Source organism: Sylvia atricapilla, chromosome 10 (assembly GCF_009819655.1).
Source record: "Sylvia atricapilla isolate bSylAtr1 chromosome 10, bSylAtr1.pri, whole genome shotgun sequence".
NCBI classification, from domain to species: Eukaryota; Metazoa; Chordata; class Aves; order Passeriformes; family Sylviidae; genus Sylvia; species Sylvia atricapilla.
Window position 1 is genome coordinate 10,103,431 of NC_089149.1, and position 576,716 is coordinate 10,680,146.

Below are 576,716 nucleotides of genomic sequence, written 5' to 3' on the forward strand. Positions count from 1 at the left end.
AACTAGATGGGTACAGATAGTAAAGTCCTAGCTGAAAGCCATCAGATAGTCTTTTGCAGACTGATTTTCCTTAATCCTTGTTCTGTGTTTCAGAGTTGATGGAAATCCTTTGCATTCACCTAGAAAAAACATCTCTGATGTTTCAAACAGCAGTAATTGGAAGACAGAAATACCTTGGATGCTGTGGTTTTTATTTTATCTGCTTACAAGCCAGCACTGCCTTCCAGGCAGGTGCTGCGTGGATAAATAGAGACCACTTCACTGCAGAGACAATTCCCCAGACATTGTTGACAAGGTGAGAGATGTTTCACCTATTCTTCCAAAAGCTCTTGGCCTCTTTTGTCCTTTTCAGTGAGGCTTATCCATTACCCATCTGGAAATGCTTTCTTCTCTGTTCTCTGTGAGCCTCCTCCACAGAGCTCAGTTCCAGTTCTTGTTTTTCTATTTCTTGTGCCATTTTCTCTGCCCCTATTCCAGCTGTAAAGGACTTCTCAGTCCCCTACTTGTCCAACATTTTATAATCCCCCCCCAAAAATACTAGAAACCTCCTAATTTTTATCCCAAATATTCTCATAGGGCAACTGATCTCATTTGTTTTCATGCCAACAGGATCTTTTAGCCTGAATAGATCTTCTCCTACCCCAGCCTCTCATGTATTTACAGACAATAAAGCTATGCCCTCTCCTCCTTAGTTTTACTAGACTAAACAAGCCAAACTCTCTCGAATGTGGGTGAGAAATGCATTCCAGAGACCTGCTGAAGCTGGGACACCAGCAGAAGTAGCTGCTGGGGGGCCCTTTGGAGCCTTGACGTGCTTTTACCATAAGTTTCTGGGAGCAGGGTGCTTGTCTGACTGCCAGAACAGTTTATCTTCTTCATCCCCATCGTTGGACAATTCCTTCATTTTGCCCTGCTGGACAGTTCCCTCACTCCCAATGCACCTATCTTACTCCAGCTCTGGGACCTCCACCCACTGGGAAGTTCTGCATCTGCCTGTCTGCTCAGCTTCCTGCACTGGATTTTTTGATGGCAAAGCTGTTCCTGTGGGTAAAAGCATATTTACTGTCTGGTACAGTATCATGTGGGCAGGGAGGCTGCAGGGCCACCTCTCCTTCCTTCCTTCCTTCCTTCCTTCCTTCCTTCCTTCCTTCCTTCCTTCCTTCCTTCCTTCCTTCCTTCCTTCCTTCCTTCCTTCCTTCCTTCCTTCCTTCCTTCCTTCCTTCCTTCCTTCCTTCCTTCCTTCCTTCCTTCCTTGGCTTTTTTAACCAGTGAAAGGATTGCCATCGTATTTTGAGTTGAAATACACCTGGCGGACCACTGGCCTCCCCATGAAGACAAAGTTTCAGGCAGCTGCAGCACTGGGGCACGGAGCCTGCCCAGGTGATGGCTTTCAGCAGCACAGAGGAGCAGTTGTGGTCAGCTTTCTCTTTTTGCAATTTCACCTATTTCGGAATGACTTTTGGCCAGACTGCATCCCAGACCTGCAGGGCTCCTGCCGCAGCCTGTGGGCAGCAGCACACAGAGCAGCACATTCATATCATGAAACCATAGGCAGTGCTGCAATAGAACAGCTTCCCTGAGGGCTCTGCCTCTGTGTTTGTGTGTCTGTGCACACACATGGGCTGGTGTTTCAAAACGTGTTTTAAGAGCAGAACAAGTGAGCAGAGTTCAGTGGGGAGTAAGGAATGGGAAGGTAAGAGTATAAATACAATGTGTTTAAAGTCTAGGACCACCTGGCTTCATTTTAAGAAAGCCTTGGGAACAGAGTATTTCAGCTGAAGCTTAATTTATATTTGCCGAAGAGTTGTACTTAATTCTATGCACCACATTGTTCCTGCAGAGCACCAAAAACACTTTAGAAAGACAGCAAGCTATTGAATCTGGTTTGAAGCCTGCAGCCGTATCCTTGAGACACTTTTTTGAGACATCCTTGGCCTAGACTATTTTAAAGCAGCATGAAAGCAGATAGGTAATTTCTTTTCTCTAGCACAAAAGAGCTCTCTACAATAAAAGTTTGTGATGCACTCAAGAGAGACAGAGCTCTACTAGGCAGCCAGTCCTTGGCAGTGGAATCCTTCAGCCCATGACCCCTACTCTGAAATCAAGAACTGGGCACTGAGCCGAAGTCTGTCCCAAGAAAATCCCAGTTGTGTCTCGCCCACTGCCCAGGCGTAATGAAAACAAAGTCAATATATGACAGATTTTTTTTGTTGCCCAACTGAAAAACACTGCATAACATGAAGAGCAGGCTGCTGGGAGAGCACAGGAGAGAATTAATATCCTTCACTCTTGCACATACAGGGCACTGACATCCCTGGTGGTCATCCAGCAGCTGGGGTCAGGGTCCCTGACCATCATTTGTGGTGCATGGGCAGCTTTCCAGTTTCCAGCACCAGTTTATGGAGAAGCCTGTTTTGCTCATGAGAACTTCATAGCTGGAAACCACTGTCCTTTACTGCTCCAGGATGTTGCAATGTAAGATCAATGTGTTTCTGAGACCTGCACTGTGCATAACATGGCAGTTTCAGTTCACAGTGGCTTGGGCAATCACTTTCCATTGCCTTACCTTTATGCCTGCCTGAGTTTTGCTTTTGGTTTAGGGCTCAGACTCACCCAAACCTTTGAGGTGAAATGAGCTTAATAGAAAGTATCATGAAAGAAGACACTAGCCGCATTTCCTCCAGCCTGGGCCTGTAAGAAATGTGCATGAGACTTTGAAATTGGAGGCTGTTTCATGTTTTAAATAATATTTTAAGCAAAAATATTAATAAAAACATTTGCCATTTTCCAACTCATGACACAGGAACTGATTGCAATGCATCCTTGCAAGTCTTAAAAGTGTCTTGGCTCCTTCACTCTAAAGCTCCCACTGGATCCGCTGTATGGGTTGTATGGTTGCTGTGACTTTTTCTCCCAAGCTGGAGTTGTTTCCAAATTCCCTTGTTTTAGTTTTCACTGTACCAGCAGATCATCTCTTCTTGTTAGAACCAGATATCACCCTGATAGCCTGAGGGATGAAATCTGAATTGAACTCATAATTTAGTAGTTGTGCAATTTCCATTTCTTCAGTATTTATCTTGAGTGGTCCAACAAACTTTAGATTTTCTTCCAGGCTTCCTACCTCTGATCTATTTACTGCAGAAAATTCTGGAAATTTAGCTCTATAACTTTGTATCCTTCACATGCTTCACATTTTCTCCCCATCTTCCCAGCTGCCTCTGATCTGCTGTCTTCATGGAGTCCAGCTTCAGTTCTAGGCAGGATCTTGCGTGATTCAGAAATGTCACAGCCTTTTAACAACACTGCCTCTTGACACCTGCTTTCTAGAAGCAAGTTCATGCCCTGTGATTTTTGGATATATCACAGCAATTGGCCCACAGAGTGATACAGTGGATGGGTGGCCTGCTGTGATGACTCCATACTTTTAATTGGACTTTAGTAACTTTCAAGATAATTAAAATCCCTTCTGTGCAACCTTTCCATGTTCTGGGTCAGAGAGATTAAAACACAAGCCCACACACACCAGAGGCAGACTTCTTGTTCTAATATGTTCTGAGCACAGTGAGACAGTTGTTCTGTACTGACTCAGAAGGAAAAGCACACTCTATTGAATCAGCAACACCACTTCCTTCCTCTGCAGTTGTACCATTCACTCCGCTCTCCGTGAGAGAACCAGCGAGAGCAAGTCCTGAGGAGGAAAGACTGAGGATGCAGAGAAAACGTAGCAAAAGAGACATAGGTAAAATACACTGGAGGGGGAAAGCAACCTTAATCCTCTGCAGCTGATGTCTGTGATTATGTGCTCTTTATTAAACAATGTAGCTTGGCTGGAATGGGTGTCACTGAGCTTAACATCCCTCCAGTAGCTGATGAAATGCATCATGTCACACTGCCAGGGCACGAATGGTCACTGAAGGGGCTGCTGTGGAGAAGGGTCTCTGACCCAACAAAAGGGAGCAGCTGCTCTTCCTAGGCTATGCCATCTGATGTCCTGTGACCAGACACAGCTGCCTCAGGATGTTTGTCACAGCCCGTCACAACAACACTGTGGTGAATGACTGATTCTCTTCCCTGCTGCAAAACCCCTGGGCAGCAAGACCCATTTACCAGCTCACCTTTTCTGGCAGGATAATTAAAAGGTTTCCCTTTTCTCAGGACCCATCATATTGTCACGTTTGGCTCTGGTGGCTGAGGGAGGCCTGGAGCAGTGACAATCCCAAGTGCCAAGGCAGAGAGGAGGGCTGCCTGCAGAGCTGAGCTCCCCACCACAGAATGCTGATGTTCACTGTTGTGCTTTGGTGGCCAAGGCTCCAATTCTGTTCCCTTCCACTGCTTACAAGTGGGAACTGCACACAGCCTCAGCTGTGATGGGGATCTGTAGCTTCAGATGTGCTTGGCCATGGTTGGTACAGAGAACTGAAAAGGTATTTAAAATATGTGTAGTTTTGGCACTTAGGAGAGTAGTTTAGCAGTGGGCTTGGCAGTGCTTGGTTTATGGTTGAGTTTGAGGATCTTCAATGCATTCCTTTGCCAACTTTGCCTTGGTTCTGTGAGTCTAGGCCTCCGTGTCCTTGGTGCAGTCATTCAACACTGAATTCCATACAACCCACTGGAAAATGGGACAAGGAAACACCAGACACAATGACAAAACTTCACAAACCCTTGCTGGGATGTTGCACCATTCCAAGGACTTTTATGGAAGAGGAAGAGTTTTAAAGTTGAATTCAGGAATGATCTGGACAAATGTTACCTGATTGTCTTCACTCAACCTCAAACTGAGGCACAGGCATGTGTGCAGTGTCCATCATCAGCATCACTGGCCAGGAACCATGTCAAAGGAGTTGTTTACAAGGACAGGGAAAGAAACCATCTATCCAATTCCTAGGTGAAGAACAGTGATTGAGATTTACGTGGCTGATTTATGTGATTTACATTGGATTTGAAGCAGAGCAAGTGAGCCCACCACTCACTAAACCATCATACTGGTATGAGACCATGGGGCATAAATGCATGCACAGACAACAGGAAGAAGGCCTCCTTTCAAGCTAGAGACATGGTAACAGGATTTGATTTTTAATTTTCCTAATTTTTTTACTATTTTGGCTCTGTTCTGGTGTTTTTTTACTGTTTGGTTGGGGTTTTTTTGGGTGTTTGTTTTTTTTTTTTTTTTTTTTTTTTCATTAAACCTCACATAATCATGTGAACCAGGGAGCTCAAAAGCTGGGTGAAATTTTTGCCCCAGGCTCTCAACATATAAGATATGTTCCTGTGTGTGCATATACATGTCTTCATATGAGTCATTCTCACTCTTGCTCGTGTTATTTCCTGGAGGAGGAAGTGGGGTGGTTCAATCCAAGGTAGGGCAGTGCAGCACACAGACCTCCTGACACAGGGGATGGCAAGCACAGAGGATTTTGTGACTCAGCAGAGGTGGCTGGAAGGGGAACCTGCTGCCACTTTCTAGCAGAAGGGTGGGCAAAACAGCCTGTGCCCCCAGTGCCTCAGCTGGTCAGAAAGTGCCAAGTTCCCTCAGTTTCTGTATGTCACTGTGGGCAGAGGCAAGACTCAGAGAGGAAACCACAAGTGGTCCAGGCTGCCGAGTCTCAGCAAACAGCAGAATGGGCTCCAGGTGCAGCCTGTTTGCTTTCCAAAGAACCCAGGGCATTGCTGTCTGTCCCTCTCCTGGGAAAACGTCACCTCCTGCATGTTTGCCAGGACACGCCACCTTCCTCTGCCCTGTCTACCCTGCTCCTTCCATATCCTCGAATGGAGATTGACCTTTTTGCTCCTTTGTTGTCCCTTCTTATTAAACCTATGTGATGGCTGGCAGATTTAGGGCTGGCAAAAAGGTGCAGGTCCAATAAAAACTGACCCAGATTGTCACCCGTGATTTGTACCAAACTTAAACGGGACCATTCCTGAGGCTCTCAGTTGTTTAATTCAGTGTAAGATGAATTATTTTTAATCATCTCACTCCTTCTGGATCCTGGCTGGGGACAGTACCGTCTATATTATCATATATTAAAAGGGAACTGAGGTTGAAAATGCACAGGAACAGCAAAGAAAGCTGTTCCCAATCTAATTTATGGCTCATCCCATAGCAGAGACAAGTAAAAAGCCTGCAAGAAGGTGCACCCTGCAGAGAAGATGAACCTGAGTCTGGAAGACCAGCATGCAAATAGATTTATATAAACTTTTTAGGACAAGACCTATTGGTGCAAGCACTGTGGGAATCAGAGGAGGGAATTTAGGGCCAGGGTCTGGTCCAGACTGTTTGTTGCCATCCACATCCCACGGCAGAGTGGGAAGCACAGTGCTGCTGGCAGAGGCTGGGTGTGCTGGGCCCCACTTCCCAGCACTCAGGCTGCACCCCTGGCATTGTCACATGGCCCCTTCATGTGCCCTGGGTGCCCCCGAGCTTTCTGCCTGGGCACACATTTGGTGTCCCATGTGGCACATGGCTGGTGGAGGCTGCCCTGGGTCCCCAGCTGTGCTCCTCTTGCCTGGAGCATCACCATCGTTACAACACAAATCGTGCTCAACAGTGTTCCCTCAGCACTCAGGGCAGGCGTGTAGCTCCTGTACTGCAGTTTGGGACTTCTGTGACACCTTCTGCAAGCAAACCCCCTGGGAGTTACCAGCATTATAAAGTCACCCTAGGATGGTGACACACAGGTCGTCTTGTCCCCTCACACCATGCTCGTGGCTCCTGTGGCTCAGAGTTTTGCAAAAGCCATTGGCAGCATTGGTTTGCCTGGGCGTTGCTGAACATATTCAGGAGTATCACAAGCACAGACATTTCCAACCTGCTCTAAGGCATCAGGAAGAAAATAAAGTGAGCAAACAGCTCCACTGGACTCCAATTATACTAAAGGCAGCCCTCCCTCCTCCCTCTCCAGGAAGGTGAGATTTTCTTTGGTGGCAGGCAGTGGTTGTTTCTGCCTGAAAGGAAGAGGGAGCAGGCCAAAGCTTCCTCCTGGGCAGCAGTATAAGAATCATCAGTGAGAATGAGTAGCAAAAAAAGCGATTTTTTTTGGGTTGTAGCAGGCACCTCTGTCAGAGGACAAACTCCCCTCAGCTTGGGAAGCACTGGTACCCTCACAGTGACAGTGGGATAACCCAGGGTTGCTCTAGAGTCAAGCAGGGACTCTGCAGGTGGGATATCTGCAGCAGTATGACCAAGAGACTAATGTCAGTCAGGGACATCCCTCTTACATCCTTTCCCCCAGCAGAGCTGTCTGTGGATCATGGCCTGGGTGGCACTGGGAGCTGCAGCCTGGGGCAGCTGGCAGTCGTGGGGAGGTACCCAAAATGTAGGATAGCTGTTGTGGTGCCAGCTTTGCTGCCAGCTCTAGGGGCTTGCAGCAGAAGGTGTTGTTTCACCTGAGCTGTAGAGGCTTGGCAGTTCATAGTGGGAGGTGCAAAGCTTCAGTACAGGGTCACCTATGAAGGCCAGGGCTTCAGTCCTGGATATTTTTTTTCAGTGACATAGAGAAGATTTTCATCAGTGTGAATATAGACATTATTGGCTTTGCAGTTTTTTGTGTCATTCTGGAAAGTCCAGGTGACTTTCCCTTAACTAGGGGAGCCTTTTCCAGGAAGAAAGACCACACAGTTGAAGAATTTTTAGTGGGTTATTTCCAAACAGCATCAAAATGTGTCTTCAAAAGATTCATAGAGGAGATGGAGGGCCTTAACATGGTGGCCTGATGGAGAACCAGCTCATGTGGTAAACCTTGGCTGTGTTCTTTGTAGCCTTTGTGAGTGTTAAGGGAAGGTCAATGCACGGGGTTGTGATAAGGACAATTGTGGTAGATGTACTGAACAGCCAGAGAACTCAGGCTGATGCAACAGCACAAGAGCAGATAGTTGTGGATGTTCAGTGTTCCTTCTCCAAGCCTAGGGCCAACGGTAAGAAATGCAGATGTCTGTGCATAAGGCGTTTATTAAAATGACCTCACCCATATGTATACATTTTAATCAAGTCAGTGAATGCTTGTTGTGTTTATTTTTAATACAGCACTTGTTTTGATGTTACAATTGTGATGATGTGGATCTAATGGCAGTGACTCTTCGTCTTAGGCCTCAAATCCAGAGCTGAAAGTGAAAAGACACTTTGCATTACTTTAAAATACAAAAGGGAATGTCCCTGGGCAAATTAATCTTTCATTTTCATTCTAGACTGTAGTCAGCTGTCTGCTGCCTGGAGTCCACAGTGCACAAGCTGCTCTGGAGGTCACCTGAGGTGCCTCCTGCCGCCGTTGACCGATAGGTGACAGAAAGGCAAACAGACCTTTGGAGAAAGGTTCATATATACCTTGAACTCCAGTATCACCTTCAGGGCAAAACACAGTCTTTGCCAGCCTTGGATTTTGTTTGAGGGGCTATGACTTCCTCTTTCTTGCCTTGAATATCTCCCCAAAAGTCCTCAAGGGCAGGGTATACACCCTAAGCTCAGGCCTAGTAGGGCTTTCCATCAGACACCCTGGTGCTGGTGTTATCTCTTGCAGCAGCAGTTCCACCAGCTTTTCATAGAGGAGAGGTGTAAAGAACAATGTGTAAACTGAAAAAAGATCAGCAGAGATGCTGTCAGTGAGGTCCATGTGATGGTGCCCCAGGAAGACCAGGGGTTTCTGACTTCAGCTTTTTCCCTGAGCTGTATTATTGTCATTGGGTCTGCAGAGATCTCAGAGTTTTGTAATGCATGATGTGTGCCTGTGATAGACAGGCAAGCCAGCGAGCTGAGGGCAAGCTGCCAGCCTTCCCTTCACTTTGAACGCCCTTGGCCGTCCTGAGACTCGTTCCAAAACATTTAAATTGCTTAAGTGTGCAGCGATGTGTTTTAATTAATGCAGAAGAAGGGGACAGTAAAATACAGGTCCCTTCAGTACTAATTTGGCCTTGTGGTTGAGGCACAGGTGCTAGAAAGCCAGGAGTGCCTGGATGTGCCTCTGCCTCATTGCAGCACGAGCAGTGCTGCAGTTTCCCCAGCCTCAGTGGGGCTGACAGTGCTGGGCTGCCTTTGCCAGGTGCCTGGGACACAGACTACCACGGAAAGGTGAGTGCACACACAGGTATTTATGACACCTTCTTGCTACTCTGTCTAGGAAATGAGCTCCACAAAATAAACAGCAGGTTTATTATTAAACGGCAGGACCTGGAGACTGAAGCCTTCCCGTGACACACTTTGTGAAAACTTTCAGGAAAGTGGCAGAATTTCCTCAAAGTCCTCTCTCCAACGCAGGGCAAGCAATAGCATGGTGTCAAGAGATTGCTGCTTCCATTGCACAGGTGGAGAACACAATTGTCACCCAGCTGCCACAGGAAATGTGGCATCAAACTAGGCTCCATGTGAACTGTCTCTGGAGGCTCACACTGTGATTTGCCACAAGACCACCCTTTGTCAACCCCCCACCTCTCAACCAATCTGTGTGTAGTTCCTGGAGAAGGGATATTCTGAGTCCATTATTTTCCCTGTGATCACACCAGAGAAAAGGAAAGTGGAGGACTTTCTGGGGTCATGATTAATGTCACAGGGAATCAGATGATATTTGAGTTTCGATGACATTGGATTATTAGGGATTACATGTTGCAGATTGAAGTGCCCCAACTCCAGCATCTACATCCTAACCATGATTCTTTAATAGAGGGCACAGATCTTCATCTGGCCTGTGAATGGATTGGTCATTGCAATGCCAGGAGCACTTCCCCCTAACAGACACAGATATTATAAACCATAGCTCAGCCTGTGAACTGGTCAGAAAGATCTGGCATTGATCTGGCCAGTAAATGACCCTGCTGAACTTGGAAATAAAAGGTCAACTTCTCAGACAGGCTGCAATGGATTAGGACATTTTTATGAGAGAGATTCCCCTTTAGAAAATCACCCTTCTAAACTCCTCAGATACCCAGAATTTGGTGGCAGCTAGGAATGCCTTGATTTTGTAGAAGTTTTGTTGGGGAAATTTAACCAACACCTGCAATTAGTCAGCATGAGTCTTACCAGAATGGTCAGTTCCTTAATTTAATGAGCATTAGAACAGTGATTCATTTCAAAGTGGAACTTGGTTATAGTGCTGCAGAAAGAAGAAATGACAGAGAGGAACAAAGAGAATGAGGAAACAGTTGTTTTAGGCTGAAAACAGACCAATATATTCCTGGAAGTACACTTTCAGCCCCTATGCAGGCCTGGCTCAAGCTGAGGGAGAAATCCCTGTATACAGTTAGCTCAACTTCTCTTAACAAGGCTACCTTATTTCTTTAGGCCAAAGTTCTGCAAGGCTGCAGGTACTGGCTAACAACCCATGCCAGGCTAATCTGCACTGTAGAACCATGAAAGGAGTATTTTCCATGCATTTCCTTGTTCCGTGAAAGCACTAACAGGTTAAATACTTGCATAGAAATGTAATAATAAAGCTTAATGCATTCCTGCCCAGGTTCTGGCTTTTCTTCTGGCATAATTATCCTTCTTCAAGACCAGAGGTCCTTTGCTCATGCTAGCCTTCAGTCTAACTAAAGTCAGCAGGAGACAAAATTGTTGCACGTCTTGCAAGATGAAACCCATTCTTGACCAAGTAAACACCTTCCAGAGTAACAAACAGCAATGGAGCAACTAAGCCTGTAAATAAGAGACCAAGCAGAGAAATGAGAAAACATTGATTTGCCTGGGAAAAAGTCCTGGCAAAGCTCACAGTGGTGAAACCAAATGGAAATGTTTGCAAACTTTCACCTAGAATAAACAATCCGAATCAGCTGGAAGCGCTTTCCTTCACACTGGTTCCCAGGAATGGGGTTGCCTCATTTTCTTGACACATAGCTGCCAAAATCTGTAGTGACAGACTAGAATCCTGCTGATTAGCCAAGCTCTTGGCACATTAGTACGGCCAAAGATTTTTATTTATTATTTTTCTGGTAAGAATCGCTAGTAGATTAAAATGGGAGGCAGGCAACACAAATACATATTCATTTGGGTGGAGGAGACTTTGCTTTAGGGTAGATAAAGCATGGTGTTACGTGGCAGCTTTCTGTCCACAGGTCTTCAGATGTGAATGCCATTATTTACCTCCCAGCACCGTCTGTGGCAGGTGAGACATGCTCCAGTTCTCAGATGGTCAGAAGCTGGCCAGAGATATGAGGCACACAATGCTCTTAGATCCGCTTTAGTCAAGTCTGACTTGCTTATTTCCTGCTGCTGAGGACCCTCGCTCCAAGTTTTTACATTTGCTGTGAAAGCTGCCTGCAGCACCTGCAATTAGTAGGTGCTCTGGTAGAGAAGTCAGTGCCACGCTACAACCAGGACATCAGGAGCTCTGGCTTTCTTCCTTGGTTATTTCTCGGATTATGTTTGGAAGCAGGGACTGTGTCCCTTGGTGTTTGTCCTTCAGAATTACCCTACTGTGAAGAAAATCCCTGTTTTTTCTTTCTTCACAAAGTCTTTTATTCCATGTTTGTTCTTCAAGCCTGTGTCTGTTTTGATGGCTGTCCAGCCCCCATGCTCACAGACCAGGTGTGAAGCACCTCTTTCACCACCTCATCTTTACCATCTCTCCCACAGTGCCTACTTCTTCTTGTCACTCTTCACTGCCTGAGCCAGCATCCCCTGTTGTTCAAGGCCCTCTTTGTACACACTTCCTTTTCTCTGAAGCTTTAGCAACAAAAGAAGTATAGGCTCAGAAAAAAAATTAAATAGCAATGGAGAAGTTTCCCTTTTTCCTCAGCTCTTTCTTCAGCTTGGCTTTCTTTGGGAATTCTGTTCAGAATTTCTTGCCATTTGCACAGCATCCAGAGAACCGACCTGCAACGTAATACATCTGGGCTAAGTTTGAAAGAGGAGCCAGATGCAGACAGGCATACTGGAGAGGAGGGGAGGGAACAGGGAAAGTTTAGATATAAGACGACAAAGCCTTGCAAAGCCAACTGGCAGCCCAGTCTTGCAAGAGGCTGTCTGAAAGCAGAGATTTGTCTGATTCAGAACCCTCCATCCAAACGACGTGAACTTTGAGAAGGGTCAGGTCCAGATTGTCTCCAGCTGGGCTCCAAGCCCTGATAAGAGAGTTCCTCCCCTGGGGCTTGAGAGCAGCTGAGTCCTCAGGCAGCCTGAGGACTGACCTCTCCTTTCCAGGGTCTCCAGGATTTTTTTACCCAGTTACTAGGTCATGATCAGCCTTCTCGGGGATTGTTATTTCACTGTCCGGGACATTTTTCTTTCTTCAGGGAGCTCTGCAAAGCAGTTTTTCAAGAGAGGAGGAGATTCAGCGTGACTCAATGGTGTTTGAGAAACAGGGAAGCAAATGAGGAGATCCTAGAGGTACTTCCTTTCTAAATAGCTCAGAGATTAGTAACGCTTTGCCATACCTGTAAATAGTTCACTCACAGACATGAATGCCAAGGAGTGCCCGGAAAGCTGCGCCTCGCTGCCCCTCATTTTCAAAGTGGCGGTTGTGATTTTTCAGCAACCACCCACCAAGCTGAGAGAAAAGAGCAAGATCCCTGACCTTTCACTGCTCTGATTTCCTAATAATTTGGACACCTTTAATCCTTGCCTCAGTCTGAAGGGCACAGTTGTGTAACACAGGCACAGTCCAGGAGGAGCCTGGCACAAGAGAAAGGCTGGACCCAATGGGCAAAAAAACAGCAGGAGAGGTGCAAAAGAGAAGCATTTCTGGGGGATCACAACAACATCAACCATATTTCTGTGGTGCTTGGAGAATCAGTCACTGTGTAGAAGGCTTTTTGCTTGTCACCAAAATGTCCATGCAGAGCGGTCAGACGAGTTTGGGCAGTGAACACATGTACATTAATATTTGCTGTCACTGAGGTTGCAAAATAGAACAGACAGATCATTTCAGGACTTGGCCTGCTTATCTCCATCTACCACAGCCTATAAAGTTGCATAAGAAAAGAGGACTGAATAAGAAGAATTTTGAGGTGGAAACCTGAAGAGGAACGAAGCAGATGCAGCAATACCAAATGGCAAAGCTCCTCCAGAATGGGATTTTATGGTAATGACAAAGTAACTCTGAGCTTTTCAAACCCCGACTTCAGGTCCTACCCATCTTAGGCCAAAGAAGTTTAAAATTAAGAAGGCTTCTTTTGTGGTTTGTCAGATACTCTGTGATTATGGACACTCAAATTGCTTTCTACTGAAAGACTTAAGGATGTGCACCTACTGGAAAACTTCCTTGTTTAACGCATATAATTCCAGTATGCAAAAAAACTTAATGACTGAGAAAAAGAGGAAGATGTTCCCATTGTGGTTTAGTGGTGACAAAAGGGTTAATCATCTCCCGACAGTACACTAAATGCCATTGAGTCCCCAGGCTCTGAGGGCAGCACAGAGGGGACAACCCCATGCCAGAAACAGGGTCCCACAAACACCCAGCAATGCCGCAGAAGAGACCAAAGTGGCTCCAAAATGCTTTTGATCTGTTGTAAACCCTGACTTTGTTTAAGAGGAGTGAAGACTTTTTTGTTTGGGAGCCATGAGCATCTGTTTAGTGACTTTTCGGGGCATGGGAGAAGCAGCTCACTGGTGTTTTGCCAGGTAAGCAGCAAACAACATTAGGTCATTGCAAACAGTTCTCCTTGGGCTCCATCTGTCAGATAAGGACCGTGTCACAGGCAGGATGTTTGTGCTGATGAACTCTCCTTCAGCTAAGAAAAGCCAAATGTGAAGCTCGTTAAGGAGGAGAACCTGAGATGCCCTCCCTAGACCAGCAGCAGCTGATTTTGCTGCTATGGGTTAGTTAATCTCTCATTAGCTCAGGACAAAATGAGCTGTGTGAAGAAGAAATGTCTCTGTCATGACATGTCAAACCTGTGGAGCCAACTGAGTCCCAAGTGCAGAAGCTGTTAGGGGCCACGGGGGTGGTTCTGGCTCTGAATTAGCCACAGCTGATTATGTGTGAGTGACTCGGGCAGTTGGGGCGTGACCAGCAGCCTTCTTGGGGCTCAGCCTGCAGGAGACAAAGTTGTGTTCCAGCCTCACCTTCCCTGGCTTTGGTTAGTGGCCATTCAAATACAGTGCTGTCAAGGAAGAAGCACAGCACCTAATAGTGGTGTAGATTGAGATGAGATTAAAAGAAAACCTGTGGTTCAGAGGAATGACGCCATGGAAAAACATCAAGGAAAATGAGCTGGAATGTGCAGTCATTAGCAAATTGCTTTATTTATGGCTATTGGACACCGCTGTTGTGCCAAATCTTGAATTTATTTGGTGCCGTGGATTTCTTAATTAAAATCGTATTATTGAATTGTTATTTGGTGAAGTTTGCAACGATCATCCCCTTAGCTATTTCACTTTTGCTCTGTGTATGTGTGTATGATCCTGTAAAAACAGGCCAGTCTGTGGGGAGAGAGCACGTTTCCAGTCATGCTTTTAAAAGGCACAGCTGATTTTCTCTGAGTCGACTCACTTCTCCTCCATTTTCCTTTCTTGCTTCACCTCGCAGGCTGCACTGCGGTGGCCCCAAACCCTTTCTCTCCCAGTTATTAATGTTAAGCTGACAAGCTTTAAGTAAGGATTTTCAGGTGTCTTTACAAAGCTTGTGTTGGCTGGTAGGTGTTCCCAGGAGGCTGTAGATCCTGGAATCTTCCAGCCTGGCAATGTGCCCAGCCCATCACAACTGCGACCTTACTGAGATCTCAGTACTGGGATTTTGCAGCTGTTCAGAGGTCTCCAGACACCACAGCAAATGATTTCTGCTCTCTGAGTCAGCCAGTTCCTGCTTTAGATGACACAGATCCCAAGCCTTCCAGGTTTTTCCCACTGCTCCTTAGGAGAACCACTTTCAGAGTTGGTCTCCCTGAGATGGTGATGGAGCAACAAGTGGAGGTTGGTGACTGTGACATTTGCCTTTAGTGTGCTATATGCCAAGGCAGATGGTGCTCAAGGGAGACATATGGAGATGGCAGGATGGGGGAGAGCTGAGATCTCCAGAGATGATGATTGGATCAACAACCATTTCTGCACAAGGGCTGTACTGTAGAGAAATCACATCAGCTCTTTTCCCTCATGCTAATTAAGTCCATTATGTGATGTTGTGTCGATCCAACCCTATTCAAGTAGTTTTGTGCTTTACAGGCTGCTGGATCCCAGTCACAGCTGTGCAAAGCTGACAGCAGCTGCAGAAGGACAGAAGCAGCTCACCCCTGAGCTCTGCTCCCTCAAACTTTGCCCTCCTCTGATGCACACTTGTGTCTGGAGCACCCCACAGCAACCCAAGAGCTCAGACTTTGGCTTGTCCATTGTATCAAGGTTAAAAAGTCTTCTGTGATGAGACACAGTTCCTAGTAGGAACATGGGTCCTCTGCAAAGCAAAGTAAACTTGGCTTTCAGTGACATGCCCATCATCAGTCCCTACAGGAAGATTTTCAGTCTAGAATCTCACAAGTACACCATGTACCCTACATTCAGTGCTGCTGTTTTGCATAACACTTCCCAGCCTGTTGAACCTAGATCTGGGCTCTCTCAGGTTCCTTTCAGGTCTTTTTGTCCAGGGACAAAACTCTCCTGAGAACTGCAGTATCAGCCTCATGTATCGCTTCAGTTTAAGCAAATAACCGGAGGCTGGTTACACTCAGGTTCCATTAGTAGGTGTCACATCTTGCATGAAACAAGATAAAAAAAAATCTTTTTCTTTTTCTTTTTCTTTTTCTTTTTCTTTTTCTTTTTCTTTTTCTTTTCTCTTTTCTTTCTTTTTCTTTTTTCTTTTTTCTTTTCTTTTTCTTTTTCTTTTTCTTTTTTCTTTTTCTTTTCTTTTTCTTTTTCTTTTTCTTTTCACTTGGGGTGTAACCTGGCTATCAAAGCAAGCTGAAACAGACAACACTTGGGACATTCAGGGCTGGGGAAGTGCCACTAAACCACCTCAGCAGGTGATACTGTCCTGCATCCATCAGTTTTTCTCCAGGACCTCATGAGATGAGAAGCTCTCTGGTGACAGAGTCTCCTGCAGGGATTCATGACTCCGAGGGAGCAGCAGTCTGTGCAGAGACATTGGTGTGCACTCACCTGCCTTCCATGTGGCCGTGTCTCTGCCCCTGATGTCCAGGGTGGAGGATGTTGAAAGACCTATCCTTCTTATTCTGGATCTTCCCTTTGTCTTTTTCCAAGTGAAGGATGCGTACCAGGAGCTGCTCCCCACAGTACTGGAATCTAAATAATCCCTCTAATCAGACTCCTGGCTCTCCTCCCAACACACACACACACACACACACACACACCTGGAGGGTGGGTGCAGAGGTTTAGGGGGAAGATAAGGTGCTCCTCTGTCAATCAGAAACACTGTGAACAGCATTCACGCAGCTTTTGTGGGGCAATTGTGTATTCCACGTCCCTTCCTGTGGTTCTTCCCGGGCTCTTTTGTGCGGGGGGAAGGCACCTGGCTCTCGAGGCTGCCATCCACAGACCAGCCCCGAGCAATGCACCACCTGCCTGCAGCCTGACCAAACACCACACAAGTCAGGTGATGCAAGGAAGGTTTCTTCAGGATCAGACTAACTAAAACTTCCTTAAGGTATGCAGGATTCCTTCCAGACTGCGAAATGAAAGTCACTGCAGGGAATCACTGCATTCAAGGAGGGAAATATCCCTTTAGGAAACCCATTGGCGATATGACTGGAGGCCCTTAGGCCAAGCTGATATTCAACATAAACTCCACCGAGTCAGAGAAATACACCAGGGATTAAGTTTGGCCCCAATAGCAAAACCACAGGCAAGTGAGACTGATTCCCAGAATCAAGTTGACCTGAAAAATGTAGTTAGGTTTTGCCCTTAAAGGAATAATTTCTTAATAACAACAGATAAAATGAAATGCTTGTCAGAATTATTACAAGCATATGGGGATGAGATGATCAACACTGCATGAATTATTTCCTTCAGCAGCTGTATTTCTGGTTCATTCTTTCACTGCTCTTTAATCCTGAGCTTTTGACCTTCACGCTGCTCTTCTAGATTTACTACCTGCCCTATTCGTTTTTGGCTTGTTAGACCCACAGACTGTGTGGTTTTGGTGTTAATCCCAGGTTGCCACTGACTTTCTGTGGGAATTTCATGGCTGACTTTTTTTTTTCCTCAGTATTATCCAACTCCATCTCTAATAGTACGTCAAGAAATGAACTAATTGCCAGGCAATGTTAAGGGTAAAATACCTCATTTTATCTTTCTGGATTGAGCCCTTGGTCTTCAACTTAATGCCTTGCAACCATTACCAAGCAAGGATGGTGGTTAGCATAAGGAAAAAAACTATCTCAGAAGCAGTTCCTGCATATGGGACTTGCTTCCTGAGAGAGGAGAATGAATGACCACAGAATAAATCTCTTTCAAAACTCTGTCCAGTGCTCATTTGTTGTGTTTAACTTGTTCTCAGCAAGTCCTAAACAAACACTTGCAAACAAAGAGTGGAAAACCAACTACAGTTGTTCAAAAAAACCAAATCAAAACGAAACACAGAGCGATTTGCCAGCATGCTAAAAAGATCATCACCAATGAACATCTGTGAAATAATCAGTTTAATTCATTTACAGCATTGAAAAACCAATAAAAGAGAAAGGATTGAGGGGTTTTTGAGATGTTTATCAGTTCGAAGAAGTTAACAAGAACTCACAGGCTTTTCCCTTGCTTTCTCACCCTCTTGTACCTTCCAAGAAGCAACCAAGAAGCCTTTTTAAAGTGTATTTTTCTTATTCAGCTTTGTAGTTTTCAGTCCCAAAATCCATGGCTGCAAGGGAGGGCTGGAGACTCCCTCCTGAGCTCCAGCACTTTAGGATCTCTGACTATCACTCCCTCACCTCTGTGTTTAACTCGTGTTTGGCAAAGCACAGCTTGATCTCAATCAGACCTCCTAGGAGGGCAGCCAGGTTGGATTTGATGACATCAAGAAATGTGGATCCAATCCTGCCTCTGGAGTTCGTCCCAAAGTGTAAGTGTCTTCACTGATACAATGCATGCTACTTTCTTACTTGAACTTTCTGGGCTGTAGTGTTCTTGTCCAGGCCTTACCTGCAGTTGAAGTCTCTTTTCCTACCACAATTTTGTCCTGACAGTGCTTACACAGTGTAATGACACCACATCTCATTTTCTGGATGAATTTAGCACACTGAAGTCTTCAAGTCTCTTAACTCTTCTTCTTTAGATGCAGACATTAGCAAAGGGCAAATTATTTTTCTGTTCAAGATCCTCTGTAGAACCAGAACTGGTCCACACTTGAGTCTGCATCTCCTATCTTCACCCTTTTCCCTCTGCAATGTCACACACAGGTTGGGCTGCATGTCCACCTTGTCCCCAGCATCCTCTCCTGACTTCCTTGGCTTTCCAAGGTAGGTGTGGTAGGTATTCTCCTTCCATACAGGCAGCTGCATCCCTTTCTCCTTGGCACAGGGCTCTGGCTGCCTAAACACACACGTGCTCTGCCTGTCAGTGGTCCACATCTCTCTACATCAGCCACCTCCTCACCTGCCTCATGTCAACTGCAGGTTTGGACAGCAGTCATTGGGCATCACCTTTCATATGCTGGGTATAAGCACTGAGAAATAGTGATCTCCTGTCACTCCCTGAGGGTCTCCTCTGGGAATATGTCTTCTCAGGTACTCCTCATTTTTATCTCACTGCTCTCTAAGCCATGCAGAGCTCCTGCTATTCGTATCAGGCTATTAACATTTGTAAGAGAATCTGCTAAGTCAGCCACCTCGCCAAAATATCCCATTCAAAGTCAATTTTCCCAACAAAAGTTTTAACCTCTCCAAAGAACATAATAGGATCTGTCTGAAAGGCCTGGTTTTCATTTTATAAAGGCTGAATAACAGTTGCAGCTTTTTACTCCACTCAGTTCAGCTCCCCAACACCTTTTCCATCATGTTGTCCACAACTGGTTTCATCCTATTGTGTGGTGCAGTTTTGCTTTAAACCTTGTCATGCCCTCGTGGTTTTGAAGATGTTGTGCCATGCTGGGAGATGTACATGATGGGGTGCCCAGTGCCTTTAGGAGATAAAAGTCTCAGTAGAGTCTCTGCTCTCCAATTAAATGCCCTAAGTGTGCCAGGTATTGGTCTGAAACTGGTGGAAGTGCTCTGGTATGATGCAGCTACAGTTTACATGCAGAAGTGGGGGATTCAGTGCTAGGAATAGCATGGGAATTTTTCTTTTTCCTTTTTTCAACCACTTTTACCCCTCATTAAGTGCTTTCAGACCTAGCCTCAGGCTTGATTTATTTTTGAAAGGACATTTTTAGCCACTGTGTCTTGAAGGAAAAAAAAGTCTCCAGAGATTATTTTTAAAGAAGAAACCACACACATGCACACTCTGTCACAGTTTCTTTGCTTCTTGATATCCCACAAGGTCTTCTCCACTGTGATATAGGGCTATTGTTCCACTCCTCTCACCTGCAGCTCTGTAACAATATCAAGGTGGCAGCCCTTCTGCTTTCTAGGCTGGAAAGATTATTGCTTTATTACAAAGAACAATAATCTCACAAAATTACCAGTGTCAGGAGTAGCCTACTCCAGAGTAACACACCTGAGCCTCTAAGTTGTTGCACAGTTTGGTTAAGAAACTTTTTGTGTTCAGCAGTGGGTGTAACAGAGGCTGGAGAAATATGTCTTAAGCAGGTATCTGTCACTGTTCAAAGCCAGGCTTTTTTCCTGGCTCTGATTTGGTTCTTGCTGCTCTTAATTTTCCTTTCCAGCTGTCTAGATAATGCAAGACTTTGAACTAGCAGCCTCTCCTCTTAAATCTGTAAGCATTTACTAAGCAGTATTTAGTTAAAGGACCAGACAGAGATAGAGACTAAAGACGGTGGGATATGGAGGGTTTGTGGTTACAGCACAAGGCTCTGAATCAGGAAATTGTCAGAATCAACTTCAAGAGATCGGTCCAAGCCACAAAGCTCAATTCTGCATCTGCTCCTGCACCAAGCTCCAACTGCCCTGGAGTTTAGTCTGTGCCTGTTGCGTGGAGATCACTTCTGCTTTCCTTGGATATACAAAAAGCATATTATTATTAAAGGCACACTCAGTAAGTGTGCCAGATTAGAAAGAGGGTCCAATTCAGGATTAACTCATCAAATAGCTTTCCAGCAGTGAGGAGTTTGGACCCCATGGACATCACCTGGCTTGCAGGTGTTATGAGAACTCTCAGCTCATCCCAAGCTGTGCAGTGCACACACAGCCATAGCTTTTCCCCAAGCAGAGATGCAGTGGCCACAAAGCCCATGGCATCCCTCTTCTCTGAGCTATCCGTCTGCATCAAGCCAGAACGGTGAGGAACAATAACAAATTCCCTCCCTGCTGAACAGCACCACAAAAGATGTGCAGTATCTGATTCCCAGATGGCAATGTTAAAAACAGAAGGCAACATGTCTGGGAAAGTACCCGAGGCATACCTGAACAATAGAAATAATAGAGATGTAAGAAGAAGATAGGTCCTTTCTTTTTTTCTGATATATGCATGCCTATGATCACTTAAAAAAACAAACAAACAGCAGGGTTTTTTTTTTCTTTTTCAACAGGAAACAGTCTGCCTGAATAGACACACGGAGAGCTAGAGTGAAGTAGCTGAAATAGGTGAATGGTTGGTAGCACAGTGTGCCAGTCTTGTCTGCTCCTGGTATCTGGTGTTGGGTGTCATGTAGGCACATAAATCCTTCAATCCCTTAAGATTTATTTGGGCATCAATAAACTGAGTGCATATCTACCCTTCCAGAAACGTGAAGGATTATTCATTCTTAAGGACCAGGGTCCCTTATAGTCTGCTCAGGAACATAAGCCTTGGCATGGGTTTCTATGCATAGTTTTTATTTTAGTCCCTCCCAGGACAAGTTCTAAAAAGTTAATGTGAGGAAGATGTGGCTGCCTTGTCTCGCACATTCCAGGAGCTAAACACCCTGAAGAAACCAAAGGCAGTGGATGTTTTGTGAGATACTCACCAGTCAGTGAGATGGAGATACCACCCCACGAGCAGCAGGCAGCTTCATGCAGACACACCGCTTCTGTCTCTCCCCTCCGCCCCGCCTGCATTTGTTCCTCCTTTGCCTGATGGCACATCTCCCCCACACAATGGCATGTACAATCTAATCTCTACTGAAAGCTCTGCAGGGCAGGAACTCACACATTCAGATCCAAATAGGCTGCTCATGCCTTTTTAATTTCACTGGATCAGAATAACAACGGCAAGGAAATAAAGTAACAGCCAATGAATCGAATCAGTGCGGTGAAACAGGTCCCTTCCCTATTTTACAAGTTACATCCACACCGCCCTGATGGTTGCAGGAAATCTAGCTACACCTGGAAAATTGTCTTCAATTAAACAGCCCAGAAGGCTCTTGGCCACTGTAGTGGACATCACCTGGCAATGTCCACTATGATGATGTCCACTATGATGATGTCCACCATGGTGATGTCCACTCTTACTAAAGCCACGTGAGCCTGGCAATCTGTGTGAAGCATCCCAGGGCTCAGAGGTGGCTGGAGAGCCTCTCTGCACCAGCTAAGGGTCTGGGAAGAGCCTGGGGTTAGTGCACTCCCACGCACATCTGCACCCCGGTCTGGCACCCTGCTGATCTCGGAGCCATCAATCCTGCTGCCATCTGGATGACAGGTCTTGCACAAGATCAGTGCCATTACTTAAGGCTGTGGCTGTTTACAACTTCCCGCCCAGCGCACACCCGCCATGTGTTAATCAGGATGGTTCATAGTCAGTCCTGGAGTAAACAAATGCAACTTCACCAGAAAACATGGGTGCCACACCTCTTTACTCCAGGTGTGCATTTTGGCCCACTATCTGTTTCTCCATAGCGATTAGCGACTGGTATTTAAGACAATTTCTTAACAGGAGTTGGGATCGGTGGTTTATCTCCTCATTAAGTTGGTAATATCATTAATTAAGGCTATGTCAACGGACATGATGCCACAGCAGATGGGTGTTATCAGTGGCAACAGCCTTCCAGGGTTTGGGTTTACGCTGTGCCTACCGCGATGCACCGTTGGCACCCTGCCCAAGGTGGGGACCTGCCCTTTGCCCACACTGCCTTTGAGAGCCCGCCCCACAACAAATGCATTTTGAGGCAGGCTCCAGAAATCCCCTCAAAAGTCCCCAGCCTCCCACCGATCTCCATTCCCCAGCTGACAAGCTATCTCAGAGCAGGGAGCAAACACGGAGTTTTGGCAGGACGGGGCAGGGGCACACAGGCTGTATCCATGACCCTGCTCAGCCCAGGAGCAGCAGTTCCTGTGGTGTGTGTTTGGTCCCACCTAATGCAGCTGGCTGCATTTTCAACTGAGAAAATGAGCATGTTACTGAGCGATATGGTGGACGCTGTGCTGTGTTGTTAGCAGCAGGCCAGGACACTTAGAGCAAACAGGCTGTTGAGGCTGGAAAGAACTGAGTGATCACAATGCCCTCTCTGGATTTAAGCCATACACACCATGAGATCCATGAACCTATGAATTTTGAAACTTGGGAAGTGAAAAGTGCATTTAGCCTGTCCCATTCACATGATGCACCTCAATATAGTAAAAAAGCATGAAGACCTTTAAAAACCCTTTCTTTTTTCTCCCCTTTTACTCCAGGAGACATATAGTTAAGTCTAACACAGCCTTGGGCCAAGTCCTGCCCTGGTTCTGTGCAGAAGTCCCAATATATCCCAAGGACTCAGAGCACTTTAAATACACGTCAACAGTGGCATGTGCTGGCCAGAAGATATTTTACAAAGCGGTCCTTCAAATGAATGTAGTTTTAGTTGTTTTCCTCGGTTGTTTGAGGTCACTGTTCCCCCGCCCTTATTAATAAAGATGTGATTAATGACTTTTGGCAAAGCTGCTGCCTGAAAGAGCCAATGCTTTAGGAAAAGCAAAACCAGTTTTCAGGTATTTTCTGTAAGGTTCATCCCAGAAACAGACAAATACATTTCAAAGCATTTACAAAACACACTGACGCCTCCTTCACCCCGTCTCCACCCCCCTGCAGACACATCACCATTCATAATCGGCATGATTCTCTTCCATCTACCTGGAAGAAAGCTCTCACTGTGCCCTCAGCTGGAAAGGTTCCCCCTCGGCACAGCCAGGGCATGGGTCCCAGCCAGTGCAGTTATCACAGGGCTTCCTGCAGTGGTGCAGTAATGGCTTTGGGATTGCTGTACTGAGCAGTACCCAAAAGTCCTGAGTGAAGCCCCCAAGTCCCTCCTGAAATAAATCACAGCTGTAGGAGTAAAGAAATAATAAAAAAAACCCTAGAATTGAAGGTTTGTTTTTTTTCTCTGAGAGGGCTGGGCTCATGTTTTGAAGCCTGTTTCTGCAAGTAGGGAGCTTTAGAAATACTAGTGGTTAAAACCAAGATGGCAAAAAGTGAGACTTTCACAGCTGGACCCAGGGTGCTGCAGCAGGGATTTGGGGAAAAGCACCAAAATTCAGGGTGTTTATGAAAAGGGCCAAACTTAGCAACCTAAACTGTGCTGCCTCTGTCAAGGACTATTTCTCCTAGGCAGGCCCTGTCTCTCACAAGGATTTGATGTGGCTTAGCTATCCCAGTCAGGTGGTTTAAATCTTCACATTGGTGGGGTTTAATCTGCAGCATGGGGGCTTGTGCTGCTTTTGAGGGGGCCACATAGGATTTCTGAAAAAGAGTAACTCCTGCCTGGGATGGGGATAAGGACACTGATGCAAATGCAATAGGCCAGAAATGATGCCTGAATGATACCCCTAATGCATGGGGTATCAAATCTGTGCTGTGGACTAGCACCACAAGAATTAGGACCAAATCAGAGGTGTTAGTGTCTTGTACCAGGAGGGTACAAGACCCTATCATCTCCTCCATGCTGACCTTTGTCCTGCTGGACCTGAGCTTTGAGGATGAAGCTGATCTGCTCCAGGTAAGCATGGCTTGGGCCAGGGATTGCTCTCAGCCCTCATGGCAGGTGGAAGCAGACCTGGAGGTGGCTCTGATATACCTCACTCTGCTTCGAGGGGCTTTGCAAGGAGACAGTTGTGCAGCTTTGCATGGGGTGCCACGGAATGTGCTGTACCTGCAGCATGCAGTGCTTGGTAGGACTGGTGTTTTTCCAGCTGCAGGAAGCTGTACTGGGGAGATCCAGTTTGGATGAGCCACTGACAGTTTATAATCCAGTGGAAAATAAGGAGTGAGAGCTCCACAAGGAGTTTTTCCCCAAAGCTGAAGCCAAGCCTTTAAATTAGGAGGACACTCAGGCTAAAGGCTTATACAGAAATTCCTGTTGCTGTGACTCTCCTGCAGGCACCGAGGTGACTTAAAGTGCTGCTAAACTCCAGACAAGCAGGAGATGTGTCTGGGAGTGCTGGCCACGGGATTTCTGAACTGGCCCAGTCCAAGCAGACGGTGAACTGGCAGCACTAACAATAAGATCCCAATCCATACACTGAAGCTTCCCCAAAATTGCTGTGGGTGGCTCTAATTATAACCTGTATCCTACCGCCTCCCCTTTCTGTGAGTAGGAAGGAGCCAAGCTTCCTTGTTACTCTAGCTGCCTGCCCGTTACCAGGTCGAGATTGCTGGTGGGATAAGGACCTTCCATTTGTTTGTAGCACTGATGTCCTACTTGGCAACACGTGCCTCATTCCTCCAACCCTACAAAGGGAAGAGCCCCGAGCAAAGCAGGTTTGCAGCTGGCTTAGCAACACGGCTGCTCTGCATTCCTGTAAATTTCCAGGTTCAAGTACAATTTTTTCTCTTTGTTGCCAAGCCAAGTGGACACCTAGCTCCCCTCATACCACAGCTGAACCTTTGGAAAGGGTGATGGGATCTGAGAGGACTGTCTCTGGAAGCAGGCAGCAGCCTGCAGGGAGGCAAAGTGGCTCAGCAGTGCACATGAGGGTGACCAAGAGCTGCATCATTTGCCCACCTTCAGACTTCCAAAGCAAAAGGAAAGCTTGCTCTTGAGGTTTGAGGTAAAGAGGTAAGTACAGGTATAGATCTAAGTCCCCAGGGCTAGTCTGATTTATTTGGCAGTCCTGACAGTCAATACTTTCAATCTTGGATGTGATGACTTTTCTTTTCAGAACGTGGCTCATTCTCGGATTCCCATTACTTTATTCCATGTGGAGTTGGTGTTTCTTCATTGTTTTCCCCTGTGCATGATTGACATGAGCAGGAAGGAAATGTGGAAACTATAGAAACTATTCTCTGTGCTGAGAGAAGGTGCCTCATATTATTCTGAACCTGACCCCTTTGTTTGGTGCTGCATCCACAGGCACGTTCTCTGCCTCCCTCTGGATGGACCAGGGCATCCTCACCCACATTCAGGCAATGGTCACCAGGCAAGCATAAACAGCTGACCCCATTCCCACTGGAATCTGTGGGAGTTTCACCCCTGATTTGATTATGGGAGGAAATCAGGCCCCTACTTATAGCATATAAATAGAGGATTTGATTTGAAGCAGATGGATATCAAGTTGTTCTGAATTTTTGTGATTTCATTAGCGAGGTGATTTGTGTTACAAGGAAAACTTGTTCTGAAGCTGTCATTATTTACCTGAAATGCATCTGTGCTTTGAAGTAGGCTCTGGAAACACAAACAGAATGAAATTGCCCATAAAGCAGAGGTGGAGTGCCTTTTTCCAAGGTTTGAGACTGTTGGGTTCCCTCTACACTGGAATGCAAAATTAATGCCCTAAATTTAAACACTCACTAGGTTTCTTTTTTTTCTTTTTTTCTTTTTTTTGCATTCGTGACTTGAGAATGAATTCAGTCGTAAAACGAATTGCAACTGACACATTTGGCATGCAAAACAACCATTGTTTTTGCCAGGGGGTTTCACGTGCACGTTTGTGTGTGTGTTTGTCTGTAAAACAGCTCATGAGCCTCCATGGAAGACTTGCATGGTGGAAACGTTGACTTGGGCTGCCCAGAAGTTAGCAACCACTTGTGGTCCTCAGTCCCCTTGTGGATCATCCATGTCCTGCTCAGAAGGATTAACTCAGCTATATCCAGTTTCCAAAGATTTAACATCGTGCAAGATCACTGCAACCCCAAACCATTAAATAATATAATTGAACAACTGGATTTTTTGGCTGGTAACTAGTGTGAGCTCAAACACAGCGTGCAGCTTTGTGTGTGCACCTTGTTTTGCTGCGCTGCTTTCTTCCCAAATGAATGGTGTGATAAAAGTGGCAGCAGCGGCAGCTTGATGCAGGGAGCCTAAAAAAAGGTGTTTGTTTCCATTGCAATGCTTAGCCCATTGTTCCTGCTCCTCGTCCTGTTGACTGGCTGCTCAGGAAGGCTGTGTTCCCACCAGCCAGGAGCTCCTGCCTGCTCCCCAGAGCTCAGCCACCACGTTCCTAAAGTCACACTTTTTATTGCCAGTGTCCCCTTCTCTCTCTTTGTTGAAAGAGGCGGGTATTTTACTTCCCTCACTAGGATGTGGTGGGTACTTTTAAAACCTTTGAAAGCTGCTTCCAATTCCTCGTGAAACTCATGCTGGTGTAACTGGCTGGAGATACAGGGATGTTGGCTTGAGAGCTCTCATGAATCTGGCTTTCCTCCTACATCTTCAGGCCATGGGAGGGTTAACCAAAATTTCCTTGTGTGCTGTGCTTGAATGAAAATGCCAGTGAGCTCTGGCATGATATTATTTATATCTGAATCATTTCAGTCAGTCTTGGGATGAATGAGATCTCACCAAGATGGAGATTTGGTTTCCACTTCACTGTTCTTCCATGGTGTTGCTCTTTTTCCCAGAGAAGGGACGCACAGGAGCGAACCCCTCAGGGCCCTGGGTGCTGCCAGCACTGCAGGCAGGGTCCTTACCTCCCTCTCCTGCCTCCTGCAGCTGGGGAACATGAGCTGGTATTGAAGGGCAAGAGCTGCAAGTCCCCATGCTCACCTTCTGTGCTGTGGCTTCCTGAGAGCAAGCTTTGAATTTCACAGCCCACTTTTGCTTGGCTTTTTTGTTGGTGGTGGCTTTTTGTTGGTTTTGATTTTTTTTTTTTTAATTTGTCCACCAGACCTGGAACTGAAACCATCAATTCATTTCACTGAAAATCTCATTCTCAACTCCAGTCATCAACAGCTACCTCAGCTAGCACCAGGGTTCTACCCACTGCATCAGCTGTCCCAGCTCCTGTGGAAAAGAAGATTCATGTGTTGTGATATGAGAGAGTGTTTTTTTATTAAGAAAGCAATGTGAAGAGCTTCCCTAGACACTCATCACATGTCTTTGTGTCCTTCTTGGACACACAATAATTAACCCTGTTGTGATCTGCTGAGGGGGAGCAGGGGAGGAGTGAGAGTGGGAAACAAGGGGAAGGTCTAGCTGAACAGGAGATTTCCCATCCTGAGCCACAGCACCTGAATTACTCCTGTAATCTGCAGCTGTGTAAGTTTGAGATCTATTTCCCACATCACGGGTCCATGCTATTATCATTGCCATCACCCCGTGTCACACTGGCTGTGTTGAGAGGATTGAACAAGAATGGGGATCACAGCATGATGGCAGTGGGAAGGAGTTCTGCTGTGTGTTGGTCTTGCTGTGCCATGTCAAACAGAGACAGGGCTGCCCTGAGCTCCAGAAACCCAAATTCTCAGTATCTGTTCTCATATCTTTCAGAACTGAACCAAAGTTCACTGAGATCAATGGAGTTTTCAATCAATGGAGTGGTGGCCATGAGTTTTGCATTCAGCTTCCTCAGATGAAAGTGCAAGGGACATGCAGGAAATTATCCACTAGGAAATCTGTTTCAGTCATTCCCTTTTATGACAGATGCTTTGGAAATGATTATGTGCTGTGTAAAGAAATATGGCCTTCTGAATTTATTCAGGCTAATTCTGAGTGAACCCAAAGCTGTTTTATACTGTTCAGGCTGTGTAAAGAGTTTTAATGCACACAGAAATTAATTTACAACCCATTTAAATCACCTCTGCTCTGTCAGAACCTTAGAAAGCAGAAAAGCCTGTATTTTCATACTTGTATGTTGGTCAAGAGTGTGTTTTTCTTTACCTAGTGCAGTTAGGGTGATGGAGTGGGCATTAGAGTGATAGGCAGGCAGAGTAATTCCCTGGGGTGGATGTGGTGCTGGCTTTGTTCAAGTCTAATTTATCTCGCTTCTCGTAAAGGAATAAGCCCCACACATACAAACAGTTCTACAGAGTTACAGTTCCAAGCACAGCAGGGAAGTTTCCCTTTTTCCCACATGCTGCACAGGATTACCATAAACCCTAAGGTCCAAATCCAGAAGGATCTCCTTGCTCCATACTGTGGGATGAGTTCAAAAGAAAGCAGTGGGACAGATGATTGATCTTTTGACAAAAACCTCATTTGTGATGGCCTTGACAAACTTCTCTTATCTTCTGTGTGCTGGGATTTCGTGTTATTTGCCACACACCTTGAAAGGTCTCCAACTGACATCAGTGGGCTAAAGTTTACCTTAAGCTGCCTGAGAGAGTCTTTGTACAAAGAGTTTTCTCATCCCCACCACCAACTCAACACTGGGCTCAGGCAACTTCCAGCAAGGGCAATAAAACCAGGTGTATCAGCCAGGACTAAGTAAGGCTGGGTGCAAAGCAAAGGGAGATCACAGTTTATTTTGTTCTAACAGAAGAAGGACTTTGTTTCATCTTCCCATTGCCCTCACAGTTTCATCGCCAACCTGGCTGTTTTGGGACAACCCCCTGAATCCATCTGAATCTCAGGAAGGGCAGTTAAAATGTTACTTTTTTTCCCCACTGCAGCATCTCCAGGCTTAGGACAGCACCGATCCCATTGCTGCCAAAAGGCCTCTGTGTTACTGGCACATGGACTGGTCACCAAAATCAACCTCCCTGTGTATCCTTAGACTGAACATGCATTAATGGCTGGCTTCTGCCAGGAGACATCTGGCACACTGTTCAAGTTGGGTGCCTGCCCCGGTTCCCAGTCAAGACAGAGATATTCACCATGTGAACCACGCTGCTACTCAGTCAAAACAACTCAAAATAAAAGCGCCGTCGACTAACAGTGAAAGGAATTTTTTTGGTATAGTTTACTTGGCAAATAATCCTGCACTTTCAGATACATTTCAGGAAATCATGACCTATTTTTGGATGACTAATCATGTCCGCGTGTGACAAAATTCCTCTAATAAATCAGTTGTGGTGAATGATTTAATTGTTGTTGTTATTATTTTTATTATTGTTATTACCTGCTCTCTCCACCTTAAATGTCCTGAGACAAGATGAAAGTACTGAAACTTCTAATGCCTCCCTGCTGAGTCGCTATTGTAGGAGTGAAAAAGAGCGGAATGGATCAGCTTTTAGTAAAACCCATGGTTTATGTAAAGCATCTGATTCAAAACCTATTTTCTATGTAGCCTTTTCTTGTGGACTGAAATAGTAGGTTGCATTCAAGCTAGACTTTGAGCTCAGTGAAAAGGAAACGCTGATGAAAATCACGACTCAAACACCCTTGCATCATATAATTCTGTTTGTTTTATTGTTGAGATACAACCTAGGCCCCGTTCCATGGCTGCAGAAGGAAACTCAGAGCAGGGCAGCAGGCCAGGCTCAGGTTTAGGCAGCAGCTGGACAGCAGTCAAACCCAAGGGGTGGAATTTGGACCAGATCAAAGTCCATGGGGACTTCACCATCAGCTTCCACAGGACCAGACTTCACCTTAATGACCACTCCAAGGGCAGCTCCGCAGAAAGGAATGTTTTTGTTCTTAAAATAGGCATCTCTTGCAGAGGTCAAGTTCTCCCAAGGACAGCCCCTCTTCCATCTTGGCATCTAGCCCAAGTGACAGAGAGCAGACATACAGGAGGTGCTAGGCAAAGTCCATGCCCCACTTTTCTGTATGTGGATGTTGGGGTTCCCTGCTCTCCAAGTACCCAGGCAGAATTCATGACGTCTTTCCTGGCTGCCTCAAAGGTTTGCGTATCATTTGCGTGACTTTTGGGTCTTGATATGTCTGCAGCAAATGCAGCTTCTGAGAAACATTTCAAACATTCCTGCCTGGGAGGCTTTTGGCTAACAGGTCATCATCACTTGGGAGAAATGAAGCTATGAGGCAAACCCTACGTGCAGTGAGTGTGCACACGTGCTTGTGCCCACAGAGATCTCTGCAGGAATCGCCGTCCCCCTCTCATCTCTATGATCTCTAAGTAGCTTTCCATTTTCAACATATGAAAATAAATATTTATAGCTCTTGGGGAGATGGTGACATAAACTCATCCTAAAATGCCTTGCAGCAGAAAAGAGACAAAGCTCTTTGTTTTGAGTGTTGAGCAAACCCCATGACTTGGTTCCTCACATGAGCAGTGCCACGGCACCGGAGTAGCTCAGTTCAAGGGAAGGCTGTCTCTGTGCTCTGCTGTGGAGCAGTGATGGTGAGGTGCTGCCTCTTAGGAGAAAGGACCCTGGCACTGAGCAGTTCCAGCAAAAGGATACCTCTCTAAGGAAGCTGCAGCCAACACTTGAGAATCTACACAATGGTCATAAAAGATGCTCAGCCCACAATGCCTGATGAAATATGGATCAGTGTAATTGTTTCTTAGGCTGCTGAAGTATATAAAAAAGGAACAGAGAGACTTGAAGTATTGTATTACCATTGCACCCTTCAGTGGCTACAGCTAACATCTTATTTTTATTTCCATGCTGACAGCACCAGGCAAGTTGATTTATTTTCTGTGCTGTATTAAATATCAGAGGAGATATGCACCTCCTAGAATCTGAGGCATGGGATACAGCAGATGAGCTAAATGCATGTTAACCAAAGCCTCCTCTTGATTCACTTTGACATACCTCAGTGTTTCCTAAGTGAAGCTCTTCAGAGCATCTGTGAGCAGATCCACCAAGGGTCTTTGCATGCAGCAACCGTGATTTGCTGTCATGGCTCAAATAATCCACAATTGCTCTGATCATTTTCTACTCTCCTTTCTTGAACGCCTTTATTGTACACTTAACATATATTGCCCCCAATCAAGAAATGTGTGTGATTAGCAGATTTAGATGGAAGATTTGTTTCATTATTATTTGCCTTCTGCCTCTGAAGCCCCGTGGAGGACATGTTTTCAAGCTTTCTCTTCAACCGCAAGATTTAGAACTTACTTTTCTTCCCCCCGTTTTTTAAAGAAAGCTGAGATTCTTATGCAATCTACCTACCTTCGGCATCTGGGACTTAAAACACAGGACCAAATATGGCTTGAAATGGAAACAATGAATGATCAGCTTTTCTCACATGAGTAGTCCCTTTGAAGGCTAAGTGTCTGTACTCAGGAGCAGTTACATGTATATTATGTATATACACATATTGCACAACCAGAACATGAACAAAATACAAAACCTAATTTACCCTAGAAATACAAACATTGTATAAACTTTTCATGACGTAGGTGGAGGAAATACCCTTTTTTCATGCATACTTCTAATCTTTTTTTTTCGTTTCCTTTGTAAAAACACCTCCTTTGATACAGAAGCCATGTAAGCGTTACAGTTAAGTCTTTCATTAAATGTTTCAGTAAGTATTAAGTAAGCTTAAGGCAATAACAGAAGTTTATGACTTTTTGAAAGAGCTTGTTTCTTTCCCTCCCACATTATGTTGGTTTTGTTTTTTTAAAAAAAACTCACAAAACCTGCATCTTGATCTGCTCCAGTCTGAAGGCTTCTATTTATAGTTTTTGGTTATGAATGTTTTTTCCTATGAAAAGGTCAGACCTCGCACATATACAATGGTGGAAAGCCCTGCTTATTAAAAAGCAGGCAGACGGATTTGTTAAAAAGAAGTAATTTCATAATGCAGCTGCTGTGAACGGAGGCTGCTTTAGCAGAAGCTTACTCATGCTACTTTATGAGAAAAACAGGTAAAGGAATTCTGTTTTGTGGTGGAGGAGTTTTTCCTTTCCAAGCCCCCATCCTCATTCACATGGTGTGTTCTTCGCCTCTCTGTACACACTTTGTCCTACACCCACGTGTACACACACACACACTCCCCCACATTCCCTTTACCCATTTTTCCCACCCCTGCTGCCCTGGAAAGGCTGGAGGAGGTAATGGTGCACCAGCTCAGTGTATCCTGCACAGACCAGTCACCCCTGGACTGCTACCCAGGGCTCAGCCACACTCGGCTTCTCCTGCCCAAAGCCAATGGGCAGTACCCTTGGCCAGCACGGGAAGCTGGGGTAGACTGGGAGGTGGGTCCTGCCCCTGGGGCTGGGGTCTGCAGGCCAGGACCACACCTGGCTGGGACAGTTCTTGCTAAGGGTGACCTGTGAAGAGTCAGTATTGACTGACAGATGTCCTTCACCAGTACCTGAAGGAGCTGCACTGCTCAGCACAGGGCATTGCTCTGGAGCGTGGGACTAGCCAGGGTTTCAGAGCAACAGCAACCTGCAACTTTCTGCATGATGGCAACCAACAGAAACTTCTCTCATTTGATAATGTGAAAGAAGGAGAGGTCTTGGCTGCTTTGTCCTGGCTCTGAGTGACTAGCTTTGATTAGCTGAACAAAAACCACTTCATCCCAAAAGCTTTTCTTTTCCTCCTTCCTCCCTGAAGCATCCTAAACACTCCACACACCTGCAGCACCCTGGAGTGATGGAAAGAGCACATGAAGCCTCACATCTCCTAAAACTCTATGTTATTAAGGAAAATCTCTCCTGTATTTTATGAAATCATATGCAAAATGCCCAACTCCTTTAAATTAAACTCTGAAAATAGACACTTCTCACCAATCCCTGGCTACTTTCACCCCCAAACTCTGACCAATCTCTTCTGCTTTGAAGGAGCATCCTGTGCAGGAGTGGATGGGGTCAGTGCTGAATGCACAAGGTGTCCTCCAGCCTCCAAAGGCACATCCTCATCAGGGTTTAATTTCCAGGAGAGCACTGCTGTATGTTCACTCTGAAGGGCTTTGTCTGCATCAGCTCCTGCTCTGCAGCATCTCCCAAGCAAGTTGTCCCCAGGGTTTTAAATTCAGGGATCCACCTGTGCAGGAAATAATTTGCCCTATTAGTGATTCCACCACTGCTGCTATCCATCATGTCACTCCTGTGAGGAAAAATGAGGATGGATTCACTGACATACCCTCTCTCTCTCCAGAGTGGGCTCAGCCCAGCACCTCTGGGCTTATTAATCAGCTTCTTCTTCTGCCATGGAATAATGCTCTGGGTGCCTCCTCCACAGTGACTTCCCACGGGGTGCCAGCCCAGCTCCTGTCTTGCTGGCTCCATGTGAAGTGACAGCAGTGGGAGAGTGGCCAGGGCTTTCCCCACAGGCACAACGTGTTCCAGGGAGGCAATAGTTCTGATTAGCCCCAGTCAGCACCACTGACCTCCCTCTGGATGGTGACATGGGTGGACAGGTCCATCCACCCCTCAGATCTGCTCCTGGATGTGTCTCTACAGATGACTTCTCATTCAGGGTTCAGATGCTCCCTGTGTATCTGCAAGCAGAGCTCAGAATTTCTGCTGGAATGCCATCTCACGTGAGCTTTCAGAAGCAGAGCCCAGCAATGCCAGCCAAGTTATTCATGGACAGATATGGCAGCTTCCACTTACCTGCAGCCCAATATGAATATCAGCACATTCCCACCTGCAGTTTTTCACCTGGTTTCACCAACAGGGTGAAAACATGAATATTCTGTAGCAACAAAACTCAAGGGATTTAGATCTTAGGTGGTGTGTGGATATTTTGCCCCAGGTAAATCTCATCCATTTTGAAATCTAATCCAGCCTCTTATGGGATCCCATATCAGTCATCAGCACAGCTGGAAGAATGGCACTGGAGACGGGCAGAAAATACACAAGTGGCTCTAGCCCAAGAGTCAGTGAGTTTGGAGTTTGGAAACATGAAATGAAACATTGGCCTTCATGACACACCATGTAGGTGTAGCGTTCATGCCTTTATCTGCAGTGAAATCAACAAAAATGTTTAGTAAGGCAAAAGTGGAAAAACAAGAAAAAAGAGTTTTTCCAGGTAACCTACCATGCCTTCTCTTAATTGTTTCAGATTCAACCCTGGCTTTAACTCCCCTCACACGTCCTGTCCCACTCCCAAGTCCCAGGCTTCTGCAGAACCATTAATTACTACTGCCTTTGCAAAAGAGAGCATCTAATTGCACCATGAGACTTAGTACATGTGCAAGAGGATACATCAAATTACAAACCAGTGCTCCTCCAAGCTGCAATGTCTGTATGTGCACAGGGTGCGAGTTACCCTGGCAAGAAAAGGCATGTCACAGATTTGTAAAGTACTCTGTGCATTAGTCAACGTGGTCATTAAAACAAATATTGCAGTTGTAGGGGCAGATGTTAAAATGCTTGTATCTTTCATGGTAACCACACCAATCCAAGGGGAAATCAGTTTGTGATCAATCTGTTGCTGGCTAAGGGTTGGATTGTCAAGATCTCCCCCTCTGTAACACCGCATAGGAGGCAGCTGTGCCTGGCCAGCAGGGTCCCAAACCTTCCCTTGCTCTGAGCATCCCTGGGACCTGATGGCCCTCAGCGTCATCCACATTCCCCAGACCTGGTATCCTCACACCTCAGAGGATTAAGAAGCCGTGACCCATTGAGGTGCTGGGGAAAAGCGCCCGGGTGTGTTGGAGAAAGGATTATGCTCCAGCAAGGCTGGGACAGGCCAGGAGGCGTGCGGTGCTGTACACCTGCCTGCCCACCTGTGAGCTTGCAAACCAAGGGAAAGTGAAATAGCTCTGCCCACACCACTGTCACTGCAGGGGGCTGGGTAGCGAGGAGGGCTTAGTAATACCGAGAGCAGAGAAGTCTGCATTAGTCAGATATTTTTAATGATCTCTCCCCACACAGGGCAGGAAGTGAAACTGAGGTCCCGGTCGGAGCCCTGAGCCGCGCTGCCCCCGGCAGGTCCCGCCGTGCCGGGGGGTGACACGTCGTGCTTTCAGTCAGCGTGCCTGGGGTGCTGTGGCCCGGGCTGACACCACCGCCCTGCCCACCCCGTGCCGCCCCTGCTGCCCTCGGCAAGGATGCCCAGTCAGCGTGCGACCAAGACTGGATTCCTGACCCGCTGTAGTATAATCTACGATGATCTCTTCCTGACCTTGTTCCCAGCCCAAATAGACCTGCAGGTCGTAGTGAAGCCCACAGTGACCACACGTCTCCAGGGACAGTGCGGACAAGCTGGTCCTTGGCAATTGCTCCTTTGAAATCTGCGGCAGCGCTGATTTTATTGCTGCCTGTCCCCCTGGTGTTCTGCTGCTGACTGAGCAGCAGGTGGTCAGCAGATTGGAGGGGCACCGCCTGAGCCCCTGCAAATGCAACCCTTTGTGAAGCAGAAGGCAGGTGCTGTGTGATGTTGCGCAGCAAGAGCACCGAGCAGCTCAAAGCAGACACTGAAAGGAAAGGAGGATGGAAAGCAGGAAAGTGTTGCTGCCTGCCAAAGCTCCCAGGTGGAAGAGCAGTCCCAGTGCTTGAGCTTTTACCAGCAGAGCTGCAGATCAGCAGTTTTGTTGAGGAAAAAAAACTCTGGGACAAAGTGGTCCAGCCCTGTTCTGTGATTTAGCTTCAGTTGCTGAGGGTGGGCATCTCAAAAGTGGCATAAAGAGGTGATTATTTGGTTGCCTCAGATTCCCAGGAAGATCCTTGAAAAGTGAAATCACTTGACTGTAAATGGGCTGAGGAGGACATTACATTGCAGGCTCTTCTCCAGATGTTTCCTGATATCTGTTCCCATGGTAATTGAAGGAAGGGAATGTCTTAATCTCCTACCCCTGTGCTGGACCCTCAGGCAGGTGTTCCAGCCTCCCAGGTGAGACCCTGCAGGGTCACTGCCCCATTGGCTTCAGGAAGCCACAGCAAATTGTTCAGTGCTGCTGTGCCTGGGTGGCTTTGGGTGGTCAGAGCACATTTCTGCTGTGCACAAAGAGCCAGGCAGAAGAGATGGCTGGGAAGCAAATTGGGACCTCGGGTCCATTCCCTTTAACAAGGACAGCTCAAGGGAAGTGACCGAACAGCGGCACGGTCCTCCCCTCGTGTTAGCCTCATCTGCAGGGCTCGGGCAAAGGTCTTTTTATTACTGTTCTCTGCTCCAATTAAAACATCCTACAGATTGTGCTTGGCAGGCTCTCAACGGCATCCAGAACTAAAGCCTGTTAACAGGATACAATCAGCGAGGTTCAGGGCTTGAAGTAAGCCAGAGGGGTAGGGAGTGTTTGCCAACTGCAGAGTGCCAAGTCCTATGGTCTGCCCATTTTAATTCTGGCTGTTAATTGCTTTCTAGAAGCACCCACAGGTCCCAAGTGACAATCAGAAGCCAGTGGCCAAAAAGGCACATGCCCAGAGCAACAGGAAGTCGAGCTTCAGAGAGCTGCGTGTCCCCTCTGCCACCCGGGTGTTCCCATGGACCAAAGAAGAGTGGCAGGGGCAGAGTGATGGCCTGTGCCGGTGGATTTTTGTCAAACCACCTCGGTGGCCTTGAGGACACAGTGCCCTCCTCCCATTTGAGTGTTTCCAGAGTTATCTCAGGCCTGCTGCTGCTGGGCATTTTGCACACCCTGACAGGATGGCTTGGGCTGACTGGGAATTCAGCCCTTGCAGGAGCTGCTGGAGACATGTCAGCTGTTTTCTGATGATCACCACATCCCTCATGTTTGCATGGAGGTCTGCAGAAGGATTTCCACCAGCAGCAAAGCAACCAAGCAGCATTTCTGTAGTGTGCAAAGGAGAAATTAGAAACAAACAAAAGACACAGTCACCTCATACAGTGAGAAACAGCATCTGAAGTGATGGAAAGAGATTTGTGTCCAGGCGTCTCTGAGTGACAATTGAAGCCTAATAATACCCAGAAAAGGGATGCCTTAGAACCTCTATGGGAGGCGAGAGGTAAAGGGGTCACAACCAAATTCTCATGTTAATTGGCTTATGGGGAAAGCATCTAGCACAGGATCTGAGAGCCCCTTTGACATGTCTGGGGCAGGACCATGAAACCTTTGCTAAATGCAGTTCTGGCCGGGGGGATGGAGGTGAGAGGCGATACTGAGCTGTGACACACTGGCACTGCCATGGGAGAATGAGAGATGAAGTAAGCACAGAATGCTCTGTTAAGCTCTTTGCTCCTGACAGACCAGCACAGCCTTGCAGCAATGCCAGGGATGGACAGCAAAAGAAACAAGCAGATTTGAAACATGAAATGACCAGTCTGCATTTCTTCACACAAGCCAGAAGAGATACAAGGTGTGAACCAGCCCCTGATGAAAATAACCAGTGATTCACACCAGTGATTCCACGCTACAGTTTGGAGGCTGCAGGGTCCAGCAATTTTCTTTCTAGCTCAGCTGTAATGACAAGTGAATTTTATTTTTACAACTCATTCACTTTCAATGACCTATGGCTGTCATTAATGACTGAGCTCAGCACAGAACTTTTGGATAGAAGAGGTTTATGTTGACAAGTGGTCTTCATTATGACTTCCTCTTGTTTGTTTTAGTTTTCTCTTCATTTCCAAACATATACATTTTCCTTATTGTTTCTGACACCTGTCAGCAAAAAGCAGAGCCTTGTGTATGTCCTGCCATTCCTGAGCAGTGTGCAGGGAAAGGGCTCTGCATGCTGCGTGGGAACTGTGACAGCAATTCCAAAGATCAAGGAGAGAAACAGATAATGGAAATAAATCATAATGCAAATAAATCACAGGCACAATGGGAGACTCTCCCTATAGGGACTGGTGGCCTTAATCTCATCTATATCAACAAGAATCAAAGGTTAATGCAGGTGTCAGTTGAAAGGTAATTTTCTATTGATTTGTAGGTAAGTCCCTGACCTACTGACCTCTGTGGTGCAGGAAATAGGAGTTCCCCTGGAGCAACATATGTGCAGGCAAATGTGTTATTTACTTTGGTAGTCCCTCTAGTATTTATAGGCCCAGGCAGGACCAATAGAGATAACCTAAGGAATGTGGTAGCCCTTGTAAAGATTTCTGTCTCACGCTTTAATATTTAGGCAGCAGAATAGCAACCTTGATCATAATTTGACAGAAGAAAACCACAAGGGCGCTGCCTGATTTCTACATCCTTTTACAGGCAATAAAAACCAACCATAAATAATTTTCATGCAATGCCTCAGGAGCTCTTTGCAAGGGTCAGCTCAAGACTTGCTGGACATGATTCATGTTGTGCAGAGGTGTAAATCTATGCAGAGCTGTTCCTGGGGTGCACTGTGGGAGAGACTGGATGATCTGGATTCAGGAACACCCAGTAGAATGGTGATGCTTGCAGGGGCCATTGTTTGGGCTGGCCTGGTGGAGCACTCCCAGAGGCTCAGCTGTGAGCACCAGTCCCTGGTTAGACAGGTTCTTGAGTTTGGAGCCAGGAAGCAACAGCAAATCCGTGGCTTGGCCACAGGTTGAGGACTATGTAGTTGGAAATTTCCTGCTTTTTCTTCAGTAGGAAATCAGGGATTTTTTAATGAAGAACTGAAAGCCTCAACACAGAGAGTTGGCTGCAGCACTCCCTGAGGATTTTAATTACCTCTTGCTCTCCCTCTGCTTGCCCTGCCATTGATGGTCCATGATTCACAGCTGATGGGAGAGGAGATAGCATGTGCAGGGAGTTCCCCTCCCTCCCAAGAAACATAGAAGGGCGTAGGGTTTCCAGCCCAAGAGTTGGCAGCAGATTTCCCAATGCAGAGAGATTTATTAAAAATAAAAAGTGAATATTTTTCATGGCTGGAAGGGTAAGGAGAAAAGTGGAGAAATACACCATTTTTGACCACATGCAGCAGAAATGCCATGGCCACTTACACATCCTGACCTCTCCTCTCTTTTCTCTCAACAATTAAGCACATCAGAGCCTACCACACTACTGAGAGCTATGTTTAATAGCCCTCCTGCTCCCATCCCTGGTGCTTCAATACTGCCCTGGGTACTCCCTGTGCTTCTCCAGTCTGTCTCCTTATGCAATGTAAGGGGTCAGTATCCAGGAGTTAGAACTTGGGTTGTACAAGGCAAATGGCAAAGAAGATGGGGCTTCTCCTCCACAGGGTTTCCTACCAGCTGGGAGGGGCCAAAGCTTGCAGAGTTGTTGCTGTCATTCCCCAGCTCCCCTGGGTACTGCTGAGAGCAAAGCTCAGGGGTAGGGATGCTGCAGAACCTTCATGGCCTGCTGGGAAATATCTGGATTTGGGCTCAATGGGGAATCCAAATCTCATCCTCCCACAGAAAGACTCTCAAATATTTCCCTTGAGCTCTGCTTCCCACACCCCATCCCAACCCAGTTCTCATTCCTGGTTCCTTTCCTTTCCCACTCCCAGGGCCTTGATCTCCCTGCCAAGCCAGGTCTCCTCCATCAGGCTGCTGGCTGTCTTCTGCCCCACACAGCCTTCCACTGCCTCAAAATTTGGGACACAGAATCTGGCATTTGCACCCTGACCCACCCAAGGTGGGAGTCTATCACAGCCTGGGAACCCAGCCCAGGTGTGAGTCAAGCTGCTCACTACCTGCCATGGCATTTTATATCCTGTGCTCCTGGCTGGCTTCCCAGGAGACCCAATTTCACACAAGCATTTCAAGGATGGTCTTGACACATCCTAGTGGTGGTTACAGCTTCGATCCAGTCAGGCATTTCCCGACCCACTGGGAAAGCCAAATGCAGCAGACTGGTGCTCCTGAGTCCCTCTTGCAATGCACCCCTCCTCTCCCACCACCACACACCCCCCAGTGCTCCATGGAGTAGGTAGGGCTTTGATCTTTCTCTTGGCACAAACCAGGCTGTCGCTGAGGCATCTTCATGTTCGTTTGCATAGCAATGGAGTCATCCCAAAGATGCCATCCCATCTCCATGATGCTGGGAGGGGTTAATGTTCCCAGGGCCCATTTGGCTCTCTAAGGAAGCAGAAGAGAGGAGTGTTCAGTGGCTGTATGGCCCAGAAAATCATTTGTGATGGGCTTATTCCCATTGCCTCCGGCCAGGGGTGTGGGTTATGGGGCAGCCCACTTACAGACACTGCTGCCTGCTGGCATAAGAACCAGCTCTGAACAGCTTATGAGCCACAGGCAGCCCACAAACCATAAATTGCCCAGCCCTGGAGGTGTTATCCCATCTGCAAGCCTGAAATGCTACAGCACTGCATTTCTGGAGCCAGAGGATCTGTGATAAACCTGTTGTGGAAATGCTCTGCTACCTGATACTTTCCCTGCTCGTGTTCCTCCTGGTACAGCAGGGAACACTTCTCTCCTTTTTCAACAGCTGCTAGGACTTGCTCATTTCTCTAATCTGTAGGTCGTGAGAGAAACCACTCAGTCCTTGCTCATTCCAGTGCCTCCTGAGGCAGCAGAGATGGGTGAGGGATGGAGAAAAAGGAAAACAAACCCCCTTCATGGGGCTGAGTCAGTATCCACCAAGGACCACAGCCAGGCTGTACTGCTGTCTGCATCCCTGTGCAGGATTTGCCTACCTTCTGCCAAGGAATACAGGAGTGATAATAATTTGATTTTACATTGGAAGAAACAAGTCACAGGAAGGTTTAATCATATTCTGCTTTTCCAGAGCCGCCCAGCCCTTTTGTAGGACCACAGGGAATCCAGGTGTGAGCTGTGCTGCACACAGCTGAGCTTTTCTCCCCGAGATGGGCAGCACCTGATCCATATGCTGCTGCTGTTCCTTGGTTGAAAATGGTATTTACTCACTGAAAGAAATCTCTGAGTAAAGCTATTTTTGTATTAGGAACGAGGACAAGAAACCCTACAGAATAAGCAAGTTTTAACAAAGTCACCACAGGTGACTCTCCTTTGACTCTTTGGCCCACAACTGGCCAATACCACTGCAAAGAGTGGCACAGCTAAAGGTGATGACCAAAACTACAAAAACACATTGTCAAGGCAGTGGCTGTTCCCACCAGCAATCTTGCAGATCTGCTACAGCTGGACCCTGCTCATTACTGCTGGGGAGGGCACTAACTGCTCTAAAAAGGTGGTTTCCACCCACATTGGCAGGGATAGTCTTCACAGCCTTCCTTCTGTAACACTGTCGCCTTTTCACTGATACAGTGGGCACCTTTGCTGGCTCCTCTGCGAAGGGCAAATGAGGTTTTAAGCGCAAAACTGGGGCATCTTTCAATAGGCCAGGACAGCAGCAGATGGGTAAAGTAGGAGAAAATTCACAGCATAGCCCTGCCCTAGAGAAACCCCTTTTAAAAAGGTAGCTTGCAGCCTTTGACCCCTTTTACATGCACAAACCCAGGTTGCAAAGCAGAGGGATGCTGCTGGGTAGTGTGAGAGGTTGATGGCTGCTCCTCCCTGCACAAACCCTCCCAGATGCTGCCGAGGAATGGAGAGGCAGTTGGTTATTATTTTTAGCCCCCTGTTCACGTGGCCTGAGGATCAGATGCACATTCCCAGATGCTCATTCTGTGAATGCCGAGATCCCTGCAGCCCTCACCACGCGGATGCACAGGGTTGGCACAGCTCCCTGCAGCGCTGGGGGGAACCAGGGGCTGGGATGCAGCACCAGGGGCTGGGCTGCAGCTCCCCCAGCCCACAGACCCACGTGTACACGTGCATGGACACACCACCTGCTTCTCTCAGGAAGCCCCCAGTGAAAAAGGCTTTCTAGGAAACTTGAATAAATGAGTGTGAGGAAGTCAAACTGATTCAATCCGTCAGGCTGATGAACAGCCTGTGTCCCCCGAGGACACAGCTTTGCTAGGAAGGTGAACGGCTGTGTTTCCATGGGAGAAACCAGGCAGAGGGAGGGAGGGGGCTGGAGGGAGGAGCAGGATGTTAGGAAGGGATGCAGGAGACCAGGAGCTGGACCAGACCGTGAGGGTGAATGAAGCACCTGTAGTCCCTCTGCCAGGTGATCCTGGGATGGGCACCACTTCCATCCCTCATAGGAAAAGGTGGTCCAGGAGGATGCAGAGAAGGAAAAGAGATAAACAAGCTCCTGAAGAAATTAACCAAGTGAAGGGCACTGAGTGCATTCTTAGCTTTGTCCTGATCTCTGCAAGAGCTGGAGGGGAACTCCAACATCTGCGGTGTGGGGAACAAATTGGACACGCAGAATGTTCAGAGGAAATGCATGGTCAGTCTGACCCTGGGGAAACATGGTGAGCTCTCTCACCCATGCCCACACAGCTTCGAATGGGCTGCCTGGCATGTGAAGTGTCAAATGAGATACTGAAACCCTCACCCTCCACCCAGGCAACATTCCTGGGCAGGGAAAAATAAAGCCTGAGGTAACCCTGGTCCAGGGAAGTCCTGCTGGGAGGTGATGTGGAATGGGAGTGGAAAGACACCAAGTCTGCCCAATTAGGGGAGGTAAAACAAGATCCAGCGACTGCAATCTGAAGCCAGACAAATGCAGATTAAGTATAAAATGTGTTTCTATCAGGAGGCTTAATTAAACACTGGCACAGCTTTGGAGAGCTGTGATGGATTCTCCATTACTGGCAAGGGTCCCATTTGCATTTGGAGGTATCTCTGAGCGCTCTGCTCTTGTTCAAGCACAGATATTGATCTAGTGGTAGAATTGTCAGGGAAAAAGCCCGAGGCCTGGGCTCTCAAAGCAATCAACAGCAGTGGAGCATTCTTGATGGTGTTAGTTTTGGCACCAGTGAAGGCTTGGGCTGCCACCAAAACCAAGAAGAGACAAAGCCTTACTGATAAGACTCAGGATACCAAAACACCTCTGGTCTCAGTGGTGGATGTCAGATGACCTTGAAACCTCTAAAAAGGTGCAAGGACCACAGGGAAGTGAGGAAATCAGGTCCCTACTCTGTGGCAAGGCCATTCCTGTGAAGTCATGGCTCATTCTCTTGGGGTGGCACTGCTGAGAGCAAGTGATGTCTCGGGTGCCCAGGGCCAAGGGTGGGCATGGCTTTTCCAGCTCCACAGGCTGCAACAGCCTCCAAACCATGCCACACTCCTCTTCCCTCTCTCAGGGAATTGCACAGCTGTTGGGCTCAGAGAGGCTCAGGGTGGGGTTGTGGGCTCGGGAGGACTTTGCCAGCTACAAGGGTTGCCCCAGGCTTGAGTGCCTGAAGAAAACTGCTGACCTTGCTTATGGAAAATTGTGTTTTCTTGCAAGGCTCCTGTCCCATAGATGAGTTTCTGACTGGTAGATAGCGATGGAGTGAGTCACTTCTCTTTGTGCCCCAGTTTCCAAGCTGGCTGAGTCTGTTCACCTTGATTCAGCCATAGTGCTGCTGAGGGAGGGGGAGAGGCTGAAACAAACCTGGAGCCTTAGGCCCACTCCTTTCCAGGGGCAAAGCCTCACAGCTCTTGATATCACACTTCTCAGCACCTTGAGAGGGTTGTTGTGATACCAGAGAGGCTCTGAGCCCACGGACACTCAGCTGTGACTGCAGCATGGCACTGCAAGCTGTGCATCTCCCTTGAGCTCTGCTTCTTCCCGGGGTGTCCAGGCATCCCAGAGTCCAGTGCTGGCTGGGGCAATCACCTCAGAGCAGCACTGGGTCTACTCCAGCAGTTCTGCATAGCCAGCCTTGAAGGGAAAAGGGAAGAAGGATAAAAAAAGATTTTTGATTAGCTGAGCTTCAGGTTCACAGCAATCCAAGGCATCTCTGGGGAGTGGGCAAACCTTTCCCAGAGGCAGCAGGATCTCCACATGTGTAAGTGATGCCTGTAATAATCCTCATCAGGGAATGGCATGCATCCCATAACAAAAATTGGGCATACTCAGGCTAGTAAGCAAGGGAAATGTTTGCTGGTTTTTTTTAATAACCTGAAGAGACCTATACCTTCTGTTCTCAGCTGTGTACTGCCAGCCCCATATGCAGCAGATTTGCTAATGATCCTTCAATTTTCCACAATACTCTATTGAAACATAAAATAATTTTTTCCCATATCTGTTCTGCTGTAGATCAGTAATTTGTGAATTTCTGCAGCACTCCTGCAGCCTTCTGCAGGTCAGGAGCACTCTCCTTTGTTGAAAAGTACAAAATGGGGATCAGACCTTTCTGCCTACCCAATCTCCTGCGCAGCAAACAAGAACTACAAATATTGTGAAATAATCTCAGGAAAAAATCTGGTTGCTGTTCCAGCCTTTAGAAAGTGTTTTCCTGTGTCCACTGCTGCCCTTTAAACTCCAAGCAGCCAAGGCAGGACCTGCTTTCCCAGCTGACCATTGAATTGATTTCCTCTTTGTTTGTTATTGTGTCTGGGATCTTTCTCTCTGTAAAACCTGTGGACCCAGAGACAAATGCACAAGCACGCACACACACATCTGCCCACGGCACATCCCATCTCTGTTCCAGGGCGAATTGTGGTCAGTAAGTGTTAGGCTGGCCTGGGCCTGGGGCAGCTGGACTCCATCCCAGACAAATCTGGTGCAGGTTGCACCTCTAAAAAGTGCTGTGCCTCAGTTTCTCTTGAATGGAGGGGGGGTGATTTGGATCTCCTTCTCAAGGTGCTTTCAGATCTAGAGACAAGAAGAGCTCTGTTGTGTCAGTGGTATCAGAGCCTCCTGATCCCATCATTATCTTGCATCACTTTGATGCCCTTGAAATCAAAATATCACACTGTGATTTCATTAGTTTTCAGAGAGGATATCAGCAATCTTTGTCAAGTGTGTGCATGCGTCAGGTGAGGGGCTGAGGGTGGTGGAAGTTACCTGAGATGAGTATTAATGACTAACAGCTCCAAGCTCCAGCACCAGAAGTGGGAACATCTAAATCTAGATTGAGGTGCTTAATTATACCTTTATTAAACTTCCTTCAACACATGGACATAATTCTCTATTGCTTTTTGAAACCAGGAATCAAAATAAAACTGTCCTTTCACACTTTGGATCATATTACTTCTACTTTACTGTAACATGAGTTGGGATTTAAGGAGCAAGAGCTGCCAGTGTTTTTGCAGGACCAAGGAGGTCGACTGGCCATTTTTGGATAGCTGTTTCAAGGCCACCAGGCAGCTTTGCATCAGGATTAGAACTACCCTCAGCTTTGATCAAGAATGTTCAGACCCACAGGATGCAAGTTCCTGCTGCCAGGCAAAGTGTACCCTAGTCCATCCACATCCCATGTTTGTCAACGTTTTGTCCCAGTGAGTTTCGTAACCTATATATAAAACTTCATTTGGCACAGCCCAGGCAGGTGGCCCTCCAAAGTTCCTGTTGCCATGGCCCTGGCTAACACACAGAAATAATAATATTAAAAATCCCTAGCATCATTAAGCAGCTATAATAATTAATCCGTAGTACTTAGCACTACCTTTTATGCTTTCAAGAAACACAGTGACATTCCCTGACTGTGTTCATTCACCCTTCTTCTCCTTGGAGAAAACTCTGTATCACATGCTCTGTTATAGAGGGAATGAAGAATAGCACGTCCATGGGCATCCATGCATTTCAGTGCACCAGATGGGAATATGGTATTATGTTTTAAACAGTTTGCTGTCCTTGAGTGGCAGTCCCAGTGTTCCCTGATTCACAGGGAGCTGGAAAATTGCCAGAAAGCATCAAGCCTGGACTAGGTCCTGCAAGTTTAGGCAGAATAGAGCAAAGGACTCCTCTGAAGATCTACCCGTGCTTGGAGTGATTTCTCTGTTGGTTTTCTTTTTATTGTGCAAGGAGTGAAAGACATGTTATTCTGGATGAGAGGTGGGACAGTGCCCAGCTGTGATGTCTAGTCTGTGCTTGGAGCTTCAGGAGAGTGAACCTCCTCAGAGACAGGCAGCAGAGGTGGCTGAATGCTCCTGGCCACACCGCTGGGCAAAAGCAGAGCTGAGATGGGCCCGTGGGACATGATCCTGCTCCTTGGTCCTGTGCTCACAGCAGTCTGGAACACGTCAGGACACAGCATAGCAGGGCTTTAGACTGTTCTCAGCTGTAAGCAGAGGACCAACCTACAGCAAAACAATGCTGACTTTGGAGCCTTATCTTTGCTTAAATGTCAAAGCATGCTTAATGCCTCAGCAGCTTAAGACTTTAGCACTCTCATGGAGGCAAGTTGAGAGCAGTTACCCTTTCCAGAAACGCAAACCCTGAGGAACTGGGTTCTCCTTTCCCTTCTTCCCAGCCCCTTTGCTGATGTAAACAGCATGTGCTCTGAGTCTGTGCTGGGGCAAGTGGAGGAGAAGCCAAGTTCTTTCCTTTGCAGCAGAGGAATGGTTGGACAAGTGGGGTGAGCCAAATGAGAATAGCACCTGCTTCCCAACAGAGCCCCTACACCGCCATTGGCTCAGAGATATCAGCTGCATCTCGTGTGCTGTGGTGCCCTGGGGAAGGCACAAAGCACTGCTCATCTCCCAGGAGACCAAAGCCTCCAGAGACCTGTAGGTCACAATCTGGGGAGCCAGGCAGGATGTGGACGTGGCCACGAAACAGGTAACACTTGCCCACCGCCCGCAGCACATCCTCCAGCTGCCCCATGGTGTCCACCATAGACACCCCCTGGCCCCCACCAAGAGGTATTTTGAGGGCCTGTTTTGATCTCCTTTGCATGTCAGTTATGCTATTTCTGAGCAATTTTATTTTTATTGTTTTCCGGTGGTGAGCTTGTTGTCTTACACTCTCGCCTTGATCTTTTCCACTTCCTCTCGCTTTCATGCCTCTTTCTTTCCCCGCAGGGCTGAAGGGTTGGGTGTTTTTGTCACAGCTCGTGGATGAGCTGTGTCCATCCCACATGTGCAACCCCCAGTGGAGACTCCTCAGGGTGGTGGGAGTGCAGAGTCAGCCCCAGGGGGTGTCTGTGTGGGTGTGCCACCCTCCTGCCTCTCTCGGTGCCTTACCTGTTTCCAGCCGCTGTCATGTGCAGAAAGAAGTGTTGACTCATTAATTATCACAATGTAGGTTATGGTTAGGCAGATGACTAAACACCTTCCAAGTGGTGCACCACTGCAGAAAGGAAGGCTTTGCCCTTTAATCACCCAGTTCCAGAAATGGTAAAACAAGCAGGGCGCTGCTGGAAGGGGCCACTTGGTGACCACATCAGCTCCTCACCGAGCAAACTTGGCTCCCACCTGGGAAATTCAACTTCTGTTTAGTTTTGGCTACTCAAAACAGACATTCTTCATCCAAAAATGGGGAGAGGGGGAGCTGAGGGGAACAATGTTATTTGGCAGCTGAGGCGAGAGAAAGAGAAAGGTGTCTCTTGAACTTTTTTCGGCAAAACACCCTTTCTGCACCATACATTTTTTGTAGTTGTTCAAAGTATGATTTTCCTCCACAAATTCTCAACAAGACTTTTTAAAAAAACCTCTAATTTTAAATAAAAAAAGACTGAATCTAATCAGGTATCGATGCCAGATCTGTTGTAATCTTAGCCTACATTCAACACTTGTGGAAGAAATGCACAACTATGAATCATCACAGATCTGCTTTAGCAAGGTTTTATTGAAGCAATCCATGTGGTGAGATGCAGGTCAGAATCTGACATGCTGACAGGATCAGCATTCACATTTCCACAGAGAAGGGGCAAAACCCCAAGTGGTGTGACTCCAGGACACTAGCAAAGACCAACAAGCAATCTGTGACCCAGGTAAGTACTACACACCTGAGGCAGAGCCAGCCTGGATGAGTGCTAATGAAAGCCCCTGCATTCAGTGTAGCAGGGGGAATTGCAATAACAATGAATAATTTGTCATTAAAATTGTACCATCAGGTGGCTAGTGAGGGTTTTCTCTCCAGATAGACTCTTGTCTTCCTGTGGAGCAGCTGGGATCTGCCATTTGGGGAGGCAAATGAGTGGCATGCATGCCTTGGGAGTCTGAGCCAGGCTGTTCAGCCTCAGGCTCCTCTGAATAGCCAGCAGCTCCCTGCAGAAGGACAGCACGAACACACCCTTGCTCACTCTTCCTCACACTTCTGCTCTCTCCTTCCTCTTGCTTCCTTTCAGTCTTGCACTTACTGGATCTGATCTCACACTCATCTAACTCACTGTAGGACCACCAAAATGAATGGGGTCAGGCAAAAACCCTCCATGGCACGTGCTGGTCTGCTTCCAAGCCCTTGGTTCTAGCCCAAACACAGAGCAGATGATTAGTTAATAGTCAAGTGGCATGTCCCTGGTCACTTCACTTAGGGTCAGCAGTCCAAAAGGTCATTTGGAAATCATCTGATAATCTTTCCCAAGGCTTTGTTTCTCATTTATAGCTGCAGGGGAAAGCAAGGACACATGCAGCAGGGAGAAGACACGATAAAAGCACTGAAACAACCCATTCATGCAATGATAGTGCATTATGGCCATCAGAGAAGTGCTGAAGTTAGATAGCAGGAGGGAAGGGGAGGTCTGGATTTGCTCAGGTGCAGGTTGGACAGTCTGACCAGCTGATCTCTCCTCTCCAACCCTAGACAGGTCTTTAAGGAGTATCAGCTTTCTGGGGACCTATCCTATCACTGTTTCCTGGGGTAGAATTCCCTACTATCTGTGCTCTTTACCCTCACTCCTCTTCCTCAAACTGAGGTAGTTCTGCAGAGTTCATCAGGCTTGAGGCCATATGCCAGGAAGAGCCCACAACAAGTTTTTGTTTTTAAAAATAATATGAGGATCCCTGCTGCAATCTGTTGCTCATCTTTCCCGGAGAACCTGCTCCCCAGGGCTGGGTTTGACCGTCAGTTTGCAAGTGTGATAAAACAGACAGGAAATTCAGGGTTTGGCTTCAGTGCACAGGCACTGCCCTTCAGAGATACCCACACCTGCTCCAGCACTGCTGACACACAGCCTGCCAACAGGACAGTCCTACTCATCTCCTGCGTGGCCTGAGTTAATTGTGTAGCAGGGGAAACCAGGTCTGTCACCTCCAGCAGGGATGGAGCTGTCATGGATGCCCTGCTGTGGGTGCCTGAGAGAGCAGGGTAGCTCTGGATAAAGTACAGCTGGTGCAGATATGCCCATCAGTGGCAAGGCAAGGTAGTCCCCTTCCTCTCCTCTCACTGGCTCTGCCACCTTTGCTTCACATCTCTCTCCAGCTTCTCACACACAGCCTGTGTCTAGAGTTTAGCGATTCATGCTTGGCACAGCCTTGTGCTTGCCCTGATCCTCATTGTATCAGACAGAAACACCTCCTACCCCTGGCTCCTTGCTGTGTTGTGTCTGCTCCTCAGCAATCACTGGCCCAGGAAAAAAAATCCCAGACGACGTTTATACTACCCTGCCCAAGCCCCTGCAGTACCCTGCCCTGTCCTTCTGTTGTTGTGATTTCTGCTGAGCACTGCTGCTCTGAATCCCCGTCCACCCACAGTCTCAGTTCATCCCTCAACCACCTCATTCTGCTTGACTTGGGTGCTAACATCCACCCTGAGCTGGGTAGCTTTACTCATCTCACCAAGAATTCACTTCCTAGCCCTGCTTAGCCCTGTGCTTGCTGTTCTTCCTGGAGCTGCCCTGCACTGTCCAGTGCTGCCTTTTGGCTTGAGCAGAGCCAGGCCTGAGCCCCCAGTAGAACACTCCTCCACGGGCAGCAGCACAAGCAGGGGAGCAGTGGGGATGCAGGGACGAATTCCGGAGGGGATGAGCAGAGGAGCTCCTCCCGCTCCCTCCGCTCAGCACAGCTTGATCAGCCTCTTGCTTTTTCCAAGTGCTATATTCCCACATGGAGTGAGAGAGGTTTCAGGAAATTTCTGCTCCTCTCAAAATCACTTCTGATTTTTCTAGTAAAAGCGTCTGCCAGCCTCCTGCCGCCAAGTTGTTTTTTTTTTAATACATATACGATTCAAGCTGCGTTGGCTCTATTCCTGAAGTCTGGCAGGTGCTCAGTGACATATGTTCTGTGATAAATGTTTATTACATAAGTTCATTCAAGCTAACATGGATTTTGAGATATAGTCAGCTCTCATTATACAGCTTGCCTTCAAAGCTCAGTGTCCAGATTATGTCTTTTCTTGTAGGGATGTCTCCCAGGGTTTGTTTGCTCCTTCCCTGATTTAGCCAACTCTTGATTGGTTCATCAAGGTAGTTAACGAAGCACTCAGACCAACTCAGGGGAGGGGAGGAAAAGGAGCAATTATAACTTCAGCTTGTTCCAGCTCATTATTTTAATCACTGTGTATCATATTTGGTGAAAACATCTCTCTACAAACATTAAAACTTTGAAGCTGTCACCACTCAGCAACAAAGGGTCTGGTTTTGCTGATTCCCAAGCACTGGTCCTGCTTTAGAGGTGGATTGCATCACTGTGTCTCATTGGAGGAATTCCTCCTGATTCCTGCTGTTTCAGGGCTGTGGATACAACTCACAGTGTTCAAGATTTCCGAGTGTGTTCATCTTCATCCCAGCTGTTCTAAAAGCTTCTTATTATTGTTTAATCTTGTAATAAACTCCAGTCACTTTGTGGGCTGTTCTTTGAAAGGATGAAATTACAAGTGCTGCACTGTAAAATCCTGAGCATCCTGCACAAGTCCAAGGCAACACTGGTATCAAATTTCTCCTCTTAATGTACATGAGATGGTAAAAATCAGGATAAACTCTTCTTTGCTTTGGGTAAGGAGTTTGGAAACGGCAGGAGGCAGAGCTGCCTTGGGGCTGCCTCCCATGTCACCACGTCTGAACCTCTCTCTGGGCTTCACAGAGACTCAGACTCATTTTGCTCCCCAGGTTTTGGCAAGGTTCACAGGAGAGGTGCATACATGTGTCCAGGAGCAGCGTGGTGTGCCATTTTGGGAAAAGCCCTAGCCTTGGCTGTGGGGCACATGGTTCTCCATGTTTGCTCTTAGGGATCAGGCTGATCCTGTATGTTATCACTCTTGATGTGCAAATGCTCGTGCAAACGGGATGATTCACATACATTTTGCAAATGCCTTGTGACTCTGGACTCTCTGGTGAGTCCAACCTTGCTGAGGCAGGGCTGGGTTTTAGAGAGCACAGCAGCAATGAAGGTGGCATTTTCCCGGAGGATCCCCTTGGCCCCATCATTTGGGAGACCAAAACACCAGAACTGCCTATAGGCAGGCAAAATCCCAGGACAGGAGAAGCCCCCTCCAGTGAGGCTGTCAGGGTTCAGCAGAGGGGAAAGCAGGGTGTGCATTTTACGCTTGATCAGCTACCACCAACAGTAACAATAAACATTTTGCAGTTAACACATGCGTCTTATCTGGCGAATTCTGAGGCAAACACAGGCCAGATGGGCTGTTACTAAATGCCTGTACCTCTCTTGGTCTGCAGTCCATGCATTTTCCTCCTATCCTACATTTGCTGCTCAAGATCTCTTAGTCAGACACAACCCTTATGGTTGAAGGGGCAGACTGTTTTAATACAGCTGCATAAGATAATATGTCAAGCCTTCACTGAATGCACTAGTTTTAGCAAGACATGCACACGTTATTCAGAGAATCTAAGGTTAAACTTGCTGAGCTGTAAATCTCAGTGACTGGCGTGCCCTGCAACTCCAGGGTGTCCTGAATCGTGCCTAGGAAAAGGAGACATGGGGAAGACACCATCCTTAAGGTCCTTGGGATCAAAAATGCAGACTGGAACAGACCAACTCTCTCTGCTCACACTTTGCCTTGGGCTGACTGTGATCAACCTCGTGTTATGGAGGTTTGGGAGGGATAAAATCTGGTAGACAGAAGAAAGAGGATGCAAAAAGGAAGAAAGGAGCATTAAGGGGAAAGAAATTTTGCTGAAGACCCCAGACTGGTCTTTGGTTTCTCCTGTACCTTTGGGAGGAATTGGGTGTCCTTTCTGCTAAATAATGCATAGTGGAGAGCACACAAGAAACATCTCCTGTGTGAATGGGAGGAACCCAAGTAGAACAGCAGTTAATGTGCTTTTTTAATTGGTATAGGTCAAAACTCCCCCTCCATGTCTCCTGGAGTGAACAAAGCTGAAGTGCATGGCCATCTCAAACGGATATGGGCAAAGCAAGGGATCAAGTGTTGTACACTGAATTATCCATCTTAGAGAATTGCCTCAGAAAAGGCTGTGGAAAACAAAAAATTATCTGAGTTAAATCCCAGCTGTGAGAAACTGGCAGGTCTCAGGGGGCAGCTTGGTCCAGTCAGTCCCAGATACTGTGTGGGGTCAGGGTTTCTCTGTTGGGACAGGGTTATTCTGGGAGCAAGGATCGGTGCAGGAGTCAGCTGTGAGATGGGACAGGAGCCTCTTTGAAGATCAGGTGGTTTTGGATAACCTGGAATTGAATTCAAGAGCACTGAAAATAATAAACCAGCACCCCTGAAAGAGCTGGGTAATTAATCTGTCTCTCTTGCGAACTTCTCCTGCCAGGATCTCTCTTTGTTGTAACTGGTGACCAGCCCCTAAAGAGGTCAGGAAGCACCTGCTTTGGTATTTGCATGCACTACAAGGTTTTTGAGGCAAGAGACTGTCCTTTGGTGGTTTGTGCTGGCAGCCTCCAGAGCCAGAGGTCCTGGCTGGGGCACACCTGCAAGGCAAACCTTAACAACCAGGTGCTCATCTCAGCCACTGAAGGTGAAGCAGCTTGTCTCTGGCTGGGCAGATGACTCAGACCCAGAGCAAATTAGAGTTGGCTTGGGTGGAAGTGTGAGTGTCTAGCCACCACTTGTGGGGAGGGTCAGTCACATCCTCACAGCTCCATTAGGAATGATGCAGGCATTCTCCACCCGCAGAGAATTTGGCCCAGACCTTTTAAGTAAGATCCTTGTGGTAATTTGATTTCCCTCTGCATTAAAGACATTAACATTTTACGTGTCTTAGATGCTGATGTGACACATGGACCAGAGGAGATGGTGGTTTTGCATGTGCTGACATTCAGCCCCTCTGAGCAATGTCCCAAACACCCAACAACTTCTGGAGCATTTTTTGCACCAAAAAGAGCTGCTACTGTGATGAAATTAGAGCCCAGATCACTCTTCAGAGGATAAATTTGCCTGACAACCCTGATCCTTGGGGTATATGACATTAGCATGGTGGCTACCATCAGTCAGTCTGCTGCTGAGGGCTCCCTGATCTGCAGGCATTTGAGTACTCCCCACTCTGGAATGGGCTGCTTATAGCATTTTAAAATTCTCAGATTTTGGGAAATCGAGTCTAAATTTTTCAGGAGGTACAGCGAGGAATGAGACTGAGAAAGGTATCACTGGAAATGGTTGTGTCTTCAGGGCTTGCAAGACTGCTCACTACAGAGTGCTTCAGGGCTTTGTGACCCTGGGTTAAGTTCACAAACCCCATGGACTGTAAATGAAAACAATGAAGCTGATTTGATGTTTATTTAGTTTTCCAGAGGGTTCAGGATTCAGGCTTTGTAATTGAGTGGATATCTATATTCTCTTTCAGTCATGAAGCAACTCCTTCTGTTGTCTCTCCTAAAGAAAGGCATGGCAAATACTAGATTTGCTGCTCAGCCTTGGGATTAAGCTTTCCAAAGGCAGCTCTTCATCATGGGGCCTTCATTTCTGGGATGCTTGAGCACAGCTTGCTGGAACAGCCTCTCCGTTGGAGGTCTCCAACTGCTGCATCCTTCAAAGATCCCTCCAGAGAAAGACCTCAGACACAGACCCTCTTAAAGAGCTGGTCACTCCTGAAAGCCCTGGTATGCCTGGAGTGTGACTTTGCTCTCTCCCAGACCTTTGCTCTTGCTTGTTCAGCCCATCCTCCAGTCCACTGTTAGTTCAGCTCTTTGATGATTTTTTTTGTCACATACCTATGCTGACTTTCCTATTCAGGATGTGGCTGCAGGAATCAGTTAAAAACACTGGTTGTGGTGGATTAGGCATTAAGTCATTTGCATTTCCTCACCACTTCCAATTACTATTATTGCAGCAGAAGACAGAGTGCATACGCTGTCTGTGGCTGCTGCTCCTGATGGGAAACCCAGAAGGGAGCACTCCTTCCGTCATAACGTGCACTGTGCACGCTGACTGCAAGTCCCTGCATGCTGCCAGCTCCGAGGCAGTACTCACCACCCCAGCTCCCTCAAAAACAGTTTGGGGTTTGACCAAAGGAAAAACACTCTCCTTGGGAAAGAGCTGATATGCAGGGAAGGGATTTTTGTCAGAGCGGCTTGTTCAAGCACCTGGAGGCAACTGCTCAGGGTCAGCCACGGATAACAAGCCTTCAGATGACAAATGGCAGTCCTTGGCTGTACAGTAAGGGGTGTATGTTCCCAGCATGCTCCCTCTGAATTATTGCAATGGCAGCACTCACTTCCCTTCTCTGGGAAAGAAACAAGAGCAAAGCAAGCAAGAACTAGCAGCAGATGGTCCCTCCTGTGCCCAGATCGTTCCAGCCAAAACAAATCTACATCCCCAGCTGAAGGGAACGGTACAGGAATAGAACAGGAGTGTGACTCAGATCCAGTGACTCAGACAGCAAGGCGAGGGGAGAGAGGGAGGGGGAGAGGCTGAACCTGGCGCAAGAGCCTCTTACGGATGACAGTGATTATTGCTATTATTCCTGCGAGTGCTTGCGGGCACTGACAACTCTCACTCCTGTTCTCTTTTTTAGGGTTGTTTTTCTCTCTCATCTCTCTCTTTTTTTTTTTTTTTTTTTTTTTTTTTTTTTCCTATTTTTTCCCCCGTGTCTCTTTCTTTCTCACTCTTCCCTTTTGTGGGAAAGCTGTGAGCACGCTCCTCTGCATATTTATCTGTTTGTGAGCTGGTAAATAGCTGGCCAAACACTTGTGTGCCAGATATCAGATAAGCTCAGCTGTTTGCATGCCAGTGGAAAATGCCACATACCCATCTTCCCTCTGTCGGGGCAGCAGCCTCAGGGATTCCAGGCATGGTCCCCAGCTCTCCTCCCCCCTCTCATCCCCAGTCCACCAGCCTGTGGCACTTTTGCCATGTGCCATCCCACAGCAGTGGTTGTGTGGAATGAGGATGATGTTTGCCCAACCTTAGCAAGTCAGATTTTGAATAATGAGCTCAAGTGCTGAACTGTTGGTATTATTCTGTCAGAGCTGCCATGCAGGTCAGATCAGCTACTGTCACTTACTCATGGCTAGGATGTTTTTGTGGGGCTTGGTTTTACCATGGAGGGATGGATTCACATCTTGATACCTCTTAGATTATATGAAAGGCTTTGCAAAGCTCCTGAAAAGCACTATCACTAGAAAAACTAGGCCATTGGGTGAGATCATGCATTAAGCACTAGGGGCTGGCTGAACAATCTGTCCCAGAAACCAGCCTTGGATTAGTGCTGTGCTGTGCTCTGGCCCTTGGCACAAGCACAGGTGGGACGAAGGGCCCAGATCCTGCCTGACCGCATTGGAGGAAAATCACCCTGTGGAGCAGAACATCCTGCCTTGCCAAGTGCCCAGGTCCTGAGCATGAGGGGGCTGAGCAGGCAGCCGAATGTCCTGTGGGAACCCAGACCCTGCTGTGCACCAGCAGCAATCCTGTTTCTCCATCTCCATCCCAGGTCCTCCCCTGGGTGCCTTCCCCACCCACCCAGGCAGAACTCAAGGGTCTTGATTTGTGTCAGACCTCAAATTGCTCCACACTAACCCCACCGAATGAGGTCTATCCCATGGCAATATGCTCTGTGAGGACTGGCATTGTGTGCTGATGACCCCTGAGCAAAGTCCATAGTGAAGAGGTAGAGCTAGCACATGCAGCTTGTGCAGTGCAGTGTGTCCTCTCAGAGGTTTGGAAGAACCAGAATGGCTGGGAATTCTCGGTCACACTGCCTGCCAGCTCAACCAGGTGACCTGAACTGATCAGACTGTGATTGTAGTGGGCATCCCATATATATTTTGGATTTCATGAGTGACAACAACCAGCATATGTCTCTTTTAGGACTTAGAGGTACTTGAATATACCATCCTCTCTCCTGAAGTGGGTCCCATGACCAGTATGGTGCCTCTGGACTCAGCAGAGCTGGCTGGGGACTTACAGCTTACTCATCATGAATGCAGACATCAGCACCCCAGTCCTAAACTGAGGGGTCCTCAGGGACAGAGCCAAGGCACAGAAAGGAGCATGTGTCAGCCCACGCACTGCTTGCCAGCCAGAGAGGGCTTAAAGAAAGCCCTCTGGTCACTGGCCCAGACAGCACATCTGGGCTGAGGGAGCATGACCCAAAGTGAGGACCCCTGGCTGCTGGGTTTGGAGGGTTTTCTCCTTAGGGTAACTGAGAAGGAAAGCAGAGACTGTCAGACCTTGGGTCATTGCTGAGGGGCATCAGAGAGGTGGGATTTGGAAACAAGAGAAAGGTTGAATTCATATTAAAAATATATATAGATGTTGTTATACAAACTGCATAGCTATTTTAAACTTTGGTACCCACTCTGGGTTTCATTTAACCAAACAGGATACAGGAGGTAAAACATTTTTCAGGGTTACATGATGTAGAGGCCCAGTGGGTCATCATGCATGAATGGCTTCCCCCTTCTTTGCATGTGTTGGTGACAAGTTATAAACCATGGCAATGCTATATTTTCACACTTATACTGCGCTGTTTTTAAAAAAAAGAGTGATTCAGCAGTAATACAGTCTGCATGCACGTGTGAGTAACTCAAGGGGAACTTTAACGTAAAGCCCCTTCTCCCCACTTACTGCTCCAGCCCTGCTAAGGGCATGAGAATACAGCATGTTTTCTTCACTTTTTGTTCTTGACCACCTTGCACAGTGCTGTACAAGATGAACTGCCAAAAGGATGAAGGATGAGGGAGAGATCAAAAACTTTGGGGTCAGACCATCAATCTCCAGTGTCCATGCTGGGAGAGAAGTGAACCTTTCTTTCCCAGCCCAGGCCAATGCCTCAGAGGCACAACATTTGCAGGCAGATCCACTAATGCATGATCTGATGCTGTATCTGCCACACTGTTGTTATACCCAGAGGCTGTTTCTGGGGGGATATTTGGACAACCTAGATGCAATTTTTTGGTTCTTGCAAGGAAAATAGTGTCTGAAGTCAAGGGAATCAGGGGTTATTTTATAATCAAACTCTGGCACAGACTTCCTATGTAAGTTCACTACGCAGAAGGGATGACAGCTACGGTGACCTAGGGTGCTGTTCAGATGAACAAGGCATCTCTGTGTGATATCAGGGATTGGTATCAGAGCTCAGAGAGCTTAGGTGGGGGGAAATCATTAGACTGTAGTCTGACCCACATAGTGAATAACAATTGCTCTTACCTGTCTATCCCTTACTTGTGCTCACCTAAAGCATCTCTTCCAGAAAGGTGTCTAGTTATGTTCTGAAGATACCAAGAGAAGGAGAAGCTGCCCCTCCCCTTGGTCATTTGTTCCAGTGGTTGATCACCTCTTTGCCAAACATGTGCACCTTGCAGCTAATTTGAATTTGTCTGGTTTCAGCTTCTCCACAGTGGTGGTTGGTGTTTATGCTATTCTCTACTACATTGAAAAGCCCTGTTGCACTCTCTGTTTTCATCCAGTGGAATTACTTATATGCTGATCTTAACTCACCCTTCAATACTCCCCTCCTTCCCCCTTTGGGTGCATAAAACAGATCGAACAATTTCAGTATCTTGCTCTAAGGCATTTTCTCTACTCCTTAATTCATTTCTGTGGCTCTTTCCTGCCCTCACTTTAACCACCTTTTGAATATTAAAATATGAGCCCCAGGCCTGGTTGTGTTATCTTATCCACTTTAGTCTCAGTGCTTTATGTGGAGGAAAATTAACCTCCCTGATCCTACTTACTACTTTCCCTGTGTGCTTAATCCCAGTCAGCCCTTGCCCCCATTTGCCAGGAGAGGTGTCTGCACTGAACCACTCATCCATAACGACCTCCAGCCCTCCTTCAGGAGCTCTGCTATGCTTGCAGCCACTCCTGCTCATAATGAACAACCTCCCCTCTTTCTCCCTCCTGGTCTGCAGGAACACATTGCAAGTGAGCCCTGCTCACCCAGCAGTCACCGTGCCCTGGCAGGGCTGCCTCTTCAGCCACCCTGCCACCACAGGTGGGCATCAATGCCCTCTGTCAGCAGCCCTTTTACATTGTCTTCCAGATTGAGGGTGAAAAAACATGGGGCAAAGGAGGGCTGAGTCCCAAACCCACTTGGAATTTGTTGTTTGGTGATGAGTCCTCACTGACAACAACATTTTGAGATCTGTCAGTTATCCAGCTCTCAATCTGTCTCACATGTCCTCTGGTTCATACTATTCTGTGCTATTTTTTCAGCAGGATGTCATGGTTTTAGCTCAATCCCCTTGTAGAAAATCTAAGTATAGCATATCTGCGTAGTTACTTTTATCAGGCAACTTTGTAATCTCCTCAAAGAACTAAATCAGGTTTGTTAAGTGCTATTTTCTCTACCACAACACTGAATCACATTCACATAAGAGGGGAATGCTGAGAGGAGACTAAGTTTATTATTCTTAGACTTACTATTCATATTCTTAATTTATATATTCTTCTGCTGTCCTCACCTAATTGGGAAGACTGATCTGATATGGTTGTCCTCTTGGTTGTAGGATGGACCAGCACTCCAGCCACTGAGCAGGACACAAAGCCCCTGGCCCAGGGGGTGGCAGTGGCCTGGTGAGTGCTGTGCCCAGCAGAAGGCTTGCATTGGAGGGCACAGCCCAGAGCAGCTGATTCTTGTGAGGGACAGGCAAGGCTGTGGCTGCTGTTGAACCTCTGCTGGCCATCTCTTGGGTTTGAGGATGTACCACCAAGCCATGCTGACCTGAAACACCAGCTCCAGGACAGAGGAGTGGGAAAGGGCTCAGTCTCTCCTTGTGCCTTCCACCCTCCCTCCAGGGGTCTGCCAGGACCTGATCGGGGGATACCATGTCTTCATTGTGATAAAGATCTGGAGAAGAAAACAGAAGGGATGTTCCCAGGTGTTGGATGCTGTCCTTCCTGCTGAACTGCCTAAAAATGGCTATGTTTAGGTCCCTGGGGTCAGCCCACCTTTAATGCACTAAAAAGCAAACAGAAACCTTTGGGCCTAAGGTCTCACTGATGGAGTTAATGTCCCACAGGTTTCTAGCACTGCCCTAAGCCGATCTGCTTAGTGAATTTTCTTAGTGAGAGTTGTGAAAGTTTGTCTCTCCTTCCCAGCTACAAGGGTGCACTGCAAGGAGCAGGGGAAGATTGTGCAGCACCTGCAAGGACCTAGTCCCCTTCTGTGTGGGATGTGTTAGCAGCTGAAGAGCTGAGCTCCTGCTTTTCTTTATGTGCTCTCCTGACTCAGCCGATCTCTGTTACAAGCACAGCTGCACTCGAGAGAAGAGTATTTTATAAAGAGGGTTCAAACTGGCTCTTCTGCTGTGGTAAGTTTTCAGCTACCACCTCTGCAGCACATCCTTCCTTCCTGATGGCCACGTCAAGAGGTTTTGCAAAGACACCATGGAAAGGAGACCCAGATACGCCGTGTTTGATGGCCTTGCCTTCTGCAGAAATGCTGTGTCCTCATCACTTCCTGTCTTTGTGTGATTACTGACAATAAAACAAGTCTGAAGGGTGGGCAGATGTAATCAATTAGAAGAGAAACACCCCAGCCTCTGCCTTCTGACCACCCCAGGATATCACTGGCCTTGGGGTTGTGGGGGCCTGCGAGGCCAGGTTTTGTTTAACTTAAGGCTTTCCAAAGAAGATGGGAGCTCTCACGATTTGTGTCACAGTAACCAAGATCTAAAAAAATATGCCATGTTTCCACTGCAAATTTCTCTCTCAGATGTGCCAGCTGCTCTTTTTTCACACTTTTGCTGCACATTTACGAGAGTGAGAAGGAATGCACACACACACACGCACATACACACAGCTGCAGCCGTGAGACCAGCCTGGCCTTAGCCCACACAGAGATGTATTTAGTTAGAACAGAAGAAAGAGAGGGAAAAAAACTGAAAGAAAAAAGGATTGGTGTAACTATGTCTGGATTCCCAAACACCTGCATCAGGGTTTCCTGATATTTCTGCAGACATTTGCATCAGAGATACAGCTGCCACAGTGCTCACACAAGACCTTAACCTTAATTTGATCGTGGCTCTATTCTCCTTTCATTTTCTCTTGCTTAAAACAGAGCTGAAATCTCATGTGCACCCAGAGCTGCAATAGTTGGAGTCCACACTTGTGAAAAGTATCCAAGTCTATTACACCAGTTTAACACCATTTAGTCAACAGGCTGCAGGAGGCTGTATGTGCTCTGTCAGCTTAGTTTAATTTGAATACGTGAAGAACAAGCTTAAACCACTATCTGTAATGGATTTTAAATAAGACAGAGAATTTGTATGCAAAGAAAGCCTATTTTGACGGTGTTGTAGTCTTAAGAAGGGCAGACCTTCCTTGCTTTTTTAAAGGAAGAGACAAATTTTAATTTGTGGTATTTTTATTCCCTCTGCACTATTGCTTTCTAGATGAATGCATTTAGTTTATCAGGTGCTGAGAACTAAATAAGATAACCAGGGTAAAATTCCCACCTGATGAATACATTTAAACAGGCTTTTCTCTGAGTTGTTTAGAGTCTTCTCCTTCTGCCGACTTTCCTGGGGCATGACAACACTCACCACTGTGGTCCCTTACTGAAAACTGCCCAGGTATATCACAGCTGCCTTAGACAAGCAGTGCCAGGAGGGAGAAATGTGTCAGGCAGCTCGTTCATTCATCTTTTTCAGCTTAGAAAAAAGAGAATGGGGACTACTACTTGGTGTTTCTACATGGTTTCACTCTCTGTTTCTCATGAGGTGGCAAAAAGCTGAAGAATCTTTAGAGGAAGTCAAGCAAACAATTTCAAGGAGATTTCTTTAAAAAAAGAAAAACAACAAACGAACCAAAAAGTGAAGAAAAAACCCAGAGCAAAACAGAACAGCAACAGCTGAAATGTTTCTCTTTTTCTTGGAGATTCTGTAAAACCCCTTGCTTAACTAAACCTAGATTTGGCACCTAGACAAACCTGAGAGTTTTCTTTAATCAAAACCTCATCCGCAATTCAACTTAGAAAAATACAACGACAACAAACACAAGCGTCAGAAAAAAAATGAGATGACATCTATTCTTTAGGGAAGACTCCTTTGTCCGGAATTCTAGAGAGCTGGTTATTTAAGGAGGGAATTAAATGAACAACTAAGATTAAACAGAAGCAGCAACACACCCTGATGCAAGCTTGAGGGTGTTGAAATTGCTCTGCTCTTCTCCCCAAAGACATTTCAGATCCCATTTCTTGAACGCTGTTTATGTCGAAAGTGCTCACATTCTGATTTCCTCTACAGCCAGTTCAGTGCTCTCTGCAGTCTCTAAAAGCATCATCAAGCGTTTCCTCATTAGATAATATCATCACACACCCTAATGATTAGGCTCAATGAGTCACCTTCCTTTTTGGAGCCCTGCATTCAATCCAAAATTGTGTATCCTCCCTCTCTCTTGAAGAGAACTCCCTCCACACAGACATGTCTCAGGAGACCAGTCCAGCTGTAGCAACAAGTTCATTAGCCAACCCATTGTGGTGGATTCTGAAACCCCTCAGTGAGATGGCAGGGACAATCAGACCAGTGCCGGGGTTAGGGGTGCTGTGTGCTGCGAGCAGCAGAGACACTTCAGAAAGGGGAGCCCTTGCCTCAAAGGACTCTGACATCTGAAAAGCAAAAAGCCAGCTAAGTGGTTAGTGAAAGGCTTTGGGGATCAAGTGGATGATAAACAATTGGTGTAACTGTGGCCACTTGGGATGAGTAGAGAGAAGGGACTAAATATACCACGTCTATGGGGAAGGATAAGAAAGAAGAAGAGAACTCCGAATTGAGACAATGAAGAATGTTGTAGGCAACAAAGTAGAGGCTAGTAGAAGAGGAAAAGGGATGGGTTCCTCCTGTTTGATTACAAAGGCCTTTTCCTGTCATCTTGCTTACAGAACAGGTTTTATTATTTATCCCATTTTTTTAATTCAGGCAGCATTAGCAGCAATTATAAAAATAATGGCATCTCTATTGCCATGTGCATTATTTACATTCCTGTGAAGCCTACAATCAGGAGCCAGGAAGACGACCCTTCTCCAGGGTCTGTGGCTAGCAGAGGGGACAGGCTGGGTAGAGCAGTGACCTGTGGCCACCTGCACAAGCAGCCAGCTTGGCTGGGACAGCAGCCAGGAGGGGAAAGCCTGCCACTCTCACTAAAGTTTTCATCAGAGGGCTTTCCTGCCCCTCCCTGTCAGCAGTAATGAGTGGTGGACTCATCAGGACTTTTGCTGGTTTCATTTATTTTTATTTTATAAACGTTGCAAAAACCAGATACTTCCCCTGGGACATGGCTGTTTGCACTCCCTTGCTCACAAGTATTTATAGGGCTCCCCTCTCTGCAGCTTCTGAATGCCTTGTGTTTTAATTGGATCTACACTCAGATTTTCCCCTCCTGTGCAGGGTAGTTGTGTGCAGGTACATGCAGCTGAAACTGAGGCAATCAAGTCCAAAACATAAATCTTGATGTGGCCGCCTCAGGTGCCATTTAGCACTTCCAGTATCCCCAAACTAGGTGGAGAAATACCTTAATTCCCAGAGGGACACTTTCTAGAAGATGTTTTCTGAACACATGTAAGACTTGCACCAAACAAGTCGCTGCCCTTTCAGGGAGGATGTTTGCATGTTCCCTCTCACTCACCCAACCCACTGATAGGATGTGCCACCATGCAGGAACACATCCCCACTGCCAAGCCACAGGGCATGACTCCCTGGTGTTCCTGGTGAAATGGTGACTCACTTCAGCCTCCTGGTTAAGGAACTCATGAGCATCCCCTCCGGTGTCAAATGAGGTGTATTGCTTTGCATAGAACCACAGAATGATATAACCATTTAGACTGGAAAAACCTCCAGGATTGTTAAGTCCAACAATCACCCTAACACAGCCAAGCCCACCACTCAACTGTGTCCCTAAGCCCCTTCATCTCCTAAATACCTCCGGGGTCTATTCTGAATGTAGCCTGGTCCCTGGAAACCCTCCACCACCACAGGGGGTTTTATGGCAGAGGATGGAGATGTGGGACCAGCAGCCCCACGTGACAAGTACCTGTTCCCAAACCAACCCTCCTCTCCAGGAGCCTGGGTGCTGCTGCACAAAAGGGTTGGAAAGGTGCCCGTTTTGGGAGCCTGAGTGCTGGTCAGAGGGCTCTGTACCCTCTGTACCTGCTGCACAAGCCATGCAAACTGAGCTTTGAATGGAGGGTTATTACAACTATTGGCTACCTGCTCTCACTGAGGACAAGAGCTAACTTGTACCCCTCCTCTCTTTTTCCATCCCTGGGGAATCAAGTCTCTCTTAAGCTGCCTTCCTGATGCTGCTGATAACTTGTGGTCCCCCTGGCTCTGTGGACCCAGGATATTTCTGCCTAAGAAGGAAAGTTGTCTTTCACTCCCCTCCTTTCTCAAGCACTGCTTAGGTTTCATTGTTCTCATCATCAAAAAGGACCTCTCAAACACTGTCCCAGCAAGTCCTGCCCTACAGAGGTGATTTTGTACCCTGCAAACCAGGGAGAGGTACAGCTGCTCTGTTTTCTTTCTGTTCTGCCTTGATAATTTTTTGCTCCCAGTCATCCGCCTCCTCCTAGGTCTTTTCTCCAGAGGAGGTACTCTTGTCTCCCTGTCATTGTTTCATAGACACACGCTCAGAGATTTCCCAATGGTAGTATGTGGCAACAATGAATCCCCAGTGCACGGAAATGCACATGAAATTGTATTAGTCACACACAATTAGGCAACGCACAGTCACCATGCAATCAGGGGAAGCCTAGATGCAGATTATTGAGGTGCAGAGGTTTTTGATGAACCGTATTGTCACCCAAAAATGCTAACATAGGAGAAATAAAGCATTTTCCCTGAAAGGGTTGTACTGGGCAAATTTTTTTCAATTTGAGTTGTATTTTAAAGGTTGGAAATTGCCCTTTTATTACTTCCAAAATGAAAAATTCATTTCATTCAAAATTACTTTTGATTTCACAATTTAAGCTAATGAGTTTTTTTTAACGTGGCTGAATACAAAACACTTCAAAGTTATCAAAATGAACCAGTGTTGATTGCCCCCATAGAGCTTTTTTCCACACTTTCATTGTAAAAATGCTTATCATCACCTTTATTTGCATGTAGGGAAAAACATTTAAACACTGAAAACATTTGCAGGACAGAGCAATCATGAGTTGCTCAGCTCTAACGCAACAGCAATTTCACCACCTCCTTGTTACATGATTGTGATATGAAGTCTTGTCTTCTTGACATCTTCCAGAAGATTCTTGCTTTTTGTAGGAGAGGTTCCTGACTATGCAGTATTTACAAGCTGCAAATCCACACCAGACCTTTCAGGACACTTGCTAGACCATGCAGAGATAGAGGAAATGGATGTGGTTTGATTTGCCCGAGCTGGGTGGGGTCTCAGTGGGATTCAAATGGAATTGACAGAGCAAAGGGAGACCTTTGCGTGCTTGTCAGTCTCCAAGTGAGATTTCCAGCATTGTTTCCAGGCTGCAATCGGAGAATTACCCATCATTATAATTCCATTATAATAACTGGAGGCATGTTCAGTAGCTCAGCATGTTTCCCAGGGGTGGAATGTTTGCACACACCATGGGTGCTGCTGGCCAAGGTGTTCCCTGGGAGACAGGACCTCCCCCATGGTGGGCTGGGAATGCAGTCACGCACCTTTGGAGGGACCACCTCAAAATTCCTGTGTGGTGTCTTGTTGACCTCCATGGAGCCCTCTCTTTGGAAAATAGAGCCAAAAAAACTCACCCAAAAAACTTGGTAAAACCCTGACCAGTGTCTCCTCCGCATTTCCTTGGATTTCCCCCTCCATCTGCACCCCCTGCCCTTTGGACTTTGGACCACACCAGTGTCATCCAAAATATTCAGCTGCCACAGCAAGGACATGCTTGCAGGAGAGCCTGGGAGGTCCCTGGGGACTGCTAAGTTGTCCAAGATCACTAAACCATGTGCTCCCTGGGTGCTGTTGGAATGGGGAGCAGCAACATTAATTAGAGAGCAGCAGAGGGGAATTGCTGGGATCAACCTCTTGGGTGCTGCTTGCTTATTTGAGCTTCAGCCAATGAAGAGTACGTGGCTTTGGCAGCTCCAGGGTTTTGCTGATGTGGTGTGCTGGAAGTTCTATAAAATAAACTTTAAGAGCATAATGTTTGTGCTTCTCAGTTACCACAGGACGAGGAGCTGTTGGGGGGTGCCTGACCTTTGTGTGAGTGGCCTGTGCAAGGCACCAACACAGACAGTAAATTGCTCAGCTTGGGAACAGATGCTAGGGAATCTGCACCCCAGTCTTTTCCCTTTTTGAACAATTAGTTTTTCTCCTTTGTATAAAATGTACAGAACATTTTATAACCTACCAAGAGATGCTGTGTCTTATGCTGGCCAGAATTCTCAAAATATCTTGCATAATATGGATGAAACCAAAACTACAGTGTGTTACAAACTAAGGTAATCCTAGATACAGTACAAAACTGAAAGACTGGGATTTCCCTAAGTCTCACATGTCCAGGCTTCACAGCAGTGAGATGACAGCTAGAAAAAAAGGCTGTGATGTCTCAACAGCCATTGAGAACATGACAATAACCAATTTTTTTGAATTATCTTGCATTCAATATTTTAAAGTACAGAGCATAAGACAGGAAGTGCAGACTAAAAGCCCACTAACCACAAGGTTTTCCCAGCAAGAATAAATAAATTTAAAATAAAATCAACAGCATTAAACCCCAAAATATTTATGCTTAAATATTATATTTGTGTTCTCTTCTGAAATACTCTTGTTTCAAGCTCAAGAGGCAGGGCTGCTCACATGCCCAGCTGGCAGCATCTGTCTTTACTGAAGCAATCAGTCATCTGATTCCCATCTTACATAACCCAGAACTCTGCCTGGCCACACTGCAGCTGGAGAGGGGGGAAAACAGCCTGAGCTTTGCTGAAGCACATTGTCACAGTGCTGCTTTAGTTTTGGTTCACCACGGTGTTTCCAAGGGTTAATTTCAGTAATGATACACAGGGTGTTGGATCATATCAAGAGTTCTCTCCTCCAGCTGTAAAAATTAACAGGGGTTTGATTGCTCCAAAGTCACTTGTTCTTGGACTCATCCTTCCATGTGGGCTGTCCCTTTCAGGAATCTGTGTGGCCCAGGTAACCTGAAAGGTGAAGTGCATACATATATATAAACACACACATGTACATATGCTTATGTCTGTGCCTACACACACACAGATACTTGTTATGTGTGCACATTTTGGAGACCCCAGCCACTCTACCTTGGCTCAGGGAGCAAAGCTCTCCAAACAGGACCCAGCTGTCACTTCCACAAAGAATGCTTCCCCAAGGCAGACTGGCTAGCTCTCACCCTCCAAGATCCCCGGTCCTCAGAGTCTGAAGGGCAGAGTCAGGGCCCATCCCTGAGACAGCTGAAAAGCACAAAAAAGGTTTGTTATTTTGGCTGCTCGCCAGGATATGGTACCCTGGCTCAGAGTCTCCCACACCACTGCCATGCCCACAGCTTGTACCCAAAGTTTCCCCAAACGTTTTAGCTAACAAAGATGGCCTGACCAAGAGGAAATGGAGTTCTTCCTTTTTTCTTTCTTTCTTTTATGCAATCATGCCTCTGTCTCTTTTGTCCTGTCACCACAGAGGAGATGTGGTTGCTGGATCCTGTGGGTTGCCTCCCACTGCCCTCTGAAGCAGCCGTAGGGGACAATGCTTAGACAGCGTAGAGGAACTGCAGGAACTCCAGCCCAGCCACAGTGTGGTCTCACAGACTTCAGATGCAGGTTTCCCAGTGGTCCTTAAGAGCCCTTAATGTAGGTGTAGGTTTGTAAACCTGCCCTGTTACCATATTTGTAAGAGTCCTTGTTTGTCTTAGTGTAGCAGGAGCACATAGCACTTTCTAGTGATCTGAATTTTGCTTGTTAGAAAAACCACAGCTTGCTATTGTGTAGGCTCTGCACTGGAGCATACCACTTCACTCTAGAGTTGGTTATCATTTAAATAGAAAGCATTCATCAGGAGTAAGGAGAAACATCTTTTCCTTACTCCCATTAGCTTCCAGAGCTCAAGGAAAGATTTCTCACAAAAGAGGAGTAAAATTTGGGGCTTTCTCCTAATGCTGCCTTTGAAGTGCCTTCTCTTTTTCTGCCTCATACGCACATCCACAGTGGCACCTGTACCTGTTGGTGTGTCCTCAATGAACTAATTTGTCCTGATGTGTGAAATTCAAGCCACCATGACTCACTTTCTGTCTCACCTCTTAGATATATGTCCATACCACAGGAACTGGGCACTTCCCAGGGCTGTCAGCCCTGCACAGTCAGATGCTGCTCAACTTATGAAGCTCTTCAATTCCTCTCCTTTTCCAAGTGGAGGAGACTTTACTCAGGAAAGGTCTGCACAAGGAAGGGTTTACATCTCGGGTTTTTTCAGTCTCTGTGAGCTTTTGCTTCTCTCTAAGTACAACAAGGAAGCTCTGCACATTGCTATTCTATGGATAAAACCCAATCTCCTGAAAAACTTGCTTCTCCATTGACCTTTTCGATCCACTGAGCTTTTATGTGACTTGGATGCTTTCTTTAGCTAAATATTTATATAGTAAACATTGAATGTATGGATGATTGTTAGGATTGCAAGCTCTGTGGGACAGAGGCTGGTTCACTGTTTTGCACCTTGCGCAGCCATAGCCAACACAAGGCACAGCTACAGCAACACCATTCCTCTGGCTTTGGAAGGCACAGACTGTGACTGGCTTTGTCAGGCACAATGGAGCTGTTATCATCAATTGCTCTGAGAAAGAAGTTTCCAAGTTCACCTTTTCTGTAACGTCTGAGGAGAATGGAGGGGGTGTTGAATTCTGTCACGACAATATTAGAAAGAAGATGAGTCAAATATGCCACAAGGGTGTCCATCAAAGAGCAGAGATAAAAGTATTGAATTCCAGCAGCAAATTGTGCCTGGCAGACATGATGAAATAATGCTGCTTGAAGGGAGTGAGGGGAAGTGTCACGGCACCCCAGGTGTCAGAAGTGCCTCTGTGAGCTCCAGAAGAGTGAAGTTGTCTCCACTGCAGCACTGCAGACTTTCTGTCTGACGCTGAGTGAGTCACTGACGTGTGGCTCACTGCAGGAGTGCAAGTGCCTGACTGCCACGGAAATCAGTGCAGGTCAGGTGCTGAAAAAAATGTAAGGATCTGAGTGTCTTCTCTCCCATGACGTACAGATAATACCTCCTCTATTCCTTTGTATGCAAGGTCTTTGAGGAATTCAGTCATTTATGCTCAAGACTGAGCTTTGGGGACATTCTTCACTCCTACATTGGTTCAGCAATACCTGGGAAAGTCCAAAATTTGGTCTGCTGTTTGTGGAGAAAGAGCAGGCTGTGGACACTGCAGCCCCAGCACAACCTCTTCCTGCTCGGGCAGAGTGGGAAAAGCTGATGTGAGTGCAGGTGATGCACAGAGAAACATGACCTGGCACACTCAATGGCCCTGCATCTGCCTTAGCACTGAGGCTAAAGGGAGCTCTGCTGTGCTCCACGACATGCAAATGGGACTTCCACGCTCCTGGTGGGGCAACGCTTGGGTTTCCCTGTTGCAGAACGACAGGTAGAACCACAGTGCCTGGGAAACCCTCCGCTGACAGATCCTCTGTGTCTGCAGGGCACACATTGTGTGGCCCAGGGCTTGCCAGCCAGCCCTGGAGGGGGCTGCCTATGCTGTGAAATGAATTTTTTAACCAAGAAACAAAGTTTCCTTTCCTGTAACCCCAGACTTATGAGTCAGCACTTCATACATCAATTATTTACAACAAAAAGCAAGAAAAGCAATTTTGAGATTTTGTAGGATGGAGGGAAAGTGGAGATATAGCCCACACCACTCCTAAGTTAAATGTATTCCCTTTCATTGCTTTGCAGGTCCCCAAGAAATTTTCTTTATCTTTGTACAGTCTTCTGCATAGTAACTCCAGACCTCCATTTATGTTTAGCCTCAAGGTCAACGCAAAGCAAACGTGTTCTACAGTTAGGGAAACTAGGCACAGAGAGCTGAAATAATTTGGCTATGCCTTTAATTCCCCATATCAGCAGTGTCAGGATCCAAAAGCAGCATTTGTGCACTCCCTCCTCTGAGACACAAGAATTCATGTAAGGACACTGATCCTGTTTGTGCAAGGCAACTGAGGGCTTTCATTTATACACCCTTTGGTAATGAGTGCACACCTCTGGATTGTAAATGAAAATTGCTTTGAGTCACAAGGAAAACCCATACAACCTGCATGTCTGACTGTGCTGCTGAACACGGAGCCACGGAGGCTAACGGGGCCTTCCTTAAGTGCCAAAGGGATCATTTGCTGCCTAATGTCTTTTCCAGCTTCCAAGAGCTGTTTGGCTGTCGTGATGATGTTGTGAGGTGGTGACAAAGGATGCAGGAAGTTCTTATGAGAAGGACGCTGTGATGAGGAAGCAAAAAAGATGAGCTGTTAACGAAAGACAAAAAGCACTGAAATCCCTCAGAATATGTGGGGATTTTTCTGGTGAGTAATACCAAATTTTAGGAACAGAAAAATGAGTCACTCCTACTCCACATAAACTCCTCTCATCCTGCTGTGATTTAAGAACAAGTGTAGTCCCATGGAGCCTCCAAGCATGGGATAGAGTAAATGTTCTGTAGGGAAGACAAGGTTTCAGCATTTGCCCCAGACCCCTGTGTCCTGAGACACCTGCTGATGGGAAGAGTCATTAGGGCCCAAGGGAAGACGTGAAATACCTTTGGGCTCTGTCCAATGAGAAGAGCAGCTCCCCTGTACTCTCACCACCCAGCTGGCAGCAAACTGCACCAAAAACTACGTAAGGGATTATGTTACAAATACCTTTCCCTCTTTTCCTCCAGCCCTCAGTTGCACGGGCTGTGTTGGGTGTTGTGGATGTGAAAACTGCCTGCACCGTCCTGTTTGGAGTGATGCAGCTGGTTAAAGTAAGTTGGGTGGGTGAAGGTCTTTGTTATGATGAGCTGGTCATGGGCTCTTGCACAGGCACCTCACGGGAGGGCTGTGAGCAGTATCTGTAAACAGGTTTCATGCAAACATCGTTATCCTTGGCAGCTGCAGAGAAAAAACTGTGGCTTAAACGAGCGTCTGGTTCCTCAGTCTTTCCTGTGCTATGATCTCATGTTACAATGTGAGCAAACTTCCTATCTGTAAAGAAGGGAAGTAGAGAAGCCTCTGGGGAGCTGAGGTGGATTTTCCCTTCTTCCCATCAGGTGCTACTTTTAGCACAGGCCTATGGTATAACCAGGAGCCTGGGTCAGGGTCAATCAGGGGCTCAGTGCAGCCCTGCTGGGGAGATGCTGACCCTCCACGCCTCTTGCTGAGTTGCTGTTGTGCAAGCAGCATGTGCTGTGGCCTCAGGGGTCCTGCCTGCTTTGGCAGGGCTGGGTTCCCTTGAAGAGAAAGGCATGGGAAGAGGTCAGCATGTCCAAACCAGGCCTCCAAGAGGCAGGGGGCTGGCATCGAGGGGCTGCATCAGGCAAACTGTTCTGGCAAGCTGCTTTGTATCTTTATTTTTTTTTCCTAGTCCAAGATCTGGGGCTTTTGCTGTGCTTAGGGAAACCTTGGTCATTCAGGGAAGAGGGGAGGGTCTCTGTATTCCCATACAGCAGGAATCCTGGGAGACTCACGGCTTCCCAGCTGGGCATAGCTAGGAATGGGTGAGTTTCATACCATGCTGGATCCAGTGCAAGCCATCTACAGCAAGAACCGCAGGAACTTGTCTGGATACCTTTGGGATCCAGGTGTTTATTTTGATAGCGTGGCTGTGTTTGGATTTGTGCTTGTGATTTTTCTTTTTTTAGAAACAGAGTGGATTAGTCCTGGCTTGTGCAATTGTTGTACCATGTTCTGGCTTTGTGTTGTACAGGGCTCGGCAGTGGTGTCAGGAGACGTGGCCCTTAAGTACTCTTATTATTTATCCTCATTGCACAAGCTGCACAAAATAAGTACCAGGCATTTCCAGAAATTGCTATCGATTGGGCAACTGCGTTTACAAAGCTAATCAATAAGTTCCCCCCACCACATATTTATTTGTGATACAACTGCTCTCTTTGTGTGCCTCGTGTGCTTTCCAGAGCTTGTAATTTGTCCAGTGTAAATAGCTGATTTCATTCTTTTTCCTGGGGAAAAAATAGCCCTGCTATTATAATGCCATGCCTCTTCTGGTGAGGGAGGTGTATGTGTCTTCCTGCCTTTAGGGTGGGTAATCTCACCCTTCACAGGAAGAAGATGAAGGGATGGGAAAGAGCCTTGTTGTTTCCTGAACACCAGAGTTACTGAAGTCTCCTGTGGATTTTTGTCCTTTGGCCTTTTCATCCTACTTCTGTTTCTATCATAATGAGCCCAGCTCTTTTCCCACTGCTCTTCCTGTGGCTCCGTGACACGGAAGATAACGTCATGCTGTAGCTGGGACAGAGCTGTGCAAGCTCTGCTTGGCCAGGCAGGACACATGTGCTCTGGTTTGGCCAGGCAGCTGTTCCCTAAGGGCTGTCACCACGTGCCCTTCCACACTGGAAACTCCTCTGGATCTCCACCTCCTGTCCTCTCATGCATTCTGCCAAATCCTGTAGGCACTTCTTGTAGCTTAAATTTCTACCACTCTTTCAAATGTGACCCAGTTGATTCAAAACCTTCAAAAGTTCTTTGAGTAGGGGATGGATGGTGGATTATCCCAGTGTCAATCCAAAAAGAATCCTCCGTGTTGATGGCTGAATTGCCACAATATTTAGAGTTCTATTTAGGTTTCAAATTAAGGAGAATTTGGACAATTTCCTCTTCTGGCCTCAAATTAGTTTATTTATGCTGCCCCTCCAGGGCTGGTTTGCCTAAGATGAGAATGAGAAAGCATATAAAGGAATGATTTCCCCACAAACTGGAAACACCAGAATTTTGCAAGATCTTTTTCTGTAGTGTGGGACTCTGAATGAAGAGATATTGGCTTTTCTTGCTCCACTATGTCTGACTATGCCCTCTGTGAACTTGGATATGTGAATGTCCCCAAATCTCTTCTCTCTTAAGAAGAAATCAAAACATTTGATTTCTCTCTGAAATTTCCCCGTTTGATCTGTACAGTCACCACATTTAGCCCTATTTTGTACAATTCACTTTACTCTCACACACAGATCAGCTCCTGGATCCAGGATGGGATTTAAATCAACAGGCTTACATATTTTTCCAAGATTTTTGAGAGATTTTTCTTCAGAACTACTGCCCTGGCCACAATACTAAGCAAGGCCAAAACCAAAGTAGTGTAGAATGTGGTGCCTAAGATTAGAAATTATTTTCAAAATAGTAACATTGGTATCTTTATTGTTTTCTTTCAGAAATTGTAGAACCAGTTGATCAGCCAACCTAAACAGGCCAATCCAAATAATCCTTGTTGCAAAAGCATCTTGAAAATCAATGGCAAGGCAATAGTGTGCTCTGTATGAGGGACTCAAGAGAGTATTCAGAAGTCATAGATGCTGTTTGGCCAAGTGGGTGACAGTCCAGCTAGAGCAAAAATAGCCTGAAATAAACCACAGTAAATGCTGCTTCTTCCCCAGATCATCCTTACAGGACATGGGAAGGAGCTGAGTATATTGGGAATTGACAGAGCTTTGAGGGTGCTGTGGGTACAGGGATGGGTGAGGTGAAGGTTGTGGTGACTGCAGGGGGAATCTTGAAGCAGTGAACAAAGGGAAATGTGAGGGACACTGGAGTGCATGTGCTGGTGGAGGGGAAAGACAAGGGGCGAAAATTCTGAGATTGTGAAAAGAAGAATCTTGAGGCCTGAAAAAGCTGGGAAGATAAACAGAGGTGTATGATGAAATATTTTGTTTCCCCTTCTAAAAGAGCTCCTATTGCCCATTTTCATGAGGTTTTTAAACAACAAAAAGGGCTTTCTTTGGCACTGGGTACAGTATAATACCATGTCCTGAAAAAGTCAAATTGACCTGTGTATAATTAATGTTTCTTTTTAATATACATGAACGCTTGCAGCCAGTGGAGCTAAGCACTTAAAACGTGAACCTTTGTTTTCTGTCTTTGGTTGAGATTACATTAATTCAGGGCTTTAGACACAATTAAAATTAACTCCTATTCCTTCCTTCTGCTCCTCTGTACACTCAGTTGCTTGTCCACACCCTCAGCTTCTCGGATCATTGACTCAGATGTTTAAATGGAAAAATACTTAGCACAAGTTTATTGCAGTGAGCAGAAGGAAAGAGGGTCTCTGCAAATACCTTGGTTCTTTGTATGCAGCTGGGTTCCCCTTTGTTTACTTGACTTCCCAAGTTATTTTCAAGCCTCTAAGGTCATTGCTAGTTAATAGTTGGCTAGAAATCAATAGACAGAGAGATGGTTAAAGATAAGTTTTAATAATGGGTGCAATCAAATTCTAGCAACTTTTATCTCTCTGCTGCTGCCAGTGGTGGGTGGTTTTTGTGCATTGACTCCATTTATCTTCCAGCTGTACAAACTCCAGGCAGGATTTTTATCTTTGGAAAATAAAAAGTAGAAGCCCACCCTGGTGCTTAGTTCCCTGCTGCTGGAGAGCTGAGCCCAAATGTGCTCCAATGCTTTCCATCAGTTTCAACAGATTTTTATGCCATGTTCACTATTGCCCTGAGGAAACAAAGACCCTATACAGGGAGTAAGAGCATCATCATCTTTTGACTTCTCTCTAAATGGATGGGGCATCTCAAAGACTCAAGGAGCTTTGCTGGCCAGTTCAGTTGTAAAGTGGCTTCTGCACCTTTAATTGAGCGTTTTGTTGAAGTTGGATTTTAAAACCTTCATCTTGGAAGAGAAAGCACTGTGATTTGATTTATGCCTTTAAACACGGGGTTTGCTTAACTTGGAGTGTGTGCAGGGCACTGCAAAAGTCTAATAGTTATCTCTTGCCAGCTGGACATTGCCACACACAAAGCAGATCTCTCACAAATACCTCTGGTGTTGAGTGATCACTTGAACAAGTGTGTTCAAAGTGTGCTGGAGACAGTGGCTGCTCTGGGCTTGGGATCAGGTGCTGCATGATGCTGCTTGTCAAGAGCTTCCTTGGCTGCCCACAGCTCGCCTGCTGATCCCGTGCCTGGCACCAGGTTCTCTTCCTGAGGGCTCTGCAGAGTTTTATTGGGCTGTGACGCAATGGCTTCCCATCTGTCCTGCTGCAGCAGATTCACCCACAGAGGTATGGCTGGCACTTCTGTGCATGATCAAGCAAGTGAAAGGCTTACACCCTCCACCTAAAGCTCTGCCAGGTGTTTTCACAAATACGACAGGCCATTGGGATTGGGTGCCTGCCAGGAAGGTGAAGGACTTGTGCTCAGTTCCCTGTTCTGCCTTGGACTTCATCTTCTGTCCCAGGCAAATTGCATCAGTGCTGTGATTCCGTAGGGGTACAATGGGAATAGCAAGAGTGCCCCAGCTTGTGGGATCATTGTGAGGGTAAACACCTCTGAGAGTGCAGGATACTGTGATCAGGACAGCCATATCAGCAACTGTATAAAAAGTGACTTGATCTCTTGTATCTGCCAAATGCTTCAGGGAACGGTTTGACTTGAGAAAAGGTTTTGGAAGTGCTAAACCTGCCCCAAGGTGTGGGAAGGGACCAGGTAACCATCTGGTGCTCAGGACCTTCTCCTGTGAAAACACTGGCAAAATCCTGAGGGTGTTGCCAAACTGGCTTGTCAGCTGAAAATTTGCAGAAGCACCACGAGCACCTGAGGTTCCCTTGTTGTAAAATCTCTGTCCAAGCCATGAATCAGGGAAATAAATTTAGTCTGTGAAATTCAGGGCTATGGATTCATCTGTGAGTGACAAAGAACCGCAGGGCATAATTAACTAGCCAAAACTATATGCTCGGGAATTGCCGAGAGCCTGCAAATGTTTTCAGCTTCTCTGGAGTACTGAGACACTTCAGTGAGTCCACGGGTTGTTAGAACCTTGTAAAAGTTAGAGTGGCTGCACTGCCCTCTCAAAGCTTGAAATCTCCTTACACGCATCACATCTCCAGAAGAGCTTTTCCTCCTTCCTACCACTTCCAGCCCTCCTTCCTTTCTGTAAGGATTTGTCTGCCTGGAGAAAGACCTCCTTGGCCAACGCACCACTTGTCATTCAACTACAGGCAAAAGCTGGTTTGGCAATTTCAACCAGCCCAAGGGACACCTGTTTGGGTAATTGAAGGACACCAGGGCATTACTTTTAATGATTTGATGGTGGATAAGATGTGGACTGTTCATTACAAGCCCTCCTAGAGATGCATGTTCTGAATGATTCTAATATGGACCTCTGAGTAACTACATAAGGCATTAGGCAAATGTGAAGTGGTACAACCAAGAATGGTAGAAGGTCTTGGGTGGGGGGACTTATTGAACACCCAGACAGCATATGGAGACCATTTTCATTATGAGACATAAATGAAAACTGTTCACATGTAGAGTATATTACATTTATAAGTAAAGTTTCAAAATTAATAGGTGAAAGCTGAGTTACCAGTTTGTTTTTACTAGTTTGCAGAAACAGGACACCTCAATGGATTCAAGGTAATCCTGTTTTTATGGGTATCCTAGGATGCAACCTCTCTATAGTGGCATTGTCTAGCACACCAGCTCATCACATTTTCTAGGAAATATTTCCTAGGTGGCCTATATCTTGTGTATAATTTCCAGTCCACTTTCGGAGGTAAAATCTCTGCATTAATGCTCTTGATAATACATTAGAAGGGACAAATGTCTTGCCCCAGTTTTAGCAGCCATTCTTCACTATGGATTTTGGCCATAGAGCAGTAAAATCAAAATACAGCTAAGAACCTATTCCTGTTTTCAGTGGGAAAATCATATCATACCTCTCAATCAACCTGCTAAATATAATTTAATTCCTCCTTATCCATCTTCTGATGCTAGAGGCCATTTGTTTGTCCGTGAGGATCAGCAGGTGAGAGCAGAGTTTCCTGGTGCTTCCAAAGGACAGCCTGTACACCCATGCATGCTCTGTGCCCCTGCCTCTGTGCTGTGGGAGTGGTGTGTGGCCAGTCCCACCTGGCACACAGCCACACCTGAAACCCAAACCTTTGCTGGGCTGATAAGCCAAGCCATGTAATGAGAAAGGAACACTCTGCCTTGCTTTTGAACACACTCAAGGACACACACAATGTCAGCTTGTCCAAAGGCAGGAGGGATTTGTTTGAAAAGAGATGCAGGGGAAAAAAGAAAGTAAAACCCATATTTTTTTAATACTGAGCAAACAAAAGTGAGGGCTGGGATGTTTGTGGATTAGGACGTAAAATCAGTAAGCATTAAGCTTTCATTTGTTTTCAATAAGGCCAAGGTCACAAACAACCTGAGGTTGTGGTTGTGTTGCTTTGCATGAAGACCTGGTTAGAGTTTGTGAATGAGCAGTAAATTTGGCTCAAAACTAGTTTTCAAAGGCCAAGCCCATTTGCTCCTTAGCATCAAATATGGTTTGAGTTTTGGTCAAGGCAAGAATAGAAATGTTGGCATCAAATATTCTCCCATGGCTTGCAGACATAATTTTGACTTCTATCTCAAAAGGATATATTTGATGTGCAGAACTTTTGTTTGAAAGTGCAGAAAGAGGGAGGGCAAACTCCAAACACACAACGTTTCTTGTCAAATTAAATTTGTCTGTCTTTTGGACAGACCCTGAAGTCGGTTTCCCAATAAACTTTGTTCGTCTGAAATAGTGTGTTTTCCACTTGGTTGTCAAGGGCGAAGAAAGGAAAGTCTTCCTTGTAGTCCCACCTTAAATCAGAGTATCAGGTAGGAGATCACATAAAGGTTCTGGGCTCATTACTGTGGGTGCAGCACAGGCAGGTAGCAAAAACAACCTTCCCCTCCCTGATGAACGCCTGAACAGGAATTAGGCAGGATGCAACAAGTGGACAAAACGCAAATGGGAGTGTTGGAAGAGGATGAAATGAGGAGGAAGCTGTGCCTCGCCAGATGGGTGTGAGGGGCAGGCTTGTGGCAGAGAGGTGTTTTGAGGAACTACGTGAAAGATGCTACTCTGCCCGTTGATGTGAATTTTGAAGCCCACATGGTAAAAAATAATCTCTGCTGTTTTTGGCATTAGTGACTGGTAGTTTCATCAACAAGACTTGAATGTGAATGCTGTCATGGGAGTTTCTGTTTTCTTCCCTGTCTCAGATAGTGCTATAAGTCATGCTCAAAGCTTGTTGACGTTGTCTGGGCCAACTGCCAAGGCCCATGCAGGAACTAGCTGGGGGCTGGGGGCTTTCTCTCGTGGGCAGTCAACCCAAAGGCTTTTCATCTTCAGAAAATGTCAGTTAACAGATCGAAGATGCTCAAAAATGCCAATTGCTACTGGTTCCTGCTGTCAGCAAACTGGAGTGTGTGTGCTCAGGTCATGGCTTGAATAAACATCAGAGTAGGATTCTCAACAGCAGCCAAATGCCTGAGCACTGTGCAACCCAGTGGCTCTCAGACACTCACAAAGATATTCTTGTTGATCCTTCAGCAGGTGCTGAACTGGAGACTTAGATCAGAACTGGAGCCTGTGGTTCTCAAGGCAGCTCCAGGAAGCTATGTGCAGACTTTTAACTTAGTTTAGTTCCCTTGCACACCTCTGGAAATGTGCAGCCAAGGCAGAGAACAGGGATGAAATGAGAGGCACTGCAAGGTAGCACTGCAGCTACCAAATAATGGTTCAACACTTCTTGTTCTAGGGTAACCCACAGCTGACCAATAGGATCAATTAAAACTGTGGTCATAATCAAGCAGTTGATCAATACCTGTCCTCTCAAGACTTCATGATTGTGTTGCCACTCAGGTAAGGACCTTCTTAGTGGGTTTCTCCAAAAGAAATGAGAATAGCTACTAAACTTAAGGTGAATGTTATTTGCTAACCACAGAGTCCTGGGCTGATAATTAGGAGGAAGTTTCTAGCAGAGTTTGAAATTTCTTCCCAGTAGGAGCAACCAATGTATGAATGTCTTGCATAAATATGTGGCTTGAAAAAAAATTTATAATTGTCACAATTATAAGAAGGAAAGGTTTGCAATAGCAAAAGCTTAAATGCAGTATTCTGTGAGTCTTTCCAACTTCCTGTTCCCCGTGTTATCATCCTGTGATACTAGTTGGTTTTTTTTTCCAGAGCAAACTGGACTAAAACTGAACTCCTTACTATCATTTTCAGTCTATTCTCACCCCCAACCAAGCTATTAAGTTGCAGTATTGGTTATTAAAGGCACCTGTGACCTCCTACAAATCTCCAGAGCCATCTGACTTCCTACTTCTCCTTCCTGATCTGGTTTGAGGTCAAGATCTGAATATGCTTCAGCACTCCAGTCCAATTAAAAAATTCAATTTGTGTTTAAAATTTGTTTGGGGGATCTTTAATTCCCTGCTGTAGATTCCTCCCCTCCTTGCAAAGTTGTAGGGAAAGCATGTTCAGTGTTATTAAATGACTCACCAAAGTAGCCCAGTGGCTTAGAGGGCTTATGTGAGGCTTAGTGTACTCAATGGAGCACGGTGGGATACCCAGCACTGTCTGCCAGGTCAGGAGTTGAATTGGAGCTATCTGAGTGATATTATCCAGGATGCCTGGGGACAGAGGAAATTAAAAGTCACTAACGCTTATTGCCCTGAACCAAGACTCAATTGCAGAAGCACCTGCAGGGTTGGCCTGCACACCTACTGCTTTTTTTTTTCTTCTTTTTTTTTTTTTTTTTTTCTTTCCCCCTTGGTTGACTCCTAAATGTGTTTTTATTTCCAAGCCAGTGGATGGCATAAGGCTGGCTCTGGATGGCTGAAATAGTCAGGGATGAGGCAGAACAGGATTCACTGATGTGAGAAAGACCTTGGACACTGTTGGGAGTGAGGGAGAAGAGTGATGGGAAATGAGCAGTTCTTTCCCTTTTGACTTGTGATCTCTAAGCCTACAGAAAATAAATGTGGGTGATGGGCTTTGCAGCCTGACCAGGAAGGGTGGGGGAAGCAGGGGAGAAACAGGCTAAGGCCGTCCCAAAATTTTCATTACAAGGTATTTTTCAAGGAAAATCTGGGATTTGAACAGACCATAATTTTCTCTTTACTGGGAGAAATATCTGCTCTTGAATTCCTTGCCTCCCCACCCCCCCCGCTTCTTTTTTTATCTGGAAGTTGAACTAATGGAAATAGTTTTGGATCAAATGAAGCATCCCTCTTTCTTTTTTTACACTTTTTAGAAGATAATAAAAAGTTTTATTTAAAAGAGACTGGAGTGGAAATGTGAAATATCAAGGTGAGATGAAAGTTCTGGAAAAAAAATTCTTCAGTTTGACTCAAAATAAAACCTTCAGATTATTCTGAACTGCCAGTGAACCGAAAAATCAGTCATTTGCACTAATGATAAGTAACTGGCAGGTTGTTTTGCCTGTCAAATTCTGTGTCTTGTGGAGTGAGCACATTGTTGTCTTCTGACATGATCTACTGAGCTGTTTTAAAAAAAAATCAAATACAGCTCCTCTCTGTCGGCAGTAAGGCTTGCTGACAGGTGCAAGGCACTTATATTCTCATGTCTGGGCTGTGGGGATGAGGGACCCCAATCCCAGTTGTGTTCTCAGAAACCACCATGGCCTAATAAACACACCAAAATTTTCCTCTGAGTCGTGATGTTCAGAGACTGTCACAGCAATAACCGCTGATTATCTGGACGGCAGTGGCATCTGCACGCAGCCACCCGTGCCAGGGCAGGACACAATACCACAGTGTGTCCCAACAGGGAAGCCAGAGGATAAGGTGCTGGGGGAGGAGGGAGAAACTGTGCTTTTATCTGCCCTCTGCTAAGGGCTGGTGTCACCCACCACCACAGACAAGGGCAAATTACAAAAATCAGCTGGACCAGCCAGTGAGGTAAAGAAAAATTAAAAAAGAAAAAAAAAAAAAAAAAAAAAAAAAAAAAAAAAAGAGAAGAGAAGAGAAGAGAAGAGAAGAGAAGAGAAGAGAAGAGAAGAGAAGAGAAGAGAAGAGAAGAGAAGAGAAGAGAAGAGAAGAGAAGAGAAGAGAAGAGAAGAGAAGCTAGGTGTCTTCTAGTTCCTCTTTCTAGTGGGAGATGGATCTGTGTGTTGGGAAGAAAACGACCTTCTCCCACAAATGTATGTTCCATACCCCATATATCTTCACAACTGTACCTTGGTGCTTGTACTTCTTTCCCCTTGGGTGGTTTTCTGGTAACACTGCCAGGGGAGCAGGCTGCCTCACAGACTAGATGGACAGGAAAGAACAGGGGAAATGCAATAACTGTAATTTCATGGTACCTCTACCAGGTGACACGAGACTTGCTGGGTGAGGCGGTGTCTGAGCTGGAAGGAAGTTCTGGGAAACTGTATGAAGGTCTGGGTTTCACCTGAGGTGCATCTGGTGGTTGTGGTTAAGGCAGAAATCTGGTAGTTTGGCAGCTAAACCAAATCAGAGTTTAGGGTTGTGTGGGAAACGAGCTGCCGGCGTGGGCTAGACCTCTCATCTTCATATGGTTCCTCCTGTCTGCTGTGCTGGTCCCCAGGGGTTTGTGGCCCCACAGAAGCAGAGGCAGCTCAGCAGGAGCCTGCCCAGTGCAGCTCCAGGACTGGCTGCTGCTGAGGCTCTTGGCAGCTTTGCCATGGTGTGGGGACAAGCCTGGGGCTCCCATCTGTGGAATGGGAGCTGTGGGACGGAATGGTTTTGGTAGTACAGTGCATTTAAGTGCTCTAAGGGCTTAGGTCGCGCCTGGTGATTCAGTGTTTTAGTTCTGTCAGACCCTGCATGGCTCCTGCCCTAAGGAAAGGGAATCAGTCTAGTGAGCAGAGCATGCACAGGAGCCAGGTCTAGATCTACCACCAGCTTGCTGTCATCTCTGGGATTCTCTTGTGTTGGTAAAAAGCAAAACTCGGTAACTATGAAGCTTATTTCTCAGAAAAAATTCAGGCCATGGTACAAGTATCACTCTAGAAGCTAAACAGACTGTTGCAAACCAGAATAGAGTGACACATGGGGCTGTGCCCCCATCCCCCACTTAGAGAACAGAATTCCTTTCATTTTCCTTCCTTTACTTAGCTTTATTCTCCAAAACAAGAGGTGCCAGGTCCATCAGATGCCTGTGAAGAGGCACAGTCACATCCAGTGTGGTAGGGGAAGGGAGGGTAGGGCTGGAGCCTTACTCCAGCAGGAGCCTGGAGTACTTACTTATTGTTCATTTGCTCAGGAGCCATCGTGCACACAGTCTTGTTTGCTTTTTGGGTTTTTCTCCTAACTTAAAAAAATCCAAACTACCCTCTTGGGTCCTTGGTGACTGTTTTTCCAGAGCAGTTAGGTACCAAATCATGGTGCAAATATCACTACCAGTAATTGCCTGCTTTCCCTGTGCACCCTTCTGGGTGCCCCCATACCTTGTTCTGAGGAAAGCGGCATGAAGGCTGCAGGAGTGTTGGTGCTTTCTGCAAACCCCATCTGAAGGCTGAGGAGCTGGGTTCAACAGGCAGCACGGGCTGCCAGGTCCTGCCTTTACTTGCTGGTTGCATTTCCTTATCTGGTGATGGTTCCTGATGCCAAGTCCTGACTGCCCTCACGTACACTTGCATCTTTCTGCTCCTCTGCCATGAACGTGACCCATGTCACGTGCTCCTGACTGATCCTGACCCTTCTTGTGGTGAGAAAGGACAACAAGAACTGGCTCTTCATCTTCAGATGTGCTTGGTATTCACACCCTGGGTGCTATGTCATGCAGGATAATTCCCGTGCCCTCCTCAATCTTACTCCTTTTGCCTTTCTCCTGTTACACTTGCCCCTATTGAATTTTCAAGCAGAGGAAATAATTTCTGGTTTTCAAGTTGCAAAGGTCATCACAGAACGAAAACTACATCTCTTTTTGCCTCTTTTCTCTTAGTCACCCAGCAGGATCTCATCTCCAAATAACCTTCTAGCCCTCAAACATCTAACTGCTTCTACTTCAAGGATCTATTCTGCTTCCTACCCCTGCCAGGCACAGGCTGCCCACAGCCCCTTTCTGACTCAGCTCTGCTAAGGGTGAACCAGCACCTGTCTTCCCTGGCCACTTCTGCCAAAGGTGGAACTTTCCAGGTGGATTAGAGCTATAGCTTTACAGTTACAGTACAAAGTGTCTGTTGTGCTTTGGTAGTCTCTGGAAAAAGAAGTCGGAGCAAATCAGTTTCATTTGTGGAAGGGCCATTTCTCTTCTGTATTTCTAAAAATCAATACAGAATAAATCCCATGTGTTAGTGGAGGGGTGTGTATTAGACTGCAGCTATCACTATCCCAGCCTGAGGTCAGAAACTGCCAAAGGGCTTGGTGAATTTTCTTAATTACATTGGACAGGATAAAAACACCTGGAGAACACATGCTCCAGGACAGAAATCAGTCACCAGTGCCTTACCAGTGTCACCTCTGGGTACTCTGTGCACCCAGGTGCTTCATGAGCAGATAGTTTGCACCGTTTTAAGAAGCAGCAGGTATTGACCCTGCAGGTCTTGGGTACCAACTTCCAGGAGAGAAAGGAATAAACTATCCATAGCAGCCAAATAATTCATGACACCCAGGACAATGTGCAGGGTCAGTAAAACTTGTAGCATCTGGTCTGTGTCCCATCTCTTAAAATAATAGGCTCTGCCCTGGAAAACAGATTATAGGATGTAATTCTGCACCACCAGGAAGAGGACAAGGCAGGATTACTGGATCTTTTTCACTTATCGTAACCTGTGACCTATTTCTCCAGAAAGAAGGTGAGTAGGTCAGCCTGGAAGAGGTGACAGTTCTTTCCATAAACCTTTCTATAAACCCAACTTGGAAGAAATTGCCTACACAGCAACAGGAAGGAGTTAAACCCTAAAAAAGGGATGCAAAAAAACTCCACTGGACACAAAAAAAAAAAAAAAAAAAAAAAAAAAAAGAGTCATGCTCTTTAATTTTTAGCTTTTCTTTATGGAAGTCGCAGGACTTTGTTTGCACTGAATGTAAAGCCAAACCAAGATCAACATGTCCTTGATTTCACTATGCATGTAAAGTACTGCATATTTACCCCTTGCCACCTAATTTGTGAATTTGCCAGGAATCAAAACATCCATTTTAACTAGCCTGGAAAATAGCAAAATATGGGTACAGCTAGATCATTATCTAAGGCATGGTTATGATGTACTGAGAGTGGCGTTTCAAAGTCTGATGAACTATAAAAATACATCTAGAGATAGGAGAATAAAACAAAAATTAAAAAAAGAACACCACTACCTCTCCCCTTCAAAAAAAAACACCCCAAACCCAAACGAAAACAAAAAAAACCCCAAACAAAACCAACCAACCAACCAAAAAACCAACAAAAACCAACCAAACAAAAAACACAGAAAAAATTTATTTAGCCCAAAACCTGATGTTGGTAGAAATTAAACTGGAATATTTTAGGTTAAAAATATTTTCTCTGTGGAAAAGCAGTAGAAGCCTGGGAACTATCCAAGTTTGGATGTTGCAACCTGCTTTGAGACAGGCCCAAGGGTGAATCTCAGACTTTGCTGAAACCCTCTGCCCTGTTCCCCAGGGGAAAAGGAGGCTGCAATTCACCCTTGGGCTAAAAACCTGGTAGGAAATGGAGTCCATCTGGAGACCAGGGGAAGAGAGACCCCCCTAATCTCCAATGTTTGTGCAAGTCAAGGGTTTTGGAGGGGCAGAGGAGAGGTGAGCGGTCAGCATGGGCTGGAAGTGATGCATGAACCGTTACACAGAGACTTCAGGATTATTTATTTTTGTGGCTGCAGTTGCCCTGAGTTGTCTGTCTTGATGAAGGCACCATGACCATGTAGAGAAGAGTCTGTCTTGTTTAAATTGTTCTTTATATTTGATTGGTTTCCCCCTGGAAACAATTTGGTAGGGAACAGCAAGCTTTGAAGTTAAACCAAGTCTTTATGAGAAAATGCTGCTAAAAATGCTTTTTTTCCAACTCTTGGGTTTAATGATCTGGGAGGATTTCTGACTTTCAGTACTTGCACCTTAATGTTTCTCAAAGCATAATATTCAACAGCGGATAAAAACAGTAGTCTTCAACAAACCTGAGACTGTCAACATTTTATTCAGTTTTTCGCAGGTATCAGACAATGCAGGTATAGGTCCATTAGAATACTGAAGTGGGAAAAACTTAGCTGCACGGTGATCTGTGCAAGTGTTGGGATGTCTCATGACATTTGATGTCTTAGTTTCCCCATTTGCAGAACAGAAATTGTTATGGTTTTCTTCTGTTTTACAAACACCTTTGAAAGCTGGACAGTGATGCTCATTTGATGTTCCAGTAAGCAATTCATAAAAAAAATTTGTAAATGAAATAAAATAAAATAATCTAAACATGAAGAAAAGGAAATTTTTAGTTTCTAGCTGTTTTTGTCACCTGTCTTACAAAGGAAAGGGAAATCCTTCAGCAGCTCAGGTTGCAAATTGAGCTCAGCTGCATTATTAGACATCAGAAAATCCAGCCTGGCAGAAGCAAGAGGAAGCCAGCCTTCCTACGCATCACTGTCAGGGAGCTATTGCCTTCACTCCAGTGCGGTGGTAATGAATTATCTCTGGAACCGTTGGGCTTTTTATTTCTGCATGTTTGCACTCAGGAAAGGAAAGTGCAGTGGATTTTCAGGGTTGCTAAGAAAGCAACAAGTGACATCAATCTGAATCTTATATTGTTGTTGATGCACAATGGAAGTTAATAAGGTTAGTTGGAAGTGTTAATTGTTCTACACTGCTTTCTGTCTATGCTTGCTGTGGAAAATTCATGCATAGCAGCAGCTGAAAACTCAGCAAAAAGTGCTTTAACAGAGGAAATGGGCAACATTTGGCCCAGTAAAATCATAATGCAGGTGGCTGAGAAATCACTCACTCAATTATATGCATGAGGGGGACTCCATTTAAGAGCAACATTTGGAGCTTTATGGGCAACATAAAAGGAGAGAGAATGAGGTTTTTATATCGCTGAGCTCAGTTGTAGAAGAAGCAGGAGGTTGTTTCTCACCCTTCTGCATATGCTTGGACTGTGCAGGGAAAAGGAAAATGGCTGTTCAGAGATTTGGATGACACCTGGGGAGGACGGGCTGGAGCTATTCCAGAGATCCCCTATACACACTCTGCTACATCCCCTGTTACAGAGAGATTTTGAGTGTTCATGACTGGGCAACGTCAAAACAAAAGCCATACTCTAAAAATAAAACCTTTGGCTCCTTTACTAACAACGAACTCTCAAAGCAAAATAAGTTTTCAAAAAATATGATCATAATTAATTGCTGCTTTTCTTGTCCCTTGGCAGTTGTTACAGCAAGCAAAGTAAGATTATCTCCCAGCACGCACAGCTCCTGCCATTTTTATCATCCTTCTGTCTCCTGTAGGGACCCTGCCCCTGGAATATCACGGCTAAATTTCTTTATTAAAGTTTCTTTTCCAATGCCTATGTTGGCAGAGGGGAAAAGCACAGGTAAGAGTGCAACCTCCCATGTCAAAGTATTTGTATTTTCCTTTGTTTTAAATTCTTCTAGTGCCTTAATCCCTGATTTTTGTGAGACTGGGGCTGACAGTGCTGTAACTCTGACCCTGCAGTGGCTGTGTCCATCCTTGCCTCCAGGTGTGCCAGTACCTGCACTCTCCTCACAGCTCCTTCCTCCTGTGCATTAGAGGAACCAAAACGTTTTATTTTCTGCTGCTGTCAATAGTCCTTTTAATCCCTTTAGAGAAGATCCATCCACTAGCTCAGTGCTGTCTTTGCATTTCTAACAGAGAAGCGCGTAATTTATTTTTTCTATTAAACAAGATACAAAACTACCACAAATACCTTATTTTTTTTTTTCCTGCTGTAAAGCTTGACATCTGGGCCTGTAACAGCTCATCAGTGGATTTGTGAGATGAAGCAAATGACATTTCTATATGGAGCACTGGCTGCTGTAGAAGTCAGATGGTGAAATGGAACTGCAAAGAATTTGGTATTGAGTGATGAGCTCCATCCAGGGATCTGGAATGCGGGAGTCCTCACTTTGCTGACACAGATGATGGGTGGCTTACTCCAGCCTGCACAGCAAAATTGGCTTCAGAGCTGAGTACCTCTGGAGACCTGCACACCGAGCACAAGCACTCTGGAGCAGGACTCACACCTCTGTGTTTATAAAGCTCTTTGTTGTAACAAGTTTTTTACCCTGGTGTGGACAGAAGCGCATCTATAAGCAGCTGTACCTGAAACACTCATTCCATCCTTGGCATGCATGCAGCCCACTTGGGTGTTTGCTTGCTCCAGTGCCTAGGCAGAAGAGAACTTGCACTTTGCTTTCCTCCACGCATGCTGTTTAGGCTGTATTCTGTATAAACACTGCTTCGCTGTGTTAAAACACAGTATGAGATCACGGCAGCACTGCCCTGCCCTGCCCTCGGCAGCCCCACTCCAGAAAAAAAAGGCTGGAAAGCTGTTCCCGGCAGAACTGCTGGGAGTACAAAGCCAGACCGAACCCAAATGACCTAGAGCAGTTTTAAGATGAACCTGGTAAAGTCCTAGGATATGTTCACTTCCAGCAGCAAGAGGCTGCACTCAGCGGCCGGAATCCCTCCCCTGTCCCGTTTGTCCCTCTGCGGGCTGTCACCGGGTCTCTGCCCTGCCCACCCCTGGCGCTGTCTGGGGCTGAGTCCAGGCTGAGCTTTCCCCTTCCCGCTGGTGCTGAACGCCCGGCCCCGGCTCCTCTTCCCCAGGATAGCTCCTTGGCTGAGCGCAGGGAATCGCCCGGCGGTGGAGGGAGCGCTGCCTCTGAGTGCCGTGCCTTTCGCTGCAGAGGGGCCGGAGTCCCTCTGCACGGCTCATCTCCTTTCCTCTCCGAGCAAACTCGGAGTAGGGGCACACGGCTGTGAGGATTTGTGTTCCTCAGGATCGCTTTGTTCCTCCCCAAGTGCCCGGCAGTGCTGGGATGATCCTGCTGTTGCCTTTCCCATGGGATTTGCTCTGGCAATGCTCTTCACAGCCTGCACAGAAGAGTTGGTGGATGCTCCTTACACAGGTATTTTCCGGTGTGTGACTGTGTGGATTGCAGGAAGGGTTGGAAGGAATGGAGCACACAGTTAAACACCCCTCTACCCAGTAGCAGCAATCTTCATGTATTGGGACACATGAGGATATCCTGATTATCGCCAATTACAGCACTTCTATGTTTCTGGTGTTCCTGAACAAATCCTTCGTCTTCCTCTCCTCCTTTTAACCTCTGGACTGTCTGGGCACTGTCAGACAAATTCTGCCTATGATGATGTGCATAAACCTTGTGCAAAGGTAATTAATGTGCTTCAGTGAAAGCTGGAAATCTAGTTCTGTGCTCCAGCTTGTACATTCAATAGCAAAGACATTCAGACCCAGCTGCACCATCTCAAGCCACATCTGATCAAATCTGAATCAGCAGTGAGAACTTGCTGATTCCCAGAAATTCCATGCCTTGTAAAGAGACAGTAGTAATGGTTGTCTGTCAGCCAGTCAGTCAGCACTGTGCTCCAGCCCCTGGCAGGACATGAGAGTGTTAAACTGGTGTCCTAAGAGGAGTCCGGGATATTCATGACCATCAGGAGATCTGTGGCACTCTGCTAGAGAAGGAGCATTTGTATGACTCCTGCTGCCTTCCATCCTGGGGAGTTATACTGGCTTTTTGCACTTTTAGCTGAGCCTTCTGTTGTAAAAAATTGAAAAGCTGTAAGAGTTCTGTTGTTACTGAGACTTCAGTTTTGCTATGATACAGGAAAACATTCTGATGACATTCATCTTCTGATATTTTTTTAATGAAACCTTTCAACTTTGATTGTGGTCATCTTGCATATAAATATATATGAAAATACAGGTATATATATATGTGACCTATTGGTAATTAAACATAATCATAAAATACAGTTGGTTAGATTTTTATTTTCTGGAAGATATTTCAGTGTGATCCCTTTCTGCCTGGTACCCACGCCTTGTTGTAACACTCCAAATTCTCCTGTGGAACTGAATACATTTATTTACCTAGCATGCAGCTCACCTGCCTGTTAATGGCATGGATGGGGCCAAAGCAGGTTTATGGCTTAAAAAATTACTTTGGAAGCTGTTAGGAGCTATGTGGATATTAATGGAAGCCACCTCAATAGCTGTGAAGGTGTTTGCTTGCTGTTGGACCCTACTGTGTTCTGTTGGACTGAAAGGGCTTTCCTGTCTCTACATGGTGCAAACACAAAGTGCAGACTGCTTCAGCCCAAGCACAGAACTTCAAGGCAGGAAAACTCAGCTCTGTTCCTGCTCTTCTTGTGAGCTTTCAAGTGGCCATTGCTCTTTCATTAGAGAATCTGTAGGTGAAGCTATGTCCAGAGTTTGGTGCTAGAGGTTCTTTGCAGTTCTTTGCATCAGTGATGAACCCAGGACAAGCTGGGTTTGCTTTCTGGAAACATTCACAAGGACAATGCGCTGAAGTGGCTCTGAAATAAGTAAGACCTCAAGAAGCACAGGAAGGAGCATTGAGTCTGTCTAGAGAGGTGCAGAGTGATCTGTCAGTGGAAATTTATCTTTATAGAGCTGCTGTGGGGTGGCCTCTGCAACCCAGCACTCAGGCACAGAGTGCCTGACAATGCCTCATCACTTCCCTAAGAACAAGGGAGATAAGGAAATAAAAGAATGCCAGAAATGGCTTTATCAACTGGCAACTCTATGTCAGGTTTTCATTAAAACAGTGGAGAGTGGGGCCAGCAGTCTGTAGCTTTGCTTGATAAAGAGATTTCTAAACATACCAAAAGAAAAAAAAATTGTAGCAAACACATTACCTTTTGTCTGTGTTGTACAATAGCACCAAGTGGAGAGTATTAGTCACTTCTGGAAGTGGGAAAGGAATTTTACAACATAGAATCACATCTTGCTTCTCTCTTCCTTTTTCCAAGATTTTGTCCATCTGTTCCCTTTTTCAAAAACAAACAAACTATTAATACATTGCTTTGATGGAGCCTTCTGTTCAAGGCTCTTAAAGGGCTGTACAGATATTCATTATATTATTTGTCAGGAAAGGCTCCAAGAGATAAATATTAAATTCCTTGCTTCCCACAGGGCAGATGCCAGAGGGGTTGTGTGAGTGCATGTGTGCAGTGCTGACATCACGACTAGCTCCCTGACTTTAGACTCTGGAGAACTTGCTCAGTCCCTGGCTTTATCTCAGCATTCCTTTTTCTCAGCATGTACTCAGGATTGTACACTAGCTGCCTATTCCATCTGTGTCTCAGTTCCCCTATTTGTAAAACACAGGCATTTCTTTTCTTTTGCTCTTCCTTGCCATCTGCACACTGTGACCTGACTCCAGCCGATGCCAGGCACATGGTGATCCATTCCCTGTGGAACTGCCCTTGGCTGGGGGGTTATTTCTGCAGGGGGCCATAACCAGAGATTTTAGTAACAGAGTATTTGGTGCTGGACTGCCTGGGTGGGTTAGCAGTATCAGTGTAGTCCTGGCAACAGCACTCACTTACAGCTACCCTAATGCTTCCTTGGATTCCTAGGCAGGTTTTCTGCCTGCACCAAGGTCTTTGCTGCTGCTGTTGGTCCTAAGGTACTTCAGAGGGGCCTACCAGAGCTGCTGTTGGTCCTTCACGTGCATCACCATCTCTCTAAATCCAATGTGGTACAAGAATATGGGGCAGTGCAGCTTGTGGAACCAGGACCCCTGATCCCAAACCTTGCTGCATTTTCTTTAATGAAGGCACTAGTGGCACCTGTTAAGTACCAGAAAAAATGTAGATGTGTTGGGGACTGCAGATTGAGGATCTCCCCTGGAAATGTCTTCCTGAAAAATCTCCTTGTTGCCTGAAACATCAGAGCTAGGGACTGCCAGCTTGGGACTGTAGCCCAGTCATGATGTTGTCTTAGTCAATTTTTTGGTCCTTTTTGTTGGTGGAAGAGACAAAAGGATAAATTGCATAAGGTGCCCCAGATGGAAAGCTTTTGTTATCAGGGAAAAAGCAAAGGCATCCAAGAAAGGAACGAACCAAATGTATCCAGCACTGAAATATATTCAGGAACATCCCAATTGCTGCTTGTCAGAAGCCAGAACCTCAGAGCCTCAAAACAATGGCATCTTAAATCCTTTAATGAGAGAGCAGCCAGTGTGAAGTTTTGGGTTCTATAATGAAAGATACTCTCTCTTCTCACTCTGTTTTGAAATAGAGCTCATGATAGTTTTCAAAATACATTCTGAATGTTTGAGTTGGCTTGTGAGCCATTTATCCCAAACACAGACTCACAAATTTGACCTGACCCAAATGAAAATGGTTTCCAGCAGCACTGGCCAGTTCCTGGGTTCCTCTTTACGACAAAATTGTTACAGCTGGGCATGTGGCAGATTCTTCTCAGGGTTAGGAGTGTGGTGGGACTATAGGATGTGGTCAGTGTAGCAGACAGGCCTTGGGTCAAGGAAAATAAATGGGCAGACTATGTACAATGTACTAACATAGAGGGAAGACTCTTGGATGATCTGAGTGGCCATGGAGAGCAGCTGGATCATTTACAGGAGGGCAGATAACAAAGTGTCTCCAATCAGGAACAGGGCAAACAGTGGTGGAAGTACTCAGTGTGTGTCTAAAGCAGGTGTGCACAGGCAAAACCTACTGGATATGAAGACACTTGTCTGAAAGGATCAAATGTTTCTTTCTTTGCCCCAGTTAGAGTCAGTCTTGGGGGAAAGTGCCTTTTTATCACAAGATAACTGGGGGGAGGCAAGGCTTCTTTGCTGCAGGAGAATTCCAGGACTAGGGTGCCTGCGTCTGCATTTAGAATGTGGGGATCTACCCTGAACTTGGGTTTTTTGGCTCATGAATATGCCACGTGTAGGCAGAGAGGACTGAAACAGGGAATATGGGTCTGGTGCCATTCCAGAGTAAACACAGAGGAACTGTTGGAGAGCAGTGTGTCCATCTCTGGAGGGGTGGGAGGACATGAGGTTTCAGAGGTCAGCTCTGTTCCTTCTCTGATCCCTCACCACTTGCCACCATAGAACCATGAAAGCCACTGAACCTGTAAGTAGAGAAAGTCTCTCTTTTGTGAGATCTCATGACTACTTAGTGGTGAGTGACAAGATATCTCTTGTTTTATGGCAAAACAAGATATTTCAGGACAGGTGGAAAACAGTGACAGTTCAGCACAGTGTGTACTGGAGAAATTAAACTAGACACTGTTGTGCAATTTCTTGTCATGACTTGGCATGACCTCCATTATACCCATGAGATCACCTGCAGTGAGTATCAATAGTCTCTTCCACTATGTCTTAATGTATTTTTAATACCTTGTAATTGCCAGAAAAATCATATTGTTTCTGGAAGCTTTCACTGCAACATTTAGTTATGCATTTTTCCTATTGTCTGTGAATTCAGGATCCTTAGTTACCCTCAGCCCACCACCTGCAAATGGAAAAAGGAGATTAGGAATATATATCCACAATAGTTTCAAAATAACACTGAAAGTCTTTGTTATTTGTCCTTATTGAGTACAAAGTCTGATACAAATTATGAAAGGCAATTCCTAGCACCTCAACTGGGATATTTTGAGTTATTGTAATTTACTGATGACCTGGTCAGTTAAACCTTCCACATGGCTTTAGCTCTAGCTTTTTAAGTTGTTTACCAAATGCCACACCTTTGCACAGCACACAGATATTCGGTAGCATGTGAATGGTATGCTGTCCATCAGAAGAAAGCTCTTGTAAGGCTTTTTTTGCTAGACCTTTGCTTAGACACTAGCTTAGGATATATTGTTGCCCATGTTGAATCAAAATTAACTGGGATTTATGAGGCTGTGTAAGGTCCCAAAATGTTCTAAGCAGTAAATACGGATTGGTGAGCAGAGCACACATAAAATGAGTGATGATAAGGACTGTGCCATAAATATAACTAATCTTACAGCTATTACCTCTACTTCAGTTGACTATGACAATAACACTTAACGCTTTTGATCAGGGGACTTCAGGTCACTCCATAAGGAATTCTTGTTCACGTTGTAGTGGCAGTGAAAATTCATATCTGGGAGATAAAGTGAACATTTGAGACTTGAACAAATCATCACATATTGTAGAATCATAGAATAATTTGAGTTGGAGGAGACCTTTGAAGTCACCTGGTCCATCTCTCCTGCCAAGGGCAGGGACACCTTTCATTGTACCAGGTAGCTAAAAATTCCATCCAACCTTGTTTTCACCACTTCCAGGGATGGGGCATTCACAAATTCCCTGGGCAACTTGTTCCAGTGTTATATCACTCTCATTATAATAAAGGCTTCCTTCCATCTAATCTAAACCTGCCCTCAGTCAGTTTAAAGTCACCATCCCTTGCCCTTCTGCTACATGCCCTTGCAGAAAGACCCTTTGCAGCTCTTTCATAGGCCCCCTTATGAGATGGAGGAGTACAAACCTTACTTCCCTTACTTCCAGTGTGGTGTCCTATTCATTGGACCATGGTACATGACTGGGTTGGGATTATAGACACACCTGTAAGCACAAACAACTTCAAAGCAGAGTAGAAACATCCCAGACACCCCAGCCAGTGCCAGAACTGCCTGGCTGGATGGCATGTGGAAGCATTGAGGAGAGAAAAGAGGCTGCTTTTGATGGCCTTCCTGGTAAGGGAATGATCTGGAAGGTAATGGTCTTTCTTTGGCCTTTCTCTCTGAGAAAGTACTGCTTCCTGATATCTCTCTGCCACTGCAGTGTAACCTGCCCCTTGTGACCAGCTCAGCTCAGCAGATGCTGAAGGGATGAAAAATTCCCTGCCCTGAGCCTTGGAGGGGCTGGCAATAATAGGCTGATGGCCTGATTCAGCGGCGACAGCACTCCACCCTCCTTCTGTAAATGTCTCCTATCTCCTGCTGCCAGTCATTACAGAAATAGAGACTTAGCTTTTCTCAGGAGGATCTAAATGTCCTGGTTGCTGCTTGGTAAGGGGCCTATTTCTTCAATTAATTATTAAGTGGAGCTCTGGCTGGAGGAAGGGGCTGCAGAGATGTCAGAGTGAAAAGGGGAGAGTATTTTAACCTTTCTGGAGCTCTCCTGCAATCGGCAGCAGGTTTGCCTTGTGGGCGCTGGCCAGTTCTTGTTCTACAGCACTTCAGCAAGGCTGGCCAACAGAGAATGGCCTCACGGGGACTCTGCCAACTTCCATGGCTCATGGGCCATTTTTTCTCCCTCCTTGGCAGCAGAAAAATGCTGCAAGGAAACTGCTACCTACAACTCTTGTCTTCATCCTGCCCTTGTTTTCCTGAGCTGGCTGGAAAGCCCTGGCTGTGTAGGCACCAGGGGAAGCAGACTTGAAAGAGCAGTTGTGGGGACTGTGAGAAGATTCATCACCTGAGAAGGAGCAATGGGAAGGGCAGTATAGTCTTCTGGACATGGTGTTAGACTGGAAGCTCAGAGACCTGGGCTTTTATCAACCTGAGTTACAAGGACAAAGGAGATTACAGTAATGAACTCACACCATGCACTGGCCCTCATTCCTTGGGAATACCATGAGAAAGATGCAGTTTTTCAGGAAATCAGTGTATCAATCCATGCAATGGTTTTTTCAGCAGTAAAATAATACTCTGCTATGTTTTGATACTACAATAGAAGGCACTTTTCAGGGGCTGAAATGGGAGAGATTAATTGTGCTGTCTTTTCCAGGTAGCATTCCTGAGGCAGACCCTCCACTGGTGTGAATCAGCACAGTTCAGTAAAGAATATTTACTATTGGACCCCATGTACAGGAGGATTTTTTACTGACCCCCTCCTCTTTTCTCGAGATGGTTTAATTGTCCTTACAAAGAATACAGAGGAGAATGTGTGAGACAGGGCTCAGCTCCATTAATTACTAAATGTCTTCTCAAGCCTGAGCAGGGGTAACACTGCAAGTCACCCACTCAGCACTCACCCACTGGGGACCCTGCTGTAGGACAGCTGCCAAGGCCAAAGGTGTAGGGCAGTTCTGGTTCAATTACAAACTGCCTAATTCTGTGTGAGGCTGTGCTTTCCTACTCAGGGAACCTACAGTCAGTAGGTACCTTGAATCTTTTCTGGTTTACCTATGTCTTGGCAGCTGTTATCAAGAATGTTCAGTTGCAGTGGTTGGGTTCTGGAACTCTTCTCAGTGGCAGTACAGTGGGATGGTGTGACAGATTACTCACCAGCACAGGGCCAAGCTCAGCTAACAGAAGCCTTAAGTAAGAAACAAGTAAAGCAGGATTGATCTCCAAAGAGTTCATTTACTCAAGGAAAAGCCTTTTCCAAGGTCCTCTCCAGTTTCTTTCCCTGTTGCCATTGCCAAGTGGTAACTTTGCAAGTGCCCTGAGACAGCCCCAGCAGGGGCAGCCCTTCTCTATCCTGACATCAGTCACCTCACAGCTGAAGTGTGTACTTAGGGGTCATCTTGATGTTAGGCTTTGAAGGAGCACAGGACAGCTTCTTTCTCTGCTTAGCCTATACAATCATGTCCGCCTCTGCTCTTCTCTCGTTTTTTGTTTCTACCCAGAATTCTTTCTGAGGAAATGCATAGTTTTGGGTCTCAGACTCTTTGTCCAGTCTGGACTGCAGGACTTTGTTCCTGAGCACAGCCTTCCCACAGATCTGGCCTGTTCTGTCCAGTGGGATTACTTGCAATGTCTCTCTGGATGGATCATGTCATGTCACTGAAGCACATTCATGCACCTTCCTCTTGTCTTTAGCTAGCCATTGGCAGACAGATCAAAATCAGGGTCTGGAGGACAAACACTCCCAGCAGCACACCGGAGTGCTTGAGTGAGAAACAGGAGATTGTCCTAAATCAGTCCCTGCCTCACTGCTCCTCCTGTCTAACCTGTGTGATTCATGTTTTTCCTTTAGCTTGTTCATTTTCATGTGCTGTCATATGATTCCACACACTCTGGTTCTGGACCTGCGGTCCCCTTTGGCAGAGAAGGCTGCCCTGGGACCCTCAGGTTGCAGTGTATCTCTACATCCAATTTCTGTGCTGTGTCATAGGATTTGGGGACAAGCTCCCCGCATTTGTGTCCCCTTGTTGGTCCCATGTGTGCAGTGTGGTTGGTGACAGCTCCTTCTCCCAAGAGCACCAGCAAAGACACAGTTTGTTGGGGGCTTTGGAAGATGAAAATCAGACCAGGGTAGGAAAATGTCCAAGCTGACTTTTACCATTAAGCTGTCAGCAGGATGTGCTGAGGTGTTTAAATATTGATGCAAACACAGAAGAAATAGTTGTCTTCTTCCAGAACAGGTGAGGGTTTTACAGTGTAAAACATCCCAGAGCTCTTTGCCAGCACTGTGTAGGTCACTGCTCTCCCTCCCTGCTACAGCACATGAGAACTGTGGGGATGGAATATCCTCATCTCCTGCCTGCACAGACACAGAGAGCTGAAACTCAAGTAAGACAGTACTTGGAGTGGCACAGAGGTGGATTCATGGGTAAAAGGGCTTTCCTGCACCTGAAGAGAAACCCCCAATCTAGTGTTAAAAATACAATGGAAATGTTGGGAGCTGGAAAGTGAACCTCTCCTTTGGGTCTGGATGTGATTGTCTCTCCTAGGAGAGGGGACAGAAAGCTGCTGAGCCAGAACTTTGCTGTCCAGGAGATGGAGTTTTGTTATTCAAGCCTCCTCACCAAAATCAAATATTTGCAAATGGAGGGAAACATTATTTCTGAGGATGTTTGCAGTGGGCTTCCTGCTGAGGTTTCTACTAGCAGTTTGTAAGTCTGAGCCACAATCACATGTATGAACATTTTGGCCTTTTTAAACATCCAAATATTCAGTCTTCCCCACCTGTTGCCAGGAGAAGTGCAGAAGAAGCCTTGACTTGCCTCTCAGCGTGTTTTTCATAGTTATATCCTGGCACGACTGAGCTTCTTGCTCCTGCTGTTTCTCTTAAGATCTTTGGGAAGGGGGAACACAGAGGCACTGAGGGGGCTTGAACAAGGTGTGAAGGATGCGCATGAGCAGAGCCAGGAGTATTAAAGCCTTTGACCATTTTCTCGGCACTTTGGACACGATGTCAACTTCTTTGAGAGGGTGGAATCAGCTGCAAGTGCCTACTCCCAGCCAAACCTCTACAGCTCTTAGGGCCAGTGCTTTGTTTTATGTGAGAATGAGCAATCACAGGCTGGCTTCACTTGGGGTCAGCATCACGTCCTCCTCAGAAATCTCTCCTGAGGCCATCCTCCACTCACCCAGCTCAGGGGCTTTTCCTAGGCTCAGCTCCTGGCTGGCTGTTGGAGCACCCCTGTGCTGCTTTCTGGCTCCAGCTGCTGTACCACATCTGCACAGACAGGGCTCATCACCGGCTCACCCGTATTTTTGTAATGCCAGTTTCTCTAATTATAGGCCTGTGGCTATCAGCCAATCGACTCCATCTTTGAGACTCGTTATTGGACTTTGGATGTCAGCTGAATTTTTCCTAACTGTCCATAATAACAGTAATAGCTTGACTTCCACCATGAGACAATTAACCTTCTTAAAGTTTAGTGCCTCAGGCTGTACCTCAGAAAGATTCCCTCTACAAAGCAGACAATTACCTTTACTTAATAACCTTTCTCTTTCTAATCTGATATTAGTGCCAAAGTAAATGTAAAGGGCAGTGCTCTATGTCCCCTCTTAAGTACTTTAAATGCCTGTCCATGAAAGCTAATGAGCTGCCATTTTGCTTAATCTAGATTTGCTGTGGATCTAACAGTACTCTGCAGCATCTTCCCTTTTTGAAAAACTTAATAAAAGGATATAGAACGGTTTTAGTTTGTATTGAAACTTCATATGAAAAAAGGAAAGCTGATGAGGCAGGAAGAAAAATGATGATGTCCAAATAACAAAACAAGACAAAGCACATGCAACACCAGTCAACTGCTGGCTTAAGGCTGGTTTCAGTGGGAAGTGCTGTCAGTATCTGTAAAGCAAGAACTTGTTGCTGGAGCTGTAAAGGGTTAGTGGCAGCCCCTTCTATTGACTCAGTGCAGATGTGGTTTGGAGAAGCAAGGTTGGGGAGTTTTTCTGTGCATCTCTCTGTCCCACCAGCCAAGAGCACTGACCTCTCTTCCGCAGACCTACAGCAGAAGCATAACTGCTCTGTAGATGTAATTTCTTCATGGATTGCTGCTCATGGTAATTAATATGTATAATATTAGTAACTGTTGAGATACAAAATGCTCTCTCAGCAAAGAAGTTATTGCTCTGCTGACCCTGTGTTTTGCACTTTCAGTGCAGGTTCTCTACTAATATTGAAAATTGCTCAAAGATTTCTTAGATAAAGACAAAGCTGTAGGCATTTCTCTATCATGTGAGCAAACACCATTTTCCCAAGAGTGCTAGCTAAAAACAGCAACAAAATACAGGTTTCAAATCCAGGCAAAACAGGGCTATAGCTGTTCTTAGTAAAGATGCCTAATTTCTCAGTGTATCTCAAGTATATCTATGTCTTGGGATGCAGAGTATTTCCCCACAGAGCAGAACATCACCTTCATTTGCTTCATCATTGTGCCCCTGCTAAGTCCATTCCCTGCTGCTGAGCCAACATTTACTCTCTTCTCGTAAGAGTGCTCTGGTTTCATCATCTCAATATAATGAGGTTTGTATTATTTTTTTATTATAATAAAAGCAGCCTCAGGTCTTAATCAAGATATTGGGCTAATTGCTATGGAAACCTAATTAGGCAGGCCATGCCTCAAACTCTGTAAATATTTATACATGCACTTAACCGTCTGTGTGCAAACCAACCCACCCTAGCCATGGGAATGGGGCTTAGCACATGCTGAGTGTTGATAGGGGTGGGAACCTGCTTTAAGACAAAGTTTAGCTGAGCTGCAACACGTAGAGAGGAGCGTGTAGAGGAAATCAGATTGGGCTCGTGTGAGTGCAGAAGGAGCTCAGATCAGATAGGGGCTGGGTTATGTAACAGCTGTACAGAACTGCTGCATTTTTTAAAGTATCCTATAGAATAATTAAAAATATGTGAGTCTCTGTACCAGACACAAACATACGTAGAGAAATACGGGGGTGTATGAAGTCTCCCTAGCCAGAATAAACTAACAGGTGCCCTGTACTGTTTCCCAGCATAGCATTTTAAACATTATTTGAAAAGTGTTCTTGAGCTCAATCTTGGAAATTGTTTGCATGCATGAATCAGTTCATATTTACATGTTTATTGCAGCAGAGAGAAAATTCAGTGTTAGCTTCGGTACAAACATTTTAGACCACTAAGGTATTAACTTTAGAAACTGAATATATGGAACTAATCAAAGCCTTTCATAAACAGATTAATGAGGAGACAAAAATGCACAAGTACAAGCCGCTAGGCTTTGAACAGTCACATTTTCTGCATGTCTCTGTTTATTAATTAAAGTTAACAAGTATTTTAATTGGTTTCGTTACATGTCAGGTTTGGGAACGATGAGGTGGGGTGAATTTTCTGAACAGGAAGAGCTACTGTCAGACAGAAATAGAATAATGTAGATGGAGATCTCTGCATGAAACCTCATGCTGATCTTTTATTTATGTTTTTTCTTTCTGTCCTCCATGATTTTCTGCACCCTCTTGTCTGAGCCCTGCTTTCTCATGGGGAGCCCTCCAATTTTGTGTGCAATATTTGGTCTCCAAGGTGTGAACAGAGGCAGAGAACAAGGGTATTTAATTTAGCATAACCAGTATGACAGCATCCAACCAGGAACAGTAGATGCTCTACCACAAAAGCTGAGGATCCCCTTCCCAAGACTTTCTGCTAAGCATGTTGTCCATTTAATGTCCTTTATTTCTAATAAATCACCTAGTACACAGAAAGCAATGAAACACTCCAAGAAAAAGAATGAAAAAAAACCCCAAAAGCAACATTAAAAGAAACTACCATGACCTGTTCATAAACCTTGTGCTTGGAACAGAGGAGGACAGGAGATGGGGCTGCTCCGAACAAATGTTTCCTGTGCTGGCTGAGTCACTGCAAGGTTCAGCAGCTCAGTCCTGCTGGGGACGTCTCACAGACCTCACTCCCCATTCAAGACTGTAAATTTCCTTCCTGAGTTTGTTAGCAGCAAACAATGTGTGTAAAAAAAAACCCTAAAACACCCAAGCCCACTATAACTGCTGGTATTATGCAAAAGAACTAATGCATAAGCAATCTGCTGCCCTTGGAGGAACGTGCAACATGACACCAGCTACCACAAAGAGCAGGGCAGCAGCTCTTCCAAACCTGGAGATAAAGAAGGGATCTCCGTGGGGCTGGCTGAAAATTTTCCACTCAACACTTTTCTTTTAAACTGGCTCTTGAGTAACCTTACGGTTTTTTTTCTGCCAAAGTTATGTCATTTCTGTACAAAACATCACCTTCTTACTAAACCAACCAAACAAGAATCTCCTCTCTCTTCCTAATCTGAATAATTTTGACCCTGGGAAAATGTCATGGGATATGCCTCTGCAAAATTTCAGTGCACACACACCAAGTCCTCATCAGACTCCAAGGACAGGTTTCCAACCTGTTGTCCTGACTTCAGGAAAGGCTCAAAGAAAAGGGGATTAATGGGCAGGAGTGTCAGGTGCTGCATGGGAAACCAAGTCTGAGCAGGATAGCAGGCTCTGGGGGAGAATGGGCCCTAGAGCTCCAGCTTCACAGACAGCAAGCCTTAATTTCCATTTCCTATCTTTCAGTTTTTCACTGAGAGGCCAATTTCTTTTCTTATAGGAAAATTACATTCCAATCACTGCTGAAGTTAAGCCTTAACATAACAAAGTTCCAACTTTTCTTTCTAGCTGAGATGTCTCTTTTAAATTTTGCCTAAATCTTCAAGAAGAAAGAATAAAAGCCATGGGATTCAGAGAAACTTGGTATTTCTCATGTTTAAAGGGGAGTTAGTCATATTAAAGTGAGCTTCTCTTTACACGTCAGAAAAGAGAGTAGCAAAAGTGACAACAAAACACACAGCTATTTTTTGATTTCCAGTTCACTGTGAAGAGCTGTTTTCACCCTCTCCCCCTTCTCCCTTTAGGAAGAAGTGTTACATTAGCAATGAAAACAGCACATTAGCTGACAGGTACTGCAAATAATCTGATCATGAGACAGCATTAAAAAAACCTATTCAGCATGTTGTGGATATCGGGGTTATTCTCTTCAGCAATTACATCTCAAGGAAGCTCTCCTTAGATATTTAATGGGCTGGAGCTAAAGAATTTTTAAAGCACATCTCAGAACTACTGGTATTGAAAAGGATCAAGTATTTCATAGTCACTGCTAAGTTTTACAATTGATTATGGCACATCCTAAGTTAAGCTGCTTCAGAAGGAAGCTGACAGTGCCTAACACAAAATTCTGCCAAAGAGAGACTGTGTAGGCATAAAAGGAGAAGAGGCAGAACGCAATGCTGGGCATCATGAATAAAAAGCCTTATTCAGCCAGGGCCCAAAAGTGACTTTTTTAATGCTTATTTTTAACTAACTGTGAACTTCTGCAATAAGCACAGAGTGCTACTTGGCTCCTTAAATAGCTGCAATGATGAGCTGGCGCTCACTTCTGTTACTATGTGAATTTATGGAGCTGTTGTCACACGCTTTGTTGGAGGAAATATATGGTGGTTCTGTCATAGGGACTGGACACCTATAATTCTCACTTTCTTTGCCTGCTCATAAATCCCTGCTGCTCAGCCACACCATCATTGTACTTGTGTTGCTGCTGTAATCCCCTCTCTGGAGCAGGGCCCTCGCAGTGCCCTGCAGGGGAAGCGCTGAGTCACCAGTATCGCTCCAGTGGAGATGAAATGCTGCACAGGGTCCGTGACTGCCTGCCTGGCAAAGGAGATTCAGGCACGTAGATCTGCCCCAGCGGCATGCTGACAGATAGATCCCGGGCTGAAAGGCACTGGGTACCTTGAAGATGCCACTTTGTGCGGGTTTTACCTTCTTGAATAAAGTTTCATGAGGTTTGGTGCCTGACGGGAACAAAAGCAAAGGTACAAGCTTTGATTCTTGATTTTTTTCTGTAAGACCCTGCCTTACAAGAACAGGTTTTGCTGCTTCTTGTTGTTTGGAAAAGCACTTGTCTTTGCAGAGCACAGGTCTAAGGAGGAGGAGCTGATGGAGCTAGGGTTGTTTAGTCTGAAGGAAAGGAAGTTGGGGGCACCCTATTGCTCCCTACAACTACTGGATGTTTTAGACAGGTGGGGGTCAATCTTTTCTCTCAGGTGACAAATGATAGGTCAAGAGGAAATGGCTTCAAGTTGCACTAGGGTAGATTTAGATTGGATAGCAAAAAAAGTTTCTTCACTGAAAGGGTTGTCAAATATTGAAGCAGGCTGCCCAGGGAAGTAGTGGAATCACTGCCCTGAAAAGTGGTCAAAAAATGCATAGAAGTGATGCTTAGGGGACGCAGTTTAGTAACACATCCGGCAGTGTCATTAAGGGTTGAACTCAGTGATCTTAGAGGTCCTTTCCAACCTGTTCTGTTCTGTTCTGTTCTGTTCTGTTCTATTCTATTCTATTCTATTCTATTCTATCCTATCCTACCCTACCCTACCCTACCCTACCCTACCCTATCCTATCCTATCCTATCCTACCCTATCCTATCCTATCCTATCCTATCCTATCCTATCCTATCCTATCCTATCCTATCCTATCCTATCCTACCCTACCCTATCCTATCCTATCCTATCCTATCCTATCCTATCCTATCCTATCCTATCCTATCCTATCCTATCCTATCCTTGCCATCTCTGTGCTTTTTGCCCAGGCCGGCACAGAGGACTTGGTTGTAGTTCATTTGTGTGCACAAAGCCCTGCCTCGCCCCGCAGGCCTCGAGCTGCCGGCGCTGGAGCAGTGTGAGATCCTTTATTGCTCAGACACTTTCAGTCTCGCTGGGCTCGGGATGGGTTTGATCTCTGCGCTGCTCTCGGACCCTGCGCTTTGCCGCGGCGCTCCTTTGTGTCTGAGGCCGGAGCGGCTGTCGCTGCCTCTGGCTCTGCTTTTTGAGTCACTGCCTTCTCCCCGCTCCTCCGGCCTCTGAACCCTTTCATCTTGCCCCGCTATGCACTGCAGCCGCCTCCTTTCATCTTCCCCTCTCTGCCTGTGGGAATGCCCCTTCGGAAGCTGCTCTCTGCCTCATCCCAGTGTCTGTTTGAGCAGCCCCTGTGCCGGGGGGACATCGCCGCCGCATCCCCGCCAGTGGCACCTTGCCCAGCCCCGCACGACACACGCCGCTCTCCAGCCTAACCCCTGGGAAATTACTGCTCTCCACCGCGCCTCTGTTTCTCTTTCTGGCTTTTCATCTGTCTCTTTTGCTCAGGCCAGAGGCTGCCGTGTGTGACAAGCCTGACGGTGCCACGACAGCCTGGTCTCAGCTGGGAATGCCGCGGTAACACGGATAATAACCACAGCGCTGGGAGCCCTGTCCCCGCTGCTCAGTCCCTCATCTGCACAAACCCATCTGTCTCTCATGTCCACCGCTTGGAGACAAGTGAGCCCTTCCGGGAAGATGGTTTGGTTGTGTAACCCTTCCTGCATCTTTGTGGGAACAGTAAAGTCTAAAACGTGGCTGTGTTTTACTCCCAGCATCAGGATGTCTCGGTCCCGTGTTGGAGGCAAGGGGTAGGCTGTGTCTACACCCACCTGTGGCCTGGATTGCAGTCCAGGAGCAGCACCTGGGGCTTGGGACAGCACTGGGGTGCTGCTAGGTAGGCTCCTATTGCTCCAGGTTCTCTCCAGGTTCTCTCCAGGTTCTTTCCAGGTTCCTAGTGAGCTACCAAATATTTGTGACTTATCCCGAAAGCTTGCAGGGGCCAGACTCGAGGAGAGCCGTACCCCATAGGAAGGGAAAGTACTGAGGACAGAGGACCACTGCAATAGTTGTCTCATGAAGCTTGTAGCCCTCAGGAATGATGCTGTATTCTCTTGAGTGGCTCCTGCAGGGACTTTATCCATGGCTCATTCCCCACCACAAGGACCAAATCCCAGCAGCAGCTATGCACTGAGTGTCCCCTCACCCTCTGGATGCTCAGGGATGTCCCCCATCTGTGCTGTAAGCAAGCACGGGGAGAGTGGATGGAGACAGGGAGTGTCTGTCCTCTTCCTCCAGCACCTGTGTCAGCCCATTGCGCTGGAAAATGGTCTATTGATTAAGATCCATTGCCAGTTATTTCCCGGAGAAGCAAGCAGTGATTGAAGAAAGGTTTGTGCCTCTGAGACACACTTTTCCCTCTGGAGCAGTGCACTTATCTCCTGTTCCACCACCAGAACAAGAGGGAAGGGCGTAAGCCAGCCCCAGGCCATTGTTGCCTTTTAAAAGGCAATGTTGGAGATGGTCAATGATGGGCACCCACTGAAGGAGCTTAATCCCTGCTCATCCCATTTTGACAATAAAATCACATGTTTTGATAATAAAAGCTTCCACCTGGAGAGCTTAATGAAAAGCACAGGGAAGTGTTGATTCTAGGCAGGAATTTGCTTTACTATTCTGCTCCTCAGGAGCTTTCATAAGTAGGTTTCTTTGCTACCACAACAGAAAGAACATCCCTTTCATAATGAATTGCCTTCAACTACCATGAGCCAAGCTTAGGGGTTTCTTTTTGGTTTTGTTTTTTTAAATGTGGGAGCATAGAAAATTAAATCTCTGTTGGATTTTTTTAAGCAATTATTTTAAGCACTGTGAATAAACAGGGAGTGTCTTACAAACACCTGTTATTTTTCCCATCGTGAGTTTGGCTGCTGCTGAACAGTCAGAAATGCTGCTCTTTATAGGATAAAGTGTGTTTATCTGGTAGAGAAGAATAGGGTTTGTTTTCACCACCAATAGCACTGGCTTCTGTATAAAGTGCAGCACCAACTTTTATTGAATAGGAGGCATTTGTTCCCTGGCTTCCTCCTGGTTGCTGACAGATGGGTGAGACTCAGCTGCTCTCATCCCAAACAAGGCACCTCAGACCTGGGTAGAAGGAATTGGGACCATGTCACTGCCAGCTTCTCAAACCTGCTGGGTTTGCTGTGAATATGGATATGAGCTGCAGCATAAGAATTGATTCAGATCTAGTTCTCAGCCTTCTTCTGGAGAAATCGGAGGGTGCCAAACCCCCGGCCCCTCAAAAAAAAGTCTGGACTTCTGAACTTCAGTAGGAGTAAAGTCCATCTCAAAGTCCATTCTCCCAAAACACACTGCAAAAGGAGGATCTGAAGACAATTCTGGGAGATTCTCATGATCAGCTGCTTCCTCTTCACCCTTTTTCCCCATCTCCCTGTCTGGATGCTGCAGGCTGACAGTACCATGGGGACAAGGTTGCTGCTCATACAGTAGCATTCAGAGCATGAGCAGAGCAGCACAGGGACCTGAGGCAGAGGGATTACAGCAGCAGTTGGTTGGCTGAGTTAACCTGATTGAGCTGACACTTCCTTCTTTTCCAGCCTTAACCTTTGCTGAAGGTTGTCACCTCCTCTCGCCTGTCCTCCCTCCGGGTGGGGGGACGCTGCAGAGCAGCTGAGCAGGAGCCTCGTGAGCAGGACATGGCCTGAAGGAAGGGAAAGAAGAGGTCAGAGGCGGCTGGGACTCCATAGATGAGACAATGCACAAGGGCTGACAGCGATGGATTTGCAGCATGCACTTGGTATTGCAGGCCAGGCTTGAGGTGACCCGACAGTGACCATTCCACAGAGACAGCCGAAATCCTTTGTCCCTCTTCCCTCAGGTAGCACCAACCACCAGCACTGTTTTTCAAGTACATGTCCAAAGACAGCAAGGCTCTCTAACAAGCTAAGACAAGCATCACATTAGCCCCTAGCAGGGATGATTTTAGCAGGGACACTTTCAAAGCTCTATTGTTGCTGGCCAGCAAGTGCTCTGCCTCCTGGGTTTTGCTAATTTATAGTATGGGATTAGATTTTTTTACTACATTTTCTTGCTTCTTAAGAGTTTCCAATATATCAGGGCTATTTCTGAGGCCCAGTTAAAGACCAGAAAAAGAGTGCAGAAGAATGGCGAAGGGCACTGGGATTAACTTGCTCCTGTTGGTGCTTGTGCTTTTGAGCAGTTCAGATATCCATTTGGCCAGTTTTCTTCCTTCTTTTACTGATCTGTTACTGGTTCTGCACTGGATCTGTGCTCTGCCACGCTGAGGTATCCTGAGCACAACACAGTGAAGGGACAGAGAGGAAGATGATGCCATGTGTGAGGCAGAGCAAAGGTTTACACACCAGATATCCTGGTGTATTGCTGCAGGTCAAGTTGCCTGGGCTCTGAAGAGCTGAGAAGGAAACAAAGAAATCCCACCAGTTTTACTTGTGCAGTTGCTCTGTAAAAGTCTCTATCTGAGAGCATGTAGGCAGCCAGCCTGCACTGCTAACTCTGAACCTCTGCGTGGCAAATGGGGACAGCCAGGAGCCTCCACCAGCTCTTGGCTAGTGGTAGAAAGGATGTTTTCCATGGTTAAGGCGCAAGACAGGTAGCAGAGACCAGGATTTCATCCTGGGTGTTGTTACCAGTAAACTGTGTGTGAACAAATCCCTCAGGCCAAAATTTTCATTGCCCTGCCCTTCTGAAAATCAGGCCGTGAATTGCGTAAATATGGGTGTAGGTACCTAGCAGTAGGCAGCCAGCTTGGAACATTCTGGCTTTAATCCCTGTGCCTGAGTTACCTCATTTATAAAATGGGGATAATTCTTTGCTACCTCGAGGGATGCTCTGAAGCACAACTCTATTGATGGTGGTGAAGCATGTCCCAGCTCGCTGGATAGCTATTATTCTATACTTGACAGAAATTGGATATGGCAGGGCTGAACCAGTGCTCTTGGTTTAGTTTTCTGTGTTGCCAGTGGACAGCCTTTGAGTCACAGTTCCTCCTCCCCAGCAACGAGACAGAGCAGAGCAGGGACACTTTTGGCATTGCCACAGCTGCATGTTGCAGCTTTAAAAAAGCCAAGTATCCCAATAGTCCTGCCCCTGCCTGTCTCTGCTCCAGGATACTCAGACTGGACACAGGACATGCATCTTTCCCTCAGTGTCCTGAGTTGCCAGGACACTGGGGTGTGTGGCTTCATAAACTCCTTCTTTTAGGAAAAAAATTGTGTTTGTATCTCCTCAAGTTTGTGGTTTGTTTTCATGTAGCATGAGCTCAGCGTTCTGCTGCAGAGACAGATGTCTGTACAAGACAATTAAAAGAGCAAATTGATTTGGAATAGCTCTGGATTTTGACACTCTTCTTCCATGATAAAAAGGATCTTTTCCTCTGCTTCCCATGAAGTGTTGATACCAGGGAGCTTTCCCATCAGTTTTCCAACATGGAAAAATATTTAATTCAGCCCATGACTTCCATGTCATTTTCATAAACAGCAGCAAGACATTATTTCCAATAGAGCTGTGCTTCTTCTTCCTTCTTCCCAGCAACTTATCCCAGATACTCCTAGGAGAAACATGGATGATACATCACTTTATGCTAAGAAACATATATTTTTATTTCAAAAACTCTAATGCTACAGGATTCTTATTTGGACAATTTTGCTGGCAAAATCTTACACTTAGAGTCACTTCCAGATTTAAATCATAAAATGCAGGGAATAAGATATTTTAAATTGAAAAATGCCCGCTTGGTTTTCATCTTGTGTCCTGTTGGAAACTAAAGCATAAAGGAAATCTTGGAAGAAGTGTGTTATCCCAGGATTGTCTCTCTGGACTCACCCTCAGGGTGAGGTGATTTAAGTTTGGGTGCCTATCTTTAATGACAGCTGCTGTATCTTCTGAGTTTCAACCCTCGGCACAATGACAAATGAACCTCCATGCCCACCTTTGCACCCAACTGGTTTCATATCAGGCAGTTTCACTGCCCACACATAGGTAAGATAAAAGAGGAGTCTTTGACTCTTTTGCAATCCTCTTACCTCCTCAGAAACCTTCCGCAATCTGCATTGTCTTCAACAAAGGGTGAGCTAAAGGATGAGTGGGATACTTCATTATAACCTCTGGCTGTGCAATGAGTCACACCTGTGATTTTGAAATACAAAATAATAAATTAAGAGGGCAGTAGTGAGACTGAGCTGACAACCTGATAATAAAAATACTGGGCAACTTTTCAACTTCAGCTGAGTAACCAAAGAACGACATTTTCTGCCAAGCATAGGCAAATGAAAGGCTCTCTTTGCTGCACTGTTTTCAAGATGTGGCCAACAGCAATGTCTAGTGGTTCAATAAAATGTAAACACTGACTATATTTTCTGGAGCTGGTTTCTCTTTTTGTCCTCACAGAGAAGTAAGGTTGGCATCCAGGAGTCTGAAGTAATGATTGAGAGCTGGGACTCTGCCTTGTATTTATGCCAACAGAAAAATCTCCATGACTCTGTTTACCTAAATGCAGATGACTTTATAGATAAGATTTAGAAAAGTATAATTACTATTAGCCTGATTCTCAGAGGGAAGGCATTAATAAATATTCTCTATTTATTAATCATCATATACAGTCATTTTCCTACAGCTGTCAAACTAACTGTCAAACTCTTCTCTTCACTGACTTCACTTGCTCAGTGGTACAAGGGTCTAGGGTATGGGACAGCTCCCTGGGCCAACTCTGTGTCCACAACATTTCAAAGCCACACTGCCAAAGATTTGGGAAACAGTTTCATGAGCCAGTTTTGCAAGAAAGGGAACAGCAAAATGCCATCCCATCATCTGGGTTCAGCAGAAGTTTAACATCCCTTACCTAGTGATGTCTTTTTTTCATAAAACAAACAAACAAAAATCCCGCCAAAAAACCAAAAACCCCAAAACAGAATTTGGGTAGGAATCAAGATTCTTCCCTAAGGAAAGAACAAAAAAGGAAAAGAGTTGTTACCAACATGTCTTCTCCTTTGAGTGACTACAGGAATAGGTATTTGCTACCAGGAAAGCCTTTGTTGTTCTGGGCAAAGAGCTCACTCTCTTGTCTGTGAGGGGGAGGAATGCTCTCCGTATTTCCTTGGAGAAAGGTGGGGCTGCAGCTGTGTAACTGAGATGTTCACGTGGAGGTTTGGCATGACCCAAAATTGTCACCACGACAAAAACATCCCTAAACAAAACAGCAAACTTCTCAATGAAGTAAAATCCTTACAGAAGGTCTGTACAGAAAGCCAATCTCAGTAACAAGGTGGCACAGCTCCTACTAGAACCAAAAGACTTGTGGGCTTGAGAGTAAAGCATAAATTTTAAACAATCCCCCAGCCCCTCAAGCAAACAAAGGAATTGTTTTTCTTTTCTTATTATTCTAATAAATGTAGTGTTAGGGAATGGGCATTCTGGTATGATGCAGAGCCACTGTGCTGCTTTGTAAGTGCGCAGAGTATAGGGTACTTTTTAATGCTCCAAGCAGGATATTTTGACTTTTGAGCATTGCTCAAATAAAACAAAGTAGTGGAGATTTTGCCCATCATTACAACTGCACATTTAGTTTCATGATTGGCATCTGGGCTGAGCCTGTGCATACTCTAATGTCAGAAAAAACATTTCCAGCCAATGGGACAGTAGTGATTGAACTGCCAAGGACATCCTCATTTGTACCAGCTGTGAACTGGAGGATGGCTCATGAAGGGGAAAGCTGATTTCTTTGCACTTCAGACCCAATCAGGACTGTTCCATTGGTGATTTTGTGTCTTCAGTTTCAGAGCTTGTAGAATGATTTGGCTTGCCAGGGACTGGACACTGAAATGACAGAGACAGATCTAGATTGAATCTAGTTGGCAAGTGGAGCACATCATTTTTAGCAGGAAGTATATATGTTTTAATATTGCAGTGAGAAAATCAACGTGTTACAGTAGGTCAGCACTCACTTGAAGGATCTGGGGCCATGGTCAGCCTGTATCCCAGCGTCAATCACAACCCCATGTTCATAGTACCTCCTGCAGTAGGACACGCCTGTGTCTATATTTATAAAAAATACAGCTCCAGGTCAGCATGCCAAATTGTTCTTGAAGCAAGTGAATCTGGCAGCAAAGAAAGAGCTTAGGCCATCTTATTGGCCATAAAGTGGTGATGGAAAGATGACCAAGACAGACACTTGGCACTGCTAATCCTCAACTCTTCTGTCATTTTACCAAGTGAAAACCTCGAGAGAAACCCCTACTTTCCCAAGTACGTTCATGAATTTAATCCAGTGGGACCTGGAAAAGCCAATCATCCACAGGCTCACAGCAAACAACCCTTCAGGAGGTATCGTGGCTACACTTGCAGCCTGTCGCCTCAAACTCCTCCAACTGAATGGCCACATACTTATTTACATTCTGAGACTTGAATTCATACCCTTACCTGGGCAGTGAGACATGTGTCTTGCTCCACCACTTCTGCTTGCCAGGGAATGCATAGATAAAGCAAGGTGCTCTGTCCTGCCACCAAGGACAATGTGCTCATATTAGTCAATAGCTGCTGGCGAGCCCTGGAGGCTGTACATGCTCTTATTTCAGCAACCTGGAGTGAACATGGAAAGCACCTGGCTACAAGGGTTGTAAACAAATAGAAACTTGACTGGGAGTTGCCACATAGCACAGGAGTTAAAATGAGATACAAAGCCAGGCACCTCCTATTACTAAGGAAAATTCAAGCCACCATTTGTCCCGGCACAGTTCTGTTTCTAGCGCCAACACATCCCAGCCAGAGACAGTTTGGCATGGAGGATTCGCTGGGCCTGATGCAATGTTCCCAATCTAGGATCAGATTAGTCCTAACCCAGGATCTTATGCAAATCCAAGGCTGAAGGAAGCTTGAGAATGAAATAAGAGAAAATCCCCGTGATGGAGGTTGCTGATAAAAGCAGCCGCCTCCAGCCAGTGAGCAGCACCGCCCACAGCCCGGCTCCTGGCGTGGCACGCTGGGCAGGGGCTCGGGTGCCTGGTGACAATCCAGCACCGAGTGCACCCATCAGGAAGGAGGAGAACGGATGCTGTCCCATCCCACACACACAACAGCTCTGTGTGAGTGAGCAGGAGGCCATGCCAAAAGGCGGACAGAGGCAGACCTGTATGCTACTGTCAGTGGGGAGTCCTTGGGGAGCTGTGCTGATCTCTCAGCTGTAAAGGCTGTGTGGAGGGCTGAGTGCAGGCACCATGCACCCTCCATTTTTCTGGGCTTGCTAAATATCCTCTGTTCAGTGCATTATATATCTGCTTTCCAGTGTGGACAAGATTTGGGGGTTAAGAGGGTCTCCAGGGTGCCTGTGTTTCCTAGCTGCTTACAGACAGTATTCACAGAGGGTTCGTTGTGGTGCCCTTTTAGTTAGAAGGGATCTACTCCCGTTAGCCCAAATATTAGGAGTGGAACTAGGTCCCACAATTTGTTTCACACCGATAAGTGACATTCAAATGGCAGCAACTTCTCTGCCCAGCTCTCTATGCACAGGGTACACACTGCAGTGAAGTAGAAAGTGCAGCAATTGCAGAAACAACTTCCAGCAGCCGCTGTGATCCCTGATAATTACTCTTCTTAGCCTCCCCTGGTGCTTGATGGCTGCTCAGCAAAGCCAACCGCGAGTCCTAGCTGCGCAAGACTCTTGGTATCTGCTATCAACGTGACTAAGACCGACGTGCAGGTTCCGTCACTTGCCATTCCCAAGAAACTTTCTCCCGGAGGCAGTCAAGGCACAGGGCACTCACAGCAGGTACTTTGCCCAATTAAGCAAGTGAGCAGTGCTATGTGGCTGGTTGACATTTAGAGTAGAGCAGAGGAAGACAGACTGGAGGGAGATGTTGCAACCTTGTTTGTGTTGGCAGTGGCTGGGGTTGCGAAAAAGCCCTAAGAGAAAGTAACAAACAAAGGGTGTGTCTTGAAATGAGGTTGAGTTCAGAAACCTTTGCACAACGTGCAAGCAACACGTGCGAGAGCCAGGTGATTCAGAGCTGCCTTTCCTACGCTCTTGTGACCTAAATCCCCCAACAAAAGGGACTAGTATGTGCAAATACAACAAGAGCCTCCTGGCCTCTGGACCTGGTTTTCCAGGAAGAAAACCTGGCCCTGTTGTGCAGAATGACACACTGAGGTGCAGCACAAGATGTTTTTTAGGGTTGTGTTTAGAAACTCGGGGACTGTTTAAGATCAGACTTGGGGTTAGTGGCCCCATATTTTAGTTTTCATGTGGCTTTCTGCTAACATAAAGCTCCTCTTTACATTGTTTTTTGTAAGTCAACCATTATATGAATATTTCAGATTCTTTCCATCTGATTGTTTTGTTATGTTTTTTTGGTTTTTTTTTTCCAAAATAGCAAAAAGCTTTTGTTTGCTTGGGGAAGAGGAGGGTTAGCACTCCCTGTGTGATGTTTTCACAGAATCATAGAATAGTTTGGATTGGAAAGGACCTTAAAGATCTTCTAGTTCCAAACCCCTCTTCATGTTCAAGGGTACCACTCACTAAGCCAGGCTGCATAGGGCCCCATCCAACCTGGCCTTGGACACTTCCAGGCATGTTTTAAGGAATATTCTCTCAGTCCAGGCCTCTAGAAGATTACAGCAGGCAGAATCAGCCTGTACCTGTTAGATACAGGGGAAAATACACTTTGCAGCTTTTTAGGAGCTCCAGGAGCGAAGTGCAAGTATTCCTTGCTCCTTCATTTGAACACACAGTACGAATTTTTGTTCCATCTGCTGTGGGAGCACTCCCATAGAACACTGCTGTCTTACTGCACAGTAAATTTTTCTGAGCCCATGTTATTTCCTGGGAGGGCTGTTCATAAGATGACCACGAGTTTTTTAATCCCTTTGGGGATCTGTTTAGAGGTCCCTCTACACTTTCACCATTATGGGGAGCTTTTCACCCCATCTTGCATGGCCAAGTGGAATCACACAGTGGTGCTGACTCAGTGCTATGGAGCAGGGTTGTGTCATGAGGCACTGATTAGCTGAGATGAGGCAGTGATGTCACAAGGGCGGAATCTGCATATCCTGTTGGAATAAACAGATAAATGCCAAGTCAACCTCCTCCATCATCTCTTGAATTCTTAGATTTTTTCACTGTCTTGTTTGTGATTCAGCCTTTGAGGCACCTGGTATTTGTCTGTATTTTTCCCACCACTGAATCATGTTTTCATTTGCATATTATCCCATGCCTGAATTTCCCCAGTCAGTGTCTAGACACTGATATCGCTGCTTTGTGAGGAATACAGGTGGAAAAACATACTTTTATTCATGAGGATCTCAGAAGCTTTTCTGAGGGGCAGAAAGCTTGCTCTCTTCTTTGAACAAAACACAGACTGTCAAAAATCAGACCACAGCATGGGCAGAGATAGGAACACAATGTGTAGGAAACACAATATTCAGGTAGGACGGCCAACACTATGCTCGTCTGTGTCTTAGTCTCTATAAATCAGCCAGATGTCTCAGAGGCAGAACAGCACAAATAAGGTCTCCAGAAAGCACTCAACTCCAGTGAAAGAAGAATCTTTATGAATCAGCATGGCGTGTATTGAGGTCAGTGAGGAGGAAGGCAGAAGGACATTATCGTGAGAATAGTCATTTATTAAAACGTTGCAGCCCCAAGAAAGAAGAGAAGGAATTGTTGATTTGAGAGATCTTGTGCAACAGCTGTCAGACAGGGGACTTCCCTTCTTCTCTACTGGAGTATGACCTCCATTCATACTTAGCTGCTCTGGTTTATATCTATATGCTGTAGCTCTAAAACCCTCAGAGCCGAGTTTGTCTGCAATATTTTTTACGTAAAGCATTTATTTTAACAGCTTCCCTACATGGACTGTGTGCAGTTCTTTGGGGACAAGGCCATTTTTCAAAGTTAGTGCTGCAGAGACAATAAAAAAGAGCTAAAAGAGATTAGAGTTTTGACTCTTACTATATATCAGGGAAATCTTACTGGAAACCTCAGACAGATGCACAGTAAAAAGGCTAAGCATGCTGCTTCTGTGATATATTTGCCTGAAATTGCTAGAAGACTCATATAACTTTTCCCTGTTTGCACTTGAGAAACAGATTGCTTCACTTCTTGATCCAAAGTTTGAGCAGCTCATGCTTGAAAAACTGCAAACCAAGGGGCATTGGCTGATAATCATGTAATTGTGCTGCTTTTTTGTCTTTTTTTTTAGCGTATGTTGACAGCACATAAATCATCGTAGCTTTCCAGATAGTTACATTGGTGGAGCTCTGCTCCCAGGATTTAAAGGCAAAGTCTTGCAGTATGAGGACTGAGCACCAGCTGAACCATGGCCACTATCACTGTCACCTTAGCTGGCAATAAAAGGAGGTTAATCCACACTGCATTGACTGCAGGCCTGTGTACAGCAAAGTCACAGTGGCTTTGTTTGTTATGGGCTAAGAGGGAGCACATGGAGAGTCACCACAGCTCAGCTAATATTTGGTGAGTTGCTAAGCTTGTACGCCTTGAGTCCCTATTTTTTTATTCACATCTGACACAGGAAATGGAAGACAATAATTAATGAGTGGAAGAGGTGATATGACTTTACAATAGAGAGAGATGTTGAGATAACCTTATTACATATTTCACTGGATCTTTTACCAAACAGATGATAGACTCATTATAAAGGGTGCACAGAACAAAGAGAACATTGACATTTAAAGAGATTCTGCTCCGGAAAGTAGCCACAGAATTGGCATGATGGGTTTCCGTGACTTTTATGTTTGGCTTTCGGGTGAAGGAACAGCTCTGTGTCTATTAGACCTGCAAAGTGTTGCAATGTAGGAGTTACACTGATTTTCTGTCTGATGAGATTTTGGTCTTGAAGTACGCTTCTGTCCCTTCCTCTGCCTTTATTCTTTCTCTTCTTTCTTTCTTTCTTCTTTCTTTCTTTCTTTCTTTCTTTCTTCTTTCTTTCTTTCTTTCTTTCTTTCTTTCTTTCTTTCTTTCTTTATTCTTTCTTTCATTCTTTCTTTCTTTCTTTCTTTCTTTCTTTCTTTCTTTCCTTCTTTCTTTCTTTCTTTCCTTCTTTCCTTCTTTCCTTCTTTCTTTCTTTCTTTCTTTCTTTCTTTCTTTCTTTCTTTCTTTCTTTCTTTCTTTCTTTCTTTCTTTCTTCCTTTCTTTGTTTCTTCATTTTCCATGAAGACCAGCTAGCAGCAGCTTTCTCTCCGCTGTTTCCTTTGTTTGCTTTTTTCTCACTTGTTCACAGGACAGGACTCCTTTTCCCACTATGCTGTTGCAGCTTCAAAGCTACCTTCACACAAGCTGATACCACCCTGGTTTAACCAGTGTGAACTTTAGCATTTGGTGATCCACATCAGCTGTACAATGTCTTATCCTTTTTCATTTACAAAACTCTTCTAACCAACCAGAGATGAAAAATCTCTGATACTTGATACTAAAATTGATACTAAAATAAGAGGGTCTGCACAGCCTTGTGGCCTGATTTAGTTAAAATTTCTTAAAGCTGCACTCTTTTAGAATAGTACCATTGAATGTGTACTCCATATGTTGGAAATATCATGCCAGGGTTGTACAAGCTATTGAATTATATCCTCAGTGATATACTATAAAAGCCTTTGTTTTCAATGAGCCTGGAAAGTAAGAATTAAAATGCTTGTAAGCTTGAAGTCTGTGAGTGCACTGGTGGAATTGAAGCAGTGGCAATACCAGAATAATGAATAGGGTGAGAGAAAACCACATCTGGCTTTGTGTCACCTCTCTGCACAGCACCTTTGGCAGATCCTGCAGCTCCCTGAGTGACTTTGGGAACAGAGGGTGCTGCCTGGTTGCGTTTGGGATCACTTGGAACATGATGTGTTTAAAGCTAGCTTAAGTCTCATAAAAACCTGTAGATAGCACCCAAACAAAAGGCTGTGCTGAGGCCATGTTGCACTTTCTGAAGTGTTTCTCAGAATTTGGGTTCACAGGAAATTGCAGCTTTCCGGTCTGACTCAGGAAAACATGAAATGTCAGATTTTGCTGTGGAACAAAGATTTCAGCTCAGCCAGCAGGTGAGGAGAAGCTTAACAGTAGCACATGGAGTTAGTGCCCACCACAGTAATCCCTTGAGCAAAGAGCACATGAGGCTGGAAAACTCTGAAAGGGAAGTCAGAATGACCCTAACAGAAAACCTTTCCTAAAGGAAACCACATCTGTTCAAGCTGGCATGGAGGACTGTTCTCAGGAGGAGCGAGATGCAAAGTTCAAGGGAACTGCCTGTGAAGACACACAGTGACGGCACTGGGTTATATAATGTGCCTTGGTGTGAGGAAGCTCTTTGTTCTATTTACAAATCCCTGTATTACTGACAAGGAAACTTTGATGGCTGCCTTCCAAAGACAACAATGAAGAAAGAAAGAAAGAAAGGTGGGTTTTCTTTGTCTTGCAGCTCCCATAAATCCCCTCCTGTTCTGAAATGTGATTTTTAAAATTATTTTTCTTCCCTCCACGTGTAATCCCATTGCAGGTTTTACCAGTACAATTACAAAGCAATTAAATGTGGGAGCAGTGAGGAAGACTGCACCAAAGAACGCTGAGCCTGTTTGTTTGAAAACTCCACAGGTGCTGGTTACAGCTTTGAAAGACCAAGGTTATTGTGTCTGAAGAGTATTGTTTCATCCACAAAGAGGTCAAATACTGGAGAACATTCTTGGATATTATGTGGGATTTAAGCGAGACTTATTCCTCAAAGACTACGTTATAAACCAGTTTATCTGATACAAAAGTTCCCAAACCCTGAGAAAACTCAGGGTGAAATTGGAGCACCAAGGGAGAGGATAGAGCAGAGGTCACAAAATCATGAATAATGCAGAGTAAAGGGATAGACAATGAATAATCACTATTTGCTATAGCACAAGAACACTGATTTTCATGAAAAAACAATCACAATCATTTTTCTCTGCAGAAACAGGCTCTAATTAAATAGACTCCTCTAAGCCAATCTCTGGGACTCTACCTCTACCATTCACTTTTCTGTATTCCTCAGTAAATATTTAGACTGAATGGTGTAGAGCTGTAATATCTTCTGGGAATAATCCTTGCTACCTGTCACTAAATCCATTCTATATATTCGCTGGTGAAAAGTTTGGCTGTAGACTAGGTGCTGTTTTTGCTATTTTATTTTGTGAGATTTTCATCATTAGCTAAGAACAAATTCCCATTAATTTCCTGGGTACTTTGGGTAAAAAGGCATTTATTTCATAAAAGCAGACAATAAAGAACTACAGGGTAGGGATAGTACCTCCAAGTCTTGTTCAAACTCCATTTGAGACATCAGGAGTCCTTTATCTCAGCTCTCCATCTAGGAAAATATTTACCCATTATAATGACCTAATCACAGGAAGGGGCCAGGGCCCAATTTTCTCATTTGCCTGCCTGTCTCATCGTGGGGTGAGGCTTGATGCAGGGTGTGTACCAGTCCCAGATCCCTGTGCAGAGCCTGCAGCTGGTGCTCGACACCAACACTGTTAACCAGTGCAGTGCTCTGGGTGCTGGGAACAGAGTTTGGGTGCTCTCAAATGCTGCTTGGTGATATTCAGCTTCTCCATCAGGGCCATCTTTCCATTTGGGCAGCATGGCCACCTCATCTAGGAATCTGTGGAGCAACTCCAACGTGGCTAAAGCAAGGCCCAGTAGGTTGTTCCTACCTGATTGTTCGTTGGAGCTATTCTGCTTAGGACAGAAGCAGAGCAGGAAAGAGCCCAGATGAAGTCATGGACATTCAAAGAGTTGAGCCCTGTGTTTCCACAGATGAAGATGCAAGCTGATCTCTCTGTGATAAGATAGGGTGGGAAAGATTATATAATTGGGTTGCTTGTTGCCTTAAACGCTCCTTCTCTGTAATGCTAAATAAAACAAATTCTTCAAGGATATAGGTCATTATCCCTGATCAGCTGCCCAAAGGGAGGAAACAGAGGGTGGTAAACACCTGACACATGGGTGTAAAGAGCTTTTGATTTAATAGTGGAGAAAAGTGGTATTTTTCAGTCTCTGCTTGGGAGAGGTGAGAAGATGGGCAGGTGAGTTGAACCTCCAGAAATTCTGCAAATGCTGGAACCTTGTGGCCGAAATGTAGACAAGATAATGAAAATACCAACCGATGTTTTTTTTCCTCTTTTCCCTGAAGTAAGTGTGGGACTAAGAAACAAAAGTGACACCAAAATGTCAGCTTTCCTGAAGCTTTGGAGCCATTTGATTATCTCTAAAAGCTCTGTGCAGATCAGGTATTTGTAAGCATATTGCTTCAGGCTCACAACCTCAGCCAGCCCTTACTAGGAGTGTTATCACATTCCTGGAGCTGTGGTGGCTGTGGTGTGACTGTAGCATCAGATACTTGAAGTGTTCTGAGAGAGGAGACAGAATACACATAGGGTGGCTCTGACATCTGAAGGATTTGCCAAGGCACCAGTGAGATCCTAAGGTTTCTCCAGTGCAGCCACAAACTCAGTGTTCTCAGATTATTACTTAGAAGGGAAGATGGTGTTTCCAGCACACATTTACACTCAAATTAGAGACAATTTGGAAGAGATCTATGAGCAATCTGGATTAGCTCTCTGCAGACATTCCTCTCCAGCCACAAGCAGCTTATGAGCAGTTTGAGCCCAGCTCTGGTGCCAGGGATCTGTCACCTCACTGGCAGCAGGGCTGGGCTGTCTCCTTGGTGATCCAAATTTTTGATGGTGTGAGGAAATGTACATTCCGGGATGGCTGAGCCCAGGATACTGAGGTGATCTGCATGGCGTCTGTGTCCCAAAGTGGGATGGAGCAAATGGAGCAGCCTATGGGCAGAGACACTCTTGGTCAAGGTCAAACATGAGTTGAAATGGGCCTATAAAAATTCTTGAGTCAGTCCATACTTATGTGCTATAAGGTATATGGAGTTCTGAGGGTAACTAATGGAAGTAGGGAGTCCAGCACTTCCATAGCCCAGTGTGATTTCTGAGGGCTGAGGAAGGGCTGTTGTCTCCTTTTATTGATGGTGCACTGAGGCACAAAGCTCCAGAGTACTGGGGAGAAACATGTTGGACAAATGTTTCTCATTAAGAAATGCTTATTTGTCAGACATGATTCCTTTCATGTAGTGTGTGTGGGAGTGTATCCATTTTAGCAAGATACTCTAGGAAATGTTTTCTTGGAGTCAGCATGGAATTTCTGGCTGAAATGGTCCTTCGTGGCGGCATGGTCATTCCTGGGCTGGCTGGGAGTCTCTGTGTCAGGTCTTGGAGCTCAGGCTGGCAAGATGGGGAATTAAAACAGGCAGAACTGATTCTCAGTCACTTCTGGCACTGTGATTTGTTTTTCACTGCACGATTTTTATCCTTTATTACAAGGGAGAAAGTCCTCCAGAATGTTGAGAAGTCCTGTTTTTGTCACAGTAGAGATGGGAAAGACTCCAGACTCTCCAAGATATTGGCAAATGGTGGAAGGTTTTCCAGCTCAGTTCAAGCTGCAACTTTCCCCAAGTCCCACATCTGTTCTGTTGCAGAGCCGCATACTTAACCCTGGTTTTCTGTATAGAAAATAATGTAAATAAAATAATTTTCTTTTGAAAACTATTACTGCCTAATCACTTGGTGGAGAAAGGGAAAAGCTGGCAACCAGAAACTGGAGACCCAGCAGCCATGTATGTCCTCTCCTTTTGACTTCATTATCCTCTGCTTACAAGCTGGTACTGGTCACAGCTCTCAATTCTCAAGGCAGTTGTTTTCCAAAGCAAATACTTTTCTTTACATAATTTTCTTTGTATATATCTTTAATATAAACCAAATTAACCTCTTGCTTCTTCAGGACTTTAAATAATTTAGGACCTCTGTAGGAGACACATGGATGTTCTGAAGCACTCCATGGAGGTCACCTCTTGAGCCAGCAAACACAGAGCTTTGCTTTGCTGTTGCATAGGGCACTATCTGATGGCACAGTGGTATTTGGGCTACCTAGTCCTCTGGGAACATCCACCTCAAGTTACTCGTCTTTGCCAGTACCATCTGCACAGCTTTTGACTTAAACTCTTCTCATCAATCCTGTTCTTCACTCAAGTCTGCCCAAAGGCTCAGAAAGGGAAATGGAAATGTCCAGGGGTCAAGCACAGAAATCAAGTTTTGTTCAGATGAAAACTATTAAGAGAGAATGTGCTGCCTCTGAGCAGGGAGGCCAGAGGGTCACTGGCTTATTTTGCAGTTCTCAAAAAACTCCTCTTGGGTCTATTGTTCAACAGATCAGTTGAATGTTCAATCAACTCAGACTGATTTTTATCCAGAATAGCTCTTCAAATTTTAATTTTGGTTTCCTTTTTCTTTTTTGTTTTTTTTTCATTGTGAATTGTTTATCCTGTGTTTCACCAAGGGAGTCTAATTTTCTCATCTTCTCCCTTCCTAATATTTAAGATCTCTCTAGGTGTCTCCATAATACACCCATCTTCTCTGATTGAAGGAGTTACAGACAAAATCGGCCGTTGGCATTTTTTGCTTGCAGAGATAGTATACATTTCTATGCACTGTAAATCTACTTTAGGAGAAGAGCCCTTAAGATTGACAAATGAAGAAACATTTAAAATATGTATCTTACAAAAGTGTTAATGCCTATATAGGCTATAGGTCCCTGTGGAAATAAGAAGAGGCATTCTTTTAATTAACGATGGAGTGGATCCAGTTTTTCTTCCTACTTAAGTTATTTCCAGCACATTCACTAAAATGCTACCAGATTCAATAATATTTGTCTCTTTCTTGGCTTCTTACATATATAACTTTCTACCATGACAACAAGTCCAAGATTTTTTGGAGCCAAAGCGGGAATGATGATGTGTTTTTGTTGTTGTTGTTCTTCTAACCAGCTGTCTTTGCTCATCTTGCTGTCACTAGGAGAAGACATCTGCTTAGTACATTCAATATTTTCACTTTGATTCTCAACAGGGAGGTCAAAGCCCATGCAAAAATGTGCCCCAAAATATTTTGTTACCACAAACATTTCTTTTAAGACAGGGGTACTTTGTTTATTCAGTGTAGGCTCCATAAAGTATTTAACTGATTCTCTTCCAGTAAAGCAAAGCACTCATGATTTCTGTGCTCAAATCTGGACATGAGACATTACCACTAGTGAGATACTGTGCAAGATACCAGATGGTATAAAATACAAAGTCTAGTGGCTTCTGCTGTAATTTTTACACATCATTCTGATGAGATACTAGAAGTTTGCTTTCTTTTCCCCCACTAAACTGAGACCCAGAGAGTGAGGATTGTTAATGAAATTACCAACTTCTTCACCAATTCTTTGTGTTGATTTCATCAAAATTCATTAGAAAAGAGTAGTAGTGCTAGTAATGGTTTGGATGTGCCAAAATGCTTCAGGCAGTTCCTTCATCTAGGCACTAGCAAGTCTCCTTCCTCCTTAACCAAAGATACAGTCTAGCAAAACACTTCAATCCTTAAATCCACCCTGTTCAATGGAACACTTAAATCTAAGCTGAAATCTCTCTGGGCTCAAATTGGATTTAAGCATGTCCTTAAAATGAAGTATGCTAAACAAGCACATTGCTCAACCATACTTCTCAACACTGGAATATAGCAGTTTTACAAAACTTTACCATTCCTGAGGCACAAGCAACTATGGCCTAGACTGTAGATGGAGCAGAACAGAGAGCAGAGGCTAAAATGTTTGCAGGAAGGTCTATACTTTCCTGAGCTATCCCAAACTCACTATGGCCAACAGTGAAATGATATGGAATTAGACAGGACTGATGGCCAGGTAAAACTGAGCATCTCGTGAACCACCTGCAAATCCAAGACGTGAGATGGAGGATTTGATAATGGTCACTATCTCTGATACACTCACAGAAAACTGGGGAGTTTGTTGGCAACTGTATTTCTCGTCAGTGAAGATTCCCCTGGGGTTTTGGCCCAGTCTCGATTGCCGTGAGAGATCTGTGACTCACTAAAGCCTGCCCAGTACTGTGTCTTGCATTCCTGTCTGGGTGCAAACATACCTGAATAGTATGACAAAGTATGGAGAATGACAAAGCTCAGCCCCACTGCTGTTCCTTGATTCCTTCTACCAGGCAGTACCTTCTACCATGTGTCTCTCAATCAGAAGCAAGCAGCCTGTTTGGAAATCAATTCAGACTTGCAGGATGAGTCTTTTCTCTCCTGTCTGCCTAGTATCCATGCTGGTGTTTCCTCATTCCTTCCCCAGTGCCACAGGAATGCCATTGCTGTGAGCTCAGGTTTTGCATGTGCTTCCAAGAATACCCTTTGGAGACTGAAGGGCCAAGTGTGACACTGCATGTCTTGGTGGAAACTGGCGTCCTCATGGCGAGGTGGGTGAAAAGTGCTGTGGTTTGGGGAAGAGGAGCCTCCAGTTGATCTAACACTAATTGCATCTGATCTTTGTCTGTAAATTAGGTGGCAGCTCTCCCAAGAACACATCCTTAGTGTGTTTTCCAGCCTCTTTGGCTCTTACTCACAGAAGAATTAGTTCACCAGGTGGGTGACTTTCCTGTTGTTCTGGAATTGTTGCTAGTGAGGGAATATGTCAGTTCCCCACAGCTTCATCTGATTAAGAGCTGACTTGCAGCAAAAGTGACTTGGGTTAGAGATAAAGCAGACGCAACCAACTGTGAAGTGCTGGAATGGATCCTGTAGGTATTCTTATGAGCAGGGTAGGTGAACCCCTGTCAGGTACAGGTTAGGCAGTGCTGCTCCTGGCTTATGGCCTGAGAGATGGAATTCCTGTGGCTTCCTAAGGGCTCTTCCTATCTTGAGTTTTTTGTTTTTGTGATTTTTTCCATGTGAAATCTCACTGACAAGGAGAGACCGAAAGAGTGAAAAGCAAGGTTTAACTTGCTGACTTCTGGACACTTTGCACAGAATGGGGTCTGATAGGAGGTCATGGTGTGTTATTCTCTGTTCTAAACCTTGTGCTGTGGGTTTCTAAGGGCTCTTCCAGACATGGGAAGATGAACTGACTGGTCTAAAGTCACACAATACAGAGAAAGTAGGAGCAGAAGCCAAGTTTCCAATCTCCTAGTCATGCACCTTAAACACTAAAAAACTTAATTTCCTTGAATTAGTACTGGCCCAGGCTGACTCCTGTATTCCTGCCTCCTGACTGGCCTATGCAATGTCAGGCATTTCAGTCTTTTGCTGTTTAATTCATTTTACTGCTATGGTGCAGGGTGTGGTAGATATTACCAAAGGAATGATTGTAAGTTTGCCAGTATTTTTGATTTTTTCCAGGCAAAGAGCAGATTTTCACAGCCAGGCTCAACACCTTGAGTTTTCTACTTTCATTTCCAAAGTGTATGATATTGGTCATGATAGGACACTGAAAAAAACCCAGAAAATTCATGCTGTGTTTGACAAGGCAGTGACCATTCTGGGCAGCACGTTACAAGGGTAATGGGCTGCAAATCAAACTTCTGCTGCTGTGCTGCAGAGGATTAGTCACAGTTCATCTACCAGCAAAATGGAGGTAGTAGTAGTTACTATCTCAAACTCTGGAGGCTCAAAGCTTAAAACTTTTGGGATCGTTTAAAGGAGGCTGCTATGGATGGGTACAGTATTCTATCTTCTGTTAACAGCACTGGAAAATTTCATAAGCTGGATGGATAAAGAAGCAATTATTGTTGGATATTGGACCAGGAAAATATTTGACCACTGGTTTTGTCTGAAATACTAAATGGAGAACACTTGTCTGTCATCTCGGGCCAAAGGGGATTTTTTTTAGTGTTCATATACTTCCTTAGATACCAGCTGACAAAATACAAGGGCTGTTGCAGCTCTGCAAGAAAACTTGAAATAAAAACAGAACAGGTAACAGCTCCTGTGTATATCTGCCATTGAGAGCTCTGCCATGCTGAGGCTGGCTGACATGGGTGTCAGGAAACCCCTGGGGATGACCCCTGCTCCTGGTGGAAGAAAATCCCATTGTGACTTGTCCTCGGGGTACAATGCAGGAGCACGACCTTGCAGCCCAGCACTCAGCTGGAAGGAGACAGGTGAACTGTAGGTTCTGCAGGAGGGAACTGAACCTGGGTTTACAGGGCCTCAGGCGAAGGCTTTGCTCAGTTTGAGCTGGTGCTAGTCTCTTCCATCTGGAAATCAGCCGTGCCCGTGTCTTTCACAAGAGGCCACATTCACAGAGCACTGCTGGCTCTCTAGGTAACACCTACGGCATGGGGCCCTGGTGACTCATGCACCGTTCAGCTTTGGCTTAGGATCTCAGCAGGGTTTAAACACCAGATCGGAGGCTGGGACAAGGCTGGGGTATTTCTAGTCATAGTCCTAATGCTTAGAAAACACCTGAGGCCGTGACTGCTCGTGCAGATTTAGCTGCAGTGCTTCTAAGGAGACAATCTGGCCCTGGCAGGCCTGTCTGTTCCTGGGGGGGATTTAGCACCCCTGGTACTCAGGGCCAGCTTGGGACACCAAATCAACCCTAGATGGGGAATTCACACTGAGGACTAAATTTGGGAAATGCCATGCTTTCTCTTCTGAGGGCTCTGCCAGAGTGAGGTGAAATCTCTTGGGATATCTGATTGGAAGTACAGTGGTTTTGGCAGCCTGGGAAGGTGGAGAGAGGCTGAATCACAATTCTCTGCTACAGCTTGAGTCTTTTAGGCACTTACTGTCCTTTTTTTTTGAGTCCAAACGAGCAATCTTGCCCTCCTAGGGCTGTCAAGCACTGACTTCGGACATTAAAGCTGGTAACGGGAGAAGACGTAAACATCTTCTGAAAGTACACACCAGAGCCCTTTATTTTAAAAATGAAATACATTTGAAGTGCCTACAAATTTCACCCAGAAATCTCGTTCCAAATGAGTAAGGCTTGGCCAAGCTCCCCTCCCCAGCCTGAACACAATGTAACCCTTCTGTCTTCCCGTTCTCTTCAGGGCAGATGCAGATACCGAACAGCTACTTAAAGGGTAACATTCAATTATAAAACCAATCACACTCAACATCCCAATTTATTTTAATTGCAGTCCTTAGAAATAGCCACAAAACAATCAAACAGAAAGCAATCAGAAAATAGTTTCCCTTCCCCCCTCTCCTCAGTATTCGCGACAAGTCTTGTTTTGAATCTGTGAACAGGCAGCTCCTTCGAGCTCCCTGCACTTTTTACCTTCCCTCACCTTGTTCTTTGCCCCAGCTGGGGAGCAATAGATTAAAAGCTGGTTGGAGAAGCACCCAAAGAATTAAAAAGAGCCCTGGACAAAACTTCCCCGTGAAAAGTTGGATCCTGCAAGGCACATAGTGCATTTCTGAGCCTAAGGCTGCCCCGGCTTCGGGATGGAGAGCAGGTAAGGTGATGCTCAGAGCTCGGGGCCGGTTCCAGCCCCGTTCCCCCGCCCGCAGGTACCGGGAGCCGCTGCCGCCCGCCCTCCCCGAGCCGCGGCGCAGCGCATCCCCCTCCCGCCGTGCGGCCCTCCCGGCCCCGGCCCCGGCCCTTACATGGACAAATCTGCCTGCAGGGAAAGGCAGGAATTTGGGCCCTTGACGTCAGCCGCGGGCAGAGCGCGGCAGCCCGGCAGAGCGGGAGGCAGCGGCCGCCGCTTTCGCTTTTTGTTTCGGGGCCGTCCCGCCGAGCTCGGGGCCGCCGGCCGCCCCTCCCTGCGGCCCAGGGGAGGTAAGGGCCGGGGGGCGCGGACGGAGGGATGCGGAGAGGCGGCGGGAGCGGAGGGAAGGAGGGCGGGCGGGATGCGCGGGGCGGAGCGCGGGAGGAGCTGCCGGGGCCGCGGCGGGAGCGGAGCGGGGGTCCCCGGGCCCGGAGCGCGGGAGGGGCCCGGGGCAGCGGCGCGGGGCGCGGAAGGGGCCGCCGGGCGGAAGGAAGGGGCCGGCGGCGGGGCCGGGGGCGGGCGGTGCGGGGCGGTCCCGGTGCCGCCCCCGGCCCGCCCCCCGCCGCCTCCTCCCGCCGCCGCCGCCGCGCTCGCCTCCGCTGCCTCCTCCCCCGAGGTATTGTTGCAGATAATAACTTGCCCCCTTCCTCCCCCCACCCCCGTCCGCCCGCCGAGGCAGCTGTGCCACAGCTGGAGCCCCCGGCCGGGGCGGGGAGCGCTGCCGGCCTCCCGGGGGGGCCGCGCTGGCTCCTCCCTCCGCCCGGGGCGCCGCGGCCGCCGGAGGGGCCGTGCCCGGTGCGCCGCGGGCTCGGCCGCGGGGCGGGGTCAGCGCCGGGCCCGGGGCACGGGGAGCTCCCCCGGGCACGGGCGGCCCCGCGGCTCGGCTCCCGGCCGGTGTCGGCGGGCGGGCCGGGCCGGGCCCCTGGGCGGGCGGGCCGCTGCCGCAGGTGCACCTGGCCCGGGCGGGGGCTGCCGCCGCCCCGCCCCGCCGACCCCCGGCCGCGGCTCGTAGTAAATAATAAGTTGAGTAAAGCTCCGGCAGTTTGTTACATGTTGGGGGAGGTTCTGCCTTTCCCACCAGGTAAGGTCGGAAAAGTTTCCCGTACCCTGACGTCACCCACGGCTTTTTTTTTTTTTTTTTTTTAGCATAAGGATTCTTTTCTTTTGCCCTCCCCCTTTCTCGCTCTCCACTTTTGAGCAGGCAAACCTTACCCCTGCCGGTGCTCAGGAGCACTCCCCGCGCCCCGGGGCTGTGCTGGGAAGCGGCAGTGCTCCCGAGGAGGCGTTGATGAAGCAACTCATGCCTAATTGCTCTGCCGCCTGTATCTCGAGGTGCAGCTTGGCCCTGCCGGGGAAACAAACGAGAGCTGAATTCTCCTGCTTTGTTTTGATTATTTTTTGTTTATTTCTTTTTCCCTCCACCTGTAGGAATTGGCTTTTTAGCCCAGTTGTGTTGTTCTTGGGTCAGTTTCCTGTCTATTCCTTTCTGTTTTGCTAGGGAATTGGTACACAAAAGTTTAAGGAGCTTGCAGGAGCCATCAAACCTGCTGGTGTGTCTCCCTGCACATCTACAACACCTTGGTCCCTCTGCACGAAGGGGTTTTGACCCATGCAAAAAAGGAAGGTCTCACATAGAAGCCACAAGTGTTTTTGAACACATTTCAAGATTTCTTTGCTCCTATGAAGTTATTTACCTGTAGAGTTTGTGCTTGTACATTCCAGGAATGATTTCTGGGAGAAGATCTGAGAGACTGGGGAGTGCCTGGGAGCTGGGTGATACAGCAGGTACTGGCTTACCAAGTAATTGGAGAAATTGGATATTAGGAAAGTATGGGAACAGGCAGAGCTGGAGAAGAGGACACAGCATTTCATCTCTGTGTTAATAGTATGGCTGTGTTCTTGCTGAAAAATGTTGACTGCTGTCCTGTGGGCAGCTCAGCCTGCTGTGCATGCAGCAGCACAGTTTAGGGATGTGGGAGACTTTCTAATTATCCCCACCCTTGCTGAAGTGGGACTGGCCACACAAGGCTAAATAATACTCTGGGATTTCCCTCGGGAAATATGTGCATCCGTGGATAAAGATTTATTGTTGGAAACTCTTCTCTGCCTGTTGGCTTGGTCTCTCTCCCCCTGACCACCCCATGACCTTACAGCCTATTGCTCCTAAATTTATTAGCTGTCTTATTCCCCTATTTAAGTTGTTTGGCCTTTGTTGGAGGGTTTTTCCCTGCAGGATGGGCCATCAGCAGCTCATGGTGTGGGTGGCAGCCGCAGAGCCACCTGTCAGCAATCTCCTACCTTCCCTGTTAAATCCTGCCTGTAATTTTGTCATGATGCAGGTGCTGCTCAATGGGCCCTTCAGGCCTGTTGCCTTTGTTACATCGATGGTTTTCCTTTAATGGTTTTATTTAGGTTTTCTTTTTCCACCTGGCTCAGCTTGTGTAGGCTGGGTAAAACTGCCCGATCAGGGACACCTGGGTCCAGCACAGCAGCAGCAGTAAGATGCCATCAGTTTATGGTTCTGTAGAGAGATGCCGTGTAGTGGGCAGAAGAGCTGCTTCCCAAAAGTCGCTCCTGGCCTGTGTGTTGTGTGGCCGTGGGCACACTGGCTGTGTGTGTCCCATGTTGCCAGCAGTCCTGGTTGGTGCCATGCCGCCCTTGTGCTGTCTGGGGAAGCTCCTGGGTGCAAATGAAGGACACATCCAGGAAAATGAAGGTAAAACCGTCTCATTAAAGCTTCTGTAGGTGCAGCCCCAAGCTGCTCTGAATTGCTGATATTCTGTCTCCACGGTGCCTGGGTCAGTGGGAATTACTGCTTTTCTCATTGAACAGCTGTCTGCCTTGCCCGCCCTGGTTGCCTGGTGTGGTTGGTACTGGCAGGGCAGAGATGCTGGTATGCAGCTGGGAGAGAAACTCCAATTGCTGTCATACAGAAGTGACATTTTTACCTTTGGAACGTGTTTGGAGATCAGCCTGGGTGTCAGGGCAGGATGCTGGTGAGCATACCCATCTCAGTGTGGGTTCCAGCTCTATGAATCTATTCTCTTATTCGTGTTTGGTGGAGAGTCACCCAGCTTTAGGGGATAAAAGTATTGAATAAGGTTATCTGTGATGTGCTATTGTAAAACCAGGAAAAACTGGCAAAAGCCTGGCTTTAGACTGGCTAGTCACAAGTGATTTTTTGATTTTAGGAATCATGGTTAGTTTACCTGACTTGTCTCCTGGAAATTTGCAGAGTACCTTGTGTTTCCAAGTTGCATTCCTCTGAGAATCACCTTCAGCTGTGTTGTGTTAGTGAGGTAATGGGCACAGTGAGGAACTCGTGCAGTGTAATTCAAGCTTTCAAGCAGTGTAATGGCAGATTCAGGTGTGTGTCCCTTGCTAAAGCACTTGTTTCTTGAGGATGTTCAGGGATGAAGCTCCAGAGCTGGATTAGTGAGTTTTGCAAGGTACGTAATAGTGTTGGCTGCAGTCTCAGTGGAGCGGGAGCCCTTTTACATATATTATCATCAGTATGTATTTTTAGTTATAACTCTTACTGAGAATTATGGTGGGGGGGTTTCATGCTCGGAGTGAAGACACTGTTCTGTTCTGAAGCCTGGCTGTTGGCTTGTTTGTTAAAATCACTGCTTGTGTCCACCTGCCTTACTATAAATCTTAGGTGATACCCTTGTGATGAGTCAAACTTCGTGTATGCAGTTTTGGAGAGGGGTAGGAAGAATGATTGGGAGCGGGAAAACCTGAGGGGGTTCTACCAGCAGTATGGGATCACCCTTATTAAAAGGACACGTGTTACAAAGGCCTCAGAGAAACAGTGAGTGCTGTGGAAAAGGGATGTCTATTCCTTTGTGCAAGTGAAAATGAAGGTGAATGTGGTGGATTCAAAACGAAGAAAGTGCTTTTCAGTGTTAGTAGTTGTGGCATTTATCATGCAGAATGTTGCTGAGAACAGGAGTTTAGCCAAGTCTGAAAAGAAGATAGGAGGGTTGTATGAGTATCAGGTACATTCATATTGTACCAGCCCCTGGTGGTGCCCATTGTGTCATAAACATGTAATTGGAAAGAAGCAACAGTTTCATGTAGGTTTCCATGAAGCGTCTCTGGCTGACAGTACGTAGATACAGACAGAGAAAAGCAGCTTGAGTGGATGACAAATTGTTGCAAGAACACAGTTTCCGTGTGTCTGTGGAAAAAATACCCTTGGGGTGCCCGCAGTGGTTTCTCTATTGCTCTGCCCATGGTGGTTGTGTGAACCATACGTCTTCAGTGGCATTTTGTTGCTCCTCAGGCTTCTGAAAGCCTGACCCACACAGCTCTGCCTTTTTCTTACTGAGCTCTTCTCTCCCTGATGTGGCTTTGAGAAACACTTGCACACTGTGTTCTGGCTGTCCCCAGATGCTGGGTTTCACCTTTAACTGATTGTCCAGGCTCTGGTGTGCTTTGTGACAGTCCTGCTAAGGTGGAGCTGAGTCCCTGAGAATGCATGGAGAGGTTTTAAAGATGGCATCAGGGTGATGAAGAAATATACACTGGCCAAGAGTAGGTCCCTTCCAAATCAGGATATTCTATGATTTTTTAGGTATGCGTATGCTTTTGAGGCACTTTGTTTTAGATGGAGAGAAACCTTCACGGAAGTAAGATGAATATGAGGTCCATGTGACCCAGCAGAAGTTTGTGATTCATCGTCTGTGTTTGCTGTGTGCACACTGTGAATGTGACAGTGATGCTTGTGTCTGCAAGACGTCCTACACAGCCAGTCTTTTCACCTTAGTAGCTTCCTCATCTCCCTTTGCTCTTACTCTCACAGCAGTGTAATTCTGTAAAAAGCTAGAGATTACTGCAATTGCAGCCAGAACAGAGGAGGAAGGAGCAAAGGAGATGGAAACCATAAGTTATGAAAGGATGTGGGTTATCTGATGCACAGATTCACAAGGAACAATGCCTTTAAAGAGTGTGGGTTATACATAGGAAAATACTTGAAACAACTTTGCAGGCAAGGGTTCCAGAGGAGGGATTGGAGAGAAGATCTTGTGTTTGGTGTCCATGTGTGCATTGGGGTGCTGGAGGAGAGCATCAGTAAAGTTTGAAGAACTCAGTGTTTTCCTCTTTCTGATTTAGGAAGCTCATTGTTTTGCAAAATAGAAACAAACAGAGAAAAGAAAACAACAAATCAAACCGAAAACCACAGACCAGAAAAACCCCCCACAAAACATTAAAGCTTTTGAGAGCTTTTTGCCTGCCTGAGAAGCAGAGTTGGTTCTTTTCATTCATCCTGCTCATGGGCATGGCAGGCCATGTAGGGCTGGTGATGTTTTCCAGTCCAAACATGAAAAAACTGAAACCTGTTACCCACACTTAATCATTGCAATTAAGGTTATTGGTAGAGACAGCTCAGTGGAGATTCTGTTTTGATCTCCAAGAGCTGGTTTTGATCAGGTTCTGAGCAGTTGCAAGAGCTGGCATGGAAATGATCATTTTTAAGACACTGTCAGCAAGTCTCTGTCATTTTAGACTGTCAGTATCTGTTGTTGGGATCTGTGGGTGACAGTGACACACACGTGTGAGTCAGAAGAACTTCCAAACTATCACAATATGCTCAGGGAAGGAAAACAAACATCGGTGGAGTTGTGGGCTGCTGATAACCTTTTCTTAGTCATAAGCTTTTGAGTGTTACAGACTGTTAGGATGTTTTCTGTTGCCATTGATGGCATAAGGGAACCTTGGAATACTGTGATTCCTCAGCAAACTCATAAATTACTTAGGTTAGTTTTGGGGCAGGGAGGGATGCATGAGGGTCTCTGGCTTATGCCAGTTTCATTGCTAGGTAATAGCCTATCAAGCCTCAGATTTGCAGATCTGGCTGGGAGGGATCCTGTTTTGTGTCTAAGAGAGTTGATGCACATGAGCACCCTCTAAGTAGGTGCCATTCAGCTCTTGGCTGGCTTCCTCCCCCTGCTTCTGCTGCTCACTGATGCTTCAAGGCAGGAAAATTTCCACCAAATCTTGGATGATTGTGCTGCCAGTGGAAATAGTTAGTTGAGATTTAATATGGTCATTATCTTTAGGTAATAAAATATCAGCTAACTTGCCATAACTATCTTGTTTAATGTCTATTAAAAGCCCCACATACTTCACTCACTGGGTGAAATTTAATAGAAGTTCATCTAAGCATTTACTGCTTATTTAATTTAAAAATAAGTTGATCTCCATGACTGGAGTAACAGGCACTAAGGATTTAATTAACATTTAGCAAACTGCCCTGTTAGCTCTGAATTGCACAGTCAGGTCTTGTTTATGCATCAATTTGTAACTACCTTCTCCTTTTTTTTAATTTTTTATTTGTTTTGGCCAGTTGATCTCATTGTGGGGAGCTGCAGTCATCTTCTGTTCTCCCTCTGCTCATCATCTCTTCTCCCATGGAGAGCCTGTGTCAGGGCTGTGGGGCTGAGGGCTGGAATACTGCTGAGAAACCAGGACCCAGCTGCCCAACGGTGAGACCAGCCCAGACAGCTGGGCAAAGGCAGGGAGGATAGAGGAGACTCAATGGACAGGTTGTCCCACAGGCCTTGAAAAAGGATTTGTGGAGCCCCATGGGATGGCTGGGGTTGCGCTGTGTGGTGGGGTAGAAATTGTCCAGCTTCAAATCTTACCTTAAATTTGGCTCTGTTATGTTTAAGTATCTGCTGTAGGGCTTTTTCAGTGGTGTGGCTACTGCATGGAATTCAGGTTTCTGAGGTTTGCTTTCTTGGACAGTGAATGTTGGGGTGTTGTTACAGGTGACTTGTGGGTGGTTCTGCTGCAGTGGCTGTGGTGGTTGTACCCCACTGGGGTGTTTTCTGTGTCAGTAAGGTGCATGTGCATTTTCAGTGTACTGTGTGCACGTACCCTAAGGAGCTCTCTGTTTCAGCAGTTTATTACCTCACCTTAACAGATTTGAATTACTCCACTTAGTGAGGCATGAATGAAAGCACGGAGTCTCCCAGACAATGCAGGCAGCAGTGGCTGGTTTGGGAGAGTGATTGAATTAGCAGCTGATAAGTGGTTGTAGCTCCAGCTGCTGCATCATCACTGCCTCACTACGCTGGGTGTTAGTGAAATTCCTGTTCAAGCTCTTTGCTGAAGGACATTGGCTGGCTTGGATTTAACACACCTCGTTGTTTGAGATGGAGACTCGATTTGCTTATCGTGGGTTTGGGCAAATCTTGAGAGATACCTCAAAGTATTAGTGTGGCCGAGACAAGCCTGTTATCTGGATATCTTCAGAAAAAATGGATAGTGATTGTGGCAACCACGTGGTGAACCTGTAGTTAATTGCATCCCGTGAACTTTGTTAAGGAGTGGTGTTAAAGTTGCAAAGTCCAGGTGCTCCAAAGCTATGAAACGCCAGAATGAAGGTCGTTGAAACCTTAATTTCAGCCTCCCCTGCAAGTAGGTATTATGATATAGCCACTTAATTGCCAGAGCACGTACTCTTTGTTTGTCCAGAATGGAAGGTGATACTTAATGAGCATCTATTCAGTTGCTTTTCTCTTTGTGCAGTGTATGACCCCAAGCCTTTTTACCACGTACTGTTCAAACTTGAACAAAATGAAGAGTTATTAATTTTCTTTTGTGCTTTTCTGGAGTGCTCTTTGCTCTTTCATTGGAACACTTTGGAAGTTGGAGGAACTATTTATGTAGTGTGAAGGAGAATTATTTTCGCCATTTTGCTGATGGGACACTGAGGCTTGGAGAGGCGTGAAACTAGCTGTCTCACATCACCCTTGACACTGAAATCGTTGAATAAAAAAGGGGTTAGACCAGGGTTGTTCTTTTAAGTGTGCAGTCATAACTGATAATAAAGCAAAGAAATGGTTGGAAAGAATTGTTTGTAATTACAGACTGAAGTTAACATCCTTTCTGTTAAACTCTGGAGATTACTCTGAACTGTTCCTTGCACTAATGCTTATCTTTTCCATATTTCCTGCTGTACCTGTGTCCTATGCATTATCATCATAATCCTTGAGGGGGGGGCAAAGCCTATACTTACCTTGCATGAGCATTAATATGCCTAGATTAATGTGGAAGCTGGTCTTTGCCTCTGGCATTTGGAGGCTAGAGCAGCTTAATGCTGTTGGAACTGACATGTTGTGGTGAGAAGGTCCAGAAATGAGCCACAAAGATGGTTAAGGTCCAGGTGGTATTTATGTATAAAAACATACTTCAAGGAGTAGAAGTAATTAGGACTTCACATCATCTGCTCAACGCTTCCTCAGTCAGTTCTTTTCCCAGGTACACTGTGACTGACATTTTTCAGGCTAGTTGAAGCTTCTTTTAAAGCTTATTCATCACTTCTGATCCTGCAGGCTGTTTCTTTGGAGAATAAGAATTATGCCTTCCTTAGCACAGTTTCACTTTGGTGCTTTTTCAGAAAATCCATTTCTTTTTTGAGCTCCTTGGGATGCAGAGCTGAGCTTGGAAAACACAGTGTTGCATCTTTGCCATTTAAGGAGGTCTTGGTGAACCTTCTGCGTAGTAAGTTTGAAATTCAACTGTGTGAGTAATCCAGCTGAACTCTGCAGCTACTTGTGTGCCTGAAGATAAGTGAGTGTTTTAGCAAACACAGTTGGGTACTGTCCTGTACCCAAATCCTAACCTGTTCCCAAGGCAAATGGATAGGGAGCCAACGAAGTGCAGAAGGGTTAATGTTACTGGGGCGGTGTCAGGCTTTTTTCCTACTGTAGCATGCAGAGTGACCAGAGCGTCACTGCAGCGAAGAGTTTGCCTTATACAGGGCAGGAGATCCTGTTGAGAGTGGTGCAGACATTTGTAGACTTTTAACAGGGGGCATTAAATAAAGGACTGTGGGGCAGAAGTGTAATTTGGAAGTTAGGAATGATGCCTTGGATCACTGCATTGCTGCAGGAATTAGTGCAGAGTTCTTGGCATGTAGGGCCTCTTTGAGTGTCTCCTTCTGCATCTGAGATTTGGGAATGTGGCCAGAGCAGCAGGTGAACTTAAAACAATATAAAGGAGCATGTCTTTCCAAGGCACTCTCCCCACCTAGGTCCTCGAAATGTCTGGGTGAAACGATGGCAGCTCACAGAGTGCCTCCTTCCATGGCTTGGCACAGTGTGCTTTGCTCTGTTGCGTGGGAGAACTGTGAACTTGGGGTGTGTGGAGGCTGGGGAAGTTAGTTGAGAAATTTTTGAAGACTATGTCATAGCCTGGGAGAAGGAGCTATAAGAGCAGTGCTCTTTGCATTACTACACACAAGGATCCCTGCAGGGTGTGTTCATTTATAAGTCATTCTGGATGAAGTTAGTTACTCCATGCCCTCGTTGCACACACAGCCTACAGGCAGTGTGTTGTGGGCACTGTTCCTACAGCTGGGTATTGAATGTCTCTGAGGATGCAGGGGATGTGGCTTGATACCACCTCACCTTTGCACTGCTAAAGTGTATTGCTTTTTGGTGCTCTGCCCTGGGATAGGATAGAGAGGATTGCTTCAGTGTGTTACAGTGATCATCTGTGCTGCTTGTCCCCCCCGAGTCTGGGGTCAGGCCCCTCTCTGGGCTCTTGTACTCAAATCCACATCACCCTGCTTCGCTGGACACCATGGCCCAAGCCTCCAATCTGTATTCATTTGCACACCTGAGGGGCTGTGTTAGGTCTTGGGTCGTGCTGTCAAGTGCCAGAAGTCCAAGTGACAGTGATCTGCTCCAGCTTTGCTGGCTTCAGGGCAGCTGTCTGCCTGTGTTGGCTGTTCCCTGTCCCGTGGAGTGCAGTGAGCCATGAGCAACCTGATGGGTTTTTGCAACAACTCTTCATAAATTTCTTGTTTCTCAGGTGTTTTGATTCATGTCTGATTAAGGGTGTGCCCACTTTCATGGGTGGAGCTGGATGTGCAAAGGTAGCTGTGTTATCAGAAAGTCACTGGCTCATCTCATTTAGTTTCAATTCCCTTGGTAGAGGCACCTGCTAGAGTGGGAATATATTTTGTGTGTTTTAGTTGTGCAAATTCTACCTGATGTAGAATGAAAGTGATTCCAGATGCTTTTGATCTCCAGAAAGATGAGACATATCCATCTAATGAAAGACATGAGTAATTCTGGGTATGGTGTTGGTATACTCCTGGATTTCTTTTGTCCTTTGTTTTTTTGCTTCCACATCCCATAGCCAACATTTTCTTGTTCTGTCTGCATCTCCAGATTTGACCAGTAGCATCCTGGGCTGTGCCTGGTGCATGTTTTGCTACCTGAAGGAGAGTTGTGAGTCTGGCAAACAGTGTGCATCAAATTCCAGTGAATCCAAGCACAGAGCACAGGCTGCATCCATCAAGTGATGTTGTGGTCTGAGGAGGTCCTGCCCTGGGAGATGAAAATTAGGAATGGTGAGAGGAGAGCTGAATGATTGACTTGCAAACATTGTGACTGATTATGAGCAAAGATCAAAAAGATGTAAAAAGTGTTTGTTAGCAGACTGTGACTAAGATAAAGACCTGATAATATTGAAATGTGTGGAGTAAAGGCAAGCAGTAGCTTCTGACAGAGTGAAGCTGTACATGTAGGACTTGCAACTTGGTGCAAAGCAATTCTGGGTCGTGGGAACATACGGCTGCTGTGGCTCTGCCACTGCAAGGCATTGCCACTTATGTGTCTTTAACAAATGTGCATGGTTCAATCTGGAACCTACCTGGGTTCTTCCTGGGGAGTTTATCTTCCCCCACGGCTGTTTATCGCTGCAGTTTCTGCACTGTGCATACTCACGGTCTCATTCCTCAGCCCTTACTCACAGGAGGCCTCTGTGTGAGGGAGAGACACCCAAGAGAAACATGAAACTTGTGAAGTCCCTTGCCACGAGGAATTTTGGTGGCTGATCAGCTGCAGCTGGGTGTTTGGGAGCCTGCTGGAGGTCTGTGGGCTGAGTGTGATCTGCAGCACTCCACAGTGTAGGATGGAGCTTGGGGGAAAGTGGTTTTCCCCTGCAAAGGGCAACCCCCATCTGAGGGCTCCTGGTAGAGCTGCACTGGCCCAGCCTGTCAGCAAAAGTCAGTTGTGCATTTGGATGGGATAAAGTGGAGGAGAGGAGCAATATGACTCACTGAAGTTATCAGCGACCAGAAGTGGGCTGCAGGTTATAGGGGACACCTCATGCCTCCGTCCTAAAACAGTGAAATGTGTCAAGGGAGATAGAGCCGTATGTGCAAATACAGTGTGTGGGTTTGGGTTTTGGTCCAGCATTCACATCCATAAATAGGCCAGTCCCTTCCTTATGCTAGCGTTTGTGTGCACTTTTCAAACATGAACCAGCTAATCCCAACAGATGTTTGGCAGCCTGCAGAGCCCATAAGGAAGTTAAATATCATTGCACTTTGCTAGAGAGATGCCCAGGATTCCAGTAACACCTGCTGGAAGATCCTATTGGAGCTGTGTGTGTTGGTGGCTGTGTGGGCTCAGCTCTGCAGGGCACCTGCTGCCATTGCCTCAGGCTGTTCTGCTACAGTGTGTGAGGGCTGGGCTGGGCTTCCATTGACATCAAAGACACAACTTCCTTTAGTTTGTGAGGGCGAATGGGATTTAGCACTGTGTTTATACACTCCCACTTTAATAAAGCTTAGTTGAAAGGAGGGAGCTGTGGATTTTGTCTGCTGCCTGCCTTTGTCCATGTGCTGATGTGCCCACCTGTGTGTGAAGCCGTGATGCTCCTGGTTGGCCTGTATCCTTTACTTGCATCCCTCTCTTTTCCCAAATGTCAACATTTAGTTGCAAGCTTTAACACCTCTGAGGACAGGAAAGTGGTGATTTATTCTGGAGTGGTCTCTGGACTCTCCAGTTTGTGATTCAAGAAAGACTGAGGATCATATTAATTTCTCCTGACGTCTATTTTGTGCTCTGGCTGGGTGGCTATCCTGATTTTTGAGGCAGAGTTATAATTATAAGGCTGCTAAGTGAAGTGCTTGGGGCAGTAGGATAGTTCTGGATTACTAACAAAAAAAGAACTTTCTTTAGGTGTTTCCCCACTCAGTTCTTCATCCGTCTCCATGAAATATGAATGGTGGCAAAAATACCTGTTTGTGGTTAAAGCTTTCTGGAGTCTCCTCAGGGCACAGACCCCACCGGTTTTTGCCATTCAGCGCCTCAAGGACAAGTCTTGGGTGTCTTCTGCAATGACAGGGGCTGTGGGCTGCTTGTGCTGTCCCTCACTGCTCTGAACCTGCTGCAGTTGCTTCGCTGCACAAGTGTGTGCATCTGACTCTAGCCCTTGCTGCCAGCAGCTGCTGCCCAGCCTTTTTGTCTGCATTAGTTTAATTGAGTGAGGAGCTTGCAGGAGAAGCTATTCATTCCCCTGGTAACTGTGCTTGACAATCAGAAGTTATTCTGGGGGTGAAGGACTGGTACAGGTTTGTTTTCGTCGGTTGAGGATCCATAACCCCTAATAGTTTCTTACTCATAGGAACTGAGTGGACTTGGTTTGCTGCTAATTAAAAGCCAAAAGGGTGCGTAGTCTTTTCCAAAATAATTACCATCTTTGGTGAACAGAACAAAACTGTGCTGACTTCCTATTTGTTTCCAAACCCCTTGCTTGAGCCGTGTTACTTTGCACTGGCCCTGACACATGGGAGGGCCCCATTAGGGCCAGCAGCTCCTTCCTGGTGCACAGGGAATTTGTGCTTGAATCCTTTGTCTGCTGTTGCACCAAAGGGGAAGCACAGGGTTGTTAAAAATGTTATGAAGCTAATAATTACATTTGGGATCGAGGATGTGTTTTCTTGGTGGGAAGCCATTAAAGGTGATAGAAAGGAGTGTGTGTACCCTGTGTGCCAGAGTGTGTTTTTATCTTGGCTTTTTATGAGCTAAAAACCAGCAAAAAAAAGAAAAAGGTTTTGAATGTGTGTGTGTGCTCAGTACCAGGAACCCCAGTTCCTAGATAGTTTAGTTTCTATCAGTAATTGGTTTCAGATATACATTAACTTTGATTTGTGTGTTGAGTTGGGCCTGCTATTACAGTAGAAGATGCCCTCTTTTCCTTTCTGTTTGCCCAGCCTCTGCTTATGTCAAATTTTTGCCTCGACAGGACTGTACCTGCAGCAGAAGGGGGTCAGAGGGTCTTCTCCTTTTTTGGCTAGTTCTGAGTGTCTGTGCAAGTGTTTGTGCTCCTTCTGTGCAAATTGGAAGGGTTGACTGATGTCACTGCTGGGTTGAGGGCTGAAAGATGTCCAGTCTGAAGTGGCTGGGCTCCCTGGAAGCAGGGCCTGGAGCTCTGCAACTGCTGTTTGCTCTGTGTGTGAAAAGCAGAAGCACCTCTCCAGCCTTGTATTTATCCTCACCATTACCTCATGATGGGGTTTGGGCCTCTGAGCACCAGCTGAGGAAGGAGGAATGACTCTCTGGGCAGCAGTCACTGGCTTAACATCCATCCTCTCATAGGAATGATACAAGGATGGGCAGGAATCTCTCAGGACTAGGTTCAGAGGCTGGGGCTGGGTCAGCTCCTTTCATAATGCTCTGGAAATGGATGTGTTTGACCTGCTGTAGAGGCCTGGTGATGGCAGCTGTGCCCTCTCATCTGCAATGCCCCCTTTTGCTTTCCACCCTGGGTACAAAAGTGAGTTGTGTTCACTTCTCACAGGGAGCATTCCCAAAATTGCCGTGCTCTGCTGTGGCATGTGCAGGGAGCAGCAAAGGGGCTGTATTTTCTTAATCTGCCTGTTGGATGAGGCAGTATCTGGCTGTGCCCTTAGCAACGGGTTTTTTAATGCAGATCAAGTCTCCTGTTTTAATTGACTAAGAAAAAAGAACTTGAAGAGGGTATGAACCGATGACCTTGAGATAAATAGTTTCTTATTGAGTTCCTGAGCCCCTAAGCCGCCCCCTCTTGTGAGAGTGTCGTGGTTTAATCAAAGGTCAGAGGCTTTGTTGCCTCTGAGTGCCTCAGAAAAAGAGGGTGACATGAGCGAGTTCTCCCCGGTCCTCTGTGACTGCAGTCATTTTTGGCCTGTCAAGTTCCCTTTGAGCTCGCTGTGCATGTCCTCTGTTCCTGGGTGATGGCTCTCTTGACCTTCAGTGGTCTCTGTGAATTCTGATAAAGACCTGGTGGTCAGGTCAGCAGTGTTTCTGGGGGCTGTAACTGTTTATATGGTGGCTGTGGGCAAATGGCTTTTGCAAGGCTGTTGTGAGCCCTGGCGTGCAGCACGCAGATTCACAGCCCTGATAGGACATAGCCTTTGCTTGCCAACTCTTCCCACACTGCTCCCACGCGTGTCTCCTGTTTCTAGGCTGAAGGCCAAGTGTGGTATCTCACACGCTGGTGTGTGGTCAGTCTTGGCATGTGCTGACTTGTGCTTTGCCACTGATGCCTAAGATGTTGCAGTTGCTCACGAAGGTCCCCCGTCATTTTATTCTGTGTTTCATTTTTGGGTGGTGACCAGGCATATGTCTGTACCTCTTGTGAGAGGAGCACTATCAGTTTGTCTTTCTGTCTCCTCTGCCTTCTGTTTTCCTGGCTAGAGTCACTAATGCTCTTTGAGTCTGCCTGATGGCTGTCATGGAGCTGGTCTTGCTTGCACATTGCTGACTTCCTTGATGCTGTGCCAATTCAGTCTTTGAAAATACTGTCTGGCAAGTCCTGGAGAGATCTCTGCCTCCAAAAGCTTCCACGGTTCCTTTCTGTTTTTCCTCTATCACTAAGTAAAAAATAAAAACACTTGGCTTGGTAACAAATGCTGGCTTCAAATGCTGGCAACAAAATTTCTGCTGACAAGCTTAGTATGGTAGGGTAGGAGTAGGTGAGGACAGGTGTGATGGTGGTGTTATGCTGTTAGGTGCTCCTGTGAATCACACAGCGAGACAGAAGAAGGCTGAAGAGACCTTTCCTGGTCTCGAGTGGTTTGTACCTTTGGTGTGATGTTGTGATCACACAGTGTAGCGAATGTTTGAAATGGTTAGAGCTGTGCTCTTCCGGAATACTGCGCTCAGGTGTAGCAGGTTGGAGGATATCACATGGCAAACCCTTGGAAGAACACAGAAAATTGGTAGCCAAGAAAACTCTGTGCTGAGAAACCATCAGGTACATGGGAAGAAGCGTGATCTCTTCTGTGAGCACCAGTGAGATCCAGTAAGGGTGCTGAGAGATGTGTAATTGCTAACTTTGCCACTTTGCAAACCATAAGCCTCTTTCTTTTCACTGAGAAACAGGAATGCAGACAAAGTGAATCAAATCATAGAGGTTCAGGGGTGTAATTTTGTAGTCATTGTTGGTGCTCTAGGCAAATAATAAAGGAAATGCATTGAAAGTCCAGTGTATTTACTTCTCCAGGCCAAGGTAAAATGCCATGGAAGTCTAAATCCTTTTGATCATCTATTTTTAAGGAGAGTAAAGATGTGACAAGACTTGCCCTTACTGTACTGAAAAGTTAAGCGATAAATCACAGTCTCCTTTTACAGGCAATTAATTAACCCCCCTTGGTGGGAGAATATTCCACAGAATTCTCATGTAAGTCTGTGTGTGCTGGTTCTCTTGCACAAGCTGGTGAAGTGATATCCAGGCTCTTCCACTTTCCCTTTGCTTGTGCCTAAGTCCCAGCTGGCAGGATGGAAACATATATAGGGCTGGGTGCCAGTCAACTGTGTGCTGTCCCCACCTCTGTCACTTTTTGGGGGAGAGCAAGTCCTTCTCTGACATGCAGGGGAAGTGTGTGGAGCTGTGTGTCATCCTGCAGGCAGATCACCAGGTTGCTGTGCTGTGGGACAGCATGTGCATGGTCCTGCTGAGCTGGGGCATTGGGATTGCCTCTCCTTCCCACTGCCATGCTGCTGTGAGTGCAGGAGTCACTCTCATTCTCCTATTCTTCTGATTATTAGTGTCAGGCTGGGGTTTGCACACCCCAGGGCTGGTGGTGGTGATGTTCAGGTGTCCTTTGGAAAAGGAGAGGGGCAGCAGCTTTTTCTGCAGTGAAGGTTCAGGGCTCTGTGTGTCTCACAGCAGGTTGTCACCCACAGCAAAGTAAAGGGCAGCACCTTTGCCATTGTCCCTCCCCATCCCTACCGTGGAGAGGAACTCTGTGGGAGCAGCCCAGTTTCTCCATCACATGGAGGAAAAGCATAAAGCAGAGCCTTACTGCTGCCCCTATTATTTGTTTCTTTTTTTATTCCTTTGGCATAAGGGCCAAATTTAGTCAGGACTCTGGCTTCCAGCTGAAGTTGGAGTAATTTAGGAATTAAACCAGCCTTTTAATGTATCTTCTGCATGTCCCAGTCCCCATCTGTGATGGAAATAATGGTACTCTCTTGTTCAGAATGCAGATGCATACACAGGAATCTCTGGCCCTCGTACTTTTCAGATGTAATAAGAGCAGGTATTAGGCCTTGTCAGAATTGCTGCAGAAATTCATATCTATATTTGGAATAAATGGATCCTTTCTCAAAATGGAGCTTTTTGAGGGAAATGTCAGCTTGCAACTCATTTCTTGTAAGGAAAAACAAAACTTGGGTTTTTTCCTATTATTCTGTTTGTGACGGTAAAAAGATTTGTTAAAAACAGAAATGTTTTTATGAGGTGCAGTCAGTGGTGAGGCCGCTCCACACACTGCTGGGTGATTGCCACATGTCCATGTTTACCTGGGCCTCTCTGCCCCATCCAAACTTTTTTCCTTTATTTCTTGAAGGAATATGCTGCTTTGGCCTCTCCCAGCAGCTGTTTGGAAAGCGGAGCAGCAACACTGAGAAAGTTTTGGGGTTTTGTTGTTTTTTTTTTAAATACATGCTTATCCCACCTGGAGGTATTTGTTTTAAGTCTCAGATGGGGAAGACCAATCCTGGACTTAAATACCTTGGCTATTAAGGTATAAAGGTGAAAGAAGTTGGATTAATGCTTGGACAGGCAAACATTTCTAAACTGAGAGATTTACTGGTCCTGGTTCATTGTGCTTTTTTAAACATCTCCATGGATTATAATGTTTTCAAAAATACCAAGCCTGTCTATGTGGGCACAGGAGTGTGGAATCCAGTTGTCTGCCAGCTATTTGTTGCTATTTTCAAATGATCTGGCTGAAAATGTAAGCCTCGAACAGGAAGACTGTCCGATCATGTAGGCTCTAAGCTTTAAAAGTTTATTTTACAAATGGTTTGAAGGACCACAATAAGAGGGCCTGCCATGCTGCCAAGGGTTTCACTGTGGTGGCACCTGAGCAAGCCTGGGACAAAGTGTTCTCTGCCTTAAAGTTTTGGCCATTTAAAACCAAAATGGTTAAAGGAACATTATGCCTTATTATAAAAAGTTACAGTAAAGCCCTTAGATTTGGCGTAGCAAACATATGCCACCTCTGCCCTAGGAGATTTCAGCTTAAAAGTGGGCTGCAGGAGTCCTTGTCCTTGGGGCACAGCACTGCTCTGCTCCCCTGTGCTCCTGGGCACTGACAGTGTGTTTTTCTTGACTCAGCACCTTACAACACGAGAGATGTGTGTTAGGGCACTGTTCTGCTGGTGCTGCCTGGGGAGGATGGCTGTTCCTTGGGGAATGAGGGAATGGCATTTTTTATGTTTTGGGTTGAAAAATGTTATCCATTGTTTGAAACACAGGACCTGTGGTACTCTGATACTGCAGATTGATTGTCCTTCTTTGATCAAGGAGCTGGGGTGCATTTGAGTGAGAAAGTGAAGGAGCCCCCCTCTTGCTCAGGGTGTCTCTGACCAGGCTTAGTGAAATGCAGACAGCAAACAGTGGGGAGAAAAAGAAAAAATGAAAACAAAACTCACTGAGGTTGTTTTGAAAATCTTCCACTTCCAGTAAACTGGAGGGAGTGTGAGCAGTGTGAGGTCAGAAGTCTGTGCTTGAAAATACGGGATCCAATCCTGGTGTCAGTTAGAGGCATGTAAATCACAGGCAGGGCTGCTGGCAGTGATGGGAGCTGCTGAAAGGTTGCTCCAGCATAGGACCCACAGGCTTTCTGGCACAGACATGCTGATTCCTCTCGTTCCTTAGCCACCCTTCTTTTCCAGCTGTCCTTGGGCATTTAAAATAACAGCAGTGCAGCGTGGCTGGGCCTGCTTTCGGGTTGGTTCCTGACCATCGTAGCCCCATGGCCTCAGCTCAGCGTGGCTCCTGGCTGCTGGGTTGCTGTAGGTAGGGCTGTCTCACAGCTTCCTTAGCTGCTGTTAAGATCTGTCCTGCTCCAATTGATCTTTTCTTTTCCTATAATACAGCAATCTCTGGGGGAGCTGGATGCCATGCCTTCGGTGGAAGTTGGATCCTGTCCCATCTGTGGTGCTGGGCTGAAGGGTTCTCTTTTCCCCCTGTTCTCCTAACTCATTTTCCCTCTCTTATTTTAGTCACATTTAATGAACACCAGGACAAACCTGAAGATCAAGTGGGACAGCAAAGACAAAAATATGTATCCTGGTCCCAAAGCCCACCGTGCACTGCTGGAGGTCCTTGGGGCTCCCTTGGGGCAATACTTTTAGCACCAGGCTCTGCACCCTGCAGCATGTGGGGGCTGCCAGGGAGTTTGCTCTAATATGGGAGTTCATTTTCCCCACCCAAGCTGACGATCTGCGCTGTGGTCAGCATCAGCTTTCCTCCAGGACAAGGGCTGGACCAGGAGCTTGGAAGTGATAAGCCTTATTACAGCTAATTTTGACACATGGGGTTTTGGTGGGATTGGAAGCAGCTCTGTCCCAAGTGCTATCCAGGAGGAGTGTGTGCTTCCTTGCAGAAACCATTCACAGGGTCACTGCTTTTCACCAGCACAGGGTCTGACACCCCAAAGGGCAGCAGCTGGGCTGTTTGTGTTGGTGACTCCCTGAGAAGGTGCTGTGCTGGCAGCAGAGTGGGGGAAACACATCCCCAGCTTTTGTTGTCTCATGATCCTTTTATTAGATAATTTCAGCAGTGTACTGTTGAATTGAGCAGTTTAATTTTAATCCATGAAACCTTTGAAACACAGATGCACACACAGAAAACTGTTTTGGCCGGCTTCTGCATGTGTCAGTGTCCCAGTGTAGAAAGATGAGTACCTGTCTGTGTATGGCTGTGTTCAGGTGTAAAGCTACCAGTGCATATAAGCTGAATTTTAAGTCAGAGTTGGACTCCAAATTGAGATTTGGGTGAAAGGGGTCTGATTTTTCCAATGTGTGAGAATGTGGATATCTCAGCTCCCTCAGTGCTGGCAGTGGCCAGAGTGCCTGAGGGTCAAGGCTCTGGCAGTAGAGGAGATAACGTGAGATTTCTGAGTTTGGGAACTTTGGCCGGCAAATAACACATATATTGGCACAGAGTGGGAAAGACATAAAAAGACATATGTCAGAACAGGGCAGGCTTTTAAGTGGTTTTCATTTAAAATGAAAAGGTCAGATTGAATGAGGTTGGCATCTGGGGAACTGTTCGTGCACCTGCCAATCAAAGGGGGGGTACCCATGTCAGTTTTTGCTGATGGGTGACTGGCTGAGAGCTTGTCTGTGTTTAAAAATTGGTGACTGGAACAGTTAAAATGACAATTTTCCTTGTGGCTGTCAGGTTGAGCCATCTGCTTCATGAAGGAATGGAACAAAGGATCCCAGCACGAGGCCGCTTTATCCCACTTCAACTGGTGTTTGCATTTGGGCTTCAACAAGTACAGCTATGCTGCTTTAAAAAATAATAGTAATAGATAGACTCTAAATATTGGTAACACTTTCAAGTGTAAAGGAGATTAAAAGTGAATGCAGCTTTTGAGTAGTCAGAAAAACAGATGCCGTTCGAACCAGGCTGTTCTGGGAGAAGTAATTAGCTGAAGTCACTTTCACAGGTAAGATTTTTCATTTAAAGGGACTATGGTGTCTGGTTACTTCCATTTCTACGTGGCCACTGCAGAGTTATGTTAGGGACATCTGTTTGTCTGAAAGTGCTGACTGCTGCTCTTTGAGACTTGGAATTCTTGCAGAGGTTTTTCCACTGTCCGTTCCTGAGAAATCTAAGAAAACTCAAGCCATAACACAGGACTGATGCTTAAATTCAGGCATTGTAGATTGCTGGTTTTAGACCTAAATCTGCAAACAGAAAAAGTTGCTTTCTGTACTGTGCGGTAAATCCATGTTTGTTTTTTTTTCTTGAGAAACATTGATTGTTACTGTCAGTAATACAGCATCAGTACTGTCAGCCAGTGAGTGTATGAACGGCTTCTGATCGTTTTGTCTTTAATGGAGTAGTTTTGATAGACTGGGTATTGCTGTGCCAGTCAGGCTGTCCCTGTCCTGCTCACCTGTGGATGTGCTGCCAGGAGGGAGTTCCTGGAGTGCCTGCCTGGGCATCAGTGGGATGCTTGGCCCCACTTAATGCTGAGAGGGTGGTCCACAGCAAGTTTTCAGCTGGGTGCCTCAAGGAGAGTATGCGATATCCTGCACACCTTGTTGCAGGAACCCCAGTCACAGGTGACAGGGACAGATGATGTGGGAAGCAAAGCCAGGAAGATGTGGTTCACCTGGCCAAATCCTATCACTGATCTTGTAAACATTTTGTGAGTTAAACCTGGTGAGAGTCAATCCTGAGCCCAAGATTTTTTAAACACAGGCTGGTTCCCAAGAAGTATTGTCTTACCTGGAGCTCCTGGAGGTGCTGTTGTGAGTTGAGCTGAAATTGTGTTGGAATGAGAGGGGAGTGTTGTTGTCTTCTGCCTTTGCAGATAAGACTGAAGGGCATTTTGCCAGGAGCCTGTGGGAAGGACCTAAATTTTATGTAACTCTACATCATTTTAAAATGAAAAGTAAACATGCATAACCATAATATTTGCTTGTACTTGTCTCCTCGTTGATGGATGGAGAGAAATTGCTCTTTGGCTGAGTTCATCAGCAATAAACCTCTGCAGTTACTCATCTTCATCCCTGCAGTGAGTGGGAGAGCCCATTGCAATTTCCAGTTGTTTTTGCCCTCGTAACACCTGAGGGGGAGCTCTGATAGTCCTGGGGACTTTCAGACCTGCCCATTCCTGTGGGGAATCAGGGCTGGGTACCATCACAGGGACCATGGGACTGAGCTGGATCCCAGTGAAGCTCAGTGTGCTCTGGTGGTGTTGGCACAATGGACATGTGCCACTGCTTGGGAGAGGGAAAAGCCTTGTTGCTCTCCTGGCTGTTGTAGCCTCAGACATTGTGTGAGGACAAGGGATGTTGGAACGGCAGGAAGCCATCTCAGTGTGACAGGGGAGAGGGGCTTGGACTGTGAGCCACCAACTCATTCTGCTCCTTGTTTGTTGTAGATTTGTGGGCTCAAATGCACCATCATGAGCAGCACAAGTACAACAAACAAGTCTGTACTGAGCTTTTCCAGAGTGACAGCAGCAAATAGCAGAAACTTTCTCTGCTGAGCTGTGACAACAAGCCTGTGCTTGTCATGGGCAGAGCTAGGGCTTTAGAGCGACCAGGATGTGGCTGGGACAGGATGCTGGCCAGGGGCTGATGGGGACAGGAAGGAGTGTGCACTTCAGCTGCTGCTGGTCTCTGTAGGATGCACCCTGATATGTGTGCTGGCGTGTCCCATGCCATGTGCAGAATGGTGACTACGTGGCCTGGTTGTCCCCTCTGCTCTAACTTCGTTGTCTGCAGAAGGGGAAAACATGATGTTGAGCAGGTCACCTCAAGAAAAGGGGGTGTCTACTTCTCAGCTTCAGCAAAGGGGACCTTGGGAATTGTGCAGAGCTCCAGAGAGAAAAGGCTATGCTGGAGGGGGGAGGGCTGGTGGTGTAGCTCTGCTCACAGTGATGGTAACCCCACGAGTTTCAAAATGCCTTGAATGGCACCATCTAGCCTCCCTCACTGTGCCCAAGGCCAGAGATGAGTGATGGTTCACCCTGTTCTCTTATTTTATGCCTCATTTGGCACGTCCTTATCCCTCTCCCTTCTCAATGGCATTAAGAGCAGTAAAGGAATGGTGACTTGAGGAAGTGTGAGTTGTTGGCCAGACTCTGGCAGCTGACATTTCTGGTCACTGCTGGTCACTGGCCCAGTTCAAAGTGGTGGGTTTTGCTTTTGGAGGTGCTGAAAGGAGTCCAGGAATATGGACACTTCTGCTTAAGAAAGCTTGGGAGGGAAAATGCTGCATTTCCCAGAAATTGTGTGGGTTAAACTGCTGGCTTTGGAGACAAGCCGTTGGGAAGCCCATCCAGTTTGCATCACTAAAGTCTCTCTCTTTTCAGGGCTGGGAAAGAAACCTGAAGTCGTGAGTCTGGTGGAGCCCTGCGTGTTTCCAAACACCCTGCTCTGAGTTCATCCCACCAGTAAAGCTCTGCAGCGTGAGAACTGGTATGTAAACACAATTCACAGGCACGAGGCACAAGAAGGATGTCAGACTTCTCTGACACTGGCACCTTGTTCATGGCTCTCAGAGTTTGGCAGGAGGGTGGGGTCACTGGAAAATACAAGACAAACTGATGGTCCTCTGGTGGTGCTTACACCCAGAGGCTTTGGTGAGGAAGGGCTCAGCAGTGAGAGGCTGTAGTGTCCAGAAGTCCCCCCAGGCTATGGTGCTGAGGCTTCAGACATGCTCTGTGCAGCGATGTGTGGTGTCAGAGCATGCACAGAGAGGCGATGTGGGGGTAATGACAAATGCACACACCAGAAATGCATACACACACACAGACACAGGCTGTACAAGTGTAGGCACATGGAAACAAAGATGGCAATGCATATATAGTATATACTATACAGTGGCATATGAGAGCTTGGGGGTGTATATACCAAATGTCTGTATATACTATATATGGCGATTAAAGAATGCATATGCATTCATGTTCTCTTTTTTTTCTTTTTGTCTCTTCTGTCTTTCTGTGGAGCTGTTGCAAAACTACCAGATTCAGCCTCCTGGGGAGTCTTTCTGGCCAAGGTTTTACAAGCCAGCGCCTGCTTTGCCTGCCTGACTTCTTTCTATATTTATTCCTCTGCACCCATTTTTTTTTTTTTTTTTTGCCTTTGCCTGTGGAACTGTCACAAACATTTGTGCTGGCTTTTGACTGCACAGGACTTCAGCTTGCAAGTCCTAAATCTCCCTGTGCGCATGGTGGAGGAGCAGGTGTTAGTGTGCGTGGTTGTGCATGTGTATGTCTGAGCATCCCTGGTCCTTGCTGTCTGCATTATGTGGCTTGTGTCCCTGTGATTCTGCAGCAGTCCCTCTGTTATCTGCCCTTTCAAAATGTTTTTATGACTCAAATATTCTCAGTCATCCTGCTTATGTAGTTTTTCATTTAAATTAGCCACCCCTGACCCAGTGGCTGCTTTATAACATCTGTACATCTGCTTGAGTTGGATTTTATTCCTAGACCCCCAAGGTTTCACTTCCTAAGCTTAGTACTATGGCAAGGAGGAGGATTTGTGTTGCCATGTAGCAGGAGCTCCTGGTTAGGCTATGGTTGGACATGGATGCGTCCTTCCCTCTGGTTTCTCTCCTGTGTTGTTTGAGGTGGAATGTGTTCTGAAGCAGAGTCACTGAACACAGGTGCTGAGGTGCCTCTGTTTAAAGTGAGCACGGTAGTAAGGGAGAAGGTATAAAGCCATTTCAGCTGGGAAAAGGAGGGGAGATCCTAGTGCTGTCCTGGGGGAAGTCAAGCTGGGGAAGTAGCCATATTGTGGTCTCCCATCAGCAAGTGCAGCCTAGAAGAGGCATGTGCTCATTCCCAGTTTGATGGGTATAACTTGCACACGCTGAAAAGCAGTGCTGGGCTACCTGCCAGGAGCTGGGAAATGGTTTGTCCTCATCTGCTCAGGTCCCTGAGCTCCCACCCCTTCTTAACAGCTCTTTTTGCTGCTGAAATGGGAGTCCCTCTAAGGTCACAAAAGCATTAGTCCCTGGTTTCAACCCCAAGAGCCATAAAATCGTACCCTGCCTGACCCCTGTTCAAGGGCAAAGGCAGTGTGAGCAGCCCTCGCTCCCCTGGGTGTCGTGTCCCTGTCCCCACCATGTGTGCCACTGCAGCCTGCATTCCTCTCCCATTCCGTAAGCCCTGTGCCTCTCGCGCTGACACAGCTAGTATTTCTCTGCTGGCAGGGCAGGCAAGGTGGTGGCATTTAACTCTTAGGGAGAGCTTTGATCTCTTCATCTCTGGTGGGACAGCAGAGCTGTAAGGGCTGGTATATGCCTGTGATGGAGTTTTTGCTCTTCCTGGTGTTCCTCTTCCATGCTTTTATTCCTTTCCTTGACTTAGACAATTCTTTACCTCATTCTGTTATTTGTCCCTGTAAAAAGCAATAGCTTGGGAATTGTTTTCTGCAAAGAGCTGGAAAACTTGACTCAGAGTTGGTAAAACCTGCACAAACCTGACACTTCACATTGGTTTTGAGAGTATCTCCTGTTTCTGACCATGGAGGAATCTCTGGATGACCCTGCACACAGCTCCTGTGGGAGGTTTTAGAGGGCTTTTGGAAAAATAATTAATCAGCTACCCATGGAGAGTTAGTCCCAGCCTGCAATGCGTTGAGGTTGTCCTGGTGTACCACTTAGTGCCACTTGGACTGTTGGCTCTTTAAAGCTGCCTTTATGACCACCACTGTAATGAATGTGTGCTGGTGCTGCCTGGCAAGGTTGATTTTTTTTTTTTTTTTTTTGCAGTGGATGGATCACAGAGTTTAATTTGGGTGTATTCTAAAAGGCAGAGAACTTTATTACCTTTTAAAGCAATGCTTTAAATGTTCCTGTGACCAATGGGTGCTAAAGTCTTGCTGCCACGGGCCCTGACCACCGTTCGGTTCCTGGAGGTAATTGCAGAGCCTCTGTCACTGCAGGATTTCAGCTCCTCCTGAAGCTTGTGCTTCAGTACCAGTGAAAGCCAGATGTACTGTAATGTCGCTTTTTTACAGTTTGTTTTGGCCATACATGGGCAGAGTCAGCTCTGGAATTCCTTCCCTATAAATTCAATAGCATCTTGTGGGTGGTGCTGGGGAATCACTCTGGTCTGGTTGGATTGCCTTGCCTAGGCAGCCTGTTTGCCTTGAAAATGTCCTGCTGTGCACATTCCTGAGAGGCTGCCTGCCCCTGGAGCGACGCTACAGCTACCGGGAGGTTGCTGTCCCATGCTGGCAGGCAGAGTCAGCTCCTGCTGCCTGCAGGTCAGCCTTTGCTGCTGAGGACTGATGCTTATGGCAGTGCTGGCATGGGGATGTTGCTCTGGTGTGCATGCAGACTCTGCAGGGATAGTTATGCCCTCTAAGAAAACTGTCTCTTAATCTTGGTTTGTGGGTTTGAGCATTGACATTCAAGTCCATTTTCCAGGGCTAGGGAGGTTGGGTGTTCCCCAGTTCCAACCTGACATGGGATGCAGTGCTGTGTGTCCCAGCAGGGATTGATGGGTGCTGTCATCCTGGGGCTCCTTGTTCCTGCAGGGATCTCTTGTCTTGTCCTTCAGTTTGTGCTTTTTTGCAGAGCTGTTGTTTCTTTTTGTGTTTTTTTTTTTTTTTTTTTTTCCATAATGCAAGTTCAAATACATGCTCTTTATAAAACACTAACTTGATGAGCTGGGTCTGGGGAGATTTCCCTGTGCCAGGTGAGCAGCAGTGTGGGATGTGGTGTGACTGATGATGGTTGAGCCTGCCTTTTCTGTGCCTGGCTGGTGTTGCTATAACCAAAGCCTGAATCTGCCTATTTGCCTTCAGAGAACACTCCAAAAAGTGAAAACCAAAAGGAGGTTTTCTGCTGGTGAGTTGAGGGATGAGAGAGAGGTTTGTTGCAGGGGTTGAACAGTAACAACTCCTGGAGTTGCTCTCATTGACTGTCCCTGTGCATCCCTAGCAGGGGACAGGGATGCAGTGTCACCCATCATGCCAGAAGCCTCCAGAGCACAGTTGTAGGTGATTGTGTGACCCCATGTCCAGGCTATGTGTAGGTCAGCAAAGGCAATGTGCTCAGCTCATGCTTCAGAGGGGCAAGTCATCCCTGTGCCAAAGCCAGGGAGAGAAGGGTGTTTTTTTTTTTTTTTTTTGACATCCTTTGGAGTTTTGATCTCCATATTTGGAAATGTTTACCCATTGCTCTGATCTATTGCAAGGGAGGGGAGGTGACTCAGGGTCTGGTGGAAGCAGGATTTGAATTCCTGTAGTAAGGTTTTTTTTTTTATCCCCCCCCCCTCCTTTCGTGTTTTGGAAGCTTGTTGTGGTCAGTTTTCAGTTCTCTCTTGCTCCTGGACCTTGTTCCAAATTTGATGTGCTCGAGAGGGAAGCATGTTAGGAAAGGAGCTTGCCTGAATGCTGGTAAGTGCATCATTGCTGTTATAGCAAGCAACTTGGGATTTTTTGTTGTTGTTTTGTATAGTCAGATGGATCGCATCAAAATGTGCGCATTGATGGTGGAGGCAGGCATGTGGATCAACAGCAAGGGACCCAAAGAAACCTTCTGTAGCAGGGAAAGTTGGCTTAGTGGATTGGTCTCAAAGGCAAAATGTTTCTTCAGGAGTAGGAATAAAGATAATTTAAGCCAGTTCCCATTCAGTCATGCTTTTTCTTTAAGTTGTGCTGGTTAGTGCAGCCAGGCAGCAGAGCACTGTACAGTTAAAGGAGGATATATTCATGTGGTCAGCAAGGAAAACATACCTTAAGTATGATTTCTGTCTCTTAAGCAAAAGTATGTGTTAACAGGCTGTGTAACTCATGAGTATATTTCTCTCAAATGTTAATATTTAACTCTGTTCTCTTAGTTGAAGTTTATCTACTATAACTGGATAAAGTTTGAGTGTTTTTTCCTGTTGTTCTGTATTTTTCCTTAGTGTTACGTTTTTAATCTGTCTGATATTGTAGCTGGCTGCCTTTTCCCCTCCCCCCCTCCTGCTCTTTCCTTTCTATTTCCTGAAAGGAAGCTGCAGTTCATCCAGACAGTCAGGGCTGTGGGGGGAACCTGGAAGATGCTTTGCTTCCTATTTTATTCATGGCATCTAATACCATGCTGGGGAACCTGGAGCAGACACCCACCGTCCTGCATTCCTCATGTCATTTGGAGCATGTAACATGTACAGAGTGCTTTTAACACTGCTCTGGGGGTCATGGAGCAGCCAGTCCTGTGCCTCAAATGGAAAGCACTGTACTTCATCCTTTTACTTTGGAGGAGCATTGGTGAAAACCCTTTTATAGTTCCTAGTGGTCATTAGTAATCCTTGTATCTTCTCACCTAACTGGCATTTTTAGGCTTCTTCAGACCTCTTGCTTCATACTCTCCATCTTAAATTTAAGATCTTTGTTAGAAAGTTAAACTTCTTGTTGATTTTTATTTGCCCTTTTAAATAGGGCTTAATACTCATTGATTTTTCCAGAGATGTGGATTTGCAGCAGGTCCTTGAGGTAGAAAACTAACTGGATTGTCTTGTACAGGGAAAGATAGTTTGCATGAGGATGGATGTGTGATAAAAAACACTTGGCCACAAAAAGTGAGGAAGGACTGCTGGAGCCTTTTCTGTGGCTGGGACATGGTGGGGCTTTGTAGAGTTCAGCTGCATTTTAATCTTTGTTGTTTCAAAGGCTGATTGGATTACTGCAGCTTTTGGGATCAGGGCCTGGCTGGGCTGAGCTTGGTGCAAAGGAAAGAACTGCTGTCCTAAAGAGTACCCAGCCTGAGCAGGCAGGGGAAGTGATGGTTAGGAAACAGGGCCCTGGGGACGTGTATGGAGCTGTCACAGAACCTGGAGCCTCAGCCCAACGACTCCTCCAGCAGACACTCGTCCTCTGTCGTGCATGGTGGTGCCAAGCTGTGGAATTCTGGCAGTGGGACCATGGTGTGTGTTGCTCCTTGTATGCTGTGCTTGGCCTCTGCGTGTGCACACGTGGCCCCGTGCGATGGCCGTGCTTCTGGTGGCACGTGGGTATGGCACATCCTGGCTTCACCAGCTGCCTGTGGCTGAGCTTGGTGTTTTGGGAACAGCACGGTGGGACTGGAAATGATGATGTTCTGTTCCCCTCGCAGTTTCCTCCCTTTCCTGCTCACCAGGACGTGCTGTTTGTTGGAAGACAAGGATGAGCAGTGCCTGGGTGCCGTAAGCCAGTGCTCTGGGCAGGGCTAGTCTGGCACGTCTGGGAAAACGCTTTGTGACTCTTAATGTTCACGTGCTGATTCTTCTCTGTGCAACATCTCACCCCTGCGAGGATGTGACGTGAAAGCTGGACAGACTGTGGAGGATGAGCTCCCCATGTGCTGCCTGTGCCCCGCTTTTCTGTTGGGTGCTGGGCAGAGCTGGGGGAGCTCTGGAGGACAAGGCGATGCCCACGGCTGGGACTGCAGGCTGCCAGGGCTCTCCATCTGGTGTTTCTCCAGGACCTGTGCAGATTCAGTGACCACTGATACTATCCAGGATCCACAAAGGATTTTCTCCTGCTCCAGGAACAGAGCCATTAAGGGCTGACCTGTAAATTAATACAGCTGTCTAAAGATTTTTTTTTTCCTCCTCTAGCCTGTCACCAAGTAAACACTCCAGCCTGAGAAGCCTTCCATGGCACTGGCCCTCAAGAGTGTTCAGAGAGCTCCGTGCCTGTCTTTCTTAAGTTTCTCTCAATCTCTTTTAACGATGTGTTAAACTCAAAGGACTCGCTTTAGCTCCCATATAGGGAGGTATGGTTCACAGCTCATCCTTCATCCTGGCTGTTGCCCTGATCAATCCAGGGCTGGCATGGCATAGTTGGCAAAGGGGTTACACCAGCACTGTGATTTGAGTGCTCTGAGGGAGCTCAGTATGCGCTAAGGGCTGGGTGTATGTGTCCCACAGCAGGTAAGAGAAGCTGCCCCAGATACCACAGGGACTATCACATGTGGGCATGGAAGGGGTGAAGGTTACAAACCTCTGCACATCTTATACTTTCATTTCTTCAGGCAAAGGTTTTGGATCCCTTAAATACTAAATTGTGCCTAAAGGCTGAGGAAAGTGATATTATTGTGGTGTGGAGGCATAGAAAATCCCATTGTGTGGCAGATTTGGGAAGAGTGCAAATCTCTGTATTTCATGTGATGCTTTGTGCTCAGCTCCTGCAGACAGGTGGGTGCTTTGCGGCCTCGGGCAGAATGATGCTGTTAAACCCATCTCTCTTACTCTAATAAAAGTCATGATTTTCTGTGCACAAAATATTTCTGCATCAGTTGCTTAAAGGTAGACCAAGAGGCATTGAGTATTTCATAAAGTTGATCTGTGTTGCAAGTGTGTGACATGATCTCAGCACATATCGTTACATTGGAAATATCCAGATGGCACCTCACCTTATTGTATGGCTGCTCTTTCCTGGGATCTGAGTGGAGTGCAGGCTTTTAACAAATGTCTGTTGTTATTAGCTATATCATACAAGTTCTCCTCTACCAGCTGGTCACACAGCAGGTGGTCTCACTCAGCCTAATTCTTCAGTCAGCTTTGGGGGGGGACTTTGCTCCTGTGAGTTAGGTATTTGCATTTGGGATGAGAGCTCCAAGTGAGAGCAACTTGTTTGCCTCCAGTGAGTGTATTGTTTCAAGGACTAACCTGCCCAGAAGGAGGAAATGGGTCGCTCTTGTTGCTTTACTGATGTCCTCGAATAGTTAACTGTGCTTACTGCTTGTCCTAGTGGGGGAGGATAATGTTTTAAAGAAATATCAGGTTTCAGAAGCCTGGCTGCTTGTGGTGGAGAGGAAAAGAATCCTTGTGCAGTGCTGTCTCACACTCCTGCTGCAAAAATATCAGAGGGACAAGTTCTGGTGAAGCTGCCTGTTTTTGGCAGCCACTTCCCTCCTACATCCTTGTTCTTCAGGTAAATCCCTCTTCAACTCCATTTGCTGTTTTCCTTTCTTCCCTGAAAAGTCATTATCATCCCTTGAAATTAAGAAAGGGACAGGAGGAGGGAATAAATGGATGTTAAGAAGTAGAAAACAATCAATTAAATAGTACATAGCATGTAATTTTGCTTGGAAACTTACCATGAAATTGAGGAGCACTTTAACAACTAGTAATTTAAATTGCATTTGAACACCTCTAATGAGTTGTTTGCATAGGAATTTTGGTCATTTCACAGCAGGTTGTAGTACCCCTTCATTCAGTTTGAAAAAAAAAAAGTTAAAAATTTCTTGATGTGAAAGATGCTGTAGTCAACTGGTCCGACTATTGCTAGTAAAAGGTGGTACCATGGAAATTTTGCAAGGCCCTATTAGATTCAGACCAATTTACATCCTTAGCATCAGCACTTCCAGTGTTAAAAATGTGGGATTTTGATGCTTTTTTATCTAAAAAAGCTTGTTATTGCTAAAAGGTAGGAAAATAATATTCTCACTTGTGCACTCACCAGCATGATCGAGTTGAGGAGGCAGAAGAAGCTCCTCCAGACTCCTGGAGTTGGGGTTTGCAGTTGTGGGGCTGACCCAGGAGTGAGTCTCTTGGCTCAGTCCTTGTCATTGCAGACAAATCAAAACAGTGCTTTGAGGTCTCATCCTGACTTGCTCCACCTTGAGAGGAACAACAGAGAGGTGCTGATTGGCTGTGCCTGTGGGGTATTTATATTTAAGTTATTAGTCTTGTTTTTCCAGTGTTTAATGCTCTCCTCCACCACTATTTTGCTTCTAAAATGCCAACAATTTTCAGCAAAAGGCAATATCAGCCTAATCATGTTGGTACTTCACTACTGATTGTGCTGGGAGCAGACTCTATAGGAAGGAAAATGCAAGTTACTTGTCGCCTGTTGCTGAATGAACATCCCGTTTTCAGAGCAGGGTTTTTGCAAATCCGTGGGTATGCTTAGCATATGGAAGGGGGTTCCAGTATCAAAACAAATCTGGCCTCCTGTTTCTGAATGTGTAGGTTGTTTCTTAGAAGATGGAACCTTTAAAATCTGTCCCTGCAAACATGGCTGTTAAATCCTGCTATTTCTAGAGGTGTGAGGCAGCTGTCTGCACTGAGATAAGCTATAAAAAGGCAATATTTTCCAAACCTGGCTTTTGTAGCTATACCTGCCAGACAGCTTGGCCAGCAAGAGTTCACCAGGAGTGTCACCTCTGCTGCCCTTTTATGCGCAGGGTGCTGAACGATGTAAAAACTTCTGGGCAAGTTTCCAGGGTCAGCATTAAGCACCAGCTCTTGCATCTCTATTGGGTGAAATGCTGCTATGCAGTAGGGTGAATTCTGTGTGAAGGAAGGAGTGCTTGTTGGCTTGGTGTTCTTACATGGTCTTCTGTTATTTTCTAGGTCATTGACTTTTGTTCTTAATTTTCATTGTCTTTCTCGTTGCAGATTTGGTGACTGTCTAAGCACAGGGGGATTTGAATGCCCCCACTGTTATTTGCTTGGAGGCATTCCTGTTTGCTGTGTAGTCTTGTGGGTAGGTGGTGGGTTCAGATGAAACCAGTAACAAAAATTGTAATTTTTCCCGTGGATCTGGATGAGGTTTCTCACAGCACACTGGTGTTATCACATAGGCTTCCTGACGCGTGTGCCTCCTGCAGTGCTTTGTTAGTTATCAGTTAATTTGCCACTGAGATGTGTGAGTGTCAGAAAGCTGCAACAGATAACCTTGTAGAGGCTGTTAGGGCTGCAGGGATGGAGAAGGATGTGGCTTTTGAGCATGTTCCCAGTGAAGTATTTCTGAAAGCAGGAAGGGCACTGGGGATGGGTGTGTTGAAGTGACTGGGGCAATATCCCCATGTAGGTGAGGGGCTAGTGTTTGGGGGGAGGTGGGATGAAATCCACATCGTGGAGGAGTGCAGGGAGCCAGAGAGCAGAAACCTCAGACAGTTTAGGTTCTCATGATGCTAAAAGCTGGTTCTGTTTGTGAACTCAGTCTAGCAAGTACTTATGCCCTCTTATTTTAATTGAATGAGTGTTTTATCACCTTGATTCCTGAGAAGTGCTCCACCTGTTACGCAAATTCCCCATCCTGCTTGGCTGTGGTTGCCAACCAACCAGCCCAGTTCTGTGCATGAGCTCTGACATGGGTGGAAGGTTTTGTTTTCCCTGTTTTGATGCTTTTATTCACTAAAGCCCAGGCTGCCTCTTAGTGACCTCTGGACACCCTGTATGTTGTAGGTAATCTTTCTTTGTAATTTCTATTTCCTTACCCCAGTTTTGCATCTCAACAGTCTATTTGCCACTTTTCCAGCTTCCTTTCAAAGGCGGGCACACACTCAGCTGGTGGGATTGGATGTAGATTTGATAATTGCTCCCTGACTAAACAGCCAAGTGTGTCTGCTGGTCCAAAAACCTACTGAAGACTGAACAGAAGTGAGATGTGGCATTTGAAATAATCCCAGTGAGTTATTTCTGGCTGTGGTCTCTCCCCGTGGTGCTCCCACAAGCTTCTCTACATCTCAGGGTTTGAGCTGAGGTTGAACTGGGCTGGTAAAGGCCCTTTGTTTCCCCACTTCCCTGCTTCAACTGTTTTTTGAAAAATGTAGATAAATTCAAGTGATAACCTTGTAACAGAGACAGGGAAGAAAAAGTCTTACAGGTAGATTAGTTTGCAGTGGAGGGAAGGCAAACACCAAGGGAACCACAGTGAGCTACCCTGAAATGCTGAGGTGGCTTAATTATCACTTACTCGCCCAGTAAACGTATCCTGTGCTTTACAGTTGGGGAAGATGACAATCCTTGTTCTAAAGATTCTGCAAAGACAGGCAGACAAATGTGCACTTGAGGTCTGTGGAGGGTTAGCACAGGTAATTGCTGGAGATCAGACTCCAGATAAAGCAGATTCCTGGAAGAGAAGGGCTTTTGCTGTGGGAGCTGTGGGTGATGAGAAGGATTTTTCAAGTGCTGGAGGAGTGGATAGAGAGAGGAAGGTAAATGGGTATGGAGGGAGGTGAGAAGACCTGAAAGGAAAGAATGTTGAAGGGGAGGGTAGAAAGTGAGAAAAGGAGTAGGAGGAAAAAAAGAGCAGCAAGTCTGCTGTGGGAGGGGATGGTGTACATGAGAGTCAAGATGACCTTAATGTCTCTTCGTTGTGTGTTAAAAGCTATGCCATAACTCAGCTACTGCAATTAGTCATCTCCCAAGGTATGAAGTACCAGTTCCTTCTCTGAATGGAGTGTACTGGTCCTAGCTGGAGTCCAGAGCTGGAAGACCTCTTGGCCAGGCTTGAATGCCCCATATGATGGGATGCTGGGTGGTCACATCCTGTCAGTGTCCCACTGCCAAACACTGATAGGCAAGTGCATGAGCAGCTTGTCATCTTCTACTTTATACCCTCAGACTTAGTTAGTCCCCTAGAGACTCAGACAGCAAATCAGAGATTAGTGTGTGTGCGTATGTAGAAATGTACCTCCAACTTGCTTATCTTTTTCTGAGGTTTGTGTCTGCTCCCCATTTATTTTCTTGTGTCTCTTTTCACTGTTGATCCTTTTCAGATCTTCCTTCCAACTCCTCATTTCCTCCAGAGAGTAGTCCTCCATCCTTCTAGTTCTTTTCTAACTGTCCATTAGTTAGACCTTGTTCTTTTGTAGCCAGTGAAAGGCGTGGGAACATGTAGGGCATCTCTGGAGCACAGTCCATCCACTGTCATGGCATGCTGTTCCAGCAGGAGAGAAACCCGAGGTCAGAACTTCTGAAATTGCCCATTATCTCTGCTCGTTTCTTGCAGTCCATAATTTGGGGGTGGGGAAGTGAGGGGAAGAGGAGGCGAGTTGCTCTAAACATGACTCATCCCACGATCGATGGATACAAAATGTTCCATTACATTTTCATTGCCAAAAATGACTCCCCTCTCCTACCCCCTCTTCTGTGAGGTGCTGCAGAGGCTGATTTGCTGGAGTTAGTGGTGGTGGCCTGGCCAGCCCAGCCAAAGGGTGTCTGAGTTTTGGTTCAGAATTTACTTTCAGGGTGGGCTGAGATTGAGTGGTGGAGGGGACCTGGTTTCAGAGGGGAAAGAGACTCCTGGCTGCTCTCAGGGGATTTCACATTGCTCGAGGCATGGAGCAGACCAGTTTGACAAGAGGAGTCACTCCCAGCCTTCCCCTTGCGGAGGGAGGCCAACAGATGTGCAAGATGTAAGGCAATATTAAGGGACATAATAGAAAGTATCGTGGGCTATCTGCCAGCAGCCCCTCTGGGCTTGAGAGGTGTTTCTCTGGTGTGTTCTTGCTGAACAGTTTCCTGCTGTGTGCAGTGATGGGGTGGAGATGGAGCTGCTGGGTGTTCTCTTGCCTCCAGGTGTGTTTGGGGCAGTGATTTTATGGTCTGTTTATTGACCAGGAAGGGTCAAAGCTCGCCCAAAGCTGCACAGATGTTGCCAGGTGTATATAAACATTTACACGTAGGTATGTATATGGTAAGGCAAAGAATTGATCCAAGTTTCATGATTCGATTTGTCCTGTCCTTCTTCCTGGCGTGTTCATGAGCAGCTTTATGGGCAGCCCTGCTGTAGCAGCTGGCCATGATTCTGTTTGTGCACAGGAGGTTCTCTGCCACTCTTGCCTGGTGTGGGATGGGAAGTATCACTGGGCTTGCCTCAGCGGCCCCTTCAAAAGGCTACAAAGTCTTTGCTGTTATTTCACATCTTCCACCCGCCTTCCACAATCAAGGCCTTGATCTGCAGGTAAACTTGCAACAGCACCTTAATAAACAAATCCCGCTGCTAACAGGTAGGGCTTTGTTGGGGGAGTTTCAGCCTGTAAGGGAGCAGGCTGAGTTTGTGAGCACGTGCAGATAGTGTTATCTGTTGGTACAAATGGCACCAACGGCATCTTCTGCTTCATCCTGCCCTGGGAGAAGGTCCTGCCAGGAGCTTGGCTGTGTGGGTGTCTGCATAGTGCTGTGATGGCAGGGCAGGACCCAGGGTGTCCAGCAGTCTCTGGTGAGATGTGCAGGTTGCTGCTGCTCTGTTTTAGAGCTGCTGTCACTCCAGCAGAACGTTACAGGATCCAGGGTGCACACAAATGTGTTTACAGAGCAAATAAAGGCGGGAGAGAAAAAAGGAAGAGCCTCAAAGTGGCTTTGGGTGTTTTTTAAGTGGTAAAGCTGAGAAATTCCTGAGCATATGCAATTAATGTCTGTTTAAACAGAAACTTCTTTAATAGCTGAAATATCAGCTCCTACAGAAGAACTTTCCTGGTGGGTCTTTTTCATCTGCAGCCGCCTGCCCTGCCGGGGTGTGCAGAGGGATGTCTGCAGAGGAGCTGGCCTTCGTGTTTTCTGTTGGGCTCGTTGGGTGTTTGCAAAGGGCGATGCCGCTCTTCTTTCCTGGCTTACTTCCACTTCTGACTGTGTGGAGGTAGAGGTGGCAAATTCCTATGAAAGCTCACCCATTTGGGTCATGAAGGTCCCACGCCTAGTGTAATTTGTTTTCGTGAGATGTTGTTATTTACTTGGATCCTGGAGGAACATGATGCAGAATAAGCCAGAGGGCTTCTCTCCTGCTGGAGCTGTGTGTGCTTTGTCTGCAAGCAGGCTGCTCTCTGAGCAGCAGTTCTGGTGAAAGCTTGTGAAGTTCTCAGAGTAAAACCACTGGGGAACGGGGTACGTCGTGGAGGCAGGAGAGGGTGGTAGCAAAGTCTTTGTAGGCTTGACCTGCCTATTAAAACTTCACAGAATCTTACTGGCTGTATGGATGTCAAAGCAGCAGCCTGCTGTGGACATGATGCTGTTTGTGTGTATTTCATTTGATTTAAAAAAAAAAAAATCATGAGGATGTTTACAACAGTCTTGCTGAGGCCTACTGTCGCCCTTCTCATTAGTTACAGCAGTGACCTGGGGCTTTCTTCTTGTGCTGGAACTTGCAAAGGTATGCTTTTTCCCTTTTTCTTTTTATCTTTTCCTTTTAAAAACACTACTGAAGTGCCTCTCTTGTGCTCAGCAGCAGTTGCTTCAGCCTGTGCTCTTGTCCACGTGCTTGTTGGAGGCTCCTTTGCTATTTTGGCAGGTGGCTTGCTGTGAGGAGTGATCTGCAGGACCTGCTTCAGTGGGGCTACACCACACCTAAGCTCAGATCCATAGCAAGTGTGAATGCCCAAGTGTGGCACCTCACAGCCTGTTTTGTCAAGACTGTTATTCTCTGAGTATAAAGAAACCATGTTGAAATCCTTGTGTCTTATAAGGCTTTGAAAGCTTGACATGGACATGATGTTCCTCTCTGAGCTGTAGCTGCTGAATCTCTTGGTGCAGTTCATTTGTTGCTTCTGAGTGCTGGAAATAATGTATTGCAAACTCTGAAAAGCTGGAACAAGCCATGCTCCCCTTGTACTATCTCTTTTTCCCTAGAAAAACAGGTGGAGATGTTTATCCCTCTCTCCCACTTTCCTTCCTCCTCCCAACCTTGGCCTTGTTGTCCCACTGTTGTGGATCACTTGTGTCATGCACCAGTGTAGCATTTGTCTGTGGAGAACACACCAGTCACTGTTGATTTGCCTCAAATCATTGTCCTTGCAGACTTGAATAATACCCACATTAAGCAGGTGGAGCTGATACAATCACTTCCAACGCAGCTGACAGCAGCTGGGTCAGTCTTTCTCACTGTTTCCTGCCAGAGGAGAAAATAAAGCACACGTGAAGGCAAAAAACACAAGTTTTCCCCTTTGTCTCCACTCCTCGGCACCCAAGTCATGGTTTCCACAACAATGAAGAAGTCTCAGCCAATCTGTTTCACAGAAGACGCTGAATTTCTTAGAGTCAATGTTTCCATGTCTGACAAAGTTTAAAAACTTAAAAAAAAAAAAAGGGCAGTGAGGCTGCATGCGGTCTGGCAGGCAGCCAGGCAAGGAGTGCTCTTTAGGGTTATTATTAGGCAGATAACTGTATCAAGAGCTTAAACATCACCCTGGGTGTGACGGCTGCGGTGCTCTTTGTGAAGTGCTGATGCACATTTCATACTCGTGAGAGACTGTATTGTAGGACCTGAAGCCACTTTTAAAAAACATTTTTGTTTGTTCTTTTCCCCCTGCAGTAACCAGGGTGCCAGCAGAGTTCCTGGGAAGTGATTACAGGTGCTCCATGGGGAACTATTGCTAGCTTGGAGCTTGCAAATTCTTTTCCCACTCACACTTCTGTATTCCTGCCTCTGATAGGAGCCATGCCTGGAGTTTGTACATGTTAGAGGTGTCCCTGAGTGAACTGGACTGCCTTGAAGGTTTTCTAACCCCTTCTGGGGACCTGTCACAGCACGGAGGAAGTTCTGGGGCCATAGATTCTGTTTTGGAAGATGTGTGTACCGAGGGGTGCTCAGAGCCGTGGAGAGACTCTGTCACCTGCACTGCCCTGTCGGAGAGGGGCCATGTGGGAAGTGGAGGGGACAGGTTTTTGATGGTGAGAATTGAGATGCAGCACTTAACACACTTGAGGAGCAGAAGCCGACGGGGAACTGCACAGGGTGGGATGACATGGGCGGAGCTGCTGGCTGGGAAGTTTCTTCTCAAGTCTTTGCGACCAGCAGAAGAATGTCTGTTTGTAATGCTGCTAGATACCATGTATCTGTGTTCCCATCTATAGATGGTATGTGCAAGGCTATATATAAACGCTGTGATGGCTGGTATTTTGGCTGATACACTCACAGTTTTGTGCCACATTGAGAGATTTAAAAATATCTCCCTGTTCCAGGAACATCTATACCATGGCAGATGTCTTCTGCCATGGGGAGTGGCTTCTGTAAAGGGAGCTCAGCATTATTACTATGAGGCTTAGTAGTCTATTAGAGTATTTATTGCTTCACTGCCACCACAAGACATGTGAGGTGTGTTATTTCTGCCTGTCAGAGTTTTTTCACACATGCAGGCAGGCAGCATCTGTCACTGCTCACTGCGAGTCACTAGCTTTCATTCTCAATGAACTTTCTTTCCAGCTGGAAGGAAGGCAAAATAAAGGCATCAGAACTACACAGAGCCGAGAAAGGAGTTCATCAACATTTATTTACCTTGGAGTTGTTCCTCTGAGGACTGTCTTGAATCTAGGTCCTTCTTGGCCGAGACACAGTCACTTTGTGCATGCTGTTGTTTGATTTCAAGGAGAGTCTGTAGACCTGTTGTGTCAGGCCCTGTGGAAACCCGGTATGAGTCAGAAGTGTCTCTGTTGTAGGAGACAAAGAGTAGGATGGGAAACAAGTGAAAAACTATGTGCTCAGGACTTTCTTTTGGGAGTAGCTCTCAGGTTCCCCAGGCCTCACTCAATTCATCAGCCGAAGACCTGGCAGCACTGCCTCATCCCCAGTTTGTGTCAGAGTGTGAGCAGGTCCTGTTCCTGTGTGTCCTTGCGGAACTGTGGTGGTTGTGAAGCATTGGCTGTGCCAGCCATGTTGTGATGGCAGTGCTCAGGGTGTGAATGCTGGCATCATCAGCAAGCTCTACTTGTACACACAGGGGTAATTCTCCCTTGCTCATGCTTAGGACAGGGTTTGGATGGAGTCTTTCAGACCGGAAGGGCTGGGGAACGTGCTGAGGTTTGTCCCTCGGTTGTAGAGAGTTTCTGGACCTATAGAGAAAATGAGGCAGTAAAAACCAAAAAGGAAACAGATGTGAGAAGTCACACCTGAGCCTTGACCCGAGTGCCTTGTTTTGGGTTGCCCTGTTCAAATCCTCCTCTGTGAGCTGGCATGGGATACTTGTCTGTAACTGGAAGGAGGGGAGACAAACCCTTCCCTTCTGTGCTGTGTGAAGATGGATGTGGGTTCATTCCCCATGTTCTCTAGTGAAGGGGGGAAAATGATCCGTGGGGAAGCAAAGGTGTGGAAAGTGGGATTAGACACTTCACATTAAGACTGGCCAGGTAGGAAGCATTCCTGTTGGGCTCCTTATTTGTCTGAGCCCATAAAGTCTTCCATGTTCCCTGCCCAGTTTGCCTCTTGTTTTGTTAGAGTGTTGTCAGCAATGGACAGATGTCTCTGTCCGCCAGCTTTTTGTGGAGTCAAGGTATTATTTGGAGAAGGTTTGCTGCAGAGGCTGGAGGGAGTCTGGAGCTCCATGGAACTGGTCTAGTGAGTCACCACAGTCACAACACTGGTGCCCTGGCAGGTGTTGAACAGCCAAGGGGTTTCTGCTTCCTGGTCAAGGACAGTCCAGGAGAGGGGTGTTGTGGGTTTACACCTGCTAGAAGCACAAGGGGCTCTTGGGTTTGGACCAAGGTAGAACTTCACATTTTTCCTCACTTCAGTGATGGACAGAACAATGTCAGAAGCAGAGGATTGTTTGTAGGGTTTTTCTGTAGATCTCCTGTTTCTTGCATCCATCCCATAGTTCTGTCCCTGACCCACTCCCTTATGCTAGGCCAATGGACACAAGTGGTAATTCAAATGAAAATAAATCTGGTACCTCCTTCTAACCTAGTGATGGACTTCCGGTGTTTTTCTGACGGAAGAGAATTGGAGGACCATGTCTTGTGACTGTCTCCTCACTGATGTAGCTGGGGATGGGGCTTACAGCAGCGACCTTGGGTTGGTTCAGACCCTGTCCATCTGTCCCTGTGTCTGAGGGTCCACCCGTGGCCAGCCGGAGATGCCAAGGGAAGGCTCTGGGCTTCCCCGGGTGGCCAGCAGAGAGGCACGACTGCCACCGCTCACCGCCCTTCCCACTGTGGCATTGCAAAAACCCCGAGCGTGCCCAGCTGGCGGATGAAACGCAAAATGCACAGAAAGCCTCGGTGGTGTGGGCGTGCGTTGGGAGAGCAGAGAGGAGGGTGTGGAAAAACATCTCCGGTGTCGGCTCAGTGAGTGCCAGGAAGTGGCCCAGCAGCGGGGTGAAAGACGAGCGGCGCTGGGGCGCGCACGGGCGGCAGCGCCGCGGCCCCGGCGGGGCGGCACATTCTGTACATTCTGCTGCCCCCGGCACTCGGGGCAGCCTCGGGTCGTGCTGCCCGGCATCCAGCCCGGCTGGTATTTCGGTGTCCTCACACCCGCTAAGCCTCTCTTTCTGCCCTTTTGTTCCCTTCCCCGTGCCCCGCTCTGCCTTCAACTGAGGTGCACTTGTTTATCCATCGGGCTCTACAGCCTATAAACAGGATGTCTCTCTGTTTCCTTTCAGCCCGGTAACACTAAACCACTCCGGGTGCAGATAACGCTTTAGGAACCCTCCTCCTGGCTGAATGAGCCTTGTGTTGGTGATGGCCAGCTTAGATGAAATAGCACATGCCTGTGTGTATATATATATATATCTATATATATATATATATGCATATGCACCGTGGTATGAGTTGGCCATGGTGAACAAATTCACATTGCTGTAAAGGAAGTAATGCATGTTTTAGGCAGGGTGGCTGAAACAAGACACCGATTTAAACCGGATCCTGAATATACAGTTTGTAAAAACAAGCTGTTGTATAAAACCCTAGGCCTGTGAAACCTTTTAGGGGAAAAAATTCTGCAGTTTATTTTGTTTAAATGACGCTTCCCAAAGATTTTCTCACTATGCTGGAGTCCTGGATACTGAGAGCCTGACAGTGAAACAGAGCATGTGGAAAGGCATTGCATTAACTAGTACTTGCAGTGCTGAGTGAAATTTTGAATGGGGGAAACAAAATCAGAAAAGAAAAATACTAACACACTATTTCAAAAAAAGTCTCATTCAGAAAGGCAGTGTTCAGGCTGTGTAAAAGCAGAGAAGATAAAGATCATTCTTCTGAACCAGTTTTTGATCTGGGACCTTGCAATCACAATAATAGCAAGCAAAATGGAGTTTTGAGATATTCAGTGTCTTGGATTTAATGTTCAATATGTTCAGTGATTTCTATTGATTGTGGTCTTGTTGTAAGCTCTGCTATAAATCAAGTCCTTTACAGTCCCTGTTTCCCTAAATCTGTAATTTCCTTTAGTATCTTGTCTTCTATTTGAAATAAACGTAAGGTTCTGGGCCTTGTGGTTGTGTAGGAATGTTTTAGAAAAAGGAATTTCTTTTCCCAAACAGGAGGTAAGCTTTATACACAGTAATTTTTATTGTATTGTTTTTTAAGCTGGTCTTACCAACACTGGGACAGGACTGATGAATTTTGAACACTTGAAGATGCAAAGCAGGTCTCTAGAAAAGAAGTGAATGATGTCTGTTGGTTTTTTTTTTTTTTCCTGGATCCATGTGCCCTTACTTCAAGGGAGTTGTCAGTGAGAGCTCATGCTTTTGTAAAAGTTTTAAGTTTCTACCCACCACTTCAACCAGGTTGTCAGATCAACATGTCTCGTTTACAGAGATGTACTCTGGATCTGTTACTGAGACGTGGTTCAGAATAGCTATTGAGGAACAAGTTGTTCTGCCACAGCTCTTCTGCGAGCGCGTTGTGTGCATGCAGCTTCATTCCAAAATGAACATGCTTTTCTTGACTAAGTTCAGGCTATTTTGGAAGGTGGAGTAAGCTAAAACATGGAGGGGAAAAAAATCATGTTCTTCCAGAAATAAAGTGATTTGCATTGGGCGTATTTTCTGGGAGCCTTTTGCGTTCTGAAGTCGCCGCCTACCTGGGCGGTCAGGTCCCAAGCCATGTGGCTGGCTCTGAAAGTTTTGCAATTCATGTTATGGTGGCAGAGAGTCCTTAGGAGATCAGCTGTTTTCTATAAAAAGCTGGATGATGGTGATTTTAATAGAGGGGTCAGCATGCTTGGCACACTGTCCTTTTGTGTGAGCGGGCTGGGTGAGTGACGGGGCTTATTTGTGCCCGTTGCATAAGGGTTTGACACAAATGGATTGGGTGATGAAGCTGATGGCACCTGCCATACAGATGTCATTTAAATAAAGATGTCCTCCTGATCGCAAAAGCATTCACCCATCACAAGGCTGGCAGTGCTGGGTAGTATTTAAGCTGTTTTGCTTAGCTCATGGAAAATAGGAGTGGATTTCAGTGTTGCTTTTCTGGGTGGGCAATGTGACATTGCCAGCAGTCATGGGCCTCTTGGGCAGTGAGAAACCCTCGTGGAGCTTGTGGTCAGGGGAGCAGGCAGTGCAGGAGGGGTGGCTAATGCTCTTCTGTAGAACTTGGGTTTATGTTAAGGGCCTGTCCCTGCAGACTGCTGAGACAGTGGGGAATGCTGAGATTGGGTTTTACTTTACCGTGGTTCTGTGTAACCCCTCCTGTCTCCCCTTCAGTGTGGCAACTGCCATTGTTTCTTTGGTGAGGTGTTTACATCCACCCCATATCATGTTTCCCAGGAGAAAGTGGAGCCAAATGGTGTGAGATCTGTAGCTGGGCTAATTTCCCACTCCTGTTGGCATGCGAATCAGAGAGAATGCTGGATCAGTGGTAAAGCTTCCTCTTCCACACCTAGGTGCTGCAGCAGGGCTTGTTGCTCCTCTCACACCAGCAGTTAGTCACCTCTAGTGTGCTCCCCCCTCTTTTTTTTTTTTTTCTTTTCTTCTCCTTTCTGGAAAGGGGCAGAGCAGGTCTGAAGGGGAAGGGTAAAGCTGAATTTGGTGGTGAGTGCTTAAAATATTGATGTGTGTTGTAGGAGAGAAAGCAGCATCTCTTTAGAAACTTCTTTGTGGGGAAGCTCCTGAAGAGGGAGAAAAACAAAGTGTTGCATCCATGTGTAGGAGATGGATGTTAGAAAAACTGCTTCACTTCTCCTGGCTAGAAGTCACTCTGGATATAAGGTGGTTCCCATTCCTGTTTTCCCTGTGTCCAAGCAGTTATTTGCTGTCCTGGTCTGCATGGTTAAAGGTTAAAGCTGCTCTGTTCATTGAAGCCAGGAGCTGTGCATTTCCCTCTCTTCTGTAATGTAGGGAGGTTCACTTTTCCCCACTGATCACTTTGGCAAACATGAGGTGCTCTTCTCTGACAGTACCAACTGTGTGGTTTGTGCTTGAGCAGGAGGATAAATTGTGCTAAAAATGATAACTTGTCATTGGTGTGCCTGGGAGGGGACAAAAATTGCCTTTGTCAGGTTTCAGACATTTTCCGATGCTACACGAGTAGTGCTCCAAGTGCTCCTATCTTCGTTGGGTTGTGGCTGACTTCTGTTAACAACACAAGGAACTTTAAAAATTTCATTCCTAAACCTTGCACTCCTGATTTCTGTGTATTGTCCTGGAGTGCCCTTAGAGAATTTGTCTGGTGTGTGTTCCCAATGCCGGAGCTGCTCTGTCCCTTGAGGCATTTAATAGCAGTACAGACATGGTATCTCATGTGAATAAGCTTGGCAAAATACAAAAGAGAACAGCTCTTTCTACTGCATTCAACAGTGGTAATTGACAGGTGGTAGAAAATAGAGAATGTATAGGCTAGGCATCTTAGTAGGTGATTTTTTTTCTGCAGGATTTTAACATTTTGGTGAAAAATATATTTGAAAAGTGCTGCTGCTGTGTAAGAGTAAGGGCAGTGTTACATCAAACTAGAGGAGAAAGATGAACTGATTGATTTCCTCACCACATCCTACCCCCACTTTTGTTAGCATTTAAAGTGGAAAAAGTCATCTGGTTTGAAAAATGTCACTTGGTTAAAGAGAAAAAAACAACCAACCAAAAACTCAAAGCAAGAATTTACTACATTGTATGTGGGCGGGATTGTGGGACCTACACAAACACAACGCTTAGGAACTGGACTGACCCAGGAAGGAGTGGAGGGGAGCAGTGTGCTGGGGCTGGATGTGGCAGAGTCAGTGGTTCTGTTGTGCAGACAAGGAGGTAGAAATGGTTCCTCCTCCCCAAAACGAGATGACCTGATTTGGTCCACTGCTTAGGAATATTTAAGAGGAGTAATGATTAATTTGATGGAAAAAAAAAAAATGAAAGCTAATGTGAGCAGATGATTAATTTGGAAGGCATTGCTAATCCTTGACTCTTTGAATGGTTTGGGTGGAAAGGGATGTTAAAGATCATCCAGTTCCAACTCCCCCTGCCATGGACAGGCTGCTCAAATCTCCATTCAGCTTGGCCTTGGACACTTCAAGAGGTGATGGAAGTCTATCAAATTAGTCTAATTTGAAGTCTATCTAACCATTACTATTGGAGCAGGGGCTTGTGCTGTGCAGAGTTCAAAAATTATTGGCTGGGTGAAAGTGGGAACTATTTTTGCATAGGGAAGAAATTTAGAAAGAGCCCCTGCCTCCCATAAAGCCCACAGGCCTTTCAGGATCTGAACTTTCAAGATTTCTAGTACCTTTTTGGTGTAATAAAAATAGTACAACACAAAGCTCTGCGCTCCCCCAAAAACACTGAAATACTGACTAAAAGTTATTGTGCACCAGTGTTGTAACTTGGTGGTGGGAGATAAATGGAATACTCTCTGAGAATAAATGGATGGTGACCTTCAGGTGCTGCCTGGAGTACAGATGCTCTCTGCTGCTCCATGGCACTGTGTGGATTTGCTGGGAAGAGGTACATTATTAAGTTTTTTGAGGATTTTTTTAAATCGTAATGGATGTTGTGTAATTTGTATTTTAATATAATTCTTGTGGTTAGTTTTCCCAGTTTTCTGTGCTTTCTGTATTTTGGGAACCTAGCAGTATTCAGCCTTTCTTGGTTTTTATCCTCCTCCTCTCAGTTGCTTAACTGGATCATTCTGTCTGGTTGATAACCCCTGGATTTAAAGCTCTTTACACTTTCCTGCTGACTTAGGTAAGGTATCTCCTCCTCTTCCCTCCCTGCTTTCTTCATTGCCTGCACCCTGCAGACCTGCTCCTGAGATGCTGGGTGTGGGTTACAAATTCCTGAGAAAATCTGTGGGTAAATAATTAACATGTTGTAACACTGGGTTGCTCTCCCCTCCCTGGGGCAAACTGGTGACAGTGAATATTCACCTCTGAGCTTGTCGTGCCTGTCCCAAACAGCAGATACCCTGGAATGGGTTCTCTCTCTTTCTTTTCTAAATTTTATTTTCTTTTAGCTACTCTTTGTGAGAGAAAATAATGCTCAAACTGCAAAAGAGATGTGGAATTGCAAATGGGGAGCTAACTTCTAAGTCTCTGAGCTGGTTACATCCCTGCTCAGCAAGAAAACAGATTCTTGTTTGGAAGAAGGTAAAGTGAGTTCTGACTGAAACTGGTGCAAGGATAAAAAGCCACTCTGTGCAAACAGGTACATTTCACTGGGGTCTGGTTTGAACATCAGAGCAAACTTGCGTTGGGAAGCAGCAGCTCACAGACCTTCCTGGTGGGATGTGCCTTGTGTGTTCATCTTTCCTACCTGCTTCCTCCTGATCTGAACAGGGTGAGTGCTGAAAAGAGAAATATCACTCCAAAAAGTCTTCCATAACCAGCCTGGGCTGGAACAGAACGTTACTCTGGGTGAACAGCTCTTCCTTTGGCAGGAAGCACACACAAAAGTCATTCTGGCTGCTGTAAAGCATGAATTTCATGAGTTGGACCTGAGGATGGGAAGGAAGAGACAACAAGTGGGGTTTAAAAGCTTGGTGAGAGTAATAGCCTGTAAAGAAGTGGCTCAGGAAGCATCAGAGGTGGATGTCACTGAGCAGTTCAGTGCAAGATCGTAGCATGAAGTGGTGACAAAAAGCTCCTCCTGGGTGTTGTACAGCAGTTGCTCAGCCAGTAAGTTGGGTACTTACTCTGGCAGTGATGGCTGCAGAAACACGTGCTGCTGGTGAGACTGAGAGGAAGAAAATAGGAAATACCCAATGTGTCTGCAAAGAAAAAGAACCCAAAGAGTCCTTTGATCTCAAGCTTTTGTGGGTTTCTCTTTATTTGGCTTGTTCATGCTCCTTGGAGGATTTCTGGAGGAGCTCCAGAATTCAGCCTTGATGAAAGCCACCTTCAGACTTTCAGGCAACATCCCCCATGGGGCTGAGTGTATGTGGGGAGAGGTCTGGCCATGTACAAGGCACTGCTGTTCCTCTGCCTGCTTGGACTAGTTCCTAAACTGAAGTACCAAAAACAAGGCCAGCCAGATTAAGTGTTTCCCCTACTCGGTGGTATTTGTTGTGATGTAAAGCTGGAATGGTTCCTAGAAAGCATTAAAACACAAATAATATTAACCAGGACTGAGAGAGAACAGCCAGTCACTCGGAAATGAGAAATATGTTACGGTGCGAGTGGGTCAGTAGGAATGAGACTGTCTGGCTTTTCCTACTAAATCTGCTACTCAGTCCCTCGAGAGCCTCAGTGAAGCCTGGTCCAGCAGAAAAGGCCATGAGCAGGGTGCTTGTCTCTACCATTTGGGACTGGGAGGCTTGAATTGCAGGTTGCTGCTGAACTGGAGCATACTGGGCAAGGCTGAAGACTGTAATATCCTGCCCTGGGCAGTTGATCCCTCTGACTCAGCATATTTGCCTCTCAGCTGGGGCTGATCCAGCCCACCCACCCCAGTAAGGCTTAAAAAGAGCATTTCCTTGTAAGGCATTTGGGGATCCTGGGAGGTTTCATGCTAATCACATGCAAAGTGCTGTCCAAATGCTCGACTGTTTATTGAGATGTTTACCTGGATGATAACATCTCTTCCCCTTCCCTCCAATAAAACGTGCTTGATAGCTCACATGAGTGCTTGTGAGGCCAAAGGGACAGTCAGCCCTTTTAATCTGTGCTGTCATGAAATAAATAACCCACTGAGCTAATTCCCTTGAGTTTGTCCTAATCTCACCTCACCCTCATCTTTGTTCACATGCACAAATGCACTGTCAGCAGTATGTAATGTGCTTCCCTTGCAGCTTAAACAATAAATCCTGTAAGACCAAAGCTTTAGAGATGGAAATTGCATCGTGTTGGTGGTCTTGGGCATGTGATTCAGGTGACTGAAGGTCAGCTGGAAGGGACAGTTGGGAAGGACAGAAGGGAAGTCAGTTTCTTTGACTGACTTCAAAGAAATATATTCCCTTCTATTGAAATGTCATACTCTAATTTGAGGAAAAATATTTTTTGAGCTTTACTTCTTGCTAAATAGATGGGTACAATCATGTTTGTGTTTTAAAGTACTTAATTTTCTAACATGCTTTCTGCAAGATTTTTTCACAGCAATCATGGAAGAAAGAAACTCCTGAAAACCACTGGGATTTTTGGATTTTTTTTTTACATTCTGAAAAGAATGGCAAGGGACCTACCCTAAGTGTACATACTGAAACTACCTGTTTTTCTCTTTTTTTCACTTTTTCTCAAGTGATACCAATATATTTGTTGTTACTCAAATAAACTTGATGGTAGAAGGAGTTTGTTGCTTTGAAGTGAGAAGTTGCAGCATCCTGCAACTCTCTCTGTCACTTCTGTTTTTATTTGGTCTGTTGTCACTTTTGGAGGAAAATGATGTCTTTCCCTGCAGGGGCTGAGGGAGGAGGGCAGGCAGGCTCCTGGTGTGTTTCTGTAACAGGAATCTGTATTTAAATGACAGGCAGTAAACTTTTCTATTTTCTTTTCACTTTTGGATGGTGTTCTGTTTTATATGTTGGGATGCTGCACTTCCCTGGGGCAGGCTTGCAGCAGTGGCTCCCTTCACTGCAGTCACTATGTGGTCTCTGTTTCTGTAATTTGTCTGATCAGCAGATATTTTGACATCCATGTGTTTTGAGAGGGGAAGACAAGCATTTAGCCTTCAGTTGGAACAAGCTCGGTGTTACTGTACATTTCATATTCAGTGCAAGACTCCCACAGAGACCCTTCAGTTCAAACCTGTTCTGCTCTGTGTGGGAGTGCATGTTAAGACTTCTCCATGAGTCCCTGGGCTACTGGAGATGCAGAATCCTCTTTCACAGGGTGCTGGAGGTCCCAGAGTTGGGGTAAAAGCCCTGTGGTTGTGTTGCAGTAGGGAACAGTGTTGCTTGCCCTCCTCACAGCTGCCTGGGTAAGCAACACCTTTGGTGTTGGCTCCTTGCACAAAGCAGGAGGATCAGGCATCCCCACTGCTTCTGGAGCCTGTTCCCCCACTTTGGGGAAAAGTAAAGGCTGATGTGGGTTTGAATAAGACACCAGTCGGGCATAGAGGAGTTGTGGGTGTGCTAGGAGTGTGTGGCTTGCTGTCCTGATCCTCGCCTGATTCCTGGCAAAGGGCATGATCTTCAACTTTGATATCTTGAATCTGCAGAGTTTTCTCATCATAATATTTTTGCTGGGCGGCATCTCTAAGAAAGAAGAGTGTTTCAAGAGGTAAAATACAGTCATCTTGCATTGCTGAACTGAGTTGGGTTTTGTTCAGTTAGGGCTCCCCCAAATAGAGAGTTGGGTTCAGCCAGTGGACTGGTGGAATCCAAAACCTGGCTGCACCATTTGATGTGCTGTGGAGTGCTCCTTCTCCTGTGCCGTCTTCAGCACCGAAGAGCTTGATCCCTTGTTTGGGTTGGATAGTCACTGGAAGAGAAAGGAAGGTCCAGGGCTTGAGAAGGATAGTGTGAATCCCCTTCTGGGTGAGATGGGTGGATGTGGGAGCAGCTGGACTGGAATGTGGGTCATTGAGGAACAGGGAATGGTGAGGCCATCTGACCTAGCAGAGTTTGGGCTCTGCCCCAGGCTGCCACAGTAATCATCAGTGTCAACATCTGGCACATCAGTTTTTCCATTAGAAACTCAGTTCTTTCTGGGATTTTAATATCTTGGCTATTTCAGATCATGTTGAGAAACAGCATGCCCCTGTGCAGACACTCAGGATGCTTTAGTCATTTGCAAAGCCAACATATATAATAATAATAATTTATTGCACAGCCTTGAGAATAGGCAAGATGGGAAAACCAAGCCCCTACTTAGCAGGAGTTCTTTTCTATCAGCCAAGCTGTAGGAAGGATGTGCTTGCAATTAACTCTAATAGCAAGAGAGTAGCTGGTGAGGGGAGGGGTTGGGCAGAGGGATTTTTTTTGGCTGAGATTCTATTTTGAAACACGAGTGGTACTTGGTAGTAGGGCAGGTTCAGGATAGTTTAGCAGTTGCCCATACCCAGTGAGGTAGAAGGCTGGGGAGAAATCGCTGTATTCCTCACAGGTAACATGGAGAGGTGTTGAAACCTTTTTTGATGCTGAGAGACTTCCTGCTTGTGACTCTGTATGTCTTTTGTCATGCAGACAAAGCTTTGTGGTGTTTTGAGGCATAACCCCACCAGGAGAAGTACTTTAGAAGGGACCAGGGAAAGGTCCTGCTTGTCTCTGTTGTGCATTCACAGCCTGTGGCTGTTCACAGTGTGATTTAGTTCCATTTAGAGATGGAACTGGGTCTAGGGAGATTTTCTCCTCTTGAAAACATCTGCAGCTCCGGTGTGTTGTAGGCTTTTTCATGAGTCTTAGCATCGCTTACCAAGTCTAAAACTGAGAGCTGAATCTTCCAAAGTCCCTATCTGATCTGAGATAAAGCACTTCCAGACTTCAGCTTTACTTAAAGCTCTGGGTGAAATACTTTGGTCCTTAGTGAGGCACAAAATTCAGGCAGTCTGGTTTGCAGCCAGAGCTTTCTTGGGGGCATGAGCTGCATATGTGTGTGTGTGTAGCAACCCTACAAAACAAGATCTGGTTTAAGAGAGTATTTCTGTCCAGGAAAGCATGTAAGGATATGCTTAAGTCCTACGGAAGTCAAAACAACTTAAGCACGTATTATAGTTAATCAGGAGCTTAAGTGATTTTCTGAGTTGGCCTAGATCTAGAATGACACATAATCCCATGAGTTGGGATCCAGAGCCCCATTCTGTAGTTCCTTCCCAAGGAAAGTGCTGATTTATTTATTTTTAATTCTTGCCTGAAGAATGGCCTGTTTCAGTCTTACTCCTTTGCAAGTTATTGGAGAGGAAGATGTGAAAAGGTAAAGCACTCTGAGCAACACAATCCTTTTGAAATGACAGAAAGAATTCATACCATTCATTTCAAAAGGACTCTCTGCATCAACAGTAATGCTGTCATAGGGATGTTTCACTGAAGGATACTGTTGGAGTTGAAATGCCATCTGGTGTGATCAGAATGACAGCCTGCTTGGAATTGGTGCTGTGTAATATGCTTCTATAGAATGCTTCCCTTTAATAAACACTTTTTTCCTTTCTGAAGTCTCTTTGCTGTAAGTGAGATACTTGCAGCATGGATTTGAATTGAATGCAATGTTGTGTAATAAGAACAATAAGCAGGTGCATTGTATAAAATTTAAGTGGAAAGCTGCTGCTTAGAAGGGAAAAGTAATGTGGTTACTGCTGCATCTTTTCCCCGTATGAGCATTGTTTCCGTGCACTTATGGATTTCCCAGTGTGATAGGTTTATTTAAGGTAAACTCCTATTCAGGTGAATGGGACACTGCTTCTCAATTGATTTTTAGTACAACTTTTTATGGTTGGAACAATAGACAGTGCTAATATATAGGTTCTTTATATGAAGACTAACATTTTGCCTGGAAGTAGTAGGATCATTTGATGAATGCTTGAGTGTTGCTAATGAAAAGGGGTGGGAGAGGAAATTACCTTTAATAAGGAGTTTAAGTGACATTTTTCTTATAGAATGTCACTGCTCTTGATTCTCGCAGAAGCAAGGAACCCGAGGTGTTTGTGAGGCACATGTGGAGCACCTGGGTGCCTGAAGGCTTGCCTTGGCTACCCCTGTTTTTTGCCTCAGTACTTACCCCATCCTTGCTTTTGAGCGGCTTGGTGTTCCCTGGGGCACAGCAGTCCTGGCCAGCAGCATTCCTTGCTGGCCGAGGACAGCCCAGCAGATGCAGTTCTCCTGGTGCTCCAGCCCATGTTTGCAGAGCACTGTCTGTTCCTGTGTTTTGTGTCCCCACTCGGCCTGGCCGGGAATGAACCCGTGTCTTGACCTGCAGCATCCTCTGGCAGGAAGGCTGCCAAGTAGATTCCAGCTGAAAACAGTTTGGTAGGAAAGGGAATGAGTTGCTTTTTGGCTTGCCTTTTGGATCTCTGGCCTCCAGACTAGGCAGATCTTCTTTCTAGTCCTTACTGTAGTTAATCCAGCCTTTCCAAGACCAGCAGCGACCTTGGGTGTTTTCTGATCAAATCTTCTCTCCAGTGTTGTCTAGCGCAACCTCTTCCAACTTTAGGTCACTCTAAAGAGGAGGTTTACTCCTGTGAATGTGCCTGAATGACCCCTTTTTACTGAGGGAAGTTCTCAGGTAATGTTTAAAATCTATGCTAAATCAAATTAATACAAATGGTACTTTAGAAACAGGATCTCAGCTTTCAGCTCTGTGTATGATGTGCTGAAGTCTTGTTTTTGCTGTGCTGACATCTCCTAGCTGGACTGCTCATGTTTCTTTGCAGCAAGTGACCATTATGTTTTTGTTACAGAAATTGACTTGTCAATCTGGAAGGGTCATAGACTACCTTTTGAGAATCAAGGAAATGGGCAGAAACTGGAAAGTGCCAACTTTGAACTACTGAGAGCTGCTGTTCTGGAGTGTCTTGTCTCTCTGAGAAGCAGCAGCTCATAGGTCCACTTAGTGCCTCTTGGCTTGAACCTGCTAAAATGGACACAAAACTCAAAGCTTGTGGTGTCACCCTAGAAAGGTGATTGGTTCCTCATTTAAAGGGGAAAGGCTTGGATTCTTGGGGGCATGTATCTGGAAAAAAGGGCAAACCAGAGTTCTTTCCTTGATTTTAGTACTTGGCCTCTCTGACAACCAACCCACTGTGGGCGCCCAGATTTCCTTCTCTGGAAATGCAGTTGCATTTTATTGTTAAGGACATTTGTAACAAACTTATTCTTGCATTGTACAGGTACAAAGTTTAAGTCCTTTTTTGGTTTTGAGATATTGGCATGATTAATTGGCATGATTAATCCAATAAATTCCGGTAACTCTCCAGTGGAATTCTTAGAGCTGTTGTAGTTCATGGGAACTGTTGGTTCTGATGTTGTTTCCACCCTGAGCTGTAGTGGGTTCTTTCACTGATGTGTTGAAGCTCTGGAAGCTGCTCAGAGTGTCACCAGCAGCTCAACTACTAATGCAGAAATATAGGCATATGTCAGAGGAGGTGAGGGAGAACTGAGTTTGGATCAGATACATTTTAGGAGAAGAATATGCAGACAGGATGGCCCATTCTAATTCTTTCAGATGTTAGTAAAGCTTTTAGGTAAAGGCACTGCTCAGCACTTGCCTGATTTTGGCCATCTGCGGCCAAGGGGATCCTTCTGCTGGAGCTGGAAGCAGTTTTTCAAGAGGAGGAGAAGTCTGGGTTGACATCAGCCATAGCTGTGCAGGAATGGACATTACCTGCATTCAAAAAACTGTGCCATGGAAAGTCACAAATTTTGGGGTGAGAGCACGAGTCTTTCCAGTGCAGTCCTATGTAAGAGAAAAACTGTAGCATCTATTTCTAACTACAGGATCTAAATAATATGATTTAGTTTTTTGCCTTTTTTCGTCACGTCTTGTATCTTTTTAGCCACATCACCTTCGTTGCTGGCTGGCACTTCCTCAGTGCTTCCTGCTTCCATGCACTTCCCCTAAGCCACAGCCTATTTACCCACTGCCAGACTGTACCTGGTGCAACCATTCTCCCACATCCTTCAAGAGTCCCCTTCTTTTCCATCAAGGAGTGAGTGTGTTGGGGCAATGCAGCTCCAAACTTCACATCTTGTGTTGTTTTTTATTCCTATACCCTTTTTGGGGGATGTTGTTTTGTCTGTGGTTGGTTTTGGGTTTCTTTGGTGGCTGTTTGCTTTTTAGCTTCCATTTCTCCTGTTTGCAAAGCAGGTGATAGGATATAATGCTTTCCATGGTGGGACTGTGAGGCTGCCTGGAGTTGGTTCATTCTCACAGCTGAACAGTGGCTGTGTTGTATTTGCCATGTGTGCTCCCAGCCAAAAGGCAAAGCCCTTTAACTGAAACCACCAAAAAGTCACATCACCCAAATTTGTTAAGCCATGGTGACTTTTGGTTGCAGTCACCTTGGCAATTAGAAAGTGGTCTGGTGTCTGAGAAAGTGTATTGTGGGGCTTGTTAGTTTTAATTTAAATGGCTTTGAAATACTGGAGACTTTAGGGTAAAAATAAATTAGATTTTGGTTTTCTAAGATACCAAACCTGTCCTGGACATGGTGCAGAAGCTGTGTGGCTGCTGGGGACTTGCTACCTTAGCTGTGATATTTTTGCAGACATGACTTCAAGTGCAGTTCTGTTGAAGTCCTTTGTACCCTCCAGTGAACAGAATTGCAAAGGGTTGGCACAGCCTAACTTGAATTTCTGAGCTTGTGAAAGCAAACAGTGTAAAATGTGTTTGGCTGGCTTTTGAGGGCAGATGTCTGGGCACTGCCATTGTCATGTAATGATGGATCTTCCTTATTTGGGTTGGATGTTACTGTCTTTCATTGCAGCAGCAAGAATTTTTCTGAGTCCATGGTTCTGTCTCCAGAAATGGCAAAGATTTTTTTTCTGTTAACTAATAGCTTCTTTGACAGGGATGTGGCTTTAATCTCTTATGGAACATGCTTCTGCATTCATCCCATAGCAGGGATGGGGCTCAGATCTGTTGGGTGTTCCCAGCATTGCTTTAACTGCTGGGTTGCAGCACTCATGAGGACCAGATTTGTCCAGTGTGTCCTCATGGGAAACGCTGGAGGAATCTGGATCTGTTGTCTTGGTGAAGATCACCATCATTGTGACAGGAGGTTGGCTCTGGAGCATTGCAGCTCTGTGGTAGATGCAGGAATTTGCCCAGAGCATATCGCTGGGAATGTCTGTGGTCCTTAGGTTAATAGCCACATAGTGCAAAGGCGGTGGCTTTGGTGGATGGGCCAAGTTTGGATTGATTTTTTGAAGGCCAAACGTTCTGCAGTGGAGAAAGAGCTGTAGGTGTGGCTGTGCTTGTGAGAAAACTGATGCCTTCCTGCTGAGCTGTGGCACTTTCTGTTGTTGGTCAAAGGCAAAAGCAGCAGTGAAGGAAAAGGAGTAAAAGAAGTCCCAAACTCCAAAATTTCTGATCACCTGGGCTTACCCTGCTTATATCTCCTGCTTTGCAGATGGGAGAAATGGAAGCTTAAAACCTGTGAGGGCACAGAGCAGAAACACTGTTGAGAAAAAGCAAGTGTGAGCTTGGCCCTGAAGGGACTTCTGGTCCTCAGTAGTTTTGTAGTGAATGTAGGTGATTGCCGTAAAGGCAATGGCTCCAGGGAATACTTTTATCAGCAAGGTGGTGAAAGAGAAGGGAGATAGTTTTCCTCTTTCTTGTGAAGATATTGCTTTTAATTCTTGTAAAGAAGAATGAGTATGTTCAATATCAGCATTACTGGCCAAGCCCTCAAAGGCAACGACTGTTGTATTGAGACACAATAAGCTGAGGTTTCCCAGTGGCAGCTTCTCCCAGCTGGTGTCAGGGCAGGTGCCAGGGAATGAGGGATGAATACCTTCAGGAACGCTTAGGCAACCAGCTCACCTCCAAGAGGCACAGGCATGCTTCTTCTCAGCTCTTCTGAGCTGCTCAATGAGACTGGTGCCTCCTGAGAAATTTGAGGCATGTTAGTAATTTGTTGCAAGACTATTTTCTTTCCATCTTTGTTATTAATGTTGTGTTACTTAGACAGCAGGAGTGAGGAAGTTTCTAAGCTATCTGCTTGGCGGAGCGTGATTGTAGACCACCTATTCCTAGGCAGGAGGTGACATCCCTGGGGAGGCTGCTGGTGGCTGGTGTTGAGCCACAGGGCACTGGGTGATTTCCCACAGGTGGAGGACTGATATACTTGTCAGGGACATGTGTGGGCCTGTGTGAGGAAGGAAGCATTCACTCATGCTCCTCACAGCACACAACTGTTTTTTGCTAATCATTCCAGCCCGCAGGAATTTTTTTATACTGATTTTTGTTGTTGGTGGTTCTTTCATTCAGTCATTATTTTTTTTTCTTTTCCCTCCTTTAATTGTTGAAGCTGTTTTTAATCCCTGACCATAATAAAGCCACACTGTTAACACAAGCAGCGGGGTAGCTGAAATTGCAGCTGTACTACAAGCTCTGCTTTTAATTTCAGGCTGTTATTAATGAGGCTAGAAACTTTCCCTTCCCCCAGCTGAGTTTCAACTGTGTGTCTTCATCCAAACCACTTCATTCTGTGCTTCAGAGCATCCCTGACTCCATCTGGATATAACAGGTGAAGACTGAAGACTGTTTTCAGATGTTATGAGGAGGTTTCTGGCCACTGTACTTCCCTTTTCCTCATGCAGGCAGCTCTGCAGAGGTGGAGGGTTGGGAGCAGACAGCTGCAGGAGCTGGGAAAGAGCCTCTAAAGAGAGGGTGGCAGTGGGGAACTACAGCATTGCTTGTGCTGGGAAGGGGGTAGAACTTCATGTTTGACAGAGGTAGAAGGGCAAGACAGGGTGGTTGGATGGGTTTGGGTTGCTCATGAGTTACTGCCCCTGCAGTTTGATCCTAGGGCCAAGGATGAGGGGCTCTGATGGTTGATGTTGCCATCCCATGGGGCTGCACCCATCACTCTGTAAAGGGAAGGTTATGTGGTGCATGTCTTTTCCTCTCCTTTTTGCTCCTGCAGTGCCCTGGGTGCCCACAGGAGCAGCCTGCTGTTTATAGGGGAAGCAGTAATGGCAAAAAGGTTTTATGCTTTTGGAAGTTAATACTGTAATTGTATTGGGGATATGGAAATCCCAGTCTGCTGCTGAAATTGCTGCAATAGACCCGAACTTGAGGGTTGTCAGGACTCAAGGAAAGATTCCCAGCAATTTGCATCTCTAAAGTGCAATCCCACACTCCTGTTAATAACGTGTGTATGTCAGAGAGGATGTATTTCTCTGTGGCCAAAGGCACGTCATCCTCCCGACCCCAGATGTGTGCACTCACGGCCAGGTTGCCTTTTATTTCCTGTGCAGGCATAACTTGAGTACTGAAAACCTGTGAAACAACCCTTTAGGACTGTAGCTGCAATAGTCTCTAGTTTTCAAGTTAACCTGCCCCCTCTTCCCTGCAGTGTAATAAAGGTAATTACTGCCTTGCAGTGCATGTGTTTGCAGCTCTGCAGGAGCACTTGCTGGGCTGGTGTCGTTCAGCTGGCTCCTGTTTGCATCCTGCATTTCCAGACCACAGTGTAAGAGCCTGACACTCCATGGCGCATGCACTAGCCTTTTTCCTAGATGGATTTATTGGATTTCCAGTAAAGACAAACAAAGTCTGAGGTCTAACGATGCTGAGCAGGCAGCACTGCACTCACTGGTCCAGCCTGCTGTGCTCAGCTCCTTATACGGCCAAAAAAAGGAAGAGGAAGAGAGGGCGCAGCGTGAATACCAGACATACAATGCATTCTTCCCAGCTGCAAACTTGGAATTCGCTTTTCCCTGGAAAGTGGGCCCTCTGTATATCCATTAATTCAGGCTCTGTACTATTGAGCAGGCAGAGGGAAGCCAGCACTGAGCTGGCTCCGAGCAACACTCAATTGTCTTGTGTAAAAGAATTCCTTTGCTGTGAGGTTTTTTCTTGCTTTGGTGGGAGACAGAGGTGGGACGAGGAATGGGAGAGGCGGCCAGGTTCTCCTGAGGCTTGCTCTGACTTGGGAAGCTGCAAGCAGGTAGACTGCAATTACATCTATTTTCTCCATCTAAAAATCAATTTGATTCATCGTTAGCCTTTACCTTTAAATTATATTTTCCCTGAATAGCATCTTTGGTTAGCGGGGAGGTAAGGCAATCGATCCTGTTACTTCATTCATAATCTGGCTTCAGCCTCTGTTGTTTGTATCATTGTGGGGTGAATGGCTATGCTTGGGCTGGAAGTACAATGCACAGGTTCCCTATCTGTTGGGTATGGGCTCTGATATCTCCAAGAGGGCCTCGGTTTCCAAAGCACTGGTTTATCCTCTTGGGTGCAGCACCTTTTGAGAGATTGAATGAGGAAGTCCCTCTCCTCCCTGGGTCTGTCACTGGTTCACAGTGTACCAAGGCACTGGGGACTGAGCTGCCATGGCAAGTGGTTTCCTGGATTGCTTGGAAGCCGCATTGTGAACTGGAAGCCACAGCAGGGTGAATCCTGGTGCTACCTGTGCACTGGCAGCTTGCCTGCCTGCCAGCACCTGGGGCAATGTTAGCAGGGACACCTCCAGCCAGCCCTGTTTGTGCCTGTTACCCAAGGGAAAGCCTTTCCAAGACCACAGATGTGGATATGCTTCTGTGTCTGTGTTTCATGGGGGCCAAACAGGTGGGAGAATTGGGCAATTGTCACTCAGCCGAAAGGCATTTGGAAAAAGCAGCTTGACAACCTTGAGTCATCTTTTACTGCCTTGGGATCAGTGTGCCTGGAAAGCAGTTCTGTGTTGTCTCTTCACAGGCCTTGTGGAGGTGATGATGCTACTTAATTTCACGAGCTCCTTTCATCTAGCTCCTGTGCTGTGCTTTCCCATCTCGAGGATGGGCTGTGACAGCACTTGACTAAGGCAATCTGTGTAGCTTTGTGAGGATCCCATCTGTTTCTGTCTTTGACAGCTGGGTTGTTCCATGTTACTTGCCTTCTTTCTTTCCTGTAAAACCCAGCACATTATTAGGACTCAAAATAGTAGCTCCTCTGGGCCATGTTGTAATAGGAGGGTGTTTCACGATGACAAGTTCCAGCATTGCATGAAGGCAAAGCCCTTTTATACATGCAAGGAAATAGCAACAATCTGCTTGCAGGTCATGCATGGCTCAGCTCTTTGAACTTCTGTGTTGTCAAGTGTTTGCTGTCTTTGTTCTTAGTGACTGTACTTTGCAACAAGCACTGTAAATTATCCAGCAAGGATAATAAAGGAGTTTGATGGTAGAAGAACAAGGAATGAATGGCAAATCTGTGCTAATGGGAACATCTGTTGGGTATTCTTGTTACTCTTTCCCTATCCATCTCCACATGCATCCGGAGATTGTTTAAAGCCAGGTGGAATAGAAAATTAATTTTTTCCTCTGAGTGGACCTTAGGCTCTTGTGTATAGGTTTGGGTTAGAACTGTTCAGTGGTTTTTTTGGCACTATTTCGCATAAGTGCACTCTTGAGCATTTTGCTCTAAATGTAGCTTAATGGTGCTCCTTGTTCATTAGCCAGAGCTCCCGAAAAAATAGGGTAGTGGGCTTAGTGAATGTTGGATTTGGGGTCCCTTAGTGTTTTGACTGTCTGAATTCTTTATGGTGGTGTTGATGTGGATGATAGCTGCCAGTTGAGAGCAAGAGACTGGCAGGTCAGTAGGATTCCATTCCTGTGTTCTTAAATGGGTGTATTGCTTGCAGAGGGCTCTTGGATGCTGCAGTTACCTGACCTGTGTGCATGGTTTAGGACCATCATGGGTTTTGTGGGTGCTGAAGAGTTGCAGCCTCTCTCTCTTGCTTCTGTTTTTTGCTAGTTTAAATGGGTGTAAATTTCCACTGGTTGATTTTCTAATGCAGTGAAACACTGAACTGATGGAGAAGGAGAGAAAGGTCACCAGTAAATACTTCTTTAAGCATTGGGGTAGTTTTGTTTCCAGGATGTAATCTTCTTGTTGGGGAAAAAAATAATTTCATAAAGACAATGCACCTTCCAAGTGTAGGGGAATTCTGTGCTTCTGTTCTTTTTACATTTTTTATTTTATTGGTACTGCCTTAAGGTGTCTTACCAGAAGTATGGGCTGTCATTATGAGAGAATCCTGTAAAAGAGCTGTAATAATTGCACAATGTTCTTTATTCCTGTCAGGTTTATTCATGGACTTTTTTTTTTTTTAAGATACACGAGGGACTGTCTCTGCACACATCATTGATTTTGCTAATAAAATCTTATATTTTGATGGTACATTTCATTGGAAAATCATTAGCTGCTCCATAAGACTTACAGTATCGTGGGATGGGAATGTTTCCTGATGCCTTCATGGAGAGATTGATCTGGATGGATTTCTTTGATTTCTTAACAGCTACTGGGAAAGGGCACAGAATCAGATGCCTCATCTCTGCTCCAGTCTCTCTCACCAAGGCTTTTCTTCCTACAGGGAATGGAAAAGGTGCTTAAAACCTTTTGAAATTATTCCAGTGCAAAACATGGGGAGAGGGCACCTGCTGGACCATGGCCACCATGTTGTCTCCAGTGGTCCCTCCATGTGAGGTTCCTATTGGCAGCTGTGATCATAGGTCAGCTGCTCAGGTGGAGGGCACTGTTTCTATTCAGGCTCTTCAAGGACTGGGGGCAGGTTAAATTGCCTCTGTCCAGTATCAGCCAGAACATGCTTGAAAGCCTCAGGCTGAGTTTTTGCTGTCCCTTCTAGCTGAGTTCTTCAGCTGCTTGGATCAGCAGCACATGGTAGATTCCACTGCAAGGCCCCAGAGCAAGGTGAATCTGGGCTCTGCTCTGGTTCATTTGGCTCTTAGAGAGCTTTTCCCCTGTAAGGGAGTGTTGGACTGGCAGTCAAAGAGCCATCACTGAGCCAAACTCCAGTCCTGCATTTAGTGACAATTAGCAGATTTGAGCACGTTCCTCATTCAGCCAAAAAACCTGTGAGATGACACAAGTCTGTATTTTATTGTATTCAGTAATTTAGTGAGCATGTGTGTATTGTGTTTGAGGGAATGTTTAGTGTTCAGGTTTGTAGAGCTGAATCCAATTCCGTGTTATAGGAGACAGCCCAGTTGTCCATAGCAACCTGAAATTGATTTTCCCTCTCCACCTGCTGAAAGCTGTTCCCTCTTGAATCATCCCTTTAATTTAATATAGTGAACAGGATGTCCCTGCATGCAGAACCTTTTTTTTAACAACAAGTAACCTAGGCAAAGAAAAAAAATCTTATTTGAACAGCAGCCCTGCCTCTGTCTTTATTGCCACTTGGCATTAGTCTTTGCTGTGCTATTTCCTCGTGCTTTGTTTCAGGTACTGGAGGCCATTATCAGTATTAGTTAATCACTGTTGCTGCCACAGGGGGACGTTCCCCTGCATGCCCTGGTCAACATGGCAGTAGGTCCCTCTTCGGCAGGAAACTCTTCAGGCTGTCCTGTTTTGTGCTGAAAACCCTATTTTTTTGTAGAGTGTGCACCATCAGCCCTGTGCTTTTTCCTAATGTGTGGTGGTGCCCACATGTGACACCAGCCATGTCATGGCTATGGATCTGACCTGCCTTTTTCCGTGCTCTTTCCAGTGTAAGCAATAGACCTGCTTCAGAGGAGGCTGGTTGGAAGGTGTTGGGGAGAAATGAGAAGAACTGCCGTGCTGTTTTATTCCTATTTGCAAAAGAAATCTATGTCTTTGTCATCTCTGTGGAGGCCTGAGGACCTCCAAGGGAGTGATTACCTTGTCAGAGGAGTGCCAGGGATGAGGAATTTGAGACATTTGTGCTTTTGCAGAGAAGCTCCAAAGAGCACTTGACTGCCTGTTGGAAGAATAACAGCCTGTGTGTGGTCAGCTCAGAATGCAGCCATGGTTGCTTGCCCCTAGATTTTGCACAGCAGGGCAAGGCAGTTGATATTTTTTTGTGTTCTTAGTTCTTGCCCTGCTTGTTGTGAAGCTGCTGGAGGAGGAGGTGTTGCTGGGCTGGGGCAAGGTGTGCCATGGTAGCAGTTGTCCCTCCAGACTTGTCCCTGTTGATTGTTCCACACAAAGAGAAGCAAGCTGCTGCTTGCATCTATGCTTGGGCCATTAATACAAATTGCACCAATCTGTGCTGTGAAATGTCTGCCTTTTCCCTGGCTTGTTTCATGAAAAGTTAAAGGGAAAAGAAAAAATGCACATAAAATCAATATGGCAGAGGCTTCAGTTGCGTGTTCACCTGCTGTCACTGTGAGATGAAGCCATGTCACTTGACATGCCTCGTGTATGGCACTTGTTGAGAAGATAGTTATTTCATCTCCCTGTTTTTTTTTTCATGTCAGTCAAAAAAGGGTTTGTTTCATGTGCATCATCTGAACATTGCACTGAATAAACTACCCCAAAAAGGTTAATCTCTAATTCTGTACTGCTTTTGCTGTCGCATCCAACTGCTTCAAAGACAGCCATGAGTGTATCCTAATGATAACTCTCAGAAACAGAGGTAGCATCTACTTCTTTCAGGTGCCAAAACTGAGACTTACAAGGCCTGTTTTTTCAGAACACTTCATGTTCTGTAGTGGTGTAGATGGTTATAGTACAAGTCTTGATTAAAGGTTGAACACAGAGTCTCAATCCCTGCCTGCTAGTTCTTGTCTCTTCTGGACGTAGTCCTTCTGTATCTTTATTCAGCCATGAAAAGCACAGCAATAAGTATGTGGGAAAATTTGATATATGTGACTTCGCTCTTATCGTTCAGAAGGTTTATGGCAGAGCATAAACAGGATCTAATCTTTCCAAGTGATGCTCAGCTGCCAGACCACAAAGCTTCCTTTCTGGTCTCCTTACCATTGCCTGCCTTGCATGCTCTGCCTCTTCTGAAAACGGAATGAGGGTGAGGAAGCCACTGTTTTACATGGCTGCAACCTCCTTTTTGACATGACTTGGCTTTCATACACGACTAGCATGTTGAGTGGACATTGCTCCAGGTGTCAGTGAACTTTTTGTGTCTTGTTATCATTCCTCCCTTCAGCAGGAGTGCTGCCTGCCCGAGAGCTGGGTATGATCTGGCTGTGAGTTATGCACGAGTTCCTCGACTGTTGTCTGTAACTTCTGTCAGCGGGATATTTGTAAATTTAAACGCTTCCTCCCAGAAGTATCAAAGGAACTGAGGCCACTTTTCAGCATGGACATGAAAGGCTTTCGCGCACTGGTGCAGCCAGGATTGCCATGGAGAACAAAGGCTTTTGCTAATCACTTCTAATGCCTTTCAAGTTTATGCCTCATTTTTTCCCTTTTTTCAGATGGCCTCCCAGAGTACTGAGACTTCACTGACTGACTCACCAAATAATTAACAGGAGGAGGACTCAATCTCTGAAACTTTTGAACACCTCTTTTAATTTTCTTGAATAAGCCAGTACTCTGGCCAGGATCCAATTTGTGTAATTACATTTGACCTAACTTAATCCCTTGGCAGTTTCAATTGCATGTGGTAGTTGTCTTGGCTCCCTGTCCTGGGCTGCCATTCAATGATACTCCATGATTTTCAACAGCTGTTGTAATTCAGCTGTAGAAATGGGTGTATTTTCTTGGTGGAAGCATTCCTCATATCTCTGTCCCTTGCTAAACATCCTTATCTCACTAGTATTTTGGGAGGTAGCGTGTCTGATGCTGCAGATGATCTTGCTGAAGTCCTTGGAGCTACTTTCACCCTTAAAGATGGGCATGCATTTAGAGTCTTTTATCGGTTGTCCAACACACATTTTGACATTACTTCGAGTTTTTCACCTTCGGGCATTTATTGCTCAGTCTCGTCAACTGCTGTGTGCTGCTTTAGGGATGTTATTCGTGCAGGTATCCCTCTTTAGCCTTGGAAACAGCACTTCTGCTATCCAGTCAGTGCTAAACAGGAGTGTGTCGCCTTCCTGTGCTGACAGCAGTTGGGCTGGCTGGCTGTAAGTGTTGGCATTGCTAAGAGTGAAAGTGATGAAGGAAAGCAAAAGCCCAGGACAGCTGGGTAGGATTACAAAGGACCAAAAAAACCATCCCAGGCAGAAACTTGGAGATGGACAAAGTGGGGTAGCCAAAGGTACAGTCAGATGGATGATCCATGCAAAAGACAAGACACTGAGTTCTTGGACTGGCACATCCTTACATGTGCAACAAGCATCTTGTTTTCACAGCAGGTGACAAATTGAGTTTTTCTTGGCCTCAGGCATCGGAAAAGGCGTATTTGTTACAAAGCCACTTGATCCTTTGGGGGCAGGAGCAGCTCCTGCTGAGGAGAGACAGGAATTTAGATGAGGTGGGGTGCAAAAGGTGATCTACTGCTGAAAGGTGATGTTGTTGCAAATTGTCTGCTACCATCTAACTCTGTTTTTCTGAGAGCCTCCAGAAGTAGGATGGCAAATGTATAATTGCTGCTCTCCCTTGTTGCCTGTTATCTTTCATGAAATTTGGGATGTTTTTGTCATTCAGCACTCTCCCCTGTGTTTCTGAACACTGTTCATGTAAATCCTTTCTTTACCTTTCTACATTGTCACCAAACACCTGGGTTCATGAGAGATTTCATTTTGCTAGTTAAAACATCCTGAAGATCAGGAGGTACTGAGTATGTTGTGAATACAAAAGCCATTCATCAGACCTGACTTTTACCTTCTGGATCTATTCCATAATTACACACATTTAAATCTGAGTAGCCTGGAAATCTTCCCTCTGTTGGTGTCAATGACGCTGTAAATAAAGTTACCAGTGATAACATTAAAATTTGTACTCTGTTACAGAGCTTAAAGGTTTGGAGTCAGAGCCATCTGATTTTCACATCTGCTAGGTATTGCTTATACCTTGGTAGAACTTTCTGCAAAGTCCATGAACACTTTGTTTCCTAGAACATAAATTTTTCAAACCCTTATGGTGGTTGTCAGAGAAAATGTGGCCAAATCCAAGTGGTAGCACATGATGTATCTACAGTCAGTGATGTTGCTTTTGAAGATCTGTTTGCATGCTCAATAATGGGGTGGGGAAAATTGCACTTCGGAGTTGGTGGTTTTTCCTTTACTCCTGGACTGGACTCTGCCTGCCATCCTGAAGATGAATTATCTATTTTTCATGTTTCAGAGTGCTTTGTAACCGTGTGTGCCTGAATGCATCAGCCTTTGGAAGTGACCATCTTCCCTTGAAACAGCTTTGTGATATCCAAGTGCCTGCTCTCTTGGGGTAAGGAAAGACATATACATACAGAGATTGAGAATGTGCTTGAGCAGAAGCAGAATGGGCAAAGAGAGGACAAGCAGCACTGCCTCAACTTGTAAATTTTGGAGATAGTGAACTTGTCATGGAGAGAGGGAATAAACTAAATCTGTCTACTGTAAATAAAACAAATCATAAACTTAAGTTGCAGCAAGGAAATTTAGCTGAGGTGTCAGTGAATGATCTGCATTAGGGATAGGTGAGTGCTGGACTGGATCCCCCCAGGAGGTTAAACAGTTTCCAAACCTTTCAGTCATGGAGAGGTTTAAGAACAAGTTGGAAGAGCAGTAGCAGGCATGCTTGTAGGAGAAATGCTCCTTCCATGTGGTGGAAAAAAAAGACTAGATGATTTCTGGAGGGTCCTACTAACCCACTGATGATTAGAAATGGGAATGTGTAAAATTCTTATCCTAACCACCTTATTCAAACTTGATAAGGTGCGAGGCAAAGCAGAGTGTATCTGCAGAATAAGCTGCATGGTTTGGTGAAGGCCTGGTGCAGCAGCAATTGACACTGGTGCTCAGTGTTTTTGTTACCTGAATGGTGATGCTATTCTGGAGGGAAGTATGGGCTCAGGCAGAAGAAGAGGTTTAATCCTCTGTTGTTGGCATGCAGTGTAAACTCATGGTAAAAACAGGAAGTTGTATGAGTTCTGGCTCCTTTGCAGTAAATTTCTGGAAGTTTGTGTCTGTCTATGCCCCTTGTAAGAGATTTGCTCTTGCTCCCAGGGGTGTTATCTCATCTACTTTATTGTGACATGAGAACGCAATGCTACAAGTATACTTATACTGACCAAAACACAAATACCATGTGGAACACAGAGAGAGAAACCAAGTGATTACTTTTCCTCTCTTTTTCTAGGGTTGATGAAGTGGAGAATGAGTTTCATTTTACTTCTCGTGCTCTTCTGTTCATGTTCTCCATTGTATTTCTTTGTCTTGTCTTGACAGCAAACACAGCAGGCTTTTCCTGAGTTTAAAAATGCTGGCTCACCAGCTAAGTCTTGAAATTATGTCCTGAAGATGGCTGCTCCTTTAGTTCCCTTGCTTCTTCCTCCTCCATCCCTTTGCTGGAAGCTGCCAATGACAAATGGAGCCTGGGCTCAGACAACCTCTAAGCCACTGTATGACAAGAGGGGTGTTCAGGTGCTTTGTCTTCCTTGGCCCAGTTAAGATCAGTGAGACAGGTGTCTTATCTCGTAGGGCATCTGGAATTCAGTTCGAAGTTCTTCAACCTCCTGGTGGACTTTGGTTTCTCTAGAATTTGCATTTCATCCATAATGTCAGCAAACACTGGTATCTGCCCTGGAGTTACACCAGTGTCTTATTGTTCCTTATCATCTTCTGCTTAGCAGAGATAAGCTGTTGTGTCTCAGGGGTATGGGGACATGGAAGAAACTTGCAAATAGCTCTAAGAAATGCAGATGATGTCAAGAAGAAAATAAGGAACGCCTTTCTGAAGTCACCTTTGTACATGTTTTTTTTTTTATTTTTTTTTCTCTTTTCTTTTTTTCTTCTCTTGGGCTTTTAAATTCCTGCAACTATCTGCTCAAATCTTGAACGCAAAATGCATTTGTGGAAAGATACAATTGACTGTGTTCCCCCATGATCTTTTGATCTCAATCAATCAAATAAATCCAAGACCTTGCAATTCACCTTGTTGCAAGGATGGTTAATAAGTTGAGGGGTTGTGCCAACAGTAGTGATGGTTTTCCAGCCTTGTGCCTTTTTTTTTAAATGTTACTCTTTTTTATGGTTCTGGCCTTTTGGACTGGTCAGGGTAAGATTATTTGCAAAGAATAGTCCATAAATATGCCTGTCAGGACTGGAGCTAACATTCGAGCGTTGCTGCTTAGCAGAAGAAAGTAATATGCCAAAGTTCAATTTAGATTTCCTTGCAGGGTTGAAAATTATTACAAGACTCACTTAACATGGCAGGGATGAGTCCAGCCACCTCTATGGGAGTGGCTCTTGTGTGGTCCTGCAGCACTTTATAGCTGTGTGCCTGGTTCAGTTGTCTGCTCCTGAAATTTGATGTCTGGCATCTCATGCTGGGGCTTGCTTGGGGTAGAGGAGCCCTGGATGCATCTCCTGGCTCTTTGAGGTGCCAGCTCAGTCGTTTGGTAGCTTCACTTGATTTAGCAACTGGTTTTTTTTCCCTGAGTGCTGTGCTCCTTGCAGTGCAGATGAGGGTTGGTGGAGCTGCTCTAAGCTCTGTCCTGCAAAGCCACCCTGTTCCCATCCTTGATCCTTGCCCTCAGTGCAAGCCAGTGTGGGTTGCAAGCATGGCTAAAGAGAGCCTGCGAGTGTCCTGTGAGTGTCCTGTGGTGTTTTGAGTTGTGTCCTGTGGGTTACCTGCTGTGATCTCTGAGCCCTTTGGGAATCCCACATTTCAATGGAAAGCCAGTTGGGTTTTCCCTGCTGTGACTATTCATTAAAAACTGTTCCTAGATATCTCCCACTTGATGTTTGCCTCCATGGAAGTGTGCATCATCTAGTGGTAAGTCCTGCTTTACTCTCAGGAAATATCATGGTGGTTATTGATGTTTCTGCTGTCCAGTCAGCAGAATTGACTTCTGTGGTGAAAACAGCATGAGGAGTGAAGCTGGAAACCAGCAGCTGCTATTTAGGCATTAACCTGCAGCACTTGAAAGCTACACAGTCCATTGTGTACAAATGGTCTCTTTAGAGTCTGGTCATGACTGTAAGTATAGTTTGCCTGAAGCATGTGGCACCTCTGAGTGTATTTTTTCTTCTTTCTGTAGATGAGAAAGTCAAGGTGCTGAAGACCACTTGAATTTTATTCACAGGAAGTTCGTGGCAGTGGATCCCTGAGGCTGAGTCTGAAACCCATGGGTTTGGCCGAAAAATCCCCTTAGGAAAAACCTACTTGTGGTGAAAAAAACTATGCCATCAATTGAGAAAGCAGACTGGGACTAGGTGGTGAAATAAAAGTGCAAAAAGCAGTGCAGCTTGTGGAAAGTCACAGAGCACCTCCATGCCACACCCCTGAGATGGCTCAGCAGCTCTTGGTCCAAATCAGCAGTGCTGTAACTTCAGTGAAGTGGATGGATCTGCTTCGCTGTCAGCACCAGCTGAAAAGCTGTGGAGTAAAAGAAATAAATTTGTCTTTAGGCCCATTATAAAATCCAGAAGTCATTTCTCCAGCACCTGTAAATATCTGAACCCTTTGCTGGATTTACCTGCCTTTCACATAGAAGGAGAGGATATGGGGAAAATAGCTAAGAGGGTGGCAGAGCAGTGCCTTAGTTGTGTGCTGCCACACCCTCACAAGCCTGGTGGCCATGCTGAGAGTGGGGGACAGCTGTCCCCATCCCCACAGACAGCTGCCATCCTCCAGGTGGCAAAGGAAAAGCCCTCCAGTGAGCAGGAGTTCTGCATGTCCCAGAAGGCAACACTCTCTTTTCTCATTCCAAATGGGACTGGCAATTAGCAGCAAGGGTAATCGCCACCTGGAATTAAATTCTGTGGAGGCATGAGAAATAGTAGGGTATATTTGGAAATATCTATTGCATATATATATTCCTCTTAAGAGAAACATGTTGGAGGTGCCATATCCATAAATACTAATAAGGCTGTTTGATTCCAATTTTCAGGTAAGATTAACATTTTATTGAGTATTATATCTGTCACATTCAATGCTTTAGTGTACCATCCTCTCAGGCTTATTAGCATAATTGCAGTGCTTAAGCAACAATAAAAAATTCAACAGTAAAATAGCGGTTAGCACAGGCAATTTGTTATCAAAAGCTTTTACTTAAGGACAGCTTTTGAGCATATTTATTATCCAGTTAGGGCTATACATTATTTTTATTTAGAAAAACAAGAGGGAAGCAATGTAGGAATATTTTTTTCTCTTTTACTGTCAAAATCAGGAGGCCTGAGAACTGGTCAACACGTTTTTCTCTTTCTTAAAAGCACCCAGGAAATTCACTTGGAGTGGGGAGGCAAGATAACAAAACAGACTCAGGTCTGGAGCAGGGCTGTGACGTTAATAACTCAGCAGAACAATTCTGTTAAATTCTGATGCTGACTGGAGTACCATTTTAAAATTCCTTCATTGCATCCTGGAGTCTGAAGATACTGTCCTATTTCCGTGTCTGATGGCACTGTCACTGGGGCAGTGCAAGGGCAGGAGTGGCCCAGGCTCACACTCCAGAGGTGGCAGCAGCCCAGGATGCAGTGCAGCTGTTGGGGTGCTGCTCCCACAGATGAGGGTAAGGACTGGACAGGACCTGCAGGAAAACAGACTTTGATATCAGTGCTGGTTGTCTCTGAGGCTGGAGCAGAGGAGGGTGGCCTGTCTGTGACACCCCTCCTCCTCCTGTACACCCCTCCTCCTTTCTTTTCTCACTTTGAAGACTCTTAGGGGAACAGTCCTTTTGCTGAAAAGCTGTAGTATGGGTGTGAATGCACGTGTTTGTGTGCCAGCACTTGCTCGTGCACATACAAAGTGTCTGTTGCCAGCATGGCAAGATTTTGTGTGAGTGTTTAAATTTTCAGCACATTTCCTGTGTGTACTTAAAAGATAAAGGTGAACCTCATAAATGAAGAAGTAAATGAGTTTTAAACAACACAAGAAGTCCTTAGACTAGGAGGTCCATCAAGAAAAACACATGAAATTGGCAAGAGGAAGGCTGCTGATGTGGTTGCTTGTGAGTCCTTTGCTGGTAGAGGCTTTTTACAGATCCCCTCTTTGTTTGTGTTTGCTTTTCCAACATCCTTCAGCCTGTGCTTGGGTCATTGTCCTTGTTCCCCAGATCTGTGCTCACCTTCAGCATCCTCCCTGTCACAGCAACCTTGGTGCCTCCCCTCTCATGTGTTTTCCTCATTTTTCCTTGTCCTGGGAGACCTCCTTTGCCTTGTGCTGCTTTTTCAGAGGTCACTCTTCCATCTTCTTGATGAATAACACAAGTGTGGGCCTGTTGCTTTGTCATTTTGGGAATACCCAAAGCCCAGGGTGAGGATCTGCCACAGCCCTGGAAATGCCTCGATTTGGCTCACAGTCTGGATAAGCAAGACAGGTAAACTTATCTGGTGTTTTTGCCCCCATTTTGACTGGTGTCTAAACTCACTGTGAGGAGAAGTGAAGGCAGTGCTGCTGCCCCAGGGAAGAAGCTTTTGTTCATAATGAAACAGGATGTGTAAGCAGGTTGTAGGAATTGGGAAGGGAGCACATGGAAACAGGTGAAACTAAATTTGGCACATATTAGAGAAGTGATGTGCTTGTGGGGTCCTCTTCACAAACACCCTCTTCTGTGAATGTCTGAAATTTGAAAGGAGCTGGTTGTTTCAGATCCTTTTTTTTTTTTTTTTGAAAGGGGTAAATACCCCAGTGTTATTCAGAGATAAATTTCAGACTCTGGGGTAGTTGTGTCTTCTGTTGGCACACAGCTCACTCTCATGAAACTGCCCAGCACTGCATGGTGTTTCGACTTTCTGTCAGCAGAGAACTTGGTGATGCTCCTGAGACTGTGAATACACAGAAACTGACTGTGGAGAACTCAACTTTGTGGGAACTTTGTTCTTGGTAGAAGTTTGACAGTGATTTGAATTGCAGTTGAAATATATGCTCTGTGCCTCCATGATCACCTCTAGAAATGGGGGGTCATTGCTGCTGACTTAGGAACAAGCAGGTTCCTGCACACCTCCCTATTGTTGCTCCTTCTGGCTCAGATCATCTGGCTTTAGTAGCCTCCAAGGCACCTGAGCATCTCCTGCTTGCATTTGGCCTTGTAGCTGGGCAATGCTGAGTACCTGCTGCTACAGCCAGGGAAACACAAAAAGACAGGTTATGGAGGGCTCTGTAGGCTGTACTCTGGTGTCAGGGTAGTGGAGCAATGACTTTTCTGTGAGAGGGTCTGAGTGAAGGGCTGAGAGACAGAGTCTGAGCATTGACACCATAATTCCTGCATTAAACTCCCCTGGTGAAGTGGGGAGCTCTGCTGGGATCTGGCTGCCAGCGCTGGTGACACTGCACAGCTCTCCTCAGTGTGGATGGGCAGGAATGCTGGGAGGAGAGGGCCTGTGGCTGGACACCGTTCCACATGTGAACATGCCCTCCCCAAGGAGGAAAGTGCCTACATGCTTCATGTGGGGAAAAATATGGCTGAAAGAATTTAGCAGTGATAAATGTCATAAAAAATACTTATGCTGGAATTTGTAAAGCCTGGAACATCTGTTCTCAACAGTGCTTTGATCACGTTGTGAGGCTTTTAAATGATACTTCTACGAATTAAGTGAGATCCTTATGGCTGCAGGATTCCTTTCAGTGCCCTTTTTTTCACGGAGCAAAAAGGCAAATTTCACAGGGAACATTACATGACTTGAAACACATATTTTAATGGTTAGTATCAACCAAACAATGTTTTATTAGGTGCTAGAAAAATGTTCCAGTTCCATACCCCAGGAAGCATTTACTTTTTTAGCTTATGGGAGCTGTACTTAAAAAAAAAATCAAGAATTCATTGCTTGTATGTTACCGTATTCAAGACCAAACCAAACATGGTGAAATGAGCTTAGATATATTGAAGCTGTTGTCAGAAAAGGTCCTTTTTGGGTTTTGTTTCCAGGCAGAGCTGCAGATGAGGCAGAGGATCTGTGTGTTATTCTGAGGGACCCACAGCAAAGAATGGAGAGACACTAAAGATTTACTTTCCTCAGTGCGCTGCCTTGGATTGAGCAGCTTTTGGTCATTCACTTTTCTTTGAGGATTTGTGCTTTTTCTGTCCCTTGGTTGTTTTAGCAGGCCTTCTGCCTTCCAGGGGCTGCGTTTTTGGGGCTGAAATCTTGTGATGCCAAATAACTTTGGTGATCTAAAGAGTGTGGAGAGCCCTCATGGCAGTTCCTTGCAGTGTCACCCCTGGCAGGAGGATTTCTGTTATGCAGGGAAAAGAATATCTCCTGGGATGTTTGCAGAAGCAGCCTGTAGGATGTGAGGGGCAGCCGGTAGGAGGGAGAAACTAAAGAGGAGATGTGGAACAAAGGGTGGGTCTGCTCTTATGCTAGGTTTATGTGTTCAAACTTGAGAAATCTTTTCCTGCTGCTGCAGCCAGCAAGTCTGGCAGCTCCCAGTGGGATGCTGGGCAAGGCTTGTTGCTCTCATCTCCCTTCCCTCCCTGGGATGAATGAATGGACCTGTGTGTGACCCCACAGCTCTACCCAGCAATCAAAAGCCTGGGAAACTTAATAGTTTCTTCATTTAAAGACTGTCCAAACTGTAAAAGGAGGTAAAATTATGGTCATAAATAGCAGAGAAGGAATATGGATGGCCTTTCTAGTAAGGTTCTGGGTGTCAGGGGTTAATATTCAAAAACTAAATTGTTTAATTCCTCCAGCACCCAACAGGTGAACAGGCGGCTTATTGCTGTGACATATCCATTTATAGCAGTTTTCCTTTGCTAACACCTGTGACTCAGTTCTGTTACATACTTATGCTGTCTGTTAATTATTTACCAGTGATTTACAAGTACAGAGTGCAAATAAAATGCTTTTATGCAGGAGACTGCATTGTACACACAGGATTCCTGGGAATTAGGGCACTGTACAATCCCATCAATAGCCCTGGAGTTCTGATGGAGAAGTCCTTGTATGTACATGATGAAGAGGCAGCCTCTTGCCCTCCAGAACTGGCGCTCAGGGGGGCTGTGATGTTAGTAAAGAGCTCACTACACACAAGGCTGTGGTATATGGGGGATCTGTGTCCTTTGCTTCCTTGCAAGATCAATTTTTGCCATTTTAAATTACTTTCTTCCCCCTTGACAAAGGCTCATTCTAATTCATAAGTGATGGCAGCAGCAAACTGTTTTTAAAAAAAGCTCCATGACATGATGGGCTTTTTTTTTTTAAGAATAAAGTAGTATAAAAGTCTAGTAGCAGATAGAGTTCTGACTCAGCTCGTAACTTATGATCCTGTGCTATTTCTGTAACGTTTCTAGCTTATGACCAAATTTTTCTAATATTAGGACATTGCCATAGAAAGTGTGTCAGTCCCTGGCTGCCAGAACTTGTCACTGTACAGAATATATACACTTCCAAGCAAGTGTGCAGGAGCAGGCCAGTAAGTTGTCTGTTGTGGTTTTAAATTGCTGGAATTTTTTTTTCCCTTGTCTGTTTGTTTTTGGTTGTTTTTGTTGATTTGCTTAGCAAACAGAGTTGTGCAGAACAACATAGTTGCTTTTTATTTCTCACGCAGTCAGGCACCAGGCTCCCATCCCCAGCTGTGCCTCGTGCAACTGGAGTTGCTTTGCTGGTAGATTCTTCAGCCAGTACAAAATGCTGAAAGTCAATTCAAGCTGTATCAACTGTATGGATTTTATGGAAGTTGCGGATCTGGTCATACAGCTTGTGGTTTTAGTGAAGAGGTGGTTTGGGAGATGGTTGTCCCATTATAAGCAGGCAAGAAAGTACATGCAAAGTTTCTCTAACCTCGGGGAATGTGTGTGTGAACAAATAAGCATCTGTGTTGCAGAGAACATGATTACTGAGGAAATCCCAAAGTTTATGAGTAGGATTTTTTATAGGTTCAGATCTGCTGTGGTTTCAGAAACTTAAGGACACTTAAAATAATGGAACTCCAGGTAGTCCAGCCACACATGCATGACACACAGCAGCAAAGCCATCCTTGTGTTTAGCACTGCTGATCAGCTTGCTAATGCAACATCTGCTCTGGGATTTTGCATTTAATTTTTGTCTGGATAATAAAGAGGAATGCAGGGCTAATGATCTGTGCCCTGTTTCCCTTCAAAGTGCTTTATTTACTCTTTGTGGCTGCTTTTTTATGGTTCTTTGCAGCAGCCTTAAAATGTCAACTGACCTGAAGAAACCAACAATGGATGCCTAAAAAAGTCCAAAAGAAAAGCAAGGAAGGATGTTGCTTTCTAGCTTTTCATGTGAGCACCTTGTAATCAGACTCCCTTTGATTAAGTAACCAGCGAAGCCTATTCATGTGTACTCCAATTAAAATTTAATGAAGCAAGAGGATGTATTTGTATATGTTGACTAATGCAGGAGGAATAGATTCCTGTAACTCTGCTCTGCAAGCCCTTTCCTTTGCCATCAGGGCTGGATTTACTAGAAAGCTCCTCAGCAGCTGTGGACCTCCCCTGGCATGAGCAATCCTCACAAGTTTGTGCTCTTGTGCTCACAGCTAGAGGTGATGATGTCCTGAATGTGGAAGAGCAGAGCTCTTTTGTGGGGCACAGCCCTATCAATGAAGCTTGGCTGATTGCAAGAGCTGAGGCAGGGCTTCTGTACTAATGTGCTCCATTGGAAAAGATCAGGAATTGCTGGATGTATGTGTTGTATCCGTCCTGGTGTCAGCTGTATGAGTGGAGCTAGAAATACCAAGAAGGGAAGCCCTGTGAGCCCTGATTTTTAAGTAGGAAACGGATGTTCAAGAGGAGTCTGTATGACAGCTAAGCTGGTGTCAGAAAACAGCCAGGCTTTTTGTGCCTCTGCCTTTGCTGTGGGTTTATTGGCCAGTTGCTTTGGTACCTGTGTTCCCAGAGGGATATGGGCCTGCTTTGCAGAGTATTTTGTTTCTAACATCACAGGGAACACACAGACATCTGTGTGGATAATGAAACGACCTGTGAGGAGGCTTGCTTAATTTGACACTCTCTCCATCTCTTCCCATGGATTTCTACCTCTGGGACAGCTGCAGAGCGGCTGCATCACCTCGCACCCAGGATGGGGATTGGAGAAATCATACTCAGATCTCACCTGCTCTTTACACAGCACCCTGTGACTTCAGCTTTGTGCAGGGACTGATATCCCTCCTCTGGAGTGGAATGTGGCAGTGGGGTGATGCTGCACAGCTATGTTAAATGCCATTTTTGGACAAGCAATGAAAGATCCTGCTGTATCCACTCACAGCAATGGGCTGGGCGACAGAACGGAAATGCCATGGTGGAATTTGCCTTTGCTGCTGACCCTTGCATGACATGTGAGAGCTCCTCATCACCAGACCTTTGTTTTGCCTTACCCAGAATACAAAGCAGTATTTCATTGGCATGGCTGGCTGTTTTCCTTCTGTCTTGACTCAGTGGCAGAAGTGCAGCAAGCTTTGCAGAGACAGACTGAGTTTTCCAGTTATCATCTGCTTCAACCCCAGTTCCATCCTACCAAAGCTCTCACTTGGGCTGTTGCAGTGAAGTGCTCAAGAAGCCTTCAAATGGAGATGCAGCTCTGGAGCTGAGATCTTGGCCTTCATTTTTGGCCTGGAAAGCTGCTCTTGGAACAGTAAGCATGAGATTTCTCTTGAAACCTTCTTTGTGTGCCTTTCTGAAGAAATAGCTGGAAGGAGAAGACCTGTCAGTTGAGCTCTAAAAGAGAAACCTATTGGCTCTGAATACACTGGGGACATTATTTAAGGTCAGTTGATCTGTGAGAAGGCACAACTTATCTAATGCAGCCTAAGGTTAGTTATGCAACAGACAGGCTGTTCTTTGTTGTGAAGAACAACTTCAGTGTGTGCCTGCGAAAATCAAAAGTCTTGCTGAAGGCATGTTGTGTTCTGGCTGGAAGCTATTGGGTGTCCTCCTCTAGTGATTTTCCTTCTGTAGTAGATTAGCATCACGGAAAGGGTTCCAGTGGGAAAGGCACTCAGCCCTTGCAGGCTGCAGGGTGGAGCTGCCAGCAGATGTGTGCTCTGGTGGGTGCTGGTGCAGGACCATGTGCATTGCTTCAGACCAGCTTTTACTTCTGTCTGTTCTCCTCTTGTATCTCTGTGTCATGGACCAGGTCACTGGATGGTCTAGCTGCCTACACAGGGCACTGTTTTAAAGAAAACACTGCATAAGGAGTGTTTTCTGACTTCTAAAGAGAGACATGTAATAATTTGTTGTTTATATTGGTTTGAAATACGACATTTGCAGTGTGCTGGCTGCATGGCACTGACATCTCCTTTCTTGGAGAACCTTTCTCTCCCCCTCATCTCTTATTAAACAGGCTGCCCTGCCAAAGTGCCATTAAGTCTCCAGAGAGACTCAGCAAATAGAAGAAAGAGTATTTTTTTTTCTTCTAAAGTAGAATTGGTCTCCTGTGCCTTGTGGAGTAGGTAAGAGTGAGCAGTTCTGGGTAGGCATTTTTGGGTTTGACTATCTGTGTACAGTGAAAAATGTTTTATTGCTTGTGCAAAGGTAAGCATAATATCCAGCAGGATTGCCTGATATGCTTGTGGATTGTCTTCTTTCTGTGCTTTCGATTTGTGTGGTATGTAGAGTAAGGTTTAGCATTTGCAAAATGAGGGTATTTCAACCAGCTTTGGACAAATACTGGTCCTGTGTGGTTTGTTAGCTGTGCATTCCTGGGCAGAACTGCAGGGTGGTGGAAATAATAAAATACCTTGAGCTTTTTTTATTTTTGAGGACTTTATGTAAGATACAGAAAAATTAAACCTTAAAAGGAAGTAACCAAGGTGGATATTTATAATATAATCAAGTTACCAAGTCATAAAATGCTGGTTTTTCTCGAAGTTCAGAATTATATACAAACACCTTGATGAAACCCATATTTTCTGTGATGGAAAGGTGATGACTCTGATGTGGTGTGGCAGTGGGAGAGCAAACTGGGGTGGCTGCAGCAGTCCCTGGTTTGGGTGCCTCAGAGAAGGAGATGTTCTGAGCTCAGTGGGAGTGTTCCCATCTCTCTTGATGCGGCTTGGGACCAAAAGGGTTTTTCTGAGTTGCCTCTTGCTCTGAAAACTTTTCTGTTCTTATAATCTCCCTTTGAAGTACACTCAGGTGTTGTAGTTAATAAGAAATTTCCCCTGCTTTACAAAGATCAGACTCTGCCTTCCCCCTTCCAACGTCCAAAATGATTAGCAGCTCCTGTGAATCCAAGTGTATGGATTTTATGAAGACCCCTGACAGCCAAGGGTGATTGTGTTCTCCTTGAGTGTTTCCTAACTAGGGGCAAATCAATGGATGAAGGGGCACTGTACATGACATCTATTAATTACACTGTCCCCTTACCTATAACGCACTAGAAGAGGGTCTGAAAGTCAGCCCCCTGTGCCCTGGCTAATTGATAGAGAAACAAATTGATACAAATTAATTAAACTGATTCCTAAAAAAAAGAAAAAGAAAAAAAGAAAGAAGCTGTTTGTTTGGTAGCTGGAATTGGAAGGAGCAGTTGCAAACTCAAGTACAACATACAGCAGTGTAAGATACTTGTTTGCAGCAGCCCCCCTGAATGGTCCCACCAACCCCACAGTGCCCCACACTAAATGCTTGGGGATAAAACACTTCTGCTGTTAATGCTGCATCAAATGAGGGCATTGTGGAGCATGCCTGGGGCAATGGGCTGGGGGATAATTACTGTGTCCTTCCCTTAGATGAGCTGATTTTGAAGCTTTACCATCCCGACTTTTGCAGCACACATTCAGCTGAATATGACATCAGTGTTAAGAGCTGTGGCACTTGTGGTTACGGCCTTGGGATTCCTTATATTTACTTTCTAGGGAACTAAAATTCAAAGCAGCTTTTATGGCTGTCATGACAATACTGTCAGTTTCAAAAGAGGTGGCTAAATGTGCACTGACCTTTAACTAATAGGCCATATCCTATTTTCTGTGTGTTTCCAATTAGGAGAAGTATGCTACAAAATTTTAAAAGAAATCGTTAAAAGAGAAAAGTTACTTAATTCTAAGACTTCTGCTTTTTCCCAAAATAAAAACAGTGAATTTTTGTTTTAGGGCAGAAGGTTTCGTGCGACTACTATTATAAGCTGGAAATCAAGATTTAATAATAGCACGTACCATCTGTCACCAGTGGTGGAAGAACAAGAATGAACCCTTGACTGCTGTAAGCACTTTTAATTTGCAGCTTGGAGTGAAGTTGCAGGACTTCACATCCGTCTGTGGAGGAGAGGACGGGATTCTTGATTACCACTGCTGATTCTCTTTCTGAACTTTTGGGATTTTAGCCCTGTGAATTGCAAGTGCAATATCTTGTTCTTGCTTGATGTGGTGTTGTGCCTTCAGAGTAAAATAAAGGAGGATGCTGACTATGTCAAGCTTGACTCAGGTCTTTCTGAAGCCAGCCAGTTGTTACCAATAAAAGCTGGAGCAGCTCTGTGGGAAGCCAAAGATGAGTTTTTTTCACGTGTTTTGATGGTGGTGGGAGGTGATGGGCACATCTGGCTGAGACAAAGAAGGGTGTCTCCCAATGCTGCTTTTTAGAGGCTGCATTCCTCCTTATTTTCCTGGATGTACATTGCAAAATAATTTTATATCTTTGTTCCTAAGACTTGGATGTATTTTTATGAGCCATGGTGGATCTCTAACTACCTTAAAAAAAGCAGAGCATATTTTTCCACTTTTTAAAATGTACTTTGCTAAATAGGTATTTTTGTCAAATTGCAGTTTCCTCCAAAACATAATTCTTTATATAGAAAATAGAATTCCACCTCTCCTAGACCTTTGCTAACAGCTGTTCCACTAGCTAAATGTCACTGAATTAAAAAGAAATAAAATAAGAACATGATGGCTTTGGATAGATTTTAGTTGACTGTTTCGGTCCTAGGTAGAAGTAATCCTGCTCTTTTCTGAATGTGGGGATATTCTGGGGATTGCCACCCTGCTATTCTAGCCTGCAGAGCACTGTGAAAGTGCAGCATTTCTGGAAGGCTGGGATATGTGTATAACGTGTACATGGCTTTTGCCAGCCCAGAGAAGTGCTGGGGCAGCCGTGTGGACACTCTAGAACTGAGTGTGCTGCTGGTTTTGGCAGCTCAGCCTTTAGAGCTGACCTATAACAAAGCTGATGCAATGGGATAGTTTCAGGTTGGGGTGTGTAGGAAAAGGGGACCCGTGCCAGCCTTTTGAAGGTTGCTTTGATTTGTTGCTGGGCACAGTGAGGACTCCTGGGGTATTATCTGAGGATTAAGTGCAACATTAAACATTGGAGCTTGCTTGTCAAAGAAAGGGCAGGTTATCAAAATATGATTTATAACCAACAGTTTACTACTAGCTACAGTAATTAATATGGAACATGATGGGGCCCATCATTAATGTGCTTTGTTGTCTCAGCTTGCATGACTGCTGCTGGCAAGGCTGGCTTCTGAGGCTAATGAGGGACAGGGAAGAAAGAAATCTGTGCTGCTGTTAGCTGATGGTAATATCTCTCCAGGTCACACACTGTACCGTGCATTGCATCTGATCACAAATCTCAGCCAGGCATACTTGTCCAATAAAGGCTGCTTTTCCAAATTCTTGCTTAGAGAGACAAGAATTACTGTTTGTGCCGAGGTCACTCTGAGCCAGTGACAAACTCTGTTGGCATTAGGATGGGGGAACGGTGCACAAGCTGGTCTGGAGGATAGGAGAAATCTTGTCAGTGGTCCAAATCCTACTCAGGTTATTGATGAGGGAAGGCAGTTAATCTCTAGCAGTGGTGATTGGTGAACTTGTCTGAGGGAGAAGAAAAACAGAAGTGGCTTTTCCAACATTCTCTCATGGCCAAGCGCCCAGAGGAGGGCAAGGGCTGGTGCTGTGCTGCTGATGGGAATCAGCTGGCAAGGAGCTTGTGGTTAGTTTGAGATGGGTCCCACTTCCTGATAGCCCATCTCGTGCTGCCTGAGAGCTGTGTGACTTCAGCAGTTTTATCACACTAGTTTCCAGAGTGATGTTTGGAGCCATTCCCAGCATTGGGTTTAGCTGCAGCAGCAGCAGCTGGAGCTCCTTTCTGGTGTTTTGGTGATGAAGGGTAGGGTAGCTGATGGCTCTCCTAAGATGTGTCAAGAGTTCATGTTACAATAAACAAAACTGTTTCCATGCTCTGTTTGCTATGTCAAGTCTGGGTTTACCTGTATTCCAAAGACTGATACCACAATGCCATCCAAATTTGAGAAATACCTGCGGCTGGAGGGATGCAGGATGCAGTCAGGTCTCCTGCATGAAAATATAGCAGTGAGGAAACCAAGTGCCTTTGAAATTTGGTGTGCTTGAGCTCCATGGTCACCATGATCAATTGTGACCATGATTTAGAAGAATATTTTTGGCTTACTCTTCCTTACTTTAAACATTTTGATTGAACAGCACTTTTTCACCTGCAGCTGCCCATGGTGACAACACCTAGCTGGGGCACTTTTACAGCAGAGTGTGGTGTACCTTAGTTTCATTGAGCATTGCCCAAATAGTTGAGAAGGACGTCTTTAAGAGTGTTGTGATAATCCAAGTTTAGCTGCTGGTATTTCCCAAGAGCACCAGGGTTGTCTGCAGGAAGACATCAAGGTTTCAGCCGTTCTGCTGCAACTGGAACCAGGTAAGCAGTAGTCTCATGGTCCTCTCTGTACATCTCTTCCAAACATGTCTTTTTAGGCATGTTTGGTCATCTAATCAGATACATTCATTTCATGTTAAGAACATGACATGACAAATGGTACATTAGGCAGTTTCATTTCCATGGCCTTGGTTAGAATGGTTTTTGCCATGTGCGTTTAGTCATCCCTGTTGCTTACTGTAAAAGGCTGGAGGGATGTGTCTTGTGGGGGATTATATACACCTGTCATGTCCTTTTTAACAGATCTCAGCACTTGACTTCCTTACTTATCCCATAAAGGAGTCCCTTGAACATTGACTAATCCCACCAGGATTTTTGCAGTCTGGTTGAAAGCCAAGTCCTCTGTGGTTGGGTGCAAGATGCATCGAGGAGTTTGAACATTTGTGTCCTGTCTTGCCTGAATTAATCGAAGTCGAGGCAGCTGGGTGACTGGGTAATGCAGTTTAATGTCATCATTATTAAATTAACACCAGATAGGGCATGATGATTTTATGACCATTACCAATATTTGTATGCAGACTACGAGGCTGGCCCAGAGAGATGCAGAATGGGGCATCACTGAGAAGTGGAGACTCTTTAGTATATGAGTTTCGTAGGTTTGCACTACAGAGCTGACAAGATGACTCAGTACAAGGTTGAAAACCTTGCTGTTGCTGGTTCACTTTGCTTCTTCAGAAATATTTAGTATTCTAGTTGATTTCAGATTTTTGTTGTTGAATTGATGCTTATGCTTTAGCAGCAGGAGATTTTTCTCTTTAGGACTTTCAGTATATTTGACAAAGATACATTTCTTTGAGACCCACAGGGAGAGCAGTCGTAGATTGTGGAGTGGAGCACATGGCCAGAAACAACTATCTGGAAATTAACATTTCTGGCTAAAATATCAGTGCTCTTGTCCATTGCAGAGAGGGCCAAAATGGTATAAATGGCTCAGTTTGGTTTGATGCGAGTAAATTACACATCCCCAGTAATTGCAGTGTCTTCCCATTTTGAGAGTTCTTCAGAAATTTTTCTAGAATTAGATTTGTGCTTTGCAGAGATGGGGGCAAATTTTAAACATTTTGAAATCTTTTGAAAATAGTAGCAGTCTAATCACAATAAATAGCACAATAATGATGTATACACAGTGGTTCAAGTATTGCTTAATAATCTTTACCCCACTGCATATGGTGCATTGAGCCTGTCAGCATGAATTTCCATGGAATTCTAGTTGCTCTTCCAAACATAAAAATAGTCCTTTTCCCCAAAGTAAGGTTTGTGTTTGCTGCCTCATCTATCTGTATAGACAGACACATGCATAGGTAGATTTGGTAGCAGAAGGGATGTCTTGGGTGGTTTCATGCTGTATTAATGAGGAGTGTGTTGTCAGCAGGTTTTCCAGTATTTGTTAAAGGTTTGAAAGGGTAATAAAATCTTGTTGGGAAAATTGATCTAATTTTGAGATTGAGAGGTGTGAGAATAAAAGATGTTTTACTGTAAATTGTAGGTAGATAACAACAGAAACTTGAATATTAGAAGAAACTGGGTATCGCACAAACCGCACACTTTCACATCACTAAAACAAGAGCTGTGCTCACACAGAAACATGAACCTCTTTGCAAACCACAGAAAGTAAAAGGGAGCTCTCCTGTTTCATTATTGATCTAATTGCTCTTTTCTTGATATGAGAAACAATATGAAATGCTCTTGAATATTCCAGTACACACAGAAACAGACCATTACTTTTGGAAACTTTTAAAGGCATAGCACATAGTGGTAAATAGCAAGGTCATTTATTTATGAGAGTCACAACTGCCTACCTAATGCCACTTAATTGTTCTACTGGAACTGAATATGTTATGGCTTTGATGAGAACTTTCCACTCGGGAGTGATATTAAATGGAGGGAGCCCAGCCCATATTTTCACGTGATTAAATTTGGAAGATCTGTTGCTGCAATCCTTTTAAGTAAGTCTTGTTTCAAGAAAAGGTCCTTTTTAGAGTACCTTAGTGTTGGAGTGCTTTAAAGCTCCCTTCTAACCCAAATTGCTCTGCAGTTCTTTCTGGTCGTTGCCTTTATCTATAATCTCTTTCCTTTGGTTTACAATCCCATTTAAGACCAAGTTTCCTGAGTAACCTGAAAGTTTGGGCCTGCGGGACTTGTGCAAAATGTGTGTGGTTAAAACCTTGCCGTGTTTGCATGTGAGAACAAACATGCATGGGAATGAGGTTCCTGGATTGATCCAGTAAAATCTGGGCGTGTTTCAAAGCTGTGAGAGTCTGACAAGCCGAGCTTTTCTGGGGGGGAGCTGTGAAGGTGAGCGTCAGTCTGTGCTCACCTCCGTGTTTTACAACACTCCTCCATTTATGGTCTCCACCAGCTCTGCTGCTCCGCCTGCTCCTGCCAGCAGTCTCACCTCCTACTCTTCTGCCAGGCTGAGCAGATCTGGAGTCTGCTGGCTGCAGGCAGTGCCAGCTCCCTGACAGCCCTTCTCGAAGCTGTGGCAGAGCTGACACCAAGGGGATCCTTGCTTCTCCTGGGCTTTTGGAAGTGGCTTTCTCCACTGGCACTGGACACATTTTCTTTCCCTTGTTTCAGTAACTTATCTCTTGCTCAGTTTTTGCAACTTAAAAGCACCTGTGTCACCAAATTTGGGACTCTGATGGAATGGTTTGTGTTTGAAGGAACCTTAAAGATCATCTTCTAACTCTTCCCTTGGCAGAGACACTTTCCATTAGACCAGATGGCTCAAAGCCCCATCTGACCTGGACTCTCAACTAGAATTGCACAGTGGCTTTTTTTTTTTTTTTTTCTAGTGCATAGTTCATCCAAAACACCCAATGGTGAGAAATAAGCACGATGCAACCTTTAATAGAAGATTTTTGAAGCAGTTTAGTTCATTTTGAGAACTACTTTTCACTTCCTAAAAACTCCAGCACTTCAAAATGGTCTTGAGATTTGCAGAACAGATCACTTCCAAGAGTAGCTAATAATAAAAGGTGGAGAGGAAGAGTGACTTCTCTTAATAGCTTGTTCTTAAGACATCTAAATGACTTGTTTGATGAATCAGTGATGATTTTTTTTACCTGAATCTCCTGGCAGTTCCCTTTAACTGTATGGCATGTTAAGCTTGCTGTAATTTTCCTTTCTTATTTGTTGAATTTTTTCCCCTCCCCAACAAAACCAAAATTCATTAAGTCTGCTTGAATCAAGATGAGGACAAGTCTTCCAGCTGTCAAGAATATGATTGCATGGCTGGAGAGATGCCACTGCTACAGAGAAAAATGGTGTGGTAGTAGTTTTTCAAATTGGTGTTCAAACCCATGTGCATTTTAAGGGCATTTTCTTTTGAATAGTCATGCAGTCCCAAGGTACCGAAGACAAACTCAAACATGCCTATCCAAAAGTCAGCCTCTCAGAAATCTTAGGAACTATCTGGCTTTGGGTCTCTGCTTTTGGTTTAGGCAGATCAGGCTGAAACCAGATTTGTTTGCATCTGTGCACCAAGTTTTGTTTTGTTTTCTTTCTGGAATAGCAGCTGTATATATAATGTAACGTGGGAAAAGATGAAGTAAACGTCTTTCAGAAAAGCTTTAACAGACATTTGGCAAAAAAGTAAGAAAAAGATGGTTTTTTTCATTGTTTCCTCAGAGCTCAGCAAACCATTCTTTTGAGTCAAGGTGAACTGTTGATGTATTTGCAGGACTAAATAGCTGTTTCTAAAATGCAGATAAATAGTCTGCAAGCTTCCAGATGCTGCCAGGAGGAGAAGTAAACATTTAGCTTTTGGAAATGTGCACTTGCCCAGGTCCCCTGCCCTTGAAGGACTTCTTGTTTGCTGATGTTTCAGTAGCATGAGAAAGGCCTCAGTTTGGAGCAGTTCTCTGTTGGCCAACCAACTCTGTGACATCAGACCATGACTGTCAGTGAGGTGAACCACAGTCAGAGCAGGTGAATGGGAAGAGCCAAGGGGCAAAGGAGAGAGGGTGAAAATGGTGTTTCTGTCAATGTTTCAGCTGAAGCACCAGGCTGATGTTCATTAGCAGTGGGGAATGGTAATGCTGTGCTTGCTTCCAGCCTGTTCCTAGGAGTGTTCAGTATTTCTGTGCCTGCTGGAGGGGAGCTGGGAAGAGGAGGATTTTACCCTAAACTCCATCTAGAGAGAGTGGCTGAACCAGAGGGAGGAAATCCTGACCTTTCAGCTTTGTGAGATGATAAGAAATTAATTTGTGATCCCCAAGCAGGTTCAGAAATTTTAATCCTTTACCTAGCTGCTGTTTTCTTGCTTTTGAGTCAGAAGCTGGAGAATATCAGCGTACATGAGTTGGATTTTCATCTTTATACATCCAGTCACTTAAATTTTAAGTACAAAACCTTATACATGTTCAGGTGCTTGCCCCACATGGTGGCACTTGGAATTGTAAGAATCAAAATTAAACTCAACTTTTACTTTCCAGAAGAATGGTGCAGTTCCCACTGAAGGATCATGCTGTCCTGAGCTTTCTCACAGTTCCTGCTTGATGACATTCTTCCCTTCATCATAAACTAAAGCATGGTGTTGAGTACCCATCCAGAGATAGTCATGTTTCAGTGGCAGATGAAATTACCTCTGGCTCTATGAGTTTGTAAAGCACTTTGGGATCGTCTAGAATGGAAAGTGATGTTTGTTTGTCTGAGGCAGTATTTTCACCATGTTTTATTTCAATTGCTCCTGTTATATGCGTTGATTTTCATTATATCTTCAGATAAGGCTCATATGAAATGGGCTTCTGTTCTGTTTTCTCACCAGAGGAGTGCTTCATGTTGAAATTGAAATGTTGTATTGCTCTAAGGCAACCTTCTCCCCACGTGCTAATGGGAGAAGAGGGGGAAACAGGCGTGGACCAAGCAGGATTATTTTTCTCCTACTGCATTTAGGAACTTTCCAAATGGCTTTTCAGGAAGACATGTGGACTTGCCTGCCATGGGAGAATCCTGATCTTGTATGTTTTGAGAATATCAGATGAGCTTGAATCTCCTCAGTTGTCTCTTTAGGCTGCAGACCTATATGCTACTAGCATTGTTCTCCAAAAGAACAAAAAGATAACTTATGATCCCTTTTAAGTTGTAGATTTTTTTTTTTTTTGTGTGTGTATGGGTCTATATTTTCTCTTTATTCATAACACTAGTTTTAAGAAAGTTACTGGCCCTAGTTTTGGGGCAGTGACTCCACAGGGACCTTCTGCAGCATGGCTAAAGCCATCAGCTCATGGTCTCTGCTCCTCCGTGATGCTTTCTCCAAAGGAGCTGGTTGCCATCCACAGGAGAGGAAAACTGCACAGTGTAGCAGATGTTTCTGTTCTGGTTAGAATTGGATAGTCCAGTGAAAACTTCCTCAAGAAGCTTTACCACGGGTACTCCAAAAATGGAGAGAAGAGATGTTGAGATTCCAGCTGGGATCTTGTGTGTATTCAGGGTTGTGTTGCTCTGTTACCCGCAGCTCAAAGTGAATGTCATTGTCGATCTTGTGGAGCCTGATGCCTGTTCAATAAGCACCCAGACTGAGATAATAGTGTATTTAATGGAAATCAATAAAATATAGGTGCATATTCTCACCTTAGCTAAAAGGACCTAACTGAGCCTACTCAGAAGGATATTTACTATGTTTTAAACTTAAAACACAGCTCAGTCTATTTCTTTTCTTGGCCCTTCCAAGATGGGCTTGGGCAGGTGAAATGATCCTTCTGCATTCACCCCTTTCATTTTCACAGAGTTTGTGAAACTATTTGAATGTTCCTAAAGTGTTCTTAGGTTTTGAGGTAAATGCAGAGACATTTTAAAGTAGCACCTGAGGAGCTGCTGAGCCTTGGAGGATCTCCTGCCTTGCCTGGAATACTGGTGACCACATCCTCTGCGTGTTGTGACAGTTCAGTTACACCAACAGGCTGAGGGCATTGCGAGGATCAAAAATGTTCTGCACTTTTGTTGGCTTAAAATAAGAATTTATGAGAAAGTTTTTCCAAGGATGAAAAAAGAGAAGAGATTGTGACAGATCTTCATAGCTAATGGTAGGTTCATTTACCACAGGAGAGCTGGTGAGGCAAATGTGAGACCTTGGTTGCATGTCACCTAAATACTTTCTGACTTAAGAGCATTTGAGCTGGAGTCACTTGCAATTAGCATGGGCTTGGCAGAAACTGGCACTGCTGCTGTTTGTGCAGAAACTGCTTGCACAGTCCAGTTGTGCCAGGGGGAAAACTGCTGTTAGCAATTAGCACAGGGCTAGACTTGAGGTGGTGGCCGTGCTGTGGCTGCTCTTAGAGCAGCTGATGTCCTTGATGGCACAGCAGCACCTCTACAACCAGCAGCGCGGCTGTCTGTCACCTGTACCCAGTCTGTCACTCAAGCATTATGTTCTTTAACCTATTTGTCGTCCCAGCCACACATTTTTCAGGCAGCTATTGGTGTCTGGGAGCTTTTAACTGCCTTGCTTGTGAGAACCTAGGCATGCATGTGGTCCAGGGAGATGTGACCATGGCTCTGCTCTTCACAGTCCGCTTGGATGAGGCAGTTTCCTCAGCTGGCTGTGGTCAGGCTGAGGCAGAGTGCAGCCTGTTGTAGGCTCAAGTGGCCCAGCTGGGAACAACTGCCCAATTGACACAATAAATTATACCTTAGTCTGTTAAATAATGGGGCCACAGGGCACCTGCTGATCCCCATAACCTATGTTGCTGGAGGTTGGGTGAAGTGTCTCCTGCCTGCCTGATGGAGCCTAGGAGCTTGTGAGTGAGTGGTGTGGGAACTGGGGACAACTGAGGATTTGTACAGGGATGCAGAGTTGCTCCCTGGGGCAGAACAAGAAATGTCTGATTCTTGGCCCTAGAATGAAGAAAGCAAGGCGCTGTGGACCTGTTGCAACCCGCACAGTCTGCGAATGTTTTCTTCTTGTCAGATGCTGCTGTCACATAAGTTATTTTGTTGCCAAAGGGCAGGGAATGAACTAGCAAAGTGGGAGAGAGGGCTGCCTATTGTAGAAATCGGCGCACCAAATGTGCAATTCTTAACTTTCTGCTTTTGCAGTGTGTATTTACCTAAAGGATTTGAGGGGGACAGAAGGGATGGTGGTGTAGGACGTACGTCTGTCTCATCCAGAAGAAGGCGTGTGTTCAGATGAGAAAGCATTATGCATACAATGCCTGAAATCAGTCCTTAAAATAGCACACTCCGCATCTTAGTAACGTATTGAATATATCTGGATAAGAAACAGTCTGATTGAAGTATTGAGCTTATTGTAGTGTGTCTGCTGTGACTCATCAGGAAATTGAAAGTCTTGGGACAAACCCCCCCCCCCATTTTGGGAGAGACAGGAATTAGTCTTAGATAGGAGGTAATTAATTGTTCTGTGATTGCCGTAAATAGGTACTGAACAACAAGCTTATACTGAAATATTTATATCCTAAGCCCTGTCTTGTGAGCCCAGCTATCCAGAGTCTCCATCAGACAGAGACAGTGGAAAAGAAAGTTCTTTGGAATGAGCAGCACTTCCACCTACATGCATTTAAGCAAGACTGGTTGGAGGTGAGCTGGTAGGCTGCATGCTGTAATAAGCCATTTACTAGGATAATGGCTGTAGGCTACAAATGCTGTTTCTACTTAGTCTGTCTATTCAAGACAAACATTAAAAAAGAAAAAGCTCTCTCCCTCAGTGAAGTCTATAATACTCTTAATCCCCAGTGTACTCCATGAATATTAACTCAGCCAATGTTGTAACACCCCATGGAGGCAGATGATGCACGTGCAGCCTTTTTTATCCACCAGAGAAACTGAGGCAGTAGGAAGGACTTTAGGACTGGTTTTGGGACTGGGGCAAAATCCTGGGCAGCAGTCTGGCTTGATGGTGAGTAGGCACCTGCTGGCTGGCCCTTGGTGGGAGCACGGGAATTATGATTTTCAGGGTCTAATCCCATAAATTTAGGGTTTCATTTGGAGAGATTTGCTGCCTGCTGTTACAGGCAGTGCTGCTCTGCTTGTGGAGTCACAGAGGGTGCATTGGCACAGCTGGCAGAACTGGATTGTGAGGGGATGAGTATATGCAGGAATATCTGTGATTTACTAAGTGGCTGTAGCCATTATGTATCTGTCTGACTGCAGGATATTGCTGGGAATCCAGATGTTGGGAAAAGAAGCAAGATGATCAAATACCTGTTTAAAAAAAACAGCGCCCAAGGAAAAGGAGCTTGATGGCTTTGTGTTTGTCTGCAGTGAAGTCATGGCAACAGAAAACTCGTTTAGCAAAATTAACTGTTTATCTTACAAAAAAAAAAATCAAATGAAAATGATGCAAGGGAACATCCTTTTATCTCAACCAAATTAGTCCATTTGTGCCAAAGTGAAGGAGTCATCCTGGGGAGTTTGCTCCAGAGAGCACATATTTTATTGGTACAGAATGTAACAGTTGTCCCAAAGCCATAACTGTAAAAGCATGATGCCTTAGGCGAGCACTTTCAGTAACAGGAAAACCAAACTTAGGTCCCTGCACCTGCATGTGTTGAAATAGAAGCATAATTTTAAGCTTTTGGTTGTTTGGGAGTTCAGCTCAGTTAAGATCTGGATGCAGCTTTCAGGATTGTAATCTCTTTGAAATTCCTTATGGGTAATGCTTCATTTTTAAATTATCTAGGGACAAAATGCTGATGCTGCGTTGGCTTGGGTGCACCCAAATACTTGTAATGCCTGTAGGTCTCTTTGACTTTCATTAGACCATAGGCTTCTTTGTGCACAAGACTCGTTTTAATCTCCTAATTTAGGTACTGTTTGAAATAATTCTCACACGAGCCCCAGAGATGACTCTCTGTGCTACTTCTGTTTTGACATTCACTGCCCATCTCCACGCATAGACCACTCTGTGAGCATCACAAGAGGTGAACCACACAGTGACTGTATTGGTAGGCATGAAAGTTCATTTTACATCACCGAGAATCTCATATTGGGAATTCAGAAATTGTTCATCTTGGTAATGAGCAAGGGCAAGCTCCAAGGAAAATATCACGAACTCAGATGTGTTGCTTGAGGCGCCTGGAAAGTGGCATTTCTCTCAAGCAGTGTTTTCCAACCAGATTTTACTTTGTGGCTCTCTTGGAGATGATTTTAGGCAACACCTTATGGTTTCCCTGAAAGTGTCTGACAGCAGAGATGCAGAGTTTTTATCTGTGTGAAGGAGTGCAACAGTTTGGGGGAGATTTTAAGGATGATTCAACTTTGAGATGGGTTCTGTCAAAAATGTTGGGTAAGCTTCATACTAATTGGAAACCTCCCCTTTCATTGAAATCACAGAATCACAGAATATTTTCATTTGGAAGGGACCCACAAGACTCATTGAGTCCAAATCTTAAGTCAGTGCTCTCCAGGTGAAAATGTTTTCCATTGGTTCTCATGCCTGGAGGACACTGATGTCTTTCTCCTGCAACTTTAACTTTGGCTTAATGAAAGAAAAATGAATACTGAGTGTAGGGAGGGAGTTCTGATCAGTGAAGAAAAGGCACAATCGTTGGCTTTCCAGGTAGATAACTCAGATGTTATTTGAAAGGTGATCCATGTCAAAAGCCAATGTTTCAGGGTTCTTTTTGGAAAGCATCTCTTTCAGGAGGGACCTCATGTGAATAGTGCAGCTCTTCACACTGCTGAATCACATTTATCAGGTGGGTTGCACAGGCTGGCTGGGGTCATTGACACTTCCCAATTCAGCCTCAGGCTGGTGTATTTGCAGTAGTAGCCTGTTTCTTTCCACTTGTTTTCTCATCCCCAAGCCTGGACATAGCCCTTGGTTTAGCTGTTAACAGTGTGGGAGCAGAAGTTCCAGGCTGAAGCAGCCTCCTGGCACAGCCGTTCCCATGGGCTTGGGTATTGCCATCAGGAGAGAGGAGAGCAAGGGGCTGAGAGTGGGAATGCAAAGCCCAGGTGGTTGCACATCAGATGTTGTCAGAGGCTTTTAAAGAGTAACAACTCACATATTTCTTTGGTGAGGGATGAGATCCCCAAACCAGAATGTTCACAAATGAGGCAGCCCCAGCCCTGTGGGCTGTCCTAACATGCTTGGGGCAGATCAGCACAGTGGAAAAGCCTGAGAAACTGCTGCCAAACGACTGGAAAGATGCAGCCCACAGTGTCTGTTGTGTCTGAGATCTCTGTAAAGTCTCTCGCATCTTTCCTCAAGTTTAGTTTTCCAGTGGAGGCTGTTGCAGTAATGAGAATGTCTCCCATCTGCTCCTCACATGGCTTGGCACATTTAGCCAGAATATATATATTTTTATTATGGGGTTAGCCAGTGGTAACCATGACAATTAGACTTATCACGCAGCAGTTTTTTTTCCCTCCTTGAGTCAGTTTGAAATGCTGACAATTAAATGGATACAGTACACTTTAGAGATCCATCAGTCTCTTTGTTGTCTTGACAACCGGAGTATATTTAGAAATGTAACAAGTACATGGAGTTCAATTGCACTTTTGCTAAAACATAGTTTTGTAGCTTGAGAATTTAATCTGTTGTTTGTTGATCCAGGTGCTTATTTGAGCTATGCCTGACTTTCTCTTTGGTCTCTCTGGGAAGCTCCAACATTGGCTGGTGGAAAGGAGGTCCTTGTCAAGCAGGGAGCAAACCTGCCCACTGTGTGTGGCAGGGGCTTGGGTGAGGGGCTGGCAGCCACTTCCTACTTGACTTGGGTACTGGATGTGCTCCTGTGTACTTATGGCTATTGATTGGCAGTGCAAGAGGAACGTGTGTGGTTGTTGTCCCAGATGTTTGTCCCCACAGATCCAGCTCAGCAAACAGAGCTAGGGAGCCATGAGTAGCATGTCCAAACACCCTCTCCCAGATGAACTGCTGTCAGGGTTCAGTGGCACTTTGGTATAGGAAGACAGTGCCATATTGTGTGACACTGGCAGACTCTGGTGGCTCTCCTCCTGCCCCTGAGCTACCCAAGCTTTGGTTGCAACTGGAAACAACTCTTGGCCATGGAAGCAATAGCACGGACTGTTTCTCCATATAATTTCTTCTGTTTTGTCTTTGATTTGACGGGGGTGTGTTTCTTTGATTTTAAATACTACTACTATTTTTTTTTTATTCCTTCCAATTTGACTGGCAAAATTGAGTTCATCCTCTCCCTGTTGAGCTGGAATAGCAGTGTGTGGGCTTGCTGTCTGGAGCTGTGGATTTTTAAGGCTGCATCCAGGGCTGGAAGAGAAGGAGGGAATTACGATGGAGTGCACTCCATGGAGCTCTAAATAAGCCTGTCTCCCAGCATCCCTGTGCACACACTGATGGTGGGTGTGTGTGGAGTGTCTGTGTGTCTGTGTTACTCCCTGCCCTTTCCCTTTTGAGCCAGGAAGGAGCCATGGTCATGGCAGGCACCTCTGTGGGTGTGACAGCCATACCTACAAGTGTGGTGATGTGCCAGTCCAGAAGAGCAGCTGGGGTGTGTGACCCCCATCTGCTGCCACGCTACAGCCCAAAGGCTGTGACACAGGGGCTGGCACCACCTTGTTACACTCCTGGCACAGGACCTGGCCATGCCACTGCCTTGCCCGCCTCGCTGCCTTCAGATCCACGTCTGGACATGTGTGGATCAGAGTACTTCCCTGCCTTGAGTGATAAATGAGTAAAATGAGTCAGATGAGGAAACAGCTCAAATGTTCCCCGCTGCTCCTCTACTTGGCTGACCCGGAGTTGTCCTGGTCAGGGCTGACCCTTCAGAAGGCTCGTGGTTGAGGAGCTGCTAAAAAAGCTTCTTTGTGGTGAGGTGTTGATGGCCTTTTATAATTGGTGCCTGAATCCCATGGCAGGGCTGAGGACGTTCTTGTATTTTCTGTAAAACGCAAAGCAAGTGTTCTCCATTTCTCCCTGTCTTAGGCTCAGCTGTTAATTGATTCTTGGCAATACAATTGGGTCAGGAGAAGTGAAAAAAGCCAGACAAAATAGAATTCTCCTTTATCAGCAAAGCTGTGGCAAGGCAGCAATCTGAACAGGAGATTGGTTACAGCAGATGGACTGGCCTTTTGCTGGAGGGAACCATTTCATTTGATGAGATGGTTTAAAGAAGACCATGGTGTGTCCATGGTCATGAGTGTAGTGGTGTTCATCCCTGGGCAGAGATCTGTAAAACTGGTCAGGAGTGCTGCTCTGCTCCTGGGGGAGCACAGCCAGCACAGGTTTGCCACTGGGATGGTTTATTACAAGGAGGTGAGGAGGGCTTTAGGGAACGGAGTCCATCCTGAGGTCAGCTCTTAGGGACAGTGACACCCAGCAAAATATATCTGTATGTCCTTGGCTGCACATCTTGTCTATGCACTATACCCAAAATATTAATAAGGCTCTAAAGAAGAACAGAATGGCATGATTTTGCTTCCTTCTTCCCTGTTTCTTTTTCATCCATTACCTGTCAAATAATGTGGCTGATTTCTCAGTGTGTATGTATGGCTCAGTTTAGTTTTTGTATTTTCTTTCTTTTCCCTGTTTTACCAATTTCCCAGTGAAAATCCCAAACCATAGTTATATTTCCACTCCAGCTCTGTTTGCGGACTGTTAACATGCCTTGTTCCAGTGTTTAATAGCTGCTGAGGTTTATTCTTAAAATATAACCACCAAAACCCAATGATCCTAATGACTATTCAAGAGTGCTTTAAACAAGTTATCCCAATTCATCTGACAAGGATAATAGTCTTCTCTTAGAAGATACTTAGCTGGAGGTTGGATGAGCTGTAATGTTTATGGCTCTGTAGATCTGTAACCAGACAAACTCAGAATAACTCTTTGGATTCCAGTGGAGCTGTATTTGTTTATTACAGCTGAGGCTTAGGCAGTGCTTTAGATGCAATTTGCAACCTCTGTGAAGTTAAGTGGGGTTTTGATTTAATTTCTGGAAGCTGTGATGTCAGCAGAGAAGCAAAGAGCTGGGACCCACATAGCCTGAAGTCTGTAACTTCGGGTTGCTCCTTTTCCCTTACTGTCAAAATCAGATTCCCTTTGTTGGGGCTACTTAAAATGCAGCTTCTCTTACGCATCTCCTAAAGGCAGGCAAGAGAGAGTGGAAGTGCAGCCTATGCAGATTATGTCTCTCTCTCCACACTTTGCAGAAAATACCACTGCTTGGGTTGTTCTCTCTGACTTGTGGTTGGGGTATTGACCTGGAGCTTGTGCTCTCAGCTCCAAAAACGCAAAGGCACTATGCTGAGTTATCTGGCTCTGCCGTAGAGAGAGCTGGGATCTCCTTTCCCCACTTGTCCGTGTCCATGCAGCAGTCAGGAGACATGGACCACTGCTCATCACCCCCGCTGTGTGTGGCATAAGTGATTCACCATGCATTCATTTCTGGTCACATAAGGCGCATCAGTTTAAAGCAGGCTTGAGACATAGGTTGGTGTTAGCTATTTGAAGTCTGAAGTCTGAAAGCAACATCAAACAGGGAGCAGAAAATGTATCATGCACAGAAAAATCTCTGGGATTTGCTTCTCTCTTTAAAAAATAATAGTAATAAATTCCAAACTGTTTGCATATGCTGTCTCCTCTGTGGTCAGAACACCTGTCTGCTTCTTTGCTGATACTTGATACAGGCTTACAGTGCTTGCAAAAATGTTAACGTGAATTTTTTGTCATGGCAAATATGAAAAGAATATCCAGTGTCTGTGTGGGCAGGTTCTCAGCAAATTTTTCTCTGCTTTTTGTGCTTCGGTGTGGATCTGAAGCAACTGCTGAAATTCTGCTGCCCTTCCTTCACCACAGACCAGGAGGGCAAAGCTGCTGCCCTACCAGACCTGGTTCTCCTAAGCAAGACTGCTGAAGGTGGGGCTAATGAGTTTTAGTCTGGCTTCATTAAAAAAATAATATATGCAATTGGCTGGAAGTGTCTCTCCTTCTCTTTAAGGATTTTTGATCCTTGGCTGATCTCAGGAAGATAGGAAGATGCAGTTAGGAGGAGCTGGAGGTCACCTGGTGACACCAGAAGCATGTGAGCTGGGAGACCAGGGGTATGCTGAGATGGACCTTTCATTAATCATCACTTTTTAAACTTGCTCATTTCTTCTCCAGTGCTGAGATTAAAGGAAATAGAAAACATCAGAGTAAGCTCAGATATCAATAAGCTGGAAGTATTAAAGGCTACTGGTTGAAAAAAGCTTGTGGTAACTTAAAAAAACCTGTGTTTTCTCTTTAATTGAGTGTCTTTGGAGGCACCCAGAAAGGAAACCAGGGCTGGAGGTAGAGCTAGGTTTGGGCTGTTCCACCCTGACTCTTTTTCCACAATGGCTGTGTGTTTAATGCATCCCATCTCAGTTTTGGTGCTCCTTGATGCTCGCTTGGCAAAGCCAGTGCTGTGGGAGTGACTCATGGCTGGCCTTGAGCGGTGGCTGAGGCTTGGGAAGAACAGGCCCTTTAAGCATGAGAGGCAGAAGGGCGTCTGGTCAGGCTTTCAAAGAGACCTTGTTACCTGCAGCCCTTACGTCAGTGCCTTTCACCAGCTCTGCAGTGATTTAAAACAAGTAGCTTCTCTTCCAAATAAACCTCAGCTACTCCAACACTTGCTCAGATGTAATCTGTGCTGCCAATGTGTGAAAAGCCCCTATATGGGTCAAAACAGGGACAGACTGACACATGAGTTGTGTCAGAGGGGAGGAAAAAAGGCTGTGGTCTGCTCTGTACAGAAGGGCAGCTGGCCTTACATGCCCTTTTGGGGCTGTTTTCTTGGCGAGGCGTGACGGCCAACTTGATTTACTTTCTGCTTTTACGATGAGCAAAACATTGATTCTGACCTTTCTGTTTGCACCCACAGAGGTCCCTTGGAAGAGCCTGTCTGCACATCTGGCTGGGTGCCTGACAGGACTGCCTTGCTTCCAGGTGAGGAATGGATCAACTCCCAGAGATTTTGCCAGCTGCTGAGTTTAGGGGCAGTGGGAAGACCTTGGTACCATGTTCGGTTCTTCAGCAGCTGATGGGCATTTCTCCAAAGCCTGGGGTGGTGGGATGCCAGCCTGCCCAGGAGACTTGAGGTGGTTTTACTGTTTCTGGGTCCGAGTTTGGAAGCAGCAAACATGCAGACCCTCCTGCAGATTGGGAGTGTTGCATGGGAACATTTGCTTGGTCCTGTGGGCCATGTTGCTTTGACCTCATTTTTGAACAAAGCTTTCCTGCTTGTGGACCTGAACTCATTCCCCGTCCATGATGTGGCTCTCTGCAGGCTGTAGATGTGCTCAGCTGGTAATGGAGAGCTGGCTGTATTGTTAGCTGGATCTAACTGTGTTTCACTGGACAAAAGAGAGACAGAAAGGTGTTGGAGGTGTTGCAAAGTTGTGGCAATAGGGGGAAGAAGGTAGCTTGTGCAGCCCTGCTGAGAACACCCTGGTAGTTTTGACCAGTGGAGCTTCTTTCTCTGCTGTGATGTTACCTTTCTTCAGGACCATGAGATGTCTGTGTGGCAGACCAAAACAGGAACAGTACATCTTCACTCTGTTCTGTCACTGAATTTAATTGCACTTGTATCCTTCTCTTTTGATGCACAATATTCATCCCTACTTTCTGTCTTTACCCTCTTCTTGAGTCTAATTTTTTTTTTTTTTTTTGGTGGGTAAATTATGTCTAGCTGGAGATGAGATTTCAGTATCCTGTTTACTGCAAACAGTTGGGGCCATTAATAAATGTTGACAGACAAAGACAGACCAGGGATTAATAAGTAGAGGACAGGAGATTAATAGCAAGAGCATAGAATCTGGTTCAAGGCCTTATCTTCCCAGTTGCTGGGCTATGGAAGATTAATGGTACCTCTTCTGCTAGTCTCACTCTTTCTGTGGTAGCTTTCCTGACTAAGTTTAATCAACCATCCCAGTGGGTTGCTGTAAATATGAAGTCTAGGAAGAAGCCCATTGTTATATTAACTAAACATGTCCTTATGTTAAGTAAATGAGACAGTATTAGTTTTGCTTTCTAGTCAGCACTTGAGCAGCAACATTAATGAATTTGTGAGTGGTGAAGTCAGATTTTCGGGTGCTTACAACTCCTCTCAAGACAAAAACATATCATAAAATGTATCTTGTGAAGCAAGCTGTGTCTGACAAATTGGTTTTTTACTCTGTGTCCTGTGCAACAGATGGATTTCTCTTCTCTTGACTGGGTTTTCAGCTTTATTTCTGTGAAAAATTGGGCTCTTCACCTGTTGCATCTGGTCTCTCATTAGGTTTACTGTGAGATTAGATCATTGCAAGAAAACACTAGCTTTGCAAAGAGCATTCCTGGTTAAATTTGTGGGAGAACTGTAGAATATGGGACTGCATTACAGAAAGTTTTATTGTGATAGAAGGCTGTGTGCTGTTCTGGGTATCCTATATAGAAAGTCAGCTTCAAACTCTATAGGCTGGAACTGTTGATTTAAACAGTCCTACAGTCTTTTGACCTTTGCCCTCAGGTATTTTCCACAGTCTCTGCAAAGATGGTCCCCAGCCCTTGGTGCATAGGGTTATAGTGATATATAGGTACGTGTGTGGCTGTGTTGGGAAGGAAGCAGCTGTGTCCCTGTAACAATGAGCGTGATGCAGCTGGGATTAACGTCAGAACTTCATGCAGCAATAGTTGAATTTCTTTTCCAGGGAGGAAAACCTATGAGCTGCTTTGGTGGCCCTGTAACAAAGCTTTTCCCCTCTTGTCTGCTCTTGCATGCAGTGCCCTTGGCTTTTCAGAAGTTAATTGATTTGTCTATATTATGAGCCTCTCTTTAATTTTATTTGTGTAAAGAAGAACACACGCTAATCTTTCTCTAGAGAAATGTTTTGCATTGCTCCTCTTTGAACATTGGCCCTGGGTCTGCTGTTTCTTAATGAGTCTTTAACTAAACAGCTACAGTTCCCACATGCTCCAGCCTTGACACACACATACTTGTACACCCACGTGCCTGCTCCCAGCTGAACCGAGCCTGCCTGCTCCCCTCGCCCGCCCACTGCTTTGGGATTTGCCTTGGCAAGGCGGCACCTCCCTGGGAAGCCCTGCCTGTGAGGGGGCTTTGTACCTACACAGAGAGATGGACTTGGCCTCACATGAGCTGACTGTGAACTGGAAGGGCTGTAACCTCTTTACCACCGTGTCCTCCCACCCCTGGCCTCGTTTAAAGTGTGCCTCCAGGAGCATGGATTCCTGTGGGCTGCGCTGCCTGCGGCGGGCGCCCGAGCGAGCGTCGAGCACTGAGCCGAGCACCCGATGCTGAATTACTATCTGGAATGCCACTGGCTGCCAGATCCTTGATAGCTTGTTTTTAATGAAGATTCCTCCTGTAATTCCTAGAATATCTTGAAGTGCAAAAAAAATGAGCGGTGTGTGTATTTTGCTGTGGGCTGAATTTTTTCCTGCTCTTCGCAGTTCCCTCTGTGAACAGAGAGGAGGAGGAGGAGGGGGAAGCAGCTGACTGCTTAATTTTTTGTTGTTGTTGTTTTTGTTTTTCGCTTGACTTCTGTGAAATATGTGGCGATCAATCGCTCACGACTAACAAAATGTTTTTGTTTCTCTTTTGCAAAAGCATATGGGAACTGCAGGAAAAGCATATGGGCGTTTTTAGGAAAACATATTGGTGAATGGACAAATTATAGTGGTGCCAATATGTTTTGGATGTCTGGCTAGACCACTACTACTACCACACTTGCTGGCATGCAGACACATGCACAAGATTTCCAGCATGAGGGGTGTGTAGCTGATCCTAGGGAAAGGCAGGCTGTGCTGGATCAAGCCCTTGCTGAAACAGTGCTGTGATCCATCTTCGGGGTGTGTGACAACCTCATCATGTCCTAGGGTAGGCTCCGGGCTCATGTTTATGGCAGTGTATCCATTCTGTCAGGAGACTGAGCCCAGAGCTCCACTTGCAGCTGGCTGTAAGAAATGATAATGGTAACCATTTTTCTTTCCTAAGCACTGGACTGCAGTCCTCATAACACCTGAGCTTCTTGCAAACAGCTAGGCGGCCTCTGGTTTTCCTCTGCTGCTCTAGCAATATCTTTGTGTTAACTTGGGCTGTTATTTTTAATTTCTCCATCAAGGGGTTGCTTTTCAATAAATGCGGAACATTGGCAGTATTGTTTCTGGTCCCAGTCCTGTTTGCCCTGATACTGGTGATCCAGGGAAAGGGATGCACAAGCAGGGAGCTGTAAGGGAATTAAGTTGTCTTGGCTGGTGGGCTCTGTTGGCTCACAGCATCCCTGCAGTGGGAACTGCCCTGCTGTGGACCCCATCCATGACATCCTTGGTAGCTCTGATGGGGCAGCCTTTCCTGCCCACCCCACCCCAGCAGTGAGGGAGTGCTGCCTCTGTCTGGGGTGGGCATGGCCATGCTGGGCTGCAGAAGGGGGCAAAACACATGGCTGAAGACTGAGGGGATAAGCAAGATGCACATTTGGGCAGTCATTTGGATGTTGCGTTGTTTATCTCGGTTATGAACCCGCACTCAGATATTCTGAGTGGTAATTCGGCACCTTTTAGTGCTCTCCCTCTTATGCCAGCTTCAGGATGATTTGCTAGTGAGTAATTTTACATTATTTAATGTAGCCTCTTTCCTTATAGCTCTTTTGTTCTGTGAAACAATTCCCTATTTTATTATGCAAACAGTACATTAAGATCCTTATGGGCCTAAGTTCCCAACAGTGCTTGAGATGATGGCAGAGAAGTAGGTTATTTCAGAAATCATGATTCTCTCCTCTAGAAGCTTTTTTGGAGTTCTGCTTTAACTGCTTTTGATATTATACGTGCTTAAAAAAAAAAGACTAAAAAAATTCAGTACTTCCTAAATGTTATAGAGCTCAAAAAATACACTGTATGCCTTGTCACAATATTTAATACAGAGTGCTATTTACAGTAATGAATCAAAATGTCAGTTTTTAAAATATGAACTGTCAGAGTGTTCCTACTTTGCAGAAAACTTTGATATGACAGTTTGTTAATCATATGACTATTACATCAAATGTGTCTAAGAGTACTTTTGCTCGACAAAGTCTTTTTTTATTCTTTTCCCCTCCCTTTTTCCCTGTTAATTCTGGCAGGGCTGTTTGACTGAATGCACCCTGATTAGAGGTCAGAAGAATCCAGAGCTGAATGCTTTTGTTTATGGGCATAAGGGATGTGTCAGTGCCTGTGTTCTTGCTGGTCACCTAATCTTAGGTACAGCCTGGTTTGGATTATGTCTCCCTTGTGAACAGGGTGAAGTGGTGCTGATGCCTCTGGGGTAACTGCATTTGGGGCAGCTGGGCTGAGTAATAAAAAGCTGGCTTATAATGTAGCATTTCCAATTGCCACAGCTTTAGCATGGGGGCACAGTTAAAATGAAGATCTTGAGGCTACCTGTGCATCCTTGGTGAGCTGAAGGACTGGTGGTGCAGGGCAAGGCTGGTGCTGCTTCTTGAGCACGAGGCAGGGGGCTGGGGATGCCAAGGTCCTCTCCCAGGGCCTTTGATTACTCTGGACCCGGGTCAAGGAGTGGGTTTCGGCTCTGATTTCCCTTCCAATAATTTAGGCCAGAATGCTTCACTTTTTTTATTCTTTTGTTTGCTTATTTGCAAAATGGGAGTAATTAATTGATATTAGTTAACTCACAAGTCTGCTTAAAGCCGATTAGTCAAACAACTGCACTTCTGGTGAAGACAAGGGAGAGCTTATGTAGATAATTGTGCTTTAGAAAACAGCCTCTCTGGAAGGAGCAGAGGGCACAGCATGCTAATGTAAGGACTGGAGGCCAGAGAGGAGTCCCAGGTGTAGCAGTCATGTACCTCTGCCCAGAATGTCTTTGTGCCACATTGCCTAAGGCTTCAGATATATTCTTACTGCTTGTTAAAACTCTCAGTTACCATTGCGTAGGTCTTACAAGTGCAATATTTCTGAGTTGGAGTTGGCCCAGCACAGCTATGGGAATAGGAGGAGTCTAAAAAGGCAAAAACTGTATGTCAGCAGTCCAGAAAAGAGAAGTGTGGGCAGTGCAAGACAGTAAATCTTAGAATCAAAAAATCATAGAAAGGTTTGGGTTGGAAGGGAACTTTGAAGAAGCTTTAGTTTGAACTCCCCTCCCCTGTGATGGGCAGGGACACCTTCCCCTAGATCAGGTTGTTCCAAGCCCTGTCCAACCTGGTTTTGAGCACTTCCAGGAATCCATAGCTTCTCTGGTGTCTTCATTCTGGTGTCTTAGCATAAAAAATTCATTTCTACAGCCAAATCAGATGGTCTTGATTGTGGGTGTTTCTGGGGGCCTGATTAACCTGGAATTTTAGCTGGGCATGTCTGCTAAATAACAACCTCAACACTTGCACTAATGTTACTGAGGAGATGATAAGGAGTTGTTTCCAGGGGTATGGTCACATATTTAAGTGCACTTTTGAGCAGCACATCAGCAAGCTCTGGTGTGTGGAAGGCCCAGGTAAAGGCACTGCACACATCTCAAGTCTGATATGCTGAGGCCTGTGGGGTCTCACTGCTGAAAGGAGATCTGGGAAGGTGAGGGCAATGCTGTAGCATTTGTCACGTTAATGTCCTGCTGATAGAGGAGGTGAGGAAAAAATACACGGGAAGAAAGCAGGGGAAGGAGGTGCTGGGAGTGAGGTGATGACAGCAGAGAGGCTTTGCTGCTGGTGATGCCTGGTGTAGACCACCAGGAAGCCTGAGATAAACTGTGGGGTGAATCCATCCCCAAAGGACTCTTATACAAACACGGGGGTGCAGAGGGGCTGCCAGCAGCAAGGGCCACTGGGCAAGGCGTGTGTGAGAGATGTCCCTTTTCAAACCATATCTTTGTCACCTCTATCAGGCCAGTGCTGCTGTGTTTCTTCATCCCACAGAGGAACATTGATTATTACTCAATTTTCATTTTAGACCAACCACACTTTTAGTGTGATGATTTTTATTATCATTAGTGCAATGGATGGAAAAGGAGCTCTTACAGATGTATGATTAGCAAGGCATGAAATTAAAAATGTTTGTGTACAAGGAAAAGGTTGTTTACTACCAAATTCCTCATTTGAAAATGAAGTGATACTAAGATTGGCTGTGTGATTCTGCAGCAGGTCCCCAGTCCTTTTCTGCTCCTCCTGCAGCAGCGTTGGCTGAAAAGTAACAGTATTTTTAATGCGACTTTTATTAAAAAAATAATAACACAATTGAAAAGTCAGTACCTGTCTTTGGAGGCAAATTATTTAAAGAGGTTGTTCTCATGCTCTGGCACTGATGGAGCCAATTCAAAAAATATTTTGACTGATGTTTAAGCCCCACTGATTAGGCAGAATTGAATATTTTATATCAAAATTCATTTGGGTGGAAAATAAGGTTCTGATTGAATAATTCTGAGTGTGGGCATGTACCTGGGTGAATAACACTTGTTGCCAGAATGTTGAAAAATTCATATTTGGAGTTGCTGCTGCTGCAGCATATGCAGAGGGGTGCAGATTGGTATGAGGTACTCAGTTCTTCTCCCACTTCGTGGGTCAGTCTTGTAGGGGTTTTGCACAGGAATGGTTTCAGGCTCTGCTAGAAAGCCATCAGCTCTTAGATTTTTAGCTTTTAGCTTTAAAAGCTTTTTGCTCTTAGAACTGTGTGGGTTTATCCCCATAGAAAATATCAGTCCTTTTTTTTCCCCCCATAATTATGAAATTTTAGTTTGAGAAAATGATCTTTTTTCTTAGGAGCTTTGCCTGCGATGTGCAATTCTCAAGTACAGCTAATCTTCCTTGATTTTTTAAAATTATCTTAGAATCATAGAATGTGCTGAGTTGGAAGGCTGGATCAGGATCATCGGGTCCAAGTCCTGGCCCTGCACAGGACACCCCAGGAGTCACACCATGTGTGTGAATTTTAAAAGAACGAGGTTAGGAATTGTGCATCAGAAACACTTCATTTGGGTTATTCTGTTGAGGTAAGCCTGGTCCTACCTAGGACTGAACATTTCCCAGGTACTTAGAATTTCTCACCTATCTCATTCTTTGTCCTCTAAAACCTTTGTGGCCAAATTCAAGGCTGACACTGGTTGAAGCCTGTTGGCTGCTCACATGTGAAGTTTGACCTGGGTGAGTGTTTGCAGGACCCAGACCTAGGGCACCATGGTGATGGATTCTGCCTGCTGAGCCTGGATGGTGTTGAGCAGAAAATAGGAAGAGGGCTAAGAGATTGTTCCTGCGCTCTGGGAACAATTGAGACAGAAAATTGCTTCCAGGATTTCTTCACTTTTCCACAGAGAATAATCAGCCTGTGTAATTCTCTGCCACAGGAAATACTGCCTGAATCTGTTACTCAAAGACAGCAAGTAAAGTTCAGATAGCAGCCTGAATACCAAAGGTGCTGCAGAGCAGGAACTATCCTTTACTCAGGGCTTTTTGTGGTGTAGTGTCATTTTTTTTGCTGTATATGTCATGAGATATCACAATGGGACTGCAACCAATAGGACTGATAATTGAATAATGGCTGAGATAGCCAGCATGTTCTGGGTGCACATTTAGACTTTGGTGCCCTAAACAAGAAGACAAATTTGTATGCTGAGCTTGTAAATGGGGTTTTGCTTATCCTGGCACTTGGATTCTCCACCTGAGATTGTGGAGGAGCTTAGAGCAATTCCACTGAGGTGATGGGTGTCTGGTAATTTCAGTTCTGCTCTTGGCTGGTTTTAATCTTTGCTTCACAGATGTCAGCAAATCACTACTTCTGCACCTTTCTTTGTTAATCTGGAGGATGGGGCAGTACTTGGGCTACTTGCTGGGGTTTGTGTTATGTTTCTAGTAAGGCCTTTGAACCATGTGTTTTATTCCAAACTTTAGGGGAAATTATTTAAATTTTTTTGAGTGTGAGTAGTTGTGGGCAAATCACTGCATGGACATTTTACCTGCTGGGCTCCTAAATTTGATTCAAAAATTTCCATTAGGGCATCATAGTGGGCCAAAGGATCTTGAACCACTGGAATAGAACAGAATAAAACAGAATGGAGTTGGTGTTTGGTTATGGGCTCTGGATGTCATTGTTCCTGACTGTTCATCTGGCTAATGTTTGCTTTTGTGTAGTATTTGTCTGTTTCTGTGCTTCTGTGCACATGGGGAAAAGGAGGACAAATATCACTGGAGTGGATTAGCATTAAAAAATAGTTAACTGATCAAAGCCATAAAGCTTGTCCAAGTGAATTCTTCAGAGAAATAGTTTTGAATTTCCCAAGCAGCCGCAGGCCATAAAAGCAAAGCACTATCGTTCAGAGATGCAAAAAATCCCCTTCTGTTGGAGTGTTGGACCTATTTGTTCCTTTTTAGGAGGGGATTCAAAATGTTTTCTTAATTTTCTTCTGAAAAGCTCACTGCTATCCATCATGAGCCTTTGCCAGCTCTCCTCCCCCTCAGTTTAACCCTCCACTGATATCTGTACTTTAAATTTTAGATGCCTTTTGGCTCTGTGCACTTTCCTGTTACAGATAAAACCTTGTCTCCGAGCTCAAAATGTTGTAAACAAGGGGTTAAATGTTGTCCTCAGTGCCTCGGTGGAGGTGGCAGGGAAGGTGGGATGCAGATGGAGCATGATGCCCGGAAAGGTTTTCCGCACTTCCTGGAGGGATGGCAGGTGAGCCCTGTTCCTGATGCCACGTTCTGTCTTGTTACTGGTGCTGCCCCAGCAGGAGCACCAGCCCCACCAGGTCTGCAGAGCAGGTGGGACAAAGTGGGAGGGAATTTCCTTTCTCTCACATGGAGGAAAGAAACTATGTTGTTCGACTGCTCAAAGTTACTGAAGTCTCATACTGAAGGTTAAGCAACGAGCCTCTGGGAATTGGGCACATAAATTTGCTTTATGCTTATGGAACTATCTTTCACAGTGTTTTGCTTTTTTTGCTTCTCCTTAAGATGCAGAAAAGAATGAAGTGCTGGTGTATGGACCATACACAGGGCATTTGGATGGCATGGTCACTGATAGGAATGAAAGTTATACTGTGGTGGCTCAGAGCTTGCCAAGAAAAAAAAGAAAGGAAAAACTCTCAGAAGACACGAAATACTTTGTAGCTGGAAGTGCCTGTTGCCCTACAAGTACTCAGCTGTCCTTTTCAGTCCCAGTCTTCTATTATTGAAAATATTTTTCTGCCTAATACCTACTAGCTTTTTAATACTGCTAATTGTATGCATGTCCCCCCCAAAGAAAGCCACACATTTTTCTGCTTTTGTAAATGTTCAGCTTTAGGGCCCCCACAGGGAGGAGGTTAAAGGCTATGTCTCAGCTGCCTTTCAGGCAGAGAATTCCACTTTTACTTTTCTTCTGAAATTTGGAGTTTTGTTCCCCAGGTAATGAAATTTTTATATAACCACATTTAAAATGCATGTGTGTGTGTATATAGATATGCGCACACACACATACATATATATACATAAATATATATAGGCATACATACACACATATATATATGTACATACACACACACACATATAAAATTATCTTTAATCCTGAGTCTTAAGTATATTCTGGTAGAAACTGAGATCATCTTTGTAACAGGTGGGCAGTGCTTGGAGAGCAAAGCTGTGTCTGAGGGACAGGACTGCAGCTTTTGGAGAGGGATTAGGTGTTTGCCCAAGTGTGGGCATGGCATTCATGTGTGCCATGTACACACAGCCTTGGTTTCTGTGGTAGAGCAGAGATGATATACCCACATAGCAGGGCCATTTGCTAGGGTGAAGTCATCACTGTTCTGAAGCAATAGAGGTGTGCATCCATATTTAGGATAGTGCAAAGTAAAAGGGAAGCTCATCTTTCTCCAGGATTGTGCTTTGGTCTCTTGTACATGCCACATCCTATCCTCGGATGAGAGCAGTGCTCAGCTATTGATAACATGAGGAGGAACTGAATCTGAAGCCCAGGGAAACCATTGCAAAACAAAGCCAGGGTGTGAATTTAAAGTGCAATAGCTGTTCAGAGCGTACTTCTCATGTGGGCAGTCTTATTTTGCTCTGAGAGGGCCTTTGTACAGTTCTGCTTCATCCAGTGCCAAAGGCACTCTGAGTGCAGAAAGAAGAATGCCCACACAGGGAGCGGATAGCTTTTCCAGGCTATTTCACCAAGCTGAGGAGTCCCAGGAGATGCCATGTTTTCATGTCCCCATGAGTGTTGCAGAAGCCTACCCTTCATTCAGCTCACACTCCACTCAAGCCTTCACAGGAGAGCTTTGTGGTGGAGTTGTGTCTTCTGGACCCTGCCAGGTGAAGCATGCATCACTCATTTGCTTGAACTTCTGGGGCTCATCCCTGAGGATCTTGGTCTTGTCTGGGCATTCCTGGTGTTGCAGTTTGGCATTCTCCATCAGGGCCATCACCTCTCGTGGTGTGTCCAGGCTGCTGAAAAGAACTCCTCTGAGAACGTGCCTATATTCATGTGTTGTTCCTTTTCCTGTGAAATTACCAAGCAAACCTGTGCACTGGGTGTGATCTTTATCTGAACACTGTTGAATGGAGAGAAAAAAAAGCCCATCTGTTCTACAAAGAGGCAGTGTAAAGAGCAGGCTCTGTGACTAAATAAACTCACATCTGTTTAGCAGAACCATCAAATGGCGAGCAGAGGGGCCTAATGTGAATCACATGTTGAAACCACAAGTATGAGTGAGATGAGCTGCAAAAGAGAGAGCCTGGAAGTGTTGATCCGTGTGAGCAACTGTTGGTTTCTCTCCTTATTCTTTGCCTCTACCAGTTTCCTGAGCTAATGATTCAGATTCAAAAAGTCAGGGATGTGCACATGTCTATGCATACTTATGTGTGTAAGTTTGTATTCATTGCATGATTAATTAACCTTCCTACATTATTTTGAGCCATTAGATCACAACTTCAGCTGGAAGGGCTCTGGGTGTTGGGGGAGCTGCAGAGGAGGGACTGTGGGGCTGACATGAAGAGTGCAGGTGGAGCTGTTCCCTAGTGGAGATGCTTCACAAAAAATGACCCTGGGGTATCTTGTTTTAAAAAAGAAATGGACTTGGAAGTGATTCCTTGTGATGATATCTCCAGCAGTGTTGTCTCAAGGAACCTGATGGAGCAATCTAGAAGCTTCAAAGGATAGGTTATGCCTTCACATGCTCAAGCTAATTTCAAAATAGGTATCTGTGTACCAGTCCTAACTGACTGCATCTTTCCATGGATCAAAGAAATTTGTTGCTTAGGTTTTCCCCTTAGTGTTTTAAGCCCTGCAGAAACAAAGGGCAGCTCAAATTTCTGTATTGGTTGCATTTGCAGTTTATTTCTCTTCTGTGCCAAGAACATATCAATACAATTTCAAAATGCTGTATTTTGTGACTTGAGGCAGCAGTTTCTAACTTAAAAACAAGGCAGCTTTGGGGAGGTACACACAGCTCAGGTGCCTCAGTGAAGGTTATTTGACTCGTCTCCATAGTCCCTTAGAGTGTCCATGTAGAGGAACAAGCATCTTCTCTCCCACAGGATCTCATGAAAAGAAACATGCAGTGATTTTAGTCTCAAATGTGGTTTCTTGATGCTGCCTTGCCTTTTGTCCTAGATATTTTGCAGCAAATGAGGCCAAACTTGTGGAAACAAAGAGTGGTGGAAGATAGGCTGTTAGACCTGATTTGCACAGATCCTGCTCTCCTGCAGCTCAGGCTGCTCTCTGTAGCTGACAGGGATCTGTGTACAGCTCACCTGGGATGTGAGCTCTGCAGGAGCTGCTGGAGGTAATGAAGCACTTAAGGGCTGATGTGTTGAAGGTCCCCAAGGAATGATTAAGGTGTTGGCAGCTGTGTTACTTTGAAGAGAAATACGAGCATTACACAGCAGAGGCATGCTGAAATGCCTTTCAGACACTTGGTTGTGTGTTGGGAGCATGCTTTGCCTCAGACCTGAGAGATAGTGGTAGCAACTATTGAAGGGCATTTGATAAATGGAGCTCTGTGTGTATTCCCCAGCTGCAGGATCCAGCTGCCTGCCTTAGCACAGCTCAAAAACAAGTGGTTGCCAGCAGTGGCTAAAATGCAGCAGTGCATAAATATCTTCGGATATGTTAAAAGTTTGCTTCTTCTTTCCCTCTAGCAGTACCCTCTGCTCATGATTCATTTCTTCTCTTCCATCACCCCCTGCCAGTCTTTTCTGAGAAAGTGCAGTGAAGGTAAAAGAGCATCGGAATGTTTTCCTGGAGGCTGTCAGATTTGAGCTGTTCCTCATCTAGGGAACTGATGTGGGCCAGTCTAGTATGAAAATTCTTTTGTCACGACAGAACTTGCTACTGATTTCTGGAAAGGGGAACAAATTGTTAATTTGGATGGTCAAAAGCAGAAGGCAGCAAAGCGATAGGGGTGGAGCAACTGGAGTCATCTTTTTAATAGGATGAGATTCTTCAGCAAACTCACAAGGCCAGTGGGGATGCCTGGCTGGGTTAACTTCGTTGCTGGTACTGTGGTTTGCAACAGCTGGGCAATTATCTCCCAGAGGTTTGTGTATCACTGTTCCTGAATGAATGGATACTAAGTTAAAAGGGAAGAGCCGCAGTTTCTTGGGCTGGTGCTTGGCGCTTTTATGAGTTTCAAAGTAGAATTGAAAATCAAATTTCAAGCACTTGTCTTCTGTCACAAGTTTCTATTCAGAGCAGAGCTAATGCCCTATGGATACTAAACCAGAGCTTTATCTTCATGCACTCCACAGTGTCACGATCAACTTTGCCTTTGCTTTCAGTATTTGTCTTCACCCATTTTCCTGTGCTTTAAGAACACCACCCCCTCTTTGAACAGGTGTCTTCTTAATGAGCTGTATGTCATGTTTATTGCAAATAGCATAGGGGTAGCTGACACTGCCTTATCACCTACCCTTCTATCCATGTGGCCATGGCATTGTGGAATCCTCCAGCTTAGGCACCATATCAAAATATGCCTTTTATTCTTCTTAATTTCTTGATGAAAAGATGTGGAGCAGGCAGTGAACACCCAGTCAAATGTGAGTCCAGTGTGTGCTGTCATTGTCAATAAAGTGAACTGGATATAGGGCTGCTTCAGGAGGAGCCTGGACTGTAGACTGAGATGAGTTATTGCTCACCTTTCCTCACTACTGCTGAGATGTTACACAGTCTTGAGACCACCAGTTGAAATGGGATGTTGAACAGGTGGAGAGAGTCCAGAGAAGGGTCAGTCAGGGGCTGAGAACACATGGCCTACAAGATGAGGCTGACAGAGCTTTGGCTTCTGTCTCTGATGGAAAGGAGGCAAAGGAGTGATCCAGTGGCAGCCTGTGACTACTGCCAGGGGTCTTCTGAACATGTCAGAGCCAAATGTTTCCATCCAGATGGCAAAATAATGTGCCATGAACATGCATAATGGATTGGGAGATTCAGCTGGTGAGCTGGAAAAGCATTTTCATTGGGAAAGCCGTGTAACAGTACAAGTCACCAGGTAGCAAGGGATTCTTAATTTTGGAGGTCTTTCCAGGACAAAGCTACAGCAAGCCTTAGCTGGAGTTGGTGATAATTTAGTCTCCTGCTAAAAGCAGGGCTTGGTAGCCTGCAGGGATCCTGTATTTCCTGACAGTACCACAGGTTTTCAGCTTCTTTAAGGATGAAGCAATTTAAATCTTTATTTTTGCTTTGTGTTGCAGAAGCAAGACAGGAAGACATTGGGGTGCTCCTGTGTTTATGATGTCAAGTCACCTGTTGTTATGAAACTCAAGAGAAATGCAGTCTATTTCCTGATTGTTTGTACAAAGAGTTTTGTGTACTTCTTTTCTTATGGTTTTCATACACTCAAATATCTTGTTTCCACTAGCAATCTCTCAGCAGCATCAATTTCCAGTCATCTGGCAGCAATCACTCTTCTGTGTTTTAAGATACAGGATTTTCCATAGGAAAAAGGCTATTTCCCTGTATAATTTGCAAAGTGCTATGAGCTGAGCTACCAAAACCAAGACACAGGTTGGTGCAGTGCTCAGGAAGAAGTCATCCAGGGATTTTCCATACTTGAAGCTGTGACTTCCAGGGTGGCTTGAGATCTGAGGGACAAAAAGTTACGTGGGTCAGGTGGAAAGAAGAGAATCAGGGATTAAATATTTTGGTCCTGGACACAGTTCATAAACATTAATTGTATTAATTGCTTGATTTTTATGTCAAAGTCTGGATTCTACTGCCAGCTCACACACACTTCCTTCCTGAGTGGGGCCTGTGCTGTACCTGTGTTGTGAGCTGCAGCTCCTTTTCCATTCACAGAAATCCTCTTGATGGCTTGAGATTCAGACTGCCAGCTGCAGATGGGTGTTCTTCCAGGTGGGGCAACATCTGAGTCTTCCTGCAGTCACAGCTATTTCAGAAGAGGAATGAAATGCAGGGAACCCCATCATAAATACAAAACCACCTATGCCCAGCCAGCCTTGCTGGGTAGGACCTCAAGCTTAGCACTATTTCCTTGTTCACTCTATCAGCTTCCCACTGAGCTCAGACCTCTGCTGTTTCTCCCCATGCTGAGCCACACACACACTGCTCTGCAAAGCTAGTACAATTATCTGTGTGTCAGTATGCTGCACAGTCCCATTTGGTCCACTGGGGTCTTGTTGATATCTCACAGCTGAGCTGCATGTTAGTTCTGCACAATTCCTCCTTGTTTACAGCCAGCATCAGCATCCAAAGTACCTGAGTTTGTTCCAACAGCCTTAACTTTGCCATTTCTTGTTGTCCTGTTTTCTTTTCACTTAAGTGAGACTCTTAATATGCCTGATTTCAGTACCTCTCCATCAGTTGAGAAGTCCAGTCCCTTAATAATTTTATTTGATGGATAAGCTCTGTGTTGCTTGGCAGTCCCTTGCTGAAGTAGGAGGCCAAGTACTGAGCTGTGCTATAGGCAAGACATTGAATATGGGCACAGAAGGAATACAGGCAGATTTTTTGGCAGAAAGGTCTTGAAAATAAATAGTATGCAGGAAAATAGTATTTTTTAAGGGAGCTCGTGGTCTGAGACTCCCAGAATAATCTTTCTGCATAATTCTCAGTTTTGCTGTCTCTCTTAATAAATTTCCGCTCTTATTTTATATACAAATTTCTGAAACATCCATCTCAAACTTTTCTTTGTGGCACAGCAACATCCTCACAAACATCTAGGTCAAGTTATGAGGGAAAGAGGCTATAACAATTAGAAGAAATCTGTCTGGCTCAGAGCTACCTCCTGGCTTAGGTCCTTAGGTTCAGGAATAAACTGTATTTGAGTAACCTAGCAGTCTACCTCCTCTGTTACAATTGCCTAGGGGTTTGTTGTGACCACAGTGGCTGAGGCCTTGGATTGATACTTTATCCAGTATGATTATGTTTGGAGTACCTGAGGACTGTCTCATGCCACAGAAGCCAAGAATCAGCTTGCTCTCTGGTGAAATTGCAATGCAGTCATTAGAGTTGTATTAGATTAGATAGTTCTATCTGTCTCCAGGGAGCCAGTATGATCTCTTTGTTTCAGTTCACATGGACAAGTCAAGTTCAATTTATTGGGATTTTAAAGCCTAGTTTGTCATCTGACACCAGGATGTGACGTGGCTGTAAAAGGAAGATGTTATTCATCAGCTTTTATGCATGTGTTTTGCAGCAGCAGCCAAATTCAAATAGCCAGCATCTAATCCCAGAACTCCTAATGCAATTATATTGGGAAAGAGAAGAAATTTTATGTTCAGTTTGCCCTTTTCCACTACTGAAGCTGATACAAAAAAATGAGCTAAGAGGGAAACCTAAGGGTGGGTTCTTGGTTGATATCAAAATTGTCCCAGAAGCAGGGTTTTGAAGTAAGAATGATTGTGACGATGGGTTGATATGCCATAATGAACTATTTTCATTATGACATTAACTTTAGTCAAGCATCCTTGTACAGAGAGACTGGTACAATCACATCTTTGCAACCTCCACTACACACTTGCTAGCTTCCTTTTATGTCTCGGTAATCCTGTAGAAGTTGTTGTGACTTAAAAGTGCACAATGAAAGTCACATCCCAAAGTGGCGTGGATCTGATGAAAAAATAGATGAACTGTGGATGCAGCTAGGAAAAAAAAGTTGCTTTCCAAGTATTGGTTATTTACTTAAAAGAATGGGCACAAGCTCTGTTAATTTGCAAATTATTGCAACTGGAAAATAAGGAATATAATGTTACATTGCCAGTTGGTGATATTGCTGGCATATCCTAAGTGAAATATAATATACTGCTGCAAACTGGAAGGAGCTGTTGAATCCCTCAAAGGTAGGGAGGCACTTCAGAGAGACCTTGATAAATTGGGGGATGGGACAATCACCAGCCATACGAAGTTCAACAAGAAAAAGTGCTGGATTCTGCACCTGGAATGGGGCAACCCTGGATGTATGGACAGACTGGGAATGAGAGGTTAGAGAGCAGTGCCATGGAAAAGGACCTGGGGGTCCTGGTTGATGGCAAGTTGAACGTGAGCCAGCAGTGCCCTGGCAGCCAGGAGGGTCAGCCCTGTCCTGGGAACATCAGGGACAGTATGGCCAGCCAGGCAAGGGAGGAGATTGTCCTGCTCTGCTCTGGAGCAGTCTCATGCTGAATATTGTGGACAGTTTTGGGTGCCACAATGTAGGGAAGACATGAAGTTTTTAGAGTGTCCAAAGGAGGGCAGTGAAAATGGTGAAGGGCTTTGAGGGGAGGCTGTGTGAGGAACAGCTGAGGGCACTTGATCTGTTCAGCCTAGGGGAGACTGAGGGAGGACCTCAGTGCAGGAAAAGGAGGGGCAGACACTGAGCTCTGGTGACCACTGACAGGACCTGAGGATGTATCAGGGGAGGTTTAGGTTGGATCTTAGGAAAAGGTTCTTCCCCCAGAGGGTGGCTGGGCCATGGAACAGGCTCCCCAGGGCAGTGGTCACAGCACCAAGCTTGGAAGAGCTCAAGAAGTGTTTGGACAATGCTCTCAGGCACTTGGTGTGACTGTTGGGGATGGTGCTGTCAGAGCCAGGAGTTGGACTTGATGCTTGTGGTCCCTCCCAGCTCAGCACATTTGTGATTCTGTGAAACCCTTCTGAGTGCAAATGAAGTCACAGGTGGCAGTCTGGGGTTTTTGAGTCACAGAATAATTGATTTTGATCCCTCAAGGGATCTCTGGACATCATCTGGGCCAACTGCTTATTCAAACTAGGGTACACTTTGAATTTAAGTCAGGCCTTTTGGAGGATCCCATGGAAGTTTGATTGAAGCTGTTAAAGCCAGAATGAAATATTACCAGACTATATTCTTCAAGGAATAGTTCATCAGTGGTCTAACTAGGTTTCTTTTTCCTTTATTTCCTCTGATTACATTAGTGAAGTCCCACAGCAGGAAATAGGTGAATGCTCTCAGTCCTGTTTAACTGAAGAAGTGACTTTGGTTTCATTTACTTATTTATTTATTTTACTTTGAGGGAATTGGGATGGAGATACAAACCCTTGCCTTATCCAGGTAATTGAAATAAACTATGAATCTGAGAGGAGGAGCCAGAGTTAAACTTGCTCCAGCTGATACCTGCTGTGTAAGACTACAGCAGAGCATTAGGAAATGTACATAAACCATGTGAAAGGGCTGCAAGCAAAGAAACCTGGTTTTGGGGAGGTATTTGGCACAAGAACTCGAAGTCTACCTGCACTGAGTTTGCCTAGGGTCACGAAGACAGTCACTGGAGGGTGACAGTGTTTTCCATTCTTCTTCATCACCTCCCACTAGATCTTCACTGCTCGCTGGTGGTAGAGGTCACACCAGCACCATGCACAAGATTCCCAGTGCTCAGAGTTATTCCTGAAGCTTCATGATGAAGGTTGGGAGTCAGTTTGCTGCTGGGATGGTTTGAGGGAGGAGCTTTTTTGGGCTGGTTAAGATTGCAGGAATTAAATTGAGAGAGATGTTGTGCAGATCAGCAATGATTAAGGGAGTTCCAAAGGACTCCCAGTTCCCCAAATCACATAATTTGTCGTATGATGTAAAATTGATGAGAATAAGTAGTACCATATGGGAGAGGCACCTCAGGAGAACTTGTGCTGAGTTTATAAGTATCTGTGGCACTTCCTATGTTTTGTTAAAGACCTCTAATGAGACCTGAATTTTGACATTATACCCTCTTTTGAAGGCCACAAGAAGTAGAAGAGCATGGCTAGAGATTATGTGCTATAAACGAAGAAATAAATTCATTTAACCTTCAGAGGGGAACAGTGCCAAGATAAACAAGCAGCTTTGGGAGTTTCTAAAGAACAAATTTCTCTGGTCAGCCTCACTTTCTGCATTTGACTAATTAGAAGACTGGAGGTGATGAGGACAAAGCAAAGAACTGTATTTTAGCAGGGTATTTGAGGTTTGTGATTTGGGGAATTTCATGCAGAAAAATGAAGACGAATCAGCTTAGAGGAGAGACATTCAGACATGTAGGTTGCAACTCTAACAGAAAGGGACAATGGGTGGCATAATTTTTGCATTGTGAAGGGTGTTCCCTTCGTTTAGTTCTAAAGCTTTTCTTTAAAGTTCATTTGGAAGGTGATGAAAATCAAAACTTTTTTCTTGGAGTACTTTTACTTGGATAGAAGAGAAGAGAGAGTGGGGAGGATGAAGCTTGCATTTCTACACTTAGAGACAAACTTGAGTTATCAGGGTAAGGTGGTGCTTGTATTGCGTATCAGAGAAAAGCCCCAACACACCTTTCAGTCACATCTACTGTCAACAAACAAGGTCCTAGTTCCCTGTATCTGGTCAGTCTCTTGGCCTTAGGAGTGGTGGTTCACTCTGCATGGGTGATCTAAGAGGGAACATCACAGACCTACATCAAGCCAGTGAATTTAGGAAGGCGTGGGATGGAAGACAGAGCAGACAGTCTGTAAGCACAGACGGTTGTTGCTCATTTTTTGTTAAATACTGTTGCTACCCGCTACGAAGCATTAGCTTAATTAACTCAGGGACAAAATCTTCTGTCTTGGCAAAGTCCATCAACATCCAAGGAGTATTTGGTCCATGTTGCAAATATGAAAATGAAATGAAGATTTATTTGGGTACAGTCTAATCACAGAAAAGCCAGACTGTCTCAGAGATGAATGTACTAACAATTTCAAAAGTAGATAAATTGGTACTCTACCCTTCCATTGCTTATCAGATGTAAGGATAAATTGACTTGAAACCCTCAGTTTTTTACCTTCGCTTCTCAAAGGTGAATGACATCCTGTAATTAAAAGCAAAAACAAGCTCTTATGCCCACACATTTGAAAAAAGAAAAAGGCAGTGAAAAAACCTTGTCAGGCTGTTATTACTGCATGGTATTATCTGCTATTGATATTCCTGGTCTGACATTTTTAGATAATGCGGTCTCAGCTTGGGATTCGTGGATTCCAGTTCCTCTGCTGTGGTGTATTCTTTTATGGTTAGAATTTTCTGAACTCACAGTGTGAAGATAGTCCTAATGATAGAACCAGAGCACACTGTTTGCCTTATTTATGCAGTGTGATTTCACTCTTTACTCTTAATGCTATTTATCATGGTTAGTCTGGTCTTATCCTCTGCCTTCAAAGTAGGTGATGACTAATGCTTCCAAAGAAGGAAGAATAACACAATCTCAGGCGTCCACAGCTGATTTCAGTCAGGTTTTTGTTTTTGATATTATTCATCATTTTGCCTCTTCTATTTTAAGTTACTATTCTTAGAAATGGTCTTATGCTATCAGCCACCATTTCAGAAAAGGTAGCTGGAAAATTGAAGGGAGTTCAGAGTAAACACACATGAAAGAATCAAGAGAAATCTGCCCTTTACAGGGAGTTTAATTGATGCTTAATTTAAATGTTTTGGTTTGATTTAAACAACGATCTGGCTGCATTCTGAGAGGATCTACATGAGGAAGAAAAGCAAGTTGTAATGCAGATGGCAGGAGCGTAACAAAATGTAATGATTGGAAGAGGATCTAGCTAAATTTTAAACCAGACATAAAGGAGAAGCTGTAATTATGGTGCTTAATTTTTTGTCCAAACGATTTACCTAATGCTGTGTTGGATTCTCCAACACTTCAATTGTTTCAATTGAGGCTACGTGTGCTTTATCACAAATATTCTTTAGCCCCACAGAAACTTTGCAGAGCTATAGTTGGGGATGGTTCAGGGTTAGTCCAGATGATCAGTGAGAGGCTTTCAAAGCAGAGACATTAGAGAGGATTTAAGGGATTTTCAGTGGGGAGGATAAGGCAGTGAATTTGGGAAGGGGGTGTTTCCAGAGTGGTCAGTGAGTAGGGAGTCACAGAAAAAGCTTGTAGCAGTCAGATCAGGAACAGAGCTGTGATTTACAGCTGACCACATGGCTGAGGGAGGTGTGGCACTGACAGCGAAGCAAGAGGTGGCTGTCCCTCTGGGAGGATTCCCAGGGACAGGACTCTGCTGACAAAGGTTTTTCCAACCTTGGTGTGTTAACTGTTGCATGGCTGGATCTACCCAGGTCTGCAGGAAGGGGCTCATTGTATGCAAACAGTGCCTGACCTGCTTGGAGCAGAAATGTGGGGGCAGCTGTAGATTTAATCTGTAAGTTAATGTTTCAGTGAAAAATAACTTTTAATGGAAGCAAATAGCTCAAAAGTGAAACGTGTGTTTGCTGGCCAGCCAGAAAAGCACTGGTGTTACCTCTTGGATATTCTTGTCCAAGTGCAGGCACCACAATGACACTCAGTCAGTGACATATGTGAGGGTAAGTTTAGAGTAAGAGAATTAGTTATAGGCTTTTTTCCCCTGTGCAATTTTGATCACTTGTCCACATCACAAAATGTTCTGCTCCAAAGAAGCTTCTGATGGAAAGCCAGGCAGTATTGCAGGAGTGGGGAGAGAGCACTGATGGCTATGTCTGAATTAGCCAAAAGTGCTCCACCATGGAGAAGTCTGCTGAGAAGTGGTGGGCTGTGCTTGTCTGCAAGCACTTATATTTTTCCTTGCTTTCGGCCTTTTACTAGCTGAAAAAATGGAGGGAAAATAATAGCAAACCCAGAAGTTTAGCTTATTTAAAAAGAAATTAATTAATTTTCTTTTTCTGTGATCTTGTGGAGTAGTTAGGCTAAATTTAATTGAGGCTGGGGAAGTGGGGCTGGAACAGATGAGGAAAAGGGAACTTGCTGAAAACACTGTCAGGGCATGGATAGCAAAAATGAGCGGCAGTAAATGCATAACAGAAAATGAGACGGGGAGAAAGAGGAAGAGAAAAGGCTAACAGGGAAACAATTAGAAAATACCACCATGGCCAAAACAAAGGCGTTAGAGGTTAGCTGAGAGGGAGCTGTGTGCCAGCTTACAGTCAGCAGCTGAGTGGCCTCCCTGCTCACAAGCTGTCCATAGGAGCACTCTGCTTTTTAAGCTCATTTGTTGAAATTCTCTTATTGTCTTCAGCCATCCTCAGTGCTGTGCAACCTGGCTGCTGAAGCAGACATTCTTGGTTTGTGCATCACACGACCCATCCCTGTCATTGGCCTAGGAGGCCATGAGAGTTCAGTGGGACCAGGGAATGCTGCCGGGGGGTGGTTAAAGAACATTCCAGAATGGGAATGGTGATCATTTAGTCAATACTGGGATGACTTTTTTTCTTTTGCTCTGAATCAGTATGGAGGTAATGTCCAGGGTCTGGGGGTGCTTCACTGCAGCAGGAGGCTCTTTCATTTGAGATGTCAAGCCGGAGGCTGAAAACCTGTCAGAATTAAACTGCAAGATGCTTTTAGCAATGGGTAAGGTACAGACATCTTTGGATATAATAACTCTGCAGAGTGCAGGCTCGTCGTGTTTAGCTCTAAGGCTGACTGCCCTCATTGCTTTCTGCTCTTAAGCCCTAGATAGTTGCCTGAGTTTTATTGCTGCTTTTACAGTTTTGAAGGATGTAGGAGGAGGATCCAGCAATGTAGGAGAATCTTACTGCTGGAGTGACAGTCATTTTCCAGGTCCATAGGGGGCTGGTGTTGGTAATGGGAAGTGCCAGGCAGCGGGGCCTTGGTTGGTGTGCCCTCAGCTCCCACCCGCTGTGACTGGTTTCCTCTCCTGCCTTGTGGGGAGGACCTGCCTTTCACTTCTTGCTTTCAGAATGATGCTCTGCACTCTTACTGTGGGTTAGGCAGCAGGCCTGAGAGGGAGAAGAGTCATGGAGCTGAGCATTGCAGCTCATCTCTGGGCTGCTCCTGCTATGCTCCTGTCTGCCTCATTTCTAGCCAGCTCCAGTGTCTTCCTTTCACTGGTACTGGATTCCTAGTGCAGCAGGCTCACTTCCTAATGGTAGGAATTGTGCAACCACTGCCTGCATATCAAGCAGTCAGACTGCATGGCCAGGAAGGCACAGAAGTGTTAGGACTGATGTTTGGCACTTGCCAGTTCCTCTCTCACACAAGAAGTGGTGTAGGTGCAAGATGACCAAAAATTGTCTACCTCCTACTGTTGGGTCAGACACTGGGGCTAAAAGTAGAAATTACTCCTCAATCAGGAAACTGTTTTTACTGAAGTAAATTTACTGGTTGGAATAAGGACATCTGCATATCCATCAGTTTTAACAGTCACTGTTCTTAGCCAAAGGCACTGCCCTGCACTACCGTGTGGAGTCCTTGATCCTCTCTCTTTTCCATGATGAAACCAAATCTTTCCTGACTGGGTCACAGGTGCCTGCTGGTTTTGGTAGCCTTAAGAGGTTCTGGCACCAAAGCAGTGCATGGGCAGAAGCAACAGGGTGCTCAAGAGCTGCAAAATCAGCATTGACTTTTGTCTGTGTGGGATCTTCATTTCTCCATCAAATCTCAAATTCAGCTCCATAGGACCATCTGATGGTACAGTAGGACTATCATGGCTACCCAGTGAGTGTGGTTTGTGTGTGGTGAAAAGCATTTGTTCATTGGAATTAGCAGGATTTTTATGGGCAACGTTTTCAGCAGCATCCGAAACCAGTTCTCAAAAGTGATGCAGGCTTTTAAGAGGCCAAAGCCAAGATTTTCATAAATAAGTAATGATTTAGGCTGCCTCTGTTTTTTGTTACACAAGTCTAAAAGGAGCCTGGTTGTCAGGGGTTGTGAGATTCTGGCATTTATTCAAAATTGACATGCTTTTAAAATGTCTTAAGCTGGGCATTCAGAAATGAAGGCATCAAGAATGATTAGCTTTTGAAATCTGTTTTCTTAAAAGTCAGAATGAAAATCACTGGGGCATGGGGTCCTAAATGACATGTGAAGAAGTGCTAAAAGTGTATTTTGGAAGTGTTCATGCCTATCTATAACTAGAGTTGTCCCCAGAGCACTTGCACTGTTGTACATTAATGTACTCAGAAAGGTCTAACAGGGAAGGGCAAATATATCACTACTGTGCTGAATTCAGGGTGGGATTGATGGGCTGCTTCAGGGTATCAGCCTGTCTGTGCTCTGGCTTGAAAATGAAAATAGCAATGATTTTTGTAGGTACCTACAAAAACCTGATCAGTAATTTTGACCTGCTGGGGAGAGAAAGACAAATTTGCATCTGAAGTCCTATACATTAGCAACCATGTATTTAAAGTAAAGCTTGCACCAGTTAAACATGTTTTGAAGGATTTTGGAGGTTTGATTTCATAAACCAGAAGAATAGTAGGATTGCAGCTGTTACTTTCCCAGCCTAAATTCCTAGTGTACATGTGACTCTCTTTGTGTCTCCTCTCAGACCTGAACCATGTCCCACCCATCCTGGCTGCCACCCAAGAGCACCAACGAGCCTCTTGGTCACGTTCCTGCAAGGATGGAGACCACACACACCTTTGGGACTCCCAGCATCTCCGTGTCCACCCAGCAGACTCCAAAGAAGTTTGCACCTGTGGTTGCCCCCAAACCAAAGTACAACCCATACAAGCAACCAGGAGGTGATGGTGAGTATTTATTTTTTAGGAAGGAGCCACAACTGCCTAGTTCAGAGGAACTAACTGTTAACACAGGCTGTTCTTGATTTGCTCTGAGTTGGTTAGTTTGTGGCAGCCTCCCTTTTTCAGGTCATTCAAATCAAGAAGAATGTGAAGGTATCTCTCTTCCCCTTGCTGTGGCTAGCTACCCTCCTGAGAGGTGCAGAGCTGGGAGAGGGCAGGAGGACAGATCTTTCTTGGAAAGCAGATGTCCTATGTCCAAGACTGGGACTTTTCAAGAGATTTTGCTTGTTTGATCCCTGCTGGCATGTGATAATTAAAGGAGCTTGAGCTCAAAAAGTCCTTTAGTATTGGTTCTTTCACCCCAGCACAGTGGAAATGCTTTGCAAACAACTGGTTAATCTCTGGGAATAGAAGTATAATTGGGGGTGGTAGGGCATAAATTTGGCCAGTGAGTCTAGAAGTGTTTTCTCTGCAGTCTGCTGGCTGGATTGTTTTACCTTTGTTCTTTCCCTCTACTATGGAACACTCTTGAATATGAAATAATTGGGAAGGTATTTAAATGCCCATTGCAAATGCCTCTGGAGCTGTTATGTCAGCAAAACCAATGCCTGCTAGTCACTGTGTGTCAGCCTTCCTCTACTTACTGCTGTGGGAGTCCTCCTCTCTTGGTGTACTTGAGCAGCAAGCGTAGGATTTGGGTTCCTGGCTTGTGGACACCTGGAGGGAGGGAGTTCCCAGGAGCAGGATTGCATGGCTGGGTGCACCTCTGGAATTTGCAAGCTGGAGCACCTGAGATGCCCCTGGCTGACAATGGAGAGTTTTGTGATGGAACTGCAGCAGAAACAAGTGAAGGCCAAGGATTTTAGGAGAGGGTGGTAGCTGTTTTGGCAGAGCATGACATTTCTGTTCCTGGTGATTTACTGTAGGTAAAAATAGGGAGAAGTTCTTCCCCTCCTCCTCTCTAACCTTTCTCCAAAGAAAAGCTCAGTTGTACTCAAGAAAATTGCCAAACCACCTTTTGTATTTGGTTTTCGATGCTCTACATTGTTCCTTCACCACTTTTTTCCTCTTTTGTGTTGAGTACAATAAGATAAATATCACCTGTATATTTTTTCCTCTTTCTGCTCTATCTTTTGAAAGCGTATGTATTTTCAGGAAGACTACAGAGTAATGGGAAAGAGAAAGAAAAACAAAGCAGCATATTAAATCTTACACTTGAATGATTTTCTAAAGTTAAGGACATTTTATAGGAAAATTGGAAAACTTGATGAGTGTTTTGCGTATTTTTCGTCTGCTGCTCTAACTTCGGAGAATTCAGAACGAAAAAAGAAAATGTGTTGGAGGGGGAAAGGCGAAGTCATATGCACCTGTTCTGCTGCCTTCAGTAACAAAAGTTAGTGAGAAATAGAAAGAGAAAGACATTTGGAATTTAAAAAGTAAAAATTAATCCATTTCTGAAATGCAAAGAAAATGTCACCTTCAAGTCAAGTGGAAATTCTTATTTTCCTAATTCTCTTGCAATTAAAAATAATAATGGAAAATGACCATTTTTTTCCTAGGAAATATGTTCTTGATCAGTCAGTATTTTTTGTGTGAAAAAGGTCAGTATGTCTTAATTGTCAGTGTTTTAGTGATGGTAGGTCTGATTGTATATGACTCGGGAATACTATCACCTTCTGAAAAAAATTCTGTTTCTTGCCATTTGGGGAAGGAGGTTTTCCCAAAGAGCAGAGCAGGCACTGCAGGCTGCGAAGGGGAGACAAGACACTCAAGCATTTCTCATGCAACCCAGAGTACCTGGTCCTGCAAGCAGTCAGGCATTCCTGGGTCTGCTGGAAACCAGGAGACAGTCAGGAGCTTCCGTGGGACTTTGTCAGTGCCAGTCCCTTGCCTTGTCTGATGCTGGGCTTCTCGAGATCCCGTCATTATCTGACAGGCCTGGAAGAGCCAAGGGTTGGCCAAGACCTGTTCAGAGGTAGGCTTAGTGATGTGACAACATGCCTGCAGCTTTAGCTAATCCACTTCCAGAAGGTGACATGCTGCTGGTTGCTGTCAGCAGCCTGTGCGAAGTATTACCCATCCATATATAACCCTGAGAACATGAGGCTTCTGGAATCTGGCAGGCGAGGTTTAGGGGGGAAGTGAGAAATAGTTAGCCCAATGTGCTTCATTCACTTTCTATGGCTCCCTTCTCTTTTCCAGGCTCCCTAACTGTTTTTTCAATGATGTCCCTGATTTCTGCAGCAATAATTCAGCCTGGGACATGGCTGCAGGCCCCACTGGTTCCCTGCTTACAGGGGCACTGCCATTCTGCCTCAGTTTGTCCTCTGTTAGACGCAGGTCTTTACCACCTGGTTAGCTGTGAATCTGTAGGTAGGGAGTTTGAGGGGTTCCCCTCAAACTCTGATGTGTTTTCATCCCTCCTCTCCTTGTAAAGCTGCTTATCTGGAGGCACATGGGCTTCCCATGCATCCTTCTGCTGGAGATGAGTGAGCACTGCCCTGGGGAAGGTTGTCCTGGGGCTGTTATTGGTCAAGAAGTGTCTGTGCTCATCGCAGCCTTGGCTGCCCCAGCAGTGTCACTGGAATTGGCTCCCTACTGCCTTGGCAGTATCTGGAATCTCTCTGGGAGACTGGCAAATTCTGTTCCTGGTAGTTTCTTCAGCTCATTACTTTTAACATTTAGGAATGTGCATCCTCTGGCCTTGTGGTCAGTATTATTATTTTGTAGGTGTGTTGTTTGTATGTAGAGGGTCTGTCCAGCTGATCACATTTGTGATTTTATTTCTTGATCATATTGAAAGCAGAGGGGAAAGACATTGGAGTGACAGACTGTGGAGCAGGTGCTCCCCTCTCCTACCAAAGCATTTCCTTAGTCTCACCTTGACTTCAATTTTATTTTTTATTTCCTGACATCTGCACAAAACTCAGCCAGAAGGTGCTGATTAAAAACTGCTTAATGGAACTTTAACAGAAGTTAGAAATGGTTACGTGACTGAAAAAAAAGTGAAATGGCAACAGCCAACAGTTTATAAACCAGGAACATTTTACTGTGATTTGAAGCACTCAAGGCAAGTGTTTAGACCACTGAAGTAGCAATTTTCCTGGTGCTGCCAGCCCCTCTCCTCTCTGTTTGCCATGCTGAGTTGCTGCAGCTTGTTTCAGACCAGATTTATCCACTCATCAAAGCAGAGACTGTGTCTTGCTCTTGCAGGGATCTGCTTGGGGGCCCCTGGGTATGACTGCAGTAGTGGTAGAAGTAATGATCATAATTGTAATCATCATCAGTAAGATCGAGCCCTGCTTAGCATTCTGCACAGGTCTCTGCTGTGCAGGCAGCCCAAGAGGCAGGCACAGCCTGTTTCTATGGGTTCTACAGACACCTGCTGTGGTCTGGGCTGGGTTTCTGGAGGATTTAGTGCTGCCACTCTCCACTGTGATGGTTCACAGGGGATTAACCTTGCCTGATCCTGGGAGTTGTGAGAACCGCAGTTCCTGGGAAGTGCTGGTGCTCATCATCTTACAGAGCTCTGTGTTTACCCCACAGAGAGAGCAGAGGAGAGCCATTCAAGCTTGGGGAAGATGTTTATCTGCAAGGTGAACAATTGTGCATTGGTAGGAAGTGCAGCTGCTGAGGAATTAGGCTGGAAATCAAAATTAGATGTCCAGACATCTGAGCAGTAGCTCGAAGAGTTTAACTGGGGTCAGAGGTGGTGCTTGGATGGAGCTAAATGTGTTTGAAGTTTGAGAACATTTTCTCTTCATGCTAAGAGAAGATGAATCCTGAGATGGATGAGGCACCAACCAGCCATGAGTTCTGACAGTCTGCTTCTTATATATTTGGCTTCTTTCTTCATGCTTACTTGTTTTGTGTTGCCTGCTCCTCCCTCTTTTCCTCAGCAGACCCTATCCAGCAGTGTGCACAGTGGGTTTCGTCCTACACAAAAAATCTCTTAAAGAAACTAAGATTTTTTTTCCTGAGGAGATGGTAATAATTTTTATTTCATTTAAAAGCATTGGATGCCCCATCATTTAAAGTGCTCAAGGTCAGGTTGGATGGGGCTTTGAGCAACCTGATTTGGTGAAAGATATCCCAGCTGATGGCAGGGGCTTTGGACTGTATTATTTTTCAAGGTCTTTCCAATCCAAACCTTTCTGTGGTTGCCCTTCCTCCCTTCCCTCCCACTTACTTCTCTCTTGCTCTCCAGCTCTTGGACTTAAATTGGTATTTCAGCATCTTCCACAGAACTGGAGCCTTAGGGAAACACTGCCACACAGCTGTTCCCATCTATGCTGGGCTCAGGAAGATAGAAAGGATTTATAGCTTGCAGATGAAGTGAATTCCGTCTTTGCCTTTATTCCAGAAAATGGGGCTTCACCCTGCAGGGCAGACTAAGGAGGCATCTGATGTGGGGTGAGGCTGGTGATAGCTGATCTGCTGGCTTTGTGCCTGCTACTGTGGGGCTGGTGCTGCTGGGGTGGCACTGGAGGCTGTAAGGCCAGAACCGGGGGCTTCAGAAATGTGTAAAAATCTGTTGTCAGTCAGAGGTACTCAGAAGAGCTTGGGTCAGGGCCACTGGATGGTTTGGGAGCAGTGAGTGACAAACTTTGCAGTGTGAGTTGCCCTTTGGTTTGAATCTTGTTTTGGTAACCACAAAAGTTCTTTTCCCTTGCCTTTCCCCCTTGCCTCTGAATAAAGCTCTTCAAGTCCAGCAGAAACTCGACTGTGCTGAACCAGGTAGAACACAGTGGTGAGCTGGGGAGGCTCAGCTGGATTGCAGGGCTGGGTTTGCTAGTCCAGCATTTGTGAGCACTAGTGCAGCTCCCTGGGGATTGAATGCACCTCCTCTGCCACCATGTGCAGTTACTTGAAGGATGATTTCATGGTGGTAGGGAAGGAATTAGTCCATCCTTGCCTGCCAGGAAATGCCAGATCATTGAATGGCTCTCAGGAGGTCTCCTGCTCCTGTGAGGATGACTCTTTCCACTCCCAATACCCCAAATCTGTCCTATTCTTGCAATGTCGTTGTTCATATGAACGGGACCATGTCTCAAGTTGCCTGAGACAGACTGAGATGCTGCAGTGCCAGCCCTGGTCAGAAAGGGCTGTGCAGGCAACATCACTCACAGGGCAGTCACTCTGTGGGGCTGCCCAGTGCTTGGAGGTGCTTCTCTGTCACATTCTGGGGCTCTCAGGACATGCTTTACAAAATGTTCCACTTTAGTTTATGCTGTTGGGTACTTCTAAATTCAGTATTTATTAGTACTGATGTCTTTCCTTGTAATTGTCATCCCTGGTGAATATAGTATCTGCAGAAACACTTGATATGGATTTAAGGATGGAAACTGAACAAAGGGATAAGACTCAACGCAATCTCCTCCTCCTTTCTCCTTCATCTCCTTGGGCACCTTTCAGATATGGTGAACAGCAGGTCTCATGTGGAGGCCCTTGAGGTCTTATTTACTTTTTTTAAAAACCATCTCCTTGCATTTACCTTGGTTGGAGGAGTGGGCAAGTGACTCATGAGACCAGGCAAATCAGCAGGACCAGCTCCAGGGCAAGGCTATGTCGTGAACACCAGTGTGTGTTCTTGAACCCAGCTGATCCAGGTTTCCCAGAGCTTGACTCTGTGCCCTTCTCTTCTTCATGAGTGTGGAGGCTTTTGAGCACTGGCAAGTTACATTCTGCTATGTCTGTAGGTGACTGGGAGCATGAACTATTGGGCTGTTTGTTGTTTTGCTGTTGTGTTTTTTAGGGTTTTTTCCAGGCAGATATACCTAGTGGGTTTTGTTTACAGCAGCTGCTATCAGTAGCTCTGTCTTAATTTTTTGAAGCTTGGGTATGGATTTATTGGAGTAGACACCCTGTGTTATAGCTGGGCTGTTCCCTGCTCTGCAGTCTTTGACAGTTCATAGAAGCCAACAAGGTCCAGAGTCTATTCATTATTTGTATTGAGATCCCTGAAAGAATAAATTCTTTCTGACCTGAAAGATTCTGTGGTTTTTTGTCTTTTTTTTTTTTTTTTTTTTTTTTTTTTTCCCCTGGTTGTCTGTGCTGGATCTGCTCCATAGCAGGAGGAATTCTCTCTAGTGGAAGGGCTGTGTTGGCTGAGAGGCAGAGGGGTGCTGTATCTACTCCTTGGAGTATCTCAGGAGCTTCTGCAGTGCTGTGCTGGTTGTTGGAGGAAGGCTGGGGTGCAAGCACAGTGAGCTGTCTCATCCATGTTCCTATGGTGGTTTTTTGTGTGCATTGTTCAACACTAACATGAGATAATACAATTATCCAGAACTGGACAGCCAGCAGGAGCTGGATGTCTTGCACATATTAGGAGTTGTGCCTGTGGACCATTGCTGCTGCCCAGATGAGGCATAGGAACATGTTTTTACTCTGAATTGAGTCCTGGGAGTACCAGAGTATTTCCGGTGAGATCTGCTGGGCCCTCTCTTGCTCCTCATCTCTGCCACTAGCTGAAAAAAAATCACTGATGCTCTATGGGGGAGGCAGTGTCTCAGTGGTGGGACAAAAAGATTGAGAGGTGCTCTAAATACACTTCTGGTCCCATCAATTGCAATTGATGCTGTGGGCCCATCCCTCACAGGAGCTAATGGAGTTGAAAAATGTGATGTGAATAAAGAGGTGACCTTACTGTTGCAAATCATCCTGACTGGGCCTGACCACAGCCCCCATGTTAGTGCTTGTTTCTTAGAAAAAGCTTTTTTAAAGTGCATATTATAAACTTTTAAAGTCTTTCTTAATCCTTCCCTCGTTTTTCTGTGTTTCTTGTGCTGAATGAGATGCAGCAGATGAAGCAATACTTTATTCATTAGTGTCAGAACTGCATCATCCACAGACTCTTACAAAATGCAGCTGGTGAAAATGATCTTGAACCTCCAGGCCTCTTTGTGGTGGGCTTGCTACCTTCACACAAGAGCATTTAAAGCATGAACAAAGCCCCTGAACACTGCAGAATGAGTGGGAAGACTGAGATCCTTTGTTAAGGAGTAGCTGTTAACCAGTTTGGGGCAGCCTTCTGGAAGTGTCCCTTGATTTCTCTCGAAGGACATCCTCTCTCCTGTTGGTTAGGAACTGAGTGAAACCAGTTGGAAATGAGTGGTGGTTTTCATTTGTATAAAACTGGATTTAAACTGCCCCAAGCAAGCTGGGCCATGTTGAGGAGGCATGAGACCAAGCTGGTGCCTTTGTGCCTGGGCAGCGTTGCTCCACTCAATAATTTCTAAGTTACAGGGATAGGGATTTTTGCCCAGCACAGTGACCAGTGTGAGGACCTGTGATTCTCACCAGTGTGAATAAACTGGCTCTGTGTGGGGCCTTCTATCTTGTTAACAGTATTCCCAAAAGTTGTGTTGGATAACAGTGTCTCCACTGTTTGGTGTGTTGTTGTTTTTTTTTTTTTTTTTTTTTTTTTTTTTTTTTTTTTTTTTTTTTTCCCCCAGAGAGAAATCCATAGAACTGTGTCTTGGCTTTGCTTTCAGGATGAGCATTTTCTTTTTTGAAATACCACCTCAGGAAAAGGCCCTGGTAAAAATGCAGCATAAAACAAGTGCATAAAAACTGTTATTGAACCAGTATACTTATCTGTAGTTCACAAAATGTCAAGTCGAGCCACCAGGTTTTATTAAGTATTCTGACTGTGTTTTGTTAGAATTACAAATATTAAATTTTCACAGGCTCGGGAACACATTGCCTCTTATTTGGGAACTACTTGAGGTAGTGCCTAGCCTTGGGTTTCATTCTGGTGAGTGAGCTTATATTCTCTCAGTTATTTGGTTTCATAAAGCAAACATTGCACTTCTCAGCAGGTAGATTCTTAATTTTTTTCTGCCCTGACTATTCTTTCTCATTTTCTTTTCTCTTGTCTGTCGGTTCTTCCAAGATACTATATTTAATTTTTCCACTTCATTATTTCAAACATCAAATAGTGATTCATCTTAGCAGTGGCCTGTTCTGTGAACCACAATAGTTTGGGTAAAATAAAGAAAAAGGGCAAAAAAGGGAAGGGAAAAAGAGAAAGAGAAGACATTTCTGACATACTAAAATGGAAGGGAACCATCATTTAATAACTTGAATTGCAAATGTCTGTCATCAACCATATCAAACCTTCTGTTAAAAAGATAATGTTTGTCCTGTATGTAGTTTTACAGGGCTGTGGTGCCCAGTCAAAGCAAGAGAGCAATGGTAATGCAGAAATAGCTTGAATTCAAGCAGGCAGTACTTGTCCCTTTTATTTTAATCTGAAATGTTAACATCCTCCAGATGGCAGTCAGTTAAATAATAACAATTGTTATACCATAGTTAACAGTCAAGTAATATTTTTTTCCCTTCTTCACACAATGCTGCTCTTCTACTCACTGAAAACTAGTGTAGTAAAGGATTATATGTATGCTTTTCCTTTTCTGTGCCTAAAGCTTTTTTATTTTGCCAGGCTGAGTCCTGCTAAAGCAGAGCAACCGGTTAATGTCTATTGGATTATATTACAGGTTGGTGTAATAAAGGGTTGGAGGAATGAATGAGCAACTCTTGAAGCCACAGAAGCTGTACTTGTGGCCAAAGAGCAGGCATTTCTAGCAGTGAATCCTGCACAATTACAATTTGGACTAAATATACAAGACCTGAAATGTTTGTTGCTAAGCAAAGCATGTTTAGATGGACTTGGCACAGGAATTGAGAGTCCGTGAGCAGGACTGAGAATCCTGAGGCTCTCCTTGGCCCAGGGAGGGTGATTTTGCAAGAGGTGAGCAGGGATCTGCTCTAGTTCCCAATAAGCAGTGACTTAGTTTTCCACTATCTGAAAATCCCCCTTCTGTCTTCTTCTTTAACCAGCACGCACACTGCAAAGTCACAGCCGTGGAGGAAAGTGCAGGCGTGCTCCAGGGGCTTGATTGGGGATTTACCCAAACTATTTGAGGAGCTGAAGTGTAAAAGACTCACATGTCTCTTCCAGTTCTTAATTCCTGTGATCACAGTGACTAAGGAAAGGTTTTGGTTTCATCTAGACATGACCCAAATCATAAAGCCAAGACTGGTGTTAAGGGCTGGTGGGTAGAAATTGCACTGTCATGACAGCTGGCATTTGTTGTGCCAAGCATTGAATTTATGGGAAATGACATGGAGATGAGGAAGGAACCTGTGCTCTGGGTCATCTCTGTTACAAGGCCCACTTGAGAAGTTTTATCAACTGATGTTTCTGAACACTCTGCAATACCTGTGGTGTGAGGGTCTGCCCAGGGGTCCTGATACAGGAGTTTTCCTGAGTGAGCTGGTGGGAGGAGAGGAGACCCTCAAGAGTATGAAAATGGTACCAAAACAGTGTGAGTAAACACAACCTTTCAAAAGTAGGTTTAATAAAAGAAAGTATAGAAGTTTGAAACTTATGTTATAAAAAGTGAATGTGATGAGGGTTGAATTCTTACTAAGTGGAGATAATAGTCTCTGAGGTTGGTCGCCCCATTCTTTTAAAAAAACAATTCTTTTTTAATAACATCAACAGAATCAACTTTCCTCAACTTTTTGTCCCATATACCCCTCAGTACAAGGTCCCAATCTGTGCTGCAGATTTCCTATCTCCTCCACTGGCTCTATCCCCTATTATTTTTTGCAGAGGACACAGTGCCAGGCTGTGATTGCTTCTGCATGAGCTGGGAGCCTCTTAGGCATCCCAGCAGGTTCCTTGGGACTGCTGGACACCTACAGCTGGATCTATTTCCTGCTGTTTTACTTATCCAGAGGAATGCACCTCATCTCTTTGTGGGAACAGCTCACCTTTTAGCCCCTCAAGTGTCACGATCAGCATTACAACATGCTGCCAGACCCTTCAAGGGAATGTTCTGACCCAAACTGCACTGTGTATTTGCAAAGTTTATTTTTCAAGAGGGTGAAAAGGAGTAATCGTCGTTCCTAGGCCACTTGTTGGGAAGGGTAAGAAAAGGAAGGTTGCTCAGTGAGGATCCATTAACACCGTTATGGCTGTCAGACAGTGAAGCACAGGAGGTAAAAGTCCATTCTTCTCCCTTCCCAGTCCTGTGATTTAAAATGTTTGAACGTGCACTTCAGAAGCTGGGGAAGTAAAAGCCCCCAGTTGTGCCTGGAAACTCTCCAAAGGCCATGGCGAGCGAAGGGGCTGCGGAGTGTTAATACAGTCCATCATTTGGTAACGAGCCCGATGTTCTTGTACGAGCCGTGTCAGGCTGTTGTCTGCACGCTGTCTTTGCTGATCACAGTAATCGGGTCATAAGAGAGGGAGAAGTAATAGCGCGTCTCTTAGCAACCAGCCCCAGGAGAAAGAGAAAATTACTCAAACAGACTATCCAGCCAGGGAAGTAGAAAGATGAAATTTTCTGAAAGTCTGTTGGAAAGTGCTCAGGGACATGATTCTTTTATGTGCGAGATCCTTACAGGCTGGATCCAATGGTATCAGACGCTTTTTTTTTTATTCTTGTTGTCTTTCTGGTAAACTTTTATTTTTAATTGGTCTCAGAAAAAAAAGGAGGGGGGGAGAACCCTGTGAAACAGACACATTTTGAAAACATAAGGGACAGATTCTTGTATTTTTGACAATGCCAAGGAGAAGGGAGGGAGGGGAGGTCAGCGTGTCTCAGCAGGAGATGAGGGGAGCCTCTTATCTCTGCACAAGTGCTTTGAATGCTTCCCATGTCAGTGTGAGCCAAAGCATGTTGCTGTATCTGCCAACGCTGCAGTGGCATGTGCAAAACAAACTTGTTGGGTCTCCATTGCATTGCATGGGGTGTCATGTCTCATGAGTGTCACAGACTCTGAGCTGTGATGATTGACAACTTGGCAGAGAGCTGGACCTGACCTGCCCTCCCAGTGGCTGTGCTAGGAGAGCCAGAGGCCAGGCAGAGCAGGTACTGCTTGAGTTCCTGCCAGCAGCCTTTTTCTCATGATCATGGTGTTTTGTCCTCATCTGAGCTACTGGCTTGTATAAGACATGTAGGGAAATATCTCTGAGGCCTTCTCAAAGACCATTTGGCCAATGTTGGGCCCAGGTCTCAGAGGAAGGGCAGTGGCAGGAACAGTCTGGAAGTCATAGTAGTAAATTGAAGCATTTGCAGCTTGTGTTTGGGATGGGGACAAGTTTGTGTGCTTGTATCTTATACTTTAAAAAAATTTGTTTTTCATTCCAAAAGTTGTGCTTCTGTGACCAGCTAGTCTGCATCCTCTGCAATGGGGTATGCTGGCTGCTTAGGGAAGGGCACCAAGCCTGGCATGCTCTGCCCACCCTTGCTAAGCAAGAACATAAATCTGTTTAGTGGAAAAAAAGGGAAGTACTTTAAAATGGTCGTGAGTGCCCAGATTTGTGATTACATCTTTAAAACTATTGCAGGGACAAAATCTTTCTGAAAGCTTGGCTTAGTCCCTGGCTTTAAGGAGAGATAACAGCACTGTTGAATGTGTGGAGGGGAACAGGCACTGATCCAGCTACTAGTTTGTGTTCTTCTTCTGCTTTTGTGTGCTCTGTGATACCAGGGCATGTCTGGTTTGTGCAAGGGGACCAGCTCACTTCTACAGGTGATATTTGACTATCAGTAACAGATCTATTTGCAGATTCATGTGGTTTACCGAAGGGTACAGCCATTTCCCCAAATTGGGATCCTGGACAGTTGGGTAAAAGGCTCAGGCTGGTCTGGACTGCTGTGGTTGAGTTGTTGTTGGTACCTGGGTTCTTTCAAGTCATACTGAAGTTTTTGGAGACAAGACTGACTTCAATGTCTTATCCTGGAAATAATCTGTAGAAGAGAGGAGAAAACCCCGACCTTGCAGCTGTACAGAATGAATATCTTAGGAGCAACATCTACTACTGTCAGACAAAAGCGTGATAAGGAACACTATTAATTGTGGCTTCTTCCAAGAAAATCACAGAGGCTGCTGCTTTGCTGTCTTGTCATAAAGAAGAAAGTCTTCTTTCCTTAAAAGTTTAGTAACTGAAGATTTTCCTTGCTATTTTTGTGAGTACCAGTAAGTGATGTTTCCTGGAAATTTTCCCCCAACTCTATAAATACCACCCTAGGGCTTACAGAAGTGACTCAGTTTGGGAAGTCAACACCACGCACTTCCTCAGCACAGCCTACCAGCCCCCCAGCCAGAGTGCACAACTTCTGCAAACCTGCTAATTGGTTGTTAATCTGCAGTATAATTGGGCTACTTCTTGAAAACTGAATTCCTGTTGCTCATTCTGACCTTCCTGTCATGTTAGAGATGATGGCACAGGGGGCAGAAGAGGCTGAAGCACAGTTTGAGTCTGGAAAGTTGTAATTGGTATTTTGAGGTGCCACCTTTCCTCTGGATAACAAGCTCATCGAATGACCCCAGCTGACAGATAGATGAAATGCTCCTAATTGCCACATCTCACTGTCCTGGGACCAAGATTATCTCACAGACCTTGCTTTTGTAATTGGGTCCTTTCTTCCTTCACGTTACACTTTTGACATCACTTTTGTACCAACTGGGCACAAATAGAGCCATTTGTAATTCTTTGTGTGGTGCCCAAGGAGAAATAGAACCTGGCTTAGTGAATTAATTCTGCAGGCATGGGGGAAAATTACACTGAGAGCTCAGGTCTGACACAGCTGTCTTACGTAAAAATCAGTTTATAAAGACAAGAGGCAGTGCATGAGGGAAGTTTGAGTTGGTCTGCATCTCCACTGGTATCGGCATGGATAGGATACCATGCAGTTGTACCAGATAGTGCATGAAGCATTGCGGTATCTTCCTCATCTTCTGCTTAGTCCATTCAATGCCTTAGATTGGAATTAAGTTCACAATTGATCTTTTCTTGTTAACCCATCCCTGCCCACAATGATCCTGCAGAGTCTGACACTGTAACCCTTTTCTACAGTCAAAAAATCTGTTGGTTTTGTAACAGGAGAATACTTGCCCGATTTCTCTTGGTGCGTCAGGTGCTCAGCCTGTGTGTGTAAAAATGGGACACATCTCTCAAGAGGGAGAGATGACCTTGTGGCAGCAGCAGGGGATTGGGCTGGTGGATCTCTGCCTGCCAGATCTCTAGGTTTTGTTCAATTGTTTACATCCCTTATTGGGGTGAAGGGTTTCAGATTTAGCTGCAGGAATCATTGGTATGGGTGAATCTGAAAACTTGTGATATTTAAAACGTTACTCCATGCCAGTAAATCATACGTATTGGATAGACAGAAAATACTTCAAATTTAGCAGCTAATCCAACACAAGGGATGTGATGCGTGACCACAGCTGAGATATTTCCTGCAAACAGAGTTGGACTTTTTAAACAAGAGATCTCCCAATCACCATGATTCCATTCTGAATTTATGGTGTTTTCCTGAGATATCATGGAGACAAGCTAATGGAGGGTCCATTTGCCTTTTTACGCTTTCTCATGTGGGAAGAGCATTATGTTATTCCTGTTTCTGGTGCACATTTAGCACTGCCTCTTTGCATCCAAAAGTGCTCTGGCTAATGATCCCTTTTGCCTCAGTGAGAATGTGTTTTGTAACTGCAGTAGGGAAACAAATAAAAAAGAAATAAAGTAGCAGGGTGACTATTTTGGGAGATGAGCTTTCACTTGGTATGTTGATTTTCCGAAGAGATACGGCACATCCAGTACCTCGTGTAAGTTGACTATCCAGCATGGCATGGGACTGGGGAGCGGGAATATTCCATTTTAAGACTCTGTTGGGCAAGACACGGGGTCAAGTTTGATGAATGTTGCCAACTATTTGAAGTGCTGTGAATTCGACCTGTGAAACTGGAGGCGGAGGTGACACAAGTAGGAGAATCTGGACCTAAATGTCGGCCTAAAGGTCACTTTTCATCAGAGCAAAGTGCAGTTGTCACCACAAATGTGAGGCTGCAGGAAGGGCATTGTGAGGCTCCCTGTCTGTTTGATCTACTGTTACTTGACCAAATATGCTTAGTTTACAGTAAGTCCAGAGGGTTTTTTTTCTGAAAAACCTGTCTAGTAAATGTGGTTCTGATCTTAGGACTGAAACTCCCCTTTTTTTGGATTTGTTTTGGCTTTTTTTTTCTCCCTGTGGTCCAAGAGCTGTGAAGAAGTTTCTGGGCATTTGGACAGTGACTGAGATGAAACTGAAATCAGAGCTTTCTCTTGTTGCACTTCTGGCTCCATCGTGCCCTGAGTAATGAAAGCTCTTTATGAGAGGAGCTGGAAGACTCATGAGGCATGAGAAGGAACAGGAAAATGCATCTTACTTCTCTAAGCATTTAATTGCGAAATCTTTTCACTACTTATTAAAATGATTAGTCAAGACTATTGGAAGGCAGTGAATGTCTATTTGTGGGAACTAGGGAAGGTTTGATCGTGTCAGATTTCTAACCTCCTTGTTTTCCTTCTCTATTGCAAACGGTAAATGATTAAAACAAGGGCGTGTTTTGAAAAGATTTCTAAAGAGAGCTTGGAGGATTCTGTCCTTGTTTGTTAATTATTTCTTATGGAATAATCACCATTTGCAAGTGGCCAAGAAACAGCAAAGCATTTGTTTGCTGCTCCCAATGCCTCTTAGCATGCTGTTTGGGAATGGAATCTTGGTTTTGTCTGATTGTCCCTCATTCAGTGGTACTGCAGGGCACATTTCCCTCTGACGCTTGCACAGCCCAGTTGCTGCTTGGTTAGGTCAGTGATGACTCCTCTCAGAGCATTTGGAGACCTGAAGCCAGATACTTCTTGTCAGGGGTGGCCCACTAGAGCTAAGAAAAGGCACAGCCTGCAAGGAAAGAAAACACTTCTAGCTTTAGCACCAGTAGTTCCAGTTTTTATTGGGAATAATCTGCACCAGGGCACAAATGTGTTTACTGTGAAAATGTCAGTTTTATATTGCCATATCGATGTACTTTTTAAATATTTGTTGAAAAACAAGAGAATGGAGTTTTCTGTCTTTGATTAAATATTTTCCTGTTAAAGTTTGGAAGCTATGTCCCAGAGGGCTTATTCACATCCTGTACTTCAGCTGTGGCCTGATCTTCATGGGCACGGGGTTTGTTTCACGGTTGGCTGGCATGTGGAGATGAGGGACTGCTGGAGTCTCAGTGGGAGCTGTGTGTTTCTAACTCTCATATGAGTTAGCAGGTGGAGTAAAGCTGGAAGCACTGCATTATCTTCATGTCACCCTGTTGACTCCAGTGAATGTCACTGATCACAGTTTTGTCACTTCCTAGTCACCCTGTGTGTGCTAGTAATGTTAAGAAGCCATCTTAAGCCCGAAGGAGGTCCTTACTGAACTGCTCAGGTTTTAGGATCAGGAGCATGGTGCTGTCAGTGCAGGTGGGCTGCTGGATTTGTATGGGGCAGCTGCACAAAGCCTTCCCTGGGGGCTTGGGGATATTGCTTTGAGCACAGTGGAGAAACCTGATCCATTTCTTATCATCTTGATGTGTTCTTCAGCGACATTGGTACCTGATGAACGAAGCATTGCCTCTCAGACTCCATTGACACGTCATCTGTTGCCTGTTGTCTCATAAATCTCCCTGTGAAGCTCTAAGTAAACACCCCTGGGTGGAATCAGCAGGTCATTTTTGTGGCGTTTCTTGTCAACTAAACAATAATTCATTAAAAATTTAATGACTCTCTTGCTCTGGAGAGGGAAAAAAGAGAGCTGGCGCCTGCCTTTCAAGTTTCTGTCTTGTATTGTTTGGCGATTTTTGTTTTATTTTGGAAATCTTTTTATATTTTATTTTGAAGGAAATCAAGTTGATAAACTAAAAGAAAGCCATCTTATTACAAAAAGCTTGAGTGCTTCTGAGAACATTTAAAACAAGGATGACTAGAAATGACCTTTCCATCCTGAAGCGAACTTTGAGTGTATTCTCCCTTTGGCATTTCTAATGATAGACTTTCCATCTGGTCTTTGCTTAAAAGCTGAGATGCAGCTTGGGTTTTTTCCACATAAAAACTGTACATACTCTAAAATTAATCCTCTTGATCATTTCACTTCAGGGAGAGGAGGGTAGAAACACTGGGAATGTTTGCTTACTTTTAGCAACTCCAGTCCTCCTGAGAGCAGATTCCTTTTGTCCCAAATAAAGTGGATTCTGATTTGAGGAAACCCTGGATTTCCCCGTGCTTAAATTTGGGGAGATTATACCCTCTAGAGGAGATTTTTAATGAAAATTGAAGAGATGTCAGTGGCTCTGGTGGGATCTGAATCAGTGGGGAGGGATTTGTGGTTACTTTAGCTACCCTGGGCAATACTGTCATTTCTAACGCTGAGAATTCCCTGCTCCCAGTTTCCCATAGTGATTCCCCAAGCTGAATGTACAAGAGGGAAATCCTAGCAAAATGAATGCTTCAGGGAAGAGTTGGGGATCTCCTGAGAGCTACCACTGCAACCATTTAGCCTCATTTCAGCAGAATCTTTGGGGAAAGTACATAAACCAATCCTTTTGCTTAGTAAAGCATTCCAGCAAATGCCTAATTTGATACATGCTTTGTGAAGGCCCGTGGGACATAACATTTCAGAATGCACTTGAACTTAAGAGTGTAACTGAGCTCCTGCTGCATGTAAGCACGTGTGTGCAGGAGGGGAATGTTTCTCTGGATCACATGTAGGAACATCAGACAGCACATTTAAAATTTTTTAAAAAATTTTTCTTCCCTGTAATGCTGATTGCTACTGAATGTGTTTCCTCTCTCTCTGTTTTTGTTTGCTTGTTTGTTTGGGTTTTTTGTTTTGTATTGGTTGGTTGGTTTTTTTTTACTTTTCATTCTTCTATTCAATGAAATGCTACAAAAACACATGTAGGTGGGAGATTACTGGTGAGCCTTCCATTCCTCAAACGTTTTTCTGGTGGGAGCAGCCAAAAGTACGTCTGTTAGCAAAGTCGCATTTCTATCAGCACTGCATATGTGGCATCCATAGAGAACAGGTTTTCTGAGCATCAAGAAGGCTGCAGAACAGCAGATGTACTTTGGGGTTTTGGCAGGTAGATACTCTGCTGAGGGTATTGGCATTTTTGCTGCAGGTTCTTCTGGTGACCAACTTTATTAAAACAATGGGAGGGAGAAAGGATGTTACAGATAATGGAAGAGAACAATTCTGGCACACGTAGCTTCCTCTTCATAAAGCTGTTTTTCCCTTGAGGCAATATATCTTGCGTCTTATGGGAAGGAAATCTTACAATATAAAAGGAAGTCTGAACTGCTTACCAGTGAATTTAGAAGCATAGCAGTTGGATTCCTTTCATGAAGAGATAATATGGGGCCTGTTCCAGTATATTAGGGAAGCTTTTTTTAAGATGCCTCTCCAAAAATAGGAGGACTCTGGGAATCACTTCTTTAAAATAATATTTGTGGGTGGCTTATGTTAATATTCCCGGAACCTTAGGGGATGTGTGCTCAGCATAGCGAAAGTGTTCAGAGAGCAAAAGCAGCAGCAGTTAGGTATCTTTAGCCTGGGCTGCAGGGCAGGACAGGGCAGGGGAAGATGGCTTTGTGTTCCTGGGGATGCCTCTGACGTGGGCTGGAGTGGTCCGAGGGCTGTCCTCGCTTTGCTCTCCTGCAACAGCTCCTGAGGGGCTGTTCTGCCTCCAAGAATAGCTGGCACATGGCAGTGCTCTAATTAGGCTTGTTTTCCTGCCACGTCTCCTGCACTGGGAATGACGTGCCTGCTGCCAGCTCTGCTGCCCAGAGGATGCCCCTCTCCCAGATTTGCTCCACGGCTGCTGCCGAGGTACAGCTCCCCACGGTGCAGCACGGCAAAAAGCTGGGTCCATCCAAAGGTTTGCAACTTTTTAGCCTCACTCCAGTGCTCTCCTGTCTTCCCATTCTCCACAGTTCAGATTAAGTCATGGAGAAAGAGAGAGAGGGGAAGAAAGCAGAGTTGATTTTCTGTGAGTAGCACAAAAGGTGAAGTGCAGGTAACTTCAGTAGGCATAGCCAAGTGAGGGTATTTTACATAGACCTTAGCAAACTGAAAACAGTAAACAAAAAAAAAAAAAAAAAAAAGGAAAAAAAGGTGTCTAGAATACTTCCAAAGAATTTCTGCAGAGTACATAATTGAAGGGGATTTTTTTGATAAAGGCTAAATTGTGTATGGGCATGAAAAATTCATCAGGGAATTTAAACCATTTCCAAACCACATAAAACATTAAACATTTCAAGCTCAAGAGTAGCTTGAATATGGCGTGCATCATCCCAAGCTTTAAGCAGTCATCTGATTTTTCTCCTGCAAATGTTAAATATATAGTAAATGAGAGCCAAAGTAGGTTTTATTTGCTTTCTCATGATGACACTGGAGCCTTGAAAGGTTTTGCTGGCTGACCTGATACACACCTTTGTTTACCTCTCTTTGCTATGTTGCCTCAAGTTTGCCTATTTTTCTGTTTGCATTTGTTCTCATGCAGCTTCAAGTAAACAATGTATATTTTTAGAATTTATCTCTTGTTTACATACTTCTCCTCTGGGAGGAGAAAGATGATTGATGGTGATGTTCACCAACGAGGTTGAAGAAGTGGCTACCTGTGTAGCCAATCTTGGTGTCTGCTTGTAAAACTGGATATAGATGGAGACAGGAAAAAAAAACAAAAGAGAACTTTCCTGCTTGACCTCCTGCTGCCTGCTTTGTCCTTCCGTGTCTCTAACAGTAACACGGCTAGATGATTTTAGCTGCAACGTTTTGAAGAACAAGGGGAGCAGATATCGATACTGCAGTCACAGTGTCCCATTTTGTGCTCGTGATCCGCTCCAGCCTTGGTCTTTTGTATGACTGTGTCTCAAACTAGCCTTTTAAATCCAATGGAATTAAGGATTTTAATCAGTTAAGATGCTAATCATCATGACATGATGGGATATGTATCGCCTGATAAGGATGTGGAATAAATCTCATAGTCTTGTGAAAGCAGAGAGTCCTTTAATCTTTAAAAGATCATCAACATCCACATTTAGGGTTTATCCATGTGTATCCAGATTTTAAAGCTAGGTCATGCCTGTATTTTTAAATGTAAAATTTGTCCTTTGTGTAGAAATATAAATAGTGGCCAATTTCAGAACATTTTCAGATGCATTCTCAATTGCTTCTTGTTTTCTTGACAGCCCAGGTGCCTGAATGTACCATGTTTCCTCTTTAAATAAAATTGTTACTCACTTGAGTGTCTTTCATCAGGGAAATCTGACTGTCATTGTTTAAATCCTCTAGGAACGAGCTTTGCTTTTGCATAAAGCAGTCACCTTGGATGACTGCGTGCAGCAAGTCATGCATCACAAAACTGCAGTGTGAGTTTTAAGAACCTGCTTCTCTTGGGTTTCATGTAACACAAAAGGAGGGTGTTTCTGCTCTTGTCTAGGAGAACACCATGACTCAAGTTTGTCTCACTAGGACGAAGAATGGCCATATTACAGAATCATCAAATGGTTTGGGTTGGAAGAGACCTTAAAGGTCATCTAATTCCCCCTCCTCTGCCATAGGCAGGACACCTTCCACTATTTCAGGTTGCTCAAAGCCCCATCCAACCTTGCCTTGAACACTGGGATGGGGAGTCTGCAACCTCTCTGGGCAAGTTGTGCCAGTGCCTCACCACCCTCACAGAAAAGAACTTCTTCCATGTATCAAATGCAAACATACTTTCAGTTTGAAGCCATTCCCACTTGTCTTACCTCTACATGCCCTTGTGAAAAGTCCCTCCCCAGCCTTCCTGCAGGCCCCCTTTAGGGACTGTAAAGTGTTCTTAGCTCTTCCTGGAGCCTTCTCTTCTCCAGGTTGAACAATTAAGCCTGTCTTCATGGGAAGAGATGCCAGCCCTCTGACTATCCTCTAAGAAAACTGCATCTTTAAATCTCTCTACACCCTTTCCAGGGCAGTGAATGTGCTTTCCCCTTGTTACACTGTAAAAACACCACACTGGCAAGCAGCATCACAACCTTCCCGCTGCTTCACTTGGGACTGGAAAAAGGCAAAAGAGTAATTGTAGTCCCCAGCTCCAGGGCACCACTTGGGTCATGGGGGAGACACTTCTGTCTTTGCTGTGATCCATGAAGAAGATAGACGTTGGCTAGAAAACTCTCAGAGCTGATAGGCAACGCTGAGTGACACAGGCTTCATGATTCATCATAAAGCCTCAGCACACCAGGAATTTCTGTGCAATAAAATAATTTCAAAGCCATGAACCTGTCTGGTGTCTCTTTCTCTGTGTGCACTTGCTGGTAATGTCATTCTTCCTGCATCATCTTCTATCTGATGGAGGAAAAGGCCTACTCTTTCCAGCTCAGTGATAAAGGAGCTCTCGTTAGGTGGTGAGATGGACCATCACCTCTTCTGCTGCGCACTAAGCACTCTCTTCTTGCCCTCCAGCACCCCAGGCATGTGCTTTCGAAGGACAAAGAGATGTGTATGTGGCAATGGATAACCACTGTCCATCTCCACAGGCATCAGCAGCCCTCCAAGTGTGACAGAGGCTTCTGTCATCAGAGAAGATTAATCCTCTTCTCTTCCCCCTTGAGCGCACACTCAAACAGTATATCCATTTTAATTGTTTGCTGAGAGGTTATTAATATTGGAGTGGGGATTTAGAATGGAGATCAATCATTAATCTGAAAAGGATAGATTTGCACTCTCCTGTAGCAAAGCTGGAAAAGACATTAGAACAAAAGAAGAGCAAGAGAGGTTCCCCACCTAGCCTAATTTAATTTTTTGTTTAGCTAAAATTGTCCAAGTAGCAGTTCTGAGGGAAAACCAAACCTCAGACTGAAGATTTCCAAAGTCCAACCTAGAAACTGTAGCAATATGTTACTACAATTTGTTACCATTTTTTTCCACAACATTTTATTTTAAGAATAAAATCTCTGGCTTTTCAAACAAAACCACAATCTTAGCAGAGGATTTTAATTTTCTTCCGCATTATTCCTTTTAACAATATCCACAAATATTTCAGTGATTTGTTTTCTGTTGGTTAAACAGAAAAGTTTTAATTCAGTCAGGGAGCGATCTCACCCAGGTTTCTCTACACCAAACATTCGACCCTGCTTTAGGTGTGGTGTTTTGTGTTTCATGGCAAGGGCACCCTCTCAGTTACTCTGGGCTAATGCCAGACCCTAATACTTTTTCTCTGGAAGGGAGGCACCACATGCTGAGCAGAGTTACAGTAAAACTGCTAGTTTGATTGACTGCTCTCTCAGAATGGTCAGAAGGTTAAAATGTGTGCTTGGGTAACTACTGTGTCATGGCCATTCCTGCTGGGAGTGCAGGATGGGAGCCACGTTCCCCCCAAACCAGCACAAGTTCCATGCTGCCACTGTTTATCCCTGCTTGTGTTCTGAGGATAGGCAGTCTGCTGGGTCACTCCAGAGCATGAATTCTGTTATCATCAGTGTCCTGAATGGCAATATGATTCTCATCCTTGGGAAGTCCTTTTTATCCCTCTGTTATTCACCTCTTCCTTGCCCATTTTAAGGTGCTCCTGATGGGAAATGCTTTCTCTCCCCTTGTTTACCTCACCACAGTGCTCTGGGATAGGGAAAAGACAGAAGAATGGGATAGTTCTTGGTAGGAGATTTTGTGGAATATGGAAAAATACATGTAGTTACTTGTCAAAAAGGTCAGTTTAGCATGTTTTTTCTTAACCAGTTACTTTGTTGAATTATGCAAAAGTATAAATTTTAAATCATTTCTGCTCACAATGTGGCAATAACTGCAAGTATAAGTGTGTAGAGTAACTTTGGTGTGTTGGAAAATGGTCTTTGGTACAGAAAGCTTGTGAGTCAGTGTTTTAGGGTAAAATTCATCTCAAAGAAGAGAAAGTCTGTATAATTTGTTTTCTCCTCTACTTTCTCTGTTATCAAGAACTACAGTAGAGAGGATATAAAGCACCTCCAGGTAGCACCTCTTACCCAGGGAAAGATATAACCCTCCTTTTTAATTTTCTTTTGATTTAATCCTGATTTTGTTCCATGTTCTAGCTAGATCACACGGGACATTTCTAGTAGCTACCAGCAAAAGGAATCAAACCACCACCACTGCATATAAATATATATTTCTATACATTTATATGTGGAGCTAGAATCATAGACTTGTTTAGGTTGGAAAAGATCTTCAAGATCATTGAGTCCAGCCATTAACCTAATGCTGCCAAGTCCATTGCTGAAATTTGGATATGGAGTATTGCTCTTCTTTTTCTTTATTAAAAAATAAAAGAAAAAAGCTGAATTTTATGTATCTAACATTTAATTTTATTTTAAATTATCTTAGGGATTTAGAATGTAATTTATTATTCAACTGTTACATCAGTGAATTAGAAGGCAATTAATATTATAGCAGAAAGAAAATCTAGATGCTTCTCTGCTCCCCAGTAGCACTGACTAACTCCAGTGGAAGGAAGAAAGCCAGTGCTGTTTGTATTGGTGTAAACAGTGAACTGAGATATGTTTGATGAAGACCCATTTTGCTTTCATCTTCCAAGTCTGGGTGTTTCTAAGTGTGACATAGGGAGGGGTGGCAAAGAGGATGGGAGGACCCAGAGGATGAGTGACCCAGTTTGAAAACCAGTCCATGGGGATTTGTTAGAACAGCTCATCTGAGCACTGCACTTGCCTTTTCCTCTTGGTGATTTTGCTCCAGTCTCTCAAACCAGGAGCAGAAGACTCAGTGAAGAGAACACCTTGATGGGAGGTTGACTCCCTCCTCCAGGAACGGCCTGCTTATGGCAGTGGGTTTTGTTGTCCCTCTCCTTTGCGTGCTGGGCAAAGAGAATGGATCCAGTCCTTCCAGATGTTCTGCAGCACAGGCCACTGCTGACACTGAGGCTCAAGCCAAGGCTGCAGCACATGAGTTTCCTCTGACTGCTCAGATTGCATCCCGCCCCTAAAATGGGAAAACAATACAAAAACAGGCATAGACAAAGATAAATCCAGCACTGCTCAAAACTGTTGGCTGCGGCTTCCAAAACTTGAGGAAGTCCCTTGGCAGTAAAGAGCTTTGAGAGAAGGGGTTTTTTGTGATCTGTGCAGTGTTTTGTATTTCATCACTGGGGACAGAGAGGGTTTGGCTGAAGATAAGATAGGTTGTGCCTTAAGGACATGGTCCCCATCTTCCCTGTCTGCTGCCTCATGGGAGAAGGCTGACCAAATAAACAGAGTCACTTTCACTGTGCTTTGCAGCAGCAGCCAGGGAAATGAGGTCCTAATCCAGAGGCGTAGCTCATTTTTTTCAACTCCTTCACAACAGCCCTCTTTAGTAAATTAATGTGTATGTCAGCTCTTGTCAGAAGCTCTTAGCAATGAACAAATGAGTTCAACACCATAATCTAATAAACAAATAGATAACCTGTTCCAGTTTGTTCTGAGTGAGGTGGTGTTTCCCTTGTCGAGTTATTTCATGGACCCTTCGCTCTCAGAGGAGAAGGATGGTATGTGGGAATGCAGCCATTTCCTCTCCAGGACAAGGTTTTCTCATCTGACTTAGATGCCCTGATTTTCACTTGTTTACATGGAAATCTCTCCCTCTTAGCAGGCTGTTTTCTGTCATTTCTTAAAAAAAAAATAATTCAGAACTACTTTTGTCCCCGTTATTGGATCTGAGCAGCTGCAGCTGAAAGTGAGATCTCACTGTGCTAATTGCTGCACAAGTAAGATGAACTTCATGCTTATTTCTACAAATAAACACTGCAGAGAAGGCAAAAGAAAGCTTTTTATGCTGGTGGACAGAGACACCGTGGGGTTAAGTGACATCCCCAACATCCTAAAAGAAGTCTAGTCTCTGACAGGAAAGAGTTCTTAGAGCTTTTTTTTTTAATCTTACGGTTGCTCTTCCTTCTATTTTAGCAGATCTTTATGGACGTTTTGAAGTTTCATGGACTGTTTCTTGCATCAGTTCATCTTTAGTCCTTCACTAAGTTTTAGTAAAGGACTGTTGTGTTTTCCATGAGTCATATCTGTGGCAGAGAGATTGGTGTGGGCATTAGATGGAGTGCAGTGCCCCACAGCTATATGGAAAAATTAGCCGAAGATCAAAATGCAGCCTTCTGTCGATGGCTTTGTGCTTTGTGTGTTGTTAGCCTGATGTGCAGGAAGCTCAGCTGATGTGCATGTGGGAGGACAGTCCAGCACGGGTTGTACCTGCCTCCTCCTCCCTGCCACCACTAGGGCTGCAGGAGCACTGGGTGGGATTTGCTGGGAAGGGAGCACTTGGTGTCCACAGCCACCAGCTGAATGGAAACGCAGTCTCATCAAAACTCCCTGTCGTTTTCACAATGAGGGGCATCCACTGTGGTGAAGCAGCTGAGATTTTGCATAATTTGGGGAACTGAACCCTTATCTCCTACCCTTGTGCTAATTACTTCCTTTGGGGTGTTTTGAGAGGGAGGTCAGTGAGTTCTGAGTGAGTGCCGGGGGTGGAGGGGATTTCCTGCATTGGTGACCAGGGCTGGAGTGACAGTTCTGTGTACAGGACACTAAAGACAGCGTCTGTTTGTACTAAATTAATTTGCTCATTAAAAGCCGCATCACTTGCAGTGAGCATGACATGGCGTGCCAGTGCTGCTCCTTTTAACAGTCACAAACTTGTGCGCACAAACTTGCAGGGGGTCCAGCATCAGTCCCACTGGCTGTGCCTGAGTGGTGGTAAAACCCAGTTAGCTCTTGAGAGGGAGTAAAAAGCAGCTTTTGAACTGCTGCCTCAGCTGAGGCCTGAATGTTGAAGCAGCCAGCGCTGGATCTCCCCACTGGCACTCTCCCACGTGGCTCCTCTGTCCCCACCAGAGTCTCATCTGCTTCTCCTGAAAGCTTTAGTACCGTATTCTGGCTCTAGTAACACTGGAAGAAGTCCAGAGTGATTCCAGCAGAGCTATTTTGGATTTGCATTTGCAGGAGGAATTGTACCTAGAGGTTTTAAGTTAATCGCACGGTCATTTTTCCTCTGTATATTTAACCACTGAGGTTAATTAACATTTCAAAGTTTCACAGGCTGCTCGTTCCATTATCTCAGCCAGTTGTGGTGAAAGGCAGTATGGCAAGAGGGTGGTAGTCTGACTGGAGTTGTGCAGATAGGAAAATTGCTGGGAATTGTTTCCAGTGAATCCCAGGGGTTTAAACGGTTGGATGGCAGGGTATAGGTGGAGGTGAGGATGTGTAAGCTGCCATGGTACACATTTCCTATTGACTTTCCATGTAGTAAACAAAATTACCAGATGATTGTTGGCGTGTGGTGGGTTTGTTTTGGTGTTTTTAATTTAAAGAGAATATTTTAAGCAGGACTGCGATTCATAGTCCTGAACTGTAGGGGACTAATGTTCCTGTTCTCCAGCTGGGAGAAACTAATTCAACATCTTGTGTTGTAAACACTCACTCATTTTAACTGATTACACCTCCAATGTTCCTCAAATCACTAAAATTACTAATTGCTATTCCTTACACATCAGAGAGTGAATCCTGAATAATTAACCCCAAATAAAATTAGATGAATTGGCCCTTTTAATTAGAATCCCTGCTGCTGTTTGTTCTGAGCTTCCTTTTCTTACTGTTAAGAGACTTTTAGGATGATTAAAACTGTTTAAGACTTAAACAGCCAGTGACCTTTTAATACAATGTAAATCCATAAAAGCAATATTTCAGCTAGCAGGTGGTGAAGTAAATTTTCAGTGCAACTACCTGACAGACTCAGTATTCCTTTTTTAAATGCTGAGGATGAAATTAGCCAATGTGGGGTTTTTTTTTCTTCCTCATGCTTATTAATACAGTAGCTGATTAGCACAAGTAGTTCAAATGGTAGGATTAGTGATTGGTAAGAGTGGTAATTTAAACAGTGCTTTGGGTTGTTGGAGCTGATTTATTTTAGGAATCACAGGCCAATGTGGCATATTTAGGTGGATTGTGGAGCTGGTGTGTCATCATGCAACAGTTTCCCCTGCACTGACGTGGTGTCAGTGACTCCTCACAACATGGTTGGGGCCAAAACATGATTTTAATTGTGTGTTTTCCTTGCCTAGTGCTGTGTGTTAAGTACAGATGCTACAGGAAAACGTTCGCTTTGGGAAACTTAGTAAGATGTATATTCACACCCAGGACGCACCAGGTCACATCTAGAACAAAGTTTTCTATAAAACTCCTGTGGTGTCACTTTGCAGTAGGAGTTTCCCAGACCACACAGTAATGCTGTGATAATCTGCAGGCTCCTGCAATGCTCACTGTGGAATACAGGTTCATGGTAGCCTCCATCAACAGGATTTTAGCCTAGTGCTCAATGAATTAGGGTTTAGGTGTAAATCTTAATTGTTTCAATGTAGAAAGCTTTGTCTTTCTACAGTAGAAGGTAAATACTTGACCAAGCAGTGCCTCTGTCTGCTCAGTACTTTGCCAAATGGAGTCTGTCTGGATCAGAATGGAAGCACATTCGGTGGGGGTTCTCTCCATCACTATCCTTAGTTTGGTCTCTGAGTCAGGGCTAAACTGTGTTTCTCAGGTGATTCAAACTGATTCTGAACCAGCTTCAGAATCAGAAATTATCAAGATTGCAATCAGAAAGGGCTATTTTTGCTTGGAAGGAGAAAATTGAAATCAGCATCTGACATATAATCCTCAGATGTCAGCCAGAGATCTGGGAAGACCAGTGTAAGGCCAGTTTTTTTGTTTAATAGGTTTCATGAACTTATTGTTTCTGTGAAAAATATGGTGTTTTGCTTTTTCGTGTTTCTCTGTGTTTTTCCCCCAAAGAGTCTCTTTTACTGAACATGTGAGCCCTTCTCTTCAAGTCTAGAAGTTTCAAAGCCGCAAATCTTGATGTCTAAACAACTGTGTCTGTCAAGGGGGGAGGCAATTACTGTGCTACAATTCATTTGTTGGCTGGCAGATACATCTCCTGAAAACAAAGACTTGAGACATGAGCCTGATCCAGCAAAAAATGAAGTGCACTTAAAATTTTAAAGGTTAGCCTCTAAGTGAGAATGGTGTTTGCTGCATGAGACAGGATGTTTTTCTCAGCTTGTACTTGTACCCAGAAGGCATCAGGCAGCCAGTGGCAAAAATTTTGTGAGTTTCTATTCACCCTGACAGGTTTGTGCTGATGTAGGTATCTGTTAGGGCTTTGAACAATTTTATGTTTGTATACTTAAAAATGTAATAGTGAAAGGTTTAAAGCTCCTTGGAAAGCGTATGAAGGGAAATTTTGTGGTGGAGAGGGGTAAAACTTTGTGAGTGCATCTACAGTGGCACAGATTTGATCAAAGCCAGAAGGCAGGCTACGACGTCTGCCTATGGCTCTGCTATTGCTCCCCAACGTAACCATGATGGACTCACCTGATTTCTGCCTGCTTACTCATGTTAACAATATCCAAGTGTTCCATCGGCCGGGGTGGGCCATTACTGGGCCATTACCTGTCCCTGGTGGCTGCAGCGGGTGATGCTGCAGCACAGCAGCTGCACGGGTGCTGAGGGAAGAGCTCAGAGCTGCGGTTTCACGGCATGTTGCATATCTGAAATAACCGAGCCGGGCACGTGTCTCCCTGCACAGCCCCTTCGTAGGTTGACTCATGGCCTTCACAGCTGTATGAAGGCAGAATGAGTAGCTGGTGCCACAGGGAGTGTTTATTTTCTCTTCTTAAACATATGGTAACAGGTAGAGATTGGTCACTGTAAGAGCTGAAGGCAGGCTGTGTCTTGGTGTGATTTCCTACTTCCAAACATGCCTGGTCCAGGCTGCCTCCACTGGAAGGCAAGTCTCTTGAATTCTGGTTGCTTTCTGGAGGTGCCTTGATACCTCTGTGCTGACAAAACTCCGTGCAATCACTCTCATAACCTGAAATATATCCAACTGTTCAGGTTGATGTCAGGTGAAAGTCAACCAAAATGCTGGTCTTGGTGCTGAACAATAGTCAGTATTAAGGAGCCTTTTGCCCATCTTATCCCTTATTCACAGAGGGACAACCTGGTTAAATCAGTCAGGAAAGGGAGAGTGCCCAGGGTGGGATGTGTCCTCCACCAGCCCATGGTTGGTATCTGGGTATCCCCAGAGCCCTGTTCTGCTGTGGCTGCTGGTGCATCCGTGCAGACCAGGGACAGTCCCTTGCCCAGATGGCTCCCGCCTCGCTCTGTGACACTGAAGGTGGTCAGCAGTGGGTGGCAGTGATATACTCAGCCTGGACATGGACTTTCCTGCCTCCTCCTACGGCTTGCCCGACTCTAAATAAGTGAAATCTGGCTTGCAAAGCCCTGGGGTAAGAGAAGGTCCCAAAGGTGCACTGTAGGGACACTGCTTGAAGGGACTGCAAGCTGGCTTTGAGGTTCTTTTCCTCTTCTGCTCCCTCAAACCTAGACCTGTTTCTTCCCCACATCATCTGGAGTCGTATGCTGCTGAGGACACGGATTTTAGTCTCTGCATCCTTCCCTCTCTGCCGGAGGGAGACTTCCAGCAATGCCAATAACAATAATGCAGTGACAGCTTTCCCTTCTGCATCGAGGGAATGCTCTCCCGTGAGTGCAGTGGGAACAGCGTCGGGTCCCGTGGCTGTGTGTGGGAAAGAGGAAGGCGCAGTGGCAGAATAAATAACTAAAGCTGTGAAGGAGAAAGGTCCATCTGTTCGCAGAGCACCAGGAAAAGGCCAAACATCTGCAAGGTCCCCCCAGTTCATCAGGCATCTGCTCTCTGCTTCCCAGTCTAAAAACCTTCCCACTTGTGGGGAGAGTGGAGCCAGCAGCTTATCTAACACAGGATGGAGTCAGCAGAGCTGGGCTGGGATGTGGTAGAACCAGCTGTCTCCTACTGCAAACAAGTGTTTTCTTCCAAACTCTAGGAGAGAGCTCTTTTTCTGTCCTTTGCTCCTTTTCTGAAAAACCTTGCCAATATTTGGTTGTTTGTTTTTTTTCTACAGGAGGAGTGAGTCTTCCAAAGGGCAAAAATGGTATTTTGTTTATGTCTGTTCTAACAGTCATTGGTAGATGCAGACTTCTGTTTATGCCCCTTTCCCTGTCTCATCTCCTCCAGCACATCCTCTACCTTGATTTTCCTTAGGTGTTTTGAAGGGTTGTAATAAAGCAAGAGTGTCTGACTAATGTGCTGGGCAGGGAGATCAGTCTTTGGCATCAGAGCCAGGAGAACTGAGAAATATCATTTGAAGCATAATCTTGAGAAGTCTGTGTCCTCTGGAGTTGAAATTGTTTGCAAAATCATGTTGGCTGGTTGGAAGGTCATTTTCAGAGCAAAGGAGAAAAGTTTAAGAAGCACTCAAATATCCCAGCATTTTTTAGAACTAACCCCTTTGATATTAATTTCAAAATCTCTCTACTGTTCTTTTTATTTCATATTGTATTTCACATTATTTGAAATAAAAGATTGGATTAATTATAGGGCAATGAGGAGGATAGTGCAGATATTATTGGATGTAAATTTTTTAAAAATCAATCCTGAACTCTATAATAGCATGAACCAGTGAGTTTCATGGGATTTTACGTGTTGGAGCAACATGATTGTCTTAAACTAGTTTTCAGTGTGTTGCTTTTGAGCTGTCTTTGAGCATCTGTATTTAGGATGATACTTTCTTAGGGATTCAAAAGGTTTTGTTTGAGTCCCATCCATGCTCATTTTGTGGAAGATGGGAAGAAATTACTTTCCTGGTAAGTAATATCTCTGAAAGTCCTAGGGGAAGTTTGTGTCTTTCAGAGAGTGATTCAAAATAGAAGAGAAAAGCTTTTGAGGGCTGCAAACCCATCTGCTTCCCATGGCAGAGAGCATGAAGGTGCAGTGCTGGCAGTGCTGCCCAGCTGGTGCCTGTGACTGGTCTGAGCTGAGCCTAGGGCTTTAAACCTGGACACAGGTGGCCCAGGAGGCTGCAGGTCAAGGGGTTTGGCCCAGCACCTTCCTGAGAGGTTTGGAGCCTGCTCCTTGGCATTTAGGGGTGATGCTGAGGGCCTCTGGCCTGAATGCAGTGTGATGCTGCATGGACATCTGGAGGGTCAGGTAGGGAGCTCGTATTTCCTTCCAAAACCAATAGTTTCTATATATGTGAAATATCACACTTTTATTAATCTGAAACCTTCCATCCCAGATGCTGCACGCACAAGAGCCAACAGCAAACCCTACTTGCAGCATCAATCTTTATAAGAAGAAATAAGAACATACCAAAGTGGTCCAAATTGCAGGCAGCTGCCTTCCCTGGAGACAAATCCAGTGCTAATGGCAAGTGCTCTTTTTCCACCATTAGGAGGTGCTTTCAGGGCCTGGTGTCCTGCTGCCTGCAGCCTGTGCTGCTCTGTCCTTGTTTTCTTTCTCCGTTGTGGTCCCACATCCCATGACATTCTCAAGGAGAACTCTCTGCTCCCACCTCCCATCTCTGTGCTAAGCTGATGGCTTCACAGCCAGTATGTGCTGCTTTGTCTTTCAGCACTTTTGGAAGATTAACATGAGCAAGTTGAATTGTAGAAATTTTGTACATCAGCCCTCCTGTAAAAATCCGGAGTTAAGAGAGGTGGATTCATGTGTGCTTCTGCCTGGCCCATCACGTGGCTGTTGTCACTGAGAGTCTGTGACTTCCCAGCAGTTCTTTACATGAAGCTGTGAAGTCCCTATAGGAAGAGAAAGAGGCAGGGAGGATGGCTGCCTGCCAGCAGCAAGGAAGCAAGACATGGGCTGGTCTAGATACTGGGCTCCAGCTCCAGCCCTCTGTGTGTCTTCTGCAGCAGGGAATCCCTGCTTTTGGACAACACCTGATGCTGTCTTTACTGGGATCAAGAAGAGCTAGCATAGTTTAGCACACGAGGGAAGTGAATTGGATGGGATCCATTGCAAGGTTAGACATGGAGTGCTCATTAGGGCAAGTTTTGTGGTTGCCTGTGGCAGGTTTGAGATGTGACTTGGATCTGTGGAGCTGCTTTGCTGTGGAATCTGAGCACCCCTAAGCCATGTGCCACTGTTACTGAGCTGGGTAGCCATGTCCTAAAGCAGTGAGGGGTGAAGCTGAGCATTTAATAGTTAAATAATGTGTTATGTCCTGTGCCACAAAACTGATGGGCAGAGCTGAAAGTATTGCGGAGTTCCTGCTGACCATCCCTGTCAGGACGTGGGGAGATGCTGCTCAGTCTAAATTCTCCCATTCTCTCTCCTAGGAGACTTCCTTCCTCCCCCGCCCCCTCCTGTGGATGACCTTGGGAACATCACATCATCACAAGGTGCCTTTCCCCCCCCACCCCCTCTGGATGATGTTACTTACAATGTACAGGTAAGAAGACAAGAATTTTGTCATTTGTGCACAGCCAATCCAGAAATTGTGGGAATGAATGAATGAATGATAATAAAATGAGGTGGAAAAGTTCTGGTTAAAAATCATGGGTCAGGAATAACTAAGTAAGCTTTAACAAGCTGTGTTTCCCAAGCAGGGAATATTTCTATTCAAAACTTGCTGGGCTATTAAAGGATTTTTCCCATCCGGCTTGAATTAGAAGACTAATTGCCTTATGTTGTGATGGCTGAGGGGAGTGAAACCTTCCCAGAATGAATTGTCTTCTGGAATGGCTATCTCCTTCCATGGACTGTGGAGAGACTTTAGGGCAGTAATCTGATCCTAAAAGTGCTTTGTTTAGATGCCTCAAAATTAAGTGAAGCAAATAAGCCCTGGCCCAGGCTCCAGTGATGTAACTGAGATCCTTTTTACCCTCTTTTTGCTGGCTTGGATCTTCTAGTTGGCCATCTGGATGAAAATGCAACTTCTAAGATGCATCAGGTGATGATTGCATGTCTAAAGTGAAAATGGACAGACCTTGAATGCATTTGAAAGATATGCACACTTTTGTGCAGGTATTGCAGGTTTGTCTGCAGTGCCAGGTTTATGTTTGCTCAGGCACATGCTGGAGAAATGCATTCAGACTTCCCGGACAAGGCAGTCAAGGTGATTAAGGAGTGAGGAGCTGATTTTCCCAGCAGAGACCAGAAGAATTTGTTTTGTTAGCTGAATGAAAGGAAGGCTGAGGATGGGTCTGATTGCAAATTTGAAATACACTTGGGGAATAAGCCCGTATTTCAGCTCTGTGTGGGTGTTGGTGCAGGAACAGGAGAGGTTGAGCTTGCCAGAAGTGCCTCCATGCTGATGTGTAGAAATTTTCTAAGCATTGGGGCTCCAAAAATTTGGAATAGCCTTCTGTGAGAAGTAGTGAGAACAAAGAGAGCATAGTCTAGGTTTGAGGCTGTTGAGAGTGAAGTAACCACATACCCACAGACATGGGGCTGCCCTTGATGGCACTGGAAGATTGTGGCAGTCCTGTATCCCTTGGTGGGTTTGACCATGAGAGTAGGCCAGCAGGCAGGCATTAAACAGCATTCAAAGGACCTGACTTAGTTCCTGACCTTCTCACCAACTCTAGAGTCAATGTTTCTGCTTTATGCCTTGGGAAAAACAAAACATTCCCCTCCCTCATGGGCTTACTGGGATCTCTTGCCCGTGGCAAGATGTACAGATGCTATGGCAAAGCCTCAGGCTTTCCTGCCATGGGCTCAGTGTTGGAGCAGCCTTTGAGAAGGAAGGGGTTAACAGGGATTGTGTTCTCCCTTGCCAGGAAAGGCTGCAGCCGTCAGGGACATTGCCAAGTGCAGAGCATGGCTTTTCCCAGCCTTGGGAGAATGAAGTAATTCCCCAGCAAGTGTTGTTCTGTCTTTTATCTCTCTGAGAAGAGTGGCCCCCGTGGGAGCAGGGGAGCTTCCAGAGCGCCCTGGGAAGCCGTGGAGCAGCAGGCTCCTGGCAAAGGCATGCATGGTGCCTGCACAGGAGCCTGGGGAGCAGGAAGGGGTTGTGGTGCCTCACAGGATTCCTCAGAGTCAGGCTTTCCCCTTCCCAGGTCACAGAAGAGGGTGGACCTTGTGTGTTTATTGAAAGGAGCTCCCTCCTGCCATGGATCCAAAAGTGTCCCTGAGTCACTCGAGGCTGTCTCAGGGATGTGCCCCTTGGTGGAACCACTCAGCAGGACAGCTCTTCCCTCTGAACTCATGGGATTGCTATTTGTCACACCCTTTCTCTCTGGTTTTGGGAAACTGGGACTGGAGCTGTGTTCAGTGTTGGGTTTTAGCAAGAGCTTGGTGAGAGCAGGGTTCCTTTGCATGATATCCTGCTCAGAGGAAGGTGAGCCTACCAGTAATACCTGAGCAGTCCTGCCTGTCACTACCCCAAACGTACTCTTATACAGCAAACACGGCTCCCTGCATTTCATCTGTGCTCTCTGGTCACCTATTCCTCTTCCCTTCCATTTTCTGTAGGTGATCAGGAGCAGGCAAAAGTCAGGGCTAAAGTCAGGAGCCAGCAGGGTTTTGTGTTGCAAGATGAGCTCCTTATCTTTCGGGAGCAGCAAAAGTCATGCTGAAGCAAGATGTAAAGCCCAAGAGAGCAGGAAAGGGGCAGGTGGTGCTGGAGAATGCTGCCCAGTGTCTTTGTGCATCAAACACAGTAATTTTCTCAACTCTGGACAGGTATTCTTGTGCTAAAGGAGCAGAACCAGTGGTGACTGTGTTCTTTCTGCTGTGAGAACATGGTTGTCTGAAATCAGAGGTCTCATGGACATGTGTTTGGCTCCAAGAGGCTGATTTTGCTCTCCAATGCCAGACCATTTGATTTCCATGCCTCAGTTTCCCCACTGCTAAATGTAAGTGCTGGAGCAGCAGACCCAGCTCCTGAGCATTGACCTGACCTGAGGCTGCTCTCTGGGGTGGTTTGGCCCCTGTGGACCTGCTGAGAGCCCTCCAGAGTTTGAAATTCATCTGTTCATCAAATCACCCATTTTGCATCAGAAATGTCTCTCTGGATGGCACAGTGCTAATGACAGCTTATGAAGTATGTGTGCTGTGGGGCTCCAGGTAAAGCTTTTTATACTAGGTGTTAAGTTGATGAGGACAGCAGGATAACTGTTTAGTTTATTATCAGTTTGTGTGTTAGTGTTACCAGAGGCCTGGAAGCTGCACTGTTTATTACAGTTAAAGCTGTAGCTTAAGAGCAGCAGTTAAAATAATAATACCCAGTTTTCATAGACCTGTTTATCTCTGGATCTGTATTTGGACAGTGGAACTGGCCACTTAGGATCAGATCCAAAAAGGTACTTTAGTATCTGACTTATGCTCTGATGGAAATTAGAGGAGGGCTGGGTCGTGAAATACCTTTGTGATAGATCTGGCATTTTCTTGTAATTTCTGTGTTCTCTTCTATATCCGTCATAATTCAGATTCACAGCAGGGCTGTGGGGAGGGAAGGAGAAGGAAATTTAAACTCTTTTCTTATTAACTGGAATGCCCTTTTTCTTAGGAAAAAAAAAAAAAAAAGAAAGAAAAGGCAATATTTATTTTTGCAAGAGTGTGTTTGGGTTGGGGAGTGAGTTGTGTTGGGAAGTTCCCCTTCAGCTGCAGCTAGGGAAGGCAAGGACTTGTTCCCAGAATGGTGGTGAGGGCGTGGCAATGGCATGTTTGACAAATAAGGACATGAGCAAAGAGCCTTTTGCCACGTTGGCCTGGGCTCAGTTTAAAAGAGAAAGAAAAAAAAAATTCTGGACTGGAAGAAAAATGAAATCACTGTTTGTCAAAGGGAAATAGATAGATCTGGGAGGGAGGGAGGCAGATTTTTATTATGTTTTTGCCCTCTAGTTTCAAAACAGGCATCTGCCCAGGCCAGGGAAAGCAAAAGTGAGAAACTCTCATCAGCCACCTCTCGAGTACCCAGTTTGCTCACAGGCAGGGACCCTCACTCGTGGCTCTGGCAATTTCTTCCCTCCTTGCCAGGCAGGGCTGTGCGGGGATCAGAACTGCACAGCTGTGTGAAAAGCCAGTCCCTGTTCCTCTTGAAGGCTGTCTCAGGAGTCATGAGTGCTACTGGCTTTGAAATGACCCGTTCTCTTTGAAGGGGAGGGTCAGAGCCCAGCATTTCATGTTGGGGCAGAATCTGGGTGGCTCAAAGCCGATGTGACCCTCAGCTGCCAACTTGCCAAGGGCCACCTTGGGAAAGCATCCATTTACAGATCTCTACTAATTACCTGTACATGCTGCATCTGCAGATGGGTCTGGTTTTCTTTTGGGATCTGAGATGCTACCACAGCATGGGAAGGAGAGGGTTGTGTTGAGCTGGGATGGCACCACTTTCCCAGCAAGCCCCAGCTGTTACCAGTGTGTTTTTTATTGACAGGCCACGCAACACTTTACAAAAGAAATACCACTCTCTTCCTGATAAGGAAGTTGGAGCAGGGAAAGTGCTTTGCCTAGGTCACCAGGCTGACCAGTAGCAGGCTAAAAATAAGACTGAGATCTCCTGTCACCCAGAGCAATTCTGCCTGCTACATCCCAGAGCCTCATTACTGTAATAACTGCAAATTAATGACTAAACACCATCAGTGCCTGAACACAGGAACAATTTGGGATATATCAAAGTGGATGTAAAGAAGTGGCTTTAGGTTGGGGGTTAAAGTGAAGAAACGATCGGACTTGGAATAGTTGCATGAAGTGCAATATAAAGAATTTTAATATACCTGTTCTTGTTATAACCATGTATGCTTGGAGGGGCTGCAGGGCTGCAGCTACATGGGCAGGGAGCCATTACCACATTCAGACCTCCTGAACTCACCAGTCGTGTCGTCCTGTTGTGATGTGCACAAAATCAGCCAAAGGGCTCGAGCTCCCATTGCTGAGGAGTGCTGGAAGCAGGAAAGCTGCAGCACGTTCTGGAGGCGTGTGAGGCCTGCTCCGAGGAGACCTGTCTCGCTTCTCCTTAGTGCTCGCGCCTGGGAGAAGGTGGGAATGTGTTGATAGATGCGAGAAGCGAGAGCCTCATCCTTTTTAAAGAAGAGGCTGCCAGGTATTTCACTGTCTGACTGCTCCTTGGGAGTGGTGGGGGTGGTGCCTCTGTAGGCTCTGATTCACCAGCTGAAGGAACAGCCAGGACACAGGAACTGTTTTGTATTTTTTTTTTTTAATTTATTTCTTAATTTTGGGTGCGCATCTTGGGGAGGAAAGAGCATTAATTTTGCCAGTGGGGGATGCTGCCTTAAATAGCTCATCTCCTGTTCGAAGGCAGGGCTCTGTCTGCTGGTGCTGGGCTTGCTTTAAATCACCTGCCTTTTAATGTCTGGAGAAGCTGAAAAGGCCAAAGAGAGAGAACATGTGTTCAGCCTCCCTCTAGTGCTAGATTTTGTTAATCATCGGGATTATTGGCCTGGTTGTAGGTGCTCGCTGGCGAGGAATGTTGGTACCACAGGGCAGCTCTCGCTGCTGGCAAGGCTGCCTGACTCCAGGAGGGATCAGTAACTCCCAGAAACTCTGTAAATAAAGCCACAGTCCGTGTGCGTTGCTTGCCATTCGAGATCCAGCTTTTGCGGATTTCTGTGACTTCTAACCTGATTTATTGAAATCCATGTGATAAGCATCTGCCTTTTATCTAAATCGAAGTTGTGTCCAACAGTGTAAATAAATTACCTGGTAATGTTAACCCTCTTACTCAAACCTTGGCTTTGTGGGAATGCTTTTCATCTGTTTCCTTCCTGCTTTCCTTGTGTGTTTGAGAAATAGGAATGAGCTGTGCTCCAAGTTAGACTTACACAAATAGCATGTATGTTCTCTGAATGTTTAAATGCTCACTGAGTCTCTACAGGTCCATATGTGTTTGCTCTATAATAGGGATTTCTAGTCTCTAGGGTGAGAAAAATCAGTAATATAACATCTATGTATGTTGATGAATACTGGGATGCATGAGAGATAAAATGCACGTGTTTCTTATACGTGTGTATATATATTTTTACACCTTATAGATATACGTACGAGAAATGATTCATGAATGGGGGTATAGAACAGACCTTGACATTATTGGGAGCAAACATGCACATTTTATCCCTGCTGCTTTTTCATCCCTTTTTATGGCTAGCATGACCAGTAGATCCAGGATCACAGGAGAAAAGGAACACTGAGCACTTCTTTCAGTCAGCTCTTGATGCATCCCATCCTATACACACGTTTATTTTAGAATGCCAAACCACATTCTGTTTTAAATGTTTAATGAACCTCTGTTCCCATCCATGTAACTTTCCAATCCTTACTCTCTTCAGAATAGACAAAGATGCTTATTATAAACCACAAATTTTACTGAAAGGGTAAACTGGAAAAGTTTTAATTGTGCAGTGTAAGCCTGCCATTCCTCTCCCTGCCTGGCTGTTAATATCTTGGCAATGTTATAATGCAACACCACCTTTATTAGCTGAACCTCTCGGCAAGGACTACAAAGTGCGCAAGGACCCAAACAGTTAACTGTGCTCATTATTTTCATCATGATTATTACTGTGTTATTTAATGTATTTGTTACGTTATTGTTAAATGCAGTCACTCAGCACACAGGATGTGCCAGGACCTGCACACTTGTGCCTTCTTTGGGAGGAGAACTCTGTGGCTGAGGCTGGGAGATGCTTTCAGGGATGAAAGAGGGCAGCTTTTGATAACCTGCCATACAGCAGAAAGCAAAAGCCTGGTACAGATAATGTGTAAATATGGGTATGGGACCTACTAAAAAGTCGTGAGAGGAAACAGAAAGGTCAGAAATGTTCCTGGTTTTGATGATCAGAGCTGGTCAAGGTAAATCCCAGGTTAAGACACAGCACATGTGCCAGCTGGGGTCAAAACAGAAGGCTACACTCCCCCAGTGCTGTGCCCAAGACCACAAACCCTGGTGGGCATCTCCTTGGTCCTGTGGACACATCTCTGAGGGACATTGTCACACTGCAAATGATGGAATCAGCCATAGCTGGCACCTGCAGACAATTTACTCTGTAACCTGGATTATACCAATGGATATATATTCATGGACAAGAATGTGGCAAGTAATAGTGGAGGCATGGAGAACAAGCAGAAAAAGCAGACAATTTTATTCTATCAGAGCTTGACTGGTGACACACAAAACGTAAGCAAATACATCACTGTATCTAAGGTAGAAATATTTAAGCAGAGGGAAAACAAAAAGAAAATGAAGATATGTGAATTCTCCTATCAAAGCAAATGAGCTGTGTGAGGGGACAGTGAGATGACATGACCAGTGCAGAAGAAGTTTCCATACTTCTCCTATCTGAGTGCTATTCAAGTCTGCTGTTGAATTAGCAGGTCCTAGAAAAAAATCTCTTGCAAGATGGGTTGCTCTTGTCTCAGATCCTGGGTCCCCTGTGCTGCATTAGGGAGCTATAATGCAGCAGCAAGACTGAAACAGACTGTCAGTAACAAGAAGGAATGCTGAAAACTGCAGCAGACAAATTATTCTGCCTCTTCTGTGAAGCTGGCTGGGATTGGAAGATGTGGTTTAGAAAGTTAAAGTCACTCCATGCATTTTGGGCATGGTGGTAGTCTGGAACGTGACACAGCAGAGTCAGATTCCCACCTTGGTTTTGGTGCTTTAAGTAGTATGATTCTGTGCAGTGTAGAAAAGAGCTTTGGCCAAACAAGATAAAAGGAAATGGAACTCCACTGATTGGGGAATTCAGTTGTGGCCTAAATTCAGTTTTAGAGCCCTGGAGTTTTTCAAAGTGTAGGGCAAACTTCATCCTATTTTTGATGAAAATTTTATCTGGCAGCAATGAGATGTGGATATGGAGAAGTTGTGAGAGCATCTAATTTCCAAGAATGGAAGTGGCTGAAATGCAGGTTCCTGTCTCTGTTTTTCAGTTTCCATCGCTGGTGAAAAACAGCTTCAGCTGCCATGAAGGGTGGTTTTGTTGTTAGAAAATGTTGCCTCTGTGAGGAGTGTGTGGCACAGTGACTGAGCAAGCTGGAAGGTGGTAGAAATACCAATGAGAGTGGAAGGAATTTGTTCCAGACATGATTTTAAGTGTCTGCTACCGTAAAACTCCATCTTTGAAGGACCATTCTCCACAATTGTATTTTCCAGTTTGATTTGCTGATTAAAATGCAGGATGTTAATTAGCTTTAACACAAAACAGGTAAAGAAGAGCATCTGGAAAACATCATGTGATGGTTTTAGTATTGCTTTTAATGGTGAGAGTAGTAAAATATAAATGTTTGGAAAAACTGTAGCAACTTCCAAGTGTTGCTAAAGCCAGTAAGCGACAAAGGTGCTTTACAAACTCCTTTCATTCAACCATCCTGAGGCACAGATCCTTCACTCTCCATCTCCATGTTTCTCTTTTGCCATGGGAAGAGTCTTACATCTTGTCACATTAAAGGTCTGGCCTTCCTCTTCAGCTCCTGAGTTGCTTGCCCCTTCCTCCCCATTTCTGGCTCTGCAGATTGCTCCAGTTCAGCCCTGCAGCCCCTCTCTGTGTTGCTGAAGGATCCTTTGCCAAGGCCTGCAGATACCCAGGTGTCCCAGGGGTGGTGGGAGGGCTGTCCTCAGTGTGTGCTCAGTTCTGAGCTCAGGTGAGCCTCTTAAAGACATGAAGGTAAGGAACATGCTTCCAGTGCAGAAGTTTGGCTTCTGTGGCATGTTGGCCCCAAGCAGAGATACAGTTAAAAGCTGTTTTCCTGAGGTGTGCTGCGGGCACCACCTTTTCTGATGTATGAATTCTAATTGAAAGACAGCACTTTGCATTCATTTATCTGCATGTGGACAGTATCAAATTAAACTTTGGAGTTCACCCAGAAGGAATCTGTACACTGTGGATGGCATTTTAGGGCAGCAGCAATTATCCATTGTTCAGCTTTCTGTGTGATTCAGGTCCCTTTTCTTCAGCTGAGGTTCTCATCTTAGGAGATGTGTAGAGCGTAAAGTGTCCGAACAAGGCAGTTGTTGTCAAAAAAGAAATAAAAACCCATGGTCAGCCAGCCAAATCCAATACCAGATGCACATCTGGCAGCCTTGAAGGGAATGTAGAAGTGGGCCTAATGGTTTGGAAAATGAGATTGCAAATTTCTTGGAGGCAAGAGCCTTCTTCAGTGAATCAGACTGTGGGGTTTGCCCAGCTGAGTCCTGCCTGCCCCATGAACTGCAGCCACTGACCACCCCAAAAATGTGTAGACTGAGGCAGAGTCCAGGTTTTCCTCTTCTCAGCTTTGAGACATATAGTAGATTTTTAATATGATTCATTTCCTCAGAAGCCAAACCCAAGCCATTGACTTTCATGTAGTTTTATATATCCATTTTGCTGACATTTTGCCAGTTTCACTGGGAATCCTTGCAAACATTTTGGCACTCACCCCTTCCTATTACAGCAAAACAAGCAAACAAACTCAGAAATATGTTATATGTTTAGTTCCTGGACCTAGTGCTTACTCAGGCTGTGAAAATTGACCAGCCAGTTTTAATTTTACTTCTTTCCTCATTGGTGATTTCCTAATAGCTTCACAACCCGTGGTCAGGAATGCTTTTTCAAATTCAGAGAAGCTTGGCTGTGTGCTTAAAGTTGATAGAACTTAAGCACACGTGTAAAATTAAGCATATGCTTATGTTTTACACAGTCTTTTTGCAGGTGACACAAACAGCTGCATATGGGTTTCCAATATGTGATTAAATTCCAAAAGGAGTTTTTTAAAACAGTTTTAGTCAACCTTAATTTTCTGAAATTGGTAGCTTTAACAAAACCTATCTTTTTTGATTCAAATTGCCTGAGACGTGTGCCTTTTAAAAAGCTCTTTATTTAACTGTCACAATATGCAGTCTTGTGTGGGATAGAGTTTGTTCATGTAAATTTAATTTCCAGTTAAAGTGGTGCAAACACAAAGCGATGTCAATAGATCTTTATGGACTGGCAGAGCTGCTTCTTTCTCACCTCTGTGGAGGTGGGGGCCAGGCAGAGCCATTAAATTGTCAGCTGTGCCTTTCTGTCTGCTGCAGATCATAAAGCTTTGCCTGGTCACCCGGGGAGACCAAAGGCATCCAGCCTTGATCCACAGACATCAAGAGGTAGAGAAATCTTGGATGTTTGTTTTAACATTTAATTGCCTTCAGTATTACACGTAAATTAGTATCTCTGTTTTTTCTAAATGGAATTTCCCTAGCTTTGGCTTCCCGACTGCTGTGTGTTTTTCTCTTTTGCTAGATTTGGACAGTCTTGTGGTATCTGGCATTTTCATTCTGTGAAACTGTTTAGGTAGTGCTCCTTCATAGGTGAAACCAAGTGAAATCTCTATGTGTCTCCTTTTCAGCCGTTTTCTGCTTTTTGGGGGCGTCTCAAGTTCTGAAACTGCTGCCTCCCATACTGGACACAATATGCCAGTGCCAGGCTCATCACAAGTGTTGAAAGAAGTAAAATCACCTTCAGCTCTGCACTTTCCTTGTACTTGGCAGGAGATGGAGATGGTGTTTGGTATGGTTTTCCCCTCTGGGATATAAATCCAGAGTGATGGGGCTGGGTGTGACAGATTGCCTTGTGCACAGGTGGGTGTAATTCGTGGCTTGTCAGACACATCCCGTGCTGTCCGAGGAATCTACCTCTTACCTCTTTTCTTATGCCAGAAGAGGAAGGATGAAGATCACAACTTGGCCAGGATGTGAAGATGGAGTCTCTGCTCTTTCACATCACCAATGGATCTTTAAAAATGTATCATTCATGTCATATGACTCAGTGGGAAGGTCTTCCATTATTGCAGTGGACACTTAATGAGCTATTTGGTTTCTACATTGATTAAACTTTGCAGCTGTATTGGGGTAATTGGCTGTTCTTTGGTTATGGTTCCCCTTGGAGGCAGATGATGAAATATCCGCTATGTTCTCCTATTTCTCAGTTTTTCTGTAAGCAGCAATACTCTGTGGGGAACATCAGCCCTGCTTGATGGCTAATTAAACATTAATTTGTGACGATATTGGAGCAGATTTTAAGTTGGTAGGGGAGTGGGCAAAGAAAGGGGAAACTTTTAACAGTCACCATAATTGTCAATAATGAGTCCTAATGTAATTGCATTAATTAAAAGAAAATGGATATATTCCCTGCTGCTGTAAAGTTAGTTAAAGTCAGTGAAAGTCATGCTGGGTCAAAAAGACTTCATGGCCAGTTGTTCTTGCCCTGTGGACAGACAAGTAATGCTGTCCTGCCCAAAGAGTAAAGAAAAAAAATGATATATCCCATTTCTTATTGTATATTCTGCTGATGAACAGGAATGTTTCACAAACTCAATTTAATTCCCAAGGACGAGTAATTGTAACTCCACCCGGAGAATATTAAATTGCCTTAATGGAAAAAGAAACTGGTTTGATTCTCCCCCTTCTCTCCCCACCTTCCCCAGTTTTCAAATAACTTTATGTGCCTCCTTAGTTTATTAATACACTTCTCATCTTGCTGCTGATTTTGCATCTGGTAGCACTTAACACAGACAAGACTCCCAAAGCTTTTGATCAGACATATTAAGTAAACTCTCAGGACTGTCGGGTCTGCTGCTCTGGCAGATGTTGGCTCGTGGGACTCCTCCTCTCTCTTCATCCCCTGACTGTTCCTTATCAAATCCATCCTGTTGCTTTCATGTGCTGAGGATTGTGGTGCCTTTCCCCACGTATTCTCTGGCCCACAGCATGAAGATCCTCTGGTCAGCTGAAAGGTGTTTGTTGTTTTGCTGGTTTTTGGTGTAGAGGCCCAGAGAAGCACTGCAGTTTTAGAAGCCCCAACTTAAGCCAACCTGAACATTTCCAGGATTTCCTTCTGTGAGAAAAACAAAAGAGTGAGAAACCCACAAAAGCTGGGTGCAGGTTTCTATGCCCGAGGTGGAGGTGTGAGCCTGTGATAAGCAGGGAGCTGGGTAACCCATCCTGAGGCAGAGCAGGTGGGGCCGAGGGACTGGACAGTACAGGACCTCTGTGTTGGCATCTCCAGTTTCAAGTCACCTACAAGCACACTGCTGGGCTGTGAGGAGAATTTGTTGAATGCTGTTTGCTGCATCTTCTTTATTCCTGTTGCATAATTGCCCTCTGTTTCAAGGGTGGCAGAGGGACAGGGAACATTGCAGATCTTCTCTGTTGTCCATGTCCATGCAGATCTTCTCTGTCTGTTGTCCATGTCCCATCAAATCAACCAATCATCCACTGCTGGCGTTTGATACAGGGCTTCAGCAGAGCATACCCCAAGGCCATGGATCCTGTTGGCTAAACTTCTATGATGCCCTTCCATCCTTTCTTTATCTCTGCTCATTCATCTAATATCCATGGCCAAATCCTCTTGAGAATTCTGGACTAACCACAGGTGTTTGTGGCAAAATCTTCCCTCTGGAAAGCTGCTGGAAAGGAAAATGTAGTCCTGGATTACTCCACTGCTCATCCACACTGGTGGCATCCTGCCCCCACCAGTGTGCTGGTGCTGGGACTGGGGCCCTGCTCAGGATAAGCAGAGACCTTACTAAACTGTGATGGAAGATAACCATGGGCCCCACTGGCCCACAATCCAGTTGCTAGCCACAGCAGTGCCTCAGACCCAGCCATGTCATGTAAAATCAGGGGTCTTCTGCAACAGAATTGCAGCTGGAGCTTGGATGGCTTGGACAGGGGTTTGTTTTGGCATGTTTTGTTAGGTCTTGGATGGCAGATTTGGAGAATGAAATGTCCTTTAAGGAGTTGGCTTGGCCCAGGGCATTAGTGTCTTCATCTGGTGGCCTGGAGGAGCTTGGTTGTATGCTGAAACTTGCTTGAGTTTCAGCACCTTGCTCCTACTTCTCTACCTGCATTCCCTTCCCAGGGCTGGTATCCAATTGCCAGTGATCTCCTTGGGACAAAGATGTTTCCTAGGTATGGTGTGTAAACAGTGTCTGTCACACTGATCTCTAGGGAAATGTAAATCTTTATTATCAGGCATATTCATAATTGCAACAGAGTCTTTGCTTTCTTTTATCTATGCATCCCAGGAGGCTGAGTGCAGTTGGCTGTAATTGCTGTTGTCTCTACTAAAAAAACGGAAGAAATAGGTTTCCACCTGTTGGGCCAAACCCTGGCACCAAGGGCTGTGGTCAGTTATTTACCTGCAGACACTGTAAAGTACCCACCAGCAGATATGTCTCCTAGCAGTTGTCAGCAGGTGAATAGAAAACACAAGTGGAGACTTCATATGAATGTCTCTAGAGCCAAATCAGTCACTAGTGACCAGAGAAAAATGTAAAAGGGAAGCTCAGAACATTTTGTATTTATTATGTGTCTTGGAGTTTTCTTCCATGTGTTTTCTCCTACTGCTTTTGAAATCCATGTGAACTCATAGCAACCACAGTGTCTTGCAGCAGAAATAGCTTAGCTGTGTGTTGTGTGACAAAACACCTACCCCCTTTCCTTTGTTTTGAGACTGATGCCTCCTAGTTTCATGCCTTCTTGTTATCTGCTTTCTCTGTATTTTTTCTTTTTAAAAATGTTTTTATTATTTGTCCTTTTCATAAGCTTCCTACACCACTGTGAGTTTTTAAATCGGTTGTTAAGGTTTTGCAAGTGTCTCCTAGCAATGCTTAACAAATAACTTTCCTTCATCTGCTTGTTTGTTTGCCCCAGCTGAAAGTCCGTGGAGTTCTTTACCACACCTTGTTGCTTCAGAAATTAGTTCAGTCTGGATACCCAGTGCTATTTGTGTTTTCCATGAGTGGAGAAATTGAATGTGGGACTGTGGCTACCCCAGATTAATTGCTGTAGATGTGTCTGAGCACAGCTCCCTTTACCCCACTGTGCCTCCTGCAGTTTGTTGTGACACAGGTGCTGTTATGAACCGGGCCAAGAGAAGATATTTGGCGCATTCATTGGCCCTTTTTGGGACCATATAGGCTGGTGTTTAGTAGATGATCACCCACACCCCTGTTCCAGGTAGGCCTGACCTGCCTCTTTACAGTGAAATCTTCAAAAGCGGCCAGAGTCAAAGAAACATTGCTCACTTAAATGACAGTGGCACCTGAGAGGCACCAAATGGTGCCTTTGAACAGCCCTCTTTAAACTTTTGAAGTGTTTTCCTTTGGTCCTGCTAATATCCAGCAACACAAACCAGGTAAAACTATTTTGTGCCTGAAAAAACGAAAAAGCAAGGGGAAAAAATAAATCAAAACCTAACTTCCCTTTGGCTTTTATCCTTGATGTCATCAAAAGACTAAAAAGGATATTTCAGGCCTGGCTTCAGCCTGATGGAACAGCAGGGAAGTTCTTTTCTATTAGATCCTTGATACAATCACATCTGGTGAAATCACTGCGGTCACATCTGCTGAAATCTTCCATCATTTCAGATTTGTTTCAAAAGACTCAATCTTTCTGGTTTTAAAGGGCACAACTTTTTTTTCCAGCCCTCCTTGGTGCCTGGAACGGAGATTAGGCATCAATCAAACATCTCAGACCCCCCTTGCCCTGAATGCTGCAGTCAGCTCGTCTCCATGTGCGTGCATGGGGGGCAGCCTCTTGGGACTGTTTAAATTTACATTAGGGAATTTGAAAGAAAATGTTTACACTTGTCTGTAGGCTTGGGGGAGAATAGACACAGCAACTCTTAAGGGTGCTTCATATTTCTGATAGATGCCCTTCAGTATGTGTCGTTTTTGCCACTGCAGTGTCTTTTGGGGCTTTAGATGGCTTCTGTGACCTTGGAAAGAAGAATGAATAAGAGACGAGGTAGCAGGGGTGTGTGTCTGAAAAGGACCTTGCCTCTGGCACTGATATTGTTAGAGAAAGTGCAAAGAAAGTGAAAAAAAAAAGGAAAAACTAAACACAACTCCCAGCCTGAAGTATATCAAGACTGAATCACTTCCTTTCTTCTTCCTAGTTAACATTTCTCACAGTCTCTTCTTGTCAGTACAGTGGATACTATTGACATCAAACACTTTTCTGTCCCTCACCTGTCCCCAGATAAAATAGGAAATAAGAACCATGTCCTTCTTGCTCTGTCTGCATCTCTGTCTAAGCCCAGTGCCCAAGGCCATGGACCATAAGGAGAGGCTCACTCCTGTTTTATTTGCTCTTCCGACCACCTCAGTGCCTATCTCAGGATTGCAATAGCCTGCAGAGTGTGGTGGGTAGCTGCTGGGTAGCTGTGGCAGGTACAGCCTGGTGGAAGCAGGCAGTGGGCACTGAATTTATCAGCTCTGCCACCTCATCTGTGGCTCACTGGCTTTTACAGGAGGAATAGACAGTAAAGTCTTTCAGGTCAGAAGTCTTTATGTGCAGTCTAGTTGCTGACAACTCCTTATTTGCCTAAATTCTGCTTGCTACTCTTGTTACTTGTCCTTCCTTTCCCCAGAAGGCTTTTCTGCTTCTCCTTGTTCTTGGATGTGTAAATGCAAAAAGTGTTGATGTGTTACAGCTCAAAGAGAGCTCCCAAACACCTCAGGCTCCCGGTAAAACTGATGTACCAGGAGCAGAAGGCACTGTGGGCCCCCGGCTTTGTTTTGAGTCATTAGCTGTGACCTTTGCTAATATCTATGATGTTCATCTCCAGTCTTTCAGTTGTGAGTCAGGGGGTTATCTGTGACCTGTGATAGCACAACATGTGTGTTTAGCTGCAGCTCTGCTGTCCTGGACGTGTCTGCACAAATAAACCAGCACTACATTTCCCACAAATGACAGCTCACGTTCCTGGGTCACAGTTCAGAGGATGAGCTGGCCACAGCACTCAGGAAACATGGATGGATGGAGATATGGTGGATATTGATGCTGGAAAATGGCACTGCGATGAGCAAGGTCCTGATGCTCCCAAAGTATTCTGGAGTTCGACCTTTGCCTTGTGTTGGTAGAAAATGTATGCTGGGGCTCTGGAGTTACTTGTAGCCTGCCACCCATGTCAGCATGTCGCTGCTACAAAGCCACTCTCCATGTTTCCCCAAAGCAGCAACACCACCAGAGGCCAACCTGGCAGCCCACATTGCCTCTCTCATCCCAGGGGATAATGCCTGGCCTGAGCTACAGCCCTGCAGGGCAGCAAGCAGGGCATGGAGAGAGGGGAAAACAGAATAAAAGAGAGACGGCTGGGCCTGGGTAGGGAAAGGAATTTGGAGCAGGAGCTGGGAAGGACATCTGGGAACCAGATTCTTCTCTTTGAGCCTACTGCAAGGAGCTGGCTTGGTTAAACAAGAGACATTCTTGTTACTCTGCTGAAAGCTGCAGAATATGATAAGAGTAGGTGATCTAGGGTTGTAGGAAGAGGTGACATCTAGGGAAATCATTGTGCTTTTCATGTCTTTTAGCTTGGTGAATAATAGTCTTACAACCCTTTTAGCACAGTGAGGCAAAATTTGAGACGCTGTGTTGACCTCTGCACTCTATGTGCTGTAATGAATGTTCCTTGGAGTGGTGTGGGGGGACCTGTGACACTGACTGCTGTTGGGTTGTAGGATTAGTGGAAGTAAAGCAAATTTTCATCAGAGCAGAGTGGGTTGATTGGGCTGGGGAGTGGATTACCATCAGAGCTGTTCTGAGCTGCACACCAGGAATTCAGGGGCAGACAAACAAGCCAAACAATGAAGCTCTCTGCTGTTTTTCTCTCTTTTGACTCAGAGCAGAGACTGAGCCAGGGGGATAGGACTGTAGGCGTTGCAGAAGTTCACGTGAGTGGATAGTCTCTGGCATGAGTAATTTTTTGGACTGGGTTGGCTTATATTTGCTTTTTGTCGAACTCACGTTGGCTGAGCCAAAGATAGCATCCTTTTTCTTTTTAAACCCATTTTTCCATATTCTGCTGGCTGGAAGAGGGGGCGCAGAAGCGACATGTCTGCAACAATGCCATAAATCCAGACAGAAATAGAATTAGCAGTTCCCTCTGGTTCCGGTGTTTGTATCTGTGGGGCTCTGAGCTGAACCAGCCCGGGCTCCTCGGAGCAGAGCCGTGTCTGTGCGAACCTGTTGTGCCTTGGGACCTGGCACTCGGGGTTTGTTCCAGAATAGTGTCATAAAACTTTTATAGCAACGTCATGACAAAAAGCATGGGAAGAGGAATAACTTAACCCTCTCTTGCTGAAGTTGGTGTTGCAAATGCACCAGTTTGCCCATGCAGGAAATCCTTCGGTTGAATATAGAACACTGTGGGGAGAGAGAAAATTGGAGATTTGTGGGGATGGGGAAGAAAAAGCAACCAGAAGCCTGTCTTCGAGAGGATTACCATTTCTTAAATGTCTTTAAAATCCACTTCTGCCCCCGTGGGCTCTGGCACACATCAGTAGTGTCATTCACTGGCACTGTTGCACTGCATTATGTTCCTGCATTTGTAGAGTTGGGCTTTTAATCTATGTTGATTATGTTTTAATTGAATAAATAAATCAGAACCCAGAATCAATAGAGATGCTTCTATGCTGTTTTATTTTATTTTTCTAGGTTTCCTAAGGACATTTAACTTTTACAACCTTATAACTCGTTCTGCAGCATTTGCTAGTCAGCTATTGCATAATTGTTCTGGGGCATGAGAACCTGGGAATAATATGGCCCAGAAATGCTAAGAAGCAGAAATGAAATTGGCTGATCTTCTCATCTGCTGCCGTCCCTTCTCTCCAGGGTCGGGGTACCAAGCAGGTCCTGTGTGGACTCCAGTGTTATTCCTGGGTCTGCCATTGGCGTGATTTATCACCTCACATGGTGGGGCCTTGGATGCCCTTTGCATCTCCCCTCTCCTTTCCAGGCTGACTTTTGGCTGCTTAGCTTCAAAATTCTCTGGAGTGGAGCAATCACAGATTTTCTGTCTGAGAAGCCTGTGGCAGGCCAACAACTGGAAGATGGAGAAAAACCAAACAAGAGCCATGAAGTGGAAAAGAAGTTGTACTTTTGCAGATTTAAAAAAAACAGGTGCCTGCAGTTAGCCAGGAGGAATGGTCTGGGCTAATTCCTGTGAAAAATATTTATTTCTTTGAACAATGGTTTGGATGGAAAGACTTCAGCTTTATAATAAAAATAGGCAAGAAGAGTTGAGTTTGTAAGTATTTTCTCACTTGATTCTCAGCCTTTTAAGTGGTGTGTTCTTGCGTAAGCCACAATGGAGCTTCCATTTTCTTGTTAATCAAGCCAAATATATTGTAATCCAATAAGATTTAATAATCATTAGGAGCTAATGGATGCCTCACCATGTATAAATTTGGCAGATCAGAGACTGCCTGCTTTGCATAGCCTGTTTCTCTTTGACCAGCTTGCCATTTATGTGTCAGATTGATGACTGAGGAGTTCTTTAAAACAGGTAATGATTGACTGCTCCTAAAATGAAATTTAAATAAAACTACCTGGAACAGCCAGTGAGCGAAAGGTAAAGACAAATTTTTGGCATGGAAGATTGAAGTAACTTGGTGAGAGTGAAGACAAACAGTGCTGGATTGTCTGCAGGAAGGTGCTGGTATGGTCTGAACAGCTTTTGCCATTGAAATTAGGTGAGCTTTTAGGTAATTCTTTAGTATTTTTACTGTTGACATCGTCCAGCTCTGAGTGAGCTCTTCTGCACAGAACTCTGTAGTTGCACGTACACAGAGAGGCTCTGTCCTGTCCAGGGGATTTGTAGATAAGTAAGACATGGAAGAGGAGAAGAAAAATAACTCAGGTTGAGAAAAGACTTTCAGTGTAGTATTTCACTTGACTCAAGAACTTTGCTTTCTGTGCATGCCCTGGTGGTGGCCTGGCTCAGTGGGGCCAGGCCCTGGCACCTACTTTGTCCATGGCAGGGATCCTCAACTGGTTTTCTTAAATTTCCCATTCCTAGTGGAGGTTCTTAATTCCTAAAGCACTGAAAACATTGAGGAGGATATTTCCTAGCCTTTACCTGACTTTGTGCCCTCTTTAGAGGTCCTTCTGTTGGGTTGGGCTGTACAGCACAGAGGTCCTTCTCAGAGGTTTTAGACTAGGTTGATTTATCAAAAACAAAGCACATGAATGAATCCTCTAAAAATACTTATTCTAGTAGGGATTGCAGTACTCCCCTTAAACAGTGGCTTGAGGGTCACATGCTCTGCTGTCATGCTGAGTTCTTGGTTTTACTTTTTGAGATGGGTGGTGGTGAAAATTCACATCTCTTCCCTTCTAGGTGAGAGTCCCTGCCAGCCTGGGTACAAATGGGACTAGGCTGTTTTGAAAGCAGAACGAAAGCAAAATGTATTGAATTAAGGTCCTTGGCTGCATGTTGGCATTTCCTCAGGACATAGGGTTTACTGCATAAAAGCCTTTTCACAAGGACCTTATTTATGTTATTTTGTGACTGCTTGTTGCAAATCACATCCTTCACCTTCAATCTGCTAGAAATGGATTGAACTTTTTCACTCCTCCTTGGAGGAACTAATTTTTCAGACGGAATTTGTGAAGAAGTGTTGAATCAGTCAGGTACACCTACCAAGAATTGGTTTAAAATAGGAATAGGTGCATGTAGCCAGTCACTGGCTACTGTGGCCTGTAGCTCTGTTCTGTTTGTGCTTTGCCTGAGATGACAACATGGCAGAAGAGATGCTCTCAGGATCCAGGTGCTCCAAGCCTGTCCCGAGCTTTGTCTTTACAGACAGGTATCCTTTTATAACACATCTTCTCCATCTTACGTTGTGGAGATTGCTGTGCCTCTTCAGCTTGGCAGCAGGTCACTGAATTGCCAATCCTCCAAGTCAATTTTGCACAATGGGACTCTTGCAAATACGTGAAGAAAAGCCTCAAAGCAGCATAAATTCCTATGAGATGGAGGCTTGCTGTTAGTTCTGGAGGGAGCTGTAGGATTTCAGCATGTTTGTCCCTGCAGCCCGAGAGTTATTGCTGGGCATGGGTGCAGCTCTGTGAGGACAGTAAGAAACCATGTGCCAAGCCAAGTGCTTGGAGTAACTGGAACTTTTCTTTCTCCCTTAAGGTGAATCCTGGTGGCAAGACACTTGAGGAGAGGCGGTCCAGTTTAGATGCAGAAATCGACTCTTTGACCAGCATCCTGGCTGACCTGGAGAGCAGCTCTCCGTACAAACCTCGGACTCAACAGGTTAGTGGCACGTTGCGTAAACACGGAGTGGGAAAGGGGCCAGCATCGACTTCTGGAGTCAATTTGCTAAGTGCTTGGTATTTGTTGCGAGAAGGCCTGCCAGTTCCTCCTGATAGCATCCAGATGTGGCTGTCAATGGGGAGGAGGGTGCAGCTGCTCCGAGGGGGCACCGGCTCAAAAGCTGCCGCACCTCTGAGCAAAGGGCCTCTGATCCTGATTGTCAGATTGCCACAGAGATTGTTGGAAAAATACTTGCAAAAAATGGCATTTCATTTGCCTCAACTTTCAACCAACAATGACTTGTGAATTAAAACCTTCTTGGTTCGCAAGTACTTTTATGCTTTTATTTTCTTGTTGTTTTTCTGTTCTGTTAACTTTTGTCTGTCGCGCTGCCAGAAGGATCCAGATATCCACATCTCATGAAGTGGCTTGGATCAGAGCTCAGCTGTCAGGGTGGCTGTAGCCCAGCAAGGCAGACTGGAATTCGCACTTCTCTGCTGTGTCTAGACGAGGACTGCAGGGGTGACAGCGACTTGGCTAATTTTTGTCACTCATCTAGGTAGTGCTTGAGTGGAGCTATTTAAGTTCTGGTGAGATGTCATCTATTTATCAGAGGAAGTGGTGACACCCCCGTGGCACTTTTAAAAGGGCGATTTTTGAGATCTCATAAAATCATCCTAGATATGTTTGTGCCTTGTCTTTCCTTCCTAGTCTCATGACTGGTCTCATTTCATACGTGTGTGTGGGTCTGTAGGCTGTATACAGTTATATGTATGCTGTACTTCTCTTAGTAAAGCTCCAAAAATCAAAACTATCAAAGGGGTAGGTGAGTGATGGGTGCACACCCGCTATCCATACAAACTTTCTCTTTCGTTTGTCTTTTTTGGTGGTTTTCATCGTTCCATTTCTTTTAAGTAACTGAGAAGTGATACTAATGGAGCAGAACTAAAACAGTGATCAGAGTCTCTTTAGATTTGGTCTTCTTCAAGTCTGCAAATAGAGCAAGAGCAGAGCTAAATCAGATTTGTGCTCTTTTGAAAATGTCCCACTGCACACAGAGGCTCTGGGTTTCCATCCTTTCTGCAGAGACCTCCCTATAAACTCATCTTTCATTTTAGTGGCATGTGCACAGTTATTGCATAAGCTTACAGACTTGGCCTTGAAAAATAGTCCAGTTTGGTTTAGTCAGTCAAAAAGACCAACAATGTAAACCAGATCAAATTCAGTCTTTTTCCCTTTTTCTTGTTGTGATAAATGAGATGAGTTGTGCTGAGGCGCTTGGTGAATAACCCATGTTCAATTTGTTTGCACAGACCAAACACACACCAGTGCCCACTTTTACTGGGAAATGCTTTATAGACTCAAAACTCTGCTAAGGTTCGGTGAAAGAGATTTTTGCTCCCCATTTTCGTTGGCAATGCCCGGAGTCAGCTCCAACATCTTTGTGAGGACGTGTAACTTCTGTACCAATTTCATGATCATCTGCAGTTTGCTGACAGTGCTGCTGTTTCCTGATGCTTCTTCCTTTGGGATCTGGGGTTCTGTGAATAGGTTGTTTTTTCACTTTTATTTCACACCTTTACCATTAAAACAAAAAATGTAAAAATCACAGCATTCAAATGCAAACTTGTGCAGGTGTATTTGAGTTTCTGGAGGATTTGAAGTCATAGCCCAAGTCACTGGGGATTTGATCTGACTTCTGAAGTTCATCACCCTCCAAGATGATGTGCTCATTCCCATTCATGCACATGCTTGTTCCTGTGGCTTTCTGCCACAACTCAGGTGGGGTCTCTGCAGACTTGTCACCTGCACCCAGGAGCACCTGCCTGGTGAGGCTCCAAGGTGCACTACACACTCTGCGATCTGGTGGGCAGAAGAAGCTGAACTCCATCTCTAGGATCAATCCCAGCTTGATTTGTTCAGTCTATCTGGCTTTTCAGCATCTCTTGGTAATGATGTCCTGTGAAAAGTACTGCTACAGCAACTTCTAACTAGAGCAGTTAGAGAAAGGAAATGCCAGAGTTGTGTGTATCATCTGCTGTAATTAAAGAATACTCAAACAAGTCCTTGAAAGGTGGAACTAGAACGTAAAGCTTTGATATTTTGCTTTGTTTGATCTGTACTAAGTATTAAAACTCGTGAGTCATTTGATGGTCTTATAGTAGGATAATAGATTAGGCTGCAAACTGTAAGGTACTTACTCAGAACATCAGCACATTTATTGGATTACACCTTAGCTGACCTTCCCAAATTTATCAGGATAATGGCTGCAGATAGGAAAAAAGAGCTATGACTTGTTTTCAGAGGGGGCATTTTGAGTTGTGCTTACGCAGTTAAAGCATTATAATAATTTTATAGGAATACCTTGCCCTTGGGGATACTCCTATTCTGGAATAAGAGAAATTTTATTGTTACATTTCTTTTTTATAATATCTTCAAGACAGTTTTAAAGCAACGTAAGATAAATCGTAACACAGTCCTCTGTCACTGGAGCAGGAGAGATAGCAGGGTAATGACAAGCAGTTTATTTAACATACACTGTCCATTGGCATGAATTCACACAAAGGGGAGTTCTTTTGATCCTTTTGGTATGTGTTCAAGATTGCAAAGACACACACTGCACACATTACACAGGGATGCAATGTTTCTCAGAAAGAGTGGGCCAGCATCAACATCCCTCAGCCCATGCTGTTGAGGACATGGGTGAGTGTGAATCTCTGCACCATCCCTGCATTGCTTACCTGGCTGTCACTCTGGTTATGTTTTTTTGTGTGCTGGGCAGGTGACAAGGACATTGCAGTGAGCTGAAACTGACCACCATTAATAGAAGGCAGGGAGAGAGTTTGGACACCTGTGTTCAGCAGTGTCCTCCTGGTACCTCTTGGTCCTGCCTCATTCTAGACAGCTGAGTAGGAAAGCAAAGGTGACCTGGGCTGAGTCCATGTCTTGCAAGCAAAAGTCTCTCTGAATCACAGAAGCAGTTGGAAGTGATTAAATGCAAGTGGTTTTTTTTTCTTTCAAGATTGCACATACCTAAAAGCACAGAAAATTACAAGACTAAATCACCATCTTTAGCCTCAACAGAACAGCATCTAAGGATGTTTTTTGTCATGTAAGATGCTGTAGCAGAGAGTGTATCTAAAGAATTCAGCTAGAACTGAAGTTTTAGAAAGGATCTGCATGACCTTCACCAGCACGACCAGTTCTAGCCCTCTGGTACAGTAAATTGAAATGGACAAGGTGACCAATATGATCTCAAAATTGCCATGACTGCAGTGGCATATGAGGTTTAACTTGCCTCGGGTGTTGTTGGAAGAACTGCAGATGCATTATGAAAAAAAGCTAATTAATATTTTCCTCCTGTTTGGTGCAGTTTGGAAGTACTAGTATGATGAGTAAAGTACAGAGCACCTCTTGTGTAGCTGCAATGTGCTTCTGTGTACATATCACACCTTCTAAATTGCAGTAATTCATTGGAAAGTTCAGAGGCAGAGAACCCACTGTATCTTTCATTAGTAAAAGGAGACATTAGTAAAAAACAAGACGTTAGGTGCATAATTTTCATGGATGGGAGCAGGGGCAAGTCACAAATTGTGTGAACCCCCTAAGTAGAGGCCTGGTGAATGCTGTAGTCATCTGACTCCTCTATTAAAGGGTATTTTCCCCAGTTTTTACCTGTTCTTAATCCTTGCTTAAATTGTTGCATAAGAGATCAGTGTAGCAAGACCTTAACCAAAAAAACCACCCCAAACCAAACATGCCAAATTTCAGCCCATAAAACAAATGTTTGCATTTTTTAAAAACAAGAAAACTTTGTGACTCTGGAGAAGGGGCTTCCAGCAGAGACTGTGAAAATGAAATACTGGAAATAGCAGCACACGCAAGCTCAGGATTTTTTTTCCCTGCTGTGAATTATGTATTGAATGATGATTGCTTTGTCTGGAATTGGACACCTACCTTCTGAAACTCTTCAGTTTTATCCTGAATTTCCAACAGAATGTCTGTTTGGCAAAATAGCACTTTGTGGGAGGTGTACCAGGTAATGAGATGTACCTGGTCTGATGGTATTTAAGGTTTTTCTAAAAGCAAATGCTCTGTGGCCAGTATTTGTGAAGTATTTAAAAAGCAAAAAATCTTGTTTGACCATGCACCATGGTCAAGATGAAATCTACTTGTGTACAGCTCTTGCAGGCAGCTTGATCCAGAGGGGACTGGGCTGGCACTCTGGAGACCTGTTTCATTCCCAGCAACCACTGCTGTGCTAAATGACCTTGAATGTACACTGTCCCCTCTCCTTCCTCTCAAAATCTCTTCTGTCCTTGTAGCTTGGCAGCTCCTTCAGTGTGATTTGCCTCTTACTCCCCATGTGTATGGCACATAGCAGTGTGGAACCGTGGTCTGGGTTGAAGGCCGTTGGGTGATGAGGTTGTGTAAACAGGGGGGGAACATGAAGGCACAGTTAGGCAAGATATCTAAGGATTCATGCCTGTGTCCTTGCCTCTGTGTGATTGCCCCCAATACTAGACATCTGCCACTATCCAACACTTTAGGCCAAAGTGAGCAGTATTTTGAGGGAAAAGAGGCACGTTCTCATTGTGAGCTACAGAATAATAAAAATGTAAAGAAAATTAAATTTAAAAAAATCAGTGATGTATTTTCATTAAATTTCAAGCATACTGGGAAATAATGTCTTGTAATGCTTGGAATTTAAAAGGGATTTAAATGTTTGACGGTGCTGGTGGTTATCCTGTCACTTCTTTTGATAACCATTTGGGGATAATAAAAGTAGAGAAAAGGCAATGGATGTATTTTCTTGCAGAGTGGTGGAACAGGATTGAACAGTTTCGGCAGTACAGTGGCAAGCCAAGGCAAAATGTTGAGTGCTGAAGACAAAACAAAATGAGGCAAAATGTTGAGTGCTAAAGATTCCTAGGAAGTCACTTCCCTGTGAATTTCTAATTGTAGTGCCCCACTTATGGGTGTGTCAGGAATGCACAGCTGAGAGTTCAGGTGTTTTGCCTTGGTTTATGCAGAGCTGTGTCTCTAACCATGATTAGAGCTTCCAACCCAGCAAGGGGAAGCACATCCCCCAGCTTTGAGAAAGATCCTTATGATTTCTCTTGGTTTGGGCTGTGAGGCTCTGTGAAAAACAGATCACTGAATCTGAACTCATAACAGTCTGTGCAAATTTGCCAGTCCAGGTTCAGAGTCGTTTCATTGTTCCTGGTACTTGCCTGAGTCTGGCTGCTTAGGTTGGTTCGCACCAAAAGGATTTTGGAAGTGCAGTCCACAGGGTATGTTACAGAACTCCAGTTGTTGTCAGGAATGTATTTATTTCTTTTAAGAAAGAAAATTTAGGGGTACAAGCAGATGGAGATTGATTTGGTGGGTTCAGAATTAATTCCTCCCTCCTGGAGCATTTATGTGACAGAGAGTTTTATGGTTCCTCAGTTACAGGACTCAGAGGGGTATGGCTCTTTCAGATGTTCACTTTGACTAAAATGGATGGCTTAGCTTCTGCCATCTTCACATATGATATTTGAGGTAAATAAAAGTTTCCTGGCTTCATTCTGCTGGTCTGAGCACATCTAACTGCTGGGCATCTGCACAGCTTTGCTGAGGAGTCTTCAGTGCCTAGCAGCACAGCACAGTAGCCAGGCAGTGCTTTCCCAATTACAAAGGGCTCTTTGTATTTGTTCTCTTTAGATCTGTGCGTTTTGGGCTTTGTAGGCATTTGAATCTCTTTGTCGTAGGACAAAGGGACTCATTGGAAATAAGCTCATTTGCTGAAACTAAGAAGCATCGAAGTCCATCCTAAAGGGTTGATGACCTTTTAGTAGGACCATCCAGCTACTCCAGAGTTTTTGTGCTACACACTGCTTTTCCTGAAGACTGTGAGTGCTGCTGTTTTGTTGACTTGGATGGCTCATGTGGACTAAGAGGGATGACAGTGGCTCACAGTGGTGTGCCCAAGCTGGCCTTGAGCTGGGGTGAGCTCCTTGTAGCAGCATCAGATGGATTGTGCAGACTCACTGCAGGGTGCTGGCTGTGGCTGTTCTCAGTGGGCTGTGACACTTTTGCCATTGTCATGGACATTAGGAATTGCACGGGCTGTTCTGAAGATGGAGTCACCTCTGAGAGGTGTGCTCCTGCTTCTGGCTGCAGCACACTGGTTTTATGCTGTCTGGAAAATCTGGGTGGATTACTGAAAGTAGGAAAGGAAGTGTTGGAGTAATTTCCATAGGTTCCTCCCAGCACTCAAAATGCGAATCATCTACATCCAGAAACCCTTCCTCCTGCGGTTTCCCTCTCCAAAGGCAGAGTGACATTCCCAGCCCACATGGGGTGGCATTTGAGGTGCTCCCAGGCTTGGAGCTTTCTGGGAGGACCACTGTGGGTGCACTGGCTGTGAGCAGCACATCTGCCCTGCCATCCTGACATGTCTGCAGGCAGGAGCGTGCACAGGACGGGGATGCTCAGCCATGAACTTGTGAGTTGGGAGGCGTAGCCAAGAGATGATTTAATGTGTGTTTGGATTTGGTCTTTCTCCATAAGAAGGGAAACCTTCCCGCAGTCATCAGCTCCAGCCGGTGCGTGCGGCAACTGATGCTGCTCTGATTAGCAGATGCCTGAATCGGTTGCATCTGCTGGTATGTATTAAACCTTAATCCTTTTGATAAGAGCATGTCCGTGAAGATTTTTAAAGAAAGTTTTCTGAGATCCCGGATTATCAGCCTGTCACAGATGAACAGGATAAGAGTGACCTTTGCAGGGTATTATTTCTTCCTCTTGTACTATCATCAGAGTGAAAATAAATCACCACTACTCCTGCTGTTTCTCTTTCTGATATATAATCAAGTTCACAGAAATATCACTAAGGTTTTCTTTTCTATTTTTCTCTTTGTCTTTCTGCATCCATTTTGATTTTCTGCCTACGTGTTTGGCTAAAGCTTTAGATTACGACTAATGTTGGGTATATTGGACTTTAAAATCTGTGCAGGCATCTCAAATTTGTATATGGATAAAAATAAACATTTACTTTGGGAACAGTGATAAAAAGCAAATAGTACTTCATAATTTGGTCTTTTTCTCATTCTGCATTTGTGATCATTTTGCTGTGAGTGGTTGAGAGAAAGGCTCTTATTCTCTAAAGCTTTTCAAGGCCTTCTACCTATTGTTATGTTTTGTTTTCTATCTTTTCCCCCACAATGGGATCGAGCCACTGTAAGCCATCGTCTCAGGAAGCCTGTCATCATTTCCCCGTCCTTGCATTTTGGCACTTGCTGTGGTTTGGCACTCTCCTCAAAGGGCTGCGGCGCACTTCACAAGCTGTCCATGTGTCCAGCCAGCAAAGAGCAGCTGCCTCTGGGGCAGGAACCTGTGTTTTGTTGGGACACAGCCTCTGCTCACGTTCTTGCATGGGTTGATGCATCTGAGTGCTTCAGCGGCATCAGATTCACCACCAGGACAGCAGCCCTGTGAAATAGGAAAGTACACTGGCTGTCTCATGGGCAGGGAAGGAACCTGGGCACTGGGAGATCAGATGACTTGGTTTGTGCCTGAGTCACCAGAGGAGCTGAGGGCACACCATGGGCACCCCATCATGGATTTGTCTTCATCTCATACCCCATGGGAACAGATGGGCAGAGCATGTGAGAACACCCCCTGGTCAGGAAGATTTAAAGAGGTCTCAGGTGTGGGGTTGATTTCCCCACGTGTGGCAGCCACTCTTCTGCCCAGCGCCTGCCAAGGAACTAATTGGAGTGTTTTGAAATGAAAGCACAGTTGATTAATTCTTCCTACCCAGCACCCATTGGTGTCCTGCAGTTGGCTGCTGCCCACATATGGTTTGATTTCTGTGACCATTTTTAAGTGGGTCTGTGGGAGGGATATCTGTGTGCAGAACTCTTTTGCTGGGGAGGAGGGAGCCCTCAGATCCCTGTCTTGGAGAGCTGCAGGGAGGTGCTGGCTGTCCTTGCTTGGCCCATGGGGTGGCCCCACTGCACACGTGCACAGCGAGCTCCAAGCCTGCTGCGTGTCCTGCAGGCAACTTGAACTTTTGCTCTTCCAGACTGTGCTGTAACCAGGATCTCTGACCTGGAACACGGATTGTTTGGCTGACACACACAGACAAATGCCAATGCTAATAGTGGGGGGAGAAGGGAAATGGGGGTGCAGTCAGGAGAGGCAACAGATGAGAACAGGAAGGGTCAGAGTCTGCTCAAGACGCAGGACACAAGTCCATAGGAAATCAGGCTTCCTTTGCTCTGCTCTCTATGGCTTCTGCCCCTTTTGTGTTGTGTTTTTCTCTTCTGTGCACAGGAGGAACCAGCTGTGTTTCCCTCTCTGCTAGGAAAAGGAAATAGTTCAGCGCCAAGGGAACAGCACAGCAACTTGTAGAAACACCTGCATGGCAATACATCACTTGGGACTTTGCTCCCACTGTGGACTCTGCTGGGTGTATTCCCAGGCCATTTCCACCAAAATGGGAGCGATGACTTTGTGATTTGTGTATCACACTCACAGCAAGGAGGGCATTACCTTGGTATGCCTTCAAATTGCTTGGAACCTATCCAGAGGCCATTGCAGGGCAGGTATAGATCCTGTCGATGGGAGTTTCTGTGGAATTGTTCTCTTCAGAAGAGGAGGGCAGCTGCCTTCTGTAGTTGTAGTTTCTAAACACAGTTTGGAAGGTGAAGGCTTAAACACACTGGGAAGCCCTGCCATTTAAAGTATGGCCTTTGTGAGTTTCTCCTTGTTACTTATTGCTGCCTGTTTGCAGGAGTGTTTGCAATTTTCCATGTGTTTACCCTTCTTTTGCCCTCGGGTGGGAGAAGTTTGATTCTTTTATTCTGCAGATGGAGAACTGAGGCACAGAGAGACCTTGCATCTCATTGTAAAACAGGGCCTTGGACAGACATCAGTGACATTCTGGGATACTATTGTCACTTATTGGTCCATCTTGTTCTCCATGGTCTGTTTTTCCAAGGGTCTGCCCTGCCAGGGAGGGAGGACCTCTCCCTGGAGCCCTTGCTGGCCATTCCAAAGGCAGAGCAGATCTATTCATAGCCTCATTTCAGGTAAGGCCACCTGTAAGGACCTAGAACTCCACAGAAAAGTGAGACCTGGCCCTGTAGTCTCTACATCAGACTTTGTCACCAGTGTGTAAATAAACCTGATCCATTTGTAGCCTGAATATATCTCAGGATTGTTCCAAGATGTTCTAGTTCAAAACCTAGTTCATTAAAGTAAGAGGCAGGGGCATCTGTGAATGGTTTGAGAAGCAGGGTCTATATTTTCTCTTATTGATTGCCTTTGGCCTTCCTGTCTGGAACCTTCTGAAAGATGACTGTGATGCTGAAATGCATTGTCTCTTTCTGTATATTAAAGCTGCCTAGGCTAAAAAAAACCCAGCCCACATCTAGCCTGAAAGTCATGAATTGATAGATCCTCACTCTAGCTCTTCAAGTAACTGTAAATTACTTCAGGCTGTTACAGTTTCATTGTAAGGAAGTTCCTTCCTTGACTCAGACTTCTTTGCATCACAGTAAAATGCAATTAGGTGACGTACTTATTGTGGCTTGGAAGCACTTAGAATTCTCTGAGCCTTATGTTGTCAACTTTTGCTCAATAGCAGGCTTGTGGACTGTGTCACTGTGCCTGTGTTAGCATATATTATCACCATATGGTGTTTCAGTAGTGAATAGGAAACTTCTATGAGTATGTAAAAGAGGATGAAATGAAAAAAATATTACAGTAAAGATAAAACTAACATGCTGCTTCCCTGCTGAAAGTGAACATTCTAACTAACTGCTGTTTCTATGGAAAATCAATAATATGTTTGTCCAATGGATATTACTGTCTTCCCCCACAGATTTAAAAAAGAAAACTAAAAAAAAAAAAAAAAAAAAAAAAAAAAAAAAAAAAAAAAAGCGACCTGGTCAGAAAAAGGAATTTTTGAAGCAGTTATAAATACTTCTGCCAATGTTTGCAGTCTGATACTGATTCCTCCCTGCCCAAACAAAATATTTTGAGTCTTACAATGAATTCTTCACTTGGAAGGAAGTAGTTTTGTGTGCATAAGTACAGTAAGAGCAAGGGCAGGTTGTGCAGTCTGCATGGCATTATGTGCCTCACAGGCAGGATTGTTGCAATCATCTCACCTGATTGCCAGCATCAGCCAGGTCAGAGATGTTGCCCTCTTGCTGTAAGTGGCACCGTTGTTTCTCTCTGGGTTGTCAAGAGGCTGAGTACGTTGCCCCCTCTGGAGTGATTTGTAAGATGTCGATGAGAACCCATTCCTGTCCCAGGCAGCTCAGAACCATGAATAATTGCCATCTTGTGTATCAGCAATCACTCCAGTCATCCTGAGGCCTCAGGCAATTTCGATGCCGTCTTCCAAAACCATTAATTTGTGATCCAAGGAGAATTCAAGAAAGATGGGAGGCACAGTTCTCTTTCCATCCAGCAGAAAGCCAGAATGCACGTGCAGCTTCAAGCTGTGATTGTCAAGAGGGGAAGAGAAGATGTTGGGGTCGATTACTGTGCTGGTTTGCGGAAAGATCAACTGTGCAGTACATGGAATATCTGTGCAGCTAAGACCCTTTTACAGTCCTAAAAAGTGGTAGAAAAACAGTTGTTCAGCTGGATTTTTTTTTTGAGCACTGTATAGTTCAGCAGGGAGATACTACAGATATTGTTTTGAATTATATTTAATCTTTTTCTGGAGAGATTTTCACTGAAATCTGCATCAGCAGCTCATGTCCAAAGTGCAAGAAAGGGTTACCACAAAGATCACAGTGTTTTATGAGGCCCCAGTGACAGCTGCTACCGTGCTCGAGACAGCACTCTCTGCTTCCTGAGAAAAGCTGTGGAGATACCACATGGAGGATGAATTGTTAAGTGGTTCTTTTGGGTAAATGTTGATCACTGTTAGGTTTTGGAGACATCTGGAAGAGCCAGAGCCAGCACCCCAGAGGAGGACTGTTTAATACTGGAAATCATCAGACTTTCTGGCAAGACTTGCCTTTGACAAGACTTGGCTTTGACGTTGTTGAGTAATGTGGTCATTTCTAACTAATGGCAATAAAACTTTAGGGAACACCTGCTGTTTGGATATTGAACATATGTGTGCGTGCTCATGTAAAATCACAAATGCAGGCAGGTCTAGAAAATACAATTTATACTTGGCATCTTTCCTACAAATTGTATTTCAGAACACCTTAAAGCCTTCCTGTAAATAATATTGTTTCGAAATTGAGCTTATTAATGGAGAGAAGGAGGTGAGGTAAGGCACAAAGACAAAGGAGGAAAAAGGTGGCTTTTGTTTTGTTTTGTGGACTTTTTAAAGGCAAAGCATCCATTTGATGAATTCAATCATTTGCTGAATGTACTGAGTGATTTCTCAGGAGGACATATGGACAATCTCAGGAGACTGTCTGCATGATTGGAGCTGCATGGAGCCAAAACCAAAATGATGGGCTGATCACTTAAAAAAGTATAAATGGAGGGAACATCTGAGGATCTCTGGCTGTTTTCCTTATGAGGCAGTGCTGGATTATCCTCTATAATCAGTGCTTTCGCCAGCCCAGTTTCAAATAAATTAAATGTAAATATCTCATTGCTTTCTTTGGGTGATTATTCCAGACTGAAATGTATACAGCTGCTAAGAGCTATTTGACTTCAGCATTTCCTTTCTTAATTTAATCTCCTTGTTCTGAGTGACACTTCATATATGTGTCCATGCATATGTCCTCGTACCATATGGATGCATTCCACATCTACACATACGGAGTGTGAGAAGGTTGAAATTCCCCAGTACAGAGCGAGCTGTAATAAAAGGACTGACAGACTGGGTCTATAATATGCCTGACCTGACAATTAAGCAAACTTATTACCATGTCAGCCTGCCAGATGGATCATCTACTCATGATGTAACGTGTGTTGCTTCTTGAATATATTGGAGTGCAGTTTCCTATTTTATGTTTGTTGAGCTGAGAAAGGGAGAGGGAAGAGACAGTTTTATTTGAACTAAACCCACTCGTTTCAAGTGTGTTTAATGATAGCAATATGTGACAGATAAAATCCTAGGCCCTGGTCCATGTTTATTTTAATTTCAAGCAATGAGGAGAGATAGAAGAGATAAAATTACAGGCTAAAAATGTCTCTTGATGTAAAATAGCAGCTTGAGTCCTGAAGGGGCTTTCCTTGCTGCACCCTGCAGGGTTCTCAGATACATTTGTCAGAGTTTTGCCAGTTTTGGGACTTTCACTATAAGAAAAGTCAGGTTGGACTGGTTGGCATCAACTTTATAATTGTTTCCTTTAACTTAAGATAGTAAGGCTACACTGAAAGAGTGGGGAGGAAAGCAGTGCTCAGTCTGGAGCATCTATCAGTAACCTGGACTTTCTTTTAATCAAGTCCCGTGCTGAACCTGAGGAGGAGGTAAGTTGTTCTCAGTTCTGTGTTGTGTCCTTGAGACTTCCAGACTTCTGCCTTCTGTTGTGTTACCTTGGCTGAGCCATCTTCTGCCTCTGGGCTGCTCTTCTGTTAAACAAGGAAAACCCCCATTTCTTTGCCCACCTGGACAGTGTGCAGTTTTTGGGTGAATGTCCAGTACCTGGTGCAGCAAGGATGTGTAGGTGATGTTCTATTTGTGACCTTTAGTATTTGCATCTGGACCACTGAGGTTCTATTCTCTCCGCTCTTCTGTCACAGCAGCATGGGTGGATAGGGATAAAGTGTCTTTTTCCAAGTCTTACGTCGAGCAGAGCCTTGCAAGTTTGTGCAGCTGTTTCACCTTTCTGTGTGCCTAAGTTGGCAGAGTCAACAGCACCAAGGTGCTCTTCTCCATTTTTAAGCTGTTCTCTGCCTGAACAGCTCAAGAAGTCCCTATGCATCCAAACCAGATCCCTCAATCTGCTCTTTGACCTCTGAGGAGCTGTAAGCCAGCAACTCAAGGAAACATGAAGGTGATCCTTTTATTCTGCAAAGATGCTTGAACTGGCTTTGCAAGTGGAATGTTGTGCCCAGCAGCTGGGAATTTTTCCTGCACACAAGTGCAGAACAGTAGAAGGGAGAGAGTACTAAGATTAGGGCCCAGAACTGCCACCTCCATTGGAGATGCTTTGTTTGGGGGATGAACCAGCATCCAGCACTGGCTCCATCACATGCTTTTGACTCCATTAATTGCACTTGTATGCAGAAGACACTGCAATATCAGTGTTGGAAGCCTGTCCTCTGGGGAAGTTTTAGTATCTTATTTACTATCAAGTTTTCTTGAGTGTCTCAAATGCTGACTGTTGTGACTCAGCTTCATCTCTGGCTTGGCTCATTTGATGAAAGCATTTTGGTATGCTGGACTCAGATAAATGCTCTTGTTGTAGGATTTGTTGTCTGCAGCTGAGCTTGGAAGGAGTTGAATCTGGAGTGTATTTGCTCAAATACATTTGCTCCTGACTTGTATCATTATAGTGTTGGTTACCTGCTGGTACTTTTTTAAAGACAGAAGTAGCAAAAGTCTGGTTTTTAGAAAAATAACCTGCCTGCATGAGAAACTGGAATTTTAAACCTTTGCTTTTCAGTATCTTGCTCTCATGTGTCATGGTATATAGGCCTGAAATTAAGAACCTGACCTTGCCTATCCTGTGTCAGACGAGTGGTCACACCAGCTCAGTGTTCTTCCCCATAAATACCAAAGAAAGAAGACAAGAGTGGTGCAAATTCATATCTACACCACCCCAGAATATTTCCCTTTATCTAAGAATTTAATGTTCACAGAGAGCTGGCTTGATTTAAATTATGTCTTCCTTAATACTCAGTCAGGGATTTTTCCTCCATCAGCTCATTCAATTGCTTTATGAGCTCATGTAAATCTCTGGAATTTAAAACATCCCATAGCAAAGAAGTTCAGTGGAGGTGGGGCAGACCCACCTTATTCCTGGTATTTTCCCTTTGCCTCCCACTTGGGTGGTTTCCTGTTGCTTCTTTCTAGCACTGGAAGTGACAGGACAATCATTCCTCCTGTTTGTACCACTCTGTTAGCTGTCTCTTTTCAAGGCTCAGGGATCCAGGGATACTTGATTATTTCAGAGGAATGTGAAAAATGTAGATGCAGTATCCATTTGTTTCTGATCAAGTATTGCTATCTAACTGCAAACTGGTGAGCTTAGATAAAAAAAAAAATAAAGTGGAAGTGGCTATTGGACCTGTGTTATTTTTTATTTGCTATTGACTTTACCCAGAAACACTGGCTTAACTCTGGATTTTGCTTATTAGGGGTAAAGTCTGTGATCTGGCTGTGGGACTTTCAGAGTGACTTCCATAGTGCTGTGCTTTTTTCTGGTTTGTTTTGGTGGTTTTATTTGTTTGGCTTTTTTGGATTTTTGGTTTTTTTTTTTCCTCAATTATTGCAGGATTACAGAATTTGTATGGATTTTGACCTTTTTGCCAAAGTTTTGGTGTGACAGTTTCCAAAGGTAGTATCCATGGGCACCTTGCTTGCAGTTACAAAGTGAGAGGAGAGATGTAGGATGATTGATTTGAGAGAGGTCTGATGCAGCCACAGCACTTTGGAGCATGATGGGATCTGCTGTTCTCCCTTTCCTCACAGATCTCTGACATGTCTCTTTATTTTCAGTAAGATTTTTAATTTTTCTAGCATTAAGTTTTCCATCTGTAAAATAGAAGTGGTAGTAATAACAGATCCCACCTGGCTGTCTGCCTTCAGAAAGGATTTTCAAATCTCCAGCTGAAAATTCTTCTGCAAGCACAAAAATATTACAGTTTTGCCAGCTGATGTAAAAAATTGTTTCTTGCTGTGAAAAATCAGTATATCAAACACTTTTATTTTCTGTAAGGGAATTCAGCATCAAACTCTTCCAAATGTGTTAGGTAATGTTTTGCATTATAGATTGTATGCTGTTAATTTAATTTCAAGTTCTATGCAGAGAAGAAATTGTTGAGTGTACTTCAGTGATTTATGCTATGATTTGATCAATGTGTTAGTAGTCTGGCAAACCTTAACTTCCAGAAACATCTAAGAGTTCAATACATTAGAGATGAATAAGCTATGTACATGAACATGTGTGCTTTTATTGCTAAAGCTAAATTAAAGCTTGAGCCCTTTTGGGCTGAATTAACCAGCACTTCTCCGGCTCTTTTTCTGTCTTTCAAAACTCTTCTGTGCAACCAGTATGATTCTAATGTGCTCTGCATTATTTTTCTGCTTTAACATGAAGACCTGGAGAGACAGTGAAAGCTCTGTATAGAGTGTATTGTACAGTGAGGGAGGGAGCCCAACAAAGCTAATTATACAGACACTCCCACTCTATTACCCTTTAGAGAAATTGAGCCTAACATTCTGCTCTGAAGCTTGTTAAACTATTCTTTTTGGGTGCAAGGAGCTTATTGAGGGAATGAAATAGCTACACTGTGTAATCAGAATGGGAATTGGAGCAGATCATTATATTTACTCATTTGATTAGCCATAAAATAGCTACTGAAGTCCCCATTTTAAATCTGCTTAGCAATTGTGCAGCAGGGCAAACTGGGTCTTTTAATTAGAAAAGAAAAGAGATTGCAGTATTTTTTTTATAAGTAATAAATATATAAACACACACACATTGTGATCCTGTTTATGTAAATAACCTCTTCCCTGTGGGTGTTCTTGCCTCCTAATTGTTCAGGGTCTGTCTGCTTCCAGCTGCAGAGAAAAAGAGAATGACACATCTACACTGGAAAGCACAATGTCTGGGACTTAAAACCCATTCAGGGATTTAGATTAGCCATTGGGATAAAACTGCTGTAGGAGGGATAGGTAACCCCAGAAGAAGATGGCATGGAAAGGCAGGAGGTCACTGATTAGTGGAGGGACTTAAGGTCAGGTTGTGCAAAGGTCTGTCTGGAGTGGTTTAGGCAGGGTCAGTCCTGCCTTAACAGAGAGGACTAGGCTGAACAGACTCCTGAGGTGTCATTCAACCTCTAAGATATACTCAAGAGAGGTCATTCTGCATCATCAGGAGTGGCCTTGAGCAAGTCCCATTCCCAAGGGAGCTGGGGGGCTCAGGCAGGGGCAGTGCACAGACCCCCAGATGTCAGAGAGCAGCAGGTCCTGAGATGCCTTGCGGGCACTGCCTGCCTTTGTGCACAGGCCACAGGCAGGGATGCCCTGCTTTCCCTCTAAGAAAACTGAGTGCCCAGCCAGGGCCATAAAGGCTTGGAAAGGAACCATTACTGAAGGTTTCATTTTCTGGCTTCCTTTACTATCTGAGGAACTTGCAAATTATGTTCCAAAGCCAGTGAGCTCCGTAGCCACTGGTTTCTCTGTTCAGGATGATCACTGTCTTAACATTTCTTAAGTCTAAAATATGCTTTTAGAAAGTCAAAAACTGTGAAAGTATTTCAACTTTTTATTTATTTAATTTGGTTTTAAGACAACCAAAGTTTGGTACAGAGAGCAGACTTGCTTTTAAAATGCATTAGACTGCGTGGAGGGCCGACCATTGGCAAACGTGTGTTGTGGTGCTATGGGTCACTGAAAAGTCATGTTCTTAATGACAATAACAAAATCATTCTTTTGATGTTGTCTGTGGATGACAAGATCTTTGGGCAGCAGGAAGAGGCACAATAGAGCTTTAGACTTGTAAGGGATGAAATAAGTATTTGGCCTAGTGACTCTTTTTTTTTTTTTTTTGTGGACATACTCTCCAGTATTTCCTTTTTTGTAATTTAACTGTCCATGGTTTAGAACTCACTTGCAAATGCCCAGAAATCCAACTGTGTTGAGAAGTCATGTCCAGAGTGGCTCAGAGCAATCCTTTCCACATGTGCTTTGAGGACCTAAAAGGCCACACCTCAGAGGAAGAAATGCCAGCACTGGCTGTTCTGCATATGCTGAGAAAGGTGTTGGTGCCTGGGGATTGTTATGCTGGTGTTGTTCCACAGCACTGAATTGTATAAGCAGGACAGAAAAAAAGTTGCCTTTATTAGGCCCAAAATATACCATTAGTTGTAACTCCCTGGCCAAGAGAACAAGCACCTAACTACAAAGAGGTTAGAAATATATTATAAATTTTAGTGAATGCCTGATTCCTTTTTTAATGTGGCTGGGACACCTGCAGTGAGCTGAGGCTGTTCTGCATTGCCCTGCATCACTGCAACCACCTCAGAGCCCACCTGGCTGTCAGGGGGAGCAGGGGTAAAGGGAGATTGTATGGTTCAGTTTTCACTTCATTGGGGCAGAAGGGCTTTCTCTGAAGTTCTGCATACGCATTGCTGCCATTGAAATTAACGGAACATTTGACATCGATGCCAGTTCTTCTCTTTTTCTTTCCATCCACCAGCCTGCTCATATCCTTTCTGTGCCACAGGGGTGGAGAGAGCCTGAGTCTAAGCCTCACCAGCACACTGTATGCAGAATAACTGGCCAAGTGAGAATCCTAAAACATTTTTTAAGGTTACAACTCCTTTTGGACACCTTTCCCAACTGAGTGGCTGCTCTGCACCCTGGGAAGCAGGGTTTGTGTTTAGAGCACGTCTGTGAATTGCGATTGTTGACTGGATCAAGCTGTCACTGTGTCACTTAAATGTTACAATCTCTCAAGCTGTCATGATGACTTTTAAATTGAAGCAAAGGTGATGGCTTCCTTCTCACATCAACAGCCGCGCCATTTCCAGAGCTGTGCGTTCTGGCGCTCTGCCGCCTGCCTTCTGCTTTGAGGATTTTTATCCCCCCAGCCTCTTTCCTCGGGTTATTTGCATCTCACCTGCCTGGCTGCTCTGAGGGCACAGTTACATCAGAGCACATGGCTCCATGCTTTCTGTAAGCCAGGTGTTTCCAGCCAAGAACGTAACTTTCCGTAGTAATTTGGTGTTATTTGCATAGGATTCTCTCCCTTCCAGGGAAAAGTGTACTCCTGTAATCTGATCTGAAAGGGCTCCTAAAGGAATTATTTAGCTATTTCTCTAGAAGTATGTAATAAATTTCCCGGGAGGACTGGTGCTTTTCTGCATGATGGAGGAGTGAGAAAGTATTTAGTGAGATTTCCCAAGAGATGAGCCTGAATATGCCTTTTCTGTAGACATATCTGCTATTATTGCTCATTGCAGGGACATGCTGCAGTTTACAGAAGCAGCTTTGACTTTGCCGGGGTTTTGCCACTTCAGAAAGGGCTTTCTCTTCTGAAAAGCTCATCTCACTTATGCTTAAATCCAAATACTTGTGTACCTCCACTCAGTGAAGAAATGCTGGGCTGGGCTGCTGAGGTGGTCTCACATAGGTGGGATGAGCTGCCCTCAGGAATGAGCACACAGAGAAAGCCTTTAATTTGTTGAAATGAAGGCAAGGGCACAGCTATTTCTGTACATGTCCAGTTGTATATGTTGGGAAGTCTCTCTGAGTTTTTTCTAAAGACTGTGTGAACTGTATTTTGGCATTTACAAAGCAAAAAGTCTGATGCATGTGTTCATGTGACAGGCAATGGGAATTCATTGCACTTCTCAATGAAGTCTGATTTTTGAATCCATCAAAAGCTGTTGGTCTCATGCTAATCCCTTAAGATGCTGTGTGGGCTGGAGCAATACCCACCAGGAGCCTGATGGGCTTGAGGTTATGGTGTATGCTTCTGATCTGATTGTAGCAATTGGTGCTTTCAGGTGAAGCATTTTTTTAGGTGAGGACATGGTGACTTGCAGTAAGGGCAGGTGAAATGCCTGAACTGCTGTGGCAGCTGAGCATTTAGATGCTCGTGGCTTTGCTCATAGTTGCTAAGATTTTGGGTAGGAGGAAAAGAAAATCAAGTCTTAAGTGCTATGGGAAATTTGGTCTTTGGCATCTGAGTAGGAAAATGTTTGGCATTCAGTGTCCGCAGGGAACTTGGTGCTCAATCAGACAATGAACTAGAGGAGCTGAAGAGTATGACCTTCTGTCCATTTTAAGGCACAGTCACTGCCTTTTAGCCCATTGAGGCTAGCATTTTCCAGGGAACGTTCTTTCCCAGGCTAAGCTGGGAGGTAAGCTGCTGGTTTTGCAGAGCTGGGTGAATGCAGGAAACTCCAGAGCTCCATTTCAGCCCTCCTGCAAAGGACCAGGTCACCTCCGCCTCTGTACTGGTGACATTGCAGTTGAATTTCTCCGTAGCCTTTGGAATTCCCACTCTCAGGTCACCTCCAGTTTTGGCAGAGCAGGAGATGGTATGGAAATGCTCCCCCCTGGCAGTGACTGGATTCACCATTGCAGTCAGCTCTTGGTCCAAGCACTCCATTGATATAATTAATGCTGCATAGGGAGAGCAGCCACTTTTCTAAAGCCCTTTGCAGGATCCTTGGAATCTGCCCGTGCACTGTTTCTGTCTGCATGTCCCTGTGCCATTCAGGGTTGGAGGAATGACTAAGTAGTGCTGACGACATCAGTTGTTGGCCTGTATTAATTATTTCCGCGGGTTCTATTTACTTGCGTGTTCCCTATGGGAATGTTGTGCATACAGATCACAGCAGCACTTAATTTTATTGCAGTGAGCGGCTGAGGTTGGGGAAGGGGAGGGGTGAGAGGAGAGAAAGGGTCGTGTATGCATCAGCCCTGTCAGGCTTTTCCTTCTGTTTCATTTGTGCTGAGGTTTTTATTATCATTAAGCCGATTGTATCTGTGGCACAAAGGGCTGAGTTACCTCGGTAACCACACTAGCAGGGATGGTAATCCATTTATAGCATCACTGCTCAGGTCTGATTAAATTAGCATGCTGATGACGTAAATGCTTGGCTGGGTGATGCTGATGAGGCTGCTCCTAATAGGAACTCTCGCCCTTACATTTATTCTCATTTATTTCATGAGACCCCTGCAGGAAATGTACAGAAATAAGGCTACAGATGATTGACTCTTGTTTTCAGAACAACTTGTGCTGCTAGCAACAGACAGCGCTTGATCTGAATGCAGACGGCAGCCTGCACATTTCGCCTTGTTCCTTCCCGCTGCAGAATTCCCCACACAGCCCTGCCGAGGCAGAGCCCTGCTCTGAGCCCTGCTTGCCATCTGCCACAGCAGCAGCAGGAGCAGCTCCTCTGGCTGATGGGTTATTTCCAGACACTGCTACAAAAGAAATAAAAAAAAGGTAATAATAAAAGAAAAGGAACACCCTGGTTCCTTACTCCCTCTTGTGAGATTCCTGCAAACACAGACATCCTTTTACTCACTCCAAACAAGCCAGTTATTTATGTCTGAATTCTCAGTGTCGAACAATACTGTTCAGTGCTCACATGTGGATCAAATGCTTTCAGCATCTTCTGTCCAGCCCCTTGAGGGAAAACACTGACAACTGCATGATCACATTGCTGTGCCTGTTGTTTGCTGAAGTGATGAGAACAAGAGGGCTGAGAGTTGCTGAAACTCCTGGTTTCCCTTCCCAGCCCTGCCTCTGATTTAGTGGATAAGGAGTCTTTGGGGCAGGCAGCTTCCTAGCAGGCTATTTGGGAGTCCCAGGACTTCAGTTTTTCCTCTGTAAAAAGAGAATTTAAAAGGATGCTTCTACTTTTTTTTTTTTTTTTTTTTTTTTTTTTTTTTTTTTTTTTTTTTTTCCTTTTTGCAAGAAGCATGGGAGTAATTGAAAGTGTTTAAGTTCCAAAAGTATTTGGAGATCCTCAGGTGGAAACTCTGAGGTTCTGAACAATTTGCCGTTTTAATTGTCAGGTTTGATTTATTCAGTTGGCATAGAAGAATTTAAAAGGAATTTTTGAACAAAAGCAGTTTTGGGATGGAGGACTAAAAATGCAATAAATTTTAAGTAGCAATAAATAGTTTGGCATTTGCCCTGGAGTATGAGCAGATGTGGTTGCACAGAAACCACTGCACTACACCTGCTTTCAGTTGGATTTGGACATGGAAATCTGTTATTTTTGAAAAAACGAGCATGGTTTTGAGACAGAAACGTGAATATGTCAATACTGTCATTTTCTGGGCCTGCAAATTCTTACCTAGAGCTCACAGGGCTTTTCCTTGGTAACACTGGGATAAAGGTCACTGGGTACATGGGAGCCCTCTGCCATGCCTTTCCCAGCTGTGGTTGCTCTCTTGGAGAATTATCCAGTGCTTGAAGGACCTTGCCCAGAATCTGAAGCTCTACAAAGGTGAGGGGCACAGTGTTTCACCTGCCTGGCAGCCAGCTGAGCCAGAGCATCCCAATGATGCTGTATTTGCTGCGTGCTCCCTGTGCAGTGATAAGGAGCAGCTGAGCTGGGGATGTTCCTGCTCCTTCCTTGGACTCTGTGGGATAAGTGTGCTCCAGCCACAGCCCTGCCAGCACCACGCTGAGAGCTCAGCTCCCCAGCCTCCTGCCAGAGCAGGTGCACTCCATTAATGACAGCATTTACAAAAGTTTGATTCTACTTCTGGCTCAGTTCAAAGCATCCTGCTGTCAAGAAGTCCTGCACCCACGGCCTGGGATGCTTTACCCTGGGGCTTCCCTTTAAATTTAAACTTCAGTGGCTGATTCCATTAATTTACTTTTCCAGTGTGAAAGTGAGCAGCAGCAGCAGCATATTCAGGAGGAGTTGTGACTCTGCTTCCTCCAGAAGCAACAGGCATGAGCAGTATTTTCCTGATTTATTTCCTGGATAACCTCCACCTCCTGGCAGAATGAGCTGCTCTGAGTGACACAGACTCCTCAGCAGCCCAGCACGTGAGGTGGTGGGAGCTCTCGGGGAAAATGTCCAGCGCTCAGCAAGAGGAGCTCCAGACTCTACTGAGGCTTGAGAAGTCATCCCTTTTCTCCTCAGGTCTGCAGCATTTCTGCTCAATAAATAAATAATCAACCCTCTTTTGACTGCCACCCTTTGGTTAATTACCCTGTGTGCTGGGGCAGACAAGAGGTCATGGAGAGGAGATGGCTGTCTCTGTTCCAGCAGCATTCACAAGCTGCCTGGCAGTATTTTGGCATCAAAACCATTCCTGTTCATTTCAGGGACATCACAAGAGCCTAGCTGAGGTCGGAGCCCCTCTTTTTCAACTTTTTCTTTTCCCAAAGATTTATCCAGAGTAAGAATATTTTGGTCTGAAGGGTCTGCCCCTGATTTGGTTGGCTGAAGGAGAAGTTACTTGGGCTCTAACAAGCTCAAGTCAGACAAGGACCACAAGGCAGGAGGGGAAGTCCCACTGAAATTCCCCTCCCTTCCCCACGGGTTTCTGTGATTTTTGGCATGAGTGCATTACCTTAAGAGTGCCTGGAAATTTTCATTATAGGTGAGCAAAATTTCAACTCATTTGTCTACCAAATTAGAGCAAGGCAGGAGATGAACAGTAATAAAATTCCTGTTTGTTGAAACAAACCCTTTCTTGCTCATTTGGAGAAAAAGAAAAGCCTCTCATATTTTCATATTTTCATGTTTGCCTGTGCTTGGATTTTGATGTTGCTTGAGCCTGGTCCTTCTCTTTTCTGAAGTCCTTGGGATATTTCTATCTTACTCCAGTGGAGAGAAATCTGTTGGCGGAATTTGCTTTAACACTATAAAGTTTTATTTTTTTTAGAGAGGTAGCAGGAATTACGATTTTTAACTATTTGTATTCTTCCAAAGGAAGGTATGCTGCTTATTATCTCACAAGCTTTTTTCTGGTGCTGAGTCATGGAAGTGAGAGAATGTGTAGGCGTCTTAACATAAGAGAGAGTAATACTGTCATTTACATTTACAGACAGTTATGCTTTCCAGAAAACTTTTTTTGTGGGTTACAAAAGTGATTAATATGCTGTTGAAGCTGTCAAAGGAGATTTTCTGTTTAAGATTTTTTTGAGAGAGAAAAATCTGTTTCTACTTATAGGAAATAATAAAGTAGAAGTTGATATTAAAAAAAGAAAAATCATACTGAAAGAACAGACAAGAAAATGTTCCCTTTCTAATTATATTTTTCCCTTTTCTTTTTATGTATCTATCCATCTATCAGCCTATATATCTATTCTTCTGTCTCATGGAAAAATCATGTGGACTTTGATACAAAGTTAAATATAGTAGAATTATGGCCAAGTTCAGTATTATCAATTCCAGCTGTTAAAAATATCATGGGATCGGTTTAAAATAATTTTTATTTTCTCTTTAAAGAAAGCTTATTTCAGTTTCTTTTTAGTTTTCCATCAGGCTCTTTAGTTTTTATGTTTTAAGCTTTTTCTGCACTCTTGAAAACTGCATTTTTGTAAAATGAAGTCCAGAGCCCTCAATTAAATATTTCTCTGTAGTAGCAGTAGTAGGATAAACTATTTCTTTTCTTTTCCTTCGCCTTTTTTTTCTATTTTTTCCTTTGCTAATTTTTTCTAATTGCTGTTAGCTTTTTCTTTTATTATTAAAAAAAGGAATTAATTACCGCTGAGACAAATCCTTTCCTCCTTGGGACGTATTCTCAAGGGTGAGAACTGTAGTGCTGTTGGAAGGCTAAAGAGAGTTTACCAGTTGCAAAAGAATTTGTATAGATCATCAACATCAGTGGCATTTTTAGCTAAGATTGTTGTTTGTTGTACCCATTCCTGAGGACAAACTGGACATGACTATTTAGCCTGGAAGTTGAGTGGTTTTGTCCCTGACAGAGTAGGCAGTGATGTTTTCAAGTCACGTTCTGGTGCAGTAGGGGTGAGAGTATAAAACCTTGCTCTGCTTTCAGTGTAGCTTATTCCCATTATGGAGGGTATGATATGCCCAGCAAAATCTCTCTTTTGGGGGTTCCAGTGGAGCTGACCCTGTGTGGTGGGAGCAAGGCAGTAAAGCAGGGTGCTGTGCTGGGAGCTGGAGCTGTCACAGGTACCCTTGGGCAGAGAGAAGGAGCACTCGTCATCGTGCCCGAGGACAGCCTGTGGGGCAGAAGGATGTCCCTCCTTGTCCCACCTAGCTGAAACCCTCAGCCCAACCCCAAATGGACTTTTGACAAGGGCTTGTAGGGACAGGACAAGGGGGAATGTCTTTAAACTGAAAGAAAGCAGGTTTAGATTAAATATAAGGAGGAAATTCTTCCCTGAGAGTGGTGAGGCACTGGCACAGGTTGCCCAGAGAAGCTGTGGCTGCCTCATCCCTGAAGTGTTCAAGCCCAGACTAAATGGGGCTTTGAGCACCTTGGTGTAGTGGAAGGTACCCTGCCCATGGCAGGGGTTTGGAACTGGATGAATGTTCAGATCCCGTCCAACCCAAACACTTCTGTGACTGTATGATCAACGCCACATCTACTCACCTACCTTGGTTAGAAGTGTTGGTTTTAGCATCTCCCTTATCCCTGCTCTGGTTAAAGTCTCTGCTCTCCTCATCCCCCATTTCTCTCAGCTGCCCTTTCTCCCTCCCCAGCCATAGTAGCTTCAACCATGATCCTTTAACCTTCAGCAGAAAATTATTTGTGCCATGTAAGAGGAATATTGATTTTTACATCACATGGCCCATGAGGCATCAGAAATCACATTTTTTCCCGTAAGTGTGGCTTATCTCTAGCTTTTAGGAAAAAATTAGCTTTGGGCCCTGTGAGATTTCCTGTTCAGGGTGAATGGGTTCTGCATTTAGATCTTTTCACTGGAAAGCCACGCGCTGCAGCTGGACTTCTAAATTAAAGGGGGAAGGGAATTAACCTGGCTTAACCTAAGTTTTGACAATTCCATTGAGAGGCCAGTGACTCATTTAGAGAATTCATCGAGTCCACAAGAGTTAGAATGATACTTCTGAAAGCTTATAGAATGTCGTTGCTTTGTGTTTCAACAATTGCGTCCTGCAGTGAATTTTTGTGGGTTGTTATGGAAAAAAGATTTATTGATGACTTGTGATGCCAGGATGTTTCCTCTGTGCATAGTTTTTTTTCTCTTAAAATGCAAACACATCATAAACTGCAAAAGAGAAAGGAAAAAAAAAAAGGATGCATTGCAAACTAGAAATTGAAATTTGAATATGATTTAATCCCGTGTTAAATTCAGACCTAGACCTGAATTCTCTTCACCTCCCTCAAGTTCAGATCTGGAGCTCAATTTGACCTGTGACAAACAAGAATTAAAACCACAAAACTCCATTATGAATCCAAAATTCGTTGCAGTCTTTGGGCATACACTGCTGAGTTTTGGAGAGCCTTGAGCCCTTGTTAGATACATTGTTGAGGCCAAGCTCTCAGATTTAAAATTAATACTCCCCAGTCCCAAAGTTTTGTAGCATTTAGTACTTTTGCCCCAGGGTTAGAAAGTCACTGTTTCAAATTCTGGAGTTAAAAATGTCAAAATCAGTTAGACTACAAGTCGCAGTAACCATCAGTACACATTTATACATCCACCACAAGGAAAGAAGTGAGGAGGGAGGATGCATCTGTTTGTTTTGAATTAGCACACTTGGGCTCAATTCCTAATGCAGAAGGGTTCGTGGCTGGGTGCGCAGGTCAGGGTGCACAGCTGGAAGTGCTGCTACTGGGACAGGCTGAGCTGAGTTGTTGGAGGTGCTGAGCTTTAGCCCAGTGCAGGCTGTATTTAATCTTGATTAGAAGTTTCATTTGCTTCCATTCAGGCTGCAGCAGGATGAATTGCCAAGATGTCCAGCGTGTTGAGTTTTGAGCAAAGCTGGACTATGAGTACCTGGAGGAGGTCAGATTGGTAGGATTCATTACTCTTTGCATAGAAACCTCTGCTGTGTTCCCAGTGGGGAGACAAACCTGGTGAATTCAGAGGCAGTAGAAGGGCAAATCCAGATCTGCAGCAGCCAGTGTGTTCAGAGTAAATCTGCTGGAGTCAAAAGACACACTTGTGCTGGCACCACTGGCACAGAGATCGGAATCTGGCTTGATATAAAGTGCTTTTAAAAAAATGTAATTCAGGCACTGAGGGGTATGGAAGAGTGTTTTAGTTCTAAGATGTGACTGTGATAACCCATCAGCAAGCCATGGAGCAAATGTTTTGGGATGTTATTTTGGTTCAAGAGCAGTATAAATGGGAAAAAATTAAAAATCATAACTTAATTGTGCCTATTATGTCATTAGTGATGAATTTTAGGAACTTATTTTTGTCTTCCTAAAACTCCCTGAGCAGAAAGAATGCAAAGAAAGTTTGACATTTTTGGACAAACTATATAACCTAGTCAGCACTATCAGTCATTAAAAACACAGCTACACAGCTTTTGCATTCTGGTTAAGAACAAAGAGAAGGGTTTTATTTGTTCTTCTGTCTCTCTTTTTTTTTTTTTTTTTTTTTTTTTTTTTTTTTTTTTTTTTCCCCTGTGGATTTTTAATATTAAAGCTTACAATGGCTATTTGTGGTCTCGTTTCCTCAAGGCATATTTAGGAAAACTGGATTAATTTATAATGCCATTTGCAACAGAACGAAGCTTGGTGAGGCAATGGATTTGACATTCTTTTGCACAGGCTTTTTACAGTGATACTGTTATGATTCTAAATTTTTATCAGTGGGTTATTTGAGTAAACACTTTATTTGCCATACATTTAATGTAATTATATGTTCTATGAAAAGAGGAAAATAACACAGAAACAGTGATTATTCTGATTTAATACTTGAATTTAAAAATAATCTTAACTTTCTGTATTGTTTCATATCCAAGTATGTCTGTGGTACAGATGGCTTTTTTGCTTGTGCTATAAATTAATTCTCTCTCTTTCACTTTTTCTGACTGGTTACAGTACTGCCCTAGTGTTTTGACTAGAAGTGCTGCAGGGGGTTTCTGTGGATCTTGGTGTATGTATTTATATATGTGGAGGCTAATTTTAAAAGCCACAGTGGGTGAAAGAAAACCTTTCCAATCAGATTTCTCAGCATCGTGCTTGGAGCCTGTGATACTGTGGAAAGATTAAGGTATTTTGGGCAGTGGTGATAACCCAGGCAGATGGATAAATGAGGAACGTTCCACTCCACTTCCCAGAAGGAGCCATCTGGGAAAACTGTTAAATTTGACCTGTTGTTGGAGCTCATCAGCCTTTTGGAAAGGTGTACACTGAACCTAAAAGGAAAAAAAACCTGTCACATATGCCTGTCTTTTATGGGTGTTATTTGGTTGTTGGTTTTTTTTGTTAGACTTTTATTTTTTTGGTGTGGCTGTATAGTTTTTTCCTGCTGCTAACCACTCAACTTATTAACTTGAACCATTTTGTAGCCCCCTAAAAATACTGGCAGATGACAGTGGGTTCTGGACCTCAAGTGAACCATAAGAAAGCAGATGTTGTATGAACACGGAATTGTTCACTGATGCTTCTGCTCTTCTGTACTGCTATTTGCACAGGCTTTAAAATGTGGGGAAAAGAAGAATGAAAACACATGGTTTTCACAGGAAATAGAGACAATACTAATGTTTGAAAATGTTTATGCCCTCTGGTAGGATAATGTTTTAAATCTGGTTTAATAGAGTTTTGGAATTTGAAAAGATAAATAGGTTATAAATGCAATGCAGCAAATAAATGGAATCGTAAACAAATAAAAAGTAACACAAAGTAAACCAAATAGTGTCTGGGTGCATATGTATTTCCTATTATTTTATGTGTGCATATGCACACTTTTTTAGTGTTCTCTAGAACTAATAAAGGAAAAAAGCATCTATACTCTATAAACACTCTAAAACTCTTTCGCAATTTAGTAGGAAATGGGAAGGTTTTATAGTGGTTTTGGACTGTTCTTTGTGTCTGTTGTTCAACACACAATAGAAAATGATAACTTTTCCACATAAATTGTAGAAGACTTCTCCAGAAGTCTTCGTGTATGTGTAATTTTGTCCTGTCACTCACAGGTGCAGACCTCTTCCCTCACTCATGCATCTTCCATTATAACTTCTTAATCCACTTTTTGTAGTCATGATGCACATCCATGGATGGCAGTATAACCCTCAAACCTGCCCATATTTGTCATGCACAGGAGCTTCTTTTCCATTACAAATAGCAAGTTATAAAAGGAAGGAAAAAAAGTCTGTGGGCGCTGTAATTATGATACTTTAAGTTTTACTAGCTTAGTAATAGCAAAAGTCATAAAAATACTTTACTTACCCAAAGTTCTTATTTATAGGGAGTGGGGGCTTCCCAATTTTCAGGCTTAGCAATATTTGCCTAAATTAAGCAAGGGAATTTGTTCAGCCCTTTAGAAGGGCAGTTTGGTGAATGGAAATGCTTTGGACATTCCTGCATTGCTAACACTTAGAGGAAGTGTTCCTTAAGGAACTGTTTCAATGCACATGGTGACTTGTCTTCACATGGTTCAGTGCTGTTTTTTTGTGGTCTTTGCTTCTGGGATTGTCCTTGGTAGTTCTGCCTTCTGGTGTGGCCAGAGGGATGTGGTGCCTTTTCACAGCTCTTCATGTAATTTACTGCTGAGTCCATGTGCCACTGATTAAATCTGTGCAGGGGGCTGCCATTGCATGGTCTTCAGGTTCAGATGGGTGCAAATAATGTCATTTCAGTGATGAGAAATTAGAGAAATATCCCATGATGTTCTCTTGACTGGCATCTTCTGAAACTTTTTGACAGTTATACCTCATGCTGATACCTGATATTGTTGTAGATAAAGTTGCTACAGCATTTAAAGTGCTCAAGTGGAATTGATTAAATAGAAGAGTTTAAATCACAACTAACGCTTTCAATGAATTAAGCTAGAATTATGGACCTTGACTGTCCATCAGTGTTAAAAGTATTTAGGTCAATTGTTTGTACATCTTTTAAAACTGGTCTCTCACAAAGTCCTTCTCATAAATACCAGATGATCAGTCATCAGAAAAGGAAAAGCAAATAAAAAAGCTCAGAGTAGTCATCATAGCGATAGTATTAGGTAAACAAAAAAGTAAATATGAAACTGAGAAGGAAATTCTTCCCTGGAATAACACTGTTGTGTTTTGGAGACCAAATTTTTCAGATGTGTTCAGACTCTTTGGAATTAATGGAGTGTTGCAAAGTGGAAACCCAGATTGCCTAAAACACTTGACACCCGCACTGAAAGCTGAACCAAGGTGTGTGTAACTGCACTCATCAGTTGTGGAAGGCTGTTTCCCATGATAAAATACTGGAGGTCAATTCTTAGCACCTTTTATTCTGTGCATCATCTCCCATGGTTTCAGGCTGGGCCATCACAAGGAGTACAAGAGAGGTTATGGACAGAAACATTAACAACTCTGTTGACTCCTTTTCCACCTGTGGTAGCAGCTGAAAAACAGATCAAAGCTCAGAAGCAGTTGTGTTCCTGTAACGCTTTATGGCATTCGCAAGGTATTCTCTTCATTTGAGAACCAGAGATGAACACTTTATTAGATTTCTCTTCTTCTTCTTTTGGTGTAATGCCTGGGAGCAGTCTGTTTGAGTACCTTGATAGCTTCTGGTGATCAAGCCAGCAAATTGAATCCCACATCTGCAAAGTCTGAGTGTGGCTGGTGATCCATGCACAGCCCATACATCCGTGACACTCGCTTGTCAGCTGTAAATGAGAAATGAGAGAATGTTGAAAGTGTAAAGAAAAACTTCATCTGATTATAAGCGTGTTTTGGCTGAGGGGTTTAAGGTTTGGACCAGACTTCAAAACTTTGGATTGGGTTCTAAGGACATTTTGACACTTTAAAAAAAATCTCTGTTAGCAACTGAGCTGTGTGCACGGCATAGCAGCAGTGCAGAGTTGTAAAGATGTGTCCTCAGTGCACTTGGACTGTCTGGACATTATAAAGAAGGCCAGGGAATGCTGTATATTGAAAATGCATCAGGTATGCTAAATGGGAGCAGTCCATCCACTCAAGATCTCTGGATGTGAAGCATCCCAGCTGGAGCTATACCAGGACTCCAGGTATTTGCAAGTCCCAAATGAGAGACCAGATTTCTCATTTTCACCCAGATGTTATTTAAGACAGAAAAAGGTTCAGACAGGTTCAGGGGAACTTGGCCATACATTATCACTGGCAAAGCAGCTTGTTCAAATACAGAATTTGAAGTCAGCAGGAGGTAGAGGTGTCTGCACATCAGGAAACCCCCTAAAATGCCTGTTCACATTTTCAGGTACCCCAGAGGCCCAGGTTTCATAGCAGAGTATTTTTTTTTTTTCCTCTGGGGTTATCTCTCCCATACTGAGGGGGAGTTGAGGTTTGCTACCTCAGGCAGAAGGGAGGTTCAGCCCAGATGCTGCTCCTGGAAAATCAGCAGCTCCAGTTCCAGTAGGAGCCACTGTTCAGCATAGAGGTGGAAGAGGAGGTGGGGAAGGGCGTCTCATTCATGTCAGCCCCCTTCATACTCTAGAAATAAACTTGCAACACAACCTCTTGGTCATGCCTTGGCTACAGCGTGCTGCAGGATCCTGGCAGATTGTCTGAGCTGCTGGCACTCAAAAATCCCTTTGGTGTGCTGCTGTAGCTGAGCTTGAGTGGCAGGGCACTTAATGCAGGGAAAAGGGATCTCTGCTTCTTACAGTCACATCAAAATTACCTGCTTATTGTGGAATTTGTCTCCACTAACTTGTGCTGTCTAAATATTCAGTGACTTGTCTTTCCTGTTTTTATGCTTCTTTTACAGTCAGCGGAGTGAAGTAGATTCCCCCAGTGGATGATTCATCTCCCCTGTTTTAGGCTTCAGTGTTAGAATGGGATAAATGACCCAGTGGAGATACATTTCAGAGAGCTTTAAGCATCTCCAGCTAGCAAAGGTGAATGCCCGTCATTTGTGTTAGGAAAAGCAAAGTTCATTTTTCACCATTTTCTGCCTTTCTCACCCAGGCCTCCAACTTCCACCACCATTGAGTGCTACTTAAAGGATTTCAGGTGGCCTGAGCTGGCCCTTTGTTTCAGCCCAGCTTGTGTCAGTGGACCATGGAGGAGAGGGGCCGAGTTAGGAGGAGGGATGCTGCACTGGCCCGGTGAACTGGCAGCCCCCTGAGAACGCCGCATCCTGGGTTCAGCCCACCGGTAGTTGCCAGGTTTCTGCCTTTCGAGGAAGAAGAATTGTTTCATTCCTATCCTGGAGTAATTAGTGGCTGAATTGCCCAAAAAAGGCAGCCCCAGCTAGAGCCGTGGTTCTCAACCTCTGCTCTGCAAACCCTGGGGGTCCATGGATCACACCTAAGGTAACTAAGAAGAATTCAATGAAAGGTAACTGAAAAACCCGTGTTTATTGTCAGTAGATTAACTTTCTCCATAAAGGAGCTTGTCTCTTCTGAAAAACATTTGGGGGCTGCCAAGCATAAAGGTTGAAAATCACTGAGCTGGAGTAATGTATCTTTATAAGTGATAATTTGACAGCTAAAGGGCTAAAGCTATTCAACTGTACTTTTATGAAAAAATGTCTGGAGAATTGAATAGAATGTGATAAACTTTGTATTGGCATTTTTGATTCAGTCTCTGAAACTTGAGTAACTGAAGGGGTGCTATAAAAATAATTCTACAAATGTGCAAAGTCAAAGAATGAAGTCCTTTTCATATTGATTCCAGCTGATCGTATAGAATCATGCTCATGCTGTAGGCTATGAATATTCTATACTATTTTTAAGATTTAACCCTGACAAGTGGCAAAGAATTATAGGTTAATTTCTGTAGAACAACAGGTTTCATCCCTAGTACTTGTGCAATGACTTTTTAGTTGGAGATGTACATAACTGAATTTAATTTAAGATCTATATAAATAATTTCTACAGAGTGAAGAATCAAATATACTCAGGATTTTGTGTTTCCCTACCAGGGTGGCTTAGAATCCAGACACCCAACTCTGACAGTCATATCCCTTTGACAGTGTGGCTTTATCACAATGACATAGACTTTTCCTATGATGGTTGGTACAAGAAACTCCTGAAAATGTTTATAAACCTCTGCATTTAAGAAGACAAGACAGGATTTGCCAAGCAAAACGATTCCCCTCATAGTTATACATGGTAGACTTTTTTAGAAGTGTTTTGGGGTTTTTTTCCTCCCACATTTGATTGAGTTTTACTTGATTTTGTCAGTATTAGTTCACCTTTACTTGAACTGCTGGATAATTCATTTGTAGAAGAGGCAGTACATTTAGGTACTTCCATCTGTGTTTAAACAAGGCTCTTGTGCTTTCCCATTTAAAAAAAAAAAGATTTTGTATTATAATGCTTGTGGTAGATGAGGTTCTGAATTTAACTCCTTCCTACTCTAGTTTCTCTTAACGACTCTATGTTATCAACACCTGGGGTTTCTAGTTTACTCTCCTTGCAAATATGAATTTGCAAGAAGGGGTTGATGGTAAGTAGCGTGGTTTTAATTTGCACTTGCGAAGTGTGTCAGACGGTTTCGTCAGGGCATGGCGAGCAGAGGAAAGCCTGTCTTCCTCTGAAAACAGCCCTCAGAGGATGTCAGAGAGCGTGTTTGGCTGCGATAATCACTTGCAAATGCAGTATGGTTTTGAAATGAGCTGTCCAGGAGCTGCTGGAGAAAGGGATGCCTGTGCTCCTATGAATTCACTCTTTGTCTTTCTCCTTTTTCTGTCTCCTGTTTCTGCTTTTTTTCATGTTTCTGGGTTGTCACTTTGATGTGCTTTTGGATCAGTCTACCTCATTGTGTTGATGGAAGTTCTATGGATTTCAGACTATGAAAATTTTGCGACAGTCATCTGTTTTGCTAGACTGTACCCAGTGATATAGATAGCCCCTTCCAGCCTTCTGTTCATTACTCCATCTACCTGGCATCTTCAGAGCCTCATCCATCCCTCCTGTCCTCCTAGTGCCTTCCAGACAGCTGTTGAAATCTCTCTTCTAGTGGTATCTGAATACCCTTTTCTCATTCTTCCCACACATTCCTGTCCTCAGAGCAGGAATCTTGTCCATAGTTACTGTTCATTTATAAAGTTTTTTCTTAATCCATTGGTAATCTTAAGGTTTAAGCCTGGGGTGATATTTGAGTGCATGGCTGGACTGTGGCCACCCTTCTCTGTGTCAGGCAAAAGGGCAGAGGATTTATGGTGATACCTCACCTGTGCCCTTGCACAAGAGCTACAACCAACTTGTGTCCCCATAAATCATCAACGCTCCAGTAGTGTTAAATTCCCTGTAGCCTGTCCCATTTCTCTACTACACCACATCAGCTAGCCTTACACCTCCCCCCACTAAACCCCAGCTTTCATCACACACTTGCCCAGTGCCCTCAGAGGAATTCAGAATGAGTCACGAAGGGCGCCTCTGGGGACTCCTACTGATGCAAACTTCCTCCTCCTCAAGGCAGCCTGTGGTTTGATGCCACAATGCAGCCGGTCCTTGTTAGCTCGGGCCTTCGCTGGGGAGTTGATAGCAAAGTTTGGGCTCTGCTCCCCCAAACTGCCACCTTCCTTCACTGGATTCTGATGCAGGAGGGGATGCTCCCAGTTCATCCTCTCTCTAGTGTTAAACCACAGGAGCTGCTCAGTGCCAGTCCACAGATTGTGAGGGTTTGAGGGTTTTTTTGGAAGAAGGGTTTGTCATTCATTCATAAGGTGTATTCCAGTCCAGGCAGGAGGCTGGCATCAGCCCATTAAGTGAAGCCCATTAAGTTATGTGGATGTTTATATGTAAGATTAAAGTCCCCCAGTTCTTGAGATAGGATCAGAAGAGCTTTAGTAGTGTTTGTCATGACCTGCTTCCAGAGTCTGCATTCAGAAATACAGAATGTGGTGAACAGGGCTCGCTTATGTTGTTTTGGTTTGGTCCTTCCCCCTCCCCCAGACAGGCCATTGTCTTTATAACATTATCTACCTTCTACCTCTTCACATGGAAAAAAAAATGCTTTTCTGCTGGTAATTACACAGTGCTGCATTGTGGACCTTTCATCTCATTACAGTAAGTGGACAAGCTCCTATAATTTACTAGAATGAAATAGGTGAGGAAATGGGAAAGTTTCTGGCACTCCCAGGCATAAATGCCAACCTGACATAGGAGAACAATTCTGACAGAAAACGAGTTTTCTTGCTAGCAATGAGTGCTAGTGCAGTTGTGTTCTGATTCAGGGGTGGAGGATTGCTGGCTTCTCTTCAGGTGTTTCAGAAGTAGAAGAATCAGGCAGTATTAATGGAGGGCTACAGACCCTTAACCTGTCTCTGCCCTTGCAGTTCAACTGAGACACGCTTCAGCTCTTCCTTGTTCTCAGTTTCAAAATCTCTTCAGTCTGTCTGTGTGCTGCCTTGTCATGGATCTGTTAGCAGGGTCAGAGTGTGAATACATTGAGATGTTTTTTCCTCCAGCAGAAGTTTGCTGCCTTATTATTCCCCACCTCTGAATACACACCTTTTACATCTCTCAAAACAGACTGATGCTCTTATTTGCCTGTTTTTTTTTGCTGATTTATAGTGCTTCCCTGTGGGAGGTTTGCCCTGAAGGTGTGATTGCAGGAATAAGGTCTTTACCAGTGCATCAGCAAAAAAGTATTTGCACATCACCAGGGAAGAGCTGCCAGTTGGGTGGTAGAGCTTCCTTATCCCTTGGGTAGAGTTGCTTGTAGGCTGTGCACTAGAAGCTGAGTTGCTCGTACTTACCTTCTTTTTCTTTGTATGAGGTGGTTGGCGGACACAACCACTCTGTACAGAGGATGAGATTCTCCCACCCCGTTCAGAGGATGAGTTTGGAATCCTTGGAGGCTCAGGGTGCCTGAAGCTCCCCCAGCCCCCTCTGGGTGGTTTGGCAGCAATTAATTGCCGCCACCTGCTGACCAGGCACAGGATTTCTCTGGCCCCAGTACCGCTTGTGCATGTCCTGAAGAGTCCTCACCATGCCCTCCCCAGCAAGAGGGTGCTGGAGCAGTAGGTGGAGGTCAGGGTGCCTGTATAAAGCAGGAACACCTGGGGACAAATACAACGTTGGTCATTTAAAGGTGGCACATAAGCCTTAGAGTGCACATAAGCATGGGCTGAGCTGGTCTGCCTTTGGGCTGCTGTGAACTTGTAGGTTATCAAGCAGATCATGGATGTGATCAAGCCTGGTACAGGAAATTTGAATGAGATATGACGTCCTACAGTTATGGTGTTAAGTGCAGTCAAACTGCATGTCTTCACTTTAATGCATTTCTCTGCAGAAGGCATAAAATTCAGGCACTCTTTTAGAATAAAGGAAAACTGAGAAGCAAGAAATTATACCTAATCCCAAACTCTGGAAATTCAAGTTTGCTCTTCTTTGATTTAGTGAAAAGACATAAAGAGTGTTTGTCAGTGTTCTTCAGAAACTATTTCACATTGTTAGCACTTTTACAAAGGTGTCTTTCACACTGGTGTTTTCGAGCATTTAAATGCAAGGTAAGCCAGACAAACAAGTACATTAGACTGAAAGATGCGTGATGCTTATTAGATGGCGTCACTGCACCAAAGCTTAATTCCGTGGCCAAATTGCAGGAAGCAGCAGTATTTGCTGTGATCCTCTTCCCTGGCTGCTCCAGCATTGCTGTGCCTGGGGCACCAGTGCAGAGTTACATGGCTGCCATGGTAGGAGCTGACTTCTGAAGCTCTTGGAAATCTTGACCTGCTTTCTGCCCTTTAATGAAGGATGTGTAGCATTTAACTTTTCTGGGGTCATTCCAGGTTTTCAACCAATACAGCCAGAGTAGGGACACCTCAGTGACTTGCTTTGATCAGAGTTCACTCTTACAGCCTGGGACCTGCTTGCAGGCTATCCCAATCTGCTGCCTCCTGTGCAGTTAAAGGAGCTCCTGTATTGGGGCAGAACCCTACAGGTGCTCTTGGGACCCAAGGAATTTCATGTTTCCATAGAGACTATAATCTCATTTTCTCTCTTTTACAGAACGGCCTCATTTTCACAGGAATGCATGGGGTTTTCCCTAATTATCCTCTAGCGAGTCTCCCTTTCTTTTTGCATGTATCATTTTTTAATTTGTTTGTTTGTTTGGAGGCGGAGGAGAAGCCTCCAAGGAGAGATGAAATGCCATGCACGGCAGTTCTGCTCGGCTGCTGCGGTGCTGTCCCTGTTCTGTCAGAGCAGGGGAAGGTTGCTATTACCAGTCTATAATGCATGGCCCTAGGTTATTCTTGCTTTCCTAAGCAATGTGAGTTGCTGTGCAGATGTTTCTATAAACCCCCGTTTCCACCCTCGTTGACCCAGTGCCCAGGTGGCCTCTCCTGCTGACCCTGTGTCTCTCTCCTTGCTCTCCAGGGCTCTGGCACCTCAAGCAGCTCCGCTGCCACCACGCCATCTGTGTCCACTCCTGTCACCGGCCACAAGCGGATGATCATCCCCAACCAGCCTCCCCTCACTGCCACCAAGAAGACCACTGCCAAGGGCCCGGGGCAGCCGGCGCCCATCCCGGTCACTCCCGTTGGCACCCTGAAGCCGCAGCCGGTGCCGGCCTCCTACGCCACGGCCTCCACGCCCAGCCGCCCGGCCTTCAACGTGCAGGTGAGGACGGCGCAGCCCAGCCCGCACTACCAGCCGCCCAGCCCGCAGCCCGGGCACTACGGCAGCCTGGGGCCCGGCCAGCCCTACGGCACGGCGCCGTCCCGCCAGCCCGCTGCCCCTCCGTACGGAGCGCCGCAGCCCCACGGGCCCGGCTACGGCTACGGCCCCGCGCCCGGCCGGCCCGCCGAGCCCGCCTACGGATACACACCTCCGCAGGGCCGCTACCAGGAGCCCTACTACGGCGGCTACGGCGGCAGGAACGGCTCCGAAGCGCCCTACGTGCCTCAGAGCTCCTGGAAGCCAGAGCCGGCGTATCCTGCCGGTAATGCTATGGGCCAGGCTGCCCCTGGGCTCTACCAGCCGCCGGGCACAAAGAAGACCTACATCACTGACCCAGTGCTGGCCCCACAGCAGCCCACCCTGCAGCAGAAGGTAAGAGATGCCAGTGGTCACTGGCATCCCTGGGAGAGCCACATGGCTGAGCCTTGAGTGGCCTGGGACACTCCCTGAAAGGTGGTGGAGGTTAAGGCAGTGCTATCAGATGTATGGGGCAGGTCTCCCTACATATGGCCTCTTAAAAGCTGGAAATGGGGAACTCTCATCTGCCATGAAAAGAGCCTCTGCAGGGGCTTAGAAAACACATTAGCCTCGAATGGTGAGGTGGTGTCACTTGTGGAAGCATGGTGTCAGACCACGGGAGGGAGGGAGGGAGGGAGGCTTTGTCACTGTGACATGCTGTTGCCCGAGGAGCTCCCTGGCCATGCCTCCGTAAGGCATCACTGAACGGGAGCCTTTTCTTCTGGGCGTTCGCAAGATAAAGTGAGAGGTTGGGTATGAGCTGCTTCATGTGCTTGTGGACATCCCTGGTTCAACAGCTAATCCTGCCTGTCCTCAGGCAGATGGGAGGTACACGAGAGGCTGGTTTTGATTGTGGTTCAGCATAATTGCGGAGGTTGTCCTCTGGTGTGTCGCTGTTCAAAGATCACTTATCACTGAAACCACATGGAAATGAGTCCCCACAGAGCTCAGCTCTGGTTTTCCTCTCCGATGCTGGTACACCGGGTGGCCCATCCACTTCAAAAAGCACCTGGACCCCACTAAGTGAAGTCAATTTGAAATAGAAAGTTAAAGACGGGTCTGCCTGGTTTCTCTGCCCTAGCTTATCCTGCCTGGGTTTTGTCACTTCAGCTGGTGGACATCTCTGATGTGGCTCTGGGAGGGCAGAGGTGTTTTAGCTTTGTGGCGTCCTCGTTGTGTGTGACGAGCTGAGGTTCCACAAAGGGTGAGGCAGGGAGGCAGTGATGCTGTTGCTGCCCAGGCCCACCTCAGCACATCTGAGCACATCAGTGCTCTTGAGTTCGTGGGTGCTCACAGGGAAGGGGGAAAAAGCTTCTGACACATAACAGAAAGCCTGTCCCGTAGTAATTTCCTTCCCTAACGGCACACAGATGGTCTTCCCTGAATTCCAGGTTTCCTGACAGTGCAAACTTTGAAAGGCAAAGATGTTTCTTGAAGCCGTTTAGAAAGGGTTAGAAATTACAGAAGTCATTGAAATATTATCTACTGGCAGCTAAGAGCTGCTTTTTCTCAGTTCCTTTTCCTTAACAAGAAGCTTTGAAGCAAGGGGAGAAGCAATAAACCCTCAGCTCTGCAGGTACTTGGTATAGAGCTTAGACTGAAAAGTAGTGAAAGACACAAAATTTGCACATAGCCTTAACTGGTGTAAATTGTTGTGGTTCCAGCGGAGTCACTGAGGAAATGCTGAGGTACAGCAGATCCGTATTTAGACTTTTATAGATACAAGTAGGGTTATATATATAAAAAATATAAAAACTGTAGTTCGGGCTGCATCTCTATGGAAACGCAAATCATCTCGAACCACAAACAGCACAAGCCTGTTAGTCTCATTTGCATTACAAAGCTGGAGGGACAATTTAATTTAGCTCAAGTTTGGGGTTTCATGTCTGCCTGTATGTATTTATATATACATGTTAGTGTGTGTGCACGTGGCATTTGCAAATACACATGCAGAAATACTTCATAAATGTCTCTCTAAAAAAAAAATTTCAGTTCTTCCACAGAACAGACTATCATCTGCTTGATGATAAATCCCTCCAGAAACTTTCTCTTCCAGCCTGCTAAATAGCTATTTTCTTGCCTACCTCACTTTTGAGCTTACAGATCTCCTGTAACATATTGGTGACAGGCTTTGCCTTTAAAACAGTGTTGTCCAGCCTTATCATGTGCTATTCTCTTCTTTTGCAGAATAACTCATTCAGAAAATCGACTTTGGGAATTTTATTTAAAAGGGAAAAAGAAGGCTGTGTTAGATCAAGGTATCTGTTACAGAGAATTGTCACTGTAATTTGACTTTACTATCATGTGAATTTTAACGTCTTTTCCTACACACACACATGATTCTGCATTTGGTTGTGTTTTGCATTTTCAAGGTTGATTTGATAACTTTCAGTTAAGGAAACAGAAAGGGTAGGAAGCATTAATATATACCACATAAAATGTAAGAGGACCTTTAGGAATTTTTCTTCTTGCAAGGAAATGATTTTAAAATATCAAACAATTTCTAAATGTATTCAGAATAGTGCATGCCTAATCTTGAACATAATTTGTGTGCAAATTATTAAGGATGTTGTAGCAAATCCATAAGAGATTAAGTAAGAGTTCATGGTCCTTAATTCTAACATATACCATGATCCATCACTGTGAGAGGCAAAGTTTTTCATTAAATTCGTTTCATGTTTTTAAAGGGTAAAAAAAAAAGAGGTTATATTTGTCATTCTGGCTAGGAAGAGGTTCATGACACTGTGGCTCTGTGTTTTTCGCTGTGTACTAATCATGTTGAAGTCGCTGCTGATCCAAAATAAATCTGGATTGGTATGGGAACAGCAAATAATCTGTACTGGTTCTTAAAGCCTGCTGAAAACAATGAGTTTTACTCACACACAATTCCACATTGCATTCTGTCCTAGAGCCACTTATGGAGTGAGAGTCATGCATGTGAAGCCTCTGAGCATTTTAGTCTTTTGCAGCACCCTGTCTAGCATTTGTGCCCAAGTCCTAGTTAGGAAATGATCTGGTGGAGTGCATGTCCTCATTTAAACTTTCATGTACTTCCACAGCCAAAAAAATCTCAGGAGCTTTCTCTTCTGGATGGTGAGTGGTGGGGGCTTTTGTAGGAGCAGCAGCAGAGTTCTCATGAGACCATTTGGCTCCTCTCTTGCTCTTGCTGCGCTGGCTCAGACCAAGTCAAAATCTGAAGCCTCTCTCTTAACTTCTCCTCTCCCAAAGGGCAGAGGGCACAAGGCCAGGGTGGCTCCTTAGGGATGCTCATTTCTGTCACCAAGATGTCCATAGTAGACATATGACAAAGCCAGTTTCTGACGTGGTTATTCCCAGAACTTTGCCCTGTGGCCAAAGCAGGACTGGTGAACTCCTGCCACTGACCAACTCATCTATCACCAAATGTTTCTGTGCTGAACTGGTTAGGACATTGAAAACCCTTGTTGAGTTCTCATATCTACAAATAGGTCTAGCTCAATTCACTGATTTTGGTCATGTTTGAGCATTTTTGAGACACCGTCATATCTCCCAAGGGAATTTATGGACCTTTTAGGGACTTCATGTATCTCCTGGTGTATTTGAGAGGTGTCTCTGGGACATCAGTTCTTCCTAGATCTCAGATCACCGCTATTCTCCTAATTCTACTCACAGGCTTTGGGAAGCACATTCCTTCCTAAAGGGACCTTCATGTTTTCAACGTCTGGACTAGGTACCACTGAAGCCATTTGAAACAGCTTTGTGGCTCTGGTCCAGCATGGTGGAAATCTTAACAAAAACATTGATCTCTTGAGAGCAATTTACCAATTTGGTGAAGACAGAATTGTCTTGTAACTCTGATTTGGTACAGCATCCGAATCCACGTTCCTTTGCTGCAGATTTGCTGGAAGGAGAAAGGGAGCAATGTCCCTTTGGTAGCCGTGTCTGTTCTCCCAGACATGGCACAAGTGCCCCAGCTCATTAACCTGGTCAGCCACGGGTCCCAGAATCCCCATTCACACCTGTGGAGCCAACAGTGCATATGGAGCATGGCCTCCTCTTCAGGCAGCTCTTCAGTTTTGCACATCTTTCCAGGTGAGCACCATGAAGAGAGACAACTGTAAACCAGGAGGATTTAATGAGGCAGCTCGTGCTTGTGCCGTGGTTTAGGTGGTGGTGGCTGCTCGTGACTAGCGGACCTCAGCCACCACATGGTTTCCGCACTGCTGGAGGTGATTTCTTTGCTGCCTGCTGCACCCAGCCCTGACATGGTCTCATGCAGCTCTCAGTGCCCAAAAGGGACTGTGATGGCTCGCTGTTTTCTCGTTTTACACAGCTTTTGTCAGTTTTTCCACTGATTTAATACCTGCGATGGAGACATTTGCTTGGAAGTTTCATCTTTGCCTCAGAAACGTATGCACACCAGTGCCCTTCGCTGTGACTGATGCACTTCTCTTGTACTGGTTTAATAATTTTTACAGTCTGCCATCACTCACATGAAGGAGATACCTCAGGCACTTGCATTTGAACTGAGACTAATTCTCTTGCTGTTTGCTGTTAATTTAGCAACTAGAAGTTTTTCCTTCTCTGCAGCTGAATAAAAGCAGTCTGCCAGATTCCCTCCTCCTGTCAAAGGGATATATTCCTTCCTAGTGTCACTTTTGACTTGTGGAGAAAGGCAGGCAGCTTGCTTTGCATTGCTTGCCTTCCTCAAAGTGTCTTCTCACCCAGAATTTTATGTCTTCACCCAAGTGTCTTCTTCACAAAAGTCACATATAAAGATTTTCAGTGGATGGAATTTGGAGGCAGTGTAAAATTATGATTGAAGTTGGTTTCCTGTCAGTGTGGGACAGTGGCTTCCCATAGTTTTAATATGCTCAAATAAAGCAAAACAAAGTAAAGTTAAAAAGGGTTATTTAAAATATTCTACTTTGGCATTTAATGAATTAAAAAAGACTGAAAGCTAATGTAAAATGAAATAGAAGGTGAAATTCTGAAATTCAGAGTTGAATCTGTGAGTTCAGTGTGACATTTCAAAATTTCCAGATGAATATGCAGTTCCTTTCTACCCTGAGAATAGCAACAAATGTCAAAATGTTGACATTCTTCACAAAACAGTAATTCAGAGTTCTAACCAGCACTAGCTGTATATCAGCTGCTGACTCTGTCACTGCTTCTGGGTGGATTAAATTAAATACTGTTGCTTCTCTTAAAAGGAGGAGGAGGGGAAAGAAGGCAGTTGTGTCTAACAATAAGATGAGAAGCTCAGGACTTGTGATACTGTGGCATTGAGAATGATGTTTTCCTCTTCAAGTTATTATAAATCTCTGCATGAAAATCTTTGGGTTCTTTCAGGTGAATAGGTGCTGGCAAGAGATGCAGAGGTGTTTTCAGAATGGTGTCCTTATCCGGACTGCAGGAATTTGACACAGTCTGGTTTATACACTAGACTTCTGAAAGAGCCCAATGCTTGGCACGAAATGTGTTTAACATGTTCATTTAAGAACTTTACTCTTTGTTCTTTGTATTATATTTTTATTATTTAAGCACTCCATATACTAGCAGGAACCAGTTGATGACAGAGCAATTAATCAGTTTTTTCTCTTAGGAATCATATATTTGAATTGTTTTCCTGAAATAGTGAAACAAAGAGTTGCCAAACAATTACCTTGAAGTTAAAGATAACAGGGAGCCTGCAGTTACAGGAGTAAGTCAGGTCAGCATATACTGAAAACTAACTTAAATTTACAGCTTCAGGATGCAGCTTTTGCAGCTTTAGCCTTTAGGCAGCCACAATGGGTTAGAAATATAAGAGGAATAATTGAGAAAGAGGCTTTTGGCATAATACCTGGATGTTCTTTCTTGCTCCTTCTTAAAATAAGCTGAGGACAATGCCTCCACACATGATAAGGCATGGGGCAACCTTGAAGTTAATCAAGGGCTCTATTTCTGTGCTGGTTAACTCTTGATAACCAAATGTCTACCTTGAGAGATCCTACCAGACTGTGTTACAGGCTTACATAAGAATTTGGGGTCTGAGGTCATAAGATGCAGTGAGTGTATACTTATATAGCATCAGAAGGGGAGGCTGGCTGGTTTCCAGGCAGTGGGGCTTGCCTGAGCCCTGCCTGAGCTCAGGTCTCTAAGAGGCAGCCTGGTCTGTAGCACGATGAGAAAAGGATGGCTGGCCTTGCTACAGGGCTTACAGCTTTCACTACAGAAAGCAGCACCCATAAAAGTGAGTGCCACTTGATTTGCAGGCAGACTCTGGCTGTTGTGTGTGATGGTGCTGCTGATTACTGGAGGAGCTGATTCCTTCCATTTTAAAATACACTCGAGTCCAAGCCCACTGTAATTCTTTCAAAGCCAGAGCATGTGAGGAAGCTGTTCTTTCTTCTGTTAGATAACCTGTGTGTCATTGTCAAGTTTATTGCAATGAAGCCATTGAATGGCTAGAGAAACTGAATGGGTAGAGAAACTTGTCTAAGGTTAGGCACCAATTGATTAGGGGAGTTGGGCAGAACAAGGAGACATGGAGCATCCTGATGTTGTTTGGTGGCTCTTCTGTTTGAGAAGGTCTCTGGCTGCCCTGTTAATGTGGAGCTCCTTGGGTTTATGACCTGATGGTAATGCCAGTGTTGAGAGAAGTCACTATGCTCGTAACACAGTGACAACACAGAGGATGCTTTGGGTGATGTCTTATTTGGAGTGAATCTTCCTATATTTGGGTGGTTTTCCCCACTGACCTCTGTGAAACTTATTTGCAGTCTTAATCCAGTTTTTGATGGCACACATACAGATAAAATAGTAATGGTTTGTTACTGAAGCACCACTTTGTGTAGGGGTCTGCACATGGTTTAAAAGGCGAATCATTTTTCCGTGGATAGGGATGGTTGTGCACAGACAGGCTCTTGAGCCTAGTACTTGAATAAGCAGGCAAGTTAGAAAGCTGTCAGGATTCACAGTGAGCAGTGCAAGCTGTGTAGGATCCCACCAAAAATAGATATTCAGTTGTAAAGATTACAAAGTAGTCTATAATGTCTGCTGATATAATATTTGTTTCATCTAAGAGTAATGGTATGAAGCAATTGCTAATATATGGTTACATTTACTGATCATAAATGTTCTGGTGTTAAACTAACTTTGGCCCCCACATAATGGGCTTCCTGTTAAGATTTACCTCTGAATAACTATAAAGACACATAATATAGTAAATTTAATAGCAACCTTTGGGGGAAGAAAAAGTTTTTTAAAAAAGAAGAGGTTTCCTATCACAGGCTGAAAGAACTCCTGCAAGGCAAACAGAATCTGCAATTATACTGACAGTTTTGTTCTTAAATGAAAATAATAGTGAATTATAAAGCTGTAAAATTGTTTTCACAACAATATTTTGTTTTTATAACTCATAGTATTTCACTTAGTAGCTGCCTGGCTCCACAGCAAGTTACATAACATGATATTATGAGTATGATGCCTCAACTTTTTGTCTAGGGAATTAATTTAAGGGCTCTAAACTTTCCAGTCACATTTTCTTCTTTGTTCCAGACACAGTGTATTTTCTCTACTGAAAAATATCAGATGAACTACGTCTTGCTTGTAGCAGAGTAATATTCATGTGCCTTTTTATCCACACTAATAGGGCGGTGACTTAGTTTCACATGGCTCCTCAAAATAGTCCAGATTGAAATGGGCCATCTAAAGTCAGCTACACAAAACAAATTAGAAGAGTGGAGCTGCTGTGTGTTAGCTGATCAATGTAGCATTAGCAAGGATTTTCCACAGTGTGGTTCAGCACCAGCACAGACAGATGAATTATTCTAACTCTTAGTATCACTCGTCCTTCCAATTAAATATTTTTCTAAACAAACAAACAAAATTTCATCAAATGAGTCAGCTGTAACTTAACTTGATTTATTAGGATTAGTTTAGTCATCAGTAAAATGGAACCACACCTTAGCTATAATATACAGCAGATTAGCTATCATAGTTTTCATCCTATTATTCCTAGTTAGATTCTACTTTACTGACACCTGAAGAATCTTTTTTTCAGAGGTTTCCTCCAGCTTTGTGAGAGCTGGTTGTCTGTAAAATGAATCCTTCTTTTCTGTTGTTGCTGCAATAGAGTATAAAGTTTAAATTCTTGCCTTTTCCGTGGAGAAAAATGGCCCAAGTGGACAGGGAAGCTCCTACTGTGTGTATGCCTCTGGTGGATTCCTTCTGGGCTGTCACCAGGAAGCCTGGTGGGTTTTATTTTGCAGTCCTGAGTTGGCCAACAGAAGAAATCTCTGTGAAGAAGTGCTCTGCAACATTTGTATTCTTGTAGAACTCTGTTTTGTGTGTATCTTGCAGGATCAAAGATTCAGGTGACAATTGTGTTTTCCTGATCTGATGATCAGCATCAGAAAGCTGCCTTGCATCTCTTTCTTCAGCTTGTGTTAGAAGGCTGCTTTTCTGTTCCCTGCTGCATCAAAATCCTTTCCCTCTCCTATTATGCAATACTTACTTGTGACCTCTCTTTCCACAGGCTGCATCCCAAAAACATGCTTTAGAAACACATAAATTCTTGCATGACCTCATTTGAATACTTCAGTTAAAACTTTCTCCTGAACCCATTTTCTCAACTGCATTTCCCATCATCTAGATTTTTCACAACTTTTACGTGTTTCTACATCACTTTCCCTCAGGGCTTTTGTCCTCCAAGGCTTAGGCTTAAAATTAGGCCTTTTGCTGCTGTAGAATTTCCAGATCACTGAGCAAGTCGTGGATGAGTCTTTCTAGTAGATCTTTTAGTACAGAGAAATAATGCAGTTGTACTGCAGGCAAACGTGGCCATATAGGTACCAGAGGGTGTTGGGAGTGCATGTGCTTGTGTTTGTTTCTTCATGAGATTGCTCACCAGTAAATATGTCCAAATAGTTTTCAAATCTGAATTCAGCTTCCCACACACCTTTCTGTACATTTTACCATCAGGTCACCTTCTACTGAATAAATACAGAACACCAATTAAAATCATATGTGTAATTAAAAGAAAATCAGCGTGAATTTAAACAGCATGAAGATAAGAAAGGTAGAAGGATAAGTTCAGAAGCTCAGTTCTGTGTGACCTGCTTTTGAATAAACAACATTATATTCCACAGTCAATTTTCCAAAAAGTACAATGTGTTCTGTTGCCAAAAAAAGGTTGTCAGATAGAAGTTGTTAGTCAAAAGGACACATGCACTGGAGTGAACATTAGTCTATTGTGCTCAGTATAATATTATACAAACAGAGCTGGCTTGTTACTGGCTTATTTCTTTTCTTTTTTTTAAATTTTTGACCACAGATGTGATTATGCAGCTTTTTAATATTACTTCATGAACATCTAATTGCAGGCTTCAGCAAGAGGTGCAGACCTTGCTAGGGAAATCAAATAAGGTATGCTCTGTGCAGCCCAATAATAAGGCTTCCAATACAAAAGTGGAAAAACAAGTCATTAGTTACAACCATCGAACGGAAGAGGTCTAATGGGAGCCACAGGATAAACATTCCATTTTATTATGTCTTCGTTATATGTTTTGCAAGAATCCGTGGTTATAAATTAAAATTGCTTTTTGCAGCAGCGGCTGTAAAAAGTTCAAAATCTGTGAATGTACCTATTATTTTTATTTATATCACAGCAGGCTGCTAGCAAAATTAACTTTTTTCCCCCTCCTGTTTGTTAGTTAAAAGATGGAAAAAGCATACAAATGCATATCTGCAGGCAGGACTCAAAAATGCCTCCCTCCTTTTTTTTTTTTTTTTTTTTTTTTTTTTTTTTTTTTTTTTTTTAAATCAAGATGGCATCAATTTAAAGTGAGAGACAAAAGAGGGGAGGAAACCCAAACATCTCAGATAAAATTAACTTCTTCACCATTACACAAGTTGGTAGGGTCTGGTGTTTGTTTAGAAATTTAAATTAATGCTAGTGAAAGCATCCAGACTGTACTTTGACAGATTAGACAGGGCTTTGCTTGAGACCATGTCGCTGACAAAGCAGAAGAATTTCCAGGGCTCTTCTCCAATTGAACTGGCAGTCGTGGAGACCCTGATTACCAGCAAATAAAGCAATATTAGAACAGGATTTTCCAATGCTGTCTTCTGCCTTCTGAGCTGCTGTGTGAGGGAGTGTGTTCAACCTCTGACTCTGCCCCAGACTCCTTCTTCAACCTTCCAGCAAAACAATTAATTTGTTTGTTTCTTAATACAACATTTGGAAGTCAGTGCCCCAAGGTAACAGCCAGAGCAAGAGATTTGTGGAGTGGAAATTTGTGGTGGTTGGAAACATCTGTTTCTCCGTTTAGAAAGGATACAAAGACATGCAGTCCTAAACCGTCATCACCCTCATCAACCCTTCTGCTTCCATTTAGGAGTTAATTATTAAGTGAAGCATCGTAGGCAGCTTCTCCTCTCAAGGAGAGAGGCTCTCCTGGACAGGAGATCTGTGGCTTTCAGCATGCAAATCCCAAGCATCAGCAAATTACTTCTGAGCTGCACTTCCCCTGATCTAGGAAAGCTTTTTGTCAGAAGCCTAAATTCATTATGTGGAGCCTGCACATCCAAGGAAGAAATACAATTGTATGCAAATGAAAAAAGGCAAAAAAAAACCACTTCCATGGAGACTTTTTCACTCTTTCATTAGCGTTCCCATGGGCCTCAATGGAAGCAAGCCAAGGTGGTCTCACCCAGGCTGGGAATTCCTGCTGTAAGTAGGGTTGAAGTTCAAAGGAATCTTTCTCCAAGGGCTGGGCAGAAAGAGCCTCCAGGTAGGCACCATAGCACATTGTCTAGGATGGATCAGATTAAAAAATGATGCATGTTTCATCTGAGCCTCCGTGGTGCAGCTGTTGCTGCTCCCTGGTTATCACCATTATAATTCTGCTAGTGATGCTTAGTAATTGTTTTAAAACTAGATAATGCTGAGAATTCAATACCATATAACCTAATTGTTTTTCTGAAATTGAGAAATTAAAAACACCCCATGTTTAGTGATGGGGAACCTGCTTTTTTACTTTTAAAAAAGTGAATTTTTCAACACAAGATGAGTTCATGCAAGCTTTGCCTCCCACTGTGCTGCCAGTTGCTGAGAAATTATATTATTTCCCAATTTAGATGTTGGACAGTGACTCAATATGCCCTGGAAATACTATCATTCTAGCAATTTTCTCATGTGGCTTAATGTCGGAGAAATGGGTAGTTATGAATCCAGACACTGTAACGTTGGACTTGGGTTCTAAAAATAAGTGTTTGGTTAACTTTTAGTCGTCAACAATTTTCTACTGCCACACGTTAGAAAATGGAATAAATGGCCTCATGCAATTCCAGCCACACTCTGTGGTCAGCAGAAGTATCTGCAGAAGATTAAATATGGTGGTAATACAGATCAATGCAGTGGCCACCCTCGCCATATGGTGTTTGTACCCTGAGGTTTAGAACCTTGACAGCAGAAGAGTTAACTCTTCAGTAAGACAAATAAGTGAAAAATTGTTCATCTAGATAGACCTTACTAGCATGCCTGATTTCTCAAATGTCTCCTTTCTGGCTCTTGGCTTGGTGGTTTAACCTTTTTTCTTCTTTGTTTCTTCTCTAATACAGGTATAATGTTTACCTCCTGTATCACAGTGGGGGCTTCGAGACTTGATTGTCTGCAAATTAGTTTTAAAGTCTATAAATGCAAAGTAGTGTTCCTATTTTCTCTGTGAAAGGCAATGAAAATCATGTGCAGAGCCTCTCGCAGCAGGCACGGTGGTTATTTGAAATGAAGGATATTTCTGCACCTTTGTACAGAAATGAAAGAAAGATCTCTCTTAAATCTGTGGCTATTAAAAACAGTTAACTTTCAGCATTTATGTAGTGTTTTATATTGTCAGAGCTCTCTTATGAATCTCAACTAAATTCTTCACAAAGCCTCTGAAAAGCCTTTGGCAATATTCTGCTATTACGGTCATTTCCCCAAACTCACAGAGGGAGAAAGTTACTCTGCCAGGCTCATATGGGTAGCAGCCCCATGGCTTTCTCCTCCCTTGGTGACTGACAGAAAGCAAGGACCTGTTCCAGGCAGATAAAGAAGGTTCCTCCAGAGGTGAAGAATGAGTTATTTAATCAAGTCATACAGTTCTATGAATAAGTCGACATTAGGAAAGTAAGGTGTATTCATCGAGGAGCAGTGCAGAGCTGTGACCTTGTCTGGATCTAAGGGCTTTGGTGGGATTTAGGATGAATGTGGCCCACTCTCCAATGTGCTGAGTGTGTGCTTAGAGCAGAAATTTGCAGTGCCTCACCATGGCTTAAGTCCCTGATAAATTTTGTTGCCAAGCATGGGGAAAGGCCAGTGAGATCAGGCATGACTACTGGCATCCTCAGCTTTCCTGTTACTGAAGCATCTGCATGTTTTATGGGAAACCAGATGCAGAGAATGTGGGAAATGAGGATAAATGTTGTTGCCCAGTGTTCAGGATTGTTCAACCAGTTTCCCTTTGTCTTCAGTCTGGGATGGTTCTTCAGACATTCGGTGGCCATGTTATGCCCCATTTGGTTTTAGAAGGCTTTAAAACAAACTCATTTATGGAAGGAGCTGTGTTGCAGCTGGAGTCAGGCTATCTCTGTACAGTAATTCCAGCTGTTGCTGGAATGAGATGAGAAACCAGGAATGGAAACAAGCAGACATCCAAAAAAGCCACAGCAGATATGACAGCTCATATATGAAGCACACATACAGAATTTGTATAGAATAACATTTTAGCAGTGAGTTTGAGCTATCCTATGAAGGCTCTTGAGTTGTAATGTACAAGTTTTCATTTTGCAGTGTGTATATTGGACCACAGTGATGTCACTGTAGCAGTAATTGACTTTGGAGCAACTCTGTTGATTTTGTAACAGCTGGGAGTATAGATCAGAGGCTAACATAGTATTGTCATCTGAGGTTCTCAAGCAACAACTAGGAGACTGAGTAAATCATAGAGTAGCCTTTTGTGATCTCTTATTTCCTGCCTGCCTAAAAGAATTACACATTGAACCTGTTTCTGGTACAACAGTGACTTTATGGTTAGCTCTAGGGGATCAACACCTTATCCTTTCCTGCTGGTTACCAGCCTTAAGATTTTTCAATACTTTCTTTTGTAAGACATTGTTTCTAAGCAAACAGAGATTTTATTTCACGTATAGGAAGATATCCCTGTGTGAGTTCTTGTAAAGAAGAAGGAAGAGGAGTGCTGTAACAGAGCAGCTCAAGTAAATGACACCCTGCAGTGGAAACCCATCCATTTCTGGGGAGGTTTGCTACAGCATTCAGAGTGGGCTGTGAGTGATTGGGGCTGTTTCTCAACAGACACCACCAGTGATGTGAACCTCATCAGGAAGGACTGTTGGCAGTATAGGTAGAGAGCAAAGGTAGGTACACCTTTGTTGGCTCTGAACATGCATCCCCACAGATACCAAGCAGAATGTTGAAAACTTGGGCCATTTTTACATATATGCATTTCTTCCTAAGCTTTCATTTCAAGCCCCCTACTCCTGATTTTTCCCAGAAGGATTTCTCTGAATCTCACATCCTATTTTTCTTGGATGGAGGTTTTTTCCTGCTTCTCTTACGCTCTGCACAAGAGGCAGCTGTTCACTCCTCCTCAGTGATGAATATATACAAGGGTCAGTATACAGGGTCCAGAGCATTGTGATGACAGTGAGCAAGGCAGCTACACTGAGTTTTTACTGATGAGGGTTTATTACTCATGGTTTCATATCAGCTCATATCTGCTTCAGCTGTTCTGCAGATGCCTTTCTTCCCCGGCACTGATTTTTCACTTGAATTGCAGGAGACTGCAATTCCTCGGCTAAGGTGTGTGGCTTTCCTCAGACCCATGTGATTGCCTCTGGGTAGGTCTAGATTGGCAGGAGCTCAAGAGATTTGAGTCCTGGGAGAACCATAAGGACTCATAAATTGTAGGAGTACAAGAATGAATACAAAAACCTACCTGACAAAAAGAAGCAACTTGGCGATTGCTGACATACGTTTAATTGGAGGTTTGTTGTGGGATATTAGCAGCCAAATGCATGCACGTGAATTTGTATAGACAAATATCAACTGGGTAATAACAATTCTAGAGTTCTACCCATGTCCTCAATGTTGGCTCATCATCCATGATTTCTGCTTCCTATTCATGAAATTTTAAGTACTGAGGACTGACTCCTACAGCTTTCAGCTGAATATGCACAATTAGTTGTTTTTAACCAAAACATGATATTTGAGTGGCCTAATGTCAGCCTTTAGCGCACTTGATAAAAAAATTTGCCAGCTTGGTATGACAGCTTAGACCCTGTATTATGTTCCTTTTCCCTGGGGTTTACTGTGGATAAACTGTTTCACCCAGGGGTGAAAGGGGGTTTTCCCCAGGCATGAGGAATTCAGGTGGCTCATTCGCCTTTCATAGGAACTCTGGTGAGATCACTGAATCTTCCCCCAAAGAAAGAAGCCTGGACATTACTGTGTGCAGGCAGTGAGGACCATAAGAATGCCTCTGAACAGGCAGTGCTCATCATGCAGATGCAAAAACCAAACCTTGTTTGGGTTAATTAACATGCCCAAGTCCAAAGAGAAAGTGGTGTTGAAGTGGGGGAAGTGAACCCAGAGGTTTTGACATGCAGTGGTCTGTGCTTCCCCTGAAAAGGGGAAGTTGTAATGGCACCTGTAAGGTTTGCAGGGTTTTGTGTGAGGCCATCCAAACCGCCAAATCCAAATTTCAGTGAGTCTCTCAGTTTTCCTTGGTTCCTGCTTCCCTGGTCTCTCAGAGAATCTCTGAGGGAAGGGGCCATGTCTGTGTGTCCTCCTGGGAGCTGCTGGGCACCACTGGTAAGCCTAGGAGCTGAAGTCCTGATGTCTTTCAAGTGATGCTTTGGAATGACATTGCCTCTCTGGCTGGGATGCCCAGGCACGGGGCAGTGAGCAGAGCAAACAGGGTGGGTTTGAGTGTGTGTGTGTTTGCTCAGCAGAGCGCAGCTGCCTTGTCTGCTTGTTTCAGAGCACAAGGGAAAGGGGACAGCCAGCGGTCACCAGCCGCCTTCAGTAAAACATTATCTCAATTAATCCTTTGGTTGTGTTGTTTATTAAGGGACAGCACTGCCCACACAGCATGTAAGTTTATCCCCTACCTTGTCTTAGTCAAAAGGCTAGGGCAGCCTGACAATGCAGCAAGCCTGAAATTCCTCCTGTGGATGACACTGAAAGAGAAAACCTCAAGAAAGGCTTTCAGAGTAGCTCAAGGCATAGCCAGGCTTGCTTGTTTGATCTCTCCTTGCTTTCCCTCTCTTGTCACCACAACACACATTAGTACTTGCTGATTCACAAATGCACATATTCCCTCTCACTCTACATCTCTCTCTTCCATCATCTAACAAACAAGGAGTTTGTACAACTGTCTGGCTTCTGGTGAAAGCCCTATGCACCTTGCAGAGCTGACCTTCAGCATTTTCCTTGTTGCAGCATGAGCAGGTTTTAACTTAAAAGTGACAGGTCAAGACCGAGGCCAGACTTAAAACATGTTTGATGCTCTGTTGGTCCAGCAGTATTTGTCTTGCTTGTATTATTGTAGTAGTAGGGAATCCCAGAAGTTCACTGCTATATCTTTTCCTGTGTCTTCAGCATTCTGATCCATAATACCTGCAGTCCTTCCTTTTTTTTTTTTTTTTTTCCCCCAAACCAAGAGACTGTTAGACATGCCACATTTTGCTGTCTTGTGTCCTGGAAAGCCACTGCATATATCCATTGCTCTCTTTATCTGGGTCATTTGTGGATCTGCTGGTGTCTTGTATATATAGATCAGCCTCTTGAGAGACTTGCTCTTTTCCCCACCACAGCCTTTGCTTTGGAGAGTTTTCTGTTGTCATTCAGTGTCTCTGGAGCTGCTGACTTTCTTAAGCACCTTTGTTGGCTTGTGCTGGGACACTGGCACTTGTTCTGCTGGGGCTGGTGATCTGTGTGTATTTGACATATTGTTTGCTCTTGTCATGCCGTGTGTCCTCTAGTTACACTGTCCTGGATGGGTGCCAGTAGGAAAAGGACAAGACATACAGCACAATATGAGATGGCAGAGATATTTTACTGGTGTGTGAGGAAAGATTTTATCTTGCCCTTTTAGCAAATGTTTGATATTCACAGGAATGTCCAAAGTGCTCTCCTTGTTCTCAGGAGCTGGGGCCCAGCTCCAAGCAGTTGCAGTTGCAAACAGCCCTCTCAGCCTTGCACAAGGCTCTGTGATGTGAATACATAGCTGTTTTCACACAGGTCGTCCCTGCACAGGAGTGATGTCCTTAGTGCCAAATCACCTTTGAGCCACAAAGCACTTACTAATCCCACCAAAAGCTCTATGACTGACTAAGACAAACTCACCTTTGAAAATTAAACTAGTGCAGTGGGATGACTCAGAAACATCAAGGGATTTTTTTATTTGTTTGTTTTGAACCACAAATGGTGCTGCCTGAGGTTTACCTAGGGTCAAGCTGCAAACTATAGAGCCAAATTTTGACTGTGCTGCTCTTTGGAGCTTAGCCCATTGTAGGAAAGCTAGTCCTTAACTGGGATACATAATCAGATTTGAATTTCACCTCAGAGCCAAGAACTGATCTCTAACTTCTACAGTTCTGCATTTTCTGTAAAGCATGCATTTATAGTCAATGTGACACTGCCACATGACTGGTAAACAAGCAAGTCCTAAAAGTAAACACTGTAAAACAAGAAACCTATAGACAGTTTTTACATCATCAAAGTTTCCCTAAATATTTTCAACTATTATCATTTGTCTAGTGTTGTCATCATATTTTTTGTTTGTTTATTGTTTTTCTTAATTGACTTTGTACAGATTCCTTTTAATGTGAACTACACACCATGGTTTGCTGGTGTTTTGTCAGGAAGAAATGTTCATCTTATTTAGAGGGAAATCCTAGGCATGAAGATAAAACAAGATTTATGTAGTAGGTGCAAGTTGCATATGTTTTTATCCTTTTTTTGTAGTATGAACATACCATTTAGGTGGGGAGAGCCGATGCTTATTTCTACTGCAAAACCAGTTGTTGTTCCTCCTAAACTGAGTAAAAGTAGATGACAATCCCAGGGAAAAGTAAGGAATAATTTTTTGGTGCATGTGCCATTTCAAACTGAGGAATGCAGCTTTGCTTTTCGTATCTTCACATGTCATCTTGCCAAAATTTCTAGCATGCTCACAGTGCTCTGACTTCATTGCTGCTTTGCTTTTTTTGACTTGTGATCATCTCAGCTTCATTTCTAACAAGTAACCCCTTTCATCACTCTCTCTGTTTATTTAGAGATTGACCTTTTGAGTGTTTGCACTAACAGTTTCTCTTTGTGAATTGTTCAACCACTGAAAATTAGTTCCAAGAAAGGGAATGTTATTTTTCTCTTGCATAGTTGCAGCATTCAGAAGTTGTGCCTGCGCACCTGCTTTTTAAAAGAAGTGCACCCAGCTGCTCTTGCCTGTTTTGGGATGCCCAGAGTTTAGGAGACAGTGCCTTGTAATGAAAATTAACAGCTGTGATTTGGCCTAGAGGGTGGCATTAGGATGTATTTGCACCAGTGATAACAAGGGGGCCAAGCACTTGGTTTTGCATCTCCTTTGTAAAGTCTCCTCTCAGGGATGTACAGTTTCTCCAGAGCTGCACACATGAACAGCATTTTCTACAATTTGCAGGGCTGGCTGTGAGAAAGACCCTGCAGAACCTGCAGCATGTAGAAGAACAAAAAAATATTTTCTCTTTGTTCCTTACAGCACCTGAGATGCAAATAAAAGGCAGAGAAATCGTGCATATGGAAGAGCCTGCACATTTTTAATTTTTTCTAATTGTTGGCTACTGACGGAAATAAAGTGCACATATGTTAACAGGACAGTGAGGTGTTGGTCTGGCAGTCATTGTAGAGGTTCATGTCTTGTCCTCTGAACCATTGATAAAATTTCCTGTGTGAAAAGGAGGAGGCAGAAAGTTTCAGCAGGAAAAAGCAGAAGTGCAGATCAAAGTAGAGGAGCAAGCACTGGAAAAGCCCAGAAGCCCTGTTTTGCTCTAGAGCAAAGCAAAACTGAGGAATAGAAGGCACAGAGAAAGCAGGACACTAAGCATTAGTGCCTACCACAAACAAAAGCAGCTTTGGAATGGTTATTGCATAGGACAGCACTTAGGAGCCCCAGTGCTCAGAATTAAGCTAGAGTGACTGTGAGGGCTTCTGACAGAGCTCTAGGATGCATCTCCTCTGTTAAGTGGGAGAGAAACAAGAAACCACAGGGAAATGACTGCAAACCCCCTTGTCAAAAGCTTTGAGGAATCTTCCTGACTTTTACTTTTCCAAACTTGACACTGTTATTCCTAAATCTGTTACATTACAAAACACAGCACATGTGCAAGCTGCTGAGTTGCTGTTTAATGAAGCATGGTTTCCTATTGCCTGTGAGACAACAGACATGAGGTTTGCACTTTGGTTTGGCTACTAGAGCTGAGCCCTGAGCTCGAGGGACTGCAGTGGTCTCAAGCAAGGGATGATCATTCTGTTATTTCTGCACCTCATTTAGCAACCCTGTTGCATTAACTAAGACTGACCAGATGAAAGCTAAGGTCAGATTCCACATCTTCAGCCCCAAGAGGAGCTATGAGAAGTTAATCTTTGTGGTATGTGGTGTCACCATTCAGCTGCACTGTCACCTGCAGTGTTCTAACCACATGGTGCATGAAACAGCAATACATTGAAAAGAGAAAATATTCCGCTCCCGTCACAGTCATTTCGGGCCCAAAGCTGGGTCTGGCCATGTCCTCTGGTGCATAAAAACTTTCACTGGCTGTGGGCTCTGGCATCTGCCTTGCACACAAGTTTCTCAACCTTCAATCTGTTGGCTAAGAGCCACGTTTTGTTTAAATCTAATGGGATTGCAGCTGGCCAGGTTGGTCATGCTGAAATATGTGAGTGCTGTGCCTTGCAGGCCCCTGTGATCCATCTGCAAGAGAGATTAACCTCCTAGGTGTCCCTTGCCTAATCCCTGAGCTTTGACATGGCCAGGCTGTTCTTCAGCCAGTAAATCATGCTGCTGCTGGTACCAATTTCCCAGTATCGCTGGGTTAGCCTGTAAGGTTGTTGCCTTCCCCTTAATTCATTTACTTTGAAACTGTCAAATGTCATGGATTAAGCCAAAACCAGCACGCCAAAGCGTACTGTCTTTGATCTTGATTACAGTAGGTGTGGCTTTGCTCACTGCATTTATACTTTTCCTTCCTGATTATCTGGCTGTAGCTTGCATGACCAGGATCCATTATTTATTCACTTGTTTGCAGCTTCATTTGCTTCTTTGCTGTGGTCCTCACCCTTCTCCTTTTTACCACCACCTCTGTTCAGATGTCTGACTGGACTGTCATGACTGGGACCAGGGATACCACCAGTCACCCTGGGTGTTTTATCTTCAGCCTCACACATCCACCATCTGCTTTTGTCCTTTGTGAGGATCCATCACTCGCTCCCTGTCACTGCTGTCCTGCACTGACAGCCACACTCAGAGAGTTTGGTGCAAATCCAAGCAAATTAGGCAGAAATGTTTAGACACAGTGGATTTTTTGGGGTTTCAGGTCATGTTATGGGGACAGACTGAAGCGTTTAGCACTCAATGTGCCACTCGTGTGCTGGAAGCAGAATTTTAACTGTGTGGTCACCACCCTAACTCTGCTCCATAACAGGACAGCAACTCCATAATGCAGGCAGCCTCTGCCCTGCCTGCTTTTTGGTGGTGTTACAAAAAGGATGCCTTGGGGATGGCAGTTGTGGTAGACCAGCTCTGTGCATCTGTGACCTTTGTTAGGGACAGGGCATCATTTTCTAATTCTTGTGTTCTGCAGCATTGGGAAATATTGGACAACTGGGGTAATGCTGACCAAGAGTTTTGGGAACGTGGTGGGGACTCAGTGACTCTGTGGAAAGAGGGAGGGACAGGGAGCAGAAATTCCCTTTTGAGATAGTGATGTAACTAATAGGTCACTGCAGCTGTCTTCTCTTTTTGGCTTTCCCTCTTGATTTCTAGCATGAAGAGGAGCAGGGAAGGCTAAAAGCCTTTCCTGCTGGCAGAGAGGAGTAGTTTGGATGTCTCTCTGCCAAAACGGTACATTCTTGAGGGAACAGCCAGGTACCTTGGTGTCACCCAAGATCTCTCAGTTCATTGAATCTTTGAAATGTAAAGTGTGGGAAGGGTGGAGACTCTCCATAGACATTATCCCATTCACATCAGAAAAGCAGAATGGAGGATATCTCAGAGATGACCTTCCAGACACTTTTCCTGGAAAGGCCATTTCTAGTTGGGAATTCCAGTGTTGCTACCAAATACCTGCTGGGCTCCTGACCTGAATTCCTGCTGGTGTGGTGCTAAGAGGATGCCCTGGCTTAGCCAACCCTGTCAAGATGTTTCTTCCATGGCAAGTTTGATAGGAACAAATGTGGGCCTGGCATGGGGGCAGTGAGCTGCTTTGGGGAGTGGATTTGGTAGGGTTTGAGACCTGAGCTGCCTTGTCTTCTCTGTTCCCCAAAACAAGGAAATCTTCATTTTTGTTGCCAAAGCGTGATTTTTCTTCCCTTTCAATTTAAAATCACGGCCTCAGGCCCGAGTGTTGCAAACACAAGTTAGTGCCTGATCTGTCTCACTAGAAATAACTGTGCAGTGAGAGTATGATAGTGCAGTTGTAATACATTGCAATACGTCTTCTTTTTCTTTTCTTTGATGCCAATTTTTTCTCTCTGGCACCCAGCATTAGAAATATATATCTGTATTTGGCTGCTAAAGAAGCAGCCTGAGGTATGATTTTCCATAGTACAATGCATTTGACTTCAGTAGGGGCTGAGTGGATGCAGCAGTTCACAGAAGGTGACCTCTCATTTAGTGTTTACAGATGCATTTCAAAGCTTGACTTCAGGCACGTGTGAGTTTGAAAATGTTTGACCTAAAGTCCTTTCCCCTCTTGGTTTACTGCCAGCTCTTATCTGGTCGTTACTGTAGCAGGTCACCACATTATCCCTTACTAGCAGCTATCAGTAAGTGTCAATTCCCAGCAAATGAATTCAGTGACTTGACAATATATTTTTTTTATGATGTCTATTTAAAGATGACAAAAATCATAAATCTTACGGGCTTGTCACTGAGAGTTTTTATTGAGTTTGTTGATGAAACAACTTCACAGCTCAGCTGAAGAGGAACTGCAGGGTATGAAGAAGCAAAAGACTTTTGATAGTGTGCAGTAGTCCAAGAAATAGAAGATAGAAACAAATTTGCTGGCATTCTGTCCATATTCCTTCTTCCTGGTCAGAGCAGGAGCTTCTCTTCACACCCCTGAGAGGAAGAGCATTTTCCAGTCCCTCTGGAAAAGAGGCCAGTCACCGCATGAAGCAGCGGCTGTTTTTAAACACGGGAGTTAGAGAAGGGGAATTAAGACCTGGAGAGCAGCAGTCGGGGCAAGAGTCACCTCCCTGAGTGCAGCAGTGTTTCCTTCTCTCCTTCACATCCTGCAGTGGAAAGTTCCATTGCAATACTGTTGTTTTACAATTACAAATTTTATTTGCTGAGGAAAGTTTGAATCTTGTGGACGTTTTGATAACAGCCCATAAACTCTCCTCCATAAATCTGTTTGGTGAATTCCCTGGTTGCCATTTGCATTCTCATCCTCTGTGCAGGCCAGAGGCTCTCATTGACACTTACTTTATTTTGCAGTCAACGAATTGACTGGCAGAGTTTATGGAGTAATTGCAGCATTACGCAACAAGTGGGAAGGTTTATGGTTTTCTGTAGAAGGAAGATATAATTGTAACAACTAATATAACTGCTTTAGCAACCACCCTGACATCAGGTTGGTCCATAAAATTCCAAAACTGGATTGAAAATAGTATCTAAAAAGTGTGTCTCAGGAATAAACTTCTATTTAACAGAGAGGAATGGATCTTAGATGGTTTTAACTGTTGAAGCTCTTTTAGGTATCATTCTTTATTCTTGAAAAGCATGGATTTGCTCATCCTCCAAGCTTCAGCAGACTGATGTTACTTCAAACTGTGGCATAGTGGTTCTGCAGTGGTATGTTTATCAAAGTTAATGTATCAAGTGTAGTATTAATATCTTCTGCTATAACAATAGTTATCTGGTGTATCTTGTTGCACTGTTCATTCAGTGGAACAGTCAGTCTTGCGTTACCCACCAAAAAAGCCCCATTCTGCAGAGATAAAATCAGACTGTGAGGTAAATCCAATACTGGGTTGTGCTGATCTCTGAAGAGAAATCACATTTTCAAAACCTGGCCTTGGCTAAACTCCCACTGACTCTGGCTGAGCCAAAATTTGACCTATGATATAGTAAGCACCATTTTTTTCCCCCTTAAGTAAATTGAGTCTCATCAGAGGTCCTTTAAGTGTCCTTGTATTTTTTAGTCTCCCTGCAGATGAAACTTGACCAGCGCTCCCATAAAACACGCATGCACTTGGTCCAAAAACCAGCAGTGCTGACTTGTCTGTGTCCAGAATGCACAGCTTTGCTTTCCTCTTTGCCATGCTCTCTTAGAGGATCCCAGTTCCAGTCCCTGAATGCTCTTGTCCTCTGAGGTGAGCTTGGAAATAATAGGCTCAAGGTGAAATTTTCTGCACTGGTATTAGGCTCAAAGACAAGTGACTCCAGCTTCTGAACATTGTTGTTGTGGCCCTTCCAGCTTGCTTCATGAAGTTGCCCAGATTGATGACCTGCATGCATTGCAGGTGGGTGTGTTTTTATAGCTATAATACATTTGTGTTTATTTGGTGTAATATACAAATGTATACTATATACCTGGGTTTAAATATTTAAAAAAACCTTGGTCTTGTTCTCCCACTAGATCTTTTCTGTAGTATTCAAAGCAGAGCATGGAGAGGACATGCTAAAAAGATTCAGACTGAAGGAGTGGAATTGGGATGTTGCAAGCTTGCCCAAGGGAAAGAAGTAATGTAGGTTTAGTGCAAAGCATTTCACAACCTTGACCTCTGATACATCAGGCCTAAAGCCTTTACTACATTTGCACGTGTTTTTGATGCTGCCAATTCTTCAGCTGGATGATTTTAAACTACTGAGCAAAACTACAAAGCCTTTTCTGTGTCATTGCTAAAGGATCTCAGGAATTAATTGTCACAGCAGAGAGCCCTGAACTCTGACCCGTGGCCTGAGAGCTGCAGTAGGTTGCTGTCCTGTGTGAGGCACAGCACAGTGTAGACTGCTGCCCTGTGCTGGTTATCAGGCACACTAACAATGTGTTCAGCAAATTTCTCTCTAGTCATGCCTATTTAAAAATGCCATTTTAATAACTGAAGGCTTAATGCTAAACTTCCAAATTTCTAATGTTTACACAACAAACAAATCAGACCTATTTTGACAAGTCCTGAATCTTTGTCAGGTGCCATTACCTTGTATTATAACAGCAGTGGACTTTCAGGAATTGCAGTAAGTGAATGAAATTAAAGCCCTGTGGTGAACTTCAACCAGGGCAGTGGATCCACTGGAGGCTGTCTGCCTGCTGCAGAACATCACTTCATCTTCTCTGATGAATCACTACGTTGTGTGCAGCATTAATAAACAAGTGCCAGAGAGAAAAAAGGGTGTTATCTAGATGTAATGAACTCCTGAACTGACTGGAGAAGGTGACATGCTGACAAGAAGTCATCCAGTATGAAGCAAGACAGGCCCCCTCACCTCTGGAGCCCAGTGATAGGTACCACAAAGCCACTGTTACCTGAACAATTATCTGTGGAGCCAGCCCTGCATGGTTGCCCCATTAACATTTTGTGTGCAAAGAGATGAAGCTGTGAATGCTTAAAAGTCTCCCAGTGGCTGAACTGCAAAGCTTTTATATTTTCTTTGTTTGAAGACTTACACACAGGCGTGCGTGTGCACATAATCTTCAGCCTGGAGATTTCAAGCTGTTAGGTAAATGAAATGTTTCAATGACAACTTTTTTGGGTTTTGTCACTGTTAGCCTTTAGTAAATTAGGAATAAATACTTGCAAAGAGAGTTTCATTTTTCTTTAGCACTCTTTTCTGGTGGCAGCTGGACAGATAATGCAGCCACGAAGTGAAACTTCTTTATAAAGAAGTGCAAGTACAAGATCTTCTGAGGCTTGCAGGCAAACCCCTGCAGCTTCATAGCAATAGTCAGCAATATTTCAAACAGTGAGAAGATAATGGCCACTTTGAAATATAAGAAATGGATTTGGATGGTGAATTTCAAAACCAAGCACTGATCCAGCTAATTGTGACCACATCTGATTGCAGCAGTCATGCTGAAGGGGAGCCTGAGTCATAGTCACACTTGAAACCTTTGTGCATCACTCTGGTTGTAAAAAATGGGTTTGAAGCGGGGGTTAACTAATCTACACCTGCCCAGTGCATGAATTGCTAAAAAAAGGTGTAGGGCAAATGTGAACCAGGCATCTTGTGGACAGGAGAATGATTCTTTCAGTTTATGGGCACTTACAGAACTTTCCCCTCTTGCAAGTGGGTGAATGTGGCTGTCTCCAGTATTATTCTGCCCACCTTGAAAAGAGTGGGCTACTCAGATTGTCTGAGGGTATTCAGTAGTTTTTTAAAAGCCCAGTTCCTTTGAGATGTCTGGCAGTGAAATGTATCAGTGTCTTCAGCAAATGTTGGGCTAGGTGTTCGAATGTGATTTAAAGTACTGTGAGCTGCTAATTAATTTAATTTTTTAGTCTGTCCTGCCCTCTTGTCAACCCAGATGTTCTGGTTAAACCCAGAGAAGGGGAAAGTGCATCTGCCCAATGTGTCTTGTAGGTGAGAGATTTTCCAAAAAAGCAATGCAGGCTGCAAAATTGAGAGAAGTCTGAAAAGTCAGATTGTGTCTCTGGTCTTTCCCATACATTCCCACAGCATGGACAAGTCTCTAAAAGCATATCTTTTCTAAAATGCCCCATTTCCCTTTCCCCCTATGTAATGCTGCTGTTTCTGTCCGCCCAGCATGAGTTGAGCTGTGGAGTCCAACTGCTTTGTGAATTAATTGCAGCGACAAAATCTGCTAAAGGAAGAGAGATGAGAAGATGCACTCACAGGAGCCCTGTGGCTCACATGTCGCCGCCGCTGCTGCAGCTCTTTCAGCATTGGACAGAGCTCTGCGGGGCTGCCCCAGAACAGCAAACGCCACAGCTGTCCTCAGCAGCAGGCCTTCCAGAGGGGCTTCCAGAGCTGTGCAGCCTTGGGACATCCCAGAAGGGCTTCCAGGGGTGTGCAGCCTCGGGTTATCCTTCCTGAACTCCTGAGATTTTGCCACAGTTCCTAGCAGCATCAGCAGAAAGCCATAAGAAGCTCAGTACCTTCATTGGGCAGAAGCTTTCATGGAATTTGGTTTTGGCTGGATGATTATTGTGTGTGCTTCTTTGACGGTATTTCAGATAACCTAGTGGAAACTTAAATATTCATTTATAAACCAGTATAAAAATAATACTGCCCATCTGTTTAACTAGTCTTGGTCTGTCTTGTAACAGTTCATTGACCATCTGTTACTGTGGCGTAGAGGTAGACATTGTGAATCCACTTGACTGTGTGGATTTCAGACTTCAGTTTATTTTTGGTTGCTGGTACATATGGACCCTGTCCTGTTACTCTCGATGTGTTTGTTCACAAGGACTTCTTAGCACAGATTTCCCTGGGAGGGGTGTTTCAGAATGGGGGAAGAAGGGGAAGAAAAGCAATTAATTTTCTACTTCAATAATCATAAATAGTTTCTAATTTGGATCCCATCTCACTGTCTTTTCCCCAGCAAGCTGTGTGGATGGATGAAGCAGCCAGGGGAGAGTGGCAATCCAGATGTGAGCTCTCTGATTAATGAAGTCAGTGTCAGGCATGCATAGTAAAACTCAGACAAAATGAATCATTTCAGAGTTCTCTTATCAGTGTTTCTGCTGTCTCCCCTCTTTCACATGGTGTTGAAGGCTGGGCAGGGTGTCTGGGCCCCGCCACAGTGCTCCTTTGTCTCCACATCCAGCAGACATCTGATAAATTAGGATTGTATTTAGCTGACTGGATGCATTTGAAGGGCCTGCTTGTGAGACATGCTCTTGGTTTTAGCACTGATGCTCTTGGTTTTATTAGTGATGCTTTTAGTAGCCCGAGTCAGAGTAATCTCTGCACAAGGCAAAGATCAGGAAGAAGTGTCTCCTTTCCAGGGGCAGCCAATGTTGTGAAAAAGAGCTGATGTTAGGTTGGGCTTGTTGCAGATCACCACTTGTTGCCTCATCTGTGGTGTGTGGCTGTTTTATATTGACCCTTACTGAGTTCAGTCTTGGTGAAAAGCATTGGAAGATTTTTCCTAAGATCATAATGTTGCTCCCTGTGGACAGCTTCCTGGCAGAACTTCATGGTTCAGCAAAGCTGGAAAGGGTGCTGGCTTTTCTTCCTGCTTCTCTTTTACAACAGAGTTAAAATTCACGTCTGTAGTACTCTTGCCTTTGGGTGGCATAAGGTGGAAGTGAAACTTCCTCAGCCAAACCAGGTATGAGCCAGGCAACTGCTAGGCAATTAAACCAAATGTTGACACAGTCTCCATTCCTTTGACGGAGGAGTTTTAGAATGGCTGTGCAAGTGACGCAGGAACATTCCAGGGGCTGGTCTGTACTTGTTCCTATTGCTCATGAAATCCTTTGTGCTTTCTTTCTAAGTTAGTCTATTTAGACAAGCAGCAGCATTCATTCAGGCATCACCTAGCACTCCAAAAGAATCAAGTTCAGCTCTAGATCAGCTATAAGCCATCACAACTCTTCTTGTCAGGAAATCCTTCTAGCACACACAAATGCTGTGGGGAAAAATACAACCATGATAAAGGTTGCATTGGGAGGCACAACATAAACATGGAGACAGAGCAGTGTCCCGGCAAACAGCAGTTTCCAGACTGGGGGAAGCATTTCAAAATCCTACCAGAACCCACAGTATCACTGTGCAAAGAAGTGAGTTCCTATACAGTGAGGAGAAGCAACGAAATCCCCTCTCGTTGGAAACCAATAACGCTCCTCTGTGTGTAACTATAGCAGAACTTGTAGGCAAAACAGGATTATGGTTCTGCATTAGTTATCAGCTAATTAGACCCTTGTTTTTAGACAAGGCCCACTTTATAAAAATCAGGTGAAAGGATTTCTTGCATCTATTACTTTACCAAAGCTTTGTTAACACCTCATCACCTTTAATCTCTCACCATTCATACTTGTATTGAGTAATCTATCTGAATTAGAAGTAGTGTGACCCATTCTCTGCTGAGGCCAGACTGCCAGCTTATAGAAATTACTGAAACGAGGCGCCAAAGTAATGTAAGGACAAATGTCTCCCTGTACAGATTGGCATGAACACTGGAGGCAGCATTTGAGCGTAATATTGACTAATTATTTAACCATGAGTGGCAGCTTTGAACATTGTGTTCTTTTTGCTTCGCTTCCCGCATTTACTGTGAATCCTAATTACGAAGGGAACAAGTATTCCTTCTCAGGTCGCTGAAAACACAGCAGCCAGCTTTGGGAGAGTGCAGGGGATGCAAAGTGGAGGCAGCCGTGAACTGTTCATCAGCCAGTTCTCATACTAGAGCTAGTACTATGTTCTAGCACTAGTACTCACTGAGCAGAGAGAGCAGGTGTTGGCTGGGATCTGGTCTGAAAATTCAAAAGCTGCTGATAAGAGAAAAAATAGATCGTGGACTAAAATGCATAATTTGAAATGAGCCTTTTAGATTATTACCAACATGATCTTTTTCCCCCCTCCCATTTCAGAAGGCTTGGCTTTTTAATGATTCTTTCTGTGATGTTAACGAGACGTGTCCCCAGTTAGATGCTTTTCAGTAGAGGTCATGTGCATCAAGAGATCTGACCCCTAAAAGAGGAATCTAAGCTTCTGGCATTAACTTTGTGGAAATATCTCTGCCGCAGATGGAAACTTATCTGTATTTAAAGGAATATGCATGTACAGCAAACAGCTGGATTCCCTGAATGAGAAGAGACAACTGACAGTTGCTTGAGAAGGCAGATGGTTATCTTATTCATTCCCTTGCTACTGTCATTTGGTCTCCTAACCCATGAGGTGAAAAATAAGACTTCAGCTTCCAAAGAACTGAGACATTAAACATGGCAGTAAGGTCATGGAAATTAATGTTTAGTGTTACACTGAAATTTGTGACACCCTAAGCAATTAGACAAATGCCTAATAAGAAAATTGATCCTATTTATTCTGAAACCCCTAGAGAAAAGGGGTCTCTTCAAGTGTATTTGTGTACAATCACGTCAGACTCATGACATGGACCTCAGTGGAGATTGTGTCCCTTAGGCCCCTGGAATAACCTCTAAGTGCTGAGTTAGGCTTGATGTCTCACCTTTTAATTGAAAACTATGCCAGTGACACAGCCTTATGCCTCGTCTCTATCCCTTGGAGAAAGCCTATCTTCAGGGCTTTCAGAAATTGTAGGATTTCTTGGGTTCAGAGAACATGGTTTTAGCTCTGCCCAGAGATCAGCTGTGGCTCTTGAGTCTGTATGTCCTCTGGGCACGTGCACATTGCTGGGCTCTTCAAGGACAGCCGTCTGCTGCAGCTCCCTGTGCAGCTGCCAGCTCAGCCTCTCTATGGCTTGTTGGGTTTCTCTTCCATACGCAAAAAGTCACCTGGAAGACTTTGCTTGGCCCTCAGGCTCATTCAGAGTCATGAGAGGCACAACTGGAAGACAGTGAGAGCTTCAGTGGTGGAACAAGGTGTGCTGGATTGCTATCCATGCTCCAGCTCCCCTCAGCAAGCCTGCCTGCACACACCTCTGCTTTTGTGGCAGATTGGCACAGGAGTTGTGCCAGGCTAAGGACATCACTGGCTAAAAGATCACATTGCTGCTGCCTTCAGGTGCATTCTTGGAGGTGGGAGTCATGTGCAGTGTAAATATATCCTCTTACTCTTTCATCTGGGGTCAGATGATGCCAGGCTATTATATTAAATGCTCTGTTGCAGTATGTACTCTATGGATGACTTTGTGAATTATACTATTTTCCACAATAAATTAGTTGGAAATCCCCTACCGCTAGACCAGAGTGTTAATACCAGTCATAACTCTTTGTTTCCATTAAGCTTCATTAAGTTAGCTATGGTTGCTACTTGCTGATTTTCCTCTATGAGAAACCTAGTGCCTGTCTTTCCTGGAAGTGCCCAATGGATGATTTTAACTGCAGAGGTTATTGAGATATGGCAAGACCAAGATGTCAAGTTTGGCCTTGAGCATTTGTCTCTGTATTACGGGAAAATTTATTTGTGATGTAAAATGATTGCCAAAAGCCCATTAGATAACTTGATGTCCTCTGTTCCTTCCTATTCCCAAAGTCTGCTGCAGGGCTCTGATTCCAAATGCACTTTTAATAAACTTGCAATTGCATTGTTTGTTTTAATTTAAGGTACCATTTCTGCAAACATAGAGTTGTACCACTTTCTTTTTGCATTTGATATTGAGTTGGTTGTGAATATTAATTAAGGGCCATTAGCAGAGCAAGTGCAGAGCAGTGCAAAATGTGACTGAGCACACATGCTGTACTGCAGTCTGCAGTCTTCTGTGTTGTGCCATTTTTTGATGAGATTTGAAAAATTACAAGTGAAAACATACTCTTCCTTTATTAGCCACTATTATTAGAATCATATGTCTTGAAATGAAGAATCAGTATGCCTGATATATATCAACCTAGCATGCATCTGCAGGTAAATATAATTTTTGAAATGTAGATTAAAGGGGAAATGAAGGTGGGATGGTAACATTCACACAATTTCTCTGGGAGATGCTGGCATTATTTCTCATTTTTAAGGTCCAGGACCTCTGGAGCATGACACAGAGGTGCAAGGCAATTTCTCTATAGGAATGCTGATATACAGACATGCATTTGCATTGGGCCTTTTGTATTCCCTCATAAAATGGAACTCATCCTTGTTTGTGGAGAGGTTGGCACGTGATAACACGTGATAACACGACTCCATGGAAGATATTTGCACATTAGTGTGCTGCTGCTATGCTGCTGAGCGAAGTTCAAGATGAGACCTTGACCATCCTTGCCTGGCTTATCATGAGATAAAAGATCATGCTGTTACACTGCGGAAGAGGCTCTTTTCTTAGGAAGAAACATAAATCCTCCTATCTCAAAGTAGTCTAATTACAAATTACCTGGAGTGAAAAAAAAATGAGTCTTTTACATAATATTTAGTATTTTATTGTTTTACATTTCTTGGATTTTTTTTACCCCTTCATCATCAGGTGATTATTCTTCTCAAAGATGTAACCTGCAGTTGATGGAAATTGCAGCTCTGGGCTGCCCTGGTGATCATGTGAGTTTCCACTTGTTCAAAGAGTGTTATGAGTACAAGTACTGTGTACACCCAAGATTTGTGGTATGCTGTTACTAGGAAAATGAAATGCTTCTTCCTCTGCCTCCAGAATTAATGTGTCTAATAGGTCAAATATGTACTTTATTTTATTCCTTCTTGGGAGAAAGGGGTTTATTAAACAATCTCTCAAAATCACTTCCAAATCTTTTCTCTCTTGTTATTTCTTAGTTACACAGGCCTATTAGGTGTCTCCTCTCTGCTGCTTTTAGAGTTTAATTAAGTCCCTGTTGTCATTGAAGGACTTTGTCTAGGCCTGCAGCCTCAGTATGTGAGTACGAGACTGGGGAACCAGACACTGCTCTGCTGTCTCACTGTCTCCTCACGCAGGCAGGGATTCCAAGCAGCATCCTGGGGTGAATGAAATCCCACTTCCTATTGGCATATTTTACCCAGCTGTCATCACAGGAGAGCCTCATTGATCCAACAACAGCCACCACCAGCCTAGCATCAACGAGTAGCTAAAAATAATGCAGGGTGGAAAAAAACACCTAACATCTAAACATAAATCTCTAATGCCTCAGTAGGGAGCATTGCATTTCCTAATCATTCAGTCAAATTGTTTAAAGATTGATTAATGCTGGAAAGCCTTATGTTTCCACCTTGGTCACTGGTCTCTCCTTCTCCCAGCTCTTTTTTAAGAAGGCAGAAATCTCTTTTGCCTTCCCTCCCATCCTCTGGTAGCTGTTCCTTTGCTTGTGTGCCCTTTTCTCCTGCTGGCCACTGGAGCAGTGGGAGCACCATGCAGTTCCCAGCCACATTGCAGAGCTGTGCTGAGTCCTGCAGCCACCTCCCAAAGAGCAGCACTTTAGGAGAAGTGAAGAGGTACAGGGAACACAGTGTGACACTCAGGGCACCAGTTTTGCCATCTGCAAGCTGACACAGCTCCCACAAACTCAGCTTGTCGAGTTGTGCCACCTGGGCTTGCCACCCACCCTTAACCATAGCACAGGTGGAATGAAATAACACACAGACATGGAGAAAATGGTGAGAATGGATTTTTTTCCCAACCCGTCAGCTGGCCGCCTTTGAAAATCAAAGGCTAGAGCAATTTCTTTCCTCGGGAACACATGCCATGCAATCCTGCTCCATTGTTGCTGGCAGATTTGTTTTTGCACACTTCAGGCAGGAAGAGCGGCACTCTCGGGGCGAAGACACTGGCACAGCGCGAGCGGGATGGGGAGAGGGGAAAGAGCAGCGGGGAAATCTGCGGCAGCTTTGCCACGTTCCCTAGCAACCCACGCCCCCAGAACCGCTTCCAGTGGCTCCTCTTCATCAGTGCAGCTGCATGGGATGTGCCAGCCTCACCGTGGTCTGACTGGCGCTATTTTGGGTGTAAAACACGAAGCGTGTGATTGCAGCGCTGTCATGGGCATAAGGGCTTTGGATTGCTCTCTTGCACAGATGGGAGCAATTCACAAGGAGCGCTGGGAAAGTGACTTTCTGTTCTTGCTTGAATGTTGTCTGGTACCAGCTAGTAAATACTGTCTTGTGGCATAAAGACTTTGGGATGAGTCGATTACATAGCTCCCCTACCGTTTGTTTTCTCCAGAAGGTGGTATTGCAGGGAGAGCTGGCATCGATGTTTCTGGAGTAACTTCTTTCCTTCAATCCACAGCAGACACACGTGGATTTTTGCACAACAGACACGTGGAGCATTCTACAGTCTGGGGCACCTATGATGATTTTCTGAATACTTTTTACTTGCCATTTCCATGCTCCTGGCCAGACTCACTGCATCCTGTCTAGCTTCTGGGAGGTTTTAATAGAGATTCAGCACCGACTGCCAGATGGGCATTCCTGAGGACTAGGACAAAAGAAGCCGGCTGTTTGTCTAAAACAAATATTTACTGCCCATACAGTGGATGCTCTGAATGTGCTGCCTTTTGCACCTGGAGTCAAAGCTGGAGATGGTAAAAGCAGGACAGGGCCTGCTTAGGACCCAGCTTCTTTTTCTTACCATTGCTGAACAAACTTTCCTTGATTTAGTGTTTGGAACAAAACCACCAAGTAACTTAACACTGCATATGAGCTTCCTTTCCTGTAAGCAGCTTCAGCCCTGAAGATGATCCATAGGGCTTTCAGCTGGCTTTGCTCAACTCTGTTGCAGAATATGTCACAACTGCTATCACAATCACAGAAGCATAAACAGTAAAGCCAGAACAGACTTGAAGATCTGTCTGCTGCTCAGAGACAGGATCAACTCTGCCTAAGCTATTCTTCACAAATATTTGTTTGGTCCTACTCTGAAAAGCCTCAGTGATGGAAATCACAGACTCTCCCCAGGCAATCCCTTCCAGCACTTTGCTGGCCTCACTTTCTCATCCTCTGTGTTGCAAACCCTCTAAAGTGCGTGAGTGATTTTCAGATGAGGGTCCTACACAGGGAGGGGGCCTGAGTCCCTTCTTTAATAGTGTAAAACTAATGCAGAAGGGCAGAAAGGGAGCATGGAGAGAATACATAGTATTGAGAGAAAGAAGAGGAAGGAATCTGTAAAGTGCTTGTTGTTCTCAGCTGTTTTTCTAGACATGCTGTTGAAATTTGCATGGCTCTTACGAACAAGTGTAGATGAGGAAGGAGGTGCAGGAAGCATGCTTGCTCTGAAGGTCCTCTAAAAGAGGGAGCCAGGTCCTTAAAAGGAGCCAGGAGAGAGGACGCCCTGAAAGACATGTTAGTTTGACCTGGGAGTTGGTAATAGGAGCCCATGAAAGCCAGACTGACACATGTCCCGCAGATGGGGACAGAGACTTTTAACTTTATTTTTTAAGTAAACCCTGGAGTGTCACCTGCAAGGAAGCTGGTGTCAATCACCCATATCCTCAGAGAGTGGGGTCTTTGTCTGCGGTGTTCACTCTTGGTCTGGCAGTCTGGAAGCCAGTTTTCTTTCTGTGTCATATGTTCTGTGAGAGACAAATGCAGCTGAGGGCTCAGGGGGCTGCAGTTAGTCAGGTCTGGGTTTGGACAGCCTTGTTGACTCAAATAGTGCCTCTCAACTAGCCAGATGAATACACCTGAGTACATTGCTCTCTTTGGCATGTTGATCTAGATTCTCCACTGCTGTGTAAATCAGCGAGTTCCCTGGACAGACCCTGATTTACACCATCTGAATGTCTAGCCCATCCTTTTCAAGTAAATTCAGCAAAATTACATATATATACACCTTTTTTTTTTTCCCTTCAGCCTTTGTTCAGTCAACCTGCGAGCTGCTCAGTCTTTAAAGCACAGGAGGCTGCTGCTGTTGTGGCTGGACAGGACACAAAAATGGTTCATGGACAAAGTGATCTTTCCAATACATCAGAATGGTCCAGGCACAGTGTTGTGTCCAGCCACAGCCCCCAGCCTCCTCAGCTCTGATTGCACATGCCGACAGCTCTGCCAATTCATTCCATTCTCCATGAAGTACTGCTCGACCAATTAGTGAGATAAGCCTGTCTCCAGCCCAGGATGGATGTGGACAGCCTTCTTAGCTGCATCTCTGTACATGGAGGAATGTTTTGACAACTAAACATGGATATTGTTGAGCTGTCAGTTCGACTGTCTCTCCCAAGTGTCTCATTTATTGAGCCGTCAGGCTCTTCTTGACCTCCTCAGAGTCAGTCCCAGCCTCACACGAAAGATGGCACAGAAATACAGCTTGAGCATGGCCTTGTGAGCAGGGTGAGTTTCTTCAAGCATTTGATGCCTTGAGCAGTGTAGATCATTAGGTCTGTATGTCAGTACAGTGGCTGTGCTCTCAGGATGGCAGCAGCCTTAGAGGCTGCAGCTGGGGAAGTTAGATTCTCTTCCTTAGTGCACAGCCTGGTTTGGCTGCCAAGATCCTGGGGCTTTTTGAGAGGCTGATGGGAAAGCAGAGGATGAGGAAAAGCAGCAGAAAAGCTCTGAATCTAGGGAATCCCATATTCCCTTCTGGCTCCAGTGCCAGGCAGAATTCCTTCTCCTTGCCCTTTATTCCATAGGTATTTCTGTAGCACACAGCACAATCCCCAGAGCACAAGCCTCAATACATTTACCATCTTAAGCATCATGGCCATAAAAGTAGTTTTCCATTTGGCTGGAAAGCATGCCTGTGACAAATGTGGGATCACACACATTGCATGTGGCAGGGGAGATGGAAAGGAGGATCATGTGACATTCAAACTCCATATACCACTTCCATGAGGGGGTCAAAAGTGACACTAAGGGTGTAGTGCTCTGCACTACAGATGGGTGGCTATTGTCCCATCAAACACACACACACACACACACACACACGTGTGTGTGTGTGTGTGTGTGTGTGTGTGTGTCTGGAAGCATCTGACCAATCCCATAGATTGAAACTGCTGGGCTTTGTTAGCATTGGATAGTTCCTGTACAAAGGAAATTATTCAGTAAAATCAGTTGAAGCTGTTGCCTCTCCTTTGGTCTTGCTTTCCTGCTTGCTCCCTGCTCTGAGGGTGCTATTAGTCCATCCTTCTATTTTATACAGCTTCTTTGCACTTTGCTCTTCCCTAAGCCACTCTCTGTGTGGTGGGTGCATATCTCCATGTGCTCTCGCTGCACGGACTCTTGTCAGCTCTGGAAGCTCCTGGCCAGGTTGCACTTGCTTCTCCTTCCCCTCTGCCTCATCCCATCCTCCCGTTTGATGCTGGGCTCTGGCTCAAATCACTTACTGCATGCTGCCTTCTGAGTGGTTTTCCCCTCTTCCTACCAGCATATCTCTCTTGCCTTTGTAGTTCTGCCTTTTTTAATTGCTGTATTTGTGTTGCTAAATGCTGATTTGCCCTTTCCTCTGCCTCCCTCCCTATGTTGCCAGATCCCTCAATCCAGATTTGACCTTCACCTCTCTGTTCCTGTGGCTCTTCTCCTCCAAGGGCCATCTCCTGCCCTCTGCACAAGAAGGATTCACAGGATCCACAAGAGGAATGAAACAGCCAACTCCCTCCTGTTCCAGCAGGTTGCAAGGAAAAGGTTGAGACCCTTTGAATATTGAATAGCCATAGTGAAACTTCCTGCAGCATTTTTTGATAGCCCATAACCTCTGCTTCTTTGCCTCCCTGCCACGATATGGCCACCAGCTGGGATGTGCTGGGTCTTCAGCCTGTGGTTCTCTCTTAGGAAAAATCATTCCTCTTCTCTTGCTGCCCTTTTCTCAGTCCCCTCCCTTGTGATTGTGGGAAATTCTTGAGCAGGGACAGTTTTTCAAGGGAGACTTGGAGCTTTTATTTGAGTAATACTTTACTGCCCTGGACTCTATTACAGGAGAATTATGACTTTGTTGAGAAATTTCTACTGCTGTGAGCCAAATGAGAGATCATTTTTGTAAGTACATTGGGTGAAATAAATTATAATCTAGATGACGGGCATTTACCCTGGCCTTTTTCCTCCAAGTGCAGTATAGAATTTGGCACTGCTTTGTTCTGAAAATATTATTTCTGATTATCCTGAGGTAATTGATAGTGAAACATGTACAAGTCCCTTCTAAAGCAGCAGTTCTTAGGCTATCAAGATGACACTCACTCAGGGCTGCAGCCCTCCATTGTTCCCTCCTTCTTTTCTTGGATATTACTCCCTCTGCTCCTGATGGCACTGTTTATTTCACCATCTCTCTCCTTACTGCCAGTATGTCCTGTCCCCTGCCTGATGTTCCTCAGCATCACAGTAGCACCTACAAGTGCACCTCATGCCTTGTGGGTGCAGCTGCACCATGAGCTGGCTGCCAAACCCTTTCCCAGACTCTCATGTGAGCAAGCAGCATCAGGTCTGTGAGCAAACTGCCTGCTTTTGGTGGGGCCCTCCATATAAGAGAAGGTGAAGGGTTCTCTAACTTTTTAATCACCAGTGGTGACCAACTCCAGCCTGGTAATTCTGTGAGAGGCTGTTGTCCTTGCTTGGGCTGGAGATAGGGAGGCCAGGGCTTGCTGGCGGCGTTGTGGTCTGCTCAGTGCTGATGGCCTGGGCAATTGCTCCCTCTGAATTAAATAATGTGTGTTTGCAAATGGTACTTGATGTGATGTTAGGTGACTGAGCTGAGATCCAGGTGACGTACAGATACCTGCAGAGAACTTTTCATGAGGAGAAGTAGTTGTTTTAAATGCAGTAAAGCTTCAGTCTCTTAAAGGTGAACAAAGCAATTCAGCAACAAAACCATCCATATAGATGGTGTAAAATGTAGAGATGCTTTAATTGTGGTAGAGATGAGGTGAATTCTGATTTTTACTGCTTGTATATTGTCTTGAGCTGTGTCAGTATCCCTTAAATAATCTTCTCTACAGTCTTCCACCACAAGACCTGGAGGTGCAAGCAAATGGGGTCTCGCTGTGACTTCGATGAGTAGCAATCTTCTCATTATTATTTGCAAGTGTCACTTTGAAAAATTTTTGTCACTCTTGAAGCACACCTTGTCCAAGAAGTGAGCACAATAAGATGGCCTGAGCAGAATCCAGATGTCTGGACTGTCTCTTAAATTTCTGCCTCCTTTTCCCTGTCTCAGTTACCTGAGAGACTCAAAGTCAAATGAAGGATCATACTCATGCTTACACCCTCTAACGTGTTTGGAGCTCCCTATCTTCTTTCCAAAGGAACTTGTGCTCATTTTATTAAAAGGGGATGGCATCCTCCAGTAACCTCTTCAAGAAACATGGCCTGTGCAAAGTTAAAGGAAAAACAGGAAAGCTCTTAGAATGAAAGCAGCTACACATAAGGAAAAGAGAACAGGTGATTCTGAGATTGGAACATGAGTAAAATGGAGAAATATCCCATTTGTGAAATAAGGAAGAAGCTTCTGAGTCCAGCAGGAATGTAATTTGCTTTACCATACTATTGTTTCCTCAAGTATTATTCTTATTACTTTTATTTATTCAAGACCACTGAGGGCATGATTGGAGATCAGTGTTTGTTTTGAAGATGTTATAATCTTAAAAGACAAAATGTAGGCACATGTGAGTGGAAGGAGGCAGAATTTTGGCTAGTAAAGGTAATTCATAATAGTCAAGATTTGTACTCATTCAGCATCTTTCATTCAAGGATCTCAAAGCAGTTTGTAATGAGGAGTTCATTGAGCCTCTCAAATTCTCTTGAGACAGCCAAGCATTATGAACACCATTTATAACAGCAGGGTGCAGGATCAGACTGGTTAAGAATATTGCTGAGGATAAAGCTCAGGAATCTTACCCTCCAATGCTATGGATGTTGAACCAAGCACCCGCTCCAGTCTGAGAAGCCTTTCTTTTTTTACTGTAATTTTTATATATAATCTTTTAATGTTAAGCAAAATATGTAGTCTTCATTTAAGTCATTGGTGTCCTGGGAAGTTTAATGACCCATGTCACAGTTGACTAAAAGTGAGACTATAGATAGTGGGTTAAACACACTTGGTTAACCATTTGTTTGCTGTTGCAGTTTTCACATGAAAAAACCTTATATTAAAACCTATCTTGGTGATGGAAAGTGATATGATTTTAGGTTTCTTTGTGTGTTAAAACAGAAACACAATTTGCATGTTTTAAGTATCTTTTCTAGCCTATTCAGGCTTCTGGCAAGAAAGCTATATTTAAACTGTTAATACAGTATGAATGCAAGTTTCACATGCAAAATTAGTACCATTAAAATGGTGAGATTTATTTTTCTTTTGAAACAAGCGATGCCCTGGCACTTCTGTTTTTGTTACCTGCTGAGGCCCCGCAGCTGGGGCCGCCTGTTTTGTCACCGGGTGCCGGAGCCGAACCGCGGGGCAGGTGGTGGTGAGGGAGTGCCTGTCACCCCTCCGTGTCTGTGGCAAAACCCTCCAGCCCTGCCTTTCTGAAGGGCTTTGCAAATGAACAACTTTTTAAAAGGGCAAAGCTTAATTATTTCCTTGGATTTTAGGGGTGCTTCTGGAAGGGTGGGCTTTGGGAGGAAGGTGCTTCTTTCTTTCGGTCATTTGGTTGTGGCAATGAATCATCTGGGCGAGTTGAGCACTGTGTCAGCAAGCACATCTTTTTTCATCAGTATGAGAGTTTTCATTCCCATTTTCATTAGGTTTGCCTCTGTGCTTGTCCTATTAGATGGGAATATGGCTTGGTTTGTGGTGAGCCCATGAGCCTTGGAGTCCCAGTCACTGCCACTGGAGCTCCCCACAGCTTGATGTCTTTCAATAGTGCCACCTTAGACTGGCACAAGGGAACCCTGTACAGGTGTTGAGACTCATCTCCTGCCCAAGCAAGGAATCCTAGATGCACTGTGCACGCCAGAATTTATAGTTGAGATGTCAAGAAGTGAATTCAAACTCTTGTACAGCAGTTTACTGTGCTGCTCGGGATCAAAGCTGTGAGACTCTTATCTCCTATGGAAGCTTATGGCTCCTACTCTGAAATGCAGATTTTGACCTGTTGATAGCAGTAAATATAATGCTTAATTAATTAGTGCTTTGAAGGCCATCCTGGAAGCCCACAGGATTATGATGGGAAGAGGAGGGGAATTGATAAGCAGCCTGTAGGGTCTTTACTGCTGGTGATGATCCATGGGAGTAAGAGAGTACTTGACTGAGCCCAGAGAGATGTGGCAAGGCAAGCAGCTTAGAGCAGTATAAAGCCTTTGATCTTGAAACAAATAGATGAGTAAGCAGAGGATGTCCTGATGTAATTTTATGGAGCAGACTGAGCTCTTCCAGCCAAAAACATAGAGCTAAAATGGCACAGTCTCTTTTTGCATATGGGTGTAATAATGGTGCCTCATTCTCTCTCTCAGTAGTACCATCCAGCTGTTCCTTGAGTTCTTGGTTTTTTTAAAAGGGTCTAAAATGTCTGTTACCAAAATAAGTGAGGTTAATGGAAATACACAAAACAAAAAAGCCTGCTCCCCTTTTCACATGAGATAAGCCTTGACAAGTAAAGCAGATTTGTGTAATGATAAGGCCAAGAGGCCTCAGGCGAGATCAGGCACTGCTGCATTTGTTTCTGTATATACATTTAAGCACCAATGGGACATTAAAATGTAGTATTTTATATGTGAAATATGGCTTAAATCTGCTGTTTCCTGAGATAACATGTAAAAAATTTATTATTTGGAGAACCAGGCACTTCTATAATGAGAAATGGTCAGTGTTGCTTGCTCCATAAAAATCTTGCACATCTGCAGTTAACCCTGAATATATAAACAGTCCATAGCATCCAGCAGAAGCAAGGACTTGCCAGAATAGCAGTGAAAGGTGTCATTTAATACAGTCATGCTCAGTGCAGAATCCAGAAGCAGATGGTGGTGTTTACAGAGTATCCAGTTTTTGTAATACCTAGCAAAAATAACCAGTCCTTCCATATTCAAAACATTAGTGAGAATATGAAGAATAGCAAGAAAAGCTACTTAGTCTGTTTACATATAATAGCATAAAACAATCCAAGGACAAAACAGTCATATTCATTTGTTACCATGCTTGATGTTTAATGAAATGTTCTGTCTCTGTGTAGTCACTTTTATCGCAGAAGCTTGAACAGCTCTGCAGCACTGATTAGTTAAGACAGAAATATTGTTAAACCCATTTTACAGATGTATGGTGAGCCTGTTGAATTCAATACCAGCACACAAAGACCAAGATTTGGGGTTCATGACTGTAAGCTAAAAGCTCTGCTCTGGTGAGTCAAAATAAACATCTGTATGAGCAACCTGATTTTCAAAAGTCCAAGGAGCTTCTCAGTTCTGTAGTGATTTTGCATTCTGGCTCTACTGTCTTTTAAAACGATCAACAAGATACCTCCTTTTCCTACCTGTCTGCATCCCAGTTTCACAGTGTAAAAAAAAAGAGGCAATTGTACAAAACTGCAGGCTGTGAAGTTAAAACAGAGGAAAATACTTTTATTGTTATTATTACTCAAATTCTTTGAGCTTAATGCCACAAGAGATCACTGAAACTAAGAGCTTAGCAGGATTAGGATAGGCAATGTGCATGGATAGCTAAGTGAGGATACAGTTGCAATAATGAAGTTTAAAAATAAAGAAATATATCCTCTGGAGCTTTGGTGCAGTTACAAAACTGTCCTATTTCAAAGCCAGGCAGTGTTAAACAAATGAAGGCTCTGCTGGCAGAACTGCATGTTCTGGATTGCTGGTTTGCTGTGGGGTGGCAGGGCAGGTAGGCAGTGAGGGAACCAGTGGCTGTTCCACTCTGGTGTGTCCCAGAAGAGCCCTCTCTCCTGGCAGCCCAACACCTGAAATTTTGGTCTTCTGGTGTGGGCTGGAGGCCACTGGCTGTCAGTGGGTGTCTCCTCACACAGGGCAGCTTCTTCAGAGAATCTTGATGAGCTATCCTCTGACTAGGAGTGAACTCAGGAATGTGCATGCTACAAAGATTCCAGGCAGAATCCTCTTTTCAGGAATCTTTATGTACTCTGGCAGCTGTAACCTTTCACTGGGAAAATAAATCAAGAATTAAAATATTTTTTCTAGTGCATCTCCTCTGTAAGACTTGGCCTTAATTATGAACTGAATTACAGCTGTAGGCAATCTTGATACTTCCTTGGGACCACAGCTCATGAGAGATGTAGCACTATGCTGGATTTCTTGCTCTGAAAGTTTGCAATTGTTTTGGACAGTCAATAACATTAAAAAAAAAAAAGAAAAAAAAAGTTGTCTTTGTCAAACCATTGAACAAAAAATTATGGTGCAATACTTTTTAACTGATGATTAGTTTTGATGAGTGAAGTGTGAAAGGACTAAGTTCATGCAGTTGAAGCAGGAGGAAAAAAATGAAGAGAAAGTAACTATCAGTGAAAGATGTTTCTGGCTGCCTTTCAATTCCAAATTCAGCTAATTCTACCTTCTGAAAAGAAGATAATTCCTACGTTTCTGTAACTGGGAACACGTAATTGAAGTTATTTTCTCCCAGGGAGAAGAAGCTTCTTTTACAAAGTTTGTAAATGGACAAGAAAAATGACCACATACAGTGTATTCTGAATGATGGTGCATTCATCACAGCATCATCTTCAGGTGTCTTTGCAGATTTTGCACTGCAGTTTTTACCCATATGGGTAAATATTTATGTGGAGATGGGGAAGGTTCTTGTTGGTGAATGCACCACACTGATTGCAGAGCTCCCTTTTCTGGGCAGCCCTTACATCTGAGACAGGTCTGGAATAGAAAAACATGTGCCAGGGAAGCACTGAAACAAACATCAGCTTTGTGTACCAAAATAATTTTGCAGTGATTCCACACGACTGCTTCTTTTGACCTGGCTTTTCAGGAACTGAACTTTAATAAGGAAGATGAGCCAGATGTTGTTGCAGCATTTTGATAGTGGCACAAGCAATTAGCTCACTTCCTTTGTAGCATGAAGATACTTTCTGCTACAGGGCTTAACCCTGGAAGTGCTGTTTTTTCCCTCAACATCCTAACTAAGTATGCAGGACAGTGTTTATTTAGGAATGCTTTTGCATCTGCACATGCTACTGCAATCCTATTCTCTTCCTGAGCTTGCTCCTGCAATTTTCTCTTCCCTGAATTTGCTCAGTATTTGATGACAGTAGCAAAAAGGAGGCACTCAGGTGCCTGTGCTTCCAAAGCATAGTCCCTCCTGCCAGCTTTTTTCTTTTTTCCATTTTTGTGGGTCAGTTTATTATCCGTGATGCTTCTGTGGTTAGCCAGACAGAGTGGTGCTCGAAGTCTGCAAGTCAGTGCAGTCCTTTCTTTGAGCTGTGTCTAACTAAGGAAGTGGATATTTGTGTACATTGAGGCATCATGGAGAAAAGAGAATGCATGAATTACCTCGTAGTTTAGACAGCAAACTGAATATCTAGACAGCCTTGATTATTGTACAGATCAGGAGAAAATAGAGGAAATTTAGTCTAAACAACAACACCACAACTCTGTAAGGAAAGCCAGAGTTATATTTTTACCCTGACCTAACAAAGGAGGAGGAAGGAAACTGTTTTGCTGAAACAAGCATTTTGTATTGGACTAAGGATACACTTTCCTCTCTATGTTTGTATGTGTGTGCATGTCCCAGCAAACAGCATGTTCATCTGCATGAAATGCATTTTTCTGGAGTCACGTAGTCAGCATGTGCCATGGGAGGAGGAAAATGATGTGCCTCGCACTACTTATATGCTGGTCAAAAAGGCATAGCATTTTAGTCAAAATAAGTTAAAGTATCTCATAACCTTGTGGTTGGTTTTTGTTATTTCTGCTGACATTGGGTACTGGATAAGAAATCTGCCTGGTTTGGAAAACTGCAGTGTAGCTAAAAAACGAGAGCAGCCTATTTATTGTGTGTATGAGGCAGTGTGGCCTCTGAAACCAGAGAGTCAGACAAAACTGAAAATCGGCAGATTTTGGTCTTTCATTTTAAAGGGCCTAGTCCAAGCCCTTATGAATCAGTTCTGGAGGGCTCCCCAGTTGGGAGGTGTGGTAAGCCAGCATGGAAAAGAGGGAGAGGCTTCACTCACCTGCTACCAAAGCCTGGCTGTGGTGGCCTGCAGGTGTAGTGGCTTTGGTTGCAGAGTGTAGGTCTGCAATGCCAGTACAGCCCCAGTGGGCTGTGTGGGAGTCTGGGAAGTGTAGGGCTCCCAGCAGGCTGTATGCAGGATTTGTCTTTGCCTTAGAGCCCATGTGTGATGCTGGGCAAATCACTTCAGCACCATGTATCTCACTGCCCTTTTCTGTGAACAGACTGTGCCTTGTGCCTTCTGTTTTGGTCTCTTCCATTGCAGGGCCCGAGGGTAAAGGCAGTGTTTCAGATGATGTATGGACAGCAGAAGAGGCTGGTGATGACTAATGGGAAATACAGGGATGGGGGCCATCATCAGCTTCAGACTGTGCTGACTTCTCCATGCAAAGCCTAGGAAAGGACTCCCTGTTGATGGAATGGCAGTGGTCATTCTTTTCTGCACAGAAACTGAAATAGGTACAATAACTGGAATAAACCTTGAGAAGCTCAGTTGCCAGATTGATTTCTCAAGCTAGTAAAGCCTTGGCTGCACTTGCTGTGTTAAAATATATGTTCAGGCAAGATTCGTGGTCGGCTCTAAGGAACAAGAGAGCAAAGGGAAAAAACAGGTTGTTCCAAGATTAAGTGTCTTACGTTTGACACCTTTAACTGATTTATAAGCTGCTTTTTTTTTTTTTTTTTTTTTTTTTTTTTTTTTTTTTTTTTTAGGATTATGCTATATATTATTTCTAATGAAGTAGTTGTAGACTAGCCTTCTAAAAAAAGCCTCAAAGCTCTGGCCAAGGGAGTCTGGATGTTGTGGGTGTTCAAATACCTGCTTCTAGACCTTCTAGTCATATGAGTGGCCTTATCCATATGTCACAGAGATGACACTTACATGACTTAGAAGGCAAATGCAGGTGCACCATACTGCCTGCTTCCATATGTGGAAAAGTAAGTTGTGGTAACCCAAACACCATCAGCATCAACATCAGCATGGTTACATTCGTACAAAAAAGTTTACTGCTCTGTATGTGGACATTCAGCATTTCCAGATGCTCAACAGCCTCCTCTGGACAACTGCTAGGCAACTAGAATTTCTGGAGAAATGCACAAGATCCTTAAATGTTCAGAAAAAAATAGTAAGCAAAAAACCAAAACATCTGTGGGAAAACCTGAATGAATGTTAGGTCCAGTCTATGTTCTCAGTCAGGGAGGCTGAATGTGTGGCAAACAGACCTTGCACAGCCCTTCAGGGAAATTCATCCAGCCTGCGGCTTGTTCCAGGTACACTTTTTTCTCTAGGGCACCATGGCACCCCTCTCCCTTGTGAACTGCTGCTACTCTGCAGCAATGGGTTTTGGGCAGGCAGTGGGTGCAGCTGCTGCACTGAGTGTGTGCACAGCAAATCCAACCCTTCCAAGGGGCACAGGCATCTGCTGAGGCCAACAAGTGAGGGTACAGCTTAGCATGGACCCTAGAAAAGTAAGTATGGTGGGGTCAGGAACATGCAGATGTTTGGGTTTTGATGATTGAAATATTATTATAAAGTGCTGTTCTGAGACCTTCTCTACATTGATTGATGTCTCATTTGAAAACTCCTTCTTGCCTGAAAGAAAAAAAGCATGGAAGCATATAGTTAATGCTCTTGAAGTGCAGTGCTTTAAAGCTGCTGTTCTCTGTTGAATATCACTGGCTCAATAAAGATTCATCATGTCAGATATAGTCCCTAGAAGTGGTCAGTATATTGTTTCTCCAGCGATTTTACATTTTCTTGCCATTTAAGTAGTTATGGAGCATGGAAAAAAGTTTCCTTGTTTCATATCAAAGGTCCAATCCTTGATGTAGGCAGCAATTAATCAATGAAATAATTTGCTTTACTGAAACGATGTGTTTTATAAATAAGTTTGTTTTCATATGCAAGTCTTTCAAGAAAACAGTGCACACAAGGAGAGCTGATGTCAGCATTTTTTAATCCTGAAATGACCGAGTTTCTCCTTATGGACACCAAACTTAGCTTCTTCTAAGAAACTTCTAGGCATAAGACTATTTCTGTGCTTCTCAAAATATGCTATTCTTTTGGTATTTTCCAGGGAGAAAACTCTCTGAGACAGGCTGCAAATACTGCATGCAGCTGTTAGCCTATGAAGGTCGAGACATCTCAGTTTCTATACACGTATTAAAACCTTTGCATCTCTAGTACTAAAAATCTGTGGATCAGCCCCTGATCTCACTAATGTTAACACTAGGACTTGTGTCGAAACAAACAGACAAGAAGACTGGCAGAACTAGCAGCCTGGGATTATCTGTCTTTGTCCATATACTCTACCACTGTAGAATTATCTTTTATGTTGTGTTGTTAAGTGATGGAAACTTTTACCAAGTATGAACTTGAATGCTTCTAAAGCCTTTTTCAATTTTAGAGAACATTTGTATCAATATATTCTTGGAATAATCTTCTGCTTTATTTATTATTCTGTGCTACCCAGTAGACATCAAATTATGAGGCACAGGATACTTCCCATTCTAGGAGGATAGATAGTATTTCTCTGGATGTTCTTCACAATCCATTTCCATTACATTAAGTAAGGTGTTTACTTTCTTGAATCACTTGGGTCTTAAAAAAAAGAAAAATAAGACAAAGAATGAAGTTCAATACTGAACCAATATCCCCCTCCTTACTGTGTGTGAATGCTTTTATACCACTTCACAGGCTTTTCCTTTTTTTTCTTTCAGAGTGGGTATCCAAGCTCTGGACCTGCATCAAGCACTCCTGCCTTCAGGCCTGAAGATGAGCTGGAACATCTGACCAAGAAAATGCTGTATGACATGGAGAATCCTCCCTCTGATGAATACTTTGGTGAGCCATGTCACAAGTGTCTGTGGCCCTCTTCTGTGTTTACCGGGTTCAGTAATGGGAGGCCTGACAGCTGCACTGGTAACGTGGTGACACTCGTGTTGATGGATGTGCTTTCCATGCTTGGGCTGGAAGTGTAATCATCCATAGGAATTCCTCTGTAATTTCAGCATAAATCTCATGCTCACTCACTGTATGTTTATAGTCTTATTGGATATAAAGTTGAATTTTTCAGTGTCTGGTTCATTTTCACACCATCTGTCCCCAGCTTCCAGGCTACCAGTCTGAATTCAGGTGCGGTCGCTGTTGTGCCTGCCTGCCCCATCCCTTCTCATTGCAGCTGCAAAAAAATCTGGCAGTGTAAATGTGTTCTGCTTCCAAGGCATGGATTTTCATTTTCTATGTGCCTGGCACAGATTAAAAGGAAATCCATTTTGAGTCAATCAGGTTGGTTATACATGGGGACCCAGAACTGGGTCCAACAGATACAAGTAAGACAAATCTGGACTGATTGGTTCATAACGGTGTCATCTTCCTTACCTGGAAAAAGATAAACATCTAATTTCCTTCTTAAGTGGTTTAGAGTATAATTATCTTAGTCATCTATAGGTGTAGAATTATATCTTGCCTTTATATGAAATGTAGGTGATAAGGCCTCTGAACTCCTCATTCAAATCAAGAGTCTTGGGCACTATCGATAGATCTGCCTGTGTGCTTAGTTTCTCGCAGGCTTGGGTAATAATGTTATTATGAAACAAACTGCTGTAGTTTGTACAGTTAAAGATGAGCAGGCCATTCATATTGTGTACTTTATCTTCCTTTATTTCATCATTCCTTAAAAATTCATTTAGATTGCCCCCAGGCCTATTTGCTATAGAGTTTGGTTGGACCGAAACATTTCTGGCTTAAAGAAACTTTTATGGTCTGGTTTAATCAGAAAGCAGGTGGAACCGCAGTTTCACTGACAAACAAGGATCTTGCAGTGGCAAGGATCTGATAATATGAAAAGATCATCAAACAAATATTGCCCGTGTAGGTGGGGTTAGTATCAGTCCCAATTCTCTGTCAGTACCTTCTACCTTCTGTGGGCTACGCCCTAATAACCAAAATGTCTTCTCTGTAAACACTGATAGTCATCAGAGTTAATGAACATCACAGACCTGAGGTGTGAGCAGGAATGGCTAACTGAATAGAAAACAGCCAGGGAGCATATTCTGTGTTGCTGCCTTTGACTTCATCTGTGCCCATAGCCATTTGGGTTCACTCTCTGATGTTTTAAACACAAAGCTACAACCAAATGAACATAACATGTATTTAGCCATTAGCTGGGCAGGCAAGAGCGAGAAGCTTTTTTCCTGTCCTCTTCAGGCAAATGGCTGAAGCCCTGGAGCATGAGATCTGATTACAGCAATTTTCTTAATGCAGAACTGTGTGGCAGGAGTTGGTTGATGGACCAAAGCTCATTCAGTTTTCCTTTTAGCCCAAGAAGGTAGGCAGATAAACAAAGAAAATTTGCAGGCTCCCAAGGTCAGAGAGGACCTTGCCATTATACTGCCTAATGTCCTACTCTCAGTATCTCCCAGAAACATGATTGAATCATGACTTTAAAAAAAAAAATCTAATCTTATCTTAAAAACTTCGAGCAATGGTGAGTCAACCACCTACCATGATAAGCTGTTCTAGTGATTAATTTTCCTCACAGCTCGGAAATTGCTTCCTGAAGTGAAGCTTTAGTTTTGTTTACCACTTATATTTATGAAGCTGCAAAGCTCAGATTTTGCAGACTAATATTGTATGACTAAGATTGCTCTGCTCTGTTTGAGAGGGTGGTACATTGAAGTTTCTTCATCCAAAAGGGATGCATAACTGAAAGGATGGGAACATAAAGTCTCTCAGTGTTGGGTCATCAATTTGGCTATCAGATGGGAGGTCAGACCAATGCCATGCCCATAGCTCTTAGTTCAGCAGGAGACAAGGAAATGGAAAGGAGGCTTCAGAGCACTCTGAAGTTTTGCCAGTGTTATTTATATAAACAATAGCATAATCAAAGATGGAATAATCATGCACGAGGCACAGTGGAAAAATCAACCAACAACTTTAGTCCTACCCTGGGCAGGTCATGTGTAATTACCAGCTGCACCTGATCTTCTAATTGCACTGTGTGCCACTGAAGTTCACCTGTGAGGTGGTGTCCAGCCTTGGCATTCCTGATGTGCCAAAGAAACATGTACTGGGCTGAACATCTCCTCAGCTCCCTAAGCATGCTCTGCCCCATGCAGCCTCCTGGGAGCATTTCTATCTAAGAAAATACAGAATGCTGGAGCACAACTGTGTTTTATGCTTAGGTATAAGCTCAATGAAAGAGTAGGCTGCCCTCCTCTTCCTAGGTTTGCTCCAGCCCAGGCTCCTCCCTGGGTCTCTGGAGTCACAGTGGATGAAGCTTTGTGATATGGCAGTGCAGGCCAGGAGTTTTGTACTAATTCTGGCTGTGTCAGAACTAAATACTCATCTCTACTTGAGCTGTCAGCCAGTGCCTTTCAGTAACTTTGTGCTCATGTGGAAAGAACAAATTAAGTGTGGGAGGGAAAAAAGAGTCTTTCAACTTTGGTTAACTGTCTCAACCAATATCTCTGCCCTTGTTCTTTAGTTGTTTAGCATGGTAGTGTGGACTGTACAGGATTCATATGGCACATTGATCAAATAATCCAAAAAAGGACAAATGGGCAGAGACACTGACTCTGATTTGCATTAAATATCTTATGCCTAAGGTCTAAATGCCATGGTAATTGTAGCATACCAGATAGCTGTCAGCTAATCACTTTTATTAGTTTGAATTTAGAAAACTGGATTTCAGCATATTAAAAGTTGGTTAAGAGTAGATAGGTTTTGAATAGAGGAATCTAATTAACCTTGCTAGAAAGCTGCAAGGCGTTGTATTAAGTCATGAAAATAATTTGTTGGAATAATTACACTTGAACTGTCAGGCTGGAGAAAGGTCATTTTACTTGGTCTGCCAGCACTCTGGGATCTTCTCTGTAACCAACTTCCTTCTGCAAGTTCACTCGCTGTGACTCTGGTTTTCAATCAGGCCATCTTGGTTCTATAGTCAGCAGAATCTGCCCAGCAGTGGGCAGGGTGAAAGTTCCTTGAGAAGGAAGAGGAGTAGAGTCACTCAGATTGTCTCTTTGCCCTGGAAATGCTGTCTGGTATGGCTGGCAGACCCAGTGAGCTGAGCTGAGGAGCAGGACAGCCAACACTTCATCCAGGCTGTGCTCACTGCACCTCTATGCAGCTTCCCAGGCAGAAACCACTGGAGGTGGTTTCAGAGTTGGGGTAACTGTTCTAGGCAGTGGTTGCTCACACAAGCACACACAGCTGCCCTCTTGGGGAGCCTGGAAGTGTGGTGGGAGCCAGGAGCAGCGTGCTGAGGACACCTCGGAACAGCACCATCACAGCTGGCAGCTTTGTCTTGCCAGGACTTACCACAGCAGCATGATCCAGTCACTGGGAAATCCTCTAGCTGGCATTGGTAAGGCAGTGCTTAAGCATGGAAGTATCACTAGGCATAATAATTTTTTAAAAATTCCTGTGAGGTTTTAGGAGTTAAACGTGCACATTGGATATTCTGCCTAACTTAACTTTGTTAAGACCACACTGCTATAAGAAGTCTGAGCACCCCAATCCTTGGCATATGTCCCCTCCTACCCCCTTGTAGGTTCTGGAGTAACTTGTAGAGTGACTACTCCTGGGAAGTCCTTGGCAGATCAGCAAATTAAAGTCTTTTAAGTCTAAGCTGCTCTTCCTTCTTTACTGATGATTAAGTTGCTGATCTGTGGTAGTTGGCTGTCTTTAATCAAATCCCTTTTTATTAGAAAGGATTCCCAAATGTCTTATGCTCTATGCAGTAGGGATAGTTTCTCTCTATCACAGCCCTCCCTGTTGATAAATGTGCTATTGTAGACAGGCATCTCTGATTTGTTTGGAAAAAATAATACTTACTGGAGTGGAAATTGGGTAAGGTTGAGGGAGGAGAAATGGATACTTATAGGAGATTAAAATGAAACTATCAAAATTGTTTGTTGGCCGCCATGGGAAATTACAGCCCTTGATTTTGCATTTTAAAAAACCCAACCAAATACACACACACAAAGATCACAACTGTTCTGGACCACTGTTTCAAGTCTTACAGAAAGAAATTACTTCTGGCAGCTTATCAGTCTCTATCACCATGCAGACAGTGCTGATTAAGACTGGAAAAGTGCCACTGGGGCCCCTCATCTCCTGTTGCCTTCTGGACTATGTCCCAGCTGAGTCACTCCCCACAGCAGTTTCCCTGACTGGTGGGAAGAAACTCTCACTGGTATTTTACCATAAATGCTCAGAGCTACCAAAGGAACCACCAGTTTTATGTATTGGATAATGTAGCAGTCTCCTTTTGTAGTTGAAGCATGCTGTAGGGATGCACGTGGGGAGAAGAGAGATGCTAAAATCATCCTGTGGGAAATACTTGGTTTGTGCCGTAAAGGAATCTTGATTTAACTCTGAGCTGATAATTCAGGATATACAGGTTTTTTATGTGTATTTTCTGTGTACCCTGGCTTTGACAATGGGAGAGGTGCTGTAGAATTGGGTCAAAGAGCAAGGCCAAAAAATAGGAGGCTTGACTTTCTTTTGATTGACTTTCTTTGGCCTAATTTCTCATCTTGATGTCTTGACCTGTGGCAGATCATTTTACCTTTTCAAACCTTATTTTTTCCTTTTTCATGAATTTGCTGAAGGTGATTAGCAGCAGCAGTCATGTGTGCATCTGCCATGGAGAAGCCTTCATCTCCAATGGTTCTTTGAGATGCCGTGTCACAGTTAAGATTAAAGAATGGTAAGTGACACTAGTATTGAATCTGCCAAGGCTCTGCCAACCTTTCCCATCACTGGCTTTGCATCTCCATTTGGCTTCCATTCGTAAACTAAAATTCTTTCAATAGGACAAGAGACATGGTATCCAAACAGTGTTGAATGTGTTCCCTACTTTTACTTCTTGAGAGTCAGGACATGGGTTAGCAGGTAGCAGTCCAAGTCAGGTATGGGAGAAAGTGTGGTAGAGTCATAGAAGGTTCAGCTGAGGAGACACATTGGATGGTTCAGGTATGACTTCCTTTGGCTCATGGTGTCTTTGTTTCCTTTGGCATGGCTCTGACCACTGTAAAGTTCTAGAGGCTCGAAATTGAACATGGTCTGTGTTTCATTTCAGTCTTGGTCAGGCATATCAGCAGCCTCTAAGAGGCACAAGCAGCCACTTAGTTTCATCTGAATTATTACCAGAAAAAGAAACTGAAAGTTGTCATATTTTGCTTGTACTCTTAGATCTGTTCTGGAAAGGTTATCATTAAAAGAAGCATATTATTATAACAAGAGCATAATTACATTGTAATTTTGCCATGTAATGTGGTGTGTCTTTTGTCTAAAGGCAGGGGTTCTGCTGCAAGATGGTGTCTGTCCTCATTTGAACAACATCTGGGTCAGAAAATAGTAGGTTAGAGTTTCAACAAATGATGAGCCGACAGTCATTTTCTGTTATGTAACTACTCACATAAGCCGGAAGAACAGACATATAATGGGGACCCTTTTTTCCACTGTAGTTCAAGTCGTTATTTTTTAATGTTCAAGCCATATTCCAGTGTTTTCATACAGGCTACAAAGCCTGGGAGCAACCTCTGTTGAGGGAGGTCACAGTGCAGCACCATCAACATCCAGCAGCCCTGTTGTGGCCTGCCGCAAGGTGAGTCACCCTCCCTCTGCTCCCCAGGGGCTTTAATTATCTTGGTAAATGGCTTTCAGAGCCTGTTCCTTCAGTCTCACTTCTGTCAATACTTGCCACCCTCGTCTAGCCTCTTTTCAGGGAGTCCTCTGCCTGCCAGCATCCTTGCACGGCAAGTGGAAGTAGAGGAAATTTATAAGGATAATCTCAGTGCAACCTAGATGGTGAATTTTAGCCCACAGTTCCAAAGTAAGAAGAGAAAAAGAGTAGGCCAGTGAGTGGTTGGAGAGCAAAATATACTCTATCTACATGCACTTACCTCCAGCCATGAGAAAGACAAGAGGCTGTGAGCTGGTCTAAGTTGCTTCTCAAGCATTTGAAAGACTGGAAATGGTTGCAGAAGTTTGATTCTTCCTGATGTTGATCCTGTCCACATCTTACTGTCTATTAATTCTGGGAAACATGTTTTATGAAGTTAAGCACCTAGATGCTTTTATGCCAGGGATCTTAGCCTTATAAAGGCTTGAGTGCACATCTTTTAAATGAAGATCCAGCAGATGCAGCAGTCAGGAATGAGAAGGTTGCACTTCTGTAAGTCCAGGGCACCTAGTTCTCACATGGGCCAAGAGACAGGAGTCTCACCTTCTGTTTTCCTCTTCTTATCCACGCAAGAGTGGTCAAGACTTTGTATCATGAATGTTTCTGAAGCACAGTCTCTTCAGAGACCACCGCTGCTTCGCAGATGGGATCTAAATCTTACATCAAAACCACAATTACCCTTTGTTACTGTAGGTCATAAAATCCCAGCTGGAGCAGGTAGCAAGCAGCATGACTTCTTCTGTGTTTTTAATTCCCTGGTTTAGCTTGAATTGCTGGCAGTCAACATAGACATATTCTTACTTCTAAACAGAACTGATTTTTGATGCAGAAGTTATTTAATGGAGAATAAGTTCAGAATACCCAAGTAGCACTTGATCAAAGGGATTCCCATGATCACATGTATGCTGTGAAGGAGAGGTGGGTTTCAGGCCATGAATGAAATCAGGCTTGTCCTGAAAGTTAGTAGATAAAAACTGATAATTACCTGCTGTCTTCGAAGAGGAGTGAAATGTGATAATGAAATTCAGGGATGTGTCTTTCTAAAGTACAGCTGTATTCTACATGATTCTTCAGCATGCTTAAAAATTAACAAAGCCATGAATAAATAACAATCTGAGGGTGGTAGATACTTCTTTCTTTGTGAGAGGCCTCTTATCGTGCTAGGACCTGTACAGATGGGTAGGAAAGCTCATCTTTTTTCAGAAAAACCTCTGAACAGTAATGAGACTATTAGCCAATCCCCCATATTTAACAGTCCTACATAGAAACAAACCAAATCTTTCTGCCTTAATTTGACCAACAGTTCAAGGCAATCCAGCTTGTTCATGATGAACTTACAAAGTAGAGTATACTCTATGTGGACTGAAAGGGCTGAAGAATTGATAGTGAGCCATCAAGTCTTCAGCTGCAGTTCATTAGTCTGTAGCTAACTCAGATCATTAAGATAAAAAAATGGGACCTAGCTGTTGGCTGTTTCCTGCTCCACATGAAATGAGCTGGCTGAGCCCTGGGGGTTCTCTGGGGGGTGTCATCACCTGATTAAACCCCTAAATTTTGGCACCTGGAGGATCCCTGGTTGGGAATCTCCTTGATGAGACCAGGAGCTGAAGATGGGCTGTTACTCCAGGACACACATGATGGAGAAGGTTGGTTCTCCTGTTTCATGGAGATGAGTGCAACCAGGAGTTTCCTCCATCTGGGAAATCATTAGCTTTAAATTCTCACATACAGGTATTTTGAGAGGAGGGGTGTATATGCATGTGTCTTTGAATGAATGATAATATTTTTCTGGACTGTAATAATATAAAAAAAATTTTCACTTCAGATAGAGCTTTGGAGTATTTATAGCCTCAAGACATTCTTTTGTCCTTACTTATAGCTAAGTTGTTGAGTGAGGCACAGGCATTCAGATTTGGACCTGGAGTTAGAAACCCTTCCAGCCATGCAGTCTTGTATAAATCTTTGTCCCAATATCATGAAAATAGTTTAGTTTCTTTGTTTTGAGTTAGTTGTGTATATGACTTGACAGAAAGGAATCTTTTCATTGCTTTTTAAAACCAAAACTGGCTCACCTGTTCTTTGAAGCTGGATGCACTAAATTTGCAGTTGGCTCCAGTGTTCCATTGTGGCTCATTGTGCTGCGGTGGCATCCAAGGCTGTGGTCACACTGTATTATGTGCAAATTAAACATGGGATAGGAACAGCGTGCATCTCTCAGAGTTCTGAAAATGAAAATATGTCAAGAACCAGGAAATTACTGTCCCTAATTTACAAACGAGGGGCTGACTTGTGGCAAAGTTAAGATGACTCACCCAGAGTCACGCTGAGATCCAGTAACAAAGTGGGAATTGAGCCTAAAATTCCTTTAAGTTCCATGCCTTACCCAAAGCTATGGCCACACTCTTTATTTTATGTGAAAATCGGCCAAAATGGACTTGTGAGCCTTGTCTGATAAGAAATCACTACTGGTCTGAAGGCTCTTCCCAGCATGCAGAAGCCCCGTTTTCCAGGGTTAGTAACAAGGCCATGAAAACAAGAAAGGAGGGAAAATGTGCTCCAGGATCACACTTGATCATTTTAACTGCTGTTAATGTAATGTACCCACTAATGTTATCACACTTCAGCATTTAGATAGTTCAAGGCTATTAGAAAAATTGATAATTCACCATAGTAATCTGTTACTTTCCACTCTAGCAATCACTGTTCTATGGAAGCAGGGCACAGTGTGGCATTTGTTATTTCTTCTTCTGGTGGCATTTGTCTCATGCTGTCTTTTTTGATAGGGTGGTTTGTCTTTTGCTAGTAGCTTTTGGGGGTATTTTAGTGTCATTAACTCAAAGTGAGTTATTTCCAGTGAGGGGAAAGGACAGATTTTTATCTGAGAGTGAAATGTGTTAAAAAGAAGAATTAAACAGGACTGTCTCATTTGCCGAGTGTTCTCCAGCCTCTTCTCTTCTGATGGAAATGCATCAAAACTGTTTGGTTTTTTATAAGGAATTGCTTTGACTCAGATTCTGTGAGATGAATCATAACCCACTTTCTCATCTGAGATGCGAAAAAAAAAATTCCAGCTCTGCTGTCAATGTCAGCATAATCAATACAGAGTGATTCTCAGTGGTGCAAAGAGGTAGGGGAGAATTAAAAGAATGAAAAGAATCAAAAGTAGCCAAACTTTCCTGCTGGTTTTAGTAAGCTGCACTCTTTCCAAACGCACCTTGCTGTTCATCGTGTCATGTCATGAACACGTGTTTTCATGTCTCTGGCTGCAAGCCAAGGTCACAACTGCTGCTGAAAAGTCAGAAGACTGTCATCTCAAACTGGCAGGCAGATCACAAGAAGCCAGCCCTGGCAGACATTTGGGATGCTACAAGCAGCCAAGAGTGAACCTGTTTTGATTAGTGAAACCTGCAGTTGAGATGTCCCCTGCCTGGAGTGTGCCAGCACAGATTGTGTCAGCTGAGCAGGAGAGAGTGGCAGAGCACCGTGCCTGTCCCATGGCCCTGCCTAAGCCAGCCCCATTGACGGAAATAGGCAATGTTAATAGCAATAGGAACACTGTGTGTGCAAAGCAGAGATGGGTGACTACATCTGATACCTTGTCACCAGCTTTCGTTTAGGAACTTGCTCATTTGCTTTTTTTTTTTTTCACCTTTTTTCCCTTGCGTGTCTGCCAAGACATGCACAGAGATGTAGAAATAATTACTTCTGGAAGTGTGAGCTAAGAGCCAAACCTCTGAAGAACTGTGTTCACAGGACCAGAGTCAAAAGGGGACAGCACAGGTAGTGACATGAGTTCTGACAGTTGACAAAATGTATCTCCCCATTGAACACAAGTGGTTCAGTAAAACACCATGGCAATAGCAGACCCCTTTGCTGAGAGTTTAGAAGTATGGGTACAAGCATCTTCCACAGCCTAAGGCACTGTCCACTGCTAAAGACAGACAGCTGGATGTGGGAATTGTTTTTGTAGATCCTCCCAAATCACTGTCCCAGCCATGCTAAACTGTCTGTTTAAAGCTGTGAATCAGGCTGTGTTCAGTTAGCAGCAGTGTTGAACTTTAATATACCTCAACAAATTCTGGTTCCAGACAGTATCTTGAGAGGTTAATAACTTACTATCTGTTCAGTACATGTTCTGATTCTGTCAGGGGCAGGCTGGGCAAGTGATATGCTGCATTCTTTGTGAGTGCAGTTGAAAGAAGGGATACTTTTTGGGGGGTTTTAGTTGCTTTTGTTGGCATTTAAAATTACACTTAAAAAACCCCCAGCTTTTTAAATGTCTCTATTTCCTCACAATGTACTTGCCATGAAAGACAAGTGAATTCAGCATGTGACTGTCAAAAAACCTGCAGAAAGCCTGAAGCTTTTTACCTTGAATTTTCACTTGTGTTGATGAATGGCTGGGGCATGACAATATTGACTTTCCACTCCTTTTAGTGCAGAGTTTGTGATCACATGAGCTAAGGAATTGTATCTGGCTGAGCTGGAGGGAGACATTTAGAAAGGACTCTAATGTGGATCATTTATGCTGGGCAGAAGACTGTCATATGAAGCCAGCTCTTCTGGACAGGAAAGTCTTAGAGATCGTCACTGCCAACGTGGAGCTAATTCTGGTCATGTGTTCTTTTTCTCATCTCCATGAGCTGGGCAGCTGCTTCTCATTTCTGTCTTCTTATTTCTGGCTAAAATTAGAGAGAATCCTAAAATGCATAAATAAATATGTGTGTGTGGACACATATAAGTAGTGCAGGTTACTACCTGGAGTCTGATTCTGATGGCATTCCTTTCTTTCCCATTCTCCATCTCAACATCTCACATCAACTGATCGAGCTTTTGATGCCTACATGGGTCATATGAAGTGTTACTCTCTCCAAAACTGGCAAATCCAACGTGTGTTGTTTAGAGGAAGGAGGAAGGTATAGTAGAAGGGCAGGACTGGGGGAATGTATGGCTACAATAACAGTGGATGTTTGGGTGGGACATTTTATAATACTTTATCTTTTATCTGTTCATACCTAAAACCATTATCTTCTTCTAAAGATAAAATGGCAAAGCACAGGCTTCAGTGTGTTGTGCTTGTGTAGTTCCATTAGGCCGCTACTGATGCTCAGACCACTACAACCTTTTTCTGTGGATACTCAATTTCCATGCACAGCAACAAAAAGGGGAGGGGAGTGGAAAATGGAGGTTGCTCATGGTCAGATTTATTTCTACTGTTTCTTCACAGGCAGAAATCAGAAGGTGAAGGAAGTGGAGCATGTGCACTGTAGATGTGCACAGCTGGTGCACTGCCATCTCCATGGCATCCTCTGTCAGAAAGGCGGCTGAGGAGGGCCACAAGGTCTGTGTCAGTTACATGGCCAGCTCCTTCTGAAAGCTTGTCATTTGAACTCTCCCAGTCTCTTTCTGCCCTGCTGTCTCTAAATCGAGTGAGGAATGGAAACTGCTCTGTTCAGTCACACAGGGAAGAGTCACATACTTTCTTGAGGGCAAAAAAATGCACCGATAATGCAAGTTTTAGGAGCCTCAGCAGGAAGGTCAGAGACAGGCTTTGGAAAAGAGGCCACCCTCAAATTTATGTCAGAGGGACATTGCTGCTCTGGGGTTGGAGATCTGTGCCCTGAGCTGGCTCTCGTCGTGCCTGGTTGTGAGCAAAGGGGTTTTTGTTCATAAGGTCCATTGATCCAAGTGTGGCTTGGTCTTTTAAACAAAAAACAATACTTCACAGAAAGCCAATTAGTCTTGGGATCTTGGTGGGTTTTCTGTTATTTCTTTGCTCTGGTTACAGCAGGACATTGGGTGAGGAGCCATAACTAAGCTGTTTAAAGTTTACAGACTCTGCTTCCTTCTGTTTTGTACAATTGCAAGGTGTGCACACACACTCCTGCTGCCTATTGCCCTTTGCGACTCAACTTTCAGGGAAGACCACGTGGCTGACCTGTGGTCTTGAGTCCTTTGTAAGTGACAGAAGTCCCGGTACTGTGAGTGACCACTATTAGGTAGCAAGTAGGAATGGTGTGCACCCAGAAAAAGTCTGTTTACAAGAGCTGTTCTGGCCTAGGGAAATCGCAGAAAAATTTGTTCAGAGAAACAAACATTTCACAGGACGATGTTTTGGGGCATGGTCTAATTGTGGCACATAGTGGCTCACATCTCAGTAGGTTGACTAGAAGATGCTGCAACTGACATCAGCTTGGCTAGGGTAAAAACAGTCTGGCTGAATAAATACTGCCTAAACTCTTAGGGCATCAGTGTGTGCAGTAGCTTCATTCTTGTGCTCTGCGGACAAAGGAGAACAGGACAATATACAGCACAAATAAGACTGAGATATTAATATTGTTTCCCCATGGCAATTTACTAATTTTGTGTCAGTCCTAGCTGGGAATATCACATGGTGATCCTTAATACCTCACACAGGGCTCATCTGCATGAAAAGGAGCTCATAAGACTTTACTCTGATTTCCAAAATTCCAGTCTCTCTTTTTTGCTATGGTGAGGTTCCTTGACTTTCTCATGAAGCAGTACTGGAACTCAGACTCTTTTGCAGGTGTTCTAATGTTTGGACATGGATCTGAAGCTTATCTCAAACTCTTCTGGAGTCATCTGGTCTAGAACATCATTGTAGACTTCCCACAAGCTACATAATGCATTTTGTTTTATAGGTCCTCATCTGTGCAGGAATGTTTAGAAATATGGAAAAGCATGAAAGCCATTCCTAAAATGCTTGAAGTCCCAAAAGGTTCTGTTTTGAAGGTTTTTGTAAGTTGTAGCTTTCCACTGGGACAAAAGTCTCCCACATTTTTCCTGTGCTGGGGTGAGAATAATAAGTTCTCTGATCTACCCATCACATCTGACTTTGTCAACATAATAAAGCTGCAGCATTTTATGTGCAAATGGAAACAATTGACTTAAATCAGTGTTGGCTTTCTGAGTTTGGTCATGTAAATTCAAAAGAAGTTGACTAAGTTTACATCAGCTAAAATCAGGCTTAGTAGAAACTGTTCCTACATTTTCCTCAGATCTAAATTTGGAGGTCTAGTGGACTTCAAATGATTCCATTATCACATGTAAACAAGTCCATCAGTTTTCCCTGCTGTCACTAAAGAGTTTAATGAGGATTAGACACCCTTACTGTTTTCACAGTGAACTCCCATGAATGTAGGAAACCAGTAAAGAGCACCCTGAAACTTCAGAGCAGAGTGATGTGTCAACTTTGCTCATATAGCATTGCCGTCACTGGTACGGTACGTTCGGGACATTTTCCAACACCAAGTGTTTGGCAAACGCTTAAAATCCTTGCAGATGATGGCCTTTTCTAATGCCTGCTCAAGGGCATTGGACTGGCAGAACCCATGATGAGCTCTGGATATTGAATTAGTCCTTTCTGATTGGTTCAGCTGTGGGAGGGAGGATGGAAAGCTTTTGCGGTTTCAGTTTCCATTGGCACAAAATTTTCAGATCATGAGTTGTGTGAATAATTCAGAAGACAGGGATTGGTGCCCTTAGCATGGAAGCCAATTCAGGAAGAATCTTCCATCTTAGTATTACTAAGATGAGCGATGAGTAGTAGTTTGAGCATGCTTTGTAGATGCCGGTCAACATCAGAGCCTGCTCACGGAGAAGTAAAGGTGAAATGTCAGAACAGTCTTTAATCATGATAAATGGATCCGTACCCACAATTCCCGTGTCTCCTGCTGTTAGTCAACAGGCCCTGGAGTCAAAACCACCACCTCAAACAGATCAGACTTAGGGCCACTAAAGATCTTGGTTTTATAGTGTGAGGTTTGTTTTTTACTTATTATTTTTTAAGTCTTGCTAATTTTGAATTAAAAGCTGTAGGATGTGTGAGAGTGACACACGCAATTGTGCAGATGGATTTCCACATACTTTCCTTGAATAAAATAATAATTGTTATAAATATGTATCCCATATTTTGCACTAATTCACTTGTAATGGAGGCCAAGCAAGAAAACTTCTTGATAGCCTTCTGCGGCAAGCTCTGAAAATGTGGCAATCAGGTGAGTGAAATGATCTGTGGATACTTTATATGAGTGCTTCATCATGGACTCCATATGAAGCATGTGCCACTGGGAGGTTATTATCAAATTAGAGAGTTATCAGTATTACTTTCCATCTACCCTGGCCCGTAAAAGCAGGTCCCATGACCCAGAGGAGGAGCAGTTACTGCTTAATCACATCAGTCTAATAAATATGATGTTGCCAACAGCAAATGACATTTTAAAAGGACTTTGCTTTCAATACCAATGTCACATTTTAAGATTATGACATGTGTGGTCTTTCTGAATAGAAACAAATCTTGAACGTCCCCTGGAGAATCAGAGTGCTTCTCCATCCCAGGTTGTAAAGTTCCTGTTACATGTCCAAGAGAGTAAACAAATATTGGACCTTGTACCTGGTTGGAAAGTACAGTCTCAGATTTTGGAGTGAAGAAGGAAACCTCTGTCTAGCACGTTGCTTTAATGAGAAAAACCCCAGCATTAGTTGATTCCAGCTACTGAGAAATTTGGAGTGATGGAATTCATTGCAAGGAACAGTGGATGCTCAGCATACAGGTGAGGTGGTTTCCAGTGCCTGAGGGATGTGATTTATGGCAGGGCTGCTGTCAACACACAGACAGCACATGTTTCAAAACAGCAAGGAAGCTTTGGGCTGATGCCGGATTGTGAAAGGCAGGGTTTTCAAAAGACCTGAAATAAATGAGGTGCTGGTTGAAATTTGGTGTGACATCTAATGCAGCTAGGCACCTTTAAAAACCTCAGACCTTAACATTCTTAGGCCAATGAGAGCTGCCATTTGTTCACGACACTACTCTTTGTCAGATCCAGCCTTTATTCACTTCTTTTTTTCTTTCACTTTTGGCAGTGGGGAGATAGGTTCCCTCCCTGTTTTTGAGTTTTGTCAGATGTTTTTCCTCAGGCAAGCTTGTAGGAGGCATTCCAGGTTGGTAGGCACAGGAAGCATCTCTGACTCAAAACTTTGTCACTACACAGGCAATTTCATCTTCACCACTGAACAGAGCCTTTGGTAAAAATCAGTTCATGCCACCACCTTCCCAGTGATGCCATGAAACAGAGACAAGCTGCAGCATACCAGCAGGAGCCCACTCAGGCTATGGAAGAGTGAATTGAGTCATTCATGCCCAGCCATGGATGTGATTTTTGGCTGCGCTTGAACCTGCTTAACACTAATGGTGCCTATCCTGGGCTTATGAAATGGATTGGCTTGGCAGGAGGACAGAAGTGGTTTGAAGTGCCCTTGTGCAACATGGACACAGTTGGAGATGAAAGTCTTTGGGACAGGGGACATGGTTTGCTCTGTGTTTGTCCCACATCTAACATCACAGAGCTGCACACCATTGCTTGGGCTCCTTGAGCCTGCTTTTCATGTTGGAACAGGAAAACCCAATGACAGTCCTTCAGGGATGTGGAAAAAGACAACTCATTTTTTGACCTAGATGTAAAGGCTGCTGTCTGTATCAGTGTGAGTCTTAGCTGGTCCCTTCTGACTGCACTCTTGGTTCAGCTCTGTAAGAAGGCTGAGAGCTCAGGAGAATTTGATCTATGTTTAAGGTGTGCTTGCACTGAGCAGCAGCATGAGCCTGTGGACAGCTGGTCTCCCAGCTGCAGGAGTGGCTGGGAGAAGCTGCATGAACCATTGCACAGTGAGCACCAAGCCTCTGAGGAGAGCAGCTCGTCTGGCCTCCAGCTCTGCTCTGTGTTACAGTCATAGCTTACACACGGGGTCAGGTGCAGCAGCCCCTGAAATCACCCTCCACTGCTCTACCAGCAAGGCTGGTCTCCTGAGCCGGGGAGGGAACAGGCTGGGACAGCACACTGGGTCCTGCCAAAGGACCCTCAGGGCTGGGCAGAGCTGCCCCCTGTAGCTGCTGCCTGAGGCTGCTGCCACTAACACCCCCCGTAACTACAAGGGGGTTTTCTGTGGCTTTCCAAAAGAGGATCCAGAAATTTGGTGCAGCATTACAGAATGAGCCCAGTGGGCCAGAGGATAGCTCAGGATATATCCCCTTGCCCATAGCCCCTGATGAGGGTGGGAGAAGGAGTGATTCCTGCCTGGTATCCTGCCTTCCTTTCCCTGCAGGAGATTCATACAGGCATGGTTGGCTCACCTTGTGTGCCATCATATATGGTGGTTTCATTGTCAGGGTTTATCATGCAATATGGCTTTGCGAGTGCAAAGGGAGTGGCTCAGTGGTTGTTGCTGTTGGCATCACCAAAACTGCCACAATTTCTCTGATCTAGAACTCGGCAAGCAGCTCTTCCCCTTTGCTGAGGTCCTTCTCAGGAGAGATAAGCCCCCACAGAATCAGCTTTGGGATGGATTATCCAGAGAGAGGTTTTCTGCCAGCCCCGGTAGGAATTGGCTGGTAGCCTCACCTTCACCAGGGCTTTAGTAGTGAGCTGCTGAGGTTCTTCCCTGAATGCCACATATTGGTAGCATCTCAGTAAAAAATAAGATTTTAACATTAGTGACGTGTTCCAAGGAGAAGAGTAATTTTTTGTTTGAAAGTCTTATCTTCCTATGGAAGTAAAATAAAGTAAGAGGTTTCTCAGCTTTTGAAAGCATGGGAAAGGCTCGGTTTTTAAAGCCTTTATAATTTTTGCCTGATATTTATTTGGGAAAAAAAAAGAGGTTTCTATGTATCTTGATTTTTGAACTTACTACATGCAATCAGAGAGGAGTAACAGAACAGGAATGTGGGGCACTTCTGTGAAAGTATACTTTTTTTTTTTTTTTTTTTTTTTTTTTTTTAACCAAATGAAATTATTACACTCCTCAGTTAAGTATTTGTTGGCTGGGTGTTTGTTTTTTTTGTGCAAATTGGTGCTTTGAAAGTCTTGCCCCCAAACGGGAACAAGTCGGTAGTTAAAAAGTGTAATCATGAAATGTTACTTCTTTCAATCCAACTCTACCCTTGCATCTTAAAGCTGCTTCTTCCCCATACCCATGCCGGTTCAGCCGGGGCTGGGAGCAGTGGGGAGAGGCAGCAGGGAGTGCCCAGCACACAGCAGGGCGCCGTGTTTGCCGTGTTGGAGAGCCCGGAGAGACGGGGGCTGGAGGAGGAATTGCGGTGGCTGCAGGGACATGCCCGTGCCCGGAGAAGCTCCGTCCTCTGCTTCCCGAGCCCCGCTCTTCAGTGGATGCACAGCCCGAGTCTCTGTCATCTGGCAGCTTTCATCGGCATTAAAGGAAACATTTCTAAAGGAAATAGACTACATTTTACTCTCTCCCTTGCATTTCCTTGATTGATTAGCAAAGGGAGGAATGTTTCCTCTCTCCCACTCTTTTTTTCACCCTCTTTTTTTTTTTTTTTCCTTTATTTGTCTCCAGATGTAAGCGGGGCTCTATTTCAAGCCGTTCGCACATGGTAAAACACGTGCCAAAAAGTTGACACAATGTAACAACAGAAAAAAAAAAAAGAAAAAAAAAAAAAAAAAAAGGCAGACCGTGCTGCAAAAAAGGTGTCTGGGACCTTAAATACTGTAGAGCATCACTGACCCCCACTGGGCTGGCACACTCATTGCACATCATCCAGCGCGGGGACTGGCACTTCCTCCGTGTGTGGGGCTCAGGGACACACTGCCCTGCCAGGGGGACATCTTCCAGTCCGTCCTTACAGCTGCTGTTCGCCCACCCGGGCCCCCCTGCTTTCTTCATGTCCATCATGAACGGGGTGTAAAGGCCGTGGCTTGGCTTGGCTTGCCTCGAGGGGCATTGTGGCTGATGGCAGAAAGTCTGGCCAGTGGTACCAGTGGCTACTCACTGAGATTTTTTGCCCAAGTGCTTGGTGAAATCTCTGTTGCTGGAGGTTTTTAGGAGCAGTTTAAACAAGTATCTGTCAAGAATGCTGTAGAGAGAGAGTTGGTGCTGCCTTCAAAGCAGTAAGGCTGTTTCCATGTCTTCTCAAGATCCTGTTCAACCTGAATTTTTATATTTTTTGGGGAAAATCAAGAGTGGCCTTCTCCATTTTGTGGCAGTAATATGTTGAAGCTGCAAAAATTTCTCATTGTAATCTGCTTTATATCAGAAACAAGCTAAATTGTCTCTTGTGTCCCAGGATGTTGAGGAGAGGGGGATGCAGATGGGTAAAGGATCATCACCACGCGGGTGTTGAAGGAAGCAGAGGCCTTTCTCTGTCAGTGGAACAGAGGGCAGTAGCAGAGGCACAGAACTCTGTGTGCTCAGTTGCTATGTGGCTCAGCCAGGCTGCCAGAGTTATGCTGTGGTTGATGCAAGGAACAAATTCCTCCTCCTGGGGAGAGGATTTTAGCAAGGCTAGTACTGGGAGCACCCTCTGAAATGGAGTTTTTATGCCACAGGCCCTTCTTACCATCAAGCCTTTTCAGAGGTGGCCTTGTGGTTAAAGAAACCAGACTGTGATTGAGAAGATAAGTTTCAGTTCCTGGCTCCATCATAAACTTCTTGTGTGACCCTTGGAGGGTTATTAACCTGTGTGGGTCTGAAGTTTCCTGCCTGCATGTTGGGTGTCCTCTGCCTCCCTCAGGGTGTTGCAAAGGTTTGCTGTGAGGCCTGGAGATCAGCTGGAAGAGTATTCTTGTGATGAGCATTGTGAAGAAATGTTTGAAAAGGTAGAGTGTTGGCAGAGGGAGCCTGCACAGTTGCCGTGCATTTGCTCTGTGGTGTGGAATGGGACCTTTGGGGCATACTGAGAATGTGTCAGGTTTTTACAGCCAAGCAAAGTGAAAATACGGAGTTGCATTGTGGTTGGAGGAAAGGGATGCAAGAAACATTAGAGTGCAGCTACTGCAGCGTGCTGTACAGCACAAATGACAAGTAGGTCACTGCAGGGACCTGTACATCTGGAGTACAAGTGCAACACAGTTAAAGCAGAATAACCAGGACGCAGTAATTAAATCATGGCCTTGGATTTAATTTATGAAGTGTTTCAGGCACACATTGCAGCATGAAGCTGTGTTTTTACTGTGAAAGATTGTGTTTTCTGACGTCTGCTGAAGAAGAGGGAATTAAGATTGATCTGTCTTATGTCCAAGGGCTGTGTAAGACAACTGATGCATACAGCCTGCTACTGTCAAATGGTGACACTTCAAGCTTAGATCCTGGCACAATAAACCATTGCCAAGGGCTTCCCATTCAGTGAAAAGTCTGAGTTCAAAAGCAAGAAAAGGGTAGGTAAGGAACAGAAGGATAAGATGAGCTAAATAATACAGTTTTCCACAAAATGTACAAAATGCCTCTGGGTTTCTCTTTTTACTATTATTGCAGTGTCCTGAATGCCAAAATGTCAGAATGACTTTGGGACAAATATAATCAACACATCTTTGTCTAGGATAATCAGTCAGACACATACCTCCCATACACTGTAGAAGGACATAAACCCTCCCTTGTGGATCAGAGATCCCTCTTCTATTCCTTTTGGATGAATCAAAGAACCCAGGACCTGTTGGGTACTTCTGAGTTGCAGAAGCTCTGACACTGGGGCTCAACTTGACTAGGGTGTACTAAGGCAAGGTCTGCTGTTACACTGTTATCCTAATAATCAGTTTCTGCCCCTGTATCCCCTTAAAATGGAGAGTAATTGTGCCTGTCTGACAGAGGTGTCCTGAGGAATCCCACGTGCTTGGGAAATGCCTTGGATAAAAGTCACTAGGAAAGAGGAGGGAGAGAGAGGAAAGTCATTTTACATTGTTGACTTATGGTCAACGTTGTCCTCGAAATGCTGTTTTGTCATCAATATTTCTTCATTAGGAATAATGATTTTTCCACATTTACTGCCAGCTGATTGAAAGCCATCCAAAAGCAGAATGTGACATGAATCTCTAAAATGCATTCGCTGGCGGACTCTAAACAGAGATGATTAGAAAAATAACGCAGCGGAAATACTGGATGTCTTGAGGCTGCCAGGGGAACTTTTAGTGAGATATTTTGTTCGATGTATTTATATATTTTAAGAGTGTTCTTGGTACCGTTTTGAAAAGGCAGTGTGCTGTATTTTTTTAGTTCTGTCTTGCATTGTGTATCAGGGCTGCAGTGAGAGCCGGGGAATACACTTAGCTGATCAAGGGAAATTGTGTAATTGATAGGCACTGAGGATATGACCTTGTGGTGTATTCCCACAGCACAGTTAGGTGGGAAACAGTTTTTTCCATCATGCAGAGTTTTTTGAGATATCAACGTTTTTTCCTCACATCTCAGCAAATGCAGAACCTCCCTATTTTGATGCTTTTATCAGAAAATTATCCCCTATCTCTTCTCTGCATAGAATGCATGCTTTGAATTCATGAATTTAAGCCTTTTGTGGAGAGGTTTGCACATTTTCTCTCTGCTCTCTCTGCTCTTGGCATCTGTAGTCACTGCCTGAATTATTGTGTTAGGCACTGTACATCACAGTGGTGCTGCCAATGGCTTAATGTCTAAGTAGGTATGAAAGAAAAATAATGCTGTAGCCTAGAAAAGGCTACTGAAGTCCCTGGATGTGCAAACAGGAGCATCTCAGGCCACCTATGTGGAGTTACATTGCCTTTATCTTCAGCTCCAGTGTGATTGCTATCAGAATATTACTGCCATAAGCATTAGTGTGACATGTACCTATTCCATCACCCATCCTCAGTGGTGGATGTTTGTACCATTTGCTCACGTTCCTAATCTTACATTAAAAAGTGACACATGTCCCAGATAAGTTTGAACACCCTGTGCCTAATTCCTCATCTCCAGATTGTGCCCAGTTTCAGGCCAAAACTTAAGAATCTTGCTGAGTAACAGCTCAGATTATGGCCTTTCCTGTTCATCTTCACAGTTAAAACCTGCATCCCAGCTCCAGTGACCTTGAATCTCTGCAACATCCTTTTAAAAAAATGGAGTTTCTCTCTATTCATGCTCAACTAGCTGCAGAAATAACTCTCTGGCTTTTAACTAAGGCCAGATCATTTCTGCCTCTTAGTCGTAGAGTCACAGAATATTCTGAGTTGGAAGGGGCCCACAAGGATCATCGAATCCAACTCCTAAACATCCCTCCTCTGGTTTAATTTCTGCCTCAGGATCAAACAGAAGCTTCATGTCTTTACCTGCATGACCTGTAATGACCTATTCCCACCCTTCTTCCTCTAGTATTCTCTAGTGACATATCAACTCATCCTTTCCATCTGAAGGCGTCTATGTTCAATCTTCAAGCACTTACATTCTCTTTTGTGTTGTCTTTGTCCTTTCTTCAGAAGCATTCCATTAAACTTCCTTTAAACTCCCTCCGGGTCCTCTTTCAAATTCTTCCTTAACCTTTTCCTTTGCTATGCCGTCTACAGACTCCTTGTCAATAGTAAAACATTTAGAGTGCTTGAGACCACAGCTTCTCTTGCTGACTGGTTTTGTCTGATTGTTTCCTTCTATTTCCTAGCACTACCCTGTTGTTATTGCTTGTATTAGGTTGCAAACTCCTGCAATTGGGCCCTTCTTTGAATTCTGTGTGTTTCCAATACCCAGCAGAATGAATCTTTTCTACAATCTGAGCAGCCAGGATCTGTGGTGCTATAGGTAAAAACCATGTAATAATAGTAATGAGATAACAAGAAGTTAGAACATGGCATCATGTGCAATATGAGCTCTTCTTCTCCCTTCCCCCTCTTCTTTCAGATTCACAATATTTCAAATATTTAACACAGTAGAAGACAGTAAGCGAGGTTTCTGAACGGAGTATAGTACCTGATGTATCCTTTGAGCTGCTGATGTGTTTTTGTGTGATCCACTCACTAACGATGGCATTTTCAGCAGGGAAGCCTTTGTGGGCACTTCTGTACATCCCCCCAAGGTAGGACCACCGTGTGGCAGCCAGGCTGGGCTGAAGAAAGGTCACAGCACGGCCAAGGTTATGAACCTCTTTTATGCAAAAATAGAGGACTCTGGTCTCCCAGGCTTGCTGCCAACATATCGCCTTCTAGTTTTGCTGAAATGATCTTGAAAAAGGATCTAAAAAGGGCTGAAGGGGCAAAGAAAGAATGTTGAAATGACATAGCTTCTCATCTTCATGCAGTTTAGTGCTAATTTTGTCCTTTGTCTTTAAGCTGCCTTTTAAATGCTGTTTGCGGGAAGCAAATGGGTCACGTTGTTCTGTGTTTCTACTGTAATACGCTGCCTGCTATTTTTCTCTTAGATTATTTGTGTAATCTTTTTTGTGCAATCTGTTTGTTCTTGAGTCTTGCAAACTTTGCCTTTGCTACTTCTTTCCCAATAAGCAGTGCAACTTGTTCTGCATTCACTCATGGGTATTCTGCACACAACGGACTGGGTTATTTGAGCCAGTGTGAAAATATTAAAATGGGGAACATGTGTGGGCACTTAATTGTGGTGAGCCCAACCACAAATACCTTCGCCGTTGGTAACTGGCACACAGGAAAAGCAGACTTTTGTTTTGTTTTTATCAGACATAATGAGAGATACATTGTTTTTAGTGGGGTTTTTCTGGTTTTCTAAGGAAATGAGGCTTGTGCAATCACACTGCCTGTGTGCATGTGCCTGTCTGCTTGTCAGTTCCTCCCTCACCAACATTTGAAACTAATAGCCATTTTCAACTACATTTGAGCAAGTTGTAGGAGTTGGGTGAAGAGACAGGTTTTGCAGAAACCTGACTGCACCAAGGTCTGCAGAAGGTGCAGTCTTCAGTGATCACATTGCTGCAAACCAGATCGGTTGTGTATTTGCCCACTTGCCTTTAAGTGGATCCAGCCACCCAATTGCAAGCTCCCAAATTTGAATATTTTGGCTTACTTGCTTTTACCTTTTGGGTGAGTGAGTGGGTTGGGAGAGTTGCTAGGCACAGAGCTTGTGTTTTGATTCTCACTAGAGTGGCCATGTCTCATGAAAAACATGGTTTGCTCAAGGCCATGGTCTTATAATTTGCATATAAACTTATTAAAAAAGGAAGCTATCTTTAAGCTTTCCTGTATGAGAGTTTATAGGAGTATTTCTGTCTGTGTACTTAATAACAAAACCTGGACTTTCATAAATGTAGACAGGTTAAGTCTGTTACTGCCTCAGTGGGAATCTTCTGTGGAAAAACCCAGAAAAAGGAAAGAAAACTTCAGGAAACCAACTTAAAGGGGAGAAGTTGCCCCAAGACTCGTGTTGCACTACTCTTGGGTTTGTATCTGACCACCAGCAGTGTGGTTGGGGAATACCTCAAAGCTATGGGAGAATGTAGCCTCAGGGCAGCTTTGGGAGGCAGAGAAGATGCCTTTATACCCTTTGCTCAAAGAGGGGACAGAGGTACAGAGGCAGTGAGTGACTTGTCAGAGATTACAGGCATATATATTTGAGTTAGGAAACAGCCAGGTCTCCTGGCACAAGTACAGCCAAAAGTATGCTCTCCATGTAGACAACTTCTTCCGCAAATGGAGAGATGCCTTGGTCAAAGAGGAAGATAAATGCTGAAACACACAAGACCTGGCTAAATTATGAATGTGAGAAGAGAAGGAGGGGTAGAAAAGATCCCCACATGTTCTGCTCAGATGTTAACAAAGAAAGCTGAGAAGTGTTTGCATAGACACTACATTATTCCATGTCCAAATGCCTCATAAAAATAATACCGGATGATCACAGAATGGCACACTAGGGAAAATAAATTCTTCAGCGGAATATTCCCTCTGGAAAAACACTGTGTAAAGTAATACACTAATGGCTTTCAATTTCATGTTTTATATATAGAGATATTAACTGCTCCCCAGACGTCTCTTCATATTACAGCCCAGCTACACGAGATGTTTGGAGAAGGCCCTGGAGCAGCTCTGTGCTGTCCACATGCAGGGCTGAGCAGGGCTCTCCTGTGGTCCACAGAAGGAGTCTTCTGCCTCCTTCTCCGTGCAGTGCTTGCTCCTGTGGTTCCCTCCAGTGGGTTTGGGTTTTTTCTTCCTAGCCCTCATGGTTTTTTTCCATTCTTCCCTCATACTCTGTAGTTTCACCACCATGCTGGGAAACCTGAATTCCTTTTCTGCTCTTAAAAAAGGAGTCCTCTCTAGAAGTGTTACATGGAGTGATTAAAGCACAACAGTGACAATCAAAACCCTAATAACAAATGCTAAGGAAAGTTAAGTTTAAATACAGCATTAATAATTCCATTTGGGGGATTTTCAGACTTGTCTGGATTCATCTGGTGAGTTCTCCCTCCAGATTGCTCAGGCTGGGAGCTGTTTGAGTCAGGAACTGTCTCTCCTGTATAAAGCCAACTACAGTTATACATACCATTGTAGCAAACTGTAATGATCTGGGTTCTTTTCCAAGCTTTCCTAATATACCTCAAAAGTGTATATATACCATCTTGCCACATCCTGAGGGATCCAAAAGTAGCTTACATGCTTTGTTCCCTGAATGTAGCTTGTTGGAGTGTGGGACAGGCAGGAAAGAAGTCATGAGTGTGGGGACATTGACAGTGCAGAGTGAAGGGCAGCAGTCCTGCTCTTGGGATGACAAGACAGGTCTAAGTCCTTGTAGGAAGTTGTGCAGTATTTGCATGAAAAGACCATGATTTGAGAGAGCATTGTATCATTACTGGATTATGTCATTATTATCAGGTACATATTACTTCTATATGCCATTATGAATAGTTCTATATTGAACTCAGTCTGCTTTCCTGGCTGTACCTCAGCTCTTGCTTCCCTTCCCACCCTCAGTGACCATACCACTCCCCTTTTGAAGCCTTCAAGAAGTGCAGGGCCCCTAGGCTGGGGTCACCATAGTTACTCTTAAACTGGGGAGTAGCATTTAGAGTGAGACAATGCCCTAGATCATAGTTGCTCTGTTACCTTTGGTGGTGTTCTCCTGTGTAGTGTGGCTGACCTTGTTCTTAATGCCTGCCATTTTCAACATCAGTTGTTGCCTAAGGAACTTCATGGCCTATCTCCATTCTCTAGAACTCAAATGGCACAGAAAAATGGCAAAGGTGTGTCTTCTATCCACTTCTTCTATCATCTCTGCACCACAGTCTTCCCTACGAAAATGTTTTTCCCACGAGCTATGGAAATTTTGTCTTCGCTTTAAATCTGTCTGCCACATAACATCTTTAGCAGCAATCTGAACAAGGCAGCAAGCTTTTTGTACGTGTGTGTCTGCAGACTTTTTGTTATGCATTTGTATCTGACATGAAGGACCTTTTTCAAAAACAGACAGAGCTCTTAAGGCTTGTCTGTACTTAGAGTCTTTACCAGCAGTTTCTGATATGCCTTTCTTGAAGGATGGTAAGAATAAAGTATCCACACATCAGTTTCTTTAGGTATAGTTTCTGTGCTACAAATAGACAGAATATCTTCATCTGTATTAATCTTGGAACAGAAAAAAGAAAGTTATTGGCTCCATTGAGAGAGTTGGTTTAAACTGTACCAGCAAAAACTTCTCTTTAAACTGTGCTGCCACCAGTCAGCTTTATGCCTCCCATAACAAAATCCTTTCATGTGGAAGCAAGGCTTAAAGCACAGGTTTATCCCATCCAACTGAGGAGCTGAGGATGACTATATAGCTGGGTTAGATGATAGCTGAGTGGCTTGTATCTGGAGCTCAAGATCCTAACAATGATTGCTGTCTTACAGCAGCACAACTGACATGAGTGCTGTCTGGGAAGCCAGTTTCAGTCCTTTCTAGATCTTTTCATATGGATCCAGTGGCACTGGATCTTTGAGCTAAATGATGAATGTGAGAAGAGCTGGATCTTTGCCAGCAGTGGCACAAATTGTTTTTTCTGTGGATTGAGCTGCCACGTGCCCCTGACCTGCTGTGTAGCCGTGGGTGAGTGGAGGGATGTCCTGTGCAGCTGGGACGAGGGGCTTGCTTTGACTGCTGTCCTTTCCCCTGGTGACAGGACGCTGTGCCCGCTGCGAGGAGAATGTTGTTGGAGAAGGCACCGGTTGCACAGCCATGGACCAAGTCTTCCACGTGAAGTGTTTCACCTGCATAAAGTGCAACAACAAGCTGAGGGGGCAGCCTTTCTACGCTGTGGAGAAGAAAGCCTACTGTGAACCCTGCTACATTGTGAGTACCCGTTCCTCTTTGTGCCCTGATTTTAATGCACAGACATGGGAAACATCTTTTCTTTTTCATTGCTGTGGAGTTGCCCCACAGATAAATCTGACAACCCTGTGGCAGTACCATGAGCAACAGGTTTTTTTATGGTCTTCAGAGGACCCTGTGTCTTTTCAGCTTACTGAGTGAATTACATTTCCAGGTCTGGCCTGCCTCTGAAATGAAGTGGGCACAGCAGGAGAAAGTGCTGGGTTTTGTGATTGTTTCATCTCTGTAAGGAGACTATGCAGTCATTTTTTAGCAGTAGTGTGGTTCTCAGCTTTCTGTGTTGAGAAAACTGATACCAAAATGGTTCCAGACTGTGGTGCCCACTAAGATTAAGGAGGTGGGATGCAAGAAAGCACTAAAACTTCTAAAATCAAGACTTTTGCCTTGCTTGATGGAAGACTTTCTACTGAACTAAGGGCCTTTGGATTAGATATCTTTTGAAGCGTACATTACCCTAAAATTTCATTTCATGCCTCCAACAAGGTCTTAAAGCAAACAATTAACAGTTGCTCTGATGAACTGCACATTTTAAGAGGTTCCCATAACAAGTAGCTGAAACCAGTTGCACAGGTGCAAATTAAAGAAACATCCCATAATGTGCCTGAGGCTTCACCTTGGTCTGACCTTATTATCCAGTATATAAGGATTATCCTTGTAACTCAAAGCAAGAAAAGCACTGGAACATTCTTAAAACACTGACAGATCTTTCTCTAAACTTCCAGTTTTGAGTTATTATAAACACTGGACCTAAGACCCTTCCAGAATTGGATTTACACTTCTGAAAGTAAAAACTGATGTTTTTCATGACATTTCTGTCATTCCAATGATAATTAGAGCAATAACACTATAATATTTCTGAAAATGCCACCCATATCTCATTGTTCTCTCTATTTCTACAGAGCCTTCACAGTGAGATTGATATATTGAATATAAAAAGGGAAGATTGTATCTTATTTACAATGGCAGTGATAGATGGGCCTTGTTAATTTGCTTTTAACAGCTAAATGGTCTTTTTGTGGAATATGTACCTTTTAAATAATTTCTGTTTTTGTTTGCACTAAAATGATTGCACCATAAAAAATTTAAGTTTCGTTTTGTGGCAAGTTTAACCACGTGCAAAGCACTGAAGACTTTAGGAAGGTGCATTCATAATATAATTGGAGCAACTTTATGTAACTGGAATTAAACATTTCATTGACTTCAGGCTGGAATTGACTTCATCTGCCTGCAGATTGATACTTTCTTTTCTTCCTTTTTAAATCAAGCACGCATTCTACACCACTCATCTGCTTTAGTTTGGGAAAACATCTGCATTAGCCACTGTAGTAATGGTTTAAGATTATTTAATCCCATTACTTATACACTTCATTAGCCTGAGTGAATTGTTGGCAAGGGTTCAGTAAACTTCCTACATTGGGAGATAAAAGGATAAAAAAGGAAAGGGAGAAGGATTCTGTTCCTCATTTTCTTTCAAATTTATCTTCTATCTATTTAAGGGATAAAGGAACGATAATTGCCTGGTTGCATCTGCATTTGTATGTTCTGTGATATGGCTTTGCAGCTCTGAGTACAGAGGAAAGAGTAAACGTTTAATAGCTTCCTTTTATATAACCAGAAGGGGCCTTTAGATGTCTATCCATGCAGTCCACAAAAACATGGTTATGGAGTTAACCCAAAACACGTCTGGCTCCATCTGCTGCTGCACATGCAGGGGAAAGGATGGCAATGCTGATGGGGCTACATATATGTAGCTGGACAGCTGGAACTGTGAGTAGAAAATGAGAAGCAGGAATCTGGCAGTCTGATGCAGTAAGGGAAAAAAAAAAAAACAAACCCAAGCGCATATTAAACTCTTAAATGTGGAAGAAACAACTGTTGGGAGCCTATGTCTCAGTGTCTTTCAGAAAGCTCAGGGCTCTGCTGTGTTGAAAGCCAGATCTACAAGGGATCTAAGCTTCTGCCATGCCTCTGGCTTTAGGCCTGAGGAATTTGTGTCCTAGAGCATATGTCTCATTGATTTTTCAGTGGAATGAGGCCTGCATTGGCTTTAGTAGGATAATGAATGCTTAAGTACACTGAGGCTTTGAGCTAGGCTTGCAAGTTGTTCTTGCAGATGAATGAGATCCTTAAATTGATGAGGCACAGTCTGACTGCTTTTGTCTTTAGATGCCTTTAGATATGTGATGCAGTTGTCCTGAACTCAGAGTTAATGACCTGCTTAAAATCTAGCCTGTCTAGCCACATTCTGCTGAATTGTGGCCACTGATTATTTGTGTTTTGGTTTGGGGTTTTTTTCTGTTTCCTTTTGGTTGGTTGGTTGATTTTGGGGGGGGGGGGGGTTTGGTGTTTGGTTTTTGAAGGTGGGTGGGGTATTTTTTGTTTCCTAAAGTCCCTGTATCAGAAAATAGCTTGGATACTAGGAATCTTAGATCTGTAGAAAGGCAATGCGACTGAAGTACCTTGACTCAGATTCCTCTGGACCTGAATTCCCATGGAAGGTGCAGCAGACGTGACTGGCCCAAGACTGCACAGCTAATTCATGGCAGTGGCCAACTGAGAAGACAGGGTTCTCAGCTAGTGTGTGAGTAATTCAGTGAAACTTGTTTCTGGTCTGCCTAATTCACACTGATTTCTAGCACACATCCCTATTTTCCCAAGTCAAAAACTCTTGACCTCTTATGCAAGCCATAGAGACTTTATTGATATAAAGAGAATAAACTAATACTCGCCTAGTAACGTTTGCCTAGTTCTGATATATAAATTCTTGAAGCCTTTGATTATTTTTAATAATTCACTGGTGTGACTTGTGGCCTTATGCGCACAAAAACTATGCAGAAAAACAAAAATAAATGTTTTTCAACTATTAGAATTGGCTAATCTTCTCAGTTTGTTGTGTGACTCTGCTTAGCTGTGGTGTAGTGAAGTCATAATTAAGATTACTGTGAAGAGCTGTATTTAATTACTGGTTAGTCAGTACTATGCCCAAATAGCCTGCAGAAGGGGTTTTCTTTGTTGTTTAGTTTTTCTGGTTTTATTTATCAGTGATCCAATTAGGATGAAATTCCCCAAAAGTCTGAATTAACATCTAAGGAAATCAATCACCTGTTTGAAAAAAAAAATTTTTCTTAATGGGAATTTGAGTACCAAAGTTAATTTTTTTCACACAAAAATTCTCCCACCCAAAAACCCATCACTGTCATTTCCTGTTACATCTTCTGAGTGCAGTGAGTTCTGTTGCCAATGTGTTTGCTGGTTTTGCTCTGCATCCAAGGATTCTTGCATTATTGATGTTATTTCTAAAAGAGTACCAGTCTTCTCCATTAAGACACTTCTGCTGAACTAAAAGCAACTGTAAAAACTAAAGTGTTAATAGGAGACAGATGTTTCCCAGTCATTATGACAGTCAAGTTAACATCTGAAATACCATGATAGGGTTTCCAGTGTAACCAGTGCATTGCTGTGCACGTGATGAATGCCGTGTCTGCAGTATGTTATCAGTTTATTTTCCCCCTCCCTTACAGGGCAAATTACTGACAAAAGAACATTTGGTTTGCTTCCTTTAAGTAGTTTTAACAGTAGTTTAAGTAGTTTAAGAGATTTTAACACCAGACTCAGAGCAGGGAAAAGGCTAAGCGTAATATCAGTAGAAGTGTTTTTAAAAAAGACTGAAGAGCAAGATGTTGAGCAGTGCCAGCTGTCTGCTGTCCAAATACCATGTTATCATAAGGACTGAACACAAGGTTAACCAGACACACCAGTCTGGCAAGAGTGATGCAGCTGTTTTGTGAATGGGGCCTTCTTTGATGTCCAGATAACTTTCTCTGGGATGTGGAAATTTCCCTCCATTCTTTCTCCCTTCTTCTGGCAGTCTGGTGGTTGGCAGCTGGAGATGTGCACTCTGAGGTGAGAGCTGGGAGGAACTGGGCTGCTGCAGTTAATGCAGAAAGCAACAAGATCTTGCTGGTGCTCCTGGCCTCTCTGTGTTTCTTCTGCTGTGTCCAAGTCAATGTGACCCACCTGAGGAGAGGACCATGGTGGGACTGGGAAGGGTACAAGAAAGCAGAAATAACCAGGGTCAGATGAAAGACTACAGAGAAGTGGTGGGCTAGAAATCATGAATGATTGAAGGAGAAGAAAGAAACTCTCTGTCAAGCTAGAGCAGGGGAGAGGATATCCTCTGCAGAGCCTTGTGGAGACCCAGGGACTGAGGTTTCCTATTTCTGCTGAGCACTGCGAGATATTGAAGACAATATCTCAAACCCATCCCCAAAGATCACTTACAAGGATTTTTTGCAGGTGAAGTTTATCTTTCCATAGTACTAAAGCTGTGGAAGTGCTTGAAGGAAGAAGAATTGTGCATGGAAGTCTTGCCCTGATTATTGCCTCATTGAAATATCTGGTGAGACTAATATTGGCTTCAATGTGGCTGGTAATGTAAACCTCACCCTGTGTGCACGTGAGTGTGGCTGGTTGAAAGCTGTGCAAGAGCAGCTTCCTGCAGCACATAGGGTTTAAAGTGTAAGGCTGTTCCCTGCAGTAAAACTACGTCTATTTTTAAAAATAATTCTGCAATTTGTAAGCAGGGATTACAGCACTAATTTAGCAACTATGTAACAATTTAAATTGGACCAGAAAAGAGAAACTATAATTTAAAGATTTTTTTTTTATGATACAAGTTTTCTTCTTTTTAAAGTAAAAAGCCCTTTATTCTTGTTTTTGTCAAGCAACGTATTGAATTTGAGAGTAATTTATGGAAAGTGCTGCCAGCATGGTATTGCAAGTGCTCCACAATTTGAATTTAAACTGCTCAATGGGATCATTAAGACTATTATGCCTGCTTTCCAAAGAGTTTGAATTCAAAATGACAACTGGAACAAAAATATAAAATAAACTAAAGAGAAGTCACGCACTCTGCGTGGTGGAATTTTTCTGCCCTCGAAATATTTCATTGAGATCAATGCTGCTCTTCAGTCCTCTCCTAGAAAAAAGCTGGTGTTGCTAGTTTTAGTTCGGAGCTCCTGTGTGAGTCATCAGCTGCAGGGAGCTGAACCTGTGACCCGTGGATCGAAAAGCATTAAGGCTCAGCTCCCGTGGCACAGAGATGGAGCTGGGCTGTGCCAGGCAGCTGCAGGCTCAGCCCCTGAGTATTTCTTGCCCTCAACAGAAGTGGTCCATGGGCGTAGCAGCCACAAAACAGGTCCAGAGTTTTGGCTCGCTCACAGGCGTGTTTTATTCCTACTGATTATTAGCGCTGATAATTTTGCTAGTCTGCAAATTTGTACCAATTGGTAATTCCTTGGGAAGAACATAATGGCAGGGGAAATCTGTTATGTCTAGTAAACTGATCATTTGTAAAAGTGAAAAATTAGTGAATCCGTTAAGAGTGTAACAGCCCTTTCTATTGATAGCACCCAGCAACAGCTGATGTAAGAACTGGAGACAGAAGGTGGATGAGTGGTGGCCATAAGCTCAACTCTACTACTTTGAGTGGTAAATGTTCTTGTGCAATCAGGCCATAGATAGAGGAGGATGGGACATGTTGCATAAGCTGCACCTGGAGCTTCCAGGTCTAGGAGGTACAAAAACGTGTGAGAGAATATGTCGATGAAGCAGCTTCTGTCAGAACTGGGACAGCTGAACTTAGCTGACCCTCTGGAAGACTGTGTCTGTTTTTTCAGTGGCCTTCCAGCTGTTACAGGGGATGGGTCGTGCCTCTTATTTTGTCACGAGGCAAGGGTAAAGGTATCTTTGAAGGGGTGGGTGGGTGGGGGAGTCAGCAGAGGTCAATAACCTCCTTTCTAAACTGGAATTATAAAGAAAGGGGAGAAAGTGTACCATGAGATGATGAGGTAATGCTTTACAGGGACGGCTCTGTAGAGACCCAGAGGCTCATATTGAAGAAGACAGAGCCAATTCATCTTGCTGTCCAACAAGGACAGGACAAGAAGTCTGCAAACCAAGCCTGTAAGAAGGAAAATGCATAGTGTTCTTGGAAGACATGAGAGCAAGCCCTGCCAAGAACTGCACTGTGCTCACCTTGGTGATAGATTCTGAGACCAATGTACCTTGGTGTAATTGACTTTCCAGAAAGCTAACTGGAGTGGTGCTTTAGAGGAAGACCAGCCATGGATTGTGGAGGTATAGCAACTTGATGCTACCAATGAGAACAGTGTCATGAGGGGGATATTTTTGGAAAAGTACCATAGTGCTGGACAGCATTTTAATAGATACATCTGTGTTGGAATATTGGACATGAAGTGCTGATTAACTATTCACTGATGTCTTAGTGGTGCGAAGTTTTGTTAGGAATGGATCACTTTTCATTCCCTTTCATGGCCCCTGTTTAAAAATGTGTCCATATTAAGTGACGACTCCTCCTCCACACCTGGAGATTGAGATTGCTTGCTTGAAATTTTTGTGATGACTTGCTAGAATCCAGATCTTTCTCCTGTGTGTGTTGGCAACATAACAACTTAACTTGTAGTCTTGTCTCTGCCTTGTGCTTTTATAATTAGAGGCATTTTTCATATTTTGATTATATGAACTAAGCATTGATTTGACATGTATAATCTAGAAAAACTATACCATGGGAAATGAAGAGTTCTTAGTGACTGAAAAGATGATACTGTTTAGGACCAGCTGCTGCCATTCAGTGAATTTCTCGCCTCACAGGGTGAATTCCACTGACCAACTGTATATTCTTTGGAAGAAAATAATCTGCCTTTCTGCAGGACTAATGGGATTTTATGGCTCCTGGCTATAGATCCACTTATGGATCATGCTACAGTAGAGGGGATGGCAAAGTCATTTAGCAATGGATTTTAGCTGTGTGTTGAGCTTTCCCTATGGAACATATCCCAAAGCTTGCTGCCTTTGCAAGCTAGCAGGAATGGCTTATAAGGAAAGAATAACATCTTTGTAGTATCTTCCTCATTTGCAGTCAAGTGTAGCTGAGTATTGGCAAGTTACATCCAGTGTTAACAGTGTTCATCTCTTTTCTTTAAACTGTTCTTCACCAGCTCCTCAGTGAACTACTTGCTGCTTTCACCCTTTGCTTCCCAAGCAGCATCTGAAGATTCCACCGTAACAAACTCTCACTGTGGTGTGTCAGCAAATGAAAGTCTCTGTCTCCAAAAAACTTCTTGGTAAACAGCAATTCTATGGAAAGGGCAACAGCATTGTCTCCATAATGCAGATGGAGATCTGACCCTGAGAAGTGTAAATGCAGTTTGTTTAGATCATGGATCTCCATTGCTGGAAGCCTTCAAGGACAGGTGGCACAAACATCTCTTAGGAATAGTTAAGGTCCAGGCATGGGCAGACCTAGGGGTGTTTTCTAGCCTTGCTTGTTCCAGTTCTAAGCTTGAATGACCTGTCCAGCACCACAAACACATCCTGCACTGTAGAGCTCAAGTTTTCCATGCCCTGATTTTCTACCTACTTGCAGTTCAGCCTGCCAAGATCTCGAGGTGAAGGAGCTACCTTTCTTTTCTTCCCCTCTTCCAATCACTGCTGTTTAGAGACTGGACATGAATATGAACGAGCATCTGAAAGATGAGTGAGGGCTCTTGGAAAACCCAGGAGGGTGGAAGGTACTATGACAGCGTTCCTTTCCGTGTAGTCCTACTGCTTGCTTCTAACTCTGCATAGTTATTTGTCAATTCAAGCTGCTGAAGACAATTATTCTGGAAAGCCTATGATTTATATGAAATTTGGCCTGTAATTTAGGCGTGTGTTTCCATCAGATCTGTGTATTATGGAGCTCTGTCCTTTCTAATGCAGTGATGTCAAAGCACTGCAGTGTCCAGACTTTAAAAAAAAAATAAATTGGAAGTCACTGAAGTAAACAAACCATAAAGTATTGGTTATTTTTACCAGGCATGCTGGCAGAGCATACTCCATTACCTGTGTGTAACAGAGCTGAATCTGTCCTGGAATGGGTGTGTTTGGATTTAGCAGGTATGGTTCCCTGAGCAGCCTTGAAGAGAGCAAAATCTTGTCTTGCTCACTCCCAATTCCAGATGCCCTTTTCCTTCAGCCCAGACAGTGATTTGCAAGCCTGAGTGCCAGGGAGCTCAGCAGGCTCTTGCAGCATGCCACTTGAGCCGTCTCCTTGGTGAAGCCACACTCCAAGGAATTTGCTCTGGCAAAAGTTCAGTCTGTGAGTCGATCCTCCCTTTAGTGTCTGCCTCTGCTCTTCACTCCAGGACATGATTTGCGTGCATGTGATGTTTGTTTGCAATGGGGGAAACTGTTTAACTTACCATCACGCACACAGAAACCCCAGTGGGCTTGGAAGATTTCTGGTTAGAAAAAAATAAAATCATACCAGTGTAGGGAAAGTACAACAAATGGGAATGGTGACAGGAGAAAATGTTTATTGATTTTAAGAGCATGGAGAGTGTTTGGTACTCACGTAGGGACAAAGCAAATTGTAAGACTGTTGTTTCATCTCATCTGTGTTGATTACAAAGCTGTGGACCAAGTACAATATTGACAGAAGAGAAAAATCATCCACTGGGGTATTTTGGGCAGAAGGAAAACCAGATTATAGCTCAACTCTGATGCTGTGGCATTTGCTGGGGACAAGAGATTATTGTGCACTGGTAAGTAGCAGCCTTCACAGGAGCAGAGAGGTCGATGTGGTCAGTGAGACCTTTGGTCCCGCGGTGAGCACCCACCTCTGCGAGGCCTCTGGTGGGGTTTGGCAGGGATAGCACCACGCACGTCGGTGAGCATGGAACTCACAGAGCATCTGGATTGCTGAAAATGAGCGATGAGGTCTGTTCAGGGTTGTCCCTGCTTTTCCCTGGCTGCTGTTTCCTGACAAACATTTGACACAGAAGCACCGTTTAGGTTTTCCACAGGATCCTGATGCTGTAACTGTCAAAGCCGAGTTACCACGCAGCTCTCTGAGACAGTGCAGGATTAGGAACTGGTGGCAGTTCTTATGTTACATGCCCATGTTTCAAAGGCTTTTGTTCTTGTTAAAGATCCAGCTTTATGGAAAGAAATAAACCAAGAATATTTGTGACCTCTTTGGTCTGAGGTTATAAAGCACAGGTGCGATAGTCTTTAGTCACTGTAGGAATGTGCTCCTGCAGATGCTGGCCATTGAAAAACATCTTTGTATTGTTTTGATTTTTATTTTCTTGCTGAAGTCAATCTACTAATGTGTATAATGCTGCAGCTTATTGTATTTGCATCCTTGCTGTTTGACTCTTTGACATTGAGTGGCCTTCCAGATTCTCCTGTCACTTAACATTCTTTATGTGGGTGTTTTTTCAAGCTGCTTCGAAGATGTAAAAAGTGATGGTTGTTGTGCCCAAAACCTAAAAGTTGTTGCTGACCAAAACCAGATACTTTCCCTTGTTTGTGAAGGGAAATACAGCAAGAGGGGGAAAGATAACAGTGTTGAAATGTAAATTAATTCTCAGATGTTATCAGGGATTGAGATTTTAAGTATGAATATTCCATTAGCTCCTGACAAGGTAGGTTTTTGTTTAAGGTCGTGTTTGAACCACTACACCATCTTGGCATTCCACCAACAAAGGTATCTGTGTAAATGCAATCTGTGTTCAATCCAGACAACACTTTAAAAATTTTATTTAATATTTCCTACAGCAAGCCATCTGTGACTGGTCATATTTTAGGAAGCAAACGAACATCATAGCAACATTCGCCAATCTCTTTGAGTAACTTCTAGACTTTTTAAATTAAATGTGCTGCCAAATATTTATGTTCTGTTGTGAAAAGAAAAATATTTGTTTGACATCCTAGTCTCCCTGGCAATTTACAGTCTTTTGCTCCTCTGAGGAGCTGTGCTTTTTCTCCTGGGTGCTGCAGGGCCAAAGGAGGATGTGGGAATCCCTAAAGGTGCCTTTTGGGTGCCTCAGCAGGGAATGGGGGCAGCTGTAGCATGTTGGGGCTCTGTGGGGACTGAGAGAGGCTGAGCCCTGGGTGCTCCCCTGGAAGATGTGACAGGGGCAGGCTGGGGACCAGGTTGTGCCCAGTGCTGACACTGGTGGGGCGGAGGGTGGTGGAGCAGACACAGGTGGACATCCAACATTCCTGCCCACATGCAAAAGGCTCAAGAGTTCCCAGAAAAGCCAAACCATTTTGCAGGATGACTTCCAGTGCATCTGCCACAGGCACTGCAGCCATCACCAAGGCAACCAAGTTGCCAGAATTTAGCAGCAGCAAGGCAGAAGAAAAATTAGCAATGGCCAAAATCATGGCTGCTAAATACCCTGATGGAGCTGAGCTGTGCTCTAAAGCATATCTAGCATTTACCAATAATTTTCAGAAAAAGTACTGGTTTTTTATCCTGCTCTACAGATTTATGGCTGGCTTAAACTTGACCATTCTAAAGTAGTGAAATGCCTTTGTTCAAGAGCTTGGAAATTGGTATTATCCTCTTACTACATACAGGTACTAATAAACAAGTAAAATGTCTAAAACTCACCTGAAATAGTGAATTCCATTTTGGAAAAGCTGAAATGTTCTGAAGAACCCCTGGTGGCACAGCACCAATTTTTGCTCAGTACTCATTTGAAATGGTCCATATAATTTGCCTGTACTTACCACCTTGGGACTGTTGCAACCAGCAGAAGCCCAGGTGAATCATCAACCCACAGCCTGTCCACATGTCTGTCACCTGTAGGATCAATGCCATACATAAAACATGCATATTTTTATATTCTGGAAAGAGGCCCTTGCAACAGAGCGGAGAGAGAAAGCAGTCCTGATTTGCTCTATTACCTCTGACAGTTTTACTTTCACTGTGGCATGGCAATAAGATTAAAGTTTTATAGTAATATCACCTCCATCCAGACAAAAAAAAAAAAAAATTAAACCTCTCCTCTCTGGTACTTAGATTTCAAACTCTTTTTATAGAGCCTCTGCATCTGTTAATAAAATCCTTAATTCATTTTGAACATTTTATTGTCACTCTGGATAAAAGTTTAATCAGATAGAATTATTGCCCTTCTAATATTCCCTTAACCTTTGCATTTTAGGCTTAGACCATATCATTTAAATTTTAAAATCACTCTTTTATAGACTTGAATGCCCCCATCTCTTTTTTAGAGGGTACTTTTGCACAGGAATGCCGTAGTCTGTCTTGAGGTCATGTGAAAACCTGAAAGGCTCCAATGCGAGCACTTCTCTCTTTCCACTGAAATGTCTTCAATGCCCTATTAATTACTTTAATGGTGACATGGTGGTTTAAGGGAGTTCTTTATTAATGCCACTAAACCTTTTTTTTTATTGTTGTTTAAACACTCCTTCTTTCCTTTATGTAGATGTATTTAATCCCTTCTGTCTTTAAAATAAATGAGTACATAACTCCACACAAGGTGTTTGACATTTCCATCTTTCCTTCTCAGGAGGACTTTGCTCCCTTGTCTGTATTGTCCACATCCCCCTAGAAATGCACATCTGTACTGTCTGTCTTCATGTGTTAGATTGTTGTGGTGGAAGTAATATTTGAAATCTGATCTCTCTGTCTTTCCAGAAATAATATACAGTGAATTTGCTTTTACTCCTCCAGGATGTTGAGACTGTAGAGGTCAGTTTGGATTTTTTGCTGAAAATGCAGCACTCTCAGTTCAAGAGAGGATTTGCTTATGTTTGAGCCTTTTCCTAGTAAGGAGGATGAGTTGATTTCCTCCTCTGAACCTGAACTAAATAAGAGAATTCTAGTAGTCCATTTTTACTTCAAAGATGTACAGCATTCACTATAATAGATTATTTATAGAGCAGCCCTTTTGCTGAACTAGCTAGCTGGTAAAACACTGATATTCATGCCTGCAGCTGAATTTTAGTCTGTCAGCTTTCTATTTTTTTAAGGTAAAATCTTTTACAAAATACCTATTCTGGATTCATCTTAGTTTCAGATTTTCTTGGTCTGGGGAGGGTAAGCAAGGTGTGAGAAGCCTTGGAGAAGGTGTGAGGACCTGGAGAATCTTTTTCAAAAGCACATAAATGACTGAAGAATTGGCCGCTTTTGGTTTGCTAGCCCACTCTTGACAATGAGACTTAAACTCCTAGTAGTCATCTAATTCCTTAGTCACTTTCTAAAGTGTTATGTCTCCAATAACCATTGATAGTTTCACCATGGGACTCTTGATGTTTGAGATATATAAATAAACTTCATTGGTTTTAAAGAAAATCAGAATGGATTGTTGAAAGATTCGTGAAGAGGTTTCGCTAACAGCAGCTAGTTTTTTCTTTGGTGAGGGAACAGTGGTTTAGGGCTTGGGGTTGGGGTTTTTTTGTTTTCTTTGGGCAAAGTATGAAAGCTTGTGTTACACTGCGGGGTTTCTCTTGACCTCCCCTCTCCCAGATGACTTCCAGCTCCTAACAACATCTGTGCCCAGCTGGGTAATAGAGTTTCTGTGCAGCCCTCCATGGCTAATGTATACCTGTACATACACACAGACTTGCACAGGAAGAATCTGGAAGCTAAATTCAATCTGAAATGATTTGGCATTTGCCTGGGAATGGTATTCCTTCCTCTCGTGGACCTTCCCTCAGGTTTGTCCAAATCAGTCTTCAATTATCAGTAGCACACTTGGCTCTTGAGTGGGCAGAGCCTTTTGCTCGTAACTGCCACTTTAATTTTGGGAGCAGGCAGTACACTCATGCACTTACACGGTACTAAAGGGTACCTTTTGCATTTTCAAACTTTGCTAAATGGCACCCTTTGCATTTTAGAATAAGTAGCTAATTAAATGGCAAGGCTGACTGCTGTTTGAGCCATGGGTTACAGTCACTCTAGCTCAGATAAGGGACTGGATCCCATAAAACAAATTAGTCTAAGTTATGGGCCTGCTCCCACTGATCCAAATTTAAATGTTTCCTTTAAAATTAATAGGAGCTGAATCTGATTTGTGATGCCCAAGACAATGTGGCTAATGAAAGACATGAGACACAAACCCCATCTCACAAAGTGATCCTCTTGAGTGTGTGAAGAATCTAGACTGGCTTGATCAAAAGAATTTTCAATTTCTGTTTTTTAAAGTAGAAATAAGGAAGATTCAAATTAATTTTAGTGGAAATTCCCTAAAATTAACTGAAAAGTATGAAACATACTTTTCCCCCCTCTAAACTTGTTTCCTTCCTTTTCCCATGTGGTTACCTTGTTTATTTTTTAAATAAATAATCATATTTTAAAGCAGTGTAAATAAATTGCAAAGCGTGCTCCAATGGGGTAGATAAATATATTCCATCTGCTGGGGAGTGATTATTAAATAATTCACCAGTGGCAAACCCAGGAGTGGTTATCCATTTTCCTCTCATTCATGGGTAATTTTTTCTACATCCCGTAGGAGCTCATTATGTTTTCTTTGTACATAATGTTTAATAATTTTAAAATCCAGCACTAACCCCTCCATCTACAGATTCTTCAATTTTTCCTAAGTATTTGGGCATGTGTACTCATGTATGTATTGGCAGAGGAAAATATTTGTTTTCTTTCTTCCCTTTTTTTTTTTTTCATGTCGAAAGAAGGTGAGAATTAATGTATGAAGTGAGGTGGGGAGTCGAAGGCAAATTTCCTCCAAATGTGCAAGGGAGTTTCCTCCTGCACAGATGGTGGATGGGTCACGTCCCTGGTCTCACCCTTGAGTGGCAATCAACAGAACTTCAGGACTATGGCATTAATATGAACCTCATACTTCACCATTTATAAACTAAGGAATAGGAAGCAAAGTGAGGGAGTGGGGCATTTGAAGAATCCTGTCTCCTTTTTCTCAATGTTAGGAAGAATTTGGTTATCTTCTAAGGGACCAAGAGTGAGCCCAATGAACCTCATCTGTGGATAAGCAGCAAGCTATTACCTGATTGAAAACTGGAGCCATATCCCATCAGTGGAAAAACTGCCACAGATATGTGGATTGGTGGACTTTGAATCTGACCTTAAGGGAGGAGTTTGGCTCCTGGTAACAGACCCAAAGGCCTCTCTGGGCTTTGATCAGGCAGGGTGGGCAGCTGGGTGGAGGACTGGATGGGCTTGGCACAGAGCAGGAGGCTGCACACAGTCAGGAGGTGGCGCCTCCAGTGCTGGATCCCATTTCAGAAATGGTCATGTTCCCATCACTGTGTGTGCTTCACGGGGCAGGAGGTGAGGGACCACCATCCTGTCCTGCCCAGTGCCAGTGCCCAAGGAACTGTGGTCAGAGCTGGGCTCTCCCCCAGGATGGAGGCAGATGTTTGTAGAGGACAATCACTACCTTGGTGCTAAAATGTGTAATTAGCCACAGGAAATTCTTTCCTTAGCTGATGAAGACAGGAAGGTAAAAATGTCTCTTAATGCTTCCACTGTTTTGAGTGAATCTGGGTGCCCTCACAGAGGGGAACAGCAATCCTATTCCCCAGCAGGTAATGATCTCTGCTGTTCTCTTGCATGTGTCTGGTTGTCCATGCTGTTGGCCAGAGAGGAACAAAATCCTCTCACTGTGAGGCAGGGAGCTGTTTTATTTTGCTCTCTCTCTTTTTCACATTCCCTATAGGTATGTGCAGACTCTGGGTTTCAGAGGCAGCTGGGCTCTGTACTAAGCAGGAGCGAACAGCTTTTCCTTGGGATAAAGACCAGATCCAAACAACTTGGTTTTGACTATAATTTCCATATGAATCTTGACTTGGAAATTCCTCCTTTTGTTATTTTGCTAATCACTTTTACTACCTGGGGAACAAATTTGGAGGGGAGAGGGGAAGTAGTCCAGATGTGAATTAGCAGAACCTTGAATATTTTGCTTTTTTGTGAAGAAAGGCTCTTCTTTCCTTTGTACTTCCCAAGCTGATATTCTGTGTATTTCCATCCCATATCTCCATCATAGTCAAAGCCAGAATAACATTTTCCATGACTGGTTTCTGTGCAAAACATGAGTTTTGTTGCGCTTAGTATAGGAATGGAGTGCTGTAACTAGTGAGGCTAGTTCTTACTCTGAGCTCTCTTCTCCATCTCATTTCCTGCTCCAAATGATTGGTAATTTTCCCTCCTAGAAATGATGCTCCAGGACGGAAGAGCACAGGAAAGCTACTATTCAGGTGAAAAACAGTGTTGAGTGATCAGACTGAACACAAAGTTCCAGGGCAAATGAACAGTGTGTTGTTCAGCACTGTGTGCACTATGGACATGTGAAAGAAGTTGCACCCTGCAGAGCAAGGGCTGGAGGATAAGCTGGCCAATGTGCCAGCTGCAGGAAAAGTTGTGTCAACTGCAGGTTTGTGGAGCTGCTCTAATTTAAACCTCAAGAAACTGGTGTGAAGGAACAAAGAAACCAGCTGTGGACTGGAATGGTGTTTGATGGATCTGACAGGAGCTGGGGATTACAGAATTACTGCCATGCTGGCTCCTCTGTGCCCATGGTCCATCCTACATTAGCACTTCTCCAGCTGTACAGCACAGGAGACACCTGTGTTCTTGCAAACCCAGACTGCTGGCATTTCCATCAGAGATGCTGTGGAATTCTCTGCCCATTGATGTCCTTGATATTAACCAGAGCCAAGCACTGCCACTTGAATGAAGCAGGAGCAGCAAACTCAGTTCTCTAGAAACTTGAGCTTAGCATGTAGATAGAGATATTGCCATGATGTCCTTTTTTCTTCTTACATGCACTTGCTGCTTCCCCTGTGGACCTTGCTGCCTTCAGGTCTCTAGATGCTGAAGACACTAATTTTTTGTGAATTTCCTGTCCGTGATGGTGATCCAGTTGCTCTTTTGCCCTCTGTCAAGCACATTCAGAGCGAGAAAAGTGGTTGGCTTAAATGGGCAGGGTAAGTCCAAGGGCAGAGCTGGGAAGTTGCCTGAGGCTTCCCCACACCCTGTCCAAGATGTACACACATAACCCAAGTGCCTTTTCCTGCTGCTGTTTCTGAAATGGCCCTGCTGGCAGCCGCTCTGCCTAAACACCAGGACTCTCCCCATGCTGACATGGAGCTGGGCACTGATGTGCTCTACAGCCTGTATTGCAACATGCCATTAGGAAAACTGTAGTTGCCAAATGTTTTTGTTTTTACGTGAAGCTATTCCACCAAGGTTGTCTGATTTTTCTTTGGGGCTGAGAAAAGTAGTTGAATCAGATAAGAGACCTGGTGGGTGGAATACATTATGTCCAAAAATCAATCATAAGGTAAGGTAGGAATAGAATTGAGTTTATTTACAGTCCGTTGACTTTTATAGTTAGCACCATTTATTAGAGAAGATGAAGAAGAAGAAGAAGAAGAAAATTAAGCAGAGGGCAGGAAAATGTTTCTTTGTGATATTTTTGTGCCTGGCAATGGAAAGAGATGTGTGTACGAGCTGACAATTTATCTTCTGCCCTGAAGAGAAATGACTTGTTCTCAAATGGGCATGAAATGAAATAGTGCAGAACACGATAGGAACTTTTCTGAGTAAATGGGTCAATTTCCTGTCATTCTCTCGATAATTGTATGTAGAGCACACTGCGCTCCAAACACTGGCAAATGTGATTTTTTTTTTCCCTCCTGTTATTTTACTCCTCTTGTAAATGGGTGGAAAACATATTCCAGTGCTGGCACTATTATAATCAGCTTTTGCCAGTGGCTAATAGCAGTCCATTTTCGGTGAATGCTTATTACCTCCAAGCAGTCCAAGACACTACATAATAACCCAGCACTGTGCAGACTGGTACTGCTAGGAATGAGATGCAGTTATAGAGACTGCATTGCAAATGCCCCATCACAGCAGGAAATTTACTTGTCCCTTTATCTTCTCTTGCCTAATTGCAAAATAAGCCCTGGTGCTCTAGCTGGAGATGGAGCCTTGTTTGCCTTCCAGAACTTCCTGGTATGGTCAGGGACCTTCTGCCTCACCATCCCTTAGCAGGCTGATGCATTTTGCTCCACTGAGAGCAGTCCTTGCTGTTGTTGAGGGGACATGGATTCAAGTCAGACTCACTGAGGACTGAGCTGGTAATTTTATTTTGGATGTGGTCAGTTAAAAATAACAGAAGTGTTGTATCAGATGTCCAGTGGGTGACAATTAGGATCTGTGTGGCAGATTGGGTAAAACTCACTGGAATGGGTTAATGCAGTGACAGAGCTTCTTGAGTGCCTTTGAACCTCAATCTTAGGAAAAGAGAGAGAATATTATAGGGTTGGCCCCAAGGTGCTGGATTCTGGCTGTGGAAATATCTGGATACATCTCAAATACTTGATTTCAATAAATTTTCTCCCCTTAACTCCAAGTTAAGCAAAATGTAGACTTGACCAGCCTATCTAATCATGCATATTATTATGCTCCTAGCTGGAGGTTATAGGAAGGATAAAAAACAATCCCAGCCTGATCAGGACTGCAGATACTTGAGCTGTGAGGTATCATCTGATGGGGTAACAAAGCCCTGTGAGAGCTAAAACCCATCCCTGCCTCTCCAGTGACTTAGGGAGAAAGTTGTCCAAGAAGTGGATTTCAGCTGAAGATCATTGAGAACTTCTGTTTTCACCCCAGTTATCCCCCAAAATGTAAATCTTAAATCACATGTTTTGAAGGCTAGAATCTAAAAGCTTTGAAAGAAAACCCCAAGAACAGATCTTTCTTTTCTTTTTCTTCCCACTAGTGAAAAGCTGATTCTCAAAAGTATGGCAGGATTAGGCATTTCCTGTGCAAACTGTTTATTTAGGAGGGGAAGTTAAGGGCCTTTCTAGAGCTTCAAACAACATTGTTTTTTCTTACTGGCTGTAACCAGAACTCTTCTATAAATACAGTCCAGGGTCAGTATCATCTTCTTACTGTATATGCAGGACAGGTTTCAGTCCAATACAGGTTGGATTGGGTCACAACTTAAAGGCTATTGAAAAATTTTTAACCTTTGATTTTCTTTTCCGGTAGCTGTTGGTTTGTTTGGGGTTTTTTTTACTTTAATTTTTCCACTAGAATAGGAAAATGTCAGCTTTTCATAGCTGTCTGTAAGAACAGACAGGTCTATTTGTCTTGTAAGTATACTGTTGATGCAAATGGACTAGAAATAAGGATACACAGAACAGGTCTTCATCTTCTGCATCTGCTGTCGACAGAGGAATTCATGTAGCAATCCCACTCTGTGAATCAGCAGTTGCTGAAGTATGCACACAACTGCTGGATGGAGCTGGCCCCACTTGGCTCATGTGTAAGGCTTTAGACTCCTCACAAGTCATGAGGAACGGGAAGTAAATGATCTCTGACCTCCGTCAGCAGGGAGCACGGAGAAATGTGTGTTGTTTATTCCACCTGTCTTTGGAAAAGTGCAGCCCTGGAGGACTGATTCAGAAGACAGTTATGCTCAGTAATTCTGGAACAGCTCAGCTGCCTGCGATAGGATCGGCCCACTGTAAAAGCCACTAGGGGAATTGGGTCAGAATTCGGCCATGCTGCTGCTTCGACCAGAGAATGAGTTCTAATGACTCTTACTTGGAGCAAAATAGGAAAAGATCAAGGGCAGAATTAGTCATTTTCCCCATGTTACATAACAATATTTTAGCAAACATTCTTCTCCCTGAACATTTAAATGCATTGCTTGAATAATCACTGAAGACAATGTGGTAATAATATGTTCCTGATGTGTTGGAGGCAAAGCATTTACTCTGGTTTTACTTTTGCAAAATATATTAAACTACTTAGTTTTTGCCGATGTTTACACACAGGGAGTGTGGGGGGTTGTTTTGGTTTTTACTGCTATTTCTTTAAGGGAGCACAAGGGGATTGCTATTAAATGGGTCTGATGCTTGTGGTGGAATTCATCCCAGATAACTTCATCTCGCTACAGGCCACGTGCTTGGGCTGACATGCATGTGCCTTGGGAGTGCTGGTGGAGAGTTATTGGTACCTCCTAGGGAAAGATATTTTAACCAGCCCTACCAACAACTCTTGCAATCACCCCAGTGCTGGTGTCACCTTTGCTCGGTGTATTTAAGGCAAACAGCATCTGAGTACCTAGAAAGTAGGTTTTCTTCCACCTATAGCTCCCACGTGGCCTAGTTGTTTAGTCACGCTCTAATTCACTCTCGTTCAGGACTGACTCCACCAGAAGAGGCAGTTCTGACCATTTTCTCTGACGCTGCCAAGAAGAGAAAGTGGAGTTGCAATATGTTCAGGTAGTTTTAAGTAGTTAGGAAATGGGCCCTGGAGATGAGTGGACCCAAGCTCTGAAACTGCCTCATCTGGAGGGCAAAACCAAAACCACCCTGTCATAGATGTAGGGGAGATGTGACAGAAAATACTGCTCTGGAAGAGCTCTCTTTGTAGCTCCAGCTAAAGCCAGCATGCAGAAAATACCCTGGAATGTGCCAGAGAGGGTCAAGGCAGGGATGGAAGTGTTCATTGGGGTGATGTGGGCCAGGACTGCACTTGTCTTCCCACCACAGTCTCCCAGACTGCTCCCCCTTCCCACTTGGAAAAACACACAGCTAATACAGATGACTGCAAAAAGGAGATGGAAAAGGGCCTTCATCCATGGGAGGTGTGCAGTGGGCACCATGATGGGCATGGCAGCACTGGGAGGGGTGAGCTGGATGGACTACAATGCTACCTGTGAGCAAAAGGTGGGTTAGGAAGGCATGGTGTGATTTCTTCAGCTGGCTGGGTTCTTATTGTCAGAAATGGATTTTACTGGGCTTGAAACTTGGATTAAAAAACATGTCTTTATTAGCTCCAGACAGAGATATGTCCTGGAATCTTGGAAACTGTTTCACCGCTGTCTTTGGGAGGAAATTTTGGCTTTCTAAGTTACAACATGACTGATATGTTCTATTTGGTTTTTTAAGAATTTTTTTATATTCCCATGACTCAAATCCTTTTGAATTTTTCCTTCAAACCATGTGTTTGTACACTGTGACTAGCATAGCATTGCATTGGATATTCTGGCTTTGGGCAGTGGAGGATGGTGGAGTGTTTTTCCACTGCTACCACAGCGGCCTTCTGCTCAGTGTTGCAAAGCACAACTTTTAGCACAATCCACCACACTCAGACTGACACTTCCCAGGAGGAGCAGGGGTTTTGATCCACCAAGACCAGTACTGCTGAATAGATGCACTACAAAGGGAGGCACAAGCCTTGCCTCATACTGTGACAACTCTTTCTGGCCTAAAATGTGTCACCTCTTCTCTGCCTGAGTTTTGCTGCTTTTATGTGCTTAAATAGGGTCTGTCCTTTAATGACATAATTGTGGAGAGGTCTTCTTCACCCACCCTTGGGTCGTCTGCAGTGTTCATGGACTGCAGCTGTGGGATATTCACCCAGTGTTCTGTCCCTGCACTGCAGGTTAGTTTAGGGTATCTCGTGTTTGCACAGGTAAATATTTGCTGGGCCCAGAACAAGACAGGCAGAGGAATTGATGCCATTACTGTAAGGTCAAGCTGTTTGCTCGAGAGAGAGAGAGAGAGGACATCAGCCCTCCAGGCATGTTCTAAGAACACACTGCAGATCCAGCTCTGCAAACAAGATGTACAAGGACATGTCCTGTTTCTGAATTGCCACCAGCCCTGAGTCTCCAGCCAGCATTGAACAATCACCACATAAATGATTGTGTGAGTGCCTGGTGATGATAAATGGAGGCACAACAGGGACTTCATTGAAAACCTACATGTTTTCCCTTCCTGCCATCTGCACCAGCTCCCCAAAGGCTCTGAGAGCTGAGTCTGCAAGCTCATTTGCCCCCTTATGTGCTGCTTGGGCAATTGGGAGGGCCTGGCAAGGCTCTCCAGGACATCCTCCCCATGTAAGGAACATTACCACCACCAGCAGGGTGCCACCATGGGAACACAAACACATCTCCTAATGCCTGAGAAAGCACGGGAGTCCACCTTGCGTTCTGGGAGCTGCGCTGCTGGAAGGGCTGTTTTGGGGTTACTGCTGTCAGCTGACCTTGCTCTGATGCACTTGTGTAAGCAGACAGCATTTTCACATCTATGCTGTGTGCTTTAACATGTCAAATCGCTGATGCTTTTGCAAGGTTTCCCTAGCTCCTTTCTCCGTCTTCTTTTCTACTGTCTCTGTAAAATAATACTGCTATAATCCAGTTTGACTCAGCAGGATCCCTTTCACGCTGGCTAATCCCCATATATAGGCATCAGTTCAGGGAGGTGCACCAGAACGCTGCAATATTTTCCCTAACATTTTGTTTAACCAGGATGACATTATTCAGACAAATTAATTCCTCCAAGACGTAAACTTGTTCTGACTGAGTGCTGCAGCAGCCTCCCTGAGAGCAACAAACCATGATCTGACATCTTAACAGCTCTCCACACAGTCAGGGGGAGTCTTACATAAAAGGTCTTCTGCTGTGCATATCTGCAAGGTGCAGCTGCCCCTTTCTGCAATAGATTTCTTTTTCAGCAGGTTTTGGTGGAAAAAATAGTGATTTTTAGGAAATGAATGGGATCTAAAGCACAAGTAATTTCAGAAAATATCCTGGGATATAAAAACATACCCTCTACCCTCTGAAATCCTTGACAAAGATTTTAAAAATGGGGTTCTACTGTGGTCACTCTACTTCCATTTTGAAGTGAGTTCATCTTGCATGTCTGAGCTAACATGTTACTAGATGGGATTTACAAAGCTCAGGGGCATGTGTGGGTGATGTGTCAGCTGCGTGTGCCAAATGGCAGCACCTGTTGGAAAGGAAGAGGAAAATGTAAAGAGTCCTTCCAAGTCTGCCAAGAGAAGGAATTCTTGGTCTGCCTCAGAGAGAGAAGGTCCTGGAGGGCAAAAAATGGCCCTGTGGTGCTGCTTTTATCCCATATAGGGTAAGGATGGGCAGGTGAGCTACCCTGTGTCCCTCTGTGACACCAGGTATTTGGGTATGTGACCAGCTGCCAGAGCTGTGTTCAACTCCAGGTTTTCTGTCCACGCTCCCCCGAGATGTTTTCCTGGCACTTCAGTTACCTCTTGTACTGTGATGTCAGGGAGCCAACTGGGAAATGCCTTTTTCCTCCTCTTGCCTGGCATTCCTTCCCCTTGGTGCTCCCTTAGCTCCTAGATCAAGAATCCAGAATTGAGGCTGTCTTGCTGGCCTCAAATGTGCCAAAACAGCTGAGGGTACCCTAAAGGAGGAGGAACAAAATAAGAAATCTGGTTAACTTAAATTAGCAGAGCCTGAGCTATTTGAACACAGTTTTGGGCCGTATCTCACAGCCCTGGCTTCTCTTCTGAATTCTTCATTGCCTCTTATCTATTTTTTGGTCTGCTTGAGTTGCTTCACTGTCTCTTAGTTATACATTCCTGAGAAATGGGTTGATGTTAATTGTTTGTTCATTGAGACTTGCATGGAGTGACTTCAGAGGGCTTTACTGACTGGATGGCCGTGGTCTTGGGGTGCTGGGAGCTTCTAGCTGCGTTTCTCTTCTGCACCTTCCCATCTCTTAGGCCAGCAAGGACAGCTAAGGGAGAACATGTTCTCTTTTCTGCAGCAGTGTATTGACAGAGGGGTCATTAGCTACTCCTGGTACTCTACTTCAAGTACCTTAATGTAATATCATCAACATTAATTCAAACTGTGTTAAGATTACAGCAAGTAACTGTAAGATCCAATAGACACTGAATAATTTAAAAGCTTTATAAAGTTGAAGCTTACAGAAATGGATTTACAGATGCATAAAACTAACTCAGATTAGTTTCAGAGGTTCAGCTTGCTCAGTATCAGCTGTTGCAGATGCTTCCCACTTGCTTCCCAAGGGAACTTACACATCTTTTTCTCCTGATTCTATTTGTGAAAGATCTAACACTAGGACTGCCATTTCTTTCACACTGCAGTTTTGTCTTTTGGGGAATAGTCAGTCTTCAAGCTCTCTCAATGCTTTTAGCCCTAGGATCATCTCTACATGGTGATCCTGAGCCCTCTACTTGCTGCAGACATAGGCCTGACCAGTTGTTTTGAAAGTGTCATTTAGACATTTCATATCATCTACACAATAACAGCCAGAGTGAGCTCATTGCTTTCCAGGGGATTGGTGGAGTAATTAGCAATTTATACTGTAGTCAGGTAAAGTAGTTTTTTCTCCTGTTGAAGCAATTCTCAAGTCTTTATGGAAAAAGGCGTTTTTATTTCATAATAAATGTGTAGAGTAACTTCCACACATTATACAAACCTTGAAATATCATTAAATCACATGGCTTATTAATGGCTTCTGCTTAAGACTCCTGGTGATGTTAACATGGGATAAATCTTCTGTCCTCCAACCACATCTTTGGGACCAGGGCAACTGTCTCTACAAGAGAAACCATGTGAATGACCATGGCTGAAAGAAATTTTTAGTGTGGTACTCCAGAGCTCTGATGTTCGATAGTACTTGATGCTTACCTGTAGTCTGTTATTAATAAAAATGGAAAAAAACTGCTGATAAAATTAGTGGATTAGTAGGATGCCAGAGCAGTGGAATGGAGAGGCATGGACTGATGAACATCCTGGACTCATTTGAACTGACTGGGTTTAACACACCCAGCTGTGAGACCATCTATTTGTTCAGAAACAAAACCATCTTCTGGCTCACCAGCTTTATCTCCAGGTAGAGGTTCATCTGGCAAAGTACCTTCCTTAGGAAGGATCAGAGCTTTCTGTACAGCCAGCTAAGGGAGCCTTAGCAAGGGTAAATGTCTCTGGATGTGGTCGGGCTATGCCTGGGCACTGCGATGGAAGTCTTGATTTAGGCAAACCTGTAAAGTGCTACAAATCCTAAATGGATCAGTTGCCAGGGATTCTGCACAGAAACAATGCTGGTATAGCACCAAGGAGCTCACAAACTGTGGATTTGGGGTAGAAGGAGTGGTGCCTTGTTTGGTTTTCTTTTTGTCACGTTCCCAAAAGAGCAGAGAGCCCAAGCATGGTGGGAAGCATGCACACAGCGTACTGACAAGATCCCTGTGTTCTGTACATGGCACTAGCTAACACATTCCTCCTGTTAGACCATTGCCACAGCAGGTCCAGATGTCAGGAACTCCAGCTGATACCACTGAAGAATGATGATTTATGGCCACTGGAGATTTGTCTGCCTTTGTTCAAGGAGCGCAAGAAAAGGACTTGGAGGTTGTGCTTGGGATGGTCAGCTGTCTAGGTCAGAAGAGGTAAAAGCTGCTGTTTTCAAAAATTGGCCTTCTTTCCAGCTATCTTGTGGTTTGTCTCCTCTGTCAGAGAATATGGGCTGCTTTGTTTTCTTCCAGGATGCTGAACATACCCCAACTCATGCTGCTGGCTCGAAGTGTCTTTAAGAAAAAGTGGTTTGAATTAACCACCCTAAAATACAGAACACCCTGTCCCTGAGGACACTTTGCAGTGTGTGACTGTTAAGTGTTTAGTTATTAAAAGGAGGGCTATACCCAAAGTTAATTAATTCTTACATTAGACCCTGAAAAGATCAACTCTACACCCAGCTATAGTCACAGGAATGCCAGGCAAACAGTGGAGTTTAAAGTGCATGGAAGCAGGAGAACTGAATGGCAAAGACAAGCCTTTGGTATCCACGTAGTGTTTTCTTACCAGCAGATCTCAAAGCGCATTCCAAAGCCTGGTAAGAGCAAGGATATGTGGGGTTAGATGAGCCCTGGAGTGAATGCCTTATTTTCAGTTACACATTCCAGGTCTTGGCTCAAATATTTTTGTGTTGGGTTTCTTTCAGAAAAGTGCAGAAAGACCTTGGAGCCAGAAATACTGTATAAAACACACAGGATAATTAGCAACCTCCTGGAAACATGTGAAACTTTAATAAAACTTAAACTCCAGTTCCTTCCCACAAGTGGAGTCCAGCAGTACTGTAGGCAATATGCACAATTAAGCTATTTTTATGCCTCTTCATCTAAAAATGTGAGTGTTAAAACATATGTAGGTAAAGCAGATGGAAACCTTGGACTTGCCTGTGTGCCATGCTCATTTGAACTCGCTGCATTAGCCTGGATTGCTGATGAGCAGTGTGTGCTCCAGCAAAGGTTTTGCAAAGGGAAATGTCTTCACCTACAAACCTAGCTTCTTAAAAAGCCCTATGACTTTGCAGCTCCAGAAGATACTGAGTTTCCCTGCCAACCACAAAGGGGAGTAAATGACCGGGAGGGCTCAAGTAATTAAACAAAGTGCCTGGATCAACTTTTCCATGGGGATTCTGTAGCTACTGGTCTGATGGCTTAATAATGTGCTTCTGAAATGGCTGCTTTCCTCTGCTGTTTCTCTCTGGGGCCAGATTTCCAGCAAGACTCCTTAGCTGCCCTTGCAGAACTGGCAGGACAATGCTCACTGGACTCATGCTGCATGTGAAGGAGCCAACAGTAACTTTTCCATAGGAAAACTTGCAGATAGGGCAGAGCTAGACTATGCTCCTCCAGCAGCAAACTTTGAGGAAGAGAATGACTCAGAAAGCCCTAGATAACTTCTTTGTTCCCCACTCCTCCCTGCCACTCCCTGTCCCTCTGTCCTTGTCCCTTGTATCTTTGGAAGCTGGTGTGGCAGTGCATGTGTGGAGTGACCACTTTGCACCACCAGTGCAGCAAAAAAAATGTGATCCTTCCATTAGGAGACCACCAGAACTTGTCCTTATGGCCTGCATTACTCTGGATCACTCAGATACATGAGCCACCTGCTAATACCAGGCTGTGCTGTCCATTTTCACCTGGATCTGGTCTATAGTTAGAGCCTGATGAAGAGTGGGTCTTCCTTCTTTTGTTCCTCATAGGTCCATTAAATCAGAAGCTATGTGTGGAAAGATGTGGTCTGGTTTTACTTTGTATGAGCTGCTTCGCAAAACATGAGGGTCAGATCACTTTGAGTGTTCAGATGTTCTTGCTGGGGAAATGGCAACTTCTGGTCCTCAGAAAGGAAAGCTGGAAGTTGTATTAGGGTGGAAATGAGCAATTCAGCAGTTACATTGGGAAACAACCATTGATGCAGGTGATCTCAGACCTTTTAAAGTACTGTGAGAAGCACTGGAGGATGATCTTTTCCACTGTTATGGAAAGAAAATCCCTATAATGGAATGGAACAGTTAGAGATGAGAATGATCCTGCAATAATGTTGTTTTTTCCTCCATATTCCATAACCACTGTGATTTCAGCCTAAGAGTCCATACACTGAGAGGATGCTATTGACTTGAGAATGGACATGTTATATAACATCTATTATACATTCAGTGTGTTTATATAAATGCATATCTCTTATGTAACTGTGTCACCAGGAAAACAGTGAGGCTGGACAAGTTGGTTCCTCCTGCCATTGCTGCTCTGCTTTCCTTGTTGATTCTTAAGCGCTGTCACAAGACACTGCAGGTTGTGCTGCTGATGTGTGTGCCCAAGTGAATCTCCTCTTTTCAGCAGCTCCATTCGCTTTGGGTTTTGCTGCGTTTTTTCTCAACTGTTGTTTCTTATTTTAAATGTAATATTTGGCAGAAAGCCTGTGGTGTTGCTTTCACAAACACAGGAGTAATCTGGTTAGTAAATTCTGTGGACTGACAGTTGACTAGCACAGCGTTCAGTTGCTGTGCTTTTCAACTTGAAATAGCATCCAGGGCAGGCTCCTCAAGTGCTGTAAAAGACCTGGTAAAGAAATGCCAACTGTCAGCTTGATTTTTGGTCTGCTCTGCTCTGACATAAACCTTTCTGACAGCTCAGACCAGTGTCCTTCATATTCCAAATTAATCCAAAATTTCTCATGGTAATGTAAGGGAAAGAAATTACTTTCGAGTGCATGTTTCCTGCTTTGAACATCCTTGACTAACCCTGCAGACACCAGAGAATTACCACCTACTCAGACATGCCTGTCTGCTCCTGATGCAACTCCTGAGCTTATTTGCATTCCAATGGTTTTGCCATCCAAGATCTTTGTATCCAAGTCTCCATGTTGTCTGTACAAAATGGGAAAAACTTTTTTATTTTTCAGGGAGCTTTAGTTTTTCTAGACTGAGAGCAAAGGAGCAGTGCCAAGAGGCTGAATCAACTCAATAGACAATTGTGTTGTAAGGACTCTTCTGCCCAACTTCCCACAGCAGTATCTTGTTGAACAGCAGAGTAGCCCAAAGCTTCTGGTTTACTTCTCAATAGTTCAAGGAAGGATCTGATCTATCGCATGGGTATCTCTTTGTAAGGTTAGAAGGAATAATGGACCATCCTTTCTCTCCCAATTGTACAGCAGGCTGAGTTCCAGCAGAAACACCCTCAGAGGTGGGCAAGAGGTGCAGGGGGGCTGATATAAATCATTCTCTATCTCTGTCTTTGTGGATGAGATTATCTCACAGTGGAGGAAGGAAGGTGATGGACAAGTTCACAGGGTGGAACATCAGTCTCCAGCTTTTGCTTTTCTCACATCCCACCTGACCTCTCTGGGAAGTTCTCTTTTCTGTGCCATGCCTTGTCTGGGTTCTTCTTACATAGTCATCTCAATTTTCTTTTTTTGTATCCGTTCCTTCTTTGTCACTCTTACCTCAGCAGGTGGCTCAAACTTGCTTTTCCAGACAAGGAACTGAATCAAACATTCAGGTCAACTGAATTAAAAGACTAGGGATGTCATTGCATCTAAAAATAATCTCAGTACCTGATAGGTGACATATTTGACCCTGGACTTAGTCAGCAGCCTGGATTTATTTCCAATTAGAGTCTGACTCTAGATAGAAGAAGGGGTATTGCTTCATGAAATAATTCAATTCAAACCTCTGAAGAAATCCTGTCCCCCCAGAAAATGAAACTTCTAATCTTGGTGTGGAGGGGAGAGAGTATAGTACAGTTCTTGCCTTACATTGACTCACTAAATTTTGGCTTCTGTTATTCTTGACAGTGGTCAGTGCTGATTGTCTGTGGGTTTCCAGTGTTCTTTCTGAGTCTTTAAAAATAGACATTTCACTCAGGAGGCTTTCTTCAAGAAATAAGAAACTCCCTCTTTCTCTCCATTTGGAAGGACCTCAGGGCACCCACAAAGCTTTCAGCCCTCATATTTCAGGCACAGATAAGTCTCTCACTGCCCCAAAGGCTCCAAAGAAGTTCTCCTCACAACAGGGACATAAACGTATTTGGCAACTCTTTAGGAAACATATCATGGATTTGGGCAAATCATATTCTTATTGTCAGTTTGGGTAGCAGCAGCATCCAAGTGCTGTGAGAGTTTTGGGAGAGTTTTTCTCCAGGTTTTATACTGGATTATGTTATCTATTAAAAGCAGCTATTTTTATGCTGAACTGCTGCAACGACCTGTATTTCACAACTTGCATGTATACACTGAAAAAAGCATTATCTTGCACTCAAAAGGTGTTTCAGTGAAAGCTCCATGAAATTCTGTGCAAAATCCCATTACCTTCTTGCTTGGGTTTTCATTTTGTTTCAGTCTGGGGAGGTGTTTATTTCTTGGTAGCTCCAGGTGCCAACTTTGGTGTTTGCAATAGAGATGTGACTTCTGTCAGAGCATCACACACCTCCTAATAGTCGGCTAAAGTTACTCCATAGATAATATGAAGAACAGAGTAGGAAAATAATGAAATTATTCTCTGAGTCACTGGTGAACCAAGGACAGAAGCCAAATACCCTAACTTTCCTGTGCTCTGCCCCGCCACTAGAAAGAACTAATTTCTCTTATGACTCCTATGAGATCTTCTGGAGAAGCTTTGCATTCTCTTTGTTTGAGCAATTAAGGTAGAAGGGGGAGCTGTTAAACTGATATCCATCTGAAATATTTAATTTATTTAGTAGCCATTAGAAGTGACTTACAGATGCCCTTATCTGTGACTTGAAATAAGCAGAGGAAAATAGATTGTGTACCTTTCCTTGTGGCTTAGAGAGATGAGGGGGTTTTATTCTCAAGGAGTAAAGGGGAGGGATTCTATTTTATTATTTGTTCATTACAAACTCTAGAAGAACCCAGAGTCTTGAGCAGTAGCCCTGTCTTTCTCCTTTTTTTTTTTTTTTTTTTTTTTTTTCCCTCCAGGAAATCTCTCTTGAGGAGCACAGGAAACAGAAAAACCCAACTTTAAGCAGGTTGTAGTTAAAAGGCTTCTTCAATCTGTAACCAAAGCAAGCCCAGATTTGCTGGATGCTAATTTACTGACGAGAGTTTCCAACTAAAATTTGTTTCCATTTTAATCAAAGAAGTTCCATTTTCTTGATGGTTTCTATGTCACAAATCCTTGCATTCCTTCAGGAAACTCATGGTAGGTGAGAACTCATTTCAAATGTAAAAATACCAAGAAAGAGGAGAGTGAGGAGAACTATAAATAACCAGAGATGTCAGAGTCTCAGTCATTTTTTCCTCTGCAAGTCAGCTTTAGCAGTTAAGGTCAAGATAACATTTCCATGTCAATGGTCAGTTACATCAAAATTCTAAAACAGGAAAATTGAATGGAATTTTTGAATTTTTTTTCTTGTATTGTGCCCGGATTTGACCAATTTATAGTTTCTTTGGTCCGTCAGCTCTGAGTTCCAATGTTATTTTGGTTAAGCTTCTTGCCAGAGTGGCAAACTTGGATTGGGACATTTGGTTTATTAAAGGCTATGAAATTAAATTCCCCACCAAAAGAATAGGAAAAAAGGCCCACTTCTTGCTGATAGTCACTTCTCTGTTTCCTTTGATGTGGTTCAGTTTGACTTGAAGTTCAGCCTAACAATTTGCTACACAATTTTGTTTTGTTTTCACAAAGTTCTAATCAGCTTAAACTGCAAGCGATTTGAAATGCCTCTCTAACAGCTTCCTTGGTATTGCTAATTAAGCTTGAAATCTCTGTGTTGTCCACAATTGTATCTAAACAAGGAGGAGAGTGTATCTGCTCGATGTTTGCCACATCTCCCAGCTGCGTGTAATTCTGCTGCCTGTGCAGAAAGTAATCACAACAGGACAGAACCTTTATTTAGGCAAAACTCCCAGGGTGGCATGCAAGGTCAGGCACATCATGTTTTGAGAACACATAGGGCAAGCAGGGCTACATCAACAGCACTGAAGTGGTTGGGAATAATGAGCAGTTTTCCCCCAGAGCACTTTATTCCACAGAGCCCTGAGTAATGTATGGTCTGTAGGTGCTCTCACCTGATCTGTGGGTGTTAAAAATAGATAAAAGCACAGGCTATCAAAACCTGCCATGTATTCCCCCAGTCCCTCAGAAGCAAAGCTAATAGAATATCATAGTTTTTAAAGCTACCAAGGTTCACTTCAATGGAAGAAGACTCCTAACAAATGCTCAAACACATCTTTCTGCGTTGGGCAAAGCCATGGGCTGGTCTTTCCCTGGGTAGGGCCCACAGTGTGTGAAGCAATACTAATCTGCTGAGGCATGGCTGCTGTTGCGCGACGCAGCCCAGGGATTTCCACAGCAGCTCTGTGCCAGTTTGCCTCAGCTGCAGGAGCCTTGAACAAACTATTTACCTCTGACATTCTGGGAGGGATTTTGAGGGATTTCCTTCAAATTAGAAATCTTTGAAAATCAGCATCAACGCCAGGCGTTGTATTATGCAACCTCTTGGAATGAAGGTCTGGTCGTGCATTAGGATCTCCTTGGACTGAAGGAGTCAGAGATGGAAACTGTCTTATCAGATCATCCCTCCCTGCCAAGGCAGGCTTGTCTCCTGTGCTCTGCTACTGCTGCTGTACTTTACAGATGTTTTTCTCCAGTGCTCCAAAAGCCCAGCTGTCCCAGCTTCCTGGTTGGATGTTTTCTGGGCCAGTTGCAGTCCTGATGGGGAGTGACTGATTTCACATGGTTATACTGGTTCATACCTGGGGTGTGGTGTGGTGGCAGTGCTAACAACAAGAGTGAGCTCTGCTGCACAGTGTGCTGCTTCAGTTCTCTGGGGAGCGTGCAGCTCCCCTTTCCTGGTGGCAATAGACAAGATGTGAGGAGTTTTGGAAATGCAGCTTCACTAGAAAATTACCGAAGGGACTGGAGCTGATTACTAAGATATTTAACAATGTTCTTTTAGATAGCAGTTGCTAAGGATGCTTTTAATTGTTTGGCTTACTGTAGTATTCCATGCAACTATAATTATTGTTGCTGAAAAAATTTCATATGCATAGACTTTTTTATTCTCCATGCTATTTTAAAGTCAACTGTAAGTTAGAAGCATATCCCTAGTATTAAACTACTTTACTCTTGCAAATGGCTGTAGCCACATTGGAGTCTGAATAACAGCTCAGGTGCTGTTCTCTGGTACTGCACCACTCAAAGCTGACTTTTGAGATGTGTGTGAGTCATTACAGATAAAAAAGAATTTAATTTTTTCTGTAAATAATATCTTGTTTCCATTAAGTAGCCATTTGGGCACACAGACTACTTCACAAGTATTTATCAAACCTAACAATATCCAGTTTCTCACTGGGATGTGTAACTTCTACAGCCGTTTTATTTACAGGCCAGCTGAGGTACAGAGCATGGGAATGCTTTGCCTATGGTAGCTACTTGGTTTAAAAGCCAGAAGTCCAGGTATTTTATCTTCCAGCCTACCAGTTTAGAGGACAATTCCCTCATTTCTTACTTTCATAGGCTCTGCCATTTTAAAGGGACAAAGATATCCATTGTCAGAGGAATGTACAGAAGATGAGTAGCTTTGAGTGCCAGAAATTAGTTAAGTGATTTCCAACACGGGGCTTCTTGTGGATTTGTAGCTGGAAGGAGTCAATGTGGCTGTCGTTGGACATTGAGCATAATGCAGAGCAGATTGCTTACCCTGACATTCCTTCACTCTCAGCTTGGTGGAGCTAGAAAGTGATGCAGGCCTTATCTAAGCTGGCGCTGAGCATCAGAGAAGTCACCCAGCCCCTGCCTTTGCTGCTCCAAAACATCAGTTACATTCAGCATTAAAAATACAATTCTTTCTGCAGGTAGTATGGCCACCTTGTGTGCCTGCCAGGCCCAGCAGCCTTCTCGAAGTTTGCACTCCAGCCTTTGGTGTGCTCAGACAATGGCAAAAGCCGTCCCTCAGCCTTCACTTGATAAGAAAAATGGAGCTGCTTTCTCCTCTCGCTGTAGAGCGTATTTTGACATCTGCTAATCATTTGAGAAGCATTTCTCAAGCACTGTTCCATTTTCTCATGGCTTTTCTGTTATTGCACATTTGTGGACTCAGTTGCATGCCATTGTTATCTTTGCTACTAACATAAGCCATGGAATACATCTAGCTTTTCTCTAATAGTTACAGGGCATGGGGAAGGGACTCCTTCATCCTGTATGCTGAGAGGACTCACTGCCAGATTCACCTCCAGCTGCTCTGAGTCCAAAACTACAAAGCTGAATTCAGTTTTCCTGACAAGAAAAGCAAATTCCAGCAGAGGAGAAGCATGCCAGCCGTGGTATTGCTACTGTGCTGGGAAAGCCACTACAAACTGAGCCGAATGGAAGGACGATTTGGAAGCCACTGAATGCAGTAACCCCAGGCAGAGTCTGCACTCTGCAAGGGGTGGCTGAGAGCACAGCTCAGACCCATTACCAGCATGCTGGTAACATTGCAGGGCTGCCCATGTAATCTATTCCTGTATCTTCTGTTCCATCTCCCAGCAAATCCAGCTATACTATGTAAAGAACAGCCTCCCTGCTCACCACTGGGTCTGAATTAGGCTGTCAGGGGTCACATCTCTTGCCCCAACACAGATGCAGCTATGGCAGCATGGCCTGAAGGTCAAAACACCAGCCAAGGTGCTTCTGCTGTGCTTTCCCACGCTGAAAGTACCCCTCAGAGCAGCAAGAAGGGGAGTGTCACCCTGCTAATAATGTGACCAGCTGGTCAGGTGAAGTGAGAAGGATTAACTCATGCCCAAGTTCTCTGCTCAGATATGCAGGAAGGAATTTCATGCTGGCTGTTAGTGACTTAAATGTTACATTCGCCAAGACATAACCCATCTGTGGAGATAGCAGCTGGGGAGCCTTGGGTGGAAATAAGGTCTTGGTTTTCTTTTTCTAGAAATAATGCCAAAAAAGTGTTTGAAAGTGTTGAAATTACATCTTGACACTTAACCCCTCCACCACTGTCTGCTTTATATTTAATTTATAATACAACTATATATTTTCAGACCCAAAACCTAAATGAAACCATTTGCTGTTATTTTGAAGTGCAGTTTTTCAATTGACCTGATCTAATTTGAGGTTTATAAATTCACCAGGCTTCTTGAGATTAAAGTGTTCTGTCTTCACTTAAGTATGGAAACATTTTCAAGCCTTAAAAAATATCCCACAAAGGGGAAAATGTCTGCTGCTCTGCTCTCCTTGCTGTCTGAGGAAATGAAGGACAGAGTCACAAGATTTAAAGCATGTCACTTACCACACTTTACTAAGTTACAGTTCAACTATAGTATTTGACCATGTGCCTGTTTTTAGCACAACAGTCACATTTCATTCGTGCAGCTTAAAACCATCTCCTCTGCTCAGTCACTTCGAAAAATGTGTTTCTTCTGCAGTGCTTACAGAAAGTGAGTTTGTGTCCCTGTGCATGAGTTGCCAATGTAATTTATTCCAGCAACTTCCCTCCCCTCTCTCAGCAAAATAAGCAATACCATGCTCGTGTCCCTGTGCGTGAGCTCTCCTCAGTCTGTTATTCAGAGTGCAGGAGACGTTATTTATGTTCATTAGAGCTTGGGATGAATTGCCAGTGCAGAAAAAGCAATGACTAATCTGTGTGGCTTTTCTTCTGCACTCATTGCTGGGTCATTGTGGGAGAGTCCTTGTGCTGGCATAATACTGTGAGTTACTGCTGTCCCCCAGGTTTGGTTAGGAGGGGTTATAATCTGCAGCGTTAGGGCAGTGGGATGAGCTGCAGCCCATGGGCTGTCACTACACCTCTGCTCCCCAAAGCCTCTGCCACCTTGCCATCTGGGATGTGAAATTTTCGGGAGAGGACTCAAACACTCCCCAGCTCCTGTCTTCCATGGGAAATCTTTCCCAGCAGTTGGAGGTTTTACTCTGTGTACCATGTTTAAACCTAAAATCTGCAGAGCAACTCCCTTTGGCTTTCTGTGGTTTCTGAAGGGACAAGTATTGCTCTAGGGCGGTCAACTCCAACCACCACTTGCTAGATGCTTGCTCCCAAGCAGCTTGTTCCCACTTCGCTTCTGATTGTGCTATACATGTTTAAGTCTCATAATTTTAACTTGCAAGATGATTCATAATGTCTTGGTCATTATAGTTACTTCTTTGTATTTTAGTGTATCTTTGCTTGGGTTTTGTTTTTTTTTTTTGGTATTTAGGGTACATTATTTTCCCCATGTGAGATTCTTTCTTCTTTGCCGTGGATATTCTGCCCTCAAGAGACATGGACCCAGACTCAGCCTTAAACACTGTGCCAACCTTCCATTTAGAAATGGATGACTCCTTCGCTCTGCTTTTCCAATCCCAAAAAAATTAGTTGGATTTGGAAACACAAGGGCACTCCCTGCCTCTTAGCCAAAAATATGGGAAAAGAATGGTAAACTTTACCCTCAGCCCACACTAGATTTGTGGTCTATATTCTTATGACATGAATGTGACCACAACCCCTAAGTCTGATGTTTCCTAGCTGTTTCTCATCTTTCTTCTTTGTGCCTTGCCTTAGCTCTCAGTGTAGCTCATCAGATGCATTCAGCTCTACCTGTTGATTACAGAGCAGGCTTGCAACAACAGCTGGAGAGAAAAGGAAAATAGTCTTGTTAGGCATTTTTCTTCAACTTGTTTGGCTTTTTGAAGGTCTGAAAGTTCCAGGAGGTGCTAGGAGAGTTAGACTAACTGTGAAAAAAGCAAAATCAAGAAGCCAAGCTTACAATCCTACAGGGATGCTGTTCCCATAATGTGTAGAAATACCTTTGTGCAGGTTGTTAGCTGCTGGGGCAGCACTTAGGCATGTGGGATAACCTGATTAGAGAATCAAAGAAAACCCTGGTAGCTTCACAGGCCAAATCCTGCCTTACAGCAACCTGATGTCAAATGGGTGTGATTCAAGGAAGCTTTCCCTTTGGCATCATCTGGTAACACCTTGAAGAGAAGGGTCTGAGCCAGCCAGGGTTCTAGCAAGAGGAGAAGCTTAAGCAAATACACTTCCAGACAGGGAGTGAGCTGGAGTCTGAAACTAATGACTTTGTTTTTCCTTACTGGTTTGGACTTGGAAGGATGAAAAGAATAAATTTCTCAGGTCTGATTTTCAGCTTGTATAGAAGGTTTAATCAGAAGTTGGTTAATTTAAAATGCTTGTCTTATTTAGCTGTGAGAACTGTGACTGAGCTGAGATTTGGGAGCAGAAGATGTGTGTTTTCAGAAGGTATGATGCAGCAGGGTAATTGCCTGCTGTCCTGGTCACTGCAAACTTTCCACCAAAATCAGTGTTAACATGGGATGTCAGACAGGACAGTTGTACTGGTCCCTTGTGGGCTTAAACCCTGTGTGCCCGAAATGCATGAGCAGGAGTTGCATCATATCTGTGGGGAGAGCAGCTCCAGGCTGTGCTGTTTGGTGCTAGACCCCTCTGCAGCGTGGATTGCTGCTGCAGGTGTCTGCTCTGGTCACAATCCTGGGTGGGCTGCAGTAGCAGACCAGGGGAGCTGCTGAACTGGTCAGTCCCCAGCGTGGAAGTAAGCCACAGAATTCCCGGTCATGTTGTGGGGGATCAGCGTTTATCAGAATTCAAAAATCAATCAGGAAAGTTTATGGGAGAAACATCCACTTGAGGCAAAGTGTGGGGAAGCCAAGCTCTGACTCAGGAAGTCCCTAAACCAGTAATCAGTGGAGACTGGAAGCAAATCCCAAGGAATCTCTGTGTTTTGCTTACCCTGTTCTCATACTTTGGCCTCTGTTGTTGGCAACTGTTGGGAATGAGGCAAGCAGTGACTTGGTGAGGTAAATGCTCCATACCCATGTGTGTGCAGAAAGTTTCATGGCAAATGCCTTAGGAATGGCACAATCTTCCATCAGTATCCGCAGGTATCCTGCCTTCCCTCCTTGGCAGAAAAGCACAGAGAACCGCATGGATGCGGACCGAGATGATGTGATCTGCTTATGCAAAGCAAAATGGTAAATCTGCCAGGTTATTTCTCCATGGAGAAAATTATTGACCTTGCTTTTCTGGCATAGCAGCCACTGTTATAATGATGAGGATGGTGACAGCAAGCAGACAGAAAGGCCAGCAGTCATTCTTTCCTGCCCATTATTACAAGGTATAAAGCAAAATCCAGCCTGAATTCGATGCTACTCTGGCTGTGCTTTCCTTATAAATGCTGAGGCAGTTCTCATATGGGTTGAAATTTCATGTCGACCTTTCCAAAAACAATCCTTCTGATCCTCTGATAGGAACTCAGGTATTGCTGTGTTTGTACCTTCCAGTGACGTGCAGCCCAGAGATAATGTCTGAGAGCAGATGTGTGAGTGTAGAACCTTCTGAGCTCCTGGGTGATTCATCACCTTACAATACATTTTGGTTGCACATGTAAAGACTGGATCTTGCCCCTGAGAATTCTGGCTCAAAGAAGCAATAACAATACAGTCAGTCAAAGCACTACGTTCCCTGGGAATCTTGTTGCATGAGGAAGCAGAACTTTAGCCTTCCTTTGTTTGTCAAGATCTGCCTTTCAGCAGCTTTCTATATTTCTGTCTTGTTAGAATTTTCCTTTTTTTCCACCACCTCCCTATTTCTGTCTAAGTAATAATCAATAGTGTAATGATAGATTTTTCTACTTCACTCAAGGTGCATCTGCTGGTTGATAACGTTATTTGATGACTTCAGGTGCATCAAGCAAGAATAGTAGGTGAAGTCTGCTTTTCTAAAGTCCAGTGAAATTACCCAAATCGTTGACACAAATTTATTGTTCGTATCTATGTGGTTTGCATCCTCCATTCATGGCATGTGTCTGTTAAAGTGCTTGCTTTGAAATGGTTAGTTACCCAGCTGGTGTCAAAAGGGCTGGTGTGGCTCACAGACAACCATCTGAAACAAAATTATCTTGGTGTTTCTATATTTAACTGCAAGGGTGAGTGAGGGTTGAAATGAGATGAATCATTCAATGGACCCCACTTGAAAAGTGGGAATTTTTTTGGCTCCAGCACTTTAGGAGCAGGGTAGTATGTAGAACCTGTGCAGCAAGGATCATGGCCTTAGAGCTGGCATTTCACAGTTATTATCTCAAGCATCGTGGGCCAGAGATAAATGAAGCATTTAAGTCATCCTGAACTCCTGTCCTTGCAGATGATTTCCTTGCAGCTACTGCTTTGTTCTCTCCCCAAATTTAACAGTATTCTCTGTGGTGCGAGAGGAAGATAAAGACTTTCATACAAGGCAGATAAAGATATTTTTATGGGATCTGCATTGACAAAATAATTAGAGCGTCTCTGTGTAGCCCAAGGAGTTTGCACTTCAGTTTAGCACTTCCCTCTGTGGAACTTGTCTCTGATGAACTCCATGGCAAAAGCTCGCTCAGACTGGGCAGTCCAGAGGCAAAAGCCCAGGAGTGTTGGCTGCACAACTCCTTCCTTCACGTGCTCCTGGCTACAGAAACTGCTTTGTCTCAGATAACCCACCTGATGAGCCATCTCCGATCACTTGTCAGAGCTGCTGAGAGAAGGCTCTGGTTTGTGTTCTCACACTGTTCTAAAAGCTCGACCCAAGCCCTGTGCTGTTATCATACTCTCTGATAACTGTTGACTGTACTGCACTTTATCTAGAAGAAATGAAAAGAAGGTACCTAAAGCTTCCAGACCAGCAGCAGCCTCCAACCCAGGTGACCTTCATAAGTGTCCTGCTGAGATGGGGCTCACTTCTGTTGTGTATGTTTTCTTTGCAGAATACACTGGAGCAATGCAGTGTCTGTGCAAAGCCCATCATGGAAAGGATCCTCCGAGCCACTGGGAAGGCCTACCATCCCCACTGCTTCACCTGTGTGATGTGCCACCGCAGCCTGGATGGGATCCCCTTCACTGTGGATGCTGGTGGCAACATCCACTGCATCGAGGATTTCCATAAGTAAGGCCTAAGCTGCTGTCAGTGCTTTGCTTGTTGTCTTTGTTCTCTGCCCCTAAAAATTCCCCTTCTTCAGACTGAGCTTTCAGGAAGTCCTGAACCCTATACCACTTCCTCCCAAGGCTCTTAAACAGTAGGGAGAGCTTTGCTCTAAGCAGGCACGCCATGGCATACAAGGTTAATTGCCGTGGGGACGATTCTGCTTGATCTCTGTTTTGCTTAGAGATGAATTGAGGGATGACCTCTGTGTCCCTCTGTTTTAAGTGCTCTGTCTTCCCCTTGCTTTTTACTGTGGATGTGCATGTTTCTCTTCACTGCCTCTACCTGCACTTTCACATCACCACCTCCGTGCTTCTTCCACTGAGCAATTAAGAGAGGTCCTGTCCTCCTGCACTCTGCAGGTGTTTGCTTACCTCCTAGAGGGATCTCAGTGGCCACAGGCTGCTCAGAGCTCCTTTTGTTTCTACTTGCTAATTAGCTTTCTAAAGCTACTAAAAATACAGCCCTGGTAATAATTTATAGTGAAACTGCTATTTAAGGTAAGTTGAAAGGTATAGCTGCAAGTAATTTCTGTCACTGACACACTACCACCCCCATCATCACAACTAATCTAGGGAAGACAGGTAGATATAATCAGAGCACAAATGTTTGCCCTGTATGGAAAAGACAGATACATTACACCCCTCAATTAAAAGATGAAATCAATACTGACAAATGTGAGTTTACATCTCAACCATTTACCTCTTAATTTCTAAGGGGGTAGACTTAATTAGAGCCTCCTGACATCAGTGTGTGGGTCTGAAAGCTCAAAGAAGCTGGCTGACTTGACAGAAAGGGAAGCAGCCACAATTAACTGGCATGTTAGAATCCAACACAAGGATGTTCCCTGTAGCTCAGCTAGGCTGGGTTAATTGGCAGCTGCTGTGTTGCTTTGCCTTTCTGTGCCACCAGTTGTGTGTAAGGTATAATGTGGTCCCTAGCACAGGCCCGCAGGTGTTTTATGTACCACCCAGGAACCTGAAGGATTTCTCTCACACCCCCTCAACAATTTGGAAAGTGCCCCTTCCCAACACCCCTCAGGCCAAGGGCTCACATGCTTTCAGGGAAAAGGGAGCTGATGCCCCACATTGAAAGCCTTTTGGCAGTGACTGCATATGGACCTCGGGGCTCTGAGAGTGGAAAGTGGGAGGCTGTCAATGCAAGGAAGGGCATAAAAATTGTTGAGTGAAGGACTAAAGGGAAGGTGATGGTAATAGCACAAGACCCAGTGTGACACTCAGAATGTCTTTGGCCAACCACACATTTTGCAGTACTTTGGCCAGCCCAGTTTTAATTGATTAGGGATGACATGTCCTCCTGATCTGGAGGCTGAGTGTTCTACATCCTCTTGATAACCAAACTGCAGCTGATGCTCACGCTGTCACTCAGCTACCCCGAGATCCACATCCCCTGAAATCTGCAGAAATGATCTCAGGATCCTGGGAGATAATATTTGTCTCATAATGAATTACTCACAGTAGCCTGGACAAAGAAATGTTGAAGTATTTTTTAAGTACCACATTTGAGCTAAATGGCACAAGGAAGGGCCTGCATGAAGCAGCACATAATTAATTGCCATCACAGCTCTGGTCATTTCGTGATCCATTTAAGTTATTTTTCAGAGCACTCGTTATAGCCACTGTTTAATTCATTCTTTCATTAGATCACAGCTACATAGGCATCTTTCATCTGCTGCCAGTGAAATTAATATTTTTCTTTATTCCTAGTACAGATAGATTTTTTTTTCCTTTTCTAAGATAGTTAATTCTGAGGTGGTTCATGTGACAGGCTGGGTGGCAGAGTCAATCCTTACTAGGCGTTTCAGAAGAGAAAGGGCCTTTGATCTCCTTGTGTTCTGATGTTTGCCATAAGTTTTGCCCTCTGTCACTCCCCAGCCCCTGACCCTGGCTCTCATTACATGGCAGTAGATTCTGTGGGTGTAGGTTTCCTTTTCTGCGGGCAGAATTTGCAGCCAGGAAACTGGTACCAGTAGGTTCTGAATGAAAACAGCAGATAATGATTCACCACAGGCTAAATGTTCCCAAGCCTAGGAACAGAGATGGCCACTTCTCCTGGGACCTGAGAGGAGCAAAACCAGAAAGAACACATGGGTGAATTATCCAGAAGGGCATATGATGAGCAGCAGAAGGGAAAAAGAAAGGGCTGTGCTCCTCTTGATCCCTGAGCTGACCCTGATTCAAGGCAGTCTCTTCATGCAGTGAGTTATTGTCACTATACAATTGGAAGTCAGGCTGACTGGAAGAGAGAACACTGGGGTCTCTGCACCCAGACCTGTTCCCTTTTAAGCCTGGACAACACCCTGTTGGATAACAGGGTGTTGGATAACAGAGTTGGTTTTAGCTAGAAAATGCAGCAAGTAAGAATTGCCCTGATGCTTCTTGTCTGACAATGAGCCCAGCCAGAAATGTGCTTCTGTGTGCATAAGTGGGTAAGATGGTGATGCCTTGAGAGGCTACCTAGAACAGAGGCTAGGCAGTGTTAAAGGAATAAAGTAGATATTTATTAAAAGTTGGAAGTTTAAAGTGGATGGCATTTGATTTTTGTTTTCAAGAGATACTCTTTAAGCAGATCCTGGTCATCTTTCTAACCTTGGGATTTGCATGGATTATCTTAGAGGCTGAGGGTTATGGCAGTGCATGGGGGCCACGATCAAGGGTCATTCAACAGGCACTTTATTTGTTAATTAGGGCAGGCAAAATGCTTTGCTGCCTGTCAGAAGTTCTATAAGTCCTCTCCTAATAAATATTCTTTAGTATCCTGCATGGCTGAAATTGTCTTGTTAGACTAAAGTGCTCCTGCCTGGTTTTTTTCCAAGGAAGGTGCTGTGCAGAGCTCCAGTCTGTGTTGTGTGTGCACATACATGTGTGTGTGTGTGTTGGTACAAATGTGCACATCTCTGACTGGCTGGTCCAGTTAAAAACTTTTGCTCCAAGTTTGAGGATGAGTGTGCCTGTCTCTTGCTCCCTCAGGAAGTTTGCCCCGAGGTGTTCTGTGTGCAAGGAGCCCATCATGCCAGCCCCAGGACAAGAGGAGACCGTGCGCATTGTTGCCCTGGATCGTGACTTCCATGTCCAGTGCTACCGCTGCGAGGTTGGTATTCCAGTCAGGGCAGGGGCACACAGCAAGGCTTGGCTTAACTTCCTCCCCACCTCACGTTGCTCACACGACAGGCATACCCTATTGTAACCCTGGCTCTACAATCAAATTACTTCATTGACTTCAGCAAGCAAGGAATTTTTCCTCATTTATATCCGCGCAAATGAGAGGAAAATCAGGTCCCTTGTTTGTAACAGGTTCATTAGAAGAGCAAAAGAATGTGACTCAGGCAATTAGAGCTTAATACTTGAGAACTTCATAAATTATAGCCTGGACACAAATGTAGCTCATCTTTATGTTCTTAAAATGAAAGCTAATGCATGTTAAGATTTGAGCAAGATGGTACAGGAAACTCAGCATATGGCTCTGGGTTGAAGAATTTTAATGGACACATAAACATGATCATTCTTGTTTTGTGCAATGCTTTTTATGCTACTTTCCCTGTTCAGTTTCATTACACACTTCATGTAATTTTGATGGTAAGAATCTGAAGACAGAGAATAAAAATCACCTTAAAGCAATTAGCATGTGGGAACAGCTGTGTTAGGGAACCTTCAAGAATTCTTGAGTGCTAGTGTTACTTGTTGGATAATACATCAGCCAGATGGCAGGGTAAGAAAATGAGACCAAATATATTTCTTATTGCACTTGCAGGTTTTAATAACCTTAATCAGAAAGAAGGATGGACTAAGGTTTAAAGGTCTAGGCCGAAACTTGGGGCATCTGGTTCGATTCTCAATCTGACCTTGGCTTTCACAGTATATATTGGCCCATTACTTAGGCCCATTATTTTTTAAAATGCCGGGGCATTCTTACACTAAATTTTATAGAACCTAATTCATCATACAGCGTGTCCCCATGCTGGCTGCTGAGATACCCAGGCTTTCACACACATGGATCCTTCAGCAGTCCTGGGCCCAGTGATTACTCGATCACTGTAATTCCCAATTTTCCTAGCAGCTATACTCAGCCTGAAAGCTTATAGGCTGAGGTCTCTGGAGCAGGTTTGGGGACCTTGTAGTGGGGTTTCCATGTTCCTGTCTGACATCCTCCTTTTTGCCACAACTTTTTTGGACAGTTGTAATACAAACAAAGGTGACAATTCTGGTAAGGGGAGACAGGCAGGGATTTTGCTTAGCTGCCACCCCTGGAATGGAGGCTGTAACTTTGTGGCATTAACTCTTCCAAAGGAGATTCCCTATAGTCAGATACTGGTACTAAACTTTCTCCCAGTGATGCTTCTTTTTTTTATCCTTTTTTTGAATTAATAAATATGTGCTTCAGTTTGATGTTTCTCCAATGCTAAAGGCCTTTGCTTCCTCAGAAATGTGAAGGGAATAATCTCCTTTTATTTTCAATTGGATTAAATTCAGCAGAGAGCTTGAGAACCCATCTTCTCTGCAGCATTGTCTCTTATCAGAAAATGGCTTAATCGTAAAATACATCACATACCTCAGCTTCATGCTTTGAGCTGACTCAGGCTGGATCCTGTTACAAGGTGGAGAGTGAGGAGACAGTTTCTTTGACTAATAGATTCTTTGCTTAATCTTGCTCTTTCTTATTTACTTTGCTCTTCCTGTTCACTTACTTCCTAGGACTGTGGTGGCCTCCTGTCTGAAGGGGACAATCAGGGCTGTTACCCTCTGGACGGGCACATCCTCTGCAAGACCTGCAACTCTGCTCGGATCCAGGCTCTGACTGCCAAGGCCAGCACTGATCTCTGAGAATCAACTGTGACCCACCCCAGGATGCCCAGTGGGGGATATTGCACAAGCTTTGCATGATTTCTTTTCCAGCCTAGGGTCTGAGTCTGGTATTGGAGGGAAAAAAAAAAAAAAAAAAAAAAAAAAGAAAAAAAAAAAAAAAAAAGTAAAACTGGAAGGCCGTGGAACAAGAGGGCAGTTTGAGAGGCCATGTTCAGACTGCCCATGACAGGCACCTAATTTAGACACAACTGTTCAGGAGGGCAGTGAGTGAGTCAGAGCACCTGCTGTATCTGCAGCTGATGCAGTTAAGGGTCACAGCACCTAAATTATCTGCCTGTAGAAGGAGGTCTGAACATGGTCCTTAATATGCTTCTGTGTTTGATTCCTGTTTCTTAAGAAGCACATAAAGGTAGAGGGTCAAATATGGCTGGGGTAGTTATTTCTCCCAAGTTATTTTGAGAACCTAACCAGCTCTCATTGAAGTCATGGGACTTCAGTGTCTGCTGGTGACTTTAATAGGATCTGTGTCACCAGCAGAAGTAGCTCCACTGTCGTAGAAGGTGTGAGAGCAGACCCAGCATTAACACAAAACAGTGCAACTGCAACTGTACTTCACCTGACTGTAGGTGTGATCTTGTATCCTTGGGACACAGATTGGTTATTTCTTAGACCCTTTCTTGTTTCCATTCCCTTCCAGTTCAATAGGGTTTTTCTTTTACTCATGAAAGTCTGCTTAGCTATTGCATAAATTTATTCAGTAGTGATGCTTCCAATTCACAATGTACTCACAATCACAGAAGGATGTGAGCTTGCACACTCTGTACACTACACACACACTACATACACAACATGCTTTTGATTTACCAGAGGCATAAGCCACCCATGCCCAGTGAGAAGATCTTTAAGGGATGTGGGGCTGGAAACACATTTCTGAAATCCCAGTGGTTAAAAAAAGAAAAAAAATGACTACACAGAACTGCAGTGCAAAACGATGCTCAAAAAAATCTTACGCCACTGTCTCATACAGCCCATTCTAGTGGGAGCACTGGCAGTGTTGGTCTCTGGGTAGACATTGAAAGAATAAAGTCTTGTTCCATCTCCTGTTATTGCAATGGGAAGATTTTCCTTCAACAGTAACAGAGATTGAATCAGGCTTTGGGATGATACACATTTCTCTGATGGTAACACATGTGATCTGTATTTTGCAATAAAAAAAACCTCAGATCTTGTTTCAGCAACAGCAAAAAAGATCCTGCTAAATACATGTTCAGTTTTCATCCTAAGAAAGCTAAAGAAGGCACTAAGCCCTTCACTATGCCATTCCAGAAAGCAGGCAATTTTTTTCCTCTTCTGTTTTCATCCCAGCCACTTATAACTTGCCTCTGGTGAAATTCATGGGAGTAGAGTGCTGGGCCAGCAACAGCATTTTCATCTTCAGTCCAGAAATAATATATAGGCCAAGGTAAATAAAACCTGGGCACAGATAATAATTTTTTTCACACGATTGTGGGCTTGGGGTTTTTTGGGGTTTTTTAGTATGGTTAATTAAAAACAAATCAAAAAATTAGAAATCCATGGCATTCTGAGCAGCTATAATAGTCTTGTTCATGAAACCCATAATAACTAAGGTGCAAATTTCACAGTGAGGGAGTAATTTTCATATCACTGAATTGACATTAATATCTTATTTGCAGATGTAATCAAGGAAAATACCTTTCTTTGCACTTAAATTAAGAAGCAGAACTGAAACAGTTGCAGGCTGATTGACCATATAAGTGACAAACTGGAACTTTTCAAGAGTAAGTTATAAGATTTTTTTTCCATGCATCCCACTGAAAAACAGTAACAGTGTGGTGCTTTCCTCTTTGTATCAGGCTTCTGTTATAGAGAATAATTATATTCACTAATGCTGAAAAGAAAAGTTAGATGAGCTGAACTGATAGGAAACAAAGGAAAAATTGTGATGTGATACTGCAGCTCCCACAAATGGTGCGTTTCTTTTCAGTTTAGCACTAACCTTTCTGGAAGAGCACTGTGATATTCAGTAGCTTCTGCTGTCTGTGGTAAATTCAAATGCAGAAATACCAGTCTGAAACTTCCATTCCTTACATGGTTTATATGTTGGCAAACTTCATCAGTGTCAGGGAAGTTTCCCAAAATTCACAGCTTTAAATGAATCCTTCTTTGTAGAAGGGTGGCATCATTGAGCAGAAGATTTCCTTCACCACCACAAGGGCTGTGCTGAAGCAGTTTGACTTTTTATACTGGATTTCTACCCTGGCCTGCAAGAATGTTACTGCCTCAGACATAAACAGATTTTTTGGCACCCTGGCTCCCACCAGGTTCCACCTGGGCTCCTGCTCCCTGAACCGTGGCATGTAAGGTCCTTCTGAGCTCGCTTCTTGACACGCAGTCTGCACCACCACCAGTCAAAAAAAACCTTGCAAATACTGAGCAAATCTAGTTTGAACCAACCCTACAAAAATGGGAGGTCAGTGCTGGGATACAGGTGATAATGGGATGCATTTGGATGCAGAATGAGCCCTTCATCACGCAGAAAACGTAGCTCTGGTCTTCTTACTCCTGTGAGTGTTAAATCAAGTGGCTGATGAGACTCTCCTGAATAACACTGGGGTAATTGATGGGAACAAGCTGCTGTACCTTCCAGCAGAATGTGGCCTAGACTAAGGGGGGCATAAATTCAGAGCCTTGCGGCTTTTTACAGCCCTGCCATAGCTGGACTGAAGCAAGTCATATGGCTCCTTGTCTTCTGCCCTCTGCATGAGACAGCTTCTTTGCAGTTTCCCAGAGACATTATAGGGATTAAACTAGTCACCGATTAGCCCAAACTACTGATTTCTGGAGCTCTATTTTCTCTTTCCAGAAAAGTTTGCTGGTATGTAGGCTTGGGATTCCAGCCCATTCCAATGCATGCAGCCAGCCAGGAGATCCAGTTCTGAATCCTCTCTGTTATGAGAGTGCTGTGGTGAGTTGAGCTGGCATGCAGGGAGGTGAGAGCCAAACTTTTCAAGCATTAAATACTTCATGGATGAAATATGATTGACAAAGATTGAACAGTGTTGATGTTTGAGGTGCTGTGGCTAGTTTCTAGACCTGACACATCTGTGCAAAGGTACTATGATGGGGTTTTTTTCACCCCTAGACACCAAAACCATCTGCCCGTTGGAGGGACTGAGTGTCCAAAACCCTCTTCTTTATTCTGTGTGGTTTTGTTTTCCAAAATTGCTATAAGTATATTTGAAAGATACTGTATATACATCACAGAGGCTCTCATCACCCACATGTATATGGAAATCTCCCCACTGATGCTTCAGGATTTAATTAGGAAATGCTAGTGGGATTTATCTCAATTACACTGCAATTAGGAACCACTGGGATATGGCTTCATCACAATATTTATCACATTTATAATATATCATGTTTATCTGTTCCAAAGAAGGAGTATTTTTGCCAAAGAGACCTTGCTTTTTTAAAGTTATATCTTCTTAGCCATGACAAAAATTCACATCATCTGTGGCTGTGGTAATGTCCAAACTGTTCCTTTCAGAAAGAATTGGAAGATCACACAAACATTTCTGTTCAAGTCTGCAGTTTTTGCTTATGCTGCTTTGTCTTTGCCTAGCATTTGTTGGCAAGTAGGGCCTGATCCCATGATTCGTGTGGCCAGACAGGGCCCAGGATCAGGTTCTAATTTAGCAAAATATTTAAGTTCCTGGGGTTTGTTTAAGAACAGACTTAAAGCCAATGCACGGTGTGACATAAGCCATTAATACCAGACTGGTTCTTTATCCCCTAATCATACAGGTTTGATCTGGGTGGGATGTGGGCACAGTCAAATCTCTATCAAATTTCACAGAACACAGGAAATGGCTCCTGTGTCACCCTTATGCCAACTGCAGGAGAACACAACAACTGATCAAATGTAACATTTGGATGACAGGAGGCTGGGTTCTTAGAAGATGAGTGCTTTGTGTTGGGTGGCTGTGGCACCTTCCATATGTCACAAGTAGCCCTACAGCCAGATTTACTGTATGTTTGAGCAATGGCTTTAAAACTGTCTACTGAAACTTTCTCCAGGAGATTGGGTTGCCTTGGTTACAGCCCAATCCTTAAACATATCCCCAAGGCTAACACACTAGTATTTTGTGAATGTGATGTCTTATTGTCACTTATTTTATTCATTGAACATTGCTTTTAAAAACAGAAAGCCACACCAATTCTTTAGCCTATCAGATAACACACCTTTAATTTTGGGTTTGAGAGCAGTGTTAATATTTTAATTCTTAGATTTTTATCACGGCTGCAAAACACTTGTGTAATGACTTAATCATAGAGGTGTGGGAGTACCAAAGCGTTTGTCACTCTACGTAATAGTGTTCATCCTGATAGCAGGAGCCAGGCTTTCACAAAACACAGGCCTTAAGCTGACTTTCTGCCTATCAGCAAAATGCGCCTGAGAAGAATGAGAAAAAAGTAAAGAAACCATTTCTGTAAAGAAATGGTGGTTGTTAAAGAGAACGCATGACAAGTCTGTGTGAAAGCTCTTTGGACCTGTTATGGCTGCTGCCTGGCTGTGGTTAGCTCAAGGTTGGCTTAGGTTTGATAAATGCTTGTTCCTTTTGATTTTGAGAAAGTCTGGAAGGCAAGGGATAACAGGACCCAAGAGAAGGTTCTTGAGAGAAATCCTGTGTCAAGGATAAGCGTTAGACACCTGGTGCTTGTGCTGAATGGCTCAGAGAGGGTTTGAGTTGTCTGTTGGTGTCTGGCTCCTGCAGTTGGGTCACAGGGGTTGATTTGCTGGGTGGACAACACCCCACACAGGTTCAGTACTGTGAGCTGGGAGAGGGGGTGCTGAACCATCCCACAGTGCTGGAATTCCCACGAGAAAACACCAGCAATGGTTACTGAGGGTTTGTTGTGGAAGGAAGGCAGGAACTGCTCCATAACCTAGAGGTTAGTAAAATACAGACCAAGAGAGCTGTGAGAACACTATTTCCAGTTAGAGCTGATTGCAAATTTTACACTAAATTAGGTGATACTAGAAGGGCCTTTTTTGTAATGAGAAATTCTCTCTTTCTGCAGTGTTACCCACAACATTTGTTGGGGTTTTGTTTTTTTTTTTTTTTTGTTTGTTTGTTTGTTTTTTTTTGTTTTTTTTTTTTTTTTTTACTGTTATGATTAAAATGATAGTGAATTTTTATCTAAATAAATTTCAGAATTGTTAAATATTTTTATTTCTCCAAGACCCATGTTGTCTTTCAAAGTTTTTTGTAGTTCTTGTGTTTCTTCTGCTGGTAAAGTAAAGTTTCTGTTACAATTCTGAAAACTTTTTTGGATAAAAATTCTACTTAAAACCAAGCAAATGTTCTTGGGAAATGGTTTGATAGTGGGCCTGGAGTAATAAGAAAAACTTTGAAACTTTTCACAAGATTTTTTTTCCCTATTTTTAACTAGTTTTGCTAATTTTGAAGTCACTGTTTTCTTTGTTGGAACAATCCAAGTAATGTGACTCTTATAACAGTGTTACTTCTGTTGGTTTTATTTTTCTTATCCATCTTAAAGCCATGGAGTGTCTGGCTATAGGGACTGCCAGTGTCTTTTTCTGTGGCAACTGCAATTTTCTTCTTTGTTTTTATCTTGGGGTCTTTTTCTGTTTGGCTTTTCCCCCTGAAATTACTGAAGAATATAAGCACATTATGACAACTGCCATGAAAATCAAGAGATACTGTTTGAACTTCATCTTCTTTCTGGGCTTGAGAATGGCATTTTTTCTTAAACATTTCTAGAAATATTACCTGTCTTCCTCAGCATTTCAACTTTGAATTTGCAACAGTTGGTTGCCCAGCTGGCATTTGGAGCCTGAGAGAGAACAGACTTTACACCTGTGAAATTATAACATTCATCCAGCATCTAAAAATCTAAGAGAAAAAACATAACCTCAGTAAGTTTCCTGGTGGACATTGAGGAATAGCTCTCATTTCAACCTGGAAATTTTCTGCTGTGGCTGAAAAAAACTAAGTTTCACACTTGCAGAGCAGTCTGGCATACACACACACGTCAGGTGTTTGTGGGGCTATAACTGAGTAGAAATACAGGCTGCAATATTGACTGTTGCTGCTTATACTTCTCTGGGGTTTGTTCCTGACTACATGTCCCTGGTCTCTTTGGCTTCATGTAACATGTGGAAGCACAGGGTTTATCACAGGTGGCAAGAGCATCCAGCTGAAACTCTTTTTTTTCCGTAATTTTGTTATTCGTCCAGTATTCTCATCCTTCCTAGATATCTTAGAAAATGAGGAAGGAAACAGAAGCCCCCGTGGTGGCATTACCTTTACATTTCCAGGGGTTAGAGTCCCTCCCTAGGAATGTGACCTTTGGGGTGTCTCTGCTTTCCTGCCTCTCCCTCCCCTTGTCCAGCCTTTCTCTTACCCATTTTTTCCATGTCCTCAATGTGCACTCAAATTTGCAGTAAAGATGTTTTCTTACTTACTTCACCGAGGTATTGTGAGTCTTAGCTAGTAGTTGGAAAAACTTGTTCAGATCTTTAATCAAGTAGTTTTGTGCATCCTTAGTATCAGTGGCCTGCCATATGGATATCAAAGAAAATTGTTATAATTATTGCTTTTAAAATGATTATGAAATTGTGCCTTACTTTTTCAGTCATATTTAACCATGTAATTTAGAACCACATGATTGCAGGGATTTACCATGAAGAAATATGTTTGAAGGATAGTTTGTTTTTTAAATATTTTTTTTCCTCAAAAATGATTTTATTAGCTTTTCCTCTTTTATTTTTTTCCTCCGGTTATATTCCTTTAATATGTTTGTGTAAAAGGGCAGCCAGAATTTGCATTTGTGAGAGACAGAAGATTTTAATTGGTCTTGATTGTAGAGCTTTCATTTTCTTTTATGTTCCTTCAGGAAAATTCCTCTCTCCCCAGTTACTCATACTGTCTTTAAATGCAGGCTGACCAGTAAGGGTTTTTTGTTGTTGTTTAATTTAGTGTGTGGTTTGCTTTGTGGTTGTGGTTTTTCTTTTAATTAACCAGATATCAAGTGCTGGGAAAGCATTGCACATTAATGCAGAACGTTAATGCTAATTTTCACAGAAAAGACAAAATTAGAGTCTTTCCCTGTCTCCAGTGCAGTTTTGTTACTGCTCTGTGTACAACACTAATATTAAGCCAGACTGTAAAGGCTAAATACTCAGAGTGACCTACTTCCATTCACCAGCAAGAATCCTTTGTCAGCTGACTCCTGTTTGTTTGTTCATTTTTAAATGTCGGATTACAGAACGAGCATCTCCTAAAGATGAAAGAAAACAGTGTTTTCATGTGCAGGAAATTTGGGGTTGCCGTAAGAGAACATTTTCTTTGTGAATTTGGATGTCATGGTGTTTTAAGCTCCTGCCTGGAGCCTAAATCAATTTGGCCTCTCATCCAGTTCATCTAACTGGTGCTCCTAAAAGGCTGCAGCCCTGCAAAAGCTCATGCAGCATTTTTGGCTGCCTTCCCTTGCTCCCATTTGGTACATATTTGCACAATTTAACTGAGCTTTTCTTTCTGCTGAAGGTCAGATGCAAGCGATACGAAACACTAAACTTTATAAACAAGCAAAACCATTTCAACCACAGCATTTTGGACTAGAATGGATTTTTAGGTGGCGCACTGTCTGCTAGCCCTTGGAGAGGGGATCCTGAGACTGCATTGGCCTGGAACAGGATAAAAAGCCACAAGCCTTGTTTTTTTTTTAATAAACTACTTACTGTAATCCAGCTACACAGTTTCAGCCTCACACTTCAGAAGAAGCTTCCAGTAGCTGTGCACGTACAGGCACTTTCTCTCTTGCAGAAAGTGAAACTTTCCCAACCAGAGTAAATTTAACCTATTGCATAAGATGCTGGAAGTTGGTTGTTTTTTTTATTTTCTTTGGGATTCTCACTGTAACCTCTGTGTGCAGAGGATGAATAGCTTTTCTTTTTCCCCTTCTTTTTTTTTTCCTGACAAGATTAGATGTTGCATATTGATGAGCTAGCATTTCAAAGGTCCGTGGGGCTTTGGAACATATTAAGAATCTCTGAAGTTTAATATTCACCATGTTTTAAATATTCAGAAGGAAAAATCTGCATAAAATGGCTTTTGATAAATACGTTCTAGGGATTCTTTCTTCCTATCTTACACAAGCATTGTGGGGATTGTGGCTGTGCCAGTTTTGTTCCAAAGTGTCTTTTGTTTCAGCATTTCAGGATCATTTTGGTCCCATTTGTATGCCCAGTACCAGTCCTGAAATCTCAAGGTTTCTACTGGGACTGTACAGCAGACAGGTGGATGTGACCAAGAAAAAGGCTCAGCTGAGCATTGGAACTCCTGAATATCTGCTTGGGGGCTCTCTCCTTGTGACAGCTGGGCACATCCAGCCCTTTTCTGTGCCTGCTCCTGGTGATAGGGTTGGGATCCGTCCATTGGTCAGGCCCATCTGAGATCTTTCTGCAAAGGTGCTCTATACCAGTGGGGGTTTGAGATTAGAAAGGGCAATATCCTGGCTGCAGGAGCAAAGCAAAGTGTCATTTAATGCCTCTCAGATCTCACAGGGTAGTCACCCCTTCCTTGGAAGTCTCTTTGGTGAGAATCTCAGCAGTAAAAAAAGTGCCTTTAGGAGAAATCCTCCCCTGGGGATGCTCCATTTCTCATGCTCTCGGGAATCTGATTCAGGCTTTAGATGAGGAGGATCAGTTGGTGGCTGCAGAGGCGCAGCTGTTTTGCTGTATTACCAACACGTGTCCTTACCCTCCATGTCCCATGGTACATCCCAGGGTGTTGCAGGACAGTGCTTTGGTCCCTCTCACACCCAGCCTTGACTCTGTCACACCAGTCCCTGTTGAATCAGTGCCTGGTATTTGTTCTCAGGACCGCTCTGGCTCAGGCCAAGGGCACCTCATGCCTCTATGCAAAAGGTGGTGCTTTCAGGTTTTACCTTACAAATAATGCAGCCCTTTCAAACTCACCTTTCTTCTCTCATGTATTCTTGACAGAAGTAGGATTTTTAATATTTCATAGCATTCTCCTTTCTTCTTCCTTTTTGCCAGATGCCTTGAAAACATTGTCACATTACGATCTGGGGGGGATCAGGATCAGTTTCCTTTCCTTCTTGATTGCATAGTGTAGGTTTGCAATGAGGGTTTTGTCCTTTTTTCTTTTTTTTTATTAGTCTTACAGAACAGATGCCTTCATTTTATGCAGAGAAAGATTGTCTATGATTAGAGCTAATCCAGGATGGCAGGATTGGACCCCCACAGTGAAAGCTGGAAAAGTGATTGCAAAAGTATTCTGTTTCTCCTTTATTAATTGCACAGGAAGTTTCCACCAAAGGCTCATGTAGCCCAACTGGCCTATGTAATAAGTAGCAGGGCCTGTAATTACAGTCTGTTTTGTGATCCTATCTGTGCTCTGACTTTCTAGGCACTGCAGTTCTACTTACATCTGGCTCTCTGTCACCTTTTTAAATTTTTGATCGGTCACTAAGTGAAGGAGAGCACGAGCCATGAGCCCTGCGAGGTGCAGCAAGTATAAATGAGGGAGTCCTCTTCCCTCTCAGGTATCCACCTGATTTGGGACACAGAACAGAGCACTAGGAACAGGAGGATTTTACCAGTTGTGCAGCAGAGGAAGTGGGCTGCCTGCCAACTGGGTATCTTTCAAGACCTCAGAGTTCTTTATAGGACTGGAAATTTGAACCTTTTACAGGTCTTAACTAGTGTACTCTCCTGTGAGATAGTTCATCAGCATTTATTTGCTCGGAGCTGTTCCTACAGGATTTGACCCTTTTTCTCTGCAAGATTCAAGGTTTTATGTTTGCAAAGAGATCCTATGGCATGAGGAGGGAGAGGGCTTTTGGCATCCTGCAGAGAAACTGTGTTACAAATCCTGGTGTCAGTGTGGAAAGCAAGAGTAAGTGGAGTGGGAGGGGTAAGGCAGTGATTTACATGTGGTTCACTCCCAGGTTCATCAGCTCTGAGCACCAGCGAGCACAGCCTCAAGCAGGTGAACTCCCTGCGGTGTCAGTTCTGAGACCTGCAAGAGAATAATGGGCTCCTCGTGGGAGTGTTTGGTGCTGGTCACTTTGGCAGTACTCTCTTGTCTCTGAAAACATGCCCTAAACTTTGGGTAAAGCTACAGAATGGTGCCCCCCAGCCTTTTTTCTCAAGGCAGACTCCCAGGACTATGTTTGATCAAGAGGAATGAAAGCCATTAGGCAAAAGCTGTACTCTAAAAAAAAAAAAAAAAAAAAAAAAAAAAAAAAAAAAAATTAGCAATCTACTACGGATACTTTTAATGTCCATTAAACATGTTACACAAATTGTCCCTTTTCTACAGCTTGCACTGCTATTTCATTATTTTAACTTGATTTCTGTTTAAAAAATACCCCTCCATTATTTTTTATTTCTTTGTAACTCTTCTTCTAAGAAAGTTGATACTTTAAAGGAAAAAAAAAAAAACAACTTAGTTTCAAACATGGGTTTTTCAGGCTTCTAAATTAATAATTTCTACACCTGACCCAGTTCCTGCAGCTGCCAAAAAAGAAAAGAGAAAGCTATTTAAATTTCTCATAGAACCATTTATCTCTTAAAATATGCCAAGGCAATTTGAGGTGGGGGTGGAGACTCAGCTATTTATCTCAGCAGCTTGATTTTTCTCTTTATGTTTCCAACTGTCAGGGGGAAAAAACCGGTAGGAAGCTATTCTTGGGCTATTATTGATGTATTGTGTTGCCATTATGCAGGATGTCTGCTTTGCTATATACGGAAGGACATTAATAATAGCCATCTCCCCTGCCCCCACCCTCGGTTCCTCTTTGGGAAGATATGGTTTAACTGGAGCATCTGCTGTGTTCAAATTGCTGCTCCTTCCTCCCCTTCCCCCCAGTTCATTCCCAAACTAGTTTTAGGAACCAGGGCTAAGGAAATAAGGAGACATTATTTTTGCCATTTTTCTGCCTACTTCTGTGGTTGCTCCAGGCAGATAATTTCCATGCCCTGTACCTGTCTGCCCTTTTCCTTCCCATGTATTGCTCCTACTTTCATTTTAAGTTCATCAATGCAAAGAAAAAATCTTTTCTTGCTGTCTATTTCTCACAAAGGCTGGCTGGCAGAACGGGCTCAGCAACAGACCTCTGATTTGTTATTACCCAGCATTTCATATCCACAAACATTGGTTTCATTATTTCCAATTAGTAGGAAAATGTATTCCCGTTCCCATCCCTTCTACCCAGGGTTTAAAACATTGTTAGGAGACTTTAAAGGGTCCGTCTACTTGTTTAAAGACTCGGATGCTTGTTTTATTTTTGGAAGCAGAGTGTACAATGAACAGGAATAGTTTGATGTTTAAAAAACAGTCCCAGTTCAGCATTCCCCTGAAGTGCTGGAAGTCCTGTCTCTGCAGGGCTGTGCCAGCAGCGTGACAGCCCAGAGAGCAAGGCCAGGTTGAAAAGGAAAAAGAACTGGCCTGCCTCACTTCATCTGTGAGAAGAGAGAGGTGAAAATAAATGTGGCAAGAAAAGAAAGAGCAGAATTGCTCTGATTTTTTATTTTAATGGCTGTTCCTATGTCTCCCGCTGATATTGTTCCATAGTAGCTTTGCTTATTCAGCATTTTTGATAATCAGGACCATGTGCTTTTTCATGGTAGCATTATTTTTACTTTTCATTTGTTGAGTTGTAGTCTTGCCCTGGTTCCCATAGGATGTGGAGCCACTTTGGTTTGGGCACTGAATGAAAACAGTTAGGAGCTCTGTCTAGTAGGGCTTACCTAAAATTTGGAACTAGCAAATGCAATCAGAATATTTTCCAGTCTGAAATAGAGAGGTTTTCAAACTAGGAATTCTGCATGGGAGGAATGCCTTCACTGGGGGAAATGCTTGGATTTCAAAATGAAATGGAGACGGCCATTCACTGTAGTTTCTTGTTGCTTTTATCATCTTCCTTGGTGTTGTACAAGGAGAAAAATTACACCCTCTGTTCCCTAAGCTAAGCCAGAGCTAAGCATCTCTTCTGCAAACATTTGTTCCAGCTCCAGCTTTGCACACTGCTGCAGCATGGGAATGAGAAAGGCCTGCTAAAGGAGCAAGGTCAACCTCATTCCCTCCACAGCCAGTGCTGCTCCCCGTGGTGAGTCTGGTCCAGCCTAAGGCTTGATCCTGCCTTCCTAGTGTATTTTGCCAGAATCAGCTGTTTTCTCTCTGCCATTAGCTATGGGATTGTGTGCAATGATGAGGATTTGCAGTGAGGGAGGAGAAGATCCTGTTCCAATTAGGCTGCCTTTGTGCTAATGTTTCATTCAGGGCTGCATGAGATAAGAGCAGTTTGCACTGAAATGCACAGCCGGAGGTTGTAGCTTGTGTTTCAACTGTGTTGAGATGGTACTCATTGAAAATCCAAGCTGGGGCGCTTTTTTGCATCTGCCAGTCCTTTACTGACAGCTCTGTGTGGGCTGGAAACACATTTCAGTTTGGCAAATGGACATTCTGTGCCTTGTCCCCCAAGTCTGATCTAGTTCTTTGCTTTATCCACCGAAAAAGTAGTATTTCTAATGTGCCTAAGTAGCTGAGCTCCTGACAAGCATCTCAGCAGAACAACCAGCAAGGTGACAAGTAGGCTATTGACAGAGCTGCCTTTACCGAAAGTGTATTCCACTTTCTTCACTGTGTGCCTTTTCAGAGACCTGCTGTGCTCCTTTATGGGCAGCAGAGAAACAGTCCTAGTTCTGAGCAGGGATGGGATCTAGGAGGGTGATGGAGAAGAGAAGCAAGAGGCTAATGCTGAGCATCTGTTCTCCATGGGGATAAGCAAAGCAATGACTTACCCCATCAGTACAGCTTGTCTTCTTTCACAGACCCTGTTGACTGGGCAACTGTTCTGTAGCAGAAGTATTTGGGTATATCTCCTCAAATTGATCAGAACTCCAGAGTCATTAATATCTGAAGAATTTATTCCCTTAATATTGTCTCTTATAAAATCTCCATCACTCTTTATATAATGCTAGAAGAGAAAATCTGAAGGTGAACCAAAGTTTGATTGGTGCTACTGTATTAAAAAGGCTGATATGCTCATTTTCAATCCTCAAAATAATGTTTTAGCAAACTTTTCCCTGCTGTGATCAGACAGGAAATGCAAGGTGTATTGGAAATGCAGTAAAGGGAAAGATTTTGTGTTTCAATGCTCCGAACTACACCGCTGTGACCTCCTTTGCTGTCTCTTTGGAGAGTGAGAACTGAGTATTGGTAGAGGTATGGGCAGAGCCAAGTAATGCCTGGACTTTATCATAGTCTTGCTAGAAAGGATCTGCCTTGGTGAGGTGTCAACTTCCTTAATGGTCCTATACTTTCCCATGCCACAGCTTGTGTTTTGGACAGTCAGAGACTGGAGAGCAGCCTCCAGTTAGTCAAATGAGAGACTCTGAGTACTGATTCTGCGGTTTTATTAACGTCACTTTCCAGAACAGAACAGTAGAGGTTTGTCGTGTTCTACAGCCCAGTCTCTCACGCTGGCTTTACCTGTGGGTAAAAGGAGGTCTGAACCACACATAGGTCATTCCAGAAGGATTTCTCTTGGCTACATGCCCCATGGAGAACCCCCTAAAGCTGGGAGAATGATTCAGCTCTTTCAAAGTGCAAGGAGGAAGTGCCCCCAAGGATGTATTTGTCCTACATAGCTGCTGTGCTTTGGCCTGTCCCTGCCAGCTGCAGACCTGTCTGCTCAAGGGTTTGCTGGGGATGACCTGTACTGGATGTGCAGGAACTCACCGTGGTTTGAGGTGGTGTTTCAGCCTCATGGTGGTTGTTGGTTTAGCCCGTAAGATGGAGAAGGTTTTGCGTTGTTGCCTTTCTTGCAGTTGGGAGGGAGCATGACTGGCCACGCTCCTTGTCCAGTGTCAGCAGACAGAGGCTCTCAGTGGTATGGGAAGCATCTTCCTTTTAAATGTGAATCACTAGCCTAGGGATCTGGGCAAGGAGGGGGCACAAGGAAGCACTTCCTATGTGAGGAATGTTTCTGCTGCACACTCTATGCCCTCGGATCCTAATGAAGTAACATTACTTGAGCTTTCAGGACTGGTCTCCTGTCTGTCAGAGCTTGGGGGTACCAGAGTTTCACTCCCTGCTGAGCAAAAGCACTACCCAAGTCTGTGGGGAGCCTAATCCTGCTGCCATTGGAATTTTCCTGATTCCTGTGAATTGCTGAGTGCACCTCCTGTGAGCTGCTGAGTAGCCTCCCTTGTCACTGAACCCATCAGGCCACGTGTCTCCCTCACTGACTCCTTCCATAGGGCTTTGAGGGCACTCAGGAAATGCAATCAGCACCTTACAGGATCAATCTGCTAGGCAATAAATGAAGTTTTTTTCTCTGGTAACTTGTGTGCATGAATTGAAAATCATTTATTCCAATTTGTTCTGAGGACAGATGCAGCATATACACATTTTCTATATTTATAAATATATATAGATATATATATTTTGTTCTCAGCTAGTTACCTCTTCTAAACTGCAATTTTCAGAGCAACTGGCATATATTTTTTATTCAACACGTAAAATAACTTTTTACAGTAAGAGAATGAAAGCTGTTTTAAGCATGTGTTTTCTGTATTTTTATTATGCATTATCCAATTATATTGAGATGTATTTTCCTCTTTGCTCTGCTCTTTCAGTTGTTATCCTTTTTATCAGTTATGCTTTTCAAATGTTTTGTAAGGGAAAATAAATATGCAAAATCGCCAGATGCCTTTTTTCTTTGCAAAAGAAGTATCACAAATGCTTTTTTATTACATTTTACCAATCCAATAAACTTCTTATAAATTTCATTTTTGTTTGCTAGCGTGTGAAATTATTTTTTCAAGTTGAATGGTATTTACTTTCTCCCAGCCTCCACCTGCAATTATGCTTCATATCCTTCATCTTTTTCTCTTTTAGGTTCAAAATTTCATTGTGTGGCTCCTGAGCATACCTAATTCAAGAGTCTCTTTCACTATTGGGTGAAGTAAGGATGCAAAAGTGTCCTAAGAGAGGCTCTCCTCTGTCATACTGACCATGTCTTGATGAATTTTGCACTGTTCCTAAAAATGTGTGCCTTTGCAGTGGAGAGCACTCCATTCCTAACCCATGCAGTAATCTGCAGAGCTGGATTGTATGGGAAGGTGTCCACAAATGTTCTCAAATTTAGGTTGTGGTGGGGTGACAGCAAAGCCAGACACTGTGCTCTGCAGCTGAATGGAGGAACATTATTCAAACTGTTATGGGGAGAGTAGAAAGAAGTGTGGTTAGCCAAGCCTATCTCTTCTAGAAACTGGTTTCTAGGCTATCATTGTGGTAAATAATCAGGATTGTTCCCATCTGCTTAAAAAATGTCACTGGTTGGCACACAGCCCGACCTCCTCTCTCCAGCCAGAGAACCTGGTGTGAACTGAGCGCTCTCCCCTACAGAAATGCTTCATGTGGTGGGGAGTCCAGTGTATCCCGTTGAGCTTTTCCACAAATACATGGTAAATATCTGCACCCTGCTTATAGCCTCTGTTTTTCTACCCTATCTTTGGACCTTTTTATAAAAGCCCTTTTCTTTCAGAAATCTCCTGCAGAGTGCTGCACAGATTGTCTTCAAGGTAGGATTCATTTCTATGAACCTTACCAGCGTGGAAGGCAGCTTTGTTGTCTAAGGTGGCCCTCCTGTCAGTGGAGAAGCTGTGTCATCTTTTCTTTAGGTAAGCATCTGAGACAGGTTTGTTCTGTGCCTTTAAGGGTTAAATGAGACGAATACTGTTCTGTCAGCAAAAGTGGTTATCTTAAAAGAATTTTTGAGAGTTGTAGAAAGATCTCAAGCCACACAATACAGCTAAACCCATTCCCTCCATGTCATTCCCAAGAAAAGTATCTAGTGTGACCTTGAAGACATCTGCATATGGAGATCCCACAACCTCCCCTGGCAGTCCTCACCCTTGGACAGTCTCTCCTACTGCCCAGACCAAATATTCTTGGCTGTAAATTGCATCCCATCCTTACTTTTCCAACACCAGGGAAAACGAAGGACTTCTTTAGTAGGTTATGTGTTGTCAGGGGATGCTTTGTTAGCCGTGGAAGGAGGTGCAGGCAGCAGCCTTGCTCCCAGCTGCTCCTCCCCTTCCCCAGGGGATTTAGGAAGGGCCTGTGTTCTCCCTCAGGAAAGGACAAACTGCAGCTTGTTCCTACAGGACACGGGACTCTTGACAGGCTTTGTCTTGGCAGTAAAGGGAGTGTGATGGTGTGGGCTTTCAAGTCTATTCAAACTGCTGTATAGTTTTCCAAACTCGATATTATTACTTCCTTTTTAGCACAAGGTACTTTTTCCTAAACTTGTTACGATGGAAAAGTTCCAGGGATACGTTGTCCACACACAAATCAAAATGCATTAGCAGGCCAGGGGCCAGAGGCAAGGGCCAAGGGTGGGGGAGCTATTAATTCCATAGTTTGGCAGTGCTTTTCTCGCAGTCAAAAGCTACATGAATCCTTTGAAGACAATGAAAGCTTTGGGAGTGAAGTGTATCTAAAATCCAGGTGCCAGTGGAGGCCGTCCTGGGGCTGAGGGAGGGATGGAGGCAGAGGTGACTGTTTGGCTCTGTTGGTGACATCCCTGGTCAGATAAAGAATCAGTCATACCCCTGTGTTCTCCTGGTTCAGTGGCTGTCTCCAGCTGTGGCTACTGGAGATTTAACCACCTGGCTTTGAAGAAAGATGGGTCTGGCTGTTTATCGTGATGTTTATCTAGGCTAACCTAATATATGACTTCTTTGTCAGAAAAGGGAGTTTTATTTTGCTTTTTAGTCAATTTTGTGAAGATTTTAGGAGCTTCCTGAGTTTCCTCAGGGGTTTTTAAAGCAGGTAAGGAACCCAGAAGGCTGATAAATCTGTCCCCAGTGCTGGTCTTAGTATTATTATTCCAAACCCTTCCTGGAACATCAGTATAAGTTTGGAATAATAGTTTGGAAGGGAAAAGCCCAATGCAGGAGAGTGGCAGGGCTCCTTCTGTGAAAGATGGATACTTCTAAAGGGCCATTCCTCCAACATCGCTTTGGCAGGTTCTACATGGCAGGGTGAGCTGCTTTCTGGAGAGGTCTCTCTCATGCCATGAACTGTCAAGAGACTCTGAAAGATCATACCAGACCTCTTCCTTTCAGACAACTGAAACTGGAGAAGATGAATGGAGAAGTGAGTGGGCCCTTTCACTGCTCCATTCCCCCCAAGAATGGCAGGCGACTGCACCACAGCAGCACACAGCACCACCACAGCTGCAAAAACAAGCGGAGAAGAGGGGGAAGAGGAGTTTGAGTGGGGCTCTCAGGAGAATCGCTGCTACTGTCACATGTTACAACCTGCCAGGGTCCTGCAAAGCCAAGTGCCACTACTCCAGTGACACCAAGGAGTTCCTTTCCCCAGGGAGCTCCTGTGAGGAAGACTGGGAGCTCTCTGCCTCTGGTCTGCCCGACCAGGCAGTCCTGGGAATGGTGATTCAAAGGGGGTGAAGACAACACTTCTGCTGCTGCTGAGAGGTTTTGGGGACAATGTTTTATGAATCCATTTAAAATACAGAAGGTCAGCCCTGGAGCAGAGCAGAGACGTAGCAACTGCTTTCCAAATGCTAACTACCCCACTGCAGTGTCACCAGAGTTACACATGACACTGTTTTCCATGAGGTAAGGAGAATAAATAAGACCAAATCGTTGCATAGCAGAATGGTCTGCTTTTTTATCCTGCCATATTGTTGGTGTTGGACTGAATCTGCTGTCTTAAAGTATAAATATAAAGACGCTGCTAAATCATCACTATTTCAGCAACTAATTAAGGGGTAATGCTCGTGGTGCAGCCGTATATGAGGCAATAAACGGCTTTGGCGGCTGATTAAACACTGGCACCGAGGCATTTAATTACAGCAAAAGCCAATTACCATGTGCATATTCCGACACCACGGACATTACTCCCGTTCAGTGATGGAACAAGGAAAGGCAATAAACCATGCTATGGAGACAGAGAGCACAGGGCCCTTTAGCTTTGCCAAAACTGCCACCCTTCCTCTCCAGTGGCTCTGAGATGAGGACTATGTCTCCATATGGAAGGCTCAAAACAAAGTCCAGGAGTAAAAATGCCTTTCAATTTACAAGACTCATTTGAGATCTAGAAACAGAGTCAAATATTGCACATCCTCCCTGCACTAAGGCACATTTGACCATTTGTAGAGCCTAATATTCCCACACCCAGGTAACAGGTGCATTTAAAGCCTCACCTGAGCATATTTACCATCGATGGGCAAGTCGGTGACACTGAAGGAAGAGGTTATGTGTAGCCTTCAGTTACTGCATTGCAGAAAGCATAATCAGTTGCAAAACTCCACATGCCATTCTTCAGTTAATTGATTTAAAAGCTGGAGTCTGATTTTCACAGGCTTTCAACTCTTGCACCATCCATTTGACTTAACCAGCTCAGCACCTCTTCAAATTAAGCTCTCGCTCTCTTTAACCAGTAGTGAATTATTCTTTTTAAAGGAGTTTCCTAGAGAAATTCTCTCTTAGAAAATCCTTGGCACGAAACCTTAGCCAGCCTTGGCATGCAAACCTGCCTCACGCTGGCATTAACAAGCCTCTTATTTAAATGTTGATGAGCTCTTTGCTGCCAGTTAGCAACGGGAAATGCAGTCTGTGTGTTAAATGAGAGCTGGGAATGACTTCCAAATACCAAAATGTTTGTTAAACTCACAGCCCACCTCTTCCCTCCTTGGGAGTGGGAAGCTTCCCAGCAAATTGGCCCCATTTTGCACAGAAACTGCCAGGCAGGATCAGACCACGCATCCCTCTGGTTCTGAGGGCCACGTGGGACCAGCGCCAGAAGCAGAGCTTCTCAGGGCACCCTGTGTACCCCTGGAGTGGCTGTCTGCCCCGGGGGACCCTTCCCTGACCCCGTTAATTACATATATTCTCACACATTGAAGACAGGCTCCCTCTGCCATCGTGTTCATTTGGGGTTAAGTGATTGTTTTTGACCTCTCTGGTAGACAGGGGGCTGGAGGCTGTTCCTGAACTGAGAGTTGAAGAGTCGCACCCGGAAACCTTTCTGGACCCCCTTGGTTCTCTGCAGGGCTTTACAGAAATACATTCCACAAGCTGATTGTGATACTATGTTTATTGATGTATCACTTTAGCTAGATAGACACCCTCTAAAATTCCACCAGAGACTCTGAGAGCAAGTTCTGTGTTCTGACCATCCCATGGAGACCAAATACTTTGTTATCGCTAAACGAGGAATATCATTTATGGTGGGAGCTCTTCTGTCCTTCTGGATCCTTCCCTTTCATGGTGAGTCAAAGGAGGAGGTTCAAATACCAAGTGCCAGGCAAGGGAGTCTCTCTGTATCCTTGTGTTACCTTTGCTGCCTTCTGAAATCAACATGTTCCCCAGCCAGGGAACGTGTAAATTCTTTTGGCTATCACTCACTTTTGGATGAATCCCAACTGTGCATATATACAATGGTCGGTTTCCTCGGTGCTTGAATGAACCAGAAAGGCTTTGTCTGCTATAGATGGGTGCTTTCAATCCCATTTATGGTACATTATATCAGCCTGAAATAGCATCTGTGAGGTCCTTCAGCTGAACCACCACCAGATTTACAGCCACCGCAGAGGAGTTAGCAGGCTGGCTCCAGAGAGCTATGAGCAGTAACCGTACTCTCCTGAAATATTTGCTTTCTCTGCAAAGCTGACCTGAGGAGGAATCTGTTGTTCATTTGAAGACGTCAGTTTGTTCATTTATTCAGAGAACATCTTCACTTCAGAATGCGAAGAGATGAGCTTCAGAGCTGAGAGCCAAAGCCATGATTCTTTAATCGCAGAGCTGGTGACAGCTGCACAGACAGGGAGCTTCCCATGGTACATCCACACATCTGCAAGGTAAAACATGGAGAATGGGAGTTTTTTGCTCATCATGGGATGAGCAAGGCAGTTGAATTATACACAATCATCCTCTCAAACCTCGGCCTGGAGTATGCCCAGGACCTCATCTGAAACTCAGCAAAGAAAACAGCAAATGCATGCACAGACAAGTTCTCAGAGCTTAGTCTTTCTGCTGCTCTGAAAAGCACTTAAAGCACCTTGGCAAGGCTGCAACAGCAGGGCCAAAATAGGATGCACCAAAACTCTTCCTCAGAAGCCTATTCCTTGGTCACTCCCATGCTGTTGCTTACCTGTGCTCTGATGGAGGCCAAACTCAGGAGCTGTCCCAACTACTGCCCTCACTGCAAACATCTGGGGAATGGCTGGTTTTCTCAGTTGCCCTGGGGAAGTTCAGGAAGCCAGCTGAGACTGGAGGAGGTTTTGCTTGATGTTCTGCAGACATGGCCACTGACAGCCCATGCCTTAGCTGCTCCCTGTCTAAGCAGGCAGGACACAAGAAGGGAGGGCAGCACTGCCAACTCAAGCTGCCAGAGCCCTGTGTTTATGTGAAATTCTTGGCTTTCATTTAAAATAATAATAATCATAATAAAAAAATCTGACCTGCTCAGTTGGAAATATGATCTGTAAAGAGTCAGAAACCACAAGGCCACTCAAAAAGGCATGGAATTCATACATATATGCTTAAAGCTCTTCATTTTTAAGCCAAAATCATGGTGTTTGGAGGCCCAAATCAAGACTTATGAATTCCTAGAAGCTGACAGTACCAAGCGGAGAAAGGGCAAAATTAGCCTATGGTTAAAAAAACAAAAAAACAAAAAAACAAACAAAAAAAAAAACCAACAACACAACAACAACAACAAAAAAAACAGTTGCCAAAGGTATGACAGCAGGTCAGTGGGAGAGCCAGGCCTCCTGCCACCTCCTCCTTACCCCATGGACCAGCCACATGGCCTGGCCTCCTGCCCCAGAGGAACTTGAGAGTCCTTAAACCAATCCTGACTATTTTAGTCTTGTGTTTCCATCTTCCTTTTGATGCTCTTATTTTCAGCAACACATAGATCTTGTAGCATCCTGCTGCTCCCCAAAGGATGTTACTCCATCTCTGGGACTTGTGGCCATGGTACTGTGTGCTGATGACAGCTGTGGGAGTTTGCAGTAGCTTAACATTTGCATGCCATGAATATGCAGTTCTGAGCATGGCCCAGTTCTCCATGCAGCCAGTGTGTGCATGTTTGCCAGGGACAGCAGCATCCTGCATGTGTCTAGATCCCAGGAGACACCAGTTCCTGGAGCCTTGGGTGGCATTTTTGTGTACATTTAGCTGTTTATAATCACAAACACCTGGATAACCAGCTTCATGTCCTGGGAAAGCTGGGTTTGCTTTTAATCACAGCAGAAATCAGGGTCTCTCAGGCTGAGCAGCAATCATCCCTACCTGAGCTTTTTCCAGGATCTGATTTCTGCCTGCGAGCAAAGCACGGAAACCTCCTGGCACACAGCACAGCCCTGGCCAAGGGCACAGCCTGCCAGTGGCTCCTCTCCCTGTCACACTGACTTCTAATTTCTGTTTACACCAGCACAATGTCAAACATCACAGCAGCAGTTCTGGCGGAAGGTGAGTCTGTTAGAACAGAGGTGTCGCTTCCTCTGCTGAGGCCTCTCTAATAACGCCAAGATGCTTTTCTAACTAATTAATTACAGGGCTTTGGCTGAGTTGCTTTAATGATTCCCATCTTCCTGCTGCTGCTCTGCAATCAGCACTACTTGTGGTGCTGTTCAGAGCAACACTGATGCCATCAGAGCAGACAGATGAGCAATATGGGGCACGGGGGCTGGTTTTTTAAGCCAGATGTACTCTGAGATGCTTGACTTTCTGCTCTCTGATGAACTTCCTTGGAGAAGAGGATAAAGATACGGTAAACAGGTAGCTCTAGCAGGCCTTTAACCCTGAACAGGATTGTTCTCTCTAGGGAAGATCTTATGCAGAGTGTAAATAGTTCTCACCTTCTCATTAAAAAGCCATAAAATCTCAGGATCCAGCTTGCATGTACATCCAATTGACTTGGTGGATCAGAAAAACTTGAAGCTGCAGTCTGGAAACTCTGCTCCTGGACCTTGAATATGGACACCGGCTGTGGGCGGAATGGCCTGCTCAGAGCCAGTGCTCCAGCCCACTTTTTATTTATCCTCTGGTAGCACAGAGTTGTAGTGCATGGCATCCCTTGCTTGTACAAATCATAAACTTGGTTCCAAATACTTTCAGAGTCAGGACCAGACTATACCAGACATGTTGCATTATAGCATGACTGTGTGCAGGGGTGATCCAGGCACTGCTGCCACTCACTGCTCCCTTCACTCATCACCTCTCCACGCTGCAGGAGCAGCCCCCTACCCCAGGCTTGCCCAGTGCCTTCCTGCAGTGGAGACGGCAATTCCTCACCTCAGAAAATATGGTAAGTAGAGTAGGAAGTGAAAGGCAGTAAGAGGAGGCAGCTGGGAGAGTAGCAAGTCTGCACAAAAGCAGCAGCCTCAGGACTCAGCTCCTGGATAGCTGTGGGTCACTGCAGAGCAGGTGTCAGGAAGAGTTTGACGGCACACTTGTGTCCTGCAAAGCCCATTCCAGGAGTTTGCACTAAGAAATATTAAGGTATTTTTCTGAGATGTGTGGGAAGGACTAAGTACATTAAAGGAAATTTGGGGTAGTTTTTTCCTAGAGTTCTTTTTTATTATTTTTCAGTTATTGTGAATATCTCATTCACAAGGTATTCTCATTTCAGTCCCTGGGTCATGAGCCAAACAGAGGTGATGAGATGAAGTTTTGTGAGCTCTTTAATTAACAGATGGTCCCCTGAGCAGCAGAAATGATCAAGCCTGCTTTCCTATGGATCTATGCCATATGTGGATTCTTTTCTAAGAAGGAGGGAATTCTTTCTACAGTATTTTGCTCACAAAAGGCCTTATTGAGGTAATTTTATTTGACAAAACACTTGCTGGAATCTAGTGTCTTTAAGATTTTTCCACTCCTTTTCTTTCCCTGCAGCCTGAGGGAGTGAAATTGGTGAGGGAGTCCTGGAATTATCAGCGGGTGGGAAAGATGGATGGTAAGCAAAAGCTGGCAAACAGATGAAAGCAGATGCCATAATGTATAATAAAAAACCTCTTGGAAGGGAGCGTGTGTATATCTAAAAGGCGATAAATTAAAGTTAGAGACCCATTCTCCATGGTTTCTTCCTGGGGCACCTAAAACATCAAATAAGTGACACGCTGGTCCCCAGCACACCAACTCACCATCTGAACCTGCTGCACATGGCGCAGCTCTTCCAAATACATTCCTTCAGCCAAATCTCCAAAGAGTCTCCCCTTTGCTACAGCTTCTAGCTCAAGTAGAAATTCAAATGCAAAGTGCTGTGACCTTCCTCTCAGTGTAATTGAAAAATATTAGCAGAGCCTTTGTACTGGCTTGAAGCTTTTGTGCTGAATTTGCATCTAATAAGAAGGGACCTTTTAAGGAGCAAATAAATAAATAAATTGAGGAAACCTTCTCTTTGAGCTAATTTTAGGCACATCCATGCTGACAGCTGCTCTTCTCTGATATATCTCAGCCACATCCTGGAGCAGCCAGGGGGACTAAGCTCTGTTCATGCCACTGCAGCTGAGAAAAGGCCTTTGTTTATTTTGTTTTAAAGGGACCGATGGTAGCTGGCTTTCCAGAGTGCCCCTTCATCCTGGCTTCCTGGAAACACAGGTGGGAACAGGGGCAAGGAATCCTGGCACTCATATGGGTGTCCAAGCCATACACAAGGCAATAAGGGGTGGCAATGCTGGGCACGGGGTGTGAGGCTGAGGTCTGAACTTGATGGCCTTTTCCCATCTTGCTGACTGGGAAAGAAATCCCAGAGCACCAAGATGTGAGCCCTGGAGATATCCCAAACATTCAGTGAGCCAGTCTGGGGGCCAGCCTGGGGGACAGAGGCCCTGAGGGACTGCAAGTGTGCAAGAGACATGTCTAGGGAGGGGAGTGAGGCAGGACTTGCTCCTTTGAGCCTCATGTTCAGCTGTCAGTGACTTGACAGACCTGTTCATACTTCTGGCGAGGTGGAGAGGGTAGGAAAGGCTTCTTCCTCCTCTGGGTGTGAACTAAGCCAAAATCCACACCTTGCATTGCTTTCCCCAGGCTAACTAACCCTTGCATCTCTCCTCAGTCCATCTCCCAAGACGTATGGATGGATAAAACTGAGATGACCATGTTTGGAAAAGTCCCAGCCCATGTCTGCTTTGGGAGTAAAAGGCAACAGGGCATAGATACTGCTCTTTCCTCTTCACCTGTAGCTTCTTTTTTCTTTTTTTTTTTTTTTTTTTTTTCCTGCTCAAATTAGAAACTCAGGACTTGTCTAGCTTGGATGATTGTTTCATTTCCTCGTCGAAAAGGTGATTACCCCTTTAGTTCTCGTAATTACCTAATCAGCAAAAATCAATCAATGTTAATTTCAACCCTAATAAATATTCTCTGCTTCTATACATTTATGTATGTCTCTAAACTCATCCTAATTTCAAGGAAAATATGATTTCACAAGTCAGACCAACTTGCTCAGCACCAGGCTCAGCAGTGTGCCACACATCCTGTGAACACACAGGGAGGGGTCAGCTTGTGACAGAGAGGAGCTGAACAAACACATCTGGAAATTTGGACAGGAGAGGCTGATGCATAACAAGAGGTTAACTGGTCCATACCCTGCCACAACATAGGATCAGCTGGACCCAAGCTAGCTTAGACAGATGTTTGCCTCTGTCCTGTTCCTGAAAGCATTCGAGGAGACAAACCTCACAGACCCCCTAGGCAATGATTTCAGTGCTTAACTGTGTTTGCTATTTAAAACATTTAGAGACAGGCGCCAAAGTGAAATCCTCCTTGTTGCACTGTTTTCTGTCCTGCCCACACTGGACTAATGAGCTATGCTTCACTTGGGTTATTTCTTCCTGAGGCAGGTGGATCTGGGGGTGATGTTAAAAGGTGAGGGATTGAGCCTGGACTGGCTGTAGTTATTGCACAAAAACACCCTGATGGTTTCTGTGAGTTGGTAAATTCAAGAGCCAGTTGAGACAGAAATGAGGTCTTTGCTGGTCTCCTGAAACAACAGAAAATCTCAGTTTTTGGGATGAGCTTCCCTACTCATTTCCCTACTTCCCTACTACAAGTCACATGGAGGGCCCAGCTGGTGCTTGCCTGCCTCACCCTGCTCCACAAATAGGACTGGAACATTTCTCTGTCTTTATATGCGTTGGCCTTGATGCTTGTTCACTGCCATGATTTCTACTCCAGCACAGATCTATGTGGAAAAGGAAGAGTGGAAAAAAGCAATGTGAACTTAGCAGTCACCTACCTGCTACTATTTACCCTGATAAGGGCTCAAACGCTTCTTCCTGATTGGTAATAGACATACTCCAACCATAATTGTCCCAAACCAAGTCTTCTTTGCATTGTCCCAGATGCTGAGATGCCTCTGGGAGGTTTTTCCCCATTTGCACACCTGTGACCACCCTGCTGGCTGGGAGTTGTTGAATTGTAACAGCTCTACTGGGCAATTGAATATCAGGTGTGTGGGGCCAGGACCATCAGTGCAGGCTGGGTATGTGCAGCATCAAGGACAGTTTGTGTGATGTGGGCTCACCTCCACACTGGGCAGCTGCTGTGGAAGGACATGAGCCACACAGAGAGGACTGGCATGACTTTGCTGAAAAATTGAGACTCAGTGTATGCCTCTACCCAGCTCCTCTTGGGGAGGAGGGGCTCCTTCCTTCCTGCAACCTGTGCCCTCCTCTCAGCTGTCCTACATCATGGGACTGTGTCTGGACCCTCTCATCCTTTGGAGGAGGCTGATGTGTGGCTTAGAAGTCAGGAGGGTTGCATGTTTGTGGTTAGCCGAGGCTTGTGTTTTAAAGGATGCTTTGGCCCCTGATGACTTTCTCTCTGTGGGGCTGGCCTTGAGAACAGATACTCAGCAGTGAAGTGATGCAGTGCCAGATTTTTAGATGCTGGCACTTACTGTGGTTTTTGAGGAAGCTCTTCTCCATAAAAACATTCTCCTTTTTTTTCTTTTCAGGACCTTCCTGAGAAAATTCTGCTACAGGTAAACCCAACTCATCTGTTTAGGCTGCACATAGTGAAAAATCTTCCTAAAGCCGTGTCTGTCTGGCAAATGCAGTGAGCAACCATGGCCTCCCAGCACCCAGCCCCCGCGTGGCAGATGGAGCTGAGCAAGAGGCAGTTTTGTGTTGGTTTGTGTCTTTCAAGGAAATAATTCCTGAAGAGGAGGGAGGGCTCTGCTCCAGGGAGATAAGCAGTCCCATTGAGCCAGACCACTCCTGTTTCTTCTCTTCCCATTTCACAAGGCAGCATCCTGAGGGACAATCATCCTGTGGGAGCAGGGTGGGAGCCCTGAGGTACTGCCTGGAAGCCTGGCTCCATCCAACCACCTCTGAAGGGAGGAGCAGATCCTCTGCCTGGTGCACTGCAGTGCTGGGGAACAACCCCTTCTCTCAGCTCTGGGAGCAGACCCTGCCTGACCGCTCCTGCCAGGCCATGGAGAGAGAGCAGGGCTCGGAGCACTGCTGGCATGGGCCTGGCTGTGGGCTATCTCAGGTCCTGTCAGCAGGCTTTGGCACCTTGTGTGTGTCAGCCCCCTCCCCTGAGCTGTCCTGCTTTGCTTGGTGGGGTCCCACCTTCACCCACTGCTCCTGACCCTGCCCACACCCCTTGGTCACAGGTGACTCTCAAGGCTCATTTCCCAGCACTTCTCCTTGCACAAGAGCTGTGCCAACAGGCTCAGCCAGGCATTGGCCAGCAGCAGGACAGGAGACCCCACACACCCTGTGCCCCGGACAGGCCAGGCTGCACCAAGAAAAACTATGTGGGAGCAGGCAGATATGGCAGGAATAGGAGAGGGAATGGGCTGAGATTGGAACCATGGCTGTGTCCAAGCAGGAATGGGACAAGCTCCTACATCAGTGTAGGGCTCAGGCAGAGGTGCACACAGCTGGGATGTCTATGAGCAATCTACTCAGACCATGTGGACCTGACACAAGTGTAGAAAGTAGGAGGGAAAGAAACCCCAGATCTGGCTAAGAACTGGCATAAAACCATGTGCCAGAAATTGTGCCCTGAGTGGAGAAAGGCTTGTGGCACATCATCAGAGTGGTGCAGCAGCCCAGGGCATGATGGATCTGCAGGTCTGCCTGGAAGGCTTTTAAAGCAGCTGTTAACAGAAGGTTCCCAAATGTCCAGAGCTGAATTAGTAGGAGATACTGCACCTAGGTAGAATGGGAAAATTGTACAGAGATGCCAGCCTGGGAGAAGAGTGATTGCAAGAGTTCCTCTCAGGCCAGGACCCCAAGCTTAATTTTCAACACTGCCAACACGCGAGGGTGCTTGGTTCAAAGAAACAACTAGAAAACAATGTGTTTTTAATTAGAAACATGGCACAAGACGCTTGTGAAGAAAGGTTTACAAGGGCCAAGGGCATTGTAGTGCATGTTATGGCCACGGGATCTCCTTAAGAGCTACAGGGCAAGACTCCAGCATGGCACGGGAGAGGACATCAGGCTGGTCACTGGGGAAAGGCTCGAGGGCATGTGTGGAGTGTGGGATTAGGTTGGTCTCTAACACTGGCAGGCACCAGCTACCAACATGTTTGGCAGCTCAGCCCTTCTGCAAGCCACATGTTCAACCACAGCCAGGAGAGCCTTCCCCGTGGTCTGACCTTCCTTCCTTTACTGTGAAAGTGTCAGGATCTGGAGCAGCTAAGCTCACCAAGTACAGTGTGCCTAAACAGCATCATGTGTTCTGGGTGCAAACAGATAAAACACCAGTAGGAACTTCACCCTCTTCAACCCCCTCACTCCTCATTTTCCCATCTAATCCCCTGTTCTTCTTGGGATACTGGACTCTCATTCAGGAAAGCAGCCCCAGTTCCCCAGCAGTATTTGTCCTGAGCACAAGGGCATCAGAAGCAGAGCTTGACTGTCAGCAGATCCAGGAAGCACAGGCCTGCACAGTCCCTAGGGGGGAATTATTTGCTGATTGCATCTGTTTCCCAGAAGCATCACTCCAATTCATCCTGGGATACACGTTTTATCCAGCAAATAAGCACCTTGGGAGCTTCATTTCCATCTCAGTTGTTAAATTTAGAAGTGGTGTTTCCCCTTCTCCCACCCTCTCCTGCCCCCTCCCCAACGGCTCCCGTATCTCCCCTCCAGCCCCCACCCTCACCTCCAGCTCTCCCTCTTTGTCGCATTACATAGTAATCTGAGATGCATTGGCCGAGCTCCAGGGAACAGAATGTACTTGGCAGGGAGACGGGTCTTGATGTCTGCAAAATGTCGGGAAATGCAGCCAAGAGCTGCTAACTGGGTCATTAACCTCTAGAAGAAGAGCAAGTTGTGGAGCTGTGCTCTGTCTCCCTTCATCTCGCCAATAAAAATGTCCCAGCAATGAGAGAGGGAAGAAGAGGTTTACAGCTTTAAGTCCTAAGCAGTCAATGCCACCACCCCTCCCTGACCCCCCTTCTCCTTTCCCTCTCCCCCAGCGCAGTATTAAAGCTCCTAAGTGGCCTTTTAAAAACCCAGCGGTCCCCAAACAGCTGTCCCTTGGTGCTTGTAAAGAGGCTACTGGAGCAAACCAGTCACTTCCAGCGACGTGCTGCTCCTGCCGTTCGTGGTGAGAGGGGCACCAAGGAAGGGCTTTTTCCTGGGTTGTGGCCCCATTGCAACCCTTGTGCAAGTTGGGACCAGGTGCTGCCATTGCCCCTCTGCTGCCAATGCCCCATTTCCACGGAGCTGTGTACCCCTCTGCCATTCCCAGCTGCAGACGGTATTTCTGGCCGCCCCATGGCATGAGCCGCCTGCCTGTGCTGGAGCTGCAGGCTGCAGGCAGAGCTGGCGGATTCCCCCACATGGGAAAAGGTGCAGTGCTGGGAAACGGCAGCCAACAGGCCAAGGAAGGTCCTGAGCTCAAATAACACAGCCCATGCCACTTCGTGAAACTTGAAATAAAGCAGACCTGCTCGTCAATGGGAGTGAGGGCTCTGCAGGCTGAAGGAGGGTGGGTCTCCCAGCAGAGGGGTCCTGGCCAGAGTCAGCCAAGGGGCAGGGGGATGGCGCTCCATCTCCAAAACTCCCCATTTCCCTCAAACCTGGGTGGCTGCTTAGTGTGCATGGGATGGAGGCTAGTGGCAGCATGAGAGAGGGGAAGAGAGGTGCCGCACTGCCAGACTCGGTCCTCAGAGGTGCCTCATTTCCCTGCCTGTCCTCTGGAAGAGATCCATCCTTAGGAGAGATTTGGCGGGGCTTCCCCCGGCCCCCACTGCCTCCCTGCTGTAGCTGCTGCCCTCACGGCGCCGAGGCCCCTGACGGCCGGGTCCCTCAGCGCGGGACAAGCAGGTGCGGCCGGGCTCCCGGCGGGCCGCGGACGGGCAGGCCGCACTGCCGCTCCGCCACTGCCCTCTGCCGGCCAGCCCGCGCAGCGCCGCCCGGCCCCGCGGCGACACGCCGGGCCCGGGGAGCCCGCCCTCAGGGAACCGGGCTCTGCTCGGCGTGGGTTAGCTTTTAAAGGCAGGGAATGTTAGTTCCTTCCTTAACAAATGCGCAGATTTAACACCTTCTCCCTCCGGCAAGGATAACTTTGTCACCTGCCGAAAAGCGATCAAAGGAATGCAGCCTCCCTTTCTCCAACGTGAAAGATTCCCCTAGTCCCTCGTTGTCAGGGGCAGTGGCAGTAGAGCCAAACTATAAATCAAGCCACTTTATTCCCTCCTCCTTTTTCCAGCCCCACGCTTAATTGCCAAAGCACAAAGCTACCCCAGTTCCTCCTGACTTCCCAAGTGGGTTTTCTGGGTGCCTTCAAAACTGCAGAGCAAATGCTAAAAATTAAGAAGCCCCTGCTAGGATCTGTCTTGCTTGCACTTGCTCCAGGATGCCTAGCGCCTCTTCTGGCATCAGCTGTAGGGACAAGGCCAGTTGTTTCTGATGTAGAGAGGTGCCAGGTCTCTACTGATTGCTTGGGTAAACCAGCTCAGAGGAAATATTATCTCTGTGGGAGGAGCTGAGTGAAGGCCCCTTTGAAATCCCTGACCCAGATATAGCAGCAGCTAGTGACATCCAAGCCCCATGCCTATGGCTGCAGCCACAGCCACAGTGTCCTCCTTTCAGCAGGATTTCACTTGGAGGAAATGAAAGCATCGGAAAAGGAAACGGGGCTGAAAAGGCTTAGATCCCCAGCGAGCGGGCCTTTGTTTTCCCATTGTGCTTGCCCAGCTGAGCCTGTGTTGGAGCAGAGCCCTCCTGCAGCTGGGCCCAAAAGCAGCAGCCAAAGAGAAACCCCGGCAACCATCTGTGCAAGAGGAGGAGGGATGTGCAGGGGCTGGAGTGCTCCTCTGTGCTGGGGAGGAGAGGTGAAGGGCTGGTGGGCCCTCAGCCCACATCTGCAGCCCCAGCAGGGCACAGCAGCTGTCTGCCCTGAGGAAATGGGACAGTCTTGCCCATGCTGAGCAGAAATCACAGAGAAGAAGCCTACAAGGATAGGTCAGAGGAAGCAACAGTGTTGGAGAGCAACTTTCAGTTGGCTCTGGACCACAGCGGCACTGACCAAGGATCCTGAGGGCCAGGGCTGGGATCTGACCCCCCACGCCAGAGCGTAGCTGCATGCTATGGCCAACAGCTCCATCACCAGCCCATCCAAAACCACCATAGGCTGTGCCTATTTCTAGACATCCCAAGGGATGCTAGGACCAAAAGTGGATTGTAGGAGTTACTACCACACCATGTTAGTCATGCATGTGCTGAGTTCCACATGCAGAGCTGTTGGTAAATCTGACAACACCTCTGGCAAAATAGTTTCTCTACTGGAAACCCCAAAACAACTGGGCATAAGCAAGCATCCTGCAGAGCAGAGCCCTGTCAGTGACCTCGCTGGCTTGGTGTCAGTGCAGGGAAAGTGCTGCCTTCTCTTTCACAGAGCAAGGGTTAAACTCAGCTCTGCTTCCCATCTCTGCCCTGAGGGAATTGTCTGTGGATTTGCCAAGGTCCCACCTGCAGCACAAACCAAAGGGCTGTGAATTCCTTCCAACCTCAACTACTGCTTCCTCTCTCTGAGGAGACTTAGTGTAGATGTTTGATCCAATGGTGATCTGCCCTAAAACGACTCAGTACCTCTTGAAGGTAGGTCACTGCTCAGTAGATGACAAATCAGGGCTGATTCGGGAGGGGGGGGCTGGGCAAAAGGCCAAGACATGATGTCCTTTCCCTCTCTCTGTGTCACTGATAAACCCATAGGAACCAATGCTTTGGAGGTGGCAAGGATTCCTGATGCCCTTCTTTGGGCAGAATGGGCCTGCAGGACCACTCAAGCAGCTCTGCTCGAGATGAAGACTGGGGTGTTCTCAGCAGCCATCAGAGCCCCCTCAGGTGTCCAAACTACCCTTAAGCAGAGGTGAGAGAAACTTTTATTTTTCTCACTTGGGGGAAGCTGGAGAATGGTGCCTCGGGAACTGAAACAATCCTGTTTCTTGGCCTAGCTGTGCATAGCATGACATGACTTAAATAAAGCAGGTAGAGACACAGATTTCACAAGGACTTTTTAGTTCTCCGACCGAGGGCTGTCTTCACTGAATTTGTACCTTCAGGAGGCTGTCATGGAAGGACTCTGTCCACTAACCCTGCTACTTAACATTAGCACAGCTGCTAAGGGCTTTTGGAGCAGAATGATATTGCTGGTGTCATTGCACTGCCATGCAAATGTCTGGCTGAGGAAGGGTCCCTGGGGCTTCTGCTCAAGTTTTCCAGTAGCAAAAACATTTGGTGTTTTTTTTAAGCCCTTCTTCCTGGATTTGTGCTATTGCATGAATGTTTTTATTTATTTTTGGAGAAAGATCTTTTAGGCTGCAGAATTACTGTGGAAAAAACTTCATTCTTAAAGGCTCCCCAAAGTAAATAAATTAAAAGAACCAGCACTTGAAAATTTCTCTTGAAGCTAATGATAGGAGAGACTGATGACTCCGGGCCTCTGAACTCCTGGAGCCAAACAACACTGCTTCTACTTCCTGAAATGTCTTTTTCTTAAAGAAGGGTGTTTTCTCCAGTCGATTAAGGATCTACAATGTTTTATTCATGCACAGCCCGGGATTATCAGCAGTGTTTTACATTTCAAACCAGCTAGTGCCACCACTTCCCCAGCTGGAGGAAGATGCATTTCCTCAGCGTAGCTTGAGGCTACTCCTAGAGAAGGTGTCACAGCTATTACTACTTGTTACCCTTATTTGTTAACCTCTGAATGAGCTGTTAATGCTTGTCTCTGGTGTTGCTTGGCTGGCCCAGTTCCCTTAATTTTTTTTTATGCACCGAAAACGCTATGAGAAGTGATCATCCTCGTATGAATCAGGGCTGATCTCGTTGTTGCAGTGAAGTGTCGGATTTTATCCAAATAAGGAGCTGCACTTCTGCACTGGGTAGAGCATTTCTTGGATGTATATGCATACGTAGTCAGCAAAACTCAGACATCCCTGGCTAGCCAGGGTACCTCGCCGGTGTCTCTGCCTGTCCGGGGACCACTTGGAGCCTCAAGGTGGCCACTTCCATTTCCAAATGTTACCCCTCCTAGGAGCTGGAAATTCCCTTTTTGTTGTTAATCCCGGAGGGATTAAAATACACAATGATTTCTGATCATTAAAGAGAGGGAACAGTCCATTGTATTTGTAAATAATAAAGGCCTAACTGCTGAATCTTATTGAAGGCAAAAGTGGTTACAGCAGCCAATAATTCACCCATCAGAAGGAAATACATGGAGAAAACCCCATGTCCCCTGCTGTATGGTTACTGCACAGAAAAGAGGGTCATATATTAAAATTGTGAGACTGCCTAAGCACTCTGTAATTAACTGCTGTCTATTTAACCAGACAGCTGAAGCAAGTTAATTCAGTGTCAGTTAGGAGACTTATTAAGTGTCTGTGTTTTTTTAACAATTTCCTGGTCCATCATTAACTACCCCTAGATTATCTTGTCAAATTGATAATTAGATGCCTCAAAAATTCATTACAGACTCAATATATTAATAGGAATATAATTAAGTAATGTTTGCTTATGTGATCTGCAGTTTATTACCTGCAAGCTGATTTATCTCCAAGGCATTTACTAAACCTTAGCTGTAGCCTATTCAGAATCAATACAGGCCCAGGAGTCAATAAACATCGTATTAGATCCAAACGAGCTCTTTAACTGGAAGAATACACTGAAGTTGTCTTCTGGATCTCCAGTGAAGAGGGAGAAGTGAAGAGGGGAGTGTGACTTTACAAACAGCAGCTGCAGAACCTGCAGTTGACAATCTATGGCTGAGTCAGAATCCTGCCCCCCCACCCCCTAAACACAGGTTTTTGGTCTAATTTTGTTGACTGTTTGGTTTGGGTTCTGTAGTCTGTTAGAAACTGCCTAAATTGGTCGTACTGTGCTAGTCAGTTGGTGCAGTGATGAATCAGAGGCTCTATTTTGTCTAAAAAGCCAGAGTTAACTCCTCTTGTCCTACATAAGGAAGCTAGTCTGATGAATTCCCTAAACCTGTAAGCCTTGGACTTTGCATCCAACGTGAATTTTTCAGACAACTTGCAAGTTGCTTCATTAACTAGTTTGATTGATAAGACACTATTTTTTTAATTATGAGGGGAAAATAAATGCTTTTTTCATTCTGAATGACTGTAAAGATGGAAGAAAACAACATCTGAGATTTGCTGCACTGCTTTAACACAGCAGTTGGTTATTAAGGTCCATTATCAGTGGTTACAGTCTGTTGGGATTAGCCAGGCTGCAGATAGGCTATTGATTGAGATAAACCTGGAGGAGCAACAGCTACCCTTCCTTGCAGCTGTGTGTGCCAAGGGATGTTCTGGAGCTGGAGGCTTGGTGGGAGGAAGGCTGAGGTCCCATGTGGGGACCCTGGGCTCAGCTGTGGTCACTGTTGAAGTAGCTGTGGCCAGCTGCAGAGCCTGTGCTTCTGTTGGCTCTGTAGGCTGGAGCTCCATGTATGGTTATGTAGCTTTCCTGGTAGTTTTGAAGACTAGGGAAATCTCATTAAGATGGATTTGAGCTTGTGTGAATATATGTATAGGAGATGCATGTTTAAAAATAAAGAGTAGGCTGGCTAAATTGTTCCAAGTCACAGTGTCATAAGCCCCATGAGGTAGACAGTTATATTTAAAAGAAAATTTAAAAGGTTAAAGTTAATATAATTGTAGCAGTACTCTCAGGGATTTGAACTTCTCTTTGCTGTTCAGTGATGATAGAAATTAACTGTGTTGTCATGAACAAGATATTTCAGTGTTTTTTGACCCAGATTAGGTTAAATTAGGGGTTTTTTACATGGAAAGTTAATGTTTTTGTTGTACTATTTTGCCATTGTGGCATTATCATAAGCTTGGGGTGATGGTGGTGGCTGTTACTGCCCTGGTGTCCTACTTTAAGCTATAGTAGTTCTTGTGGAGGGAGGTAGAAGGAAAGAAGCTGATTGAAGCATCCAATGGTTCCTTTTCCCCAGTGCCAAACTGATGTTAATCACAAACAGCCCACAAAAGAGTGTGTGAACACAGATCCAAGATAGGCTTTGGCATGGAAGTGTTTTTTGGAGCATATCTGGGGTTTCATTTTTTTTCTCCAGTTTTAGGCAAATATAGCTTTGGTTTTCACACTTAAATATATTTGGACTATTTTGTTTTCAAAAACTGGTATTCTACTGTATGAATTAGGTGAAAAGCTGGCCAGATCCAGGCAGAGCATTCCTGGGGGAGAGTTCCCAGCAAGCATGCTTGTGTGCATGCAGCCTTTGGTGTCTGCCAGGCTCTTCCATAAAGTGATTATACGACTTCAAAAACAACGGGGGGGGGGGGGGAGGGGGGGGGGGGGAAGGATTAAAAAAACAGGCCAAATTTTACTCTGAAACCCATGCAGCTCCCAGGAAGTTGGTTGGCTGTGTAAGTGGAGCTGAGAGCAAAACTTAAGCTGGTGTCTCTAGGGCATTTTTCAGTGAGTTCTGTATGTGTCTATTCCAGACATGAAGCCTTGTGAGTCCTGAACAAGGATGCAAAGCTGTTGTAAAATTTACACGTGTTGTGTACTAAAAGCCTTTTCATGAGGAATTTGGTTAGGAAATATTTTTCTACTTCATCTTTCTCTGAGCTTTGCAGGAATTAAAGCTGAACCAAACTTTTCTGAAAACTCTGAAATGCTTCAGTAACTTGTGTTTGTTTTCCTCATGCCTCTGTACTTGGCTTCTGGCAAGGACTGAAAGCAGCACTGAGTCACTCAGTAAAGAAGTCTGTTTTGACAGCATCCTCTTGGCCTAAGCAGGAAGTTCTCAGAGTCTGAAGGCATTGAGAGTTCTGGATCTCACATGGTTAAAGCCCAGATGCACAAACCCCAAGGGCATCATCAGGAGGCATTCCAGCTTCTGGAGCTGCTTAGACCATGTGAAGTTGGCAGCCTGGAGAGCCTTGCCTGTCACTGGAGTTAGCCGAAAAGGTGGCTCCACCAGAAATCCTTAATCATACAGTAATTTTGAGAAAGAGTCAAATTCTTTGAAGTCTTTCTATTTTTCTAATGAGATTATTTTAAAAAAAAAGTGTGGGGTGTGAGGAGAAAAAGCTCCATCTTACTCACCAGATCTGCAGGCTCTGTGTTTTCTGAGTCATAGCTTCTGGCTGCACTGACAGTGGCAGGGATTTTTAATTTGCTTTCCAACCTCATTAATGCAATAAGAAGGGGCAGAGCAAACACTGGGACAGAGATAGGATTGTGTAAGCATCAACAAGACAATAAATTGGACCATTGGTTTTCCTTGTTGGGATTAGTACTCAGCGAGGAAGAGCTCCGCTTTAGTCTGGCTCCAGTCAGAGTTCTGCATGGTAGAAATTGGGAATGGGAAGTAAGGAGGTGAAAGAGAGAGAAGCTCAGTAGCTCCTCAGTAACAGATATACCCATTTATGAACAGTTGATGTGCAGACTAAAAGACAGCTGTGTTCCACTGTACAACATCCTGTTAGCATTGCTTTATATAAAAGAGGCATTGAAATGGATTTCTTCTAAAGCCAAACTTCAGATTTGGCTAATGGGTGTTTCCCACTGGTGCTGGTGTTTGTGACATTGTGAGGCAAGTCACAGAGGAGGTCACCCCTTGTGAATCCAGACGCCTTCTTTTATCTTCCAAGATGATGAAGAAGGAAAAAATATGCAATATATGTGAAAGGGGAAGAGTTGGGTCTCTTTTGATATTTGCTACCAGACACCTGCCATGAAAAAGCAAGTGCTTGTTAACACTTCCTACGTGGTGGGATGTGGCACACCACGCTCCTCACCCTGCAGACAGAGGAAGAAATCACTGATAGCTGATAGTTTGCTGTTGGGGCTACCTCCTTCTAGTTATCTAAACTGTTATAAAATCTATGAAGGCGAAGAAAGGCAGCCCCCTTTCATTTCAGTGGCGTGCTAAATCTGTTCTTCTCTGCCGAGCTGTCTCCACGTTCTCACCCTGAAGCAGTTGTATTTTAGTACCCAGTACAGCACTTTGTAACATGTGAATGGCCACTCGCCCTGTACTCCCATAGCCAGAATGCTCCAGTGGAGTTTATTTTAAAGCAGTTCCTATCATTGTGTTCACAGATGACTTTGGGTACCATCTGGGAAAAATTGGTCTTTTTTAATTCCTCTTTATTACCCTTGGGATATGTATTTAAGGCATGAGATGCTGAAAGATGTACTGAGGACTGTAAAAGCAGCTTGAAGTAAAGATGTAGGAGGAAAAGTACTCAAGCTGTTTTTCTGCTTTTGCAATTGAAAGGAAACTCATGATATAGCAAATTTTAAATGGCACAAGAAATTCTGCTGTCTCCTTCAACATGGCACTATTAGGCCAGCAACAGGGGGAGCAGCTGCTCAGCCATTGCATAATTGACATCACTGATAACGACCTTGGATTCATAATTAGGGTTTGCAAGGACCAGGACAAAAACAAAAACACAACCCTTAAAAAGGTCACAAACCTGTGTGAGTGAGCATATTGGAATGCAATGAAAGCTGAAGAAATCCTGCCTGTCCCAGGGCCTTGTGGGGGATGAGATGTGGGCTCTTGAGCTGGGAGAGGTTCCAGCTCTCTCTTGACAATATTGAGCAGTTGACCAGAAGTACTGACATTTTAGGGGAAGGCCAGAGGAATTTATATTAGAACACACTGCTCTAAAAGAACATATTTTTTTCTCTGGGAATGAATAGGCAGGCTCATGCCAGCAACACCAATCTATGGCAAGGGCCCACTGTGTCCAGGTATAATCAGTGCTTGAAAACCCCATGCTGGCACATGTTGCTTGTGGATACCTCCTTTATCATATGTATTTGAGAGCTCAGACTTTGATTGCTACCTGAAACTGGATACTGTGGTTTTCTTTCCCCATTCAGTGGGTCATTTGGTTATGATCCTGTATCCTTTTATGAAGCTCTTCAGACTCCCATGTAACCTTTATCCACTTCTCTTTCTAGCAAAAATGTATTTCAGGAAATTCCATAATTGCACATCTCTATATGGTGAGGTTTGGCACAAAAAACCTGATGTGAGGTTGACTTATTTTTCTTCCCTTTAACTTACAATGTTTAAGTTGGGTTCCCTCACATTCAGCAAACACATTCTGCTGGGTCATGCTGGTCAAAAAGGGAAAGAAAAACACACTGAACTTTCTGCTGCAAGCTGCCTTTACAGAAAGTTCCATGGTATTCCTGTGCATAGAGATTTGACCATATAGTTTCCACTGAACTTGTCTTCAGCTCCAAGGAGCCACAGATCCATAGACAGATGAGGTAGTGCTCAGAGTCCACAGTGCCTCCATGCTCTGGATTTCTCTTGGGTTGTGCCCTGGACTGAGGACCCTCTGGCTGTTCAGGGAGGGGACTTCAATTTCCTTTAATAAATAATGTTTGCATGTGTTTGGGAAATGCCAGTCATGTTTGGCAGCTACTGAAAACTAAAGCATAAGGAAAGTAAAGATGCATGAGCACAGTCTTCTTACAGAACAGTTTGTGTTGCATTCTCAGAGGGGGTTTTGCACATTTTTTACTGTGGGGTTGGAGGTCTGAACCTATTCCTTTCAGAGTTGCCTTGAAATGTCATTAAATAGCTGCTTTCATGAGGCTAGGTCTTTATCAGGCAGGCTCTGGTACCTTGTGGAAGATGGATCCTGTCAAGCTAAATTTGGGATTATTTCTGATTAAATGAAAAATAAGGTCAAAAAAGATACTTGTGGTTTGAGACTCATAAAAAATATTTGTCTTGGTACTCATAACACTTACACTAGAATGATTCAAAATCAATGTGACAGAGTAAAACGATTAAACACTGGCTTGGAAGCACATCCCAAGATGTCACTGTAAACAGGAAATCAGAACTGAGGGGGAGTATTTCTTGTGGGGTCTCCAAGACACTTTGAGGGCCCAAACAGCTGAGTGTTTTTAGAGTGGCCAAGCAGCAAACAGGGACTCGGTGGTAAGCCTGGCCTGAGCCAGGCTGAGGACACACAGCCCCCTGGGCCGTGCTGAGAGCCAGGCAGGCAGCAGACTGAGCTCTCCAGAGTCACCCCATGCTCAGAAAGGAGACCTCTGGATACAACTATTTCCTCCTGCTGCAGCCACGTGCAGGTTGTGCTGGGGCAGTCCAAAAGCACACACTCCTCCAGGGGAAGGAGAAGGAAGAGCAAGGAAATCGTTGAACTGCAGCTGTCCCCTATCAGAAGCATGTTATTAAACAGGAGATGCTCCCAGGGTGCCAGAGCTCCTCTCTGTCCTTCCAGTCTATTCTAGAAGAGCTGCTGGTACAAGGATGGGCTTAACCAGTCTTGGGTGATATTGCACCAGAGAAGAACTAGAAACGCAGAAAAGAAGCTGCTCATGGCATGTGAAGAATGAGGGTGTTATGGGGTGGATGCCTTGAGGTCCCTGACCTAGTCAGTGGAGAAAGGACCCTTCTTTGCTGTATGCCTGCATTCAGACAAAATGTGGTTCACTCTAGTCAAACATCCAGACATTCTCCCTGCAGCCTTTTCCCCATGCCTTTTGAACTCAGGAAGGAGATTTCTGCTCCTAGAGCATTGCTTTCCCCTGCTGCTGAGTCTTCCTTTAACCCTCTCAGCACAGGGTGGATTGGTAGAGCTGAGACTTGGTCAGTGGAGCGAAGGTTAAATGTGGTATCTGAGAAAATTAACAACCACAGGCTGTGGGGCTTATTAATGCTGTTCCTTGTAAAACAGAAATTACAGTGGTATGCATTTCCAGACCCGGATGGACAGGTATCTGGAAGGAAAGAGCTAGAGGGCAGCAGGGCCTCTAGGTCTAGATAAAATATATAAGTATTTTCATTACTCCTTGAGATACTCTTCCATCAAAATAATTAAACTTAGGCTCTGCAATCATCCTTGCTCTCTGGTAATGCAGGAGACTGGTTTAGTATTGTCCCCATTTGAAGCCTGCCTCATCTCTGCCACCCAGGGGAGTCACAGCTGGGAGACAGCTTGGGCTTGGTCAGTTTGAGACCTGGAGCAAGACCTAAGGGGGTTACTTTTGTGTGTAAATAAGAGAAAGCCTGGGCATGCTCACACATTACTCCTAACACCGTTGATTGGGTGGTCTTAACTACAACTGTGATCTTGTGTTCATATTCTCTGCCTGCTGACAGGGTCTTCTCCTGCCTTACCCCTGGTTCTGGCTGGATGCAGAGATGCTGGTGGAGGTAGCACAGGCAGCACCAGCCCTTGCCTGCAGTGGGAATATTTTGATATTTCGGGAGTAAGGAGGTCAGGCTGGGTTTCTGGGCCCTGTGAGGCTGCTTTTTTTTTTTTTTTTTTTTTTTAAAGGCTTAGTTCTGTTTAGTTTTGCTTTTAAAGGGTGAAGAGGGGGAAAAAAACAGCTTCCAGAAAAAAACAACAGCTCAAGCTCCAGGAGCCAGATCTTAGCATGAGAACCCGACCCAGCGTGGGGGAGGGCTGTGTCAGATCGCTGCATGCCCGACGAGCAAGAATTCACTGCCTGCTGAAAAGCCACAGGGCTCAGACCCTATTTGAAAGAGTAACATCTTTGATATAAAAAAAAACAACCAACCAACAACCCAAAACCACCCAGCCAATAAAAAGCCTCAGACATACAGGATCCCATTCATGGTGGGAGGGATTTAGTGGAAGTATTTTCCTTCTTTAAGGTTTGGCACAGCCTTAAAGGAGTCTCTTTAAAAGCTTCCAGAGCCGACTATATTTTGGATTGTGTTTCAAATCACCCTTCCCCCCCAGGTTTGGTGGGTCCTCAGACAAGTTCCCAGAATAAATTAGATGTAACGGTAGCAGGATTTATTATTATTTTTTTTTTTTTTTTTACTTGAGAAGGAGGAAGGAATAAATGACACCAATTTCTGTAATGGAAAGAAAAAAGAGAAAAAAAGTGTATATTGGAAACTGCTGCTCAGTGACTCATGCTGCCAGACAAACGGAACCTCACTCATCACTCCATCTTCATCCTCCTCTGGTGAGAGAAAAAATCTTGGAAAAATATCAGCTCACTCCCCCCCGCCCTGCTGCTTCTCCCATGGCATCCATACACAGGGAAACAGTCCAAGCCACAGTGATGGCTTCATGTGCTTCTTGGGGCAGGCGGAGTTTTTTTAGTTTTAATAGCCAACTAGGAAAAGCCTCCGAGGTGACCTTGGAAAAATGTATGCACCAAAGGAAACAGTTGTGGAAAGGGGTGGGAGGGCAGTGTTGGAGTCCTTGTGGGCTTTATGTTTGGAGACTTTTTTTTTCCCTTCAGAATGTTTTTCCAAATTTCCACTGACATAGATTTGCAAGTTAGTATTATTGTTGTTATGAGTGGGAAGAGAGGTGAGGATGCGCCATGCGAAAGGCGGGATAAGCTGGGCACAATTCCGACTTGAATAAATGCTGCGTCATAAAAGTAAAAAGGGTAAGGCAGGAGGAAGGGTGGGATGCAAAAAAAACCCTGTTCTTTTTCCCCTTTGTTTGGGAGAGTAATTAGCATTTTATGAAGCATATAAACTGTATACAAATCAAATATGTTTTTATTAACATAAAAATGGGGGGAGTCTTTCTTTCTTTTTTTTTTTTTTTTCCTTCTCAAAACATCCTCACAAATATTTGGCACTGCCTGACAGAAAGCCACTTAAAATGCAGCTTTTCAGACTGCCCATTCCAGCCAGCCCTGTTGTGGGCACGAGGACTTTTAGCCAGTGGCAGCCCCTTCCCAGCAAATGCTTCCTCAGGGTGGTGAGGTTGAGCGGGTACACACAATAGCTCAGCTCTACCTCACAAAAAAATCTTGCTTAAGGAGATGCCATGCTTTTACAGGCTATTGGTTCTTGTTTTTCCTCAACAGGTTACTTCTCCTTTCACCCTGAGATGCCTTGAGTTCGACTGTGCGTGTTGTGAAAATGGCCATGAAGAGGTGTGATACTCTCTTCTTCTCTGCTTTTTGTGGTTGTGATCATTCCCATGCTCTTTTTCAGTGCTCTCAGTTGTCCTCCTTATCTTCCCATTAGAACTTTTCCCTTTTTCTAGTGCCATTCCCTGTCTCCAGCTCAGGCTTGCACATCACACCATCTGCAGAGCTGGAGGAGCTCCCGGGACACTGGGTAGGAGTGGTAGAAGGAGCAGAGGGTGGCCTGTGACAGAACTTTGGGGTGGCCAGAAGCCATCCAAAGATGCAGGAAAACAGCACTAGGCCACTCTGCCTAAGCAGTGCCTTGGGGTACACACAGATACAAGGAGATGTTGCTGGTGGCAGCAGCTGCAAGTCCCTGACCTGATTGGACCCTGTGGAGCTCATCTTGTGCTCCTTCCCTCATCTCCCGTGTCTTTCCCTGGACTTCACAGCCCACAGCACAATGCTCCAGAGTCAGGTGCTGTCCCTGTCCCTGAGCTGCTCTGCACAAATGAGAGAGTGGCCAGCCCTGCTCCTGGACCCAAATGCCTAAGGGCAGAGCAGGGGGAAGGGCTATGTTTCCCATCTGAGGCTTGGGAGCAATTTTGGCCAAGGAATGACTTTCATCTGGAGCACATTAGGCATGGGTGGTGCTGCTGGGGAGCAGCAGCTCTACTCAAGGCAGCCCCTGCCAGCTGCCTCTGGGCTATCAGTGGCGGCTGTGCCAAGCTGGGGTCTTCAGTGCTCTCCTGTGGGCTGAGGCCTCCAGGAGATCTGTTCCTGTGCTGGAAAATCCTTTCTGACTGTAAGTGCAAGGTTTCACCCACCTTCCTTCCCCTACCTCTTCCCTTTGCTTCATTCCACAGGAAAGTAATCATAGTATCAAGTGGTTCTTAATAACATTTAAGGTTGATGAGTAATTTTTCAGCCATGCTGAATGATGGGTAATAGTAAGTTATTAAGCCCTGCTGTGAAGTAGGTGTCCAAGTGAGAAAAGCATTAGGGAAGCTGTGCAGGAGAGGGAGGTTTCTGAAATATCTCAGTTTCAGGAAAGCCTCCATCCAGAGATTCTGTACCCGAGAAGCTGAAACCAATCCATTGCCAGGTAGAAACCCATAAGAAAATGAGTTTTGGTGGAGCTCATGTTTGTGGCCTTGCCTTGCTGGCAATAAGAGGGAGACCTAAGAGGTTTTTTTCTCTTAAAACCCTCATCTTACCCTGGGGGAGGATATTGGATTTCAATCCAGGCTTTTCAGATGGCCCTCAAACAAATGGGAGGACTTGTGAAAAACATGAGGAAGATGTGGGTTTGGATCCCAAAACTCCTGTTCCTAACAAGGAGCCGTGTGAGTGCTGCTTTGGAGTCTTTCAGCTCTGAATTGCTGCATGCTCCCTGTGGTGCTCGTGTTTGTGGTGCCTCTCAGGCTCCCAGGCACTTTGGGCTGGACAAATTCGCTGCTTTGGGCTTATGATCCCCATTTGGGGACTGTAAGCTCCAAGTAGGCCTGCTGAAGCTCTGCTTTCCCCACTCTCCAGCTGCAGCCTTCCATGAGGATTTAGCTGAGGGGAGTGGGAAAGTGAGCAAGAGCGGGATGAAATCACCTTTTTGTGTAAGTCAGCTGATGTGCTGTATAAAATGCAGGTCCAGGTTTTGAACCTAGAATTTTCTTTAATAACAAACCCCGGTCAATGAATGTAAAAGCCCCATGCAGAGCCTTTTACTGTGTTAGTCATAGCTTGAAGCCTTTATGTTCCCTCTTCTAATGGCAAGTATTATCCAGCATGCCTTGTTACAGTGCAGTCTTTGGAGGGTGTGGAAGTAATGATGGTGCCTGAATGCTGTTCCAGAGATCGCAGCTACAATTCACAGCAGATAATAGGAGCCACAGCCAGACAGATAATAGAACTGACTGAGATCCATTTATTGCTAAGAGACTGAATATTTGTACATAGCCTGAGCCACTCCACCCTCCTTCATCACATTTCCTAGGAAAGAGGTGGGGAGGGGGGAAGCCCCAAAACCTCAAGCCTGGGGTAGAATGGGGAGGAAGGGAGAGATTTGCAGACTCTGATGCATTCATTTTTTTTTTATGGCCCTTGTCATAACTGAGCAAGAATGGTGTAGGTTGCTAATGTATTTACAGCCTGCCTGTGCAAGTGAAGGTGTGGGATGACAACAGGAAACAAGTGGTGGATTTGGGATGGGAGCCTGTGTGACCTCTAAACTAACATCTGAACCCAAAGCCATCTTTCCTTGCAGGTAAACAAGCAGCCTGATAGAAGGTTTCAGTGATGGGCTGCAGGCAAAACCGAAGTCTGGGATGACAGTAGTAGCCACGCTAGAAAAGGTTGACCTGATTCATAGCATCATACTTCACAGCCACTTCAAATTTTCTCAGTCTTCACAAGCTTGATAAACTGCTCAGGCCTTGTAGAAGCTGTCTGGAGAGGTAATTTGTGTGCCAAAAGGTATGTGTGTTGTTAAAGTTACTCAGGGTTTTTGGTATTTGACTGACACTCCACTCACCTTTCCCTGTCTTGGAAGTGTTCACAGTTTTAAAGGATCATAAAAAGTTGGGGATTTTTCTTTTCTTGCTTTCAGAGTATTTTCTAATGTCGTGTTTGTGCATGTGGAAGTTAAAATATTTGTAGTATATCCTCCTGGTGTTTGCCCTTTGTCTTTCAAGGGGGCCCATGGCTGTGTTAGGCCCTCTCTTATCCTAGTGCTGGCTCTGTCTGTTGAGTATTTGCTGTTTCTAGGATGATGGTGAGGAGTAAGAAATAGGCAATAGCAAAGTCCAGTGCAGCAACAAAGGAAAAACTGATGATAGCATGTTTCCTACTTATTTTTTCAAGGTGGTGGTGAGTAGGAAAGTTAAGCTGCAGTATTCCTGGCTCTGGGGAAGGACTGTGGTTTGGTGTTGGTTGAGGAGAGCAGCTTTGTGGTAGTTTACTGATGGTCACTGCTGGCTCCTGGCAGCAAAGCTGGCTGTGCTGAGGCCCTGATGGAGATGGATGATGTGCTGTGAGAGCTCCCTACCTGCCTGCTGAGCCATGAGTGGTGGCCTCTCCCACTGTCTTGGTTTCCTGGCCCTCTCTGTCAGCACAGGTCTGGGTGCTGCAATAAGTAAATGCTGCCTTGCCCCCACCTTACCCTTTGCTTTGAAACACTTTGTGGTGTTGAGAGCATTTGTGAGAGTCTCTGATCTGAGGCACTCATGGCTCCCAGATGTTAGGGCTGCTCAGCTGGCATGGAGTCCTTGCCAAGCCTCTCTTTTGTGACCATTCATTTTTACATTCCACATTTTTTCCCAATCATCCCAGAGGTACTGAGTCCTTTTCTTTACTGATCAAACAGTTAGCAGTACTTATTTTTCCTGTGGTCCTTGGAGATCGTTGAGTTTGTTCCGTGGTGGTCTAGGTTAGACTTGTGCTAAGGAGGAGAAGTCATCTCTGTTGTGGTTGGCAAATGCATTCAGGTGCAAGTCTGGTTTCAGCCAGATCTGATCACATGCAGTCAGTTGTTGGTAGCAAGCATGTGAGGGAGATAAGGGCTCTGATCACCAACCAGGGCTCCTGGGCTCTGTTCTTGGCTGTGAACAGGTGTGAACACCGAGCAGCTTGAGTTCTTTGTCATCAGGACTGGGAGCTGATTTGGGCAGGGACACCCTCTGTGTGCTGGAGGCTGACAAATGCTGCCAGTGGTGGATAGTGAGGGAGTAACAAAAACACCTCTTAGAAAGGAGGATTTGTGTATGAAAATGGGTGAGGCAGCTGTGTGCTGCCCCTGGACACAGCAGTACAATGCTGGGGGGTCCTGACCTTCCCTGAGCTGCCCTAATAAGGGTGCAAGGTCCAGGACCAGAAATCAAAATTCTCCATTGTAGGCTTCTTCTCCCACTCACCCCTTCTTTTATATTTTCCTTAGAACCCAGAGGTTCTGCAATATGGGGTATTGCACAAATCTGTAGCAAAGCTTTGCAAAAGCCCCAGTATCTTGAGTAAATTAATGAAGGCATGTTTTCCAGCTGGTTGAGAGAGATCTTTGTCTTGGAGAGCCTTTTCTCTTGTGAGACCTCCCCTGGGAGGTTATGTGCAATGAGCCTTTTGCTAGCAGCAAATACTGGTCTTGAAGCATTTTCCTGAAGCTTTTGTGGAAGGTGGAGGGGTGGGGGTTCTCTACTACACTGAAATTGAACGTCAAAATTTTACAATCCATCAGTTGGCCCTTTTAGCTGAAAGATCCCACCAATGCTCTAGGAAGACAGTGTTTGCTTTTTTTTCTTTTTTTATTTTTTTAAAGATGATTCAGGAAGGGCCAATTCAGGGCAGATGTTAAAAGAACTGGACTACTTGGATACTAAGAAATGAGTTCATCACAAAAGATACAGGTACCTTCCAGGCTAAATTTGGATTTTCTAAGATGCTTTGTTACCCAAACTGAAATGTGAAATTTAGGTAGCGGACAGTCTCGACTCCAAGAGTAATTTATTACATTTCTTCACATATAGTGTGTGGCTCACTTACCAGAAGTCCTTCAGAGTTCTCACAACTCCTAGGTTTAGGTCAAACAGGCATATATGCTAAGGCAAAAGGAATGTCTTGAACTGTGCTCAAAAACAATGACTATATAGTTTAAATATCATTTTGAGGAAAAGTATTTATGTCTCAGAGGAATGAGTTCTAGCAACTCCAGCAGTGGTGCTGTGTATGACAAAGTATTACTAAAATGTTTTTCAAAGGCTGTACTGTCTCTCTGGAGATGAGCCCTTTCCTTGCCATCTTTCAGAATGATGATGGCCAAAATTTTTCCATAGTAGGAGTTGGTCAGTGGTCAGTCTTCACCACAGTGTCTGCACGAAATTACTGTGACTTGTGGTCCCAAAATCACTGAGGTATTTTTGAAATGTTACTGTTAGACTCTTAAATCTAAGCTTGGGAGGAGCTTTAATGGAATAAAAAAAAGAACAACTCTATTTTCATTAAAGTTTAGGAGTTGGCAGAGGTGGAGAATGCCTAACCTTCAAACAGATGGCTGAAGCTCAGACTGTGCTTTCTTAGTGGGCAGCAAGACCTGAGCTCTAGCTGCAGTTGTGGCTATAAATAAGTAGTGGACCACAGGCAAATTCTTGTGCTTGCTTCCTCCCTTCCAGAGTGGCTGAATTTGTTCTTAGAAACACAGCTGGTCCATCCTGCATGGTGGAAGCTGTCAGGATCTATGTGACCTACCCATGCCTGTGGCAATCCTTTTTTTATCAGATTCTGAGTCCCTCAAAGAAACAAGGGAGAATAAAGGTGTGAATTAAATGAAGGGCATTTTTACTGTATGGAGTTTTTTTTTTTAAGTTCGAGCCTGAGGTAGCACAAAAGAACCACAAGTTTTGATGCAGACTGCTAGGTTTCCTGACAAAATGAGTGGCCTATTTTAAAAACATTTATGGATAGGCTTAAATCCTCCTTGAAGCATGAGATCCTTTCTTGAATCATACCTTGCCTCTGCTCACCCAAAATAGTCAGTGTATGCTGTTAAAAGACCAAAGTATGAGAGCAGCAGCCTCACTATCACTGATAGAAAAGTAGAACAAAATCCTAGTTGAAGTCCAAGACCTGAGCATGAACTTGCTTACAGAGATGACCCAAAAGGCTGTTTAATATATGGCAGCCTGGAGAATTGGATGTGACCACCCAGGAACTCCCTTGGGTTTTATGCCCAAGCTGCTGACTACAAAGCTTTTCATTTGCATTGTCTACCAAATGCATGTGTAGTTTCAAACACAAGTATCTGAAAATCATCTCCATTAATTTTGTTGGCTGGAAGTACTGATCTGTGTTCTTTTTGTTCTAGATCTGACAAATATCTCAAACATGAAGAATAAAGTTATAATAAGGCATGTATGATGAATTCCAAACATTCTTGTGCTTTGCCTTCTGCCATCAATATAATGGCTATAAACTGGTATTTTGACTATGACAAATTAATTTGAATGTGTAGTTTGATACATCTGCAGTGATACATAGAAGTGAGTGCATGAAGAACTGAGGCCCGTTACCACTCCTCCACACTGGTGTTTCAGGTTTAATGGACAACTGAGCAACTCTTTAGAAGATCTTTTATCTTTCCTCTGTGTCCATTTAGATCAACACTAAGTGAGCAGACTGAAAGCTGCCACTGTCCTTTGACCTGTGTAAGGGAAGCTGAAGAGTGTGACTTATGAGGAAACAGCAAGAAAAATAGTCTATGATGAAAGCTTTCCTGAGTGGTTCAGTAGGGAACCCTCTTGTTATACCACTGCTCTGAGGTCATGCAGCTTGTCTGTACAACAGAGTCTAGTATGACCCACTTTTCATGTCCCCAGCTCTGGTCTGGTTCAGGTTTGTTCCTCATTGTGGTCTCCAATGTTCAGCTCTGACTGGTCTGGGCATTGATGCACTTTGACCAAAATCCTGCTGAACAGCACGTTATACCAAAAGAGGCAACCATAATTCCCCAGAAGCTGCAGCACAGTCAGAACCCAGAACCTACCTTTAAAGTACAGGTAACTTTTACTGTATCCTGACTTGAGCCTCTGCTTCAAATCTGGGCCAGGTGGTTTGGAATTTCTCACAGAGGTCTTAGAATTAATCTTACTTCTTACTGTGTACAACTGTAAGTAATGAGACATATTGCCTGTAACCATATAGATTAAAATGAAAAGCCCCAGTCTTGCCTACAAATACAATCTACTGCCTAGTTAGCCAGGTCAGAAAAAGATTTCATGAGCCTGGGCAGGAGGTCTAGAGCTTAATTTGTCTCTCTTCTGCTGCTGTTAGGGAGGGCCAAGCTTAACAGACCATTGCTCGGATCCATTTGGCGCTTCTTATTTTTTGTGTCTCCCTAGGGAGTGATCTTGGTCCTCAGCTGAAAAACTGTGGTGAGGGTCTCTTATTACAGGCATTGAGATTGGTCAGCTAGTAGCTATAAAGAAAGCCCAGGTCCAGGAAATATCTCTGGACAAGAAGGAAATTTCCAGTGTAATTTCAGATCCTCAGTTTGTATTAATGGACCCAATTCCCTGTTTTGTAGAACTGTACACTTGAAAATAAACTGAAATGTAAAAGAGAGAGAATTTAGTCACGGTAGCTTAAATTCTTTTCTTTTGAACCACGTGAAATGTCAGGAGGACAGGAAGTTCTCCCCGGGGTAATACCATCCAAAACTCTAGCTGCTTCTGGATTAACAAAGTCCCCAAGTGGACTGATACCACAGGATGCAGATGTTTTAGTTCTGGCAAGTAACATGAAACTGCAGGCCAAGTTTATGCTAAAATTTTCTTTTTTTTTCTAATAGGCATTGCTTAAAAAAGCCCTCCAACAAACCAAAACCTAAATACTCACCCAGACTATAAGCCTTGTTTAGAAATGTGAATGGGTGTATGTTCTCCTGCTGGCTTGGTAATTTGGTAGATGTTAACACAATGTAAATACAGCACAATACAGTTTGGCATGGTGTTTACAAGGACATATGGGAACTATCATTTTTATGCAACCTAGCGCTGGGTTTAGTGCTTCTGAAGGGCTTCTGCTTTGACTGTGTGTGAGCTTGACTGTAGTAGGAATGAATTATGAAGATCAGCAAAATGTGCATGTCTTGTAAACATGGTCATGTTGAAAGACTCAGATAGATGGGAAAATGCTTTTCAAAGCCAATACAAAAAAAGAGAGAATCTGAGGTCAGATGGCAAAATCTTTGAAATGCAAGACTGAGTGTTTGTCTTCCTGTTTGGGAGCATTTCCCTCCCATGCCAAATGGAGAACAATCATTGATACTGCTTGTCAATCTAGGCCTGCTCTGGCCCGGAAAAGAGGTGGGCTGCCAGCTACAGATCCTACAATGAGTCCATATCTTCACTGCTCAGTGATTCCCTTGTGAAGCAGAAATGTTGGACATCTGTTGCCAGCCAGAAAAAACCCAAAACCCTAGGAATGCAAGTATGAAATGCACTGTCTGAATCAATGAATTAAAGTTGCCACAATCCTAATTTACTGCATATGAGATGTTTAGACCAGCAGGGCCTTCCTGGCCTTTGCTAATATAACATGTTCCAGAGCATCTCTTTATATCGCATGACAAGAGATGAGTGAATGTATGCAAGGCAAAATGCCAGGCAAGGCTTTCCAGTGCTGCTGGGAGGGTGTTTGCCAGGGGAGAATGGCTGGATGATACTGAGGATGTACCAAGCCCCAAACTGTAGGGGGTGAGGGAAAAAAGACAAGAGTTATTTACATAGTGGTCATTGCAATTGGACTTGGAGGAGTTTCCTTTCTGACCCCAAATCTGGCATTTGGTCTAACTTTGCATGGGTGAAGAAAAACAAACTGAGTATGTGGAAGGCTTCTCATTGCTGGGAGGAATTCCCTGCTTCCTTATACCCCTTCCCAGCTCATCTGTACCAAAGACTGATCCCTGCTCTTTCTATCCAAGGTCAAGTGCTTTGGGTGCCCAAGATCACGGGTCAGAAGGAAACATCTCTTGTGGCCCACATCATAGCTGCAGCAAGCCAGAGAAAAGTCCATTATTGTGTCTTCTGCCTGTAAGGGACAAGAGAGCATCATTAGGAAGGGTGACAGCACAGGGTTTTCATTAGGCAGAAGGAAGGTTTCATGCAAAGCCAAGTTACTTTCATTGCTATGGAGGCTTCATGGCACTCTAGTTCTTGGGTGTGGGCTCAGTCCCCCCATTGAGACTTGTTTATTCCAGAGCTCAGTAGGTTTCTGGGAAGTGCTGTAATAGCTGGGAGGAGATCCCATGGAGAGGGTGGATTCTCTTGGACACATGCTGTTTAACAATGCCACTGTCTGCAGAGAAACAGAAAATAAACAATGCAGAATCCCTGCCGTAAACCATGCACAAACACCAGAATATGAATAGCCTTTCGGAAGGTGGCTAGTGCCAAACAGCTTTGCTGCTATTGTTTATTGTGGTAAAGGAACTAGAACCAGCTTTTCAAAATAGGTCAATATTGCCCATTCATAATGGGTTAATGGTTTCTGCAGCTGAAACTGAAGTATAATGGTTCCTGGTGAAATGGGGGAAACATTTGTAGAAAGCAAATTTGGAAGCAGTAAAAACTGCAATGAATTAATTTTGTTTTATTCAGACATCTTGGGCAGGGAGACGAAGGCCCTGTTTGGATAGCTGTTGCAATTGCAAGCAATAAAGGCTGAGGGATTGTCTCTGAGGACTGATCATTGAAGCACCAGACAAGAGAAGCAGGTGAAAACAGTCGAACGGGTGGGAGCAAAGTGTAGATGGAGTGGCTCTGAGGATGAGTTCTTTCCAGCTCAGAGTATTCTGGGATTCTGTGTCACTGAGCACTGTGAGTGGCTCTGCAGGATAAATCAGATGGCCTTAGAACATAAGGTCAGTGCTGCTGGCATTTCTTGGGGTATTTTCCTCTGGATTAGCTCTACTCTCTAGTTCTTAGGAGTGGATGTGAGTGTCTGGAGTGTGTTTGTTGTGTTCTGGTATGTGTTTCCGTCTGGCTTCATCTGAAAGGAGTCCCCCTTGCACCCTCCAAGATCACCTTGTGAAGTGAACCAAAGTGCTGTAGGTGAGGATTGAGCTGGAGATCTGCTTCAAAAGCCCCTGCTTGTGGGAATGCAGATGCTTGTGTTGGTATGCTCTAGGCATGCTGACATATGTCTGAGGCCCAAAGTAGCTCCTGGGGCATGCCAGCTGCACATGTGTAAAGCCCAAAAGCACGTGTCTGAGCCAAGAGAGAGTGCAGGGTGTCTTGATGCTGCCAATTGCCTCTTGTGTTTATTATTTGCATGCAGATCAGCTGAGAGGGGATTGTTTTATTCTTCTGTCTGCAAGTCTTGGGCAACCCAGGGAATCCGTGGCTTTTGGAAAGCAGCTCTCTGAACCTTGGACAAGGCCACTGAAACTTATCTGTGGCCTCTGGGGAAGGATTGCAGATGTTTAGCAGTAAGCCTGTGAACACTCAGTGCCTAGGTGGTAGTGACTCCCATTTACCCTCTACTCATCCACCCCAGCCATTTGCAAGGACACTTCCTGCTGAAAGCAGAGAAGCAGCTGCTGTGTCTTTGAGTTAACTGGAGACAAGGGCTTTCCCCAGAGGAGCCAGGTCACCCTAAAATAAGATAAACACCACCTATGCTAATTGCAGTGGAAAACTAAGAGCAGCTTGTATTGGGCTGCTGTGTGTTGTCCCTAAGTAGGGATTATGCAGGGCAGCTGGGTTCCAGAAGGACTCTGGAAAAAAAAAAACAACATGCTCAGAAGGGAACAGTGTCTCCTGCACTGAGGGGCAGTTTTCAGGTGTGGGTTTTTCTTTTTTTTTTTTTTTTTAAGATATATTTTTAGGAACTGCTTGTATCTGCATTTAAGTTGTGAGCCCTGCAGCCTGTTTTCTATTCACAAATACATTCTGTAGTGAAGATCAGTTTGTCAGCACTCTTTATGATTTTTTTTTTCCGCTCATAACATATGACCCACTCTGGGTCATATGAAGGAGACATGGATGGTATGTGACAGAGAGGCTGCACTCTGCAACTGACTCTCCAGCAGGGCTCAGTACTTGGAACATTCCCAAGTGCAGCATCTCCTGCTCCAGCCTTGTGGGCCAGTGCAGCTGGACACAGCACAGGGTAAGTGGTGTATCTGGAACACCACAGAGATGGATGGGATCTGTATTTTGGTCAAGTATAACATGTTGGACATTCAGCAACTCCTGCCCCAGCTGCTGACATGCTCAGAGAGAATAAACCCCAAGGGGTTATTCAGAGGTGAGCGAAACAAGATCCTTTTCCCTGAACAGCAGCAACATAGCCTTATGCATCACTGGTGAGTACAGTGGCAGTAACTTCCATCAGATGTCCAGTTGGGTCAGGTCCTAAACTTGATAGTAAGAATCTCAAAGCTTGATGCTGCACCTTAGAGCTCTTTAGCTCCTCCCTAGCAGCAAGCACTGTAATGATTAAAGCTCTGAGATTGAATATATAAACATCTGCAGCTGCTGGAGCCATTCCTTAGGTCAGATACTCACTGCCTAGTTCAAAGTTACAATTCTGCCAGGGATTCCTACTGAATGTTATCCCAAGGCACATGAGTGCTGCCAGGGTTTGTGCTGCTCTTGCCAAACCATGTCTGCACTGGCCCCATGGCAAAGCAGGTCCTGAAAGGAAAAGGGCAAGAATCATGGGGACCCTTTTGGGCCTGACAAGCATGGCAATACTTACCGTTGGTCTTGCAAGCTCCCCAGCAATGAAGAAAGCAAATACCAGTCTGGAAATACCAGCCTGGAAATCAGACTCATCTGTTTGTCTTGACTCTCCAGTCTTGTTAGAGTGCAGACTAATACTTCTTGCCCTGCTGCAGTTGTGCTCTGAGCTTGCCTGCCAACGACAACTACCCCTGTGTTTCAAGAAAGCTATGGTAAACCAGAGCAATGTACCCTTAAAATCATGCTAGACAAGCTTTTGAAAGCTCAAGAATTAAGGAAGTCTGGATGGATGAGAGAATCAAAAATTCTTGAAGGATTATCTGGGCTCACAGAACAGACCAAATTCTAGCTATTTTAGGAGTAGATATTTCCAGATTATTCTTTTAGGTACCCCTTCACTGAATTATTAGGCATGCCTGACAGTCTTCCCTAATTCTTCAAGGTATTCTATGCAGCAATTTTATCTCTTCTCAAACACCAGGGAAGTGAGACATATGGAGACTAAAATCCACATCCTCAAAGGAATGTAGATTTGTAATTTGCACTGGAAAGTGGTGGAGATAGCAGGATTTCCTCAGGGTTATGGTTAAGCTGATTGACTTTTCTGGTATATAGGCATGTAATTGATTATCTTGGAGGCTCTGAGTCTAAGCATTTTCCTTAGATGGTGTCTGTAGGGGAAGACAGAAATAAGCCTGTGTTTCCTGAGCCAGTCTTCCCTGAGTCACTGCTGCTGCTGGTGATGGTGTTTCTTACCCTTGCCTCTGAACTAGCAGATCTGAGCTCTGTGGGAGCCAGGTGGGCTCCGATTTTTGGTAAAGGTACTGCAGGCCTTGTCTTTCAGACTCAAAACACAAAACCTTTCTCTTATTCTTCCTGTTATCGCCCTGTTTTCAGCTGTGCAGCCTGGAGTGCCTGGACTGGCCTCGGCTCTCCTTGCCTAACCTCTCACAAACAGCCACGGATTTTTGAAAAGGGCCTTGGTTTGCTCTGCCAGCACGCCTTAATTTTGCCTTTCCTCCTTGCAAGCCACACTGAAGCAGTGCTTTGCTATTCTCCGGGAGGAAAATAAAATTAAAAAAAAATAAAATAAAGTAGGTCATGGTGTCATGTAAGGCAGCAGAGCACTAACATGGAGCCAGGCGAGCGGAGCGAAAAAAATCCCCCTTGTGGGATCGGGGATGATGAATGGGCAGCTGTGCGGGATAAACAGGGATGAAGGGATGGATGGGGAGCGCAGGAGCCGAGCGCGGCAGGTGGAGGCGCCGGCGGCCGCTCCGCTCCCGGGCCCGGGGGGCTCCGCTGGACCGTGCGCCCTCTCCCGGCACAGGTGTTGCCTCTGGAGCAGCTTTCCTTGCTCTTACAGCAGTAGTGGTTTAGGTTTTGGGGATTTTTTTTGGGTTTTGGTGTTGTTTTTTTTAAATCATGGTTTTCTTCCCCTCACCCCGCAGTTTAGTCCAAATAGCTCTTCCAAAAAGCATGGGACAGGCATGGAAAATCACTCTTAGCAGACCAATAAAATCTTTGGTTGCAATTTTTTGTTTTCTTTATTTTTCTTTTTAATTTTTTTACCTGCTTGACAGATTAGAATCCCCTTGTTTATGTCAGCTGAGTTTTATTTTTTTCAGAATTAACTTTTAAAAGAAGGAGGGTGTTTTATGCCTGCTGGCTCTCTTGATTCTCACCCAGCATTACTCACTGGGCCTGGAATAGACCTCTTTGGAAGATGGACTCAAGCCTGACTTTATCTCTGAGGCAGGATTCCACCCTAGTGTTTAAAGGGAGAAATTCAAGTCTGGAAATGTGACATATCCATGTAAGCATCTCTTAACGTGAAATATTGATTACAATTTTGTGTGGATGATGATTCTTCTAAATGCCTAATCTAGAATTTCAACTAAAAAAAAAAAAAAAAACCAACCAAAAAAACCCAACCAAACAAAAAAAAAAGCCAACAAAAATTCAAACAACCAAACCCAAGGGTGAGAATAAAACTCAAAAGACAAAAGCATTTCAGAGCAATGCCAGTTGAGAGAGCTTGGGGTGTTAGTCTTCTTGCTGTAGTCCTGTAGATACAGGGATTGATTTTGACTCTCACCAGCCTGTTGTGGCATTGCTGTTGTCACTCAAGAAAAATTCACTTTGGATTTGTCCTTGGCTAACACATGTTGCAGGGCTCCCAGTCCTCCAAAACCTGTGCAGCAGGGACAGCTTTCTTCTTCCCCAGGTCTCAACTCCCAACCTCAGAACTGGAGTGGGAGCCCACTGGGAGGAAGTGGTCCTGCATTAAGAGGCTCAAACTGTCAAAGCTTAGAAGTGAGGGTTCTTTTTAGAATTTGAAGGTCTTGATTTATTTTTTTTTCTGCAGCCCTGTTCAGAGAAACCAAAAGCTTTCTGTGTAGCGCTGGCATTTAAATCCTGTTCATAGCTCCCATCCTCTGGCTATAAATGCCTCTTGAGCCACTTGAGGCAAACCTTCCCTTGTACCCAGTGTTTGGGGAATGAAGCTGTCATATTTTACAAGCTGAAATATTCTTGTGTTTTTTCCCCACTCTTTCCCTGTATCAAACAGGGCTGGTGGAACAGAGCTGGGCAGTCTCTTAGTGTTGTCAACATTTGCTGCCTGAGCTGCACAGAAACCGGTGCTGAAGTCCTGTGTCTGAATGTTTCTTGAAACCTTCATCTTTTCCAGTTCTTCAGCCAATTTACTTCTGCAAATGCTTGGAAATGCTGGTGAAGCAAGCAGTCTCCAGTCTAACCAAGGATTTCTACTGCTGCTGGCTCTGTAGAAGAGATTTTAAGGTCAGTTTTAAAATATTTCTGCCTAGAAAGAGCTGGTTCAGGAGGATGGCACTAGCTAATATGCACAGACCAGAGATCTGCAGCCAGTTGTTCCTGCAGACAGCCCATGTCTGGTGTTTGAGCTGAACCATGGTATGCAGAAAGCTCTTCTGTCCTGAGTGAGAGTCTCAACAGTGCCAAGGGCCAATTACCCCTTCTCTGTCAGAAGTAAGTGTCCTGTTTACTGTTTGAACTGTCTGACTCAAAATTCCAGCTTTAGTCTGTGCTTCTAAAATGTTTTGGAATTTTGTGTTTAATGATTTTTGAATACTATGCAGACATCAACACCTTCTTGGTGCCCCCAGAAGGCTGCTTGGTGAGGAGGATACCCCTTGCTTAAGAAAAGGGGCCACAAGAAGTGAGGGGGGGTGGCTGCCCATCTATGTCCTTGGTGCTGGCAGGGACATCCTGCCATGCTTGCAGCATGTGACAACTCTGTGCCTCCCCTCACAAAGGCACTGCTTGTCCTGCAGCTACCAGCCTGTTTTATGAGCGGAAACTGAGTCAGCACATGGTGTTCACCAATGTAGGCCACTCTTGCTTCCCCTACCCACTAGGTGTGAGCTTGGAAAACAGTTTGAAACAGAAGCATAAAATGGGCTTTGTTGAAATGTGTGAGCTCACCTGGAGTCTCCAGAACCTGTGTGTGTATTTTTGGAAGCAGAATAACCCAACTTTACAACTTGCTTTGGAAGCACAGTACAATTGTATGGCTGTTCCAGTCCCTGTGAGACTGGGAGATGAAAATAATGGTTTTTGAAGTAGTGAGTGGGGTGGAGAGAGCCTTTGAGAAGCAGCAGTACATTAAATGGCATCAAAGCATTGCTGGTGTTCATTTACTTGCCCGAAGGTCTTTAGGTCTTCTATTAGGCTCTCCCTAATTATTTGTAAGGCAATAAATCCAATCAGAATACTGAAAGAGGTTCGTCCAGACCAAGAATTGTGTTTTAATGTTCTTCCTAGTACATTCCATTATTAATCATGTTTAGAAGGTTGGCTGGTGCCACTTTTTTTTTCTCATTTTGTGTTTTTGATGATGAGCAGGTATCCTGATAACCAGAGCTTCAGCATTTCAGAGCCAAATTTGTGCCAAATAGTGTCTCTTTTCTCATTTCTTTCTTCCCTTACTCTTTAAATACTAGGAGTTGTAACAAAGCCTGCTGTCAACCTTTGGCTTGGATTCTAAATACTGACCCACATCCAAATTTTGCAATTGGTTCCATTTGTTACAATGGATGGAACTAATTCTCTGGATCCAAATACAATTAGATGAATCTAGATCATAATTCTGGGCACTGAATTAAAAAAAATAAGTTCATTTCCCTTTATCTTCTCCTTTCATTGACTAATAATAGTCCAGTACAAACCTTTCCTCTTCAAAAATCTATTATAAGCCTCCTAAAAGGCCAGTGAAGCCTATAAAGAGAGAGCATGACAACCTGGGAGGGAACAGCTTGTCTTCACATACTTGCAGGACCAAAGCAGTGGAAATACTTTGGGGGACTTCCAAATAATAATCTTTCTTTTAGCTTTACTTCATGTTCCGGTCTCTGTATTTTAATGCACATTGGATTGTTTGATTACCTGTTTTGACTTTCCCTGTTGTGAACTGCACAGCGATGGTTTTGTGCACTTATCCACTAGACAGCAGCTGAACCATCGCTCTGTGCTGTAAGTGCTGTGTGGTGCCCTGTCAGTGTTGGGGATGCTCTGGGGCTAATACTTCCAGCCTGGAATGAAAAGATCAAAAAGCTGCCTATTCTCTGTGATCACTCTGGGTTAGGTGCTCTCCCTCCTGAGAGATGGCTCCTCTGTCAACATCCCCAGCACAAACTAGACACCCGTGGTGCTGACTCTGAAACATGGAAGACAGTTTGATTCTGTTTCAGTAGCATCATCTCATTTCAGGATCAAGGCCAGTAGCAGCCCAAAGCTTTTAGGTTAGTTACTGTCCTGCTAAAATAAAAAGCTGAGTTCATGGTGACCTTATGGTGAGACTGATTTTTTTTTTTTTCCTGGGGACTGATTCATAAAATAGGCCCAGAGGAAACAGGCCAGGAACACATGCTATTCATAATAATGCCTCCAGAGAATAGCTCATTTCTTTTTCTCTTCCAAGGGTATTGTCAGGCTTGTGTACTTCAAAACAGATCTGGCACTGACAGTACAGATAAGTTAATGAAAGTCGGCAGAGGATTTGGGGTTTTTAATTTTTTTTTCCCTTTAAACTAAGGTAATTATAAGTTCTAATGAAACTCTATTTTCTTTTAAACAACACTTGTAGTTCTGAAGAGCTTTGCCAGCTTTTTCCACATCTTGAAGAACAGAGGATATCTTGGGTTGCTGTGTAGCAGCAGGAGAATGCACAAATCTGAAATTTCTGAAGAACCATGACCTAGTTACTCATGCAGTGTCAGGAGAGTCATCTGTAATTCTTTTACTCTACAGAGTTCTGGGGAAACAGCTGGAGCATTGTATACAATTTGCTGAGCACATTTCAGGGAAGATGTGGACAATGGGGAGATGCCAAAGGAGAACAGAGAGAACAATTGTAGGTCTTAAAAACATAACCTCAGAACAAGGAGGGGGGGAAGCTGACTTAACTGTAATTAAAATAAAGTACAAAAAGAGTTTTCAAATAATGAGGAAAAACTCATGCATAGAGGGAGAAGGACAGTGTTGGAAAGACAGCAATAGAGATAGGTTGGGAAATAATGCACTTAAATTGCAACAAGGAAGAATCAGGTTGGATGTTTAAGAAACATTCCCAGTGGTAGACACTGATGCAGTGGTTTGAAATATTTGGGAATGTCATGGGGTTCTTGTCACTGGAAGTTTTTAAGGTGAGGTTAGCCAAACATGTTAAAAATAACATACCTCATGCTCAGTTACCAGAAATGACCAATATTTGCTTAGGACACTTTCTAATAACTGTCTAATGCATAATTCAAACTTTTTGAATCATGGCTAACTTAGCCACTCTTATCATTGCAAACTTTAGGATTTATAATGGAGAAAAATCTAATTTAAGCTGAACTACCTCCTCTGTTGACTTCATCAGATCTTGGATTGTGTTTGCAGATATCACAGAGAATAAACCAGGCAAAGATACCCAAGGAGTAGAGGTCTGAGACCTCAGCTAAGATGGGTGCTTGGAAATCATGTAAGAGGAAGCAGAATTACTTAGCCAAAATGTAATTCTCATGATGTTTAGCCCATACTAACCCCAGAGGGAAATGTCAGCTGGTTTTCCCAACACTGATGCTTATTAAACCATGAAATTTTTTCCCTCTGGGAGATAATTAGAAGTGAATTGGACAGAGTGTTGGAAAATGTAGGGTCCTGTCCTGTATGATTTGGAGACAAGAAGTTCCATTCAGTTGGGGCATCTGAACTGGGTTCTGTTTCCTATTTTGTCAGTGTTTTATTGTGCCTTTGCAATGCTTTTATTTTGAGATCTACAGCTGGGAAGAGCAGGGAGTGCTGAGCTACTCTGACTGGAGAGTCTGAAGTGGTGTAGGATCTAATCCTACTCCTGCTTTCAGATATGCTGTATGTACAGTTTTGCAGCAGTGATGCTAAAGCAAAATAGGGGCAAATACATTCCTGTGTTTGAAAATTAGTAGTTAAAGTTTATTACAAAACTTCAGACCATCAATCAGTCTCAGGCACTCTGAAAAAGTGCTGATATCTCAGCTATTTCCCTTAGTTTTGCTCTTAGAAAGCAGCATGACATCTGTAACAGCTGTATGTCATTTCCATCACTCACCTGTCCAAGAGCCAGCAATGAAATGAGAATGGTGTCTTTGCTTGCCTGTTGGTCTAACATAGCTCTCAAACTCTCCTTTGGTCCAGGAGGTAGCAATGCCTCTTTTGCATTACCGATGGAGATACCTCTTCAGGAACTTACCGGAGCCCTACTCTAAGAGTATTTTTTCCCACTGCCATGCAGTCTAGTATGATCTGGCTTTTTAAAAAATGTTTTTCAGAGAACAGCTTAAATTTTGTTTGTTTGTTTGTTTTGCTTTGTTCCTTATTTTTCTGGTGTAGAATACCCCACTCTGAAGCATATAGGATTGATTATTGTCATGGCTAACCAAGCAATGCTACTTACCATGCTCTTATCTTTCCAGATAGCAGCTGAGAAGATGTTTAAGCAAAAGTCTTAATACACGTCAAAAAAGATTGTCATAATGTTCCAAATACTCCTGGATCTGTCGTGTATAATTAGAGGTCAGAATTTAGGCTGATGTGGTTTCTTTTGCACATGGCTGGGAATAAAATGTAAATGGATCTGAAGGAACTCTAAAATGTGGAAAAGTTATCTAACCAGGTTTATTCTTGTGTTCCCATTTGGGAAAGGCAAAGCCATGGAACCCACCAGAGCAGCTTTTTTGTTGTTCTCTAAGTTTGTAGATCCTGTACTACTGAGTATCTGATTTCTTTGCCTGGTTTGGCTCTCTTGTTTTTGTCCTAGCTTCTCCCAGCTTCATTAGAGTCTTGCTTGTGTCTAATCAGTTTGTACTGTCCTTCAACTTCTGGCTATCTTTCTTATAAATCTGTGTAATGCAGAGATAGAAGTTGCTCCAGGAAGTTTTCTAGCTCAGCATGATGCCATACCAATATTAACATCTGAATGTGTGACCTTGTTAGTCCAATATATGCAAGGTAGGTATTTTTTGTCTGTCCAATTCACTGCTTGTTATTAATGAGCTCTGCTGTGTTAAACAGCACCATTAAAATTCTCCCAGCTGGAAGCCTTACTTTGATGTTACCTTACCCATTATAGGATTTGGAGAGAACTTGAGCCATGGCTTAGAATACAATTCTAGTAACAGATGATTCTGTAGCTGGGCACTAAGGCTTTATGACACCCTTTAGCCATTGTATCAACAGCTCATGAGCAAAATCCTAAATTTGTGTAGTAAGTACAAGGATCCTTCTTCTTGTCATGGTTTGTTTCTTGTGGGACTTACTGGAAGCCAAATGAAGTCTGCTATTTCCAAAACCATCAGGGAGAAATTAATGAATCAACATAGTAAATAACTCACTGCTTGTTTCCTGAAACAAAGAGCACCTGTAACATCCAAGGGGTAGCCGCCTGGCAGGAAGCTGGTGGCACTTTTAGGCGTATAGGAATGTTGGGACTGGGTAGAGAGCTAGGGACAAGTGGACACACAGAACCAAGTGTGTGGTTTGAGCTATGAGACCTTTTTGTCAGGTGTTGGTGCCTCTTCAATGCCTCTTTCTGTTCGTTGATAATAAAGCCCATGTTTGTGTGGGATCTGACCTCAGGGGAGGTCAATGCTTCTCCTGCTGAGGAGAGCCAAGTCACACGCCTTTCAATCCTGTTTGCTGTTGCTTGCAAGGCTGTTTCTATTTGCGTTGTCCTCTGGGTGTGATGCCTGCAAGGTGGGAATTGCCTTAAGCTTGATTTGTTTGGTGAGAGAAGGAAGGCCTGTTTGTCAGGTATGTTCTCTTCTGAACTTCATCTTTTGCCAAATTAGTCCCAGCCCTTGGGCTAAAGACACAGGTGTGAAGTGAGGTGAGCTATAAAAAGAAAAACACCCCAAAACACATGGAGTGGGCTTGTGAGTGGGGGAGAGGAGGAGGTTTGCTGCTGATTCTGGGTTGTGTGAAAGGCAGTGAGGGTCTGGACTTGTGTTGCATCAACCCAGGGTCCTGAGGCCCTGTGTGTGCCTACTGACAATGCTGCAGCAGGTAGCTGGAGAGCAGGGTCTCTCATGTTGGAGCCCTCTGGCTATGCCTGTGGTGGGAGAGGCTGCATTTCTCCTTGTCCTTAAGGATTTAGTCTGCCTAGAGCAGAACAAATAATGTGGCAGCTGCCCCACACCAGCCCCTCCTCTCTGAGCAGGCTGAGATACTGCAGCTTTCTTGTTAAACAGGTTGAAGGTCACCCTTGAAATCAATCTCATGCTTGAACTGTAGCCTATGCATGTGCAAGGTATTGCTTCTCTGCAGTACCTCAAAGAGCACCCGTGGACAGAGGCATCTTTAATGTTGATATTGCACAGGCTGGTGTAAAAAAAGTGATTTTCCTTCTTGGAGACTTTAGGCATAAGTCTGTGTCAACTTTATATTTGAGTGGACTTGAGAGGAGGGTTTTCTAAATGCTGGTTTCTCTTCTGGAGAAGTGGAAGTTACTTAAGCAGCTGATGACTCAGCTTCTCTGGCTGTAGGATGTAGATGAGAATTGTTGGCTTTCCAGATAATGAATGAGATTTTCCCATTTGGGATGTACTTTGCAAAATGTAGGGTGTTAAAAATGATGGTATGAAGGTCAGTGAGTAAACTCATACTCAGCCTTTGACCCGTCATAAGATGACATAGCCACTTAGTAACCTTCAGTCTGATGGCCCAGAAGAAGATAGTGATGTGATGAGGTTTCTGCTCATGTGTTGTTGAACAGCAAAAATGATGAGCACAGAACTGCTTCTTCCACGAAATTTTTTAATATACAGTGATATAAAGAGAAGCTCTGGGAGATAAAGAAATACAGATAAAGGTGCTCACAAATCTTCTACTGATGCCTTGGGAATCACTGCAGTGTGACACGGACTTAGAAATGTTTGGGTGGTGGGAGCTGAATTACAGACTGGGGAAGTGGCTTTTACTTTCTAGTGGGACATGAATTCCCTGCAGCAAGGTCTTTGCTCCACTGTTGTGCAATAATGACTTTCCCTTTGAAGACTTGAATTTAATGGCAATCTTCAACAAATGCTGAAGCAGAAACAGCTCTCTGAACAGAAATTTTGAGATGCCAGAGCAATGAGCAGAGTTCATTCCAGTGAGTCCTTTCCCAACACTGTGGCATGTAGTTAGGCTCAGTGGTGAATTCTCACCACAAATCAAGAAATACTTTGCAAGATGCCCTACAGAGCTGTTCCCTGAGTGACCTTGCTGTGCTAGGTCACTGCTACCCAATGATGCCAAACCATGAGTGGGATTTAGTGGATGGGAGAGGGAGGTAACGTGGAAAAGGGATGTTTACCCATTGGACCACTCTTGGTCGTGGAACGCTGCTGTCGGGCGATTGCCAAGGTGACATGGGAAAGTATTTTGTTGATCATTTAAGCAGATGAATTATTGCTGTGTCTTCCCAAAATGGTGTTTCGTTTTTGAGCTTTTTTCCTGAATAAAGGTGTCCTTGTTTCCTACCAGATTCTGCGTTGACATGTGGAGGAACAGTTCCTGGCTAGTGTTGCCAGAGATGCAGCTCTCCAAAAGAGCAGGGAGGTATACAGTGATCATGGAGCTCTGTATTTGTAGAAGGGAAATTGTGGGAATCCATACACTATGGAGGGTGACATCTCCTGACAAAGCTCTTATAAACTCAAGCAGTCATCTTGAAGGCAAGAATTCATTCTGCTTGGTCTGCCAGCCATACTGGCTGCCTCCAAATTTATGCGTGTTTTCCTTTGTAAATGTTTTCAGTGGGCTGTTTTCCCAGGACCATTTTGCTCACCATCTTCTCTATCCTCCCTGTTAGAGTAATTTTTAGACCAAGAGAAAGAGAGAGGATGTTGTTTGCAGCAATCAGTGTTATAAACATGCCGTGTATGGTTATTTTGGAAGATTAACAGTTCTTGCTGTCACTCCACAGAGTGACACAGCTCCCCAGAAGTGTTCCTGGTTTTATTCCCAGGAGTAGGACAGTCTTGTCTTTCACCCAGCTTCCCTGCTCAATTGAGGAGAGAGGAAATAGAAGTTGGAGCAAGGATTCACTGTGATCATGAGTCCTTGCTTCCTCCTAGCTCAACACAGAGCTGCCTGGAGGCTGTTCAGCTTTAACACTGCTGGCAAAATTACACTCCTGCCACTCTTCTTCCTTGCCCTGGCTTGCCCTCCCTGGTAGGGTAATGCCAGGAATCCCCTGCTACGTGTGCAGCTGTGGGGGTGACACAAGCCCAGCTTTGTTTTCAATGTGCATTTAGAAGCTGTTTTCTCATTGCTGATGATCAGAGCAACATCTGTCTCCTTGTTTACAAGGATGCAATTGTAAGATGATCAGAAAAGCTGAGTTTCTGAGGCTGCTACTTATTCTAAACACTGAAATAGATTCCTGCACCAGCAGGATGAATCTCATAATATATAGATAGACCTTCTAATCTGTTCTGCATTAGCAAATGATGGAGGCAGTCCAAGCAGCAATAATGAAACTTTGCCTGATGGAAAGCTGTCAAGATCCTTTTAGCTACATCTTGGTGATTTAGGCTGGGCTGAGTGCTGTCCTGCTGAGCTCTTACACACAGAGGTTTGACCTGGGTGGGGTCTGCAGATCCTTGTGTGCACCATTACCAGCCCTGCCTGGGATACTAGACAGGTGTGCTGGGCTGGGCTGTTCCAGTGCTGCGTCCTTCAGTATGGTGAAGACCTAACAGGTGGTATCTTCATCATAGTCTGAAATGCTGTCTCTAGTACTGAGGGGAGAGTCACTAGCTTTAAACTTTGAGCACATACTCAGACTTGCTGAAGTAAGTGCCTGCAGTTCAGCTGTACCTGAGAACTTTTTGATACATGGCTTTGGGGTTTGGAGTCTCTCTGACTGAGGCTGCTTTCCTGTCACCTGCCTGTGTCTGGGCACAATCCATGACTTCTGCAGATCTTTCTCAAGGTGGCACCTACTGTTTCCCATTTCTCATGGGAATCATCATCCTGCTGCTGATTTCCTGGTTTCTGTCCTGGTTTTTTTCATAGCTCCGTGGTCTTTCCCTTGTACAGAGAGATCAGGGTTACAGTGGTGAGCTTCCTTGAGGAGCAGAGGCTAGATGAAGTGGCAAAATTTTAAGGCCTCTGGTCTCTTAATATGCCTTACAGAGTTCAATTTTGTGGCATAAGTGAGGTGCCTGGGCCCACAAAGGTGTTTTTGTGGGCTTAGAGTTCTTATGTGACTTTCCTATTTTCAGCATTATTTTCTGCACCCTTCCTATTGCTTTTTTTTCATCTGTTGCTTTCTGGTGTGTGAGAACAGTGCCCAGCTCTTCATGAGCTCCACCCCAGCAGGTAAAAAGGAGCCATTTGTGGTTGGTGATGTCCCCAGGACTGGAGCAGTCAATGCATGGCAGTCCAGTCTTCACCTGGGGAAGCAGGTAAGCATGTCTGGGTAACCTTGTGATAACTACAGAATAAATGGTCTGTAAACCAAAAAAGAGCTGGAGCCTTTCCCTGCAGAAGGACAACTTGTCACTATAATGGGGGACAGCAAACAGAGGTGACTTGTCCAGATGTTTTATTGTCTTTCCAAGTAAATGTATATGTGCTTAGGGTGTTGATTGCAAAAAAACTCTGGCTTTTTGTCGGTGTAGTAACTTATGTCTGTGTCAGCTCTTCAGGAAGTATTGTGTCAGTGGGAGTGTGGTGTCTCCTGATCTCTTTTAACTCTTTGACCTTACTTAAATTCCCTGAGTTCTCAGCAAACAAGATTAATTGAATGCCTTTACACATTCAGTGGAAGCTCATGCTGCAGTGACCTTACTGATTGCCAGTGACAAGAGCAGGAAGAATTGTACTTTTGAGCTTTTACAGACACGGCTTTTCATCACTGTGTTGGAAACAGATCTTGTCCCGTGGGTAAGGAACATGTTGGTGTGCAGAAGGAGGTGCTATTGTTTTCAGCTCTTTTGGAGGTTTGACTAGCAAATAGGTACTTAGAAAAAAACTAGCAAATTAGCTGTCAGTTGATAGTACATGAAGTAACATAGTTGCTGGTGTCTTTGAATGTATTTATTTTCAGTGCAAAGGTTGTACTGTAGTTTGAAGTGTCTTCTCTGTGGCCTGATTTGTTCAAGAGAAAGAAGTGCTGGCTAAAGAGAAGGTGAGGTGTTTGCATCAGATGTTAGGTGGGAGATGTTAGGAGAGTTTAGTTTTTGGGGAGGCTATCAATGACACATGACCACAGGCAAGCCATGAAATGTGTCTGTGACCTTGTCTTTATCTCATTTACTTGAATCTTAAGCTCTTTTTAACAGAGTCTGACATGGCTGACTATTTGCAGAATATAGTGCAGTGGATTTGCTTTCTGGGCCAAACCTTTGGACACTGATGTTCTGCAAGCAGTAGCCCAAGCTCATCTGTTTCAACTGTGTCATTAGCCTGCAGAAATCCATAACCTCTGCTGGAGCTTCCTTTGTGCCCAGCTGCACATTTGGAAGGACTGTGCACCTAGACATTAGGAGAGGAGCTGAGAGGCTACATCGAGAGGCTGCATCCCATTATTGTTTAAGTATTTCTGCACTTTCTTTTAATGTGCATTGCCAGGGCTGGCTGCCCTTTGCCAGTGTCAGAAGCAAAGCAGCAGTTGCTCATCTAGGTAATGTGTTATGTCCTTACAAAGTCATTGGCACAGGTTTCCCTGGCGCTTACTGGGTTTTACCTCAGTGCCAGGTTCCCTCTGTCACCTCGATGGATTGCAGTAACACCCAGCAGTAATTCTCTCCACAGTGCTGATCCCCTTCTGAGGCTGTCCCTCCCCTGGGGCATGTCCTTATAGATCTTTATTGCTTGTCCCCAGAGTCTTGTGACATCACCATCACTTTCACTACATTGTTTTAAAACATTTCTCCTGCCTTACCTTGCTTTGCCAGTCTGTCTCTGTCTGCCTTGCCTGTCCAGGCTGTAAGCCTTTGGAGAAAGGGCTTACCTGTGTCACTCCTGCTACATTCAGTCATAGCTTGTCACTTGGTGAGGAGTAGCCCCCGAACTTTCACTTGCAGAACAGCTTTGATTATATTAGGCAGGTTTAATTATAGGGCAGCTAAGGTCTCCAGTGGAGCCTCTAAGCACAATAATAATATATATAGTAACTTGGGTAGCTGTGTATGTTCTGGGACTTCATAATAACCAGAGCTGGAGCAGGTCATATTTTGTCTTTTCCCTGAGTGTGTATTTTGTTGGGCGCAATGGGCATGTCTGTAGTGTGTTTGTCCTATTAAAATAGTTTCTATTATGAGATTTCCTATTTGGAGAAGTGATTACAGATGCAATCCCATATAACACTAGGTTACACTCTCCTGATACTACTGTAGCTATCCTTTTATGGGCCCAAGAATGCAAAAGCTTGTTTCCATATATTTTTGCTTCCCTTGGTAAAAGGCAACGTAAATACCTGTTAATCCGATGTTTGTGCAGTACAAACCCAGCATTAGCCCACTGACTACTGCACTTAACAATACTGTTTTTGGAGTAACAAGCAGTCTGGCAGAATCCATACTTACAGCAGCCCAGCACTGAGTGCAACCACTGCTGGATCCTTGAAGTAACCTCAAAGACATGATACCACTAGAAAAAATACCAGCCACGGCACAGAATGAGAGCTGGTATCATGGGAATCACTTCTACATCAATTTGTGGGTGGTCATAAAGGGGCAAGAAGTTATGCTGACAGAGGAAAGAAAATCTATTTTGTGTGCTAAGGAAGGTGCTGCCTCAGTCCGGGACATCAAAGTTCAGTTTTGTCATTCCAGGTGAGTTAAAGAGGAGACCCACAAACTGTCTCTGTTCCTGGGTAAGGCCATGACAGCTGTGTTGTGCTCATGCCTACCAGACACTTGCTAAAATGTTCTCTTGACCTTCTGATCTATATTTTAGCTTCTTCTATTCTAGATGTGCCTGAAGTACATTCTAAGTGTTGGATGTCCAGGGACATGGCCAGTCACATTCACTCTGGCTGGAATTGTGATCCAGAATGGGCTTTACTTGTGAGGGATGAAGCAGGACAGCCTCTCTGATTACTGCTGAGAGTTGAATTTAGGTGTGCAGGCTCTGATAACCCAAGCTGGAAGCTGGGCAAGGGTGTGAATGTGAACTGCTTCAGGGTGAAATGCTGTATATCTCTAATGACAAGAGGGACCAGGCTTTGTTTCCCTTAAACATTCCCTTAAATCATCATGGGGAATTTTTACATTCTTTTTAGGTTTGCAAGAAAAGGCAGAAGGAGAGCACAATTTATTAAGCAAGGGCTCCGGGGGAGTAGAAAGGAGGCACTTTTCTCAAAACCTTGAGATGTACCACACTTGTTCTCCTCCAGCTATCTCATGCTAGCAGAACAGATGCTCCCTGCTGGCATTCCCCCTTCCATCAGTGTCAGGTGGTCCTACTGAGGCTCGTTTCAGCCCTGTAACTGCGTTTGTCCCGCAGCTTCACCCCAAGTTAACCCTCGGCCGTGCTCTGCTCCTGCCCGGAGCCTTCAGCACTGGGAGAGCTCCAGCGGCGGCGCTGGGGAGAAGCAGCCGGTGGCGCCCGGCAGGGAGGGGAGGGCTACGAATTGGTTTGCATTGAACGTATTTTAAATAATTCAGTTCAGATTGGAGTTTGTGCTCTGCCTAGCTCCATGCTGACTCTCCATCTCAGGCTGGAGCACTGGACTTTGGGAGCTGTGGTGGTCTTCCTTGACCTCCCCAGCCATACTCTGGACAAGCAGGGCCTGTGCCCAATCCAGCCCGGGCAAGTTTTCTGCTACTTTGCTCAAAAACTTTCTGAATTGGGATTGGGTTTTGCCTTAGATTTGCAGTTCACTGCACTTCATGCAGCACGGATCTGTCCTTAGAAGGGGAAGATCTGCTTCCACCTAGAAGAATCATTTAAAAAAGTTATTTAACAAAAATGAGAATAGGGCAGAAATTGCAGGACAGAGAAACCGTTATCCCAGAAGCTAAGGCAGGATCACAGAAAACATTAAGTTGTGAATAAGAGCAGGCAACAAAAACTGCAGATACTGTGCATAGGTAAAGGAAAATTATTTTTGGCTCTTGTCATGTATTTGGAGCAGAACTCCCTTTCTGTCTATGTGAAACAGAATACCGTGAGGTTTTAAGTTCTCCATGTGACCAGATGGGATTTGCCGCAACAATAGGGTTTCTGCTTGGTTTTGGGAAGGGCAGCAGTTTTGCTGGCATTACAAAAGGCTATGTGTGATAAAATAAGGAACCTTCTTTCTCCAGAACATCTGATTTATGAAACTGCTGGAAATCAAAACTTCTTTGCCATTTGGATAATTTTTTTATTCCTCCAAACTGTACTGGATGTTCTTCACATATTAATTTGTGGATTACAGAATGTTCTAGGCAAAACATTAGTGGGACAGTAAAATGTTAATACAAGAGTTCAGCTGACATAAAATAAAACCACAGTGTTCTTCTATCCTGCTTAATAATGACTCAAGTGAAATGGGGACAGTTGTGTGGTCTAGTGGCTAGTGAGGGGTGTGGTCCTCTGGATTCCTGGAGCTGCTTCCCAGCTCTTCTTTCCCATGATGGGTGACCTTAAACAAGTTTACCCCTTGTAAATTGGAGCCTGATGTCTGGCTAGGAAGGCTTATTAGGAAACTTAATTTTTGAGAGAGCATTTTGGGAACTTAAGATGACAGGTGCTAAATAAAGATGCTTCTCTCTATTAAGTAGCTCTAAGAAAACACACTCAGATTCCAATTTTGTGATATTGGTACATTGGGAACTCATCTTTCAGCTTTTTATGAATTGAACACTCTTTATCTGGATGACAAACATGGATATTCCTGATGATTTTGCTAGAATGATTTTTCCAATTGTCAGCACTTCAATTTAATGGCATCAAAAGAACAATGGTTTAATTTCCACCTCATCAAATTATTCTGGATTTAAACAGAACTGTGTGGCAGTGGTCACAAGACCAGCAAAAGGTGCCCCAGAGCAGGGAAGTTAAACTGATTGTAAAAGGCAGTAAAGCATACTGGCTGAGCTTTGCTTTCAGTACTGCATGTAAGGTATCAGTGAAGGAAAGCAAAGCAAACAGTAGGAAAATGTGTGTTGCAGAAATGAAGACTGGACATGCAAGAGAAAGGATTGTCCTGCAGAATGCCAGTGGTAGAGCACTTAGGCTAGTTCTGCAGAGATGTATTCTCTTGAAAGGGGGCAGCAAGCATCCTCATGCCTCAAAGACTGACTATAATGTGAGGTTCCAAAATGCTGAGATGCTGTGAGAGTAGAGACCATATAGGTAGAGAGCAAGAACAAGCTGTGGAGTGGATTCCTGGCTGAAGGATTTTTATGCAAGGATCATCATCCTAATTAATTGTTTCTCTAATCTAAATATTTCAATGAAGAAATTTTTTACTCATCACCTATTTTTCCTCTTCCAATACCCACCACTCAGGTCTGAATGGCTGATCAGAACTTCCCCAGCAATGTGACAGGGAGGGTCTGACTGCTTCTGAACGGTGAAGTGTGAGCTGAAGACTTGGGAAGAAGCCTGGCATGCTCAATTTTGCACCAGAGTTTTGTCATTGGATTTTGCTGGAAGTGGATCAAGCTGTCACTTTGAATGTACCACGATCAATTAATTTCAAGCTGGTTTCTCATCTATAGCCAGAACAAATCAAGATTTTTCTGTTCCTCCCCCAAATGCACAAGTGACATCATATTGTTGGGTAAATGTTGCTTTCTTGTCCAGCCAGCAGTTTGTCCTGGCTTGAGTTTGGTAGCAGTCTCTGCACAGTGTGTACTGTACTGCACAGGACACCTGGACAGTATGCTTTGCATTTGCAAGTGGTTGCTACATATTTATGTAGCAGAGAAGCAAAGATTTCTGATCTGTGTGTGCTAGACAGACGAAGGCAGGCTTGTGGCTAATTGAGATTTTGAACTCTTATTGCATTGAAAGCAACTTTTTTGCAGGCACTTGTTCCCAGCACTAAGATTTAGGCACTACTTACCTGCAAGGAGCCATTTTACAAACTGAAGTTTGCTCTGAGCTCTTGCATAGCAGACCCATCAGCCTGTATAAACCTCTTGGCCATGAAAAGGAGCTGCTGTGGATTAGAAAGTAAAAGTCTCACTGGAATACTGAGCAAAAGAGTGTTGTGATCTAGACTGCCCATTAATGAGGTCTTCATGCCTAATATGACAATACATACTCTTCCAGAGGTGAGGGTTTATTTGCACTCATCTGTCTTTAAAATCTATGTTATAAACAGGGCCTCACTTTCTTGCGACTCCAATGAAAACAGAAGTTAGCTTTTTAAAGACTTTTTGGAGTTCTAGTCCCTTAAAGAAAACATTAAGCTGTCAGACTACCAGAAGAGGGGACGCAAGTGAAATGATTCACCTGAAGTCTTATGATGAGAAACATTCAGGACTTCCTGCATGTCAATCCAGTTTATTTCATGGAGAAACTGGCTACAGGTCCATCTGTGTCCTGATCTTTACTCCACCCAAGCTGGAGAATCAATAAGGAGCAGAGCTAGGTTTAGCACCGTCACAGTAAGAAAAGGTGATGAGATATGATTCTGTGACTGATTATCATGGTCTTAACATGGAACCAGTGACAAAAGCAAGAGTGCAGAGGATTCATGGATGGATGTTTGAGCTGATTCGTTCTGGAGCAGCTCCTCTCTGCTGTAGGAAGCCAGCACCAAGTTCAGCCAGAGCAACTGGGCAAGTAATCCCCTTGATAGCAGGGCTTTGGTGCATCTTTGATACTACACATGACCCAGTGGGTGGAACTTCTCCTGGGGAAGGAATGTCTGCTAAGCACCTTGTGCCTCAAGCTTATCCTTCTTCCTCCTGTGCACTGAGCTAAGAGATGAACTCTGTTTCTAGGTGTCTGAGGGAAGGAGGGGTGCACCTGAGAAACACAACTCTTAGGGATTTCTTCCTGTCCTTAGTGCCTGTCATTCTATAGCAAGGCACGACTAGGGGCCTCAACACTTTCACCAGGATCAACAATGAAGAGAGTTGTTGTCCTTTCCAAATCTGACCAAGGTTTTACAAAGCCCACAGGAGCTCCCCTATGCAAAGACAGTCTGATTAGTTCACATTAATGCACCAATTTATAATATCTAACAGAAATTCCCAGTAGCCTGGACTCTGCTACACACAGATGTGTTACCATTTCGGTGATGTGGAATTAATGACAGAATTATTAGAGAGCTGGTGATAGGGTTTTGACTCTACAGTGTCTGACTCTTGAATCTATGCTTTCCTATGTCTATCCTCAACAGACATTATTTAGAACAATTTCTCCTTACAACCAAAAATAATTTTGGGAAAGACACATTCTCAATTCAGCTATGAAATGTCATCTTTGTGTGGTGATGATGATTATGGATGCAGCAAATGCATGCATAAGTATTCTCCACTGCTCACAGAGCAGCAGATAGGCCCATTTCCTGCTCCTGAAATATATAACCAAACACTTTTCCTCATGCTGTCTGCTTTGTGAATTTTCATGAGCTTGTTCCCTAGGGCTTGTTGTGAAATTATTCTAATTTTTCGAAGTGAGGAGAAAAAAAATGAAATAGTTCTGTTGGAAAATGGCATTGTATTTGTCTATGAAGTCATTACAGCTGTTTCTCTCTTGAAGGCGTAAGAAGAGGAATTCCTGATTTATTTATTTTTTTATTAATATAGGGAGGTGAGAAGCAGTTGACAGTAAGAATGCAGAAAATTTTGTAAGCAGTTCTTCAAGGGCTTCCTATTATGCATGTGAGCATGCAGAATAAGGATAATAAAGTACAGAGTATTTCTGACTTTCAGAGGTATAGCTTGGTCTGTGTCAATAGTTATAACTATCTCGGTGTAGGGTAATTTATTAGATGCAAGGGTTGTGTTTGACAGCATGAACTCGTCAGCCTTGAGTCACATAAGGGAAGGCCCAGCAGAATATATAATGCAAATGTTCACGTAGTATAATGAAAATACCCTTCTGAACGATTTTCCATTAAAAATGAAAATTAAAATTACTTAACAAAACATGCTTTTTCTTCCTGTCTTTTAGCAACAAACAAAAGCTCCAATGTGCAGTCTAAAAATTGCTCATCAAGGGGAGAGACCAGGCTAGGATTAGTAATGGCTTTTTTTTTTCTTTTTTTTGAATAAAGCAATTAAAGGGAACATGTCATCTTCAGTACATCGCTAAGGTAGAACAGTCATTGTGCTTTCTGGCACTCCATCAAGCTGCTCCTTGTGCATAGTTATTGGAGAAAGTGCATTTACACGTTCTGTCGACGTCCGATGCCGGGAAGAGGTTCTTAAATAACAAGACACAGGCTATTATGTGCATTAGCTTTATTATTTTTTCAAAAGTGTCCTTAGCCTTTGGGACTGAAGGTACTTAATAATATGTTGCAATTACAGTGTGCCAATGTGTTGTCGTCCTATCTCAGGTGCTTGACAATCAAACAAGAGCAGATTAACCCTTAGATGTCAGTTGAATCTCCAGGTAGCTGCTTTTATGTCTAGAGCTGCTGATGTGCCTACAGTGCAGCAAAGCCCAGCATACATCTATTGGAGTATACATCCAATATATACAGCAAAGTATATAGCAAAGCCCAACATACATCAGTCTTGGAGTATTGCCAGAGGCTGTCCCAGGGGGAATGTCCTCTGCCACCCCAATGTATGCTTAGCCCATTTAGGAGATGTGAGCTCCATGCTTTTGGTTGGATGGCCTGTGACTTCTGAGCAGAGGTGTAGGGTGCTCTGGAGATGGAGCATAATAGACAGCTTGCCCCAGGAAAGCCTGTGTTTGTGAGGGTGGTGATTAACCCCAACCTGCATACTCATATCACACAGCCACTCACTCCCTTGGCCCTGGTGGAGAGATAGAAGAAAAAACAATGTAAACCTGATGGGTTGAGATAAAAGCAGTTTAAGAATGGAGGTGGTATCTGGTAGCCTGCTCAGACAGCTGTAAGCTAAGAGTGAAGTCCCAAGCCAAGAGCACACACCAAGGGGAGTTGAACTAGTGGTGTAGATGAAACCTGAAGGAAAATATCTCATGGACAGAGCTGTTCAGTCCCTAAATCAGGGCAATATGAAATGAGTTCTGCATTGTGGATTTTCTGTTCGTTTTCTTCCTCCAGCACCCTTGGTATTGAAAAAAGCTCCCAGAATGGATGTCAAGGAGTTGGTCTGTTGAAGCATGGCAGGTAAATCACCCTTAAGCCATAGCAAAGATCCATTTTGATTTGCTCTCTGCTAGGTATCCAGGTACAACCTATCATTATTTACATTCTGTATGTTTTTAGCTGTCTGGATGTGAACAGACAGAGGCAAAGAGAAAAACAGCTGCTGTCTGTAGGTACCAAACAGCAAGAGCCCAAAGCAGACTGCCTTTGTTTGCTGGACAATACAAGAGCTTTTGTGGGTAGTGTGATGTGTTCATTGTTTTTCCAGTTTTTGATTTTATTTTCCTTTGGAATATGACTATAACTCAGAGGAAAAGTTTGGATATGCAAGAAATTCAAGGAAGTTTTAAAAGACTAGGTGCAGAAGCCAGTAAAAACTCTGAAGTACTGATTGATTTATAGCTCTTAACCTGGTGCCTGGTCAGTAAATGAGCTAAAAGGACATGAATTCTGGAGTGGCAGGCACGCTTTTTTTTTATTAATTTTTTTTTTTTGCTTGCTTGCTTGGTTGATTTGGGTTTTTGTTTGTTTGTTATTTAATTCCAAAAAAACTTGTCTCCTGCTGAGGAAGCTTGGCTGGCACCCAGATTAGTGCTACTCTAATCTTCAGAGTGACTTTCTCTGTGCAGTGTGAAATGAGGTGATGCTGCAGGAGACAAGATGCAATACCTTTTCCAGGGCAGAATTGCTCTCATTCGAGTCAAACCTTGCATCTGCAGTTAAGTCAACAGTTGAACTCAGGCCTGGGATGTTTCCTTTATGCAGCAAGAGTATGTAATTCTCCTCTGTGGTGCAGGCCATTCAACAGATTGTCAGTCTTTACAGCATAGCATTACAGGCAGAGATATCAGGATCACCAAGATTAAGGCTTTTCCATGAGAAGCCGGCATTTGCAAGAGCTCCCAGGTTCAGGACTTAAGTGCTTCAGCGGATGCCTACTGTGCAAAAGGTCATTCTTCTCTCTCATTTTGGTCTTGGTTTGTTCTTTCTTTGTGTTTTGCAAAGTTCCAGTTAGAGTGGTTCAGCTGTTTTGGAGAAGGAGACTGGAATTGCTTGTTAATAACAAATATAAGTTTAATTGTCCTCCTCAAGTTCCATATTTTAGAGCAAGATCTTGGGCTTTAGAAGGCAAGTGAATGGGGTCCCAGTGATGTTAAGGAGATGCCTTGCATGACATGTATATGGGAGGCTATTTGTGTTGCCAAATTATACATTTCTTCTTTCAAAAAAAGAAGGAAAAAAAAAAAAAAAAAGGACAAGCAGTTTCATTGTGTTCATGTCTGCCAGCTAATCCTCCTGATATTTCCCTGCTGGGATGGGAATATGGAGAGGCTGAACAGGTTTGTCTTAGGTGTTATTGCTCTTAGATGCTTATTGTGGGGCCAGGCTCTATGAAATGGGAGATGTCGATCAAATGGACATGACCACAGCCTGGCAGATAATCTCAGCCACAATTTCAGCGCCCTTTTCCAAGTTTAAAAATGCTTATCTTAACATCTTGCTTCAAAAATTAATATGGGCCACACAGTTCTCTCTTTTCTAGTATATGCATTACCAAAACCCCACCCTTTTATGTTCATGTTAGATGCATCTTTCATAATCTAAGGAAAGCCCCTCTGTAGGCTTGTGTTCTGGCAGAAATGAGAGTTATGCCGCTGGTATTGGTCTGAACAGGAAAGCCTCCGGGGTCATTGGTTCCTCTCCTGGTTTGGCTGCTCAGACCAAACCTGTAAAACCTACAGCAGCAATTGAAGTTCTTAAGGAAAATCCTGTGCAGAACCCTGAGGGAGACTGATAAAAACACAGGTGAGACTGGTGAATGGGAGAAAGAAGAGGAAAGCATGGCTCAGGGCAGGAAATAGGATGGATCCCATTACTAGGAGAATCTCCACAGTGAGGGTTAGGATTAGACTTCTTAGGGATTTTATTTACTGATAATGCCTAACTAAAGTAGATCTCCATACTCCCGACAGTGCTAATGGAGACTGGTCTCCATGCTCACAGTCATAAGAGAACAATCAATCATGCATGAACCTAACAATAATTCTTTGGTGAGCTTCAGGAATTCACTTGACTTCCCCTCATGCATCTGGAATTCCGCATAGGGGCTATTCCTAGAAATTCCTTAGGGTAAAAATCCCTGAAGAGCATGGACTCCAGGGCATGTAGTGATAGGATACGGGCAATGGCTATAAGATGAAGGAGGGTAGGTTTAGATATTAGGAAGAAATTCTTTGCCATATAGTTGGTGAGGCACTGCCCCAGGAAGGCTGTGGACTTGCCATCCCTAGAGGTGTTCAAGGCCAGGCTGGATGGGGCTCTGAGCAGCCTGATCTGCTGGGAGGTTCCCGGCCCACAGCAGAGGGGCTGGAATGAGATGGTCATTAACCATACCATTCTATGACTGATATTTCTGGGTGCTTTGTTAGAGCTCTGATAACTGTGATTAAGACTGAGTAATGAGGTGTGACTCAGTGAAAAGAGCTGACTATGAGAGTTGGCCACTAAGCTCAGTGTTGCTCACCCTCAGCATTTGGATCACTGTAGGCCTTGGCTTGCTCAGCACACAACATGACCATCCCATGCTGGAGGGCAAAAAGGAGTCAGCAGCCTCACAAGCAGTCCAAGCAGTGGAAAGAAACACTAAACCACCATTCATATAGCAAAATAAGTGAAAAATGAAAGCCAAGAACTGCATAAAAGGATGGGGATTTTCCTACCTTCATGGTATGAAGCATGGCTGCCTGGAACCATGGAACAACTTTCATGGGAGAAATCTGCTCCAGCTGGAGCTGCTCCCTGCTTTCATGTCTACTTTACAGGTCTAAATGGATTTGTTATGCTTCATGGGACACCCAAGAAGCAGCCCAGCTCAGCAGCTGGCCTGCTGTGAGTAGGATTGCTTCTCATACAGAGCTTCTGCTGATGGTTTCCAACAACCTGGGGCTCTTGGCTGTCTTCTCCCAGCAATTCCTATTGCTCTGGGAATGAGAGCTCTCACTGAGAGCTTTATCCTGGTCTCTGAGCATCCCTAGGCAAGTGACTAATGCACTTTAGGTGCTTTGGGGGCAGGAAGAAGTCTTCTTTGTGGAAGCTTGGTATTTGGTAGCTCTGTATGGATCATCCTAACTCCTTGTGAAAACCTCCTGACTCCCCTGGGCATGGAGCCCCCTGCCAACCCCCTGGGTTTGTAGTCCCCATTCTGTGGTGTGAGCAGAGCTGGAGAGAACTTCTGTTTTCTTAATGTCTGAAATCTTGAGCTCCTCTATGGGTTTTTTTGTTGTTGTTGTTTGGGGTTTATTAGGAGACCTCCTGGGAAAATGGGCTCTTCTCTTTATCTCTCTTCATTTGGATGCTTGATTCCTGGGAATGCATTTAGAGGGAGAGTCTGAAAAATGCCTTTTGCCTGGCAGTGGTGTTATTGCCTGGAAATGTAAGCCAGTTCCGCTGAGCTATAGCACTTGATTCCTGGAACTGCATGAGGCAGCTCGCAGGGCGTGGAAGCTGCTGCTACCTCACAGATGCAGAGCTTTAGGGAATCATGCAATTGCTTTCATTGCCTGAGCAACCTGGAGCCCTGCATCTATCTGGCTGACGGTCACTCCTTGTGAAACTACAGAAGTGTGGGTATACAGCACTCTCCTCTCTGCTCCTGTGGCTTCTGGTAACACATGGTGGGAGAGGCAGGGAAGAAATTAACCCCACTATGAACCTGATAGGCAGTGCAATCCCTTCTGTGATGCATGTGTGAGAGCAATTCTTGACCATGGTCTACATTTGGCTCATGTCCTAAAGAGCAGGATTTAGATCAATTTTATCTTTATTCTCATAGCTACAGGGATTGTTAATGTCTATAAAATGACCCAGCTGCAGTATTTGACTTGGTGACCTTCACTAACAATTAATTTTAGGGTCTGGCTATACATTAGGGTTGGGGAAAGCTTTTCCTTATTCTTGAAAAAGGTGGGAATGCTTTGTAGAGATGCTAGACTGGAAAAGAGACCTTGAGAGACTGTCTACTTCACTTACCAACACTGATCTAAGCAGCTGAAATGTGTGATGCTTTCTGCTGAGAGAAAGAGGAGGGAGTAGAAGGACCTCACCTGATTCACATGAAGAAAGGCATTTATCCCATGGCATGAGGGCTGTGTTTACCCACGGTGCTTATGCACTGGTGTATGAGGTTCTAATTCATGTTTAGAAGTACTCAAGTTCTCTGTGCATTAGTACTGGCCTAGGAGCTTTGCATAGTGAAACCACCCTGCTGCACCATCCCTGCAAACACTGCCAGGCATCTTTATGTTGTCCTGAGTCTGTGCCCCTGTGGCTCAGGCCAGACAGTGAGAAGTCTTTGGCCTCTGGCTTAGTCTGCTTGTTATAAGGCCCACTAGGATGAGCCGAGCTGGGTGTTTTTGTGCAAAGGCTTTGGAGGCTACCAAGGTGATTTGTTTGGTCATACACAAGTAAGTGGAGGAGACCTGTCCTACTGTACCCATTCTGAGAGGATCCAATGGGGCAGGTTTTTCCTCTCAGTTCATTCATTTAGTCTTGTTGTACTTTCAGTTATGTGAATTCTGCTGTAAGAGCTGAGGTACCCTTTGCAGCCAGCCCAGGGAGACTCTGCACACTCAGCTAGAAAACTCATGCTGACCTGTTTTGAAAGAGTTACTTCTCTTCTCTGACTTCATTTACATGCTGACTGTCAAGTTATGAGAGTAGCATTTGACAGTGCCAATGCTGCTGTTTGTATCAACAGACAATCACCAGCCTGCAGGAGTGTAATTTGACTAACAGCTTATGACATTATTATTCGTATTTGTTTATGGCAAAAGAAATGCAGCAGCAACTCTCCTCTGTGGCATCAGCTCCAAATGTCTGTGGCATCAGCTCAGCCGAGGCCTTTTTGAAAAATTTAGCCATACTCCCCCACATCTTGCTAACTTTACAGTCCCCCATGTCATCTGTGTGCAGTGAACTGAGCTGTTGAGACTAAATGCAATTTGCAGTCAGGCTTCTGTTAACATGGAAATGTACGGCTGCTTTCCTGCAGTATGGATTCTCATGCTGTCTAGCATATGGTAGCATTAAACCCAGTCTGGAGTGCCTCTCGTTACCACACTGTTGAGTGGAGAACCCTGAAAAACAAGTGTGAGAGGAATGTATTTCGGGAACCAGCTCTGCTCCAGCACAGCTTGTCAGGAGCTATCAAAAGGAGACCGTACCTCAAAGACTGGCCCTGACAGCCATCCAAGCAAGTACAGAAAACTGACTTGAACACTGATGCAAAAGCCATGTACTTACCAAGGCAGGTATCGCAAGGAGAAGGGGACAAGGAAAATCAGATGAGCAAGTTCATTATTAACCAGTAAAAAGCTAGAAGCAGTCTTTTCTTCTGCTACCAGTATGGGTGAGATTTTGATTCAGGAAGATAGCCTTGGGTATGAAGCCAGCAGTTATGTAAAGACTTGATATAAATGTAAGCAAAACAAGGAATATATCCATCCATAGAGGGAACAAACAGGTGAGCCTTTTAACCATTAAGTGTTTCACTGCAGCTTTAGTTCACTGTATAGCACATAAACGCAGCTGTGGAATTTCTTCAGTGTTAGCATGTCCCCCATTGTCATGTAAGGTGGTTTAATTTTAATTTTGCTATTTGAGTGATATGAATAATTCAGAGTGTTTTCTCACTGCCGGCTCTGGATGTCCTCAGCTCTTCTTCCCTGAGGCGCTCAGAGCGCTGCCCTTAGTGAAAAGATACAGGCTGCGTCTCAAGGGAATTGGGTTTGAGGCAAGTCATCTGTTGCTGTGGGCCAGCGGGGACATGGCATCTGAGTCATGAGCGCACAGTGCTGCTTATTCATTGTCTTTGGTCAGTCCACCCTGAAGACCATAAGCATCTGTTCTTCTATGTACACCCATGTTGTTGTGACTTGCAAAACCACCAATTTGTTTGGTGCTCTGAGCCTTTGATGCGTGAAGAATCTCAGCTGTGGGCTGTGGCCAGAAGTAAAAGTTATCGAGTGAGTGCATTTGATCTTAACACCTGTTTTTCTTAGACACTTCTCTGAAATTTCTTATGAGTGGAAGTTCTTTCAATGTACACCTGTATCTGGCTGTTGAGAAGAACTGGAGACAGAAGCAGTATCAGTAGCTCCAGGAGTATGATTACAAAAGCCTGGAATCCTGAGATGCAGTAGGGAAAAATGACAGTAGATCAAAGGCTGCTCTTCTGTCTTGGAATCCTAAACACTGGATGTTTGACTCTATAAAAGACTGCAGCATCCCAAAGTGCTTCCCGACAGTATTTTGTTTAAATAAGACTAATGTGCCTGTTGAAATTGCTGCTTCTTTCTTTATTACACTTCTCTATACTTCTTGGTAGAGCTAAGGCATAGGGCACTGTGTATTACCTGGCTTGGACTCTTGTGTTTCGTTGGTTCTCACATCTGCAGTATTGCTTTGTGAATACTTCAGTGTCCTGACACATAATGCTGTGATGATCTAAGATGGGGACAGATATGGGCAAACTTGTGAGAGAAATAGAACAGTCTATTGGCTAATGTAGGTTTTGTTTTTTTTTTCCTTAGAGAATTATTTTAGACAGCAGAAAGACCTGGACGAGAGAGCAGATGAGGTAGACTTTGACCTTTCTCAGTTCCAGATGGCCAGAATATTTCATGTGCACTCACAAGGAGAAACCCTGTACTTTATATGGAGATAAAAAATAGGTGTGCTCATCCCAGCTTTGACCCAGCCTCATCCTTCTGTTATCTTTATCTCAATTAAAAACTTGAGGATTGACCTGGCAGGGTCTCATTTTTGAGCTGTAGGCTACTCCAGTTTCTGCTTTGTGTGGCCAGTGAAAATGAGGGTAATATCCATCATGAGAGCTGAATAGACCAAGATACATCTCATCTCCTCCAGGAGGTGACTAATCCAAACTTAATCCGGGAAGATAAAATGCATTTTAAGGAAGTATCTTAGCATAAGTCTAAAATCTGAAAAACATGATGAAATTCAAAAATAAACTTGTGTGTTTATGTGCTTATATGAATAGGGGTAGGAATGGGAGTATTTCCAAGTAACTTCCTATTTCAGATTCTTAAATTTCTTTCTGAGAAACCCAGATGTCATTTTTTTTCATGACTGTGAGTGGTTAGTTTGTCCTCAGTAGCGGGAGGAGAAGCAGCTATTGCTTGTCATGTTTATCCTAAATGTGACAACAGACAATCCCTGAGTGTGTAACTCTCTCTTCTCCTCCTCCACATAGCATACTCACTTAGTTGCTTCAATGATATCCGACTGGGCACCATCCCAATTATTTGCCTTTCTGGTAATCACCCATATTTCCATAAAAAAAGTAATAGTTTTGGTTTTGCAAAGTAAAAAACTGAGCAGACGCTCTATCTATGCATCTGGAAGGGAAAGAAGGGAAGATTCTTTTCTGGGGAGGCATTTTCTTTGGGTTTAATCTGTATCCTCTAGTTCCCTCACCAGAGACCTTATGCTGTGCTACATTCCTCTCTGCTCCTGTGCTTTGGTGCCCTCATGACAAGGATAGACAAGATCTATGAGATTCTGCACAAAGCTCTGTTGGCACTGATGCCGCTGTCTGCTGGGGAATACCTGCAGCACTCAAACCTCAAATGCTTGTGGATTCAGTCTGGCAGGATTCATTTCAGATGACTTAGGTCTGCCCAGATGCTATCCCTGTCTTGAAAAACAAGAGGTCTGGTTTGTATGTGTTATGTCCTCGTGGATTCTGACAGAGACCTCCTCTGTCGTGTCCCTGCTTGTGGTCTGAACACTTCTGATGACCAAAAGTCCTTGGGTTTTGTGTTCCTTTTCCACCAGTGTCCTCAGGTTATGTGGAAGCACTGTTTGGGGCCATCTCTCCAAAAGGAAGTTCTCCTTTTGTTCATGTGTGCAACAGGAATGCTGCATATGTGGCTGTACGTGACTCGTGACTCAGGTTTTGATTGACTCAGATAAGTTTCCCACCAGTTTTCCACCTTCACAGTGATTCTCTCCTTTTACCTTAATGATCTTTTGCTACTTTTTCTCATCTGGTTTCAATCCTCACCCACTGCTGCAGCTTTACCTGTACTGTTTCTAGTTCTGATTTCTGGGGAACCTTTACAGAAAGAAGAACAACACAGTTTCAGCAGTAGAAATAGATAAAATTCTTTACGGTTTCTGCAAACTGTAGTGAAGTGTCAAGATGTTTGTACAGTGGAAGCTGTATGAAGGGCCAAGATGGACAGGTGATGCATCTTGGGCATTTTGAGAGTGCTGGTGAAATAAAAAGGGTGAAGTTGAAGGCATATTTTTGGAGATTCATGGACCATAGATAACAATGCTGCCATGGGGTTGATTAAAGAGCACCTTAGTTTACCTGTTTAGTTTAGCTGTTAGTTTATCTGTAATGATTTAAAAGGAAAAAAAAAAAGTTTTAAAAAAATGCAAGTAGTTGTGACCAGAAGGCCATTGTGAATTGAGAGCCAATTTTTGATAGCCTTCATCTCATCCTCTGATGCTATGCACAGTAATTCACAATAATTTCTTAGAAACTTGCTGAGGAAAAAGGGTTGTGATTATTTATGCTTGATGGGATTTGCCTTTGTTATTCTGGGGACAAATATCAAGATTTTGGGAACTTAGTAGCAAGTGAAGCCATTGGTTCTCTGATGGGACTTCAAAAGTTGAATTGTAATACTGTAAAATATTTATCCTTGACATTCCTTGCTTGGTCAGTTTAGATTCCCTTGGCCAAACTTGGGATTAAGAAAATGAATTACCCAGAGATATTTACTCGTTCATAGCACGTGAAATGCTCTAATCACAGGCAATTTTTGAATGGTCAAAATAAGAACTTCTCACTTCTGTGCAGCATGGTCTGTTTACAGAGTAATGAAAGGAAAGATGTCTCCATAGTAACCTGTAAAACAGGCAAGTCTACTTCTCCCACTTCAATACAGCCTTCAGTAAACAGATTCTACATCTGGTTCATAAAAAAAAGCAAAGAGAATAAACCACACTTTTGGATTATGTGACTTCCATTACTACTGAATAGCTTCTGGTTTCAAGATCTGTTCCTCTGCTTCCCCCCTTTGTTACTATTAAAATGATCCATGAAAGCCAATAAATTTAAAAATGTGAGTTGCTGTTCCATCCAGGGGTCTCTACCTGGGGGGTTCTTCTTCAGGTGGAGAGACAGGGCATTCTGAATAGCCTTTAAAAGTGTAAACAGATAATGTGAAGAGAAAACATTTCTACTGACTGTAGATAGGGCCAAAAGTCTTAAGCTTACCTTGAGACAGAAATTGTGATAAAAAAGCCTAGATATGCATTGGTATTTTTGAGAGTAAGAGGAGTTAATGGATTTCTGGCAAGGCTATATCATTTTCCTTGCTTGAGATCTAAAAAAGAATAAACAAAACAAATACACGCTTCACCTGCCAAAAAATCCCAAAACCCAACTCCCCAAAAACCACACCAGAAATTCTTTAAGTGGAAATAACCATGCCCTGAGACACTGGGCATATGGTATCAGTGACTTTTTGAGTTCCCATTCAGCACTGCACTCTATATTACATTTCCTAGGGGCTCTCCTAGGAAGCAGGTATGTTTTTTCTGGGCAGAGAAAACGAAAGCCGCCTGCTGGTTTTTGTTGCTGCTTCTGGCAGACAGATGTGTGTGAACCTCTCCTGTTGGAAGGGCATTTACCGGGTGACAGAAGTGAGGTCTGGCACATGAAAGTAAAAAAGGATGGTTGAAGGAGTGACTTCAAACATCACTGCTTTGAAGTTCAACTTTCACTTGGGGTAGAGGAGCCAATGAAACCAATGGTGCACTGCTTAGAGGTTGCTGTGTGGCACTGGCATCTGAATGAGGATAGAGACTGGAGAGACACAGGCACCAGGCTCTAGAAAAGGGATGAAAGGTAGGGCTTGCTCTACAGGATGTCCCAATCCATTCCTTGTACTGGTGTCTATACTCTTTTGTGTCTTTGTTTCAGTGCACTATGACCAAGTCCTCAAATTTCATGTGTGGGTCTGGAGAGATGACTTGTAGGAGCTCTAAATCCAGCTGGTTTTCAGATTTTATTGGTCTGAGGAAGGTACCCCTAGGGATACAGAGGGGACAAGCTTCTGGGACTCTCTCTTTCAGCTGAGCTGGTCTGATTTCCTTTTGGTATTTTTCAAGATGGCAGATGAAAATGGAAATTACAGATTGCTGGAAAATAATTCCAGTTACTATTTATTTTTTTAAGATTTCAGGAAGAGTTTTATTCTGATTTAAGATGACAAATTATGCAGGGGCCAAACATCTGTGAATCCTTATGATATCTGAGGATGATTCTTGACTGTGAGGCTTGGATAACATGTCTTCCTCTTTCCCTGGAACTGTTCTTATAAAACTGTAGATGTGGTGCTTAGGGCCATGGTTTAGAGGTGGATTTGGCAGTGTTAGGTCCAAGGTTGGACTCAGTGGTCTCAGAGGTCCTTTCCAACCTGAATGATTCTATGATTCCTTTTACTCCATGACTTTCCCCCCCCCCTTCCACCGGTAATATGCACATCCATTTTTGCTGCTCCCAATACCTCCTATTGCCAACTGTAATCCTGCATTAATCAATAATATCACAGCTTCCTTAGTTGCTGCCATCTGTTTTCTCGATAAAGGCTGTCCTTAAAACAATTCAACTTGTGGCGGAGCACTTGCAGGGTGTGGCGTGTGTGGGATCGGATGGGGACTGGGAGCCAGCGGGCGGGCTGGGGACACGCATCCCGGGAGGACGGGTGTTCTCGGGGAGCACCTCCTGGCGTCGCTGCCCAGTCCCTGGGAGCCGGGAGGGTTTGTGTCGCGGCACCGGCGTGTCCCCGGGAGATGCTGTCGGTGCTGTCGGTGTTCGTCTGCTGCCACCTCCCGTCCGAAGGGCGATGAGGAGCGGGGAGGGACCGCGGGCATCGCCCGGCGCTGCTGCGCGGGGCCTGGGCGAGCAGATGGGGAACCACCTCCAGCCTTCAGGCATGGGATTCCCATCTCCTTGAGATTCTGGTAGTGGTGCCTATGCCTGCAAGGGCAGCCAGGATCTCAGCCGTCCTGGGTGCTACTGCTGACTGCTGACCTGTCTCACTGCATTTTCTCCTGTCTCCAGTGTGCAATGGCCTCACTTCTTTCCACAGTTTGTTCTTTCTGGGTGTCTTGGCCACTCAGATCCCCCACCCAAAGAAAGACCAACAATACCAACAGCTTGGAGGCACGCAGCCAGCAGCAATATCAGGAGGTGAGCAGGCTGCTTCCCTCTGGTAGAGCAGCAGTGGGGAGCAGGGGCAGGACTCCTCTCCCTTTTCTCCCTCATTGCAGTTCATAGCAGCTCCCAGCTCCACTGGCCTTCCCAGTCAGCTCTGGAATGCTTGGCTGGGGCCTGGACACCAGAGCAGGGTGTGCCACACTCCTGTGCCAGAGCTGCTTGCTGGCAGCCAGGCTCTGGCCAGGCGGCTGTCCTGCTGCTGGCCAGCCCACAGTGACTCGCTAGCACTGGCCACTAGTAGTGGCTTTTAAATTTGGATCCCTGTGCCTCCTCTCTGTTTTGGGAGGAGGGCAAGGACTATTCTTTGTCCCTGCTTGCTTTTACTTCTTTGGCTTGTTCTCTAATAGCTATTGCAGCTTCCCCGCTGCCTGCGGTGACTACAAATTTGAGCTGAATTAATCCCAGACAGAGGCTCAATCTGAGGAAAACTTTCCTTCCAAAATGTTCAGTCTGAAAAGAGATGAAAGCAGGATGGGCTGGCCACCCTACCTTCCCCATGTTGGTCTCATCCTGGGCAAAGGTTTGTTCTCTCCCTTCTAGCAGGACTGAGAGGCTCTTGGTGCTGTGCTGGGCACTGACCAGGCACACATGGAAGGGAGAGTCTGTCTGCCAGACCTCAGTGAGCAGACAAACAGAGAGCAGCAGAGTGGCTGGCACTCACAGGTTTTCCTTGCCACCCTGGAAGCAGCCCTTGGTTGCAGCAGAGGTGTTGCTTCTCTTTCCCCAGCTGGCCCAGCCTGCTGGCGCTGCTCAGACCCTCAGCCTGTCCTTGTGCAACCCTGTTCTGGCCAGGTCTCATCCTGCTTACTTATCCCTCTCCATGGCTCCTAGAAGCATCAAGATTTCAGCTTTGGTTTCTCCCTGCTTCCTTTCTCAAGGAGTCTTATTTCATGGCGTCCTGCCCTTTTGTGCTGAGGTTTGTTTTCCGGCTGCCTGGCTGAGGTCAGCATCTGTTCCCACAGTCCCTGCCCAAGGGGCTCTCTGATACCTGATAATGGAGTTGCAGGCCACAGACCCTCTCTGACAATAGCAGGGTGTTACATCCCAAGCAGCCACTCCTAAATCAAACATAAGGAAACAAATTGCTGCCACCTTCTTCTCTGGGTCCATGTATGCAAGTAATTGCCATAAAGAAAGAGGTACAGATACCCTAACAGGTAAAAATCCTCTGAGCTGTTTTCCTGTGGGGTCTTTGGAGTTATGGAGTCTTGGGGCTTCTTCTCTCTTTTTTTATTTTGGGGGGTTTTTTTTTGGTTGGTTGTGTTTGTTTGTTTGTTTGTTTGTTTTGTTTTGTTTTTTGGAGGTTTTTTTGTTGGTTGGGGTTGTTGTTATTGTTGTCGTTGTTTTACCTTGGAGCCCCCAGTGCTGTCATATTTCAAAAGAGGCTGAAATGCCAGAGCAAAAGCACAGAAAGCCCCTGCATCCCCCTGCCACAGTGCTGTGTGGAGCACATTGCTGTGCCATGCAACAGGCCTTTTCTTTGGAATTCATAGATAATTGCTAGTCCTGTCAGGGGCCATTCATTTTAGTAGTGTAAAATTCACTATGGTTTTATTTCAAGCTTGAGAAACCACTTTGTCAGACTGGGCAAATTTTACCAAACGAGTATGCGGGCTGTGGGCACAGCTGGAGTTCAACAGAAAGAGCCCAGTTCCACAAATACCAAAGGTTCTCTGACTTGGTTTGAAACAGGGACACAAAGTAAATGAGGGAAGGAAGGGCTGGGGAAGTGGGGAGAAAGGAAGGGGTGAAAACTTCCTCCTTTCTGATCAAATTGTTTTCACCTCTTTATTCCAAAGAGAGGTTTTCTGACATATGGGGTTTTAAATGTTTGTTTGCTCTGCCTGCTTGGTTGTTTATTGCTCTGAGAGTCTGTGCTGCCTTTGCTGGCATGCTCAGTCTTTCAGGGAATACGACAGAGTGTAAGGCTGTTTACTTATTTCTACTAGCACTTATTTAGCAGTGAAGTTGTTTTTCTGATCCAGGTTTTGCAGGAACTAGAAACTGTTGCAGGAATGTGGTGGTTGCAGGGATCTTCAGGGAGAACTATTTCTTCCTCTAGGCAGTATAACTTCCATTTTATGCTTTGCTATCACTGGTGTATTTGGCTCATTGGTAGAGGGGGAAAGTTATTTTATTCCTGAGTTTTTTCCACATGGAGAAACAAAGGACTTTGCAGAGAAGGGGAGGGAGAAGCAAGGTGAGGGAGGTGTTTGTCAAAAGGCCATTCAGAGTATCTATGGGAGAGCCAAAGTTAGACAGGAGTTTGCTGTGTCCCTTACCCCTGCTCTGTGAACATCCACCCCACATGTACCCTCCATCAGCTTCTCTTTTCTGACCTGGCCCAAGTGAAGGCAGGCTCTGTACTGTCCCAGGGCTGCTTCCAGGGGTGCAGCACAGCTGTGTGCCATTGAGGACCTGAGGAGTTAATAGAGGAGCCTGGCCTTTGCCATCAGCTTTGGGCTAGCTCCACTGGAAACTTGCACTCCTAGACAAGCTGACTTCTGTTCTAGTAGAAGTTCATGACCCGTACTAAGTTTCATATTCCTTTGGCCACATCTCCATAGGGATGCAATCATTTCTCAAGGGCTGTGAGGTGGATGCATCTTTTTCTTCATCCTCTTAACTGCAGTGTTGGGAAGGAGCTGAAGCAGCTTTGCTGCTGAGCCTATTGTACTACACCTGCAGACTAAACAGCCATCTCTGTACAGCTTCAGGCTCGTCCACTGACCCAACATGAAGAAGTCTGCTTTTCCTTCAGAGTGACCTGGTATTTTCTGTTTTTCTACACAGGAAGAATGCATGACACTTCATTTTATTAAAGTCAGAAAGGAGGCTGTTGGCCACATTTCTCAACATCCTCATTGGTACTGCCTGTGGGGCTCTCTGCTTGCTGTCTGGATTAGCAATATCCTTCTGACCCAGGATTTTTCCAGGTAGTAATCTGAGAGTTTAGATGTGCTGTCTAAACAGCAGAAAATCATCTGCAATTAGTCTGAAAAAAACTGTTCTTTTTACCTATTTCTTTTTTGTCATTTAAGGATTCTAAACCCCAGATCTTCCATAACTGTCTTTCAGGGAGGCAAAGACTACTTGCTAGGTACTGGAATGTGTCCTTTATATTTGATATTAACTAATGGGGACGAAATTGCTCTTGGCTCTTGATATTACTGAGTGTTCCCTTTGGGGGCTGGATTCCTTCCCAGCAAATGGTAGCAGCCACCAGCAAAGGTGAGTTTGACATTGCTGCAAACTGTCCCTAAAGCAACCCATGCAACTGTGCCAGCACTAACTCCCTTTGTTCGGATTATTTATTGAAGGTGAACTCCTTGAGCATACAGAGCACAGAACACTTTGTGAGTACAGAAAAAAACCCAGAGATGTGCTGGAGGAAAAGTTCTCAGGGTTAAAACCATGTCAGGCACTGCATAGTCTGCAGGCTGCTACCGCCAACCACTTTTAGCTACTTGGTTCCAGGCAAGGGGCAGTTCTGAATTCCCTGGTTCTGAAAGCCTGTCTTTTCCAGTAACTGAGGGAAGAATTACTGTTGTTTAGGGTTTAGGAAGCAGGGAGAGGGAACTGGCAGGCCCTCTGTGCCTTGCTATTCCTATCTATAAATTGTGGGTGACAATATTTTACCTTCTTCAGAGGGACATTTCCAAGCTAATGAACAGAAAGTGCTCAGGAACCCTCCAGCACAGTGATCTGCCCAATAGCTTTTAGATGTGCCCTACCTAAGCAACAAAGAGTGACAAAGGGCATAAACACTTTGTCTCTAAAGTGCTAACTGCTCCCTGCAGCCTCCCACTGTCTGTGGGCAGTGCTGCTGTTGTGTTGGGTGCCTTCTCCTCCCTCTCTTCCAGGTTGCACAGAAGCTGCCTGCAATTCTGCTGGCAGAACTGCTTTTTTAGCCAAATGAGAGAGTTCCTGTGTTTCAGCATCACCATTAACTCAGAGAAAGTTTGGCTAATGAGCCATGGTGCCTGCAGGCCCCTGAGGGCCAACATGCTTCTGCAAGCCCCAGAATGGCACCACGCCTGCTACTTCCAGCCTCTTGCCTGAATGCTGACATTTTTTATGGCATTGCCATTATGCTCTCTGCTGGCTCTAGATACTCAGAACTAACTCCGTTACTGCATAAATATCCAGAAAAACAGATATGACTAAGACTGGGAGCAGAATACAACTGTGAAGACTTTCAGCAGTGTTAACTTGCCCTCATTGCTATTGTATGAGAAACCTGCCACTTCTGCTGTCTCTTCTTTGACATCTTCCTGGGATTTGTGCTGCTGAGAGGCTTCTCTGATCTCTTCCACTAAATGACACAACCTAGAGCGAACTTAGCAGAAAAGGGTTTCTGAGTTTTAAAACCAGAATAATCTTTGGGAAAGGAATGACTTAGATCTCTGATGGTCCAAAAGCCCTGACAACTGGGGCATGCAGGAGAAACCCAGTTGTTCAAATAGTGGAAACATGAAGAGAAAAGTGTTAGTATCAATCTTAGGTTAATTGGAAAATATTCAAAGGACTTTGTTTTGCTTAATTTTGAGGTTAGAACTTCCCTGGGGTTCTATGAAAAGAATGCAACGCTGGCAGCTCCTTTGAAATATGTAGGAGTGAGCTGCAAAGCAAAGAAGTTTTTAGAGGAGATGGCTCCTCCTGGCTGGCTGGACAGCAGGAAAATGAAGATGAGAATGTTATGCAGTTGCTCTTGCTTCAAGAGCAATCTGTGGTGTAGCATAAGTGCATAGATATGAAGACATAATTTCAAAAGCAGATCCTCAGTTCGTGTTGATACCCAACATCAAAGATGAGGTTTCCCAGCTCCAAGCTCTTTCTGAATGCACACATGGCCCATGGGAAGCACCAGACACATCAGTTGTGTTGTGATTCCAATGGAATGTCACAAACACCACACTGGCAGCATCAGTGGTAAGATGTGTATTGCTCTGCAGTAAAAGACCAGGTTTTTGGATTAACTGTATATCCTTGTTAAGGCTACCTCCTTTTTTATTATTTTTTGTTTTCTTTTTTTGCTTAAACATATGGTGTTTCAGGGTAGGGACTGTCTTAGCTTATGTTTTTGGAGTATTCTGCAGAACAGGAACCTGCCCATGGTACTGGGGACTCTTGGCACTGTTGGTTGTAACCTATGGGCATGGGAGAGTGGGGAGACTCACCCAGCAAGTCTGGAGCCTGCAGAGCCAGTTCAGCTCAGGGAGTCACACAGGGGAGCCTCTGAGGCTTCATGCACTGAGAAGGGTGTGATAGAGCAGCCACCTTCTCTGTCCTTTTTTCCCTGTGCCAGGGTAATTCCAGCTGGGCACTCTGCTATACCATCTGCAGTAGGGCAGCACAAGTAGATGGAGACTTGCCATCATACTGGTTAAGAAGAAGTTTAAGAGCAGCTGTTTAGCCAGGGAAAAGTTGTAGGAGCCTATTCAGACGGGGGGCAGATTTGCTTTCCTAACCTACTTTTGAAGAAAAGGATTGTGAGGCTCTCCTCTACTGTATTGCCTCGGAAGCATTTCAAGCCTTAGAGAACCTGAAGACTGGTAACCACGTTCAGGGTGTGGTGTCTAACCACATACCCAGATTCAAGATGGTGGTGGTGCAGTGATGGAAGGAGGGCCCCAAAATAGGAAACAGTGCCTAGGAAGTGAGCACACCACCAGCCTGATCAGGACCTGCAGCAGACCACTTAGAAGAGAGAATCCTACAGGATTCTTACAAAGAGAAGTGTTTCTCAACCCTTTTGTCCTGTGTGCTAGTTCTGCTGATTGAAGAATCACTTCTATTGATTGAAGAACTCTTCCTTCTAGCAGTTTAAATCACAGAATAAAGGAAAGTGGGTGTCAGGCCTTTCTTGGGTTTTTGTTTCTTCCCTGTTTTGAAGGCTGAAATGAGTTGTTCTAGTTTGGTCAACTCTGTAAGTCATGCCACCAAAATCTGCTTAGTTCCCCTTCTGCCAGAAGTGGGGACCTCTGTTCCACCCCTGGAAAGGTACCCAGTCCTGGGCTGCAGACATTCAAGGAAGCAATCTGTCACTTCACTCGTGTTGAGCCTTCCTATCCAACCCCAAGGTAATGATGCAGGTTTTGTTTTTCTCCTGAATTTGTCTGGCTGGTTCAGGCTTCTAGCTCTCCCTTTTTCCTCTGAATTTTACCCATGGCTTTAAGTGCAGTGTAGTAAAATTACTTTTCCATACTGAGGGAACCAGACAGTACTTTTAGACTATCGTGAAGCTGTTCATTGACCTTCTCTTATTGCTCCTGGAGTGCTTAGAAGGCTCTGGGAATACTCATAATTAGTGTTGTGTAATGGTCACAGTGCACTCCAAGAGTCAACAATATGTTGTAAAAATGCCAAAAGCCAACACCCATGTGGACTGGCCCCTTCTGGCCAACAAAAAAGTAACCTCTGGAGAATTTTAACCTCATGCTGACTGCTATTACCATTACTTTCTCCTGTGTCATCATCAATCAGCTTTCAGCTTAGGTTGAAATGCAGTTGAAGACAGCATAAATTATAGAAGAGAAAATTCTAAAGGAGATGCCTTATACCCGTTATACATTATCTATAATTATAGACTGGGCATTATATTAGACTGAGTACAATTTTATGTTAATAGAGAGTAGTATCCCTTCTTTAGGAAGATAACTGATTCACTAATGGAATGAATTGTCATATACAGCCAATAAAAGCATAGTTGGAATTTTTAAAATGTATTTCAACTCTGCAGTGTGCAGGATCTGAACTTCTAGCTTTGTTGTTTCCTGTTAAAACTGAAGTAGATGAGCTGCTTGGGAAATCTTGATGATCCAAAACAATACAGAGGAAAGGTGTTCCTACCCTTTGATGGAAGCATGGTCCAGAAGGAGTCAAAATCAATGTAAGCTACAGTTTCAGCCAGAGCTTGGAATGATGGTGTGTAGCAGCAAAGCAGGATGGAGAAATGCTGCTACTTTCTTAAAGAGTCTCCCTTCAGAAGCCTCTCAGAGCAGGCCACAGGAACAGCCATTTCAAGTCCGTGCACACAAACACACCACAGATAGCTCAGCAGAGGAAAGATAGGAAGGTCCTCCTGTATGATATGTCCCAGCAGAGGTTTATTCCAACATGCCAAAGGGATCAGGGACAAAAGACACCACACCACGTGGTGCTCAGTGGTTAAGTAGGGGTCAGGAACCAATGGTCTGAGGGCACAGGGATGGTACAAAGGGCAAGGCAAAGGGCAGCAAGCTATAGAGGGGATGATGGATGAACAGTTGGGCGGGGCAGGGTTAAATGTCCAATGAGGGAAGCAATCTGAGGTAGATTGGCAGTAGTTCTTCAGGGCACCATGGGGGAAGTCCTCTCTTTCAGCCCAGGCAGGGAAACTCTGTGGTAAATCTTTCCAGGGCAAAGTCTGGAAGATTCCCTGAGGGGATTTTAGGGTTCCTTCAATGCTCGTTAACAAAACGTGTTGAAAACTTCCATTACATAAATGTCCATGATCAGTTTTGCAAAAGAGAGACGTGAGTCAAAGCCAAGCACGTTTTCTGTGCCTTGGAAATGAGTTGCCTCCAGTGAGCCTTCCTAGGAAGTTCAGGCTGTTTACCATATGGAAGTTACTATGGCCTTATCTTTGTGTTGCTACATCTGTGGTCAGGAACCTGTCCAGCTGTACCAGTGCAGTTGTTCTGAGCTGCTCTTTGCCTGAAACCTGGGTGAGTTCATCTTGTGTTCATCCCCACAGCACTGAACTGGCCGGTGTGCGCTGCTCCTGCGCACCGTGTCTCGTTTGGCTCCTTGCTGAATGCGAGCCTTGGTTTATCTGGGTATGCACAAAAGGATAAATGACTATGAGACCTGAAAATGTAGTGGGAAGATGAATGGTTAAACTGGTATTTATTCTGGTTTTCCTGATTACTTTCTCTTGTTTAAATGAAATCTGTCTTGGTCTGGACTTGGGTCTGATGTTTAATATTAGAGTTGCCAAAAGTAGCATACAGGTTTGGATGATATTCTGGACAAACTTCCAGAGGTCCAGGTGTATTTAAAGACTTAGAAGCTTGTATTTCTGTTGCCTGAGTCTTTTACAAACTCTTGAATAACCTTCGCCAGAGTATTCAACCTTTCTGAACTTGGAGAACAGCACCAGTCTCCTATGAGATGAGTGGTGCAGGTTGAGATTCAGCTAATATTTGTTGAAGAGTAGGAGTCCTTTAGAGGCATGAGAGGCTTAGCTAATATTTGCAGAACACTTTGAGGTCTTGGGATAGATACTGTTACCAAAGGATGAAGTGGTATTCACATGTTCTGTCATGTCTGTGTTGTTTACAAATAGAATAGAATGATGTTTTGAAGGTCAGGGACCTTGAGAACAATAGTGGGTTTGAAGCACTCATTTATTTTTACCAAGTTCAGATGCCTGGCATACACTAGCATTTCATTTATATAAAGGATCTGATCAAACATTTTGGTTGTTTAGAGGAGTTGTTTTGCTTGTTTTCAGGCTGTTGAAATGTCAGATGGCAAAAACAAGCAAGAGCTCCAGATGGAACAACTGGACGAGAAACATGACAAAGATGGTAATGGGAAAGCTTCAGATTCACACTTGATTAGGAGTCAGGATTGGGAGTCCCCACCTGTGGCTTCCAAACCCACTCTCTGTGCAAACTCTTGTGCAAAGCAGCATCCCATGAGGAAGTTCTTCATTATTATGGTAAGCAAAGCCAGTTACAGTTAATTTTCACTGTTCATTAGTCCATCCATGCTGGGAATTGTTTGGGAGCTGCAATTTCATCTGGAATACTCAGCTTTTATATCGCCAAGAAAATCATAAGCACTCTGCTTTAATGACCCCAGTTTTGAATTGGAGTTTCATGACTTCCATTAATAGGGCGACTAAATGCCCAGTAGTTTGATCTCATTCACTGGCAGTCATGCTGTCATTTGCACCAGCAGATCAATCTCTGTCTTCCTAACTTCTACTGAGGATATAGACTAAATCTGTGTTAGAGTAATATTGGAAGATGTGTGATATAATAAATGCTATAAAACCCCTGGTCATAGATGGAGAAGTAAAAGCTGGGGAAAAAAAAAAAAAAAAGTCTATCTAATCAGAGAGCTCATTTAACACAAAAAATTTGTCTAACTTCCTCTAGTCTACGGCCAGCTTTCTTGAAGACAAAGGGAGGCGTGATTTGTACTGGCAAAGCTAACCCTGATTTAAAATCAGAGTAAACATTTGGTGCAAATTGCAGCTTTTGTTTGTTTACACTTGAAGCTGTGCTAGTCACTGAGGGCTGGAGTTACAGCAAATTCCTAACGTATGCTGCCATCTAATTTTTAATATTGGTGGTGGCTTATTCCCTAATGTTTTGGAAGCAGAGTACAGAACAGGAGACTGAAATCACCTTGCAATGACCAACTGAAACAACTTCTTTGGTAGCGGAGAATGTAATATGGGAATGTACAAGGATGGCATTAGGATGTGCTTGGTCAATCACTGCTGTTTCTTTTGTCAAACAATCGTTTTAAGGACTCAATTCTAAGTGCTTTAAACTCTTTCTACCTTCACTGAGACAGAAGCTGCTGAGCATTTTGCATGGCTATGTCCTTAGTTTCTGTGCCAGGTTAAGGGATGGGCTGAGAGGCTTTCAGAAAGGAAAAATGTTACATTGAAAGCCACTAATCTGTGATACAGCATGAATGTGATTTTTAGTTCTGTCTTGGAGACTGCTCTTCCAAAACACCACCCTAGGAGAGCCATGCTCATCAGCAGAGATATTCATAACCTCCCATCAGTGGCTATCCATGAGCTATTGTACCCAAAAGACAAAGCGAGGGTGGAAATAATTATCCCTGAATTTGACAGTTCAGAACATGTGATGTATAGAGGAATGGAGCTAAACCCATGCAATGGGTGCTGCCTAATTAATGGCTCTTTCTTGCTATGCCATAGCCTGTACTGTGCTGTGAGCACACACTAGCAGGCAAGTTCCCTGTGCCTAGCTTTGGATCTTACCAATTCAGGCTTGACACATACGCCCAAAAACTAATCTGGAGCTTTCAGCCACATAATACTCGGTCTATGTGAGTCAAACAACAGGAATGTATGAAATCAGACATATACACACACTCATAACTGAGCTTTCATTTTAGGGGTTAGTATTCAGTTGGTTAAAACCCCAAGTGTAATGATTATGTGAGAAAGTCATTATTTACTGGCTTTGAATCCAATGGTGGGAGGCAGATCAGAGGTGCTTTGGTATAAAGGTATAGACAGTAACTGGCAGAACTGAGTCCTACTTGCTGAGTAAAAAAAATATCTGACTTTGTTAATTATAGTCCTTTCTGTCTAGTTCTTTTGCTTTTCTCTGTGGAAGGCAATTTTATCTCCTCTGAGGAAGACATCAATACAGTTAAATTAGAGCTGTGCAGGAGGAACGTTAGGGAGGCTGAAATAATCTAAAATGCCCCTCATTCTTATGTTTTGCTACTGACGTGAAGAGGCACTAATGTTGAAGCTTGTTGGATTTCTAGGTAGAGGAATATGTGAGGTTTGAAGTCTTCACACACCTTTTATATCTCAGGAGAGAAAAGCAGTAGCTCCCTGCTTTTTCCCCCTCCAGTTCTGCCTTTTGTGTCAGCTGTCAATAGTAATGCTTCATGCAGAATCAGCCAGATTTTCTTTCTTTTTCCTTTGTTTGTTTGTTTTTCCCTCCTTTAACATTGCTCTAAATTCAATGTAGTTACAGGAAACCTACTGAAATAACACACATGCAACAAGGAATCCAAGTAAAGTAGAAATTTATAATCTAACAGATGACTGTAATAATCTGTGAAACTTTCTGTGCTTCCTCCTCAGGTTCTGTTGTAATAACTCAAGATCTTTGAGATTGCTTTGGTAATTTTTAATGCTTTATTTTTGATCATTGAAATATTGCTTGCTGAGAGCTAATTGATCTTTTTCTGTCATGAATTATATGACAGAATGTCAGTGAGGATATCATGGCTGCCTTGTTGCCATCTACATGAGACATGTGGAGACAAAGATAATTAAAAAACCCCAAGTTTTTATTTATTTTAGCCAGATAGAAGATAGTTGAAGGGTAGCTGAGTAAGGTTTTTGGCTGCTATGGAGTACAGGATTAAAAGAGAACTGATGTTAGTAGCTTTCTACAAAGGCACCACGTACACATTTATCATTGAACTGATGACCTGGCAATCAAGCTGAAACAGTTATATTTTAGCTGTGTTCTTGTATTGCCAGATTTACTTTACTACTCTTTTGCAACATAACCTGACTTTAGCCAGGAGTATTTGACCAAGCCATGGAAAGTCTGTTGTTGTAGAGAAAACTGCTCCAGCTCCTGGGGTTTGACTGAGAGATCATGAAGGTTCTTGTGGGGTCAGGCTGTGGTGATGGGTTGCTGGAAAGAAGCCTTGGCCAGGCTGGGAGAGGTGAAGCAGAGTAGTGCACATGAGCTTTGTACACACAGCACAGGTGCCCAAACACCTCAGTGTTTCACATGTAGCTGGTATTTGGCCTAGCTCATCTAGAGGCATGTGTCTATTTAGAATGCAGACCTATTTCTAATAATAATCTTTCTGAAGTGATTGCTAGATAAGTCAATTATCTCACTCCTCTTAGAACGGTAACTATTAATTACTTGAGTTACAGGCACAGAGCAAAGATGATCAAAGCAGATGATGCAATGGGATACCAAGATCCACAGGGCAGTTTAACACTGATGATGTCTATTCACTGTTTCTGAAATTCTTTGAAGATAGTTGATATGTAATGTTTCTAATTGATTATATTAGCAAGAGTGTTATCTGGAGGGCACTTGATGGGGATTCAGGATATCTCACCCTGTTTCTTTGTATTTCATTGGCCAACTGAGCAACTTAATTCCTCTTCCTCAGCCTTAGTTCTCCCACTATTAAAATGCAGTTAATCACTCATAAAACTGAGATAATTATTCTGTCCTTTCTAAAAAGGGCCCAGACATTTATTGATTACAAATTCTGGATGCATTTTTGAAGTTATTACCAATTTATTTGTTTAGATAATTACATCCAACTTCAGTGAATCTGATTTGTTCAGAGCAGGCAAGGAGAGATGGAAACTTGAATCATTATTGGTTTCACTTTATAGTTCTCGGCTATTTCTTTAAAGGGAACAATAAAAGTTGATGCCAGAGCTCTTCTTTTTGCTGCAACTTGCTGCTTCTCTGCAGTGCCTATTTCTAGTTAAGAGAATCCCAGCATTTGCCAAATGACAACTCTTCAGTCTAATAGGTGGCATAGCACTCTTATCTGAGAGTGTAAATGTTCTGAACTTCAGAATCTTTGCAGGTGGCACTCTTGATTTAGCAGAGACAAGAATAACATCTATTGCCATTCCTGACAATTCTTACATCCCACAAAGCCATTTGAAAATGTAGAAGTAGATAGCAGAGGATCACATTTAGGTGTTTGAAAACCTGTTGTGTACAAAATAGCTGAATATCAGCCTGACGTGTCATCTGCCAAATGTCATCCATTGAGGAAAGGCCTTTTTAAATTTTTCTTCCTTCTTAAAAACTGTTTCCCTTCTTGATACTTTCTGAAAAACTTGTCATGCTCCTATTTGTCATCCTAAAGAGGAGAAGAAAAGAAGTCCCTGACTAATCTTGTGTTAGTGTAAGGTTAATATGGCTGGAAGGAAGGTGACCATTTATATGAGTAAGAGAATGGAGAGCTGCTGGTGGAGCCAACATCACTGATAGAGAACTGGCGTTGAAAAACTCACAGGTTTTTCAAGGTGCTTGAAGACTGTTGAAAGGAGGAGATACCTTAGGTCAGAATTACTGCCAGGCATCCATTTCCATCACAAAGTTAGGGCAGTGAATGCTTCTCACTGTTCTCTAAGATCGGATCTGGCCTCAGGACCAACCCGTTTTGCAGCTGATTTGCTGCTCAGGCCAAGTCCATAACCAAAACTCATTTTTTGCTTTTGTAGGAAGGGACACTTCCCATAAGAAGCATCATCTGATCTTGTTGGAGCAGGTGAAGGCAGAAAAGAGTAGAAGACATTGAGTAAATGGCTTTCCCACTTGGAGAGGCTGATCTTGCTAAAACAGTATTAAAATCTTTCAACCCAGCCTTACTATGTGATCAGAGAGCTTTCTTCTCAGATGTCACTGAAACAGCTTGTTGCTAAATTCCAGGTTGAAGGTGCTAAGTCTGCCTTTTATGTGGTGTTGGCTGCAAGAGGCTAAAACTGCATTTCCAAGTGCTGGGTGATGTTCACAGAAACCCTCAGCCTAAGTCCCTTCTCCAAAGAATTTGTGACTGAAACAATCAGATCAAGTGTGGATGAAGAAGGTCTTTTCACAAAAGCTGTTTTTAGCTGGTAGGGGTACAGAGGAAGCTGCTCTCACAAATATTACTATTTTCCAGTTGATGTGGACAGCACAAGGAATATATCCAGATTTCTGCAACAGCTGATCTGACCGTTTGGCAACTGAAAGAGACATTATCAGTAGGCTTCTTATACTTGTTTTGGGAACACAGTATCCTCTGATCAGTCATCTCTTCAAATATCTGCTCCCCAGGATCATGAAGTTGTATTAGACATGGTCTGAGATGCAGAGAGTTTCTGGCAGAAAATAGGAATCCACATCTGTAGAGTCTTCCAACACAAGGATTAGTTTTCTGCTCTCATGAATTTTGTCCCTGCCATTGAATTTTGCCTCCTGCTTTCATTTCTTGCCCTTCTTTGCTGTCAACTCCTCTTCACTCTTCCTGGACTGGAGGTAATAGCTCTTTTTAGCAGCAATACTTATGTCACTTGTCTGTCCTTGCAATTGTGTATTTATATATATTTGCTTTAATTTTCAAATAGCTCATCTAGCAAAGAAGATGGCATGGGGCAGGTGCAATGGGACCTGCTCCTCCTTATCTGAAGTTGCTGAGGACGTTAGGCTCAGTTATGTGACCATTTTCCCATTGGGACAGGCTGCTGCCACCTTCCAGGCTGGTCATGCACTTTGGCACACCTTCACAACATGCAACAGAGTGGCTTTCAAGCCAGGTCAGCTGAAGTAGTGATTTGTGTAGGTTTTGAAATGTTTGAGAAATGTACTCTCATAAAGGGTAGATGTTATTCATTAGATATTGATGCCTTAATTTCTGCCCATAGGCAGAAGTTTTTGTGCCCACAAAATACCAGAAATGCCCATGCAACTTTCACTGAGACACTTTGGGACCCAGGAGCTTTTGAGACTTTCTGTGTTGCCAAGTAGTGGGGAATCAGGATACATAAAAATATGTGCTTGTAGCCCACAAGTTCACTGATAAATTAATTTCTTTTGAGACCTCAAAATATTCCCTCCTTCCCCAAACACTGAAACTTGAAGTATTCATTTGTTCCTTAGAGCATGAACCCTGTGATTAGCAAGCTCGATGTCTGAGAGTATCTTCTCTAAAAGACAATACCCAAATAATCAATTAGCAATAAAATCAAACTAGTTTCACACTGCAACTTCTAAATATCTTTGGAAAATAACTTTCAGAACTACAGTTGCATAACTGTGATTGGGAATGTTCGTCTGAGAAGGACCAAAGTGCTTCCCAGGGCTTGCATGGAGCCTAGCATTCAGGTCCTATATTTTGAAGCAGTTTTGAAAAGTGCTATTATTTGGGAGCAAAGTTTCACAAAAGACCCTGGAACAATTTAAAAATTGAATATACTTTACATTTGAAAATATTAAGGCTATTAGTTAAGGCTTCTAAGTAACATTGACACTATCACAGCTGTTAATATTGAGGCCATTTAGTTGTTGCCTTGGAGCTCTTTACAATACAAGCCAGCTTAGTTAATGAGTGCAGTTCTGTGTTATTAGTTACCCAGAATCAGCTGGAAAAGCTACTGGCTTTTATTTCTGAAATGGAACTGAATATGCTCGATCTCCACTGATGGGAACGAAGAATCATTCTGTCAATTCCCTTCCTGCCAGCTGATGCCAGGGTCAGAGAAGTAGGTCACACCTTTCTGGTTTTGAGATGGAGCAATACTTATTTTAGACCAATTTGTTCTGAGCACGGAGCTCATCTGCTGGGTTGAACCAGGGCATTGTTGCTTTCTCTAGTGCATTGTTCTGTTCTCCCACTAATTATCTCCAAATGTTTCTTATGCCTGGAACACAGTAGTAGTGATGAATAATGGGCTCTCTTCTCTTAACCTTTCGACCTGTAATTTGGCTTTCCACTCCCACCTAGATGCTTTCACTTTCCTGCCTCCACCAGCACTGTGTTAGTCTGACACCTGCCTGTATCAGATTTGCTGCCCCATAACCTCCTGTCTTCTGTTCTGCAAATTGAATAGGAGAGTGCAGGAGTGTGGTCATGGTTCCAGCATTCACTGTCAGGATCATGGTGTTTGCTTTACATGTGTCAGTGTGGATAAAGGCATGTCTCACACGCCTGTTTCCCTGGGAAGGGAAACAGCCACTCCAAATCTTCTGCTTTGGAGATGACCTGCCCAGAAAACTGTTCGAACTGTTGATTTGTAGGACTTGTTGCAAGTTGATTCTCAGAGATGGGGTTTAATAGCTGATTGCTTTGGGTAAACAGTAGTGCCCCTCAGATGGGGTTTCCTTATGAAGGGTAGGCTGCAGATATTAGACAGATCACATGTGAGCAGATACATGAGAATTGAAGCCTTAAGAAAGCAGGGGGTGAGATCTGTGGGTTCCTACAGGTGACTGAAGTTAGTGGGAAGAAGGAGAGGGGAGACTTTCTGCAGATTAGTCATGGGGGCAGTGATTGGAGGAAACTGGACTAGGGCATATCCCATTCTACAAAGTGGTACAATGTCCAAGCACATTCTTATTGCACTCCTTTCCACCTCAAATCTTTTTGCTTCAATTTGGTGGTATTTTTTTTCCAGTTTAGAGAGCTGAACCATCAGCCCAGCATGAGGAGCTATGGAAGGCAGGTGTAGTTGCCTTGGGAGGGGGCCTTTGGGGACCTGGCAGGTGTAGTCCCCTGGGCCAGCACTCCCATTTCAGCCAGAGGGCAATTGTGCCCTGCCTGGCATAGTGTGCCATGTCTTGGCCATCTCCCTGAGCACTCCCTCAGATCACTGGCAACACCTTTCAGCCTTGACAAAACGCTCAGAAGCATCTTCAAGCCTTTACTGCACAGAAGAGCATGAACACTGAGTGCTGTGAGCTTCTGCTCTCTGCCTGCCTCCATCCTGCACCTTCCCATACTGTTTCCACAGAGAAATGCCTCAGAGTTATTGCAAAGGCCATTGCACTGTCATCACATTTGGCTTGTTTTATAACTGTCCAGTCTCATAAAACACTGGCATTTGGTTAGGTTGGAAGCAGATCACAGTTGGAATAGCACTGCTCCATGTCTCTGGTGAGAAAAGCTGAGCTTTTGTTTATGTTGGTGTTGTCTGCCCTGCAGCTCATAAGGGCTGGGCTTTGCCTGGTGATGCTTCAATGCTATGATGCTTTTGGAAGCCTCTCTGGAGGCTTCAAAACATTGAAGCTGGCTCATACCTCTTCTCTGTCTCTCTCATTTATCAGCTCTTGTGCAAGTCTCCTCTCAGCTGGTACCGTGGCCCAGGAACCAGTACTCCAGCTCAGGTACAGAATGGCCTATCTATTAATCCTGGACAGTTTGGTGTAGAAAAGAGTTTCCTTAGGCTCATGGCTTTCTCTTTGTAGAGATGGGTAATGTCTGGGCAGGAGAAACTGCTGAAGGCCATGTGTGACAGTCCTTGGAATCGCTGTCACTACTGTGTCCACACAGCCTATAAAGTGAGTTTGCCAAGGTAGGAGTCAGTCCCTACAGCTGAAAGGCAATTCTTTGTGACAAGAACCTTGATATTTGTAGACTGTGATTGCACAAAGAGACCATGCTGCTAATCTAATCCCACCTTCTGCCTCATTCAGATGAGATCTGTACCTGTAATGTCTGCATCAAGGCTAATAATTCATCGTTAAGCTACAGCACATGTTTTAGGACGACAGCAAATCTTGTTTCAAGAGCTCTAAGGGTGGAGAATAAAACTCTCCCCTACATCATTTGTTCAAGCGATTAACTACTGGCATCATTGCAAGTTTTAATTTCTAAATACTCGTATTATTTCCAGTTTGATTTTTTCCAGCTTTTACTTTGAGCTTCTGGATCTGGTTATAGTTTTGTTTATTAGATTTTTGAAGTCCTTTAGCATCTCTCACAGTCCCCTGCTGAGAAATGTTAATGGAGTTAGATCAAATCACCTCCAAACCTTCCCTTTGGAAAACCAAATAGGGAGAGGGAAAGACTTCAGCAGCCTGATCTTTCTCGCGCACTGCAACATCTGGAATTGAGTGATGTGTGAGGTTGAATAAATCATCTGTTCAGAGCGGTATCTGACCACCTATTTGATGATGCTTAAATACATCCCGCGGAAACTACTTCTTTCACTTGTGGCCGTTTTCTAGACCAAAACCATCTGTGAATATTTTCCACTGCCTAACGCGATGAACCAAAGCCCGGAGCCGAGGGCAGGCGGTACCTGCCGTGCTGCGGCACCGCCGGGGCCGGGCAGCACCGGGCAGCCGCGGCTCCTGCCTCGGGAAACACCACTCGATCCTTTCGTACCAGTTTATCGCAATCCACTTCTTGCTTCCAGTTTTCGGTCGCTTATTTGCTATTGCCCTCTAGTGGAAATAGGATGGCTGGTGACTTGGCTTCCCAAGCTCTGTTTTCTCCTGTGTCTTATTACTCCGGGGCTATGTCCGTGGTCATATGATGCTGCAATGTTGTTTTCGTGGATTTTAACATATAACTTTGTTAGTCAGTTTTATTCTGTGCGGGAAACAAATATCTGGTCTCTGCAATTGATAACTAATATGGTGCTATGTCTGGGAGCAGAACAGACTTCCCTGCTCATCCAGGTACTTTACAAGGGAAACTGCAGAAGGTGTTCCCGTTTCAGGCTTGGAATAATTCAGTCGTGCAGAGTCAGAATTCTGAAGTGAACTTTATGTATGCTGCCAGCACCCACCAACCTGGTACGAGGAGTGATCTTCTCTGGAAGCAGAAATGCTGCCTTTTTACTGTTTGTATTTCTATCTGAAGTCTTTGCTTTTATTATAGTGAACTATTTAAAGCACACTCTTTCCAATCAATCATTTCACTTTGTCAGACAAGCCAAATCATTTATTGAGCGGTCTTGGCTAATCAAAGTCTGTCTTCTTATAGAGATCCTAGAAGATGGTTTATTAATGAGACCTAGATTTTTTCCCCTGGTTGTAGTGCAGGGAGATCTTAATAAGCAATGAATTGCTGTGTCTGCAATCACTTTTGAGAGGCTTAAAAGGAAAACAATAATACTATGACTAATATGATTGCTCTCCCTACACTGCCATCCGGCGGATGCAAAATTCATTTCCTTTTGTAAATGTGAAGGGAAATTCTCCTACTGATATCACAGCCTGTAAACTTGGATCCAAGCTGATTCTCACTTGTAACGCAATTTCCAGACCAGTGAGGAAAATGTTGGTTATTCTTTAATTTTAGTTGCTTCATTTTAGAAAAAGGAGATTTCCAGTCTCTCATCTACAAAAAAATCCTCTATTTTGTAATGGAAACCTGTCTGAATCTTGAAAAAGGGCTCTGAAAACTTCGCAGATTCTCTGCTCTCAGTATCTGGCACGGATAGCCCAAGCCACTGAGCACTGCTACTGTGGCTGGTTTTGGAAATAAGGTTGAGCTCTGATGTTGATTTTCAGATAATCAGCATGTGGGCTATTAACAACAGAGCCTAGGGTCAGATGCAGCGCTGCATTTTTGGGTTGGGGTGGAGAGGACTGGGGACAAGGATTAACTCTATTTTTTCCCTCTGGGGTTGAAGACTGAATATGGTGTGCCAAAACTTTCTACCTGCTGGTCTGCAAGTGGGACCTCACAATGAGGTGCTTCCCACCACTTGCTGACCACCACTGACTGTTGGACACTTCACTGTTCCAGAGGGACCCAAAGAAGTGAATACTGGGAAAGGATGGAGGCAATGGGAAAGACAGAGTCCTTCAGCTGAGCACACAGCTGTTAGGGCTCTGTCACTGCCTGCATCTCTCTCTCTTTCTGGATCCTACATAAATCAATGCAACAGCTGCAGCAATAAGATTTCCTGTGCTTCTGTGCAGGAGGACTGTGGAGGTAGAGCAGAACAGGACCAACTCTGACATTTTGGCTGCTGCAGGTGAGCCAGGAAATCACCAGGAAACGGCATCCATGCCCTGGACACACCACAGCCCGTGCTAGTCATTGTACCAGTCCTTACGTGTAAACTTTGAGTTTTTCTTCAGAGCTCATCAGCTCTCCAAAGGGATTCTGCAGTGTGGGGTATTTGGGGCCAGGAAGGTCCCAGATTGGAGGTGAGAAGTCCTGCTGCCTCACAGCGCTGCCAGCGTGTTCCAGTCCTGAGCCATTCCTTTGCCTGTTTGCTTTTGGTATTTATTTATTTTACCACCAGTGTAAAATGGACATGAGGGATTGGGCAATCCTTCCGTAAGTTCTTTCTTTAGACTATATTTAAACCTGCTCTGGCCCAGAGCAGGCTGACTGTGCCAAACTCCTCCGATGGCCTGGTGGCTGCTGCCAGCTCTGTCGAAGTCCTGCAGTGCTGGGAGTGTTTCACCCACAGGTGAGGGAGAGAGAATCATGTTCCTGTGAGAGCAGTGCCGCCACGAGCTACCATCAGGAGCGTGCTTGGCCCCAGGTAAAGAGTGCAGCAGCCCAGGGTAAACTCCTTTCACCCTGGCCACAGAGCCCCTGGCTCCCAGATCTGTTCCTTAAACTGCCTGGGAGGGTAGAAAGAGGTTAAGAGGCATATCCTTTGCTGTAATTATATCCTGTTGCTAGAGATATTGTGCTCTGCTTAAAGAAATCATCATAATGCAGCCTCCCAGAGAAGGTAATTACTGTGCATCTTATGTGCATGTGAATGTCTGCTCGAGCTGCTGTCAGCAGCAAGTTTCAACACATCTTACATACCAGGCATTTTATAGCCCTAGTTTTATTTGTTTTCATCACCCCTTGCCTTGTGCTTTAGTTTTCATTAATGGATCTGGGCCTTTTTTTTGTTTGTATTGGTTTTCTTTTTCTCTTTTTTTTTTTTTTTCCTCCTATTTTTTTTTTAAGAGGCCAGAGTTCATGTCTTTGATGGAGCATTTGGGTGGTGGCCACAGCTCTTATTTTGCTGAATTTTTATTGCTCTGTGGTGGCTTGAAGGGGACTATCTGGAAGATGTTGTTTCTGAGCCATTCTCACATGGTAGGATCTGAGTGGGCCCTGGTTTCCTACTCTGATCCCAGATAAAATAGGCTATACCAGTGTTGACAAACCTTGGTGTCACTCTACCTCTAGCATAACTGCACAGATTTAAGCCCATGAGACAACCTATTTTTCCTCTTGTACTTTCTGAACTTCTCTCTCTCATGTTGAAAAAGGTTTGGTGAGGGATGTCAGACCTTTGAGCTTTCCAAACCCAATCACCTGCCTGCCTTGGATGGCAACCAGTGCATGTGTCACCGTGTGGTGGCTAAAGTTTTGGGGGCTCACAGCCTGATTATTCTGTGCATGGAGATTGCCATGTCTTCAGACCCTCATCCTTTGGCTTTGCAGAGACATTTGAATCAAAGAGATAGGGCAATACCAAAGAGCCCTGGTTTGTCACAGTAGGAGGGACCCAGTTGCTTTTTTTCTCAAAGGTCACTTGTGCTTGCCTTTCCCCAGCACTGTGTAATTTGCCTTTATGTTGTGCATGTAGGGCCACAGTGTGTGACTGCATTGGTGTTCAAACATCCTGTCCATCTCATGGACAGCTCAAGGGAGGATTTGAAACTACTCCTTTAATTTCCTCTTTGAAAATGGTTGAGGTTTACTCTTGCAATGCTCAAGCTGAATTGTCTTAGTACCATCACTGATTTATTGTGTTTGTGGCCTGTCTTCTGTGCATGCTGAACATCTGCTATGTTGCATCCTGAGATGGTTCCATCCAGGTGCTGTGTTCATCCCTCTCTGTGATTCTTGGTGAAGCCTGAAAGGCAGCCTGAATGCTGGACGATGAAAGATGCTATAATAAATGTGAGCTCATAATGTTGTTGTTAAAAATAACTGGAGCTAAATTATAAAGAAAAAATAAATCTTATTCAGTCCTAGCCCAAGGGAGAAATGGACATGAGGGATTGGGCAATCCTTCTGTAAGTTCTTCCTTTAGACTATATTTAAACTACACGGAGAGCCAGATTCTCAGCTGGTGTCAATTGTTATTGACTTCAGTGGAGTGAAGCTGGTTTACACAAGTTGAGGCTGCTAAATGCCAGTATTTGGATGAAGCTGAGGCAGCTGGAATTACTTTTGCAGAAAACTCCAGTCTGATGCTGGTTCAAAAGCTACGAGCCCTCCTGAGTGCTTGAGCTATCAGTGCTCTGATTTAGCAGCTCTTTTGGGATGTGAATGGCTATTAAAAGACCTTTACTTGGGTCAAAATTTGCTGTAATCTTAGCTAGGGTCTGCAACTCTGGTGTCTGTCATTATTCTACAGTCACTGCTTTAGATGGGCTCCTCTGAAAAACTCTGCAAAAAACTCTTTTTACTTGCTACTTCACTGGCATCATCTCCTGTCTAGACACTCTAATTATGAGAACCAGGGAGCAGGCAGTGTGATGTGTAGATAAACCTCGATAACTCCAAGGCAACAGAGTGCTGCTTCCATCCCTCCCCAACTGCCCTCCAAACCAATTTTGCCCATTTGTTGTCTGCTCCAGTAGGAACATTAGCAAAGTGGGGACTGTACAGTGCCACCTGGGCAATATTCATTTGAATTTTGCTTTCAGAAGTAAATGTTCCAAGCCATAGAAATGGAGAGGCAAACCTCAAATTGCAGTGGTACCTAGAAATAGTGGGTTAGCCTTCCCTACTTCTGTTTTTCTGTATGTCTAAAAACTCTCTGGATTAAGTAAACAACCTCCCCCACCTCCACTGTCAGCAGAATGCATTAAATCTGTAAGCTGATTTGAGTAATTTTTGTGTACTCATATCCACTCTAATTCCCTTCTTATCCATGGACTTGTTTTCTATTTATGCCAGCACAGACTGTATCCAAACTCAACTTCCATCTATTTCAGCATTTTTTATAAAGAAGAGCTTTTAAAGCTACTGATTTAAAAGGAGACCATCAAATGATCAATACAATATATAATATTGGAATGCATTTTATTCTTTCAGTTGCTGTCCACAGTATGTCACTTCCAGAAGTGTGTAGCGAGAAGAAAAAACCCCACATTTTTCTATTGCCCTTCTTTAATATGTCATCTTTCCTGATTCTTTGCTGCAACTGGTACCAGAGAGAATTGTCTCTAATACTTAGCAGGGCCCCTGGGATTCAGACTCTTTCTCAAGTCTCTGTTCTTGGAGTACCACATGGGTTTCCATGGGTCTCTGCAGGAGCTGGAGCATGTAAGAATTATCTGTTTGCTGCATTTTGACTCCAAATCAATGTGCTTTGAGTTGATTATGGAGAGGGATTTCTAATTTGCTTTTTGTTTTCTTGGTAGCAGCTTTTGAAAAATCACCATACTGGTCCATGAGAGAAGTGCCACCATACAGCTCCTTAGCTCCAAGAGGCACTCCCGGTGGTGACGTGGGTGAGTGAATCCTTGGGACATGCATTTAGGCTTTACCTCTTTAAAGTCTGCATCAAAAAAACATCTTTGTATGCGTCTTGGTGATGGAAACATGCCCATGAGCACGGATGACTTGAAAAAAATTATAATAGAGCAGGTTAATGGGCGACTTGGATGAATCTTCTAGCTTTGGGCTCTGACAGGAGCTGTTGAGTTTGAGCTGCACAGTGCTGCCTCTTTGGGAAAATTGCACAGGTTTAGTTAGAATCTGTTTCCCAGCTGATGAAAGAGTCTATCTGGATGCTCTTCTTTTGGTGTAAGCTTGGGGTCTCATCTGAATTCACCTAGGACACATCAGAGTGTATTTTTATAATGAGCTGAATTGGGTGGCTGACATATTGAAAGAGTAAATCTCCAATCCTGAGCCCCTAGAGTTAAACTCCAGGTAAGATTTCTAGACCAGTCTATGTGGGGATGTCCTCAGCCTGCATTTAGCCAAATCTGAGACTCCAGATGGAGCTGTGGCTCTAGGACTTTTCCCAAAGGAGATTTGGGAAATATCTGAGACAAGGCCAGGCCAGCTCCAGTCCTGTATGATGGAGAGAGATCATCTTTCCACTCCCCAGCCTTTTCTACTCTCAAGCCGGTGATTCATTTTGTGTTGGGTTGTTGGACACTTGTTAATATCCCAGAGTTTGGTGCGTGCATATGAATCCAAGGAAAAGGAAATCTCTATGTAAGGAAAGCACACTTCTTTCCCTTCTTTTTTCTGTCCACCCACACTGTATCACCATGTTGGTGGGAATGGATGCATGGACATTGTGCTGCAATAGCTTCCTGCACTGGATGCAACGCTCAATGAGCCCATAACCAGTTCTCCAGGGTGACACAGCCACATCATCCCTTCTCCCTCTGTTGAATTTTGGAATGAATCATCTTTGTTACCTTTTGCATTGCACTGCTACTAAACCTGCAGCAATAGCAGGAAGCTGGTTGGCATTATTCTGTATGAGAGCTGTAGGAAGAGTGGGTTTGTACTTCCTACGCTGGTTTGAAGATAAGGGTGCCAGGCTGGGTATGCACTGAATGTCCCACTATGGTTATTTTACTCCTTTCCTTGCTGGGGGATGTTTCCACAGAATGTACCATGGCAGGTTTTGAAACAATTTGTTGTGCCTTTGTTTACTATGAAATTAGTTCACTTGTTTTATGTAAACTCTCCATGAGATTGTTTACTTTGGCACAGGGATCCATGTGCTTTCAGAGATGCAAGGAATTCAGCTACCGGGAGCTTATTTAGTTTAGTTTGTTGCATTTGCAAAACAGATGGTGGAGGGAAAAGTGTATGTGTGGGGAGGCTTTTGGACAGGATTTGGTTAATGTTTGCTGCCTCTGTAGTTTTCTTTGTTTTCTGAAGTAGGATGGATTTCCATCACAGGGAGAAGGAAGACAACACATAAGAACTAACATGCATTTTGCACACAGGGGAAAATAAATAAAATTTGGACTTGAGCTGTCATTTTGTGGGCATCTTTGCCAAGGTGAAACTTCCAGTTTCTAGGATTGGTGGAGGTACAGAAGCACCATGGGGGCCTTGTACATTAACTTGGCTCTGCTCTCTGGAACCCCATGGGCCTCAGCAAACCTCTGAGGCATCTGTGATAATATTTCTGTGCTGCTGCAAAGCAAAAGGAGGGAAGGGAAATCCTCATGTGATGTGTGCCCTGGAGCTGGCTGGTATGGGTGAGGCCATCCCCATGACACTGGGGTGTCCTTTCAATTAGTGCATTTGGAGATACAGCTCTCTGCTGAAGTGAGAAAGGGCAGCTGTCCTCAGTGGAAAACTGTAGCAGAGAGTAGAGGAGGCAGGACCTATTCAAAGTTCCACAGAGGGTGGCTGAAGGAGAATGAGGGTGGATCCCAGCTCTGCTCAGCCAACTATTTGAGCCTTGTGTCAGGCGGATCATTTTGGAACAGGCCAGAGTTTCCCTGTTCCAAGGGCCAAATAAGTGCCAAGTTGCAAGGGATTCTTGTAAGGCTCTGCCATGTCCATTTGTGGTGGATTATGCATGCTGGGTTTTAGGGCACTGGGAGAAGTGTCACTTTCCACTGTACTTCCTACTGAAAGGTTGTCTGTTCTCCTGGGCTCCACCACTCCACTTTATATATTTGGGAGACTAGGCCAAAATCCTTTCAAACCTTCATGTCTTGCTTTTGGGTTTATTATGGGTGGCAAGCAAATCCCTCTTTGCAAGATCCTCACTGGAAGGATCTTGGAGCAATCAGCCCTAATCAAACTTGGCACTTGCTCAGGGCAGGATCATATTCCCCTGCATTCCTCTGTGGATATGGCAGGCAAAGAATCTGTCACCGAGTCTGATGACCTTGCCTGCAGTGCAAAGTGCCAAGAATGCCCCATGTTTTCTCAGGGTGGGGTGCTGTCCACCACCAATGGCCAGCAAAGCGTGATGGTGGGGTGAGTGTGTGCTGGTATTGCTGGGGCATTTGTTGGTGGGCTTGGTGGGGGAGGAGCCCACATGCCACCACCTGATTATTTTGGGCAATGGACTGAGCTGCTGAGCTGGATCTTTCACAGCTCCATCCAATCTTCTGCCCCTACAGAAACATTTCTCAGACATTAATGCTTTGCCCATCTAGGTGTCACATTTCTGAGAGACCTCTGTGCTGCCCAGTATGAGCCCAGTGCATATGCTTTTACCTGTCTTCAAATCTCAGAGCTGAAGGCTCATTGTTAAAGGTGCTTGAGCATTTTGCAAGCCTCTACTGACAGAAGGATGGCTGTCTTTCAGGTCAAGGAGTATTCTGTCTGCTTATTGACCTCTTTTTTACCAAGGCTAGATGGATACTGGTTACATTTGGACAGATGCTGCTGAGACCAGTGTGACCTTTATTAGCAACCATTTAACCCTTGTTCCTTTCAGGTTTTCATGAGCTTGAGAAGTTTTATATCCTTCCAATTTCCATATGAAGAAGTTCCGGCATAATGAGTTGCAGTGGTTTGTCCCAAACAAGTCTAACTAGAAAAGTGCTTGAAATTCAAATTTCTTCTTAATCAGTCAGATTCTTGATAAGAATGTCCTCCTGTTTCTGGTAGTAGAGCCTGTTGGCATCTGTGTGAAGAAAGAGGGCATCTTTCCGAAACGGGAATTCCCAGGAGCACACAGTCTTGCTTCTAGTGTGCCTGAAATGAGCAAAGAGATTGTTGGAGCAGGAACAAACCATTGTCGTGGATGAACCAGCTGTGGAGAATAACAAAAGTCAATGTCTTCCTAGGGCCAGATGACTTCTGCCATATGATATGTGATATGATATGATATGTGATGCTGTAGCATCACAGTGCCCTGTTGCAGGGTGTGCCTGCAAGGTGAAATGTAGCCTCCAGGCATCACCTCGGAGCAGTTCTCCCCAGGATAGGCTGGATTTTGCCTGGCTTTGTGTGTGTGGTTGCCAACACCTGCACTAGCAAAGGCAGAACAAACCTGAAGAGCAGCATTGGGTTTGACCATGGCAGGGTGCATGGCCAGGTGAAAGTGTGAGCAGCAGCAGCACTGAAGGTTGAAATGATGCCAGCAAGGTTTTCTACTGGGCTCCACCCCTGTGTATCTTCCCCCATCATGTGTTGGAGCCCAATCTCTCTCATAATTGTCCACCTGGATCAATTACAGGTTAAGTCCTGCAGCCAGCTCTGGAAGACACAGATGTATGGCACCGTGCAGCATGTCCAGGAATGGCCTGGCCTGCTCAGTGGTCCTTCCTGGAGTCCCATGCTCTTCCCAAACTCTATTTGCAATGCAGGTAAACTGTAAAGAGGGGAGTATGTGTAGGACAAGGGAGGTACACCAGTGTGTGTGCATTTTCCTGCCTCTTTGCAGGCATTTCAACAAAAGACAAAATAGTTGCATGGCCCTTAGTGTTACGGGTTTGCAGTTTCCCTCTTGAAGCCTTAAGATGTGGATCACAGTTGGTAGACACTACACAGCTATGAAGGAGACCATCCCTGTCAAGCTTTAGGACTAGATACCATATGAAAGGCCAAAGCAGGATAGATGTGGGTGGAGTAGAGCTGGAAGGAGAAAGTGATAGTGCAGTGGAAAGGTGTAGTGGAAAATCAGGAATTGCACCTTGCAACTAGTCTAACCAGGACCCTAAGGGAGAAAGTTTCCAGGTGTTGTGGAAGCAGCTTTGCACACCTTTATGGGGAGGTGTTTGGCAAAGAGCTAATTCTCAAACCTTAATGCATGACCCCTCATGTAACCACTGATTAGTGAGTGCTGCAGGACACCACCATTGCAGTTCATGGGAAGAGACAGTTAGAAAGGGAGTAAAAGGTAGTCTACAGGAAAGGAGATGATTTCAGCAATCCCTGAGATCTCCTTGCCTTGGCTGACCTTCTCAGACCTTGTCCCCTCTCTGGCCTGCCCTTTTTTACAGTGCCTGTTGTGGTACCAGTGCAAAACTACTGGTGTGAAGACTTTGGGGACTCCTGTGGTAGGACAGGATGTTTATTGGGAAGGGTAGGGCTGAGGAGGACAAATACATCAGGGAGATAGGTTGGTAAGAGAAGGGCTGTGGGTCCTGCACAGATTGAAGTTGAAAAGTACTTTGTTGTCTGGTAGTGCAAGAGTGTCTGAGCAGAGGGGATGTGTGTGAGGGACAGGAAGGAGGGGTGCCTGCATGTGTGCATAAGGAAGTACCTGCAGCAGCTGTTGCAATTGTTTTAATAAAGGAACGTTTCCCTGAATTTCTCTTTTGGTGCTTGAGGGCCCTTCCCAGGATGCTCTTGCTGAAATTGCCGTTTAATTTCCAGGGCAATGCAGTACACACACACACAGAGCCCCTTCTTGTTCATATAAACCCACAATCCCATCAGCACATCTCCTCTTGCTTTCACTAACAGCGAAGGGGAGATGCAGGGTTTGGAATAATGACAGAGCTGATTATAATTAATGTTTTTTTAATGTCTGAAGAGTGAAAGTCCTGCCCAAGTCCCCCAGCTGAGCACAAGCCAAAGTGCTAAATCCCTGTAGGGGTGTGTTTTATTACTGACGCTCTGCATGTCGAGGCTGGTCGTGAGACCTGATGCTGTGTGTGTGGAATTTTTGTGGCTATTTTCTATTGTGCCAATGAAAAGCAGGATCCCGTCCATATAATAAAAAGGAAACTTGAAGGTTTCCACACCTACATGGAGGTGAATGCTTGCAGCATTACTGTTTTAATTACACATTTTACCTTCGCATGACTTCTCTGTAGGATCACATTGCAAACAATTGAGCAGATGTTGCTGGGGTTGGAATATGATGGGATTCTCAGTGGCCCTTCCACAGAAGGTTTTGGCTACTCCTTGGTTAGGCTGGTCTGTAGCTGGCTTGTTTTATAGTCTCGTAATTCTTCACTGGGCAGCAAGTGCTGGGTTTGATTCATCCCTGACTATTTCTCCTTCAGGAACAGGGCTCTACCAGAATGATGGGGACAGGGAAGCACCGATGGCTTCCTGATCCTCTCTTGACCAGCTGGGTGAACTCAAAAAGGTCGTTTGCTCCTCAGGACTCTGTTTTTTCTGTGTGCCTGATGTCACACACAGGCTGGGCTGGGTATGGAAGCTGCCCTTAGCCAGGCTGTCTACACTGTGTAATGAGGGAGCTGCCCCTCCCAAATCAGTCCAAAGCCACATCCTACAAGTATTGATCTCTTCAGTGGGCTGAAAGAAACCCTCAGCACACACCAAATGGACAAGAAAAAGTGGTTGTCTATGTGACACCTTAGAGGGACCTCTAACTGGGAATAGTAGCAACTGGCTGCAATCCTGCAAGCTTTCAAAGATCATCTGAGCCTTTTGGATGTGAAAATGTGGAGAGCTCCAGGAGTGTTGGCAACCTGGATTGTCTTTGTACCTGTGCAGCCCTTGGTTGCTTAAAGCAAATTTCCACCAACGGAGTACATGTGTCACTGCCCTGAGAAAGAGGCTGCCTGGACACAGTCCCCAGGAGCTCCCAGGCTTCCCTTCTCTCTGTCCCCCTCACTAAGGAGGGGTGTGTTGTCCCTGCTGTAGGTGTGTTTCTCTTGCCACCATAGGTGAGAGCGCAGGGGACACAGGCAGCTCACAGATTCTGCACCCAGCTTCAGCCTTGTCTCATGTGAAGAAGAGGATATTTCTCTATGAAGTGGCTCACTGCCTTTCCCTTTCTATCAGCAGAAATTCCACCAGAAATAGGCTGAACCACACCAGCCTTGGTGGCTGCTCCCACCATTCCAGGATGGATGTCTCTTCATCTCCCACACAGCTGGCCCATGTACTGCTGTTGCTCAACCTCCTCCTTTCTGCCCTTTTGGCAAGGATGTGGGCAAAAACAGCCTATAAATCTGTTCAGATTGTGAGCTTCAGTGCCTGACCCTGGATCTCCAGTCTGTACTTGTGATACCTGCAACTCCAATGTGATTTGCCCTCCAGATGTGAGATACTTTGAGCTTTGAACTTTGCACCCCAAAAATACATTCAGCTGTTTGACAGAGGTCTGAGGTTTTCTCTGGAACTTTATTATTTTTTTTTCTGGATTTTTTATTTTTTTTTAACTTCCAAATCCAATGTTTTTTTCTCCTCTCCTGCAGAAGAGCATGCTCACCAGCAAAAGGAGAAAGCTGGCTGGAGCATGCAGACTGTGAACAGTGTAGGATCTGCTGGGAGAGAGGAAGGGCAGCAGGAGGGCTGTGGCAGAGCACGTGGCTCCTGCCCTCAATTAGCCTGTATGGCCATCACTGTTGAAATGAAAGCACAGCAGGTCTCCAAGGAGTTCTCTCGTGGGTCTTGCTGAGTTTATAAGCTGGGACCACAGTGTAACTTAATTTCCTGAAATGTCAAGCAGCTTAAACTGGCTGCCTGCTCTATTGGTGTTGGTTTGTGTTTTTTTTTTGGTTTTTTTTTTTTTTTTTAATGAGCACATTGTACTTCCATTTCCTGAAAAAAAAAAATCCTATCAGTGTTAGATGATTGCCTAATAAGAGAAATCAGTAAGCACATGGAAAGTTCACGTCCTGCAGATGAATATAAAGACTATAAGCTTTCTTCTGGGTTGCCAGTGGTTGGTGGTGGTTTTTTTGGTTGTGGTTTGATTTATTTGTATTTTTATCCTTCCAGCTGAGAACATTGATCTGAAGCTGTATCTTGACATGCTGAGACCATTGGTGAGCTGTAGGAGGCCTTCAGCAACCACCAGCTTTACTCCAGAAGGAAAAGGTAGAATTTCCTGGATGAGCAAGCTGGGAGAAGGGATATCAAATAGGGAAAAGTAACAATGTTGAGGACAAACTGTCATCTTTTTATTACCTGTCTTGTGATAGACTGTGGGTTTTGTTTGATTTTGCAAGAGAACAGGGCTTATATAATTGTATTGTGGGTGTGAACTCTTATGAAGGTGACTGTAAGGCTTGCAGGCAAACCTGATGGGTCCCAAATGGATTTGTTGTTATTTTTTTGTATCTCTGCTTCTCAACATGCCTTTGTATTATTTCATAGGTGTGATTTCTGAGTCCTATTAGCTCTTTATTCAAGATGAGGTCTTTTATAATTCTTGTGTGAACTAACACTCTTTTAGACCTGGAGATACTGCGTTTATATGGAACCTGACAGAAAATTTAAAAAGCCCTTTCTTCATGTTAATTTTCACTAGTGACTCTAACACTCCTCTGTCTAGAGCTTTCTCACTTCAAAGGGCTGTGCAGTCTATCAGCTGACTGCACAGCCCAGGTAAATGGGAGGTAAATAAAACTCCCTGCCGTTCTCAAGGCTTTTGGATTTTTTGTAAGTCTCTGAGTGTGGTGTTGAGCAGGGAGCCACAGAGGGCCACCCATTGGGAAATATTTGGCAGAGGGACTGACTGACAATTTAGAGTGTCTGAACACAGGCCTGAAAGGAAAATCTTGTGTTGTGACTGTTTGCTTTCCAGATGTCTCTTGCAGTTTGTGTCCTCTCCAAGCTCTGTTTCATGGTTCTCATCTTCTTTCCTCATACAAGACCATGGTTTCCCAGGCTCTGTGGGGGGAAAGAACTAGCCAGCAATTGTAATGGAAACCCTTGCCTGATTAGGTGTCAGGAACTTATTAAAAATAATGCAATTTTTATGCCACTTCCTATATTTTAAAACCCAAAGGCCAGTAAGACAGAAATTGGCCAAGCAAAAATTAAAAAAAAAAACCAAAACAAAACATAATAAGCATTTTAATCCTTAAATGATAATTAGCCTTGGTCTGGAGCTGAGAACTGCACCAGCTTTTTTGGGAAGGAGCAAAGCACATTTTCTCATCCCACCACAGACACAGGCATATTCTTTTTCTCAGCTCCTGCCCATCCCAGTGCCTTATATATCCCATATGCAGGAGTATCCTCTGATTACACAGTAATGTCTTGGTTACCTAAATATTGGAGTATATTAAGACATGGGGGTAAATGAACCTTGGGGTAGGGTATTGCCCTACCCCCTATTGTTGCAGAGGGAAGATTTGTTGATTTTTTTGTTGTTGGGTCCCGGTGTCATCCCTTTTTGTGTATATGTGCACACTCCTGGATGTAGAAAGCACTAATGTCTAATCACATTCCACAGAAGGCAATTTGAGATAATTGAAGAAAAATGTTCTAGTTACTTATTTTTAAGGAGTGTAATTGCAAGCAGGCACTTCTAGCATGGCAAAGCTTGATCAAGGTGTTACAAAAGAAAAAATAGCAGTCAAACCCCAGAATTTTGGGTATAGTCATGTGACTGTTTTGCAGTTGTCCTTTAGTTGTTCAGAGGCTTTTTGACTCAAGGGGAGACTTTTTACTGCCATGAGGGTGAAGGATGCAGTGACTGATGGTTTTGTGCCTGGCCAGTGTGAAGGCAATGGGTTGTAAATCCATGTACTTTCTTACTAATGTGGCCATCACTTTGCATTAATCTGGCCACTCTCACCACCCAAATTTCTGTTACAACTTTATTACGGGCTACCCAAACCAAGGAAAGAGAGAAGTTTTGCCCTTCCCAGATAAACCATTTCCTGGGGGGCCTAGTCCCACTGGCATCCTCTGCCCCAAAGGAGTTGGAAGCAGCTCTTGGTGGGAGAAGCCAGCTGAGGTCACCCACGAGCATTGCAAGAGGCTCTCCTGTCTCCTCACCCCAAGGGGCTGAGATATTTAGACAGCTGCCTCACTGTGAATGGGACTCTCTGGCAAAAGAATTAAGCAAAGATTAAAATCAGTTTTAGCTGTTAAATGTGTGCTTTGCACAGCATTTAGCAACTAAAAGGCTAATTATCTTTGAACTTATGCACGTGGTTTTAGATGTGACCCACACAAGTTGCTATTTTTTTCTTTTGTCTACAGGGAGCTGAAAATCAGGATAAAAATGAGATGCTGGTGTCAGTAAGGGCACTGCTTTGTGAGTAGACTGGAGGCTGTACCCAGTCTGCAGGGAAATGTATATGTGTATATAACCTGCTGAATGAGAATAATACTTTAACACTTGTCATTTAAACTCTCCTGTTTAATGGAAGTTCATGCGCTTGATTAAGGAAATGCAAGTGTGCATTAAGGTAGGAAAATTAGACTGCTCTGAGAGAAAGCCAAGCTCCTAGCTGGAGGGGAAATTTACTCTGGATGTTGATGCTTGCAGGGCACAAAGAGTGTAATCTGGGAGGTGAAGAGCACTGCAAGACCTACATAGGTCAATGCAGAGCAAATCAGATTGAGTTTTAGAAAGTGCTGCAGGGAGACATTGAGAAATTTGATGCTGAGTTGCAATAAAACAGGGAGAGGGGCTCCATGCCCCTGCGTAGCCTGGATACTTTGGAAAAGTATGGCTGCTCAGGGCTCAGGATAGCCATGTCAATGAAAATATAGACAATGGGACGAGGTAACGTGGTTGATAAAACCTTGGTGCCATTTAAAATCCCTTTAGGGAAGCAAGTAAGCATTGCCAAATAGTGATCAAAAATTCTGGATCTTCCCATCCAGTACGAGCCAAATCATGACTTAAGACAAACATTTTCAGTTTGGTTTTTTTTTAACCTTTAGATTACCCTTAAATTGTATTTCAAGCTTCTTTCTTAACCATAAAGCATGCAATTGTTACAGAAACAGGTCCAGGGACCAAAAGTGAATTTTTCACACAGCTACTGAAGGAGGGCTGATTGGAAGCCTTTTCTTGCATGGCCTTTTACACAGTCAAGAAGTCCCTCTTGGTGCCTGTCTGAGAGTCCACTCTCTCCTTGCATTAACACCCCAGCTCATGTTTGCTGGAGATGGTGTTTCTTAAATTGTTTTTCCCTGGACTCTGTGATGTGTCCACATCTTTTTGAAGGGTGAGTGAGGCCACAGGCAATCCACCAGTGAAGAGCTTACCTGTGCTGAGCAGGCAGGAAGGATGCCTTTACAAGCATACTATCTTGCACTGATTTTTACTAAATTAAACATCCCCACTCAATTTTCACAAATTATAAAGATGATTTTGACTTTTACTCTGCTCTTCTATATAATGTCAGCTCATCTTAGCTCTTTTTTTTTTCTTCAGAAGTAGCATACATATTGTCAATTAATTAATGCGATTTTCTTTATGAAACTATTGAATGGAACTAATTTCAGGATCAAGGCTGTCAAGCAGAACACCCAATATGATGCAAGTTATGAAATGCTTATCAGGTGTACCAGCTACAACACTTCTGCTGTGTTTAGGAGATTAAGAGTTATTTTTCTCCTGTTTCATGAAAGCATCTCATGGAAAAAAAAATGTTGGTAGAAAGTAGTTAAAGAGTTGTCTTGTGTTCAGAGTTCAGACCATCTGACATCAGCTCAGACCTTCTGATATCATGTACAGGTAGAGTCCCAGCCTGACTGGTCACGACCCTCTGCAGCTGGTCATAACCTCTGTTTTGTCACAGGTTAGGTGTGGATCAGTGAAGTTAGTTCTGTTAGCAGGGGTGAAGGTTCCTGCATTGATGTCAGAAAAACAATGCTATGAAAAGGCCAGATTCAAGAAAATGTCAACAGGAACTTTCTGCTTCCATGAATTGTAGGACAATAAGACTATGATTTATGAAATGAAAGGTGCGGATTATGCATTTGAGAAACCCATTAAGGGTTGGTAACATCCCTTAACAGAAGAAAGATCTCCAGCTCCAGCAGCTTTGATTTGAAGGTAGCAGGGGAAAATCAATTTATTCTAGCAATTTAACAATGCAAATCGGTTCTGAGGTGACGATGAGAAGATGAATATGTTACCCAGAGTAGCAGCAAAATGTTGGTGTGGCAAGGTTCACAAAAGACAGCCTTGAATGACAAACACCAATTTGGGCAGGAGGTTTTCACTCCGAGCCAGCCAGAAGAGGTTAGAGATCCACACAGGACACGATCCTGATGGCTCACCTGCTCTGCCCTTATTTCCATGGCTCTGCTGGCTCCCTACCACCTTGGAGAGGTGCTGCAGGCACTTTCTAGTGGGCTAATGTCATTGGTCAGAGATCTCTGTGTATGTAAAATCAGGGAGCGATCCATGCCATCTCTGCACAACTGATGTTTGTCGATGATGGGTGAGGCAGCGATGTCTCAGGGAGCTGCACTGCCTTGGGCTATGATCTCATATGTTAACTAGGGTTGGGCCTGTTTGTTTTTGGATGGGGACTTAGAAGGAGAAGTTGATTGCTACAGTCAATTTGACTTGGTAATTCAGAAGGTGGTGCTCTTCCCCCTAGGTAGCTCAGGCTGACATGCCAGAATGATTAGGCTCACCACAACTCCTAACCTTTTGGAAAAAAATGTAAACCAAACATCCTCACCTTTCCAGAATGAACATCACGGGACTCCTGCTATTACCCCAAAGTCCCAACCAAATTCCATCTCAAAGCAACCACACCCTGCAGATGGAGATCCACCCTGCCCTTCCAAGAGGATGCAGTGAACTTTGCTTTCCCTGCTGGGTCGCTTGGTACTTCCAAGCTGAACTGCTGCAGAGCTCAGGACCGATGGCAGCAGTACTACTAGGGCAGGCATCAAATTAACCCATGCAGGTGTCCTCACTGTAAAGGGACTGTTTAAATGGGGAGTGTTTTCCCACCAGGAGGGATTTTGGAAGCCTTGGTGATACCTGGTTTGAGCAATGGCCTCCTTGTGCTGAAGGTAGCAGCTGGTGCCTCTCTCTGTTTTGCCTTTCTCTCATCCTACTGCAGCACAGTGCCAGGCTCTCACAGCACAGGCACACTCTGCTGCCCACTGCCCTCTTAGATGACAAAAAAAACCCCCAATTTTAGCTGTTTTGCACATCTCTTCATATTCCAGTGTGGCTACTTGGGCCAAATTCTGGAGTGAGGTAAGTTATTTAGCAGCATGTAGGTGTAAAGTGCAGCAATTTTCTGTTCTGAGTGGGTGGTAAGGTAGGGGTGCAGCAGGAAAAGCAGCAAAGAGGATGGCATTAGATAACATGCTCTGTGTGCTGAGGGCTGCTGGGAAGGGAGCTCTGCTTGCTTTGGCCATGTCTAAAGGCAGATTTGCTCTGTATTTGTTTGTTTTCTAAGCTGTGAATGTGCTTGTGTGCATTCTTCTCTTTTGGTTTAGCTTAAACCTTTCCTAATCCTGTTAGCAGAGATAAACCTCCCTGAACCACAAGCGTCTGCATGGGAGTTTGCACGAGCTGAATTAATTCTTCGTGAAATCACGCAGGGTGCCTTTGTGTGGGTAAACACAACCTCACGTTCCTTCCAGCATCCTCAGCTTTCCCTGCCGTGCTTTCCCTGCCTGCTCTCCCCTCCTGGCAGGGGAGGTCACATTGAAGGATCTCATGCTCAATTTCCAGAGGAAAATAAGCAAATCCCCCTTCACCACCAGGAGAAGGGCAGAGTGAAGCTAAACCAGGCTTTCTGTGTGTCAAGAAAGACTCCCTTGAAGGGCTGTGTGCCAGCAGGACCATGTCCCTGACCTAGTGACATGCAGAAGGAGGGGTGCTCCCAGTATCAGCCCTGCTGCTCTGTCCTGGCACAGCACAGTGGGAGAGGCAGCTGGGTTTAGCTCAGATTTTGCATATTCTTTACCATGCATGTCCTGTCTTGACAGTATTTATGCAAATTTTTAAATAGAGGAAAAAGCTGTCACGTAAAACAAAAAAATTCATCCGAAGGCCAAATATGTAGGTTGGTTGGCTTCTGTGTTTTCTTTTTTATTTTTTTTTCCCAATTAAAAATAAGGTAACCTATAAAATGAGGATCCAGTTTAATATCCTCATTACATGTTCCAGGCAGTATCTGAGTCACACCATTTGCTCTGTTCTTTGTACCCCTGCGGGGGATGTAAAAGCTCCATTTTTGGAATATTCCTAGGTCCACCCCAGCCAGATGTGCCAGGTGAGAGTTCCAAGGTGCAGGATTGTGGGTAGTGAAAGTTAATTCTCTCAGGGTACAATTGCTGTCAGGACAGGACCCACAGGTCAGTATTTGAAGTAATTGGTTTGGGTGGTCCTGCCCTAGCAGTCCATGTTACCTTATTGAGTGTAAACACACGTGAAGTCAAAAGAAATTCCCAGTGGATTATCTCGTCCTTATTTTTGTTTCTGAGTGGTGGAGCTTCTTTGAGTTTAATTCCCACCTAATGCTAACATCCATCACCTTTAATTGTCATCGAAAAACACTTAATAAGGAGCAACAAAAGGAGCTGCTGGAGGATGTCTCTTCTTCAGCACTGAAAGAACTGCTGCATGTTCTCATGTCATGAGCAGCCAATTCTCATCAGTATGGACATTCCTTATGCAGGTAGGGGTCTTCTGGCTTGTCTGGACTATTTCACTGGGGTATTTTTGCAGAGATAACTAGCAAGATGTTTACTGGTTAGTACCAAATGTGATAATGCATTTTGTGACACAGATCCTTGTTTGCTAAGAGCCAGAGTAAGCCAGACTTGCCTCCCAGGATCTGCATGCTACAGCAGTCCAGAGCTCACCATTGTGGAGATTTCTTTTGATGAAGACTCAAGGTCACAGCTGAGATACAGAAATCAAATAATTTATTGCTGGTCAGCTCACAACTCCCGTGATGAGCAACAGTACCAAACTGGCCTTTCACACAACTAAAAGCATCTACACTGAGAGTTACCACTACTCAGCTCATGTACAAGTGCCTTCGTCTGTGGGGCACGTTTTGTGAGCCTTTTCCACCATTACAGGATCATGGAACACAAGGCTGAATGTTATCTAGGTTTTAGAGCACTTTGTACCCAATAGGAAGGGGCTGGAAAAGGGATTCTCCTTTGGGCTATAGATCCCCCACCTGCTGTATCTTCATACCCCTCCCAGTGTGGTGAGCTCCAGGCACTTGGCAGATCTCAGCCCTTTTTCCACTAGAATTGCAGTTTCCTCCTTGGGCTGTGTCTAAATTTCCTTGGCATGGAGGGAAGGGCTGACGTTACCACCACTCCAGGGAATGCAGTAGCATACAATTATTACCTTTCAGATATGCTATACAGATATGCTTGGAAACCTCCATACTTTCCTTCCTTAAAAATACATGGCTCTAGTTGCTGCATTTAGAAACTGTGGTTCACTGACTCTCATGGTTTGCCTGTTCAGGGTGACAGCCTGCAGTAAATGTCATGGCTCACCCATGCCAGACATCTCAGCCTCCCAGCCCATTTCTGTGTCTGGCATTGGAGTGAACCAGCTAGACTCCACTAAAAAATGGCCTGCAGGACTTGTCTCATGAGGCAGCACAGCACTGTCGTGTTTGGCTTCCATCTGCCCCTTGCAGCCCTTCTGTGCCATCCTAGACCTTGTGCCTGTGGCTGTACCCTGCCACCATCCTCCTCCTGCAGGCCTTCAATGCCAGGCAGGAAAGTAATTTGTGGGCTACCACACAGCTCCCAAATTATTTTAGGTGTGTTGACTTCAAGCACACACACAAGCAACTGTTGTGTCTTATGGCCACAAGTGCCACAATTGTGGGCATGGCTATGCTGCTCCAGAGCCAAGCTGGCCCTGGGTGGTGTCAGCAGGAGATGTTCTGTACCGTCCTGGGAGGCTGGGAATTGCTGCCTAGGCTGGGTGCCATTGGGGATACAGATATAACCTTTACTTACTAACTAATGAAATTGCTTTTCCCAGCACAGAGGTATACCTGCATGCTATTAGCATAAGAGATTTCAGGTGCCAGACCTGCTGCTGACTTCAATGAGCCTATTGTACTATTATTTGAAATATTGTCTGCTGGATTTTTTTTTCCTTGAAAGTTGTGAGCTGAAATTTCTTTTTTGTTTAATGCTTACATTTTTCCTTTACCTGATTTGCCCTTTTCCTCTCCTAAAACATATGCATGCATGAAAAAAATTGACTTCTGGAAGTCTGGATACTTTCCTAATGCATTTAATAGTACTGAGGACATGAAATACTGTGCTGAGTCCTCTGGGAAACCTACAATTAGTGGGATGAAAATACCTTCTGTAAATGATTGAGCTCATGAAGCAGTGTGAGTAATTAAAATGCTGTGCAGGACAGAGCTGAAAATCCTTACAGGATTATCAAGGAGGCATTGTTAAAAAGATGTCCTTGGGTTGGACAGTGGCAGCAGCATTGACTGCAGGCATTAGTCAGAGCTTCTGCTGAGAATGGAAGGTGGCAGGTATCATGTGCAGTACCTGGTTAGTCTTCTGCTTTCCTCCATTTTTATTCTTGCTCTTCTAGCTGAGAGGAGCTCTTCATAGCTTATTTATTTCATTCCAGGAGGTTGCAGATTCATTGATTGGATATTGGGGGATTGTTGGTTGGTTGGTTGGTGGTTGTGGTTTTTTTTTTTTAAACCAGTCTGTAATGATGGCTGGGAATGCAGAGCCAAGGAAGGTACAAGTTTGAAAAGTTCTCAGTACATCTACTTATGTGGTGGTCTTAGTGTATGTGTGCCTATGATCTTATCCCAGGATAGGCACCAAAGGGCTGCCCACAGACTTGGTTAAACATTTAACACTAACTGCAGTTTCCCTGCCTTGTTTCCAAAGGTGTTTTAGTGCCTCAAGTTGCCTACAGAGCTTTCAAAGGCCCTTAGCTCATTGGATACCCAAATTGATGTGACTTTGATGGGATTGATATGTCTAACTTTATTAGGATCCTTTGAAAATTCCTCCAGGAGTCCATTTGCCATGCACCCAAAATCCTTTCAAAGTGTAATCAGGGTTTGTTTTTTGTTTGGTTGGTTTTGTGCCTGGAGCTGCAATTCCCAACATGGCAAGTCGTGCCCAGCTTGCACAGGACAGCTTCAGAAATGGCAAAGGCTGCAAGGTGCTCACACACTTTGATAACCAGCTGGATTGAAACAGGACAGTGACAGATTATGCAAGTGAGCAGTGGGTAATTTACTTTGTGAAGATGTTTAAAACTCACCACTGTTTTGGGCTCATGAGTGGAAGTTTATTATGATAAATTTGTTGGAGGGTATGGTCACATTTTTGTTTCCTGGGTGGAAAGTGAGGCCAGACAAGTACAGAAATAGAATTACAAGCACAGTTTGCAGATGTCTGCATCCTTTCAGGTATGGGGTGGCATGACCTGGTGGGTGTGGGCTGGAGGAGGGGGATGGAAGGGGAAATTATTTGCACACGGTAGGCCTGGAGTGAATTTGAGACAAAGAACTTTGCAAGGAGTACAGGAGTGAGAGAAAAGGAAGAAGAAAGGAAAAAAGTTTTCCTTGGTTAGTGAAGGGGATGGGCCTGGAGAAAGTGGTGTGAAGATGTGTGTGAGCGAGTCAGACCTGAGCTGTGCATGAGGGCAAGGGGGAGCTGACTTGGGCACAAAACAGGTTAAACAAGGACACATGGCAAGGAGGTAGGAAAGGGAGAGGGAGCTGAAGGCTGGGAAGGTAGAAGGTGAGCCCAGCATGACAGTGGGGGTGAGATGGCAGGCAGGCCTTTCCTTTTCCAGAGGCAGTTGCTTATGAATACCCATTATGTCTGTTTTATCTCTCTACAAGGAAGCTTTCCAAAAGCATGAATAATACCTTATTAGGTGAGGGTAAAGCCCCTCCTTTTTATCCCGCTTTAATTCATGCTTCCTCTGCTTTGGTGGCTCCCTTGTACATGGTGCTGTTAGAAGTGCAATTATCATTCTTCCTGGTTGGGCGGTATGAAGGGCGTAGCCTCTCACAGCATCTCCTGGAGGCTTATTACTCAAGAGAGAGGAGCTGTGCACGATGAGCCAAATTAAACTGAGCAAAGAGGAGGCCATTTCCACTGCACGAATGGAACAGATTGTTTTGCTGAAGACCAGGTCAGGAGCTGGTCTAGGGGAGAATGTAGCTGGAAGTCTGCGATGTAGGGAATTTGTGCCATGGAGCTGAAAGGCAGAAAACACTGTGGTTCTTTGTGGCTGAGCCTGCCTCTCTCCCTTTTGTCCACTGATTTACAGATGTGAGTTGCTGAGTATACTCTGCTTGACAGTGGAATGTTGTCCTGCACAGACTTCAAGGCTAGAAGTTGTAAAATTCTGACCCCCACCTCTGGTCTTTTTCAGGATCTTGGCTGTTGCATCTTAGAGAGCTACCCAGACCTTTTTCTACCATGAAAGATCCCAAATCATGGAAAATGCAGTGCATCCTTGAAAGAACCACCTTCTCTCTTCCTTTTTTAAAAAGTATCACTTTTCTCAGCATGAATTCATCTTTTTTTAGCTGTCTTTTACCATTGCATCACCACTGTTTTCCCTCTGCTTTTTGGCAAGAGTGCCTTACACACCACTCAGTGGTCAGCTTTGAGGGGCAATCAGCGTCTCCATCTCTATTTGCCAGGATTCCAGATGTCTCTGAAGCTTTCTGAGCACCAGGCAGCAAACAGTTAAGGCAGCTGAGCCACAGCTCTCAGAACATTTTACTAGGGAGCCAGGTGAGCAAAGTACAGATAAAGGCAGCACCTGCCTATGGTTTGGAACAGCCTGGGGCCATGGATAGAATGTAAATACACTCTGAAAATCTTATTGTCTGACACTCTGCCAGCGTCTTCTGGGCTCTTGTCATGGAAAATATTTCAGCTGAGGTCATTCAGTCAGCAAAAAACCGAGGATTTAATACCCTCTGAGGTGCCAACTTGCTTCTTTCTTTGTGTCGATAAATAAACAAAGTAGGGTAGCATTTCATGTTGCCAGGATGATCTTTGTTTTATTAGGAAGGGCTTAAAGGTTGTTGATTTTTTTTCCTTCTCCTTCCTCTTCTTTAAATGCAAAGACTCTATGTTTCTGCTCTCTTTCTCTGTTTGCACCTCCTGGCTCATGAACACGCCCAGCCTTTAGAGTTAGAACTAATGTCTGCTTCTTGTAAATCTCTGCTGGCTGCCCCAGGCTGTGTTTTTAATTCCTTTATTCAGCTTTGAGATGAGTAGGAGAAAGGTGCAGCTTTTTGAGATGATGGAAGTTGCCATTTCCCTTCTTCAGTCAATTAGGCAGCTTTGCTTGTTTTCAGCTAATTCTCTAAAACTTTCCATTGATGATAGTGCTAAGGGGCGTGGGGGGAGCTGAGGGATCTGGGAGGGAGAAGAGGGAGGGCTGATAACTGGATTATCTACTGGTAGGATGACTGATTTGCTGCTGTGCCTCTGGGAGAGGGAAACAACCTGACTTTAGAGGTGTACTCAGAGCAGCTGAGCTTCTGGTCAGCCAGATTTAGGGCTTTTGATTGTATTTGTGCAGTGCCTGTCCTTTCTCAAGAGGGACATGAGATGTGGTGGTCCTGTCAGTGTCCTTGGGGAAACCATTTCTTTTTCTTCCAAATCCTTGCAATGGAAGATTCCTTCAAAGTTTGCATGGAGCTTCCCTTAATTATGTGCCTCAGAGACCCTTCCCCACTTCTTTCAGTTCCAGACCCTTCCACCAGTGCCCATTTTGGGTGTGCACATGGGTGTGCCCTGGGTGAGGAGGAACCATTTGTCTAGAGGTGTTCCCTACCTATTGAAAGCCTTCACCTCATCTGTATTTTGGCCAGCTGTCTCTCCCTGGCTCCTCTGGGTCTTCCTTACTGGCCTGCAACATCCAAGCCCCGTGGGTGGTGAGTGTCTCACACAGATGTTGTAGAAGGCACTAGAGCATCCTGGCAAGTCCAGCAACATTGTTCCCTTTCTTCCACTGTGTTTCAGCAATGATGTGAGAGCCAAGGATGGGCTTTGCCTTCTGAAACATCAGCTCTTTCTGCTTTCAGGCTGGAAGGAATGAGATCAGTCCTTCCACATCAGCACTTTTCTTATCTTGTTTTCTGCCCTAAGTCTGTCAGGGTCTGTGGCTCACCTGGTAATGAGTCTGCAAACCTTGGGGCTGGGAATCATCTCACCTGATTTTAGTTATCTAAAACTTAGACATAAAGTTTAAGATTGTCATCTAGACTCCCTCCTTGCTCAGTGAGGAGTGATAAACAGCCCATGCCATTCATCTTACCCACTCTAGACAGCTGCCTTAGGTTGGGATGATTCACACTTTGGAACTCCCGTGTGCTCCACAAACTGTTTGGGAGGCATAGGGGAACATTCAGGTCTCAACCCCTAATTCTCACAGGGCTCTTCATCTGAGAAATCCAGCTCCTGCTTCTTTTGACCATTTCCCATGGATACTGTCTATGTGCAGAGTAGAATTACACTGTCACTTGTTTTAAGGGGAGAGACCTGTGCCCATCTGACTGTTGAGATGTCTTTGTGCTGATTTTGGTTTTGATGGAGATGTGTTCTGTTTGTGGTAGCCCAGAGGAACAGAGGAGGTTTTTAAAGTGAGAGGGTAATAACTACTTTGTCAAATGTTGTCATTCTTCTGTAATTTTCTTTTCAATCAATCAGGTGGATTTTAAAGCTACCAATTTCAGAGCTGATGAAAAAATATGAGGGCCTGATTTCCACTAAAACTAAAGATCTCAACTGTTTTATATTTACCCTTATGCTAATCTGTGATGTGATTGCTTATCCCTGTGTATATCTTTGAAGGGGAAAGACTGCAGGCATTCCCCACCCCACATGAGATACAGACCTTAAAATACAAAGGGGAAAATTGAGCTTGGAGCCGAGCTGATCTTCTCGGGTTGCTGCTGGGAGCACAATGGTGGCAAATTGCTGTGGCAGGGGACCCTGCTTTTCAACCAAAGAGAGGAACTAGGCTGACAGGACAATAATAGTGCGTTGGCTCAACTGGCAAACACACATCCCCTTTGGACAGACTCAAAATGTTACATTGAGAAGCAGTTAATACACCGTTGTGTAAAGTTCCTAATGGACTGGAGCCAGAATGCTCCATTAACCACACATATATAAAATATTCATTGAGCTTGGGTTTTGTTGCCAAGCTGGAGGAAGGGAGAGAAGCTTTGTGTATGAAGATAACACTGTCAGTATTGAGTCTGAAGGGAGGAGTTGATGATGTGTTCTGAAATCTTTTATTCTTTTTTAGAAAAGGAGTACTTTTGATCCCTGGCAGGGGGCTAAGGGGTGCAAAGAGGATTAAATGCAATACTTGCCAGGTTTTACATTTCTTGTTTAATTGACCAAGGGTTGAAGGTACCTCTTGCCTCTGTGCCAAACTCCCTGATCCATTCTGTACCATGTGCTTTCTGCAAATTAAAGACAGGGTCAGTCTTTAGAAAATAAAAATATTGCAGAAACCACAATTGTGTTCCCCAGAAGGTTGGCTTCTAAATAGAAGAAAACTTCCCTAAGCACAGGAATGTGAGGACTGTGGTGATAGGAAGTATAAGGATCAAGGTTTCTCTCTCAAAAACATATGTTCACCTGGTTTTGTGTTGATTTTATGTGAGTGGTAAAAGAAGCTTTGTTTTCTGGGTGCTGAATGTACAATGAACATTTAGAAGAGACTTGGTTGGGAAAATTGGCTTGACTTGCTGCTGGTGCTTGAATTATGAGACAATGGGGCAAATCGCAAAATCATGTTTCAGACTGAATGAGTAAACATGTGTGCAAAAGACACTGTCCATATGACCCCTCTCTCTCTTGCCAGAAGGGAACTTTGTGTATCCACTTAAGCCAGACCCATGCTGGCAGAACCACAGCCCCGCTGAGGAGGAACAGGCAGGCTGTGGTGCTGTGTGGGATGGATAACTGGGAATACAAGGCCAGGAGGGAATATGTAGTGGTTTCCCTGTGCTCTGGGGCCTTTGTATCTTGTGGTATCTGGGCAGCGTTTGAGAGGGTACTGGAGAGGAGCTGGTGACCTTCCTTGTGCATCATGTCTGGTCATGGTTGTGTGAGCACCAAGAAATACAACGGAGAGGTCCAGGAGGCAAAACATAGCATTTTAATAGGAGAGGATGGTAAAAATCAGGAGCTCCATTGCAACGTTCAAGAAATGTCCCAGACAAACAGAGACACACTGTGTGTCTAGGGAACTGGTGTGGGAAGAAACAGAAGAGACATCTTAGAAAAAGGAGAGATGCTCAAAAATGGATGGGAGGGATGATGTCTTCTGAAATGGGACCAGCCAGGTTGGTGGCACTAGGAATGAAAAGAAAACACTGTAAGAGTCTTCCAAATTATTTGAGATGAGGTCCTGGAGAGGAACACATCTATCCGGATGGCAAATTTCCTTCTGTGCTTTCATGGCAGGACAGAATAGCCACCAATAATGTTCAGATAATCCAACAGTCTAAGCAAATGCCCAGTTAAACCAGGCACATGCAGACCAAGACCAAAAGTAGCGTGCTTTCCCAGAAATATTAAATGCATATAAGGTGAGGATGGGTGAATTTCACTGTACTGGCCTCAAAGGAATCATACTGAATGAAGCTGACCAGAACAACACTGCACTACCAGGATGCTCATGATGTAGAAAGAACAGAAATAGATTTTGCCGTTGGAGAAGTGACTCACAGTCTGTTGGAAATCAGAGTCCAATAAGATAAATCAATTATCTGTATCATCATTTGCCACCCACTCTCTGTGAATTGGATGTTGCCACACCAAATCAAGAAGAACATTATAATAAACTTATCCTTTTAAACAGCTGGCCATGGCAGTGAAAATATCTATGAAATACTTCTAAAAGATTAGAGGCAATGGAGAGTATACAAGAAAATAGGCTGGAGAAGATTTATCTTACTAAGGATATAAAGGGCAAATTTTAATTTACATTTCTAAACAGACCCATAAAAAGTAATTTTTGACTAAGATCTCGTTTAAATTATAGCTGTTGCACTGAAGAATGGCTTGGCAATAGTGACCATTTATGGTCAAATTCATTACTTTTGCAGCAATAATAACCTTAGGAAAAACCCAAAGACCATGACTGTTTTTATTTCAAAGGCATTTTTATATTAAGAAACTTAATTTTAATAGCATTAATGAGTAAATAAATTAACTAAGAATATAAGAGACATGCCTGTATAGAGGAGAAAATATACCAGTTCCTAAAATTCACCTAGCCCTCCCAAAAAGTTGCTACAGTTATACAGTGGAGGAAGAAGACAATACAATGGTGTCCTCTATAAAGTGGAAATCATGCCTAAACAAAGAAATCAGAAAGGAATATAATTTCTTACAAGTTCAATGTAAACCCATTGTGACACAAGCTAAAATGGTTTGAGGGATGACTCACAAAACTGATAGGAAATCGTAACAAATTTCCTTCAAATCCAACAGGAACTGATAGTCTGATGGATTCAGCAAATGCTCAAGGTGTGAAAGGAGCAGTGGAGGTCAGCAAGCCCACTGAGAGCAGAGGCACTGCCTGCACAGAAAACAGGAAAGTCCTCCAAAGGCTGAGGCCAAGGAATGGTCCTGAATTGAACTGTTAACAGGTAAGCTCTGAAAACAGACATGAATGAAATGAAAAATACCAAATCACCAGGAGAAATGTTATTCACTCAAATGCTCTAATTGCTCTGCTGTGAAATTTTTGGGTTCAGTCAGCCTCAATTACCTTACCCAGCAGAGGTAACTAATGTGACACCAATCCTAAAAAGTGTTCCAGCAGGGATGAAAAAAACCTGCAGGTGACCCAAGTCTGGCTTGTCTACCAGGAAAATGGAAAGGAAATTACAACAGATTTAGTGGCAGCACACCTAAATACAATGTATTTTGGATGTGCTAACACGACCTTTGTAAATTAAAGGCACGTATTGCAAACCCTGGAGAACTTCAAAGGAATGAATAAGCATCTGGAAAAGTATATGACAGTTAATATGGTGTGCTTGGGGTTTTGAATGGATTTTTTAAAAGTCTCAGCAAGGTATGAAGAAAAAGATAGCTGTAACTAGCCAATTTTCAAACTAGAAAATGTTCATGTTCCTTTTACTGATCCTTTGGGGTAAGGAGGGAAATCCTTGTAGAGTTTCTGGGGCAGGGGAAACCATGTTCTTCAACAGCTCTACCTGAAAAAGGAATTAGTAGGGAGAGCAGAAAAGTCATTCAGGCCAAAAAAATCATTATCACAGTGATAACTAAACCTTTTTGGTCCTTTTCTCAAGGATCTTGAGAGTCTGGGCAATACAGAGGCAGACAAAAGTTGATGTTAATATACACAGATAACCTGAGGGAAAATAATCCTGATGATTCTTGCCTCTAGGTTGCTGTTTTCTGTGGTTTCCATACTCAGGAAAATTATTAATAAAGTCATAGCTGCTCATTTTCCTGAAATGTCAGACAAGTACTAGAAGTCCTATAAACATAGAAGAGAAGTTTTTGGAGTTCTTTTTAGTAACTGACAGCAAAATAAAAAATTTATGCCACTGCTGTAGGTAGAGGAGAGAGACAGAGATATTGATCTTCCTGTAGTGTTCCTGCATCTTGGCTGCTGCTTGAAGGACTGTTTACTCATTTGCAAAAGAGACCTATTAGAAGTAGAAAGCATAGAAAAGAGCAGTAAGAGTAGCTAGAAGTATTAAATGTCTCTCTTCTTTTAATGGGAAAGTCTAAATAAAGTAATGTTTCTCAGCCTAGGAGCTGAAATGCTGAAGAAGCACTTGACAGAGGCTCATAAAATCGTGAGTGATATGAAAGAGGTGAATAGGAACTGACCATTCCTTTCTCTTTGCAAGGTAAGAACTAAGGGTGCTAAAGAAACTAGATGGATAGTGGCATTGAATAAAAGGTGTACATTTTTATTATTTTATCGTGGAAGTGGTGACAGATACTGAAAATTGCAAAATGAAATAAATTTAAGAGATGATAAGTCAAAATTCCGTAGGATCCATTCACCAGAGACTACTAAACACAAGGGCCTGTGTGGGCTTGGAGATTGCTTAAATTCCTTAAATTGCAAATGGCCAGAAGCTGGAGGACTGTGACCATTCTGTGCATGGCCTGTGTTGTTTATCTGTTAAGTATCTGCTTTTGGACAGAGTTGCAGGTGAGCTGCTGGGCCAGATAAGGCTTGGCTTTACTTGCACCACCATGTTTGTATCCCTATTCTACTGAGGCTGTTCATGCTTAACTCCAAAATTTGTTTCCAGCTTTGTGTTGTCCCACAGTTCACTTGGAAATACTCCTTTTCCTTTCTGTAGATTTGTGTGAGTTTTTGGCCCAACTACCAGTGCTCAGCTTTTCTTGCTTGGTGTACAAGTTTCTGCATCCTGACCCTGTGGATCATTTTTTATATTTGGAGATCAGAACCGGGTGTTTTTGTTTTTTGTTTTTTTTTTTAAGTCACAATATTTCAGCCAGATTCACCAAATCAGTATATTTATAAGCCTTGAGTTAATAATGCATATAAACAGACGATTAATTTTAGGCATATCCTTAAGTTCTGTGCATCTCGACCACATGTTTAAGTGCTTTGCCAGATAAAAATAGAAACATGATTTAACAGTAAGCCTGACTTTCCATTGTACTATTTTAGTTTTATGCTGATTTAACTCCAGCTAAATCAGCCAGGATACAGGACTTGGTTTGGAGAAAACAGCTTTGGTCTGAAAACAAGTCATTCCAAGCCCTAGAGCTGGAAGAAGTTCTCTAGGACCAAAGATTTACAAGAAAGGGTGTGAGGGCAGCGTGTTGGGCTGCTGCTTCTGGATTCATGGTATGAGTTTGAGTTTCATGCTGGAATTGCACAACACCCAGATACAAGTGGGTGTCTGGCCGTGCTGACTAAGTTAAAAGCATCCAGATGTGAATGTTTTGGCTATGGAAACTTTTGTACTTGAAATGTGCTAGCCCAATTTTCTTGGGAGACTATTTGGACTTCTCCCTCTGCTAAGATTTCTTTTTCAGCATCATTTAAAATGTTGAGCAATATAGGGATTTGTATATAAAATAACATAATATAACATAACATATAGATCTGCCCCTTGAAAGCTAATCACAGGCCATTTCAACTGGATTTGCCTAAAATATGAACAAATATTAGGACGGGAAAAGTACTGCTCCTATTTTGAATGGAATTGAAAAATCAAGGAACCTCAACAGTGCTTGAGGGAGGAATAGCAGAATATTGTAAATATTATGCTAGAAGGATGAGATGCTGCACCCACCCAGGTTTGACAGCAGTCCAAAGGCATGGAAATGAGTCAGGAGACTGGATTCTTTAATTTATAATGGTGCAAGCTCCTAAATCAGAGAATCAGCAGCCTGATTTTATTTGTATTACAGTTACCCAGCAGTTTGAAAAGGAGACATCAGACTCTTCATAAAATAATCTAGATTTATACCGATAGCTTTCAGTTTTATGTGAATATCTGTCCTGGAATTTGGAATGCTACTAACTTAAAATTGTTGAGAACTCTTAGTTTTGAGTTATATGATTAAATGTATTTCTTTGTTCTGAACTGATTATTTAATAAGAGAAAGGAGAAGGCATGAGAAATACCTTGAATCATTTGAAGGAAAGATTGGCCCCACTCCACTGAAACCCTTGGTCTACAGATGTCTCCAAGGAGACCTTTAGTGAACATCAAAGCATGGCAGCAGATTTTTCATTGTGCTCTGTCAGGTAAGGGAAATGAAGGATCAGGACATCAAGTGGAAACGCATAAGTACCTAAAGGATAATGCAGGGAACATAGAGTAATATTTGTAATGCTTTGCAAATAGCTGGGTGTTTTAAAATCTTTCATCTCAAACTCTAATATAGCCTGCAAAAGTTACTAAATAACTAAACAATATAACTAAATAAACAAAATTAATAACTAAATTTTGTGTGTTTCTCTAGACTAAAATATAGATGTGTTCTTAATAGAAAAACAAAGGAATTTCTATATCTCTGAGTTTTGTGAGCAGCTTACCTCCTCATATTTGTACTGAAGTCTTTCAAGACTGGTAAGATTAGTTTCCTTTTTTGGCTGGGCAAATGCAAACTAGTACTGGATTGTGTAGGCAGCTGTGGATTGATATGAATGAATCATCAAAACTCATCAATATCTGCAGATATTTTCTTGACAGCAGTAGAAAACGGCAGGGCTGGAGCAGCAGGGTGCTGGAATAAATATTTTTTGTTAGCACATATAGGAAAGGAAGTGAAATTCCCTTGAGTCTAGAGACAGGAAGAGTCACCTGCATGGAGATGTGTGGCAGCTTTTTCTTTCCATCCCAGCAGAGGAATACTGAAATAGTGTCTTTCACTTCGATGATAAAGCCAGACTAGTTTTGAAATGAGTGTCTGCTGTCTTCTGCAAATAAGATTGCAGCAGATATTTTCATTGCTCCCTAGTTCCAGTCAGAAATATGAATTCTTCTTAAAACACTGAGGAAAGTATTATGAAAAAACAGTGCAGGCT

The 576,716-nt window shown here is 44.4% G+C and overlaps 1 protein-coding gene and 1 long non-coding RNA gene across 6 annotated transcripts; one reads left to right on the forward strand and one right to left on the reverse strand.

The window, feature by feature from the left end:
* Positions 1–7,961: 7,961 nt before the first annotated feature.
* LOC136365458 (uncharacterized) lies at positions 7,962–12,444 on the reverse strand. Its single transcript, XR_010744367.1, has 2 exons — positions 12,355–12,444; positions 7,962–8,097 (listed from the first exon to the last, which is right to left on the reverse strand). It is a non-coding gene; the product is annotated as an uncharacterized lncRNA (long non-coding RNA).
* Positions 12,445–124,052: 111,608 nt separating this feature from the next.
* On the forward strand, positions 124,053–442,721 carry LPP (LIM domain containing preferred translocation partner in lipoma). 5 transcript variants are annotated; one of them, XM_066325946.1, is made up of 13 exons: positions 124,053–124,162; positions 146,017–146,122; positions 187,079–187,177; positions 217,292–217,356; positions 241,072–241,273; positions 272,313–272,425; positions 291,876–291,998; positions 328,022–328,696; positions 373,859–373,982; positions 399,689–399,858; positions 437,571–437,749; positions 440,776–440,896; positions 442,498–442,721. In XM_066325946.1, exons 5-13 carry the CDS (start codon positions 241,081–241,083, stop codon positions 442,624–442,626), a joined length of 1,827 nt encoding a protein of 608 aa, XP_066182043.1. In that variant the 5' UTR covers positions 124,053–124,162; positions 146,017–146,122; positions 187,079–187,177; positions 217,292–217,356; positions 241,072–241,080; the 3' UTR covers positions 442,627–442,721. The 5 variants fall into 5 exon arrangements, with proteins under 5 accessions (XP_066182043.1, XP_066182042.1, XP_066182045.1 ...); XM_066325945.1 differs by lacking the exon at positions 124,053–124,162 and adding an exon at positions 124,431–124,488; XM_066325948.1 differs by lacking the exons at positions 124,053–124,162; positions 217,292–217,356 and adding an exon at positions 124,431–124,488.
* Positions 442,722–576,716: the final 133,995 nt, after the last annotated feature.

Excerpts from the sequence above, each read along its gene's own strand:
- LPP (XM_066325946.1), top strand. The coding sequence starts at position 241,081 with ATGTCCCACCCATCCTGGCTGCCACCCAAGAGCACCAACGAGCCTCTT. Across the intron at positions 272,426-291,875 it reads ATGTTACTTACAATGTACAG|GTGAATCCTGGTGGCAAGAC; the intron begins GTAAGAAGACAA and ends TTCTCCCTTAAG. Across the intron at positions 440,897-442,497 it reads TCCAGTGCTACCGCTGCGAG|GACTGTGGTGGCCTCCTGTC; the intron begins GTTGGTATTCCA and ends CTTACTTCCTAG.